This window comes from Callionymus lyra, chromosome 7 (assembly GCF_982586985.1).
Source record: "Callionymus lyra chromosome 7, fCalLyr1.hap1.1, whole genome shotgun sequence".
In the NCBI taxonomy this organism is placed as follows: Eukaryota; Metazoa; Chordata; class Actinopteri; order Syngnathiformes; family Callionymidae; genus Callionymus; species Callionymus lyra.
Genome location: NC_141824.1, coordinates 27,143,783 through 27,720,498, shown reverse-complemented (window position 1 = coordinate 27,720,498; position 576,716 = coordinate 27,143,783). Strand labels below are relative to the sequence as shown.

The 576,716-nt window shown below is 39.3% G+C and overlaps 2 protein-coding genes across 9 annotated transcripts in view; one reads left to right on the top strand and one right to left on the bottom strand.

Moving 5' to 3' along the window:
- Nucleotides 1–232,873, top strand: part of robo1 (roundabout, axon guidance receptor, homolog 1 (Drosophila)) — a 255,460-nt gene extending 22,587 nt beyond the window's left edge. The window contains exons 2-31 of one of the 4 annotated variants that reach the window (XM_087795569.1): nt 3,360–3,484; nt 70,014–70,097; nt 110,383–110,709; nt 181,485–181,642; nt 187,214–187,334; nt 188,379–188,517; nt 188,599–188,726; nt 193,579–193,703; nt 194,729–194,900; nt 197,025–197,230; nt 199,498–199,579; nt 200,126–200,294; nt 200,376–200,542; nt 200,618–200,739; nt 202,211–202,442; nt 203,074–203,195; nt 205,497–205,668; nt 207,495–207,695; nt 210,781–210,807; nt 212,626–212,668; nt 213,957–214,111; nt 216,931–217,311; nt 217,686–217,802; nt 222,997–223,141; nt 223,376–223,597; nt 224,812–225,311; nt 225,377–225,535; nt 230,254–230,520; nt 230,684–230,868; nt 231,778–232,873. In XM_087795569.1, the coding sequence (XP_087651695.1) occupies nt 3,364–3,484; nt 70,014–70,097; nt 110,383–110,709; nt 181,485–181,642; nt 187,214–187,334; nt 188,379–188,517; nt 188,599–188,726; nt 193,579–193,703; nt 194,729–194,900; nt 197,025–197,230; nt 199,498–199,579; nt 200,126–200,294; nt 200,376–200,542; nt 200,618–200,739; nt 202,211–202,442; nt 203,074–203,195; nt 205,497–205,668; nt 207,495–207,695; nt 210,781–210,807; nt 212,626–212,668; nt 213,957–214,111; nt 216,931–217,311; nt 217,686–217,802; nt 222,997–223,141; nt 223,376–223,597; nt 224,812–225,311; nt 225,377–225,535; nt 230,254–230,520; nt 230,684–230,868; nt 231,778–231,792 (5,064 nt within the window). In that variant the 5' untranslated portion in view covers nt 3,360–3,363 and the 3' untranslated portion in view covers nt 231,793–232,873. Of the gene's footprint in view, nt 1–3,359; nt 3,485–47,305; nt 47,643–70,013; nt 70,098–91,106; nt 91,638–110,382; nt 110,710–181,484; nt 181,643–187,213; nt 187,335–188,378; nt 188,518–188,598; nt 188,727–193,578; nt 193,704–194,728; nt 194,901–197,024; nt 197,231–199,497; nt 199,580–200,125; nt 200,295–200,375; nt 200,543–200,617; nt 200,740–202,210; nt 202,443–203,073; nt 203,196–205,496; nt 205,669–207,494; nt 207,696–210,780; nt 210,808–212,625; nt 212,669–213,956; nt 214,112–216,930; nt 217,312–217,685; nt 217,803–222,996; nt 223,142–223,375; nt 223,598–224,811; nt 225,312–225,376; nt 225,536–230,253; nt 230,521–230,683; nt 230,869–231,777 lie in introns of those variants that run through there. The other 3 variants (XM_087795572.1, XM_087795570.1, XM_087795573.1) reach the window with 3 other exon arrangements.
- Nucleotides 232,874–268,313: 35,440 nt separating this feature from the next.
- Nucleotides 268,314–573,474, bottom strand: robo2 (roundabout, axon guidance receptor, homolog 2 (Drosophila)). Of its 5 annotated transcripts, none has more exons than XM_087795574.1 (30): nt 573,007–573,474; nt 427,594–427,920; nt 331,302–331,459; nt 331,026–331,146; nt 330,102–330,240; nt 322,455–322,591; nt 316,556–316,680; nt 314,954–315,125; nt 312,090–312,295; nt 310,702–310,783; nt 309,817–309,982; nt 309,577–309,743; nt 308,219–308,340; nt 305,993–306,224; nt 301,174–301,298; nt 300,935–301,106; nt 299,361–299,549; nt 298,820–298,846; nt 295,976–296,018; nt 289,328–289,455; nt 287,874–288,146; nt 286,984–287,109; nt 282,644–282,803; nt 281,421–281,684; nt 279,680–279,891; nt 273,547–273,729; nt 273,074–273,232; nt 272,653–272,919; nt 271,712–271,906; nt 268,314–270,948 (listed from the first exon to the last, which is right to left on the bottom strand). In XM_087795574.1, coding segments are annotated over exons 1-30 (4,806 nt in total). In that variant the 5' UTR covers nt 573,134–573,474; the 3' UTR covers nt 268,314–270,946. The 5 variants fall into 5 exon arrangements, with proteins under 5 accessions (XP_087651700.1, XP_087651702.1, XP_087651704.1 ...); XM_087795576.1 differs by lacking the exon at nt 573,007–573,474 and adding an exon at nt 442,855–443,417; XM_087795578.1 differs by lacking the exon at nt 273,547–273,729.
- Nucleotides 573,475–576,716: the final 3,242 nt, after the last annotated feature.

Here is a 576,716-nt window from a genome sequence, read left to right as displayed (position 1 = left end):
TGACTGCAAAGTCCCCAATACTAACAGGATAAAACTAGAGAACGATCAAGAATACTGTTACCAAAGAGTATACATCTAAATTGTAGGCACCTCTTCTAGCTCTAGAGGATTGAGCAATAATTAACCGTTGCTCAGTTTTTGTACTGTATAAAACCTGGCTTGAAGTTGTTTAGCTTCTAGTTATTAACCAGCCAGTCCACCTTGCATGCATCTCCTGATGGTTTCAGACTGCAATGAGAAACTCAGCCGGCAGCAATGATTTTTGTCTATGTTGGATTAATTGGGTTCAATCAATTCGGCAGTCATTAAGTCAGATAAAGAGAGACAATAACGACTTTCTCACTGTTGATTCAGAGTCGACACTGCAACATAAAAATCACTACAGACCAGCTTCGAAAAAATTTCCATGGTAAAGCTGGACGATCGAATTCACCTACGCGCTTGTGTGTGAGGCAAATAAATCTTCCTTTATCAGTAACACTCCTGTTCATTAATCAAATCAGACAGGGTGTTGGGTTCAATTACCAGTCTGGTTACCAACTACTTGATCTTCTGTGAAGTGCTCCACCAGGTATCCAACATCCACAGACCCTTGACGCCGACATGTCCCGGCCGCTCCCTGACTGATTATTGGTTTATTTATCGCAGGACTCCGTCGCTTCTTATCTGACACAATTACCAAGAAAAATGGGGGGAAGCCTTTTGTCCTGCGCAGGAAGGACAAAGTTCAAGTGGAATCGAATCAGTCTCACCACAACTGCTCAGCAATAGTAACTCCAATATGTTTTAATTTGGAGTCCACATGTGCAGAGATAACACTTTCTTTTTACCCAAACAGTCATTTAAATACTGACTGGGCAGCAAAATCTGATCCAGGCACGGACGGTCCAATCTCAAAGACCCCTGTTGTTTTTGATAAATGAAGGTCTCGATTTAAAATGTCAGGATTTTCTTTTCTTTCTGTATGTTCAGCTCATTCAGCTCTTTTACTGAGTAACCCACCTTTTATCTTCCCCTCGTTGTTTTAATCAGACTTTTCTCTTATCCTCTCACAAATCACCGGAACACTTGGTAGCTTCGTGCCTTTTTTTCCTGCATTACCGGTACTTATCCATTTCTGTCTTCACTATGAAATTTGTTAGCAATGTGGCAATCTAGTAACCCCTAACACATTTTTCATTTATGTTGTACTACTGCACTTAATAATGAATTTTTTTTTTTTATGTGTTACTGCATTATGCTGTCCTTCCTGACCAGGTCTTTCTTGTAAAAAAGATTTTAATCTCAATGAAACTAACCTGGATAAAGAAAAAAAAGAACATTATGGTATATATTTTTTTCATATTATGAAATCATTTTCTTTTGACATATATTTTTGGCATTTTTCTTTGCCCACAAAAAATGTAGTAAGTAAGTAAGTAAAAATGTCTGTAATTTACTTATATCTCTTGTTTATGGTCATAATGTTATTTGGACCAATAGAAAGATCTTTTTTCATTATCTTCTCATGTGGACTATTGCAACAGTTTGTCTTAACAAGAATGAGCTGTCTCGCCTGCAGTTGATTCAGAACTCTGCAGCGAGAATTTTGACCTGCTCTAGTAGAAGAACTCACATTTCTCCGATCCTTAAAACTCTTCACTGGCTTCCAGTTTCTTTCAGGATCAACTTTAAAATTCTGGTTCTTACTTTCAGATCTATTCATGGTCAGGCTCCTCCTTACATCACTGATCTTATCCAGCCTTACACCCCAGCTCGGGCTCTGAGGTCTGTGGATCAGAATCTACTTATGCTTCCACGCACACGGCTCAGGACCAGAGAAGAGAAATCCTTCCAGGCTGTTGCTCCTAAGCTTTGGAATGATCTTCCTCTCCCTCTCCGCTTGATGGAGTCTTCTGACTCCTTCAAGAAACATCTTAAGAAACTTTTATTCTTGCAGGCTTTTCGTTTATATTTCTGGAACCCCTGTGTTGTTCTCAGTGTTATCTTGACCTTTTAAGTAGATCATTTATTGAGTATTGTTTTGATTGTTTAAGCGCTTTGTGACCCTGGTCTGGAAAAGCGCTCTATAAATATAAATGACTTACTAACTTACTTACTTATTTTGGGACAATGAACATTTCAGTCACATCATGATCCATAAATACTTTCAATTATTTTTCATTTATTTATTATTTTCTGTGTTGAGTTTCTACTGTGTTTGCTGTATAAGCGAGTGCTGAGCCACTCCTCCTCCCTGACATTATTACTTTTAATTAAAAGAAAGAAAGCGAATTATATGGACAGATTTTAATTCATCTGTAGTATCAAGAAATCTAATGAAACTTGGAATAGGTTGTGACCACCTGGTTTTACGTCTACGTATGCAAGACTCAATATAAAGTTAAAATGATTCTTTTCAATGTTGTATATACTTTATACACCTATTAAAAAGGAGTAAAAAAAACATTTATGCGGATAAGTGCCTCAGTTGGTTGGTGCCAGATTTAAAGCCAAGATTTTACTGAGGGTTGGTGTATAATGAGCAGGAGTAGAGGCCACTTTTTCATTATAAATTCAGGTCTAAAGAACAAAGTGCTTGATTCACCCGCATGACGAGAAGATCAGGATATCAAAAGGAACAGCTTACAATTAAAAGTGGGAATAATAGATTTTACATCTTCTCCGTGTCAGCGCCTCCTTCCTGACTGTTTCGTTTCTTCTTGTCAAGTATAGCCATCGTCTCACAGATGCAGGATATGAAGAGGGAACACTTGTGGTCACGATAAAGTGAGTCGATCTGATTTTAGCTGAGGTATATCCAAATCAGGGCGGAAGACATGCCTGCGGAGGAAGGTTGCATAAAGTGAAGGAGAGCGGCGGAGACGGAGCATGTCTGGCCTGCTAGATGTAATCAAACAGGGGTGAACAGGTTGTTCCACAGATGGCTGCGCCCAAGAATCCTCACATTTATTTCCACGCTATAACGGTCGCTGTCGCTGAGCGCAGGTGATGTCAGCTTGCACCGTCTTGCACACACCAATAACTTCACATGCTTTCATCCCACCTGCCTGGAATCAATTTGAGCCTTTTTTTTTTGGTCCTGGAGAAAAGAGGATGCAGAGTAAGAGTTCACAAACAGAGGAAGTCATTTTACAATCTTCCGCTGACTCCAAGAACAAGTAGTCTCTGAGGATTCAACCTTTGAGTATCAACTGCCATACAATTAAAATGTGAAAGAACTTGATAATGGATTGAAGTGGTCGTCATGGAAACTGCTTGCATTGGCTATGCTTTAAAAATGTCTTCAGACACAGGAAGTGTTCATGCTGTTCTTGTCTTTGTTCTTGTCTTCTGAAATGAATACTCTCTGTCCTCAGATTGATGCTCCGTGATGTTTGGACAGTGAGCAGCACGATGAGAGGAACATGGTCGGGGGGCCGGCCCCTCTTCATAATGGTTCTGCTCAACCTGGCCCACAGCCAAGAGACTCCCCTAGTCCCAGGTAAGACATGTTCAAATAACCGTGTACCGCCTCCTCATCCCATCCGAGACCTCATTATCCAACTCAATCACTTTGAGTCCATTAGTTTGTGAGACTGTCTGACTTGTACGCCTGACACCGGTACTTGTATTCTGCTGACACCGCACCTAAACAAACATTAGCCATTGATTGAACATATTTAGACCCTTTCATTGGAGCTTTTCGAGCAAAACCTTGGTCTTTTTTTAAAAGTGATTGAAATCAGGTTTTTTGATGTTGACATCAAGACTATTTGTGTGGTGGGCTTTGGATATGCAGGAGAAATGATATGAGAACATGAATTACTGACGAGAAAGACACATCTTCTTATATCCCCAACAGTATACACTGAACTGGAATTTACGTACAAGCACATCTGTAGATGATGTAATGGTCATGGTGACCTGAACAATAGTAAGTAAGTAAGTAATTTGTATTTATATAGCGCTTTTCCAGACCAGGGTCACAAAGCGCTTAAACAATATTCAATAAAGTATATACTTAAAAGGTCAAGATAAAATAGGTTGCATTAGACATGGAAATAATTCTTATGAGGCTCAAAATTGTCATTAAAATAACAAAAACATTTTGACTTCATTGCCAAAGTTAATAATTATGTAAGCTTATTTTATTTTGTTAATAGTGTTAAATTTCTAATTTTTGTAAATAATTGTATATTCTTAAGATCGTTTTTATTTTATTTTGTATTATCTCTTTTATTATTTCTTTTTCCTTGCACTTTATTTTTTAAACTGCGCTGTTGTGAAAGTGTGTTTCCCCTCTGGGGATGAATAAAGCTTTTCTATTTCTATTTCTATTTCTATTTCTATTAAAGACATTCCATGGAATTGTGAATATTGAAAATCATATTCTACTAACCTAGAATTTCTTAATTATTTCAATTTTGTTTGTGTTACATACATATTTTTCTTATTAATAATTCAGGAATAGAGCAGATTTAAATGTTTAATAAATAAAAATAGTGTTTTCTTGCCTAAAAACGAAATATCAAAGTAAATTATACAAATAGCTTTGGAGTGGCTCTTACTTATACAACACATGTCTATGCTTTTTTCAACAACCAAAGCACTTTACACTCAATTAGGCATTTAGACCAATCACAAACACAGTCACACACTTATGGGAGTAGGCTGCGACGCAGCACGCCAGCTCAACCATCGGGAGCAAACATGCAAACAACACCAAAATCTCCCCATGGCATTAAACCCGCAACTCCTCAGGTGAACCCACCATTGTTGCCAAAGTTTTAAAAAGTGACTTGTGATTTATTTAAACACATCAGTAAAAGTCGTTGAGTGTTATCGTGGATTGTTTTTTTTTGTGGGATTTTGGAATATAATAATTTTATAATCATTATGTTTAAAGGATGTTGAGGAGAGTCCCAGTAGAATGGCACAGACGACTAATGTTACAATGTACTTCAACATAACTTTGTACACTGGTACATGAATACCAACAATGACTGGGTACAAGTACTAGATAGGTTGACGTTCCTTTATTGCTTTTTTCGTGATCATCAAGTAAATTATTGGATTTAAGGAAACAAGAAGCAGACTGAGCCCATGGTTTTTCATCATCCTGGTACTAGTTGTTTTTTGTCACCATTTCTCTTCTTCGCTACATTATTGGGCAGTAGATTCCACACAAGCTGCTTTTCGTTATCCACTTATTTCAGCTCCTCTCCCTCCATCTTCTACCTTTCACCTCCCATTCATTTCTCTTAACCACGTTCAGCAGCACCATCCTCTCCTCTCCTGATTTTCTTTTGCCAACCCTATCTAGGAAGCAATTTACTTGTCAAGAAGAGGGCAGACAGTGTGTGGCCTCTGTTTGGCTCTGATTCAATGGTGTGTGTGCGTGTATGTGTGTGTGAGTGGGTGTGTGTGTGTGTTTGTGTGTGTGTGTGAGTGTGGGGACGAATGCAACAATAGTACTTTCTATCAAGCTTTCAGGTGGATTAGTGGTCAGAGTTAGACCAGAACAAGATTTTCTTCACTTATGCTTTTCTACTAGTCTTCAATATTTTAGGAATGTAAATGATGACTGTTGTTAAAAAATGTCCTTGTGAATTATTTTGACCTTATTTGGTTCTCACCATAGAGCCTAGTTTGCTATAGTTATATCAATCATTTGGTTTTACAATATACTTCTTACTACAATTTATTAAAGGTTAATGTCAGTGTCAGCTTCTGGGAAAGCTTTTTATCGTAACATGAACACATCGTTGCTCAAGCTTGTATGTCAAACTGGCATTTAAAACATCTAGGGGCTCCGGGAATCTGACGAGGTAGTAAAAAAAGAGATGTATTTACTAAGATATTCTAGGATTTAAAGATCTGTCAGTCAGCATATATGCTATACTTACTCTATCTCTCTCACCAAGAGACAAAGCACTTACAGGAGCAGACTTTCCTTCACCTATAGAGTATGTCTCACATCCATTTCTAACACAGATCAAGCGGATACGTTAATCCTCTCTGGTTTGCTTGAATTGTCAGAGGTGCAATATTAAATTGCTCAAGGCTTAAATAATATTAGGCATAGAATCATTTTTTATCTCATTTTCATGTATCAAGAGTGTGTTAGAAAAGTCCTTTGGGTAATCTATCTATAACCGACCGATCCATTAAGAGCTCTGGATCTTGCTGACGGAAAATGAATTTGTCCGTGGTCCTGGTTTCTTATGCATAAGGTAGAACACATTTTCAGATCTCTAGGGGGAGGTTAGAACTTCACTCTGTCATTATCATTTTATTGTGTATTTAAAAATATATGCACTAGATGTTTGTCAGGGTAAGGTAGTTTAAGGGATTGCGTTACAGGACTTCTGGAGAGACTCATGAGGAAAATCGGTTTCAGCTTCAAAAGAAACCGGTTCAGGTGGGGACGAAATGTGTTCTTGTGAGGCTTTGCAACCATCTACAGCCCGCAGTGCTGACATATGCTTCAAGTAGTGGGAAGAAGGTAGTGATGTCGCAGAACACTTGAGGTTATATGTAACCAAGCAGAAATTGGTATGGAAATTATCCTGGTTGGTCTCGGCATAGCCCTGGGAAGTGTTAACAAGCAGGGTAAAAAGATGTAGTTCAGTGAAAAATAGTCATTATTAGTCACATTATGACTCGTCTTGAGAAGACCTGGAGGATGTTCCTAGACAGAGAGAAGCCGTAGCCTCTTGACTTTGAATCCTGCCTTGACCCAGGAAGCAGATGGATGGTATAGGTGTAGTAGCAAAGATGATATTTGCTCACTCGTTGCGCTGCTGCAGCCAAAAAAGTTGTATCCCCACCTGTGTGTCCAAGCACCTAATTTCCTGTAATTATTAGAATCTCTACTCTATATCGGCCTCTAAAGGGCAATACGAAACCTGCTAGAGAGTGATCTATGTCCTGAGTGAGGGAAGGCGGCAGATGCTGCTCTGCGGTCGCTCCCCTCGTCCCTTTACGCTCAGTATGCCGTGGCACGCCACCTCCGGGTGATTAAATATGTGGTTAATGCGGCACCTTGAGAGTATTGAATTACACCAGAGCCACGCTGACCTTTTTAAATTACAGAAGCAATTGTGCAAGACGGCAGAGGAAGTTTATAACAGGTAATGCCAAGATGGAGCTGCCGTCCCGCTGCCTATTACTCCTCTGTGCTCTGTTCGACATCATCCCTCCGTTCTCTCTTTTGTATACAAACAGACAGAGCCTCGCCAAGATCGCTATTTTATACATTGTAGACACTCCTGACAAGATACCGACACTGCCTCTTGGTATTCGAGTCAGCACATTTTTAGGTCGTCTGTGATTCGATTTGAATCTAAAGTACAGTCTTGTTGGCATCGCCGCCACGAGACAATATTTCTGCCACGTCTGACTTATTATCCTGGCTTGGCAACCCGCAGACAAAAGCTTTTTGCCAATGAAAAGTCGAACGTTAAAACATGGAAAACGACAAGGAAACTTATTTGCCCACTTTTGTTTTAGAGTTTTCGATTAAAGTGATGCAATTGTGTGCAATTGCTGAAGACGGTTTGACATTTCTTATAATGAAATTGCTGCGAGTCTGTATAGAAACAGTTTTTGTGACACTTATTCCATTAAGAAATATTAAAAAAGCTTTGTCACAAAGTAGTCTGGAGTAATCCCCCTGTCGGAACTTGATCTCTAAAACAATATCCGCCCTGTCGGTTTAAATACCACTAGTGTATCATCCATGTTTCGTCTTACTTTAAACTCAAGCTGCTAAACAGCTGAGAGATGCCTATTTCTCAGTGGAACTACAGAGATATAACATCATGAAAACTCTTTATGATGAAGTTTAAGCTCTATTTAAATGATGTCAATTGATTTAAACTGTAGTCAGCACTCATGGTTTATTCAGCTGTCTTTCAATCATCCAAAAAAAGTAGGTCAATCTGTTGGGGAATGGGGTCTAAAGTTAGAGGAAAGTCACAATGGCGGATCGGAAAGAGATAATTGTACCTTTATATAATTTAGAAGTATAAGGGATTTGGGGGCTTCACTTTGCTTCTTCTTCTGTTCAGCGCTTGACACTACATTGATACGACTTTTGGACACCAATGGTGAGAAAAAATGTATCAAAGATTATTTGGGATCATTAAAACACCAAGAGATGAATTAAAACCTAGAAATGTAATGAATTTCAATATTTTATATTTGTCTCTGTTTTTCTCCTAACAAAATGAAACCTCTCTCACCTCCTTGTTCAAAGGATGCCACAGTCCTCTGCTGTCTGCTTCTCATCATTGCACCGTCTCTCTCTCTCTCCTCCTCTCCTCCTCTTTTCCTCCCTCTCTCTCTTCTCCATTTAATTAAGGAGCAGTGGGCACAGGCCAATGTTTCCTCATCATACTCTATCTAGCCTCAGGCTCTTATTTAATGATGAAAAATCTGCCTCGAGACGTCCTGGCGTTTGTTTCATTATCATCCTCCTCCTTTTTATTTCTGTCAGTTTGCTGCTCTTGTGGTGAAGGTTTGTTTGTGGGCTGTCAGGAGATGTTTGAGAAGACAAGCGTTGTCCATCTACTTTAAGGCTGAAAGATGCTCTTGGATGTGCATTTTATGAAATTATAAAGTTTGTTTTTTTGTATTTAACTTTGGCTCCTCGATGATCAATCGTACATGAATCACAAAAACTACACAAGCATTGCCAGCAGTTTAAGGAAAAGCGTCTGAATGTGCCATGTCATCATAAAACATGCTGAGCGCGTTAAAAGAAGAACCACCTACACATGCAGCCTCGCGGGCAAGTGTGAAACTTGTCTAGTTTATTAAGTGAGATGCCTCTTTAAGTTATTTAAAAATAGCATCAATTATAGACCTCCTTTATATCATTCAGATATCCACAGAAACTCAGAAAATGTTATTACCAGTGTTGTAAACACAACCCAGGAAATTGTTGTCGTGGCCTTACAGAATATAGAAATGAAATACTACAAATTAAATACAAAATGATTAATAATATAAAATAAATTACCAAGAAATGTCAAATAAACAATGAATTATGAATAAGAAAAAAAAAGAAAAACACATTGGTCTTCCATCACAACTAAAGGCTGATACTGAAACGCCCAGATACCCCAAATTGAATTTAGATTGATAATGGACTATCTTAGAACTGCCTAAGGGCTCCATGGCGACCCCTGGGACCGAAGTGTTTGGGGATTCCAAGCCTTATGATACCAGTAGAGACAACCAATGGGTTGGTTTTCACCAAGTGCTGGAACATAGAGAAAAACCTTTTCTTCCATGACTGCTGTTCCTTCACAATACTCCTTCAAAGTGTGAGCATGTGTCCTTCTGAGCAGGAATCACCACCAACAGAATTGCCAAAATCAAATATTTATTCTTTTTATATTAAGAAAATTCAGAAATGGTCAGCAAAAAGGGAATGGGATTTGTGCTTGTACAACCCTTATTGCGTTTGGGTCCCGGAATTTTACAGACAGACTGCCCAAACGCTTGCCCATGCATTAAGTGTGCAAAACATTGGAGGAATATCCCAGCTCCATAGGGCGAGAGGCTGCAGCTATCCTGTATAGGTCGCTAGCCCATGACTCAGAAACTCAGTAAAAAGTAGTTCCTTGTATGATTTTGTTTTCAAGTAACTAATTAATTATACTAATTGCAATGTGGATATTTTTTTAAGAACTCCTAGTATTTTAAATTAAATATTACATATAAAAGGATCATTCATCATTTATTTTGTAGATCATTCACTTCTTTCTTTTAAATTGTCCTTAAAAATCAAGTTAAATCTATAATAAAAAAAAAGAAATTACCTTTACTTTTGTGCAACACTATCATTGTTACACACGGAGCAAGGCACTGGATGCACCTATTGGTCTCAAGGGTCATGTGACACGAACAATAATAATATAGTTAAATTAAAGACAAAGTTAGGGAAATGTGTTCTTTCTTTGCAGCACAGAATGATCTAACACAAATTGTGTGTGTTTGCAAACTGTGTTCATGTCAAATGGATGCGAAAGTTCATTGGTTTCCACAGAGGCACCTCTGCATTTTTTTTCACCCTGACACACACCTTTGCTCCCTCACACACACACACACACATTCCCCGCACTGAGCCACAACATGCCTCTCAGGGGGTTTCAGCTGTGAGGCAGCGGGAAAGTGTCATCCCACAAATGAATTTCTCCTCACATCCTCCTCTCCATTAAAGGAGCTGTTTGTGCTCCAACAGTGGCGCCGCACTTCCTCGCAGCTGTTTGTGCTCCAATACGCAAGCACTTTTTTTATTTATACCTGTGTTGTCTCATACTGCAGCTGCCTGCATCACAAACACACCGGCTGAAACTATTTCCCGCCCGCACATCCGTGTCTGACATTCACTTACCATGTGCAAGGTTTCATGATCCTAATTACTTCTTTAGAACTGTTTTCCTGCACTCGAGTGATGTCTGTGGTCCAGTACAGTACACAGTTAACGTAGTAATCCCTGATGAGAAACTCTTTAAGAAACATGAATCTATGATAATGATTAAGCCAGGGCAGGTTGACTTAATTATGTTGCATCAATTATGTTGGTTCAACGCTCAAGTTGAACCAAAAATATCATATTTTTATTAAATCTGAATTATCGAGCAATGATTCTCAAAATCCAGCTGCGGAGACTCTTGGATCAAATGGGACCCTTGACAATCTGTATGTTGGTGCCCTGAAATTCTTAGGACTACAATGATGACACAGGAAAAACATAAAAAAGGACAGCAAAAAAAAATACTGGGGATAAGAAAAATGATAGAATAATAAAATTCAATATAAAGTATGTATTTTCTAAAATAAATATCTCTAAATAAATCTTATTTTTGTATAAATAATAAATTGCTTGAGGGAACCATTTCGGATTAGTCTTCAACTTGACTTTGAAATAAGGAGTTTGTAATTGGATCAGGAATCGATGCTTAGTTGGGAAGATCCATTGATTTTTTTTAAATCTTTTTAGCAAGGTACTAGTTTTTTATCAGAAATATAAGTCTAATTCTGGGGTGTCAATTATTTTGAAAACTGATCAAGTTGTGATTGTTTAGAAGATCTGGACAACAGTGGTGGTTCTGGATTACCATCAGGTTCCACAAATAACTTGCACAGATAACGTGTCTGGGTTGGACAAGAATGAAGGAAGTGGATGGAGAATCTCCATCATCACCACCGAAGATTAAGTGAATCAGTAAAAGAAGTAAGAATGAAGAGACGATCAGGTGGCTACAATTCCACCGGATGCTTTCTGTGAAGGTTCTCATTCATCCAGGTAATGGTTATCGGATGAGAGCTAAAACGTCTTCCTAGAACTCCACTCAGTCCAGCTGACTCGCTTTTGAATCTCTTGGAACACCTGATGCTCTGTTATATCCTCCAGCGTCCTTCATGTTGTCATTATACATACATTTATAATTCTTGCTATTCTGAAGCTCAGTCCATATTTCAACTTGTTGTGTTTTTCTGTGGTTTACAAATAAAGTCAGGTGTTTCTGTGAGGTAGCGGTTCAGGAAAACCTGAATCCTTGATACTTTTCTGCGAAGTCTTCAGTGTTTCAGCGTGGCCGTGAGTCGCTGATTGTTGAGCTTGATTTCCAAAGCGCATCTTTTCCCATTTGAGACCCAGATATTGCAGATGATCCCCTCATTCTTCCGATTTGAAATGGAAGCTATTTCAGTTCTTTCGTTTGTCAATCAGCCTGAAGAGCGAGCCTCAGTGTGAGGCTGTAATTGTCGGCGCCCCCTTCTGCCCACTACGCCGCCAACGTTTTGCATTTGAAAGGACGCTGAGAGACGACGTGAGGACTGAATTAATAGCCGAACCAGCTTTTGTCTCTTTGCCTTTGGTGCCTCCGCCACACACACCGCCGTACACACCTGTGGACACTCGAGCAGGTTAAGGAGGAGGGAGACGTCTACTTTTATTTTGCTTCTAGAATTCTCAACTCAGAACACAAGAGTGAGTCCACCTGTAGGTCTCTTGCTGGAGTAAAGAAGGCGAGGTCGTTGTTAACATATTCAATTTTACACAGTTGTGGGTGAAGCAGATCTCAGCCAGGAGGCAGTTGACCCTTCATCGTCCTGCCGACCTCTATATTGGTCAACCTTTGACCCTCCACCTGACACAGTCCAGATAGCTGTGGGCTGAAATGATATATTAAACATAGATGACACAGAAGCTATGAATACAATATATTATCATTTATCTTCTTTGTCTTTATTTAATATTTAATCCATTTTGTTTATCATGTACTATATCATCTATACACTATTAAGTATTACATTTTTGTAATACTATGAAATTGAGTTTTATTTTTCATATTTAAATTATTGTTGTATATGTCGTAAATTTTTCATTTAAAACTGAAAACAAGTTTAAATATAAAAATATTTGTTTATCAAATTGGAATTCTATGTTTTATTTCTAATGCTTGAATAAATATTTCATGATAAAAAAAATAAAATATGTTTTATAATTTGTTTGTCTTGCTTTTTGTTTTGTCTTATTATATGATTGTGATTATCTTTATACCTTTTAAATACTATTTAAATGAATACTTGTATATTACATAGTATTTTAATAATAATTTTGGTTTAATTTGGTATCAGATGATTTTGTTAGTATATTATTTCTTTTTTAGACATTTAGAAAACATTTACCTCCATATTTTACATTATATCATGCTATGTTTATTAATATTATTTAATTATTTTCAATTCAATTTATGTATTTAATTTTAATTATAAAATCGATTGAATGACACTTAAAGATTATATCACTTATTTAATTTTAACTTACTGTGTTTATGTATTAATCTCATTTTATTTCATTTATATTACTTCATCCTTTTACTCTGTAATGTCACCACACTGGAAATTAAAGGGCAACTAATGTGAAAACCCAACTCTCCTGACTCACTCACATGTTTCAAATGTTGAAGTCTTCCTCTCCACGATGCAGTAAGTCTCTCATCATGACCCTGTTTTCAAGTTATTACTGAATAAAGTTTGCCTTCGTCTGAAATCTCGGCGAACAAGAAGTAATATGATAAAGTTCATTATGATGTAATAATGGCTTCACTCCTCCTCCAGCCAGCTGCATCCATGCCCTGCTTTGTTTATACAATGAGACCCTTGGAGGTGGAGACTTCTGGGATTGATGATGCGTGGTGATGAACCCTGATGTTTGACCAAGCATAGCAGAGTGGGTGTGGTTGTGGTTAACAAGATTTTAATCTTCAAACAAAATGTATTAAGCTTCAAGGTTCATATCAAAACATTAGAAGCTAAGTTTCTGATTCCGATATACCCTTCATCCCTCTAAAAATTAATTTAGAGGCAGGAAAATAGTCCTACATTTAAAACACTCAACAATTGGACCTTGTGCTCTTCATTTAGATAAACCCACTGGGAGATAAAGCGGCTAACTTGGTGTTGACAACATAAAATGATCCTACTAATAGAGATGAATATAGCCATTTGAAAGCTGATTAAGAGTCGATGGTCGTGCTCCCAATACTGTGCTTGTTCCTGTAACCATGTTGTCTCTGTTCACTGAAAATCCTTCGAAATGTATTACATTAATTATTAACTTGGTCATCTTCTTTAATATGAAAAACAAAAATCAGCTTTTATCTGTTTATTGTCTTCGGTAACAATGAACTGGTTTGTGTCGGCACAAATCCTTCATATGAAATACTCATGTCATGCCATGCCTCCCTAAAAAAACATCATTCTTTAATAGAATAAAAAAATATTCAAGTTTGTGTCCAACAGAAAAGGTCCCCGGCTCATTTTGAGACCTTAAATCCTGAGAGCTGATTACAGCTGTGGCTGCATTGTGCGGTTAGGAAATGAAACGCAGCTATTTTATGAGCTTCTCTTATCTCTGCGTGGTGGTGTTGCTCCACCTGCATCATCACAATCTCTGCAGGCATTTTCAGCCAAATACAGCTCCGCTGAGTGCAACCTGTGAACACTCGGATAAGGAATGTTAAGAGAGAATTCTAAACACACTTAGGCTGGATTTTTTTTACACAAAAGTAAGTAGATTTGAAAACAGAAATGGGCTTGTCTCTTTACCGCCATGATTTATAGCTGCTCGGCTCTGTATGAGTCCTTTTTAAATGCCTTTTATTTATGCGCACAAATCCTATTTATATTCAAATGTGACACTGGGATTTAGAGGCAAAATAGAAAATACTTTTTTTCAAAAGAATAATCACGTTCCAATGAGTGTGTTACAGCGAAAGCTCTAGAGGCTCCACAACATCATAGAACATTAATCAAGTCTTTAAGGTTTCACAAGGGAAATTAAATGAATCGTACTTCAATTAACTAGTTGGAAGTTTGTCTAATAATCATGTCCCAGCAGCTTTTTTTCTGGCTTTCCTGGTCACTTTTGTTAAAGTGATAGTTCACCCAAAATTCCAAACTTCACTCATTTTCTACTCACCCTCATGTGGTCTAAGTGTTATTTATTTTCAGAGTAATCTGTTCCTTTTTAAAGTTATAGGCAACAATATATGTTCATTTTAATGTAGCAACTGGAGTATAGATGTCTTCGTCTTTGTCCTAAGAGACACTTAAAAACATCAAAATACTTCCGTTGTGCTCGTCTGTAATCTTCATCTTGTGTTGAAGACGCGAAGAGAAGAATTGTTCCGGAAAATTCTGTATTTTTCATTCGAATTTAGTGTATACTGCTAGGCCAGCAGCTTAAACCTTGCACATGCCAACTGACACTTGCAATGTGTTTCAATGAGGAAAGACTTTAAGCAGCAGCCAAGAGACTGATAACTTCAGCTACAAACAAACTTAAACTACACAGACTTTTATTTTTGAACAATTCCTCAGGTCACGGCTGATCAATTGCAAGGCAGATTTGAAATTATGTCCCTGTTTTAGGTTTATTAAAATTGTGCACAGGGAGATCGAGCTTCGTATAGTTTAACTTTAAATTCAATATCTCATTTATATTCCATTTTAATAGCCCAACATTGGCCTTCTATGATTAATTGATGACAATTAACCGACCCAATCTACAGTATGTACCTACCCTCACCTATGGTCACGAACGGTAGTGACCAAAAGAACGCGTATACAAGCAAACAAAACTATTTTTTCTGTAGGGGGGCTGGGCTCTCTTTTGGAGATAGGGTGAGAGCAAGGTCATCAGGCAGAGGCTCAGAGTAGAACTGCTGCTCCTGCGTGTTGAGAGGAGTCAGTTGAGGTGACCTGGGCATCTGATTAGGTTAACTCTGGACGTCTTGCTGGTGAGGTGTTCAGGGCAAGTCCCACCAGAAGGAGACCACAGGGATGCGCTAAAAGACCAAGTCTTCGAGCTGGTCTGGAAATGTCTTGGGTTCCCCCCCGGGAAGAGCTAGACAATATAGCTGTGGTGAGGAAGGTCTGGGCTTCCATTCTGAATCTGCTACACCGGCGACCCGAACACGGATAAGAGGAGAACAACAAAACAAATGTTTTGAGGCTGTGGGAGGAAACTGGAGTTCCTGGTGGAAACCCCCAAACCCTCCAAACTTCACAAAGACTCTCAGTCGTTGCCCAGTCTAAGGTGTGTAACAAGTTGACTCAATCTGATAGAGCATCAGAAGGCGACCACGATACAGGAAGTGAGATTTTTCAGCCGCACACAGGAAGTGACATAATTCATTTTTGACAAAAGACTACCCAGGTACTTTTTTTTTGTCAACCCTTATCTCGTCTTGTGAACTTGACGAGGAGCCAGGTGACATTGGTTTTATTGCCACGGAGCGTTGATGACGAGCTGAATGAGGGAAAGTGCTGACACGGGAGAAGCGACGGGTGATCACTCTCTGGCTGGGTGCCCATCGCCGGAGCTCAAGGGTGTTGGGAGGACGTCGGCCTCTGTCATGTGATGGTACGTGCCTGGAAACCTGTAACAGGATCAAGGGTGGGGGGGTTAAACGCACACAGATGTGTCGCTAACTGCTCGTTTGTGGGACACGTGATGAAAAAAGATTTAGCCTTCACGGCCAATGGACCAAAACTTTAAGATGGTTTTATCTCCCAGTAGAAGAATTGCAAAGATTTATCTTTCCTCCTCTTATCCTATTCTGGGATGGGTTAAGGAGGCTAAAGCTAGCCTTAGATATTAAGGAAGCTACTTCATAACTGGGCAGAATTGTGCTTCTTGAAATATATTGAATATATATACTTTTGCAATAAAAGCTTTAGATCTGTTAATTGTTGGTTACTTATTTAGATAAAATTAGCTGCAGGCTGAGTGAAGAGTTTAGACAAATGTTATCCAATTGTCTGTTTATGGCCAAGACAAAAGTCCAAACATACCAAATAAAAGATGAAGAAAGTTCTATAGGACCAAAAGTAATAAAATAAAATGTTAATGGACTGAAGCAAAATGACCGTGGGCCATACTTTATTCAAGGTTCAACCAGTTTAAACCAGCTATTTTGGATAATTTCAACTGCACATTTGTGCCCATCTGTGGAAGTCAGTATTCAGACAAAAAACGCAGTGAACTTGAACCAACAGTCCGTGAGGCATTTGTAACCATGCCGCATGAAAAGAAGAAAAGCATTCATCAAATTTAAGTCATGTATTTATTATCTCTGACAAGATGAGAATAATCCGGTAAACTAGCAGATGTCTTAAACACCTTCTTGGTGTAGAGAAACCATTATTGTTCATGCACTTGACGTTGTTTTCATTAAGATTTGTTCTCCACCTCATAAAGATCATTAGTTGCCTAAAGAAAGAACATATTTATGACGGGTAATTCTACACATTTCCTTAATTTTCGTTTTTTTTTGTGGCTTTTAAAAGCCTAAACAAATGTTGGTTTCTGCCTTAAAGGTTTTCAGCAAGTCCAATAATTCCCCCTTTTTCATTCATTTCCAAGTGAATAGACACATTTCTATGTTATTGATGTTTGAGGATCCCTGCTGTGAGCTCCGTCAGTGCTGCACACTGGTCTCTCTGCGGTTGGTATTTCTCTTGAACTTAATTATTCTGCACCTTTATCACTTCGACAACACTGCAAGACCTGAAGTCCACAGAGTTGACTTCGTTATTTCTCATTCCCATGCCAACGCTGGGCTGGAGAGCCCTTCAACAGGTCCTCTTCTGTTCATTCCCCTTCACATGTTTCTCTACTCGGGGCAAAACTAGAGCCCACTCATTACCATACTTCTTTCCCGCCTTTGTTCTTGTCCACGTCGCAGTTTCAGGTTATCTGGATTAAGTTCTGGCCAGGTGGCAAAAAGGCGTCCAGCGTCTTATCAAAAGGTTGCTGCTGCAGACCTTTGTGTGTTCCAGTCATTAATCTTCCTTTCAAGGATCTGTCATTCTGAGTATCTTTTGTCGTCCGTGCCCATCTCTCACTTCTTCCTGACCGCCCGGGGGAAAGAGCACAAAGGGGAAGGTGGTCAATCCTTCTCTGAAATCTGAGTTCACACCCCGGGACTTCATCCCAGTGGCTGTTCTGTCGATGAAGTGGTGAGTGAAGAAACAGACGTACGTGTTCTAAAATCGTTGAAAACTGATAGCCGTCTTATCACGAATGATATTTGCCCTTGAGCAACCCTTTGATTTAGCACATCAATCATTATTTGAGTTAATGTAATAGAATCCCGGGATAGAAAGTCAAATCCAAAATTAGCTCCTGGACAGAGAAGTTCAAGAGACAAAGTAGGGGAGGACTGATGTTTTGTTCAAAGAGAGAACGTATCAGAAAATAATGTTGGTTGAAATATGACAGAAAGACAAACTGAGACACATGAGATGATTTGACGCTTCATCTTTAAAGAACATGAAGAAAAAATGGCAGAATAATCGACTTAATAAAACACAAGAAACATCTGGATCAACTTTTATTTTTAGTTTGTATGTAGTAATTACAAGTGTTACCACTAGAGGGCTGGTTCAATGCATGTTCGAGGAATGAAATGATTTGACTAGAGTTAAGAATAAAACTTCTACTTATGTAACTGTGAAGTCATAACTGAAGTAAATCGCATCTAGCAGAGTTCTCTAGGAATTACAAGTTACCATGACAAAATAGTAATTTTTAGAGTTAGTAAAAAGGAATGCCCCTGACCTCCAATGTGGTCTCAAGGAAGGGTCTCTAACCCTTTTTGCAAAAAAAACATGGATGAATGAAAAATACATCTCACATTAAAAAAGCTGGAAAAGCAGAGGTTCTTAACTGGTTTCACTGACTCATTTTTACTAGTTTAACATTTTATCTTTTTTAGTAAAAACGACTTAAACAATCACTTTTAAGTATTAAAAGTCAGAGGCTATTGTTACTTCCGATAAAATCTGGACTTTCAAAAACTAAATTAATAATCAATAGGAAGGATATTAGATCAATTATTGTATCTCTCTGAATAGCCCAGTAAGAAATGTATCATGGTCTGGTATTGAGCCTCGACCCCAGTGGTTGGAGAAAACTGGTCTTGAGTTTAAGACTCTAACATCACAAGTTTAATTCACTGTTAAGGGGGTAGTTTTGTTTCCACAGCAGTCCGCAGCATCCCCATTTCTGTGGTTCTTGTAACCGTCAACTTGGTTACTATTTGTTCTTATGACAATATATATTAAATATCACAACTTTATAGGAGCATTGAATAAACATGAACTGACAAGAATAACTCCAACAAACTAGTGTTCTGTTGACTTATGATTCTTCCACTGTTCCTGGCCGTGTCAGTCACGATAGCGCTGGTTCAATATTCCCCATGCATGCTAAACAAGGCTGGATATTGACCTCTGTGGCTGCTGACTTGACCATTCTGTGCATGCCTGTGGACCAGGCCGCGCTGCTGAGCTCATCGCTCCTGACCTAGCAAGTATCCGTGGCAGCAAGAGCAAGTCTAAGAACAAGCGTGATTACAAAAGCTATGCTGATGAAACTGTGGTGCAGCCGTACCTCAGACAAACTCACATCGACGTCCTTGATTTCTCAACGAGATTTTGTCAACTTGCCAGTTCAGCCGAGCATGTGTTGTGCTTATCAAGGGGAGCAAGATGAATTATGGAACTCAAAAGGAAACTTATTTATGAGCTGTGTTGTGCACAGCTATGGAAGATTGAAATGAATAGCAGAATAGAAGCAATCTTCACGTCTCCCCTACCCAAGAAAACAATCTCCTTGTTTTCCGACCTTCTAATTGAATTTCCTGATGCAACAGGAAGTGCAAGTGCGTTGTTTGGAGATTAAAGATTTTGATTTTAACAGAGTTGCTGATCGTTGTCTTCGCACTGTGGGAAGAGTTTTAAGAGTTTCTCTGGTGTTTGTTACGATAATTAGTTTCCAATCTTTAATCTTTGATTTATTTAGTTTAAGGACGGTCATGTATAGTGCTGTGTCTATTGAAATGATACACTAACTTTTAATGAATAAAGTAAAAAAACTAATGTTGTGCGGTTATCTTAAATAATTATGTTGAAATAAATATGAGCCAATCGAATTTTGAATATGAATTCTGATCACCTACAGCATAAAAAACAGACTTCAAATTTCAAAAGCAATCAAGTTTCAGGCACTGACGTTTTTGTTTCAATGCATCAATAAATAAATGTGTAAAAAAAATAAATCTAAAAAAATATTCAATGTAAACATTTGATTGTTAAAAGATAGATAAATTGAAATATTTCAATGTAAATATGAATTAATTTTTCCCTTGTTGCCTCGATGTTTACACTCAATTTATTACACTCAATTTATTTACGTAAATTTTATTTTTACATTAAATTGTTCACACTAAATTATTTCCATTACATTTTTTACACGTTGAATTTTACACTTGAATCTATAAATGTATTAGGGGGAAATGAAAAAAACAAAAAACGATGCAATTCAAAGTCTGATTTTGTTTGAAAATTCCTTGTGGCACAAACTCACTTCCATACTCTTATTCTCTTATTGTGTCTTGTGTAAACATTTACAAATTGAAAACACATATGCACCTCAAACACATTGTACCCTCTGGAATGATAAAGCAGGTGATGTGTTGATGGAATACAGAAATTAAATTTTGCTTAGAGTTAATTTAATATTCACTTTTTTTTTTTTTACAAATATTTGTATTTAAAATGCTTGATTTAGGTGTGTTTGGCTCCTCTGCATTGATCCAGCCTTTTTTCTCTCTGGACTAAGTAGTCTTGACTACCACCCAGTGACACGCCTTGCATCACTCTACAAACCGGAGCCACCCCATGACAGCAACAGTAATGACTGTCGGGGTACTCGCTTTTTAACAGCGTCAAAAGTCGCTGTCAGGGCAATTATAGACCATAATGAGCCCTTTAATGACAGGTTCAACACTTGTCTCATAATTTTATGGCAGCAATATAAATTGATGGAGGAATTTCTATTCCATTTCGAAAATAAAGTCCGACTGATCCCGGGGATGTGCGATTCGAAGGCACATTGGAAGTCATTAAAAATGCGAGCGTGTCAGTGTTTAAGGGCTTTAACAGGAGCGGTCAGTGCTGATTGTTCTGCGCGGGATCTCCAGGGCGTCAAGGTTACCATGTCTTCTGGGCTACAGGGCTTTGCATTATTGCTAATTTATACATTTGAGTCCTCTTTTCAATTGGTTTTGCGGCTCCCCTGACAACAGATCAAAGCGAATTCCCTGAAGAAGCCTGACAATCAATAGCAGCTGACGCAGCGCAGGGGGCAAGCTGACTGAGCTTACATCATCTCTGCGTGACAAATTCTGACGGGCTGTCAAACCGTCCTCTCTTCTGCACCATATTACCAGTTAAAACTTGTTTATTTCCTTCTTTTTTTTTAAACCTTACTTCACACTTGGAATCCCAGCGTAAATACAGCAGCCGGTTTGTATTTTCACACATTAAATACTACACTGTGTACATGCCAGCAGAGTGCTAATGCTAATATCAGATGTATCGACATCTGCAGATGTTTCAGCTACGCTGCCATGTGTTCAATAAGAAGAAGGTTGTTTTACATCGATTACCGTCACTCATATATGATCCAGCTGTGGGAAATAGTCTGGAAAAGATCCACTGTTTCTTGCATGCCCTTCTTACATGCTCTTCTTTAATTATACTATCATCGTTGTGGTCCTTTTTAAAATCTTTTCGCATCATTTCATCTTCAAATGCCTATTTGTTGGAGGGTTGTGGGGTAGCAGCTGCTTTTAGAAGAAAGACAGAAAGGGATTAATTTATTCTTTCTACTCTTGAAAACTCTCAAGCTGAATTCACGCCATCACTTATTTGAGTTTCTCAAACAAATCTTTACTATTCAGCAATGTTGCGTGGATCTACTCCGGGCACTCCGGTTTCCTCCCACAGTCCAAAAACATACAGATGTATTTTATTTATGATCATGAGAACTGTAAATGCCAAGTTAATGAACATATAAATGCTAAATAATTGGGTCCATGTGGCTTTGACAGCCTGTCGATACTTTATATTTCTAGATTTAGGGCGTCTCTGTCCAGTCTGCTCCTTGGCCCATCTTATCTTTTCCTTTAATACACCTCCATCAAGCTTACGTCCAGATTTATAACTGAAACCCTCTTTACCTGCTGTGGCACGGCTGACAGCTCTTTTCTGACCTATAGTGCAGCACTATAGCTGTCAAGCACACTGATTTAGAGCTGACAATCCATCACAAAGGAAAAGCCCCCTTGGCTTTTAGTGTATTAACACACATTAACACTTCTCTCAATACTGAGCCCCCTCTCCGCCCATTCTGCCAGTTTCCATCTAGACTCTGATGAAGAAATCGTGAGACGTACGTTTATTGTTTGACGGTGTTGAGCAGCAGATTCAGGTGAACGATCTCATCCTTTATTAGGATTGTTATTTGTGTGTGTGCGGAGGCTTTATGTGCAGTTGTACCCCTGAAAATAGCCCTGTGCTGTGACACGACGGATGGGTTTTAAAGTGATTTATCTGCTTGAAGAGGGGATAGAACCAAGCAGGAGAGCAGTGAGTTTCGAGTCCATTCATCAATGTTAAGGCCAGTTTCCCCTTGAAACAAGAGCAATTCCAACATGTGCTTAAGTGCACCGTTGTGATCATGGAGGAAAACTCAGAATTCTTTGTCTCAGAGAAATGCCCCAGACGCGTCCGGAATACCAAACGTCTGTCGCTGCCTTCAGGGCGCAGATTGTGTTAGCCCGCATATCACGTTCAGAGTCTTTATTTAAACATATCGTGTGGTTTCTTGAGAGGTGGAGGCCACGGTCAGGGCTACATCTCTTTATACCCAATTAAGCCTGCCACAGTATGGAGGATGGTCCCGTCTGAAATCCCCACTCCCTCTGTGGCCCATTAGAGCACTGAGAAGCCCTGAGAAGTCTCTAGTCCCTGGCGAACTAAACCCCTGACCTAAAACCTGGAGAAATACCCAAGCTCCTCTGACCGATATAACCGCTTAGAAGTCTTTTTAGCTTTACGTACCGTCCAAATTGAGAGGCCTTACTGACGGGAATTTGTAGGTAAAACTCTAAAACACAGACAGGCCCCTCAATCCCGACTTAATATGTAGCTTGACAATGATTTTTTGAGACACAACTTTGCTATCTTTACTTATTTTCGAATGGCATTAGATCGGTCTGAGGAGAAGGCTGAGTTAGAGGGTAGGGGTTTCAAATTATTTTCAGATTCACTTTCATAATCATTCATTTTTTTAGTTATGCTTTTTGGTTGCCTGCTGTATATGTTGTCCTATGAGCATTTCCTGAGCAACTTTGTATGTTCCCAGGCTTGATTATTATTTAAGGAGCTGATTTGAAGTGATGAAATGGAGATACTGTATCATTTTCCAAAATGATTAACTTGTTCATGTGGGATTAGTGTTCAAAAATGTGGAATCCTGAATTTTTAAATCTAAATTAACATTGTATTCAACATTTTGGCCAGTGAATATCATAAAATCTGCAATCGTGACAACCTTGGTCTTACTTTCAATAAAGGACTGTCAGCGTAATTGTTCAGTGTTGACAAGGTCAAATATTATAAAATCAACCTTAATTTCTTAACAAACCATTCTCCCACAAGATTACGTGAAATGAAGACCAATACTTAGATTCAAAGCCAATTGACAAGATTCAAACACATTAAATCTAACTGAAATACTCAACATCTAACATTGACATATTGTCAACCAAGAATCCTTAAAACTATTGCAATTCATTTTTCCATTTCTTCATCAATATCGCTGCACTGCACCAGAAACCAATTCCCTCAGCCATACACCCAAACCATGACAAATGCACCAGATCGCTGACTCTCTGCTTTTGCATTACTCATAAGTCAGTAACCTGTTTCCACCTGCCGTTCTATGATTGGCTGCCCACATCGATGCAGACTGTGTCGGTGGGCTTGGGAGACCCCGGTCCATCTGTCCTCGCCTGCAGGCTCATGTGTCAATCCACAACTGTCCCACACACATCCGTGCTGTGGGCCAGATGGGGGAAAAAAGGTCTTCCAATACTTTGCAAAATACCATTCACTTCTCTCTATATCACAGAAAACCCCTGTAGGACTGTCATCCTGTCTCTGTATAAATCATTTAAAGGACTTTTTTTTTTTATTTCTCTTGACTTGGAGGATTGACAAGCTAAAGACTAAGCTGGTTTCAAACATACATACATTTGTCAAAATGCTCCACCAAATGATTCAATGTATCTTTCAACAGTCTGGAATGCTTTTAGTTGCACAGAATTTCTCTGGCATCGTCCTTTTCATGCCCTCAGTAGAATGACATACATTGTTTTCCCAGAAAGAGAATGAATCCCAAAATGTCATTCTGTCCTCCTGTCCAGATGTGCACTTAATAAGGTTCTAAGAACCTTTTTTTTGTTTCCTAGAATCTTCACATTGCCGGGGGAGAGCATCACTCAGATCTCATTTGAAATGTGTCTCATGTTTCCATCTATCTTTGTTCTCTATCAGATAAAGAAAGAAACAAAGAAACCGATGATAGACCGCCTGTTGTAAGAATCATTGAGATAGTTGGCCGTCGTGGAATGTTCTTTGTTAGCCAGTTCAAGTTGTCAGATTAAGAGACAAATTAACTCGCCGCACGACTATCGCCTCCAACTTTCTCGACGACCAAAACCCATGCTGATCTAAACGATAACTTTTCAAGGAGAAATATTTCATTATGTGGATTCGAACACAGGGTGAGATCATTCGTTCCTCAGCAAATAATCTTGTCTGTGAAAATTCACATCCAGACCGAGACGGCGGCAGAGATTCGTCAAGGCCGCAAGCGTTCTCATCAGCAGAGAAATGAATTGTGATTAGAAATCAGGCCGCTTGAAACCGTTTTCTGCTCGACTAAGTACTTAAATAAATAGGATGGCAAGAGTGCCGTGTGCACAGATGCTTGTTAGGTGAAACAGCGAATCAGAAAGACAGAGATTGAGAGACTCAAGGCAAGTCAAAGACACCACTTTATAGCAGTTAAGATGTGCATGTGGAGAAAAAAAATCCTATTAAAGCAAAGGTTTTGTGTGATTGTTTCAGCTATAGCCTCACTTGAAGTGCTTGTGTGAGAGGGAAAATACAGATGGCAGGTGGTTTGTGTCAGTGTGGGTCAATTTAAAGCTTTATTACTTGCTTTATTGCTGCCGAAATTACGAATTGCGGTGCACTTTCTCCTGCCGAGGGATTGTTTCTTCAACCTCACGTGTGGGACAAATCATTCTGTAATGATATTGCTCATTGCAAATGGAGGAAGAGAGGGAAGCTAATGAATGAGAAGAGGGTACAATCCGATAAGACGGCACCTAACTAAGTGAGTTTCTCCTTCACAACCTTCAGTCGGTCAGCCCTTGCTCCCGTTGCTTGGGCTATTATTCAAATCTTAATAAGCAGATTTATTTCGCCTGCCCGTGAGCTGAATTATGTTCTCGTCATTGAGCTAAACATAAAGTTGTTTTCCACACCAAACAACCCACATTTACATAATTCTCTCAGTTCAGGGCTGAGGAGGTTTAATAAGTTCTTATAAAACTGTCATTAGGTCGGGGAATGTGCCGGGCGGAGGAGAAGCCAAATCAAATATTAATACTCAAACAAATGAAACGTCGAGGGGGGAGAATAACAAGACGAGTAACCCACCTGTGTGAATGTGTGTGTGTGTGTGTGTGTGTGTGTGTGTGTGTGTGTGTGTGTGTGTGTGTGTGTGTGTGTGTGTGTGTGTGTGTGTCAAGAGCGACAACAGGTAACACAAACACAAACATTTTTGGGACGTGTTGCAAATAATTTTGGATACACAATGTTCTGAATTAAAATATATTAAAATATATATATTTTTTTCAGTTTTACTGCTACAATTATATGCAAGTTTTTGGGCTTTATTTAAAATTCACGGCTGAATGAATGGATTACTCTGCAGTTACTTCCTGTTTCACGGTTGCAATGGTCTTATTTGACCAGTTTATACAGTATTCAAAACACCTGCTTTTCAGGTGTCAATAACTGTGATCGATAATGAAATGAATATACACAGGATAACGACTCCTAGTATTTTTCAATCATGTGTATATAGTGACACCTAGTTGTTAATGCGGTAAAGTTAACATCTGCTTAATGATGTATTTTTGTTCCTGCAGTAAATTCATTTAATATTGTGATAAAATTGTGTTGTTGTGTTGTCCACTTCATTTACTAGACTGAAACCAAACACACTTCACAGTTTCCTTATCAGGAAAAGGTTAATTCAAAATGGTTTTGTCTACTACCAAGTCTACTTTTTGTTCAACAAAGTGATTAAAAAAGTATTGTTCATTAACTGTAAATACCTTTCAATAGCACATTTTTGTTTGTAATACTCCACATTTCGACATTATAAATGAACACATGTGAAGGGAAAAGCAAAAAGATAGTTAAAAGAAAGCATGTCGTTCACATTTTATGGTGCTAAAAAGTGGAAGAGGGTCACACAAACACAAAATATGCTATCTTTGTTCCTCTACAGCAGATGTTGATTCTTTTCAGGAAATGGGCTCCAAGAGACAGTTGTAAAAACAATTAAAATATTTAAAGTAGTTTAAAGTGAAATGGGCTGCTAACGCTGAGTAAGGTAAAACACAATGTTACAAAATACTTTTTGAAGGATTGTAAAAGTAACCGTCCCAACACTGATGGTGTTAATGAGCACAGCTAGATGTTTTGACAAACTTTCTTGCTTGTCTGACCACACCTTACTTTCTCAACTAAGTCAGCATGATCTCAAAAGTCCTCTATTTCTATTTCTTCACCAATGTGCTGATGTGTCACATTTTCATTTGGAAAGAATGATTTCATTGACTTTTCCATCTTAGTTTACTTCCATCACTCATTCGCCCTCTTTTAAAAGGTTCAAATAGATTTTGTCTAATAGATGCCACGATGCAGGAATAACTTCACAAGGACAAGGTATCCAGGGTAATGTGCCATTTGTCACAGGCGATGGCTTTTAAGTGTGCATTAGGTGGACATCAGCGCAGATTTATTCATCTGCAGACAAAGCAGCAGCGGCGCTGAAGCAGATATTTGTCCATTACCAATCCAGCAGAGAGCTTTTTGTTTAGCGGCTGTCTCCGCTGGACACACAACTGCTGCTGTTTTAGAGAAACTTGCAGTTAGTTTTTAGAAGTGCTGTGTTTACTTCATCGATTCATGTGTTGCTTAATAATTGGATGTTTTTGCGGCCGCTGATAAGAAAATAAACGTAACTAGATTCAGCTAAACAAAGACCAGTCCCCCGGGGCAAGGCTGCAATTCCAACATGTGGAATGGCTACAAATGTAATTGTTTGAGTTTCCCCGCAGATTCTTTACAAGAAGATAAAGTGGTCTTTCTCAGTTTAAAGGATCTGTGAACCTAACCTAGGTAGAGTTTATATGTTTTTTGTTAAGACCATTTGATTTGTGCAAGCTTTACCCTAATTTTCTAGGACTCTGTAAAATCTCTGTAAGAATCTGTATTTATTTTTTACTGTGGTTTTGGTTTTGATTGTTCAAGCGCTTTGTGACCCTGGTCTAGAAAGGCACTTTACAAATAACTATTACTTACTTATTTACATTCTCCAGCATTCCCTCCTGCCAAGCTAAGTGCAGTTGTACTCCTTACATAGTATAGTACATATAGGTTTTCCCAATTGGTAGCTGGGATTTTGCTGCTATTATGGGAATCAATGGAAGAGAATACTTACATATCAGTAAACATCTTCATGAAAAAAGAAGTTTAAAGGGGCGCCTCTGGTTATTTGGTGTAGCTATTGGAGATACTACTACTAAATCTCCTCTTGCTTAACAAACTAGACTAGATTGAAGGGCAACTCATTTGAAAACCCGACTCTCCTGACTTACTCACATGTTGAAGTTTTCCTCTCCAATATGCAGTAAGCATGGGCTGCTTCTTTCTTCATACAAGTCCCTTGGAGGTGGAGACTTCCTGGATTCATGAAGCTGCGTGACAAACATCAATGTTTGACCAAACACAGCAGAGTGGGCATGGGTTTGGTAAACAAGATTTTAGCTTGAGAAAAACTTTGCGTTTTCCTTGGGCGGGGCTTAAGCACATATCTAATGCAAATATCTTTATGAAAAGAGAGTTTCTTACAAACAGACACATACTTATGAGTACAATACAGGTCCAAGATCAGTATAAGGGACACCTAAATCCACACATTAGTTGCCCTTTAATGATTTCTTTCTTCTCCCAACTAATGGTTTTGTTTTGTCTCATGTATATTCAAGTCCATCAGGCGTATGACAATATATTCGTTTTTTTGTCTCGTTTGAGCTTTGTCACAACTGTATTTTAAGCACATGTATTTAAGGTTCTTAGAATAAAAGTTCAATTCCCTTGACTTTTTCCTTATCAGGTTCTTTTGTTCTTTTATGATGTTGGGTCCAATTTTAAAATACTATCATGGGAAGGAGAGTTGACTTAAGTTCTTTATTTACTTTAATTTGTGTTTGACTGTGTTTTATATAAGAGAAGAAAGCTTTAAGAAAAAGTTATAGAAGTCGAACCACCAACTGTTTGTAAGTTCCACAGTTTTTTCCCTTTTTTTCATTCTCAAAAGACATCCTGCTGTTTCTGTTTCAACTCTACATAATTCCCCTGCTGTCACCAAACGCCAGTTTCTGAGTAACTACGGCGTGGGAAGAAAATTGTGCCGCCGTCACTTAGGCACGGGTCAGACTAATCGAAATACATCTCTAAGCCTTGTGAAAGCATTTCAAAGCGTCACATCTATGACAACCTGCCGCTCTCCTGGTGATGCTGTGTTCTAACCCAGGCTCTGCTGAGGCATTGATGTGCCGCCGCCGAGTCTTCAACCCTGTCGGACCAATCTCTCACCCCTGACAGGAGGCTTTATTGAAAAAGCCCTTCACAGAGAGAGTGTCAATTTCAAGACAAAGTCAAGATGGCAGTTGCGCAGAATCCATATTTTAATAGTGGCAAAGGGAGCAAACACAATTGAGGAGGATCAATACAGCTTTCAGGTCTGATCATACATCACGTCACCGTGAACCGCCGCTTACCTCTCTCTCTCCCTTTGTCTGCACTCGGCTCCTCCGCCGACGACTTGTAAACAAACCTGCGCCAGTGTGGATGCGAGAGGTTGTCCACTGGTTGTTAAAGTTGCTATAAATCAGTTGATAGAATGAGATATTGATCCCCTGCAGGTGAAGTTATGTGAATGGTCCTGCCCTTTAAAATAAAGCTTTAAAATAAACCAGAAGTACTTTTAAATTAACTTTTTTTATTTGTTTTTTTGCTGGCTCAGAGAAGTTCTAGATCAGGGGCCTCACATTCAGAGACTGGGCCCCAGATTAGGTAGATTGCCTTTGATACAAATTTAATTTGTAATGTATTGTTTTATATTTTGCTCATTTTTATGTGAGTTCCCTGTGAATTTCTGTGATTTGAAAATAAATAAATAAAAATCATATACATTTCATGTGATTATCTTTATGCCTTAACCATCTGACATTGTCCAAAACTAGATTCCATTGCTCTACACTCACTCATAAAAACTGAATATCATCTCAAGGGCCACAAAGAAGCCGCAGGCCACAAGTTTGATGCACCTTTTTTAAATTATTTCATCGCACCGACCAACTAGAGAAGAACAATTAATTCATGAAACATATATAACAGGGATAGGAGTCTTTCTTTTTATGTTTCATTTCATGTTTTTCAATAGAATCTGAAACAATGATGGTTTTCTTGTGTATATATTTTACTTTATTCTTGTACAGTTATTACATGCTTTTTCATTCATTTCATCAACTGTATTTTTGTTAGACATGTTATACATATGTTGTTGTAGTGGGAGGTTCTGGTTGGGATTGGCATAGTTTTTGCTCAGCAGCCCCTGTCTGTCACCCTTTATAACTGGGATTAAACCCCCCCATCTATCCATTAGTAAGTAGCAAATAGAACATAATTGTGTTTATATTGCTGGGGCACTATATAAATTTAGTATGTAATTAAACAATGACCTGTAAATCTTTTTTCTCTATTTTTGTATGACTTTAAGTTTTGGATTTTGTAAAGATTCCGCCTTTACCCCAAAATATCTCTTCAATCCAGAAGAGTAAAATCAGCAAGTTTTTGTGACTTAATACAAAATGGTATCAATACGAAATTACATTTCCCACCATTGTCTCCTGAGGAAAGGTGTGTTGCGGGAGCTTTCATCATATTCTCTGAAGTCCTGGGAGGGCGGCGGTGGCTTGGCAAGGTCACGATCGCACAGTTTGGGTCTTCTTCATCACTCGCCAGGCGACTTGTTCAGCAGACGCGTCTCAGGGCAAAGGTGAAGGATGAGCCAGTGAGGACGATAGGAGGGCAGACTCATCATGAAATATCACATTCCATCACCTCGCTTCGGTCCCTTCCCGGCTCACCCCGTCTCGGCCTCGTGCTTTGCTCTACCGCCCCACATATTTGGTGATGAAAGACTCCAGTAATGGATCCTTCCAGTATGGCAAACCTGACTAAACCAATGTGACAGCGGCTTCCCTCCCCCAGTCTGCCCTGTATATTGTCTCTGTGCCTGAATACATTCTGACTGAATGAATTTCATTATCACACACTTTGCTGTGTGTTCACAAGGTTCAAGAACAAGTTGTAGGACACACCAACTCAAAGTGTGTCCGTCCTGATTGACCTGGAGGGGCCAAACAATACAATCTTATGTATTGAAAGAGAAGAATGTCCAGCGTCAGCATTTCGCTTGAATGTCCGAGATAGAAACACAAACCACATGGGTTTTGACCTTGGACATCTGGATTGGAGGATTTTTGTCCTCTCTTTGTAGTAAATGTTGTCTTATCGGTACTTGAGAAAAATACATTGACAAAACATCTGGTAATATACGATTTTATACTACATCAAGTCATGCTTGTAGAAGTGAAAGTTTTCTACTCACCCTCATGTTGACTAATGCTTGGAAGAATTTTAAGAGTGTTTTTTTGGATATTACAGACAGAAAGGTATGTCTTTATGTCCATATTGACCAGTGCTCACTTTTCTTTGTCCATAAAGACACATACCTCCATACTGCTGTTATGTAATATATGTTAAGAAGCCCTGACAGTATGGAGGAATTTGGATGTTTTTTGGTCTTTTTGGACAAAGAAAAGTGAGCTACAGTCGTGACTGTCATACAGGTATTCCTTAAGTAACCCTAAGTCGACATGAGGGTGAGTAGAAAAAATAGTGAAATTTTAATTTGGCTCATGTTAAACTTTAAAAAACCATGTCATGAAATGAGGTCCGGCTGTCGTGTTCGTTTAGAAAATACACCAGTTACGGCTTAGACAGTATCTTCTTTGTTGCAAAAATGTTCTGCATATACTGCCCCCAGCTGGCCACAAGGGAAGAAGTTGGAAGAAGCACTGTGGGGGGAACGACGCATTCTTGGGGCCCTTCAGATTTGGGGCCCATAGTGTGAAAGCCTCCTCAGGGTTGACCTGGAGGGATTACGATTCTATTCTCGCCTCCAGAAATCCATTCCAGTGCCAGCAGGGAGATGATTGACACAAGAGCTTTCCATGTAATGTATAAAAATGTGCATCTGATTGCATCCACTCATGCGGCAGAGCGTACAGGCGAATACCGAGGCTGCCTCGAGGTCCAGGTCCCCCGTCGTCAAGCCCCCCCAACCCCTCCTTCTAACCAACCCCAAGGCTCAATCTGGGGTAGAAGTACCCATCCCTCCCTCTCCCGCTCTCCTGGCTCACACACTTTGGTATGTGCTGAAATTCAATCAGATGCTTAATTACATCTTAACACGGGTTCCTACCAGCTGGCTTTATTCCCCTGTTTCTGATTAAAGGGATTAGAAAAATGAAATTCAACAGTGGATTTGCATACCGCTCTAAACGGGGGACTGGCACGTCTCGGCGCTGTCTGGCTACTGTTTGCCGCTCCCCGTGGTCCGGCGGATCGGGGATAGGATAGTGGCGGAAATACAGGGATACGTTCCTGCCTCCAATTTCCCACAGCAGGTAGACCCAATTACGAGAGGAGCCTGGCAGTGTCTCCATATCACGGTGAATAATGGCGAGCAGGCACCCCCCGACACTGGGTTTTCTGATGCGAAGATAGGGATTCAAGGAGAGTAAACCATTGCTGATGCTGATATGTGTCTGATGAATGGCGTACAGAGGCACCGGGTGGTTTTGGGCTTCCTCCTAATGGGGCCAAGTTAGACTCCACTATCCAAGCTGTGCAGAGAAAATGGGCCCATTAATCACCGAACTGCCACCGTCATCTCCATATGATAATTCCTCTCCTGTGTTGGCCGAGGAATTATGGCAACGTCCTGCGAGCGTCCTTTCATGCCTCCTCCTGAAGACAACTCGCGGGCTTACTTTTCAACTTAATCCTCCGACGGCAGCCGAGCTAAATCTATCCGCAGAGGCGATCTCGGTTACACTGTTTATTTTCATGCAATTAAAAAAGTGATTCTGTTAGAAGTTTGTATTACAGGGATTAAAAGCTTACTGCCCTGTCAATTTTCAGGAGGGAAAAAATGGGGGAGAAGAAGGGAAATAAAAAAAAAACAACAATTTCTCGAAGGAGAGAGGAGAAATGGTGTCACTTTTTTGTGTGTGTGTGTGTGGACAATTAGTGGCTTCTTTTTGGTATCGGTTTGGGAACAAAATGAATTAATCATTATCATTTTGCTTTTGATGAAGGACACATTAATTAGTCCCACAGAAACAGCGAGGGGAAGCTGTGCTTCAGGAAAGTGCAGCTCTGGCTGCTGCATCGTGTGTCTTTACTGCCATCTATCGAGAATAGAGAGTATTACACTCTAGGAAAAAATCATAATCTTTATACATACTTTTGAAAAAGACCACACACACATACATACGGAATATATATATAAACATTAAATACATTCAGTTGCTTTTATTTTTAAACTATTATTAAAACGAATTGTTGCAGACTACTTTCTATCTGAAAAAAAAACAAAAAACTCTTATGTTAATTGTGTGAAAATCATAATCTTCATAATCACAATGAATCCTAATCTTAGTTTAACTTAGTATTAGTGGAAATAAATGAAGGAATATAAAAAGAATACCAAAGAAACAATCAATAATTTGGAAATAACTCACGAACTGATCTGGATTAGATTATAGCGCTCTCCACTGGCCAAGAAATGTACTGACCGTCTCGTCATCCGCCATTTCCCAATTATTGAATTAATTCATATATGTTCAGATTATCGATTGAAAAAAACATTATCGAATTTAAAATGACATTATTATACTAATAATAAAAATAATAATAATAATAATAATAACCTTAAAATATTGACGATTTTTTTTTTACTATATGGTCATCTCATATGGTCATATAATACATTTGAATTGTTATTTTTTATAATTGTCAGTAATAATTTATATATTTTCAAATACTTTTAGTTTGTTGCTTTTGTTTCACACAAAATAAGTTTGTTAATATAATGAATAAAAATATGTAGTTGTTGAATTAAATATTGGTTTATGTCTGAAAATGTATTGTTATTGTTATTAATATTTTTATAAGTAGTAGTAGTAGTCGTAGTAGTACTTGAAATGTTTAGAATATCTTTTGAAGATAATTTTATCAAGAACATTATTGTGTTAGTAAATGTATATACGACTGATATTTTCATTTAAAAAAATACCATTTTTATTATACATTCCTAAATAGTGTTAAATACACTATGGTTTGGTTTATATGTATTTCATTGATTTGTTTTGCATCACAAAGACCGAAAGACAAAAGACTTGTCCTTCCTTTTGTCACAGCTCGTGTCTGTCCGTTCCATCACTAAAACCACCAGAAGCTCCTCTACTTCTCCTCTACACAAATAAAGCGCGTGAATAATTGATTCTGATCAATCTGAGGTGTAAGTGATCCCTGAGATAAGGATCAGCTGATTCACAGATCGCATGCAAAAGGCTCTAATTCTGGACCACGACGTCCAGGTGTCACCACAACACCACAGTCCTGATCCGTCCTCACAGTCCCGGGGGGGTTGAATCGATGGTGGTTAAACTTGGCTGAGGTCAGTCTTCCTCCCCCTGCTGGAGATGTGATATATCACACCCGGTGACCCCTGCAGGACCCTCCCATGATGGCGAGTCCTGTGGAGCGTGATGCTATAACACCTTTCACACCCGACTGCTGCAGGAGCTCTTTTGTGGAAGTGACTAAGACGTAGGTTGACAATAACGTGGTGTCCCTAATGAGGCGCTCACTGCCATGCTGGAGGTAATGTGATCATCACATATGGAGATGAGACTTGTCTCTGAGATTTACTGGTGACCTCCCCAAAGGTGTCTGTGACCTCAAATTAAAAAAAAAGGAAAGCTTTCCAAGTACTTTGCTACTATTTATAGACCATTTCTCCTCAACTTACTTCACATATAATCACCTCTTCAGGCTTTGATACATATCTCATGTGGTTTATATTTATTTCATGGCCAAAGAACAGTCTTTTCTAACGGTGTGTTTGCGTAGTAGACTCATTATATACGACACAAAGCTATAAATAATTCAAATCAATTCGGGAGAGTTAAATCAAAACAGAAAATTGTTACATTATTTAGTCACGTTTCCATTTAAAGCCCTAAACATTCCATAATTGTACAAAATTCCATGCATAACATTTATATAAAGTGCCTTCAGACCACATACACAATTGTTTTGGCTTTGTCGCTTTTTTTCCGTCTACTTCTTCCTCATCCTTTTCTTTTTTGTTGTCTTTTATTCTTCTCCACCAGCTTCTTATCTCGTTTTCCTCATTGTTCAGAAGACCATAGTGTGACCTCAGAACAACAGATAAAAAATAAACTGAACTAGTCTTATGTTTCATGATACAGTGTCAGAATCTTAGGAGCTCAGATAGTTTTATCTTAATCTTTAAAATATATACTTTATTGAATATTGTTTTGATTGTTTAAGCGCTTTGTGACCCTGGTCTAGAAAAGCGCTATACAAATAAAAATTACTTACTTACTTACTTACTTATGTATTGATGGATCGATGAGGCTTCATGAAATAGATATGCGGTGATGAGGTTTCATGAAGCAGCTGATGAGGTTTCATGACATAGTGTCCTGATTTAAGACGCTTTGTCGGTTTGAAAATTGTTGCAGGTTTCTCTGAATTAATAGGCCGTATAGTGGTATTTCAAAGTGTAGACACTGTATCAAGATACCTCATTAGCAGTAATGGGTTGATGAGGCCTTATTCTGCAACATTAACTGTATCATGATACATCACAAGGCCACTAGATGGTACTCTGAGCTTGAAAAGCAAATATTATAAAGCAGCGAGTTCCACCTAGAGTCCTTTCAAAATGTACACAGTTAATGCTGTATCATGATACAGTCAATGCTGTATCATGATGCCTCATCAACACATCATTACTCGTACAACAACAGGGATGTGCTTTTGATGCAGCCCAATAAGGACTGGCAGAAGTAAAGAAACTTCTTGGTGTACGTCAAATCAATGGATATTTGTCCGATATTTTACTGCCATCCAACCATATAAGCTTGACAAAGTAGGTTTCCCTTCCAATAAATGTCATCAGACCTGGTTGTAAAACACAAACCTCTTCTGACACACATCAGTGATTGGAAATTGGAAGCGGCACAACCTCAACGAGTAGGTTGTGAGTTCGACTCCTGCTTTTGGTGAACAGGTGTCCACCTCTGCCAGCAGGTATTACTCCACTCTGCCTTCAAAACAAGCCTTCCTTCATTTTAGGGTACCTCACATGGACTTTCTGTGGTGATGGGATTGAAAAGTGACGTGGCTCCGCTCCACAACAGATGATGTCATGTCGAGCAATCAGTCGTTTTTTCGAGAGTTTAGCTACGACTGAACGGAGCCCATCAGCAATCGCTCCACAAGGGTCACTTGTGAGGTCATGGATCGACAATATGGCCAGTGAAAGTGGGTCAAAGATGATAGAAGGAATGCTATAAAGAGAGAGAGAAAACAAGAGGACCGTGGAGGCCAGTGCGAGCGTTGAGCGGCTGCGCTGGTGCAGATGGCCCTGCAGCAGCAGCAGCTGTAAATCACGGCGTGATCGGGACGATAGTGCTGCCGGCAGGAGTCTCACTGAAGGTGAGAGCGCTGACAACAGCCATTACCCAGGATGAAATCAGCAGCGAGGGCCGAAGGTGCACAAGCAAATGGTATTAAGTGTGTTTCCTGTGTGCCGGGACAGATGTTAGTGTTTGTAAGGTGCTGCTGGTTTTATGATTCAGGCCTTGTATTGTAAAACACTTGAGTGTTTCAGTTATGGCCAACTTGGGAAGAAAGTACATTGTTTGCAAGCGAAGGAAATGAGCTTGATAATTCAGATTCTGTAATCTTATCAACACACAGGTCTCACTGAGGAATCTGCCTGTGTAGTATTTTTTAATTATTAGCAAATAAATATATTTCAACAGACGTATAAAAATAATAGTTTAGGGTAGTTTAAATGTACTGAATATCAGTTTTAGAAAATTAAAAACAATTTGAAAGCATGGCATGATTCAAAAATAAATATTTATGTGTCATTTATTTTTTTTAATTGTGCATACATATATGCATTCTCTTGCAAAAATATATATTCTCTTGCATATATTAATTCCCTCACACACATATATACATTCTAAAAAAGTTTTCTAAAAGTTTTCATTTATTTCTGATCTATGATAGCAATTTTTAATAGTTCATTGTTTTGCAGTTTATTGCAATCCATCAAGAAGGATTCTTTTTTTTTATTATTGAAAAATGTGTTCTGTATATTTAATATCAAAGTTACCAAATGATGTCATAGTTTACATATAAAAAATAAATAAATACGACAATTAGAAGAGAGGATACGTGCTATTAGTTTAACTTAAGATCAAGATGACTAAGTTTGGCTTATTTTTAGTGGAAAAACAAAAGTTTTCGATCACATTATGTTATTAAAAATGAAAAGTACAAATAAATATTTGAATGAATTGAAACACAACTAGTTTCAGTAAAATGCATTTCATAATAATGGGCAACAGTTGTGTGTTCAGATTTTTCATGATCAAAAATAAACTCAAGTACAGAGACACTATACCCTGTAAATACCTGGACAAGATATTTCCACAATATTTCTAATGTTTGAGTCGTTTCTTCTGCTCTAGAATGGTTAAACTTTCAGGGCGCTCTTCTTCTCTGTGATCCTCCTCGGACACGTTCCTGCACACATTAACCTTCAGCACGGCTGCTCATTGATTGTGTGTTGGTGTTGGTGAGGGGGGCTGTGTGCTGAGAGTGTGTGTCAGCTAAGACAGATAGAGGAAGAAGGTGTGGGTGGGACGGCGTGCGCTGATTGAGTGGGTCATCTCATCCCGGCCATGCACGGAATGCTGGGTGTGGTCCAGTTTATCATCCTGTAAACAGCCGGAGCATCAGTCACTCAGCGTGTTTACAAGTAAAAGTATTTCAGCGGTGACACAACAAGAGAATTACATTCACACCTTCAGAGAGAAAACAAGAACTAGTTCTGTATTGTATTCATATATTGTATTCATACCTGAGCTTGCTGGGCTGGAAAATAGTTACATCAACATATGTACATTTGCTCCTATAGGTCAGAAAGAGAATCAAAACTGTTCGAAAATTACTACAAGATGCATGCACTGTCCGTCTAAAGCAGTAACCCACAACCTTTTTTTGCAACAATGTACAATTTTTCACAAGTTAAATATTACTACAGGTTGTTTTTTTTGTAAACTTGACCAAACAATCATCTTCCCGTATCAAGAGACACAGGAGATCTGGTCTTTCTTCAAAATTCAACTTCAGACGGTAATAATTATTGATGAGTCTTAATGATACAGAACCAACTGTATCATGATACATGTTGAAAATTCAATAAATGGATAAGAGCCACACTTTATAAAGCAAATGGAGCCATTTATTGGCCTTACGAAATTAAGACACTGTATCATGATACAGTTGATGCTGTATCATGAGACCCCAAACAGTGAATACATACTCATGATACAGCATCAACTTTATCACGATACATTTTTATACATTTTCAAAGGCCACTGGATGTTCGAAAGTAGATCAGAGCCACAGATTAAAAAACAGAGAGAGCAATCTAGTGGCCTTTAAAAATTATGACAGTGTATCATGATACAGTTCCTTAGGAGGTATGGACTGAGGCCTCATCAACCCATCACTAGTACATTAAATAATTACACAAGTAGAACAAACATGATGAATCAAAATGTGTCTTTACGTCTGTATGTGACTAAATCTATCAGCCTTTATGATTAAATAGATATTTTACACAGAAGTACAAGTAAAGCTATGTCTGCTACGTTTTTATTACTTTAACTTCATTAATTTATTTATTAAAGTTCTGTCTGGCCTCCCCCCTGCAGTGAACCAACCATGATTATAAGTTTGTGCTAAAGCTGCTGCAGGTAAATAAGGAAAAGAAGCAACTTAAGAAAGGTAAAGTAGCAGAGTGGGATCATGTTTTGCTCTCTGCAGGATTTAAAACAACTGTATATTAAAACGGTATTTGTTTTGAGTTGTTTATTTTTTAGCAGTTTTTTCTATTTGTGGGTTTTAAGAAAATGAGGTTAGTGTTAAGAAATCTCAGATTTTATCCTGAGGCCAAATGCCAAGTTTAAAGAAAGAGAGTAAGTTGTACTTACATAAAATACAGATTCTGTTTCTCTGTATTTCTCGTCTTAAAGATCCTGCTGTTTCATAATTCCCATCTAGTGCACATGTGATAACTCCCAAAACTCCGGGGAATATTCAAGGAACAAGCAATCACATTCAAAAATTATTATTTCGTCAGCTCGTTGCACTAAACCTAGAATCCCGATGGCTAATTCATGATCCATCTGCCTTCTCTACGCCGCGTTAATTAAACTTTTAAATCAGATGCACTGAAGGTGTCATTTTTAGCAGAAGCAGGAGGTCCTCTGGGATCTTCTCTGGGAATTCTGCTACAGACGAGGAAGATATATATGTTCAGTAGGGAATGAAACAAACGTTACAAAACATGCTTAACGTCGGTGTCAAGACGAGGATAAGCAGGATTGATGGAAGAGGCTGCTAAGCAGAGAGAATAACTGAGGTGGCTTCACACACCACGTACATACAGTTTACATGAAAGCTGCAGGTGCAAGTAGTTCAACATGTGCAAAACATCAAGGCAATATTTTGAAGTCTTACTGGAACTTACAAAGGGCCGGAGTGAAGACTACTTTGCTATTATACACTTTATATTTTGCCATATTTTCTTGAAATCTTGGTGCAGATGATTTTCAATGTGTTCTGTGAAGCATTTTAATGATAAATCAGTCTCAACATAGTTTTATTTTGACTTAGTCCTGAAAACTACAATAAAGACTCCAAAAGTCTCTAAAATATTGGAGGAAAAACACACAATATCCATCAGGTTAAGCGAGAATTGCTACTCACCTTACAGACCATGTGTCTTTCTGGGAGTACATGTGTTGAATATGTGGATGCTTTCTTAGAGACTTGATTCAACCTCCAGCTGAGTTTAAGACAAGACTCAGGCGATCATGACGCTGCAGAAGCTTGCTCATCTTCTTTGCCGATCTGGATACAAGAGTTGACCAGTGTTTTCTACACGAGTACCGAATGTGAAGAAGAAAGAGCAGTCAGCCGATGCTGGTTATTCACTGTTGCATGATGGTGTTGTCACTTCGCTTTACTTATTCATGGCGTATCGCCTGATTGAGTTTGTCAGCAAAACATGGATGACACTTTGGACAGGATGCTGGTCCATCACAGGAAGTTGTGTTTCTCTGTATTATTCAACAGGACATTTTTTAATAATGTATTCAAAAAATTGTGTTAAAGGCCATTTCCAATCAGTCATGAATGTATAATTATCTTTAGTGTTTGTTTAATGAGATTATGACTCATAAGTAATAATGAATGTTGTGAATACAGGAAGGTTTTGAAAGTTTAGTCTTTCATGTGTATGGCTTCTCACCGCTTCCCAGCTGCATCCAGAACTAATTAAAAACTGGAACAGCCAGCATTTAATTGAAGCAGTTAATAAACAAATCTAGGAAATTTATGATATTGGTCATGTAACATTGTTTGAAGAAACTTATTAGAGATTTTCTCTACGCTGTTCCAATGCTAAATGAGGTCCTCTGTGGAAGTGTGTACCGTAACGGTGCTATTGTTTTTAATGAATTAGTAGGTGCGTGGATATCTTGGAGAGATGCGATGTGTACAATAATGATGAATAACATAACATTTACTAGTTAAATTTAGTTTAAATTTAGGAAATGATAGAATAGTAAAAAATATATAATAATATAAACTTTCTTGGATGATCATTCATATAGTTTGTCATAACAAGGGCTGCATAAACACAATTAAAGAACTGCACGAGGTTCCGCACTTTGCATCGCCGTCATATTGTATATTAAAACAAATTAGTTAAGAAAAATGTGTTTACGTCTGAGATCGCACCACTAGATGTCCCTTGTCAGAGCTTTCATCAGATGTCCTGCAGGTAACCTCTACATCTGTCTTTCTGTTTGAGTAATGGTGCCCATGAAGCATAAAAAAGTGGGTGCCAGGGGCCCTAGGAAGTCTCTTGCTGCGATCCAGGCTGTGTGCCATCAAAGCGTTTGTCCTTCTCCTGCATGTCTAAATCACCAGATTTACTGCCGTCACGACACACTTTCAGTTTACAAACACTAGGGAGTGTGAGAAAATCATAGAGTTCAGTGTCTGAATCTAATAGTGCTCTGTAAATTATGAATGGCTAACACAGAGATGTTAATAAACACCAGTATACATTATTCACTGATTTATTCTAAATAAAAAATGAGTATCTGTTATGAGTGTTTTAAAATGCTAACCACAAACACTCATGTTCAAATTAAATTAAATCAAATCAGTCACTTGTTCAAGTGAGCAGTGGTAAACGTAGCATTTAAAACCCAGTAAAATGTTGAAACAAGACTTTGTTAAATTGTTGATTCTGCACAAGTGACAATCTTGCTCAAGTGCGAACATTGTTGTAGGAACTCATTACAGCCCTCAGAATTAATGTGGAAACATCATTCTCTAGTTCAGCCTGCAGCTTTTCTCAACGATATTAATCTGCTATTTCCACTTAGAGAGAGCATATGTCTGGCTGTTGCTCCACTAAACCGTTCGTGTGGGAATATAATACTAAGCATTTTAATACTTTTCTGCGTATAAGCATTTTGGAGCTGCCTGGTCTCCAGGGCAGTCATTTGATCTGAGGATGGAGGATTGCAGGGAGAGCACTTCATTCTCAGGCAGGGTGCTACAAGTCTGCAGGTGTAGCATGGAGCAGATGTTAGACGTGAAACTGTGGAATGATGGTTGTTTTTGAGGTGTTAGAATCGTCAAAATGATTATCATTGGTATTTATTTTTCTTTCTATACACAGATTTTCAAACAAAATTCCTGGTGTAAGTACATGTCTGTGCGAGGGACAAAGTGTCTTGAGAGAATTCATATATGTATGCAAGAGAATGTATATATATGTGTGCGAGAGAATTAATATATGCAAGAGAATGTATATATGTCTGCAAGAGAATGTATATATGTGTGCGAGAGAATTAATATATGCAAGAGAATGTATATATGTTTGCAAGAGAATGTATATATGTGTGCGAGAGAATTAATATATGCAAGAGAATGTATATATGTTTGCAAGAGAATGTATATATGTGTGCGAGAGAATTAATATATGCAAGAGAACGCATATATGTATGCAAGAGAATGTATATAAATATGTGTGTGAGAGAAAGCATATATATGCAAGAGAATGTATATATGTGTGCGAGAGCATTAATACATGCAAGAGAATGCATATATGTATGCAAGAGAATGTATAAACATGTGTGCAAGAAAATGTACATATGTGTGCAAGAGAATAAATATGTTTTTTGCAAGAGAATGTATATAAATATGTGTGTGAGAGAAGGTATATATGTATGCAAGAGAATGTATAAACATGTGTGCAAGAAAATGTAGATATGTGTGCAAGAGAATAAATATGTTTTTTGCAAGAGAATGTATATAAATATGTGTGTGAGAGAATGCATATATGTATGCAAGAGAATGTATAAACATGTGTGCAAGAAAATGTACATATGTGTGCAAGAGAATAAATATATGTATGCAAAATAATGTATATAAATATGTGTGTGAGAGAAGGTATATATGTTGTAGAGATAATGCATTTATGTGTGCAAGAGAATGCATATATATGTTTCCAACATAATATGTATCCGTTTGAGGTAAACATATATTTGTGTCTGCGAGAGAATGTATATATTTGTGCAACAGAACGTATACATGTGTGCAAGAGAATTGTGAGGTGATTGTATATTTGTACGAGAATATACAGGTATGTGTGTGTGTGTCAGAGGGAGTATATGTCTGTGTGAGAGAGATTACAGTACAAATGTGTATGTGACTGTTCAGGTCTAACTGTGTCGAACATATTCAAGCAGCAGGGATCAGAAGCCCAGTTTGTATGAACGGGACGACAGCGTCTCCCTGATGTGTAAGATTTGATGCTGGCAAAGATATGTTCCTGGAATTCTACCTCCAGTTGTGTGTCGGAGAAATATGTGGGCAGCCTTCAGAAGCAAGAATAGAAATGTAGTGACTCAAAGCTTAGCAGGCTTTTCATGGCAACCTGCTGTAAATGTACCTGAAACATCAGCAGAGCTGCCACAGTGATCCAGACCAGACGGTGTGTTGTAGACTTACATGATCTGCTGCAGCTTTAATCTGGGACGTCCGGTTGCTCTGATAGTTGAACTCAAATTAAATAGAAAATAAATTCATTGTCTTTTCCAGTTTGGCTTGTGGAAAAGGCTCAGACTTTCCTCTGCCAGAGTGACAGTGAGACATCCTGACAGATGCATGAGCCAGACTAGACCCTCTAAAATGAAATGTCCTCTGCTTCTGTCTCTGATCTTGTTCCCTCGGGCACTACCCAAAGCTTGTGACCACTGGTGACTAGAAATTGAGAGCTTTGTCTTTTGGCTCAGCGTTTTTTTTTCCACCATGAGAAACCAACAGAGTCTCTATGTTGAGCTCATGCTTCATTCTTTCCTAACTCATGAACTCACAATATTTTGCTCTAACATTGACTGGACATCCAACCAGCGTTGCCATTGATTGTACAATAATCAAACCTTGTGTCTCCATGACTACTCGTACATTAAGCTGACACGTCTTAAGGATCCAAATCTGTAACTTAATAATTTCTACCAGTAGATAAACTTGTAACTGAACCTGATGTGATTCAAAGGCTGAAAGTGATTTGATGTGTTTTATTCCGGGGATTTTGACACGTATTCTTCTGCTTTATTCTCAAGTCTCTTCACACTCTGTGAACTTCTGATATTTGTGCATTCAAAGAGCCGTCAGTCAACCTTGTTTGCAAATAGAGATAAAATAAGAACATTATTTCCCTGATGCCAGCAGACGAGGGATCATTCTGGCAAAGTTTTACTTCCACTTCTTAAATAATACCTGTAAAACATTTCCTTTTGAACTAATGTTCAACATGAATCACAATTATTCTCAGCAGAACTTCTTTCATTGTTGGATCAAACTTCTGTAGTGACTTTGATACATACGTTTGTTTTTTTTCATTAGCTATGATAGCATGTTTAATGTAAAGACTATTTTTGAAATGTCCCTTAAGTACGGGTTGAAAACCATTTGTATTTATAACTGCATCTGAGAAATAGTATAGTCTTGCTTGTAGAAACAATTGCTTATAAAAGTAGAAGTTAAATGTTTTATATTTTTATCTAATAATTCAGTTGTACAAAAATATTGTAGGTCTTGTAAATTGTGTTTTATATTTAAATATGTTCAATTTTATTACTCAATATTTAATACAAATTGTCGGTTATGTTCCAAATTAGGAATTTGTCACTCTTTGTGGACAGAGAGCTGCTTCCATTGGGTGCATTGATTCATTCATAAACAGATGAATATGGATGAAATAAATGAAGGGCAAAAAAGTAGAATACATGTTCCACTCAGTGGAGGAGTTTTGAGATCGCAAACCTCTTCTTATGGTGATAATAAAACACTTTTATCTTTAATTTTACGGTGAATTAATCTTTTACAGATGGCTAGCAAAGAGTTTAAGAAAGATAACTTCTAAATCCTCATGTATATAGAACATACGGCGTGAGTTCAACAAATGCTTCCGTGAGTTGTTTCAACACTTGTTTAAAGTGTGTAAATGTCCGTCGCTACTTGTTATTCCGCTCATTCCTTCTGCATGTAATTAGCATCACATTGTTCTCCTCTCGGAGCACTTGACATTAACAATGACATTTCCCAAGAAGCAGCAGTGTTAGATTGGTGTCCTCGGGGGTCGAGGTGACTCGACCCCGGCGCCCCTCGTAATTATTCTGCCGCCGATTCATTAGGGAGGCGTTTTAATCAGTGACTAATGTGCGACAATTAATTAGAGCTGCACGTTGTCAGACGACCACTTCACCGGGATTACATGGCGAACAAACAGAGGCGATGATGCCCAACACAACCAACACAACCTTTCCATGTCAAGTACGTATACAAAAGCTCAACTTCCTACAGGGCAATAAAGACAATCACCTCTAAACTGTTAATCAGGATCATTTTGGACTGTTTCTTCAACTATTGTTGTTTCCTGTGTGAGCTCTGATTTCCTCCCATAAGATATTATGTGTTTATTTCACAGTCAATCGGTTCCTTGCATCACAGATTAATGTTAATTAAAATCAACTTACATATTACTAAATTAATTGACACGATATGTATAAGATGTAAATGTTTTAACCCTTGTATTTATCAGGGTCAAGGTGACCCGAAGGCCCGAGGCCAGGTAGGTTGTTCATCTTAATCCAAAAGTAACACAAGGAATAAAACAATTAACAATTGTTTTCGGGCCTTAGGGTCACCTTGACTCTGAGATAACGCAAAGGTTAAGAACATTATTAAAAAGTTGAAAGTATAAGTTTCCCATTTATTTATAATTTATTCATGTATTTATCTATATTATATTTAATGTCCTCATTTATTATTATTTTATCAAAATTTAAAATACTTTAATTTTTTCTGTTTTGTGAACAATACACATTTATTTTTTAAAGCGTGTTATAGATATTTCAAGTTTTGTTTATTTTTATTATGAATATACTTAATTCAAACATATATCTAGTCACTAATACATTCTGAATTCCTATACCTGTGTCGCAATTGCTGTTTCCTTATCATTTAAAATTTTCTGTCCCATCAAATTGACTTCCTCAAAAACCGTTCGTCCGTCTTCTGTTAATAGTAAAGTAATAATAATTAGTTTTTCATCTTACATCCAAGAAAATTGTGCAGCCTCAGTGGATCGAGCCAGTTTGATCTGTTACCATGGTTACAGCTAAGAGAGAGGACATTAAGAAGAGAACAGATATACTTCATGTATTAATTGCGAATGGAGAGCATATATGGACCTGAAACTATATTTAGAGTCACACTGCTGAAGGTCGAATGCAGGAGATTGGCTGCTGGGGGGGGTTTGAGGGGAGCTGCTGACGCATTCAGTTTCCCCACGTTAACCTGCGCTCACCTGCCTCCTCACAGCTCGCACCACCGGAGGAAACAAGTATTGTTAACATGAACCTAAACTTATTTTTTATCTGTGTGTGAGTCTTTGATATACTTTCATGCAGGACATTTTATCAGCCCCTCATAATCACCCCCAAAATAAGTGTCCTCTGGCCTAAGAACAAGAAATAAAACTCAGACTCTTCTCGTAATGATGTACCCAGCGTTCATGACTCGTGTACATCATTGTTATGGGTTGTCGAGTTTATTAAAGAAATGGCAGTTAATTTAACACTTGTAAAAGCAATTCTGTTGATTGGTGGCTTCATATTTCCAGGAAATAACGACATGAATAAACAACAATAAAACACATAATGATCTCAGCGATAACAGCTGTGACCAGTGTAGGGTTGAGGAGACTTCATGATACAGCATCAACAAACCTTGCCAAATTTAGTGCCCTTTAGTGGCCTTTCAAAATATATTATAATGTTTGGGGATACAGTTGATGCTGTATCATGAGGCCTCATCAACCTGTCAAAACCTGATACTGGGTGAATATTATCCTCTGTTTTCACTCAAACAGTTGCCAAGATAAGCTCTTTCCTCAGGTGTTATCTTGTGATCGTGTTCATGTTCGAGTGAGGGAGATCGACAAGTACTAGCAGTCACAAATGAAGCTGAAATTGCTGTAGATCACCGACTACCTTACAAATTTCAGCGGCTGAAAACATCAGGGAGAGACTGAAAACACAACACCTTATATTCCATGTTGAGAAAGAAAGTATATCCGAGCGTCTAACCCAAGTGTTCCAGGCAACCGAGAGGAGAACCCATTGCAGACTCAAAGGCATATGAGATGTCTTGTTTAAAGTTATTTAAGACTTAAAGCTTGACAAATTGTAGAGATGTGCAAAATTAAATAATACATTTCATTACATCAGCCTTACTTAAAAGATTACCAACGGTCACAGTATGTTTTGTGGCTCTCTAGGAAATGTAATTACCCACTCCTAATCTCCGTGGACAGCAACAACAACAGAAAAACACACTGACAACAAAGATATGCTATCGTGACAATGAGGACAATCACATTATTAAAAATTAAATCAGGCATGTGGCCAAAATGTAAAACTCAATCCAAATTATGGGCCAAAAAAATGTTGGAGAGTGTAAAGGTTGCATTGAGATGAGATTAATACCACAATAAAAACACAATTAAAACACTAAAAATTGGATCATAATGATCAAACAGAGGCATAGAATCCAGCATAGCCACATTTTTCCCTGAAACAGAAGCAACACTTCAAGCAGAAGAAATAAGGGATACAGACCAATTGTTGTCAGACGTCAACTGTGGCCAAAATAGCACAACAGTGATGAGAACTGCAATCATCTGGATGACGACAGGAATCAAGACAGCAATTACAGCAACAACAACCGCAACATCCAGGAGCTGTAGATGTGACGCTTCCCATTGCTCTGTGTGGGAACCTTCATCGTGTTGACAACCCCTCCTGTCATCTGAAAAGCAGTTACACTTCCATGAGCATCATTGTCATAGACAATTATATGTTCACTCTCACAGCTGTCAAACTGGTCCGTGTGCATGTCTGTACACATGCTGGCAGGGCAGGACGCCTGATCTGTTTACCTGCCGCTGAAACAACCCCTCAGATCCAGCTTGTTAGTGACGACAAACATTACAGTTCATGAATGAGCATCGTAACCGTGCAAAAAAGACCAAGAGGCTCGTCACACTTGACAAATTGCTTCTTGTCTCTCTCACCCACTCGTGCAAGTCTCCCTCTCTACCTCCCCTCCTCCCCTCCAACCACCGCGCCGTTCTCTCGCTCACTTGCTCAGATGCGCTCAAAGTCAAGGCTGCACTGTGGAGAACTATCTCTGTGATTTATTCCTGACTTTCATATCGTGTTTGCTGCGATGGGCTGACGAGCGGAGAGGAGGGGAGGACAATAATGCGCTGCCGGACACACTTCACGGCTGCTGACTCTTGGATGTTTCACAAAAGAGAACTTTAGGACCTTTGAGGAGGATTTCTAACCTTACTACTGCTGAACTGTGGGACAACCAGGTCTGCCTATCAATGTTACACTCAATCTCTGACTCCACTTCCTTCAGGGGGGGTTGACCCAGTCCCCCAGAGGAAAGAGGGGCTCTGTTATGAGTGAGTGACCCTTGCTGGGCTTCCCCATGGTGACAGAGGAGGGGGACTTGCTGTTGTTTTGAACATCTTCACACAGCTGTGTGACGGACCTCCATGGCTCAGAGCTTTGCCGCCACCCGAGCTTTAGAGTGCAGCATGGCCGGCGAGCGGATGCCTCTGCTGCTGCTGGTTCTGCTGACAGAGGTGCTGAGCGGAGCTTGTGTGCCAGGGGACAGCACGGTCAAGTATAAGGGGAGCTGGAGGTGGAAAGGTGACAGGAGCCGTGAGTACCCACCTGCACGTCTCAGCTGTGTTTCCATCCCTGAACCTGCGAGAGGCTAAAAAAACCCTCATTAACCTGCCGCCGGAGTGTATTTCTCTGTGACAGTCTTTTGGATTAAAGTTGTGTATCAGCGATCCATGTAGAGTTATAAACTTTTTTTGTGCAATGTCAGAAGAAGGAGTTGTTTGATCTCCTCAGGGGTCCCCCTAGGCACTAAACTCGTTCCTCTTTGCATAAATGAACAATCATAAACTTGAGTTCTAAAACTTAACAGTCAACTGATTTTTAAGCTGTCATATTTTGATAAAAACCAACAAAAATGAAACGATAGCATCAAGACCACAGATTTTTTTCGGAGGGAAAGTTTCTTCATTTTTTCCTTTTTTCTTTTTTCTGTGAAGATGGGTTTCTACTGCCTTTATACATTCACAAAGTTTAAAGAAACATATTCACTGACTTTTGAAAAAACAACCTTAATTAATAAATAAAGATACCAAAGCATGACATAGATAGTACTATGACAAGTTGCCTTTTAAGAAAATGTAGCAAAATATATGCAGAAAGAAGTAGTAGAGAATTTCCTTAGTGTCGAACTCAAGATAAATATGAATTAAATTGAATAGATAAAATGTTTGATGATAGCTCTTATTGTTAAAACAAATAATACAAATACAACAAACACAAATGTAAAGTAACCCAGAGATGCAACATATTGTTTAATAAAAGCAAAGAGTCAACTATGACAGAAATTAATCTAAATCAATGACATATTAGCCTTTGGTATGATTTGGCTTGAGCAAAATGAATGCTATTTAGAAGAATAAAAAAGTAAATAAAACTCTTCAATATGAAATGATATATCATCTTTATTTTGAATGTGCAAAGTAAGGACTAGGGACAATTGGTTGGACTTTAGATTCCACATACATTTTTGGCTTAATAGTTTGTTATAAAGCTATAATTATTGTTTTCTACTTGTCCAAATGTTTTTTAGGATCTTATATGTTTCACTTGGGTTCTTCATACTTTGGGAATAAACCTTTTATTGTTCAATATGAAAGCCAAAAAGTGTTCAGTTTGCGGTTTTATGAAACCTCAATAGCAGACAATGCCTTCTCTAATATTATAAAGACACAGCCTTTTCTACAACATATACATCTTGTATCATGTCCAATAAATAATAAGCCAATAAACATTTTCAAGATACTTTAAAATCATAAACAGGTTTATTGCTGGACAATTTTCATGGACTTTTATCATATAATTGACCAATAAACATTTTCTTATCCCTTACAGTTTTGGGTGATTGATGAAGCAGGGTCTACTCTGCAGAATTGTGGGTGCTAAAATACTTGTTAAAAAGTGTCACTGAGGCACCAACTTAGCATATAGCATCTAGTCAGGTCATCAAGATATGGTTAGTTCTCCCTGCATTTATTTTCATCTCTTTATGGCATTTGTTTATTTGTTTTAAGTCCAACAATAACAGCTTAAATGTATATGCCTTGGTGTTCTTGCATTCCATGCTAGGAAGATTCTTATCATTAAAGAGTTTACTATGGTAAGGGTTTAAAAAACGTAAAACATGAATTATAAACTTCCCAACTTCATTCTGGAACATAATCCCTCACAAAATAAAAGGGATGACTGTAGCTCAGTTATTAAACCTGCACTCTGTTGAAACTGTTGAGGGAAATAAAGAGTTTATTTTAGATGAATTTCAACTGGAGAATTAAAAGAAGGGTGCAAGTATTAATACTCACATTTGACTTACATAATTCTGGCAGGGAAATCTGTGGGAGTGGTGCAGCAGCAGTGTTCTACATTAAACTAATAAAAACCTAGAGCGAGCTCTCAAACAGAAAGTTCTTCAAAAAGCATAGATGATGAGGTTTTTTGCTTGAATCATGTGAACATGAAAACATGCCATCAAGTGAACCAGTTTTATCGTCACCTTTCTCTCGATTAACCTGGGTGCAGAAGTCAAATGATTATTTTATGAGCAGCCTTCACACGCACCGCCACTCTTTGATGGAATTCAAATCTACGAGGAAGTCTGTGCCTCGTATCCATCGACCTTGTTTCATGTTGCAATCCAGAGATTTCATTGTTTCCTCTGCGTCTCACGATCACTCTAATATTCGTCTGTGCTGGTCGTTCCTAGTCATTAATTGATCAGTGTTGAGTTGTGAAAAGCTTCTCAGACTGATGCTCCTGCCTATTTCCCCGGTAAAAGCTGAGTGTTGCTTGAGTGTGTTCATTAGATATGCTGACACATGAGTGCATGGATGCTGGGCGGAGTGGGGGGGCGGATCTTCAAATGAGCAGAGAGCTGCGGTTTTTGATTCGGGACGCTTCTGCTGCTGCTGCCGTCCCTGGGCTTTTGGCTGTTGGCTAATGGGATTGTTTGGCATGCCGCTCCAGACTGATGCTGAGTGATGAAGTGGGGAGTGTGTCCCTTTGTGTCCGTCCCCTTTTGTGGAGGTTAAAGGGAGATCGCTATCTTGATACTGTTCCAAGATTAAATGACTGGAATTGGACGGAGAAGCTGGTGCCCTCCCAAGGAGACGACTCTCTGGATGACATGAAAGTGATATCTCGTGCAGTTTTAAGACTCTTCAGCTCTCCAGCTATCTTTTCATATCAGCTTTTCTCTGTTCATCTATTTCCAGGGCACATTAACGTCTCATATTTACTAATTTTTGTATTTCTTGGCAAGGAAACAACTTCAACTAAACTTGTGAAATCATTAGAATTCTACTCTTTATTTCAATTAAGGCTGCAGGCGAACCTTCCTGACACATGTTAATTACAAATCATTAACTATTCAAAGAGAATATCGATCGTGACCAAGGTCAACATTAACATAGAATTATCCATTAGTGGTTTTTGGGGAAAATGTTTACTATGTTTCGATAACATTTTATTTTTCAAAAACAATCTGAGTTTTTCTAAAGAAATGAAATAATGCGCTTCGAACTATCTCCCTTAGTAGAATCCTCAAAGTGTTCATGGAATATAATCAGACTCTGTTGCAGTTTTCACTCGAAACCTGATAGTTTGATAAAAAAAAGGTCTTACGGTTATATAAATTAATATTTCACAATGTGAGGTGTTGAAAAGACTACATTTGTTTAGGATTCAGGTCACTTTCCAGATTTTGAAAACAAAGTGCAATAGAAACATTCGTAATATGCTTAATAGTGTCTCCAGAGCGTAACTCATGGATGGTTTTCTATAAGAATCTAGCAAGACGGACGTGGTGCGTTAAGGAGATCAGGTACAAAGTCATGTCATCATCTCATAATACGGTCCGTCATATTTCATTCTATTTCCCAAGAAGAGTAGTCTTCAGAGAGGGTTTTCTTGGGTGCCCACGCAGCGAACCATACGTAAAACGTTCTCTATAATTCTAAGTTCCAAACAAATTCATGAATCACTGCAACTTGGCATAATTTGCTTTTGGTTATCTCACGAAACAGCTCAGAAATCCACGTCCAATTACCTCCCCACAGGGGTCCCCCAAGGCTCTCTACTTAGTCCTCTTCACTTGGGTTTTGACATGCTATACTTGGATCTGCCTCAACTGACTTTTTCATTTCACGACTGCGTAGGCAGTTCCCAATTACAACTGTCGCTCCAAGAGCCTCTTGAAGACTCGTGTCCTCGGAGAACACCTCTTCTTTCCAAGTCTGACACTCTTATGGATGGAACTTTCTTCTTAGTTCACCCGTTCTCTCTGATTAGTTTTGGCACTTAACGCTTTTGTGACTTGATTTTTGATTCGCTCTTCAAAGTTGCTGTAAGTATAAACTTTTAATGAGCTAGAAGAGATATGAATCTAAAGAGCTTTGCTGTTTGATGCTGCTCCTGCAATGACGCTGTGTTCTAACATCCATGTGGACCAAACAGTTTTATTTAATGTAGTATCCTGGACACTTATCACACCATCAGTTATTAGACTGAGTGTTAGATTGTTCCAAGGCCTGTTAGGAGAGGAAAGCAAGTCAATCTGTACTTTTCTGGTAGCACACTCTTGGTCTTCGAAACCTCAGTTGTTCTGGATACAACTCCATACCTGTGCTTCAAACCTACTTCAAACTCAACTAAAGTGTCTCCTAATGGCCTCACTGAACATGATTATACTTTTGGTGCCATTGTATAACAAATTGCAAATGCCATTTGGATGCTGATTGATATTCTGTGAAACTAACCCTGCTCTTGAACTAGTATACTAAGGTAGAGGTAAGGGGTTAAAGTAATGGTAAAATTCTATTATTATAAATGATTTTTGTGAAGCGAAAAGAGGATGTGGAGGAAACCAGGAAAGCAGCAGTGGAAATAAGGCTTTCTAGATTTTCCCGTTTAGATGATATTGCTAATTCATTAAAGTCTGCTTATCTTGAAAATATGAATTGTCTTAGATATCTCTAGCAGATGCACGGTTGGGGTGTGAAAATGTGCCCTTGGCAAGTTGGTGTTGGGTACAGGGTATTATGTAACCAGCAGAAACATTCTGTGGCAAGTATAAACATTAAATAGAGCATCTAATGCTAAACAAATTAGCACCAGTAGTGAACACTGACTGCGAAAAAATTGCTTGCGCATTTAAAAATATAAGTGGATTACAGTTTTTCAGCACATTCTGCCCTGATTTGACCAGAGTACTAAAGAAAAGGGACACACTAGCAAATATAGAGGCCTCAGGAGGAGAACCTTTTGGCCCATGAGGTGGTATAGGTTAGAAGCCGCCTCATAACTGTGCCTTATATAAGCAGGAAATTAAATCAAAAGGTTTAGTGATCATAAACGATTATATGGAGCATTTTTAATGCCCCGTTATGAGCATTTTTAATTGTAAAATCAGATTATATGCATCTTGACTTTTACAAACATAATACAATCTAAAACAAACACTCATTTAACATGTGATGAACTCAAATCAATAAAAAACAAAACACAAAAGCTATACTGAAACTTTTTATCGCTTTGCCAAAAAGTTTCTATGGGGAGTTTCGGTTTCAATAACAATTTATTTCTCATCTTGGCACCAGCAAGTGCAGCCAAACAGAATCAGTGCCAACTCTCAGGGTGAACGATGAGGATTTCCAAAGAGGTTTTTGCAGTTCACCACAACACTGAATGGATTTGGGCAGATTCTCCTCTAATCTTTAAAACACTTAAGCGCAAATACAGCTCTTAGGATTTAGAGCTGATAGTTGCCGGATGGTACATTTCCCCTCTAAAATTAAAAACCAGTCTGTTTCAAGTTCTGCTGTGAAATGGACTTCAGGTCAGAATGAGTTGAAATAGATTTGCATTTTATTGGCCACATTTTTAATTGGAAGTCTGTGTTGGATTTGATAAAGATTCAAGTGGGTAGTCTCAATGTGACCTAAAATGCTTTTATTCTAAATATATATCCACGCTTCTAAGTCATGTTTACCAAGGACAGTACATTTTTCTCCTGTCTAGAAGGTCCCAAACCCTCTTTCATAATTCCTTTTTTTTAACCAAATTTCCCCTGATTTCAAATGTAAAACTATACCCTTTAATACTACGGATTTCCTTGATGTTTTAGGTGGTTTGATACGGTCCAGTAACTCTGCAGATCGTAATCATAGCTTGGTGAATTCTCTGGTAAATAAAAACATGTCTTAATCATAAGCTTAGCTGTGGAAATTGTTTCATGTTTTGTACAGAACTAGAAACACACATCAAATACACTACTGATTATGGTTGGTCAGCGGCTTGATGGGTTTCCACTCACACAACTGAGTCTGATCTCTTGTCTGAGCTCATGCTGGACCTGGAAAATGTCGTCCTCTTTTTGTTGACAAATTTTCCTATGTCATTTCTGTAGTTATCGTAAGACAGCATTGACTGCAATGATGGAGGGATTGTTGTTGAAGAGAATCTGTAGACGCTCATGAAGATTCTTGATCAACCAGACCTGTCATCTTATTCAACAGTCTAGCCTACACTGCTCTCCAAGAGCTGAATACTCTCACTCTTTTCAGTGACCTGATGAACTATGGGTATGAGCTATTTGTGTGCATATTTGTAAAAAGTCTTTATTGACTCATAATAAAAATCCAAAGGTAGGTTTGAAAAGGATTTTCCCATGGAGTCAGATACTTTAAAATAAGAAATATACAGAGGAAGAATACATTTTCATCAGAAAACATGATGTAGTCTAAATATAAAACAGTATGTACAGTTCTGTAGGTCCTATTTCAATGGATATTTACCATAAACATTAAGTAAGGAAATTGTTTTTTCGTACCTGGGTAATCCCAAGGAATTACAGCTAGTTTGATATAAAATCATTGTGTGTTAAAGAACAACATTAAATATGTAATAACATTTACTTTTACATGTTTACACCTCCAGTGTTATTCCATTTTAAGTTCTATCCAAATATTAAGTCAATACAGTTGGATTAAATCACACGTTTTATATCTGGCTATAAAATTGAGGTAAAGTTATTTGTAGTGAATCAAAAGGGTTTGTTGGTGGAGAAATACAAAGCCTAAAAGGAACACAACCAAAAGATGGAACCCAAAATGACAAGATCACTGTTACACTAATAAAAACAGTTTTATTCTTCATCAGTGCTGGTCATAATGTTGTGGCTCCTGATTTTATGTACATCTGAAGGCCGCTTGACAGATGAATCACAGATGAATTTATGTAATTTATGTTTATGTAATATTCCAATTGTAGGTATTAACTTCTAAACTAAGCATTGGACGTTTCGAAGTGAACAACAACACCTTTTTTCATCTGGATGTGCTGTGATACAATCTCCCCTGGTGCCACAGTGTTATCTGGCACCTCTGTAGCTTCACCCCAGTGTTAAATAAAAGGATCCGCAGATAAACGTGGGCGACGCTGCTCAAGGATTGTTTATTTCAGTCAATTACATAGATACAGTAGGAGGTGTCGACTCATAGGCGGTGATGCGTTTGAGAGCAGCGGGACGATAAAGGAGATAATGTCAGCCAGCTATTAATATTAGCTACCCGCGAGTAAATCTGTGTGTGTGTGTGGACGCTACGCTCCGTTTTATGCTCACCGTCGACTCACTATCTCTCATCTGCCCCCTTCAAAGTGCGACTAGAACACAAACTTAGATCATCTGTATGTGGAGTGTGAAGACGTGTGCGATAAATAATATATCTTGGATTTTCTATTTTGAGCCTTCCTTGTGAAATCCTGACTCTTCACATCAGATCACTCCTAAAACAATTTGCCAGACGATGTCTCCTGCCATGTTTCTTCTCACAGATGGACAGCACTGTTCCTGACAAATTAAAACTGCATTTCTACACTCATGCGTGGTGACGAGTCGGAGCGGAACCTCAGCCTAGTGGCCGCCTCCTCGGCCGCCCTTGATGGATGAGCCAGATTATCAGATTTACAACATCCTCGGAAATATGATGCTCAATTACAGCAGTTTCTTATCCCACATATCCCAGCGGATTGACTTCAGTGGAGCTACTTCTGGTTTCATGTTGAGCTTGTCCTCCCCTCTGGCTAGAGCTGTGTGTTGCTATGGTGAAGTTTGTACTTTTAGATTGTGCTATTCTCTAGAGGAGAAATTGAGCAAGTTGACAACCAGAAAATATCTTCTTGAGTCTAGATTATTGATTGGAATTTTTGCCCCTTTAGCTTCCAAGTGGCTCCTCAATTACATTTTATTTTTATGTGAATTCATATTTAATGCTCAACATTATTACCTGGAATACGTTTATTTCTCAGAGGTTTTTCTAAAATTCATTTCGAGACTTTCCTCAACCAAACTCTTTTTAATGGCATGATACACTGGTGTTGATATCCGAAAAGTTTCTCACAGGTCCGTCTTGTAGCCAGCGGTTGATGCAGAGAGACATTTCTATCCTGGACACTTATCACACCATCGGTTATTAGACTGAGTGTTAGATTGTTCCAAGGCCTGTTAGGAGAGGACAGCAAGTCAATCTGTACTTTTCCAAGTTGCAGCTGCCCTCTGTTCACACCAACTTTTTCAATCTCAGTACCTGAACTGTTTTCTACTTCAACAAAGGAGTTGAGTCCTAAATTGAAATGCTATAACTGAAATATAAAAGAGGAAATGAAACAGAAAAAAAATGAAATAAAAGTTGTTAAAATAATTTTCCATTTTAATTCATTTATTTTTCTAATTATACTAAATTTAATTTTTTTTCGCTTGTTTATTTCCAAATGTGGGGGTGACTGTTTTTCATGCTGTATATTTACTGCTTGTGTTTGTCAGTCATGGTTCCTCCGATAGATGGCGACCGTGACACACAGCTTGGTGAAGCCGAGTGGAATCCGTGAGTGGTAATAAGCTGTAACTGAATCCTGTGGCTTCGGGTCAGAGGCTCGATGGAGTCCAGACAGTCTGGACCACAGAGCCGCTGTCATCAGAACCAAAGACAGATCTATCACTGCGCATAAGTGATGCTTCATTAACAACAACCCATGATGGATTGCCTGAGAGACTTCTTTTGGTTTTGATGTTGCATGATGAGCCAAACTGAGAGTTTGCATGTTGAAACTTATAATGAGTGCTTTGGATCAGCGAGAGCTTTTCGTTGTAACCTTTTTCTGGGGCCAGGAGGTTGAGCCAGTCTTTAATTGAGCTACAAAGAGTCAAGAATCACAATTATCTCCGCGGACACTTGGTCAGGAAGCAAAGGCGGTGAAGGGCAGGGAGTGATGGTGAGGCTTGAAAAGCGAGTCATGAGTGGCACATCTTCTTAATATTCTCTTCCGCCACAGCTACTGCAGTTTGTGTCCCAGATTCATATTCACAGCAGGTGACGTCCACCGATCCGTTTCAGTCCCCTCATCAAAAGCATGTGATGTGGGTTTTTTCCTCACTTTTACAAGTCTGCGATCTTGCCCGGATTGATTTATGAGAAAAAAGGTTATAGCAAAGAGAAGTGGAAACACAGCTGGATCGGAACCTACCCATGAATAGAACAGAAATAGACCGTGGCTAAACGTTGGGGATCTGAGGGGTTAAAGGTGAGTAGGTGGTGGAGACGCTCGACTGATGTTGCAAATGATGTGGTTTTGACGATAATAGCAAAACCAACCCAGACAATATTTCTGTCAAAAAAAGCTGTATGTCATGTGTCGGAAGTGCTATTTCCACAAGCTATCGTTTTTGGCCTCAAACTAGTAGTTGTAGTAGTGGTTGTACTAGTGTTTGTGATGAAATGCAACGTTTATCTAAAAAAACTTTTTTCTTTTGCATTCACTTATTATTATGTTTAATAATCAACCTAAATATTTTTTTTATAATAATGGGGTTTAAAGAAAATGTTAATTGAAAAATTGAATTAAAATATTATAATGTAGTGTATAATATATCAGTGCCACAATGATTAGCTGAAATCTGATCAAGTAGCTTGGTACTACTTTTGGTATTGGTGACTGTATCATGATTTAATTTTAATATTAAAGGGCTACAAAGTAAAACATCTTGTTTTATAGCTCTTTGCCTTTATTTTTTTGAAGATTTGAATTGCTATACAAACCTTATTTGTAAAAACAATTATTTTCTTAATATACATATATATATACTGTATATATATTTGTGAAATATAACCTTTCAATATAAAAATGATTCAGTTAAATTAGTCATTCAAAACAAATTGAACCTTTCATTATAAAACTTATTGAATTCAATTATTTAAAATATATATAGTTATTGCATAAAGGGCATAAATATGAAAACTCACATATTTCAAAATTCTTCCTCTCCAAGATGCAAGTCTCTCATCATTTTGAAATTAAAAAAATGTCTTCCCCGTCTGAGATCTCATTGGACGAGAGGTTACGAGAGCATTAAGTCCATTATGACATAATATTGGTCTTCAGTCCTCCTTCAGCCAGCTGTAATCACGCCCGCTTTGTTTATACAAAGAGTCCCTTGGAGGTGGAGACTTCTGGGATTAATGACGCACAGTCAAACCCAGATGCTCGACCACTCACAGCAGAGTGGGCATGGTTATGGTAATAAGATCTCCATAAAAACAATTGTTCATAAATGTAAATTCAAATATTTAAATTGAAAGAGAGTTTTGAACCAACAGACACACTGATGAGTACAATAGACACCCAAGATATATTTAAAAGACACTTAAATCAACACATTGGTTGCACTAAAAACAGAATATAACAGCAGGAGACCTTGGCTAGTTTACTGCAACAAGATAATGCCATATATTATTTCTGTTTTACTCGTTTTGCCAAGAAACTTGACTGAAACAAGCGTCTTGAGTAATTTGAGTCTCAGGCTGATGTTACCTCGTTTTTTGAAAATAAAACACCTTTCAGACAGTAACAATCAATACATTTGTGGCCTGGAATCAAATGATTTACAAACTAATGAGTCTTTGACCTGGTTGAAAACCACTTGTATGTAGGTCTAGGTTTATTTAAACATGAATTTTATTTTTGAAACCCTGAAACAATTTCAGCAAAACTCTTCATGTGCTGCTGGGTATGGTGACGTGTGTGGTCCAGGTGCGAGGTGAAGCCCATCCATAGCTCCAGGGCGAGAGTGGAGAACAGTGAGATACTTGTCAACATTTGAGGGCAGCAGCAGATCCTCCCGTCCCGCCACAGAAAGCTGCTCACCACCCCAAACAAAAGTGGGCTCAGGCGTCTGTTTTCCCTTCGCTGGGATGATGAGGTGATAATTATAGGAGAGGCAAACTTCCTCGCGCCCGAGGCTCCCTCGTGTCGTGTCTGCCACATTCTGGTCACGCTATTGACCCGCGAGCAGGAGAGAGATTTGTAAGAATCCAGGAGAGAGATGTAGAGAAGATGGGCTCTTTGAACAAACTCAAGTAATGTGAAGCTCAAATAATGTCAGCCAGCTATTAATATTAGCTACATGGCGCTCTGGGCTTAGACATGTTCTCCGAGGCGTGGAACAGTTTTGGTGATTTGACCCACATGGCGGCAGCTGAGACAGAATCACACATGAGGAGGGAAGATTTGTGCTCTGATGTTAGCGATGACTTTAATATAATATATATTCGTCACAGGATTTTCAACGTGACCGTTTGTGCTGACGTGGCAGTTCCACGCATCATTACCTCACAATAATCTCCTATGAGACGCTCGTGTTTGCAACACTTCCACCACAAGACCGTGTTTAGCTGCGAGCCCATGTTTTGCATCAAGAACATCGAGTTGTGTGGGGTTGAAGACGGCATCGCTGCAGGATTTGCTCAATTTAGGGGAAAAGAGGACACAAGATTAAAGCCACATTTTGAAAACTCACAAAGATCAGTCAATAACTGCCAATCATATTTAATCATTTTAACAATGTTAAAATCACAAGCGCTAACAAACTAAAAACTACAAACATGCTTGTAAATTGTGCATTTCTATTAGTTTACAAGCTCACAAACTAAGAAAGTACTAATTATTATTTCCAACCAAAGGGGTTTGGGTTAGCAGATGTGCTTAAAGTAGCTCAATAGCTGAAGTTTATACGGAACCTGGAATTTATTTAACTGTCGGCAGAAACGGCTTGGATGGTCGATAGGAAATATCAGAAGCATTAGCAACAAAAAAATATTTTTTTGAATTATTGGGACGTCTTAGTTATACAAGTTTCATCATCTGGTAGAGTCAAAGGAAAAAAGCACCAAACTTCAAAATAATATGTAATTTTCTAGTTTCTAGATTAAACTATGCGGTAGGCAATTAAATTACCCATGGGGCCACATTTTATATGTGACTGTTGTAAGGGGGTCGTCCAACCAAAGCTAAAAAGAAAAATATTCTTGATGGGGAAACTTAAAATATAAACATACGTAAAAGTGACAAAATAGAAACACAAAAAAGATCAAATGTTCTAAGTAGTTTTGAGGCCTCATGATACAGCATCAGCCGTATTATGATACATTATTTTACATTTTAAAACATTGCTGGATGGAGCTCTAAGTTTGAAATTGATGTCAGGTTTCATTGAATTAGAAGATCAGAGGAAATTATTATAAATCAGAGAGTGCCCTCTAGTGGCCTTTTAACCTGAAGAAACTGGATCATGATACAACTGATTAGGTATCACGTGGCCTCATCAAACCGTCACTAGAATACAAACAACTATAACTTCACAAAAGAAAAAGTTCTTATTTTATATATTTTTATATTTTATATTGTGTCATAATTTTAAAACATACTGTTCAACTTAGAGCTACAACTATAGGCAGAACCTATATAATTAGAATTATCCATCCATCAATTGATGTTCCACTGCTTATTCCTGTAGGGGGTCCCAGTTTCTTCGGGCAAGAGGCATTGGAAACCCTGGACAGGACACCAGTCTGTAGCAAAATCATTCACACACAGACTCATACTGTACCTATGGACAATTTCCCAGAGTTCCCAATCAATCTCTGTATGATTTTGGACTGTGAGAGGAAACCGGACTGCCAGGAGCAAAACCACACAACTTGGGGAGAACATTTAACAAGTTGGCTCCCTCTGGACCTGGAAGTGAACCTGCAACCTTCCTACTGTGAGGCGATCGTGCTTCCCACTGCGACATCATGGGCGCTAGTAAGCAGTAAGCTTTTTTATGACAAAAAAAAGACAATAAAATTAGGTCTTAACAAGGTTTAAAACAAGTAACACATCATTTTACTATGACCAAAGAAATCGCTTATGGCACCTGGGTGTCCACTTAGAGAATCATATACTTTTTTCCTAATTATCTGTAAGTTTTCTGGTTTCACTTTAAGATAAGATAAATAATAATTACTAAATAATCATACTTCAGGTGACCTGTCTTAGATGTCTCCCCATCACTCACCCCAAGTAGCTGGAATATTCTCCTACACCTGCAAACTGGTAAGGAAGGAAGGAAGGAAGGAAGGAAGGAAGGAAGGAAGGAAGGAAGGAAGAAAGGGAGGGAGGGAGGGAGGGAGGGAGGAAGGGAGGGAGGGAGGGAAGGAAGGAAGGAAGGAAGGAAGGAAGGAAGGAAGGAAGGAAGGAAGGAAGGAAGGAAGGAAGGAAGGAAGGAAGGAAGGAAGGAAGGAATGAAGGAAGGAAGGAAGGAAGGAAGGAAGGAAGAAAGAAAGAAAGAAAGAAAGAAAGAAAGAAAGAAAGAAAGAAAGAAAGAAAGAAAGAAAGAAAGAAAGAAAGAAAGAAAGAAAGAAAGAAAGAAAGGAAGGAAGGAAGGAAGGAAGGAAGGAAGGAAGGAAGGAAGCTAATGCATGCTCAAATTAATTTTAGGCATCATTATCCTTCATCTGAAGCAGGATTCAAGTGTGTTTTTGTTGACTTGACTAATGGATTGTCGCACCACAGAAGATAAAAGAACAAGCCCAGGGTTATGTTTGTCTTTGTCTTTTTCTTTGAACAAAGTATAAATAGTTGTCTGACAAATAGGTTTAAAATTCAGCAGCGTTAATCCTCGGCGTTTGAAAGATGAAAGAGGAGCAGCAGGGTTTTTCTAGACCACATGAAGGCAGTGTTGGACCAGATGTCTGACACCGGGACATTCCTCCACCTCTTTTGAAAAAAAAAAGAAATGTTGCTGACTCACAATCGCTTTTCAACTCTTGAACACTTTTTTTCATTAACACATGGTAGTTTCACACCCGCCACAGACGTACCTGCCTGTAACAGATTTGGGAGATCTCGTGTGTGGCCAGGGCCGGACCGAGGCCTGACAGGAGGTGTGGAGATCACGCTGTTGCATTTCTCTGGCGTTTTACGACCCACTTCTCACAGCCTCTGGCCTGCAAGTGTCTCGCTGTTCCCATGTCATGTGACACCCCCGCTAATAGAAACCAAGAGATCATGACAAAGAGTGCTAAATCAACCCCCACCTTAAACACACTTCCAAAGTTACTTATGGAGGCTATAAATGTTTAAATTAGCAAAATAAAGATTAATGTGTGACGAACTGTAATGGTCTGACAGTAGTGAATGAATATATTGACCTTAGTAAATTAATTTCTACGAAATACCCTAAAGCGTAAAGTGTCTTTTTTTTATTCGTTTCTTTCACCCCAGGTAACTGGGATAGGATCAATCACTTTAAAGAATATGTGAAAACTATGTTTATTATAGATATTTTAAGATTTATATTTTGGTGTTATGTATTTATTCTACTTGCTTTTTTTTTACATTCATGATTATAAATGTGTCTGTTCTAGTTGTCATTCAAATAATAATTGAATCATAAATAATAATAATAATAGTAATAATAGCTTAATTTAGTCAAATTACATGACAGGAAAAGGACACATGGAAACAGGTTAACAGTGTTAAAGAAGCTTTGTTCAGTTATTCTGTGTGAACATGTTGTTCACAGCGTTCTTTTCCTGTTCTGAAGAAGACACAGCACAATCAACATAACATAACCTATTCACAGTCAAGTCGACTGTCATTACGAACACAAAAGCGTATTCTTCAATGTGTTCTGGGAAAATGTAATAAAATCTCCTGAATTGTTTTATTGCCTATAATTATGTCATTACCTGGATCGCCTCTGGCAGAATACCGGGTGGAAACAAGTAATCAGTTGACAGAAGTATTTTTTGTTCGTATTGTGGATCTAGCTGAGGCCGCGACCCCGAACGAACGCTTCATACCTTTGAAGGAAGATTTTTTTGGGGAAAAATCTTTCCAGAGTTATGAGAGTTTCTCCACATTCTTCAGGGACAGTACTTATCTTTCACACTGTAAATCTTCATCCTTAAGCATTTTTCAACTCCCAGCCAGCCGGGGGTGATGGAGGCAACGTTTCTGTCACCTGTGGCTCCATTTTTTTCTCTCCACAAGCCAATGAACTGTATCTTAACACGTCGTTTGTCACTCGTTTAGCTCAGAATAAAAACTGCTATGGGCTGTTTTAAACACTATACGAGCTCCTCCTGGCTGACTAGAAGTCTCAGACGTATTGATTGATGTCACCACGACCAATTAAACAAGTTAAGGAAGTGATATTCCTAGGAAGGTTTGAATGTTCCCTTTAGAAAGTTTTTATAATCATAACATAATTTAAGCCTGACCTGGGGGCCATTTAAGGGCCTGAGATAAGTATGGCCAACAATATCTTTTCTTAAATGTCAGTACTGTTAGAAGGAGAAATTTAAATACACAATACAAAATAAAACAGACATGAAATGTGCTTCTGGTGCTCTTGTTTAATAATAATAATAATTAAAAAAATACTTATATTAATAATATCAATAATACTAGTACTACTTCTACTTCTTCTAATAATAAAAAATATAACTTTAAGCACGAGTATTAGTATATTTTCATTATTATAATTACATTTTACCTTTTTATTCTTACATTATAATATTCTTTTTTCATTCTTCATTTTTAATAGAAAGCAATTCCTTCTCATTCATTTGAAAGAAACAGTTCATGTTTCGAGCTGCTCTGATCCTTCCCGTCACTGGTGGCACAAGAGTTGTGGTCTGACCTGAGCCGTCTGTCTGCCCTCCGCCACTCCGTCCATTTTCGTCCTCCAGCTTATCTGCAGCTGTTGCATATTTCCGACACAGCGAACACATGGAAGTCGTGCAACGCGGGTTAATCCCTCCATTTGGCCTTTGACCCTGTGGCTTTAACCTTGAAAGCCGTGACCGTATACAAGTTGAATAGCCATTATTCTTGTTGCTGGCCGCATTCCGTCTGGTAAAAACAACATTCAAATATTGTTTTCTGGAACTCGTTGTGAAGCGTTCCACATTTTAAATACTTTTTTTTATAGTGTTGTGCACACTGGCTAGGATTAAAGACTATTATGGGTAATCCAACTCTCTCCTCTGATTTTGTGTTAATACAAAGCAGTTAAAACCCAATAAAAGGAGGTTATCATGCTCAGTTATTAGATGCTGGGACCATCAACTCCCATCCCATCAATGTTGCTGCAAATGTTTGTTTTAACAGCACCATCTGCTGAAATGATCCTCTCAGAAATGACAATAATCATTGCCGTACAGTACACTAACACAGTAAATCTTACTTTAAAGTTTCTTAAAAAGAGAAGGATCAGTTCGACCCCTTACTAGACTGCTGTGGTGCCGACATTACTGTTAGTAGAGACAAAAAACAATCACGTCACACATTCTCGACTCTAAAACCCGGCGATTGTGTAGCTCAAGCACGAGGCGATGATCGCGTGTCAGCGCTCGAGATTGTTGTTTGTTCATCTGTTTGGACCAAAACACAGCTTGAGAGAAGAAAGGCCTTCAGTAGGTGTGTCGGTGCGGAGCTGAAAGCTGCTTATCATCACATCAAACATGGAGCAGACGACACCTCACTGGTGGGCCGGTTCTTCCTTAGTTCATGGATATCCCCAACACTTTAGCCGTAAACATTCATCACTTGTTCGATGGCTCTAAACAGCCTCCACACGCCATTTAAAAGCATTAGCTGAATACACTGTGGTCATACTATTTGTGTGGTAGTTCCTCGTCATCTTTCCTTAATTCCTAAGACTTTTTTTTTTATTGTTTGTTCTTTGAAGTCTTTTATTTTATGACAACTTTTAAGCAATTAAATAATATATATCCGGGCACACTGCTTTCCTTCAACATCACAGTCTATTTATATAGACATGTACAGTACAGGCCAAATGTTTGGACAAACTTAAAGTTCAAAATGTTTGTAATTTTCTGGTCTGTCTTACCTTTGTTTCTCAAAGTATCGATGTCCACTCGTTTCTCTTCCTTTAGCTGGTTGTGGTCGTTAAATTAATTGTTGTCCATTAGGGCTGTAGGCCATGTTTCAACCTGACTTATACACAACATAACTGATGGACCCAACTCCATTAGAAAGTCAAGAAAATCCATAAAGTCAACCCAGACGAGACATAAGTGTGAAGTAAAAACAATTTCAGCCTCTTAAATTCACCAAGAAAAGATAAGGGTCTGCAAAGAAGTAATTAGTTATTTCAAATGTTTTTTTGTGTATAGAATTCCACATGTATTTATTCATAGTTTTGGTGCCTTCAGTCATATTTTACGTTCTAAAAACTTGTTAAAATAAAAAACATGTTGAATGAAAGGCTGTGTCCAAACTTTTGGCCTTTACTGTATATACATTTTTGTGTTAATGTAGCCATTAGCAAAAACATTGCTGTCCTGTTAAATAACTAGCTTACTAGCTTTCAGTGTGTTGCTGTCCTCTCTGTATGGAGTTGGTACCTTCAGCCCACGCTTGCATGGGTTTCCTCTGGGCACTCCAGTCAGTGATGGATTGAGGAGCTATAAAGTTAAAATGCTCTCGCCCTCACCATCCAGGTATCTGGGATAGACCCCGACCAAACTTCCACAACATTAAGAGACTAGGCAGGAGAAAATGTATTGTTAACACAGCTGTCTTTTGTGTTTTCCTGCTCTGAGGAATGATGTATCTGATTGATAGAGACATTCAACAGCTGCCCTGATAGCCCCGCGACAATGGTTCTATCAAGAATGTAACCCTTCAAATTTTATTATTCTTCTACACCTGAGTAACAAAATTGTTTGCTGAATTTCGCTGCAGTTTTTTTCCTGAAAGGAATCTGCAACATTAGCATATTGATTGAATTTTCAAGTGTCTCAGGGCGGCTTGAAATGCAAAACACTCGGATTCTTATTTCTACTCCTTTGATCTCTGCTTCTACTTTGGGCCAGAATGAACCAACTCATGATTTTGACATTCCATTATATTGGCTAACAATAGTATGGAATGTTCTTTTAAAATATGACCCATGATAAGTAGTCATGAAATCAAATGCTTTTCTAGAGTTTGTATTGTTACCATCAGCACTGAGCCACTGTTACATAGTTACACGCTTATTATCAAACACCAAATTAAATATATACTGAATCTCTTTAATATTTCTCAAACGCTTTGCTTTTGCTCAAGTCTCTTAATTAATTTTTGATTATGGTTTCAGTTTCAACCACACGTCACGTAGCAGAACCACAACCGTCATCTGTTGCCACGGTGACAGACTCTCACAGCTTGTGTCGACTTGATAACACAATACTTTCTTGACGACAGTCAACACAATCTGTCCCGGAATGATCCCGGTGTTGATCTTGCATTGCAAATCACTCGCTGAGAACATTGAAAACATATTTTAAACTTGACATTTGAGCTTTTATTGAGCGCGAAATCAACCGAGTCATTCAAACATGTGTCACTCCAGGCCTCAGGACTTTTGTGTTTACTCGGTTCAGTTAAGTGTCAGAGGCTTTGATCAGAGATTTTCTCCACCTGTCGCTGACGTTTTTTTCAGTTACAACACATCGTCTTGAACATAATGTCGCGAAGAACCTTGAGATCTGTTTATTTGCCGCATTGTCTGTGGACCTGATACCAAGTGTGAACACTGGAGATATGAGTCATTTATTTATCAATGCATAATCTTGGACGTCAGAGGGCTGGTATGATTTAATCAAACTCAGTAACTGCTTTTCACTTTCTGAAGTATTGGTGGACTGTTTTTTTTTTTTTTTAAATGAGTCAATTAAGAGTTGACTTAATCAATTAATGAATATACAATAAAACAGTTTTTTTTTTAAAGAAATGTCATGATTTATATATTTGTAATATAGAAATATGCTTGAAATGATATTGTTATAAGTTACATTAAATAAAGACGTAATCTAATAAATAAATTATAACATATGATTGAATTGCTATATTTTTTATTATCCAATTTTAAATATGACATTTTGATTATTATGTATTATCACTTTAAAGATATTTTTTTTTCATTTAAATGATTTAAAATACAACAAAAAAAAATACTATTAATAATAACAATGACCCATGAAGCTTTTCTTTTTCTATAATACGTAAGAAATATTAAGTGATTGTTTTAATCATAAAAAATTATGAATTCAAATTAGAACAATATGTATATATTTTTATTTAACCTTAATAAAGCCAGATAACCAGATAAAAAGACCTGTTCATCAATAATTCTTTCACAAGAGAAACCTGAATATGATTGAAATACACTTGAAATATTATATTATGTTTAAAAATTGCTTTTGTTAATCCAGCAACAGTATTTTACTGTGGTAACAGAAACATTTGAAGAGCTTCAGATCGATGCTCCTCTAAATGTTGGACTAAGAATGGAAGCAAAATCTAGGTCATGATTGAAGCTTTAATTTGCATTTTCTCCTTCACTACTATGGATGAAAGTAAACAGATGACGTCTGCTTGAGGTGTTCTTGAAGAATTATAAACTGCCTTTCTCATTGAGCTGTGAAATAAAAAGTGTCTCACCCTGAAGAAAAAAAAAAGAAAAAAAGTCTGACTCCCGCACTCGTCGTTTGAAGTCCATCCATCACTGGAGCAGCCTGCCAGGAGAGTGTCGCTGCTGCCGATACAAGACTTGATAAGTCTCCTGCTTCTTTATTCCGACCTATTAGAACCTCCAAGCATGTGTCAAGCTAAACAGCTTCAAGGGACGTTTATGTCAGATTTGTTCTGATAGTGTCAACAAACATGTTACGAATCTGTGACGACCTGGTACGTAAGGGTTCAGTTTGAAAACAGAGCCCAGAAAGAAGACTTTGTTTTGGAGCCAGAGGGCATCTCGAGGGGTCACGACTGGGGGTCGGGTGTGGAGGAGGGATAATTGGGGCGGTTTCTGTGTCTTTTGCTAAGCAGTCACTTATCAGCACATGTGCCCCGATAATTAGTCGAGATCCTTGTCGGGGCAACGTCGAAGCTGAGGTCTTGACTTTGAATCCTGGTACATGAGGGGCAGCTGGGGGCCCCGCCTCTGAATAAGCTCTGTAGCGGTGGATAATTGGACCTCTGAATGAAAACTCCTCGGGAATCATGGAGTCCGTGTGAGGACAGTTTCTCTTCAGTACTGGTGCAGTGGAGAAGACTCTATAGATAGATTCTGATTTTACAATTTCATTAAAACACACAACGAGTCTGAAATGTCTTGAGTTCATATTTTATTTTGATCATGATATGTACAAAGGTGTCACTGGAGCTATATCTTGATACATGATCTTGTAAACATTGTTTAATATTCTCAAATATACTATATATACAGTATGTCCTTGTATTTTTACCTGGTTTATCAAATACGGTGTTTGGTCTAGGGTTAAGTTTCATGAATCCACAATCGTATCCATGTTAAGAATGACTTCAGGGGATGAAGTTACGAGACATTTTTGTCTTTGATCGTTTTGTCATACACAATATATTCAGAGATGCCACATGTACTGCTGTGATGATTTTTCTCTCTCCAACTGAGATCTCAACTCAGTAGGTGCCAAATGTTTTTTTTGTTTGAGTATTGATCTATTTGAGTGTGAGAGGGAGCCAGCCATGGTTCAAGGTGTCCTGCTGCGAATGTCAGACAGTCCTCACAACTGCTTTCATTGATGTTTCATTGTGTCGTCCATGTTTTCATGTCATCTGATGTGTCCCTTTACGCTTTCACTCATGTGCATTTCTTGTGGTGTTTCTTTTTCTTCTTACAGTGAAACACATATTGTAATAACTGTTCTTAATATCACGTTTTAAATCTCTGATCATGTTTTAACTACGTCCAATACAATATTTCATCTCTTTTATTTGACAAATAACATTTTTAGCATCTCTAATTGAAATTATGCTCATATTGAAGTTAAAAGACCAGCTAGTAGTTCAGCTAATTATTAGCATTTTTTAAAAACACACTCTTTGACCAGAAATTGTGTCTTAGGTGTAGCATATTTAATCCATAAAATCCAGAACCTTTAATCTTTTTTTACATGTAAATTAAAAACGAAATTGGATGTTGCAATTGAAATTTAGTCATCTTTTTGATGAGAAAATGTTTTTGTTACGTGTTATTAATATTTATAAAAACTAGCTAAATATAACATTTAGCTAGTTTTTTCATATTAGTTTTCTTCTTTAGTGTTATTTACATTTAATTTCTTACTATATAAACTAAATTAATTCAATCAGCTAGTCATATAAATATGTATTTAGAGCTGGTATATAAAAATTATTAAAGGTAGAGGCCAACAAACTATACCTTGTGTCATTATATTATCTTGAAAAACAACTGCTAATATTTTAGATATTCATTTAAATAGTTTAGTTTCCTTAAACTATATCAGCTAAAAATAGTTATCAATTGTATAGTGTATAGTGTTAATATTGTGTATAACCACTCATCCTTGAAACTAAGAAACATATATTTGATGTTAAAGCTAACAGCTAAGCTAGTATGTTTTAAATTACTGTTGGTCAAAGCAGGTTTTGCACTTTTTGACTAATATTCTAAATTTTACAGAACAAACAAAATTATGTGAAAGCATCAAAAAGTTTTCTAGCTGCTAAGTGCTATCTAATATTTTTTCGGTATTATCAACAAGACGTGAATGTAGCAGTCTGCAATGTTTTCAAAGTTGTTAAAGTAAATTATTCCATCAGTAAGAGGAGTTCCTCACTCCCTCTTCCTTCCTGATTGACAGCTGCAATTACATTTTCTGACCCAGTTGAAAGTGCCTGAATGGAAGGTCTCTCATCTGTTGTCTTTAATGTTGGGAGGGAAGAGAGAATGTTGGGTCGTCCTCTCATTCACACTCGGGTGATCTCAAGTGCTCAACAATGAAGGATGCTGTCTGACCGTCTGCCATTTCATCAGAGGTGATGCCAGATCTCATTGAGGAAACGGATACTTCCGACAGATTGTCGCTCGGCCAGCTAAAGGGGACGGACGCTCTCTGATTAAGATTGCCTCCCCCGCCCCTCCACCCTGCTCAAATTAACCCCGTCATTGGCCTACAAAGAGACCCCGGCATGACTGACTTTAATTTATTTCACATGCAGACTCCGCCCGGGCACAGCTGTCCCGCCTCAGAGTGTCTTTATCGGGGGCCTCTGTGCCACCGACCCGCCCTCACTTCAACTAGTCTGGATCAAAAGAAGCTGATTACCCATTAATGGTGCATCCTTGTATTTGCATCCTAGAGTGTGACCGCGGAGAGTTGTCAATCATGAGCGAGGGCGCTCTCATCCCCCTTTTACTGCCCTGCCCATGTCCTCCCTTTGGGGCGCAACCACTTATCGCTACAGATCCCCCTCTTTTACACTTGCACTCAACGACAACAGGACAACCTCCTGCTGAGCCTGGGGGTACAAGTGCATCTCTGCACATTCGATCGCACCTCACACTGGATTATAATCTAAACTGGTCCTCAGAGATGCTGGAGTTGTGTCCACGTAGACTGATGCTGATACTTCTCTGGGCGTTGGTGAGAATCCAGCGTCAGGGATGCTCAGGGCTGGAGGTTGAACGTGGGCTCGATGCGTCCCAGTACTCAGTCCCTGTGGTGTTATTGTTGACAGAGATGGGAGTCGCTCAGGACGGGGCCAGCCAGGGGCCGACACCGGCGCTCGACACTCCGCACGAGGATGACAACTCCTACACAGGTACTGCTCCGATGCTGTCTTACATTCACGCTGTGATGTCCTGCGCTCTGTGCAAAACTCAACCGGACCGTTTTCTGCTGCCACTTATAGAACACTTTGTACTCTTGTAGGGTTTCAGAATGATAAATCTGGACGGTACAGGTCCAAAAGCTTGTCCACAATTGGCTGGATTTATGCTGTCAGTGCAAAAGAACTAAAGAATAAACCTGGCCAGACAGTGACTCTGAAGAAGGCTAATGTTTCCCCATCGATCAGTCTGCTCGCTCAGTGAGCCAAACATTTCTGAGACTGAATTTAACTTTGTTCAGATGTATACCAGTTTTAATACGACCAGCTTTTTGACTCAAACCGTAATGTTCTGGTTCATTTGGTTCATGTTGCAAACAAACATTTGTTGTTATATAATTGCCCCATTTCCTGATGTAAAACTAGTCTTGTGCTGATGAATGTTAGCAAGCAGATGAAACATTTCAACATCTGGAAATTAAAAAGTTTGATACAGACAAAAGGGCGTTTTATACATGATAGGGAAGTATGTTAGTGTAAGTTTAAACAAAGTGACTCTTGTTTTATGAGTTTATGTTTTGAGTTGATGGTGACGGAAACATTTGTATATTATAAAAACAATTCAATTAGCCACCAATTATTACAATATTGATATTGAATTCCATTTAGACAACCCTACCCTATATATACAGAATTACTCAATGTATATATTCTTAAAATAAATCGATAAAAGGGGCAATTGTTAGATCAACAGCAAATAACAAGTTTATTTAAAGTGTTATATAATGATATTAATAGCAATCAGTGGTAAATATCTTACTTAATGCATTACTATTGTCGTATAATGCATTACAAAGAAAAGTAATATAATACTTGTTTCATAATCGTGTTTGCATTTAATATTGAAAAAAAGTTTAAGCATAAGATTTTTTCATACAAATTTGACACACAAGAGAAGCTAAGTAGGAAGAAAGCTGTGCAAATGTTTACTTCCTGTAAACGCCTGAAGCTAAGGACTAATCTTTGTTTTTTGATGAAGCACTTACTGAGCTTTTTGCTTTGAATTCTCAGTGAAGAGAAAAGAGGGAAATGTAAAAAGTATCTTATAAGGTCACCTTTTGCCCTTGTTCATCCTCTATCCAAAATCACACAGCTACACCAATTCAAGTCGGAATAAAGGTTGCAATAAACAATAATGATAGACTGTAACTATTGATTTCACATGTTGTATGTAAGTATTTAGTAAGTAAGTAAGTAAGTAATTTTTATTTGTATAGCGCTTTTCCAGACCAGAGTCACAAAGCGCTTAAACAATCAAAACAATATTCATTAAAGTATATACTTTTTAAAGGGCAAGATAAAACTGATAACACAACAGGAGTTCCAGAAAATCAAGGAAAAGCCTGAACAAATAGAAACTTCTTAAGATGTTTCTTAAAGGAGTCAGTAGATCCATCAAACACAGAGAGAGAGGAAGATCGTTCCAAAGCTTAGGAGCAACAGCCTGGAAGGATTTCTCTCCTCTGGTCCTGAACCGTGTGCAAGGAACCATCAGTAGATTCTGATCCACAGACCTCAGAGCCCGAGCTGGGGTGTAAGGCTGGATAAGATCAGTGATGTAAGGATGAGCCTGACCATGAATAGCTCTGAAAGTAAGAACCAGAATTTTAAAATTGATCATGAAAGAAACTGGAAGCCAGTGAAGAGTTTTAAGAATCGGGAAATGTGAGTTCTTCTACTAGATTTTTCGAATTTTACTGTCGCTGTGAGCCATACATTTGGTATTAAAAGAAAACACAAAAACAATATTTGATATATAATACATTGTTTCATGAAGCTTCTACAGCCGATCGCAACAGAAAATAAGCTTATGCCTAAAGTAAACTTAGTATTCAAGCATCAGTATTGCCAGAATCTGAGATTCCATTTACACTGTATTTGATTTCCATTTGCGATGTGAGCTGTTGTTAAGATGGAAACATGTCTGACTGTAGGTCTCTTGTTCTTGGCATCTTGAAGAATCAGACTTGTCGATATCACTCAGTGAACATTCCAGCCGTGCCACAACTCACGGTTCACCTCAGCTCATCTAAGTCCTCATTGAATTAATACATGAGCTCATGTGGCACCGTCTCATAACGTGTAATCACACTCGACACCGACTAAGCTCCGTGGTATGTTGTAGTCATCCTCTCCCTCGTGACCTCCGAGATAATGGACCGCAAAGATACAATGTTCGAACCTCATTTTCTTCTTTAGAAACTCAAAACATGTGGAGAAGTCTCCTCCAATGACAAGCTGGTATCTTAGAGCTCACCTGGGATTAATACCACTGCAAATTTAATAAGCAACCACATGCTGACCCGAAGTATGCAATAGATTAAAAGTGTGTTTTTATAGCACCCTGAAGACACGGACTCTCCGCCAACTCCAAATTGTTTCCTGATATCAAAGAGCTTCAGCACAGAAATTCTCATTCATAATGAATGAGACTGACCCGTGTGAAGTTGCTGGATTATAGCGGCTCTCGCACTTTCACTTAGCTCGCCGATGCTTGGCAAGTACACAGACACACACAAGAGCCTTTGGTGCTTCTGCACGGACTTGAAAGGATGAGCGTGACTTCTTAGAGCAGATCAGCGCGAGTATCCTCCCTCTCCTCCGACAGCTTCGGCTGCATCTGTCACAGATCACAAAGGAAAGCGAGTTTAAAGCGCTGCTCCATTAGTCAGGTTAGGAAAATAAAGAGACAGTGAAGGTTCCTCCGCCGTCCTTTTCCGAGAAGAAAAGATGTTCAGACTCCCGCAATACACTTTTTTTTTTACTAACTTTCCCGAGCAAAGGGGGTGATGCCAGGACAGAGCCGAGGCTGGGGAGGAGAGCTGCGGAGAAAATTAGTTTATCGCTTAGAACCAAAGAAGATTCTGAGCATCGCACACGTGTTTCACTTCAAACATGCACAGCTTGAACACGAGCAGCAGGAGAATCAAGATAACTAGTGTCTAACACAAGAGCACAAGGGGATGTTTACAATGTTTACAATGTGACTACTAAGACCTCCTTATTGAAGACCAAGAGACTACCAAAATCAAGAAGGAGCAAAGTCTTTCTTTGTTATTATATTCTTTTCAGTCACATCCATACTCTTCTTTAGTCTGTATCATTTTAATTTGACTAAAAGTCCAAACATTTTAGTCTAATGTCCGTCAATAGAAGCATTTATGTCTAGCTCTCATCAGAATAAAGTTTGCGATAAACAATAATGATGGACTGTAATTCTATTGATTTCACATGTTATATGTAAGTAATTAAGTAAGTAAGTAAGTAACAGTTATATGTAAAGCTCCTTTCTAGACCAGGGTCACAAAGCGCTTTAACAATCAAAAACAATACACATTTAAAAATACATACAGATTTAAAAACTCTTAATGGCCAAGACAACATAGAGATAAAGTCCCAGAAGATTAGGAAAAATCCTGCACAATTAAAAAGGTCTTAAGATGCTTCTTGAAGGAGTCAGTAGATCCATCAAGCACGGGGAGAAGAAGATCGTTCCAGAGCTTAGCAACCGCAACAGCCTGGACGGATTTCTCTGTATTAAAGTATCTTTTTATCTCATTAAACAATTCAAAAGATTTCTATTATTATACATTAGGATCAAGATTGTTATAAAAAAAAGAATCACACACTATGTTCTGTTCTTTGTTTAGTTGACTGTTAGTGATTCAGTAAATGTTTGTATTACGTCAATTCATTAATCTCTTTATATTTCACTCATAATATTTAATTTTTATAGTCAGTTATGCCAACACAACAAATTCCAGTGCTGTGTTTACAACAAAAGTTTTTTGATCCTGAATCTGATTTAATTGTCTGAAGCTATTAATGCACCAAACTAACCTTCATTCTGCAAAAATTGAATGAATATTCAAATGGAGTTTTAGACTTGCTGTCCTAGCTTGTGTATCACAATGTTAGCCGGGGTTACTCCAAGGAAAAAAATAACATCCAGTAAAATTTATATCCTCCTATATTAGAAAGATTTTCCAAATCCAATATTTGAGCAACCCTTAAACACCCGTCTAGAGCACACTAAGTATGGTATTTCACCTTTCTCTCTTAAGCCTCTCGTGCTTCAGAGTGAGAATTCAAAACCATCAAATTGTGGTTTCTTTTACCACACACTGGTCTGAGGTCTGACTCAGCAGTTTCTGTTCTTCCAGATGAACGCAGGTGTGACTTAATAAACCCCTGAAGGATCATCACAGTAAATGTTCATGATCCATGTGTGACTTCAGTAGTTAGCACATTATGTCAGTGACGCTGCTCAGCTTTGCCGACACTCTCAGCTGTTAGCAGGTTAAAAGCCCGTTCAACACCTCATTTCAGGCCAATCTGGCAGCGAAGTGACGCCAGCGACCATTTCCTCTGAGGTGTCATGTGAGTTAGGGATGTTTTCGCATTGAAACCAATTAGCAGATTAAAATTGTTGCATCTGGAGTTTAATTGTGTGACAGTGACAGTGCCAAACAGATGCTGTAATCTGTAATTTCACAATTGTCGAGTCATAATATTGTCTCAACTCGTCTCAGTTCCAAACATCACAACAATTCGGACTCACAAGTATCTGTTGCTGTTCACATTAAAAAGACAGATTACTCTCATTTATTTTCAAATGATTCATGCAGGAACAATACCAGACATCAATAGATAATTAGATATTGTATCCATTGCTGGATAAACATTATGGTTGTAAAAATACTTAAAATTCAAACTCCAAATCAAAACCAAATATTCAATACTCAGTATTGATGTACTTGAATGGATATAAAACGGAAAATCAAATTTTAAGTTAATGCAAAGTCAAAAACAGAATATAAGTTAAATCACAATTTGCCTCAAATGTAACAGGTATTATTATCATAAATTGTAAATATTTTGTATTGATATTACAAAATTAAGATGAAGATGCCAAAGCCATGTGTATTTCTAATTCTTCGAATACCTGGGATCATATTTAAACAAGGGAAAACAAGTTTGAAATACATTAGCATGTTACACTTTGCTTGCCTCTGTAAATGCTAATAGTAAAAAAAGCAACATTGATTGAGCAGCAAGCTAAACGCAGGTAGCACAAGGTACAGTGGCGTATTAGCAAAACAAGTGAACATTATCCCTATATTGTGTCAGTGTCAAGGTGACCCTGGAAGATTTGTATCAACATTTCTGACAGCCAAGCGTGGCATTAGATTTGTTTTGCCTCTCAAGTCTGCATGACTGCAATGGTGCTGTTTAAAGACCCTACACAGTGCAACTCGAGTACCCCACTTCTCTATGACGCTCTACAAGTCAGCCTCTCCTCACTTTTATTGTCCTCAACTTTAAATAATAATAATAAATTGTTTTTCAAATAACACAAAGACGCTTTACATTAACTAAAAATGAAGATCACACACAAACAGAAAGAGCTACTAAGGAACACAAAACAAGACAACAATCAAAAGAAGTTGTAGGTGGTATTAGAAATATGTGTTTTGAGGTGATTTTTGAAAGATGGTAGTATAATGTAGTGTGGGGATGGCAAAAGCTCCGTCCCTTACAGTGCAATATTTGGTTCTGATGATGACAGTTGTAGGTGGTGAAAAGGATATTGAAGTGTGTTCGTTGCTTTACACGAAGCTGAAGTTGACGGAGGATGGGTGTGATGTGTTTTCGCGAGGGTGGTGGCAGAGTTTGGGACATATTGCAATTTTTGAAGAGCAGTGGAGGGGACCATATATGATGCTATGGCAGTAATGGAGTCTTTTACACTTTTTCTTACTCCACTTTTAGGTCCAACTATTTTATCTCAGTGCTGCTTTTCCATCTCGTCAGCAGACACCCACACTAGGGGGTCTTCGGTCTTCTCCTTCCTTTCATCTCCTTGTTTTATCTTTTTGGTCACCATCTATATCGCTCATACTTCTCTGAGCAAGTCTTATCCCTCTAGGCCTGGAATCCTAACTTTTGAAAGTGGACTGTTTTATATCAAGTTTTCTTTGTTTCCCTCTCTAACTATCACATCCATCACCATGTTCAAAAGTCACAGCTAATAACTTTCATTAGATTGTGGACAGCAAGTACATTAGTAGTAAAAAATATTCAAGCATATTTTTGGCAGTTAAAGTAATAATTCAACAGAAAAAGAATCCATTACTCGACTACTTTTTGGAAAGCACTGTTGAAATCAAAACATCTTGTGACCGAATTCTGTTTTTCTTTCCATCTAATTTTACTCCAAAGTTGACTTTGGCACTCTTACTACGAACCCGGAGTCCAAAAGGACTTTCTCCGTAAACCAGGCAGGTTAATGACAGCCTCTAAATCAATCCCCAGCAATAAAAGCTCCATAATGACATTTTTGGGATGAAGTTCTGAACATAAGAAGCGTGTCAGGGGGTGAAAGCTGATTTCAGACCTAGATACATGCCTGAGTTGCATGATGCAAACTTACTCAACATAGCAGCTGCACGCTTTATGACCACGAGAACTGAGCTGGAAGACAAAACTTGTAATATGATAACCTCTTTTTCTTTTTTTCTACACAAGATGATTACTTACAATGATAACTTTCAAGCTTACCAAAATACCCAAAACCAGTACAGGGAAGATTCCATGGGCTTCTGGGAATTAAAAAGGAGACGAGTGGTTTTAGGTTAAAAAAAAAAAGTATTATGTCTTAGAAGTTGGTTTTGAGTAAAAGTTCAGATTTTTCTAAAAGCAAACATATAAAACATTTTTTAGATCATTATTATTATTGTATTGTACAATCAGAACTATGACCAAGTCCTGGAAGCAAAGGTGGATCTGACAGTCACATCAAGAAAAAACAAATAACCTAAAAAAAAAAGCTCAATCCTGATGCACATGCAAAAACAATTTTCACACATGGCTTATTTATCATAAAGGAAGTGTAATGTCATCCATCATTATTTTCTTCTTTTTTTTCTACTTATTATTTCAATAGTTTACAAAGTGGAAGAAAATATTTTACTTTTTCTTCAATCAGCACATCCATGAATGGTTTTCTGCCCACACCAGTTTTACTCTACTGCTGTCTCTCCTTTTACAGTTGTCCAACTAGTCAACTCTCTGAACAAAATTTAAACAGTGGAAAAAAAAAATACAAATTTCTTTTACATATTTAAATTAATTTTTCCCCAAAATTAAATGGCACAGAGCATGAAGGAAATGAGCTGAAAAAACAAGACTTTCACAAGATGGGATCTTAACTAGACATTGGAGGAACGTTTAAAATCCAGTTGTATTTTATTGACCTTCATTCTCTTCTTTGCCTAGCTTAATGCTCTCAGTCACCTGTGATCTGTCTTCTATTGACAGCTTCTCATCCACCTCTCCCTCACCTCACAACAGGTCAGCACATCATCAGCAAAAGCACTGAGTACTGAAGTTCAAAGCAATCAGAAAAAAATACAAGCCTGGAGTGTAGATGAAGGTCAACATTTGTCAAGGTGTTTCTGACGTGTCATGAGGCACATGTGGATTGATATAGGAGAAATGACTTGGAAGAGAAACTCTGCTGAGGCACTAAAAACTAGAGACGCGACATCGTCAGCTTCGCTGGGAGAAGATATAACAACTTCTCTTGGAACTCATTACTGTCCTGCTGTGGTGGTCTTGACTCTCCCTCCCTGAAAACCAATTTCCTTCAACGTATCACCCCAACATATGTAACCCAGCACTCAGCCAAGTGTCAATCCTTTACCCACTCGTCACGAAACAGGAAGCAGAGGAAGTGTTTCGTGATCCATTTGCAGTTTCTTCCACATTATCCTCAGTTCTGCAGCACTCATTTCCTCGACTGCTCCGCTGATGTGATTAGTTACGAACACTAATGCATGCTCTCCACTGAGGCCGGTCGGAGTGTGTTTTTTTTTCTGTGTCCAATCTCGTTTCATCTCTCTCGTCCGCACAGTTTAGCGTAGTAACATCCCCCCAAATGAGTCGATTAGCTTTTCCTTTGGCGTTTTATGTGGTCAAGATACGTCAGTGTGGTTGGAACGATGAGAGTCTGCCAGGATTTAATTATAATGTTCAGATTTTTTCAGTAATTTGGCCACATTTTCGCTGCAGCAAAAAGCAAATAGCTGAAAAAGTTTCCCCTCTCAACTAGATGAAGCAAAATTAATCTATTATAGTTGATATCAAAGTGCAACTAATGTGTTGATTTGAGTGTTTCTTTTATAGATCTATTGTTCTCATCAGTATGTGTTTGTACAAAACTCTTGTTTCATTGAAATAGTTACATTAGAAAATGTTCTTAAGCCCCGCCCACTGAAAACACTTCGTTTTTCTGGAGCTAAAATTGTGTTTACCATAACCACACACACTCTGCTGTGATTGGTCAAACATTATTACAGCTGGCTGGATGAGGAGTAAAGCCCTATGTGTGTGCAATGTGTAGATACAGTTTTGATATGAGAAATTAAGCTGTGGTTGATCACTTGTTAGTTGAGTCACCCACAACCCTAACTATGAAAATTCAAAAGAAATGGATTAACTGAAATATAATCGAAAGAGAAAAAACCCTGACAGTGTCTGCTGGTAGTGAACCAGTCTCTAAATATGTTATATATTGGTATCAAAGTTAGTTTTTGTTGGGGTTTCTCATGGTTGTGTACATGAATTCTGGTCTTTCTGCCGGCTGCCTCAATTTTTTTCCACTTCACCATTGGCTTCAATTTTTAAAAGTGGATGTTGACCTTTGGGCATGATAATGCAGAGCTGATAAAATATGCTTTACTTTGCTAAAGGTTTGATATTTAAAAAGCCTCCAATGTCACTTTTTAATGCCTGAAAATATGATATTGCTGACATCATCATCTCTCAGCAAAATAGCATGTAAGATTCAGTAACAAAGGTTGTTTTTTTGTTTGTTAACATTAGTTTTTTGCAGATTTACAAACCAAGTTAAACCCTTATAAATATAAATTGATTATTCACAACAGCTATTGCAGAGTGATAAAATCAGCATGTTTATTAAAGATAAATTAAATCAACAGAAACATTTTTAACCACATGAAAAGTATAATAATAAAAGTATTAAAAACATGGATTATGATGCAGCAAATGAGTAAGGCTCTGTCACACAACTGTAGAGTCCAACAGGCCAACCATATTACAAGTGCTTGTTGTCCCATATTGTTGATGGGCCTAATTTTAAAGTTTGGATTTTTGGGTTTTTAATCGAAGCTTACAAATAAATGAGTAATCGCTGGCATTTTTTATATCCTGATCATTTTTTCTGATTTGTGTTGAATATTTGAATTCAGGGCCAACATCTGGCTTGGACACCTTTTGTAGCTCTAAATCAATTGTAAAGAAAGTGACAAGTAATTCTTGGTCTTTAAACAGAGAAGAGAAAGAGGGGAGCCAGTGATGGTTGGGTAGGAAATCCGTGAAACTCACTTGTAGCTGACGTGGTTAGTCATGGGCACACACTAGTTATGTGTTGATAAGGCCTCATGATACAGCAACAACTGTATCATGATACAGTGTCTTCATTTTGAAAGGCCATTCTCTACTTCATAATATTTGCCCCTGATCTACTTTTTTGATAAGATCTGGCTGGATTAAGAAACTGAGAGTGCCTTTTAGTAACCTTTCAAAATGTATCATAGTGTATCATGATACAGGTGATGCTGTTTCACAAGGCCTCATCAATCCATTAATAGTACACACAAGAAGGCTTGTCATAAAAGGCTACCGCAGTGAACCTTTTGAGAACATATTCTGCTCATACTGAGCTGAAATAAAAATAATTATAAGATGAGAAGCAACAAAAATAAAAAAGCTGCAGATGAAAATAATAAATAAGCATGTACATAACATGGAAGAGTGATACAGAGGAAAGGTGATGAGTCATGCAAAATATAATGAAGAGCAATGTCTGTCTCTCAAAACTTTCCTTTTCCTTCATCACTCATCTCTTCCTGTCATATATAATCTTCACCTCCAGCACAGACTTGCAGATCAATTAGTCCTCATGAGCAAACAGACTCCTCCGTGCTCGCTAGAAATGAGCCCAATAAAAGTCAGCCCCCGTGATTTGTGAAATGATTGTTGCTTTTATTGGTGCTGATATGATTCATGCAAAGTCATGTTGCACATTAAGTTGAGCCATCGCCCACGTCTCCAGGACCCCAGCGAGCAGCAGGGGGCCTCTGAGACGCCGCTTGTTTGTAAACGGGGGGGCTGTAAATCTGAGCGGCACCTGCTCCCTGGACTCAGCGCGTGGTGTGAGGTCAGCAGCACGAGATATCCCATCGATCATATTTATTACGCTCATCGCTGCGCCGGTTTGTTTTGGCAGCTGATCGCACCAGGGAATAAAAGAAGAGGCCATTTTTATTCAAGCAACGTTGGGGGGTGTAGGGGGGCATTTTGAGATGGACTTTTACTCCGATCAAGTGTCACAACTATCTCAGTTTCAATTTTCAATTTGTTATTTTATAGTCATGTGAGTTGCCCGGATTTATGTGGCTTGGGGGCCTCTAACTGTATTTACGCAACCCTCATGATATGAGTAGAACATGTAAATTATGTTAAGAGCTAACATTTTAACTTTTGATTTATTATTGTATTTACTCTGAATACAACTTTCGATTTCAATTCTTTGCCATTTTTAGTGAATATTCTTGCCCCTGAAATAATTAAAGAAAAATTATTTATTAAGGTTTAAAAATATTTTATTGGCATAGTTAGATTCAATTAGCTTTTTTTTTCTCATTAACTTGTTTTTTTGTATTTGTTTTTTCTTAGTTTTTCAATAACATATTGGCTCTCCACTCCTCTGTTTTGGCTTGGGACGGTCCCTAACAACAGGTGCTGTGTATAATGTGGCCCCTGACAAAATTCAAATGCCCAACCCTAAACCATGAAGCCTTGTAGATGCACAAATAATACTGAAAAGTTTTTTATTATTTTGAAAGGTGGCCCCTGTGTCAACTAGACAACAGTTGGTTATTGAAGTCAATAAAAGTGGATTTAATCCAATAGTCTCGACAAATGAATCTGTGTCCGAGTCTCCAGACTCACAGTGGTCGCATTGTCCCCGCGCCTGTGTCGGGGCCCCTCTAATTGAACGCTCATTGAGCTGTCTGTGGCGTCACTTCTGGAGCGCTGACACAATATTTACTGACCGCTTGAAAAGACATGCCCAAATACACACAGCGAGGCGCTCTGACCTTTTCCCTGCTTTGAGCCTCACAACATTCAAGATGGCTCTGATATCAAATCATTACGGCTCTCAAGTCCCCGAACTAATTCGAGCTAATTTAGTCCGAGAGAGGCGATGCCGTCCAGGGTCGTTACGCTGCTCCGCCGGGAGAAGACGGGTCGCTTAGTGGAGAGAATTTAATCTAGTTGGTAATAAAAACCAGCGATCATAATCACTGTAACTGTTTATTACGTTCACGTTGTTCGTGATGTGTGTTGTTTTCTCGCTTGTGTTTACAGCCAGAGCCAATTATGTCATTCATCGTCTATGACGGGAACAATTAACCGTCTCTTGTGCTGCAACAACTTTCTGTCTTCGCATATTAATTCCAAGTACAGAAACACTCACTGATTATTATAGACTTCCTTTTAATGGACTATAAAGAGGCTCAAATCCACACTTTAAAGGTCACAGACGGCTAAAGACAGACACACTCATGCTTAATAATAATTTAGGGCAGTGGTCCCCAACTACCCGGGCAAGGCCCAGTATTTATTGTTTGGCTGCACAGAAAATATAATTTATTTAGGTTTCTTCATATTCATTCTGGGCGCACCCGGCGCAGTGGTTAGCGCGATCGCCTTCGCATTCGCTTCCAGGTCGGGAGGAAGCCAACTTGCGACCTTTCTGTGAGTTTATATGTTCTCCCCGTGTTGTGTGGGTTTACTCAGTCCAAAAACATACAGAGGCTGATTGGGAATTTGGGTAAATTGTCCGTAGGTATGAGTGTCTTTGTGTGCCTTTTAACAGCCCGTCCTGTCCAGGGTGTCCCCCGCCTCTTCCCCGATGAAACTGGGGTTGCTCCCTCCGTGGCCCCCATAAGGGATTAAGCGGCAAATAAAATGAGTTAATCTATTCATTCTGAAATGTCTTTTATTATCTTGTGACTCGTGAAACATTATGAAACTTGTTTTGACCAGGTTTCTTTCAAGAAATAATCCTTTATGGAAAAATGTTGTTTTGAGAAACCTGCCTTTAGTCCTGATGATACAGCGTTATAGTGAGATGTATTTTTTCTGCACTACCTTCTGATTTTTGCTCATCGTGCCATTTTGCTTTTGCAGTTTTAATCATAAGGCTGGTCTGTGTAAATAATCCATATATTGAAACCACTCCATGGTGCAAAAACGTTGTCACCTCTGAATAAGAGCCTCGATATCACACTCAATAACGTCAGAGGACTGTTTTAAATCACACTTTGATTTATTTAAAAAAAAAACAGTCTGTAACAGGATGTCGTCATTTGATTTATCAGATGCCAACTGTATAGTAACGCAACTATGCAGATAATTCTAAAAATGCATAATTTGTTGTCACTATTTGACCTAAAGAAACATCTGATATGAACTCAATCAAGCACATAGAACATATTCACTCACGTGGCATGTCCTTTCTCAGATTCAAAAAAGTATAATTGTTCAGGAGACTATGACACTATAACGGGGAACCCCTCAAGTTCTACCAATAAGAGCTGGGGCCATTTTCCCTGTTGAATTTCAATTTGTTGAAACACTTATTCTTGGTTTCATAACATTACCATGCATTTAAAGTTATATTGTTATTGGTATTTTAGGATATTCTTGGGTATTTTTGCACTTCCTGATCATATAAACTTGTATAGGACTTATCGGGTTTATGTGTGAACAGTATGTGGACCACGGTGGACAGAGGCCTTAACATTTCAGTAGAATCCAAAAACTGCAGGATAATAGTTTGGATATTTAAATATACAATTTCTAACAATCACTTGGTGCCAGATTCAATTCAACTGTTTTCTTGTCTAAAGGTGTCTTTCCTTAGGAAGTCCCAACACATGGCGATAACCTCCAAGCGTCTGTTTCTGTTTCCAGGCCGACTGTTTCCGTGTAAGAGGCAGTCAGTGATGTGATAGTTGGGTTGTTTTCATCAGCTACATCAACGCAGATGCTAAACAGATGCTAATGTGAGGCCGGTTGAAAGACGGTGGGATTCAGAGGGCGCAGGCAAGCGGAAAAGCAACAGCCTGTTTATCGCCTCTTCCTGCTTTGTGCTCTGAAGCTCAATGTGGTTTCCTATGAAGCTCGCCCCCTTTTTTTTTGTCTGCACCCCCCACGTCCCTGGACCCCCACTCTTGCCTTGCAGTGAGAGCGTCATGCTTGGAGGAATTCCCTGAACAGAAACAGATTTGTTTAGTTCGTCGTCATTTTCTTTCAGTGGACCTCTGTCTTTTTTTAATCAGCGAACAGAGGAGCTACAGAGGCTGGAAGAATGCTCAGTTTGTTTTGCACAATATCAGAATTCCAACTGTGAATATTACTAAAAAACAATAACTAAGATTTTATAATAAACCCTTTGGTGCCAGTCTTTAGCATGAATTTAATTGTGTTGCAGGTATCTGTAAAATGTTTTGTGTACTTTGGCACAAGGCTTTTAAGACTTCATTGCGAGAATCTTCGTTGATCAAGTACTTTTGACCAATCTTGGTTTTTCATGATGGTTTGCAGAGTGATAGTCTGTGAAAAGTCTCCATGGACGATGATGTTTGTTAACACAATAGTGATTGTAGTTAGAGTAAGGGGCTGATGGAGAATATAAATATCTGAAAATTCCAAATGGACACGAAGGTAAAGAATTACATGAGTAGAAACAACAGACTGACTGGTGAGCAATGACTTAAGAGGGAAGCTTGTGGGACAATGGTAATAACCTCTGACAGTATATGGTCCAGGAAATATGTATGATTCATGAATGCATGCGCCAAATGCTCAATGGCATATTTTGCTGCTCCACATTCGGACCAAAAAGCAGCGTAAAACACAATCTGGGAAATCAGCGATTAATATGCGCTGCATTCAGATTACACAACTTTATTTTTGTAACCGATAACGTAGCGTCTCTCCGGGTCTCAAGCATAAAGTTTATGAAAGATAAAGAGGAAAATGATCCATTGTGTCTATACCATCCCATTTAAAGTGGTCACAATTAACCACTTGAAATCCACATAACTATTAAAACGTTTGGGTGAAAGGTTTTCACTGGCAAACACTTCAGTTCAGAGGAAAATATGTATTGTCGAGCATCGTAAAAAAAAAAGAGATTGTCTTGTAAAACGGGTAAATAATTGTGTCGTTTTTTCAACATTGCAGAAGACAAACCATCCTAAATGGTTAAGTAAATGAATACAGACCCCATTGCTCGCTTTTCTCTTGTTCTTTCATAAAATCGACACATCAAGACTTGTATAGACAAATCATTCCTGGCTACATAAATAAAATGATGTTTCTTGAATCAACAAACATGGTTTGCTGATGATTTAAACTATCATTTAGCTTTGCCTCCCTTTACTGACTGGACCAGTCAGTCTGCAGGAGGTATGACTTCATGAAGGCAACTAAAAGTTTGCAAGAAATAGTTATTAAACTCTGACTTGTTTCCCTCTTTAGCAAATGCTTGAAAAAGTCTGTCACAGGTAGGCGTTTTCTCCACATAAGGCTAAAGAAAGTAATCGAGAAAAAGGGGTCAACTGTTAATTAATTTCTTATCGTAGGGACGTGAGCGTTTTAGAAACCATTGTACTCATAAATAGAACGATGGGCGTGCTAAAAAAGAGCAGTGTAGGAAGGACAAATCATTTAAATCTGAAAGTCTTTTGGGAGGAAAGATACAATGGAAAAGTCAAACTTTCATAATTCACATTGGAGAATGTTTGATTTCTTATTCCTCGCTCGTCTCAGGAGGTTCCGTCAAAGACCTGAGTCTGATTCAGGGCCAGTAATAACACAGGTTTGGCCATGACTTCATCATGAAATCTACAAGTTGATTTTGTAGCTTCCATAATGAAAAGTTATATTCTTCTTTACTTCTTTTTTTGTCAATGGCACATTCTCACTAAGATATTCTTAGTATAAGGTTCAACTGTATTTATTTTTACTCTTAAATTCTTCGGCTGGAGCAGAGTTTCAGGAGAATTGCTTGTCAATCACAGATATTTCCGTCTGGAAACGTGAAAGCCAGTGTTGTGCGCTGTGCGGAGAGTTGGACTGACCAGATGCGATTTCAATCAACCTCTTTCTTCGGCGGCACCTACCTGTCAAAAAAGAGTCGAGACTCTTTGAAAGTCTTTTGTTTGTCCTGTCAAAATGTGGCATATTTTAGATCTTTGTAGCGACATGTAGAGCTGTTTGTGCTCCAGGTGCCTCGGAACTCCCTCGCTGTGCAATCAGAGATGATTTGTTGCCTCTTCCACACAAGGTGATCCGGCTCCAGCAGGACGCCGGGTCATCTCTCCTCGCTTCTCTGACTTCTTGTCCTCCAGCCTCTCACTCATTGTCTGTCCTCGGTTAACAGCGTGTCATGAGCGGATGCCATGACCGGGCGGATAAATCATGCTGCACTTACTTCCTGCAGGAAGTCATAAAGAATGTCCAGTTCTCCATTGTTGAAAGAGAGAGTTGTGTAAGTGCTAACCCATATGTTTGCCTTCTTCCTTTAGGGGGAATGTAGGGTTGCTTCCACTCTATTGTGATGTGAACTAGTGTTTCACCCTTGATTGTCCAAAGGTGCAATTGTCTAGGTATCTGGATTTTCCAAGGGTGGTTCACACCAAATATGTAGAGTCTATATATATGTGCGGTAGGTAGAGATCATGGCCTCGGATTAGATGCCTTGTAGGGGGCACTTTTAAGGTAATTCTTGAGTCATCAAAATGTCCAAAGATTTTGGACTTCATCTTGAAATTAGAGGAACTTTATCCAATCAGAATCATGACTACACTGTTGAAGGAACATGAAGGATAAACTCATTGTTGCGGGGATCTTGATGCTTTATGACTGAAAGTTACCGTCAAAACAAATCATTTTAGCAACTACAAAGAGGAAAACTTCAGATCTAGGTGGATCAGTGGAGTCCTGTCGGTTCAACTTTGATAGTTACAAACATGTTCGAGGAACATAATAAGAGCTCAATCTCGTGTCGGTTCATACCAACATCTCCACTTTTATCTTACCTACCATTATATACTGATGCTATTTTGTGTATCCAGCAGCAACATCTTTTATATACACCATGCGAGAGCTTTTATAAGGCGAAATACAGAAGTGGTATTTTTGCTACATAGTCTTCAATGGCTGCCTGTGGTTTTGTTTGGACACCTGAAGTAGGTCCACAATGCACTTTTTTTGAAAACGAAATGGAATAGAAAAATATGTTCCTTTTTAAGGAAAAGATCCGAGACTGGTGCATCTATCATCAAACAGAATTCCAGAGTGAATATTAAGAGGGGAAGTTGGGCTTCAGTTTGGTGGCTTCAAGTTTAAAGTTGTGGCTAATTTATAAATGGAAACTTTACACTTTCATTTATGTTTTCAATGAATATTGTGGGAACTGGTGGGAATGTTTGGTTCTGCAATCAAAGCAATTTAATCGTCTTAGTCAAGGGAAAATAAAAACTTGAGTTCTTTTCACGTCCCCCCTGCCTGCATGTCACCCCTTCACCTCTCTCGTAGAGGGGCCCGGGTTTTGTGAGGGGTCCAACACATTCTGAAAAGCGTCCCAGCGTGCGGCCTACAGGATCCCCCGTCCCGCTGCAGACATAGAAACATGATGAGAAAAGATGGAACGACCGCAAACTCCTGGTGAATAGCGATAGAGAAGTGAGGAGAAAAGGCTTGGGTTGGACACAGACGGGTCATTGAGGGATGGGATGAAGAGGTGGATGATGGGCGCCAGCTTCGCTGTAGACATTGTGTTGCTCTCATTAAGATCCCATCATGCTCTGGGGTGAGAACGTGGATCCAGGGGAGAAATGCGTGGAGGTTTAGGAGTCTAGCAGCCTGGAGGTTCAACACACGATATCAACAGTTTACTAGTTGCTATCAGGAATAATGGAACACACCGGTGGAGACAAGATTCTTACCAGCACAGCCTTATGAGTCGTCGCCATGCAGATGACGCTTGTGGTGTTGTTCGCCATGTTCGTCATGCTTGGAGTTCCTAAGGACCATAACGGTCCTTCGCGGGCCAAGCTCCTTTCCGGGTGCAAAAGGATTAATAAAAACTTTGGGTTCAACAAAAAACAACCGAATCAGCGACACGGCAAACAACACAAATGTGACCAGGTGTCTCACAGTAAGTGATGATTATGATACATTTGAAAGACAAGACTTGTTTTACCAAAAAAAGCTGCTCCTTTACATCACCACAACAACCACTCCTCCTGGAGTCCGGACCTGTCCAGGATATCATGATAGACCTTGAGAGCTATTTGATAGTGGCTAAAGATAATGACCACCAGTACTAGGACTGTGGATTATTGGAACAATTTTTGAAGCTTATCTCTAGGGAAATGATATGATACAATAGTCCAAAACCTTTTTTTCAGAAGCTTGACAAACTTCTAGACTTGAGTTAAAGACTAATGTTACCTAGGAAATAATCTGGTCTTTTTTCAAAACAGAACACATTTCAGACTCTCCTAATCAATACAGAAATAATGTATTTCAGTGTAACAGTGTGACAAATACCGAAAGGACTGGATGAATTGGAAGGATATGAAACTAACAGCTTCAAAACTTTATATCATTTGTGATGATTCTCTAAATTATCTTCCATATTGATTGAAATTACTCTGATTAAATATTGATAAGAGACACTGTAGCGAAAATGAAACTATACTTAATTTTGTTTGTATTATCAGTGTGTCACTGATATTACGGACACTCATCTTCTTTGCATTCCAAATGTAATTTTCAGTGTTCAATTCAATACTACAGTCATCGACTGTTCAGAGTGAAGAATAACAAAAACTTTCATGTTTCGGTCGGTTTAAATTTGACTTTTCAAATGTTTCTCAGATCCAGTATTTTGAGCAAGCATGTGTCTCCTGTTGTGTACAGTCTGAATAAAATGTGTGGTGGGAAAAATAATGTAAAGGAAAAAAAACCCTATGCAGCATTATTTATTGAAGACAAGACCTACACTACATTTTAACTCAGAAATGTAAAAAAGAAAAAAAGAAGCTTTTTTTTCTTTTCAATGTGGTTTTCAACGTTTTTTGTTTTAATATAATTTGGTATATAAATTGTAAAAGACCTTTAACCTTCTATTTATCAGTAAATTGATTATGTGGCTCTGAGTGAGTTTTAATTTGGCGGGGAATCATCCTTAATAGCTCTTTTAAGTTGCCAACTACTGCTTTAGCTTCATGAAGGTTTGGTGTGTCTCTTAGCTATCATGTTAACTGCTTAGTCGGTGCTGCATCTGGTCAGTAGTTGATTATATAATGTTGTTATTAATAGTGATGGGCAGATGAAGCTTCATGAAACAGTGTCATGTTGTTTAGAGACCAGTAGTTGGTGCCATTAGTTTAAAAATGATGCGATGTTTCATTAGAACAGTTGTTCAAAACATAGGAAAATAGTTCAGAGACTGCCATCTAGGGGACTAAAAAAATAATGACACTGCTTCATGAAGCTTCATCAGTCCTTCACTAGTTATTAAACCTGGTCTTATCTCAGGATTACGTTTGTAAAAAAAAAACAGAAAAATTGTACCATGCTCACCTGTCATTATGAGAAGCCACTAGTGGGCACTCTAACATGGAAAAGGACGCCATTGAATATAGTATATAAGTGCCAAATATTTTAAAGCAGTGAGTGCCATCAAGTGGCTTTTCAGAATTAAGGCACTGTATCATGATATATGGAGCTCAGTCATCTGAGACATGGAGTAGAGCCATTAACATCCCTAAATCTTTTTCATGGGAAGCTCAGGTTTAAGTAAATAAATGAGGGAGGTGAAGAGAAGTGTGGAACAGAGAGACGATGAAATAAATGAAGGAAATACTATTAAGGTAAGGAAGTGAAATGGAGGAGCAATGGAATTTAGAAAAAAATGTGTGGAAAAAACACGTGTTTGAATGCTAAAGGTAGATATAGAGGAAGATGAATATAGAGAAAGGAAAAGCAAGAAGTAGGTGGGAAAGGAAAGAATGGAGGCAAGGCTTGAATAAAATGGAGGATAAAAGCAAATTAGGTAGATGGAGGTGAATCGACGAAAATAATCAATTATATATTAGATAAAACTGTGTTAATTCATGTGTTGTTCTCTCCATTGTTGTTGAAAGAAAGGAAACCATAAAAACTGGTGTAGGTGAATATAGCTTCCGCTAGAGGGCGCGCTTCGGTAACAAATTCTCTCCAACGGCGTGAGCCCAGCAGTACTTTGAAGCTCGCTGGTGAGGAGGTGATGTTGATGGAGACATTATTAGGAGTGACGTAACCATGTGGAATCAGGTCACTGGTTCAACTCTCACCTGAAGTACAATGCATATTTATGTACTAAAAAAACACATGTTGTCTTGTCCAAAAATGTGAGAGTGACTCTGAGGTCGTGCTGTTGTTTTCACTGTAAAGTAATTAACCATCACGTGAATTATTTAAAAACACATTGACTTGTGTTGAATAATTAACCTGGCAACAGATAACAGGTGCTCAGTCACTATTAGTGTGACTTAATGTTCTTTTTTATGCTGCGTTATAAAGACCCATAAAAGGTATAAAACATTTATTTACAAAGGTGCTAACAATTTGTAATGTTTTTTCACTATAAGATGATGTGAGTGTAGGCGTTTGCATGAAGAACAAAAAGTAGGGGAGATGAAACCGAATAAAAAAAGCTACAGAGACGACATTATTTTATTTATATGACTTTTTTTTATGTTCAACTAAGTAAGAAGTTAGTTTGTGAAGAAAAATAAAAAATAAAATGTGTTAGGATAAAGGTCATTGTACTTGTTTTTACAACTTCTATAAAAATAATAAAGTTATAAAAATGAATAAAATCAATCACCTTTTTTTTTTGCTAATTAATAAATATAAATCATTTTGTTGACTTATATATTTTAGGAAATAAATGCTTTAATAAAGATCACAGGGGGTAAGTATGGAGAAATAGCTGAATAAAAAATATAAAACAAAACCCCTTGATGGTCACAAGTGATTAAGGTTAGTGCGATTAAAACTTTTATCTTTTTTTTTATCTTTGGTGGTTGCTCAAGTTTGTCATTGGGGACTCGGAGTAGAGCATCTACTTCCACACATTGAAATAAGAGGCTACTTCAGACATCCAGTTGCTTTCTAGTGGAAGTTAAAGTAGAGACAACAACTCCAAACCATCTGGCTGTGGGAACATCTTGTGCTTCATGAGTCATAGCTCATGTGGAAGAAGTAAATCAACCCACGTCATTCAGAAACAGTGAGACTGAGTTATGGACAATCATAGTCGATTAGATAGAAATAGTAATAGTCCCAGCATTATAATTAAAAATATGCTTTAATGTCTGTAGTTTAACTGTATTCACCGCTAGGGGCGTCATTACACATAGACATGCAACTCCAATAAGCTACAGATGCGTGTTATAAAAATTATGATCCAAAGTAGATGTTAATGTTTAATATCTATATATATATATATATAGATATTATAGTTTTAGTAAATAGTTTACGATAAAAGGTCAAATAATAAAATGATTAAATGGGAAAAAATTTCAAATTATATTTTATTATCAATGAAATGTTTAGATGAAGTGTATTAAATCGTTTTCTGTCACTTGTAGATGTTTAACTTGAGTTTGTGCGAGGCAGGCTGAGGTAGGAGTGAAGGTATAGTCAATGGGATCCAGCGGGGAAGAGGTTAAATTTCCTCAGTGGGAAGAAGCGTGTCCGTGGATGGGGGGTAGAGACGGAGGCGCATACCAACCGACGAGCCGCGCTCCTTCTTCCAAACGCTGCGTAAAAGACTCTTTTCCATCTTTTTTGAGCGAGATTCACGGGATTCTGCGGCTGGACTGAAAGTGATGGAAAAGTTGCGCTGATTCCTCCTTCCCTTGTGTTCTTGCGCCTGGATCCGGTGGATGAAGTTTGCGATCTTCAGTGACAGATCCAGAAGTGCGCAGAGATAATGTGACTGCAAGGATACAACACATCCACTCTTCACTTTGGGCTTTTTTTTTTCAAAACTTGGATTTCCAGGCTCGGGAGCGCGCGAGAAAAAGAGATTCGGGATGTTTTGAGACGCTCAACTTTCCTCCTGGAATTTCGGAGCCTTCGCACACTTCTTGTTTGATTTAAGAAAGCTCCCTGGATTTGTTCAGTTTTAGCATGAAGGAGCGGGTGCCCCGACAGCTCAGTGAATAATCTGGATTACTCAAGAAATTTAAATGATGTCTCCAGCTTCTATTGGATTTGTATTTCTTATAGGAATTCTCCATGTGTGCTCAGGTAAGTGCGTCTGATGAGAGGCTTGAAAAGTTACAAAACAATCATGATCTAAACGATCTTTTAGAGGATAGTTTTGATTTAAAAGTGCCAAATTAATTTTCTAATTAAAGTGTATAAAAGATTTAAATTGAATTTATTAGACAGCAAAATATGCGTCTCATCACAACTTTCAATGTTTTAACGCTGACTTGATGTTAATATAAATAATCTGTGAAGTTCAAACAAGGCTTAAAGTATACTTTTAATTCGAAAACATATATTTTCGTTTATATCACATTCAAACTTAAGTTTTTCTTTTTTTTATTTAAGGACATAAATGTTTATTTTTGGTGTTTCCATGCATTTGCATGAAGTTGTGGGATTTTGGTCATGAGTAATTGGATAAGTTATAGTCAGTATTTAACAACAAAAAGTGGAAAATCTTAAGTCTAAAACCTCTAAAAGAGCCATAAACCTCCTTTGTACATTAATTTACACAGCAATGACTAAAATATTCTATATATCTCAGAGTCACTTTCTTTACTTACTACTCATCTTTCCTGTGCATATATATGGGTCTTGTTCACAAGTAACGTGAGAATTGATTGGAGAATAACAGGAGTTTTAACAGCAATTAAACATAGTGTTTTTGTTGTAGATTGGTTGGAGCTGAGTAATTTCTCAGACACTTGGAGTAGATTTTTTTCTACAAAGCACTTGGGACGAATGTTGAAAGAGAAGTTAGAAACGAAGGTGTTCCAGATATGTTTACAGATACCACAGGGTGGAAGACATGGGTCATGTGGAGGATAAAAAATAAGAAAAGTTTATAGAATGAGTGTTCTGTTGCCATTTTCTCTCCTCCATTATCGCTTCCATACTCTTAACTTCTGCGCCCACCAGAGTCATGTGGGATCAGCGTAGAGCGGCACTATCATCGGTCAAACGGACAGCGTGGGTCTCAGCAGAGGCCTGGTTTCCATATATGTCACGCCTCTGCACATGTATGATGCTACTCGCTGACTGCATCATTTTCCTTGCAAATGTCCTTCTGCATCACATGCTCTTGTTTTCCAACATATGTGGGTCTTCAGCAGCGCTCCATTGTTCCTAATTCTGTTGCGCGTTATTCCTCTTCAAGCATCACATGGTCATCTTTAAGAAGCTCCTCAACCATGATGGAAGGAGTTTCCAGGTCAGTTGTTAAGAGGAAGTCTGGATCCCTGTTGAAAGACATTAGGAGAAGTGTTTTTGAATCGCAGCAAGTAGGCCACATCTTTTCAAAAGTGAGGGTGAAACAAGTAGTGAAAATAAAAATATTGTCAAAAGTGACATCTGGGTTAAAGGAGAAATATTCTCCCGTCTTGATCAGAGGAGACCAAAGAGTGATCACCATGGTAGCTCAGGTGCAAATGATATCAATAGAAACTCATTACCTCTCATAACTCATGGCTTCTGCAACAAGGATTGAGGCCAGTGACCACCCAAGGTTTGTCCATTCAGCTTAAAAAATAAAAGAAGGAACAAGGACAACTACAAAGAGACAAATTCACAGGCTGATAGAAAACATGCTTTTCCAACTCTTAACTCAAAAATAGTCAAGGGAGTGGAGTAAAACATAGGGACAGCTGCGGAAGATAATAAGTGTGACAGAATGATATTACCGCTAAAAAGTGAAAAGAATTTTCAGCGAAATACACTGAAAACTATTTTCCAGAGAGGAAGCTAGCTAGCTACTGTGTTCCGCCTCTTGATGCATTCTGTTTATCTTAAAAACAAGAAAACCTTGATAATGATTGTTTGTCAACATACAAATCAATCAATCATAACATCAATTATGAAAATATTGTTTTAGATTAAAGAAAAATGAATCAACATTGTCATTGTTAAACTACAAGCTACTTTTTTGCTAAGCAAATTGCTTCATCATACATTTTGAAGTGCTATATGCTCATTAAAATAAGAATATATAAATACATGAATAATGACCAAAACTTTAAACAGATGTGTTCAAGTCACTTTGTTATACTTAGGTCAGAATTGTTTCCATTTCTTTTTGGATGGGACTTATATTATAATGAAGTGTTTGTTTATGTTGTACTTCAGTTTTTTCTAATTCAGCATCTAAAGAAAGAAAGGGTTTGTGAACCAAGAGAATGTATAATCTGTCAGTATTCCGCCTTAAATAAGTGTGACGTCTTAATCCATTCTAATTTTAAGGAGTTGTAGCAACACCGCTCGCTACGAACCAAAATATTTTCACACTCATGTGTCAGTGTTACTTGAACCCACGGAGCAAATAAGCACCCAAACAGGAAGTGGGGGTCAAAGGTGAGCGCCGAGAACTAGGTGGTGGCTCCATCTAGCACCAGCCTGAGCTGAGCCGGTAATGGTCCCGTCTTGTGAGAGAGACTCAGGGGTGTCCAATTACGTCCAGCTATGGGGATGTCTTGTGCTGCATGTTCCTTCAGTGAAGAGGCGTGAGAAGAGCTAATGGAGGAGTGAACAGTGGCTTCTCAAAGGATTGGTTCTGGATTAAACACCAGTGTCAGGGAAATTGGATTACTCTCCTCTTTTGCCAGCAAAAAGATTCCATATCCGCTGCTAATTGGAAGGTTAAGAACTTAATGCTGGCGTCAGAACGCGACTTCCACACTCACCACTTTTTGTTGGTGGCTTCAACTTTTTTCGCTCAAGGTCGTAAAAGGCTCCTTTATCTGTCACGTCGCACTGTGCTATCAGATGATCTGTCTTGCCGCCGCACTCTCAACGGCTGTTATCTGTCTTCAGAGTGTTTATTAGACCTCGGTCTCACCTCCTGGGTGTCGTTCAGATGAGGTCAAGAGGTGACGACAACTCCTGCACTCATCGCTGAACTTTATGAGAAGAGGGACGTTTACATTTGGTAACGTGTTTCCACTCAGATGAATGTTGGTTTTGTGTCATGCTTACACTTCTGTAGTCTCTTAAACTGTGAATAGCTGACAACAGGGAATAAAATAAATAGATGAGAACCACAAAATACATTTTGAAAAGTCCAAAGAGGGCAATAATTGACTTTAATATAGCAAAAATGTCTTTCTTTGTTAGAACTTACTAAATAAAATCCACATTCGTGTTGAGTTTAAATGAATTTAGCAGTGTTGAGGTTGAAGCTGTCAACATCGTCTACAGAAATGAACCGCACTGTAAATTGAAATGCTGAATTTATACAGCTGTTATTGTCTTTGCTGTTTATTTGTTTTTATTAAAAATGTCAAAAAGCAAATTCGACAGTCACAGAGAAAAAACGCTAACAAAAACATTATTTCCATGAACCTATTTCTTTTGCCAAAACAATTTTCATCTGAGTAATTTTTAGACGTATTATTAAACCGCTAAAGTCTTTCTTAAATGCCAAATAACTTGTTTGCTAGCAGCAGAATTCAGAGGTTGTAAAAAAAATATTTTATAACACAGTAAGAGGAGCAAAATATCTGTTTAGGAGCTACCATATCCCATTATTATTTCATTAAATAATGGACCAAAAACCGCCAATGGATTGGCTTTTGGACCAAAGTGGGAGTTTTGTGCTTTACTACTAATTTAAAAAAGGGAAAAAACTTTATTTTGCTGCACAAATTCGACCATGTTGCCTAATTTTATGACTTATAAACATTTGATTTAAATCTCTAAAGTTAAATATTTCTCTAATTTGCATTCTATTAGCATGTGCTCACTTAAATTAAAGCCATTTAATAACTTTATCTCAGACTTGATAATTAAAATAAACATGATTAGGTATCATCAGAAATAGCAAGAAGCTAAGTGAGGACGGCTAATGAATGCACTTTCCTGCGGGAGGGTGGCATGGAGACAGTGACGGCTCTCACCTGTTCTCGCCGCTCTCTAATTGGCTCTGCCATGTCAAAGATGTAAGCGGTGGACAGGTTCTGCCATTTATTAGCACTTACGAGTCAATTTGTCAAGACCTGGGCGACTCGCCTTTGGGGGGTTGGGAGTTGATTAGAGGGGTCGACACCCCCAGTGGTCAACAGTGCTCTGGATGGATTGTCCAACGCTGAAGGATGAGGGGACATTTAGAGAAATGACAGGGAGTCCTTTCATGGTCATCCAGCCGCTATTTTGTATCCTAAATTTAGGAAAACAACTCTAACCCATCTTTTTTTTTAGGTTTGTCCTATATACACATGTATAGTTTTGTCAGCCAGTCTGTTCATCAGAGGAAGTTCCATCAGGAAAGATAGTTTGTCTTTAGAAAGCAAGTATCTGTACATAAATCCCTCAACTTAGAAGAGTATGATAAAAAAGAAAATATTAGTTTGCACCATCTTGAAGCTGTATATCCAGAACTCGAGCTAAAACTCATTGATCTGATTCCTAAGAGATCCAGGATTACTGTGGTTTTGTCTTTCTGAAACTACATGGAGGAATTTGTTGGGCGCTGCTTCCTTGCTTACGAGAACTCTAACGAAAAATCAACTGAAGAGATAAATATTTCAAGGCGTTTTGGTTTGAGGGCTGATCAATTAACGCGGCTGCGTTTAATGATCTGCTATCCCTTTAATGACCCTGTTTAATTGGATTAATGAGCAGATCCCTGTGAAGTGGGTTGTTAGGGATTAGCCACGGCTTCGGTCTGGATGATACGCGCTGGAATTATATGATCTTCTCTTTTTATTTTCTTTAAGAATACTTCACAGCAAATCAGCGTCTCTTTTTGTCCTTCATGTCCACTGTCTCTTGCACACATCAGTCCAAACTAACTTTGGTCGACAAACTTCTCTCCCTGACTCATGTCTGATCTAGGCCTTCAGGGTATTTTTCTTGCCCCTTAATATTAAACCTTCACGTTCCACATGAGCAGTATGAACTTTTAGGTCAAGTAATGAAAAACAAAATCAATTTCCCATCAAAACTCTTGTTGTATTCATGCGAAATCTCCTCTTCCGCGCACACATGAGAGCCGAGTCTGTTCTGAAAACGCACTGCGAAGGGTCTGTGATTGAGTCCTTTTAGGCAGGAATTGACAGATTCTCGGCAGCAGTGGGCTTGACCGCTCTATTAGACTCGGGGTCGGTCAGAATAGTTAATGCATCTTATTCTGACAGTCGACTTGGAGGACAAACATTCCTTATTGCCAGCCGTTGTGGAGGTGATGAATGGCGTGTTCTTGGAGGATGAATGGTTCGATCTGGAGCCTGTCTGAGTTCACTGATGGCACACTTGGAGGCAAGAAAAAAAAGCACTGGGTAGACTCATAGAAGTGATATAATACACAACATGCAAGTGATTTTCTTGCTGTTTCTTAAAACATACAATTAGAGAGCCTATCTTTGATATAGGATCACATTGTGACATAGTGATGGATCCCACCTCCGGTTGATAAGTGAGGTGACAAAAAGGTTTTTTTTGTACCTCTTCATCTTCTCCCCATCCCCCTCCTGTTTTGTTTTGGCCCATTTTTTTTAAAAAAGACTTGCCTTCTCTGTGACTGGTCAAGACGTAGCTTTCTTTAAATAAAGCTCGCCGACACGCAGAAAAAGCCTGTGGGGAGACGGCATTGTGTCGCCTTAACAGGCTGATTGTGAGGCATGGAGGAGGGGAGCGCTTTGAGCACGGGTTGAGGGTGTGTGTGAGGAGCGCTAAAGGAAGGCGGGGGTGCGGCTACACAAAGACATCCACTGGGTGTGGGAGGGGGGGCTGGGGTACCGAGGATGGAGCAGTCAAACATCCTATGATACACCAGTCTCGGGAATACTTTTGATCCTTGTCCAGGATGAATAATACAGTGGGCTCCTGATGGTGGAGAAACTGCTGATGGTGGTGGACAACTCTGACGAGGGTCCTCAAGGGGGAACATTTGGGGGGGGCGGGTGGTGCGAAGAAGAAGTGCTGAGTAAATTAGAGGTTTGGTAGAGATCTGCATGTTCAGGAACTCCCACCAGGCTTCGCCTCTGGGAGATCTGTGAATGTAAAAAAAAGGCTTTACAGCTAGGGAACCGAGTGGTTGTTTCTGCCGGTGGCACCAACTAATGAAAGGCTTTATTATAAGAACACGAAATGGATTCGAGTAAATTAATAGATGCAGGACAATTATATCTTAATTAATTTGTCAAATATTTTTTTATAATTGTAGATTTTTTTAAACTATTCAATTGCAATTAAAATGGTTCTTTTTCATGACTCTTCTTACAGTCTGTAAAATGGTTAGTTCACCCAAAATTTAAACTTCCCTTATTTTCTACTGACCATCAAGTCGTCTAAGGTTTTGGATTATTAATAAGTAATTAGTAATCTGTCCCTTTTTAGAGTTAACTCAGTGGACCGACTAAAATGACGCACTTGTAGAAAATCCAAATATCTCCATTCTGCTCTTCTGTAACTTCCAGCTTGTATTGTAGCCTAAAAGAAAACAATATGTTATGCAGTTTGTAGCAGACGTGTAAAGAATAACAATCGATATAAACAGGAAGTAGTGGAGATAGTCTGGGTACATTCCAGTGTATGCACTCTGGAAGCGCTTGCGATATTAACCCGGAAATCTCAACCCTTAGTCGACATGAATTTTATTTTATTTTTAATAAGTATTGATGCTATTTTAAAGACAAACTTGGCTAATAAATGGAACACCTTACACATTTAGTCCCATGTCCATGAGAAATGTAAACTTTTTTGGGATAGGATAAATGGCCAGTTTGTTCAAATGTGGCTCAGCTTTCAGTCAAATCCATTTATTTATTTAAATCAAGGATGTGTCTCAAAGTGAAGGTTTCTTCTCTTTGGAAACTCAGTTTGGCTTCTTGACGGAGGAGAAACTGCTGATAGAGGTGGACTGGTGGGATGTGGTCGAACATCTGGGCAGTGGTGGTGTGAAGAAGTGCTGAGTAGAAGGACGACACAAAGCTTCAGTGTTGAGCTTTGGGTCAGGCTTCTCCCATCATGCTCCAGTGAAGATGGTGTGAATAAAAAAAAAAAGTCTTTCACTCCATCACCGAGAGATGCCATTAAGAGGCCGTCTCCTATTTTCTCCCCGGATCCCCCACGGTCATTCTATCAGCCCCTCATGGCAGGTCCTGGATACACTTTTGAGATGCTAAACTTGTCTTTGGTTGGAGCTGACAGGACGAGACTCCATCGGAGCGACAGATTAAATTAGCAGAAAGAAGAGAGAGTGCTAATTAGTTGATTCATGTCTATGGTTCCTCCCACTCTATAGCTGCGCTGTCGTAGTCCAGAGTCCCCAGTGACAAGTCTCCCTTAATCTTAAGCTTAAATCTTCTTTCATATGAAGTCTGTTTTATCACTCAAGAGGGGAAGCAAAACTTTGTCGTAGAAGTTTCTTTAAGAGCTAATTAACGTGAGGAGAACGTAAAGATCTATTATGAGGGTTCGACTGCTACGCCCACCATCAGCTGGTTACCATGGTGATATTTAAACATGCATGGGGAATGAGGATACACACAATCATGTCTTGTTATGGTATTTTTGTAAACATGTTGATAAAAACTACCACTTTAGCTCAGTGCGCATGATAACAATTTCATCGTTTATCATTCTTTATTTATTAAGTGATCCAAGAATATTGACTTTTCAATATTGCTTTGTTATTAAAATTAAAGACAGACTGATTAGTAATCAATATTAAAACATGGACAATTCTCAATTAAACAGTCACTTTTAAATATACTTTTAAAAACACTTTTTATATTCTAGCAAAAGGAAAAATCTAATATGGGCATATATATGATGTGCCTGTTTTTAAACACAAACTATATCAGTAATTGTTAATTTCTTGCACTTTTTCTGCATTTTCCTTTATATATATTATTTCAAATGTTCAAAATAAAATATGACATCAACTTCATCAAGAATGTGATGCCTCTGAAAAGGAAAAACTAGATGACATTTCCATGGTTTGATTATTTTATTCTTACTTTTTTGTGAAAATAAATCACAATTTAATCAGTGAAGTTTAAAAGGCTTTAGTGGCTTGATAGTGGCCTCATGTTCTCTTTGTCATTACTCAGTCCTGCATCTATTCTAAAGTTAGGTTGAGGGGGAAGCAGTTGAAGAAAAGAGGCATAGGCTTATCTCCTCCCATGAACCTTATCCAGCTCTTCTTTGGGAAACTTGAGTGGCTCTAAGATCAAATTCTCTCTTTATAGTGTCCTGGGTCAGCCCCTGGGCCTCTACCGAATGTATCTCCCTCATAATGGTGTGACCTCAACTCTCCTTGTGGAGTAACTAAAACATTTTTCTTTTAGAACTTGACATGTTTAAGTGGCATAACTGTTCTTAAAAAAAAGTTCTTGTTTATACAGATGACTGACTATTCTACATTGGCAGTCAAAAAATCTGAGGCTATTATTGTGCGGAGGGTCATTATAATATTCAATTTCATTAAAGAACCATCTATTTTTCCTCCTTCAACAGAAAGAGTAATGGTTGACATTAAACACAACTTAAACCGCTACAAAAAAGTAATTTATGGAAAATGCTAAAAAAAAATAATGCATGTTTTTGGAGGTTTTTGAAACGGCGTTTCTGTAAACGGACACAGGACGATTACAGAAGGAAAGCCAGACAGTATAATTCTATGGAAAACTAACAATCACACACTTGAATGTGAAACTCGAATCCCGTTTCACAGCATTTGGAAAAGGGTTTTATAGGTGTTGGTGATATTTCCTCTCCAGCAGATATTTTCCCACACTTGAAACTGTGTGGGAACGAAAATCTTTAATAACCAAGCTGAAAGTAATACGTCCAGATGTGTGTGGAGCTCATCCTGGTGGTTATTGGTGTGTGAGATGTGGTGCCGAGAGATGGATGAATAAATGCCTGCAGATTGTTCTTCCTTCTGTTCAGAAGCCAGTCTTTAATTCTGGGCTGCGCACCACACAGTCCGGGGCGTCATCGATGTGCTCCAGTCATCAGGACGGTGCTGGTGCGCCTGTAACGTCGCAGGCTCCACTGAGTCCTGACTGGTACGAGGACGTCGAGGCCTCGTGCCCACAGCTGCAGCGCCTTCACAAATGTGAGCGCAAACACGGCCGCTCGCATTGACACTCCGCTGCTATGTGCTCTATGCTTACCCTTTTAACCTAAAGGCCACACCGAGTAGATGTGCCAAGTTTCTGCACTGACTTTACCGTCGAACCCTGGACTCCATGCTGTAACTAAAATTCCCTTTCAACACCCAGCTGTCTGAGATTTGCTCCAGAATGTGTTTGGCCGAGCCTTCAGAATAGCCCACATAAGCGCTTAAGGTCATCAGCTCAGCTCACGAGGACTGTAATACAACACTGGCTCAACAGTCGGGCCCTTATCGCCCGCTGCCATCGACTAAATAACGTTTAAATGGAATTAAGTGCTTTTGGGTCGTGTCTGCCCCGATTCATTTTGGAAAAGCTTCAGAGCTTTTCTTTTGCTTGGCTCTGATCCCAAATATGCCCGAGTCGCCGTGTCTGAACCGTGCCAGCTGAGCGTTCTGGTTTTTAGTCTTCATCACTGCTCCACAAAATCTGCTTTCCTCCGTCAGTCACAGGGACCAAAGCACTTGCTATATCTAAAAATAAACATTTAGAAAGTTGGACATTGACCTTGAACATGTTTTCATTTATCGCTGTTTTGGTCAAGACCCTCGGAACTGACCCTCAAAACCTGTTGCAGGTTGAGACTGTTACAAATGAATCCCATCTATCATTAGTCTTTGCTTAAGCCCTAGCTCAGAGGTAAATGTAAAAGTAATGCAACTGACTTCATGACCCTCCTTATGGAAGTGTACAAAACTTAGTTATACCAAAAATATTGCAAATCTCCAGGAGTTATGAAAACGCAGATTTCTGTTTACATTATAATGAGTCGAGTGAGCAGGTGTTCGGAATATACATCTCAACATTGCTAAAATGTTGCAGAATCACTTCAATGACGTTGTAATCATATACATCCTGAGAGAGTTGTCATTCTTTGTGTGCCAGGATGTTTTACTCGTGCACAGTCTCTCATTACTTCAGCCATTTGCAAATATGCAAAGCGTGTATATGTCCTCGTCTCGTGTTTAATTTGTTTTCCTAAACACTCTGCTTGTACACGATTTTCGTGACCTCTTGGGGGATTTCCTAGTCGAGCAGTGAGGCCTCTACTGTCCCCAGTTGTGGAATGAATGCAGCATATTCAATTATCCTGCGCTTCTTGGGTCCCGCTTTGATGTATTACTCAGATTTCGCTGGCCAAACTTCATTAAAAAGAAGCAACATTGGAAAAACAAGAAGTAATTGCCTGCTGGTGCTCTCTTGTGATTCCACTTCGTAATCCCGACAATGCAAAGGAGAAAACTTCGAGAGGCTCGATATTGGTTCTTGCTTCCCATTTAGGACGGGATTTGTTGGACCGTTAAAAGTAAATTCATACAATTACCAAAAATTATTGTATATTTATTCTGATCAACAAACATTAAGAATATGTTTTAGAAATAACACATTTCCTAAAGCGTAGCTTTAAGTGTTAGCATGGGTTAAATAAAGCTCAATCGTAATACCTGTATTAATATGAAAATAGTTAATTTGTTAACATATTGAATAAGAAACATAGATCAAACTTTTTAAAGCTTTTTGGTTTTCATAACTTGCGTATCACTGAAACTAAAGCTTAAAAACTAAACCTGTGCTAAAGAAATTGGAGACATTTGGTGCCATAGATGGAGTGGCTAAGTTCGCAAAGGTTCGATATAGCTAAACCATTAACATAGCTAAAGCATAAATTTGTGAAATTGTATGATATCGTTTTATTGTTTGTGTAACAGACTGAATATTTTAGGTGGGTATTTAGCGACTGAGTGAGCATTATATAACCATAAACTCCACTTTAGTGTTTCTTACCTTAGTGTCGCCATAGAGCTGAAGTAGCTTAAACATCGGACCTTATGCAGTGATGAAGCTAATGCTAGCTATCAATTAAACTTAGGAGGAACATTTGGTAGCTAAATAAGGATAAATCATAAATTCATAATAATAATAATAATCATAAATAAAGCTCAAACGTTTGAATCAGTATTATTAAAGCTTTGTTGTGTATCTAGCATGTACGTTTTACATTAAATATCTTATTGATGTAGCGAGTGTTAGCGTTGCAGGAGTGTTAATGTAGCTCAAAGCGGAGCATCATCTGAACCCAAGTGAGAAATCGATGCGACAGATATACGAGTGGATTTGCATTTCGTACGGTGTCAGGAGTGGACTAAAGGTCATTTCAGAGATCTGATTCCTCCGACTGTCGCACTTGTCCCTTCAAGTTTTATGTTGTTGCGCTTGACAAGAGCAGTCGTCTCAGATTTTGCCAACACTTTGGATTGATTGACAGATGTGTTTAAAGACACATGCGCACTGTTTTCAGTCCTTGTCTCCCGAGCACCGATCTGACAGACTGACGATGTCTTCTTCTTCACATCTCCTCCACTGTGGATGAATTGATATAACAATGCGGTGTCACATACTTTCACTTGGAAGACTGAATCCTACATGACCTCGTACTTTTGGCTAATGACATTCATGATTGTGTCTCCGAGGTTTTTTGGGAAAGTTCATTGTCGTGTATTTTCCTTGTTCAAGTCTTTCCTGCATAATAATTCTCGGGATATTTCCATAAAGATAGAATAGAAATACTTCCGCAGCTGGATCTCAATATGAGTTTTTATTTGGCATTGTTATGTATAAGTGTGAGGAAGGAGACGCCCGGAGTCAATTACTCCCCAGATCTGGATGGCACTGGTGTCCCAGAGGAGCTCGGGGGTTTTGCGAGCACACTAGGGCCGAGGCAAGGATGCAAGTCCCGGTAGACGCCGAGAAGATGAATCAAGTGCTTAAGGCAAGGACACTCCCATGGTGATGTGGCGATGAGTAATTATTTTCATGTAGTTAAACACCTTTATCTAAGAGAGAGGAGAGAGGGTTGCTGGTTCAGTCACGTGTTACTGTTGTACTGTTTTCAAAGAGCACAGTGTGAAACTGACACACATTGGGCTGCAGATATCACACCATGATGACTCAGAGTCTCATGTTGCTGTCTTAAATGTCATCAAAATAAGGATTAAAGTGAAGATGAGTTTTTGTGCGATCAAAAGAGAAAAAATTCTAGAAAGACTATGATCAAAGCTTTAATGTCATGTATTTGTCAATATTATGAATGTCAAAAGCTAAGGTTGGGAAACAAAACTCAATCACAGCTATTTTATTGTTAACACAGATATGAGCTTTAACCCTGCATATACAAACAGCACTGTTGCTTTTAACTTAGTATAGCCAAAGTATCAATAGTATAATACTCTAAGTATAAAACAATGAAGTGTGAAGTCTTATTGTAGCTTACCCATAATAGTTTGCGCAGGAAATTAGTACTATTACTAATATTAGACAAGTATGTCAAGGTGTTGACACCGCTTAAATGTTAATAGGCAAACATGGCTGAAATTAAATCTTAGTTAAAGCCTTAAGTAGCTCAAGCTTTCAAGCTAAAAAGCTTGAGTGGCTCAAGACTTTAAAGACCATTAATCCATCTTAAATATCAAGGTATGTGTTAAATTACACAGCTTTGCCTAACAAGCTAACCTGGAAAAAACATTTTATTCAGCTAAACTAACTAAACCTCACGATGGTCTATTCACACACCTTGAAAGCGTTTTTTCAATAGATTACTGCCAACTGGTGAAATTGATCTTCGATCAAATGCTGTAGTGTCAGTGAAACCGTATTCCACTTTACTTGATAAAGATGAAGCATAGCAGAAAAAAAATGCTGTAAAGATACACATCAACCCCCTCGGTCATTTTACCTCCATTCTTCACACACACTCTGAGCTCTAATCCTGCCTCTTAGGACCGTAAGTGATACCCCTGTGTAGCATTTAAAGCAGGTCTGGTCCGATTCAAGTCGGTCATGCACAAAATTCCACAGCAGCCTTATTAAAGAAAAAGGGAATAATTCAGTCTTAATGTAAAGTGCCTAATCAGCATTACCACGGCTCTTAAAGTCTATGGCTCTCTTATCTTTCTCCAGAATCAAGTTTGAAATTGAAACCGACCACTATTCATTGGCTGATTCAGAGCAGGCGTGGCCCCTGGGTTCGCTCCCCCGAGGGAAACGCCCTTTGCTCTTATCTCCACCATAAATCCCTCTTAAGTCCCCTAATCACAGATTAATGGGGCGGCAGATAGAAAGCGCTCCTCAGTGCTTCCTTGTCACTGATCCATATTCTCTATCCGAGCCGACGACCATCAGGAGGCGTCATAGTCCCTCCCGTCCTCCCTTCGAGCATCTGTCTTTATGAGATTCAGCGACCTTGGGAACCTTGACGCAGAATTAAAATTCAACGCGATATGATCATATTCCCGCCTGTTCGACTCAATGGAGCGGCATTGTCAAATTGTTTTATCAAACGTGGAAGTACACATTTCCTCCGTACCCCGAGGGACCGGAGTGACAAGAGATTTATTGTTTTCTCCGCGAGCTGCCGCGGTAGAGGGCAGGTGCCTGTCTTCCTCGCATTTCACATAGATAGGAGATAATAATCAACAACGAGCCGAGCCAAAGTAGAAGCACTTCATCTGATTTTATTACTGCGGCTTGTGTTTCTCTCTTGTTGGTGACATTTCTGAACTTTTAGTCTCTTCCGAGATTACAGTTTTAGTTGCTTGGAACGCTTGATGATGTCATGCTTTTGATTGTTTTGATGTAACTGTGAGTAACTTTTGGGGACATTTTGAGTGGTCACATGATCCTGAAATAGTATAAAATACACAAAGCAAAAGTGAGTGCTACTTTGGGATTTTGTATTTATTTCCAGCCAGTGTTAACCAATGACCGTTGTGAGGTAACCCTTGACTGTTCGACTATTTATGAACACAACATATGTGTTGAATAATTGACCAGCCGAACAATCCTGTAATGTCAAAGTGCAAACTACAAAAGAAAATGACCTTGTCCAAGAATTGGTTGACCCTCTGTTTTTCCTGTCCTGGGGCTTCTCTGGGTCGGTAGCTTCTTTTTGCTAATGAAATCGATAGCTGCCTAAAGTTACTTGTAAATAACACCAGGAAGTCCATTTCTATTGTTTATCTAGTAGATCCGTTTTAATTCTGATGCTGGTGTGTGAAGGTCATTTCATATCTATGTAAAGAAAGACGAGATCCGTGACGAGGGGCTTTATTTGGTATAGATTCACACAACGTCTGCTCATGTTGCATGGAGAAAATCAAGTGTGTCTCCCAAGACACTCATGAATCAATACAACGCTGGTAGTCATAACGCCGGTATTATATATTCCCGGCGAGCTAATGGATACCCGTATGAGCTGTAGCAGTTTTCATGGTCATGCCCTGTCTGTCAGGGGTTGATTACGAAGTTGGCCAATACCTCGAAGGTCACAGCGAATCTAGGTCTCCTTCTTAGTGTCTCTGACTATGTGGGTCAGAGCCTGGGTCTGGACCCATGCGGTGGATGAATGGATTGAATACTTTCAGGATCTACTCGATTTGGTTATTGTGCAGCTCCTGTAGTTCAGGGCTCATTAATGAGATAGCTTTAAGCATGAAGAGAGAAATTCTAAATTACCTCCACTGTGACTCCCGCAAGCATTGTTTGACTTTCCTGAGGTTTTTTTCGTGTTATTTTGCTGTGTGTGTTGTAAATAAACAAAGAAAAAATAAATCAAGTTCTCCAGCGAGCAGGAAAGTGAGGGGAGAAAGATGAGCTCGCCTGGAGCAGCAATCGATCAAATCCTCGCAGTAGAAGTCCCAGGTTCCCTGTGCTTGGGCTCCGACTCGCATTAGCCGATCTCATATTCGCTGTCTGGAAGAGCAGAGGGGGGCGAGGGGGATTTAAATCAGGTTCGAATCATACGAGGACTGCTGCTGCTTTTGAAATACAGAGCGATTCCCGAACTCTTTCCTTGTTTTCACTCTCCCGAACTTGTCTCCCGTTTGTGTCTTGAGAAACCGTATCCACCGGCAACTTTGGGAATGTTCCGCACCCTGACGGAATAATCCTTTACCCCGCTTGTGTCTCGCGCCTAGTGAGGGGTAATGGAGCCGAAGTAAACGCGGTCACACTGGGAGTCAGCACGGCAAATTATCCATAAACACTCGGGCGGTAATTCAATCAAGTGCAGCTTAATAACAGGAAGTAGCCTCTCGCCTTCTTTGTGAAGAAAAAAACTAAAGCTTAAATGTTTTTTGTAGAGCAGTGCAACCCGTTTATATTCCTGTCATTGGTGATGATCTTTTCTTTCATGGTATCAACATTGTCTTTGGGAAAACCTTGCTATACTGCTCATCTTTGTGCAACCAAAGTAGAGCATAGAGAGAGTGGAAACTAAATAATGGCATGAAAATAAGACACACAATTCCATTTATTTTTGGTTTCCCCGCTTCCATTTCCAACCATTTATTAATTTATTTTACTTTTACTGACAATGTTTTGGTTAGCTTTTTTGTGAGGTAGCTTAGCATACATGGACCATGATTTTACAACTCTGTTCAATAAGAAAAAGACAAGTGTTCTCAGGGTCAATTCAAATGGTGTGATACTATTTTTACTTTATTTTACTTATAAAGAACAAAGAACAAAAGTAGAACATGTAGGTGAACTTCTAACCAATCATTGTCAGAACAGAGGGTCAGCTTGGGCTCTGCTACCACCAGAAACTATTGTGTTCTGTTCCTTCATCATGGTGCTCTCTCTGTCGTCATCTCCAGTAAACAGTCTCTGATCAAACACGGCGCCGCTCTCTTCACGGCTGTCTTCGCAGGGGGCCATGTTTAAATAGTTAATGTCGGCCCCGCGAAACCCCCAAACTTCAGACTATTTGAAATTAGAGATGAGGAGCAGCAGAGCAGATCGCAGCCCTTCAAAGTCCTCTTAAATAAAACATACTTGCCTGCCTCGCCTGGTGAGGACCGGTGGTGCAGCCCCGTCAAATCTTGGGCGGTAATGGGATTGGGAGTGCGATACCTAAGATCCTTGCTCAAATACAGGGCAGGGCTTGTTAGCAGTTGCAGGTTCAAACGCCGGGGACAGGGGCAGGTTACAAATGAGGGTTAATTAGTCTTGTAGAGGTTGAGAATAGCCTCAGGCTCAAATAGGTTTGTGTAAACTTTTGCTTCAAATAGCCTGATAACTTCGTTCACACTCAACTCTCTGTTTTTTTTAAGACATCTGTAAATATTCAGTAGCTTCTTTTAGTCACTTTAAGATGGTATTTTTAATAACTGCACCCAAGAGGCAACAAGATGAATGAGTCTGAAAATAGGTGAGTATAACCAGAAAAGCACTTACAGAATTCAGACCTCAGCCAAGCAGCTTATTTCAACCAAACCAATACTTTGTAGTTACATTTATTTAATCAATTACCATTATATTAGCTCAAAAAGATGGCTTATGACAATAAGGATGAAGGAATAAAAGAGTGGCCCTAGAAGGATGACAAGAACAACAAAAATAAATAATACAAATAATAATAAGATTGAGAAATATTTTATTTAATATTGTTTTCGTTTTGTTTTAATGTAATTAACTTGGAATTGGAATGTAGTTTACCAAACCTAATTTGTTACTATTTTTAAATAAAAAATATGCATGATAAATGTACTATTATGACTCACAAAGATGGTGAGGAGTTACTGATGGATGTACATCGTTGTTTACAAACCTTAAATATCCATTTCCTTTGGTCTTATCAACCAGCACTAACCAGGGCATCCCTGTAACGTTCCCAGGCTAGTGAGGTAATAAATATCTTCCTCAGCCCCTCAGGCGACCCTGCTCTATGGGAAACTAGCCACTTCCAGCAACAATAGAAGGAAACCAGGTGACGTCCTTACGAATTGCTTGCTGCACCCCAATTATCAAGAAGCAGCTGTGCATCATGTAATTACACTGAGTCACGTAATTACACCCATTAAGGAATACATTACCCATTGCAATACCACCTATCTGCAAATGTACTGCATCTTAATATTGTCAAACATTTGCATTTAATTATAATTTGAATTCATTTGTGGGCTTAAAATATTATTATATTATTCTATTATAGCTGATTTTTTTTGTAGTACATTTTGTTGCTAGTTCTACTCTAATTTGAGACAGCGCCACCTTCTGAATGGACATAAATATGCTTTCTAACATACATTAGCTATCAGTTTTAGCAAAAAGTTTTCCCTTATGGTACTTCTGTCCAAATGTGTGTTCTAAAAATGTGTGTTTTGATTTTATTCAAGACAAATACCTGTTTTGGCCTTTTTGTCTAAATTTCTAACAGTACATTGTGAATGGTTGCAATCAATGGTAACATAGTCACATGTTATCTCCTCATCTTTACGCTTCTCAAAAACAAGATGGTCATGAACTGAATCCTCCAATCTCAAAAGAGGGAAATATTTTACTTTCTTTATCTATATTCTTGGCATTAAAGCTTAAACACATGCACAGCGTGTAATCCGAAAACTCCCGCCTGAGGGGGGAAGCTCAGATCTACAGGGAAGTGTTTGCATATTAAATGAGTAAAAACAACAAGTGTCAAAAAAGCTTGCCCGGACATAAAATTCTAGATTATGTTTCTGCACATCAGCAGTAGATTTTTTTTTATATATAAGTGTAAGGCAACACAGGATTTATTTCCCAGACTACCCACTGTCGGGTTGCCGCAATTAATCTGAGCACAAAGCTGTCGTTAATAATGCTGACTTCACGGAAAAAATGGCAACCACCAAAAAATGCCCGTTCAGCAGTGTATTCCTGGGGATGTGGGCTACGGGCACAAAGACGAGGCCGCGTGGCAACGTAACTGTGTCCTGGGCAAATTAAATGAGATCTTGTGCCTTCAATTAGACCCGAGTCTCTTTAATTGCGGTTGAATGGGCTCAAAGGGCCCAAGAGGAGCGATGCGGCAACTAGGGAAGAATCTTCTCGCCTGCCATTGTGTGGAGAAAGACAAAGGCAGCCTTGAGGAATTAACAACAGAGGACTCATTTGCATGTAAAGCAGGTCTGATTGTCATGGCTGACTAGAGCAAGAGCAACAGTAATGACCAGAGATAACATTGGTGTGTCGACCCCCTTGGCACAACTGTTGGCATCGACGGTTGCTGCTTTCTAAACGGCAGTACATCTCATGCCTTTTCTTTCATCCCTCGCTTGCTACTGATGTTTATTTTATAAAGCATGGTTGGAATTACTGCTGGAGGTACAGAATAATAAATAAGCCTTCAACTTGTACCCCGTGTTTTTTTACCCGGAAAAAAAAACATAAACCGAAGGGGAAAACGTTCTACACCTGTAAGGACACCTTATCTTTACCAAATTTACCAAATACCAGAGCTGAAATTAAAGCATGCTAATATTTATTTAATGAATACTATAATGAATACTATATGAATACTATACAATGAAGTATGTATTCAACAATATAATCAAATTGGTATTGGATCCCAGAAAATGACAAAAACCTTCTTTCACAAAAAGACATATAAACACTCAACTAGTAAAAACGGTGTGGTTCAAGTCACGTGTCGATGGACTGCTAACAAGAAACATGTTATTGAAAGGTAAAGATGCTAGTGGAAAGGTATGCATTTGTGTTTGAATTTTACCTAAGGCTAAAGAATTTGCAAAACCTTTGAGATAAATGCATTCAATGAATCATCCTTTATTCTTCTAAACAATTTCTTCTTTCTCTTAAACTCTTTTTAACCTTGTTTTCCCCTCATTTTCCAGGATCCCGCCTGCGACAAGAAGACACACCACCTAAGATTGTGGAGCATCCCTCCGACCTTATCGTGTCCAAAGGGGAACCTGCCACCCTAAACTGTAAGGCAGAAGGTAGACCAACCCCGACAGTGGAGTGGTACAAGGATGGCGAGAGAGTCGAGACCGACAGGGACAATCCCAGATCCCAACGCATGCTGCTGCCCAGTGGCTCCCTTTTCTTTCTTCGCATCGTTCACGGAAGGAGGAGTAAACCGGACGAGGGCTCCTATGTCTGCGTGGCCCGTAACTACCTGGGGGAAGCAGTGAGCCATAACGCCTCGCTGGAAGTAGCCAGTAAGTGCAGCACGCCTTTCCTATCTCTTGGCTGGTGAAGTTGGACTGAAGCTGAGTAGTTTCTGTCATGAATGTGCTTGTTGAGTTGGATAATCTCTCAGGAGATGGGCAGGATGTGTTTGGCCGAGTGGTCTTCATAGGCTAGTGAAGCTTTCGGGGGAGTTGTGGTCTGATCATTCCGGGGTGAGTGCTCTTCTAAAGGGCCCTTGGTAGGTGGTCATGAGCGACAATAGGAACAAAGCTCTTTTTGTTTTGGCCCTGAACTGTTTTTGTCAGAGAGACAGATGTGAGGTTTGGCTCTGTTCGTGTTTACTCATCTTTTAATGAAGAGCTTTTTTCCATTAATATCAGAGCTTTTCATTTTCAGCAGGCTGTGAGACGTCACTTTGATGTGTGTTCAGAGAACTCAGAGACTTTTTTACATTCAGCAGCGAGTCCCTGAAAATGAATTGAAGCCCATTCAGTCTCGTTGATGGTGGTGACGCATGTTGACACACTTGTTCCCAGGATTCTTTAAAAGCTGTTTTAGGTGGTGGGTCAGCTCTTTAGATACATTATCTATGTCCTCTCTTGGCTGGCTGAGAGTGCAGGATGAAGAAGCTTGGATATCAAATGCTCCTCCGGCCTGCCCAGAGGGCTGTCACCAGTTCGCTTGCTGTAATCTAATCAAGATGGGAAGCGAGCGGTGTGCGGCCGCCGACACTTGCAGGATGGTCGCACAGACGACGAGCACCTGCCACAGTAGCGGTTTCGGTGAAACTACTAAAAAAAGCAACTGAAAGTTTGATCAAAACCATGTGTCTTCTTATGTAAGGTGGATGAATATGGATGAAAAAAGCTGTTGGTGACTACAGTTTTACTGAGCTAGCATCTTGATCAACTGGCTACCAATGGGGCAGGTTGGTCCAAAGCGGATCTGACATAGATATCAAAGAGTCAAGCTCCTCTCACATGTGTCCCGGACTATGTCTTATGGGCGTTTTGACGAGCGTTTATGTCAGCGTTGGGTTTTTTCAAGTAGAAAAACAAGCCTGTTGGCAGGCCCCTCAACAACCGCAGTACTAAATGCTGTTGGCTCATGTCCACTGCTGATTATTCTGTAGAAGGTTCAAACGGACCCATAATAACAAGCCACTGTTCCCCAGCCCTCTCTCTCTCTTCTCCCGGGTGTCTCTCACTCCACTGCCTTCTGCTGCTCGGGTTTGACTACATATAATTACGTTGTTGGAGCAACCAAGAAAAAAGCCCGTCAACTTGAAAAAGCAGGGACATATCACTTCAACTCTTGTGTAAAGAGGTTGACGACCATAAGTATGACTTATGATGGGAGATTTAGCCTACTTTAGATTTCATGGTGTTTTAAAGATGCTTGTCATTCCAGATTTCTTTTTTTTTTTTTCGGCGTTTCCATTTGACGGAACTTGAAGCGAGCGCAAGACTTTTCCTTTTGACGGAAACTCGAGGAGGACGTTGCGGCTTTAATGGCGTTTACTTAGCACGCTGTTACTTTTTCATTTTAAATGCTAAGAACACAACTCCACTGGAAGTTGTTGTTGTAAAGCAGATTTTCGAGCTAATCCAAGTTTCAACAAGTCCTGTTTTGCCAGCGCAGCAGAGCGAACCCAGTTTGTTTGGTTAATCATTTACCGCACGTACAGTGAAGCTCACAATCTGAGCCTCTTAACCCGATTGTTGTTTGAGAGTGTATTTGAACACGCTTTAGGCAAGATTTACTTTACTCTTTCGCAATCTCTGTCTCCCCGTCAACATCCTAGTGTCCCGAAAGCCAACTACATGCATGTTAGAATAACAGGATGATAGTAAGATATTTCTTGATACGAATGTTATCACCACACTGAGATTTATTTTTTATTTAACCAAGCTGTTTAATATCACAAAAGTTTGCATATGTTACATATTTTTTTGAGTTATTTAAGTGAACTATAGGGGTCCTCCAAGGGAGTTTTGTAAGCATTAACAATATTTCTGAAATAGTGATTCAAAGCTTGTGAAGCATCAAAAATGACAAGAAGTATTTGCATGAGCAATTTAGCTCTAAAACATAAGAAATCTTTTGTACCATTTAATATTATGAAATGACATATGAAATAGAAATCTTACTTATTTGCGTGTCAAAAGAAAGCACTTTTGATTGTAGCTTTTAACATCTAAAGTATCTTGAAAATACACAGAGGCTACTTTGAGCATAGTGAGTTTTAAGGCTTTGTTAGTATGTGTTCAGAAACAAATATAGTGTTTCAAATGAAGCAATAAAGCTAATTTCTTAATTACATACAAAAGCAAATCCAATAAGATTTGTCTAAAATGCTAGTGTTTATAAAGTAGTCATTCAGTTGTAGATCTGTACTTGATAGAAGGTGCTTGAGGATCTAAGAATAGGTCGCTCTTTCATCCCAAACACAGAGATAGCGCACCGTGGTAATGGATGGTCCACCGCTTTACTTGAGCGCACGATAAGTTCAGGGCCGGCTGTCGAGTGGTCTGCTCTGGCTGCACTCTCTGACCACAACGGCTTGGCTGCGGGCCGGCTCGTCCACACACTGAGTCCACTCTCCCGCTCGAGGTTTGTCTCTGCACAACCACTAACAACAGAAGCAACAGGATGTTTACCCCAAAATTGGTCCGGGGATTGCGTGAACTCTTTTCCACACGTTGTTTATCTCGGGATCGCATTGATCTAAATGTGTCTGTGAAACCGCCGTCACCATGTGCCGCCAGCTGGTTTCGCTGGCCCGGCGAGCGGCGGGGGACTGTCAGATGTGTTGAAGGCTGCAGGGTTCATCCTGACAGATTTCAGGGGCCGTGCCTCGGGGTCATCTGCAAAGCGCAGGACAGTTGGCTGGCACGCACCAGTCGAAAGTGAGATTGACCCCCCCCCCTGCTGATCCAAACACCTGCCTGTCTCTGAAGAAACCCCCTGCAACACATCTGTTAGCGCTCAAAGAGGCTTTGACTTGTGGCGTCACTGATCCAGGCACAGCTCTGACTCCACTTGCTAATTAGACTCTGTCTCAGAGCTGAAGGTTATATCAGAAGATTTAGCAACATTTGAACAGTTTTAGATAACAGATGAACAGAAGAATTACCAACATTTAGGAAACAAGTGCAACACACTAGGCCAACATCAACAAGTCCACTTTACTTACAGATAACTGTGATTAGTGGTTTAATAAAATACTAATGTGCAATGATTTAACACACAGTTTGATTAAAGTTTTAATAGTTCTATACATTTTTTTTATTAATTCTGCAAAATTTCACAAAAGGATTAACTTTTTTGAAACACTAAATGAAGCATATATCTGAAAAAATACGGATTAAACCTTACAGTCCCCAAATTTAGTTTTTCATTTGTTAGTTATGTTTGTATTGTTGGGTTGGACCAAATTAATTATATACTAGATTGACATACATGTAGTATACCTCATACAACACAAACATGTTAAATTTGTTAGAATTCTTCTTAAGAGTTATATTAAGAAAGCAATCTAGGTTCTTGCTCAAATTATAGTGAATTAATAATGTCACAAAACTCCTGTAACCAGAAGCAGACCCATCAGTATTTGGATCCTTACCTAACAAGTGAAAAATTAAATGTATATTTAAGAACACGTCAGAGGCTTTAGGTTGTTCATTTTTTAGATGCCATCTTGGCTAAACTTTCTTTGCTGGTGTAACTGGAATGAAAAGGTTTAAATAATCCAAACTAAATAAACAGATTTGCACTGATGAGTCAGATCATTGTGTATTTGGATACCTGGTTTAATAGCGATTCAGCTTATTTTAATATTTTGTAACCAGAAGCTCTTTAAATGTGATGCGTGGAAAGTCTGAAGTGGAAGAAAGAAAAGTTGACTGAACTTCAGCAGCCCTGAATGCTCTGGCCCGAGTCCAGAGGTCTGGAGGCAGTTCGTGTTGTAGCTGTGTGGAGGTTATTTGTCTGAAGGAGGTTCTGAGCAAATTGGTGCAAACAACACAAGCCGCTCTGCTGTGTAAGTCAACGTGCAGCTGATTCACAGACTCTACACCAGAACCCCTGGGCCCACACGACAATCTGTTTCATGTTGCAATGCTTAAAGAAGCAAAATCCGCCAATATTGAAAATCCATCTGTTTGTCACCGGGCAAATTCCCTTGTAGCTGAAAAAAATAAAGCCATTGATGATGAATTCTCTTTCAACTTTTTTTCTTTTCATCTCCACTCAGTTATGTTTACTCTATAGGTGTATGTTTATCTTTTTACAGTGATGAGGAATTAACTGTCTACTTTCTAACTACTGCCCCTCTGGCGAATATCTGTCAGTTCAGTCAGAAACAAATCCCTGCAGAATAAAACATGTTCAACACATGCATTCCAATTAGCTTTCTAATAATCCATATATGCAAAGACTGATGGTTTCTATGCGCGTTGCATGTGTTCGTTTCAACTTTACATATTTATCACCGCAGGGTGTTTGCATGAATCAATGACCAATCCATGTAATTAAGCACGCTGCGTCTTCGGTCAATATCCCTCAACTATTTTGACACGTTGCAGGATTTCTGAACGACATGAGTGTCCAAATAATTTCTCCGACCAGCGGAATTTTTTTATATATATATTTTTAAAGATAATGGTATAGATTATCAATCAACTAGCGTGGCATCCAGAAGGCATTCATACTAGAAGTCCAACTATTGGTGTCTATACTGCTATCAGTATCAGTTGGTCAGTTCTAGTTCAATGCAATTTTTTCAATCAACCTGGATTAAATCTAAATTAGGATTTCATGACAACACAACTACTGCACTCAACAGTTTAACAACATGCCAACACAGTGAAGTTAATCGAACACAATCTTCTGTAAATCGGTATGTGAAATTTTTCTATTTTCTGGTGATATATCTGAATTTGTATTTAATTGGAAACCAGTTTTCCTTTATGTATCCATTAGCTTGTTTAACTCTGCACTGTGAACTGTCACTGACCTCAGTCAGAACATGGGATGATTCAAACTGCCCACACCACAAATCCTTCATCATATTCACCGAAAGTCAAATGTCAGATCGATTTTCTTTTCACTTTCTCAACAAAAGACGGCAGCATAACCTCGCCCACTCAACCTCGCCCACGCTAAAACCAATAAAGCTGCTCGATGCACACCCGTCGCTATCAGCTTTTGAGTTGTCTACTCTTTTTCTTTTAAGAGTGCAATTGACAAAACAACAAAATCATTCATACCTGTGGTTTGAGACGTTAATGAGTTATGATCTGTCAGGGCTATATTTAGTTCCCATCATGTGAACATAACAGTCAAATAAACAAGTGCCGTTTGAAGGAGTCACAACAGAGAGGGCAGGCGTTCAGACGCCCGCCATCAATCACCAGCTGTTGACAGTCCATCACACCAGAGAAGTCAGATATGCCCTCTGAACGCCGGCTGGACCTCCTTCCATGTTTTGTTCTTTGGGAAACAAAAGAAAATAAACATGTTTGAGCTCATGAGCAAATCAGCAGAACAGAGATAAGAGCTGTAAACTTTGTAACTTATCACCTTAGCGTTATCGCTGTGACCCACTAGTAATTTGGAGAAAATGAAGCTGTAAAACAGTAAACACGACGCGTGGGAGAGTCAAGCTTGTTATATATTCGTCTTAGTTCATTGGCTCGGTTATAAATTCATATTTAAGCGGCTGATGTTCACCCACAAACGTCATGAGCTGTAGGCTCTGTCCACACACACAGTCCAAAGAACTCCATCAACCAACAAATCTGCAACTTCTTAAAACCAGATCCAACATGATTTTATGAAAGGTTGTTTCATGAAACCCGTATTTCTTCCCAAAAGTTGTCACTTCAGAACCGCAAGGGTAGATTGAGTATTGCTGTTGGTAACGCCTTGCTGAGTTTACACATTTCTACACATGTGCTGTGTTTTTATTTTGTTGCAAGAGCATTTACAGGCCTGGCATGTGTTCTATAATACCTTGACACTTAAAATCAGACCCTCTTTATGACGCTCACAAAATCACAAGATAAGAGAAGATGTTATGAAGTATTTATTACTTGTATCATATTGAAAACAGAATATATAAGATCTGTATGTGTAGGCCTTCTGGAACCTTTAAACGGCTCTCTAGAACATGTAGAGTTACACACCTATAAATGTTCCAATGCCGACTCTTTCATGAAAGCAACCGAGTGGATGAAACAAGTCTTCTCACAGTCGCAGCATATTTAGCGTCAAGGTGCTAAGAACCTCCAGCCTCCCACCTTTACCACAGTTTATCCACGCTATGCAATCCTTTTGCTTCAGGCTATGAAACAGTGCAGGACCACAGGTAGGATCAGTGCAGTCCCAGGACAGTGAAGTATAAGATTACAATGATGAAGTGCTGTTCTCCAGCAGATAAGATACAGCATGAGAGCTCTTGAGACCAGCAGTTATGTACTCAGAGAGGGATAATTATGGAGAGGCTCTTCTTTCTGTCCTGATATGTGGCGGCTCCTTCCTGTGTTTGTCCAAAGTGTGTTTCATCGCTGTAGAACTTTGTGTAAGAAGTTATTTGAATATTCGCGTCACATCTAATCTTTTTAGGCGTTGACTTGGTTGCCGGGTTTAATCCCCACCGTTTCCATGACAGGTTCTTGTCATGTGTGTTAATGTGCTGGTGCGATTTGTGCAAGGCTACATTCTGATGTCTGGTCATGTGACGAGGTCTTCTGCTCCCTGGACATGCTCCGGTTATTAAACCTGTGTTAAGCCCTCACTTGAATCCTTCCATCGTGTTCCTCGATCCGAGACGAAGGAGTTAGGGAGGATTAGAGGGCTTGGAGATTCAACTGCAGCCAACATTTTGGCAAGGGGTACACACTGTCCTCTACAAATGAACTTTCACTCTGATCACGTTGTTTTTTTTTTCTTGTCTTCCATGGAGACAGACCATTTCATCACCTGGTGATACTTTTGTAACTACCTGTGAACTCAAACAAAAATGATACCAGTTCGACCTGACCAAAGACTCCAGGAACATGCTCCTCTCCTTTTCTTGAAAAAACATACAACTTCACTGGAAATCGAGGATAGTATATAACTTTTTATTTAACTAATTAGTGCTCTTTTGCCCGCCGTACATTTTTTAAAATTTATTTTATTCTAAATATATTTCCAAAAGATAATAGCTTGAAAAAAAATAATATTGAAAAGAAAGGATGAGATAAAAAGGAACAAAAATGTTTTGTGACAAAAGGCATTCTTTCACATCCTTGATGACTTTGTCTTGATCAACACCATCTTATACTCAAAACATTTTAATTTTATTTAGCCTTATATAGCCTGATCTATGTTTTATCCTTTCTATAAATTCTAAAACTCCGTAAGAAGAGCGACATTTAATTGAAGGTTATGACCATAAAAAGTTAGTCTATTTTTTAACCTCGCATTTTTTCTTCATGAAATCCTTGTAACATAGTTGAAGCTGAAGAGCACATTTCTCTCTTATATATCATTATTCAGCGTATCGTGATTCTACTGCTGGAAGGTCAAAAAGTTCAAACAAGGTTGTGTTTTTGGTAGATTTGACATCAATTTAAGAGGAGCCGACCTTTTCGATACAGATAGAAAAAGATAAAGAGCTGGCATGCTCTTCTTTGATGTTGAAGATGGCTTGTATAGGTGTTGAGCGATAACGCGACGCACAGTAGCTTTCAGTTAGCGGAGAGATTCGTCTAAAGTTCACTGCACTGATAAACCATGTTGAACCATTATCAGTCTTGATCTAATCTGACTTTCTTTTCCACATTCTGTTTTTTGCTCTCTTTCTTGCCGTCACTCAACCGTTCACTTGTGCAAAGATATGCCGTAATTCCGCTTCTCGGAAGGAGAGAGAATTGACATCTGAAATTTTATCAGAGTTGTAGCACGTTGCTTAGCCTGGAGCGTGACAGGCAGGAAGACCCAAACACTGATAGCGATCTGCCTCATGCACTTTGTTACAGCTGAAATATTCACTGCTGAAAGGCCTCACAGGCCTGCCATCAGTCAGTGACAACACTCACAGAAATACACATTGAGGTTGTCATGTAATTGTCTGCGGTTGCTGTGGTAGTTAATCTTATCATTACGGCAACAATTGCTGGAAGATGGGCTCCTTCTCCTGGTCGCATGGCGGATATGAGTCCGTCCTAAAATAGGTCTCTGGTGAGATTTGCTGCTCATTATCACGGCATGCTTCTTATTCAAGCTTTCTGTTATCTTGACCTTTCTCTTAAGCCAGCAGTTCATTTATAAGCCCCAGAAATTCACCGCGTCTCAAGTTACAAGTGAAAGGACTGACTCCGTTTTCAATGTAATGAGACTCTAATGACGGAATTGGGAATATTCCGGTTTTTATCTGCGCAGCGCTGCTCTGCTTGTTAATGCGGAGAATGTTGTTTGCACACAGGCATAGCTGCACACAGAAAGCATAATGACTCTCAATAGAGAGTGTGTAAACATCTACAATAGTCTAATTAGAGCCATGAGAAGACTGAGGACACAGATACACCCTCACCTCTCATTTGTGCCGCCGTGACCTTTCCAAACCAGGTGTGGCAGCGACACAAAGGGATCTCCGTGTAACCATACACTGAAAAGAGCCGGAGAAAAGACAGACAGGGGGACGTCATGTGTAAAAGGAGAAAACTAAAGAAGACCCATTCAAAATTCAGACAGTAGTCAGCGTTGCTCTGGGTAGTTTTGACATAGCTGACATCTGAGTCAGCGAGGCCCGGTGTCATATGACCATGTTTCGGCTGTTTGGCTGGAGGGTGACGCTTGTGTTGTCCCTTCCAGGCTTCACCTGCCTGAGCTGGTATCAGATTCTGATCCGTTTGAGGTGATGGAGAGATGGTCATGTGAAAGCTAGCATCTTGCAATATATTTCATATATTTATCTTATGACATCTATATGAAATTGCATAATAATGAATGAACGATAGAGCGTAGTGGAGTTAAAGACGCCGCACACGAGAGATAGCAACATTGCAAAATCTTTGATGCATTTCAAGAGAACAATTGCCCATGTAAAATTTCATCCAAAATTCCAACAGTTTTCCTCCTTTAATCTATTGGTCTAACATGACAAATTGGGTGAAAATCTCTTCTACAAGGTGATGGCTTGTTGCATATAGCCTGGTGTGACGCAACGGTTATGTTTCAGTCTGTATCAGGTATAATTCATAGTCTGTTGATAGAATGTTATGTAGAAAATTAACCGCATCCACTTTACTTTTATAACTCGTTTCCTGCCTGAAACAATCTTGTTACAATGTTGCAGCATCATCTTAAGAGCCATGAGTTAACTGTCTATGATAATTCAGAACTCTAAACTCCACGTCTTAAATTGGTAGCTACATTTTTAAGACGGCCGTAACTGCAGATTGGATTCAAAACCAATGCTCATTAACAAACAGGTTTTATCACATATTCTAAGTTTCCCACAAAGAGAAAAATGCTTCATGTTTCAAGTGGTAGCAGTCTCTTTGACTTGAGTTGAAGTGATAAATTTCCAAGATGAAGAACAGCCACATTGCTTCTGCAACACAGATGCTCTCAGTGGAACAGGATACGCCAAAACACTTCCTAGACTGTATACGATGTGGGTTTAGGTGTGCTGGATTGTGGCTGATTTCATCAGCTTTTTCTGTGTTTTATTTGTATTGCTTTGGGCTTTCCCATCAACTCAAGCACAAGTCAGACCAACTTTCTTAAATATTAGCATTTAGACCTAATTTTCCTCTCCACATGCCTCCTGTCAATAATCACCATGTCCACACCGATGATCTGCAGGCCTGGCCTTTATGTCCGGGTGTTTTTCCCTGCCAATGGGATTAGCGGAGAGTGCGGACTCTGCAGGTGGAGCCATAAGTTAATTTAGCTCACTGTTCGCTGCTATAATAGCTTATTGATTGCCTGACAAAGATGCAAGAAGCAGCGTGGAAGGGCATGGAGAGGAGAGAGAATAAGTTAATCATCGCTCAGTGTGTTGCTGGAATTTAATCACATTACCCAAGGCTCGCCACCGCCATGTAAATTCATTTTCGACCTCGACGGAGTCGGATTGACTGCCCGCAGGCGGAGGGGACCCTGTTGGAACCTTTCTTTAGCTGCGGTCTGTTTCGTGCCATCCTCTCTGGCCGGCTTCCACCTCAATCCTGCGGGATGACGTCCCCCCGCCGCCGGGGCCCACTGGGCTTAATTCATGCAAAGCTGTTGAGTTAATTTTAGCGCCGCTTCCTCATGGCGACCTCCATCTACTGCGGTGTGGGGCGCTTGCTGGAAAAACATCATCTGGGACTTTTTAGACTCCCAAACAGCTGGCTAGACCATCACTCACTTCTTCCACTCATTTTACTCCTTACAGTTTCCCTGTTCCTGTGTGTGCAGACAGCGAGCGCGCGGAGGAACTCAGGCACATTAGCACTGCCATCACACCCACATTCTTACTACTGCGAGTTACCTGGAAACAACCTTTTATTTGGCTGCTGAACTTTTGAATGTCAGAACAGATGTAGTCCCCAGTATTCCATCTCCAATTCATAGAGGAGAAAGGTAGAGGTAGTTAATTTAGAGCCCAAAAAGTTTATCGCAAATTTAGCAGTGGGAAGGTGAAGTATATTCTCAATTAAGATACTAAAATGTAATAAAAAATATATTGAAGAGCTCAAATATAAAGAATATATTAATATTATATAATATAATTTACTCTGTTAAATTAATTCAAAAGCATAAAACTAACGTGTCACAGTTTTATTTCATACGATTAACTGATTTTAAGGTTGTGTGGGCATAACAGTTTATTGGCCTTATTTGGCCATTAAATAAATGTTTAATACAATAATAAAAACACATTCCAAACATTGATAATCTTTTTTTTCTTTTCTTGGGAAAAGCTTCTTGGTTTAATTAAGGTTGTAAGCGTTGAACTTGTTGGCTTCTGCCTAAAGTGAGTCTCACGATGACGATAGAAAGTTGTGTGTCATGCTTCGTGACCCATCCGATGGTTCACATAAGGTTATCATATCGGCGTTTGTTTGAACCAGTGTCCGTCGTGACTCTACCGGGTCTGGCTTCAGTCAGTCTGTCCTCCTCAGGCACCGAGTGGAGAACTCGGGGGAGGAGAACGGGCGAGATTGTGTAAACACATTGACAGAAATATTGACCTTTGACCCCTGCAAACACACTCTGTCACTGCCAAACTTGTGTCTGGCGCTCGACACAACATCTGTAAGACCTTCCTCCGAGCCTCGAGAGATCTGCAATACTTCAATCTTTTTTTTTTTTTTAAGTAGGAAAAAGAATCTCTAGGTGTGAAAGCAGATGGGGAGATGAGAAGAGGATGGCAGGAAGAGCTGTAATTAAGTGTTGGCGAGGGAGAAAGGAGACGCTCCAGTTGGACAAGAGTCTTGGCTTGTGCGGGGAAGATAAGAGGACAGGTGGTGTTGTGTTCTCTCCGAGATCGGGACAGCTGGCGGGTTTCTACCTCTGAGATGTGGGTTCATGTGCGATGGGGTTTGTGCCTTGTCCAATCAATTTTACACTTTTTTAAATTGATAATGCCCTTTTTCAGAAATCTACTGTAGTTGTGCAGCTGAAAATATTCGAATGACTATCTGACATAAGTCAGTCAAATGTAAGTGATTAATAATGCAACAGATACATTTATCATTTGTATGTGTTGGATTTCCTGATTTGAGTTAATTAAAAAAATTAAATTCTTAAAATCCAACTCAAAGTAAAATCATATGTTGTGGCTTAAAGTCATAAAATAATTTTATTAGAAGAGGTGACTGCTAAAAAGTAAAATAAATAGATGATGTTAGTTTTTAGGAATACATATTAATACATTTAAAAAGTAGTTACACAAAAATAAAGACAATCATAGTAATCATGATAACGATACAAATGAATTCAAAGTCTATCATTTTACATATGAAAAGGTTAGTGGTAAATTGCGAATAAATATGATTTTAATTCTTAAAACATACATCTATGTGGAATGGTGGCTGAAGTGACTTAACATAAATGTTAATTATTGCTTATAATAATTAATTACAGTGTAATTTTGTCCCCGGTGAGATTCAAAGTTAACACATTTCACACTGCAGTGTCGTTGCCATTGTTCCCTTGAGCTCCGACTTCTTATAATCAAACGTCTTCCATGTCCCTGCACCACATTGTCTTTTATACCGCAAGAGTGCGTGTGTCAGTTTGGAAGAAAAACAACTTATTCCGGACTATTCTTAGTCTTCCCAACGTCTCAACTCATGTTTGTTTTCCTCATAACGTGTGACCCAAAGTGGACGTCCGTGCCAAGCAGCCACAAAAATAACCAAACGGCAGTCAGCCGAGATCCTCTTTTGTGTTCGGTCTGGCAGTTTGAAGTGCTGATGTCGTCCAGTTAGCTCCTGCTTCTTTACTGTGTTGGCTTTGGTTCTGTTCCACATATAGCTGTGTTTGACCGGCCACTGTAGCGCTCGCCACTGGGAAGCCCTTGTGTGGCTTTTGTTTGTCCGAAAGCAAAAGATGTGCTGCTAAATGGGCCGGAGGCAGCTATTTGCTGCTGGCAAACAGACGCTCTCTTCTGCGGTGAGGTCTGGCAGCTGCCTGTTGTCACTCGGTGGCACGGTTAGTTCACGATGTGAGTCAGCCTTTCAATTGAATTCATAGTCTGACACTCTCGCTGTATGGCCATAGGATGACTCTCAATAAAAGACCACCATTAATGGCTCTCAACAAAAGTCTCTCTCATTTAAATCTCTGTATGAACAATCATATTTATGTGCCTGGTCCAAAGAACCCATCAGCTTTATCATTCTTTATCCCTGCTTCTGTTGATTTGAAAAAATGTACAGTTGAAATATTCTCCTTCTCTGACGCAACATCACCTGAGTGGCAACGTTTTAATGAAGTCATTTTAGCATGGGAGCTAATCCAGGAAGTATTTTAAAGGTCAACTATTGTGTTAATTTGAGTGTCTCTTAAATAGATCTTGGATCTCTATGTACTCATCTATATGTGTTATACAAAACTCTCTTTTAATTGAAATATTTACATTAGAAAATGTGCTTAAGCCCCGCCCACTGAAAACTTGTAACGTATCGTCCGCCGAGATCTCAGATGAGAGAGATCTTAATATAGTAATAACTTCAAAAAATGGTCATGATGAGGAGATTACTGCATCTTGGAGGGTAAGACTTTAACTTTTGAAACATGTGAGTGAGTCAGGAGTGTTGGAGTTTTTACATTAGTTGCCCTTTAAAATGATCAACAGAAACCATTTTTTTTCTACAAGGAGTGCCGATAAAGTGAAATCAGAAAAGGCAAAGGTGAATCGTTCAGGCAAGAATGTCATTTTTCCTTCCTCGTCTGGACACTATCACATCACCAAAGGTCAAGGTGAACGTCCGCGCGGTTGCTAACAACCCAGAGACCCCCTTGTAGCAGTTGGCCACCCACTCCCGTAGGCAGGCAGCACAGAACATAAACCCTTGAAGGAGGTTTTAAACAAACAGTCTGGCAGTGAGTCCGCGGACGGCTTTGTGTTTGAACGGGTGTCCCGTTCTGATTTATCTCTGCGAGGTGAGATAAGAGCTTCCCTCGGCCCGTCTGTTAATCGTCTGAGCCACAGATGTAGCATTAGCTTGGGTGTCCTGTTTGTAGACAAAGGGGTGGATGAGGAGTAGCTTTAAAACATCAATGCCTTGTCTAGTAATCCGCTAAATTTGGGCTGCTGTGATTATAAATAAATGAAAGTAATGGCTTGTGTATAAAGCTCCACCTGTCTTGGGCCAAAGTTAGCGTGAAGATTTTCGGAGAAGTTAACTACAAACTCCTCAATGGGCTTTGATGTTAAAAATGGACACTACAGCGGAACAAAGAGAAGCAGATGCCCTCTCGGATTCTGTCCTCCTGCAAACCATTACGAGGAACAAAGTGAGACAGATGAGACCCGGGAGGAGAGTCTTTCAGCGAGGATGTAGGATATGAACGATTAATATCCTGGAGATGCCGTTATTTATCAAGCAAGCCACGCGTCATGCTCTTGTCAACTCTGGACAGTAATTGGCCAACTGAGTTCAATCTCTCTTGGCAACATGTTTCCAGACATATTTTGATGGATGCTTTTTTAAAAACTCTTAAAAACAATCAGTAACGAAGAAGAGAATGTCTCTTGAACCCTAATTTAGTAGGAGTTGGCAGCCAGGTGATGGCGGGGAGACTGATGACGGAATGAGAGATTACAGACGGAGCGTATTAATCAGCCGTGTGTTTAAACGTAGCTGAAGGCGAGTGTTGGAAACGTCAAACAGTTATGTCTGGACGTTTATCTGGGGTTACTTTCTGTTTAGTTTTAACATATCACATGTTAATTACAACCAATTGGACTTGACTTAAAACTCTTTTTTTTGTTCAAGTTAATCTCAAGAGTGTTTGGTTCTACTCTCTTCTCTCTACTATATTTCTGAATTACAAAACTATCTTAAACTCCAAATATTGTGACTTTTTTCCATTATTTTAAAAAATTGCTTGACTTATTCCCATTGGAGTGTTTTGAGAGAAGTTATCTCTAATATTGATGTATTGATCAGATACTGAAATTCAGAAGGCGACACAACACTGCTCTAGAGTGTATAAGTCCCATATTGTACTGCAACAGATATGAGAATCAAATGTTACAAAGTTAAAGTTAACATTAGAACATATCTTAGACAATACTATTGGCTACATTTTGAGTAAAAAGTATTGTTTTGCTAATAGCTACATATAAGACGTTGTATTTATTTCATTTATAATACCGGAATACTGGGTACGACTTCATTTTCAAAGAACTTTAAGATTATCCATCATATCACAATCTGGAGTGTTCCCTGAGACAGTTATGGTTGCACATTCGGGCTGAACAGCCCCGAGTTGGTGCACATGTACTCCTCTCACGGGTGTTTGTGATATGATAATGTTGCCAGTTGGTGCCTCATGTTGATACACTTTCAACCTCCCAGCTCAGTCAGACAGAAAGCTACCTTCACACAGCAGCTACTTGTAGAGATGGAAATGGCGTCTCTTCAGCCGCCGTCCTTTGATGCAGCATGAAAAGTGGAGACGTGTCCCTGAAGAGCACTTTCCACATTCCGTCTCTGCCTCCCATTATCGTCAAAAAGTGGATTTTTCTGTACAGTCTCTTCATGGTAATGTGTGTATATGTGCTCGAGTCCTAATGAGATTTAGGAGTTATTATTATGTTTTAGTTTCCAGACATTAGCTGGGGTGAGCCGGCGCGGCTTGGCAGCCCGAAGTGACTGGTATCTGTCACCGTGAGAGTTTAGGACGGGGGTATAATGGGTCATCATTCTCCCTTTTCCTTCTGCTTTGACCTCCCTCGTCGCACGTCTAATCCAGCCTGTCTCTGTTTATAAACCTCAGAGATCTTGACAGCTGCTGAGTGGAGTGAAAAGAGTCGGCAAAGACACTTTTTTTTGTTTTCTAAACCCCACTTCTCCACTTCCTCGTCAGCGGGGGGGGTGGGCACTTCACAAGCCTCAACATCATCACGCTGTTTAAACCAAGGGCTCTTTGGTGTGACCACGCCGTCTGGTTTCGCTCCCACAAAAAGACAGGAAAGTTGCTTATATTTATTTATGTTCTGTGCCCGCCGGTAGGTTTACGAGGCCCCACTTCAGCGCCGCACTCGGGGGAACCTACAACACACAGCTTGAGCACTGCTAAAGGACTAATAGTGTGTGAGAGGGGGCTGCCTGATGCTGTCCACCCCAATACACTTCTTCACCGCGTTTGAAGGGGGCGGGAGCTCTACTGCTCACTACCACTCCAAGTTTTATACTCTGATTCCAATTAAATGTCACTCAAAGCTTACATCACAAAGTCTTTCAGAGGCATCTGAAGAGCAGCTCCTTGTGTTTTGAAGAACTTTATTTGAGAACAATTTCACAAGCAGGTACAAAACGTTATCAGAGTCAGCTGAGCAGTTTAAAGCTACAGACATTCATTTTATCCATCAACAAATATACTGAGTGAGGGATTTTCTTTGACAAATATCTGATAAGTTTTAGCTGGAAGAAGTATAGCTGCATTATTTTGGGTTCTTCTCATCCAATATATGACGCAAACATTTGGGATTATATTGTTAGAGAAATTAATTATTAAAAAAAAGTATGTTTACTCATAGGATATAGAAAACCCATGATACTAAATTGTTCACAGATGACACTAAATAGTAGTTGAGTTACGTCATTGTCTGTTAGTATGTACTCTTCAGTGAATTTTCCTGGGTGTCCCTTGCATGTGAACCCAAGTAGCTGGGATAGGAAAAAAAGGCAATGAATCATATTAATCAAAATGGTAAATGCATGTATAAATAATTAAAAAAAACACATATGCTAAGCTAAGAATAGATAAATATGAAGAATGCATGGTAATATAATATTGTAGTTTGACAATAGGAGGTAAAAAGCCACTCGTAAAAGAGGCATATTAAAAATGCATGGCTCAGTTAATTCACTCAGACCGGACATACTTAAGTCCATGCAAAAGGCCTCTTGTCAACAACAATGACAGGCTGCTTGTGTACCAGGAAGTGCCGACCGGATGCTGGATCTTTGTAGGTTAAACACATCTGACACGACCGCAACACTGCATCCATTTATTCGTTTTTGGACCGCGCCGGCTGGTTAAAACCTGGACTGGCAGCTAAATCTCCCGGCTCTTATGAGAACTAAGCTGGTGTGTAATTGAATATTAGTACAATCCTCACCACGCTGCAGCAATTTGACCCAAAAAACACAGAGTGATGTCATTGTAGCACGATACTTCCCTCAGGCATCATTCTGTTTGATCCTTTCCAGCTCCCTAAGTGACTTCTTAATACGAAGAGTAAAAGATAAATTGTTAGTTTTAAACATGTTGTTGAATTTTTCACAACTCAACAGTGGGGTTTATTAATATATAATTATATTTTTAGTTTTCTGCCTTAATCTGTAAAAGTTTGTTGACCAATTACCACCAAGTTATTTAATAGTAATAGAGTTTGCCTCAGGCATCTATATGTATAATATTTCATGTTTCTTTCTCCACATTTTTTATCAGGAAGGGTAGAATATAAATTATGAATCTTTAGAGTTTTTTCTTTTAGTATCATTACTTTTTGATTTTTTTTTTACATGATCGGTAAAGTTTGCACAGTTAATAATAGAAGTTTTTATTTTGCTAAATATAGACGTTTTGTTAAAGTAATGGTGAGAAACGAATGTACGACAAAGTCTAGAATGTTATCTTAAATATAAAATGATTAAAGATCCGATTTATAATGCTTAACCAGCTAACTTTTGTCAATGTCAATGACAAGTACTTTGATGAAAACAGTATAAATTCATTCAATCTTGAGTATAATTTATCCCAATGCGAGTTAAACAGGCTCTAGGGTCACATAAATGAGCCGCCATTACTCTGTCTCGATCCACCTTCTCAAATAAACTTAAAAGAGCAAATGTTCGTTGACGAGATGGTTTCTTTGGATGAATATTTTTTAACACACCACCTTTCCTTATCCTCATTTAACCCTGAAAGAAGCAGCTCCAGGGTTCCAAAACGCTGCTTCTCTTAGCTTCATATCTATTTAAATATTTTGTTTACTTCTGTGTCAAACTTTAAAAAAGATTCTGAACATGATGAAAGGCCCTCATTGAAACCCACGTTGCTTATAAATAAAATAACAGGGCTTTGCTTTTTGCCATTACCTCTCAACTTTCATGAGGACAAAGTAAAACTCAAAACATTTGTGAAAACTTTCCAGAGACTGTCATCCCTGATACATAATTTACCCACTTCCTGATGAAGGAGCGTTCAAGTGCCACCAGGAGGACATCAGCTGCAGACTTTTTTTTTAAATAAAACATCTTAATTAAAATCTGCGTTTCCTCTGCACTCTTCTTTGTATATGTATTATCGGTGTTTCGCGTGGCTCTTGAGGGAGCCAGATGAATTTTTTTAATTAAGTTGTGCTCCAAAAGCACCATTTTTCCACAATAATTTGTCACTGCTAATTGAAAGGTTTGTGCGAATGTGTGTGCCTCCGTTTTGGGGAAATTTTGGGATGAAAAAACACAGGTCAGGGTTCAAAAAGAAAGATAGACACCACATTCTTATTTTTGGCTCTTCATTTTTTGGGGGCCAAAGTTCTGTGCAAGATTCCCCCTCAGAGGATTCTCCAATCGTCATGACGGATTTTCTCATTGCTAACCTTTTCTGAGGTGATGTTCTGGAATACAGTGGAGCGAAGATATACAGGCTTTCTTAATAGCTATAAAGCTAATGTTCTATTAAGTTTAGTTTAGATTTTTTGAAAATATCTCTGCAGGATTTAAACGATGGTGTTAAAACTTGCTTCAAACTTTTAAAAGATGATCTTTTGGGAAAAAGAACAGGTTTATACATTCACCGGAGTAATTGCACCATTAAGCTGCTACAAAATGTGTCTGTATTTCATAACTGATAGGGGAGCCTAACTGCTTGTTTATATTGAAAATGAATGAGTCAGAGGAGGATATGTCTCTTCTCAGTATATCATATAGTGCAACACGCAAGTACATTTTTACCAATGTTTTACTATCTATTCCCATATTTAGAATTTAAATTCAGCAGAACACATATCTTGGACCACTTTTTTGCATTTCTGTAGTTCTATCATGTATTGTCTTTTGTCAAACCAAGCCAACCTTCAACAATATATGTCATCTAGAAGTTCTACTCTGGCTTGGGAACTTTTCAAAGACCCTTTATGTTCAAGCTTACAGGAAAGCTCTGAACCTTTCACAAGCACATGACCCAAGAACAGGGCTGAGTAGATATCTGGATGGATTGGACTTGAAATAGAGGTGAAAAAGAGACTAACTGGTCAAAAGAATTCCTGCAAGGTTTTCCATCTTTGCTCTCCGCATCAGCATCCCTGTGTCCGAGAGGTGATATAGTTGACATTTAGCCCTCCAGCGGACAAAGAGCTGCGCGGACTGAATGAGGGAGCAGTGGGACTCGCTGGCAACTGCAGGGCACAGGCCAGATGGATTAACTTGAAAGACTACGCATTGTGAACCAAATTCAAATTAATCCTGTTTTTGTGTCTCCACGTGGAACAATGGCTCTTTCCCGGACCATAGAGAGGCGTCAATGTTGACGGCAGAGTCATGTCTTTGCTATTTCCAGCTAGCCGTTCACGTCAGCGCAGGAAAAGAAAAGAAAAGAAAAGGGCACTTCTTGACAAAGTTATCTAGAAGTGCATTTATTTGAATATTAATGGACATGTTGGGAACGTAGCCTGGGACTGAATATTCCACCCTGATATGGATGTTGACTTTGTCTGAACATGTGGGGCTGATGCAAACCTGCGGTCAGGATTTCCATATAAATAGTTCCTGGTCCAATTTGACTATTTTTCGGAGCATGTCAGTTTTCCCTCTGGCCCCGAAAGTTGATTCAGACAGAAAAGTGAATTCTTAAACTGACTCTGTTGTGGTCAAGTCTCCACTCTCCTCACTCTTCATTGGATTTTCTGCTTTGGTTTGCTACAATCTATGTTTGGATTGAAGTTGGAATAGTTAATTAGAAAAATGATGTCAAAGGCATTTGATTCTCATGTTGGAAAAGTACAGTAGAATTATTTGATTTTTTTTTTAACTGTGTTTATTATTGGTTTAAACAGGCTGGCTGATGTGTCTGTAACTATAATTGTTTTAATATACAAAGAAAGAGGGTAAACGTAGCTGAATGATAACTAATTTAGCTAAATGAGAAACATTAAAGAATTAATTAGATCCCATAAGAATTAATAACAAAACACACATTGCGAGAAAATAAATGGCAAATCATCAGATAACCTCCCGTCACCTAGTATATAATAATACATCAAAAGCACACGATTGATTAACAGATTGAATGTTCTTCTAAAGACATTTTTATGGAAATAATAACATTTAGCTTCTGCTCTGCTCAGCTCCTTAATTATCTTCCTTATCAATGTGTACAATGAAGCAGTGGAAGTAGGACAAGAGGTCCCTCTGTTACGGCTTGTATTATTTGACGCAGCGATTCATTAATTATCTTCCCTCTGCACTCGCCCTTATCGCTCCTTGTTTCCTTTTTTTTTGTCTCTCGCTCGGAGCACCTTGTTTCACAGTCTCCTAATCCCGGTTCTTTGTTAAATCATTAGTTGGCACAATATCCTTGGGAATCACGGCCGGAATAGAAAAACATGTTTGGGGTTTTGGCTTAAAACAATGATATCTTCTGGGCCTTTTTTTACCTCCCAATGAAATGCTATTTAAATATATTTAATGAAGTATTGGTCTGCAATCTACTGCTGAGGACAGATTTATTGTGTGTCTTAATTAGACAAGAGAGTAGATTTATCACCTTTTGGTCTAGCCATGTCAGACATAAACACACATAAACACTCCAGAATGTCACACGTGTTTTCATTCCTTCTACCTAAAGCTCTTGACGACGAGCTAAATGATCCATAGCGGTGTGTATGAACCGCAGGTCTTGCTCATTGGTCACAGGCTCTTAATTTTTATTGAATGACTCAATGGTTCCTACTATCATTGACTCATGTTAAGTCCTCACAGTCTGTCAATACAGTAAATTTGACGAAAGACAGAGTGACTTTTTCTCTGACTAAAAACCTTTGAAATTTCCTCTTAATCATCAGGTGACAGTTTTTAACTGCACTCCGGCTGTTGACCCATGATGAAAAGATGCTTCCTGAACTTGTAAGGCGACAAAAGTGAGCTTTAAAAACAACAACAGTCGTTACAAAGTGCTGTACAGTGACATAAAAGAAAGCATAGTTAAAACACACAAAGGTAAAAACAATATCAAATAAAACAAGTAATAAGCACTTAAAAAGGCTGAGTCTCATGCTGTGTTAAAAGCCAGGGAATAAAAGTGTGTTTTAAGACAAGATTTAAAAATACTTACTTACTTAGGTACTGTATTCCCCTCCTGACAATTCCTCATCTGTTGATTAACGCTTAAAACCACCAAAGTAAATTTGTTATTTTATTTGTTATTTTGTTTTTTGTCTTTGTTCTATGTTCTTTATCTTTAGACTTAGATTGTGTCATCTTGTTCTTTCTCTTTTTTTATCTTTGTTCTTGTTCTTATTTTTATTCTTTATGAGTAATTGCTGTATTGGAAAAAACAATTAACAGAAGAAGACCTCCTGAGGGATCAATAAAGTTCTACTTAACCTAACCTAACCTAACTTATTATATTATATTATTCATTAAGAAGTTCATGTTGTCGAAACTATAGAGGTGTAAGAATGGAAAACACGTTAGAGACAGTTTGTGAAATGTTAATAAAGAGTGCAAGGGGAGATTATGAGGCCTCAGCATTTTTTTAAACAGTCACTATTTCGTGGATTTCTTTATTATTAAGCGGTCTCCGATTAGAGACTAACCCCCACTATTATAGGGGGACCACTGAAAAAAAAATCCTTAATTATAGAAAAGTGAGTCCATGACCAAATAGCAATAATACTTTTAACCACTGTTTTGTCCCGCCTTAGCTCTGAATTTTCTGAAGGAACGTTCCAGAGGTGACTCTTCAGGAGTCCAGCGCCGTTAGTCGTTAGGCATTAGGTTTAAAACTCAAATGGTTAACTCATAGCGCTATTAATAAAAAATATATCGGTGACGGCCTGCAAGAATGCCAGAGAGTCTCTAATGGCACATAGACGTTCGGCACATGGGAGAGAATTATAGACGAAGGGAGACTGAAAGTATGCTGAGATCTGTTTGTGGAACAGGGCGTGTGGGGGAAACGCTGATATTCGTGTCCCCGCTGTGCTCTGGGTGCAATGATGAATGGTCCTGTGTATGTGTTTTATTACCGTAGGCATTCCAGTGTCTGGGCTGTTTATTGTTACCACACCTCGCTCCTCTGTGTATAGTGGCAACTAGCTGGGTAACACATGGCGCTGTTTGTGTCCTGGCATAGCAACTCTGACCCTGCGAATCCACTCTACTGCCCGGAGAAGTGGCATACCACCGGCATAGCTTCATGGCACAAAGCTCAGGAGACATGAAGTGTAGAAAGCAAAATGCTGTTGCAGCTGCAGGAGGGAATCAATGGGCACATTTGTGTGTGTGACAGACAGGATTTAATGTTCAGGGTCATTTAAAACCATTAGCTTCTGTCTCTTGCCCTGGCACCAAAGTGGTCCAGCTGTACGCTTTACTTTTTTAATGCACCAGTTGTTTGGCGCGGCTTAATAAAAACTGTACTCTTGTTAACAGTAATTAGCTCGCTCAAACTTAGCCGAACCAGACACGATGCAGCTTTTCATCGCGATCGTGGGGACGTATGATGATTGATTCGTAGCAGGTGATGATGTCAGCATGTTCTTTGTCGTGTGTTATTAGTAAAAGTTAATGGTTTTACATGTGAAGCTGATGTGACCACTTCTCCAGCTCACTAATCATCCAAAAAAAAAAAAAAACGGCTGAATGCTTTCACCTTTTGTCAATTTTATTTGCTGAAAAATGTTAACAAGCATTGAAAGAACCTGTTTGCCAGTTTGAGAGACAGATACTACCTCTCCGCCCCCCACACACCCTGAAGGTTCACTATCTTGACGGGATCACGGCAGGTCTCCAGACCTAAGTTTTTGGGAAAAAAGGATGTAAATCAGTGTTTGATGACAACTGTGAAAAGTAAAGTGGGGGATTATGCTGGGATCAGGCCAGCAGAGTACACAAGGACTCGGGAAGATAAACAGATGCAGTCATAAAAGCCTCAGCTACGGTTCAATGAACATGAACCCATCCCCTGCTTAAGGTGTAAACCAATATTTAATTTGATTTAGGTATTTTGGGGGAGAGGTGCATTCAAGGTCATAAAATAAACATCCAGCTCCCTCAGCCTTCGTTTCTACTCCGCACCGCCATGATTTGAAATCCTTATGCTCCCATTCTGAAGTCTTCATTAGTCTTTATTCAGCTATTTTCCCTCTCAAGTTTCTCATCAGCCACAGTCTGTGCTGCCTTCATCTGTTTTTAAACCCTTCTGTCGCCTGAGTCGCTGTGACGCAGGAGTTCTTGATCCACGTTGGCATCGAGCAGTGGCACTATTTCTTCTCTTCCTTCCAGCTCAGTTCTCCTGAATGACTGCGGCCCTTGTTGAGGTGTTGTTGTATTTGTTGGCCCAAGCCAATTCTCAAGGGGCTCCTTCAGCTTGTCTGTCTTCTCTGAGTGTCCCTGGCCCCCCGAAAAACTCCCACCTCTCTTGCCTCTGCCACAAAGCTTCTGTCAGCTCACAGACCACATGTGTCAGACCCCAAATTCAGACTCGAGACCTGCTAAGGCGTCACTGTGAAAGAAGGGCGGCCATTCAGTTGCCCGGAAATACACAAAACGAGCCCCAAGTAAAAAAAGTGATGGACATAAAAGTTTGAACAATCACCCTCAACCCCGGCTCACATTGTGGAGTCTGTGAAGTGGGAGAGTGACAATTCACCCACACACAGTGTTCCCAGTTCATGAGGTTTCATTTAGAGGCGCGACATTGGGACATCGGAAATAGGCCGGATTTAAACACAACAGCGTCTCTGTTCATTTTTCCTTCGCAACAACATACAAGCCCAGACCCATTAACAATATAAGCGTCCAATAAAACACCACTGCCGGACAACGTTCCGCCAGAAGAGCCAGTGGCCTGATAGGTTGTAGTCCAGGCTCCAAAAAGCCAAGGTATTTCTCTTTATTACGCCGTCGTTAAACACTCCGTTTATTTTTACTATTTTCTTCTGCTCATTTTGCTAGTGTTTATTGGGTACCTGTTAGCGCATCATTTCTGTGCGAGACGCGTTGCGGTGATGCAATCATTTTTGTCTGGTGAGTCGCCGCATGCAATGAGTGAGTCTGTCAGCAGCTCCTTAAAGACTCACTGTTTGGGGGTCACCGCGAACAAAACCCTAATTGACAATCAGCGATGAATGTCCAAACAACGCCATTGTTGCGCTGCGGCTAAGCCTTGATCAGCCGGCGTGGAGAGACAGAAGTGGCATCGGGAGCGACACAGAGCGGTCATAACATAAACATAATTGTTTTGAATCTTTTGGGAGATGGATTGAGGTTCTCTCAAAGGAAGAAGATTGTGGTCGGATCCCGGTCCAACCCTTTAATGTGAACACAAGCTGATGTTCTTACACTCCTGCGGTTAGCGGCGTAATAATAGTTTCCATAGTCAGAGAGGAGAGAGCATACATTTGAGCTCGGTTTGTGGAGGAGAAAAACAAAAAGGTCAAATCATCCGCCGCCCCTGCCAAAAACTCTGTCGGAGTAGTTTCTTTGCTGTGGCGAGGGAACGAATATTCAACATGAAAGGTCTAAATTAAAATGTCCTAAGTAGATGCTGCTTTAATGGATAATTCCCCAACACAGTTGCTAAGTTCTTGACTTATGATTTCACATTTTATAATGTACCATTCTTGAGTTTGACAGTGACATCATAGCGAGACTAAAAGCTTCAACTGGTTATACAGAACAATGATAGCTACATAAAGTATAAATGTTTTCAATAATTGGGAAATAGCATCGACGCTTATCTTCAGTTTTTAGTGTTTTCATTTTAACCAAATGTTCATGTCGTGAAAAGCTTCTAAAGTAGGACCACCTGATCACAGAGCAGTTTAATCTGTATGATGGATGGTAAAAACATGCTCAACACAAACAGCTACAGCTCTGAATTCAATGAGAGGGAGTGATTTAATGAGAGAGCAGGATTTGCAAAACAAGTTTTCTGAAACTGTTATGATAAGCGCTTTTTAAGAGAGAAAGTGTGTCGGTTAGGGATTTTCTAATACTAAAATGGTTGGACAGTGCAAAGTTTGAGTCTCACTAAAAAGTCATGCCTTAAAAATACCACATAAACACAGCTAGACACTGTACTTCATTGTAATCATCGGAAAAGATTAACTCCGGTGATGAAATACATCAGGTCAGTTTGCAATCTTACCATGTAATAATCATGAACAGTCTGTCTTATTAAACATCAACAAACTGTTAAAATATTTCAGAATATTAAAATAAAACAAATCCTGGTAAGGCAAACGAATAGTGTATTTTGAATAACTCCACAGCCATGAAATGGGAATAGACCCAGGTGAACAGTATAGGACTGTTGTAAAAGCTGATTAAGTGTGCTTGTCAGCACATACATGCTTAAAAATAAAGTGTTGAGCACAAGCTTTCCTGCTTGTTGATGTGCCTTCACAGTCATCCAGGTCATCCATATGTGATTTAAATAACCCCATACTTCTTCTATACTCAAACAGACCCCCACAGAGGTGACTCTTGTTTTTCCATCCTCCATTATTGCTTTTTAATTAAAGTAACTCCCAGGGATCGGAGCAAAGAGCAGCAATTAGGATCTAATTACGCTCCAGGTTGTTGTGTTTATTCATCTAACCAGTCATTTATTTTCCACTCTGCCTTTTATTCGCTCTATCAATGTAGTCTGGGGGAGATTTACAGCCCAGCCTCAGAGCCATATATCACAGAAGGTGTTGACGACAGTCAGCAGGAAGCCAGTGACACATGAAGGCCTCATCTCCTGCTGTTGGGTGGGTGGCAGAGGTAGTGAAGCAGCAGGTTGTTCCAGGTCATGTTGTTTCAAGAGGTGCTGATGTGAACAGCAGTGTCATCCTTCTCTCTGTCGCAAGCATAATGACAAGTGTGTAATAGGAGGCCAGTTTTAGTATGGTGTACTGTCAGACAAATATCCTGTATCCTGAGAGGACCGAACAGAGACTTGTAAGTCCACTGATTTGTCAATCAATTCATAAATGTTATTAAAGTAAGTTGTACATACCAACAAATGTGGAAGCATATTTTGGGCGTGCAACCAACACAGTCCAAGTTGTGAATCTCAACTTATTGAAGAGTCTATAATGGAACTACAATAAGGGTCAGAGGGTGTTAGCACAAATTCAATTTTTTTTGTTGTTTATTTTTCTATTTTTGGATGTTTCCAGATCCAACAAGATGGGTCGGTATTGACCACTGTTTTTTGGGGGTTTGACACATTAAGTCCAAGAATCAACAGGCTCATTGGAGACGTTAGATTTATGAAATAAAACTGTTGTGAAAGAGGATCTTTGCTAACATTGATATCTTCTCCACATGAGGTCCAGAGACACACACGGCATGAAGCCGCGTCCATTAAGATGTGGCATGCATGCCCTCGCACGCCTGCAGTCAGTGGGGCGTCTGCTCTGCGTGGGGCACGAGCCCACCTTGACTCTGTCATGTTTTCCACATTAAAGTGAAAGTACCGCCGGCTCCCGCTGGTGGCCTGGTAGGATCTTCGTCCCACTGCTGTGCATGTGCTCTTAATCCACTCATTAAGTCGACCGGCGCGGCTGCAGATGGCAGGTTGGCACAGGAACGCGACGCATGCACCCCCGTCTTTTCTGCCACTGTCAGACCCCCCTCTCCGCCCTCCCACACTCATTATAGTTTATAGATTACCGCCGGTGTGACTTGACTAAGATTCTCTTTCCTCGTGCCTCGGCTGCTTTAGGTTCAGACTTAATGAAGACTGATGATGGATGTCTTTGGGCATCAGCTGTTGCTTACAACATGTTTTATCAAGTCATCTGCAGCAGGAATTGAACCCGATCTCTTCTTCTTATCTTCATATTAAGAGATAAGTGATGGGGCGCCTCCCTGTTTTTCCTCACACCTGCCACATATCTTAGTGTAACACCTTCATTCTTGCACCATCAACACACCAATTTGTCTGGATAAGCGTGTCGTCTGCTATCATCAGTTTATATTGTGAAGAATATGTTATTAGTGTTAAATTGTTATTGTAAATTGTTTTTTTGGATAAAGCAAATGTTCAGACTCTCTCTCTCTCTCTCTTTCTCTCCTTCACATTGCTTTATATATTAAGATTAAAATGATTAGTTAGGCTGATAAATACAGATTCAAATAATCTATTTTGAAAGATATTTTATGAGATCTTCATTTTTCTGTCACTCTTAAAGAAGATTCCCACGTGCTTCTATTCCTCCACTTGAAGGAAAACAAATCTAACACAGATATATTATAAAGCAGACATTAATAGAAGTGTCTGAGCTGTTTGTAAAAGCGAAGTGAAACACATGATGCAACTCAATATGTGCCCGCAGACAGATTTGGGGACAAGTGTGTTTGCTTATAGTATCAAATTGAATGAAATCAGTCTTTTTATTTTAACCCTGTGCTGTTGTGATTTACAGTCCTGGACACGAGCCAGTTCTGGGCAGATGAAAGACTGGTGTGTGTGTGTGACTATGCCAGTGAGTGTGGAGGTCACTCTGCTCTTCCTGTTGACAGCTGCAGGCTACAGGCAGATTTACTGTGTGGCAGATGCTGCCGGGCCGAAACAACTTGTTCTTAAGTTTACGTTGAACCATTTGGTGTCGTCTATTTAAAGAGCAGAACCGCACAATGCCAACCGGTAGACTAAGCAAAGGTGCTTGAGTTGTAAAAATGTTGAGACAGTGTCGGCGGCTCGGATGATGGAGTTAAGAAAATGGGACAATGGAGCGAGTGTGACAGCGCCGTGTTGGCTTTCATCCTCTCCCTTCATCCCCGAACGTCCGTCCGCTCGGCAGTCATGCTCTTTGAGATGTCACGTTCAATTTGTATGGCCGTCTTTGATTCTGTGGAAGCAGGATAAATCTGGATATTCTCAGCATGCGACTGAACTCGCTCCACTCTCCCAGTCTGGACGCGTATGTCAGAAGCCTGGTACCAAATCACAGTCCCCGGAGACACTGGAGGAGTGCCCTGGCCTTTCTCATGCCAATATCAAAAGTTCCTTTTGCTCCTGAATTCTGGGTGTTTTTTTTGGGAATCAGAGAAAGAAGTCATTTTTTTGTGAAGAGCCGCTGTCTCCCTGACACAAAGAACTCCTCTTTGGTTTCAGTGACTTATGGACTTGCTGTGCTGGCAGGCCGAGGTCAGGGGCCCGAGTGCACACCAGAATGTAACCTTGACCAGAGTTACACAGAGTTTAGTCAACAAAGAGAAATGTTCAGTTCATAGTGAAGAGACAAACATGTATCATTGAAGCGACTCTACATGATTATAACTAATCTGATTAACTCATCGTTATTTAGTTACTATAATGACATTACAGATTTGTTAATAATCATGTAATAAGCCAAGTTGACTTGTGAAGGCAATTATTGTATACAAATTATTATTATTATAAATATGTTGCTTTTGATGGTTTAGCTAAACTTTTATTTACAGTATATAGTAAGATAAATAAAAAGGTATTAAAATATGAAGAATATCATTTTTATTTACACATACTTATTTTTATTTTATATTCTACCTTTCAATATGTGCTTCAAATAAACCTTTACTTATCATCAACTTTCCTTTTTTCTATTTAAATTTTTTTTTTTGATACAATTTTTTTCCAATTGTATCATTTTGTCCAATTCTTTTTCATGTATCAACGTAAATCAACATACATTTTTTTTCTGCTTATACAATGTGTTGGTATTGTACTCACTAGTGTGTGGTACTGAATATATAAGTACTGCTGATTTAAACTCAGTAAAACCTTGGATTTTTTTTATTATTTTTTTTATAAAAAATAACAAATTGTAAATCTATTTTTAATATCCTAATTATCATCAAATTCTTAAACAGTGTTTATTATGTCAGAAAATAAATAGAATAATACAAAAAAAAATTCACACTCCTAGACTTTTTTTCACTTCTCACTATCAAAGCTAAATCTAAAGCTTCTTTAGCTACTACTTGACAAGCTAACATTTTCGAACAAAAGGTCATCCTCATCCGTAAAGTCATGTCTGGTCTGCAGACTGGAATAGCTCTTTTGTGACGCATCTGTTTCACTTCATAACCACAATAATCACAGCCCTTGTTCCCATCCAAAGGTTCTGTTCAGAGACCCTCGTGAGGCCGAATGAATAACAAGGAAAAACTCACCCTAAATCACTGTGACACCCGGCTGGCTACTGACTGGGCTCCATATTTATGTTTTGGCTCGTTCAGGTTCCCTTTATCCTCACTGCTCACACATTCAAAGCCCCGAATAGAAAACCAGGAAATCTCGCCAGGAAATGTCACTCAAGTGTAGATAACGTGTGTAACAACGTGGACGTTCAGCGGTGATTGTTATTTTTTATGAATAATGTGTGTAACGTAGAGTTTGATGGTTCTGCTTAGTCGGCAGTTTGATAGATATCTATACTTCTATCCATATGTCAGCATTTATTGTGGTAATAATCATTTATTTGTATTTCATAAACAATGAAACTCCCACTAACCTGTGTTGAGGAACGGAAGGAGAAACATGTAATCTCTGTTCTGACTCACACAAGTTTTGGAATATTAATTAATTTGAGGGAAAACAATTAATAATTAATTCAATTTTTAATGCAGAAAATATACAGCTGGGGGTTCAGCAGTACATCACAAATAATTTGGCGACTTGTATGAACATAACCCTGTTTTATAAATGGCATTCTGGCTTAGTGTCCGTTGTTAGCTCTGATTCTATCCGTGGCACTCTTTTTTTTCAACCCATTTTATTGACTCTTGCGTATCCATTTTAAGTACTGGTATGTTTGTTGTAACTCCGTACCACTTGGGGGGACCAAATGAGAGACAGACTGTTTTCCGGAAGCCCCATGGGGTGACTCGTGTTGACGAACAATATCCTGGCCCCCTCGGTCAGTGACTCCTAAGTGGCTCTCGGCTACATGACCTTCTTTTCTCTCAGCATCACTCTGTCATCGTTGTACTTATGTGGGTCCCCCACTAAGACAGCTGTCCTTTCATCGGACTCGGCCCCTTCAAATGGATGAAGCCCCCAATACTAGTGACATTGGTCTGTTGACAAGAGGAAGGATGACCGATTTTTAGATGACATTTTTGGAGCTTTGGGGGTCACCAGAGGCTCAGTAAGGGTGTAATCCATTGAGGAACAGAAAACATTTATTTCAGAATTGTGTCGCTGCTGTCAAATTCTTGGCATCAAGAGGCTAGGAAATAGTTAATTGAATTTAATCACTATAACATTATTAAATATTAACAATTTGAGGCTCTTTTAATACGTAATGATAGGCGGTTTGTATTTTTACGTTATCATCAAATGATGTTATGAATACATTTTTAAACATTTAAAAATATTTTTTTAAATCAAAGTTTTGTTCAGCTTCTAATAGCAGCATTAATAGAATTTTAGCAAACTTTCTAGCTGCATTAGCAAGTAGGTCTTCGTAGTATTAAGCAACAAAAGCAAACACATAATGATGATTAACATTTGAAAAACATTTGATAGTTAAACAAAACGTTACTTGAGATAAAGAAAAGAGAAATAAAAAGACTTACTTGAGCTTAATTAAATTACATTTTTTTTTATTTACCTCACAAATAACTTCAGAAAAATATTCAAAACATTACTTAAGCCTAGAACATATTTAACTTTTGCTTTGAATGAGAAACCTTTACAGAATATCAATATAATGATGACTTAACGAAAACTAAATCAACTTTAAAGTAAATATTTAAATTTCACTTTGTCAGCAACTTTGCTATGGTAGCATTTTAGCCACTTTAGCTACAGTAAAGTTGTAATAACAACTTGTTTTTATAGCTGGTTTCCGTTGAATCTTCCATAAACTTCAGAAAGATAGAACGTACAAGCAGTTTAACAGTGAACTCTGGTTAGTGTTTTTTACGGAACCAAAATCAATTTTTTAGTTTCAGCCAGTAGAATAAAAGTGTCAAGAACTGGTGCCAGTCATTTTTTATGGATGACAATGAATAGAGAAAGAGGAAGTGACGTCACAGCATGACTCAGTTCTCTGCCTGCCACACCGTCTTCTGCCGCCGAGTTATCACCCGCTGGTTTCTTATCAGGGCAGCGACTCCAGTATTGACCTTGTGGGAGCGGCTCCTCAGCATGAGTGCGCCTCATTGTGTCGTGGTCTTTACTGATCAAAAGGATTCGATTAGGCGTTTTGCTGACGACGTGTGCAGAGGTTAAGTGTCCGAATGCTGCCATGACTAATGAACAGCCTCTTAATGACTCTGGTTAAAGATTTGCCCCTTCTGACCGTTTGACGAACAATCTGCATTCCAATTGACAATAAGTGCGGCAACATCCTCCCTCCTTCCTGGTCAGAGAGCTCTCGTTCGTATCAATACTTTCTTTCACACGGGCGACTGCAATCGGTGGAGGGATAACCAAAATGTGAAATTGTCCTGTCATTGTTGCAGCTTTAATCACATTTAAGATGGCGTCCCAAGTGGGACGCTCACATGAGGTGACACAGTGTTATAAATCAACGACTGAGGGCGTAGATTCAAAGCACGTTGGATTTAGTTTCAATCAATCTATCTTTGCTGAGCAAGTTGAAGAACGTGTACGACGTCTCGATTACGACGGATGTGTTGAAACTGATCTTCATGCAAAGTCAATGCAGAAGCCCGACAAATGGTGGTGCTATAAGTAATGGGGCGAGGGATGAGACGCGTCTTGTCAGGGTCTAGAATCAACTTTCAACTGACGTTTAGACCCCTAGAAGGATGTTTTTTAAATACACCTTGAGAAAAGTTTTATCACCACTTGCCAGGTACGTCATAAGGTAACACGGGTACACCTTTGTATGGACCCCAAAATAATAGAGGGGATTCTGAGCCCTGTCTCCCAACAACTTAGTTGAACTCATCATCCTCTCTTTTCCTGCCACTGGAATGCTGATCATTCCATGTGAAGCAGAAACAAGAAATTGAGAAGAAGCATACACTTGGTCAGCTTATTGATTCTTCCTCCCTCCATCACACTCCTCCTCCCCATCCCTTCCTTCTCCCACCGCTGATGAGCTCCCTCCCTGTGGAAACAGCACCACTCGGTCCGGGTTCTTTCTGTCCGTCTCTGGTCCAGCTCCTGGCAGAAGATTTCTCCGGAGGGCGAGGGCAACAAGGCGTATTCTGTTACAGCCGGCGCTGGAGGAAGAAAAACCTACTGTTACTAGATATGAGTGAAATGAAATCTGTTTGACTTGCCCGGCAGCGATGACCATTTCCACACTGACAGACGATATGAGGACTGAGAGAGAGGAATGCATTCGCTCATTGTAAACCTTCACACATTCATATGAACCTCAGGGTTTGTTTCCTAGATAAATACAATTATAAATCATATTTTAACATATGTTTGTCTGGGGAATAGATGATAAAAATACTCAAAAAGGAAAACTGAATTTGAATAATGAACTAGAGAGACTCATACGCTGTTCATGAATTTCAAAATAGAAGATTTAATCAAATAGTTATCATTTTTGCTCAGAACTGTGAAATAAATATAATAGTTTTCTGTGCAAAGACCTCAGATTCATACACCTGGAGGGCGATGCACTTACATAGACCCTGGAATTTGAAAAGGTTGAATATGTAAAGCTATGCTAATTCATACAATTAAATCAGGTTTGAAGATCATTTTCTTACATAAACGCTTTGACTTACTTAAAGACTTGTATATACATAATTTATTTGATTTTAGAGTATCTTACTTCGGTGAATTCAAAGCTAACAGACATATTTAAAACCTAACTCTTCCTTGGAAATCCTAGTTGGATATATCTGTGGGTATTTTTACGTCATTTATCCAAGCACCATAATTTGAGTCCAATTATTGTTTCATTTCATTGTAATTTTACTTTGTACTATGTTTTTCAATTGATTTATTTGTGCCTGATCAGTTATTATTGAATTTTAATAAATGTGTTTATTCGAAGGCATCATCAAATGCATCTGAACTGATGAGTTCAATGGGAGGGTGTGAGTTGTATAAATCAATAAAGTTGTGATAAAACTTCAATAATAATCTTTAATTGATTGAATTTTTTGTTTAAATTATTGTCGCAATGCTAATCATGCTAATTGTTATCTTACAACTTGTCTCTTGTTAATGTTAATAGATCATTTAGATTCTTCCTCATTTGCTAGTGCGTTTGGCAACAGTCAAATTAAAGCATTACATTTTAGAAATTAATCTAAAATGAGTGCACGTTAGCATTTAGCTTTATAGGCAAGAAGAAAAAAAAAATCATCACTACCAAAGTTTAATGAAAATAAAACAAAAACTGCTGTTATCGACATTTTTTTTTATTCTATCAAGAGTGAAGTTGTTGGTCTCCATGTTTTACTTGAGTCGGTTCATCTGCGTGGGCCGTTGACCAAAGCCATTCAGAAGTCCCGGCTCGACCACATCTCCGCAAGTGCGAGTGCTGCGAGCAGACACAGCCGCTCCGATGTCTAAACCAACATACACTTCAAAGAGCCGTGGGCGTTGACACACTGCCCTCCTTTGTGTTAGTGTGTATCTGAGTAAATTGAAGCAGAGAGGCCGAAGACGGTGCCGAGAAAACAATGAGCTATAAACAAGCCCGGAGTCCGGGCTGAGGAACAGCTGGGGGGGGCGACTTGTGAGGCTCCAGTGTTTGTTCCAGCAGTGTGACAGATGTACTGTAAGACCCGGTGCTGCTTTTATGGTCTGTGTGTTGAGTAGATGTGTGAGGGGAGATAGTCGACAGCAAATGCCGCGTCTTCAATTTGAAGTGAATCTCTGCAGAATAAATGTTTGCTTATTTAAGCCAATTTAATAAAGAGAGGCTTCGTCTGTCACTGCGTAATTGAGTCAGATGAGAGACAGACAATGATCTTTGCTCCCTTTTCACTTGTACTCACAACACATTCAGGCTTAGTGCTTATTGAACAAGTCACCGAGTTAATGCATGCTTTTTAATTCATTTCCTGTGTTGCTGACTTGAACCAACTCTGAGCACTCAAATACATTTAAAAAGTTTGGGATTTTTTTTTCCACCCACCATAGCGGTTCTAAGTATCTGGCAGAACCACTAATTGGGCAGTACTGTGCCGGAGAGCCTCTCTGTTCGCTCATCTGGCCAGATGCTGACGGAATCTGCCGCTTCTTTAACGCAGGATGCCACCAGCTTCATCATCTGGTATCTGTCACTCTGTAATTGGAGCGGCCCTGGCGGTTCCTTGTAGCCTTTCCAAGACCCGTTATTACCCCACCCACGCTCTAATGGTGGATGTGGCTCTCCATTCCCAGCCATGTGTGTTGGAGGATGATACTGGGTGGGGAGGAACGAGGGAATGAAAGAGGAGCCAGAGGAAAAGAGAGGAGGGGCCTCGCTCTCTGTGGCAATCTGGTGTGCACCTTCTTGTTGACTGGTATGTTGTGTTGGTGAAAAGAAGCAAAACTTTTCTGATTTATTTACATTTTTCTGGGGAAAATAATAAAAAAATACTTATGGCAACAATTATAGGTTACATTACAGTGAGCTTTTACTGTTATATTAGTTTATATGAGGTAATAAAGACGAAAACTAAACTATTCTATAATATTTACAACATGGTAGGAACTTGAACTGGCATTAAAAGCCAACCCAGATAATAAATATTAGATATGTTAGAACTTGGAATAGTAACTTAACCAAAACAGATGTACCCATGTTGCTTCATGCATGTTTTTGAGCAAAAAATAGGATTATAAAAAAGTCATACTCAGATTTTTCAGAATATAATGTGCTGAGAAGATGCGGAGGAAATGAATTAATGAATTAAATATATCAAAATTAATCTTTCAATTATCTTGTAAATTAAGAATTAACACATGTCATTACTTAATAAAACTGGAACTGTTTGAAACCTCCAGCAGCAGCCAGTTTCTGTGGGGCTAATTAAAAGACTTTGTGTTCTACAGAGTCATTTATCTTGTTGATGGACCCAAGCTGTCACCAACCAGCCTCCCTGTGGAGCTCAACTAGAAAGACAACGTATAGTCGCAGAAGCAAAGATCCCTCATTTGTTATTCCCTCTTCACAGTCAAATCATTATGTCATTATTTGCAGAACCACCAATCATTGGAGTAGCAAGTTCTGAGATATTGAGCCTGTATGTGATGAAGAACATCTCCCCCTCCTCCATGACAAGAGCCCTCACTGTTCTGATGGTCTGTCTTTGTAGCAGTCATTAAAATATGCACAACTCTACCTCCAGATTCCCCGAGCTCAGCATCCACTTCTGGATCAGCACTTTTATGAGCAGGATCTTTGACTGATGCCTCTTTAGCATGACCTGCATACCCCCTCCTGTTTGCCCCCCTGCCCTCTTGCTCCCGGGGTGAACCTAGAATGACTGTCCCCCTGCCCTCTCATTACCGTCTCTGGCCTTCGGGGGTCCGGCCAGGGCACTGAGAGGTGAGGCAGCTGGGTCATAAGGCGAGGACATCTCTGCTTAGAATGCCACCTGGGCCCAGGAATCACAGAAATTCTTATGTATGAGCTGCACCTCTATTGATTATGGATGATGGGAATTGATTTTTGGCCCTGTGTCCTATCAGCATGGACAGATTTGAGGCTCGACGGTCACCTTCGGTAAAGGTTATATGTAATCAGCCGTATCATAGAGGGATTCATCATGCTGCTGTGACAAAGTAGAACTGTCCCCAGAGTATTTCACCTGGAAAACACTGCATAGAAACAGTAAGAATAAATAATTACACATCCAGATTATTAAAAAAATAATGTTGCCTAATATTCATATAGTTTATGTGTAAACAAATGTATGCTGCCTCTTTCCCTGGATAACTGGGATTGACCTACACAACCCTTAATCAAAAATAGAAGAAAGAAAATAATGAAAGATACCTTATCTTGGTCTAGCCATTAAAATGTGGAAAAACATGCACAAATATATGCATAAATAGTCAAATTGATATTGATTTACTGTCGAATTAGTTAAAAATCCAACGTTTTTTCAATGTTGATCATAGCAAGCAATTTTAATGTTGTTTCAATATCAAATATCAATTTCGCTTGACAATGTTTTAACGTTAATTCAATGTACTTTTGGTATCCGGGAAAGACCCATTGAGTTAAGTTCATCTGTAATACATTTTTATTTTATGCTTTTGGATTTCAATGAGGATCCTCTACCAGTACTATACATGTATCTGAATGCAAAAAAAAGTCACAATACAGAAGCAAAGGTTAAGTATTGTTGTTAAGTCAAAGTTTTTTTTTTATTTTATACAAAATTGTGTAGTTTTAGGGGAATGCACACTCCAAGTGTGTAGTGAGCATAAGTCTCTCTTATGGGCAAACAAGATCACACATATTTTGCTGAATATCAAGAAAATGTAGTTTAAAAAAAAACTACAACAAACGCAGTGAAGGAATTAAGTTAAGGAACATAGCTAAAGATAAACCATTTAATTATTACTGGCAGTTGTAGAATTTCATAAAAACATTTGTGCTCTTTTTTTTGTATATCTTTCTCCATTAACAGTAAACCTTCACAATCATAATAATTTATAATTATATACATTGAACTTGTTGAGTTGTTGCCTTGTCTCCTTATTTGTTAACAACTTACCATTGATTGATTGTGGCTAAAGAAAAGTGTAATTTTTAGACATTTTTAAAACCCAAAATAGTTAATGAAATCTTGTTTTGTACCAGTTACAAAACAACTAACAAAGGATTGTAATGTAGCCTCAAGCTCACGGGAACTTGCAGTGGAGTTTAGCTGTTGTTGCTAACTAGCGAGCTAACCAGTTTGGGTTGTTAACCCTGCTTCTTCTCAAACACGACATGGCATTTGAAGTGAACAATCAAAAACACCATCATTTCACCTCAATGTTGCGACACCTGTGTGGTTCAAAACAGCAACATGTGTGTATGTGTGTTATTTTTTCTTTGCAGGGGGTAAAAGGTCGACCCCCGAGGGGGTCTGCTGCACTGAGACACGCAGGGGTCACCGAAAAGAGGAAAAGGGGGGCTCGAACCATCACCTCTCTGTGAACCCTCTGTCAGAGAGACTCCCAGAGAGACTTGAGCTTGAACACACGTCCGCGGGGCTCGGGACAAATGATCGGGATTTCCTCGGTTTTAACTGACCACGTCTGTCTGTCTCTGCTCTTATCTTGTATCTGTCTGCCTGCCGCGTGTGCATGACTGGCGTGACGTTTACCTGCCACAGAACAATGGTGGCGAATCGGACGGAGCGATGGGTTTACAACAGTCTGGCCCGCTTCTGAGAGCTTTGCGGGATTGTGAGAGTCCATTTAATCCTCTAAAGTGCTTTTTAGTCTAAAACGAGCTTGTGTTGTTTTTCACCGACTTGTCGACCTGAAAAGAGACGCAGAGCACCTCAGATTGAAATGTTTCGTGCTGAACTCTTGTTATTATAAAATCAATCTGATTCTTGCTGGATTTGCTGAATACTGTTGTTTTCATATTATACGTCCATTACATTTGTTTCCATCCGTTGCCAAGACATTTCGATGTAATGGCTGTAGAATCTTCCCAATGAGATGGTTTTTTTTAACCTTTTCACCTTTTAAAAAAAAATCAATGTACATTAATGGAATTTTCAGATATGTTTTCACATTATAATATTGTCAGACAAATTTAAATCTCTTCAAAACGTGTTGTACCAATCAATATTGTCTGCGTAATGCTTGACTCAGGCCTGTGTTTGGACTGTTTTTAAAAAACATGTAAATTGGGATACGACAAAAAGTATTTTTTTGTCAAAAATCTGCGGCAGTTTGGTTCGACAACGTTAAAATCCAGTTTAGTTGGATCGTTACGTTCAGAGCTCACACACTTCTTGAGACGTCTTCGTGGTGTGAACTATGTGAGCTGGAAACATTAATGGAGTGCAGCAGCGTGAGTCGCTCCACAGGGTAGGTCTGCTGTGGACAGAGCAAAGAAATGGGCTTCACAAACGTGTGTGCCGCCAGGTGATGGATGGTCCGAACCGGGGTTAACGCGAGGTCGTCTTGTTTGTTTCTTGGCCTATTAGGTAGAGCGGGGCTTAAACCTGAACTCTGTTTGCTGCTCGTCATCAACATAGCTAAGACCCCCCCCCCCCATCTCATTCTCACTCTGAGATAAAGGCAGCCAGAGACGATTCATCACTCCCTCCACGTGAGTGATTGCAGCTTCGATTAAGAAATTGGCCACCCTTGGTTTCACCTAGTTGTTCCCAAACGCTTGTCAGTTCTTTCATTCGTCATCACGGAAGATCCTTGAACGTCACTCTCTGAACCCTTGCGTGCTTTACCTCCTGACCCTGAAATCTCACCTTCGGAAAAACCATTCCAGAGAAAACCTGGGCTAACTTATCAGTGGGAAAAAAAACAGTTAACCCTTCGGTGTGTAGGACTGGGTGACCTAGAGAATTCTTACAGATGGATCATTTTCTCCTAATGGATCATAGTTCATGGTTGCTACTGCGGGTGACCTGCTCTACAGTTTCACTCAGATTTGTTACATTGACAGGAAATTACTGCAGCAGAAAGGTTCATCATAACTCGGGTCTCCACGGTTGAGATCTCCAATCTCAGGACTTGTTTGTGCGTAAAACAGGTTGTATTTATTTGATGAAAGTGTGTGGATGCATTCACACATCACATTTCATTCAAGGCTTTTACTAAGGACTAACATGTTGGTAACCTTGGTTTTAAATTTCCTTCCTATTAGACTTGAGATCCAGGAGCCATTTATTTTTGACATAGCCCTATCTGGGCTTTCAAAACCCTTTCAATGTCTGTTTATTGATACTTAAATACTTACTGAAATGCCCAAAATGCATTCTACAAGGAATGGTGGATTTTGGTCTTCTTGGCTAAAGGTGTCATAATCCCAGCAGAATGTTATATGACTCAGGATTGCAAAAAATAAATAAAATAGGCAAAATGTTGTTTCTGTAGAGGGTAAAAGTTGGTGAAGAACGCCTTTCTTCTTTGTGGATCTTGACTACTTAAAACAAACCAAATCCAAATGAATACTAATATAAAGTTAACTAAAAACCTCCAGATTATGTTACTAGTAGGGATTTCTTTTCTTTAAATATACTTTCTCAATAGTGCTAGAAACAACTGAATTTGGGAAATTCTTTTCTATTATTGTTATCAGAGTATTTTTAATATGTTTTTATATTAAAGAATATCGCAACAGTATCTGAGTCACATCACTAGTTCTCTCTGAGTTAACAAGTTGTGTGGAAGTTAAGAAGAAGGTTTTAGGTATCGTTCTTTCCTCAGTGGAGTCTCTCAGGACAAGAATAGCGATTTTGCTAACTTTAAAAACAACCCAGCTCAAGTCCTAAAAGAGACAAGTGTTACAATCTAATTCAAGACAGGATGATTGATAGCAATTATAGATTATGAATATCAACCATATATTTGCAGATTCTGGTCTGGAAAAGCGCTCTACAAATATAAATGAATTACTTACTTACTTACTTACTTAACTCTCACAGAGGTGTGGCTCTTAACTTGGCATTAAGTGGTAGCAATAATAATTGCTTGGAGAGGAGAAAGTAAAAAGCACGATGGGCAGAGATGATGTTGTTCTCAGCAGGTCTGTCATCAGAGGTAATGACAGCCACCGTGTCTAAGAAACACCTGTAAACGTTCACCTCTCCCACGTTCAACCCTTCTCAATTGGCCTGAGACGCTTGAACCGAGCAATCTCCTTCAATCTGTCTGAGTCCAGGATATCATTTACGATAACCTCAGCTCAGGCAGACAATTTTCCTGAGGGATGAAAGCATTCCCATCATGCATTGCTCTTGGGATGTGGTTGCTCTGAAAGCAGCCCTCCTGCCGACCGAGATCGGGGAGATTCCACAAGATCTTAACATCTCGTCCCAACATGAGGGAAAAGAACGAGAATGCATCTCAGAAGAAGAAAAAACAGCACAAGCCAACAAAGTGAATATTTTCTATATCTGCCTCTTTTTCATCTTTTATGTATTCTTTTTTTCTCTTTGTGATGTAAGAGATAATTAGATTTCAAATGAAAGAGCAGCAGACATGTGAGAGCATCCGAGAGCTTTTGAACATTTCTCTGAGTAACTTTTCCCGTGGAGATGAAAAGTCAGGAGAAAAAAAAGGCATTAACAACTTCATGTTTGCCTCTGATGTCTGCGAGCTCTTCCTTCCTCTTCCCATCCCTGTTTAACACACTCGTCTTTCCACATGTTGCTCCACAACCTCTCATTTCAGATCCCTGCACTGTCATTACCTGCCACTGAGGTGGTTGGGGTTGAGTCCTGCTCTCTGAAGTTTCCTGTCCTTCCTCTTCGCAGATTTTCTCCCTCGTCATCTCTTAGCTTCGGGATATTTCAACGTCTTTTTTCGGGGGGTGGGGTGGGGGGCTTTAAATTCCAGAGAACACGCTGTAGCACTTAAATGTTTAAGAAATTGGCCTCCCATGTGCCTTTGTGAGAAAATGGGAGACAAACATTATGGCATTGTAATGTCCCTCAAAGCTAGCTTCTCTCTTAACACGCCATTCACATCGTCATTTGGAAATCCATCTGGTCCATGAGTCTCTGGTTGTTATTGTTGCTGAGGATCACTTCCTTTAGGTCAGCAACCCTCTTTACAGCGAAGGGCAATCGTTTTCTGTCCAGGTTAAAATTATCAAGTATATTGATTTTGTTCACTAGTGAGGGGATGATTGAGCGACATATTAACGGGTGGCTCTCCAAACGTGGAGGCTCTCCATGGATTATCGGTTTGAGCATACTGTCACTTTTAGTTACAAGTATCAGTTTGTGTGGACACAGGTGCCAAAAAAGGGGTTTTCACAGGATTCTTCATCGGGTAAGCAGTAAAACTCCTCTTCGCCTGGATCAAACAAGGCTAGAATAGTAGTTATGTGGTTTTGGTCATATCTAACAGAAGAAGGACAAGGGAGCAAACCATGACATGTTGGAGTATCTCTCAGTAACCCCAGATGGAAACGGGTTGGGAACAAATTTAGATGGTGGGGGGGCATTCCCTCAATGTGGAAAGAATAAAGATAGATCAATCAATTAGTGTATTTATTTCAAGTGTGGAAAAAGTTTCCCCAACAACTAAAACTACACAATAGTTCCTAAAACGATGTTGTTAGAAAGTTCCATCTTTGTTACTTGATTAAATGCACAGTTTGCAAAGTTCTGTATATAAATCATGGAAATGACTACTAACTATTTAGACTTTAGACTTTCTTTTATTGTCATTGCACAAAAAACACAGCTGTGAAACTGACAACTAAATGTTGTTGCTTAGCAACCGTTAAAAAACAAAAGCAGAGAGATTTATATTTAAGAATAAGTATAAAGATAAATAATAATAAGTTAAAAATAGTGCAATAGAGTATAAACAGAAAAAATAAATAAATAACATTATAAATATTGCATATAATAATTAATGTATATAAAGTATAAATACAAATAAGTTTACAATAGTGCTAATATGTTATAAATAGAATAAATACCTAATATTTGAAATAGTGCATATCTCAAGTCATATTTTCATTCAGCAGTCTGATGGCCAGAGGAAAGAAGCTGTTTCTAAATCTTTTTTATTTAGAAGGAATTCAACCCTGGATAATGTTTATCTCCAGAAGCCACCGCTTGTGTCCATGACATGCCACTTCTTTCAGACATCACCTTGAATGTCTTTTTTTTAAATTGCTTCTTGTCGGACTCCACAGGAAGTTTGCTCAGTATTTAGACTTATCAAACTTTTACTGCAAATGCACCCTGTAGCACCGGTCTGAAAAACTGGCAGTGGTTTCGGGGTAAAAGGAAGGGCCTCTTTCCTGCTGCCCCTGTGAAATGACCTCAGCTAAATTAAAGAAGCAGTACCCGAGTTAATCCTTGATATCTTCTGGCACTGGGATTAAGGTTAAGCAAATCAACATTGTTCTGAAGAGTCTGACCTTCTTGCTGTTCCGGTTGCTCTGCCTCTGAGGAGCAGCTGGGAGTGAGTGATATTTATGCTCATCTGCTCAGAGAAGTGCATTCCATTTCATGGAAAAAAGTCTGCTAATGCACCTCAGACTGGAAGGGCATTCTCTTGCTCACTTAAATGTGCTCTAGATACGATTCAGACCATCAACATGAGGTCATTCTCTGACCGTCCTGTGAGTGCTTGTGTCAGGTGTCGGTACAGTTGAAACAAGTGCACTGTGTGCTTTGGTTCAATGTTTGACACGTCCTTGTACCAAAGGTGAAAGTTCACAACTTGAAATAGTCAGGTCAGAGCCCACCTTTGTTTTCCACCCTTCTCATGCTAAACAGCCTCATAAATAGCTGCTTTCAAAATGTCTTTGACTTCGAGGCTCGGTCGAAATGTGGAATATATGCAGGCAAGATGTTATTTTTTTCTATTTTAGGATCCTCTCGATGGGATGAAAGGGAGGTTGATGATATCGTGCTTCGGCATAAACAAGTACTAAGACGTAGCCCTTCATTTAAACTGGTGTTAAAACAGGTTAAGTTATTCAAAGTATTGTTTGCATAAGTCATCTCCAGCAGCTTCTCCTGAAATCACAGTCTATCAACCATCTGTCTCCTGTTGTTCAGAACTGAGCAGAAAATGTTTAATTCCTCACTTCACATTGACTAATCTGCATGTAAACAGTGTAAATGTTAGTCAGACTTGTTCAACTTTCCTAGCAAACTGCTCCTATTTATCGCTCCATTGACGCGTTTCACATCTCATCTACAAGGCAGTGAATAGTTCGGTTTGTGGTTTTGGGGTTTTGGATACGATACGATCGCTCATTTTACGTGGCAGGAATTCCCGTTTTTGCCAAGCTTTATGAATGGATAACATCCAGTTGACTTTGTTTCCTGGACACGCCGTATTTTCTGAATGGATAATTCATGTTCTTAAAAGTTTATAAATTCAAAGTTAACAAGGATGTTTACCTGAGAAGCACAATGGATAAATAATTCAATTTTCCACAAAACCACAGGCCTAAGGCTCAGTAGATGTCCTTGAGGCTTTTGTTCCCGAGCCGCACAGAAAGAAAAACAAAATTAGCTCATTTATTTTGAGTTTATTTTCACTGTCTGAATGTTTAATATTGAATTAACAGATGCTTGTTGAATTAAGATGTATCTCACACTCTTAACATCACCAGCCATGCTTTTTTATGCGTAAAAATATGGCCTACATTTAACCGGCATGTGGTGCTTAAAGGTTTGGGAGCCTAATGTTGGTTCGAAGTAAGTAGCAGATGTGGCTTTGACACAAACAACTGTTGTGTGATGGTTGTTCTATCACCTGTTGCACTTCATCGATTCCATTGATTGTACTCAACCGCAGTATCCTGCAACGTGCTCAGCTGGACATCGTTGAATAGCCGCGGAAAAGGTGTAATTACAATCTGAACAATCAATGTGAGCATGTATTGTTGATGCTGCCATCACTCACTAGTATACTACGTGCTTATTTCTACGTGTTTTTCATTTCCTACCTGTAATATTTTTCTGCCAACATGTTTTGTTTGGTTCCTTGGATACCATAAAAACAATGTTTGTTTGATTCTTTCCAACCATGTCCCACTGTTGAGCTCAGGAAGTAGCGTTTAATGCAGATTGTCGAACGAGCCTCGTGAAATGTGGTGTTGGTGTGTTAGAGGAAAAATGACCTCAACCCCTTTTGAGTGTGGTTAGAATGAATGACGAAACTGTGTGTGTTTCACATAAACACAACAGCTGCACATCACATGAATCCTAGCCAAAAGTACGAACCAAAAGTAAGTGGCAACTGTTGTCATGAGTGACCGCTTTCCTTTTTAAAAAAAAAATCAAAGTGCTGCTTATCCGTCTAGAAACACTGAAGAACTTTTGCTGTGATTTTTCACAAAATGATGACGTTGGATTTTATCATTTGCCTTTAATATGAGGGTAGAAATCGTGTTGTTTGACGGAAAAGTTGATCTCAATGAGGAATCGTATTGAAGTTAATATGCTGATGAGGCACAGAGGGTCTCCCCAGGTCAGCTCTTCTGACCTTAAACATCCTTCCGCTGAAAGAAGATGCATTTACACCACTAATGGCTTTGCATTAAACATCTAGGAGCTTTGCAATCAAAGCCTCATTAACATCGAGGCCGGAGTTTTAGGAGGTGCTGGTGAGTGAAGAAAGGTCAGCGGTCAGCGTGTGTGAAGTTAACCCTGGCTTATTATTAGCTTGCAAGATACCAAAGATCAAAGGAGGATGCATGCTTTTAATGTGAAGGCACCCATTCCTGCTAGCATTAAAGAAATCACTAGATTGTATTAAGTTATTAAATAACTATAATTAAAGATACCATGACAAATAACCATATTTTTTAGTAATGATTCTTTAAACCTGGTCAAAATTCTGAGCAACTCCTGTCCATTTGCATAGTTTTCAACAATTAAGTACTTTTTTTGGTGTATAAAGTAAGACCGGAAATCACTTGAAAAAAATTCTCATCGTACTTACCCTTCAATTAGGGTCAGTGCGTTCACTGCACGTCGCCCTCTACTGGGCACCAACGTTACAAGTGACTCATTAAGGTGTAACTTTTGACTGTGATTCATAGTAAGATTCACACTGTTGTAGTCGTGAGCTTTAATTAGCTGAGCACCATCCAACTAAAATGTCGTGGCTGTCATTCCTGCGGTGTCAGAAATTATACTGCACGTCTGGAATGAGTAGAATCTAACTGTTCAGACCTGACTGGGTTGCAGAGCATTTAGCGCTCAACCCCTTAATTTCTGAAAACCCAAATGAGACATTGAATTGTCATCAGACATTCCTGAAGGGAGTGAGAGATCGTCCCGTGTTGTTCCAGTCACAAAGCAATTAAAGACTTGTGCAGACAGAAGATTTTACCGCACATTGGATGGTTCTTTACTGGAATATGTTGCTGAAACTAATGTGGCTAAATCATTTGAAGGAGAAACAGATGTGATGTTTACTCGGCAGAATATCAATCATTTTCAAATTCACTACAATATTGTCTATTTAAACATAGTTGAAGCCTGTCTGGCATATAATAAAATAAAAGATACTACTTTCTTCTGATAGTTATTATGCTAATAAAATGACGTAAACCACATACAACCTCTTATGTAGAGTTTTATTAAACACCCAATTGGCGATCAATTACAATACAAGCCACGTGTTTACTTGAATGTAATTCTGCTATCGCCTAAAAATAGCCAAAAACAAAATGTAGCAAAATCATAGAAATATCAATATGCATGGCAATATCATCAAGTCATTATAACATTGAATAATTGATGATTCATATATGTTAAAAATAAAATGATTTATTTTATTTAATCTTCATCCATAAACTCCACTCCGCTTGTACTTCTGTTCACGTTCCTTTTAAGATCCAGAAATCATTCATCAAACTCCTCTTGACTCTGTCTTCGCGGGCATATTTAATCTCTCCTCACTTCCACACTCAACGTTATTAATCCACCGCTTTTGAACACTGGCCTGATCTCAGGGTCTCTTCATCAGAGTCGATAGACGAAATGATTCATTAGCTTTTCTCAAGTATTACTCGACCGCCTGCAGCAGGTTGTAATCAGCTTCTTTTCCTCAGCGTGCTTGTCAACAGCCATGATGTTGATCGTGATAATCCGGGCCTGGAACATGGAAGAGTTGCCACGGGGGATAAATGGAAGCAGGTGATGAGCATTATTGAACTAGTTATGATAATCAAAGCCATGTGGCCACCACAATATACATTTTGTTCCTAAAGGATTTTAATTGCACACCAACTCTTGAGCTTTCATAAACAGACGATTATAGTTTTGAGCCCCAAGAAAATTGGGGCTCACATGTGCATTTGTGAAGGGAACTTTAGGTTGGCCGATTTGAAAAGAGGATATTTATGGCTACATTTTAGTTACCTTTAAAGGGCCTTTAATGTGAAAACCTAACCCACCTAACACACTGTCATGTTTCAAAGTCTTCCTCTCCAATATGCAGTAAGTCCCTCATCATGACGATGTTTTGAAGTGATTACTTTATAAAGTTCTCCCTTGTCACGTGATAATGGTCTTCACTCCTCCAGTCAGCTGTTATCATGCTCCGTTTTGTTTGTACAACGAATCCCTTAGAGTTGCCGACTTCTGGGATTGATGACGTGAAGGGACATACCTTGGTGTTTGATCAATCTCAGTAGGATGGGCGTGGTTTTGGTAAACAGGATTTAATCTCCAGTTTCAGTGGGCGTGGATTAAGCATATTTTAAAATGTAAATATTTCAATGAAAAGAGAATTTTGTACAAACGGACACATACTGATGTGTACAATAGAGGTCAAAGATTAATTTTAGACAAACTTAAATCAGCACAGTAGTCTCTCTTTAAATAAAAAATGTCGCTTGGACAATACTTTTCCCATTTTTCAGTCCATCCTAATTCACATTTTCTGTTATTTTTGGTTAAATCCCACAAGTTTGGAGCAAATTATTGGGAGACAGAGTACACGCCATTGTGTTTTTGAAATCCAGATGTATGTAAAAGATTATTTACTTTCTCCTCCCTGGATGTAGTGTGTTTTCTCTGCAGACGTGTTTCTCTCAGTGGGGGGATATGCCAGGTCTATACCAGAGGTTGCTCCCCTTTCCCTCTAATTGGCTAGCTTCCCTCTGTGCTAGCCGGCCCGATAATTGGACATGCAACCACAATCCCTGCATCCCAATCATCGGTCTTCCCAGCCCCCTTCTGCATTCCTAGCATCTCTCTCTGTGGACTTGACCACTGCATCAAAGAGAATATCCAATTTTTCACTGCCTATACGTATCAAAGCTCTGACTGTTTGTGTCTCTCACAATCTCACAATCCTGAATTTCATCTTGAGATTTATTCCTATGACCAGTGCATCTATCTCCACTTCCTGGACCCCCGGGAGATCAGCGCCCCCTCTCTCCCGTGTACACAGAGAGGAGTAGGTGATTAATTTTAAACTACTCCTGCTGGAATTATTTATAAGGTGTTCAGTATCAAAATATTCCACGTGGCTCAGCTCCTTAATAATTTATCTTTTGCATTCGTCTTCATTGGTATAAGGAGGAAGGAGTCATTTGTCAGTTCACCAAGCTTTGGTTTAGTGAGTCCCCCGTCGGGGTGGTGGTGGGGCAGAGAGGTAGGCGGGCGGGGAGGTAACACAAGAAGGAGGCATGTGGCTTTGTCACAGTGACAAGCCGGCCTCCAAATGTCTGGGAAATGCGCAGTTCAAAAGAGGAGAAGGCTGAGCTGCTGACCTTTGGGGAAGGACCAGTGGGTTGCGATTGAGTGATGGTGTCAGCCAATAGTGTAAAACACCTCAATTAGGAATGCCTGGCATGCTCCCGGGCTTCTAATTATGAAGAATGCAAAACAGGAGTCGGGATAGACAGAAGAGGTCGACTCACAGTCGCTCTATGCGGGACCGGCCACATCCAAATCATGCACATCCGACACATTCCCTGTTCAGGTGCTACTTTCCATCCACAGCCTTGAGCATGACCTGGGCCACAGAGATCCAGGATCCGTTTGAGTCAGTGTGTGTGTGCGGTCTATGTCCACAAGTCTGCCTCAGCTAGACATCAAGAACCCCCCCCCCCTCCTCATGGGAGAACATTGTTTTGCTCAAAAACAGTCAGTGATGCAGACCATCTGTGGGTGTCTGTAAGGAATCATGCCAGGGATATTTTCAGCTGTCCTACAAGTCCACCAGTGAGGGCAAAGGGTTAAAGAACCTAAGGAACTTTCCAGTGTGTCTCCTGCTTCACATCACAAGAAAATGAGTGAATACATTGTTTGGATATATACATAAAGAATCTATCTAAAGTTTTTTTTGGAACCACACCTAATACCTCTGTAAATTTACAATGATATACATTTTTCATTCCCAAATTTCTACATTCTTGTTTTTTGGTAAAAGAAAATGATTTAAGCAATCAAGATTTAATAGTAAGATTATCATGTTTTACTAGTATTAATTAATTAACCTTAATTTTAATTTTAATATTTTAAGATACATTATTAAAGCAAATATTGCACCAAACGTATATATAACTTAAAATAAACACCTGGTCCCATTAAGGTATATTTTATCCAAAAAACAAAATCCATTTATTTCAAGTTTCAAGTTAAATGTTATATACTTATTAAGGTAATTTTGAGTAGCACTGTTTAAAATCAGATAAGATAAATACAATATAATTTAGAGAAAACCAATCCTCTATAAAAACTCTGAAAAACCAAAACACTAAAACGGTCTTATCCATCGTTGCATGAATAAATAAAACGTACAGTTCCATTACACTGACTATTAGACGTTGTATTACTCTAGATGTGGTGGATATTCAGGTGGGTTTTAAGGTCTTGTTCATGGTGAGCTACTGTATATTTGCGATGCACAAGTGTGACCAGCATTATACCAACATATTAAAGGCTTGGAGGTGAAAACAAACTGACATTACTTTATAAAAGCTAGAGGTCTGACTGAACAAAGGAAAAAAACAGACAATAACATTGATATACCATCTTCTCCTTGAAATTTCAATATTATGTTTGACACTTTTGTCCTCAATAAATCTACATTTTCAACCTTGCTCTCACACAGAAATCACCTCCACCGTGAAATTTCGCACCGGGTGCTCGACAGCTTTGTCATCTCACAGTTTTACTGTCACCAGCACCAATAAAACATCTCTGTTTATTTAGCGCCAACCAAGCGTTGCGGTTTCTCCCAAAGGAATGTCCTTGTTCCTGCCCCAGTAACCTTGAGTCTAATGGGGGAAGGTCAGACTTGGAGGAGGCTATTTTTGATACTGGGGGGAGAAAATAAATTAGAATTCTGGAATGAAAGACTCTAATTTAATAGTTGATGCAGACGTCTTTTGAGGTCATCTTTCATAACCGTGTGTCCCTGGTAGAAAGGCAAATATATATATTTATATATAAAAACATATTCTTTCTCTTTGTTGTCTCTTTTGACTCTGGTTTCTCCCTACTATAGAGAACAAACCCTCAATGCTTTTTCAAATTATTTTTGACTGCAGTTTTAAATGAACAAATTCAGTTATATTTGTAGATCTCGTGAACATATATCATATCCATACCAAAACATAATCCAAACAATTACAGGTGGCACATCCCATGCCAACCATTCTCTTATTTTTGGCTCGCTACAACCATGATATTAATAAGACGTTTTTTTGGGACATATCAACACAATAAATGGATAACTTCTTTTTACCTTTTTCTTTTGTAGAAAAACTGTCCATAATTTGTTGTATTAATTGCTGCTTTTCCAATGTATTTTACTATAGGAATCTCCTGTAAGCTCAACGTTGTTGAAGCACAAGCATAATACATTCTTTAAACTCATGTATTTTAAAAACATTAATTTTCCACCGGTGTGAAACGAACAGCGTTGACACAGGGGGGAAAAAAATAGAGTCACAAATGAGATCCAGGTGTGCGGGTAATCAATTTCATGGGGTTTGGTTTTGCAAGGCTGCCTGCTGAAGGAGACTGTCATAATTGGGCCACCGTTTCAGACAGGTAATGGCTTTACAGCCTTCATTCTTGTTGGGCTGTACACACACACACACAAACACACAGTCACAGGGCTTCTGCAATGGCCCGTAGAAATTACAGGCCACTAAACACAATTGAGACGGATAGGTTTTTTGGCATTTCCTCGTAGCCCCCCATGCTTCAAGGACTTCCATTCATTATAAGGGCAGGCCTGTTTGGAAATGGCTTCTCTCCGGCTAGATTTATCGTGGTTGCTCAGCATGTTGGCGAGACAAGCTGTCATAACCTGCAGGTGTTGCAAAGCAAACAGGGTTTTTATTAAGCTTAAACTGTAAATGTGCTCACTTCGCTAAGTGGCTATTCACACCTGACCAGCATTCCCAATTTATCATCCCAGTTTCTACCTCCAAACATCAGTAAACAGGAAGTTATTTTCTGCATTATTGCACGTTGATTATAACTGTGTTGAGGTTTTATGATCAGCAGAGGGGCGGCACTTAAAAGTCATGAAAATGACTTGCTGTCTCTGAGCTCAAATAAATATCAAATTAAATTCCGAAACGTGATCTTAATTGGTCCCAATTAACCATTGTTCTGCCGGTGCTGCTGCAAAAGACAAAACCCAGCGCTGGCATTTGCATAGACGTATAATGACAAATACACACACACACACACACACACACTGCTACCAAGAGCCCAGCGAGCACACAAAAGCACATGCATCCTACAGTTTCCTGCCTTAATGGATCCAATTACTCTTACAAAGACTGCCAACACCGTATCTCAGGGCGCGCCAATTGAGATGGTAATTCAGTTGTTTTTAATGGACACACTCTGGATAATGAACCGGTGGGGGGAAAGATTTTCCAGACAAAACGTAGATCCCGTGGTTTACGGAGATTATGGTAATGTGGGGGCTTTGATGATGGCGCTTCTCATAAGGTTGAGGGTGTCATATATTCCTATATCATGATGCTAGCGAGCCTCCAGTAATTGCTTTGCTATGTTTATTAATGGGAAGAGAGGAGGTTTGGTGTTGTGGTATGTCGCAGTCTGGTACAATTACTTCCTCTCGAGCAACCATATGCCGCAGTAGACCCCACCCATTGGTATCTTAAGTGTCCGTTGGCGAAGCTGCCACAAGCTTAACAGTTCCTCCATCTCATGCACCAGACAGGAGCATGCCATGGTGACGACCGGACACATAGGAGGTCCGTAGATCCTGTTTCACAAGAGAGGATGAATAGATCAGGGACGACCTCGCACACTTTGCCCCCTGGCTGCCTAGAGCACTGTGGTCTGAAGAAGAAGGGAGAGAAGAAAAAGAAAGAATGACTGAAGTGCATTCCTGCAAGAAGGCGAGATGGGATTGAATGACGAGGGAAGACGGGGGGCCACTGGTGACACTGGCAGCCAGAGGGATTGAGTTTTCTCCCTGAAAAGCAAGCTTGCAACAACAATGACTTTGGCATCTGTCTGGAAGGGGAGAATGGAGACTGGAACTAGTGCTGTTGTAGGGTTGAGAGTTCACAGGAATGCCTCCGTTGTAACCCTGTCCGGGGTCTTGTCAGATACTTCACGACTCCTTTGGTATAAACGGGCATGAATCACCCTGCAGGGCGGCTGCACTCGGAGCAGCAGGTTCAGCTCGACTCCCGGGGGTAGAAAATGAATGAGAAGATTATAGCTGATAGCACAACTTGTCTTTTCCTCAGGGCGTACAACCAGTAGATATGGATCAAGCTGCTTCCAGGCTGAAGATGTGGGTCATGTAGCTTCTTTGGTTTAAGTGATCATTTCACGTATGGAAGGGGAAATATCTGTGCTCAAAGGTACAATGATGAAGTGAAGGAAATCAAGAGTGAACTGTGGGACGAAATCTTTTCAAGTTAAGCTTAAGAGGGCTGATCGGCTTATTGCTGAAAGTGCAGAGTCTTGTCTTAGAAAAATGTAGGTGTGATTGATGATTAGAACTTCCGTAGGAATAGATTGTTATCAAAAAACATATTCCCTGAAAATCTGTGGGCAATTAGATCCCTCAGATACCAAGTGTTGTGTTTCTCCACGAGCCTGTGTGCCTTGTGAGACAGGAAGAGTCCAAATTGAAGCCAATTATCTTTCATTTCGGGTCAATTAGCTGCTTTCTTCTCCTACATTGGAGTGTATATTATCTTTTGGGACAGGAAGTCTTGGGAGGGAAGCTCATGTTGTCCGACCGAAACATGTGCTGGAACGCAAACACACTCAGAGGAGTACATAAACAGCTAGAGAACCATTCTGAGCAAATCCTTCTTCGGACTCAGATGATGAAGGTTTGAATATTAGTGTAAAGAATGTGATAATGACAGATCATCACCTCGAGATGCTGAAGCTTCCCCGAAGAGGAAATTGAAAAGAAACTGAACACCGGGATTCAGATTTCAAGAAATGAAGCAGTGGCCGAAATGGGAAGGCAAGGAGGAACAGAATGGTTGTCTGTTTGGCCCCAAGAAAGAGAGCCAGAATAAGACAAATGTATCAGTGCCATAACAAATGTGGTTATTATGAAGGCAATTTCACATGCTCTCTGGCTAGCTGGACGCCAGTCTTGCTTCTGTGAGGTTCATTGTTGGACAGTAGCAGCAGAAATCTGACTCAAATATTCTTGAATTTACAGCCAAAGACACTGTTGGGCAGGGAAGGGAATTATTTTTTTCCTTCGTTGTCAGGAGCAAATGGAAACCAAGCGTGGCATCCTGGACTTAGTCCATGTGCTTGTGGCCTTTCAGTTTTTCGTGCTGACCTGCCAAAGATTCCAGGCCAGGAGCAGAAACCAACTGCAAACTGCTCTACTGTATTTAAGAAGAACTGCTGGCTGAGGGTCAAGGGTCCAGTAGCTGTTGTGGTTCTACGAATAATTGGTAACTCGCGTGGGCTTCGTATCATGATGCATTTTGGCAAAAGAATGAAGTCGTTCTATTCTAAAACATCTAAAACAGTGATAGTGAGACAGATTTAACGATCAACAGTTTCACTGTTTGGTGCTTGTCCAGTGAAGTTCACTATAAGCATCTCCTGAAAGTTGAGAACGTTGATGAAGCACAGGCATATTTATTTCTTGTATTTCAAAAACATTATTTTTTACATTAAGGAGAGTTTTGAGGGTTTTTTAGACCTCTTACATGAAATACAAATTGGATTTATATTCATTTTATTTTATACGTTTTATTATTGTATAATTATTGTTATTTTTATTCTTTTATATGTTTCTCAAATATAAAAAATGCCTCATTCTCCTACTTAATGAACATTTGAACATCTGAACATTTGTTGGATTTTAGCTATGTCAAAGCCAAAGTGTTTGTTTCAGCTCCTTTTTTTCTATTACTTTTTTGGAAACAAACTATTTTTTAATTTAAAAACAAAAACAAAAGCAAGTCCACAACAAGAGTCGACTGCTCTAATGGCCACAAATATCAAATAAATGTGGTCGTCTTGACACAGAAATAACAGAGAAAAATGCACATATTGTTTAGAGCTTCACTGGGGGTGTAAATGTCATTTTTTTATTTACAGGGAGCTTAGAATGGTATCCTTTGTTAAATACAGAAACATCTGAGGTGAGCTGGTTTATATGTATACCCTGGTCTGAACTGAAATTTGAAGTTTTGTGTTGGTGTATGCTTTAGCTCGTGGGTCATGAGCACATTGGTGGGGTGTGTGTCGGAGCGTGCGGTCATGAAGCTGTTAATGCTGGGCTTTTAGTGACCGTTGAGAAGGTGGAGGACCTCTTCAGTCCAGGCGCTCACATAGTGAGTGGTCATAGATGGCTCTCACCCTGATCAGATTCATCAGCTACACAAGCTTCAGTGCGACAATTGCTATTCTAGCTGCGTTGACAATTAGAAAAACACTTGTTGAAGGACTTCAGAGTTCAAAGAAGTGCTCATGTGGCATGTAATGCTAGTGTTCTTTTTTTCTTTATTTGCACGTGAAGTTCCGAGTTAAGTAGGCAGAAAATCAAAACATGCGGTCCTGTTATTGAATAGTAATGCTTCATTTATCCCTCAAATTAATTTTATTTTCCATTACTTGAGCGCGTACAAATAAAGAACAAACAAAGGATTTGGATGAGGAAATGAAGTTTTCATGCATTGTATCCTCTTCTGAGGCTGGCGGTGGGCCTGCGTGTAGCAGACTGGCACACAAGGATCATGTTTGATGAATTTGGGAAACACACACGCATGAAAGCAAATTGCACGCAGGCAGGAAAGTTTTCTTGAATATTTAATTTCTTAAACAATTCCACTTCACATCTGTATGTATTTTTTACATCTTAAGTTCATATAGTGGTTTGAAGTTGCACAAATAGGCAGCTGCATTGGAAAAAGAAATAACCTCACATGGAGGAAAGTGGCTTTGCCACAAAGGCCATGAGTTTATTCTGAATATGTTCTTTATTAAGAGGATTTAGGAGGATTAAGAAAAATCCTAAACAATTATGAGTAATATTCTTTCCTTGTTCGAGCCTTGGTTGGTTTGTTAACGTTCAAATGTTGCAGCCTTTCTCATGAGAAGTATAGAACAATACCAAACATGTCATTCCTCAAAACCGCTCACATTTCCACTTTGCATTTTTATTCATTTTGTATTTGAAATCCTATAGGAAAAGCCATAACTTTAACTTTACATTACAGAATGGACCTGTATACCTACCAAATTGTGTGGTAATTTGCCATCTTAAGCCTTTGAGCTTTTTATACTAATGACAATAAAGAAATGTTTTTCAGTAATTTCACTTGTAGTAGTAGTAAACTTTATGTGGTACGGACTGGAATAAATATTAATCCTTACATAGCAAATTATACTTTTGTTTAAAAAAAATATTTTAATACATTTTTCAATTTTCAAGGACTCACTACAACACTTTTTTTTCTTGAATCTAATGAATACCTTTCATGAGTCTTGAAACAATATATTCCTGGATTAATGATCATAAACATGAAAAAGGTTCTACTGCATCTGGACATACGATTGACTTCAATTGTATCGCAACTTTATACTTCTGTTATTTGACAGATCTCCATTGATTTCGACATCTGGGAAGTGGAGTGGAATCTCGCCCCCGGAAGTCACTGCTTTATTGTTTTTTATGCAAAGCGTGCCCGAGGAGCTGTAAATGTATGGCATGAGAATGAGGGGAGAGATCATTAGTCATCAGCGTGCTGAAACATACTGTACGGCCTTGTCTGTCAGCACTGAGGAAAGATGCACTCTTTGGTTCCCCGGTGGCTCCTCCAGTATCACGCTCAGGCGAGCGCAGTAAAGCAATGACGTATAGTCGTGCAGTTATTATTCCAAAGCAGCGTGCTGATGGCAAGTGGCAGAGGAGGGGTTGTAAAATAGATGGTGACAGGCAAGAAGGGTCAGCGAGACATTATCGGGAAGACGCTGCCGCGATTTTAGTCGTACGATGACTGATCGTGGCAAAGCAGCATCTGGCACTCTCAGGATGTCTGTGTTTTACTACTGTCAGTGTTTCCATTCTACATGTTTTCCTCTCATCCCCCCCTTTAAGTTCTAAATCCCCCACTTCTTCAAAGTAAACTGTTAAGCTATATCTAGCTTTTTTCAGGAAATTCTAGCTAACATTCAATTTTTTAAATATTTAAACTGAATTATTTTGATTCATTTAATGCTGGCATCTGAAGAAGGATATTTAGGTCTTAAGCATCAATGTTGGTCTCTATTTAGTCGTCACCAGATTCAGTTTTATCTTTAATTTCAGTGTGGACTTAACGTTTTGTACTTGAACCTCTAAACTGTTGGAAGACATGTTAGTCCTTTAGAAATGACCACATATACGCTGTGTTTATTGATAATATATTATATGATGCTACAACATAAGACTTTCTTAACGAACAAAGCGTATATGTGGTCATTTCTAAGAGCCTCACATGTCTTCCAACAGTTTTGACAGAGTAGTATTACGCTTGTAGAATCAGGACAGCAGCATCAACCATCTACCATCATGATAGTAACATCAATAGAGTAGCATTATATCAACTATGAGTATTACTAAGCAGCAACATTTCAGCATAAACTGAGTAGCTTTACCAAAAATGATCATCATGAGGGTGTACAACCCCTTAGTCAGAGTCACTTCCTGTTATAATGTTTGTAACCTTGGTTGTGAGGATCAGTGTCTGTTGATCTGGTGTAAATGTGTCACTTTATTTATATAATCTCTGAATAACATTCATCATCTTGAGTGTTAGCCCAGTCCCGCTGTGAGTTTTAAAGTTGAATTTATCGTGGAGAAGAAGAAGAATCTGAAAGATACAGATGAAAACATGTAAAAAGAGAAATCAGTCGGGGAGGGAAACAACGGCAGATGACAGTAATGAGAGCAGCCGGCTAGAGAAGAAAAAATATGGCTGTGCAGCGTCTCGTGAATTATTCATAGATTCATCACAATCGTAAAAACACGCGGCTATTTATGATGTCATATATTACAGCTATTTTACGCTCATGTGACACCCAAGCGACACCAAATAGGAAAGAGTGGGAGACAATAGATGGGATGTGATGCATCTTCCACTCAAAGCCCCGGTGTAATCCCTCTAGGATTGTGTGCGGCATAGTTTTAGACCTGACAATGATGCCTTTGAACTCCGGCTGGTCAACCAAACACTTGAACGTCCTCAAAAGCTGTCTCTCTTCTCAATAGGCTCGTCTGAAACCCCAGTCATGTGGTATACTAAACTCAAACCCATCACTACTTCAAAGACCAACAGGATCTATAGGAGTGAGGTCTATTGTCAGGTGTGCAGGTGTGCCCCCTCCCACGGGCTATGTAGGTTTTAGAAAAGGCCACAAAGCTCCACCGAGCCGGGCCGAGATGCTATCACCAAGCAGGCTTAGTCAACATAGCAGGGACACAGACAAAAGAAGGCATGTAGACGTGAGGACAGGAGTTTACCATTGATTTTTAGCTTTTAAAAGCAGAGTGTTTCATGGATGTTTAATGTGGACAAATTTGATCCAGGTGGGCCTGGTCTTCATCCTGCATTCCGAAGAGATGTAAATCAGAGGACTGTAATTGCCTGCAGGAGCTGCTTATCTCTCGTAGCGAGTCACTGTTGAAAACGCACGCAAACAAAGAGGCTTGTTTGACAGTGAACAACAAATCCGACACGCAGTTTTATTTTGTACTTTAAATGATTGGATGATGTGTTGACATTGTTGTGTGTTCCACAGGTAAATGTGAAATATCATTAATTTTAGTCAATCTACAGGAAGGGTTTCCCCGCAAACGTCATGAACCAATAACCACCTGGACCCAAGTGTAAAGAAAAAAGCAAAAAGAGGATACAATTAATTATTGATGAAAATGAAACAAATAAGACTATGAACTGAAGAGGAATTAAAAGTGTCACCAGAACAAAGAAAGCAGGAGAGAAAGGATTTCGAATGACAAAAATCTGAATAGTCATGGGTTAAAACAGGTGGATAGAAAGACACAATGATAAACAAAGAATCGTGGTAGTTAAAAAAAAAAAAAAGAAAAAAGGAAGTTGATCAGAATTACAAACACTTGAATACTACAACAAAACCAGAAACCAAAATCAAGAATATGTGAAAAAAAACCTAGGAAGAAAATGCAAAGCCAGAACAAAAAGAAGACCAATGTAAACAACATAGGATTTAGGTGGGTCTGACACTGCGGACTGGAACCAGTAGGTTGATGTAGCAGCTGCAAGGAGACTGATTATAGTATGGTTGTAGCTGGGTGTGATTAACCTGTAAACAGAGATACTGAAAGGAAATATTGCAGGGGTATTTTTTTCCATGAGCAACCACAGTGTTATCCCAGACTTCCAGAACATCAAAATGTATTAATCTGTTCTTTGTCCAATTGTCAATATTTCTTGAAACTTTTATTGCAATCGTTTGAGTAGTTAGCCAACAGACAGATAAAAAGAACAACCACACAGTCTCCTTGGCAGAGGTAATAACCGATAAAAACTAGACAATTTCCTCTAATTTCTGCTCACTAAGGCGTAGAAAACGGAGCGAGGGAACCCGAACTGGATTAATTAGTTCTGGATCAGATGAGCATCGAGCAGAACCTTCCCGTGGTTTGCTTTGGCAAATTCATTGAAGGTTCAGTGTAAATGGAAGAAATATTCAGGTCACCCATACGGCCGGCGCTTTCATGCAGGTCTTACCCGCATTACGCTGACTGTTTTGTTTTGCTCTTCTCCACAACAAACCCTCATCTGCAGAGCTCCAAAAGACAACAAGCCATATCACATCCTGACTCTCGTTCTGGACTCACAATGTAGCTTTTTTTTGCTTCTTATCCTAGCTTTGTTGGCATACTTTGGCCAGATAGGAGCTAACTGGGACGATGATTGTGCTGATGTTAGTGTATCCTGCTACAAAAAAGGACAAGCGGCCTGTTTACTGGACAACTCTGTGATGATGTCAAACTCCTGGAAGGGTCTCCAGGAGAGAAAGATTGCCTGGGAAATCTTCCACTTTCTCTCTCTCTGGCTGCTTTCCTGCCAAAGCTGTTTGCTGGCACCGGCACAGAGTTTTATATTTGCTTTCACACTCGCTTGTTTTACGCCTCAGCTCTGATTTACCATGTGAGCAGTGAACCGGCCGGGTCAGCAGGTGCTAATGAGATGTAGCACTGACCACACAACCTGGCAACGGCTCTGCGCGCACACATGGCCGATGACCTCAAACACACCCTCTGGAACCTGTGTGTGGAACCTGGAGCTCGCTCGCTCTAGTGTGTCCGCCAAAAAACTCAGCAGTGGAGCCGGGCCCTGCGTTGTGTTTGTCATCAAGCTCTTTTCAGCAGCTGCCACATTGTGTGAGCGGCGAGGGCCGTTGACGTGTTGACTGTTGTAATGGCTGGGGTGATCCAAATGAAAGAATGTCTCGGGTTATATTGTAATTCATCTATAATTGAGTGATTACAAATGACTCAAAGGCCTATAAGCCAATTTGTTTACTCATGCTGTGCTTCCTTTTCTATTTATAACAATGTGCACTTAAATCATCGCCTTTTGAAACTCCAACACATTACATATCCAGCTATTGTTTCCAAGCCACAAAATCTTCATTGCAACAACTTGAGTTTAGTCCCTTGGTTTAGAGAATACAGTATAATTTAATAAATATTATTTTAACAAGTTCTTTTATGGCGTCATTGTTAAGATTACAAGATCCTCTGTGGTTGTAAACTAAGGACCACAATCCCTCTTGTTTACTTGCATCTCTTTTGGAAATGTTAAATATTCCAAACAACTGCGGCTTCTGCTCAGATAATACACACTCGGATTGAAGACACGCTGATGGCCCTGGTGGTGAGAGGGTTATAAATAAGTCTAGGGTCTAAAAGATTTGGAATAAGGTGGTAAATCGACGTGGAATGTGAGCATAGTTGCGTTATGATAACTTTGTCTCGTGTCTGGTGAGGCATGAGACCAATACAGCTGGTAGAACTTTGTGTCTAAAGTTCTGCGCGCTTTATCTATCATATCCTCTCATTTAACTCTGAGGCCATGGTTGTCATGAAGCGTGTTTTTTAGTGAAAATTCCAAAGAAATATCACTTATGAGGATCTGGTGTACAGTTTGATGATTGTATTTATTTCATATTAGCTTTTTCAAAAGTCTTCTTGTAGATGCACTATGTAAAGACATTCAAGAGTTATGAAGACAAGGTCGTTGACTTGGACCTTTGCTTTTCATGACCCACAAACAAATCCATGACCAAAAACATTCTCTTCTCAAGTGGATCCACTACAATGGACTCATTTTGATGTATTTTATATCAACATATGCAATGCTTTGAAAACCAAACCCTTCCATATGTATAACGCAATTATCTAAAATCTGCTCCTGTCGAGATGGTGGTCGTTCCAAACCTACTGCTGATTTTAGAGGCTTATTAGATGTAACCGCTATGACCGAAAATGTCATATCTAGTCACAGTCTATAAGCATGAAAACGCTGCAGGTCTTTTGCTTAAACGTTTTTCACAGATGTGACTTTAACTGACAGCTGCATGAGTGAGTTTCACAGGGGAGAATTTCCTTGACTTGAAAATTGGAGTCAAAAATAAACGGATGGAAGTTTCCTCTTGTGGTTTTTGAGCATCTCGTGGAAGCGCCGCCAGCGCTGCAGTATTCCAAAAAAGATGTGATGGGGATGGCCTTTTTCCTAAAGACAGGTTGACTCAACAAGCAGACATACCGTTGAGCAAGCAGATTCATGGCTGCAGCAAAAACGCCAAGCTAGAATTCACCTTGTCACTTCTCTTCATCAGTCAGTCCGACTGCAATTCTCCACACAAAGAGCAGCAGAGAAGAAAAGTATTTTCAATAGTGCTTTTTCTTCAAGATCCACAAAGATTTAAGACTTTAGCTAACCTCAAATTGTACTTGCTGCCAGGGTTTGCTTTACCCCAGGGGATCCTAGTCATAAATCTGCTCTGCATGGTGCTTCTGTCATGATAACAGTAGCAACAATATCTCATAAAACAAATGAGAGAATCCATAAAGGCGCTCGCTGTCGCCTACGCCTTCTCTAATGAGAGTATAAAAATGGCAAATCCAGAGCATACATCACGAGTTGGTGTCTGTTACACAGTCATTTCTGGCGCAGGAACAAAACTTTATTCTCCGGCATCGACTGTCCTTGATACTGCATGTTGGACAACTTGACAAGTGGAGTGAAAAGCTATCGCACCGACTATTTTGGCAGTGATCACGTAGCATGCGTAAACACACCACACATGGTAGGTAAGTGCAAAAGATGAAATTTCAACTTTGTCAATTTATTTTTTGACATGCTCCTTCTCTCCGTTTGGTATCTGTTCCCACTGTAACAGATCCCCTTTAGATAGGGATACGGGCATCTTTTCATCTTTTATGCCTCCATCTGGGAAAGTTTAGGCTCCATGTGGAAACTATTGGGTTAAGGACGCCAACCGATCAGAGAAAGATGTGCCCCTCTAGAGCTGCTGCACATGTTTGAGCGCTCCTTCTCCTCCCGCTGCTCCTTACCATCCATGTGCCCTCTGTCCGTAAATGAACTCCCTCTTTCCCTAGAGTTAAAACATAAACCCCACGTTTTCACCATCCTGTTGTTTTTCCAAAAGCATGGCAAAGTGATTGGGGAAGGAGCGGCGTGCTGGAAATGAAAGTGGCCGTGACGAAAGGCTGAGGGATCGGCTGTAGCATTGCACAGGATCACTTCAGCCCCCGTCTCCCTCCGCACAGCAGCGATCGAATTACTCCTTGCCGCTCATCCCTGCAACAGCCGTTCCTGTAATCCCAGTTTGCGATCCCGAAGCAAGACGCGGTGTTTTGCGCCACCAAGGCTACGATTCTCATCACCGATTTGTGATGAAACAGGATATCCCGACCTTCCTGCTTTTAATTAGCTTGTTTGACAGTTGTTACTCAGGAAACATCCGTGCACCACTTGTCCACTGGCTCTCATTAGGCATGCATTAATAAAGCGTAGCCTAAACAAAGTGGCAGCCGAGCTAGTAGTTACTAAAACACAAGCAAACAAACGTGCAACTGCGGTGGTTGCTTCGCTTTTAGCACTGTAATATCTTCCATACGTTTCTTTGAAAAGATAAAAGGTCTCAGAAGCTAGCGTGACATCTTTGAACCAAATGCTTGATTGTAAATAACTCCAGAAGTGCTATTTGGACTATCAGCACCGAATTATGCTCGCGTCTACCACCAAGGTCAGAACCCTGTAGCTCAATGGAGACCTTATAGAGTTAAAATGAACATGTTTTGCACGAAAAACAGGACTAATACATGCAACAGTAGGAATTGTACCCTCTTAGTAGAGGCAACTCTGAGGACGTTCTGTTCTTCCAGGGCTTTGACAGTACCATCTTTCCATGCTTGCAAAACCTGCCCTTGAGTGCGGACAATAGCTCGGCTCGTATGAAAGTGGTGAAGCATGAAAACTGAAAACTGATTGTGTGGTTTCAATGATTCTGTTTCATTCTATTGCGAAAAATACATCAATAAAAAGGTTCAAAGGTCCCTGCTCGATTCATGAAGAAGGTGGGAGTTGTTTAATAAGGGTTAACGGAGTTCAGAAGAAGTTGATTTTTGGTTTCTTGTCCATTATTAAGGAAAAGATCAACAGTTTTTATCTTTGAGAAGTACCTAAAGCAACAAGATCTGGACTTTTTTAGAGATAGGGAAGAGCTCGGCCATCAGTGAGGGACTTTGGACTACATCTCTTCATTTTTACTATTACTGTATGTTTTCTTGTCATGGCTTTTGAAGGGGGTCAGTTTAAGACACATTTTTGTCTTGCTGTGTTCACTCCAAGCATTAATTGTGTTGCAGCAGTCGCTCCAGTGGTGTTTAGTTTAGGGCGGGAAGAATCAGTAGCAGGAGGTGATGCTTAATAGATACAAGCTGTCGCAACTCAGAGTCCAACTGTATTGTGTCCACAAAAAGATGATGTCATAAAAAGTTTGGAACCAAAAATATTTTTTCCCAGCGACCTGCACCCCCCACACATTTGTCATGTAGTCAAATAAATGAAGTCTCTCTTTGTCATTTGTTGACTTTCAACTAACTCAATTCATTAGATTCGTATCTCCTTTCTGCAAGCGAAAGCACATGTCCAAACAGCCAAACTTTTAAGGAAAACAAGTTGCCTCACATCCCTTTACTCTTTCTATCAATATTGAAAGGTCCCGTGGAAGGTTTCTTCATAGCCTCTTTGTCGTGTTGAGAGTTGAGCGAAGGGGCAGAATCTGCGGCGAGGTCAGTGGAGCTCCAGGGACCAGGAATGTTAATTGGGAAGATTGTTTTAATAAGGCCCTCATCTCTGCCGGTGCTGGGAGAGGGCTGGGGCCACACAGACAGAGAGGGCAGCTCACAGCCAGATACCGTCGCTTGAAATCACTGTGAGCGATCAAAACACTGAGCTGGAATTAGGCAAGTGGTTGAAGATTTTTTTTTTCTGTTTATCCTTGCTGCCCTAGAGGTAACAGGATTCACCCGAATTAGCTTTTGCGTCTTGAAATCCTGTTATACTGTGAATACTAGTAGAACGTTGTCTTGCTTCATTTGATTATAACTCAAAAAGTTATGAATGGATCTTTATAAAATATTGAAATCTAACTGACTGAGGTATGTGCGATCTCATTGCATTTGCAATTGTCTTTGTTGTGTGTGCTGTTATATGATGTGTCGCAGCATTTAAATAAAATATTCCTTACATATTTTTGCTACAAATAGACGCAACCAGAGCTGACAACCATACACATGTGTGTAATAAACATGGACGTTCAGCATTAGCATAAATTAGCCACAGTTCCAATGCTCCCTTTTTTCGTGGAAAACATTAGTGTCACCAGTTTGGGAGTCGTTATCCTAATCATAGCCTTCTATTTTCCATTGGATCCTCCTTATTTCTGAGAATAATCATATCCTTCTGCTATCTTCTGATTTGTATTTAAACACAGCCTTTTATTTAAAGGTTTAATTATCGTCCCTGATGAGAGAGCAGCAAAACATCCTGATGAGCCGCGGCTGCAAATTCACCCAAGTCGTTTTCCCAGATGTTTTCTTCCTCATATTTTCTGTTACTTGTGATATAGCCGCGGACATTATTGCCTGTTGTGTTTCAGAGGCAGTGGATAAAGGCTCCTCATGTACAGGTGTACCTGTTTTTGTGCGTTATAGTGTTACATATGGTCCTTTGTGGCTCGATGCAAAGATCTTCACACTCCAGGCGGAACAGTGAGTGGTGACAGCCAGGTTACTGGTGTCCTGTTGCTGGTTTACCTGAGGGAGAGTCAAGCTCCACCCTGTCACCGACCTCACTGCCTGAGCCTGTATGACACACTCATGAGGAACATAAGAAAGCAGAAGAACAATAAGCACAGTGGGAAAAAGAAACACAGACAGCTAAATAATAAGAAAAAAATATGATACATTTTGGACTAGTTGGTCATACAGTAATCATGTGATAATTTATCCTTTTAGAGTAGTCGTTTGAATTTTCTTTTGGCAAATTACTTGATAATTTCTCCTTGAAATACAAGAAAATACATTGATTTATCTGAGCAAAGGTTGATAGCTTAGTTAATTAGCACATTTCTTTTTATTAAATATATTGAATATTCCAAAAACAGAAAGAATAAATAGTGAGAAATGGTTTTTATTGCAAAGAAAGTGAGATAATAACGCTATTTAGTCTCCTAGCATTATAATTAAGCACCCTTTTATTTATTTGTATTCTTTGCAACGGTTAGCTGCAAGCTTACTTCTGCACATATTAAAGTTGATTATTATTTTAAAAAAAATTCTTCTTTGTTTTATCTGAGTGTCTATTTTCAGCACATCATGTAAGCCTTACGTGTTCTGCTATCCGGACAATAAAACTATTAAATACTTGTCTCCTGCACATTTGTCTCCGTCATTATTGTTTTACAACATTGTGAAACTTCTTTACAACCGAGTATTAAATTCCATCAGGGTTGGGGAAATAAAATAAGTAATTTATTTTAGCTCGCAGCAACAAATTAGCCAACCTATTATTTCTGGGTGTTTGAACAGGTTTAGTGTCTATGGAGAAATGTGATCCATAGTTTTTAATGCGATAATAACAGATTTATATATACAATGCAAAGGAAAATTAAATAAGAAGTGTTCATAGGGAGTCGAACTTTTCTCCGACATTCCACCACTGACACTTGAAACAATCTAAAGTCCAGCGCGCTCATCAAACAGACATTGTTTATTGAACTTTGAGGTGCCAAGTCACTCAATCACTCCACCACTGACGTGCACCTCCATGCTCCCCTCACAGACTCACACCAGAGACTGACGAGATGACTTATGACCATTTAAACAAACACAGGCACTCAATGGCCTCTCTGTGCGTGTGCTTCCTTCATGTGTTGCACATGCTTCCACCGAGTGCACACTTGTGTAGGGAATATTTGCATCTGGATTGTGATGCTGTTGGTGCGCACAATAAAGTCGAACAATTGATCTCTTTGCTCGCTGAAGATGAAATGGACCACGACTGGTGCGCACATGCTGCTGTGCCATCGAAGGAGCTGTTGACCTTTAGCATCAGTATTTAAGCATGAAATGTATGGAGTAAGTACTTTGTCCCTTCTGCTTCTGCTGGATTACACTCTAGTTTCCTCCCATTGCACCAAAAACATGACTGACCTGAACACTTTTCAATGACCGAAATATTCCGATGATTCATACCTTAATAAAACATCTTGGCCAAGAAAACGTTAAAATAATGTCCTTTTCTCTGTTTAACTTTTAACATGTGTTTTTTGTCTAAGATTGTCTTTTTATTCTGTGATTTATTTCTATTATTATATGATTTTTGCAACTTATTTTATGAAAGTTGACAGCATGATTTATACCTCAGGTAAGATGTATGAACATGCAAAATATTGTAAGAAGAATGCATGAAGTACAAGAGGACGAAGAGATTGACATGAAGTTATATCATATAAATCTTTTTTTTTCCTCTTCATATATCTGACATTTTTGTGGGTCTCTACATGCTCTGTTTATAACCGCTAGATAAACTTTTTTTTTGAGTTTATTAAAGTCTTGACCGATTTTTTTTAAGCCTCATGACATCAGATCTTGACAATGACCTCATCATTTTTCAGCTCCCAGGTGCTAACCCTAAAGGCCAGTGTGATATTAGTCTCTGGGCGATGTTGACATATTTATGACCGTCCATAAGGTATCGTGCAGTCAAGCAGACACTGCTGCGTTTTAACCAGCAGATGTGGCCTCATATTGAATGTCACTTTTGTCTTGAGGACTTATGCTGGAAATCATTCTGACGTTTTAAACATCCATCTTTTATCGTGGAGCCTGTGTACGAATGCTATTCTTACAAGTTAGGGTTTGATCTTGGCAGTGAAGTTTATATCAATATCCGTCTGTCCCAGCGAGTGTTTCAGGCGGCGCAGCCTGCACTGCTGCATGATGGGATAGAATTGCTAGCGAGGAGGGCAAGAGGGCATGAGCTCAGAGCTGAAGAACGGGAGTCAGAAGCAGAAGGGTTCAATCTCATCCCTCAGCTGGTGGGGTCAAAGTGGAAGACGGGAATGAGAAGGAGGAGAAGCTGTTGTAGTACAGTCAGGGTTCTGTTTTATATCCACACCCACAAGCTCAAGTGCAAATGTATCCTCTGCAAACACTGTTCTTACGCCACGGGCAAATTATCCAGCAGCCAGTAGAATAGAGAGACTCCACAGAAAATGGTAAGTCAGTGTCAGACGCTGACAAGGTGAGGAGAAAGAGAAGTGGATGTGAAGAGAAGTGTTTTGTCCCAGAGGATGGAGCTGGAGGCCAGGTGAAGAGCATATGGAAAGACTTACCACACAGAATAGTTTCACTGTGAACATTTTCGCTTGTGGCATAAACAACACTCGGAAAATATAGGAAATATGTTGCAGATTTGCACCGCAGGGAGTTTCTCTACGACATACATCCTAAATAGTTCATATTGTTGCTGATTTACAATGAGCTTCAGAAATTATAATTGAAGAAGGAGCGTTTATTACAACCTCATGTCTTTCCTAAGAAAAATCGGCCATGTTTTTTAAACAATCGCTGAGAGCCACAATATTATCTCAGTAACTTGGCTACATTTGTTCTTTAGATTGGTGGGAAATTATTGTTCACACATGATGAGTAAATGGATGATTGAGGGATGAAGCCATGTTCGCAATTAGGGGAAATAGATGGGTGCTGATACAAAGCTGAATGGTCAGCTCAAAAATGAAAAACGTTTTTTTTGATGAGGTATGTGGATGGGCAGATGGGTTTGGTGTATAGATTTGGTGCAGATGGATGGTAGAATGTACAGTATAAGTTGTGGTTTGTAGATCGTAAGGGCCTGGTAAATGGATGAATGAATAAATACCTCGCTTGAATCATTAGATGGATGAGTGAATGCACAGTCGAACAAGTACTTTTCATTGATACATACCTTGTAAGGAAGATTATTGATGAACCTTATTTTGAAGGATGAGAAAGGACCTCATGGTAGGATCCAGTTAATATGTGGATGGAAAGATAGACTATGATGGTTGGAAAGAGTCAATGGATGGATGTATCATATGATGGAGGAAAGATAGAGCATGATGGTTGGATAGAGTCAATGGATGGATGTACCATGTGATGGATGGAAAGACAGACCATGATTGTTGGATAGAGTCATTTGATGGATGGATGGAAAGACAGACCATGATGGATCGTTATACCAACCATAAAGGATGGTTGATGTATGGATAAAGACACATATAGAATTGTATTGTGTATCTGAGTGTTGTTGTTTGTTTGTTTCTTCCTGACTTGCCCTAAAGTGGTTCTTGATTCAGCACAAGAACAACTGACTCTGACTTTACTTTTCGTAGTTCTTATATATTTATTTTGTGGGAAACAGGGCAGTGTTTGATTTCCACCAGCACCCGCTCTGCTCTCTGGCCTCTTTCGTCCCTTTATTCGCTGCTATCTTTCATTCCGCTTCCTGCACGCCCCCCGGGGCGACCCGTGTCCACTTCGTTTCAAGGTAAAATCCCAAGCCCAATGCCGAGACCCACGCTGCGCTCTGCCCCTCTGCTGCCTCCTCTCCTGCTCCTTTTGATAAATCCGAAATACCCCAGTCGCCTTGTTGTTGTATCCTCTGGAAGGTTTTGGTGTAAGCTTGCTCTACTTAGTTTCATTTCCTCTGAACAAAGCTCATCTTCCCACCCAGACTTGTGTGTGGCATTAAGTCTCCTTTTTCATTAATGTTGCAGGGCCAGCCTGGGAATCTCATTTTAATTTGACATTTAAACATCTGGTTTCAATTTCCTGTAGAGCCAAGTGTGTGTGTGCAGTGGAAGGGGCGATGAACCTGGAGCTTTCAGAGAGAGAGAGCCGGCGTCTCAGCTGACCTTTAGAGGCGGGGTTTACTTGTAAGGAATGATGGCGGCTAATTGCGTTAGCCTTAGCGCGGCTCCAATTTGCTACCGTGGACCTGATGAGTGATTTATCATACAGTCGGGCTTTATACCGAGATTTGCGGGAGCGCCGATCTGAGCGTAGATATGGTTCGCTTTTTGTCAGCTGTTTGAGTTCCAGCAAGGTCTGTTGGCCAGATGTAGCTCAGTGTTTGTTCTCCGGCCAGAGGAAGTGCAGGGCACAGTTTAGTCCTCACCTTAAGTGCACTTTTGTCTGTCCACTTCAACATCATCAGAAATGCTTAACCAGAGACATCTTTATATAGACGATCAAAACTGTTTTACTCTATTGCTGTTGTTTAAATCTACTGAGATTTATGAAACAAAACTGACAACTTTATGTAGTACTATGAATATGACTAAATAAATCACAGACTCAAGGAAGATATTTTATTGTGAGTTAAACAAAATGATACATTTAAAAACACCTTATACATTTTAACTTACATATGTAGTATAGAGTTAATTGAAACATTACGAAGGATTTTCTGTGACAAATTAAAGTTTTTGAAACATATTGTAGTTTGGGATAGTTATTAACTACAATCCCTGTTGAGGACTCTCATAAACGCTCACTGAGTTTGGCAGTTAAACATCTGAGGAAATATTATAGCTCACTCGCTAAAGATGAGGCCGATGAGGAGACAAGGCTCATTAACAAACACAGCACAGTGTGAAATCTTCTATTTCCCATTTTCAACCCCGTTCCAGGTCCCAGAGAGGGAAGAGTTGGAGGGAAGAAAGTGGGCCCTGTGTACACAGGAAGGAAAGACTGGATGCCTTATTTAAACCAGGGGGCCAGAAGCCACCGATTCCACCACAGCTCCGGATCTGTCTGAGCTTCTGGCAGAAGGCTCAGGGCTTTGAGGCAGATCCAGGTCTGCCTGCCTGTCTGTCTGACAGACTGTCTGGCTGCTTCTGTCTCCATCCCAGAGGAGTTTGTTTTCAGCCATGCAGATGTTCATGACTGTCTGCTGTGCTGCTCTCAGCTGTGTTTATAACAAAGAGGTGTCAGTTTGGCAGAGGAGACGGGCCTGCCTAGTTAGGGGGGGTGTGTGCATGAGGTGTGGAGGTCACAACGCTGTCGGTGTATACACTGGTTGATGCCAGCTCTCCCGTTGGCATCCCTCAAGTGAATACAACATGCTCCCATAACACCGATGAGAGGAGAAAACTCAAAAGTATGTTTGCTGGAAGCAGCTGACCGAAACCATCCAATCAGCTTAAAGACCCTCAAACCTGAGACTTAAAACTGTTTGGATGAGGTTAGACTTCTCGCATTCCGCCTCTCATGTACACACTTGAATATCACTAACACTCTGCTGAATATTGATGTCATAAATAACAAACCTAAACATGTCCCTAGGAGCCACACAGTAACACACCAAAGCCTTTCATGACACATTGACCCACTGAAAAAAAAAAAAAGATTTTCTCTCTCTCAGATGCACTAATGGATCGGATGTTTAGTGTTTACATATGCATTCCTGGATGACTGTGTCTGCTTTTAACTACACAAATTACCTCACAAATCACACAGCTGAGCTGCTGAGTTGAAGCTGGACCGGACTGGAGCTGTATTTAATGGCACTATTTATCTGTGGACTGCATACTTTCACCGTCCTCTCATCGTGCTTTCATGCTCCTCAGAAAGAGAGCTCATTAGTAAGCTTGAACACATGCACAGTCTCAGAGCACCGACTGGACATACTTATGATATCATGTCCTCTTTAAAAAGGGTCTTCATTCAGAAAAGAACAACTAGAGGCTAAAAAAAAAGAGGCTAAAGTACGTACAAGATATTTATTTAGTCAGACGGTATGGTTGCTTTTATTTTACCGAAATCCAAACTTATTATTTCCGTTAATCTTTGAAATAATACACTTTAAGTTAATTAATTCAAGGGGAAATTATTTGAAAGTAAAATCGATTTTTAATTAATCATGTAACACAGTACTATCCTGTGATGCCTGAATCATGACAGTAGCATAGTGATGTTAGCATTAGTGACCGTTTCCTCATGTCAAGATTAATAATACAACATTTTTAGATATGTTAGGATGAATAAAATAGAGAATAAACACCCTTTATCTTGACTTTTTTGTTTCCTACATGTATTGGGCTCGCTAGCCAGGCAAGCTAACTCTCCAATCAGCTAAACGTTTCCCAAAAAACTCCACAGCGTGTTGAGGATTACTCCTGTAGTTTAATGGTAATTTCGTGAAACTGTAAAGACAGTACAAACATAAGGCAGGTATTAATAAAGCTAAACAGTAAGCATACAACGGTAAATCAATAATCCAACACATGGAAAATAAAGATAATACTTACAGACGTTGCTTTAACAAACAAGAAGATGAAGAACTAAATCTTAATGGAAGAGCTGATCAAACTGTTGTTCCTGCATGCTCTCTCTACGTGAATAACGTGCAGGTGACTTCCAGTCACCTAACTAGCAAAAAAATAGTATTACTATTTTAAGTCAAGTTAATTGATAATAGTTTCATAGGCAGCAACACATTACTGTTTCGTCAGGAATTTGTTGCTGTCACTGGGTGAAGGTTCACTTTGATCTTTGACTTTAGCCAAGAAGACAATAGAAGGCAAAGCTTTGTTTAGACACCAAAACACAATCCAGATCATTGAAATGCCTTTGCTAATTCACTTTTCCTGTTTGTTTAGACTTCATCCTATAGTATCTTGACTCAGCCTTGTGTGTGGTCTTGTTTTAAAAGCATCCTTTATATGTTTTTATAAACAGGTCTGGTAAGGTGATTACTGGCACACTGTCTGGACTTGGACTCTGGTTTCACTTTTAATGCTTTTCCCTGTCTGTAACACGAAACATGTGAGTCTGCTTAGATACAGCAAATGTAGAAGGATTGCCATTGATGGTCTCGTCGCACATCTTCATAGAAGAGAATAAAACATGAAAAGGATTCATCACACGTCGGAGAGGCAGCAGCAGCGGATTAGATAGGAGGCCGTTTTTAATCTACTGCAGGATGAGATCATGCTTATGTATAGCCGTGACAAGAGGCTGATGAAAAGGTGATGATGTTTTCCTGTGTCTGACCATTTGTGAGTGATGTATTGGTGAAAGAACATAATTGGACACCATGATGATTGATATCTGTCCGGTAGTTCAATCATTGATGAAGTAATGTCACGCTGCTTCACTCTAATACAAATACATATCTAATATCCTTCTTCTCTGTGTCTCCCTCCAGTTCTCCGCGACGACTTCAGGCAAAACCCAGCAGATGTGATCGTAGCAGCCGGAGAACCAGCCGTTCTCGAGTGCCAGCCTCCGCGGGGGCACCCCGAACCCACCATATCGTGGAAGAAAGATGGCATGACAGTGGACGATCGAGACGAACGGATCACAGTGAGTGCCTTTCTCTCGCTGCATTGTCAAGTATATTGATTTTTAAAAGACTAATTTCTGCACAAGGATGATGTGTTTAAGCTTTGAGTTGAAGCACTGAACCGTTGATGCAGGTCAACTCATTATTACCACTACAAGCCTTTGTTAAAATGGATTTGTTTGGCTCATTATTTAAGTAAAGCAATTACCAAACCAGGAAAAAAAGACAATTTTTAGTGGCCTCAGCCTGTAATGACTAGGTTGTTGAATTATTTTCGCTTCATTAGTCAGGAGCTCTTCATTGATCCAGAATGGCCTGCTGATGAAATCAACACAAGAATGCTTGAATCAGGTGGTAGAAAGAAGATAAGTACTTGAGAGCCAAGTTTTAATTAAACTGCTCTGAATCAGTGCTGGATCTGCATATATGTTCCGTGTTTGTTCAGCGGAAAGATTTGTGCGTCAGATGACTCCAGCAGGTAGTAAGAAGGAACTCATTAGCAGCAGGTCTGGATCCCATTTTTGTAATCTGAGTTGTTGGTTCATAACGTCCTGGCAACACATTGTGCAGTTGTTAAGTAGCTCAGCCCCCCAAGTGCTGACCGTGGCTTTTTTCACAATAAAGTCATGGAAACTCAAGTCAAGACAATGCAGGCAATGTGCTAACAAAGCTATTCCTCTGTTTATGACAAAAGTGCTGAAATCCATGCGGGAGACGTCAACTCATGACGAATTCATTTCTTCAAGTCAGAGCAGTGATTTATAACGTTTGGCCTCCGTCACTGAGGATCTGCTCACAACTGTGTGCTGTTTAACTCTGAGTAGAACAACAGCTGAGTTTGTCAAGCAGACAACAATGTTTGAGAAATGGATTCAAAGGATCACTTTAATGGTCTGTAGAGCTTTTCAGTCCCTTTATGACCGGTCTACATTCCAGGTATAGAGTTGGAGTTATTTCCAGATAGTGCGCCACCTTATATTTTATTGACTGACTTTATCAGCAAGACTAGGTTGAAAGGGATATTTGATTTGATGGCATCCATCTCCTAAAATGTGGTGCTGTCTGCGCCATCAAACTAAGATCTTTGGTTCTCCTTAGTAAGAATTAATCTGAGAATTATTATAAGGCTAGAAATACCAATCCAGACTATGTAGATGATCCTTCACTATTGTGAATTAGTTCAAGAACAGACAGATTGGTCATAAAAACTGAGTCTGTTTTGATGAGATGGAAGCTTCAAGAGGTAACTTTGGTAAGTGACCAAAATAACAAGATATTAGGTACAATTTGTTGAGTCACTGTGACAGAACCAGGACAAGTAAGAGAGACATTACGTGTTTCTTTCCAACAACCAAAAAAACTGGAGGAGATTTCTGCTGAGAAGAAAGTCTGGTTTTATTTTGGTTTGGCTGTTGCCTACTTTATATATGGAAGGATGGACTTTACAACTGCTATTAGTGGAAGCATAATTTGATTTCTACATATTAAAATTGTTTTCAAAGCAGGTAAAAAAAATAGTGTTGTTCTTTTTTTGAGAGCCCTTAAATGAAATACTTTTGAAGAGATTCAGAGTTTATCCTCCTCAGAGAGAGGTTAGGTCTGTCATGCTGCTGTAGTGTAAACTTGAAAGGCACATAATCTAGTTTCAGTAGATCCCAATCTTGCATGCTGCTTGTTAAAGCATGAAACCTTGATGTCACGGACATACAGTAACTGACAGCGTATGACCAAAAACAAAGATAAATGCTTGGCTATCTAATCTTTCTCATAATTTAAAGTAGTATTTAACTTAAATGAAGACACCTTCGATATTACCTTGATCATCATGCCCTTCACATATATATTCTTATCAAAATATGGAAAAGGTTCCTTAAGTAGACTTTCCACCGACCTTGAGTTTTTTATTTTCCACATTTTGTAACATGGTCGATGTATGTGCAGGTCAGTGACCATTAATCTATGAAAAGCCAATTTATTAAATGAATAATCCCAAGGACTATATGGGATTTAGAAGTCCCTGTTACAGGTTCTTTATATTTAGGGCTGAAATGTGAAGTAAGTAGTAAAAAGGAAGGCAAATAAAACAGATACATGACTGTCAACCATGATACACTGTTTCCTTGACTACATTTCTGGTCATCTTGCTGCTTTTTTCAAGATCAAATCTGTCCCTCTGTATCGAAGAAAGACGATCAGAATGGAGATAATGAACAGTGAAACCCTTGGTGCCGTGTAACACTACGACTTACTGTCCTCTCCAGCCGGACGGACCTTCTGCGGAACTGCAAACATGGCCTGTAGAATAAACAGCTTCTCGTGAGCCAGCTGCTGCTGCTCACTGTAAATGTCCTGTCAAGAACCAAACCTCATAGATTGAGTGTTCCCAAATGAGCACTTTTTAAGTAGCGCCGCTCGTCATGTTTGTCCATCTAAGAATGTGCAATCTGCAGCGCCGACAGATGGGAGTCTGGACGGTGTCCTGAGGACGCCCACGATAAGAGCTCAAGTTGTGGTGAAAAGATGGGGGAGCCTGTGCGTATGTTAAGTCGATTCATGGACAGCTGAGCTTTTTGATACATATGTGCATTTGGTATCTAGTTTAGTTTTTTCCAACTCATCCATTTTACACCCTACATTGCATTTGGGTTTGTAGAGTAAATAACTCCACCACATGAGCTGGAGGCAAACAACTCAAATGAGTCAATATGTGTTTAATTTTGTGCCTGTATTAGCACTTTGATTTTTTTATTTTCATAACAACTGTGCCAGGAGCTCTACACTCACACTTAGATTACTGCTTTTATTTTTGCTGCAAAGCTAAGCTAAACACTCTTATAACCTGGTGCCTTCACGTGCACGTCAGAATCGATGATTCAATCAATGATTTTCCTGTCTGGACTATATGAATCAAATGGTGGATTATTTTAAGCACTTGTTATTCTTCCAAACAACACACAGGATAACACAAAAAAATAAAACCCTGAAGTTTTATGCCCTTATCAGCCTACATCCCCAAAACAACAAATGGGATTCATGGATGCTGTAAACATGAAGAAGATAGCTTTTCTACAGAATGATGTACACGCTAGTCTGAGGAGGAAGAGTCAATTCTCTGAAAATAAATGTTGAGAGACAGAAAAGGCAGACTTTTTTGGTCAAGTGTCCGACAATTGATTTATCACCGCATAAGTTATTTTTCAATAAAAAGTTATTTCCATTTTTCGGTCTTTTTTCTGTGTATAACTAAAGTGATTTACTTAAACCCGAAAGCTAATGCAATTAGCAACGCAGCTAACCCTTGCCCCAATGGTCAAACCAATACATTCCTCGAGTAATCCTTCTTGTGAAGCGTAACCAGCCAACACGAGAAGCTGGCTGGTGCCAAATTTCCACATCTGGAGATCAACATCATCGTGATCCGAAAAACACCAGAGGACCATTTGTAGCACACATGTACGCACAAACCATCTCTTTACTGTTGGATATGATTAGATCGTCTTCGGTCCATTTGTTTACTTCCAGGAGTCACAAATAGCAGATTACAATCCTAATCAAGTTTATGGTTACATTCAGGCTTTATTGAGCTGTTGGAGGTACTGGATTGTCTTGGAAGATTAGACCGACCAAATAAATGAAAGTATCTCAATATGCATTTTAAATGGTCGATCTTGGTCTGAGTTAGATGAACATTCCAAAACTGAGGAGGCACAGTGTCTTTAATTTCAACGTGGTAATGATGTGGATCCAACATTAACAGAGCTGTATACAAGTTGTCAAGGAGACCTTTAACGCTGTTGTTGACTTCACGTCCTGCTGCTTCGCATCAAAAGAAATTTGTTGTGAAAGTGTAATGAAAAGCTGCTTGATCCAGAATGGTTGCATTTGCATTATCACAAGTACAAAGTGACATCAGACGAAAAAGCCACGGGACAGAGTGATTTTCTTGTTATGCTGGGATAATAGTGAGCCACTAGCCTGTGTGAAAAGGACGTTCATGTGGAGAAAACGAGAGCAACTGCTGTGTTCATTTACTCTCACCAGCTTTCAGCTTCCCTGCTGCTCTGTTAGCCTAAATATTCCACCGGAGACTGGTCGCAGACAAACACAGGTAAAAAAAAAAGTGGGTCTAAAGTGGATCCTCATGTCAGTGGAACCAGACCACCCCCTGCTTGTTTCTGCCATACGGTCCATTCTGACCTCGAGCTTTTGTGGGTGTCACAGTGTTTTAGCTGCTAAGCCTTAGCTCAAACAAACCGTAACATAATGATACTTCAAACCCTTCAGCACCACGGGGTACCCTAAATAGGCCCGACTTCAACAGCCTCGTCCAGGTCCCTCCTCAATGTCGGCATCCTGTTTTCACATGAATATTAAACAGGATTGAAGGACTTCTTCAGGGTGCAGAAGAATCCGTATGAAGTTCAAGAAGGCTGAGACTTGGTGGACTTCAAACTCTTATTTGAAAGGATTCGAGTCATGGCTGGTGGCCACTGGAGTTTATAATGAGAAAGAGGTTAATTTTAATAGTTGACAAATGTAACATATAATGTGCATGACTCTACCTTTGAAGAATAGAAAAATAAGTCACACATTTTTTATTTATTTTTCTCAACATTACTAACTTTTACTGATTACTTATCTTCGCAGGCGAGACCTTTCTATATTTTTAGGGATGGGGATGCACAAGAGGTTAGGGGCCTGAACTTAGGTTCTTTCGCGGCAATGATCGAAACACTCCCAACAACACGTGCTTTACACAAGAAGAAGCATTATTTAACATCATCTTCAATAGAAGTAATTGTTTAATGAAAAAAAGGAAGGCACAATAAAGTTCTGTAAACAACATAAAAAAAAACAATGTAGGTGGAAATTAGTGGTGCTTGTCTTTTGTACAATTTGTAAATTTTGCAATGATCTTTATCAGTTATGGTGGTGAAGTATCTTTAATGTTGTGGCTTATGCCAGTAATAGTGAAAACTTGAAGTCAGTCACTCTGAAAAAGACTGGCCCGGTTGAATCCTGCTTCTTTGTGTGTCCTTAAATAATAGTATCACTTGCACGGGTGCAGGTGGTGGTCCAGGTTCCAGGCTGATGTGTGTAGGTTAAACTTAAATCCCAATGACAAGGAGATCACTGGGGTAGCAGCCCATTGTCTGCCTCTACACTGACTGGCATGGCTGTCAGCCGAGTGAAGGGCTGAGCAGCTCGGAGAACAAAACGGCTCCTCTGGCCTGTAATCAAAGCCCTGGGAAATAACAGAGATGACATTCACCTGGACAAACACATATTCACTGCTTTGTGTGTGTGTGTGTGTGTGTGTGTGTGTGTGTGTGTGTGTATGTGTGTGTGTGTGAGTGTGTGTGTGTGGGGTTGCTTAACTGTATGTTCGCTTGTGTGCAAAGGCAGAAAAGAAAAAGTATTCGCTGAAACATTCAGTATACAAAGGAAGTGGAATCTGAAGCTTTTTGAAAAGGACATTGACAGGTCTGCAGTGCCTCCGGAGCTCCCTGAGCTTGTGTTTAGAACACAAATAAAAGAGCTCTTCAGGCCTTTCATTTAACTTTAATTTAACCTTTGGTTTTCTTCCCTAGATCCGAGGCGGGAAGTTGATGATCACCAACGCGAGAAAGAGCGACGCCGGGAAGTACGTATGTGTGGGCACGAACATGGTCGGCGAGCGGGAGAGTGAAGTAGCCGAACTCACAGTCCTTGGTACGTATTTATTATTCTTGGGCACTGTTTTTTTAGAACATTGGAAACATTCAGGCAGTTTGGGCTCTGATTGTCTGCACTTGGAAACAGACTCCAGATGTTAAGCGCTGGTTGTCCTTCTCTCTGGGAACTAAATGGTGTCAGTGACCTTTATCAGTACGAGTGTGAGATGACCCCAAATCTCTCACTTTAAGACGAATCCCATACTGATCCCCCACCCCCCCCTCTCTGACCAGCTGAACCTTATTACACCAAGAGTGACCTCCAAAACCCGAGCTGCTCTTGAGAAGAACAGAGCATGTCCAGACTTCTGATTTTCGCCCTGGGACATGTTGTGATTCATCTAGAGAAACAACAATAAATTGAAATAGCTGACGCACCAAATACCTAGTTAGTCTGTCACACTGAGTGTTACTCATGTTTGTGTCTTGCTGGCATTCCTGATAAGATAAACATCTAACCATGAAATGATTATTTATCTAAAGCAATTATTAAAATTAAGCTTTAGTCAAAGCCCCACAATTACGGAAGCTAGATTTAGGAAAATACAAAAAAAGTTTTATGGCTTCAATAGTAAAGATGTATATCAAACAATGGTCAGCTTACTTTTCACATTATAATGAGCAGCAAACGACCAATGATCAGTAAAAAGAACATGTTGGATGTATCATGCAGAACATTTTGAGAAGAATATATTTTACATAGTAATATATAAGTATTATTAATTACTTGTCAGTAGATGGATCATGTAGCTGCGATCAACCCTTTGCACCATTTCCAGGCTTCATTTTTGTGGCACAAATTCTTGAAAATGGGAATGGGTAAAAATGGAATTTGAGAAGATTCCACGCTGAGTGTACTGTTAGCATTCTTCCACTTTCCAACACCATTGTTAAAAACCCAGAATTTTTGAATTCAGATCACAGTATCATCCATCATCCAAGATGAATTTGCTTTTATCAGAACAAGCCAAAAGAGACTTTTCTTGGGAAAATCTCTTCTACAATATTTATGGTAGATATTTGGTTTCTTTATCCAATCCAGAACGTCCCAGCTTTGTCCGTCGACCCAGTAGTCAGGTCTTACTGGTTGACCAGAGTGTGGAGTTCAGGTGTGAGGCCCGAGGTGACCCGGTGCCCACTGTACGCTGGAGGAAGGATGACGGTGACCTGCCCAAAGCAAGGTGAGTTTCACCCAGGTCCACCCCCTGCTCTGGTGAAAATATCTACAATGCTCAGTCAGGTTGACATTTTCTTTGCACAAGATATGAGATTCGTGAAGACCACACCCTCAAGATTCGACGACTCACCTCTGCCGATGTCGGCTCCTACACCTGCATGGCTGAGAACATGGTGGGCAAGGCGGAGGCGTCGGCCACCCTCACAGTCCACGGTAAGACTACTACAGCTAATTGTTAATGTTTAAAGTGATTGATTGAAACATGAATAGCCTGAAGCTTTATTTTACAGTGTCATCAGTTTGAACTATCCTTCCCAAAAAGTTGATTGATTTCTAATCTGGTACAACGCTAAAATCTATAACAGCGTAGAGTTTGCACACACGAGGGCTAAACTCTACAATTGATCTCATTTGCTGTAAGCTAGTGGCATTTCTTCACAGGCCTGTCCGTCTTTCATGTTTTGAGGAATACAGTGGAGTTTGTGAACCTATGGAACATCCATGCGTCTCTAGTGGCCCTCTCCATTGGACGTCTTATTAGAACAGTTAGACTATAAAGCAGCCGGTCACAGAGCGTGAACATTTAGAAAGAAACCATTCAGAGCAACTGGGGGGCTGGGATCCCCCCCATAAGCCTCTTGAGATTCAGAGGAACACAGGGGCCATTTAACGCTAAACTAATGGGAATGTAGGGAGTCGGGTTAGGGAAGAAGGGAGCAAAGGAGGAGGAGGTGAAGGTTTGGAGCATGGGAGATTTGGGAGTTGGTGGAAAGGACAGTGTTGTGTCTTTGGTGGCGGCTCACCAGTGATGCAGAACGAACTGGGAATTGGTGCTGGGGGCAATGTGATGGAGAGGAGGGGGGCAGAGGGGGTTAGTCTGCAGTGAGGTCACTCATATTAATGTCACTCCCTGAAGTCGTTGTGGCACAGATATAAAGAGACAAGGCAATTCCAGTGCAGCGACAGCCCCCATCTGCAAACATAGATTCCCGAGTCCTCACTTGGCTACCCTTTGCAATTATTTCCTGATTTTCTCTACAAGAGCCAAATCTTTAAATTGGTTTGGGGAGCAAGATTAGACACACCTGCCAATATTCGGTCAATACATCCACTCCTCTTATTGCTTTTTTCTGCTCCCTCCTTCTCCCTGATGAAGGTTTTGTTAATGAAAGGGGGCAGCATTGATGAACTAGTTCAATAAGCTACCCCAGAATATTCAAAATGCTTAAACCTTCCGTGTCCTCCATGGAAATTAAAAGTCCTAACCTGGGGCTAAGCACTACTGTTCTTGTCTTTTATTCCTCCATGCTATATTTTATTACGGTAATAAACCTGGAACAAGTTTGATTAAATTTTAGGGCAAAACCTGATGAATTGCGTGTAAAAGTGTCATAAAACCCTCCTGTCAGGGATCAGTTTAGACTGATGCTGGATCAATCCTCCCTTGATCTATTTCAAATCCAGAAAGCCTCATTCTGTGCAGGACACCGGGAGGCTCGGACGGCTGTGGGCACTCAGTAGTCCAGCTAATTAAAGGCAAGCAGGCCACAGTCCCACGCCCGGAAATGACATGCTTCTAATTACAGATGCGGGCAGAGGAACAGTAAGAAAAGCCGTAATTGTAGGTCTAAACAAACCCAGAGAAGCACAAACGGGGTCTAGGTTGTGAGATGTCGGCACAACAATAATGTAACGGGCAAAGTTTCAGCCTGTGGGTTTGTGGGCGACATTGTCACTCTGTGACAAAAGTTGCACAACTGCCAAGAACAACTGTTACTTGCCGTCACCCGTGCATAAAATGACGATAAAGTGTCTCTCATTTCTAGGAAGGCGTTTGATATGTTAAAGCTTGTATAGAAGTATTAAAAGATCAGCGTCCAACATTCGAAGTCTCAGAGCTTGTCAGGGTCAGGAGCAGATTGCTTCAACGTCTGCGGCCAAACAATGTGGACACTGTAGCAGCGGTGCCCTGGGCTGTTTTCCTTTCAATGTGTTGCACTCTTGTTAAAATCTGTGTCAGTGAATTATTGCCTTTTACATAGACATTTGTCACCAGCTACACCTCCTCTGGACTTGTAAAAATGTCAAGCAAGATGATTCACGGACTGATGGAGGCGACACAGAATCGCATGTAGGTTTAATCGTAGTCATCAAAGAGCTGATTTTTATCAACCCTCTTGAGAGTGGCTGCCTTATTAAAAACTCGAATGTTATATGATAAATTGAAAAGCATTGAGATAGCTGATACCTCTGCTGAGGAACTAATTTACTTTGACAGCTTAAGAGACATTAAATGAACTCATATGATTCAATAAATGTGGAAGCAAACAACTAAGCTGCTATTGAACCAGGGATAATTGTTAAAAGTTTATTAATTTGTATACTGTTGGTTTTCATGTTCTCATGAATGTAGTTGGGTTCACCAGTATCAGCAGTTAGATGCCATACACATACAAAGATAGCTTAAACATTTATATCTATTCCAAATATAACCACATTTTACTAGTCCCTTTGACAACATTTCCTGAACTTTTATTGAACTACATTTATCTGTTATAAGTAGGACATAAGCCTATTACCTTATGTGGGTCGCAGAGCCACTTGAGCCCCAGCTTCGTAGGGCGAGAGGCAGGGGATACCCTGGACAGGATGCCAGTCTGTTGCAGGGCACAAGCAAAAAAGAACCAACCATTCACACACACACGACAATTCCACTTACATCTCCAAGTTCCCAATCAAAATCTGTTTGTTATTGGACTATTATTTGAGGAAATCGGAGTGACCGGAGTAAACCCACGCAACATGGGTAGGAGATTACCCCAGTGACCCATTTCAAGTTGTGGATATGCGTTGGTAAATGAAACTAATTTCCACTGACAAACCTAAGACAACAACATTAATTATTTACATTGATTAATATTGTAATAAAGAAAAAGTGATTCAGAAAGACTGACCTCGACTATTGTCAGCCTCGAAGCACATGTTCATGTTATTAGATATAATTTATCTTAATTACAAGCCCTTCCTTATCTGGTGAGGTTTGCCATCGGAGCATGATTTATGTGTTTCGAATAGATATGCGTGCGATGGAGGTCCCTGGAGCGGCGTTGCTAATAATCCATGTAAGGAGACTTGGAAGTAGTGCCAAGAAAGAGTAAATGAGAGTAGGGTTCCTGTCACCAGTCGGCGGTGCTAAATAGCGAAATCTCAGTGAGCATGTTTTAAATGGACACTTTGTGCTGCCTTATCTCTGTAAGTAATAGGCTTTGTTTAGAGTGTTGCTCTCAGTCAGGGGAAGTTGTTGTGGTGCAGGATAGAGGTTTTACAGCTACTACAAGGCTCCCGATGGGAGCTCCTATTAATCATGCTAATTCCTCTGCTGGAAGCGCTCTAATGTATTTGTGGTGCCGAACAGCTGCACCGCCTGAATCTTCATTAATATCTCAACGGTCTGCTATAAGTCTCAGGCTGCCTCCTACTGGGCTGGAGGCCACAGTGCGATTAAAACAAAATTAATTGTATTTTATATAGATCGGATTATTGATATTAACCTCTTGTAAATGCAGGAAAATCCCACCATGGTCAGATTTAAGGCTCACCTCTCCCTCCAGGTCCACGACAGCGATCGCAAAACCGGAGGTCCAGTTACCTAATTAAAGGCTTATATACACATGAGAAGCGGTGTGTGTTGGCCTGTTCTCATGGCTCTCTCAATAGTGTCTTCTCCTGATGTAACTTTGTCTGCATTTTTTTTAAGGCGGGGGATAGGTGGAGGGCAGTGGGAGGGGCAGGTCATTACTCTGACTGACAGCGTTTATGTTTCCAAGGGAGCCGTTGAAGCAGACAGATAAGATAAGATGAGTGATCGGCCTTCTGAGATTTACAGACGAAGAGTCGCGGTTAACATTCACCTCATTCCTTTACGAGACAGACGTGCATCATGAGAGTTTTGGTTTGACATTCCTGGTTCTTCGGGGTGCAATAAAGCTTATTACGGGTGCAGACATTCACCTTCATACACACCTTACGAGACAACCGAGGATGAAAAATGTATTTTTTGAATGTTTCACAGTATTATATGTTCCAAGTCTTTTTCATTGGACATGAATTCATGAACGATTTTTTTTCAGGGTCGTCGCTTCAGTCCATTATTGATGTCTCATGTTGCTGTCATGTTGTTTTTTATTTACTCATCCTTGCATTTGTGTCTTTTTTTGTTTCCTTTTTAGTTGTGTCTGGTAAGTTGATATGTCACCCGTCACCTATTCACCGCCCTGACAGAGACAGGAAGCTGTCAACACCCCCCTTTCCATCCTCCTCCCATCATCTCTCCACCATCCAATCAGCACACTTGTTTCTGTTGTCATGGGCAACAGTGACAAAAGGACATTAATGGGTAAAAAAAATGCCTTGCGTTGCTCTCCAAGGTAATGCTACATCGTTCCATTCAATTCAATTATTCTCCACTTTCTATGCATTGGCAGACCCCTCCCCCAAGCAGAGATAAATTATTTCACTATTTCAAATGACAGTTCTTAGATTGCTTTTTTTGTCTACCAGCCACATGAATGAAAAATGATTAAAAGGTAGGCAGGTGTTGAAACCTAGAAAGCAGTCTTGGCACTTAAATCAAAAGGCCTCGGCCGTCCAACACTTGGATTTAAGCGTCAAACCCTGTCACCTCGTGATCAATTAGAGTAGATATGGCTGCACATGTGACATTGGCCGGTACACTCAGGCATGCTGGGACATTGACATAAAGCCGCATCGATGCTGTAGGAGTGCCCCGATGATGTCAGCACAGACAGATGGCATAAATGTTTTCCCCATTTCCATGTAAATTTCTCTGGTTCCAACCCTTCCCTATGCAAATATAAGGACACGGTAACCTCAGTTTTATGCTGCCGTACCTATTTAATGGCCACATAATAGAACACAATATATTGCTTATTTGTTCTCTTTAACTTACTGCCAAGACAAACAAGACAAATCTTACTTTTACTTTACTGTAATATTCCTCGAGTATATATATAGTATTCTAACACTGCTCCTGGCTGCTCTCTAGTGCCCCCAGCTTTTGTGGTGAGACCAAGGAACCAAGTGGTCGGTGTGGGCAGGACGGTCACCTTCCAGTGCGAGGCCACCGGGAATCCTCAACCGGCCATATTCTGGCAGAGAGAAGGAAGTCAGGTAAGGATTCAATTTGTATGGTGTAACACAATCACAAGAGTGACGATCTTTTTTCTGGGAAATATGAATGAATATTATTAAAAGCTTTAGGCGGATTATGGTAATTATTTGGAGCCACATTAACAGCTTCAGAAGCAGAATGATACACTTGGATTATACTCTTCAATGGTGCAATAATTGGTAATTGAATGGATGTTGGTGATTTTGGCAAATTTGAAAATTATTTTACCACTCACATATTCTATTGATTATTCAGTGGATAAATCAAGTAATGACAAAACAATATTGATATAGTTGTAAGCGCAACATCTTCTACTCCATGATGCAAAATTAGTTTTTGCACCAAAATGCAGTGGGTTTACCATTTATACATAATACTCCGACTAACATATGCCATTATTGATTTTGGTCACTGTGAGGATGTTTATGAAAAGGCGCTCTAGAAATAACCATTACTTACTTACTTACTTACCTATAAAACGCAAGTACTCACAGCACTGTAGTTACATCCAGGTAACAACTGGTCGCGTAACAAATTCTCTAAGTAAATGTATAGCACATGTAAATCAAATTATCCTATTTAAGTGACATGGGTATGTGAGTGCGGAATGATATATATTTTTTTAAATGTTATATTCCATTGTTTTTTAATCTTTTCCTCACAGTTTACCCCAAGGGTTGAAATAAAATGTGACTAAATGGTCAGAATTCACTGTGAACATACACAAAAAAACCAAACCTAAAACATTAAACAACAAAATATAAATTCAGTTTTGTCAAAGACTCCTGGTTTACAATTCCATTCCAAGATGTTTCACGGTCAATGTTTTTATCCCTGCTTCTATCAACATTTAATAATAAACTATTAACTGATTTGATTTGAAACTTAGCAGTCTCTGGTCAGATTTGAAACAGTACCTCTTTGTAGTGTATTTAATTGAGGGTGTCCTGCTGCTTCCTTTCAGCGACTTCATCTCACACAGTTGTTCGTGCAGAACGTTCTGACATGCTTGTACATTCCCCAGAACTTGCTGTTCTCCTACCAACCTCCTCAGCCGTCCAGCCGCTTCTCGGTCACCCAGACTGGCGATCTGACCATCACCGATGCGGAGCGCTCGGACATGGGCTACTACAGTTGCCAGGCCCTCAACATCGCCGGCAGCGTCATCACCAAGGCGCTGCTGGAGGTCACAGATGGTAAGTGTCTTATCCTCAACCCTGTCGCCTGCCTTAAAGTGCATTAAAGGATCGCTGGTTGAGTGGATAAGTATCGGTATCCCAGATCATCCTCTGCTTGTGAGGATAATGCCATTCATTTGAAATTCAGTGGTTGAGCTGCAAGAATATTAATATCTAAATCGTGGTTTGTGGGGTTCGGTCTGGCATGTTCTGCACGTTTTTTTGTCAGAAGTAGAGACTTTCTGGTGCCTGTGCACCCAGACCGTGGCTCAGCGTTTGGCTCGGTTTCCTTCACGCTGGCTACTGTCTCCTCTCATGCTTGGCATCTCGCTTAAAAATCTGAGCTCCGGTTTGGGCCCCTTCAATACTTGCCAAAGTCTAATGGACCAACCTTGACTTGATTAACCTGCGTAGCTTCTGCTTCCTCCTATTGTCACGCGTTTGCAAACGTCCTTTGTCATTCACAGCACACGCGGGTGACTGGAAAGGCTTCCACACACTCTGCGTGGCTCTCTGGATATTAATAACAGTTATTAAAGTGAGCGGGCCGCTCAGAAGCAGGCACTATCCTGCAGGCAGATCTGATAATTACAGGTCGCGCTGACAGTGTTTTAGTAATTGCTGCATCCCCGACACAGACGCCCAGACAAAAGAGCGATAAGAGCAGCAGCAGGGATGCACACCTTCCCTACATCATTAAGTGTTGCCTTTACACCTCTCAGTGGAACGCTCTGCATACAACTCAGGAACACAATGAATGTAAATCAGCGGAGGTGGCAACAACTTCCGTGCCGTGAATAATAATGAATGTATTGAAGTAGAACTCCTATAGCTAGAACACAACGAATCACCTGGAATAGATTCAGCATTTTAATTGTTTCCACTGTATTTACTCATGCAGAATGACTTCTTAAGCACTCATGACATATAATGTAATAATAATATTATTCACTAAATTGAGTCATTATTGACCCTAGAGATGGATAGGGTTTCCATACACGTTCAGTTCAGTTCAGTTTATTTAAAAGGACAACCTGTCATTTACATTTTAACTAACTATATATACGGTACAGAAACTACGTTTAAACTATTTAAATGTAATGCAATCATTTGTCCCATTTACAGTCATGCAGACAAGAGCATCTTGTTTATTCAAGCAAGTAGTACCTGTGTGTTAAACGGAAAGAAAACATGTTTATTCCAGTACAATGTCACATATGGTACAATGTTATGTAGTTAATATCAAGAAAATATGAAAATGTCTAAATATATTATCTTAGAGTTAAACTCTTATGTTCTATTGTTCTACATATCATTATATTTGTCTACAGAAATGTACCTGCTATATTTTCAAATCAACAAATCGAGACAAAAAAAAATCAAGGCTGCTCTAATCCTTTTTCTTGTGACAGTATTTTAATTGGTTGTTAATAATGAGGTGTTTTTAATGCTTTTTTCAGAATACTTAGTGGCCCTTAAATTAGTCACTCAATGTCAACATCAGGAGCTCAGTGACTTGTGTTAATTATTAATTTAGATTTTCCATTTTGATCTACCTTTCACTTGTGTTACTGACTATAATTTTTTCTATTTAAATTTGAAACACTATTAAATTAAATCATAACAACGCTTCTCATGTTAAATCGTTGATAAGAGAAGAAAACTTAACAAAGAACCGGTATTAAAACTTATCAAGGGAAACAAAATAATCAGTTTTGTGAAGCTGTCTGTATTCAACGACTCTTGTTCAGTGGGGTGTGGGGGGTATTGATGCCCTTGAGCGTTCATAATCCAGGCGTCTGCTGCACGAAGCCTGAAGTATCTGAGTCTGTTTCATTTTAATTATGCTGCTTTTTTATTTCACTCACTACAACTCCTGCTGCTGAGAGATTAGAAAATTGCTTCCAGTTCTTCAGGAAAAAAAAGGAGCCTTTAATTCCTCTCCCCCACAACCCGCACAGCTTTCACATGCTTACATTGTCACAGGCTGTTTGTCAGATTCTCGCCATTTTCTGCCGTTTGTAGCTTTTCTCACTCGAGCTCGATGTATTTGTTCCTCGTGTGCCGCCGCCACCACAAAAACGCCGTTGCCCTCTTTTCATTCCTCCACATAATTGGCAGCTCTAATTCCTCTTTCCACAGTCGTGTCGGACCGCCCACCGCCCATTATCCGGCAGGGACCGACCAATCAGACGGTGGCTGTGGACGGCACCGTGACTCTCGGCTGTGTCGCAACAGGGAATCCCGTCCCGACCATTCTGTGGAGGAAGGATGGAGTGTTGGTGTCCACTCATGACTCTCGGGTCAAGCAGCTGGACACAGGTGCGCTGCAGATCCGCTATGCAAAGGTGAGACCTCAGATACTAGTGCCAATCAGAAGGTGTCTCTTCTGTAGTACATATGTCTAATACGACTGGAAAACTTCTGAAAAAAATAAAGACAGATTAATAAGAAAGATTATTTAATTTTATATAAATATGATAAAATGATTTTCAATTAAATTACAAAAGCATGGATCAAACATGCACATGTAATACAAGCTTTATTCAGCTTTATTGAAAAAAACGTCAATCTTTCAAATAATTGAGACAGAAAAGACTTAATAAAATTGCAAATTGTTTCTTTCTACATCATCAGTTTATTCAGTTTAGTATGACCACATGACGGCCGCATTGATACAGTCAAAGGATTGCATGTTGCCCCCCCCCCCTTCTTTGCCAAGAAAAAAGAGGAAGAAAATACTTTCACTGGAATTAAAGCTAGCAATGCTACTGCTGGTTTCTGAATATGTGATCCAAAATTCTATCTTTCTTTAATGAAAAGCATAGATTTCCAAGAGAAAATGTTAAAAAATAGTAGAATTACATGATCAAATTACCATTTGGATCCACAAACCAAGTAAAGGATTATTTATAAAGATAATTGCAGCCCATTCTTCTTGCTCATACTTGTGTTTAAAATGCTAAAAATGGACCGATCGCAAGAAGAATAATATGGTGGAAGCTTTATTTACTTCTCTCATATTCATCTCAACATGCTCTCCATTTATGTTGCTAACCTGTTATTAACCTAATAAACTGCAACCTTAGCTTATCAGGTTAATAAAAAAAACATAAATTAAAAGCTTAAATTTTGAAATGAATCCGATAAACGTTCATTCAGCTTCCCAGTCAAACATATTACCTCCATAATGTGTCAGGAAAACTCCTGCTGCTTGGTAAATAAACCATACCCTCCATGCTAGGCGCGGACCCTGGCTGGCTGTCAATCACTTGTCTCAGGTTGAGCCTGTGATGTCCACCAGTGTGTGGTTTCTGTCAGCCATCAAGTGCGCTGGGTTTTGTTGTCATCCCGCGTCTTAGAAACCGCGTGTGACAAGTCACGTATTCTATTGATACAAGTGGCCGGTGCTGATGCGTCTTCCAGATGGATCGACGTCGGTCATGTTCTGATAGGTGACATGTTGTTCCAAGATATCTGATGACCGTGAAAAGAAGGGAACACCCCGCTGTTGCTGTACTTACAAACCTCCCGAGGCGTTTCATATTAAATGAAATTGTCATTTAAGTGTGACAGTGTTTTAATGAAGGCTTCTTTCATGTCACCTAGGAAGCTTTTACTGACAAGGATTCTCTCTGCCTTGAGCCACAAACAACGCACAATCCGTTACTCATAAATGGTTTTCCTTATGTGTGGTTTCATGCATGGATGCTGCTGGCTGAGCACCAGAAAACCCACACTTATTTGTCCTCTACATTACTATGAATGCATATGACAGCGCAGCAGATACAGCAATGTGAGAACATGCCATCTGTTTTTTTTTTTAATACGTGCCGACATGGTTCACTGTCGACCTCACCCGTCTGGCTAGTAGAGTAGCCCTGAAAAATGTGTCGAATTTCTGTTAATTCTTTAAGCGCTTGGACATCGTGTGGAAAATAAAACTTGTTCTGTGTTTTGATTTGGACACAGCTGCCGGTTTAAGAGTGAAATTATGAGCTCAGTCTAAAGAAGAAACATTGAAAGAATCATTCCTGTTGTTTTTGTATGTGGATCAAAGGATTTATACAAAGTATTTATGGATCCCTTTTTACCGGCCTGATCCTGAACATGTGGGGTTCCTCCAAAGCACTTGCATATGTTCATAGCGATGTTTGTATTGGAGTTTAAATGATCATGGAAACTTAAAAACAATCCACAACCTGAAAAAATAAATAATTGATGGGCAAGTATTGGAATCTAGAAGAGATTTTTTCAGTATAAGTTTTTTCCTAAGTAATTTTGAAGTAAACTGCACAGCTGTCGATGTCTGTGTTGTGTTGGAACACCACCTGCATGTTTGGCCACAACCAGCGCTTGGTAACGACAGTCAAGTGTCTCCAATTAGTCGGTGATCCTGTGAAAATCTTTTCCATTTGACCTGCGATAGTCCGCCATTTGGCCTTTCCAGCTGCTACTCCCCAGATTCTGCTTTGAAAGAGAAGATATCGAGAGGATCAGGCTATGACAGCTGCTTGACACAACTAGAACCAGCACACGTTGGAGCTGTGTGACGGTTGTGAAAGGAACAAATATCTGAAAAAAAACAAGTATATAAAATGTCATTCTCTTCTAGCTTGGTGATACCGGAGTTTACACCTGCATTGCTTCCACCCCTAGTGGTGAAGCCTCGTGGAAGGCGACTCTAGAGGTTCAAGGTGAGATGGAGTTTTTATTTTATATTTTATTTTATTCACACGATTCAGTAAAACATTTGATTTAATTTTTTTCTAACTATTTTAAGCTTTTCTGCGCCAAATCAAATCTCATTGTGGAACAGATTTAGCCCAGGGGCTTTGAGTTTGGTGCAGGTTTTTTGGACACATTTAAATAAAACATATGCATAAACAAAAACATAGTTTACTGAGTACTTTAAATTGAGGATGGGGATCGATACTCAGTACCATATTGACATTGTTAGTAACCGTAAGGCAAAACCCACCACTGAAAAAATGTAAAATAAATAAACGTAGTGCTTTAGTTCGTCGTTTCCTTAAAACAATAAAGAAACAAACATTCAACCTAGTACCTCAAATAGTGTCAAATAAGAATCAGCACTAAAAGATACTGACTGACAGAACATAACAGGTACAAAGTATTCTTAAGAACCATTTCATTCACCACTGAAGACTGCACTAATAGTTTCTTCGTTTGGTGATTTCAAGTGTGTTTTTTTTTTATTCTCATGTGTCACTTCTCTATAGAATTTGGAATCCCAGTCCAACCAAACAGACCCACCGATCCAAACCTGATCCCCAGCGCGCCCCTCAAACCTGAGGTCACCGATGTCTCTCGGACCTCCGTCGCTCTCTCCTGGAAGCCCAACCTCAATTCCGGGGCCACGCCAACTTCCTACATCGTGGAGGCCTTCAGGTAGACTCCAGGAGCCATTACAACAACTGTAAACGGTGACGTCGGCGTTTAAGATTTAACCGTGTCGCTCTGCTTCCACAGTCATGCATCTGGCAGCAGCTGGCTGACTCTGGCCGAGCATGTCAAAACAGAATCTTATGTTCTAAAGGGCTTGAAGCCCAGCGCAGTCTACCTCTTCTTAGTGCGGGCGGCCAACGCCTACGGACTGAGCGATCCCAGTCCTATCACTGAAGCTGTGAAAACACAAGGTGCGATAAGGGCTTTCACTTTAATATTAGCATTAGCTTCCCTAGAAATAAAAATTTTTTTCAATGCTGTCGCAGATATACCACCTACAAGTCAGGGAGTGGACCATCGGCAGATCCAGAGGGAGCTGGGCGAAGTCGTGATCCACCTGCACAACCCGACCATTCTGTCGTCCTCGTCCGTTCGTGTTCAATGGACTGTGAGTATCAAAACGTTTTATTTTTTCCATGACAAGCATCACTTTAACATATGGATAAGAAATATTGAGGGACGCAAAAGCTCCAAGGTTAGTGTACGAATGGGGTGGTTGTCAATTTTTCTGGCAGCCCAGCCGAGCTATAGTGCTAAGGGCTCGACACCCCGAGCAGCAGCTTTGATTTTCAGCGTCCATCTGCTGTGATCTTGAACGGACTGCTGGCCAAAGAGCAGCATTCCCGAAATTCAAAGCAGTGTACATTCTGAAATGGGCCATGAAGCTCTGGTGCTGTGTGGGGCGTGCCAGTCGGTGCCCCCTCTGATTGAAAACATTGAACGGCTGTTAAAATAAAAGAAGTGAGAAGGAAGAGGCGGCTAGCTCGAGCTCTTAACTGGGAATGGTTTACAGATGTGGAAGTGGATAAGGTGGGAGAGGAGGACGTCGTCTGTTCAAGCTAAAATGAGGAAGCATGCCCACCTGCTCAATGTCATCTTCTTCAGCCGTATTGCTGTAGTTCCCTGCCTTGTTCCTTCAGATATTGATCCCTGGAATGCCCTTGTTTTAACTGTGAGCACATGGAAAAGTATTTGCCTTTTGACTCCGGGTCACCCCGAAATTCCTACGCCTTACAAAGTATCCCAGGTCGTGATGAATGGCAAGAGTAAAACGAGAAAGTGGATACTGGCATGTCGTATGGTTTGAGACATTGTTGTCCGGTTTTCCAGCTGGTTGGGAATGTTCCGCTGCTACACGTGACGGCGGCGAGACAGACATCGTCGTAAAGAAACGCTGTGTTCATGTTTCGCGCAGTTAAATCGATTCCCAATGTGGAGATTGTTCGCTCCGTGCTGTTGGAATGGTTGCATAGTTTTCAGTCTTAATGGAGACCACCTGAGCTAAAGGGTATTTTATGGGGGGGAGGGATAAGAAAATCTTTTAAAACACTTTACAAGCCAAGGCTCCTTGCTTTCCACAGGCAGGAATTTGCATACGGGTTAGCGGTTTAACTGCTCTCGCTATGTTTTGATCGCAAAGGGAACCAGCAGATCAATCTTTACTTATGATTATTTTATTCTACTGCATTAATCATTCTCTAGAATGATCAACACTCACATTCCTGGATAAGTTTCCAGTCACGAATCAAGGAGGACAGTGTGAGTGAGACTTCTCTCAGAGTGTGAGCCCACTTTAACCAGCTCCAGACTGAGAGGAACCTCTGGCCAATGACCTCATGCTGTGGTTTACACAAATCGCTGCTGCTTCAAATGGCGCATAGACAGACAGTTGAAAAAGCATGGATGCGGAGGGATTAACCGGAGGAGAGATGAGTTAGCACTGCGCTCAGCCAGTCGACGGAATTCGTAACTGCCCAGTAAAGTAGCGGGGTCTGGGCCGAGTGCAGAAGTTTCCGCGGATAAATGCTAAAAGCGCTTAATTGATTCAAGATGACAACTGCTCCTGTGCCGCTTTCCAGGTGGAGCAGCAGTCGCAGTACATCCAGGGCTACAAGGTGATGTACCGGCCCTCACCAGAGGGGCAGCAGAGGAGCGACTGGGCCGTCTTTGAGGTCCGCACCCTCGGGGAGGATGCCGCCGTCGTGCCACATCTCCGCAAGGGAGTCACGTACGAATTCAAAGTCCGCCCCTTCTTCAACGAGTTCCAAGGGACAGACAGCGACGTCAAAATTGGCAAGACTCTGGAAGAAGGTGGGGGGATGTGCCTGCATATGTGCACACATGCGTGTACCCATGTTTACACAGTTTTATATGCACAGCTTGCATGTGTGTGAGTGAATAACAGCTGCTCACAGCAGGCTGAGTAAGGATTATGATATGTTCCAATGTGACGAACAAACCTGCTGCGCCGGCGACTGCTCATTTCTGGTTGGGTGTGGCTCGGGTACCAAAACTCCACATATTTAACCAGCAGTGAATATTTTGAAGTGGGGGGAAGTATTTTGATCTTTCTTTCTTTTGTTCTCCACTTTTTTGTCGATAATTGTTTTCACAGCTCTGAAGCACCACCTTGGCGCTGTTTTCATATCACACACTTGCACTGTTAGTGTCTCTTTCATGGTGCATTTTTTCATTTTTCCCCCTTGAATAATTGAAGGGCAAAGGTTCTGCAGTCACTGCAAACACCAATTAGAAGTTGCTGCCGTCTCGCAAGGCATTTTTTCTTGTACTAACAAGCATCAGAATGCTGCCTTATTGCATTCTAATGCACCTTTACTTGACATGAAAGAGCAATCTTGATATACAATTAATTCGATTTAGCATGTTGTTCTAAGGTTAATTTGATTTTATAATGTTTCTTATCTTTTGTTTCCCTCGCCAGCTCCAACCGCACCACCTCGTGATGTTACAATTACAGAAAGCGGGGACAATGGGACCGCCATCGTGGTCTCCTGGCAAGCTCCTCCAGAAGAGGAGCAGAATGGGGTGGTCCAAGAGTACAAGGTAACAAAAAAGAAGAAAGATACAAGTCCCTCCTTACTACTAAAGCCTTATCTTAAACTACTTATTTAACAATTAAACATGGGACTCGCGGTTTTCTCAAACAAAGAAGCTGAGTCTGAAACTGAATGGACTGAAGTGAGCAATGACGGAGACCGTTGTGAAACAGTGACATCTGCTGGTTTCTAAGAAGTCTTACACCCTTTCACCACTAATACGACGGAGATCGCCGAGATTTTGTGAAGCAGTTATATCAGAAAAGTAAAAAATAAATAAAAAAATCAGCTGTTGAAAGTGGAATTCATATGTAGAATCAATATCATCTTGCGCAAGAACAAAAACCTGAAAAATCAAATGTTTTATTCATGTGTAAAAACATTAAAAAAAACTGTTTTTCTCCATGTTCATTTTGAAAAAAAAGCCCATAATATATATATATATATATATATATATATATATATATATATATATATATATATAAATATATAAATATATTTATATATATATTGGTGCCTGCTGAAAGGCATAAATGTAAGGTCTCAAGAGGGTACCACAGTAAAATGAAGACTCACACATTAATAAAACATGAGCTTAAAAAAAACCTGTTTTCTGCATTATTAACCTTCCATATACTCTCGGATGTTCAGCAGCAGAATTTTAATTACAAGCCTTTAATGTGTTGCACATACGGGATGGTGATAAGTTTTCTGCTGATGGGCTTTTGTGTAATTTCATGGCTTTTAAGTTCAGCTTGAGAACATCTCCTGCTCATTACCGCAGCCCTTCTCCAATAACACCTCCTGTCAATACAGTTTTGAGAATGTTTTTGAGCTTTGTTGTTCCATGACAAACTCACACATGCCTGTAATACAATCTCAACAAGTTTACGTGTAAACCAGCAGCAGGAGGAGTCGGTGCTGAGAAAACAGAAGTTGAGGATGTATAGTTTTCTTTGTGACCAGCCTGGGGGAGCAGGGTCTTTTCCTGGAGTGACAGCTCTTATTGGGTCATGTTGGGCCTTTCTGATCCCCTCCTGTTTTCACGGGCTCAAGTCTGGACCGAGACATGTTCTGGCTAATATTGGCTCTTTGTGCAGAGCAGCCTATAAAACATAGGCCTGGCTTTAAATGTTTGCCGCCTTGGATGATGTAACACTGAGTTCATGGTGTGAGGATGTATTTTAACAGTGGACCGGTCATTCGATCGAAAACAATCAGTGGAGTAAAAGTAGATTTCAAGATGCTGATGATCATTTTGAGATCCGAGCTGAAACTTTTTAAAAACAGTATTATTCTTTTTGTTGTAAATAACTCTCCAGTCGTTTCAGGGCTGTACAGATTAACCAGTGACAAGTCTTCTTGTTCTGTTACTTTATTAGAATTTACACTAATAACTTGGAATGGTTATAGTATTATTATTGTTATTGTTATTGTTATTGTTATTGTTACTGTTATTATTATTATTATTGTTTTTTTATTTTTGTTGTTGTTGTTGTTGACTGAGTCCCTTTTTCCTTAATTTTAAAGATAAATTAATTTTAATATCACTTATTCAACATTATTGTTGGTTTCTTATTATCATGTAATTACAGGAATTAAAACAAAATATAGAGACAAAAAACATTAATGAATTTTCAACAACTGTACACTGATACACTTTTAGTGTGAAGTTTTTTTCATGTGTTTTAAGCTGGCGTATTAGGACTGATATCCTTGGTGATGGTTTTAGTGAGACTCACATTGAAAACAGTGCAACACAAGTACCCTGCAAACCAAAATCAAATCACTTCCTGACTGATGACTGTCTCAACTTTATTATTTATTATTATTATCATTATTATTATTATTATTATTATTATGATTATTAGTAGTAGTAGTAGTAGTAGTAGTAGTAGTAGTAGTAGTAGTAGTAGTATAACTAATAGGAGGAGGATAATAGTAGTATTATTATTTATAAAAACTTTCCAGCCTTTCTCTGCTCTAAATAGATTTTCACCTTCACCGTTTGATAGAGCTTGTTTACTTGTTCACCCCCTCAGGACTTTTTCTACCAAAAACACGGTGTAAATCTTTCACAAGTGAATCTATTTTTTCAATCTGAGCAATCTTCAGAAGTTTTTCTACTGATATAATTCTTTAACTCTTGACACAAGGGAATCTGGTCTGTGTTTGGGCTGCTGTAGAAGTGCTGGGAGCTGATATATTGACAGTTATATGAGCTGGTTCTCTAGTTTTAGATGTTGTTTCTAGACAGGATTAGCCTTCGAGATGTTACTGATAAACTCATCATTTTCTTCCCTCTTAGATCTGGTGTCTGGGCAACGAGAGCAAGTACCACATCAACCGAACCGTGGACGGCTCGACCCTCTCCGCGCTGATCCCGAGTCTGGTCCCCGGGATCCGCTACAGCGTGGAGGTAGCAGCCGCCACCGGAGCCGGGGTGGGGGTGAAGAGTGAAGTGGCTTTCTTCCAACTGGGTGAGTCGGACGATTAGTTGAGTATGTGCTGTTTTCCATACAGCGTGTTTGTCCTCTGGCGCATCTGAAAATTAATCGTGGCGTAAACCCAGGCATCTGAAAAAACGCTCTTCGCTGCCACGTCAACAGACAATTAAATGAGTCTTCCTTAACAGTAACAGACATGTTTAAGCTCCCCCCTGATCTCTCCCTCATTATCAGCTGAAGCTGAATTGAAAGTGATTACTGTTATTCCAGCGTCACAAAGGATGAGTGTGAATGACAGGAGGTTTAAACCTCTAATGTCAGTCCGGTGTGAAGTCATGTCTTGCAGGGTCTGGAAAAACACTCAAGATACTTTTCTGAGACAAACACCCCAGTGTCAGTCCCGCACCCATCTTCTGTTGCTTCAGATCCTGATGAAGTTTGACTCATTTACTCACGGGAGGAGCTCATTCAGGAGGCTGTTCCCATGTTCCTACACCAGAGTGGTTATGCTGTAAGAGGGGCGTCCCTCTGAAATGTAGTTGTCAGCCTCGTGTACATGCGTCACTGTGGCCCGGTTACAAGCGTCCCTGTGGACCAGACTAGTCCAGTTCAACTCAAGAAGATAGAAGAGAGTGAGAAACAAAGAGGCAATTCTACATGTATATTTTATCAAATGATATTTCATGCTTCCCTCTGAATAAGAGTGATTTTAGTGGCTTGTTTCACTTGTAACTAAAGCAACTATGTGATATTTTGACATTATATTTATTAAGATATTCTTTTTTTAATGATCTTATAATATAAATATATATTATAAATTTAGAGACAGTGTTTTCACATTAATTACTAAGAGACTTTTTTTTTAAATCGATGCAGTAAGAGAATTTAGCTCCTGTTCTAGACATATGTACAAACAATAGATGGAATAAAAGATGTATGACATTCCAGTCACTATACACTTTAAAAATAAAAACTAGCGATGATGCCTTCAAGTCTTAGAAATTCAATATTTATAAAATCTTTTTTCTTTCCGTGTAGACCAGTATAAATGCCTCAGGGACTCGTACCGCCCCCACTGGAATTCTTAAATATTTCCGTCTAGTTTTGGTCGACATTTTTTTCAAACGATTTTAATTGTACACAAGATTGAGTCCTAGTTTTTATTCATCAAAATATGTTGCGACAATATTCCTGTTGCCTTTTGTTCATAAATATTCCGAGTCAGGCTGGAGCTCATCTGTAAATGTTTTTCCTGATTTGTTTGAATTCAGTCATTGTGCAGTTTATTGTGTGAGTATCTGCTTCGACGCAGGCAGTTGACGGAGAAAAGAATGTTCAAACGAAAGAGAAAAAAGAGAGACAAGTGAGATAAATAAATTCAGAATGGTGAGAGAAGGGAGGGTTGAGTTGGGGGGGCGACGACTCCAGCAAGTCTTTCATGTATCAGGCGTGAGGGAGAGGCGAAGAAAGAGCAGCAGATGAGAAGAAGAGATGTGCTGGTTGCGAGCAGACGGCTCCTTCCCGCTCCACGTCGCAGTCGGAACAGCTCCCAGGCAGTAACAACACAGATGTGGCTGCGTCGGCTAATGAATGTGGTGTCTGTGTTTGAGCAGGATCTCAGTGGAGATATTTCTATGATTATAAAAGCACCATCGCCGTAAATGATGCCCCCTCTGCGTTTTTCTATCCATCACACACAGGAATGTTGCACTCTTATTTTGCTTGTTGTTTACTGGGATTTAGGATTTTCATAGTGGTGAAGCATCTTTCACGTATTCTAGCAAAGACATGGAGGATGTGTTTGTGCTTTTTTCAAGATCTCAACAGAGTCTCTGTTTACACTCTCGTCTCCATCTTAGACTCCTCGGGTCGTATGACGGAGGCAGTCAACGACCAGAACCCGCTGTCTCAGCAGATTTCCGACGTGGTCAAGCAGCCGGCCTTCATTGGAGGTATCGGTGCCGCCTGCTGGATCATCCTCATGGTCTTCTGCATCTGGCTGTACAGACACAAGAAGAAGAGGAATGGCCTCTCCAGCAGCTACGCCGGCATTCGCAAAGGTCAGCAGCTCACCGAAGCACCATGTTGTAGCGCCGTGGTTATTTTCCTCTATTTTCAGTTTCACCTCCCGTCAGACGTTTTCTTATCCCTCCCTCACATGTACTGATAGAAGTCTGTGAAACCTGCTCAGGGAACTCTTTTGTGTTTTGACATGAGCTCCCGCAGAGAGAGAAAAGCTCTTTTATCTCCATTTTCATGCACCGCTACAAGAACAGTTACATCATATAAACGTCCATAAATAAGGTTGTGATTGGCAGTAAAATGTATTTGAACAAATTTGCAATAGGATTTAAAAGTCGAACACATTTTAGGTAAGATTTAAAGTTGGTTTAAAATCTTAAAATACCTAGTAACATATATTGAAAAAAAAAAAGGACGGATTGACGAGTTGTGATGATCCCCACATCGGGATGTGTTGTGTAGTCAAGGAAAGTCTTTTATCTACTTAAACTCACATATGGGAAAAATTGTAGCTTAACCTATGAAGTATCAATTAATTTAATTACAAATGGTATTTAAAAGTCTTAAAAAATCTTAAATTTAACTTCAGAAACCCTGTTTAACAAAACTGATTATTCTACGTGATCATTTTTGAACATAAGGTAAATGATCTTAGTCCATTAAGTGAAACATGTGGATTTGTATTTAAAATGAAATTGAAACATTCCATTTAAGGCTTAAGATGACCTCTTTTAAATACATTCTAAAACATTTCTTGAATAATGACACAAAAGCCACAGGTTTATTTAAATAACTATTGTGGAAAGCGGCAACACATTCAGTTCAAGCACACCATGGTAGTTTTGTGAGCGTTCAGGAGCCACGTAGCCTTTTAGCTTTAATTGCAGATGCTTTCGCTTTAAACTCCATTAGCAACTGACTCGACAACACAATAGTAGAAAGAAAGCTATTAGCCTTTCGCTCTCCTGAGCTTGTGTGGGCCGTCTTAAGTATGCGGCCTTGGGCTGTGCAGCTGCTGCCCCGAGAGCATCTCGCTCACCAGTGTCACCCCTGAGCCGAGGTTTACTGAAGGCAGCCGGGGTTACCAGGGATCCATCCTTCAACCTTGAGACACACAGACAATAGAGCGACTTAGCTGCTTATCTGCTCGCACCACACATACTTCAGAAGCCTCGCTTACAGGGAAGGTGATTATTGGTGGTATGGGTAAAAATGGCACTTAAATCAGACTTCAAATTGTTTTAAATGTCCTCAACTTATTGGATACATTCTTTAGGTTTATTATATGTATGATGATGATCTTGATGAAGGTGTTGCAGCTTCAGAAAAATAAAACTTTACAGGGTGAATAAACCATTGAATGTTGTTCAGAAGTTTAATTAACAGCAAAACATATTCGTAAAACATGTTTATATTTGTTAAATTATTATTAAAGCATACCAAAGCGAACAAATTCAAAGTTTGTCTTACATTCATTGACATGAAACTCAGTTTAATGTCTCACTAAAGTAAGTAAGTAAGTAAGTATTTTTTATTTGTATAGCGCTTTTCCAGACCAGGGTCACAAAGCGCTTAAACAATCAAAACAATATTCTATAAAGTATATATTTTAAAGATCAAGATAAAACTGATAACACCACAGGAGTTCCAGAAAATGAAGGAAAAGCCTGAACAAATAGAAACGTCTTAAGATGTTTCTTGAAGGAGTCAGTAGACTCCATCAAGCGCAAAGAGAGAGGAAGATCGTTCCAAAGCTTAGGAGCAACATCCTGAAAAGATTTCTCTCCTCTGGTCCTGAACCGTGTGTGAGGAACCATCAGTAGATTCTGATCCACAGACCTCAGAGCCCGAGCTGGGGTGTAAGGCTGGATCAGATCAGTGATGTAAGGAGGAGCCTGACCATGAATAGCTCTGAAAGTAAGAACCAGAATTTTAAAGTTGATCCTGAGAGAAAGTGGAAGCCAGTGAAGAGTTTTAATGAAGTTTTAAAGCCTTGTGTTGTAGGTTTATAAAGGATTTTTAATTTTCTATTTAATTTTCGGTTATTCAGGCTTAGGATCAAGATCAAGATCAAGCAAGCTTTTGCCCTTCTGCTCCACGCTTACCTCCGACTAAGTCTTTATTTATGCATGTGTTTACTGGGATCCACTGAAAGAAGCTCTACAGTAATCAGGCGTGTTGCTTCTCTGTCGTCGCGGTCGAGCCGACACACGCGAGGCCAAGGTCTCTGTCGCAACCGGCAACTATGAGTCTTTTGAAAGGAGCGTAATTGCAACCACATGAAGGAACGCGTGCACGAGTGTTCGTGTCGCGCAGTCAAACCTCCTCTGTTCTTTCATATCGTGCTGAAAACAAACCCAAAAATCAGATTTCAACGGCAGATAAACGACATGTAGTTCCAGTTTAATGGACCGTGCATCTGTGCATAGCTGATTTATACACTTCATAAAAGTTAACATTTCCGCCAGACTGCCTGCTCCACAATCTGTCTTACAGTTTATGGCATTTACCAAAGATAAAAAAGGCTTTAAATCTTCATCTAGTTTGACGGTCATTTGACAACATTCATTCGGCGGCTGAAATCTCCGCACAATGATTATTTATTTTCAATAATATATATCAAAGACGCTTTGAAATATATTTGATTTGCTTCTCATTCTACTTCTGGTTGTTGCATCTTGTTATCTGTTCATGCAAAGACTTTCATCACTTGAAGACAAAATAGTGCAAAAATTTCATTTTCTCTCCGACTCTGACTTGATGCTCAACTTTATCGACAAAAAAAAGAATTTTGGACGGACTGTAAGCAGAACCTGCATTTCAAAAAGTGTTGGTTTGACGTTACATCAGCAGCTGGAGTCAGAAAGGGAATATTATATTTTACATATTTCGGCCAGGGAGGAGATTTTGAGTAATTGACCCGCGTGGGTGATGGTCTCCCTGGTGATCCACCTCCTCCCAGCAGGTTGCTGACCTGGGATTTGAACCAGCAGCTGGTGTAACACTAAGTGAATCTGACGAATCACTCTTATGCTCACAACAGTATTAAAACTAAGGATGACATGTATGAGGATGAGTGTTATGTATTTTACTAATACGTTTTTGTTTTTTCTTTCCCAACAGTGCCGTCATTCACTTTCACTCCAACAGGTGAGTTAATACAGTATTAACGCCTTGTCTTGTGGTTAAACAAAATCGATTTATTAACTTAAACTCCAGTCAAAATGAAAAAAATACCATAAAGCACAAATTTCCTACTATTTCATAAAATTCTATTCGTGAATAATCGTGTCAAACACTTGAGCGACAAGAGGGCTTCCAACTTTGTTATACCTTTCAACAATCGTTTTAATAAACTTGGTTAGTGTTTCATTTTTCAATCAATTATGGATATTGATCATTTAGCCAACTTCAACACATTCTCTTGCTCATGGCACTGATGCATAAAATAAACAATGAAGGACCTTTTGATTCAAATGTTTGTTTTATTTATAAAAAGGAAAGTTCTATTGAGTTGTGGAAGTTGGAGAATAATGACTCCAGGTAGGATTTCAGTTCGCCAACTTTAGATTAATGACAGGAAGGAGAGAAACTCTGAACAGCTAGAGCGTCTATATTTGATAAATATAGTCGTAAATATACGTAATAATTGTGCACAGTGTCTATTGTTATCAGGCCAATTTGTTGCATCACAGTGATCCGCCTGTTTATCATGCTATTATAAGACATGTTGTGCAGAGTTGGGCTGCTAAGGTGAGCGAGAAGAAACAATACCACGTCTGTGCCTGATTGTGGTTACACCTGCCGATCCAGTCTGTGCGGCGGGTGCATCTAAATAGCAGCGCTGTTGTTTCTGTCTGCCTCGGGCTCACAATCAGCCAGAATAATTTGATAATTGCATGTTATTCAGTTACTGGAACACTCTCAGTTCTTCCCTGCCGTCGCATTCAGAAATAAATCAAGACTTCCTCGGTGAACTCGCCGTGTGTCAGGAAGCTCATTTGCCAGCACAGGCTAGAAGCCACGTCATGTTGCAGGGGAGGGTCGAGGAACTGACCACACGGTAAATGCTCTACCTTTCCCTCACCACTTCCACCTTCAGTCCTCTCAAGGAAGGAGCTGTAATTAAAGTTTGAGGTTTATCTCTCCTCCACACACTGGCAGCTTAGAGCTCCTTGAAAGAGCCCAACTTGCAGCAGAGCTTCAAACACTCTGAAGCCAAAACCAGACGACCAAAGAGCTCAGCATTTCTGCCCAGCATAAGCTTCTTATATCCCTCTCTTGCTTGTGTACACGCGTGTATGTGTGTGACTCAGTAGAAATGTTTGCAAGTTGCAGCATAATGCATGAAATCAAATAGTGTTTGGTGTTTATTTACACGAAGAGTGAATACTTAATATTGATGTTTAAATACAGCAAACACATCTATAGTTTGTTTACCACACACTGAAACAAAAACCATATATTTAAAATGTATGTTTTTTTTATTTATAAATTAATCTTGCCATTAATTTATTTTTGATTTCATACAATGACAAACTTTCAATCCAACAAGAACATCTGGAGCCATTCTTTTTTTCAGGAAATACTATATTTCTCATGCTTCCTTTTGATGCTTCTACAAAAAACACTATGAGATCATCATATGTAGTCTTATTTGCATTTTTTCTGTCTTTGTAATAGTCTGTTACATACATACAAAACATAAACAACACTAAAATAAATATCTTCAATGTCATAAATTGAATATCAAAACATATTTATTTGTTTAAAAAAGTATAAAAGGTGCTAATTCTTTAGTGACTCAAGTGATCCTTTATAAGATCTAATCGTCACTTTGAATCATTTTAGGTAAATGTTGACACGTTTGGATATTTGAAGAAATTACCTGACTGATTAATACATGTATTTATTGACATTGTAAACCAATAAAATTGGTTTCACAATTTGTTTTTGTTCTCTCTACAGTGGCGTATCAAAGAGGAGGAGAAGGAGTGAGCAGTGCTGGAAGGTAAGCTTATTTTTCTTCACTCATAAAGAAAAAGGGTAGGGCACATGCACTTACCCCTGACAAACACAAGAGGGCGTCCTGTGACTTGCTAACGCAAGGCGGCTGAGGGAGGGGCAAGAAGGTGTGTATTCAAGGGTGTTATGATAGGAACAGGAACAAAGCTTTCTCATATAGTCTGCTGAAGAGCCTCTCTCCCACCACCAGGCTGTGCCGTCGCATCACAGTTGTCACGACTGAAGGCTGGAGCAACAGCTCTGTATGACGTGCACGACAATGCAGGTCAAGGCTCGACAAGCACCACATGAACTCCCTTGTACTTATCGTGCAACTATAGAAGACGCTAGTCGCTGGATGTATTTATTCAGGCCCCTCTCTTCACCCCGCAGTGTTGTGTGTGGTAATAGACTAATGCAATAGGTTTCTGTCCATCACCCGGCCGTATGATTGACTCTCAAATGCACACACAATTGGCCATTCAGGGACGAACACACAGTCGTCAGGGTGATGGAGGAGCGGTCGTGAGATCCTACTTGGCTCTGCACAACTAATGTGTTCATTACCCCGAATGAATCCTAGAAATGAGTCATTTAAGTGGGAGCGAGAAAATGTAATTTGATGTTAATTCGCTGCCGCCGACTTGTTCTGCGGAGACTTGAACAATCGGGGGCGATCGGCGGGGCTGGTGAGGTCGCCCCGCTGTGCGCCGTGGACGGTGAAATCTACAAGCGAGGCGTTTGCTATCAGACGAGCGCGCGGATATAAGGTGGCGGCGCCTTATCTCCGAAGACAGGAGCTTCACATCTCCCCTCGTGTGGGGCACGTGCTCGCCAAATGACGGAGATCCCGGACGACATTATGAAATCCGAATGTTTTTGGTTCACTGGCTGCTCAGGATGCACATTTCACAACATCCAGAGTGGATTTTATCAGGCTGTCTAATCCAGGCGGATTGCTAATGCTCACGAGGGCTCAGGGAAAGTGTCACGGGCTGTGGGCAAGTCAAGCACACACAATCTATTTAGCCGGGATTTTTTTTCCCCTCCTCTAATACGCTCCCCAGGCCTGTGTTTGTGCGTGTTTGTGTCTTGTCTGTGGCCAAAAGGCAAAAAAGTACCAAAGCCGGATTTCTAGTTTTCCTTTTCTCTGCTGCTCGATGAGCAAACTGAACCTAATCTTCTCTTTCAACCCTCATCTCACTGTAGGCGATTCAGTTCATTCACATAAATGTCACGACGCTGTTCTGCTCAGTCTTGTGTTTATAACCCTTTCGGTGCTATTTCCTCCACAGGCCCGGTTTGCTCAACATGGGCGAGTCGGCCAACCAGCCGTGGCTCGCCGACACGTGGCCCAACTCCTGCTCCAACCACAACAACTGCAGCATCAACTGCTGCGCCGCTGGCAACGGCAACAGCGACAGCAACCTGGCGACCTACAGCCGCCCAGGTGAGTCCCGCCGACCCCCCAACTCAAGCTGAGATCAGAGATGTGAGAGGAAGAGGAAGTCAAATGTGATATGTGGGTTAGCTCCCCCGAGACCGCTCCTTCCTGGAAGTCTCCACCAGAGAAACCTGCAGAAATATTAGGTTTAAGAGCGCCCCTCGTGCTCGTGTATTTGATTTATCGGAGGTTATAGTGGAGCTGTTGCAGCCAGGAAATAAAAGGAGCGCACTGAGAGGGGCTTATGGCTCTACTCTGCCGCTAATCGAATTGCTTTGCTGATTTCCATACTGTTGTTATAGCTGGTAATGTAATCTCCTCTAAGTGCTCAGTTATTTAAGAAATGTGCAACAGGGTGAGGAGGTCAAGACTGGACAGCAGTCCGTGTCCGAAAACCAGAGAAAAGATTATGAACGGCGAGGCACCTAGCATAACAAGACTCGGGAAGTCGATGTTAGCGTCTGAGTTACAGCCTCACGTCTTTTGCTTTAGCTACGTCATGACTGTCAATCAAACACCTCAGTCAGGTGAACATTGCAAGTGACTGAGGCGATAAACATGTTAAGCTTCAGAAAGAAACATTCTCTTCACAAAGTACCTCAAATATCACAAATTAATCTTGGATTCAAGTTGGTCCTACTATTATAACCACTTTTTTGTGACATGAATATTAATAAAAAAAATCAAAAAACAATACATTTTATTTAAATACATGGGTCCAAAAACAACAAGAAAGAAAAAATCTTATTAACATTTCTATATTTGTTTGTATTTCTTATTTTATGTTATGTTATCTTGAAGAAATAATTAATAATTAAAATTGCATATTCTGCTTCCTATAATAAAGATTACACTGCTTAACTTTTAAACTTAACACTCTAGAATGAATAAACATATTTATAGTATTAAGACATCACATTTAAACATTTTGACCTCATTTATCATATTTTGAGAATTACAATGAAAGTTACCAGGAAGGTAAATTAGGAGCTTTTATTTCATTTCGTAGTGCATATGTGGCAACGAAGGTTTCAATATTTTGCAGTTACATGGTTTTGACACCGCAAGAAACCAAAATAAGAATGAATATATTTTCATTGTTGTGTAAAATTTCGGGATTGATAATAATACAAAAAAAATCAGTTAGTCAAATATCTGTGTACACTTTTCCATTTAATACTAAAATCTTGTAAAACTTCTGAAACGTATATTTTCAAATAATTATATTAGACTCTTAGAGTGTACATACTTGCAGTGCATTAAAAAAAAAAGTGAATATTGATACTTTTGGATTTTTAATTATTAATTACTATTATTCATCAAAATAGTTTTTCCTCTTCAATATTTAAATTCAAGTTTTTGTTGCCAAGTATAAATTAAGCCATTGTAATTACATTTATTCTCTTAATGTTCTACAATATATAGTTGGACCTCAGGCACACATAAATTATGCTAAATGAAGATAGTTGGTTGGGCTGTGACTTGACTTCAAAAGCACCAGAATCTTCAGAAAGTTGTAGCGCAGCAGAAAGCTCAGTGCTCTAAATTATGCACTTTGGGACTACGCCTTTACGGGCAGCTCATAATTTCTATCCAGCTGCCGGTGCTCATATCCATCTAGACGTCCAATTGTTCTCCACGCTGAGGACTTTAATGACGATTAACTTGGCAGGTTATGGGCTTCATGGCTGTCAGATGTTTGTCTTTGTTCTAACGACAGTGAGGATGTTATGTCCGGCTGAAGGGTGTGACATCTCTAACAAGGCGGCCCCTTCTTGCATGACCCTGCCAGGCGCATGTGTGTGTGTGTGTGTGCCAAACCTAAACTCTGCAAACACGAGGTGGATCACTTGCCACGGTGACACAGATCACGTCTCCATCCAAGCCATAGGGGCGCTCGCCTCAAAAAACACCGAGACCTTCCCACGTGCCTGAAACCGAACACCGGCACAGGCGGGTCTGTACCCGCGGCCGTGGGTGTTTACCACGAGGCTGGCTCTTAGATCTGCCCCGGGATTTTGAATATTTTATGAGCCAGGGAAAATCGGATCTGTCAGTTGAGCCGTGCCTTTACCACACGCCCCGCTACAGGTCTTTGATACAGATGTGTCTCTGTGTCCCGCTCCATGAGCCGGCACCGGTCCGCGGGGGAAGAACAAAGATGACACCGACGGCGAGTCATGGGTGGAACTGAAAAGTACCCGTGGTGTATTACCTGTGTCATCCACTTAAATTACATCACAAAACCCAGACTTAAATCTGGAGCGGACTTTTAACGGTTTCGTCCACAATCAATGTAATCCGTCTGTTTCCCCCCTCGCTTGTCTGGTGTCACAGAGGCCATTTTTAAAAGTCGAATCTATGCTGCTGTGAATATATATGTAGGTGAACAATGAAGACATATGTTGCTGTTGTCGAGCGTTATATAGAGGTAGTATAAACTTTCATGTGGACACATAAACAGTCATTCTGTAAAACTGGAGCTTTGCAAAAAAACACTGATGATGTCCCTCAAACCCTTCCCACACCATTCTTGGGCTCTTTTTAGTATAAAGCTAGAGTCTATGTAAATTGGGAGACTGTCATTATTTTCATTTTAGCTTACAGTGCAAGTGTCATTCTGAGTTAAAAATGTACCACAAAAAGCATTTGATTCTTTTAAATATGGAGTGACGATGGCACTGGTTTTATTGATAGACCCTTTCAACATTCCGTCTTGTTGTCAGTTTATATGTCAGGCCTGTAGGGCGACTTCATGGAAGTAGAATGGACTCCGGCCCAAACTGCCGCTGCAGACTGATTAACCCCCTCCTCATGTCCCTCAGCCGACTGCATCGCCAATTATAACAACCAGATGGAAAACAAGCAGGCCAACCTGATGGTTCCGGAGTCCGGAATCTACGGCGACATAGACCTGTCCAACAAGATCAACGAGATGAAGACCTTCAACAGCCCCAACCTGAAGGACGGACGCTTTGTCGGACCCGGAGGTCAACCCACCCCGTACGCCACCACCCAGCTCATCCAGTCCTCCATCATGGGCAACAACATAAACTCGGACAGGACGGGAGGCAGTGGAGGAGGACTCGGGGTGATAGGCGAGGGGAATGAAAAGCCCTGCTGGAAGCCTCCGCCCTCGGTGCAGAAGCAGGAGATGAGCTCGCAGCTCCAGTACAACATCATGGAGCAGAACAAACTCAACAAGGGTGAGTGTGTGGAAAGTCGGCGGACGTGGACGTCACCAGACATGCTCTCCAGTTTCCTCCTGCAGCTCCATGCTCATCTCTTCTCCTCCTTCCACAAACGCTTCTTCCCTTCTGTGGCTTTTCAAGTAACCTGCTCTCCATCCTTCATCCAATCCGACGTCACCTTTCGCTCAAACATGTGTCGTTGATCCGGGGCTTCTCAGCGTCCGGGTCTATTCTCATCGCTGTGTACAAAGTTATGATCACCTCCAACTGCAGCGATAACTTTGAACGCTTTCTTGCTGCATGTTCTTGTCAATGCATGCATGCTAACATGAATTCAATCAGGAATTAATTTCAATTTTTTTAAACTCTTCATTTGATTCTAACTCCAGATCGCTACAGAGGAGGAGACCCCCACATCCCGGCCACCATTCCGTACAATCATAGCCACGACAGCCACACCGGCGGATCGTACAACAGCTCCGACCGAGGCAGCAGTAGCACCTCAGGTAACAGCCATAAAAATACCGGCACACATATTGTAACTTTGGACGCAGAGCTGAGCTTATTTAGAGGATTCAGCAACGAATACAGACAACCTACCTTTCATGGTAAAATGCTAAAATACTACCCACTTTTTTTGCAAAAATGCTGACTGGCATTTTCCTTTCATGCTAACATGCGAACAGACGACCTTACTTTCGTGCTAAACGCTAACACATTACCTATTTTTGATACTAAAATGCTAACAGACCACAAACCTTCCATGCTAAAACGCTTACAGACTACCTACCTTTTATGCTTAAATACTAACAGAAAGATGGTAAAACTACCATGCCCTAAAACTACTAGGACCCACATTGAAACTTTGGCTGCATAGCTGAGTTTATTGTTTTTTCAGTTGAAAAGTAGTCGTAAAGTGATTTTATTTTAGTAAGAAGGCTGTGGTAGTCACATTTTTGAGGGTGTGTCTCTCAAAAAATGCTCAAAGCACCAGTTCTTTCTGTTATACCTGGACGTTGACTTGTCAAAAACTGTCCAGGACTGAGTGTTGTGTGGATGTGTGGAAGTTTCCATGTGTGGTTTCTGCTGCTGTTGCTTGAGTGAAGCATCATTGCGTTTCTTAGATGACTACGTCGTGTAGTATAAAGCACCTACACTCGCCCGTGGCCATATCTTCTGGCTCATCACACTGGAATTAACATTTTTTTCCTTCTTGCTCTGTGCTCTTGTAAACACACTAGTATACATTTTGAGAAGAGCACACTCACATCAGTGTCTACCCACAAAAAAAACAATTTTTTGTTTGTGCCTTTTGTTTATTAAAAGCAATGTCATCCAACTGGGGCATCAAGGAAATTAGTTTAAGGGATTCCTGGAATTGTGGCTGCCAAATTTTTGGGTTGCGATTTTCTGCCAATTTATTGTCTGCTTTTGTCCTTCCCCTTTTTGTTAATGCGCTTTACTTTAATTCCGGTAAGAAGGAGGCTAATTTCATCATGGCTCCCGTGTCCGCCGGTGGACAAGGACAAATGATAACACTTTGCAGACGGCATGCAACGCTGCCACCTTAATGCCACGTATCCATTCTGATATCGCAGTTGAAGTTCAAGTCATTAAGCAGAAGCTGCTGGTGCTCGTTTCCCCTCACAGCTCGTTGGTCCGTGACTCTTAATAGTCGTGTATAATTGGAGTCGTCCGTTACCGTTACTCTTTCGAAATCTCCGCTTCCGGTGAGCCTTTGATCGGCTGCTTGAAACGTGAGCTCCTGCAATAATTGCCAAAAACAGTCGTTTTAACGACTACTTGTCCGGATATTATGCTCATATCACTTAAGATATGTCTCAAGCATCTCGGATCTATGATCGTGATGCTCTTTTCAACATCAGAGAGTCGATGGAGGACTTCACTCGCGACCGTTACCAACGTCCGGTGAACGTGTTTCCGGCTCCGCTTCTCATCGACTCGGACTCTGTGGAATATCGTTTGATCTCTCGAGTACCGGGCGATTTCCACAAGGGATCGAGTCGGGCTGGAGTTCAGGTCAGGATGAGACGTGCAGTTGCGATCGCTCGGAACAACTCTGACGTCATCGAACGTCATCGGTGTTTGATCGACATTCCTCTCACTGTGTGTGACGACACATCAGCGCTGCCGTCTGTCCAGACCTCAACGAAAGGTGGTAAGATTTTTTCATTTCCTCTCTTTAATTCGACTTTTACAACCGAGTTGAACTTCAGTGACAGCTGGTACCCACGTGACCGCTGTTCGCTTCAAAAGATCCCGCTCTGCGCGCCTGTCAGTGACGCGGCGTCGTCAGTGACGTCATCGGTGCTGAATGTGGGACTTCTTAATGTTCGCTCCATTACTAATAAATCCTTTATTCTTAATGATCTTTTCACAAGAGTTCATTTGGATTTATTATGTCTTTCTGAGACTTGGCAGAGAGAGGAAGAGTTTATTCATCTGAACGAACTCTGTCCAGTAGGGAGCGCTGTCCTGGGGAAGCCTCGCCTCTCTGGTCGTGGAGGAGGTCTTGCTACTGTTTTTAGGGAGAGTTGTTCTTGCAAAGTGATTCAGACACAGGAATTCACTTCTTTTGAGTCTCAGATGATCTTGGTTGGTTCTACAAGACCTTTCTATTGTGTGTCAATCTACCGTCCGCCTGGTCCTGCGGCGGTGTTCTTGAAAGACTTTAGTGACTTCTTATCTTCCATTATTCAGATGGAATCTGTTCTTATTCTTGGAGACTTTAATCTTCATGTTGATGACGTCACATCTTGTTCTGCTAAAGAACTTTTAACTTTAACTGAAGCCTTTAATTTTGAGCAACATGTTTCTGAACCCACTCATCAAAAAGGCCACATTTTAGACTTAGTTTTTACTCTTGGCCTGAACATTTCTAATGTATCTGTACATGATGTCCATCTGAGTGATCATTCTCTTGTCTTGTTCAACCTGGACTTCATCCCTGAACCTAAGCCTTTGAAAGTTAGGTCTCAGAGGCGTGTCATCTCAGCCGATACTGCAGACAGTTTTTCTGCTATGTTTGACCGTCTTTCCTTTGATGACTGTCCAGATGTGGACAGTTTGATTCACTGTTTTACTGATCATTGTGTTGAAATACTAGATCAAGTGGCACCTGTTAAATCGAACTTGAAAATTCAGAAAAAACGGTGCCCTTGGACAAATGAAGATCTCCTGAGTCTGAAGAGACTTTGTCGAAAGACTGAGCGTCTCTGGAAGTCTACTAAACTTGAGGTGCACAGACTTCACCTCAGGGATCTGTTGACTTCTTACAATGAGATGGTAGAAACTGCTAGATCTGATTACATCAGAAAACTGGTAGCAGCAAATAGGAAAAACCCCAAAGTTTTGTTTGACACGATTAATTCTCTCGTGTCTCCTGCTCCTCAAATCACGCCGGTCTTCTGTGAAGCTGACAGTAATGCATTGTTGAGATTTTTCATTGACAAAATTAAATTGATCAAAGAGAAAATCTCTCCCCCTTTGTTGGGAACCCCTACTGTCTCTGAGCCCATCTCCTCCTCTTGGTCATCCTTCTCTGCTGTATCTTTGGGTGATATTTCAGCACTAGTGAACAAGATGAAACCCTCCTCTTGCTCAGATGACGTCCTTCCTTGTAGGCTTTTTATCAAAGTATTTGATGTATTTGGCCCCTGGGTTACCAATATGGTGAACCTCTCCCTTTCCACAGGGGTTTTTCCCAATGCATTTAAACATGCCATTGTGGAGCCTCTGCTCAAAAAACCAGGCTTAGACCCAACTGACCTCAGTAATTTCAGGCCTATTTCTAAGCTCCCTTTCTTGTCCAAGATCTTGGAGAAGGTGGTGTCCGAGCAGCTGTCTTTGTTCTTGGATCAGAGCGACATCCATGAGAAGTTTCAGTCTGGCTTCCGTAAACATCACTCTACGGAGACAGCTTTACTGAAAGTGTCCAGTGACATCATGATGTCGGCTGACTCTGGTAAATTCACTGTTCTGGTTCTGTTGGATCTGTCGTCAGCCTTTGACACAGTTGATCACCAGATCCTGCTGAGAAGACTAAGGGATGAAGTGGGACTGTCTGGGTCTGTGTTAGAATGGTTCTCATCTTACCTTTCTGGGCGCAGTTTTAGTGTATCTGCCAATCAAATGAGGTCTGAATCGGCAGATCTGTTGTGTGGAGTCCCTCAAGGTTCTGTTCTGGGTCCTTTATTGTTTTTGCTGTACTTGATTCCCCTTGGTAAAATCATTCAGAGATTTCCAGATGTTTCTTATCACATTTTTGCTGATGACATCCAGCTCTACTGCTCTTTTGACCCAACTGAGCCCCAAAGGCTGAACAGCTTAGTCAATTGTTTGCTAGAAATCAAACAATGGCTGAGTGAAAACACTTTACAGCTTAATGTGGACAAAACTGAAACTCTGGTGATTGCTCCTGATGATACGATTCCAGGGTTGAGTCAGTACTTGGGTGACTTAGGTCAGTCTGTCAAACTGAGCCTGAGAAACCTGGGTGTTGTATTTGATAAAGACATGTCTCTTGTTCAACACTGTAGAAAACTGACCAGAAACTGTTTCCTTCAACTGAGAAAAATCTCTAAACTTAGGAAAATGCTGTCACAACATGATCTGGAGCTTGTAATCCATGCGTTTGTTTCTTCTCGTCTGGACTATTGTAACAGTTTGTTTTCATGTCTTAACAAGAAGGAGCTGTCTCGCCTGCAGTTGATTCAGAACTCTGCAGCGAGAATTCTGACCCGCTCTAGTAGAAGAACTCACATTTCTCCGGTCCTTAAAACTCTTCACTGGCTTCCAGTTTCTTTCAGGATCAACTTTAAAATTCTGGTTCTTACTTTCAGAGCTATTCATGGTCAGGCTCCTCCTTACATCACTGGTCTGATCCAGCCTTACACCCCAGCTCGGGCTCTGAGGTCTGTGGATCAGAATCTACTTATGGTTCCACGCACACGGCTCAGGACCAGAGGAGAGAAATCTTTTCAGGCTGTTGCTCCTAAGCTTTGGAACAATCTTCCTCTCTCTTTGCGCTTGATGGAGTCTACTGACTCCTTTAAGAAACATCTTAAGACGTTTCTATTTGTTCAGGCTTTTCCTTGAATTTCTCGAACTCCTGTGTTGTTCTCGGTGTTGTCTTGATCTTTGAAGTATGTACTGTTTTGAGTATTGTTTTGATTGTTAAAGCGCTTTGTGACCCTGGTCTCGAAAAGCGCTATATAAATATATATTACTTACTTACTTACTTACTTACTTACTCTTGAAAAATACTCAAATGTAAAACCACACTTGCAAGGTTATTTAATAATATTTAAGATTGTTTAATGATGCCGAAACGACGTTCTGGGTCTGATGTTTTTCAGGTGTTAAATGTACTGAGAATTTATAAGAATTATATATACTTATGGCGGCTAATGACAAGTTGAAAATCATATTTTTAGTTTGGTTTATCGTTTTATTAAATCGTTTGGATTTCATTTTAATCTGTAAGATGTATTTAGCAATTCATAGTACACGTGTATTTTTGCTTTTGCAGTATTCATTATTCAATTAAATGTTGTATTTTCCCCTCATCGATCTCCTCACACTAATAAAGAATTTGAAAAAAATTCTTGCTGTCACTTAATATCGACATGTTTTCCCTCCTCCTGACTGACAAGTGTTTGTGTTTCCATGTTACAACAGGGAGTCAGGGTCAAAAGAAAGGCCTGCGCACTCCCAAACTACCAAAACAGAGCACAATGAATTGGGCTGACCTTCTCCCCCCACCCCCTGTGAACCCACCCCCAGCCAGGAATGCAGAAGAATACTCTTTGTCAATGGAAGAAAGGTGGGATACGACTGCACAAACACACACTATATGCATTTGAGCACCAGTTCATTCTTCCTGCCATCATTTTGTCACACACCTGCTCCGAGCTTTTTTACCCCAAACGATTTCCATCCATAAGTGTCAGACCTTGATAGAAGGATGAATATTTAGTGCATGTTTTCCTCACGTCAGCGTCAGAAAGACATCTTGAGTGATACAAGGGTAACGAGGCGTGTTTCTCTCTGTTGGCAGCTGTGACCCGAACATGCAGTGCTCCGTGCCCCCCTCCCACATGTACCTGCAGCCCGACGAGCTGGAGGAGGAAGAGGAGCTGGAGCGAGGACCGACCCCACCCATCCGAGGAACAGCCTCCTCCCCGGCGGCGGTGTCTTACAGTCACCAGTCCACGGCGACGCTAACGCCCTCTCCTCAGGAGGAGATGCAGCCCATGTTGGCAGATGGTCATGAGCGCAGGTACGATCAGATTTGTGCTGCACCCTTGGTCTAAAAACAGTGGTCCCCCATTTATTGCAGGGGTTACCATCTTAACCACCCCAGATCACAGCTGCCGATCACTTTTGACATAGCAACATAGACTGAGAATTTGAATACAGTACTGTAACAACCCATCATCCGCCATCAATAGAGCTGTGTGTAGAAGAGAGAGTCTTTTGTCGAGTTTTGTTGGCACCATAACTAAGTTCTTTGGTCTTGACAATGAGCCTGAGCTTGGAAAATAAAACAGTGAGACCTCGTATGGTGAACAATTATATGATAATACTCCAGTGAAGTAAGTAAGTAAGTAAGTAAGTAAGTCATTTTTATTTGTATAGCGCTTTTCCAGACCAGGGTCACAAATTGTTAAAAAATCTAAACAATATTCTATAAAGTATATACTTTAAAGGTCAAGATAAAACTGACAACATAACAGGAGTTCCAGAAAATCAAGGAAAAGCCTGAACAAAGAGAAACGTCTTGAGATGTTTCTTAAAGGAGTCAGTAGACTCCATCAAGCACAAAGAGAGAGGAAGATTGTTCCAAAGCTTAGGAGCAACAGCCTGGAAGGATTTCTCTCCTCTGGTCCTGAACCGTGTGCGTGGAACCATCAGTAGATTCTGATCCACAGACCTCAGAGCCCGAGCTGGGGTGTAAGGCTGGATCAGATCACTGAAGTAAGGAGGAGCCTGGCCATGAATAGCTCTGAAAGTAAGAACCAGAATTTTAAAGTTGATCCTGAAAGAAACTGGAAGCCAGTGAAGAGTTTTAAGGATCAGAGAAATGTGAGTTCTTCTACTAGAGCGGGTCAGAATTCTCGCTGCAGAGTTCTGAATCAACTGCAGGCGAGACAGCTCCTTCTTGTTAAGACATGAAAATAAAATCTTGCAGTAGTCCAGGCGAGAAGACACAAACGCATGGATTACAAGCTCCAGATCATGTTCCGTAGTAGTAATGGTAGAAATAAGTCTGCGAAACTCATGACACATTTGTGCAGGTGAATCTCGTCTGTGTTTAGGCCATCGTGATGTAAGGTTAACGCGCAAAACCCTGAGTCTTTGCTCTTACTAGAAGGATAAACCTTTGACACTCATTTTTAAATGACCTAATTGTCAATAAAGAGTTAAACAAAATAGACTTTGTGTTCAAAGTCGTTTTATGTAATAATGGCTTCAATCATTTGGCTTTTCCAGGCGCCACGGCGTGAGCCCCCCTCCGCGGCCCCACTCCCCCTCGCATACCTACAGCTACATCACAAGCCCCCTCGCTCTGGACACCGACGGCATGGAGGAGGAAGAGGAGGAGGAGATCCTGGAGGAGGACGAGGAGGGAGACGACACGGACGCAGAGGTGGCCAAGATGCACTACCATCACACCCACTCCCACACGCACCCCCACCACCCACAGATGCACCCGCGCCGGTTGCTCCTGCGAGGGCTGGAGCAGACGCCGGCGTCCAGCATGGGGGACCTGGAGAGCTCGGTGACCGGGTCCATGATCAACGGCTGGGGCTCGGCCTCTGAGGAGGATAATGTCTCTTCAGGGAGATCCAGCGCAGTCAGCTCGTCGGACGGATCCTTCTTCACAGATACCGACTTCGCTCAGGCTGTAGCGGCGGCCGCAGAGTACTCGGGCATCAGGGTGGCCAAGTACCCCAACGCACAACCTGGACAGGATGTGGGAGGAGCACCATGTAAGTTTCATCTGGTGATGAAAAAGGACAATTGTGATCTCTGCTAACTCTGCTCGTGTTTTCAGCACGTAAATACCAAATAAACACATCAGGCCACCGTCCAGGCAGCCCAGTGTCCACGGACTCCAACATGAGCATGGCGGCGGTTCACCGGAGGCCCCCCAAAAAGCAGAAACAGCCTCCTGCACATGCAGGGAACCAGAGACGTGACGTCTTTAATGAAGGTGTGTAGAGTAGATGATGACGCACCTTAAAGGTTCGTGAAGGTCATGAAGCGTTGAGCTTAAAGGGCTCCCACACTGAGGAAAATGTGCACTTCTTGGCTAGTTCTTCTCAAAACAGTATGTTCAAAAGGCTACGTCAATGAATGACTCCCAACAGAGTCAGTAATATGCACACCATGTGTACATTCGGGTGACCACGATTGTGTTTCTTGCTGCTTAAATCTGTAATTAAACTGCATAGTCTCTGCCTCCTGAACCAGGGGCATGGTAAAGAAATGTGTAGAACCCTACGCTAATACTAAATAGCAACCAATCATTCTAAAACACTAAGAGATTACCATACCACTCATGCTAAAACGCTAGAAGACGACCTACCCGTCAGGCAGAAAAAGCTAGTAGACTGTCGACCATTAATGCTGAAACCCAAACAGACTTTCATACCTTTCATGACAAAACGCTAACAGTCTAGCATACAATTCATGCAAAAATGCTAGCAGACTACCTACCTTTTATGCTAAAATGTTAACCAACAAGTTACCCTTCACACTCCAATGTCAGCATGAATGCTGGAGGCTCATAAGAACTCGGTCGTTAGATGAACAACAATCGTGAGCTGAACAAGTCAACAGATGGCCAGTTTGTGTCTGCAGACAGCAAAGTGTAATCTATTGTGATGTCGAGTCTGAAACGACTGTGTTGTGGCACCAGCCAGACTTTTAATCATCGTCTGCTGTGTGTTTATGCACACGCATGCTCGGCATCGCTCCTAATCTGCAGCCGTGCTGAACAGATCGTGTGAGAGGTGGATGAAGGCCAGAGCTGGAGGAGGAAGAGGAGGCCGGGGGGTGGGGGGGGCTTGAGGGAGGAGGTGTTGTCTCGGGGTGGTTGTGCCCACTTGAGCAGTTGGGACGTCGACGATCCTGGTCGGTTAAGAAGCGTTAAACCTCGGTTAGAGGCGGCGGAGTTACAGAAGTAACCCTGTAACCTTGTTAGGAAAGAGAGCGATCAGCCTGAAGGTCTTCCTCTCACTGCAGTGTGTGTGTGTGTGTGTCGCTGCTGGCTCTCCTCCTTGTGTCAGGTGTCCTTGAGTGTTGGAAGCACTTGACAGGGAGATTTAATATCCAGCTCACTGGGATCCACAGCCGCTATATCACCGCAGAGATCCCACCCCCCACTTGAACCAGCCGCCTTCCCCGCCATCATCCCTGCATCCTGGCTGCCTCCCCGTCACCACCGACGCTCTCTCGCTCCTGCTCCTCCGTCTTTGTTTGAGCGGCGAGGGGGCGACTGACAGCTCCGCAGCGAGCTCCATCCTTCACTCCTCCCGCTGATTGCATTTGATCTGAATGGATTGTTTTTCATTTGGAGGTTATTGCCTCCTCCGTCTCCTGCTCTGCCCCACAGCCCAAACAGCACATGGTCCGAGGAGGGACGCCCAAGGAGGGCGCAATGCAATTTTAAACACGGTTAAAGTAGGAAAACACTGATCCATGTTTCCCCTCCACACAAAGATGATGCGTCATCCAACAGTCTGGTGGATGACGCATCACAGGAATACGCACTTGAGAGCGTATTCCCGCCATTTAATGTCACTTCCTGCCACAGGATATTTTGATGTGATGATGCTGTTTTGAGATTGGAAGATTCATCACTCTCCGTGGGGTCAGTTCCAGCTCCCCTTTGTTGTGTGCGTTGTTAAAGAGTGATCTGGAACAAGACTGCCACCTGTTGTCTACTTGATCTTATTTATATCTATAATATTTCTAATGCTAAAAAATATACATGATTACGCTGCACAGATACAACTTAAGTTCCAGCCTCGTTGTTTCCCACACGAATACATTCAGTTACACTACTGTAACAGACTGTCTCTTCTGTAAGAATGATGTTGGGGCACATTTATGTGCAGGGCAGTGCTCTCGCTGTTGAGCGTCTGCACAAGTTGAGAAACAAAAGAAAATAGACGCTTGTCCACTTTATCTTCTCTAAACGAAGAATGCTTGTTTACACTAACTTTCTCTTTTAGTAATTCCGCTCATTTTTAGCTCGCATCTCTAGGTAATGTCAGTAAAAATTATTATTTTACAGACATCGCTTATCCCACGCAAACGTACTTAAAATAACACGGAGAAGGGGGCGTCATTTACAAAACACCAAGGTCCCCAGGTAATACTTATGCCGTGCGATTAGGGCTTTTTAGTAGTGATGGTCTGATGAAGCTTCATGAAGCAGTGTCATTATTTTCAGAGTCCACTAGATGGCAGTCTCTGGACTATTTTCCATTGTTTTGAATAACTGAAAAACTTCCCTTTCATTTTTAAACTGCCCTCTAAACAATATGACAAAGCTTCATGAAGCTTCATCAGACCATCACTACTATTTAGTGACATAAATAATATAACTTCAACTGAATTTCTATAATTTCTGGTAAAGCTCTTTTTCTTTTTTAAAAATATGTCTGTATGTTCTGATAGATTAAATAAAATCAGTTAAATTGCATTAGGATCATTTTTTTAAGTGACTTTCTTGGTCCACCTCTTCATTTAAATCAGGTACTGACCAATGCATCCAGCAGACTGACCTTGAGAGGCACAAAATGATGCAGGTGGTCATAATGTGCTGACTCATCAAACCTGCTGTGAAATCACACAACAAACAGGAACAAGATGCTTGAGTGAAGGTCTGTTTTCTCAAGACCAAGAACTGCCTTGTTTCTTTTTTGTTCAAATTGAACTTCACAATATGAATAAAGAATGATTATATCTCCTCAGAGTTTCTATAAATCTCTCGCAGCATTTGTTAGAATTCGTAATAAGTCACTCGCGGCCATGTGCTCCGACTCCCTCCTCCTCATCTCACTCTGAGAACACCCAAGTTCTGTTGCACTCTTATCTCCCTCACCTTCGCGTCTCTTTTGATCCATCTCTGCCTAATTAAGCACTAAAACCTCTGATTTACCTCCCTCGGCCGGCCCGGAGACTCTTCTCAGGGCCGAACTCTGGACGATATTTTCTCATAAATCTAACGGCTGCTCGGCTCCTCCTTGTACCGAGCCATATATCTCTCAGACTGTGGCATTGATCTGCCGCTGGCTCAGGCTGGACTCAGGAGGCAAGAGAGATATTAAAAAGCAGCAGACACCTCTCTGCTGTATGATATTGACCGGCTGCCTTTTGGTATTCAGAGGGAGTGGACGGAGGTGGAGGATAATCAGGAAAGTGTAGTGCCGCTGCCGGAATCTGATGCAGCAAAGACATCACACGCCCGTTTATCTTTTTGTGTGGTAGACAAAAGTAGTTCCAGACATTTTATGGGGGTTCATTTTCCCATGAGTGATTCTCACGCAGGAGGATTTAAACAGGGAAATGTATCAGCTGAGATTTAAGACCATTTATTGATCCGGTCCGCATTTCATATGACTGTAAAGCCTCAAAAGTGTGTGTGTTAAAGTCAAAAACCACCATCTGAACTAAAGCTTTACTTTTATGAAGGAACAGACACACATAGAGCAGACTCTCCCGTGCATGCATAAAGAGTTGGGACTTCTCAGTACAATTACTACTAAATATTCAAAGAGGTTTTTTTTTAAATATGTATAGCATGAGCATTCATAATGATGACAGTAAAAGTCTGGTAAACGCACATGGCTGCCGAAATAAGTTTACTGAGAGGGATTGAGAGAAAGAGATGGTGTTAAAATACATTACATTTTTAGTTAGAGAATGAGGTGGAAAGGGTTTTGGTTAGAAGACCAGTTAGAAAGTGCTGTACATACTTCTCAACATTCTTCACCTTTAGTCTTGGTTTAGCAATATGTATCTAATTATTTTAGTTTTACTTTGATTACATTTCATTAAATGACTATTTATAATTAAACATTGATTTTAAAAATATATAAAATTCATGAATTTTGATTAGATTAAGAATAATAGTATTAATAATAATAATAATAATAATAATTCTCTTTGAAGGAGACGCTCCTAGAAATAAACATTTGGAGTAATCTGTGTTTTTTCCTAAAAAATGACGAAATTCAAATAGAAACATTCAAAGTTCCTGAGAACATTTTTTTTTGTTTTGACATAAAAAGTGATCAGTGCAGTGATCAGTTCACTGAGAGGGAGTGAGAGAAAAGAGAACAGTTGTGATGGGCAGATGATGCTTCATGAAGCAGTGTCATGTTGTTTAGGGTTCAGTAGGTGGCGCCAACAGATTAAGAATGATGTGATGTTTCATTAGAACAGTTGTTTAAAACAAAAGGAAATAGTGCAGAGACCGCCATCTAGTGGAGTCTGAAAATAATCACACTGCTTCATGAAGCTTCATCTGACCATCACTAGAGAGCAGTGTTTTGAGTTAGAAAGCGAGTCGGAAAGGGATTTTCTTTCTTTTCATTCTTTTTTTTCTTTTTAATTTTTTTAATTGGCCTGGTTGGACAGAGTCTACAGACACAATCAAAAGGAAACCAGGCTATATGTGTCTGATAGCTAATAGTAGTAAAAGTGTTATAGTACAAGTCTAGAAGTCTGACCTTACCAGAGTTTGATCTCATCCATGTATCACCTGTGCAGATATTTTAACAATTTAACCGCTGCTTTATAATCTCTGACACGTTTGGATTATGGAGATCAATCCAGCAACATCATAGAGAAAAGACCAACACAATTTCTAGCGTGCATAAAAGAAACGCTCACTCCTCCGACTCTTCCCTCCTGCAGGTCTTCCACCGCCACCCATCCCACCTCCAGCTGTGCTCAAGTCCCCAACGCACCCTTCCAAAGTAGGCCTGGAGGGCCGAGGAGTGATCTCCCCGAAGGCGGGCGAAGGCCGAGACAAGAGAGGCGGGAGTGCAGGGTTCCGGCAGAGGGATGGCTCGGACACGAGGAACAGCTCCTCCGAGCGGAAGGACGTTCAGGAGAGACAAAAGAACGCTCACGGAGCCAAAGGGAACAAACACGACAGCAGCAAGGCGCGGCAGCACGCCGGTGAGTCCAGGACATCCTCATGTCTTGTCGCCATGACAACTATTACGCCTGAGCTCCACATATGTGCCTAGAAGATTTGAGTCATCACAGTCCTGATGTTCGAGTTAAAACGCCTATTTAGCTTTTTCTTGATACACTTAGTTAATTTCCTACTCTCTTGCAGGTTCTGAAGACATCCCGCCCTATAGTCGACCACAGTTCCCAATAGTCAATAGTCCTCGTGACCCGAGCTCCTCCAGCTCCATGTCGTCCAGGGGTTCTGGAGGCCGACGGAGAGAAGGAGGCCGGAGGAATCCTGCAGACGCAGGCCTTGGCACCACAGGGGCCTTCGGGGAAGGGGAGCAAGAGGTGAGCGCAGACTGGAGAGACTGCTTTCACTACGTCAGCAATGATAGCAATGAATGAAAGAGCCATCTCTCACTCATCATCAACATCATGACTGAAAAAATGTATGTCAAAAAGGTTTCTTTTGACTTTAACACTAACAATATTAGACAAAAAAATGAAGAAACACCCATTTTAACTTAATTAAGAGTCAATAAACAGATAGAGAATTATTACATTTATCCATGTTTAAAATAAATGACATCACTTCAATTAAAATAACATCTATAAAACAATGTATTGATATATATTTTTTAATAATTTAAATGTTTTTTTTTCTTTTATTAATAAATCATTCCAGAAAACAAACGAATGAAGCATCGTTGTTTTTGTGACATATATAAAAGGAGTGGCCATTTTTTCCAAGCCCGCAAGGGCTTTTTAATGTTAGGTTAGGCTAGGTAGAACTTTATTGATCCCTCAGGAGGTCTCCTTCGGGAAATAGTTTTTTTCCAATTATCCACAGCAAATACAATACAGCAATTTTTTTCATAAAAAATAATCAAAATAAAATAAGAACAAGAACAAAGAGAAATAAAGAGAAAGAACAAGATGATACAATCTAAGTCTAAAGATAAAGATAAAGAACATAATGTCAAGGTGAACAACCTCTACCACTGCATATGTATATCTGGAATCATAGTAGGTCGTTCACCTTGACCCGTAACGCAACTTCACAAAATTTTAAACTAAGAGCGCCACCTAGTGAGATGAAAAAATAGAAGAAGCTTGTTTCATGAAGACTCATCAGCCCATCACTATTCTTGAACTGGACGTTTAAAGACTGATATGAAACGGTTCCGAGTCAGTGGAAATAATTTTGCATCCAAATTTCCTTAAAGTGTAATTGACAAAATCTGTGTTTTGTTCCAGATGGTGGAAAGCTGAAGAATGAAGTAGCGGAACCGTCCGGACTTGTCCTCGGTGAACGGACCTCCGTCGTCTCTCCTCCAGCTCAGTATTTCACCGTCATGTCGGCTGCTGTGTTTCTTTACATCTGGAGGACAAACCTTTCTTTCTAACTCATTTTCCACTCGTCCGTTTGGGTAACAGGAAAGTGAATCAAAAGTCGAATGCACACGCAGATATTTATGTTTGATTCCAAATGCAATATGGAGTAGACTTCTACTCCTCATATTGACTTGACGAGCCCAAACAGTTACTGTATTGAGAAAAAGAAAAAAAAAATGAGCGAGCAGAGCGGGGCGGTTGTAAATATACGTGTACACATGATGTCCTCTTGTTTAACCCGTCGTGGTCTTTCTTTTTTTTCCTTTCTGCCGATTCTAATTTTATTAAGCCAGTAAATATAAATATTTTATCATTTTCACCATGTTGTAAAGTGAAATATTATTTAGCTCCGCCCCCTCCAGGAAGAAAGAAGTGCCACTTTTGGGATTTTTCGTTTTTTTGTAATGCACTGTTATGTTTCGTGTTGTCGTCAATGTTTGTTTTACTTTGGTTTTAAAAGCACAATCACTAAACTTTATTTTAAACCATTTTATCGATTAACCTTTTTGTCTTACTGGAGGAAAACAGGTCGGACAAAAGTGTTTGAGTTCGCTCGACGAAGATGATGTTGCTGTTTACGAAGGTTTTTGCTTGAAAGGAGACCGAGCTTCCGCCTCTCCGGCCCCGAAAAACGAGTGATGTCATAGCCGCTTTGTCAATAAAGTTGGCTATATTAGAAACATGAAAACAAGGTTTTGTGGTCTGCTAATGCACTTAAACGAATGTCAGATTAAAGAAGGCTCACTGTGGGAACCCGGAGAGGACAGCACGGTCTCTTTTCAAGACAAAATGAGGGGCGACCCGTCCCAGTTTGTTTGGGTTCTGTTCTCGTTTGTTAAAGGAGAAAGGGTGCTGTTGTTTATTCATTGGACATCTGCAAACATTTGTTTCGTAAATGCAAAAAACAGTGAAAAAGAACTCGAAAAAAAAAGACTGAATAAAAAGTTCAAATTATAAATGTGTGTTTTTGTCGTTTGTCTAAAAGAGGAAACTCATTGTACAGAAGTCTCTTCAGCATGATCGGCCTAGACTTCCCTTTTTAGTCTTCTCTGCATGTCCTTTGTCTTCCCTTATGTCTTTTACCGATGAGACATGATGTATACCTTACTAGCGAGGCAAGAGGCATTCTAAAGAGCTCCCCAATCCACCTCATCCGAGTCTTCTCGTTGCAGAGGCCAAACAACACCTCTCTTCAAGATGGTCACGTTATCACTCTACCGTTGAGGAAAAGCCCAGCCCCCCCTTCAGGAAAAACTTATAATTGCATGTCTTGTTTTTGTTCCATTGTTGGTGACCATACGTTTTACATTATGACATCTATAGCAGTCTTTCAGTTCAGAATGGTGAAAAAGGGAAGCCTTGGCGGAGTCCAACCCTCACTGTTACAGAGTCTGAAGCACCAAGTTCTGTTATTGGTCTTAGTTTGGGCAAACCCCCCCCCCGAACCTTCAAGCATCCTGCCGAGGGTAAAGAGCTGATCCACGAAGAGAATCCTTGTTCCCTAATAGGATCCTTAAACTTGTCCAGGTGTTGCTTTGGGAAGCTTTAAAAATAATCAGTTATTAGTAAGGAACAAGAAAATCCTACATAAAAATGGCTCTTTGTGTGAAAGCTCAATGCTACGACTAGCATCTTTAAGTTCAGCCAAAATTCAAATTTCACTCATTTTCTACCAACCCTGATGTCCACTAAGTGTTGGGATTATTATAAATCTATTCTTTTTTAGAGTTATAGACAAAAGTGTATATCCATCTTAATGAACCCATTATCAGTTTTCTTTGTCCAAAAAGAGACACATAAAAACCTCAAATGAACTCAATGGTGCTCGTCCGTAATGTCCATCTTATATTAAAGCCTCGACGTGAGAAATTGTTCTGGGAAAACTTTTAAGTTTATATCATACGCTAGATTGTAGCAGAACCGGTAAATGTCGCGAAAGCTTTCAGTGTGGACATTAGACTGGAAGCTCATCAGTTTGTTTCCCCTGCAAAGATCAAGATAACAAATGGACTGGATAATAAGCATGCTACGTAGCTAACCATAACCATGCTAGCGAGCAAACTAGTCAGTATATCCTGAAAGCATCAACTCCATGTTAGATCATTTGCAGAATAGGGGCACATTTCTACTACTGCAAACAACAATGCAATCTTATCACTGTCAATGTGGCTATTTTGAAAGAAAGTTTGTTCCTCGAGAATCTGGCTAATATTAACAAGAAACGAAATCGAGAAAGAGATGTTTAAACTGTTTTACTGCGTCCTCGACTTCACCTGTTTTAAACTGTAAGATGCAGGTTCAAACTCCACGTCATGAAGTTCATTAGACCTCCATTATTCTGTCGATTCTACCTGCCTCCATCACTTATCTCGCGTCACATGACCCTCAGCGCCGGTGTGCCGACGGATGATTGAAGCGACTGGACGGAGACGGCTGCCAATTAGACTGGAGCGAGCCGAGAGACCGACATCACTCAGAGCTGTCAGCCGCTGAATATGCACACAACTGTTTCACTCACAACAGGCAGTGCACGACAACACCTCCACCTGCGGGGGGTCTACGTGTCTCAATGTGAAGTAAACACCAGAGAGATCCTGTCAAGAAATCATATCAGACGCTTTAGTGGTTTTACAGAAAATAAGAAGTTAGTACATCTGTTTTACAACTACTTTGAAGTATTTCAATGTCTTTGCTTACCACTCAAAGTTGACATTTTGTGAACAGAGTTTTATCTGAAAGATGCCACTTATTTGTTATTTGAACGAAACACTACACTGTTATGTAGCACCTTATTTTTATAGTTGATTTTTTTTTTTTAATTTATTGTTGAAGTTATTTTTTAATTACATTTTTTTATTCCTTGAATTGAAAAAAGCCATTGTGGGTCAAGGTTGGATACTCGACATTGGAACGGCAGAAAAAAACCCATTGAGATTTCACAATAAAAGCAATGAAATCGTCTATAAAAATGTACTTCATTGCAATAATAATCCTTCTGCTATGCTATATATTCCTGAGTGAATAGCTTCTTTTTTGGATTTCAACCTGTCTTCTTCTGTGTTGTTTTATGATCTCGATTTCTGCTGAATTTAGCGATATATATTATCGCCTTATTTGAATTTAAACTTTTTGTTACTTCAATTTTCTAATTTTTCTTTTGTCATAATTGTTGCTCTAAACCTTGTTTTTTCTTTTTAATTCAATTTGACGTGAAGTGTTGGTAATTTTTTCCGGAAACACAACTTTTTCATTTAATTACTTTTTCTGACAAAAACTATTTATACTTCTCAGCAACTCTTTTACTCCGTTCAGTGAACGTCAACTTTTTCTTCGTCTTTTACTTTTCCTCCAAATATCTTTTTTATTTGATAAATGGCGGAGGTAGCAAATGGAGCAAGTGCGTGTCGAGCTCTTTGTTGCACAGCGCCTCAATCGTCCGAAGAGCATCAGCGCTGGTTTGGCATATTCATGTTATTAAGGGGTCGGCGACCTCGGCAGCCAGATCTCCTGCCTAATATCTTTAATCACCTGCTCCTCCTCACAGGTCGCAGACACACCTGCGCTCATTACTATGATGGATGGGGGTTCAGGGGCTCCTCCAAATGTGTTCCTGCTTAGAGAGATGCTTATTAGAGAGCACCTGAGGGAGCGACGCAGGACGAGGTGAATCCTGAGATCGTTGAATTTCAATACTCATTATTTATTGTTACTGTGACGAGATCCTGAACTTGAAAATTATTCATTTTTTGGATTCATTTTTCATAGATTCCAATACAGTCACATAAAACATTTAAAGAATACATATTTTGATCTTAAGATGATCCTAAAAGGTTGACTGGCTGGAGTTGAATTGGCAAAAAACAGAAAAAAAAGATTTGAAATTGAAAGATTAATTACAGTTAACAACAGTTAAATTACAAAGAGGTGATACAAATACAAATATAGATAACTGCAATTACAAGTAAATCAAATAAAAGTCATTGACTCAGACAAAAGAAGATTTTAAAACAATTTAAAAGTAACCTTTATCAGTCAAGAAAAAGATTGACTTGTAGACGTAAAAATCAATAAAAGCAGCCCCATTTTATTCGAAAATAAAAAGATGAAAAGAGAAATATTAAAAATCAATGAAAACTATACATTTCCTTTTTCTTTTGGTGTTCACTCTTTGTATTTTCTAAAGAAAACAGTTGTAAAACATAAAAAACAAACAACTCACAAAAATGAAAACAATTTCATTACAAAAGTCAACCTTCATGCAAAACAAAGCCATAGAAAGATATATATTGATATAAGCCAATGTTGGTTTATTTGGTTTAAATACAAAGCTAGCATTAGCATGCTAATTTATACCTTTTCAACTTCCAGTGCTCACAGTCCCGTCGTCTAAATGCAGGGCAAGACTTGGCGCCAGGTTAGACGTGGGAGCAGGAAATAGACGCCGCAGAGGTAATCACACGTTCAACCCTCCACACTCACATCGGGAATCCTGATCGGGAGCGAAAAAGTCTTTGTTCACTCAGTCCTGATCAACAAACGACTTCATTAACCGTCGTCCTCGGCAACAACTAATTAAGCCGACAGCTGTGAGTCGTCTCACAACCCCGTCTCGCTCTCGCCGACGCCAGGACGCAGGCGAGCTCGCCGCCGCCGTCACAGGTGTTCGGGCGCCAAACCTCTCCACGAGCATTTACGGCGCAGCTGCAGGTCAAACGCCGACTCTTCAGACGATCAATCAAGACTCATTTTCAGATAATGATGCTGAGTTGCTACACAAAGTTATTTTTAATCAACCAACCAAAGAGTTGCCAGCACCAACAAAACCAGCATCTTCACATCTGGAGGACTTCCATCTCCGCCAGTCATCAGATCCTGCCAATGAGCAAGGCCCGTCAAGCCTTAGAAAACATGTTTTAAATCCATTTTTCACAGTATCATTTTGAGTCTCTAAAATGATGCAGAAATATGATGACATCATCAGGCAATAATAGAAAGTGGTTCTCAGCCATATGGGGGGCTGAGGGGAGGGTGTGCCCCCTCTGGGTAAGGGATGAAATCATGCCTATAGTGGAGGAGGGTATTGTAATTTTGGGTTTTGTTCACGAGTGAGGCAAGAATTGAGTTCAAAATTGACAAGCGACTAGGAGAGATGTCAAACAGCTGAATGAAATAGGCCTAAATGTACACAAAATTAGCAAGAAATATATGAATTATCATTTATTTTCAAAAGTAAAAAAAAAAAGAGAGGGGATAGGAGAAAAGGAAACACAACATAATGATGAGAGAAAATATACATATAGATCTTTGGATTAAAAAAAACATTGAATCATTTTTTCAGAATGATTCTATGAAAACAAAAATATTGTTTTAAATATTTTACAGAGAAAGAGAAGGAAAAATAACAAAGCGACGACAAAATGAGATAATAGGTTTGAAAAAAAACGAAAGCCTGAAAAATAAACAAACATAGATTCTAGTATTAAAGTACTAAGTATTACATTTAAAAAGTTAAGAGGCAATCCAATTGAAGTCAACTTAAAAAAATTATCAGATTTTTTTTTATCAATTATCTTATTTAAAAAAAACATATAAGTTCAGTTAAGTATCGTCTAAAAAGTGATAATGCAGTGAACAAAATATGAACAAAAATGGCCACAGAATGAAACACTAATGAATAGCATTGCAAAAAATGCATTTCAAGAGATGTGATAAAAAAAAAAGACAAACAAAATATAAAAACGTTGACTGTCGTTATTAACTTGAGAGGGAGACATTGAGAAAGACAAAAACATAATACTATTTAAAATATCTTTTAAATAAAAAAAATGTCACACTGTAAATAACACTTCATAAGTGAAGACAAAAGTGGGTCTTGGCAAACTATAACAAGCAACAGTGGCGAGGATGAACTACCTTTTTACAGGCAGAAACCTAGAGCAGAACCAGGCTCAGTGTGAACTGTCCTTTGCTGTGAGCAGCTGGGATGGAGGGAGAGATAGAGAGGGATGTAGAGAGTAGGAGAAATGGAGTAGAGAAAGGGAGAAAAGAGAGAACAGTGTAGAGCCGAGTCCTGAGAGGACCACGGAGAGGAATCTGAATCAGTTGACAACGTCATGACAAGGTGAAGGAGATCCTGGATTCAGGGGCATGATCCGGATCTATACTCACTTTAAATATTAATCCTCACATTCCAACTGTCTGACGTGGAGCATCACTAATTCATCGTAGCAGCGACGACTCATAAACAACATTCATCTTCCGATGCGGCAGTAACACGGAAACCATCTTACCACAGACTAACTTCGAGGCTCCGCCTCCCGCTAATGAAGACGGATCAATCCTCTCCAGTCGCTGACAACTTCGACGTCTCCTGGTTGAGCGTTTAAACGAAGGTGTGCGGAGACGCAGACCGCTGGAGGAGAACGAGGAGCCGGCGAGTGGGGGAGCGTACGTCCACGCAGACGGAGACAAAGAGAACGGACACGGGAGAAGAAAAAGATCACAAACTGGGAGGGACGCAGTGAAAAGGGCAAGACATTTGTCACCCATTCCAACAGGACCATAAGAAGAAAGAACAATATCATTAATCTCCTGACATTTCAATATTGTATTAACCTTTCTCGGGGAATTCTCGGGGCTCATTAGTCTTTTTTTGAGGGGGAGAACAATAATAATCGATAGGACAAGCACGCAACACTATCCAGATGTACGCCGCCGTCAAATAAAATACAACCTGGAGCCGGTCACGTCTGGAATGAGCAGCTTCCATTCATCTCTTCCACTTAAGTCCTCAATTAAAGGCAAGACTGGAGTCTCATGGCGCTTTGCAGTGGACTAAAGATAGACTTTTCTTTAGTCCATCAGCTAAATACATAAAAAGAAGTTATAGCTAGAGCTATAGAAGAGATAAGTGAAAAACACACAACAACACAACAAAGTGATATACAAATGTTCCCGTACAGGAATTTTCCTATTATTTATGGTCTAAGTCACTTTCGTTTTAGGATTTGTCTTTCCATTTTTCAGTGTCTTCTTTACCATTTTGTAGTGTAGGGTTGATGATGCCTCATGATACAGCATCAACTGTATCTTGAGGCATTATGATACATTTTAAAACATTGTAAAGATCAGAGCCAAAGAATATAAAGCAGAGAGTTCCATCTACTGGCCTTTCGGTATTAAGACATTGTTTCATGATACAATTGATGCTGTATCACGAGACCATCAAATCATCACTAGCATGTGTTGGTCTCTCTTCATTCATGACTGGGTATTTGATTTAATTTAATTTAATTTCTTTAAAAGGTTAGGTTTATGATTCAATTGAACATGTTTAATTTTTAATTGTTTTATATTATTTCACATATTTTATTCAATTATATAGTGAACAAAAAATATATATATTAAAAGATTTTTTTAAGTATTTAAAAAATAATGTTATTTCTGTCGGCTGTTGCAGAGCCGCAACGCTAAACTGAGTTCTCAAGTGAGACGACATCAACGATGAAAACGTAAAACAACAGATTTAAAGTCGCACAAAAGCCTGAAGGCCACACGCGGTGCGACACGTCCTCGTCTCATTTGCTGTCTCCAGTCCATCGACAGCTCTTTAACAACAGAATATGGATCTACATTCCTCTTCACAACTCTGATTCAACTTAAGGATCCATCAACGCCTGAGTTGACGATGACGCAGTCGCTCCTCTGGGTCGTTTCACCAGACAAACACCCTAAAATAGCCCCATTATGGGTCCTGAATGGACCCGAGCAGGGCCAGACTCTCGTCCGTCAGCGATGACTTGGGTGTTTCTGCTGTGAAAACATGAGCGTCGGTGTTGACAGTGGGAGGTCCTTAGTTCAAGGGTTGTTTCAATACTTTCTTTACGCAACCTAGCGCCTCCGAGTGGTCGTAATGTGACGTGGATATAACTATTTGTGATTCATTTGGGCCAAGATATTAGAAACCACTTCGACTTGATGCTTCATAATTGTTGCAGGTAGAATCACCACAAGAGGGTGATTATTTTACTTTTACATGTAAAATGAAGAAAAAATGCCAGCGCCAACAAAACCAGCATTTTAATCTTCTAATGGTGTATCACGAGAAAACTAAATTAGCTATAATGACTTCCCTTTTTAAATAATTTTTGGATGATCATGTTTTATTTGAGAAAATTGCCATTTTGGGATCAGAATACAAAAAGATATTGTGTCAAAAGCGATTGGACATTATAATAAAAGAAAAAAACGCAAATACTATAGACAAATTGTTACTGTAGTTGTATATCCATTTTATATTACTAAGAAGGCGATTAAGGATCACAATACTTTAGAGAAGTTGGCCTCCTATTTTATTTGTATTGACAAAATGATTGTGTGTGAGACTAAGCGAGTTAATAACCTAGCTAACGCCTGGACAAATGTACCTAAGATTTCAATGTTACGATTATTCTCGTGAGGGTTTACAAACTGGACGACGCGGAGGCGGTTTGCTCTTCAACAAACAGATCAGTCATCATTTTAATTGCGATCGACAGCTGGACTGTCTTGTCTCCAGCAGGAAACCAATGCAGACACTAGTCTCACACACACACTCGACTATACACACAAGTGTTAGATTGTCCTTCTGCCTTCTTTGTTTACTTCCAGAAGTATATAAGTAGCACAGTAGCTAATTTGGCTAATGCTAATGTACGACGGAGTGAAAGTTAAGAGTCACACACAGTGGATGATGTCAGGATTATCCTGGTATTTTGAAAAGGTCTTATAATTTTATACATCCCATAACTCTGAGCTCCACTGGTGCAAATGTTCATCTTTCTGCGATGAACACCTCGGGTGGGTCCCAATGGCAGATCCTGCAGCAGCCCGGCATGGGGTCCGAGTTTTTAATCAGCTCTGCGTAATTGGAGTGATTCTCTGTCTTGCTGTGTGTTTCAATCCATCTGTATAATTACAGCGTGTCTCTGTAAGAAGAGGGGTAGGCTCCGTACAGACCCTGCCTCGCTCGTTTCACCTCCCCCTCTCTGCATCACTAGCAACGGCATCCGAACAGAAAAATGAAATTACCCTTCCTGTCGTCTCATTTTTCACGAGTGGGGGTGGACATCAACCATTAACGCGATGTGGCAACTTGCAATCTGTAGATTCATATACGTTGGTGCCACATCCTCCAATTAGCTTCCACTGTTGATCTTTAAAAAGCAGAAGGTAATATACCTTGCCAGAGGGGGTTGGTGGGGACTGTTGGTTGGTGTTGCAGTAATTGCATCGATGAGGAAAAAGGCCGATGCTAGCAGGCGAGAGCCCGTCGTCATTACTCTGTTTGAAGCTACTAGCCCTGAGCTAGGTCATTACCACTGTGTAGCTGATAATGGAGGCCAAACGTTCGACCTCCCTGGGTCATGTGATCACTTTCCGCCTCCAGGTTAAAGGTCCACGTAATTACAGGACACCAATTAATCATTGGTCCGTTAGTCGCCTCTGAAACGGATCCATCACGATATCGCAGAGCAGGCTTTTTTTTTTCTTCACAACAGTCACATGTTGCTGATCCTGGCATCACTCTCCATGATGTCACCAGCATCAACTTTTCATTTCCTCCTCCCATCCATCCTCTCTCAGGCAGATACTATCTCTTTCAAGACAGCGCAATGGTAGAGCTACAATTTCGATACTTTTTTGAGGCTCAGAGAAAAACTCCCTGCTCAACAGAGGGGAGCGTTTCATCCTGAAATATCAGACCTGTCAGCGGCCTTCGCTAGCTTTACTGCAACACAACTGTCCTCTCTGTTTTAGGTCATCCATCAGTGCTTATGGTGGGTACCCACTAACAGAACTGGCAGAACCTCCATTAATCGATCAGAGACTGGGACACTGAGGTAAAAAAAAGAGCAGACCTATGCTACACCCAGAGGAATACACACATTCTCTCACATACATCCACTCTACAACAGTTGAGATATGGAACATAGTAGTGGCGAGAACAATTTGCCGTCAGATGTCGCCGAATAGCAAGATAGATCCGACGATCCCAAGAGAAAGAAAAAGAGGAAAGCAGTTTGAAGCCGCGACCTTCAGTTCTACACCAAGGATATATGCGCTTGGTTTCAAAGTCTAACACAACTCCCACTACCTAAAACAACCTGTCCCTCTATGAGCATTTTAGATCATTACTGGATCCTTCAATTTACTCTATCGTTGGTTTACTATGTGCATTTAAAAGTAACAATAAACCAGTTATGGTCTAACCCATGCATCTTTATTAAACCTTGACCTCTTGTCCATGTTGCCAAGCATTTTTGCTCTGCTGAAATAAACCCACTTTAGTTAAATAATGGAACCTAGTGCTTTTGATTAAACCAATGGGTTGACCTCGATAGCTTAGCTTTAAAATCAAAAGTCATGAAAAAGCATAGCCACAACAGCAACGCAAGCTGATTTGGGACTGGAAGTCGTCTTTGTCTTCATTTACTGTTCTGTCTTTGATGGTCGCCTCCCAAAATTCTCCATCTAATAGCCATGCTGTTCCCTCGCATCCACCACCCCGTAGACCCTCAACTCATTTTCTCCTCCGTTCTTCTCTCCATCATTGTCACTCGGGCGGTAAAAGTGTGACGTCCCCTTGCTCAATGTTTCCGACAGCCAATTTAAACAATGGCAGTGCCCATCTGTCTCCGCCAGGCTGGAGACACTTTGGAGAAGTCGCTCATAGTCGTACCTGCGCATCCAAAGGCTGCCCTTTCAACCGAGACCGCCTCTTCTCTCGTGTTCTCCTGCAAAAGATTTGAGCCTGAAACTTACGCAGCATGTAAGATGCTTGTCATAGCGGGGCAGGTAAAGACAAACTTGTAGTGTGTTACCCCGTGAGAATCCTGTGTGGTACTGGGTGAAAAATCACATGAGAATAGCAACAGTGTGAATTGATTTATCAATTTAAAGAACAGGGTCTTGGGATAACCCAGGTCTTAGCAAAAGCGGCTACAGTGTTTGCCTCACATTACAATTTTGCAATACATACTCAATACTCGCAAACTTCATCAGTTCATGCAATCAAACTTTGTGTCAATTTTTGTCATAAGATCCGCCCATTGAGTCTGAGCGCTAAAATATCTTATTGGATAAAAAGATTAAACAGAATTAATTAGAACAGCTAATTCAGCCTTTTGAAGGTAAAAATTGTCATCATACAGATATCTGTTGGTGAACGCGCCAATTATCAAGCAATGTCTCAAAATTAAAATCCATTAAATGTCTGAAAATGCGGATTTATTCAGCAAATTCATGACTCGTTTAACGTTAGGCTGCTGAAAACCCTCACTTACGACAGCAACTAAATTATTTTGCTTGAAAGAAAATCAACAAACATCTAATTGAAAAAAAACGAACCATTATTATGACAATTAGCTTGTGGTGAAATCTCCGAATCCTCCCAGTCTTGTAATGAGCAGCACAGACTTCACTGTAGAGATTAATTATACATCAACCCAATTAGACACAGAACCTTCATGCTTCTGCTTTTATCTGATCTAACACCCTCAGGGATGAAAAACTCAAGTGGACACAAAATCATATATTTGTTTAATGATATGCTGCATCTTTTTCTACCAATATGTGTTTGTAATTTTTCTACGTATCTGCTCAACCCCCAGATTATAATCTGGCCTCCCTGCATTAGAGTGGAAGTGGATCGTGACCGTAATGGGCAACTGTTGCAGAAATGTAATGCAGGTTTTACTGCTTTTTAACTTTATTGGCGAAAACAATTATAACAGCTGTTCAAAACGCTTCATTACTGTAAAAACTGAATTATAATGAGCAGATACTTAGAGGCCCAGTGTTCTGATGTAAATTAAATTATAAACTGTAAAGTAATAAAAAAAACATTTGTATGTAATTTTACATAACTATTGTTGTGAAAAACTTGATACATATATTTTAATGATCTCCTTTTTGTTTTTCTTAACTTTTAAATTAGACATAATGGTGTAAATTGTTGCTTTTATCAAGCAATTCAATTAGTTTTTAGTAAAGTCTAAAATTCAAATGTTTAATTTCAACTAAATAAATAAAGTGCTATAAGATAGTTATACAATAATAATTGAAACGTTTTAATATTGTTTGCAAATGATAATGTAAAGAGTTATAATGCTGGGTTGAAATATAAAGCAATTCAAAAACCAACACCCAAAACCCTGAACCCCAAATGCTCCAACATTTTGTGGGAAAACGCATTTTTGTACAAGATTAGATTTTTAACTTTTAAGGTATTTCTTCTTTTTTCATGGTTTGGAAAATGAATAAGTGATATGTATATTGTTATAGAGTTTGAATCCTCAAAAAATGACTTGAATAAGTTGAAAATGAAGCATCACACACCAATGCTGGGTTTACAGACTGTATCTCGGTGGGATGAGAATTTGTTGGCAACTTTCTTCAAATTCTTGTCTGGAACATTTGCGAACAACACGATGAGAGACAAATTCATTAGCAAGTATCGCCGGTCGGTAATGAAATCTTGAGGCTGAGTGGGTAACCACCAGGGGGGTTGTGTAAGCTCACCAGCACCACGCCGGCGTGACCCTGGCAGCGTCAGATTGGATTTCTCTGCCGTTAAGCTGATAGATGGTTTTATCACTTCGGCGGGATCCGGGCCAGCGTGCCGGCTGAATGCTGAACATGGCTCCTGTGTGGTTTGAGATCCAGGATGGATGGAAGCATCTCTACTCAGAGGGACAAGCGAGTCTGATGTCATCGGAGACGAGTTTCTGGCCAAACCTTCCAAAATAACACTTTCTGAATCAATCTTGCGAGTAAGAAAAAAGTAGCAAAAGAAGTACTTTGTTTACCACTTTTAAACATTTATGAATAATATAATATATATATTTATATATATATATATATATATATACAGTATATATATATATGGGTCCCGGTTCTAAATTAGGTGACTTTTGTGAGTTTTCTACCCACAAACCAAGCCCCCCAAGCCCGCCGCCTGCCCTCAAACAGGTCACCTGGTCCCATATATTATATTATATATATATATATATATATATATATATATATATATAATCTTCTTCTTTGAAGTTCCACTTCCAGCTGCTTATTTTCTCTCTCTGTCACCCCACTACTACCACACATACCACACAATCTCTTTGTATATCAACTCGATCTGTTAATGTTCTAAAAAATACTTACACTCAGAATCCTTAGAGTCCAAATACTGGGAGAGTCATGTGGGTTATGCTTGACTCTATACAAACAGAGAATGCAATCAAGGCATTTTTTGTATTTTGCCAACACAATTTTGGGCTCAGGTCACTTTTCTACCAATGACCTGTTACAATGCTATTCAAGCTGAAAAACAGAGGAACGTCTCCGCACGCTCTGATACTGCTCGGGAAAGCCGGGGTGTCAAAACAAGAGGAAAAGCTCTGACAGCATAAATGAGGTGGTGGAAGAAGGTGAAGGCTGCACGGATGTATCACCATGGCTGTCAGAGGGCAGGCAACAAAGGAGCCGGGATGAGGGATGCATCTTTGGACTATAATGGACTTTGCGGTGGACTAATGGACCCTGGTGGTTCATAAAAAGAACCCTCTGTGATGCGTGGATTTTGCCGACATAATGTTTTATCAGAGGGTGAACTCTGAGATGAAGAAGAGAAAACAGAAACCTTGGAGAGGAGACCTCAATTACTGACACTGCTGTACCCCCTTCTGACCGGACACCACTGGTGAATCAGCTGCTCCACCTCGAGCCTTCCAGTTCGACCTTCAGTCTCATTCTGCTTTCATTCTTCTAAATATTTATTTTTCAATTTGGCACCAGTACAACAACACATTTGGATTGAACTACTAGGTATCTATTTTTGTCATTACGTCCAGACATGAGAAGATAGTAGGTGATTTGTTTTCCTGTGTGGTTTTTTACATTACATTTTTATAATACTATTTTTAAATATTGTGATCCAAATTCCATCACCATCGCTCTTGAGGCTTCATGAAACCGCTGATGAGGTTTAATGATACAGTGTCCCCTTTTTCAAAAACCTCTAGATGACACTGTCTGCTTAATTATTTTGTTGTTTTGTACTGGCACAACAAAACCATCCTATGATGGCAATGACACTGTGTCTGATTCTGATAATGTTTGGCTCTTAACCACTAACTTACTAACAAATCCTCACAGCATTGTTAAACTGGAGCACCACCTGCTGAATTGTATCATTAAACGATATGAATATTATTATTAAAAAACAGTCAGAAAAGATAACAAGAAAAAAGAAATGGAAAATAAATAAAGAATATTTAAAAATGTACCTTTTATAAAAAATATTCTCATTATAAATTTGTGTTAAAATAGTTGTGTGCCATATTGTAATATAGTAATTATCATTACCGTCATTTAATGAGCATTTTGTTTATTTGTATTACTAACTATAAGCTCCCTCCCCAGACCTGCGACAGCTTCATCTCTCTGCTGAACCAGCACACCTCCTTAGTAAGTAAGTAAGTAAGTCATTTTTATTTGTATAGCGCTTTTCCAGACCAGGATCACAAAGCGCTTAAACAATCAAAACAATATTCAATAAAGTATATATTTGGCTATCTCCAGAGAGTGTGAGGCGATGCATCAGCGGCACAAACCCATGGAAAGCCCAGGGTCCTGACAACTTTCCTGGTCGTGTCCTGAGAGATCTGAGCTCACAGATGTTGTCACCGACATCTTCGACTCCTCACTGAGACAAGCTGTTGTCCCCACATGCCTCAAAGCCACCACCATCACCCCAGTCCCGAAGAAGTCGTCCCCCTCCAGCTACAACGACTACCGTCCGATTGCACTAACTACCATCCTCATGAAGTGCTTTGAGCGGCTAGTCCTGCAACACATCAAGTCTGAGCTCCCCCCTGCCCTGGACCCCTTCCAGTTTCCATATCAGTCTAACCTCTCGACTGATGATGCCATCTCCGCTGCCCTCCACTCAGCCCTCACCCACCTGGAGACTCCCTGTGCAACTGGCTGTTGGACTTCCTGAAGGGGAGACCACAGACAGTGAGGGTCGGCAGTAACAACTCCAGCAACATCTCACTGAACACAGGGGCCCTCCAAGGATGTGTGCTGAGCCCCCTCCTCTTCACTCTGCTGACCCATGACTGCACTCCAGCATCCAGCTCCAACCTCTTCATCAACTTTTCGGACGACACAACTGTGGTGGGTCTCATCAACAACAGTGATGAGACGGTCTACAGGAGTAAGGTAAACAGCCTGGCCACGTGGTGCAAAGACAACAACCTCCACCTAAAAGTGGACAAGACTAAGGAGGTCATTGTGAACTTCAGTAGAGTGCACACCCAGCATCTACTTCTAACCATCAACGGAGCTGCAGTGGAGAGGGTGAGCAGCACCAACTTCCTGGGTGTGCACATCCCTGAAGATCTGTCCTGGAGCCACAATTCAGCATCATTGGCCAAAAAAAGCCCACCAGCGCCTGTACTTCCTCTGCAAACTGAGGAGAGCAAGAGCCCCACCACCCATGATGCTCACCTTCTACAGAGGCACCATCGAGAGCATCCTGTCAAGCAGCATCACCGTGTGGTAGGGCGCCTGCACCGTGTCCTGCCGCAAGACCCTGCAGCGCATCCTGAGAGCAGCTTCTTCCACCAGGCTGTCAGGAGACTCAACTCCTTCCTCTCCCTACCATCACTCTCACCTCCGCTTGCACTACCTGTGCCTTAACTTTGTTTTTTGTTGATTTTCTGTTTATTAGTTAATTATTTAACTATTGTTGATTATTTATTTAATTTTGTTGATTTTTATTTGTATTTATTTGTTTTCTTGAATGTCTTACTTAATGTCCTTCAAACCGTCTTCATGTTTTGCAACTTGGGTCTGAGAGAACCACAATTTCATTTATGCTGTATGTCTTGATACATGTATATTTGACAATAAAGGAACTTGAACTTGAACTTGAAATGTAATATAATAATTAAAAAATGCATTGATGCAAATTATATAATTAAATGCAATTTCTTTATTTCATATTCTTTTGTTGCTTTATAGCTTTGTTAAGGATTTAAACTGTGAGCAAAATTAAAGTAAGTTTACAATCTCAACCCCCCCTTAAAAAATAAGGTTTATAGCCTCTGACAGTAGGGAAACCTTTCCATGGTGTCCCCTTGCCTCACACGTTCTTCTCCCCAATGACCTTGAAAAATGGGTCGACAATATTCATCAAACATTTAAAGAAATAGGCTTAACTTCTCTGGTAATAATGTTGATGACAACCATGGAGATTATGTGATACATGAGCAATTGTTCAGTCAGTTGGTGCTAATTAGCATCACTAGCATCAATGATTGAAATAACACTTTGGAAAAAAGGCAGATAATATCATTGTCATTGTTTTTATAAAAATATAACATTCATCTTAAAGTTGAGGCACAGGGAGATTCAGCTGTCTATTCCTAAGAGCAGACAAGAGACTGGCCGGTGAACCAGCAGAACAAGTCCAGTGGCATCTTCTCGGGTCACGTCAGCTCCCATAAGAGCAACGAGTCAAACAAAAAGAGGGAGAAAAAAAAAACTGCCTACGGTAATGTGTGAGCGCGTGTGTGTGGTAGAGAAACCGGCAGCTTAAAGTGTGTGACGTTGGAAGATGTCAGGAACGAGTCATCTGAGCAGAACCTGCTGAAGAGAACAACACCGGCTCACAAAGAGAACATCTCTGCTTCCTGTTCTCATCTCGGCTTAAATCGGTCCTCGGCTGCCTTTAACATGCCTCCATCTCCTCGTGTTAATTTGCTGCTTCAGTGACACGCATCATTGGGGGAGTCAGTTCTAATAACCCCGCCCTCCCCCCCTCCCGCACACAAGTGCCTTTGAGTCATGCCGATGTCATTCAAATTATTAAACATAATGGTGACAATGATGTATTTCTAAAGCGTCCTTCCTGACACCACCGGCATCCAAACCCCCAACACCCCCATCACGCCCCACCCCATCCTCTCTTTGGGAGGAAAATCACGTACCAAGCTGCTGGCATGAATCATTTTATTCCACTGAGCAGTTTTGCCACAAGAAAAATCTTTTCATTTGGGAGCGATCTCTGCGTGTCGCGGCCCCCTCTGTCTTATCACACGTCACAAGGCAGGGCCCCCCACGTGTGGAGGTAAGAGGGTTAGAGGCTGCTTTACCTTCTCTGTTCCTGACCCGAGTCAAAGCGGAGTAATTATTCATTCATGCGGAGGCTTCGGGGATGATGCGCAGATGACATTCTCCCTCGGCTGCTTTTGTTGTTGCAGATGTGAGGCGGGGAGGAAAGTGTCGGAGACGAACATCTGTCGGCTTTTCCCTCCGTCGCCACAAGCTTTATCCTTTCTACACGCTCGCTTCAAGTGAGAGGAAGATGGTCACATGGTGAGATTGTGACTTATTTAGGCGAGGAGGAAATCTGAGTTCCAGTAACATGAGAAAGACACACAAGAGAGCGAGGGGTAGACGTGGAGATAACCAGGACTGTACTTGACCGGTAGGTTGATATTACAATCGATCAATTTGTTCCTGGATTTATCTCGACAAAGCAACAACAGTTTGTGGGTTGAAATCCAGCATATATCGAGAGCAGCAGTGGTCAATAATAAGGATGTGTTGATGAGGCCTCAAGATACAGCATCAACTGTATCATGATACATTATGATATTTATAATACATTTGAAAATGACGCCTGGTTTTATTGAATTAGTTTATCTTGATCCAATGTTACAAATTTTTCATCATCCATCTTCCAAATTGACACTGTATCATGATACAGTGGATGATGTATCATGAGGCCTCATCAACCCATCACCAAAAAATCTTTTTTTCAAGTATATTGTTACTGGTGATGAGGCTTCATGAAACATCTGAGGAGGTTTCATGATACATAATCTTTACAAAGGCTACAGGCTCTATATAATTTGACTTTGAACCACTAATTCAATAATACCTCACTTCCTTTTTAAACCGAGAACGACACCTACTGAGCCCTTGAAATTAATAACAGTGTATCATGACACCTTATCTGTGTTTCAACCGATATTAATTATTAGTTATTTGACCATTGTAAGGAAAGCTTTGAAATGGACAGAATGGATAAAAGTAACACAAAGCAAAAGACAAAAATAAAAAGACAATTAGTATTTGAATATATGTCTTTTAAATCCACATTCTCCATTTTAATCATTTTACTGTGTTTTACTCCAAAATTACATTTTATTAAACCAAATGTATCTTGTCTTGAATCAACATTGTTGTTACTACTGAACTTTTTAAATGAATCATGTTTGTTTTGTTATGTAAAACACCTTTATTATGATTATTATTATGATGTTTATTACTATTATCATAATTATTATCTTTATTGTATGTATTTATTTATGTCATAACAGTTTCAATATAAATTATACATGTGTAAATATTTTCTATTCAAGTTAGGAATTATGAAGTTTTTATCACCACCTTTACTTCATTGAAATATTTAGGAGAATATATTTTAATTAATACCATTTTTTAAAAGGCTTGTTGATGTATCATTGCGTCCATCACCTTTAAGAAAACTCATGGCACATTCATTGAATAGTAAAATTAACTTTTCTTCAGTTCTTTCACCTTGAACGCCCCGACAACAACAGTAAAAGAGCGTTTGTGGAGTCAAGTACACAACTATGACAAAGTTCCCCAATATATTTAAAAATTTGGTTTATAATATTGAAAGAATAAGTGTTCAGATTTAATGGAGTGATGGTTTTAAAGCATTCTAGAGGGATGGAACATAAATGAAACCAGCAAACTACCCACAAGCACACCTGTCTGAAATAAAAGTCATTAAAAATAAAAAAAAATGGAGACTGAAACTCTCAAAAGTGGCAATAAACCTGGTTTTTGAGGACGTCCGTGTTTACTAAAGTGGGCTCAGTCATCTCGCTGATGTCTCGGTGTCGTGGATTTAAAAAGAAAAGCAGATGTTTGGGCTAATAAAGACAATTAAAGCAGCAGCTGCTCCATCTGCCTCTGTCCGTGACCAAAGTAATGAGCGACAAGACAAAACAAGGAATTTCAAAAACACCTGACGTATAAAAATGCTGAAGAAAACAAGTAATCGTGTGATGAGTGGCCATGTGAATGAAGGACGATAAATTACTTATGTATTAATAAATGGATAAATATGTAACAAAATGTATAAATGTATAAATAAATGGGTAGATAATTATCAATATGTCAAAATAAATAAATGACTTCTAATTTAATTCTTGTCAAAGAATGGAGCTACTTTATGTACAAATATACATTTTGTCATTTATACGTATACCTACGTTTTGAATTTTATTTAAACATTTTGTATTTTATTTATTTAGGTATTTATACATTTTTACATTTTGTAATTTTTATATATTGTTGTCCGTATGTAAATTAAGTGGGTGGGTCGAACATCAGTCTAAGGCAGTGATTGGTTAAACAGGCGAAACAAACTAAAGCAATCGATGTCGATCTTAAAACTATCGCTCCTGCAGCAACTGTCTAAAGCATCGAAGCAGACCAAGAGTGGAAGAATCTATTCTATAATCTTAGCAAACAGACTTGATAAGTTGTTCGTGTTGTTCATTTGCTTACGACTGATTTTATTTAACAACCAAGACCCTAATGAATGAACTCCGTGAATCTTAAAGTTATAGCATCAGCTCATGTGGCTCAGTGGTAGAGTGCTCGCCTCTTTATCTTTTTATCTTAACATGATGCAGATATTTATGTATTTTGAAATTAGCAACAATTAGAGACATTGAATAATAGGCAAACTCTCTATTTTATTTAGAAATTGTGTAGTGTTCTCAAAGAGAGACAGATCATAAATTATTAGCAATAGCATGGACACTGTCCATCATCCCAGGATTATCGAAAGTTAGCCGTGAAGCTAAGATAAAGGTGTGATGAACGTGTGATGCTCTGAAGGCAGTGGTAGTTGATCCAAGGCTGTAACCAATCACTGCCTTAGTAAGTAAGTAAGAAAGTAATATTTATTTATATAGCGCTTTTCGAGACCAGGGTCACAAAGCGCTTAAACAATCAAAACAATACTCGAAAAAAGTACTTTAAAGATCAAGATAATACTGAGAACAACACAGGAGTTCGAGAAATTCAAGGAAAAGCCTGAACAAATAGAAACGTCTTAAGATGTTTCTTAAAGGAGTCAGTAGACTCCATCAAGTGCAAAGAGAGAGGAAGATCGTTCCAAAGCTTAGGAGCAACAGCCTGAAAAGATTTCTCTCCTCTGGTCCTGAGCCGTGTGCGTGGAACCATAAGTAGATTCTGATGCACAGACCTCAGAGCCCGAGCTGGGGTGTAAGGCTGGATCAGATCAGTAAGGAGGAGCTTGACCATGAATAGCTCTGAAAGTAAGAACCAGAATTTTAAAGTTGATCCTGAAAGAAACTGGAAGCCAGTGAAGAGTTTTAAGGACCGGAGAGATGTTCTAAGTTCTATAAGTTCTTCTACTTGAGCGGTCAGAATTCTCGATGAAGAGTTCTGAATCAACTGCAGACGAGACAGATCCTTCTTGTTAAGACATGAAAACAAACTGTTACAATAGTCCAGACGAGAAGAAACAAACGCATGGATTACAAGCTCCAGATCATGTTCCGACAACATTTTCCTAAGTTTAGAGATTTTTCTCAGTTGAAGGAAACAGTTTCTGGTCAGTTTTCTGCAATGTCGAACAAGAGACATGTCTTTATCAAATACAACACCCAGGTTTCTCAGGCTCAGTTTGACAGACTGACCCAAGTCACCCAAGTACTGACTCAACCCTGGAATCTTATCATCAGGAGCAATCACCAGTGTTTCAGTTTTGTCCACATTTAGCTGTAGAGTGTTTTCACTCAGCCATTGTTTGATTTCTAGCAAACAATTGACTAAGCTGTTCAGCCTCTGGGGCTCAGTTGGATCAAAAGAGCAGTAGAGCTGGGTGTCATCAGCAAAAATGCGATAAGAAACATCTGGAAATCTCTGAATGATTTTACCGAGGGGAATCAAGTACAGCAAAAACAATAAAGGACCCAGAACAGAACCTTGAGGGACTCCACACAACAGATCTGCCGATTCAGACCTCATTTGATTGGCAGATACACTAAAACTGCGCCCAGAAAGGTAAGATGAGAACCATTCTAACACAGACCCAGACAGTCCCACTTCATCCCTCAGTCTTCTCAGCAGGATCTGGTGATCAACTGTGTCAAAGGCTGAGGACAGATCCAAGAGAACCAGAACAGTGAATTTACCAGAGTCAGCCGACATCATGATGTCACTGAACACTCAATAAAGCTGTCTCCGTAGAGTGATGTTTACGGAAGCCAGACTGAAACATCTCATGGATGTCACTCTGATCCAGGAACAAAGACAGCTGCTCAGACACCACCTTCTCCAAGATCTTCGACAAGAAAGGGAGCTTAGAAATAGGCCTGAAATTACTGAGGTCAGTTGGGTCTAAGCCTGTTTTTTTGAGCAGAGGCTCCACAATGGCATGTTTAAATTCATTGGGAAAAACCCCTGTGGAAAGGGAGAGGTTCACCATATTGGTAACCCAGGGGCCAATTACATCAAATACTTTGATAAAAAGCCTACAAGGAAGGACGTCATCTGAGCAAGAGGAGGGTTTCATCTTGTTCACTAGTGCCGAAATACCACCCAAAGATACAGCAGTGAAGGAGGACCAAGAGGAGGAGAGGGGCTCAGAGACAGTAGGGGTTCCAAACAAAGGGGGAGAGATTTTCTCTTTGATCAATTTAATTTTGTCAATGAAAAATCTCAACAATGCATTGCTGTCCGCTTCACAGAAGACAGGCGTGATTTGAGGAGCAGGAGACACGAGAGAATTAATTGTGTCAAACAAAACTTTGGGGTTTTTCCTATTTGCTGCTACCAGTTTTCTGATGTAATCAGATCTAGAAGTTTCTACCATCTCATTGTAAGAAGTCATCAGATCCCTGAGGTGAAGTCTCTGCACCTCAAGTTTAGTGGACTTCCAGAGACGCTCAGTCTTTCGACAAAGTCTCTTCAGACTCAGGAGATCTTCATTTGTCCAAGGGCACCGTTTTTTCTGAATTTTCAAGTTCGATTTAACAGGTGCCACTTGATCCAGTATTTCAACACAATGATCAGTGAAACAGTGAATCAAACTGTCCACGTCTGCAGAAAAACTGTCTGCAGTATCAGCTGAGATGACACGCCTCTGAGACCTCACTTTCAAAGGCTTAGGTTCAGGGATGAAGTCCAGGTTAAACAAGACAAGAGAATGATCACTCAGATGGACATCATGTACAGATACATTAGAAATGTCCAGGCCAAGAGTAAAAACTAAGTCTAAAATGTGGCCTTTTTGATGAGTGGGTTCAGAAACATGTTGCTCAAAATTAAAGGCTTCTGTTAAAGTGAAAAGTTCTTTAGCAGAACAAGATGTGACGTCATCAGCATGAAGATTAAAGTCTCCAAGAATAAGGACAGATTCCATTTGAATAATGGAAGATAAGAAGTCACTAAAGTCTTTCAAGAACATCACCGCAGGACCAGGCGGACGGTAGATTGACACACAATAGAAAGGTCTTGTAGAACCAACCAAGATCATCTGAGATTCAAAAGAAGTGAATTCCTGTATCTGAATCACTTTGCAAGAAACAACTCTCCCTAAAAACAGTAGCAAGACCTCCTCCACGACCAGAGAGGCGAGGCTTCCTCAGGACAGCGCTCCCTACTGGACAGAGTTCGTTCAGATGAATAAACTCTTCCTCTCTCTGCCAAGTCTCAGAAAGACATAATAAATCCAAATTAACTCTTGTGAAAAGATCATTAAGAATAAAGGATTTATTAGTAATGGAGCGAACATTAAGAAGTCCCACATTCAGCACCGATGACGTCACTGACGACGCCGCGTCACTGTAAGGCGCGCAGAGCGGGATCTTTTGAAGCGAACAGCGGTCACGTGGGTACCAGCTGTCACTGAAGTTCAACTCGGTTGTAAAAGCCGAATTAAAGAGAGGAAATCAAAAAATCTTACCACCTTTCGTTGAGGTCTGGACAGACGGCAGCGCTGATGTGTCGTCATGCTCTGCAGCGAGAGGAATGTCGATCAAACATCGATGACGTACGATGACGTCAGAGTTGTTCCGAGCCATCGCGACTGCTCGTCTCATCCTGACCTGAACTCCAGACAGACTCGATCGCTTGTGGAAATCGCCCGGTACCCGAGAGATCAAACGATATTCCACAGAGTCCGAGTCGATGAGAAGCGGAGCCGGAAACATATTCACCGGACGTTGATAACGGTCGCGGTTATAATCCTCCATCGATTCTCTGATGTTGAAAAGAGCATCACGATCATAGATCCGAGATGCTTGAGACATATCTTTAGTGATATGAGCATAATATCCGGACTAGTAGTCGTTAAAACGACTGTTTTTGGCAATTATTGCAGGAGCTTACGTTCAAGCAGCCCGACCCGCCCACTTAATTTTGACGTCAAATTAATGTTAATTTAAAAATTTATGTCAAAATTTATAAATGACAAAATGTGCATTTATACAAAAAACAGCTCAAATCTTTGATAAAAAATTAATCAGAAGTCATTTATTTATTTTAACATATTTATCCATACATTTATTTATACATTTACACATGTTAGGTATTTATACATTTTGTAACGTATTTATACATTTATTTATACATAAGTCATGTATCGTCCTTCATAATGATGGTGTTGGAACCCTAAAACAATCATTGTCCAGGTGACTGAGGACCTGGTGTCAGTGAACTAAAGAGATAAGTGGCGGCCCTCGGTGACCTTCCTCGTCTGACCGTGATTAACTGGTTCTTACTCCGAGCGGTCACTTTCATGCTCCAGCGCTCCTGGACACGTCACAGACACGCAGCAGAAGAGCCTGCGTCGCTGTGTATCACCAGGACGATCTGTTTTCAATTTGCTTTATTTATAGTGCCACAGCGACATCTGCAATCAAATGCATGAGTGGGCTTATTAATCTGCAGCTTCCCCCCAACTCACACTTTTTTTTTTAAACATTGACGCCAGTCAGGATCATAATAATCTTGAGCAGCCAAAGTGGAGCTTCTAGCTATATTTTACCAGCACCTAAATGACATCTTATTTCATCTTGAGGCTCATGAGTGGCCAAATGTCAAGTGGAGAGTTCAGCTCCAAGATGTTAAATCGCTAATCCGACAGAAATTATTAATTTAATCTTAATTTGATTAGGTTTTGTTGTTTTTTTTGCAATCAACTAACCTCATTCAATTAGGGTGAAACTTTTTAATTTAATTAAACTCATCTCAACATTGACTTTTTCTGTGTACTGATTTTTTACTTTTTCCACATGTGTTTTGTTTAGAAGAAAATACTATATTTTATGTGAAGTAACGTAAGCATGAAGGTTTACTTGAAATGTATTAAAAGTATGAAAAGAGGGAAAAGTGAATAAAAACAAGTTGTTTATGATCATCTTGTTGCAGAGAAACCTGGTTCTTCAGCATTATGTACTGATGGTCGAATGAAGCTTCATGAAACAGTTTAAAAATGATGTGATGTTTCATTAGCACTGTTGTTCAAGCCAAAGGAAAATAGTTAAGAGACTGCCATCTAGTGGAATCTGAAAATAATCACACTGCTTCATGAAGCTGAATCAGATTGTGAAAAAACGTGAAAAAAATTGATGTACCATTATTATTATGATTATTATTATTATTATTATTATTATTATTATTATTATTATTATTAATATTATTATTATTATTATTATTATTATTATAGTTGACTTACAGGACAAGGACAAACAATGGTTTTAAACTGAGTTTAATTAAATGATTTTTTTTCATTACACTGTTTTCCCTTGAAGAAAATAAAATAAAATAAAATAATGAATGGGACTTTTATTTATTTATTTTACAAATAATTGAAATATCAGATAGAAGTAATATCTTTGCATCAGTCCATTTGGTTGAACAACTATGACTACCATTAAACATTAGTTACTCACATATTTTGGAAAGCTTTGAACCAAACAGTTAAAAAAAAAAACTACGTAATTGTTTTTGTTTTTACAGTAGTGTTTTCCTATTCTTTAAACAAAGTTACTGCTAAACACATATTGGTTTTAAGATTGTGGTTCTTTTCTTGTAGCCATTGAATTGCTAACAATCTTCTAAATCTATTGCAAAAAAAGATACACGTTGATCTGTGATTCATGTTCGGAGACCAATATTAGAAAAAACACGTGCTTGTCTTTCTTTGAGAAACATTCAACCAAGAAACAAAAGTTTAACGTGACAACACAGATGACAAAATCACTCCAAAGATAAAGCTTGAAAGAGGTCAATGGGTCAAAAATAAGCACAAGTCTGCAGTGAATCGAATTAGTGTCTTTTATAAACCTCTAGCTCAAAGTATGAAAAGAAAAATAGTTCCACTGTCGATGAAAGACTCTAACATCCTTGGCAGAGCTGCACACATTGAAAAAAAAAAGCAACTTTTTTATACCTTTAGAGAAAGAGAGAAAGATCCACGTGACAGAGTGTTTTGCATATTTCCACCTTCGTTCTGGCGGTGGGAGGCAGCGGTGGCCTTGGCGTGTTCCAGCGCGTGGGCTCAGAAATGCTTTTCCGTGGATGAGATTTGAAGGACGCAGACACACGAGGCCTCGCTTTCAGAAGGAGATATGAACGATTCTGGCAAATCTGCAACACATTTATAGATCTCTCTTGGTCCACCACTTCTGACTTGATGCAATTTGATAATTAGTTTAAGTGAAAACGGATGGATTTTAGGAAGAGAAGCTAGTGAGTGAGTCTGGACTGCAACTATTTCAATGTCACTTTTGATCAAACTTACTTTAAGCAAACCCTATAGCAGCTCTTGATGAAAGGCTATAAGGAGAAACAATGATGTTGAAAAGTGTCTTCTGGCTCAGCTCTTTTCTGACAGTTGGTTTGCTACCACTATAATTGAAGCACTACTGATGAAAGGTATAACAGGAAGATAACACATCCACATTCCTTTTGTTTTAGTCATTTAATCCCAGATGTGGAGGTGCTGATCCTCATCATTGTTGCTGTATACAAACAGATCTAAACACAGCTTCATCCAGTTCAAGATCTATAAAAATACAGATTTTGAGTAGCAACCGGTAAGTGGTGCAGAAAAGGTTGCAACGGAATGAGTTACTCATACACTTAGACAATAAACTAAAGTTTCTAAGGGTATATAATTATGATATAAAATAGAAATAAGGTAGAAATAAAATACAACAATGTACAAAAATACAAACAAATATATAAAAGAGTGCCAAACAGTCTTCAATAAGGGCAAACAAAGGTCTAATCTCATTTCCTAGCCAATGATAAATAACATTGTTCTTCCTTGAAAAAATGAATATAAAATAATTAAAGGGATTGTTTTTCAAATCAATAAAATATAACACTGAAATAATATCTTTATCTTGCATCAGCAGATTTGGTTAAGCTTCACAAATATGGTCGCCTGGCTAAAAGAAAATGTGAAAAAACATAAAGGGTATAAAAGTGGAGTTTTAAATAATCCAAACTTGAGTTACCATTGGTTGTTTTTGAGAAAAAATAGAGATTTTGAGTCACAACAAGACACATTCAGTCACACAATTCAGTTCCAGAGGCGGATGTCTTACTGGGCTTTAATTAACAAGAGCAAAGCAGGGTTTTGGGGGTGTCTCCCACCGTGTTCGTCAGCACACATCATTAATCAAAAGAAGGGTGAAGGGCGGTTCCGTTTAGCGGGTCACTCTGGTTCATGCCCGACAATTAAACCTCAATTAAGAGATTATACGGCAAGTTGCAGCTACGAGACCGAGGAATCTACGCTCTCTGGAAAAAACACAACCACAAATTAACCACACATTTTAGTCGCACACAAAAATTAATCGATTCACTTTTGTTCTCCTCCTGAATGCCAACTCGGAACATTCCGGCGTTACATGAATACTCTCTTTTCAAAAGACAGCAAGGTGAAACGTGACCCCCCCCCCCCCCTTCTTCATCATCCTCCTCCTCACTGAGCCGCGGCTTTCAAGGAGAGCGAATGAGTGGAGAGAAAAGAAGGCGTAGGCGGGCGAGGGCGTCGGTGAAAGAGGAGAAAAGCGAGTGGAATAAAGTAAAAAGTTGTTTTAAAAGGAGCCGACAGCCTCGGTGGTTAATGACGAGCGACCGTCCAGATGTCTGAAGAAATCCAAAAGCCTGTCGATGACAGGAGACGCTGAAATACTTCCTATTAGTCGTTAGTCAATTAGTGGCTCTGGGTGCAAAAGCTATTAAAAATGGTGATTCAGCGACTGAAGGAAACTTTGAACAGTTAAAATATCAGTCGTGCACTCATAATCATTAGGAATATGTCAGAGACTCAGAGTAGAGCTTATGCTAGTAAGCTTTTTAATGCACCTGATTGTCTAAATGAAGGTGAACACACGTCCTCTTTTACTTGTACATGTCCTCTTTTCGGTAATGATGGGCAGGTGAAGCTTCATGAAGTGTCATATTGTTTGAAGGTCATTAGGTGGCGCAGTTTTAAAAATGATTTGTTTCATTAGGACAAAACAAATTCATCAGACCATCACTACTTTTAGGCGGTGTAGCTTTGTGAAAGTATTAAGAATCTTTTTGGTAATTCAGAATATGCATTTACCCAAGTTAAGTGTTTATTAAACACTCACCAAAAACACTCAAGACTACAGTGTCCTTTTTGGGAGGGGATTCCAACTATGTTTACCCTCCTATAAACAGTTGGACGGTCATTTTAGGGCTTGGTGTCATGGTGAAAAAATACTGAGAGCAAAATGTTATCATCACTTACATTAAATTTAGTGTTTCAAAACGACATTCGTAAGGCGAGGAGGAAAAATGTGTGTCGGCGACTCGCCAATAGTGCAGAGATCGCCATCTAGTGGACTCTGAAAATGATGACACTGCTTCATGAAGCTTCATCAGACCATCACTAGTATTATCCTCAAATTGTCACTAAATATTTTCATCTTACTCACAAAAACTACATTTCAAAAGAGCATTCCAAATATTAAAATTGTAATTTGGGCATTCAATTAATTTAAAGTAGAAAAGCTAATTGATCTTGTGATTTCCTCTGCAACTGTAATTAAACTTGTAATCTTGGTTTAGTGTTCTTTGTTCTAGTTGTTCTAGTGTGATTTCTTCATGAGCACATTCAAAACTGTCATGTTTTCCCCATTATTATTCAATTCTCATCTGTGTAGATCTCAATGTGTGTATGTCTTCAATTGTTAATGAAATACATAAAATAAAGCTGTGTTGGCGAGTATCATTAGCTGTACACCAAAGTTAGCCATTTTAGCAATCGAAAGAAAAATGAAAAAAGTACCGTCTTCTTCAATAACTTATTTATTTGTTATGACACAACAAGAGCAACACACTGATCAGAATAAATGTCTCAATAAAAATGATTCATGAAAACACATGTTTCTGGAATAAATGTTTGACGAGACGTAAGAAAAGTTTGATGATGATGCTGATGAAACTTTTGATGCACAAGCACGTATGAATCAGATTTTATCCAATTGGTCTTCTACATCAGCTTAGAAGTGTGACTTTGCTTAACTTAGTTGAAGAAGAAATGTTCTCAAAGTTCTATTGAGGGTGTTTTATGTGGTACAATGACAACAGAAGACTAATGAAGTGACATTACTCCCTGAATGATTCTAATTTCTCACCTGCATATCGATCGATGGAGCCTGTGTGCAGTGATTGTTGAATATGATTGCAGACTCCTTAGACACAGACGAGGAAATAAAGATCAATAAATGCAAAAATCTAGAGGATGGAGACCCGGACAGGTGGGAGAAACAACTTCCAGCGTCTTTCATCAAACACAATGACGGAAATATATAGAGATAAAGGCGAAGACGGACAGCGAGGAAGGCGAGGAGGAAGAAATGCTAATTCTTGTCGAGAGCAGCTGCTGCGGCTGTTTGACACGAGTGATGAATGGTGTTGCACTGCTGCCCCTCACCTCCACTCTTCGTCATACACACTGAGCGCTGCACAACACTGGATGTTTCCTTCCTTCTCGCTCTTTCTCTCACACACACACACACACCAATAAGTTGTTTCAGTTGTTTGCTGAGCTCAGCTCATTTCCAAGCGTCTCTCTGCAGACCCAACGTTTGATGCAACAATTACACGGAGCGGGATTGCGAGCGGGCGAGCGGCACATTTGCATCCTGGCAGGTAAGGGAGGAGCAGCAGGAAACAGCTGGAGATGAAAAATGGAGGCTGGGAAAGTTGCTAAGCTGGCACGGAGAGAGCAGGAGTCATTACCTGAGCCGCCCTGCAGGCAGCGACACGGGTGTTAGTGTGAAATAGAACCGCTCATGTCGGATGAGTTTGTTTTAAGGGTCAGCAGAGAGCCGGGAATTTGTGATGATTGGAAAAACTCTCCAAGCATTCCACAAAAATATCCAATTTTTCATGCAACATTACGTTTGTGCCGTTATCTTATGCATGAACGTCTTCACGGTATGGATTTCCTCAGGATTATTGTTCGGTAAATGCCAACCTATTAATTGAGTTTGAGAAACACAATTTCCAGATATGTTCGTTCTAATCGCGCAAAGGTGATGAATCAGGAGTTTATAACAGCAGGAGATATCCGATCTCATCACAGCCTGTTTAAAATTCAACTCATTTCCAAAACAATCAGAGCTACGTTCGACTGATCTGCATATTCAGTGAATTAATGTTTAATTTTGAGAAGCAGAAACATAACAGATTAGAACAAATGTGTAAGAAAGCAAAATAAGTTGAATATTACTATAAAATTGGATCTGAAGAAATTAATGATTTTGTTTGTGCAAACTCAAATTAACCAAAATGATTGGACTATAGTAACTTGTTTCTTTTAAGTTTGTAGTACTCAAATTATCTTAAATATTTTGAGAATAGTAACTTTTTTCTTTTAAGTTTGTACTACAAAAAAATACACAATGAATAGACAACACTATATGGATGAACTCAGTGGATTTCAATTCATTTTAAAACCACAATGCCTTTAACTGAAGACATTTTCTCTTGACAGGATGAAGTGGTGAGTGTTTTGTTCAATTTGACAGTATCTATCGTTTTAATCAGTAAACAACAAATAAACAATATTTTGAGAACACCATTTCGATTTGAACTACACAGTACATAACTGACCTACTCCAGACGTTTGTTTTTTATACTAAGCAGTTTTTGAGAGAGTTTTTTGTTCCCTTATCCAAGCATTACAAGTTGAATGAATTTAAGTGTTTGTAATGCACTTCGGGTAATCTAGATGAAGAGTGTGCATTAGCCTAAACATGAGGCAGACTGCTTGGGGAAAGTCTCAAACATGGTCCGTGACAGCATTTCCCTCAAGTATGATGGCAGTAGAGATGGGCTGAAGGTGTACTGTGTTTACAAGCTGCTGCTGAGCATCATCGTTGACAACAGTCAATTGTCACTGAGGCGAATGCTTGTTCTTTTGCAGTGTCCTGTATTAGAAGCACACACAAATACCATTGTTCTTCTTGTATTTATCTTTTATTTTAATTCTGTATACTCTAAGTGTGAGATTGGACACTGCACATCCTTAATTACATTTTGTACTACAGACTCAATTACCACAGATTCTGATCATTTCAGTTGATCACAATCCAACTGAGCCTGGTCATCTCTAAACAATTTACACAACAAACACTGCTATAAAACATATTTAATATGATTTCTCAGTAAATTGAGATCAATAGGGTCAATACTTTAATTACAAAGCAAGTCACGAAGACCTCACTTGAATATTCAAGTACAATAGGAAGCCCTTTGAGGACAACAGAGCGAAGTACTGTCACATCTGGTGACTAAAATACAGAGGGAGAAGAGATAAAGGTTAAGAACTTTGTATTCGTGTTTATTTACTGTAACATTTCCCCTCTAGTAAAGGCTGATATTATAGCCAGGGCTTTAAGTTTTACAAGTATAATTGATCATATCTAAATACCTTATTTTACACATCTTACTTTCCCTGTTTTTTTTTTACGTGTTGTCTTGCTGTTTTCTTTTGACTAAGACTGACACATTAAAACCCATTCAATCTGAAGAAAAACAAAAATTGTTTAGGTGGTGGGAAAGGATTTGAAAAAAGGTGTGAAGGTTGAGGTTGAAGTGATTAAGTGAGTTTGTATGTGTACCTTTTATTGCTACAGTCACCTTAAGAGAACATCAGTCTCACTGGAGTGCCAATTATTCAAACATAATCCTTACCACCCAGTTGATGTTCTACATCCAGCTTGTCAGTTTATGTCCCGTAGTTCCTTTTTTGAACTTGAAAAGTTAAATAAGGCGTGGAATGTGTTGATCCATGGTATCCTTCAAGATTTATACTGACGATGCTATACTAAACGCGGCAAAAACCTGAAAAATGAAGGGAAGGGAGAAAGAGGCAACATTAAGCTGACTGTCATTTACTGCAAGCAAGCTGAATACAAATCACATTAGCACACATATAGGTATCATTAGTTTGCATATAATACGAGTTATTTTTCTCACGATGATGTCTTTTAGTATTTCATAAAATGTAGTACGATTTCTGGCCTCACAGCGTTGATATGTACTGACTGACATTTCATTTTTTTTCTTCATTTCCTCCATGGCAATCTTCTTTCATCATGTCCATGAGGTTAATTAGGCAAATAATTGGCTTCAACTCTTTTTGGCCGCTTGACATTCTTGAATGATTCTCCCTCTGGGTTTAGTTTACTTGGTTTACCACCATTGATAATTACATCATCACATCCTTCTTTTCGTAGCTTTGTACGATAGTTGGCCATCTTGTATTTAAGGCTGTTCTTCCAGCTGTACCATCCCGGCTGGGGTCCAGGTTCAGTGAGGCTTGGGTGATGGTTAATCAGTGACTTTGCAACACTTTCAAAGTTAGCATTGTTTGGGTAAACCTTGAAACTGTAAAAAGTTTTGGCAAGCTTTTCAAGTATGTCATGCTTTATATCTCTTGATAGAGTAGTTGGGAGACGGTCTTTCATGAATTAAAGATCTGCCTGTCTGTACTGTACATCCACTGAGATATTGGGTATTTCAAATAACTCTGGCCACCGTCTTTTTGGTAAAGAGAAGGTGAAGAGTCAGATAACGGCAATATCTCAGTGTTTGCTGTGCTGCAGTCTGATAGTTGAGTGGTTGCAGATAGTGATGTCAACTCCAAAGTCACGAGAGGTATTACTTTCAGTGTAAGTCTTTCAGGCAAATCCATTATTTCGGTCAAATTGCAGAGCGCATGATTAAAACCTGGATCTTCGTATTGGAGTTTGAAGTCGTACTGCAACGAGAGCTTATCCTTTAGCTGTATATTTAGTTCTTCAATAGAATCTGGTCTTTCATTTAAGATTAGCTTCCTTATACCATCATCCTCGATGACGAGGAGTATCACTCTTTTATGCATTTTGATGTCATGTCCCGAGTCAAAATTTGAACTCAATCATAAAACATGCGACAATTCGTAGAAGTTAATCCGTTCAGCATAATATGTAAGGCTTCAGTGTAACAAGCTGTTTTTGCCATGAACTCGGAGTGACCAAGGAAACATATCATTCAATTCAAAAAGTTGGGTGACGGAGAAGGTGGGCAAATGGCCACTACAGAGGTCATACTTTCTAAGATGCTCATCATACCATGAGGTCATCAGTCTGCAGACAAATGATATGTCTAGGATAACAACAATCATTGAGATTTGTCTAAACTCTGGGAGGACTGCACAAGATCCAACGGAAATGACCATATCAGTACTTTATTTAATGCCATCAACATAGACAGAGGAAGCTACAAGGCCTGTGTTCAGCTGGTTGTTCCTTTGATTGAGCCAGTTCTGCACATTTTCCAGAAATAAGGAAACCATCACAGACTTCCCTTTGTGAATTTCAATAGATGGCTTAAAAAAAGTTGTGGCAGCTAAATCATTTGATTGCTAAAGTCAAGGGTATGTTCTTGAAGTTGTGAGAGTTATGCACAACTTTTTGTGAAAAATGTGTGTTGATCATTAAATAGTTAATTAAATAGTCGGAACATGGCAGAGGTAGTTATTTGGAAGTGCTGTGGAAATATGCCTTGCTCTCAAGCCGCCTGCGTGAGGAGAAAGCTCCGCTCGACTGACACTTATGATCTACACTTATATTTGAAGAAACACGGTTTCAATCAATCTCTTCCTTGTCACAGTAGTTTTTTTTGATTTAAGGATGGTATAGTATGAATAAATGATGTGATAGATTGTTCGTTGTTGCGACGAATCAGATGCCACTCTGCCAGACATGCGCCGACTCATCGGTGACGCACCAGCATGTAGACGATGCCGAGTCTGCGCCACGGCACCAAACCTTCAATTCTGGAGAATCTTTCAAACCTTCACTTGGCTACATTTTGCCACACATGGAGTACAACACCTTAAAATGTAGTCTACAATTGTTTCTACTAGAGGCGAGGTTACATTAACATGTAAAAGCATGTTAGCTAGCGAACTTTGATTTCCCGTAATTACAAAGAAAAGTGATTCTAGGCGATTTGAAATCGAGCGACCCTAGTGGACTAAAGTGGTAGTGAGCACTCGCTAAACGTTGCAAAAGTAGTAGTAGTTTGTAGTAGTTGGATGAATTTTCTGTTTCCAGACTTCCATTGGCTGAATGAAGGATGGATACCGATGAGTGAATGAATCAGATTGTGGATAATGAAATATCATGTGTTATGACGGCTTTGTAAATAACATAACTTTAACTTTGTTTTTGTACTGTAATTCGGTAAGATTTAAGAATAAATACCTAGATTTGCACCTTTTTATATTTTAAACAACTAAAATATTTTATGAATTTATACATAAAACAGCAATGTAGGTGTTTAATGCTAATGAGTTGTACTCTACCACATAAAACTGCACGTTATTTAATTGAACCACACATAAAGAGAGTGAAAACAATTAATCTCATTCTACCTTGAAATACCTGCAGGTTGATTTGAACACTTCAAAATATATTTTTTTAAATTTGTTGCAACACATTCTAATTGCAGATATTGACAATCACTTGCCAATATTTCGATATGATCGTATATATTGTTTTTAATTGAATTTATCATCACTAGCTTAGATGCGACTTGTAGTCTGAGTGACACGCATTGTTGTGTTATTTTGGCTGCATGGTGGAACAATGCCAGCAATCTTGTTGCTCATCAATCACCCTGACAGCAGAATTAGAGTCCGGGGTTTAACAATATCCTGTGAGGTCGGCTATGATAAAATCCTGCTGAGTCAACGTGTGCTACACCTCAATCTGCAGCCCTCATCCAACCGAAATAATGACGCTCTGTCCCGATACAATCGCGGTCATGGAACTTTGAGCAACACCTAAAGCCTGTCATGCTTTGATAGAAAAATACATCGATCAGGAATGCCAAAGTCTGGCTCTGGGGCCAGATCATAGGCATTTGTCTAAATAATAATATATTCAAGCCGGATCTAGGCTGTGTCCCAAACAGCACACTTCTGCACTTATACTTATTTTGAGGGCACAAGTGAGTCCCAATTAGCAGTTTGCGAACATCTAGTGTGCAATGAGCACTCAATTGGTGCACATGGCCAGAAAAGTGGATCGATTGAGTGTGGATCGATGGAAACTTTCCACCCTCAACGACTGCCATCATTAGTGACGTAGATTACGCTTAACAGAAGCTACATCACTTAAGACGTGTCTTCAGAGCAAGAAAACACTCATTTTAGAACAAAACAACACAACAAAAATAAAAACACAATGAAACACAACTTAATAACTTGTTTCAATTGACGAAAAATGTGTGTTAAGATTTGGTGATAGGGTTCCAACTTCCGGTTGCGATCAGTGTTAAAAAGTAGTAGAAGAAGAAGCTGTCAAGCCTCTTCTAGTAAGTGTGTAGCAGCAGAGTTTGATTTGAGACAGTACTATCAAAAATTTGCGCACAGGCCAAGTACGTGCACCATCTTAATGTGTTTTATAAACCAGTGCACTCGGAGAAGTGCGCAATTTGGGACACAGCACTGGACATTATTTTCAAACTAAGAATGTATTTTTTTTAAATTCATTATCTGAACTTCTTTTTTATTTGTGTCACAGTTTAAATTCAGTTTGGTTGGTTGGTTTCAAGTATCGACAGGTTGCGCAATTCTGATCTATTTTTATGTTCTAAAACGGGGTCCCCAACTCTTTTTGTACCAAGGACTAGTTCAATGTCAGAATTTCACGATCATTCAGGTAGAAAAAAAGTCAAAATACAATGGCATGACCAGCAAAAAATCTAGATACAACAAGATGTCTCCGTATTTGCATCTATGTATGTTTGTATGCCGATGATGGTGTTCTGTATGTATGTGTCTCCTAGCTTTTAGAGTTTATATTTAAGCATTATTTATATGGAATAAGGACTCTGAAACCAAATTTGTTGTTTTAAAGTTTGTGTTTTACTCATTTTCATTAGTCAAGAGTCACACACTAATGTTATTTCAGTAATAATAAATAGAACAATATCTCAAGGGACGGTAGCGGTCCTCGGGCACCATTGTTGTGCACAGTCATGATCAATTCTTTGTGTAAAGGATAATTAGGAATTTGACATGTCTATAAGAGTAGATTCAGAATGTGTCAAACTAAATGCCTAGAGGCCAACTCTGACCTGCAATGAGTTTTGTGTAGCCCCACAAGAAAAAGAGATTAGTTTGACGATACTGACTAAGAGAAAGAGCAAAAAAGGGAATCCATTTCAGGTTTTCAATGGAAACTAACTGAGAAACTCCAAATTAAATAAATTTGACTTATTATATTAAGCACAAAGCAGGAAATTGATCACTTTTCATTTTTCAAAAATATTTTATTTGATATTGATCCAGGTACAAGGAACTTAAAGAACATGGATTTATTTTACAGGAGAATGTAAAACTTTAGTTCTTGATCCACTGTCTTTTAAGGGGACATGCAAGTGAGTACAGAAGGTGTTGACAGAAACTAAGAGGAACTGTAGAAATGGCGTGAGCTGGGGCGTCACCTCACTCTGCACTGTACAGGAAAGACTTCAGCCAGCAACTTTTTTTTTCTTCTATTTAAATATTTTATAGCAAAAGAAAAAGGCAACACACAGATTGGCTACAAGGAAGCAACCTTGTTTGGGGTTTTAAATAAAAGAGCTTTGCTTTTTTTTTTTGAGAAACGAGAGGACCAAAAAAAAAAAAAGTGAAAATAAAATCCACATTTAATATTCCATGAATCTTTATGCATATTTCACAATATACCTTTATTATCATTTTTAATAAATACAAAAACGACACCGTGAGTTCAAACAATGAGTATTAAAGGGACACAAAAACGTTGCAGACATTAGAAATATCAAATTTGGTTGTTTTTTTTCTGACATCTTGCCTTGAAAATCACAGCAGAAATGAAATTGAAAGAAAGAAAAGCGAGGGATAGTTCGGTGGCATCAAGCGCGGATGGATATACTGTATATATACACATATATACACAAACACCACCAGAATGTAAAATAACCTGAGATACTCTTTGCACCTCATTTCCAGGAACACTGGCCACTGGGTGAACGGTCGAAGAAAATAAAAGTCATGACGACGACAACCTTTCCAGCCCCTCCCTCACCGCGTTACAAAAAAAGGACGACAACAGTCATTGAACCACAAAAATCCTGAACGATTAGAAAAAACATTGTGGTAAGCAGCGTTTCAGAGTCCAAGGCATATCAAACAAAAACAAGCGTAAAGATTTGGTGGATGTCGTTGGTCCGGCAGTCGAAAAGCTCCAGACGGCTGTAGAGGCAGTGGAACCTGCGAGTTCATGTACAAGGCTTTTTCTCCGTGATCACAAAACTGGTGTTTTTTTTCTTTTTTTCTTGGTTCACAACATCGATTAAAAATAAAACATAAGTGCTCAGACGAAAAGAAAAGTACATGAAATGTAAACAAATGATGTTGCTCCACTGAGATATCAGGCTTCGTCCCCGCTGTGGTGTTTTATTATAAAACAAATCTGCTGGCTGCTGTCTGTCGGGGGAACCGGACGGTTTTACTGAGCTGCACTGAACTGACAGAATTCTAGAAATGTTTGTGGCGCTAATTTCAGTTTCTCTTTAAAATGATGTTTGAGGCAGTAAATGCAACAATCCTTTTTGCTAATCCCGAATCCAACCAGGGCCTCAGAGTTAAGATTGGAACAAAAGTGCTTGAAGTAAGCAACAATTAAAAATGCTAACACTCCAGAAGAGGCTACATCCACATGACTGTGTTTCAATTCTGTTTCTATACTTCACTAAAACAATTGTTGAGCTTTTCTTTGTCACAATTATGATCCACTGAGATTTAAAGATTCGTGTTTTGGATATATTCCAATTAGTTTCGGAAAAATACCAATCAGTTTATCTTCTATAATGATAATATCAAGCAAGTTATTCAATTCCCAGAAAATGTATTTTCAACCTTTTGAGGATTTAAAAACAGATTTTTTGACCCCATAAAACAAAGTTTCAAATTGTATTTAAGAGAATATCTGGGGTCACAGCACTTAAAACTAGCTCCTTCAACTACAATATTAAACTATTAATTTATTCGGCAGAGCTTTGTGAGCTTTTCTTCTGGTTTGCACTGATGAAAAAATGTACTCATATATTTGATTTTTTTTTAAATAAAAGTCACCTTTATTACAATGACAAATTTGTTGTGACAAAAAGTGTGCAAATGCTAAGCTAGCTTTCTTGCTAAACAAAAATAAGGATTATTTCAAACCAATATTGATGACAACTCAGTCACCACTACAGTGTTATTAACACTAATAATTGGGAATTCTATCTGTAGAATAGATTTAATTTTAAGCTTATGTGCTGTGTGTATAGTAATTAAAGCCATTTTTGATGTGTTTGATCACACAGAAGCGGACCTGAAACAAAAAACGCAGTGGTGTGGACGCAACCTCATGCATCACCTGTCTTAACCGTGTCATGTCTGCTTTCATTTAAGGCTAAAAAAAAGGAATTGCAAATCGACATCTGAGTTTGTGTGCTGTCGTGTCGGTGGTCCGTACTGAAAAAGAAAACGACGAAACCCCATCTTGAGGGGAAATAATGACATAAACCTGCTCGCTCTGGTCGAGCTCTCTCAACAGTTGATTAAGAATTAATTCAGTACTGTTGTTCCAGCGTCTGCCTATCGGACCCCCGGAGGTTCCCCCCCACTTTAATATCTCTCTGTACATTAGTATATAATCTTCTCTTTACTTTACAGTACAGAAACTCCTCTTCACATATTCTTCCGGTTCTTCATGTCAGCAGGAGCTATATCTTTGTGCTTATCACCAAAAATTGCAGTGCAAAAACAATAATTAACAATAATCATGATAGAAATTAATGGAAACTATTAACAAACAATGGATTATAAAACAATATCTCATGGCACCACAGCCACACAATTCACATATAATACAAACAACCAGAGAGAAACAGACGCTTCCAGTCAAGGTAGGATTTAAAAAAAGGAGAAGCTCAAATCAATCAGGCTTGCATAGCAATGCAACACGAGTTAAAGAAAATATTTACACACGATTCCCTTCCTTGTTCCTGGAGGGTAATTACCAGAAAATGTGTATTTCTTTTGTTCTTTTTTTCACTTGGATTTTGTAACAAAAAGAACATGACAGTAAGGTAGGAGGTGGAAAATATTGTTTTTCTGGAGGATGAAAACAGAGTGGGATGTACAGCATGTTTGTGTCTGTACATCACATTTACAGTTCTGTGACGCTGCATCGCTTTAGACGCGCACACATGGACTAAAGTTCAGAGCCCCGAACTGGCAGGACGTCGCTCATTCCAGTAGTTTCCAGGCCAAGTACCAGTCGGATGACTCTGGAGGAGGAGAGATGGAGATGAGAAAGTTAGGATTTTTTCAGTTGACCATCAAGAGATCGACTTTTTCTAAATATTTTTTTTTGAATTGAAGCAAAGTGTATTTACTATAAATTGTAACAAGAATTAAAGAGTTAGAATTAGGTAGTTGTTTGAGTTTCATTGCTTTTGTCTTAGATATTTGGTCTATCTTAATCTTAATTTTCTACATATTGCCTATATTTTTTTGTGGTTTCTGATCATTTAGATTATTATTGTCTTAAAGATTTTTTTTTTGAAAAGTAACAACAACAACCAAGTTATATTTGCATGTGACTCTTGACTCTCAGATACTATTTCAGTCAAGATTACTAAAGAAAAAAGAGTGTAAAAGAGTGAGAAACAAACTCTATATCTTGTTGTAAAGACTCCAGCCTGGGGCCCTTGCTGACTCGGTGTTACGGTGAAAATTGTATTTATGCTCTCAAAGGTTTTTGCAGGTCATGCCTTTTTATTTTTGTTGTATTTGCAGGCCGGGCTGTGAAAATAATGCTAACATTAAACCAAAAAAGGTTATAACAATTTTTGTTTTATTGACTGTACTATTTTAAATTTTAAATTAAAATATTTAAAATGTATTTTCATATAGTTTACATTTTTTTAAAATGTATTTAATTGTAGACCCACAGGGGGCGCACCATTCAGCAACAATTGCTAGCTAATGAGATCTATTCTACTAAACATAATTTAATACTTTAAATCAAAGAAAATGTTTTTTACGTACATAATTCTCCTGAGTACTGTCCTTGCCCATTGGTCCCCAGAAAATCAGCGTGTTCTAACGCCGTCCACTGATGCGGCTGTCGGGGCCCCTCGTTCTTCCGTGGCCCCGTCGACCCCTTGGAAGAGGCAGTGCCGGAGGAGCTGTTTCCGCCTGGTGAAGGGAAGGATGGCTTACTGTACGGAATACATCCCTCCTCTGAGCAGAAGACACACAAGGAAGGTGGTTTAGACTGATGATACTTGAGCAGACGATGAGCGTCTGACATCTGCACGGTCGCCGTGCCAACTGGCAGCGCCAGAGACTGGACCGGGCAGCCTTGCACATGGCTGCGCAAGGACACAATAACAGTGGGGCCACAGGATGTGGTGGCCCCCAATGCTGGCAGGTAGCGTCGCATTGACCCTCAGCAGTCCATTGTTGTATGAAATCTCATCAAACTGCTCCCCACTGACCCGCTAATGACTGTAATAGAGTCAGACCTGACCTCGGCTGACTCTTCTGCGAATCACTCAGCACTCTGACACAAATGGGAATCCACCAATCTATGGGTGGGTGGGTTTTTTTTCTGTGTTTTTTGCAGCACCTGTCTTTGTCTGTGAAGGTACAGCCCAGCATGGAGATCCCTAATGGTGTCACACTCATACACAGATGGGGCAGAGACTGAACGCAGTTTGTATGCGTCGAAGAAAAGCGAAGCCATTAGAGGGAATTTCAGTTGCCGGAGCCTCTAAGACTTGGAGTGGAGCTAGCCAACATTGGCAACACTTGGAGTGGCATAAGAGGGGCTGTGTGTTGGGGGGAACCACAGCAAGTGGCAGACAGTGCAATCTGTTCAGGGGTACTCAGTCATGGTGCAGCAGAACAAGAGCGATGAATAGATACTAACTAATAAACTCAGACTACCTGTATATAATTGTAGTGAGAATAGATTCAAGATTTACCGTTTTTGTGCCCCCTGCGACCGTCGTCGGCCCGTTCCATGGATCCCAGCCGCTCTTGTACTTGTCGATGATGCTCCAGAGTAGCACGCGTCTGTCGATCCATGGAGCTCTTCAAGTCGTCCTGTCCATTCAGCGGCCCCGAGATCGGTGGACGCTCCAGAGATGAGGCCTTCCGGTCCGTTGTCGGCACCATGTTGTTTATACTGCGGGCGCCCTGGACGCGGCCCTGGCCCTGAGAGGGAGGGGGCTCAGGGGGAGGAGGTAGGTCTGGGACACAGAATGATCATATAAAGGATTGGTTAGCAAAGATACTAGGACAGGAGGATTTTTATATTCCAAATCCATTGTTTGTTTCTCCTTTAGTAAGACAATGTTGTCCTTCTAGTTCAACTTCAGATTTAAAGTTAAGTTTCTTTCTCACCGTCTGCACCGGGGTCTCTCCGGTGGGGTGCTGTGTTCTGGCTGCGGGGTTTGCGTGCTGGCCTGGCTGCCCTCTGGTGGCCCAGGCTGTGTGTGCCGACTGTGCTGCCATCTGTTGAGAACGGACTGCTGGGCCGAGGCCGGTGGGACAAACCTTTACCTGTGGAGTGATAAATAAAGTCGTCAAGACGCTGCTGACAAAAAACTGTTATGACTCATGACCCCAGAAACCAAAGTGAAGCCAGTAGAAGTGGATCAAACGGCTGCTTCCATTCCTCGAGGAAAGGAAGAGGACAGGGAGGTCAGATAAGGAAACTCGTGCCATGCAACACTGAAGCCCAGAAGCAACGCAGAGGAAGTCAGAAGTCAACTTCGAGAGCAGACATGAGCCAGAGGACGAACCCAGCAGGAGGAAGCACATGATCTGCCACCGGGTGAAGTTTCAGACCCGACAGAGTGTCTCCACACACCAACCTCTTTTGCTGAGACTAGTGCCCTCCAGGCGATAGCCGGCCTTGTCGGCCGCGGCCACCAGCGCCTGAGCAAAGCTGCAGTGGGTAAAGATGGAGCCGTCGGACGAGCTGCCCATACTGGACCTGTGGCTGGAGAAATTACGCTCATCCTCTGAAGCTGAGCCCCACCCATTCACCATGGACCCTACGGAACACCACATGTATATGAAATGATGCCGTATCAACCGCAGCAAATGATCCAGATCAACTACTATCATGGATGCACGAGCGTAACATCTGTTTTTCCTCTGAAAAACAAATGTTACAACACAAATATTATACAAAACACAAGCTGAAGGGCATTTTTTTCTTGCAGGTGAGTGCCCTTCCCAAGAAGTCTTCCCAACAACGAACGCAGCATGACTAAAATCAACACATTCTGTCCTTTTGATAAAGCACAACGAGCACACCTGCGCACAGGCACAGACAGAATAGCCTCCGGGGGAAGCAGATGAAGCACAAAAACCATTGAATGAACCTCCTGCTGCTGCTTTCATTTGATACTGGAAGCCACAACTTTCAGTATAACTTCATGAAAACTTGTTTCCAGCTACCCAGATTATTTACTTTCATGTATTCGAAACCATTTTTCTCCTTCAGTCCAGCGTTTTAAATATAACCGGTGGAGTCTGCCAGTAAAAATACAGCACTTTGGCAAGCCAGAGCACGCTCGGTTAATGTGACAGCTTTCTGTGGGTTCGGTTTGGCTGACTGTGCTAAAGTGGCGCTGACCCAAGTGGTCGACTCACACAGACTTACGAAGCGATGTGATTGAAGAAATGATTGGTTGCGCGGGGAGTTGGGGTTGTTCGAGGGGAAAAGAAAGTTTCTTGGGGGAATTAATCAGCGTTTAAAAAAAGATGGAACACACACACTTATGCTATAGTAGTGGTGAGCATTCGCCTCATTGAAAACAGTTGTGTTTTTACTTGAATTAGCTATTTATTTTTTAACTAATTTTGCTATTTATAAGTTGGGTATCTTTTGCATACTTGTTCCATTGATTTGATTTTAGGATGTGGTTTCATAGATGTTGGAAATCAGCTCTTGGGCAAGGCATGCACTTTGTCTGTGCTTCTTTACATTGCGAGTGCGTTCTTTAGAAAACAAAATGACAACTTTGAAAATTGAATCCAATGATAAATACTTCTATTAATGAAGCCCTAAAAATATGCAATCCTGGACGGAACTATTTTGCGTTAATAGTGGTACTGAAGCAATTATCATGGTTCATTAACACTTAAATTGCTAGAAATTAGTTTTATGTTAGTTGCCACTTGTAAAAAGAGCTACATTTGCTAATAAGCTGGACTACACACGGTCATAAAGCATGTTATTATTATTTGGCCATGTCGAGCACCACACACATTTCTTCTTGTGAGAGTTTCTTATTGACGTAACGTGATGGATATTTGAAGCAGATATGTAGGAAAATCCTTTCAAAGACATTTCTAACATCTGCATCTCTTTATCTGTCCAGTCTTGGTTACTTTATTGCACCTCCAACAGCTGAGGTTGCGACAGTCTCTGGCTCTGGCAATAAAATTCTCTCAGATTAATAGAAACTTCTATAAAGTGTAAGCTTGCGTAACGTAGAAAACCTCTTTACACAATCCATTTTTTACAGACCTATCTGAAATCTGAGGCTGTAACGACTCTCCAGCCTTCCATCTCACCTCAATGTGTTCTTTCAAATCCTCTTTTTTTTCTTCTTACAGCAATTCCAGCAAGTCCAATTCCCCCACAAAGAATAGAGCAGATAATGAAGTATAGGCTGTGCCAGCCAAAGCAGCCAGGCTTCCAACTCCTCAGGCTCGGTGGAGGAACACTGCCTCAGCAAATCACATCACAGAAAGACTGCCACTTTCTGCTGCTGCTGAACCTCTGAACCACTTCTGTTCCCAATCAAACTGTGATCATTGGAACATCATTAGATTAAAGAAAATCAATCTTTCAATTTCAAACCTGACAATCCAGACTGTACTGAGAAATGTGGGGCACGTCATAGCTCCCTCAACCCCTGGCTGACAACCCCTGTGCTCCACACGCTGTTGGAGCAGCTCTAGCAAGCGTGGACTTGGGCAGGGTGGCAGTTAAAATCCATCCCGGATCCCTCCTGCCACTAAAACTGATTTACACTGGCAGAAACCCTAATCTGCATGTCGTTAATCAGGGAAATCATTCCCCCTGACGAGAAGGAGTCTTTACCTGCTGTCAGGAGACGTGACCCTGCTCCTCACAAAACCTGGCCGGGTTTTATGAGGGAGTAATCGCCCAGAACAGTCCGACTTTAATCACAGCGGAGGCCCACCACTGTACATCAACAGTCCTGGCGACTTCTCGCATAAATCAAGATCATATTTGAGCCCCAGTCTGTGTGTGATTCTGCCTTCAGTCAATTGTAATGACACGTGGACGAAACTTCTGAGCACTGTTTTTGATCACGCAACCATCTTTGCTCGCTTGTTTCCAAGACTATGGTACATTTTAGCCAGTTCTGAGATGGTTAATGAACTTTTATCACAGCTCTTTTTATATTCTTCGTCGGATGAAGGAATGTTGAATTAAAGGGAGGGATGGAAATTCAAGGCTGATGTGTGAGATCAACAGATAAATCTTTCTGTTGCTATGTTACATCCCTCACCTCTGTAAGAACCAAGATCTAAGAAAACACACTCAGTAATACTAGCACAGAGATATAAGCCCTCAGACGCAGTCACACCATTGTACAGTTCCCAATACACCTATGTATGTTTTTGGACTGTGGGAGAAAACCGGAGTACCTGGAGTAAATCCACACAAACAGAAGGACATATTAACTCCAAAGCTGGAAGTGAACCTACAACTTTAAAGCTGTGAGGCAGTTGCAATAACTAGTAATGGTTTGATGAAGCTTAATGAAGCAATGTCATGTTGTTTAGAGGTCAGTAGGTGGCGCCATCAGTTTAAAAATGATGTGATGTTTCTATAGAAAAGTTTTTCCAACAAAGGTAAATACGGCAAAGACCTCCATCTAGTGGTCTCTGTAAATAATGACACTGCTTCATGAAGCTTGATCAGACCATCACTAGCGATAACCACTGCTGTGTGTTTATTATTAAAATCACATTTGATTTTTTTTTTTTTTTTTTACACTGAACCAGACTGATACAATAAGATGGAAAAGGTAAATATAATGAATATAATTGAAGTCAATTTTTAAAGTTTTTGTGATGCATTATGATCATGATTTATGTTTATTATGTATTCCGACAGCAATGTATTACATTTGTGATGTATTACTTTTGCTATGTATTACGTTTTTGTTGCATTCTGTTTTTTAATCACATTATTGTTGCTATGTTTTAGGTCTGTGAAGCTTTACGTTTTCGATCCACTGCGTTTGTGATAAATTACCTTTGCAATGAATTAAGTTTGAAATGTAGCATTATCACAATACAATATGTGTCATTCAATTTGTAATTTATTTGCATAGCTTCTCAATTGTGTTGCATTTTGTTTGAAATTCATTTGCGTTTGCTTATTGTTGCATTGTGTTCGCATTACTTTACTGTTGCAATCTGACATTTCAACGGAATATTACATTTCCCTGTTTTTAACAAAGAGTGATCAAATGTACCAAACTTGTCATCAACCATTCATATGGTTTATAAATATATTTTATATCCTGAAGTTTTCTTCATGTTCTCTGTAAACACACTGTCTCTGCTGATTCTTTCATACATTTTCATGAAGACGATTGTGAGACGAAGACTTGATCATCTGCCTGTGACCTTGAGCACTCACTGAACTGTGATTTCGCTATAAAAGCATGAATATGTTGCCCCCTGTGGCAATATTTGACATTGCCGCTTTATGAAATAATTATTTTAGAAGAAAAGTGTTATTTTATTCACAAATAATAGGGGTTTTAAATCCCACTCTCTGTCTGTTACTTTCAACCAATATAAGTTTCCATCAGACCTTTCACATTCATCATCTACAAAACACTTTCCATCATCCTGGTCTGATATTCTGGTGAAAAATGTCTCCAACAGGAGAACCTCCTTTGTTCTGAGCCACAGAGAGTTTGATTTACTGGCCTTTGGTGTGTCATTAGGAAAACAAGTCATTTCCATACGATTAAGACAAATCTATCAGTAGAGCTGAGACGTGAATCTACATCCTTGTTAGTCTTAAAACCTCAAACGGGTGGCCACTATAAATCTGCGTTTGTCTTCTCTCCTCCCGCACAAGCCGAGCTGTCAGACGACCGGGTGTGGAGGCAGACTCGTGGATAGATAAGATGTCTTCAGAGTAATACAGTAGAGGAGAGATGCAGCCGATTACAGCCTCTCTGCTGCTTTATATTCCTTTAAATACATCAGCACTAGCATGTGTCAGCACAACCCAAACCTCTGCTCCATCATGCCATGGAAAACTACTTTTCAAACAGTGCAACCTCCGTCGGGCCAAACCGACGAGCAGAACTGTTGACACGCTCGCTCTCGGCCGCCTCAGATCTTCAATAACACCGATTATTTTATGCTGCGTCCACTTTTTCTCCCCTCAACAGTCGGATGATTGCAGAGTTCGAGGAGTTTGTGAGGAAAGTGGCAACTTTATAACCTTCAAGAAACTTTCAGGTGGATGACATCATCGACATGCAGTAGTTCTGTTTTGACCAGAAGCTTTTTGAAGTGGCTCTTGTACTTAAAAAAAAAAAAGATCCACGTCGAGCCATTGGCATCAGAAGTGATTCAACAACATTCACTGAGAGGCCAGTTAGGAACGACCACCACGGCGCCCTTCATCTGTCCCTCTGACAGATGGCAATAAAAGTTTGCGCGGAGTAGTAAAAATGGAAATGGTGTCTCGCATCTGGAATGGAATATGCAGCACATGAAATGTATTTCAAATCTCTCCAGGTACGGGTCAAGATATGGGTGGCTCTGGCATGGCTGCCGCGCGCGACTTAAATCACTGTCATTCTCGCGCCGCCTGCCTTCCCTCTCCTCTTAATTTCCCCCTCTCACTTCCCTGTTTAAAATTCATGGACTTTCTTATCTGTCCTTTTTTTGGGGGGGGAAATGATAATTACAATTCCCCACAGACTGCAGGAGTTGCTGTAGAAACTTGATTGAGGGACACTTGGAGAGCAGGTTGGCATGAAAATGAAGAGCAGCAGCCTGTTAATGCCTCACCATGAGAGAACAAACGTCAATTTGTTTTGCAAAGTTTGACAATTCTACGACCTTCTGATGGCTCAACATGTATTTGTAACGATTGCTGTCTCGCCTGGCGTTCCACAGGGATCAGTGCTAGACCTCATTTTTTTTAAACATATAAACAAATAACAAACAATGCCCCACTTTCTGTGCCAAAATGATGATACGGATGGTGACAATTTTGGACTGAAATAATGACCCTAAGATCAAAGAACCTTTGTGTTCGACACTTCAGACAGATATTGACAAAAAGTTTCTCGATTAAAAAACCTCGCAACCAAGCTTCAGGGAGACATTACAGTCAAATCTTAGACACAGTTTAATTTACACAAACTAGTGCAAGTGAAATTATTGTTGAGTTATCTTAAAAACCAGGTAACTCTAATCTAAAAAAACAACATTTTCTGACGATGAAGCAACATGAATCTCCTTAAAACTATAAGTAAAATCAAAACATTAGAAATGAATTTAATAAAAATGCTTTGATAAAAATAGCAAACACATTGACTGAAATAAAATGTAGCGTCTTCTTCTAAGTTCTCCAACATAATTACATATTTTTTCTCATTCATTAAATAAAAATAAATAAATTGAGTATAATTTGAGAATAAGATATGTTAAAAAAGAAAGAAAAAAACTTTCATATTTAAATATTATTATCTTTTTGTTCGTCAGAATACTATTTATTTCACTAATGCATTAAATCAAAACGATTGATTAGGTCTGGGGTGATAACTTTAGAAATAACAGCTCATCCAAGATATTAAGCACCAACGAAAACCTCCTTGGCAGAGATAATTCAAGAGATTCCAGGTGTTAGACATTGGTTCCATCCTTTCACAGTCTAATTGTAGCAGATGCCTGGAGCCACATCAAAGATGATCTTACCTGTTATAGAGCTGTCCAGGTTGTCCATACTGGACCCTGGCGTGTGCTCAATGCCGTTGCGATGCCTGGCTCCGTAGCCTTCATCCTCCTCATCCTCGTCCTCCTCCTCATCATCAGGCAGGTCAGTCTCCAGGTCAGAAACCATTGTGCTTGACACGTAGCCCACAGGAGGAGCCGGCGCCTGGGGAGGAAGCGATCCTCCCTGCATGTGCCTGGCATAGCAAAACAGAATATTAAAGGACTTGGTATGCATCAAGGAATGTGGCGGGATGATGAATCTGTGCAACATGAAACGTTCCATGTAAGAGAATGAAGAGGAGAGAGGCTAGCAGGGCTAATTGCATGGACATCTTTCATAAGCTCTGAATAAATTTGGGCAATTGGGCTAATTCTGCGTAGCATGCTAACACAATGACCCGTTAATTGCCGCGGTGGCTGCTACAAAGAAACACTTCGCCACGGCTGCCGACACACTGCTGTCACCTCGCTGGCACGCCGCGTCTCTGACAGTTGCATTTGTTTGAGGGGCGCGTGCTTTTAACGTGGTTTGCAGTGGGAATTGCTTGTAATTACTGGCCCTCTGGTGTTGTCAGAAATTTCTCCCTAACCAACGTAGTCATTACTGGGTAACATGACATCTCCTTCCTGGCGAGGCGTCACCCCCCCCCCCCCCCCCCACACACACACCCTGCATGATGCTGTTGTGAACGAATGCAAGTGTCTGCTTCTCTGGGCATTAGCGACAGAATGAAACATGGCCCTCATCTGACTTGCATCAGTGGAATGACAACAACAATGGAATGTTGCTGTGGGGGAGCAGACAAGTGCCAATGAAATGCTCTAGGAATTCAACACATACAAATGAAATGATTAATGCGTTTATGGCCACTGCATGTACTGCTGGTATGGAAGTATTACACACATCTATAGGCAGCCATGTTAGAATGATACCTGACATTTCATTGCAAACATGAAGCTTATCTCATCACGGTCATTATTTTCTTTGTTTATGCATAACGATTTGAAGTATTATTATAAGATACTGGACACATTTAATTTCCTTTTTTTCTTATTTTTGACATTTTGATGTATTTCATATTATTTTTTATTATTATCATTAACTAGTAGGTTTGTAGTGGGAGGAGTAGTAAAAGTGGTATTACTATTATTTACAAAGATAATTAATTTTTTTTTTAAATGTATTAGTAAATAACAACTAAAAGGCTATGGACGAAACATCCGATAATATTCAAGTTTTCAATAAGGTTAATTTCACTATTTTTAAATCCATTTTATCCCTAGTATTTTTGTTTATAAATTTTTGTTTATACAATTTATGTTTATACAAAGATTTATACATTATACAAAGAATTATTTTTTTCCATATATCATAATATTTTCATTGAGATTATATTTCTTTCCTGGAAACCACTTTAAATTACATTTTTCCAGCACAATAAACACAATCATATTAATTAATTTTCTTATTATTTTATAATAATATCAATACTAATACCAATACGACTACTTTTACTACTAATAATAGGTCAAACTGATGATAGTGATTAAATGATAATAGTCATATTAATAAAATTAAGCAATACATAAATAAAAAAATACAAAAAAGAATAAATAACAATCAAATATAATCACTAAAATAAATAGCGTTTGGTCAGAATTTTGAATAATGAATAATCAAATTCAAAACATCTTTAACTTCTGCAGAGGATCCAATCTTTACCATGTTTGTTTTGCAATGTCCATTTGGTAAGCCCTGGTCAGCTCGTCCAAGTGGGCCTGAAGCATCGGCTGCATCTCATCCCGAGGAGACGGGGTGAGGGTGGCGGTGGACTGCTGCCCGAAGGACACCGCGGCGGGGGAGGATGCCACCCCCCGGATGGGCGGGGTGGGTACTCTTTCGTCCTCCTCCTCCAGCTCGTCCTCCATGCCCTGGTGAAGATAAGTCTGAACGGGCATCGGTGGACCCCAACCATCGCTCTCGTACCTATCAACAGAGGAGATACATGTACAAATACATAATGATTTAATCTCTCTTCTGTGACCTCATCTTTCTACAAATAAACCACTTTCCATAAACCATTCACACTACCTTCCTCCCATCCCTGTTTACTTTACACCCATCTATAAAACAAGGCGGGCAAACAAGACCTGTCTCCCTGATGAAGACATAAAACACAAAGTTTTAAAATCCTCGACGCTCAGCTGCACCAAAGAGCTCCCATGACCTTGTCCAACTTTCACACAAATTTATTACCCGGCAGTCGTGAGCGGAATTACGAGCCTCACTTCCTGGTGACTTCTACATGCTGAAATAATAACTGCCCATAAAGCAAGTGTTCATTAAAGAAATTTGTCAGTGCACACTTCATAGGACATAACAGTTTTAATCTGAAGTCATTAAGAGCAGCCTCAGATTTACTGTGCTGGACTCTTCATTTGCCAGAGAGCCTATTAAGGCGGACGACTCTCCTGGCACCGGCTGCACCAAAGACACACACATCACCTTCAGGATGGTATTTGTTCTTAAAGTCAGAAAATGTAGAATCCCACAACATATTTGTCTTCATTGTCTTTATAAAACAAGGATTTTATTTTCCCCGCTGATGAGCAAATAGATTCATCTGGAGCCATCTGGGCGAAAGTTATTTTTCCAGTCGTGGCTTAGACCCGTACGTGAAAGACAGGATAAGCAGTTTGCTCAGCAGCCATCTGTATGTGAGTTTTGTACCACCGTTTGGGTAAATCCCACTGTATTTGGAGAGTTTACACGCTCCAGATGCACACTTATACAGTAATTAGCTGTCGGGGAAACTAATCTGAGGTATTATTCTGCTTTTCTTTATCCTCCACTGACGACGTCTACAAGACTTAAGCTGAGGCAGGCTCCGATGATTTATTCTTTAATATGGTGTCTATGTCGCAAATATGTTTCAGTCAACGTACCCTCCTCCTTCGTGGTGCTCATTGGGGTAATGGTCCATCTCTGTGCCAGGGAGGGGGTGAATGGGAGGCGGGGGAAGAGGGACGTTGGCCCAATTGGACCCGTTGGCTTTGGCGGGTTTGGAACATGTCTTGGTCTTCTTCTTCTTCGCACCTTTCCCACCTGAAGACAAAATCGGGTTATTGGAAAAAGTGTGGCGGTAACGCGATTATAAATCCATTGACACTCTCTTCTAACCTTTAGAGTGATAAATAATTTCGAACAGGAGGTTTCTATGAGCTTCTGTCTGTCAGCGTCTACACATAAAAGCTCAAGGTTGCCTGATGAAAAGCATGCTTGCATTGATTGATTGGCTGAAAAGCTTCAAATCTCCATAGAAACAGGAGAGAACAGCAGTAAAGGAGGGCAGACCTTTGAGCGCCGCCCATCCCTCAGTGGCACCCCCACCCTTTTTTTTTTTTTGATACAGCAAGCTTTAGGCTCCACAATGAAATATCTCACTTCACGGCATCATCATAATGAATGGGCTTGTGTAGAGTCGTGTGTTCCTAATGGAATTCACTGAGAGTCTATTACTGCTTTCATTTCTTTTATTACGCCAGAGAGCCGCTAACCCCATCCATTTCCACTCAGATCCCTCCAACGCCACCTTCTCCACTGACTCATCTATCTTTATAAATCTGCCAGCCGGGTCAAACCTGAGGTTTAAGACGATTCGGCCACTGTGGATGAAAAGCTGATATACAGTTTAAAACACATTTGACTTTGACTCAAGCCTGTTTTTTTTTTTACTTTATGAGTAATCTATCACCAAGAGGGTTTGATGGTCAGCTATGAGGTCACATTCCACTGCATCATGACCACAGAATACATTCATCCATCAGTAAAAACTGCATACTTTTATTCCAAAAAACATCAAAGATGAATTAGAGATGATTAAATGATCATGTTTCTAAATCAGAAGGCAGTTTCCAACTCTGTTACTCTGTCAGTAGTTTCTCTTACACATAATTGAGCAGATACATTTTAACAGGTTCAAAGGACTAATCAACTGATTTTCTGCTTAATTGCTGAATATTGAATTAAAATAAATGTTTTTTTTAAAGAAAACAAGCATAAAATGAATTTAACACTGGACCAAAGTTGAGCATAACGTACTGATTCGTTGTTATTAAGAACTCAAGAGACCTGTGATTTGGCACAACAATACACTTGGGGAGCAATAAATGTTCATAATTCATCTTTTTTGTATAACTACCAACATTTCAATTTATTTTTAAGATATCAGACTATATCGGACTATTAAGATAACACCAAAAAAAAGCCTCCTTGGCAGATATATAAGACATTGATTAAAAACGCATCTAACTAAAAATGTGGGAGACAATTGAATGGCTTCATTATGTTTTAATTAACTTAAATTATTATTTGTACAGTATAAACACGATTTGTTTTTTGAGTAGTTGTGTGGAAGATGGCTTGTATGACTTTGCCAATTTCAGTTTTAATTCAAATAAGGGAAGTCAGGGCATCTTAAAGGGCAACAAATGTGTTGATTAAAGTGTCTTTAAAACTGATCTTGGATCTCTATTGTACTCATCAGTCTGTGTCTGTTTTTACAAAACTCTCTTTTCATTGAAATATTGAAAAAAAAATACACCCACTAAAAACACTTAGTTTATCTGGAGATGAAAACTTGTTTAACAATGCTTCATCAAACCCAGAAGTCATCACCTCCAAAGGACCCGTTTATTATTATGTCATAATGGGCCCCCTTCCTCGTAACCTCTTCTTTGCTGATATTTCAGACGGGGGAGAACTTTGTGAAGAAGTAAGAAAGCATCCTCATGATGAGGGACTTACTGCATCTTGAAGAGAAAGACTTCAAGATTTGAAACATCTTGTTAAGTCAGGAGAGTTGGATTTTCACTATGGTTGCCATTTTAAAAAGCCTGAAATGATCAGGGTTGGTACTAGTTGGATGTTTTCGGTGCTTAGTCACCACCAGAAGGGTGGAAGTGAGTCATTTTGGCTTAGTAATGGTGGAATAAATTCAATTAGGATTTCAGGGTCTATTTTAAAGACCTTGACCCTGGCTCTAAATCCAGTACAGTATGCTGGATCTAATGCCAACCAAGCCCCAGTTGAGGGATTAAAACTTGAAAAGAAAGAAAGACCAACTAAAGGTGAGTTTCCTGTTTTGTTGCATTTATTTTCTGGAAGCTGCGAGATGTGTTAAAAAATGCTGGAAGCCAAAGGAGTAAAAATACGTTCAGATATTAGTATCACATCCTCCCTAAAAGACTTGGCACCTGATTTATAACTTAACTATGAACAGGGGCTTGGAGCAGTGAAGAACATGAATCACGCAGGGAACTCATTTCCAATGACTAAAAGCAGTCACTCTTCAAAGTCCAGCTCATGCTAAATTTAGAGTCAGAGTTGAGTATTTATACCAAAAGTTTTGGGCGCTGCCAGCGTCCCTGGATTCGTTGGCTGTGGGAGACAGCCACAGAGTTCAGACTCCAGAATATAATTACAAGCTTAAAGATGTGACAATAATTTAGAAAACGAAACGCACGATATCATCTTGAACTTTTAATTCAAGTTGCATAATGAGGTGAGGTGCAACATATCGTGAGCGATCACACACAAACACACACTTCACAGAGGTTTGGGGAGGAAGGAGCCTCACACAGCAACAGAAAAAAACACAAGCTTCTTGCACACTGCTATACTAAGAAAGCTTTTTAATGAGAAGCTCCAAGCCCCCAGTGGAGAACCATGCTGCCATGAAAGCCGCTCTATTTCTGATTCTTTTCATCCTACTCTCCTCCTTCAGACCTGACTTTCATTATCTCCTCAGAGGGAGAACTGTTACTTTTCAGCTCGTCTTCAAGTGCTGACTTTTCTGCGCTTGAAGTCTGAATCAAAGCTTGCGCCGATTCATTATTGTTGTGATAGAATATACAGCTTATCATGTATAGAGAGCAGAGTCAGATATTTGATTCCAACGATCAGGGTGTGACACAATCAATCGTTTCAATGCTTCCACCTTTCTTTATAACCAGAATGTTGTACAAAAGTGTTATTACAAATATGATGATTTCAGTTTAATTTATTAGCTGATTCCATAAATATAATAATTTCAAGTGATTTTGTGATCCAATTGTTGAAAGATAATAGCATGAACTTTGGTGAAAAATGTCTAACAAAAATGGAAAATAGTTGTATTGTGTTTGGCTAACATCAAAGTCAAACATCAAAGTATTGTTAGCACATTACCTTTACTTTTAATATTTAGCTAATGTGACCAAAAAAAGACTAAAACAGAGAAAAATGTTAAGTTGTTTATAAAAGGATATAGAATGTAATTATTTCAATGATAAAACTATTTCTTATTAATTCAACAATAATTAAAATATAACACAATTTGATTACTGACAAAATAGATGGAAACATATAATTGATTTTATTATTTATTTCTATTCTTTTTAGTTTAATGAATCAACTCTGAATAGCATTTTATTTAACGTGATACATGTTTAAGTAAAGCTTGCAAGTAAACTGGTGTTCGATGTGGATCGAACACAAGGTGACCAAGCGTTTTCTGCAGCCGCCCTCTACTCTCTGTAAGTCACTCCCTCAACACATCAGGAACTCCTTCTCACTTCAGATTTCTAAATCACTCCTCAAAACCCAATGTTTAAAAATGCGTACTCTTAATTTTCATCCTGTACTAAGTCCTTTTGTGTCCTATATTATTATTATTTATCATATGTACTGTTTTGGTTTTTCTGGTTTTACTCAGAATAAACTCAATCGGCCAATGGAAATGTGACACAAAAGCAGTAAAGCTTGAAACCAGACAAAGGAGAAGAGTGGATGGGAGGCAAGCAGAGGTCTGAAGGGGTGCCCGATAAATGACATTGTAATTCTGTGAACATGGCTTATAGCGTCGCCCACCACCATTAGAGAAAGAGGGAAAACAGGGGAATGTTCACCACTTTAGCCAGCCATGCTTCTCTAATGGTGTGTGTGTTGGTGTGTGTGGATTGTCCACTAAGTGTGTGAGGGTGTCTTTGAAACAGCTTATAGCCCATGAAGAAGTCACACTCCTTGATTTCTGATCGAACAGCTTCTTTAAAAGCAACTCTTCTATAATATGACAACCAAGAGCAATGAAACGCTTGTAATGATCTGAAATGGTGGTAAAGGGCCGTGTTCAAGAAAACAGCCTTGGATTATTAATTTGTACATGCAAACGAATGATCAATAAAGCAACTTATATATCATAAGCGGCTGAGCCCCCGAGGGTCGTCCCACAAGAATCTGAACCAACCTGAGAGGCTGCCGCTTCGCTCTGAGCTGTTGTGAGAGCTGGTGGTGCTGAAATCTTGTGATTGGTTGTGTGGGATTCTACTAGACAATCCGTCGTTCATTCGGTAGTCAGGAATGAAAAGGAGGGCTACAGTGGGGGTTAAGAGGGCAAAAATCACAGTGGCGTCAGGAGGTCAGCAGTAGCACATGCAGACATGCAGTTAGAGCACAGAGCAAGCAGGATTGATCACACAAAAACACACCAAATCTAAACTATCTTTGGGTCGGACGTATAGTGATGAATAGGTATATCTTAATACCTAAAACAAGTATTGTCATATTTTTACCTTACTATTCCAAACTAAATCTCAATGTTAATATAATGGCTTTTCATGTACTGTAGATCAGAAGTGTAAGTAAGTAAGTAATAGTTATTTGTAAAGTGCTTTTCTAGACCAGGGTCACTAAGCGCTTTAACAATCAAAAACAATACACAGTTAAAATATATATAATTTAAAAGGCCAAGACACATAAGACAAACACAGGAGTCAAAGTAAATCAGGGAAAAGTCTGCACAAATAAAAGTGTCTTAAGAAGTGTCAGACTCAATCAGACAAGAGGCCAAAATGTTAAACACTGCTCAAATGGTATTTATATAGTTTCACTAATTAGTATTGTTAATACTAATTTTATGAATGGACTTTGTACTTAGGGTCTCAATACATAAATGCATTTTAAACCAGTATTAAATGTATAATAAGCAGACTATATATGTCTAAATCTCATGCATATCACTGACTGGGTTTGGCTTCCAGTCATCGAGTTTCAGACAAGATAATGAATATCTCAAATAAGGATTCAAGAATTTTTACATTGGCTTAAAAGCTAATTTAAACATCAAGTTCGTCTTACTGTTGTTGCAGGAGTTCTTGTCGGGCAGGGAGTAGCCCAAGTTGGCCATCTCCTGCTTGGCCTGAAGCGAGGCCTTCCACTGAGCCTCTGGCAGGTCCACAGCCAGCTCGTGGATACTGCTGGAGTGGAGGATCTGTGTGGTGGCGTAGGGAGTCGCCTGGGAGGTTTGGCTGGGGCTGTTATAGTTGGCTTTGGTGGTGAAATCGATGCTGCTGTAGATGGCGCCGTCAGACAGCATGGTGCCGGTCTTGTCTCCTTGCCCATTGGGGAGATCTAGAAGTGAGAAATCAATTATTGAAACAGTGAAAAGATTCACGTTAAAATAGTACTGGAACAAAATGAGAAACTAATATCGCTTAATGCCAGATTTTCTTTTTTGTTTAAACCTCGTGTAATATAAGATCCCTGAAAACAAATTGTCTTCAAGTATCCCTTGTGTTACTTTTGGGTCAAGATTAACAAAATCCTTGGCTTTCATAAATAGATATGCAGTGGTGGGATACCACAAACACATTTGTCACCTTGAACCCTGAGAAACAACGGTTAAAAATGTGAACGACTAGCTTTCTTCTTGAATAAGTGTTGTACAACTTGAGCTCAAGCATGTTTTCTTTGTTTCGATCAACTCATTGCAGTAGCTGCGTTCTACTAGTGGATTTTTACTGCCATTGTGAGTGCAGTCATTGGACAGTTCCCATTTTCTTCAATTCCCTTTGCAAGATCTAGAAGTTATTGGACAGAGAAGCTTGTGTAGCTCTTGATGCAGCTGAGTCTGATCTGTGTTTGGGTGGTTCTAACTCCTAAAAATTTTTTTTTTAGTTGTTCTTATCAAAGCAGAGGAGGCAACATCATATTCATTATTTTTGTGTTGGAATTGTCATATACAGCATCTAGATCCACCATCTTGATGTGTACAAATACACTTCAGCTGCATCCATGAGGAATAATGCGACTCTGCGTGGGCGAGATGGGAGACGGAAAGTGAGGAAAGCAGGAAAAGAGCAGACCGGCTCTCTTCTTAGTCTATGGTTTGCATGCTCAGTGAAGGGAGGATGATGTACAGCCGTGGCGGAAGTGTCCGCATCTGCGCCAGTCATGCTGTGCCTGTCCTTCACGACTGGATGCTCAAGACCATCCTTCCCAACACCCATCCACCCTCTTCTCCTCTGCCCATCTCTACGCTCATATTCTCTCCATGTGAGGTATGTGCTGTGACACCAGGCGAGAGTCGTCGCCATTAGTCACCCGGCTGACAGTGGCGGCGCCTTCCCTGGCTGTGCTGGCGTTGATATATAAACACATCTGAACACGCGATATGCATATATGTATACATCTCACGGGCACAAAGTGAACATGATAAACAAGAGCTCAGCAGAGCAGGAAGGAAGGCAATCTTTTATATCTAATGGTCCTCTATCTCTTGTGGGACCCACCACTGGTGGGCTGGTACTCACCTGACCGACCGAAGTTGCTCAGATCGTTCGGTCCTCCTGAGCTACTGTTGACAGGCAGGCTGGTGGTCGGCCAGGAGTCGGCTAACCAGGGGTATCCCGGGTCGCTTGCGTTCAGCAGTCCTGGTCGGCTGTTGAGAAAACGGTAAAGAGATTATCGTTTATGTTTAAATGTCAGCCGTGTGTTTATTATGCACGGATTAATTCTCCGCCTCAATCCGAGGGAGCAAATTCAATCAAAAAACCTCCATAAATGTTACACCATTGTGTGCATGAGCATGATAAGCCTTAAAAGTCATTCAAGAAATTGAGAGGAAAATATGTATCGCCTTTTACAAAGTTGCTTCAGGCCATCACTACCCTTTTAATCTTCTTTCCCTGCTGGGTCTTTGTCGAAACAAAACCACACTGAGAGGATAATAATTGAAGCGTAGTCTTTCTGCACATGTGTGCACGTCTTTACTCTCTCATTAGCATCGGTCGCTGTCCGCTGTGTTTTTCCATCAACCCCTCGCAGCGATGTCCAGCCCATCTAAATCTTATTTGATGATACGTCGAACTCCCCGTCGGGATGGATGACTACACTTGTGGTACGCGGGGGATACAGGAGAGGACGGCTTCGTTTAACAGGTGTTGTGTCCCTCCTTTGGGAGGTGCGGACAATAAAGGCGGCCATTAAAACTCTAACCTGTCATGGGTGACTGCTGAGAGTCCATTAGCCCCACTTTACTGTACAATCACGTCTTAAGGTTTGTTACAACGGACTGTACAAATGGAATTTATTCATTATGAATGCTAAATGTGTAATTACGTGCCACACTATAAGTGTGATAAAGTCGAGTCAGTTAAAAAATGTAAAGTGCTCTGGGAATAAACTCTATTTTTGAAGGGAGGGATAGCCACAAAAGAAAGGGTGGAAAAGCCACATTGAAAGACCAGATAATAAAAAAGCAAGTTTGGTCTCCACAATGAAAGTCATATTAAAAAAATATTGCAATTGTTCTTTTGCGTAAAACTGAATCATTTTTTTATGTCCTTTGGTTATCTGTCTTTCAGAGGGCTGAGGCTATGTTCTGCGAGGATTGCTTATCTGTGCTTCCTGTTTTGATCATCATAACTGCTAGCAGAAGCAGAATTTGAAACCTCTTTCAATTGTGGTACAGTTATTCTCCTGATTGTTACTACTTCTTTATTTGTGTCTTGTGTACTGCATTTTTGTACGCCTCGGTTTCCCCTTACCGCTGCATATTTCTGTAAGTAGTTTCCAAGTTTTCTCCCTTTTTCATTTATGGTTTTCAGTTTCTGTCTTTGAGTTCTGACCACTACCTTTGGACACACGTTTGGAACCTTTTCTCATAGCGTGTTACATTAAATCTTTAAACAATTTTGTGACCACATTCTTTTTAAGTTATTTTGTATGTATTTATACTTTTCTTGTGCACTGTAATTTTTCACTTATCCCCATTGGTACTACTTATGTTCATGAATTAGTTAGTAAGTTAGTAATTGTTCAATTCTCATGTTTATTTCGAAATCCTCGTTCATTATTGCTTCTTTATTTCAAACAAAGGCATAAACAAATTTTCCATCAGTAAACAGCACAGCCTCCTCTGAAGCCCACTACACCCTGCTGTCAGGGACCAGCGGTTCTGCATGTACTAGTCCTCAGATACACATGTGCACTCTGAGACGCGGCAGGATCACGCTAGTTAGCAGTCTGGCTGCCTGATGGCGCTTTTTGTCTAGGCTCCAGTGGGGTGATGTGTTGGCTCTGAGGGACCCGGAGAGAGTCAAGCCCCGAGGACAGAAGCAGGTAATGGGTACGCTGCAGTCAGTTTCTCCCTCAGCCACAGGTCCTAATGAGAAGAGTTTTACCACAGAGCAGGGCGTCCAAATCAACTGCAGCCCTGGCAAGCTAAAGAAGCCATGCTGTGGTTCCTGAATACCAAAACAGGCCCTTAGGGGAGACAAGTCATTCAAATTGATGGCTGTGCATCAGACACATGCACTTTTATCGGGCAATACATCTCTCCCCACACCCTCCCACTATATAACAAGCTGCCAGGACACCACACTCCTGCTATAGCATGTTTTCCTCTTCTTTTCTCTTTTTATTCAGCTGAAAAAATGTTTTTCCAACATCACTTCAATGCTCTTTGAGTCTTTTAAATCGACAAGGGCAGCGACAGTAGTGCCTCAGTACAATTGGTTTTTCATCCTTCCCACTGCTCACATTTCAAATGGGTGGACCGTCCTTGTACATATCACACAGACATATTTGAGTGAGGATAATTAGAAAAGGACTGTGAGTGAGTGTCTGTACACTGTGTGCGTGAGAGAGATGGTGAGATAATTGCTCCTGTGGGAGGGGGATGAAGGGTCACGCGTCTGATGAAGGACTTCGACAGGCGTCACATATTTGATAAAATAAAACTAAAAAAAATCGAAATCACAGGAAAAATAGGTTTCAGTCAAGCTTCACCCTCAGTAATGATGTCACTATGAGCTGAAATAGAAGGTTATGGTTGGGATCGTTTTGACATTTTTAATGATGACCCTGTTAAGATCGTCAACCAAATTAGTATTATATCTGTTTTGATAGTGGAGCCACAGTTGAAGGACAGATTTTTAACATTTATACATGTCTTTAAAACGATTTGGGGAACAAACCAGACAATTACACATCTTGCCAGTGTAGTCATAAGTTAAGAAATATCTATTTACAAGAGGGAAATTCAACTATAATTAATCAAAAGTTCAGTCCCAACATGTAAGAATATGAAATATCTGTGAAACTATTGTGTAACCGATGTTTGTGCTTGTTGACGAATGTTGTGTATCTGACGGTTCATGCCAAGATCCTAGTAATGAATGTTAAGATGTAGGAAGAAAGATTGTGGATTGAAGCAGAGAAAATTAGTTTTGTATTCTTCCCAGAGACTTCTTTACATATAGAATGTGGAGCTCAGTCATCCAGGATAGACTCAGATTAGAGTACATGCTCCGCCTTTAAAGAGAGAAGAAAGATGAGAAAGTATCTCTTTGTGATGCCTCCTGAAAACACCCAGAAGACTTTCTCTGGATTCAAAGAAAATATCTACAGTTTCTTCCTAGGCTTCAGCTTTTGTGGATCAGTTGCTAAAGAGGAAGATGTTAAAATGAGTTTATGGCACAAACAAATCCATACTTTCTATGTTACATTTTGAAGTTCATGGGTTTTTCAACAAGCTACATCCCTGAATGAGGACAGTTTAGGATATTATAAAGAATGAATCGCATTAATACGAGCCTGAAAGTTTAAAGTTGTTTATTTAGAATTTCCAAAACGTCATAGCCAATAAAAAAGCATTACTGCCTGGGAGAGGGGTTTCCAAAGGGCACTCAAGTTTAATGCTCACCTGAGGTAGCATGGTTTTATTCATATTAAATATTCACCCTATATTTGCAATCTTGGTGACATTTGCAAAACAACAATTACAACTTTACATGCAGTTATGGCATCAGGTTGGAAAAGGAATATGCAGTCAGCTTCTCTATACATTCCGCGACACAACTTTATTAAGAAGTATAACAGCTCAGAGCTGTTCATTTTCCTGTCAGACACCTCGGCTACTTGTTATGTGCACACACATAAATACAGCTCAGGCAGCTGACAGTGAGCTTACCATAAATACTCCTGGTGAGCGATACTAATTTGCAAGCAACTTCATAAATCAGGTGTTTATGGTTCCGGGAGGACGTGTGAACGGAAAGTGGAGGGATTAGTAAACACTCCAAACAATAAGGGGGAGAGGATCGTGCTGTGTGTCAAGAGTGAGGGTACCATTTAGCATTCAGATGTCAAGGAATCTCCACGGCAACCGCTCGAAATGACACCATCACTTACAGCTCCGCCCATGCCTTCTGCCAATAGGAGCGACTCTCCCTTGCTAAAATATTGATCAGCATCAGGATAGGAAGTTATTGCTACCCTCTAATTACCAGCTGACTATTGGCAAGAGGATAAGTAATGAGCTGGTATCAGCTTTTTATCAATTTCGATTGGGCAGCCAATGTCAGACCGTCCAGGTCCCGCAATCTGGCGGCTATTCATCTTCCATGAATCATTTATTCTGTGATCGATTAAGTGTAATTGTTCAGTCAGAGCAATTTGGCAGCAGCCAATGAGAAACTGAAAACAGATGCAGCTTCATTTGCTATTGTCTAATTAATGCAATAAACAGCTCATGTAACAAATGAACACATTTTCCTGTGATACGCTGCACGTTCTCGCTCTCGCGGCAGATGGAGAAGTCGCAACATCTGGGATTTGATGGTTCTGGAGCGACTAGCGGATCGAAGTGTCGGAGTGTTGTGAAAACTGTGGCAGCTCAGAGTGAGGAATAAAACGCGCCACCGACACAGACATTTTAAATGCCATCCGCTGAAGTGAGAATCAGAAGCACTTATGTGGAAAATTAGGAGGAAAAACACTACAGCAGAAAGTTGATGGGAAAAAAGGGGTATGGCGGGGAGCGTGGTTAATTCATTGAGAGGCTGCTCCGGCTTAGAGGAGAATGAGGCTAAAATGAGGTATTTAGTCAAACAGTCATGAAAAGAACAGAAAATGAGTTTGTACAGAGTCACATGGGTTCAGGATTAGAATTCGTCTTCACACACACGCACGCACACACACACACACTCAGAAGGCACACTAATACACTTGGACGAGCTTGGACCTTTTCATTATAGGTTTATTTCGATTTTATAGCTGGAGAACTGCTGCCATCAGTGAGTGCCTTTGTCCTCTTTTCCAAGACAAACTACATGTTCAATAAGTGGCAGTTATTCACCATTACCGTAAGTTTCTGACTGTGTAACAACTGGGCAAATGGAAAGAAAAGGCAAATAACACATTTTCTTCTTAAAATGTAAACTTTAAAATAGTTTACCAAGATGTCAAATTTAAATGTTCACTCCTGGACTTTTTTTTTTAAATCGTCTGCCAGTTGATCAACTGTGTCAGGACTTGAAACAATAATAAAAAGTACAACTGATTTTTGATGGTTTTAAGAGAGATTTACTGCCCAATCGTCTCACTCCCTCTTAGTGAATGCATTACCATCATTGCCCATTAATTCTGTCTATAAAAAGCTATAAAACATTTATTAAATCAAACTTATTGTCCAAGTGTTACTTTACTGAGAAGCCTGTGTGCAAGTTTATCTAGTCTGTGTGTATGCGGTTCTAGTGCAGGGGAGCTCGATGCTACCGTAATGACTGTTATAGAAGCACAAACCCTTAGATCATATATTTTCTACACAGGACAGACCTCAGAGGAGTTAAAGCAATTTGAAATGTGCATCTTGAATCCTATTACGTGATGTCAGTCGGAGATAATAAACTATATTGTCGGGGAATAAGACTAACCTAATTTCAGTTTGGTTGCCAGCAGTAGGATGAAAAAATGTAAAAGAAAGTGTTTTCTTCATTGATGTTATGACTTTAAATCAAGGGTGTCTAAAAATAGTTGAGGCCAATTGTAAACAGTGACATAAAACATCTTCATTCAGAACCTCACAATAAAAGCTCAAATCTCTATCTGGTTCAATAACTTCTTCACAGACATACATGACTATTTGTTTGTCGTATGACCACACTTTGTACAATAACATCATGTGATCAGTGTGTTAAATCCACCTGTGGACTGGCTCGTTCTGGATTGTTTGAGAGGTGCATGTTTCACCTAGTCAGGTGTGATAAGGACAAGACAGACTAAAAGGGATCACTTGAACATCTATTCATTGGGATGCGGCCAGTTCCCTCGTCCACCGAAACCGAGCAGTGGTTACTGGGGTGCAGGCAGCGTACCTCCACACACCTCTCCCCCGGGTAATTATTTTTACATTATTACACATGCTCAGATCCTGGCCGTCTACGTGAGGTGACAGGCAAATTTATCACTCCAGGGGGCTTCTGGGTTGCCTGCAGCCAACGGCCGAAGATAAATGAGAAAATAAAAGCACTCTGTGCTTAAATTGTTTCTGTTAATTCTACTGAGGAGATTTATGAGATCATCTATGGATGCATGAACCGGGATGTGCAAGATATATGTGTGTTTGCATGGTAAGCACATGAATACGCATCAATCCATTAAAGTTTTTTTTTTTGTTGCAGTTCACTGCATTATTTACATGTATGTAGATGAGAGCTGCAAGATAGAGTATGCAGTGTTTGGATGCCGATACTCTGTACCGTAATGTTACCAGTTCGGACTTACCAGACTCAAAGCCAAACAGATTTTGTTGCCATTATCAGTTTTCATGTAATTTTCTATGGTGAATATTTCCATCTTAAATACAAACAATCAAGGGGTATATAAAAATGAAGTCATGGCAGACTGAGTCACGATCAGAATTCCCCGGCAATGTTTAGCCCCAAAATAATACTGACAGAATGTTACATTTTGCACCCGAATGTTTCATTTTTAAGCACCAGCACCATTTCAAAAGTACCTGTTTGTCACCAGTATTAGATGAGACAATACGCATTCCTAGTTTCCATTATTGCATGCATTTGCAACAAAGCCCAGATGGGGCTGTGGATGAGCATTGATGCTAACATGACATATGACATTAGGTGTTAGTGTTGAAATAGCAAAAAGACACTCACCTTCCATTGCCCATCAGACCACCGTCAACTCTCTGGAATGTAACTACACTCAGAAGAGACAAAAAAAGAGAAGACAAATGCACATTTAGAGAGAGTTCAATGTGGAGAACAAACAAAGATACTAATTGAGTCAATGTCAATTGTCCAGAGTCCTCTCTTCACCTACACAGCAAGAGAGTTAATGAAAGGACTAATTGACGACGACGTCTCTCGGCGTCCGGTGTCTTCAGCGGAACCGAGAGGACAATAATAAGGCCTGCTTATTGCATCGCTCAAGTGGAGACGTCACGCGTGGCTCAAGGACAGGACGTCTGATGAGAACGAGAAACTCATTTCATGTTTCTTATTTCGCCACTGAGTTATTATCAGATCTGTGATTAAATCTGGGCCCAAAATGATTAGAAAAAGGAGAGAACTCATTAATCACATTGTGTTTTGTAGCAACAAGCCGCTATAGACGACACGCATGTGGCCTGTTCCATTACACTGATCTATAGATAAGAGGAGGCGCCCTTTGTCAGCGGCAAGTAAAACTCCACGGCTCAATGTGAAAGACGGCCGTGAAGCTTCCATTTCTGCTCAACCGGCATGATGACAAAGCAGCAGCTTCAATGCATGACAGGAGTTTTTTGGAAATTGACCTCCTTGCAAGAGCAAAAGAGGAAAAAGACAAACAGTCAAGAGAGAGGGAGAAGAACTGTTAGTAATTTGGCTGGTTTGTTCCACAGATGGAGATAAAAGAGACAGAAGCAAGAACATTCCAGCACTTTGTTCAGTTTCAATCAAAGACTCAAGATTGGGAGGCGACAAGGAAGTAAACCCCTTAAATCAACATCAAAATTGCTCTTTAAGAGATGGAAATCAAAGATTTATATAGTAAATAACAACAATGAGTTCCCTATTTCTACCTTTTTTTAATCTGGTACTTTTTATTTAAGGTATATTTTATTTTTTCCATTATTAACTAGGTTCAATTAAACCAATTAAAAGTGAAAATCTAAAATATTTTAAAATATTTTGTAACTGACTTAATAGTTCTCAGAAATCTAGGGTTATTAAGAGGTCAAACCTATTTCAGAGAGTCTAACTGAACAGGGCAGTTCTGAGACTTCTTTAAATGAGTTCACTCATATAAACTTAAATTCGGCCATCATTTTCTTTACTTTGCAAGTCTTGAACTGCGCCAGCTTTCATCCTGATGTATATATATGTGTATAAAAAATTGTATTTAAATATTGTAACCCAGAAAAAAAGAAAAGAAAAAGATCTTAAAAAATAGTATCACATCATTTTGATATAAAAAGGCTACTAATGTTGCAGAAGAGTTGAATGAACCCCAAGCCTATGGGGGGAGCCACAGAGCGGATCAATGCTAAATGTGATAATGTAAATTGTTGTAAAAATGAACAGATCTTAGCTCTCTGAAAATGTTAGCCTAAACATCAGAACAGTGTTATTACCAAATCAGAATTTCAATGAGGCGGATAAAAAGATGACGTGTCAGACGAACATGACAACCGTTTGACAGTTCTGGCTAAATCCATCTCTCTTTGTTCGCCACCTACAAACTTGCATTTTAGAATTCTTTGCCATTTGGACTGACAGCCGAATGAGGTGGAGGCGAGCGGAGGACGTGCAGCTTTTGAAGTCGCTATCTATGCTCGGGCACATTTCTAGGCCAGCGTGAAACACTTTTATGTTAGCTGGAGTGACATGACGGCACGGCGGTCGTTCTTGCCTCCGTCTTCTAGACCGTTTTTTTTTTCTACAATAGGAATACAGATTAATCCCATTTAATAAGCATTAAAGGGGGAGGAAATAATCAGCGTATAAAAATTCCATCAAATCTCCTCCCTGCTGGCAGCAGTGTAGTGATTCACTCGCCCTCACGCCTCAGGAGAGAGAGAGACAGGACACTCAATGCATCAACTAATTGTCAATAAAGGGAAGAGCAGAACTTAGTGACTCTTCATCATGCATCTAGAGACCCTGCTCATCATGGACACTTCACTTTTCACTTTGTTTTGTGTCACTGAACACATTGAAAGTTATTGGACTTGCTCTTAATTTAAGCCGGGAATAAAATATATAATAACGTTTTTAATTTTTATCCATTATACTGCAATGATCAAATTACAACTAAGTATCATTTTACAAATCAGAATATTATTTTTATTAATTTAATGCAGCACTTATTGTATCTTTTTGCATCTGTTTGTTTTGTGACATTTAAATATACAGTATAGTTATTATTTATGTCTTACATCATTTTTCATTTTTAGGTAACAAATAAAAATTAATTTTCTTAACCTTCCCTTAATATCTTTAGGGGACACCTATTAACAATGTATGTAATTCAATCGACCACACGATATTTAACTTTAAACATTAAGTAACAAAGATGAATGATTACTGATAAATAATAGGAAGATTAGAACAAAAAAGCTTTTAAATAAAGAATAAATGTCGTTTCACCAACACCTAAAATGAAAAGTGAAAAAAGACGTCACCTGATACCCAAATGAAATAAAATGTAAATCTACAAAATAGTTTTAAAAGTAGGTAAAGAAGGGATTCAGGCATGGAAGGAGAAAAAGAGTCAGTTACAAGGAGACACAGGAGGAAGAAAAAGGGATGAAATACGAGTCAAAAATACAGGCGATGAGATGAGAAGGTTGGTCAGATGGTTTCCAGGGTTTGGACTCGGCTAAATACAAATCTAGATGATTAGAGATGATGATCTGTCCATGAAGCATCTGAAGGAAAGATCTAATCAGAGATGATCTACTGAGGGGAAGGAGGGGCTGTGGCGTGGAGTGAGGAGACAGGACAAATGAACAGTACCTGCAGGGGTGAAGGTGAAGGAGTGAACTGCAAAACAAGAAGACAGAGAAGTTGTGCGTTAAAAGCCTGCGGAGACAAGCGGCTGCAGTGGGGGGGTCAGAGTGAAAGCCAGCGAAGCGTCCAGCTCAGAAGCCACGCAGATGTGGAGATGTACGGACATTGAAGGAGTGAACACGGATGACACAAACAATAAAGCAAATATTAGCGAATCAAGCCTGTTAGTGTGGGTTTTAATTAAATCTCTCGGAATGTCGTATCGGAAGAAGGTCACTGGATGAGATAGCGAGGTCACTGCGTGGGAGGAGAGTTGGACCAACTCCAGCTTCAGCGACCAGCACTGCCCACTCATGTCGTCCACCTGGGGCTATTGAGCAACACCGTGGGTGGGTTTGTCAAAAAAGTGAAGCCCAGTGTAAGTGATTCAGGCTGACACTGGTCTGCCTGTCGAGCTGCACAATCTTGCCGCGATATCAGGAATTTTTGCTTTATTGAGTGTTTTAAACGTTTTTTTTTGTTTTTTTTTCAAAGCAGTTGGTCTAACCTGCGTAGTTGCTCAGACCCTTCCTCTTCTGTCTCCTCCAGTACAGCCAGCTGCTGAAGCCCATGAGGATGAGCCAGCAGGCGCCTCCGATGCCGGCGATGAAGGCGGGCTGTTTCACCACGTCCGTGATCTGCTCCGTGATGCTGTTGTTACGGTTACCATGGATAATCACGTCACGGAATTCTTTACCTGAGAATCAAGAAAAGGCCGGGTTAACTACTTCCCTTTTTCAAATAAGATACAACCTGGACCATACGTAAGTCCAGAGGAGCCTACACCCTGAACAGGATGTCAGTCTGTCGCAGGGCATGAACTATTTTATTTCACACTTATCTTTTGAAAATTGATTTCCTGTTTATTCTGAAAAAAGGTTACTTGTAGGACTCAATTTAATGTATTCTCCTTTTGTTCTTTTTGTAATTCTCAACTTTCAACAAGCATTGTAGCAAATTAACTTAAGCATTAGAAGGCACACAAAAGCAAACAATGTATGTGTATCGTTGTTGCGGTATCAATATTAGTACAAGTCATTGCAGACTGTAGAATTACAGACCTAATTTTTTAAAACTTGATGTCTGTTTAATCTGATTTATGTCATTATAATGTAAGGTAAGAATTTCAAAAGTTATGAGTCTGAATTGCACCAAGAGTCACAGATTATATTACATCTATTTGTGGATTGTGGGAGTGCCTGTAACTGAGTTTCCACAAGCTATATGCAATTAGAAGGATACTGTGGTTGTTCGTCATTATGCTAGGCAAAGCATCGTATCATCATCTCCTTCCTTTTTCTTTTTAGAACTTTTTTTGTTATGAACTACAAGTGTTTTCATGTTATTTACTTCATTCTACTGAACAGTAGGTATTCGTACAATTTAGTTTAAGTAATAGTTTTCATCATGAGAGCTCAGTGGTCAAGACACACAATTCAGTGTTGTTGTGTAACACTATTCAGCAGAGCTGACCACACAGGTGTTAATGTCTGTTTGTTTATAGAGGTAGAAGAAGCACCAGCGGTCTCTGATAATGTGACCTCCAGCCAACCTAAGTTTTACCAAAAAAACAACGCTTTTTCTCATCCTGAGATATTGACCTGAGAAAGTTGAAGAGCAACTGTCGAAATATCTGCCGGAGAACACAAAACAACGCACACAGTCGAGAGTAGGGAAAGACAAGGACGGAGAGCTGATAATAACCCAGAGGTGAGGCGCTTGTTTACTCGGCTCAGCTTCTCGTTTTCTCATAAAACAGACTTTTGTGAGATGAAAGACGTGGAGGCGTATTGATCCTCGCCGGACAGACTGATCCACATATTGACAAGATTGAAAAATGACTTCTGTGTTGTGTTGGATTAACATGACGGCTCTATTCTATTCAGCAAATAGAAGGTTGAATGGGAGTGAGCCGAGGATCACACGTTATTGTGTCCAGGTTTTGTCTTTCGCTGTCGCTGACACTAGGGAAATAAGAACACAGGCTGCCACTTACGGGTCAAAGGAATGAAATCTGCCTCAGCTGCTCATAAATCATCAGCATTTTCTCTCACTATATTATCTTTATGAGGTTTTCTTTACCGATGAAAATAGACTGTGGTTCGCTCCGCACTCCGACCCCGGCGCTCGTGCTCGCAGCAACCTCCACCCGGTAAACCATTCCGACCTGCAGGCCTCCCACCACCACGGAACGAATGGCTGCGTCCACGGTTTTGTTCACATGGAAGCGCGTCTCGTTCCCCAGACACCAAATCTGAAGTGGAGAGAAGAGAGACGCTAGACTCAATTTGAAACAGGGGTGATCGCGGCGGTCGACGGACCTTGTACTCCTGGATGATGCCGTTCTGATGGTCCGGTGAAGGGGGGTCCCAGGAGATACTGATGGAGGTGCTGTTCTGGTTCCCCACCGTGAGTACTGTAACCTGCTGAGGTGGTCCGCTGGGGGCTGGAGAGAGAACATTATCAGTTGAAGACCCAACTCATAGTGCAGCAAAACAAAACGTTCATGAGCTCATAAATATTCAAGCGTCAGAGCCCGGAGCCAGATTTGCACCATGCCCTCCTCTCACACACACGGTGAGATGCTCCGGCGATTGCACAGGTAGGAGATTGTCAACATGTCTCATTAGAGATGGATTTACATAAAGCCTGAGCGGGTCTGACATCGTTAACATCTCACCTCCATATCATATGTCATATTCGAGCAGCATGTCTGTGATACGGCTGCATAATTTATAATAATTTTGTTAAACATTAAATATTCATATGGATACAATTAGAGCTGGGACTCTATTTAACAAATGGGAGGGGACAAAGTTAAGGACTGCATCCATTTATTCCCAAAATAGCAATTTGTTCTGACACTTCTTTGACATTTATACCATGTATGTTATTACCAAAAATATCAAGTGGACGGCAGTGATGCATTGATGAGGTCTCATGATAAAGAATCAACTATACCATCATGATGTATTTTCAAAGGCCACTAGATGTCACTCTCAGTTTGAAAATGATGCCAGGTTTAATGCAGAGTTCTAGTGGGCTCTAGTGGGCTCTCAAAATGAAGACACTGTATCATGATACAGTTGATGCTGCATCATGAGGCCTCATCAACCCATCACTAGTGGATAATGTCCTTACTGACACATTGTATAAAAGCAAGTGATATATATTGAATGGTGATATTTTCATTAATATAGACAAGTGCTATATATATAATTATATTAATTAAATTATCACCATTCAATATAATTGTATTGCCTTTTCTAACAGTTAAAAAACATTTCACATAACTTAAGGGGATTGTAAACGTAATGTTGGTCATATGTATATTAAAAAATGTTTACTTTTTTTTCCGTTAATATACATTTTTCAAAATATAACGTAATGAATTAAATCATTCATATTTCGTACTGTGCATTTTCTCAAAAGCCGTATTATTTGTTAATTTTATTTTTTATTCAAAATTAAATAGAATTACAATTATCGTTACATATAGCACGTCTTATCTGTCTTTCAGAAAAAAGGACTCAAAAACATATTTCAAGTAAATTTTGATTATGGGACTAAGAAAAAGTGGTTATATTTATGGTGTTTCTACACTGTGTGTTGTCCAAGTGAGTTCTGAAATGCTCAGTCGTGAAGGCTTTATTTTATAAATAAAATGTTTAAAGTTATTTAAAATAAATAGACATAAAAAGCTACTGAATACATGATTGGCAGATGTCTGCACTCCCTGAGTTCTTTTTACACAATAAATAAATGATTTCATACACATACAGACCAAACAAACGTGGAAGGAAAGAATAATCTGATTCGAAGCTCTGTTCTGACAGAAGTAGAACACATAAAGCACGGAGAACCATCATTTTAGTCGGAGAACATCAGTGTCAGCAAACATATTGACTGATTCAATCGATCACTGCGATGAAAACCAAAGCCAGCGCGGAGAGAAAACCAAAGCAGGTTTTCATAAAGCGCCTTCTCTTGCTATTCCGACGGCGACAATCTCCTGACCGCACAAAGAGGTGAAATAAATAACTGTTGTCCTGACTGGAAATAACGTTTTAAAAATAATGTTTTCTCATTTCCGCAGCGACTGCACGGGGAGCTGCTCCACAGCAGAATACTGACAGGTCAATTACTCGTGAGCTGCCTCTCCCTCACCTCGCCTCCATCCAAAATGGCACATGTCACCCTACAAATCTATGCACATCCCTCAGCACCATTGGCCACACCGGCCCCCAGAGAGGCAGGGCGGCCTTGGCACGGCGGAAGATGAATGGGTCCAATGATGAACCCAACACCTCTGCCAGATTAGAAACAATCTACCATGGGAGCATCTGATGGAGGATCACGCTCAGGCCTCTCCAGCCCCGCATTTCATCTGCGCACTGCAGCCATCAGAGGCAATGTCGTTCAAAGTTAATGTTATGAGTGATTTAGCAGCTTATTATCATGCATATTTGTGCTAAACAATACACATTTTTCATTAGCAGCTCCGCTAATAGAGCCATTAGCCGAGTGATGTATGGCAAGCATCAATGTGACCTCCTGTCTTTTTGTCTACACGCTGCCATAGTGGAGAAGGAAAGAAAACAAACATCCATACGGCGAATGTAAAGCTCTGCTTTGGCCTTGTTCTGCACATCCACCCACATAAATTAACCGCAGCGCCCTGTGAATGTTTACTGTTTAGCATGAAACGGTCGTTTAAAGGGCCATCATGCTCTCGCCATGTGAATAGTGGATTGCAACGGCCTTGACCTGTATCACAACTGCATTATCTTTTAAAATGTTCTACAATACAAATTATTTTTATTTGAGTACTCAAATTACACAAAACAGACTATTAGGTGATGCATCATCATTCCTTAAATTGTAAAACTAAACTTTCTTCTGAGCAAAAAGGTGCAGACAGATAAAAAAAATATCATTATATTCTATTTTTGACTGTGGGAATGAAGGAGAAAACAGTGCATGAAATACACTCATTTTCATTTCATTGTAATTTTGTAAACTGCACTGTTATTACACATTCATACACATACATTAATAATAATAATATTGCTTAACATAAGAAAAAAGTTTATTGAAAAAAGTAGTTCAATGTGACACGCTGCAGTAAAAACAAAGGCTGTATTATTACAATCAATTTCAATATTAAATAAATATAAATTGTTGAAATAATAACAATAATGGTATTTATAATAATAATATTGCTTATAACATAAGTACAGGGTTTAAAAAAAATGTTCAACATTTACAGTTACAGATTAAAGTAAAATAACAAGACAATAAATGTCAATATTAAATAAATATTTTCAATTATTTCATTTCCTACTTTACCCATGAATATTATGTTATGCTATGTCTTCTTTTTAGTGTGGTAGACACACAGTTTAAATGATCAGTTTTCAGTTTTGTCCAATAATTTGCATTTTTGTTCATCCAACATATTAATTTATAGTAGTAATGGTCTGATGATGAAGCTTCATGAAGCAGTGTCATTATTTTCAGAGCCCACTAGATGGCGATCACTGCACTATTTTCCTTTCTTGGATGGCGCCACCTCCTGACCTCTAAACAACATGACACTGCTTCATGAAGCTTCATTGGACCATCACTAATATAAATGTCTAAAAAGAAGAGAAGCAACCTGTAGTGTTTCATAAAGAACTAGTATCAGTTAAAAGCCTATGAAATGAGCATGTGGGACACTAAAAAGACAAAAAAAGCCCTTTTTTTCAACTTAAGCACGTTTGAGTTTTTGTGCCTTTAATTAGGTTCTAAAACTTGTACAGTGGATGAAAGTGTAGAGGCATCATAGAGATGGACGAAGCACTCTCTAATCCTGCATCCGCCAGGACCTTCTCAGGGGACTCTCTAATTATGTTAGCTAATGGACAACCTGAGTTTTAATCACTCTGAGCTGGACTCTATCTATCTAACTGACCCGCTCGGTAGCCCCACAGTCTCTGTGGAGTCTGGAGTCATCCGTTTGATGCTGTATCGGCAGCGAGCAGCCGGCCACGGCTGTGACGGAAATAGAAATAGAACGCGGCTCTCTGAGGGACTGGGATGCAGATAGAGCAGGACGTGTTTTCAACGTGGGTAATAGCTGGGACATGCTGGTTGTTGACGTCCCGAGGGAGGCAAGGTGTGCTGGCATGCTTGTGCGTGCTTGGGGCGGGGATATTGGGACAGTTGTGTGTACATTGGCTGCCTCTGAGGTAAAGGGAGACGAATACGATTGTCCCCAAAATTGTCTGTGATTAATCCAGGACAGAACCTACTGTGGTGAAATATGTTTTAAGATGTTTCCACCAAATGGACAATATCCCAACGTCCCTTAAAATCCTTCACATTATAAGCACCACAATCGTGTAAAAAAAAAAAATATATATATATATTCATTACATTTTAAGGAAATTATGATTCTATAATTTTTTAAATGATAATATATTTTCTGATACAAAAATCAAGATTGAAGTTTGTCCAACAGTTTTACGTAACCTATAATGACTACATGATCCAGCTATTACAAAGATTGTGTGTTTGAGTGTTATCAGGACAGCAGATGCCCTCAAACCCTGACAGGAGCCAAGTTCCTAAGCACATCTTGATGAATTTTCTATTTTTGATAGTAAGATCAATTGTGTTAAACCTTACCCCCCTATGAAGTTCAAATTGAATGGTTCACTTGCTAGCTTTGCTAGTCCAGGTGAAAGTGAAGTAGTAACCTCTTGGATCTCCTTTAGAACATTTTTACAATCCTCGGTTTAAACTCAAAATGTACTTATTTATTTGAGCGATTTTTAAGACCAACTTCTGTCGGCTCTGTGGCCTTGTCACGTCCTGTATGAATCAGGCTCGAGGCGACAGATCATTTTCACGGGAGGAAGTGCGTGTTATGTCCAATCAAAGCTCGGGCCTGTTGCTGCAGGCTGATGGATTAGAAGCGGTAGACACTAACACCACCGATCATAAACAAAAAAAAGGAGCACAGAGAAGGTTTAGGTAGACCAGAGTGGACTTGCACACACACAAGAAAACAGCCATAGGGTCAACTATCATTCTGTGTGACCACAGCACACATGACAGATTTGATATGTCAGAAACATCTGCTCTTCTTCTTACCTTCCTCTGTCGTCCGTGCCGTCTTGGACTCAGAGTCCATGCCTTGGAACTCGTTGAAATAGGGCCGAACCTTGATCTCGTACACGATTCCCTTCTTGAGCGACGACAGGACGACGCTGCGCTCGGACGGGACTTTCACCTCCAGCATCTGCCAGTGTCCCGGTGAGGGCAGGCCGGACGTCTGCCTGTATAGAACTCTGTAGCCCTGGATGAACTGCGACTGGCGATCCACCTGAGGAACCCAAAGAAGACTTTGATCATGGCGTCTTGCTGCACAATTCCGAGAAAATTGCCTGATCTTATCTTGGCTGCTCCCCGACAATAAAGAAAAGGAATGATGTTTTCTGGCAATCGGGCAGGATTGCATTCATGACACTTTGACGACACTTTCTGTTTAACAGCCTCTTAATCTCCAGCTACGACACACTTATCTCAATTAACACCCTTTCCTTACCTCGCACTCTACTTTAACTCAGACTTATTCCCTCTTCTATTAGAAAGACTTTTCATGAAGCCATTTCAAAGGATGGTCGCATGTCTCGCCGGTGTTATAAATACACTCGAGTGACACCGAAAAGCACATTGAGGCATGTAGCAGGCCATCGTTGACTACAAGAGGCAACAATCTGAGATGCACCAGGGACTGGTGGAGGACACGATAACAGCAAATCTGTCCCATTGAAAAGACGAACAGCCAACAAACAGCTCCGGCTTATTTAGCTGGATGGAAAAGGGTGAATTTATGCAGAGAAGGAGTGGGCGAATAACTCATTGTAATGGCTTGTTAACAGTAGAAAAAGTAAGTGTGTCTTTGGAGAGGGATATTAAGCAGCTGTTTTTCTTTTTCTTACTGCAGCTTGAGTAAATCAGCAAAATGGATTCGAAGCTTGGTGGCATGACTTTTGCTAATGGAATGATTTGGGAGTATATAAGTGCTCTAAGAGTGTGAACAAAGAGGGCGCTCAGATTGATTGGCCCGCCGTATTTCCTGTTGGTTGTACCCAGCTTTCAAAAAGCAAAGGTGTGACTTATTACTGAGGTCAATAAACAAGTCGCTAGGAAAACTGCTAATGCGGTTCATTTCAAAATAAGAAACCTGGCGCCCGTGTCAGTATTCCAGTTGTAAATACTCAAGAGTGATTTATCGTGCTTTAATCAAAAGACACGGACTATGTAAAAGAAACTGTCTATTATTAAAATCAAACCTAAGATTGATGTCCACTAATGTGTTTATTCCACAAAATGCGCTTGCGTGAGCGTGTTTGCTTTCCTGCTGCAGTGTATGATTGATGGATTCCTGCATGTTAATAAGAAAACATCTGTTGACCAAACACATTAATTTGAATCTAATTCCATCCACTTTAAGAGCTCGAGGATTGATGAACAAGCAGACATCCACGATGTCTCTTTTGTGGTGGGACGAAAGCATTTTCCCCGCTTTTTGATGTACTTTTAAGCCAGCAGTTCAAAAATATCAAAGCTTGAGGCAGAGGAAATGACCTGTCAGAAAAAATTCCCAACATAAAACTTATAGCAGCCTCGAGGGGAACATTTTGATGGGGAAGATCAATCACTGTTTTGACTCCTCGGTTTCATGAGATGCACAATAGTAACAAATCAATTATCAAAACTATGGTTAATGTGAAATACTTTTTAATGTTGTGAGGGTATGTTTTTACCATTTAAAAAATATGGTTATTGGTTTCATTATAAGCAAAAAGATAAATAAATAAAAGTAATAATAATGAAATTATGTGAATAATACATGATAAAAAAGAAAAACAATGATGGAAATCATATTTAATTTTTCCACATGAGACTGTTTTTGTGTCATAATTTTGTCTTAATGTTGCAATCAATAATGAAATAGTGGATGAAAAGGATGTGAGCAATACACAGTTAAAATATATACTTTAAAAGGCCAAGACACATAAGACAGTAATACAAAGGTTTAAAAGTCTAACATATCTAAAATGCAATGGCAAAATGTAAATGTGTATCTGAAAATTGGGTTTTGAAAAGTGTCAAATAGTAGGTTTTAAGCCAATCATTTCTCTACAAACATCAGAACTGACAGATAAATACTTTTTTTTTGGAAGGAACAAAACAAAGTTAGCTTTGTTAGCTTAAGATTCTTATAGAAATTGAAAATTCACTAAAGGTAACAGTTTGTTTTATGTCGATATTTGGTTCATCATGCAGTTTGAATGGAATCATTTTTCTTACGGTCCACGTGGCCTGGATGCCGGTCGGACTCAGGACAACCGGGTTGTGCAACCGGACGATAACGTCACCAAGCTCTTTCTGGACGTGTCTGTGGTCGACACCCTGAGCTGGAGGACTGATGTCTGTATGAGGAAGACAGAAAGAACATGTTCTGTGAGTCCACCTCTGGCAGAAAGACACTGCTTGAACATCGACCCGCAGTGAAGGAGAGAAGACAGACTGGCAGAGGCGAGTTCCTTAAAAAATGTGCGACTTGTCTGCACTTACTGGGGCTCGACACAGCAGCCACATTAACAAACGAAGTCAGACTGCGCGACAAAGATAAATTGACACGTTGACTCCTCTTTCCAGCTCATTTCTCATTTCGTGCATGCATGTGTTTGATGTTACAAGCAATAAACTGCTTCTGTGTTTGAGGCACGGAAGCGAATTTTAAGCGCCTGAAAACAGATTGTCATTATTATAGAGTGAAGAGGACAAACAAGCTTCTGAGAGTACGACTATAAATCACCAATTGAAACAGTTTCCGCTCAGATGCTGAGAAAAATGATCATCAGTGCTATTAAACATTTTTTCCCAAACATGTTTTTAAATCCCAGAATTTTTCTTTTAAGATTCAAAAAACATTACATCATGCATCTCAGTTTATCACATACTGTAACTCTTTTTTTTAAAGGACCTTTCATATTATGAATGCATGCATGATGACCATTACAAATATCACTAAGGGGCTGAGTTCCCTGGAAGGGAGTGAGACAAAGAGAACGCTGTACTGGAGAACAAATTGTAATAGTTATTTGGTTAGTTTTGTTTAAAACCCATGAAGGATAAAGTCCAATGTTAATTTTGTAAAATAGAATTCAGATTAAAATAGAGTTTGCTTATTCATGTATTTTGAGTGTTCTTACCGTTATGATGAATACTTTTTTCATAATTGTCATAATTTTATCTTCATCCAAAAAGACACACATAAAAACTTCCAAATACTTCCCTGGTGCTTGTCTGTAATGTCTATCTTGTACTGAAGCCTCGATGTGAGGAATTGTACCAAAGAAAATTAAACTGTATATTTTAAAATTAGTGAAATTAACTTTTTTGGCTGAATTATCCCTTTAAAGATTTTTGCTATGAATGATTCCAGTGTGTTCTGATGACTGCAGTCTGTGTTTCTGCAGTCATCAGACTGCTCTCAGATTGGGATGAAGTTACTCTCCATGATAATGATCATTAACACAGCAGGCGCAGCAGTTACTCACTTAGACGACACAAAGTAGATGTTCGGGTTTGACATGATTGTCTTCATGCGGCAGCGGAAATGCATTAAAAAAACGAGCGATGGAGGATTTCTTGGTGTGTACCTTGTGTTCGGACAGGCTCAGACATGGGACTCGGGTCGCTAAGACCGTGACCGCTGACTGCTCTGACCATGAACAGGTAGATGGTGTTGGGTCGCAGCCCCTTCACGGTGAACTGGGTCGTCTTCACGTGGTCTGCTACTGTTTGCCAGCTGTTGCTCACCGACTGACTGCGAGAGGAAACACAAGAAGATGTTTTTACAAGTAGCAATGAGAGTTTGAAGACATTATTAGGTCACAAACCTAAATGCTTCGATGACGTAAGAGGTGACGGGTGATGATCCGACCATCCCGGCCTGCCAGGAAAGAGACACGCTGTTCTTGGTGACGTCGGTGACCTGAGGTTTGGATGGCGGGCCTGGAAGCTGGTTCTCCTCATGGTTCTTTGTCACCACTGCTCCTGTGGATTCTTGATGAAGCAAAGAATGGAAGAAAGTGTGTAATATAACTAAATACCAGGTAAATTACATTAGCTAAGAGGTCACGTTGGAATCATCATAACATCATAGTTACTAGTGAAAAACAACTTATATATAAATGGAAACAATAGCTATGGGTTGATCTAGCCTCATGACACACTGTGAACTGTATCATTTACAGCATCTTACAGCAACTGTATCATGATACAGTGACTTTTAAGGACACAAGATGACACTCTCTGTTTTATAATATTTGGCTCTGAACTACTAATATATATAATAATACAACCTGGCATAATTTTCTTATTGGCCTAGTGGCCTTTTTAAAATGTATCATATGTTATCATGATACAGTTGATGCTGTATCATGACGCTTCATCAACTCATCACTAAAAAAACTGAAAAAAGATTCAATCTAAGAAAAGACATGTGAATTTCTTTAATTTTATATTTTTTATCCAGGTTTAAGTTTAAAATAACTGGAGCTAACATCTTTATATCATATAAAATGTAATTTAGGTACATTTTAGGAACAAATACTAACAGAAAGAAAAAAAAGAAAGATTAGTATTACAAACAAAAACTTCCACAAGTTATACTTATAATTAAACTAGCTATGAATGACCTCATGAGGGCCACATCGGTATAAATGGGGCCACATGCAACCAGATCTTATCTTAAAACTTAGATACTAAGAGCGACACCTTACCTTTGACTTCGAGAAAAGCGCTCCACGATGTTTCCCCGCTGGAGCTGGTGGCCACACATGTATAGATCCCTGAGTCGGAGAGCTGTGACAGAGCAGAGCCAGTATGAAGGTAAATAAACAGGGCGTCATAATACGGCTGTAATCATGTTGAAAGAGACATTCCATTAGAGAGCAATCACGCTGAGAGATTTAATGCGATCGTCAAACAGCTGAAACACCAAAAAGTGATGGCGCGACTTCGCCGCGGCCAAATTGTGTGTCATTTCTGAGTGCCTCAAAGTGCTGACGCTAATTTCCTAATGAATTCCATTTTCTACTCGCCACCCTTCCATCACTTCCCCACAACTTCCCCCTCCTGTTTCCCCACTGTCCTGCCGACCACAACAAAGCAGGGCTAATTAATTTAGGGTGGGCTGCGAGAACCCCCTGGACTGATGACAGCTGGCTTGTCTCTCCATCCCTCTTAGAGCTTTGTTTTTTTATCCAATGCCTTCCCTCCATTTATTAAATAACATGTCAGTGGTCAGCAGCTTTGTCAGGCGTAATAGATATTCCGCCGAGGCCTGGGAGTGAGGAAAGGAGGCCTTTTCAATTTAATCTACTCTAAATGTGGGTGTGTGTGTTCACATCTGTGTGTCTATAAGTGCATGCATGTGTTCCCGCCTACAGCTGGAGACTCTCCAGAACTGCAGCCTGGTTCTTGTAGCTCCACTAAGTAATAGTTTTAAACTATTAGGAAACAAAAATGAGTGCTGCCTATTCATCCGTTCAAAGCTCCCTGATGTCAATCAATACTTGCACAGACAACAGTAGTGTGTGAATACTCTAGGGTGTCTTGATGTTGAACGGCCATGCTACATTAGTGGAATTATTGTTTTCTCGCTTCAGTATGACCACATCTATGTTGATATATGATACAAAGGAAACTGTAAGTGAGATATTGAACATGTTTTCATGAGTTTTTGACTAACCAATGACACAGGAGTCACTTTTCTACTTTCTCTTTTCTATTGGTCATCCATGAATCGTCACGCACAAATTGACAGTGCAAGGAGATGGAGAGTCGGTAGTTAAAATACATTTTCGGAAAGATAAATAAATAAATACTAGTTTAGGGACCCTGAAATGTAAAAAGGCAAGTAAGAATTCTTGCTCAATGTAGGTAGAGTTTAACTTGGATCTGTTCTCAAAAGTACTAAAGTCTATAGGGATTTGCTTAGGTACATATGTGCAACATTAAACATAAAAAATAACATCTAAAACATAAATAAAAATACAATGTCACTATTTACACCGTATATCTAATAACTTACTGTCAATAAATTCTGTATCTTAATTGAAGACAGGCTTTTTCAATACTACACATCATGATTGATTGAAATCTTTACCCTGATGTTCTTGATCTGGAGGCTCCCCAGCTCCTGCAGGGACATGCGTGGGTCCTTCCCCAGCAGACTGACCCCGTCCTTCAGCCAGCTGATGGAAGGGATGGGGTCTCCGGAGGCTTGGCACTTCAGCAACGCCACGCCGTCTGCCCGTAACGTTTGATTGGACGGTCCTTGGCGGATGATGGGCGGCGGTCTGTCGGTCAACACTGCGACACAATATCATCAGTTAGCATTAGCTGCGTTTTTACACTATCTATAAAACGATTGTAATTATAGAAGCCTCTTTTGTAAGCAGCACAACGATCCCATCCGGGATTTGAATGCTGAGTAATGGTTTCTTCTTTCATTGATGTGGCACAAGGACACAGCGTTTCCAGTCACAGCCCGGGTAGCGTTATTTTTACACACCATTACAGACTTTGTGGTGCAGTTTGGCAGGATGCTCCCCCCTCTTGACTCAGCGTGGGTCAGACTTATGGCGTGAATCCTGGGCTTCTCTATGAGGTTGATATCTGGAGCTCCAGGCTTTAGATGAGTCATGTTTGGTCAGAAGGGTTACTTATTGTCCACGTCAAGAGGTTCATTTTAGCAACACACCTTTAGATATTTAGAGTTATGTGTCACATTAGATACGAAGGAAGGATTAATGGTGTCTGACCTGCAGGGGCTAATTAAAGCAACTGGCTAACCTTTCCACACATCATCACACCTTTACTTTCTCTCATGCAGCCGATGTGTGAAGAAAATTCATGATGTTCAGGTGACCCTGGCAGATATGGAGCCCACAGAGGTTCACTTTTCTAGAGATTAATTCTAAACTAAGAAGGTGCGCTATTACCATCTCCCAATGGAATGTCGCATTTCAACATAAACCATTTTCTGACATTTCAACAGAGCAAGAAGTTGATTTAAAAAGTTCATTATTAGGGAGTAGTTAATCTAAAAAAAAGACCACCCAGACTGTTTCCATCTACCTTTTTCTTAAAGATTTACAACTGCCAGGCAGGTCACCAGAAGAGATTAAAAGTATGTGTGCATTCTGTTACTCCCTCACAACCTTTATTGCCTTGCCAAGCTAAAAAAGCCAGTCCAGGCTTACATCATGAGTGTCACTGAAGGAAACTGATCTCTTATTACCTCTGCCAAGGAGGTAATGTGTTGGCCACGAAACCACTGAAGGTCTAGAAGGTTAGCAAAATAACTTAATTTGAGTTGTGTTTCAAAATACAATCTAGTAATAACACATCTTATACGGGTTTCTCTTAGGAGGTGAGCTGCAGCGTGCACAGAAAACAACTGAAGAATTCCGACAGAAAATATATATATACATAGAAATATATATATACTTTTAATGGCGAAGTAGATGGAGTGGCTAAAATAAAGATACCCCGATGTCATTCTCCTAAAAAAAATCTACCTTAGAGCGACAGTTGAAGAAATAAAGGCTGGTCCTTTGCTCTCTGGATCAGGAATTTCTTATTAAATCTCTCCTTGAACCCCACAGACTGTTGCTCGGCCCGGGGAAAGTAAATCACACGTAGACTGCAGCAGGTGTGGCCATGACCTGACCCTACCCCCTCTGCACTCTTCTCTTCCTTTCAGACCTTCCTCACGCTCACACACGAACACACAAAGCGAACGCTCACCGCTCTTTATTTATTCATCCAGGATGTATTATTCAAGCGAAGGACACAACAATGTATTCCTTCGATTCGAAATTCCAGTTTCAAATAGCAGGAAATGTCAATTAATCTTCGAGCCAGCAGGTGCTTGAGCAGACGTATGGACGCAGGAGAAGATTAGACGCTTCCAGACACATCATTCATTCAGAGCACCTCTGTCACTCACTTCATCACGGCTTTCTCCTCCACTATACTTCTTCTCATCTGTAAACTTGTGGGAACCCAAGGACGAGGCTTCCGAAATTGGTAAAATAAAATAGTCAAATCAAAAGAAGAGTACCGTATGTTCCGCACTATAAGGCACACTTAAAAGCCTTTAAATTTCTCAACATGACTCCGCGCCGACTGAGCCGACACGCCGTGGGCAGAATTACGTCATTGTGTCATCATGGGGTGGGATTAACAACACATGTCACATCATGATGGACACCTATGGAGTAAGATTACTGCCACTGTTTTGAGCGAGTGTGTCTTGGTTGTTGTACACTCAAAAAGAAAAAAATTGCGCAAAATAACTCTGTCGCGCGTTCAACCAGTCAAACACGTGCGTTCAACATGTCATACACACGCACTTTAGCTGTCATACGTCATACACATGCTCAACTTCTCTGCTGCGCGCTCGACATTTGTCTGCTCAAAACACCAGTCTCGCGCGCTGCTGTTTGAAGGCTTTTAAACATCATTTGAACATTGTTACCATGGGAGTGAACAGTGTTGTCAGAACGCTTAATAAAGTTGGACTTTATCTGATTGTTTTCTTGACATTCCCTTTAGCACAGCTTTATCTAGTGGATGCATAACGCAACCCCAGACAAACGTTTGACTGTATCTTTTATTCTATGAGCCTTATAATCCGGTGAGCCAATTTATGAAAACAGGTCTAAAATAGGCCATTCATTGATGGTGCGCCTTATCATCTGGTGCACCTAATAGTGCGGAAAATACGGTAATGAATATCACATGGTACTGGAAGTGATTACCGTGAGAAGAAATTAAGGAGTTGTTTTCGCAGTAAACAAACCAATAAAAAATTTAAATACTTATTAATTGTTATTCTTCTTAAAGTTTAGGAACTATTGGTTATTGAATGTGTACACATGAATGTATTTCAAATCTACATGTGTTACTCCTCCTGGCATTAGCTACCAGTTTAATGCTAGTGTGCTACATGTTGCTACTCACCATCTGTGACCTCCAGCTGAGCCTTTGCGAGGATGCTGCCTGCCACGGTCAGTGCCTGGCAGATGTAGTAACCAGCATCTGTCCGCTGCACCGAGGCGATGGTGAGGGCGCCGGCAGGTGACACTGAGAAGCGACTGTTGGGCTGCTGGGGCTGGTTGGGAAACAGCAAGTTCTGGAGGAGGCAGAAAAAACAGAAGAAAAAAAAGGCCTCTGAGTCATTTGTTGACAAAACATAAGAGATAGAGAAGAGAACAAAGTGATGGCAGATATTCAAACTCTTTGATGACAGACAAAACTGCAACACACGCCTCTGTAAAACTGCTGAGTCACACTCTTGTATGTCACGCATCAGTAGATTTAACACTGACTGTGTGTTACTGTACGAGAAGTTCGCCGCGATTGTTGACCCGACGGTTTTATGATGCTTGAACCCAATCCAGAGCTGAATCATATCTCTGGCTCATCTGCAAGCCCGGACTGGCTCCTAATTGGCGGTGACGTTAAGTGTTGTGAGGACGTTCAGGTATTTGAATGGCTTGTCTCATACAGTGAGCGATGGAGGCTGTTCACTGTTCTTATCAGTGACGGGTCAAATGGAGGCGACTGACCGAGTGGAAAGTTTATCTGCGGGTCAAACCTCCCGTAACAAAACAGTTCTTACCATACATTTTCAAATACAACATAACAATAACATTTATTAGTTACATAAACAACACCCGGACTACACAGAAAATGTATTAAACATTTATTAAGATGTAATTTCAATATACCTTATTTATCTATAAATAAATCAATCATTACTTTTTTAATGATCTCCTAGAAATATGTGTGTTCCTGTCGGAATTAAACAAACAAACTCATTGAGTCATTGTGTTCAATAAATGTTTTTGAAACTAATTTAATTTTTTGTTTATGCTGCGATAATATGGCTTGAGCAAATGCAACCAAAGCAAATACAATGATCATCATTGCTCACCCTTTTACTTCCACTTGGCTATAATTTATTGACCCAGAATAGTGTCATTTATTTTATGCCAGAATAAAAAAGCTTTTTATGACATTGAAGATTTGTTGTTTACATTAAGCGTCCCTTAAGGCAGTGGTCCTAGAACCACCAGGCTGGGAACCGCTACAGGTCCATTTGATACCAGGCCATAGGGTAAGATATGTTCTTGATATGTTAAGATACTATTTTGGTGAAGTTTACTTTAAAAATAAGAAGTGAAAAACAGTGAAACACAAACTCTATATATTGAAACCAGCCCGGGGCTTTTGCTCAGCGTTATGGTGAAAATTGTAACTATGCACTCGAAGGTATTTACAGGTTGTGTATTTTTATTTTCGTTTTCTTTGTTGGCCAGTCTGTAAAAATAGTGCTAACATTAAACCGGGCTGGGGTGCAAAAAAAGGTTGGGGGCCACTGCCTTATGGGGAGAGATTGAAGAAAAATAACTCTTTTAGAGAAACAAAGTTTGTTTCACAAAAAAAAAAAAGGTTTTCCAAAGTATGTTCACAAAGATGTATTCATAAAGCAAAGAGTTCTCATTCTTAAACTGAATACTATTATTATTAATCCAGACGTGTGATGTTTTCCAGTCTCACCTGACTTCCCTCCTTTTGCCAGAAAACCGCCGGCTGTGGGTTTCCTTTGGTTTCACACGGGAAGGTTGCAGTGCGGCCTTGAGCCACGATTTGGTCCCTGGGCCGGATGACGAACTGTGGAGCGGCTGGAGTCGGAGAACAAAGACGACAGCATTAGTAAACCAGGAGTTGTGCTTCTAAAAGAAAAGCTAGAGATCGCTGAGAAGCAAAAAGCATTGTTCCAAATGATCAAGTGTGCTCATGCAGCACCTCTGGCTGTTTTCTAAAAAGACCAACAAATCCTGTTTCCAGAGGAAACAGACCAGCCATTCATCCGGGTGAATGAATGACATTGACAATCACAAAGGGAAGCGTCTTGATCACAATGCTTTATTTGGAGATCAGCCACAACATAGAGGGACACACAGAAGAAATCTAGCCTGGAGAAAATCTAAACCAAACTTTCAATTGACCAAACAACACAAAGATAAAGTATCTCCATCAATAAATTAATCTTTTCCTCTACATTTGTAAGTAATTATAATGGTCTGTTTAGGACATTGGTTGCCAATTTAGCCTTACATTTGAATATTTAATAACAAAGTATTGAACCCCAACCCAATTTTCCCCAAACTTCTTTGTTGCGCCCATATGAGCGTCGTCAAAATCAGGTGCAAGATATTTTTATGTAATATCAGGAGATAGTTTTGACTTATTACTGTGAGATATCAACGATTCATTGTAGTACTAAAAGAAAATACAGTGCCGCGTTCCAAGACAAATATGAGGGCAATTCTGCATTTAAAGGGACATATTTCCGTCACATTTTCCTATTCTAAAATCATTTCTATATTGACATTTTTTCACCAGTAGGGGCATATGACCACCCTTGATTTTAGTGTCAATTTAAAGGGCGGGGCAAGTGATAAGTACAACTTTTAATAAAATAATTATAGAATCACTACCTACAGAAACTCTGGTGTCAATAATTTGGGAAGAGAGGAAAATAAGAAGAAATGTGTTCGCTAGTTGGGTCTTGTATAGTGTCCATGCCTAGGAGTTTAAATAAAGCTTGACCGATCTAATTGTTATTATATATATAAATTATGAATTTTATAAAATGGGAATTGGGAATTATTTTCGTACCAATTGTCTCAATATTTAGTGTATTTCATGAGTGACATGCACCTAGTTATTCTTGCTTTAATTTCTGCAGAAAGACAATGAAAAGTCTAAAAAATGGTGGTGACTCTACATCCGCCTCCTTTCTGTGTCTCGGTTCTCTCCTCCTCCATCTAAGTCCTCTCTCAGACAAGCCAGCTGGTCTTGGGGAGGCCAAACTCTTTCCCATTTGGCGGGTTTCTTGATGTAATCCCTTTTTGGAGTTGTGTATTTGTCAAAGATACACACAGTTGGGAACGGTACAGATGGCTGCAGATTTACAGCCTTCCTGTTTGGCCTTCTGTAGCTTGGATATCTCGTGGCTCTCAATGCCGGGCCTGATACAGACCTCCTAAATCACGCTCTGGCAAGGGTTCTGTTCCCTCTGCTCCGCTTCATCCCACACACTGGCTCGCTCGCTGATTTAACACCATGCAACAGTCTCTATCATCCGAGGACGGAAAGTGAGCGGATGCATTATTGAATTATTCCAACAATTAATCATGTATTTCTGATGGGAAGTCTTTTATTATTAGACCTATTTTCAAACTCGACTATTCTTTTTGTAATGTTAAAACAGTATGGAAGCCACACTATGAAACCTTGAAGTGATCTCAGCTCTCATAAGAGTCACAATCAGCCATAGGTTTAAAACAGGGGTGTCCGGACTTTACTTTGAGGAGGGCCACATTTCATGAAGTGAAAACGAGCCGGGCCAAATGTACTGAGACATTATACTAAGAGTTGTTTCATTTAGAAGTTCACGTCTATCATCAGTATCTAGGAATTTCATTGAAACTTTTCTTTAATTATTGATGTATTTCTAAGACTTTTCTTTTCATACAAAGCTATTTTTCTTAAATTTTCTGTATCTTAAATTATCTTTTCCGTTCTATGAAATCAGAAAGGCTGATTGGACTTTACACATGCCTGCTTTAGGCTCCTTTCAGTAGCTGAACAATGACAACATTTACACAACTTTCTTTAAACAATGTCCAGGTAACCTTACAGTGGCTGTACTCTGAATCTCAAATGGATGACCCACTTTAATGTTACAACCTATCTAATCACCTTATAGGAACTTTTCCTTTGCCCTTAAGCTTCAATTTTTCACCCTTTCATTTCACTTAAACTCCAATCACTGCCTTAAATCATATTAGTTTCAATATAGTATTTTCAAGTTTACATTCCACAGCTTTATCTGGTTTAATGTTGTTGTATGTACGGTTAAATTGTATATTTGTAAAGCAGCAACCCTTCAAGCAAATCTTTCCTCGTTCACGGTTACTTAAAATGATTTTATTTCTATTGAATGCACAGAAAACCTTCACCACAAACTCATCTTCTGGATAAAATGTCCGAAAGTTGAGAAAATTAATCAATAGTGTTCAGTGGCGGTCTGCTCACAGAGATGTTTGGCTCCAGTGTAAATGTCAAATAAAGAGCAGGAAACTTTGACTTCTGTTTGGATTCAGAGACCATCAATGACAAGTAAGGAGATGCTTCCTGCCCTCGCCTTCATCACAAGTCACATCTGTAAGGTTTAGAGTGGGTAGAGAAAAAAGCCTTTTGAGGGGAGACAAGAATGAATGGGAGGCTAGACAGACGTTCATTCAGCCCACCAATTCTCAAGCATTTCATCCTTCTTTTAAGTCCCACATTCAATCATATTTTATTCAGAAGTCGACAGCAATTACTTTCTATTTCAACAGGAACATTGAATGTGCAATTTCCTCCATCTTACTGGGAGCTGACAGTTTGACAATCGAAGCAGAGCACTGCTGTTTTGGCAACTCCAGTCCTGCCAATGAGGCAGTGTCAGGCTTTTTCTGCCAGTCAAGCTTGTCTTGACACCCACTTCTGGCACCCCCTTCCTCTCCTTCCTGTCTAACCGCAAGCTCGTCGTCCCCATGTCGAAAACCTTTTGTACAAATGTTGATTTTCAGTCACAAGACAATTACATTTCCCAACTGTATCAAAGTTGTGTTGACGGTTTTATAGTCGAAGGGAGCGATCACATGGGACTCTGCGCTCTCGGAGGGAACCGGTCCAACACTAACAGAACCCAGATTTGTGTTCCAGAAATCCACAGATGGCCACAGAAATAGCGAGCTGAGACGCCGGAGACCATATGAGGAGACAATGACTGACAATTTTGTGCAATTGTAAAAGACTTGAAAACCTTCATAATCTTGATAAAGTATTGACGATTTTTACTTATTGCACATAAACTCAGCTTATGTTGACTTTAATGATAATGTTACAGTTTTACTTTATACATACACACAAGACTAATTTAACTTGACAGATGGACACAGTGTGTAAGTGCTGTGTACCAATCTATTGTTTACATTCAACTGTGCTGTCTAAGAAATCTTCCGTTTACGTACAATTTGTGATTAATAGTCAATTACAGGAAATGGTTCAACAGTTTATTTTAGATTTTTTCAACAGCTGTCTTCTCTGTGTATAGATGCTAGTTTACATGGTTTAACTGGACGTTCTGTTTCATAGACCTTTCAGAGTTTGATCTTTGAATGTTTATTTTTTACTTATTTCTAACTGCTTATTTCATCTTCCTTTGTATCTTTGCTTTGTTTCTTCATGAGTAGGGACAAAAAATGAACAATATAGTAGATTCTTAGCAAACAGCTACTGTAGCAATTTCGTCAATTTAATTTGATTGAATACTTAACTAAAACAGCTGAAAGAGCCAATAAAAGTTGAGAAAATGTATCCCAGCTACATAAGCGTCATCTGAACCATAATAAGACACATATATAAAAAAAAACAACCACTCACACAGTACACACAATTTAGAGTCAACAATTAAATTCTACTAATGTTTTTGGGCTGTGGGAGGACACTAAAATGCACGCAGATTAACAGATAAAACAAACTCCACACTTAACACTAAATGTTGTATTCTACAAAGACAGCTTTAGTGTTTCTCTCTGATAAGGGCCAGAATTAAAGTGGTTCCATTCAGAAAAATATCCCAAATAAATCTTTAAAATATGTATTATAAGATTTATACAAGTTTTAGGTGATTCAATTAAAGCAATTATGGATTAAGAATATCACCATTCATGTGATTTATCTTTGAATTTGAACAGGTTTTCTTAAAGTCAATAATAATTTAATATCAGGAAATAAAGCAATGACAGTTAAATCAGCATTATTCAAGTCCCATCGTGAGTATTTTATAGGTAAAAACAATCAAAAAGAACACGTCTGTAAGTTAGTAGAAGCCAGTAAGCTTAGAGAAACAATGGCCCGAGAGAAAGAAGTGTTAAATCAGCCATTAGTTTTAACGTTAGTATTTAGAGAAGAGCTAATAAAACTACCCGTTAATGGCCTTGGAAAACCTGCGTCAGCTATCTAAGGCTGGTCGCGTTCGACTATCAGGCAGCGAGATGCGAGGAAGAGTATGAAGAGGACATGCGGGATGGAAGTCAACTCAGAGAGACACAAGGATGGTACTTACCAACATTCCCATCTGGAGAAACAAAGATGGCCGAGTGGAATCACGACAAACATAAATTAGAGAACACACAAACATGGAAAAAACAGAAGAGGAACAAAAAATACGTAAATAAATCATACAAAATTAGAATGAATGACTTGAAATCACTGCAGGTAGAATGTGAGAGAGGAGGTCCACATATGTTCTTCACGTTCGTTTGATTGAATAGTGAAGTATGGTGCATTGACTGATCAATATTTATTTTAGTTTACCATAAATATTTATACATAACCTCAGCAATGTTATCCACTTAAATAAGCATTATGTTTATGACAAAATGTAGCTGAATAGTGATACTAATTGCATACATACAATATAAATATATATATATATATATATATATATATATATATATATATATATATATATGCTATTTTAATACTGTATGTTTTGTAAATAAAACATAATAATTTATATTGATGACAACTTTTTCCACTTAAAATAAAAATATTTATCCACAAACTAATTCAGGCTATTTATTAGCCTGATTGACCCTAAAAGTACCGTAACACACTGCAACGGTTGAAGGTTGATATCAAGTGTCTACCACCGATCATCAAATACTGGCAGATTCCACAGTTCTGGAGCCAATTCTATTTGTTGTTACATCCATTTTTCAGTGTCAATGCACATGCTTCTGTAAAAATGTTGTTGAGAGGTTGCAGCTCTCCTCACATCACAAGTAGACCTCCTCTGTCTGCTGTGTATGGATGTGTGTTGGCAACAGTGGAGTGAATACAAAGAGCAGACTTGTTTGAGTTTAAGCATCCGTGTTGGCAAATGTTGCTACACTGTCATAAAAAAATAAAAATCAATCAATTCAGTTCTGTAGAACCCAGCTCCCAAGGAAGACCTTGTTCTCCCTCCCTGTGGACCCCCGTGTTGCTTCAAAGTGCTCTTTGGAGACCTTAAACACATGGGTTTAATGGGAAGAAGAGTGGTGAGAACAGGGAGAATTATAGCTGGAATGTTTTTATTAACCTTGCAAACCCCAGGTGTGGGACCGCCGGTGTGGACCAGTAATCTGTGAAATGGCTTTGCTGACTGGCTGATTACAGCGTGGTGATGCTAGCGGACCACCGGAACGAGTGTGAGGTGGTCGGGGGGGTTGCGAAATGTGTTGACGCTTCACTTGGAAATGTAAATAATTCAAAAGATTCATACACTCTACACTTTCTTCCTCGGCTGTCAGCAGTCAACATTGTGCGAGCGGAAGGTTCCCGACAGTCGTACCTCTGACGGTGAGAGTGGCAGACGCCTCCAGCTTCCCCACGCGGTTCTCCGCCAAGCAGGTGAAGGTTCCCTCGTCGTTGATGGAAGCCTTTTTCACCTTCAGCACATAGTCCTCTTTGTCGTACTTGATTTCATACCTGTGGATACAAATGCAGAGAAGATCAAAAAACAGCTTAAGCTTCCCTTTTCGCTTTTCAGAAAACAACTTTAGTCTCTAACTGTGCATCAAACCAAATTCAAATTCAGGAAACCCGCATATTTGACACATATTTGAGTTTGAAACAACGGACATTTTTGTAAAAACGGCTCTACATTTGGGTTAAGACTTTACCTAAGGTGGGTATTATACTAATTATGACTTAACAGGTTAAATTGATAACATTTTAAACTAACTTCTCTATATTTGGGAGCCTTCTGGTGAGCAGCAAATAAAATGTAAACTGTTACAGATAAATGATCAGTCATTAAGCTGCAGTCATTAAAGAAATGTATTGCGATTCAAAAAAAAAAAAGACTGTGTTATAACATCTCAAGAGGTGAATACTACACTTTAAAGGTGATGTCAAACTGAGTTCACTAAGAAAAACTCTCCGACAGTAGAGGGAGCCAACCTTTCCAGACTGCACACTCCGTCACTGTGACAAATGAAGAACGCAATCAATTATTCAACAATGTCACGCGGCGCCAGAGTGCGCGTTCACTTGGAAATTCTCAAAACTGTTCAATATTCATGGAATGTTGTATCGTGTGCTCTGAACCGCAAATAGATTTGAATTTGTTTTTTTTCTGATACTTGTTTGAATTATAAAGTTGTAAATAGACAAGTCAGTCATGCATTCCCGAGTGTTAATGAAATATCTTCACGTGCGTGGGCAGACACTGAAGTGAGTGGTCGTCTGGGGGATGATGCTGATCTGTTTTTTTGTTCTAGTTTCCCGGCAATGGTACCACGTTGCACTCTGCATGCCTGCTGAGGTGACGGGTCGTCGAGATAGCAGTTTGTCAGAGTGACAACCATCTGTTAGGCAACATATTTGCTAAATAAAACGGAGTAGATCCCGTGCTAACAAGGTAATGAGGATAAATGTTTCACACTGGCAATGTATTAGGGCTTCTATTAGTTTGGCAATTCTTTTTTTCCAGGATGCATTCATGTACAACAATTTAATAAGTCAAACACTTTCCTTTTCTTTCCTTCTCACTACAGTTTTTTTCAAGTGATGCTCACTTGTCTGGGACTAGTAAATAAATATATACCCAGCAAAAAATGTTTTGAGTGCAAGATGGTTTGGTTGACTGGATGCTGTGTTTTTATAAAGTGATTTGTTGATTTCAGTGTCTCTTAAATATATTGTGGACCTCTATTGTACTCATCAGTATGTGTCTATCAGTACAAAACTCTCTTTTATGGAAATATTTACATTAGAAAGTGTACTTAAGTCCCTTCCACTAAAAACACAGATTTTCTGGAGATGAAATCTTGTTAACATAACCACACCCACTGTGCTGTGATTGGTCCAACATTTAGGTTTCTTACTTTGTGTCATCCATCCAGAAAGAATCCACCTCCAGGGGATTCATTGTTTAAACAAGGCAGGCATGATTACAGTTGACTGGAGGAGGAGTGAAGACCAAGGAGAGTTGGGTTTTCACATTAGTTGCTCTTTAAGCTACAGTAAGTCTCAGTGCAGGGCAGTGGCTTTAACTATTATTGCCTTTGCCTTTTTGAGAGATTCCATACTTCAGAACATCTAATAAGTGAACAGTTTTTAAAGAGGATATAAATGAAAAGTCAAGTTATCCATCGTACAAACTATCTTTACCAGTACTATTATGCTATTACCAAATATAAAAAACATTAGTATTTGTTTTACTCATCAGGCGACTATATTTGTTACAGTTCATTTCTACCATAAGACTATACTCCACAACACCCTCAGGTGTACGGCTGTTGTTTTCGCCCCGAGCAGCTGGAAAATAAATCTCTGCTATACGTACATCCACGTCATTTTTTTCCCTCTGCTGTTATGACATTTCCTGAGCAAGCATTCAAAGGCCGCTTTATTGGGCCACATTCCACAGCTTTGACTGCCAGTTCCACCTTTCCACACAGGTACTTAAGACGCAGTAATGATTATTTGACTGAGTCATGACTGAGCGCTTTGTCCCGCGGAGACGAGGACGTACAGTTGACGGGCCGGAATGTGAGAATAAAGCATTTAGTGTTGAAAACAAGAGGGAGACAATGATACACCTTATTGGACGAGCCTCTCGCCAGATGAAAAAGTAACAAGATAAGAGCCTTATCTGCAGCTGCGCCGAGTCCGCGACAGACTTACAAGAGGATGATGAGATAAACAAAGATTGACACGGAGGTGGATTGTGCAACATAAACAAGACAAACATGTTTATTCAGATTTAATCTAACTCTATAAATATTTTGAGTTAAAGCTCGGTTGTTAACATTTAATATAAAAAGATTGGTCATTAAAAAATAAGAGGTTGAACTTTACTTCAACATCTGCTTCGCTGAGGTTTTGTTCCTGGTCCTGTCAACCTTTCACAACAAAAGCTCTCTTCCACATGAATACACAGAGAGGAACAAGAGTGCAATCAATCTGTAATCAACATTCTATATCAGATGACAGGATGAGTGGAAGTACTCAGGGATAAGAGCGAGCTGCGGCGTTAAGGCGGCCCGGAGAGGAAAACAGTAGCTCTTTATTGGTACTGGATTGCCAGCAGAGCTCTGGTCTCTATTAGAAGAGGAATGTTAAAAAAAAAAACTGTCTGTGGAAGAACTTTTCAAACCTCAAAAGAGCTTTGTGTACACACACAGAACAAAGTATACAATCATCCAACACATTTCCACACATGTGCGGCGTCATTGACTCTGGTGGAAGCTGTGGAGTGATGGGAATGTAAGCAAACGCCAAGAGAAAGCATCTGATGTGCTCGCAGCAGGGAGGCGGCTGTTCGGAGCGGGTTCTTTGTGTCTGTTGGGGAATGCTGACGAGAGTTTTTTTTCCCTGGCCTAGCACGAATTCAACTCTTTTAAATCCTTAAAAATATTGCTGCTCTTATAAGAACATGGTTACAAAATCCTCTGAGAGACAAATAACCCAAACACTAACTACTTTCCTCAACTGACCTTTCAAATAACAATAATCGTATCTTAATATACTGTATTTTTAAACAAATTGTGTCCATCTCTGTCAAGAAAGCTTCAGTGAACCATTTTTTTTGTTTGTTCTTAAACAATAATAATAAAAAAAAAGATTATTTCAATAACGTTAACTTCTCTAAAACAATTATATTATTTTGGATAGTAATTGTTAAAAATATTTTCACATGATATCATGTTTTTTTTCTTTATCATTTAGTCTTTAATAAAAGGTAAAAAAAAACAATACAAACCAAGAATATGTTAAATCATATAAAATTAAATGCACCAAGGGAAAAATTTAAAATATCATTGATATAATTAAAAAGTCAAATTCCACAGGACAACAGGTAGCATTGACTCAGTTTGACAGTCCATAAGAAAGAAAAAAGGAAAAAAGCTGAGTTGTGTTGGAGCGACACCACGGGCAAGAAAGTCTTACTTCAACGGTATAGTGTCTTGAGATAACTTTGTTATGATAAGACACTTTAAATAAAATTGAATTGAATTGAATTGAATTGAATTGAATTGAATTGAATTGAATTGAATTGAATTGAATTGAATTGAATTGAATTGAATGGAAAGGAGTGGCCGTTCTGATCCGCTCCTTTATGGTTTGTCTTCTGCAACTTCTTTCATGGTAGTTGCAGCTAAAGTATAAACCACACAGTAGTATAAACAATTTAAGAGTTGCTACTCTAACAGTTTTGAGTTAAGTGATCCTTTAAATATATTAGATAACTCAAATATTCTCAATGTTCCCTCAAGGTAAAAATGTGAATCATGCCACAGAGCATATCGACCTGAGTAGACCTTATCTGCAGACGAGTTCAGAGTTTGGGCAATGATTCCATCCTACGTCTTAAAATCCTCTTTGCTCCGTTTCCTTCCTGTCCCAGACTGTCTGACCCGGGCGGTACATCGACCAGAGGAAAAGGATCTGGCATCGTACCTGCGCTCACTTCCTGTCAACCATGAGAGAGACTCAATTAACCACTATCACTTTCCATATCTCTCGCAGCAGCTGAACCAGAGCCACACGGCCGGCTGGCACCGCTCATGCCTTAGCAGAGCTGGATCCGGGCCAGGATTTTGTCCGGCATTTGTGTTTTCCAGGAAAATCAGATTCTTTTTTTTTTCAAATGGCAGGATTTCAAATCTGATAAACCGGCAAACGAATTGATCCCATCAAAAGGTAGGAGAAAGAAAGGGCATTTAATGGGAAGTAATAGAGGTAAAAAAAAAAATCCTTTGCAGAGTATAAAGGCGGGAAATCTGAGAAATGAGAAGGTCAGCGAAAGCTGGCCACAAACACATTTCTATCAAACACGCATCAGACTTCACAGTGCCCAGAGGAATATCTTCTCTGCTGAATGTTGAGCAGGCAGTGAAGGTCATCAGGGATGGAGCTGAAGGCCTGATCTTAGCTGGAGCAAAGAGGTTCTGATAAGGTGATGCAGAGGGTCCAGGTGAGTGAGGAAGGAGAAATAAAAAAATTAACTAAATGTTGTAAACAGTAAGATACTGAAGCTCTTTTGTTCATCGTAGTTACCTGTAAATCTTGAAATAAATGTTACTTTGGGTGAAAAATGTAGGGGTTCCGACCCACTGAGATGTCAAAACTTTTTTTCATTTTTAAATGTAGACATAAGCTCTTTATATATTTGACTAAAATAGTGAACCAACAACATCAACGTTGGGGAAATATATCTTCATAAACACACAGTAAAAATTGTTATTCAAACCTGTTAAGTTCTGCTACACGTCACTCGCGGCTGAAATTATTTTCATTAACTGTCTTATGTGTTTAATATGAAACGCATGAGAGACTAAAAGAAAAGATTAAAAAAACCCTGCTCAGTGTTTCACCACACGTACTGAAAAGGTTTCTCCACGGGAAGACATTTTTCCTACACCAGATGAATAATTCTGATCATTTCGGCTTCAAATTAGGCTCCATTTATTTCTCCGGAGGAGGTTTGGTCATTTTAATTTTCAAGCTCACCCTGGAAATGTGCTTTTTTTTTCTTCTCCCTCGCTCTGTAAAAGTAAAACCCTCACCCCTCTGTTTTTGATCAGCTTCTATAATTTGGGTTCCATCATGAAAAGCACTGTGACTTACATACTTTAATTAGCTCTTTGGAGTTTCTTGATTGAACTGAAGGACAAATAAATGGATTTTGCTCAGCAGACGGGAACTCGACTCACTTCAGTGGACGTAAAGAAAGAAAGAAAGGAAAACGAAGCAGACTTATAATACATGAGCGCCTTGCTTTTAAAGGTGAATGTTACATTTAGATGGCAGCAGCTAATCTCACCTAACAGGTCACGTGATCAGCAGATGGATGAGAAAAGCAATTAAACCACAACAGTCAGTTTATTTTGACACTATCGGGAAGCTCAGATTTTGTCATTGCTCAAAATGTTTATTAATTTCTCATCGGATATCTCCGGCTAGGTTTTTATGAGGTGCAGGTACAGACCTGAACATTATCAGGTGTGTACTCATCCACACACTGATCCACACATGACTCCTACATTACTGCCTGGCACTTCTGGAATCAGCGGATCAAGCGTCTCAGGTGATTTGATTGTTACTTATTAACCTGCAAAATAAGTCTGACTCAATGATTTAAAGAGAATCTTTGTCTCGGTGCAACATGAGTCACTCAAACTGTTGCCAGGGTTTAACTACTTAATCAGCATCAACATACAAATTGTTCCTCTGCTATTAAAACATACTAGAAAACAAAGAATCCCTGTGTTTCAAAGATCTTCTCTAGTCACACCTACTTTTTACATGAAGCAGAACTTTTTAACTACTGTCCATAAAACTAGTTTTGATATCGTAAATAAATCATTTTTATGCAATACTTAATACACACTCAGGAGGTGACACTTTTAGAAGTGTTTTCATAAAAAGAGTGACATTTTTGCCGTTTTCTACGTACTAAAATTTTGGCTCCGACTCTTAGCAATTTTATTTGCTATTCATATGATTCACATGCAGAGGACTAATATATAAATATATGTAGATTGATATTCTTTTAATGGATGTCTCCACGCGTTGTCCAAAAAAGCCTGTATATGTTCTGCTGGTACATTAGGCAGTAGAAACAAATGTAAGAATTGTTTATGATTATAAAATTGATTCATTTTCCATCATTCTACTGATCAAGAGTCATTTTAAGGTTCACTTGAGAGTTTTAAAGATCTGAGCTGCACGAGTTGAAAGTTAGCACGCCAGAACAGACCACTTATCCACCTCTGATATAAATCTTAATGAGTTTACAAAATAAATTAATTTCTCGAGCCAACTTCCTGCCCTGAGACTTCACTGACAGACTTTTATGTGTTTGTTTTGGCGCAGCAAACATGCCCGACTGCCCAGTGAACCGAGTCCTTATCAGGCGCAAACAAACACCCACGCTGAGCTCCGCCGCGAGCCTTGAGAGATGTCGGGTTCAGTGAGTGTGTGTTTTTTACGAGGCGATCCGAGCAGTTTGTGACCGACCCACCGGCGCTGGTATCTTTGAAGTCCAGTCCTGAGAGTGACACCGCTGAAGTCCAGGACCAGACCATGTCACTACATCATCAAATGGCTTTTACGAGAAGTCAAGGCCTCATTAAATAACAGGCTTTTCTTCTGACATCGGCTTCTGTCTCGCGCATGGAGAAGCAAGACAGAGATTCAAACTGAACATCTCCACCTGCACATATCCAGACACAGAAGGGTCATGTCTGTCCTTCACTGTCTCGTCCTCTCTATTTAGAAACATGTCAGACCTTTCTTTTGTCAGTCGCCCCACAAATACCCGTCATTCACTTTTGATTGTCTGCTTTAGAATCTATTTGTCTTTCATGCAGGTTCGGGCTTGACATCAGACAGTATCTGCTGCTGTTTGAAAGCCAGAGAGACCATTTTGTAAGACTGAGAAGAAAACTTGCTTATGAATGAAAGATAATTGAAAGATCCTTAAAATTGTTCATGGCCAAAATGTTTGCCTTCCTTTAAATACCAAATACAGAATATTGATTGTTTTTTAATCAAATTAGTAATCCATGTCAATCATAATTTATAATATTATTCTTGATTGCTTCAGGTTTTATATTCAAATACTGTAGCAAGGAGGTTTACAACATATTTACAAAACAAAACTTCATTAACTTGAAATAAAAGAAAGGAAACTAAAAATATATCAATTATCAATTCAAAATATAAACATATTTTCAAAATCATATACAGAAAGAGATAATTATTATATTATAACATTTTATTTTGGAGGGGGGATTTCTGTGAAGGGATGTTGAAAGAATGAAAAACAGTGGTTTGTGTATTTCCAGATATCCAGGAGTTCCCAAAATGGCTACTAAAATGATGTCTCTTCAAAGAAGGTAACAAAGAAAAAATGTAGTTTTCTGACTTTACCTTCCTAGCTTTAAATCATGGTGACCCTATGGATAGAGAGTTTGGCTTTGCTTACCTTCCACGAGGAACATCCACGTCATCCTTCCTCCAGCGCACGTTGGGTTGAGGGTCTCCTTGTACCTGACATCGGAACTCCACTGACTCGTCTTCGAGAATCACCTGGTTGATCGGCCTTCGGATGAAAGTCGGTCGCTCTGGTGGGGGAAAAAAACCTTACTTATGTTTCTACTATATTGCATAGTTACTTCCATTTCTTGAGAGCCCAAATACGTGTTACACTTTTTTTTAATATGGTAGACGGTTTCTAACTGTATATCTTCGTAGCCCTTCCAAAAGTGTCACTTGTCTAGAGATCTAGGAAACAAGTTGTAAGATAGTGAGGCTATGAGCAAATTCTAATAGGAAGTACTGTTTAAAAAATGTCTAAAAGCAACAGTGGACTCATTCATAAAGTCTTACACTTCTGGCACAAATTGGCTTATTTCACAACAAGTAACCAGACTCATATATAACATATAAAATGTTGTTGCTACATGGTTGACTTTCGTTATTAGATCTTACACAGCGTTTGCCTCTCAAGCTGTACCACACATTTTGATTGGCTGTATTAAATAAAATGTATAAATCTAACAATACATGTGAAGTGTTTTAATAAATTGAGAAACATTAACTTTCCAATTAATCTTTTCTTTCAGCCACCCAAGGCATTACTTCTTTTCTTATGTCAGAAAGGTGTGAGGCCCCACTAAACTCATTACAAGTTCCATGTTCGCTTGGCGATACGGAAACGAAGGTTTAATTATCCCACCTATTCATTACATCTCACCCTGCGACGCCGTGACAGCTTAATGACTACATTTCTAAAGTAAATGTGTAGCTTTACTAAAGTAGAAGCTAATTATTTTCAACTTTCTGCATGATGAATATCCCTACAAGTATCCACGCTGCCTTTTTTTCCCCTCACGGTTCAGTTTCTCACCGAAGACGGTGACTTGTGCCGTCTCGCTGTCTCTTTCCCCGACCATGTTGGTGCCCACACAGATGTACATGCCGGCGTCGCTCTTCCTCGTGTTGGAGATCATTAGCTTGCCTCCTCGGAACTGTGGAGCAGATTGTTGGAAATAATCATCACATATAAATGTAAAGTCAGTATGTGCTCGGCCAGTTTTATTATTCCAAGGAGCTAAAAATATCACAGACGGAGCAGTCACTGTCAGGAGCTGCAGTTATTTTAACGGATGGTAATAGTGCTCACAGTGATTCTGTCATCCTTGTCCTCGATTCGAACTTTGTCCTTCTTCCAGTAGATGGTGGGTTCAGGGTGGCCTCTGGGGGGAACACACTCCAGGATTGCCGGCTCACCTGCTGCCACCACCACGTCTGTAGGGTTTTGTCGGAAGTCATCTCGCAGCACTGGAGGAGCAAAGACACAGAGATGTTATTGCACGTGCTGACATTGACGCAGGTACGCATCGAGTCAGGTTGAGTTGTAGCGTTCTGTTTTCATGGCAATAGAATTGTAGAGCATTTATTTCTCCAAAACAAATCACATTTTCATTGTCTGGATGTGTTTTTGACTTCTTAACAGCAGCTACACAATATTACTCAACTTAAAGTGAAACTTGAACTGCTTTATGCATTCTTACTCTTGTTCTAACTCAATAAACACGTTGTCTCTCTGTCTAACTCCTTCTCAATGAATTGCTACAGCCTGGTGGGTTCAATCGTAATTCAATTAATGGTTTGAATTGTACTAACAAGCTTAAACTCTTGATGCATCTGTAAGAGAATATGTACTAGGTTTTTTTGGCAGTCTAATCCAGAAGCTGCAACACAAGTTATATGATCGCAAAGCCTCCATTTTCTTCTTTTAGATTGAGTTTTAATTTTCTAAACATGATCAATCTTTGAGGAGCTAATTTGCAATACACATAATAAATATAAGTATCTGCAGAGACAAGATGATTCATGAATGCTAAAAGATTAACAACATTTAACTTTGTGCGTAAGACAACTCTATCATTACCACAAATTGTGAGTAACAGAATTAAATATTTGTAGTTAAATATTCACAGAGAACAAACAAATAAATTAGGACATTTCCACCCGTTTTGCTTATTATTTTTAAATTTTAGTCAAGCCACCTTCAACCCTTCAGTGCATGGTCTACTGTTGGGATTCACTGGGGTGTGTGTTCAGTCGATACACGTAAAGAATAAACATATGCACTGTCGGATGTTGGATTGGGATGCACAGCTTCGTCTGACTGAGCAAGCACAAGAGAAAGCTAATTGGAGGTAATGAAGGTCCCAGTGGAGGCAGCAGAACAAACAGTGACAGAATGCCCTCCAGCTCCTTGTCGTTCACATATGAGAGCTCAGCCACACTGTTTTGCCATGCTGGCATGTACGGAAACACACATGAACCCACACTTGATGCTACACTTAAATAAGCAGTGGGTGGTCCGGGGTACACCATCTAGTTCATCAGGTGTCTGGAGGAACAGACAGCTGTACAAAAAGAAAACAGCGTTTAAATATGCTAGTAAAAGATCAAGATGTTTGAGTCTTGATGTCTAGAAACAGGTAAAGTCCAATTTAGATATGGACAGATAACAAAAAAAATCATATTATTCTTACAATTGTAAGAAAGTAAATCTAAAGGTGACATTTGTAATTATCTGTTAATTATACGTATATATATCCAATAATCTGAGCTGGGTGTAGATCATGTCTTAGTAACTATCCAGTAATGGTTGATTTGTCACAGTTGATTGAATTGTTAAATCAAAAAGCTGGAACAGTACACTGTGTATGTGCATCTATAGTGTCAATATAAGCTTAACTCTCAGCTGACCAACACACAAAACATGTTGAAAGTGGGCTTAAGGTTACAAAGTGGAGGTCAACACGGCGGTTTTCCCTGCTGTGCCTTCTCAAACAGATCCGCTCGCCACTCGACCTGCACCAAATCTAATCCTGGGATTTGCACGTTAGCGGTTCTAATTCGTCCAGCCGTGCAGCAGGAGCGAGAGAGAAGCCTCTGGTGGATATAAAAAGACGAACTGATGTTTAGATGATGGAGGATGTTTGAAGATGCTTCAGAAGGGTTAAATAAAGGGCAAGCGTTGGTGCTTATGTAAATTTCATGTGGCGCCAGGGACGATGAGAGGAAGGGTTGGGGATTATAAGAGGGGATAACTGTTCCTGGGCCACTCTCATCTCCTCGCGCCACTCTTCTCAACCTCTCCACCAATGGCTGCCCAGATATTGTCTGGTTTTTTAATTATTTATTTCGACCAAGGAGAATGAGAGGATGAAAAGATGAAACCAATTACAGGGACTTTTGTGTGACATGAATTTAAATGCACCTCGGAGCATCAACAGGGTGCAGGACGCTACAAGAGACACGGTCATTAGCCGGCAAAAGAGTCAAAGACCCCCTTGGCCGGGATGAGAATGACCACCACCACGAACACACCCTATGAATTTTGCATAATAAAGAGAAGTCCTGCTGTTTAAAACCACGGCTGCATTCACAGCCGTACACAGCTTTTTGTCTTTGAGCTCAAATTGGATTTAATTGCTCCCTTTTCTGTTTGTTGTGGATAGCACCCACGGGATTTTATGAATAGAGGACAAAAGATAGATGATAAAAGCATTTTGTCTGGCATCGTATGAGAAGCACTCAAAACATTGCAACCATAACAAAATGATAACTTGTTATTAAACACTGGACACATACAGAAAGTACACCCGTGAAGCTACAGTAGCGCCGCCATAATAATTAGACAACCGTCCTAAATATGTCACCATCAATTGACACAATTAGCAAATAGCGTTCTTGTTACGTTAAATCTTACAGTGCAGGACCATAAATATATTTAGACAAAGTAACCAAAGCAATTTAGATTCCAAAATGAAAGACAAGTGGAAGAAGTGGATGCTAAAATATGTACCTATTGTCTATTATAATACAAGCTAAATACACATTTAGCGTCATAGCCACTTAGCTTTCCTGTGCTTAGCAAATCATTAGCAACGTCACAACATTGTACTACTAAGCTAAAGATACACTTAGCAGGACTTAACTGACATATGCACCTAAGATTCACGCTAATATTCCTCCTAATGCATAGAAAAAAACACAACTATGCAAATGTTTGTGTCAAACTATATTGTGTCCTACCATATTTAGGCTAACCCTGACTACAGCTAAGGCTACAGCACCCAAACTTCTATAGAAAGAGTATTTGTAAACATATATCTGTAAATATGACCTGAACTCCCGTCATGTGTGAGCCCTGCCAATGTGGAATTTTTTGTTACTTTAGCCTGCAGTTTGTTATTAACGTGAAGAAAATATGTATTTATTTATTAGCTATAGTATGTGTTTCTAGTCATACATGCTATAGATCAAGCTGTTAAGACTGACTTTGCAAAACCTAAACTTTAACTTCCAAAATAAATAACCCAAAAACCTTTAGGAAAAAGGCGGCACCTCTCAAATCTCGGTTCCTGTTGAGATCCATTGGGCCGCTAACTGCCCTTTTTTGTGATTAATATTTATATATTTTTTTCAACATCAAAACCCCACTGTGGCTGCACATCTGTCTGCAGCGCTGGAGGCTACAAAGCTAACCCATATCAGATATAGAAAATCGTTTATTTCCTCAATATCAGTGGAGTGTGCTGATTTGAATGAAATATAGCAGACGGGGGGGCATACACGGCAAATTCGCAGCAGTTTCTGTTGGCCCAGTGTCAACACCTTGAACTTACAGAGGGAGGGAGTCAGGCTGCGACTTGTGCTGTGAAATAGCTGAGGGGGATTAGAGGTCTTTGCCAAAACAAAAAAAAAGACAAAACAGACACAGATGTATTTACTTTGAGACAGATCGTTCGTCTTTGATAGCAGCTCCAAACAAAGAACAATTAGGGACTGCATGAGCTAAATGGAATTTTAACTCACCTGATCTTCAACAGATTAGTCTTTTTGCTGTGGTGTTGCTACACAGCTCTGCTGATTCCTTCTTAAGAACTGCATTAAAGCTACATGTTTCATCATTTCACTTGTTCTCTAATTTGTCTATTGTTAAGTTTTGGCACTAAGTGTTAAGCATCAGCGTACTGCAATCCAACATACCCAGCTATTGCTACTTGGCATCTAAGCTAGCTGGATGATTAAGTGAAGGGAATCGTTCTTCACCCAAAAAAAAGTTGTCATAATGTTTGTGGATCTATTGTGATCCATAAGAATGCAAACTCTCAAACATTTTTGATGCCTTACAAATGACCCTAATCGGGCAAAGTGGAGGATCTAGTCTGAGTCTCTGATGCCTCAGTTTCTGACCCAATAGATTTTGACATATTGGTTGGAAATGGTTTGGACATCCTTTAAAAGACATTGAAACACTACTGGTTATCGATTTGCTCCGGTAAGCTGTTAAAACTAATTTAGGCTCAGGCCTATTATATTTTGAAGAATTAACTGCAAAAACAACTAAATCCATCAGCAATATAACACATATAACAAATCCAAAACTTAATTAAGAAAATAAATTTGGATTAAAAAACGAGATACTCTTGACTTAATAACTACTCGTGATTTTTTCACTGAAAAAAGTATACCTTGGCTCAAAGAAAGTGAATAAAAACCCTGGTCTAGGGTGCAATGGTTTGCTCTTGTTGGAGGACAGCCTCAATGAATGTTCAATTGTTGCAGCATCAACTGAAGTGGAGTTTGGTAGCATCCCACAAATGCACATAATGATGAGTATTCCCCGTCTTTTGTTCACTCAAAGCCACATTTTCTCACATCAGCCTGACAATAACCAACATAGCAATGTATTCTTAAAAAGCTGCAGGGCTCTGTATCTAATACCGCAAATGTGTGTGTTTGTGTATGTATGTCGGGGTTGTTATTACTTTTTTACTCCACATTAGCTGCAGAAAAAAGACCCTTCTCGCTTTCATTGATATTCTCCAGGGTCAGAAGGCTAAGAAACAGAAAGAGAGATTACAACAGCAAGTAAGCCCCGGGCTATACCCAGCACCCGGCCCACCACCTTCTACCCACACACTGATTAGAAAATAAACCATTCATGCACACACACACACACACACACAAACGGGCTGGAAGAGCAGTGGAGAGGTAGCTGCGAGCTATAATATAATTTCATTCGAGTGCTTTTTGTGCTTCATCCGGCATAGTGCTATTACAATACAACCATTTTCAATTCAGCCCTCCGAGACGATATATGTGTCACTTGACAAACATACAATATCCACTCCATGTCCTGTCATTGATGTTTTGTATTACTGCCGAGGCCATGAGAGGGTTAAAGCCGGACCATATAATTCTGTACTGACAGTTGAGATGTGCCCCATTTGTCTAGACGGAGCCTCCTTGTCTCCCACTGGCCAGAGCTGACCTCTCATCCTCATCCAGAAGCAGAAATTACCCCCTCAGCAGGGAGGCTGGTAGCAGGTTCGCTCATATATCCCCCTTGCAAATAGGTTGCAGGTCACACCCGAGAAACAGCTGCAAAAAATATGTCCGCCTGGCAGTGCCCACGGCTCTGCTTCCTCGGAGAAATGAGTCGAGACTCTCATCATTAGCACGGCTCATCGCTATCTCTCTGTCTGTCTTGCTCGTCCCTTGCGCCGTCGGGGTCATTCGCTTCCTTCCGTCTTCTTGGTTCATCACGCCGTCCCAAGCGTGGACCCTCTCCGCCCCTCATCCCTTTTCAGCTGCTTGTCAGCAATCTGTCGGTCCTGACTGCAGATGAGTTTCCGCAGATGAAGCCGTACGCATCCGATCGCTCTCTCGGTGGACCGTGACCACGGCTGATATCATCTGCAGTGCCGGTCTCCCTATCTGGGATTCCAGAGCTCAGGGATTGTAAATAACACTGTCACTTCTCCAGATAAGATGCGAGAAATATGAAAAAGAGCGGAGGTAAAGATAGGTAATATGACGGAGAGCGATACTGTCGATAGGTGCAGTTAAATAGATCCTCAGAGGCGAGGAAATAGCTTTTGTTGTCCCTAAGACTACAGCTTCTTCAGACATGTCATAGCCCTCCGATGACTTGACATAACGTTTGATAAATCGTTCGCTTTTCTTAGCTGAATGAGTTTTTAAAAGAACATTGATGTCAGCAAGGATTGCAACTTGATACATCGGTTCCTATCCAAGGTCGGGTCATGGGGGAGCACAGAGGCCCAAACTTTCCTCTCCCCAGAAACCTTCTCCAGCTACTGTATTTTGTGAGAACACAGAAACGCTGACCTTTCCTCGGTTTTGTCTCGAAATTAGGTACCAAGATCAACATAGGTTTAAGGTACTGACTTAAAGTCTAGACTTAGGGTAGTCCCCACAAATTGCACTGTACATGTCATCAAATAAAGAGGCAACCAACCAAACTTAAAATCTTGTTTTACACCTCTGCGTGAGACACTCCGAGGTTATTATTACATTATATTACCTTTTACTTTGAGTTACAATAAGAATAAAATGAAAACATTTTTTTAACCCTTGTTTTATATCTGGGTCACCACTGCATATGTATTTCTGGAAGCCAGGGAGGCCATTCACCTTGAAACTGAGAAAACACAAGGGATACCACAAACATATTTGTTTCCTGGCCTTTGGGACATTGACCCAAGGGTGCACAAATCCTAATAATCTGAAAAACAATTATATTATATAGTTATATCAAAATAAGGAAACAAAAGTTAAATGTTTCACTACACATCAAATTATTTACTTTAGTAAAATCCAAACAAACATGTATAATTTATATTGAGCCACAAGTTTGTATATTTCAGACACAAATATTAAAGATTAAAGTATGTCGTATCTGGAATTTAAATTGAGCCACAATACAAGGTTTAATCGCAGCTGAAAAGGTAAGACGATCAAAGAAAGCCGCGATAAACGGAGTGAATTCCATCACACTCAGCCTCACGCTGTGATTCAGGCTTTGATTGCTTTGATAAACAAATATTCTTATTTAAACACCAGCTCTTTTCGGAGCTCATTCATCAAACATCCTCCTTAATTTGGCCTAACATGCCCTCGGGCTGCCCATTAGAGGCACAAAACCAGATCGGCAATTCCGCTCACCAATCCGAGGGCCCCCAAAAAAATATTCATGGCTCTGCTCCTGAGAAACAATATAATTAACTCTTAATGAACATTTTCCTTTACAGCGCTCAACAATACTCACACACACACACACAATTCAATTTGGCCTAATCCATGTTTTATGGTAATATATAGCTCATTAAAATGTTAGTTAAAAACTCATTAGAATTCACTTGAAGAAGTAATGGCTTCATTACAGTAATACGCTGAAAAGCAAAGAAAAAGACGAGGAAGGACGACGAAGAAGAGAGCAGAGAGCGACAGCTTTCTAATCACTTAATTGTCTATAAAGTGGAATACATTTGCATAATAGCCACGTATGTATTCCAACTTCCTCTCTCGCAGGACTGTCATTAACCAATGCCACAATCAAAATCATATTTAACTCCAGAATCATCTTCGTGCCCTTGTTGTCTCGGCCCTGAATGTGTTTCAGAGGGTTTTGACGATTCTTTGTGTCGGCTCTGATAACACTTCGGCCCAGAACGAACACTCCTCCGCCAGGAGGGGGAGCGACACATGAAGGAAAGGGAAGAAAAAAAAAAAAAGAGAATGTGGATTGATTTCCTGCCAATCCTGGCAGAGGTAGTCAGGCGTGGTGGCGGAGCAGGTGGGTCCTGGACCGGGACAGACGGAGAAGAAGCAGCAAAGAAAGTTCTGCACTCGGGCAAATAAGTGACATCAATGTCGGACCTCGAATCAAACGTCAGCGACTGCTGAGTGGAACAAAATGTGAAATTCTGAAGCCTCCAGAAAAACAAAGAAAGAAAGAAAAGAAGCTCTGCTGGTAGTTATCAAGATTAACGATCTGTGAAACAATTTGAGCAGAGACACTATTTCGCTTTCATACCTAAGAGGTAAATTGTAAGTGTTGTCTGGAGAGATGTTGGTTTGAATCAGTTGACATCATATCAAGGAACAATTTTAATAAAGACATTTAAAGGATATAAACATGATGAAGCTAGGTCAGCCAGTAAGTTTAATGAACCATTAGGTTCAGCTGGTTGATGACATTAATACTAATAAAAATGATGTACTAATTATTCATTATTTATTTATATGTAATTTTACGGTAATGTCTCTCAATTAAATTAAATTAATTGTATTTTTTTCATTAATACCTTTGGATTGTCAACTTCCAATTTTCTGATTCTGATTCTAAAGGGAAGCAAAGAAGAACAATCAAATCTATAATGAAACATTTAGCTCAACTAAAAACAATTAAAAAGAGAACACCAGATGTTGCAACACCAATAAAAGAGTAAATCCTGATGCCAATAGCATGACTCAATAACTAAGAGACTACAGAGGACTTTACATAAATTTACATTTCAAGCGGGAAAGGCATAAAAGAACGGCTGGTTGAGGAATAAATATGACATTTTAAATGACATTTAAACTGTTTAAGTGTAATAATGTTTCACTAATACTGCATATTTAATCTTTTCTTCACATTATGCAGAAGAGTGTGTTCCTTCCACATCTCTCCCTCCCACCAGCAGCGACTGATTTATTGCATTAAAAACCCACATGAGTGTTTTCTATAATGAAGTTTATTGCGGCGTCTCCAGCTGTGACACAATGTCCACATGTCCACTCTCCTATCTGAACATTTATGCATGATGAAACAGGCTTCCCGTACCAGCTCCTGCATCATTACTGCTCCGGGTCTGATAAAAACGGACCCCTGCAGCCTTGTTTTGTAGTCCATTTTACGCATCTTCGTATGATCTCTCAACCCCCCCCGACTCTGCACTACTCCCTGACTTTTTTTTAGCCTATTTGCTGAAGCTCCTTCGGTGTCAATTTTATTGTTTTACTCTATAATTGGATTGGCAGTAACGGGGAACGGAGAGCTGTTAGGAGCTTATAAAATGTGTCACTCTGCGATGGCGGCGCTGTTTTAATTAAGCTCTCCGCTGGAGTTGAGCAGCTTTTATCTTGCCCGCGCTGATGATTGCGAAGTGTGTCGCGGCTGTAAACAGCACAGTTTGCTTTACTCAGCACCGTCTTGAACCCCTAGACCAGGGGGTGTGGGGATGCAGGAGCGCTGCCCCACCCATGTGTGCAGTCATGTGTCGTGCGCATGGAGCTTGAGGACAATGTTGTCGACTTAAACATCACAAACAATAATCACAGGCTGTGTTGTTTTAATGTTAGGGACATGTGTTTGTTTGGCAATCTATCAGATGTATAATATAAAACCTCAATTGTTTCACTATAAAGTGAGGAACTTGTGAGGCGCTACATCTCAGGTGAATACATGAGCCAGCCAGCAGAGAGGAGGCTAAAACTCAGTGGTGGCAGCTAGAGAGATATTATTTCAAAATTGGATTTTTTCAAAGACATTAACTGAGGTTGAGTCGTGTTCTCAACAGACTTTTATTATTTTATTGTTTTGCTAAATGACTGTCTGCTACATCGGCACCCAATGCAAGGCAAAGACTATGGTATTATACAGTGATGGGCTGATGAAGCTTCATGAAACATCAGTTGTTGTTGTTGGTAGAGGTCAGTAGGTGGCGCCATCAGTTTAAAATGATGTGATGTTTCATTAGAAGAGTTTAAAAAAATGAAGAAGAAGCTTCATCAGACCATCACTAATAATATATAATATCAGTGCCACCAGAATACTGAATATGAATTGGTTCATTTAACATTTCAAATGTATAACCGAACATTGTTAGTTATTCTAAGCATTTAATAACCTTTGTTTTATGTAATTTAATGATTTTTATAATAAAGTATTCCTTTTGTAGGTAATTTTTTTAGAAAAGAAAAACAAATACATTCTGATTCCAATAATTCAAAAACAGCATTTCTAAATTCAATCTTAGACTTTTAAATTCAATGTTAATATGTTAATATATGCGAAAACATAAAAAAAAGAAGCCTCAATAAACATGCCTAAGTTTCAACATTTGAAATGTTAAATTTGACCATTCAATATTGTATTTTTTAAAGCATCATTAAGTAGATTGAAAAGCATGTTTCTGGCTCCCCCCAAAGTCAGAACTGTGTACCTGCAAGTCAGTCAAACTGTATTTGTCACATATTGAATATATATATTTGTTGAAAATTAATGATAGAATCTCCTGTTGTGTCAGTTTCTTGTTTTATCGTGAAGTCTCTTAGTAATAAGTACTTTGTAAAACTGACCCAATGCTGTAAACAAAGATACCTGGAGAGTATTATGATTAAAAAAAAATAGCTACAAAGAACTACTTCATGAGTCATCACTGTTGAGATCATCACACTGAGAGTTCTGTTTTAAACTTCCAGAATGAGAAGACTGTTTGTGTGTGCATACTGTGCAGCGGGGTGTCGGTCAGCTCAGTACCAGATCTAGTGGTGCTGGAGCGCTCAAGGGGACGATCGTCTGCACCGTTTGACACAACTAGGTTGTAGCGTCTAACTAGTGCTGAAGCTAGTCTCTTCTCTGACTCTTCAAACAGTAAAGTGACTCCAACTTTTACACTCCTAGCACCCTGATATCTACAACCCCCTCTGCTCAAAGCTGCTCTGGAAATATGAATAACGTGGATGTTAATGCCGCAATAACAATAAATCCGCAGCTAAATTGCGCAGCGCTGATGTGCGTGGATGCTAATGGACTGCACACGAGGGCGACTTATTCTGTTTATTGCGGCGCGGAGTGATCAGTTCGCTATTAGCGCGCTTGCCGGGCGGCTGATTTGCATGCAAACTGACAGACTCTGCTGCAGACATTCCAAACAGTCATTGGTGTGTTTGTGTACACCGAAAGAGAGTGTGGTACTTAGGTGAGCCTAATCTCGCTGTGATTTGCTGAGCAGGCGAAAGCACCGGAGCAATTTATTCAGAGTATTTAGTTGTTATGTGCAGCATTCAATCACACTCCCGCAGACACACATAAAGTACACGGAGCATCCCAGGGATGATGCTGCCACTAGTTGTACATAAGGGAGTTTTCAGATTCTGCTTAAATGGAGAATTGCTTTTTACCTCTCCATCATAAAGTGCATTCAGATACACCGCAGGACATTTATGAAAACATCCCCATCTTCGGCAGAGGGTGTTCGTAAAGGTCGTCTCCGTATCCAGTTAAAAAAAATCTCTCTTCCTCTGGAGTTAAGATCTATAAAGTGATCAATAAATCTCTTTAAATGTCTCTCCATCTGTGCCGCCTGTGATTTAACACCCTGCCTCCTCACACCGACAGACCTCCACCTTCCTACACTCACAAATCTCACGCTGAGAAACAGACCTTTGCATTTGATGTATACCAGAATTAGTCTAAAGTCCACGATAAAGTCTGAACCAGATGATTCCCTATATGGAGGATGTGTCACCTGTGATGTACAGTTGGGAATAAAGTGTCCTTAGGTGTGGGATCCCTCCTCTCAGCCTGTATTGATTGAAGAAAATATGATCTGAGGAGGCCATTAGGAGGATTGAGGAGGGGAGGAGAAGGTGCTGGGATCAACACCTATGTCGACGGTTTGTCTTTTTGCCTCCAGCAACACCAAGAAAATTCAAACGTAAACGATACAAGTGTGTGTTAGCATGACAATGACAATCACAAGCCACACATTCAATTCAGTCTTTATTTGACAATCTAGCAATGGAGGAATAAGACTCAAGCATAAGATAGTTAAGTGAAAAATGTAATCTTTTAAATGTATTTTTTAAAATATATTTTCACCAAATATAAATTGATTGCATCTCTACTTTATTTGTGCTGATTTAATAGTATGGGCTTTTTACTCTACTTTTTATTTTATTATGTGATTTTATTGCCTCTTTTTTATCTTTTACAAGTGTCCTTTTAAGTCCTGAAAGGCACTCTTCAATACAATTCTTTATTTGTACTATTATTACGAGTGGCAGTTAATTTACGCTCGTATTGGGATTTTCAATCCATCCTACCATCTAAGATCAGATCGCCGGGTTATTTAATACTTATATTATAATATAATATAATATATAATATAATTATATTTATTATTGCAATGTTTTAATCTATATTATTTGGTTATTCAAATTACCACAATGAGGGAAGAGTAAAGGAATATGAAATCAAACCATATAAGCATTTGATCCTCAAGAGCTTTCAGGATCCAGATTGTAATAGGCACCTTTTGATCGCCTATTTTGAAAATATTATCTTCTGCTGACAGACGAAAAGAAAATGTCCTTGAGTCAAGTAATATTTGAATAGTTGAAACCTCTTATAATCATATTTTAAAATCAATATATTGGTAGATGATAATGCACGGAATAAAATTACATCATAACGCATTTATTTATTTCATTATAATATATTTAAAATTTAAAATATTGAGAAAAAATAACTTTAACGCTCAGTATGCCCTCCGTCCCTGATGTGTTTTAGCTGCTGCTTCCCTGGTGTCACCCACCGAAGTTCTGTGCCACACGCAGAAACCCACCTGAAGGCAACGCTTGCGATCCAATTTAATGTTAATGACATTACGGAGGAGTAATTGTGTTAGTTGCATCTGTAATCAGCTTACTGGCTGGATGCAGCTGGATGTACCTTCATACCTTCACACCAGGGTTATGTAACCGCTGTGCTAACGGGGAAGATCCACTGGTTTCAGACTCTGAATCAAAATATGGCCAGACAGTCTGTGGATAATACTGTGTGCATAGTGTTCTGTTGGGTCGGACAGATCATCATGTAAATGCATGGCAATTTGGGAATGCACTGGCCTGAACACTCAGTAAACCAGACGTCAAGACCCAGTCTGAGTCACATCCAGTCTGTTCCAGTGACGGCATCACTTGTTTTCTTCATTGTCCTCTGTGATTAGTCGACCAGCACATGACCAGCTCACATCTCCGAGCCCTCGCTTTTATCACAGCCCAAAATCACGCCTACGAGCTCAAATTGTTCATTCCGAGATGAGTATATTGACATTCACAGATGGCATTTTAAATCATAATTTCATGTAAAAGGGGTGTTACAAAGTCACGTTTTTCTTTATTTCAAAAGTCAATTAAGGGCACTGAGCTCATTGTTCAAATGGTAATTAATGTTTCAATTCTGTTTGAAGAGGATTTTAAATCATTTACATACAGAAACTATATGGATCATTTTGAACCTTTAATTAACCAATAACATAATAGAACTTCTTTGATAATTTCATGATAATGATCCTGCGATGATATAATATGTGACTCACTTACTTGTCACTCACTTACTCACTGCCATTTAAAAGATCACATTTTAAGTTGAGAAAAAGGACTTATCTAATAGTCAAATATTTAATTACAGTTTTGATATCTTTAAATCTATACACATATATAGTTTTTATTCAACTTGGAAATCAGAAATATATATATATATAAATACTTGTACATGTTTTATTAATTTGATTTAAATACAATAATTGAAATGTAGATAAATAATAAAGTTGATGATTGACATTATTTATGTTGATGGGATAATGAAGCTTCTTGAAGCAGTGTTATGTTGTTTAGAGGTCAGTAGGTGGCGCCATCAGTTTTAAAAATGATATAATGTGTCATGAGAACAGTTTTGAAAACAAATAGTGCAGAGACTGCCATCTAGTGGGCTCTGTAAATAATGACACTGCTTCATGAAGCTTCACCAGACCATCACTTATTTTTTTATTTAGAGTTTTTTTGTTTAAACATGTCAATTAAAAAACAAATTAATTTACTAGATTTAAATAGGGATACATGTAGTTAAATAATATTAAAAGTTACTGATGAACAAGTGGATGATAAACGCCATGATTAATGTGCGATTAAATTATCTTAAACCTGAGTTTTTCCTTATAATCCTACGTAAACGTAAAACTGTCTCGAACACAAACATGTAAATGTTTCTATATGAACAAGCTCGTGCCTAAAGCGGATCAAGTGCATGTTTGTTTCATCTATTCTTGTTTGTGTCGGCCCGAGTCATAAACCTACTGGAGGCGAATCAGCAGCAAACAAAGAAAAAAACAAAACATTTTCTCTTTTCTTTACATCATTTAGTCAAAGGAATAAAGTTAATGAGGCAACGTCTAATCTGAAGCTATTCTGAGGTCTGTCACAGTATCGACTGCACTGCAGATGGGATAAGATTTCGTCAGAGGGCACTGATGACCTACATTGCAAGGACAAGACTCTGGCTGAACAGTGATCTGACGGCTCTCCAGGGCACAGATACCACAGCAGAGATGTTTATGTGTGTTCACTCCCACCCACTCTTTAATCTCTAGAAGATCCAGCATCTGTATGAAATCGTAAAAAAAATATACAAATATCACGAGCTGCTGCGGCAGAATCGATAGTGAATTCACCAGGTAATTAGCTAATAATTCAATTAACCAGCGAGCCGGAACTGGCGAGGACGTCAGAGGAGGAGCGTGTCAGTGTGATTTATGCCCGCCACTGTTTGATGCCGATGTTTTTTTTTTGTTCTCCGAGTAATACAGAAAATAAATTCCCTGGTGAGTCTCGGCTCTTCACTCTCATGTGGAAGCTCCTCTGAGCGTTTGAACGAGCTGATAATGATCAGGGGGAGCTGCTGCGACATGAGAGGAAGAAGAGACCTTCTGATACTAAGATATACATGAACATATATGTTGCTTTGTTCGCGTGAACCTGCCAATAACAATGGCAGACATGAAAATAGCATCAGCCAAGTGAAAATCCACATTGTTATCTTTAGTCTGTGGTGGTGAGAAAAGAGCTGAGCCAAAAGACACCGCTCTGAGTTGATATAAGTTCCTCATTTGCTCATTTGTGGTCACAAGCTTTCCAGAGTGACTGGAGGAACAAGGTTTCATGGTGTGTGGACTCTCTCTATAGGTGCGTTCACACCGAACGTGACACTTGTTGCGCTGCTTGCACCCATGTAGTCTTTGGTCACCGGCGGCAACTACCAGCGCTAGCTTTCAGCGCACACATTGTGTGAACACACACTAAGATAGAGATGTGAGAAGCAAGAAGGTCTACAGAAAACATCTCGGGTGAGTTGGCAATTGGGAGGAAGCCCTGGGGCAGGAACCAGGAAAAAAGAGGAAAAACTGTCTCTCTGAGAGTACAGAGAGATTTCTGGCAACGTAACCATACATAAAAGAAAGATATATTAATAAATAATACAAAATATATCTGTTTAACACCATTTTTTTAAACATTCTATGTCACATCTGTCGTTTTTTTTATATTTGTCTTACCACCCACGCTTGATCCCGCCGTGCCTTTTTGGACAAATATGAGATGAAAGGTGACACTTCCTGCCGTTTTCATTTAAAGATACCATTCCTCTTTGATTAATTCCAGGTCCCCGAAAGGTCACTCTGATACACTGACATTTGAAATCGTCATGTCTGACCTAAGAGAGCGGGACTCTGGGGAGCTGTTAGGAAAGGAGGTGCAAGCGTGGGAGGAAGGGGGAGGAGGGGGTGGATTTAGGGAGTGACTTTAAATGCTGAGACGTGAGGCACGTGAACTGTCGGAATCTTTTTTTTGCGCATGAGAAAATCGGGAGGACGGGGCGTTCAGGTGACGCTCATACCTGGGATGCAAACACACAATCAAACGTCAGCGCTGCCACACACACACACACACGCGCTCTGAAGCCCCCGCTATGTCTGAACACAGAACCAGGCAGACGCAAGGCCCCCTGGGTAATGAGGGAGCGTTGTGAACCTGGTTGCTGTAAAGCCCAATTAGAGGACAGGGTTTTTATCGGCTTATCGGGCGCACGCGGCAGATATGTTGGGTTGAGCGCCCCCTGTTGGAATACACTGGGCTCAGCAGGTAAATTAGGGCGGGTAATTAGCGTGATCATGTGGTCTGGGTTAATGTGTTCGCCGTAGGAAGCTTCATCAAGATAAACGAGTTTAAATTCAGCACATGTTTGTTTCAGCAAAGGTGAACTCCCACCGCAATAACAAAGAATGATTCACATTACGGTGGAGTTGGAAGTCAGACGGCACAGGACGCTCTCAACCACTTGGAATTTTAAGTAAATGCCTGTTGTCAAACTGTCCTTTTTTACAGACATTATTATTATTATTATTATTATTGTTATTATTATTTGTATTATTATAGTTATTATTTATAATAACAATACCATCATATTTATTACTAATATTTTTGGGTACATTATTATTTATGTGGTATTTTTAGTTGGATAAAAATAAACTTTTCTAAATCAATTAAAAGCATGTTTGTGATGATATTTTCATTTAAAATGGTCATTTTAAGATAAAAGAAAAGTGTTGATGCTTCTTGTTTCATCTAACAAAAAAATGTAGAGTAATGTTGTACCTAGAAATGTAAGCTTTAAGACAAAGTTTGAACTCTCATGATATCTCACAACATTATTGCCGTGGCGGAGTAAACAGTTGACGTCTTCCCAAACACAGTCGGATCAGGCGAGTTTTTTCAACCTCCTCAGAAAGTTTGACATGTTATGTATAGAAGGCACGAAAGATTTGAGCTTCCTCAGGTCTGTGTAAGTTTCACAACTACACATGGGTGAAAGAATTTAGGGGTGATTGACGTGGTGAAAACAGGAGCCTCGTCTTCAAACACCTCCATCTTTCAGAGATTCATAAAAGAGCAGAACAGAGCGACTGTAGCCGGCGTGCACTCCAAGCCTCCGCTACACTGTCGTTCTTCAAGAACTCCACTTCTGTATTCACGCGCCGTCTCACTCTTTGATGGCACGGATCACTGTCAGGAAGCAGAGGCTCACCAAAAGCGCTATATTTGTCTGCTGTACCGAGATTTAGCAGAACAGCAGAAACTCCCAATGACAGCGACTCACGGCATTTCATTAGTATAGATCAGCTGATCAATTTCAATTTACATTAGCATTATTGAATATAAAATAAGTGACTAGCTTAGTGATCATATTGATTTCTGGTTGGCAGAAGAAGTCCACAGTAAAAAAAAAAAAACATCAATAAGGGACAAAAGAGCGATTGATAAAAAGTCAGATAGCATCAGATACACCCATTTATATTCTCAAAACTAAGACCAAACATGACCTTTCGCAGGACCAGTACCTTTGAAATGTGCCCTCAGATTTTCTATTTTTATTATTTTTAGTATGTTCCTCCTGGCAAAAAGAGGAGAGAGTTGTCTGTCAGTATTATGTTAAAAACTGTGAATGTCTTTTAAGGTTATCACTGACCACTAGTAGTCACCGTTTGAAGAAGCAGTGACTAAAACAATAGATCGTCAAAACGGTCTATAACTCCTCATCTTCTTTACTCTTCAGAATGGAGCCATGAATAACTGAATAGTTGAGGAGGGGGCTTTATTTTCACAAAGCATGTCGGAATATGGCTGAAGCGTAACAAGCCACAAGAAAACATCCTCCTCCTCCTCTTCTTCCTCCAAAAGAGGTCCTTAAATGATGAGCTAGGAGCTGCACTCATGCGTGACTGCCTCCTCTCTCTCCGTTCAGCCCAGACCTCTGCACTCCCCCCGCCCCTCTGCTGTATCGACTTGAAGGAATATACATAATGGTGCTTAAAACCTCAACCACTTCGCAGCTGTGTGTTGAAATCATTTGAAGGCCATTTGGTCAGCAGGAGACTTTTTTTTTGTAATTACTGTATACTGTTGAGAGTGATGTCTCCTGTTACTCACTAATAGTAACATCTTTCTATTATGTCTCTATTTGCTATTTTATTAAATGTTTACTTGTTAGGGTATTAAAAAAAAGAGTTAGTTCTTCTCTACTAGTCACTTGTCAAATTCGTACACAATAATACATAAAAAAGTCCCTTTAAATATAAAGTATTGCTGCTTTCATCGGATCAAAAATAAGCTTTAAGTCAAATGTAGCTCAGATATTCTATGCTAGCTAATATCCTGGCTAGGGATTTGCAGCATTGACCTTTTAAAAAGCCATTTTATTGAAGTTAATTATAAGCAATAAAATTAAATTAGAGAGACACGAGAGACTATCGTAGACCTAATTGATGTAAAAGAATAGTATGCTTCAGTAAGACAACAAATTATCATCTTACATTGTAAACACAACTTTGATGAAGCAAAGACAAAACACTGGTCAAGTATCCTTTATGATTCCTTTATAGATTGCGTGGATAAGATATTCTGATTATCTCATCTGAGCCACTTCAATATGAGAAAACAGGAGCTTCAGGTTGCAGCCCTGTGTCCTAAAAAATCAAGCTCTCCTCCTGCCCTTTCTTGACCACATTTTGTTTGCCAGTTATCCCTGTGTTGCCTGGACAACAGAAAACATATTAATCTGGACAGTGATTAACACCTTTCTCAAGTGCCCACTTCATCTTATTCTTAGAATTTACATTACATGTTCTTCCGCTGACTATAATTCAGTTTTATTGTTTGTCAATTATCCCTTCACTTGTTTTTGTATTTCAGTTCCTCTTGCCGTTTTAGTTCCCCTTTGATTAAACCTGACCTCCACCAGTAGTGATGAGATACATCATGATACAGTATCAACTGTATGATATATACAGTCATGAAACAGGCCACTACATAATATTTGCCTCTGATCTAATAATTCACTTGTGGCATCATTTTAAAACTGCAAATTAGTGGTCTTTCAAAATATATCATGACATCAGTTGATGCTGTATCATGATACAGCATCAACTGTATCATGAGGCCTCATCCACCTATCACTACCCACCACTCGCTCTTCCACTATCATTTTAATAACTGAGCTTGTTTGACATCTATTGGGAGTCACCCTTTGTTAACCCTTGATTTCTGGGCAGCAATCCAATTTGTATTAGTATTATTGTGATGATTTTATTCCATCAATGTTGTCATCTTAAGCTTGCTCACAACACACCTCTGCCAAAGCTCTTCCAGAACAATCAATCCTCCTCTTTAATGAATGCTGCTCAGACATGCGTACAAAAGAGTCAGACAATTCTGACATCTTCTATAATGGAAGTGGATTCCGAAAAAAATACACCCAGTCAGTGGTGAATATCAACCGGATGGAGATGATTGACGGCTCAAAATGACGGAGGGAACAACAGGATACTTGTGTTTGTGCAACATGAAAAGGTGACCTCTCACCCCCCCTACGCCAACAAATACTTATCATTCACCGCCAGGTTGAGTTCAAGTCAGGTAATTGTTGCGTGTTTTGTTTGGAGCATGACCTTGCTGCAGAACAACACGCCAACATGTTGGTACGCAAACACTTAAAAAACCCGTCATTAGCGATGGATAATTCCCGGCCGCTCACATGAGTGAAGTCGATCAACTCATTTGAGCACAAAAAAAAAAAGAAACTGTTAAAATTGCCTTTTCAATTGCTCTGGGTGATTACCATAATCACTTCATGGCTGACAATACTTTGTAAATGTGTGCGCCATTAAAGATGGCAATTACGCAGGGCAGATGCAAATCGGGCCCGAGCGTGGCCAGAACCATTGATCCGGAACGTACACCCCAAAGTGGAACCTTTCATGTTAAGATTGCCTGTTTTTTGTTGTTTTTTTAACACAAGATGCATCCTAGCTTGACTATATGTGATTTGTAGCGGCTACTCTACAGCACTTCTGTCTGGAGATCTTGTTCTCCCACGAGCCCACGCGTCACTGTCAGACCAGCGAGTTCTACCTTCATTAATAGAAGCCGCTCATGTCTGACTGAAATTAATGTACAGGCTATCAATTAGCTTGGGCCGGGCCAAGAGTGGTGGACTCTGGGGGATAACAGGAAAGCTTTCTTGATAGATGCTGGACCGCTCAGACACTTGACGCTATCTATGATATTATTACACTCCACTTTTCCCAGCTTTAAGATGGAACTGCCATCCGTTTATTAATGATGATAAGGAATCCGTTTGTCTTCATGGCGTAAACATTTTTCACTCCTGAAAGGTGTTGATATAATGGCTGCTGCATGAAATATACATTCTCTGTTATGACTTTTCACAGATAATGTTCTGCAAATGCTGCTCTAACCATAATAATCATCGGTATCTGGGAATTATGGGTTGGATGCGTTGATTGTCTGCATCTAGCTGTTAAAAACTGAACCGGAAAAACCCTTTCCTTTTAAGCGTTTGAAATATCTTTGCTCAATAAATAAAAAAATACCTCATTGTGATAGCTGTAGTGTTTCAGAACTGGCTTGCACAACAAACAAAAATGGAAGTTGTGATGCTATTTTAATACAACACAGAGAGTGACAAACCATTTTTTAATGTAGAAATTCAGAAAACCACTAAACTATAATCCTCAATTTCTCAAAATGTTTGCTGACACAAAGAAAGAGTAAGACGATAATGACGGCATTACATTTTGGTGGTAGTAGCTGTTACGGTTGGTTTATTTGACACAGCAAAACAGTTTTGTTTGCCACAAAATTCTAGGCTTGACATAGATTATAGCTTTCCAAGATCATGAAAGCAGGATAATCGGCAGGAAAAACAATATTTTTCTTAATTATTTTGGTCAATTTCTTGTGTGTGTTTCTTTCTGCTATCCACAGTGCAGTTAGCATATCAACAATTGCTAATTTAGTGTTGGAATCTTATTTAAAAATTGAAAGAGAAAGATTAGATAATTGTGCCGATGATTTTTGATGATCTTACAGCCCAACTTCTACAGCTGATTGTATACATTTTCTCACGGTTCCCTTTAGTAGCGACGTAGGAGACGGTCCTGGACAGACACTGGTCACACCAGAGATAGTATAGCTTTGGCTTACTAATTATTGGTGTTGATCTAATAAGCCATACACTACATGGTAGAGATGAGTTATAGAGACTTCATGATACATAACTGTATTATGATACATCATAAAACACAAGACTAGTTGACACTCTCAGTCTGGAAATGATGCCAGGTTTCATTGATCATTGACCAGGTCTGAGTACAGTTAGTGTATCCATCACTGCTTCAGCCTACGATAAGAAGATTTGAATAATATTTTGTTCAAATTGATCGAGGTTCATGAAGGTCATTGAGGTATGTTCCCCCAGTACCTTCCCAAAGGTTGTTGGAGGTGAACCATTCTTGTGCAAATAAAACCTTTCGTATCACCTTATAATTTGTATGGAAGCCAAACATCATTCATCTTCCTGTGCACATTTTCCTGATGAGTTCATTCCTCTACCATCGCCTGTTGTCTGCGTGACCTCGACGACCCGATAGAATCTCCTAACAGCATCCTCTCGCCCATCAGAATTGATCGGTCCGCAGCAGCCTGTCAGACGCGATCAATACATCATTCCTTCAGTAACAAGGGTCTCGCTCGCGTGCCGTCTCTTCCTTCCCTGCATCGCTTTACTTCCATTTTATTATTATTTCTTGCAGCGGATCGATGCGGGCAAACAGGCCGGCAGTAAACCACACCGCAATTAGAGCGGCACCTAATCTTCTTGTTGACTCCATCTCATTTCCAGCAGCTGGCAAATACAACACAAACGATAATGAAATCTAATTCGATTCCTTGGAATTAAATCAGTTAAAGAATGAAGAGAGCCAGGACACAAATATTAACAGATAGCGATCAGGTCTGAGGTATAAACCCGTCAACATATTGTATTAACAGTGGCTGTAACTAGCATGAGAGGCCGCATCATTTCACGGCAATAAATCATTTTTGTCAGCAGCTTTCAGCAGGTGAGGCTCTGAATTAAACATATTAATGTGATCTCTGACTCTGCCGATAACATTTACATCTGAGAAGTGATGTCACACTTGAGAGGACGCAGATTGATTTGAATTTAAGTTACTCTTTTCAAGATTAAATGAGCATTTTTTAAATCAGCTTCTTTAGCTCCGTCAACATTTTTGCAGTGTCATCACATTCGCAGCTGGTTTTTCAGGAGAGAAGAACGTAGACAGAGAGCTGATTTGATCATTGAATTATAGATTTAACACGCCCGTGCAGTTTGAATTTGAGGACGTGCCTGTCAGAGAGCAGGGCCGCTGATGCTTGAAGAGCTGTCTGCCTCCTTCAAGCAGCACGAAAACTGCTGGAGTAATTAGCGAACCGGGCCTCAAGCTCCCTGTGAAGTCCGGCCTTTGAAGAAAGGGGGGTAGCTCAGACCGATCATTGGCCCTTCTGATGTATGTTTGCCGATCTTTCAAGGGAGCGCGAGCCGCTAACGAGGCCTCATCTATTACCATTTGAGATGTAATTAGCGTTGTAGGAGGAATGGAGTCCCGCCAACCGAGCCAGAGTCGCTCAATCTGGGCCCGGTGAGGCCCGTGGTCCCACCGGGCGACAACAGCAGGAGGATGAAGTGAAGGACTGGGTGGAGGCTCCCAGGGGACGAGGGAGGTCTCGGTAGCCCAGACACGCTGGGCCACCAGACGCAGGGTAGCTGGAGACGAGCAACAGGATTGGCAACGACTCGGTCTTTGTTCAGGAAGATAATAAAAACAGTGGATCCCAAGAACTGTATGACAATTCAGAAAAAGTACCTTTTTTATCTTCATCAATCCATTTCAATTCATAGACTAGAAATGTAGAGCCAGTGACCAAGCATGTTGTTGATCTTTCATCACAGAGTGTCTCAAAATCGTTTACAACAGTGACTGAAATCTAAAAAAAGACAACCAAATCACAAAATCAAACATTGACCACGTAATTTAGAAGCTCACGTGAAGCATTTGTGTGTCTTAAACTTAAACAAGAGACATCTTTTAGATTCCCTCCTGATTATGAATCAAATCATTTTTAAATACGTAATGCATTGTGTTATTATTCAATGTCTTTAATTTAGTTAGAAAAAAGGAAAATATTCTGCAAAAGTTTGTTCGTTCTTGGCTTGATAGATAATAAACTTGCGTCTTATTTTGAATTTTTTTTTATTTTTTATTAATTGGTTATCCAATGGATTCAAAAGTGAGCAACCCCCTTGGATTATCGAGAGTTAATTTTTGTGTTTCCTAGCATCAAGTTAAACCACATCTTTGAAAAAAAAAGATTTTAGTTGGTAAGAATGTCTAGTATTCACAGGTAGTGATCCATATAAATCAGAATCAAGGGTTATGTGTCTTCACAAAGGACAAATGATATCCTCTTTCTTTTGACAATCCTTTTCATCCTGGGGCTGCTCGAATCCGAACTGAGCCAATCACAGACCACAAGGTCACTTAAGGTGTGCATGATGCCCAGATCAGTGTTTCAGCTTGACCTTCAACCCCTCCGGGTTCGACTTGCTGTGTCCCTAGTGTTGGGTAGGTCAACACTGTTTTCATTGGGCACCAGCAGTGATTTAGGGGCCGATAATGAGCCATTAGTCTTCATCAGGAGTCCGTGCCGACTCACAGAAACTCGCAGGAGGTATTAAATAAAGCCGCACTTAACACCTCACTTTGTTTTTTAAGCTCTTCTGCCGGAGAACATTACATTGACAATTGTGTTTCCATGTTCGAATGTGCAAATTCCTTCTACAAGGGGCATTAAGAACAGAGCGGGCATCAGTATTCCACATAAATCAATAGAGCCTGGAGGACTTTCCACTCTCCTGCTCTCTTTTTCTGTTGCAGGCGCTCTATTAATGAGCAGGAACCAGTGGCGGTCCACTCCCCTCGTGGGCACATGCTAAATTACCAGCCGTGAATCAACGCAGCATTTACGGACAACCACAAATTAAAGCTGCGAATCTGCAAGGGCGACCAGACCTTGTTTAAACAAACAGACCAAGGCTGAGAATAGGATTCAAATTAATATGTGTAATAACAGAAATAAAAGGCGGTCGGGATTTCACTGGATTTCATTTCGTCTGTCTAGCACTGAGAAACAATCCACCGTCCAGGAAAAGCAACAAAATAAGTCCTGAGGTTATTATAATGGCCGGCATAGAGTAAAACAATAAAGCTGTAAACAAGATGTAAAGGTGACTAGCGAGAGGCTTTTAAACATTTAGAGGCGGCAGGCGAGAATCGCTGCATGATGACCTCTAATGGGAGAGAGGCAGAAGTGGTGAAGTAGTAAAAGCCTGATAAAATAAACGACTCTAACCTCACTCCACTTAGCCAGCTGACAAAGAGATGCTTGACGGAAACCTACCACTCGAGAGTCAACAATCAGAAGCAATTTCCGAACCAACGGCCGTTGCACAAAGATGAAAAAAATAGAAATTTAAAATGTATATTATATATACTTTGTTTTTATTTAGAATAATGGATATTATTTATCTTTATTAATATTGACCGTGACACAATCTAAAGATGTATGTTCTACCTAAACTTGCTAATATTTTCCCACCCAGTTGTACCTTTTCAGCTGTTAGTGTGTCTGTTTGTAGGTCATTGTGCTTTTGACAGCGTGTCAGTGTGTGTCAAACATGAAACGCTTCAAAAAAATGGTCTTCCACTCCGAGCGCCCTGGGACCAGACCACTCACTCTCCTTCCATCACGGCAGTGACAGTCCACCGGTGAGCTGGAGACAGTCTAATTTTACTGCTGGCTGACATCCATTTGACTTGAGAGAGCAGAACCCTCACGGACACGTATGCACACACGTCTGGGGAACTCGCGCCACACGACACGTGCCCGGAAAATGATACAAAAACAGTGAAGTCTGCGCGAGGTTGGTTGTCTTGACAGGCCCATTAACTGGCCTTTTTCTACTCTTTCGTTCCTGCTTCTCAAGCTCCAGCCTTGGCTCTGGTGGTCTACGTTACGCTCCACTGCACTGATGTCCTCAGCTAGGACCCCATTCCCACTCTCTATTATCAGGCTGAAAACAAAACTGCTTCAGCATAATGGCACGTAATCCCACCTGCCAACAGAATCTTCTCAAGTGCACCTTAATGACGGAAAGCGTGGACTTCAAAGGCAAAGTTGGATTCCCCCGTGGCTCTCCTCTCTGATAAACCCTGATGAAGACAAATGGACGGATCCAATATAGACTTTCTGTGGAATGGAATCGTCTTCAGGAACGGGTAGATGACAGACATCAGGTCTAATTGGAGACTCACAAGTTAGATGGGGGTGGAGGGATCTTTACTGACTGAGTGGCAGCCATGTCAATCAATGTTGAACGGAGGTCACAGGTCAAATGATTTGCTGGACTGAGAAAGGGGCGTGGCTATGGCAAACAGCCTATGTACCTCAAGCTTAAATAAAATCCACAATAACACAAAAGTCTGGGTTCTAAATATGAAGATCCAAACATGGTATGAATGCATCCATTAAATACCCTATTAAGGTTACTTGGATTAACATCAGCACCATTGTCCCCATCCCTCTGTCCATCTTTACAGCCCTTCACCTGTCTGTCTTTCTATTCATTTGTTTGCCATCCGTCCATCTGTTTGTTCTCGTCCTTCCATTCGTCCGTATTTCCGTTTATCCGGCCATTTGCTCATTCATCATCTTGTCCATCTCCATTTCTATTTCTCCATCCGTCCCTCCTCCTTCTGTTTGTCTCTCCCTTTTACCCATTCATCTGGCCGTCCCAACTCATGTCTGAAAATTCATTTATCAGCATGACCTTTCATCTGTCCATACATTTGTCTAGTCATCCTGATGTCCCCACCCCTCTGTGTGTCAAAATGTTCGTCCCCCTTGTTAATCCCCTCCAGTTCTTGTTCTATTTAAACAACAGATGTTTCATTCATACTCTAGTAACTTCAAGGTTTTTCGCATATATCACACCTTTGTGTATATGAGTACAATTAAATTGACAGCATCCTCTACCTAGGACACCATAGTGGTGGAGTATTAGTAGTCAAACATGCTAGGAATTATAGCTAAATGTCCCTTAAAAACTCTACCTTTCACTTCACATTATAAGCCAACATGAAGTGCTGCTCACTGTAATGCACAAGTCCAACAACCCTGCAGAGAGGAATGCCAACATGCTTTTTGTACGACAATATTGACGCCACCTGACAAAAGATGATGACAGCGTGAATGGTCCAGGCTCTCAAAGAGTGATCTCTCACTGGGTCTATTCATTCACAGATGCATTGAGTGACACGACTAATCACACCAGCCTCTGATTTGAAGGAGAAAAAAAAATAACCATGTAAAATGGTTTTGAACAAGCTTATTTGCTGCCATGGTAACTGATGTGGCATTTCATTGTCCAGCACCTGATGGCCAAGGTCTTCCTTTGACAACTACAGTCTGTAAAGGTTCAAACAGGAGTGTGGGTCGCATTACATACTGTCACAAGAAGCAGTCAAGCAGAATAACTAGTTATTTAATAGTTCAAAATAAGACATATTAAAGGACAAATCATGAATTTATTTGTTAAATTTCACTTAAGTAGTCTTATAGCAACTGTAGTAGCAATTTTAAAATGGAACTTTGACTTGGATCTATAACAAGAAAACGCAATTAGCATTAAACCACAACAATCTTAAAGGTATGATGACCGTCCATTTTAGAGTGGCATGGCTATGACCAATTTTCACGAGGAAGGTTTTTTTTTTTTTTTCGTTAACAACCAAAATGACTGGAAAAACTGTTAGACAAAAGAAAATAAGATGAGCAAACCCAACCTTGTGAATCAAAAAGGCTTTGGGGGTTTTATCTGGCGGCACCATGCGGGAATGATAATGACCATCTAGGATTCAAAAGGACAACCATTCATCTTAACCCTGGTCTGCCTCGCACAACTCTTAATCCCCCTAACACCCACCGCCCAGGACCAGGCAGACAGCAGGCGAAGAATGAAGGGATGGGCTAAGACAAAACAGAAACACTCTCTTTAGACCCAGCGTGATTATTTAATATTCCCCATCTGCTCACACGCATTAATTCACTCCTTAACCAAATCTTCACCTTTTAACCAGTGAGATTATGTCGCCCCCCTCCCTTTACTGTCTTTACAGGTCCTCCAATCCGTCTAAGACCTTTTCCCCAGTGGTGTATCATTTCATTCTGCTTCTTTTTCCCTTTATTCTCCGGCTCTGAACTTACACTTGCTCTATCCATCATGGCTGCAAGCAGACTCCCCACCCTCCTCTTTAATCCAGCTTTTTCTTCTCCAAACCAGCCATCAGGATGAAGGATGGTGAAGGTTAAATGGGTCCATTTTCACACCCCTGACTCTTGACCCTCCCTCACTTGCCCCAGGTGACACAACTAAATACTGCTGTCTCCAGTCAGTGAATAGTCTCTTCATTTAGAGCCCAATACTCGCTCCAGCTTTCTTTTATTTGGCATCGCCGAGTCGAGACCTTTACTCTCTCATTCTGTGGGGATGTGTGACCCAGGTTTTACCTTTGTCCTATGTGAAGAGCATTTAGTGTGTATGTGGGTAGGTAATATCCGTGCTAAAATGTCAGACAAAAATGACAGTAACAGTGTCAAAAAGTGACATTTTAAGGCAAATAACTTTCTTGAATGAAGGACAAGGGGCGTGTCGCCATCATTTGTGAGAAAGGCTAAGCCAACAATAAAATTGTATTTTTGAATTTACTGTGAAGTAAATATAATAAAATATTACTTAAATCTAATGAAGCAGAATGTTTTCAGGTTATTTTTTAAACTCTATTTTTATTTTTATTTTTTAATAAAAAATGTATGTTTTCAATGTGAAAAAGTTGCTTTAATCATGTTTCGTCTTTCAGTTCTTTTTTTGGATAACTACTAGATTTACACAATTGTGTCTTTGGTTAATATTATTAAATAGATTTGTATATTTACAAATGGTATTATGATATTTTTTATCACATTCATTCAACTTCCATCTATCATTTAAGGACAGCAGGAATACACGCTGATTCAAAACAGAGTAGTTAAGCACAGTAGTTAAAAAAGGTAGTTTGCAGTTGCACTCAAATGTTTCTGCTTGTGTCTCCTTCGTTTAACAGCCGAACAAACAAGAGAAGCGAACGAACGACTGACAATCCCAAGCTGCTCATCAGTAAAGCCTCAGAGTGAAAAACCAGGGTCTGGGACAAGTGTGGGGAATCTGATTAGGCATCAGAGCCAGGATGGGAAACAAGGCTAAGTGACTCGATGGATGAGTAAGTGAATAAATAAAGGAGTGAAGCTGGCAATAGCTGCCTGCCGCCGCACCATGTTATTTGAGCAGCTCTGTGTGTACACAATCCCGGTCGCTACCAGCTGAGTTTCCACACTTCCACACAGCAATTACAGCGCTTGCGTTCTGTGCCGGTGAGCTAATTAGACCTTAGGAGAGCTCCAGACTGGTAGCCTTGCTGATGAGTCGACTCGCTGGGGAACAAGGTGATAGACTCTGTTCGTAACCCGAAGCACGGTCACACCAACCAGTGGAGTCGGTGCTTATTGCCACACTCTGTAACCTGGCAATGGCCCCGGAAGGAGAGGCAGCAGAAATGGACAAAGCGGTTCGTTTTTTATCTGGGAGGAAGCGAGGAGGAGTCATTAGCATGGCATATTTTTTAATACCTGTGGTTTGTGTTGGTCCAAGAGGGAAACATGATAATAAAAGAAAGACACAAACAGCATCTGCTGCAGTTGCATTTACGCCACTCTATGAAATACTTTAAAAAGCTTTTACAACTAGTTTATTTCATGAAATAAATGTAAATTATATGGTTGTTAATTACATAGCACAGGATTTATAGTTATTGCAAAAAAGTGTCAATATTTCCTTGTGTGGAAACACAGTTGATTTCTGTCCACCCTATAACCCTTACAAATAATGGTCATTACAAAGTGGCATCCCTCAAACTCCTTGCAGGAGCCAATGTATCAAACAGGCAAGATCCACCAAATTAACATGATTTAGTTGCTCTTTTTGGTTAATGATTTAGTATGTTAACCCTTGTGTCATTTGCCCCTAAAACAAATGTGTTTGCGGTATCCCTTTTTTCTAGGTCAAGGTGAATAACTTCCGCCACTGCATATACATTTCTGGAGGCCAAGAAGGAGCTTTTGCATCCCATAACACGTAATACAGGAGATACAAACTGATTTAGATTTTTTAAATTTCAGCTTTAATCTTCAATGCAATTAATTTTTACTAGCAAATATGGTGCTGGCTTTGAAAGTCGAAAACTGCAACACATATTTTTTTCTTTTTAATCTCCAGGTAGTTTTATTAGTAATATGTATTAAACAGAGTTTGAATGTCTTGTATAATGTCGCCGACCAATGACACATTAGAAATCAATGAATATATATGGAAAGTTTAACCTCTCGCTTGCTCGCTCATGACCTTGAATTGCCTACTTTCCCTTAATGGTTAACCAGCTAGACAAATTTATCCCATGGTCTTTTCAGCGTCATCATGTCCGTGTCCACACAGAGACATGAAAGACTGTTTACCTACCAAACAGTCCACACGGAGAGGGAGATGTTTATTCGGCCGTGGCCTCTCGCCCAGCAAATGTTCAGAGTTTCACTCCATTGTTAGTGTTATATTCTGTTTAAGTCATTGCTTTTAGCTCTCAATTAGTTTAATCTCGTTGACTCAAGTTCCAGTCATGAATTATGTATAACACTTCAAAAGCGTTTATTCAAACTGATGACCTCCTTCCTTCACTTCCTATACGGAAACAGCGCAGCATGCTACGTCCCGCCGAGTGTTTGTTTTAACAGCGACTCTCTGAGGGGCTGTAGCCGTTGAAAGAAACCTCTTTGTGAGGGTTGGCAGTGGGAGCAGATCAGGACCAGAGGAGGCCGCCCAGCACGCCGTTGTTGATACACTCAGACTTATTGGGTTACCCCATCGGGGGGACGGAAGACCTTCGTCGGTCCGACAGATTAGCATGGAGCTGGAAACATTTGGACGGGGCACCCGCAGGCTCTGTTTGTACAGAATCACTGGAAAAGTTCTGACCGTATAGAAATGTAATTTTCAGGAGAAGATAAACTGAAAAGAACCAAAAAAAAAGTCAAATCTTAAGGTGAACAACCTCTACCACTGCGTCTGTATTTCTAAAAGCCAGGGAGGTTGTTTACCTTGACCCAGAGACACAACAGGGATACCACAAACACCTTTTTTTTCCGAGCCCACGCAACTCAAGGGTTAAACAATCAACTTATGTGACCGTGGTGACAAAATTTGTAATTGTTCAATAAACATTATTTTAAGGTTTTTAGATGCTAAGCTTATGATCAATATACAGTATATGGTAAAAAAAAAGAAGAAATATATATATATAAATACTTATTTCAGTCTATTCAATGAACAATCATTTTTGACTTTAAAAGGAAGCATCGGCTCATTACATAATCTGAATTCGAAGTTCACTGATCCGAAATGACTTACAGCATCATCAGCACTTTTGTAAGCTGATCCATCACCTAACTATTTCTCTCTAGGTGAGTCATGATCTCAGGTTGAGCAATCTGCATAAGAAGATTCACGTTAACAGTTAGGTCTGACTCGTCCAGGCAACAATGTCAGGAATGCAACTCCCTTCGTCTCTTATCCTCTCTAAGCCTGTGGTTTTTTTTTTCTTTTCCAGCAGTGGAGGGAGAGTCTTCAAGAGTGACACACAAGTCATCCTCTGGTCTCATTCCACAAGAGTCCTCTGTCTGGTCCTGACAGGTTTGGTAAGCAGGCACTTCAGAGATCCACTGTTGTTTGGCTGGGGAGAAAGAACCTGTCTCCATGTTAAGCCCGCTCTGCCCTCAGTGTGCACCGAGTCACAGAGGAAGTAGAATTGAGAGCTTGAGAAGCCAGGGAATTCAGAGCTACCTTTTTACAAAGTTTGCAGGAGAGCTCGCTGACAAAGATGCCACACAAATCAATCATCTCAGTGCCGAAAGGATGAAAAAAACAGGGGGGGATTTTTGGATGGATCCATGACATCATTATGAAAGATCGAGAGGGGAAGCGTTCTCTCTTTAACAAGCTGCAATTTGTATCTTACAAACAAGCTGGCGCAGGTTCGCTGTGTTAAGTAAGTTTAATGGAAAACAGAGTCATTTTTATTGATTTCACCCTCAGGTAGTCTGAACTCTTCACCTGACAGAGTGGATCACACAAGATAACATAACACATGCTAACTAGGTGACAAAACTGAACCTGTACTTTTGTGCTAGAATTTGATATTCATCTTGGCCTTCTAAATTTTTAAAATTTGTATATATTTGTTTAGCTATATATTGTTTTGTTGTGGTGAAGCGCTTTGTGACCCTGGTCTGTGAAAGGTGCTTTACAAATAAAGCTTACTTACTTAATTATTCAATGTCAAATATGAATCGTGGCAGTATGGATCTTTATTGCTGCCGACTGTCTTTGTTTTAAACTTGGTTTTTAACCAAATAATGGAAAATACACAACATTTAAAAATTGTTAATAAAAGAAAGTTCTTTTATCATTACAAGATCTGTAACACCACAAGGTATCAACTAAATACTCAGTACATTTTTCCTCATCATATGTTAAGAAGTTCTTCATTTTAAACTACATGTGTAGACACTTAAGTTATCACATTAACACATAAGTCCTTTAACACAGGGTATCAAGCGTATGGCGCATGGGGGAATCCAGCCCAAGATTTTTTTTTCAAGCATAAAAATTTGCTAAATATTTTTGAAATAAAATTAACTGCTGTTTTAACTGCAGGCCAACGAAGTGCAAGAAGTCTGGCTGAGCTCCTTTATTTTTTCACTATGCTATGACTAGCTTCTACTTTTAACATAACTTGCTCTTCGTACCTTCCTTTCACCCTGTCTCAGATTGCTTAGTGTTTCCATAAAATGGTCTTCCTATAGTTGTCCAGAGGAGGGTGATGTGAAAGTTTTGTTCAGCCTGTTCACGGCATGTTTCAATGCTGAAACTATTTTAGTCTTCATCCCGACAAAGACAGCAGAGAAAAAAACAAATTACAACAAAGAAAACATTCTTGTTGTTTTTACATATTAGTCTATGGATGATTCTACCGGTCCTTTTACGCATGTGGCCCCTGAGCTAAAATAAGTTTGAAACCCCTGTTTAAACCGAGACAAAATTGGAATGTTGATGTCTTATAATGCAGTTAACTAGTTATTAGATGTTTTTCAATTGCTGTACTGTCTAATGCTAGACACTACTGTCATAACAACCTTGTTTGGCCATGTACTACAAGAATAAAGAAATAAGTATTTGAGTTAAATATGAATATATCGTGTGCACACATATTGTAATGTTGAATGAAATATGCAAACATCTTCGCGCTCTGTGGCTCAACATCTTAACAGCGTTTTCACACCTTTTTTCTCACAATTGTGCATTTTCTTTTACTTCATTGTTTATCACTGCTCACATCCTGTGACTGAAAGATACAAACAGTGTCGGAATTCCCACAAATTCCATATGCAAGATGATCCGACAGCTCTTGTCACACAAATAGACTCTTGACAGTTACACCCACAGATCATAGTTAAATCCGTCAGAGCTCACCAACAGATGGATCCTCTATGAGACTGTCTGGAAGAATGCTCACTTCGTGGAAGAATGTAAGGAAAATTGTTGACAAACTTGCTGCAAAACAACCTTTTAAAAGTCACGTGAGTATTTAAAATCTATGTTAATGGATTCTTAAATTGAGCTGAGTTTGCCGTGAGTGTCAGTAGTGATGTGAAATTAAAACACATTGACAGGAAATCAAATCGTTGAAGAGTCATTGACAAAATGATGGATGAAGGAGGATGAGTTTTAATTATGCTGTCGCTGTAAAACCACATCAGTGGAGTGCATCTGGTCAAGGTGAGCACGGATCTCGTCTATAGACAGATAACTTGCCTCCAATAATTGATTAGAATATGACTCGATTTTAAACTCAATAATTTCATTATAATTGAAACACGTCATGGTATTTTTAACACGCATGAAACTCTTACCCCTATTGTGGTCTGAATTAAGATTAAAATTAGGATTAAAATCAATCAAAAAGATCTGACTCTTCGAAAATGAAAGTTTAGGTCCTGCTTTGGGGTCATGATGGGGTCGGAGTCAATCCAGGTTGGTGACTGAAACCGACTTTCTCTGAGACTAGAGCACTCGGTACAATGTTGTGCTATTGTATTTGCTATTTTATTTGTGGTATTGTTGATGCTTCATATAGTTTTTTAGTGTGTATGGAAGATGGTAGTTGAGTGCAACACATTGACAGCTAGTGTGCAGAAACCTTGCGATGCCAGGAGAAGTAGACTGGCAGTACTCCAAGCGATATGCAGGAGCCAGCAGACGGCAACGTCCCTCCAACACCTTCTTTCTCAGTGAGGCTCCGAGATAGAGATTCAACAACACTCGTTCCTTTGTGCTGCCCCACTCGTCCACTCCCTCAGTGAAATCATCAGAACAAAAGCAACCCCTGGCTCGCCGCTATCTCACCGGGTCCTGCGAGATGGAGTCTGTCTGGATCACCTCCAGTCCTCCCCGACACTGACCCTGGAGAGATAAGGGCTCGCTGGGAGGAATGTTGTTTGCTTTATAGAAATTGGAGAGGAGTGCGATATCCAGCATGTCGACCTGATGGGGCTTTTTTGTTTACCTCTTAGACAAACTGAGTAAAATCTCATAACCGCACAGGAAGGGTCGCTATGAAGCATCAAGGCCGCTGCAGGGAAATGGAGTGAAAGGGGAGTGAAAGGAAGTTCCTCCTCTGTGGGAGGTTTTATAGCGGAGGTGCAGAGGTGAGCTCACCACAGCCTCGATGGTATCGGAGAAGCCGGTGGGCCAGCTGTTAAAGGGTGGGACCAAAACTGGAAAATCTTTAACATCAAACCTCTCAATCATATTATAAAGCGATGTAGAAACTATGACAGTTAATGAGGAATGTTATATTAATCAATCTTAATCTAGCTTTGAATGTTTCACCGTGCACAAGCGGCTCATTAATCTTCAGCTAGTGCTCATCTGCGGCCCATCAACAAAACTCCTTCCGATCCCTTCTCGTCTCCTGATTAAGTCCATTTTCTACTTATTTTTCACTCTTCGTCCAGTTCTGCTCTGCACGTCCCAGCTGGGCTTGAGCACACACACCCGGACCCTCTGAGCAAACACCGACTGCTCAGCCACGGAGGATTGCATCCTTGTTTAAGTGTGTAATTGGGGGCGCTAGAGAACATATGTTAAAAATCCTGTTAAAGGTATTAAGTCTAATCCCGATGATTGCTCTTCTTATCATCTCCGCTGTCAATATTGAAGCATCTCTATTAGCATGTGTGGCTGCTTCGCTAACTAGCTCTGCTGAGATGCAGATTTACATAATATCTTCATTCCGGTTCTTTTTATAGCAACGTCCACTGTTCCCTTTGTGCACTCTGCTTTCCTCCCACAATGTGAAAACTGTTTTCCTGCAGATTCTATATTATGTCGTGTGTGTCTAATTGTCATACATTTACATGGCAGAGTTTGTCACTGTCACGCTCCATCAATCATACCAACATATTAGTTTGAGTCTAGTTTGGAGAGGACCGTCGAGCAAGTGTTTATCAACTGTTTACTTTGCAATAAATACAATTGTATGTAATCGCTGTTGATCAGTGGAGGTATATTTCTCATTATAAGCCGTTTTAAAGAAAATCAACTAGGAATCCTGCTTTCACATTTACCAAAATGTCAGTTTCAAGCTGATAAAAGACCATCAAGACACAGAAGTTGTGTGCACTTGATCACAAGCAAATATTTCACATATAAAAGTGAATACAAATGTGCAACTTGATTATAGAAATGACAAAACCCAGACCCTAACATAGCTCATCAAAGTGTATGTTTGATCAGACCAATGTGTGTTTTTGGTCTTGAACCATTAAAGAAAAAATCTCAAAACAACATACGTATATGGACAAGGCAAGGTATTTTTTTTAGTTGCGTTATTACTATTATTCTTTGATATTTTGTTGTTCTTGCAAACCTCTTGGTTATGCTGAATTGAATGGACCTTAATATTGTGATGGAGTGTTCAGTACAATGTACTTACCTGCAGTAGCCATCGATGAGAAGAGGGCGAGAAGAAATCCCAGAGCAGACATGAAAGAAAAAAAGGGGAATCAAGATTACAACTTAATCGTGTGATTGCTTTAATGATTAGCAGAGTTATAGGTATACAGTGGTTAGCAGGAGCATTATGACCGCCTGATCCATGTCCCGGTTAAAATGAGAGAATGTCACATACTAGGTGGTCATAATGTAATGGAGATCAATATCTTCCAAAGAGGATTTGGAGACTATGAGGTCAAGGATGGGGTGGAGGTTATTTTGGCTGTTTAATTGCTTTTTATTTAACTCAGCACGATGTATTTTTTTTAGAAACAAATGGCATGATGTCATCATATATTAATAGTTTATATCCATAAACAAGAGGGAAAAAGCTAGTGGTTGCATCAAAGAAGAGATCATATTCAAGACTTTAGTAAATCCTGATGTGATGAAAAACAAATCGAGGAAAAGAATGTTTTACACACGACTACAGAGGATGCTGCTGACCCTGGGTTACTTTTGGAGATTCATCTGAGACCTCAATCCTATTCCCAGCTCTATTTCTTCACGGCCCCTGTCTCCCCCTTTTATCACCCCCAGCATTCCCTCTGACATCTGCTAATCCTGGGACCTTTGACCTCGGGAAATTTACTCCCTCAACCTTGACCATTTTGCTTCTCTTTTTTCCACTTTCTGCCTGGTGGATACCCATTACCCATTATCATTCCATTGTCTGAAGCCAAGAAAAACAATTTAAATTCCCGTGAACTGACATCCACTCGCTGGCTGAAGGCTGTGTGTGTGTGTGTGTGTGTGTGTGTGTGTGTGTGTGTGTGTGTGTGTGTGTGTGTGTGTGTGTGTGTGTGTCTGGGGTGGGATTTCTTGCTTGTGTGATTTCAGCTCAGGCACACAAGGGATATGTTCCTAAAAAGAGCAGCTATGTATTATACACTTTATGGCTCTTGGATAAACCTGCCGTGTCCATTTCCGCACGTATACATTTCGCATATGTTTGGGCAGGAAGCACAGATGTTTAAATAAACTATTTTGACAGATAATATTTGTGAAGCTACCGTCATTTATAATGTCAAATATTTCTGTGTTGTTTATCATTTAGATGAAGCCACGTAATAACTAAAGATCCATTAGCATTAAGCTAATGCTACTGCCTTCATAGCCCTTGTGTCATCTCTGGGTCAAGGTGACCCGGTGGCCCGACTGTAAACACATTTGTTTTCACCTTGACCCAGAGATAATACAAAGGTTTTTTTGTCTTATTTTTTCGACTGAAGCATCATGGCTAGCTTTTCAGCTAGCATTTCATTTATTGCATGACAGGCTGTGTGATCTTGGCTTTTAAAAGGAACGAGAAATGTCCGTCCGGCTAAAATTGAAGCAGGAGTTGTGTATCAGTTGAGTCATGAATTTGTCCTCAAGTGCTGATAGTTAAATTTAGACTGACAGTTTAAGGAATCAGATTTTGTGCAGTAGATTGTTGGAAAATGTTTTAGAGTTCTTGAAATGGGCTGTAGAAAATCAGAGACGATAAAAAAAATGTTTGGGATTAAGTTGTTTTAATTGTGGAAGCAGCAGTGCCTGGCCAAGAGACATTTGATTGATAAACACATATTAAAAACTTCATTACTATTCACAGCTCTCTCACTCCATGCTGTCGCTGTGACCACAGGGTGGGCATTATGCTGCCTTTGAGCGGAGAGTGAAAAAGGCAGAGCCGCCACCCAATCTCATTTCATGCATCTTCTCTCACTCACAGCACAGACGCGAAAGTGAAAAGACGCCCAGACTTAAGTCGAGAAGTGAATTTGTGTCTAATTTGCCGAGAGCACATTGGCCTCATCTTTCTTAGGGACAGCATACTGAGCGCTCGGAGATGCCCGGCCATTTCTAAGTAAGGATATCCAATCAATTCCAATATCCCCGGAGACTGTTGCCATCCTGGAGCACATGCATGACTGTTTTCCTGCCCGCGAGCACCTGGGAGCAGGAAGTGACTGTGTTGGGTTTAGATCAGTTAATTGCTTAAGATGTGACCCACAGACTTGTGTGGGCAGTTGTTTAGTTTGGAGCGATTATTTTTTTTCCGACCCAAAAAGTTCCGATAACCATAGAAAGGAGGATACACAGTTGGACTTTCCTGTGGGAATAAGTAGATATGAGCACATGTGGGTAGATTAGAGGACTTCAAGGTCTGGTGTGAGAAAATGCTAGCATGTTTGACTGTGAGAGTGTTTGACAAACGTCACTCATCAGCCATCTTTATCTGTGGTTGTGTTTGGTGGGTCAACAGCCGGAGTACAGATGGAAGAGGAAAACTAATTGGGGTGGCTTATATCTTTCAATCACTAGTCAAAATTACCAAACCAAGTTAGCCTTTAATTCATCTGTGGAAAATGCTATCCAAACTTAATTTCATTCATTTTCTGTGTACACCCCTAGTTTCTTTTCATCGGGTCAGAAAAGACCACAGCCAACTTCATATGTATTTTTGGAAGCCATATCTCAAAATAATATTAGCATTAAATCACAGAAGAATTCATAGATTATCGTTCAAATAGTAAAATTAATCTTTTAACAACTTCACATATTGAGAGATGCTTACAATCCTGTTGATCTCCTTGACATTTATTTATTTATCCATTGTTTTGCTCAAATAAAAAATTTAAAGTAAGAACATTTAGTTTATTTTCAGATTACTTTTTCTGCACTTTAGCTGCACCTACTGGTTAATGATAACATTCATGCTTTTAATGTCATGACCTTCCAGAGTGTTTGTTACAATATGTAGTCCTGACACATTTATAGCTGGAACTGTTACTGTACCGGATTATGTTACATTCCTGGAGAGAGTTTGAGTCTTGCGCTGAAAAACAATTCCAGCAGAAAAGGCTAAATATAACTGTAACTTGATATTCAAAACGTTTTCTCGCTGAGTTAAATATGAACAGATATTACGTACTTGAATTTGGGGAAAAGGGGAAAAACTCCCGAATGACAAAACCACAGTTTTCCAATGAAACACAAAGCTGCAATTACATTTCATATATTTGTCAGCTTCTGATTATTTTTTCTTCTCTCTAAAACACGACGTGCGTGTTTGCATTGGACTGCTTCGTAATAATTAAGTACGAGAACTACTCCAGTCCTGTAATGACTTCCCATTTCTGTACTGTTATTTTTGGGTCACCGTCCAATGCCAGGATGCTACAAGGTTGGAGTGACCACACTGGACTGATTCTGGCATGGTTGTGGTTTCTGGACGGAGCCCGGGCTCCCAGACGAGGAGTCCATTTCAAATAAAGCCTTGTTTCCCACTTTTCCACCCTTCGTTTCATTGGGGCAATAAAATGACCCAACTATGGGCTGGAGAGCAGTTTTCCCGGATTTTCTTCACAATGGAATTGCAGAGATGAAGCCACACACAACTTCAACATTATACAAAGAGAAGGCACACTAACAGCTCAAAGACTTTGTCTGTGATTTGGCTGTTTGAGTCTTGTTGCAGTTATTAGTGCAATTCTCCAAAAAAAAACATGTCCAAAAATAAGCCATCTCTGGTTGATCAAAGCCTTCCTGCTGTGGTTGAAAGAACGCTCACGTCCAAGCGGAACCACAGAAAGACACAAAGTGGTAAGTTGATCCTCAAGTGAAAGACAGCGAGAGGCAGACAGCGCAAAGACGACTATATTAAAATCTTAAAAATAGCCCTTTGATTGTTGAGCACAGACAAAAAAACGTTATTTTCATAGCAAATTGATGGATTAACTTTTGAATTGTGTCGCAAAAACTAGTTGGTAAGGTCCCAGAACAACTTCTTGTTGGAAAAAAATGAAGACATATATCAGACGTGGGTCAGAGTCAAGCCCCAGGAACAATTGTGGCATGAATCTATTATAGCAAGAGAATCCAGGACAGAACAATTTCAATTATAAAACAGTTTAATTTGCTTTTTTTTAATCAAAATTAGCCAGAATTGTTTAGATACAATGACAGTTTACAGTAAGAAAACAGTAAGAAAAGCAGATCATTTCCTTTCATGGGCCCTATGATCGGCTATTGTATATATTAAAGCACAATTATGTGGTAAGGTCGGTGGTAACAATCCCTTACATGGCAGAAAAACATAAATTCAATTAAAAAAGAAACATGTTTTGTTAATCTGTTTTTTTAATTGCATACTCGTTTTCTCTGGCAATTATGAAAATCAAGAAAAATATTCAGAATAACCAAACTATTTACCAAAATTGTTAAAATAAAGGGACCTGTGTTAAAGTATAATACCCACAATTGATTTTGACCCCTGGCTTTCCACAGAAAAACACGCCATTTATGTGAACATTGACGTTCGGATAACTACACCTTTAAGAACATTCTGATTGACTGAGTCATCTAAAAACTGTCAAGCACGCCTTTCTCTTCTTACACAGCTCGCCGGCGGCTGTGCAAAGGTCAAGCGTGGAAAAGTGCATAAGAATGAGCAGAGCTGGCTGAATAATTGCAGGTATATACATTACAGCACAGATAGTCAATATGTACACATTGTTAATAGATCGATGAGAGCTAGGGAATCATTGAGCGCCGCAGAAACGGCGAAATGAGGTGTTGGGCGCATTGGAATTCCACATAGCTGCCACTCTGCCTGTCAATATGAGAGAGTGGAGCGCTAATCCATTCTTCAACTTTGTAATACAAAAGATCCAGAAGGTCCAGAAGATTCCATGTATTGTGTCCCTGTGGTGATAAATGTGGGCATGTTGTGTGGTAGCAAAGCAGTTCTTCACTGAAACCCCACAATTACTCTCCGACCTCCGATGCCCCCACACCCTCGACAGGATGTACGGCTTTCACAGACCATCAAGCAGAGATGGGCAGACTGTAACCCTCAACATGTAGCCACAATTACAGACCACTACCTGCTCGTTTGCCCTTTTCTGCCCCACCCACGCGAGCACAAGGGGTCATTATGCTAACCCTCACCATCAGGCTGTAGGCGCTGCAGTTTATAAACTCTGGCTGAATGTGGTGCAATTGAGGGTCCAACCATGAGGGTTAAAAACAGTCCAAATTGACTTGACATCTGTGGAAGTCATATGCACGTTCAATGGCAAATTTATTACCCGTAGCATTCGGATGTATGCTGGGTAAACTGGGTGGAAGGAAGCTTGACAAAGAGGCCGACTGAAGAAAGCATCTTGAAACATTGAGGAGCACAAAGAGCTGTTATTCAGAGTTTTTGGCTTCTCTGCAGCTGAAACCTTTTGCTTGGCTCCAAACACAACCTCCAGCTGCGTTTTGTGCCACCATATGCATGAAAAAGGGGCCATCAAAGAACATATTTCTTTCATTCCAGGCAATTTCCCTAATCCCTGATGAGCTGCAGGGGAGAGGAAAACATTATGGGTGTGGGTAAGCAGGTGGTGGGGAAGGGATTTGGAGGGTAGACACAAGTGTTGAAGGTGCCATGTGTGTAGAAATGAGCTTTGAAGAAATATTTACTGGGGTAACCTCCTCTTAATAACGGAAGCTTTTATTTTCGGTTTCAATGTATGATGCAAGCAGAACTCAAGCTTGAAAACGCTCCCAAGGATTAGATTTTCCAATCTTCAGCTAATCTCTGAACATTTTTTCCAGTCTGGAATGCTTATCTTTTCATGTATTCAAGTTGTTTACAAATAATCTTTGCTTATTTCGATTATATGGCTGTAGAAATGTTTTTAAAATACGATACTTGCGATTTTTTAACCATTTTTTTCCAAGATTAGTTTTAAAATGCTATTTTTTACAACTTGAATATGTAGACTGAGATGATACTTATAAACTATTTTAAATGTATACTTTCTTTCGGACTTATGTTTCCTGTCAATTGACAAGAGCAATGTCTTGGTGTTTTAGGCTGGTGCGGTAAGACTTTGAAATGTTCCCTTTACTCAATTGCATAGTTTCGACTTTGAGTCAAGTAAAACAAGAACATCTATATAGAAATATAATGACATAATAAAATAAATTTCCGACTTTAAATAAGTAAAGACGAAAACAAGACAATTGTCTCAATCCCACTCAGTAAACTCATGAATGCAGGGGTGTGCGTTTTATCAGTTTTTGTATTGTACATGTAGCTATTCTGTGGACATATATCCATGTGTTATTGACTCCTTATGCTCTGGGAGAATGTTCCCTGATATTTTAGGTCATGGACCGTGATGGGGGGTTGAAGGGATGCCCTACAGAAAGCACTCAGTCCAATTTCCTCCACATCACCACCGGCTCGCTGCTGACACGTCTGAGATGTGAGCTGCAATAATGAGGAATGGCAGCAGCTCACACTGTCAGCATTTGCTTCTCTTATGCCCTGACAACTCTCAGCCCTCTGAGGGCAGGAAGCCGGGGTCTGCGGGGGCAAAGACAGGGTGCCAAGGGCAAACGTGTTTTCCATTTAGGTTGTGTTGTCGTGAGCTGTGTTGTCAGCTATCTCGGCATAATGTGCTTAATGTACATCACTGAGTGACATTGTTAATTCCACGGTGTCAGTTAAAGGTACAGTAGTGTGAATGAAATGGTTCTCATCAACGCATGCCCAGCTCACACCCCTCAACTGAGTACATCTATCAGATTAACAAAACTATTTATACTATTTCTCAATAAAGCCCAAAAATTTAATCTTTTGCACCTTTAGGTGTTAATATTTATTAACCAAGTTAATTAATGTGAATCGGAAATACAGATAAAATCTACAAATGGTCATCTAATAAAATTAAATGTAATACTTTAAATTTAGATGACTGAAGATTAGAATTAAGATGTTGACACTAAAATGTACACTAAAAGACAAGCTTGCGTGTTCGATAAACATCATTTTAAGTACAAAAACCAAAAAAAGGAATAGAGAAATATACTACTAATATACTTTTAATTCCTTTTAACTCTTATGACACGCAAATAAAATTGAATATATGTACTGATGGACAAATTTCCCTTAAAATACATTTTTTTTGCTGTGGATTAGAAGCAATTTAAATGCAACTTAATCTCCTAAAACATGAGCTTTTGTATATTTTTGTATTTCTCTGGGGATTCTTTGTGTCTGTACGTAAACAGTTGAGATATTGCTACTACGATTATTGTCTTTATTTTTTCTTCAGTCTTTAACATGTCGATGCTTTAGTAAACTTGATATACTTTTACTGGTTGTTTTTATGACAATTCAAATATAATGTAAATTAATATAACCTGCTGTATAAGTCGTTTGCTGACACTCGAGCGCCGTATTCCTAATGTATCGTTCTTCTAGAAAAACTCAACTTAAAATGGGATGCTAATGTAGGCAGTAGACAGCTTATATTACTGACATTTTCCAAAACAAATCTCACACTTGAGCCAGAATACACTCTTTGTTTCATGCTAAGCGTCAGCACTGCAGTTGTGTGGCAAACTCAATCAGCACATCTTCTCAACGTTTGGGCTCATCTTTGCCCCGCTCAGAACACATGCTAGGAGGGAGTTTCCATTACTTTTTTAGCGAGAAGATCTGGCACGGACACCACACGGAGGGAGGAGAGGAGAGGAAAACAGTGAAATGTGACTGGCTGACTTCCAAGGCTGCTATTCTTTTTCACCGAGCCCTGCCCTCACACTTTGCCTGGCTGTCTGCCACAGCAACTTGCTTTATTATTCCTGCATACACTTGACAAAGTCTTTGCTTCCTCCTCAACCATATTTGTGTTCTCTTGTGCACTTTTTTCAACACCTCCCACGACTGCGCTCTCATTATTCAGTCTGGTGGGTGCATGTAAACAAAGTGCATCTCATTATTACTCTGCTAACCAACGTTGTTTATGTCGAATAATTCACAGAGAAACAGGTTAAAACAGCATTCTCAGTGCGAGGACAACTACAGCCATAAAGTGCTTCACAAATACATGTCATTATATAATAGATGTTTTGGTTCTTTTCGATTTTGTGCTAAAGCTCATTACATATTGTTGCTTTTCCAGCCAAATCCGATGATTAAGGAGCAGTGAAGGGGCAGGAATCTTCCCCGGAGATGAGCTTTGTTATGTAACGGCTTTTCAAATCACTGACCTTAAAACAGTTCGGTCAGTCATGAGGGCTCTTATTTTGGAACCTTTTATCCTTTCGCTTTAGGAGTTTTGATGTATTTTAAAGGTAAACTAATGTGAAAACCTCTCCTGACTTACTCTCATTTCACCACTTCTTGTGTGAGAAATAGTCTGTACTGTATGAATCGGATTTTGACATGAGGTCCAAGCTAGTCCACAAGTGTTGTCCTGTATACGACAGGGGAACTAATGGGCTTCAATGGGACATTTAATGGTCCCTGTGACTATGAAAAGGCCCGTCCCTTCATAGACCTGTTTCCAGCAGGGCCCCCACGGCAACTACACGCAGAGACAACAGGACTTTGGGGGGCTCCCTCTGTGTTTAGATCACACATATTCAAAGCAGCAACACAATAGGGTTCTTATCATGACACAGATGAACATGAGCCCACACCGGCCCCCATATTGAGATCAATGCCTGTACTGTACGTTGTAAATTTCTAATTGAGACTCACGGAAGACGTGTGTGGAATGAAAGAGTGGGCGCTTTGATGAATGAATGTTTTGATATATACCCCCACCCCCTTTACAGGTTACTTCTTTATGAGCAGGCCAGCCGTGATACATTAGGCACAATGGACGTGGTCATATAGAGAGATTTATTATGAGAATCAAGCGGCTGAATGGAAGTCTTGACAAAGAGCAGTGGAAGAAAATGTCTCCTCTTCCTCACTAGGCAGTGTAATAACCTTTTAAATCACATTTGACATTTTTCAGCTGTGGATTCTGGCGATACCCAGGCTCTGATATTAAAACTGGTTACTGCTGGTAATCTCGTTGCTTTGTTTGATGACTTGCAATAAGAGGCCCATCCCCCCTGCTACTTCTAGCTTCCTGTTTCTCCCTAGAGACTCACGCCCAGCCCTGCCCTCGCTCGACACCGGTTGCTAATGTTGTCAGTGGTGAGTGCTAGTTTCCCACGTGTAGAATTGAATAAGCTTAAGACTGAATTCAAATTGAAATCAGAGGGATTTATCAGAGTGCATTGAAGTAATTGCTGCCCACATGAGACAGGTATTCATAACAGTTGATATCAAAATAAAAGCGTTATTCCTAAATTTTACTTTTACTTTATTATTGTTCACTTGTTCTTCGAATATGTATCCATTACTGTGTCCTACTGTCCATGTAACAGATACAATGATGAGGAGTATTCCACTTGCACACAAATACAATAAAGGAAGAAAATATAACAAGAGCGCCCTCTATGGAAAGGCCAATTATAAGAAGCCAGTTGGATGCACAATGTCATGAGACGAGACATGCCAAAGGTAGGGTTGACAAATATGGCTTAAACATAGAACATATAGTGGCATTAAATGTTGTAATTTATTCTTACTGTATTATAGCATGTGTAGAGGTTGAGAGTGAACGGTTATTTCCTTGTGCAGGTACATTTTTTTTTTTTGTTTATTATCTATTTCATTCATTACTAATATTACTTGTATTGTTTTGTGTTATATGTAAGTATGTATTTTCTGTGTCAACTACTGTGTAATATGAGACATGGACATGGCATGGAAAAAAAGGTTAATCCTTGAGCTCCATCTCGATCCAGGAAGGTTTATACACACCAATGAATACAATTAAACAACTTCCATGGGACTAAAACCAAAATGTGTTTCAGTTCAATGGACAGTGTAAATGATTTGAGTCTTGGCAACTCAGGACTGTAGCAGAACTGGCCCAAGGCTAAATGCTACCCATCAACAAATTGATTGAGCTTCAAATATACATGTCTAAATAGGAAACTCATAATTTGACAGGTGCTAAAAAAAACAGTCCTGGCAAATTATCTTCTCGGCAGACTTATAGTTCTACTTAACCCAATCAGTTTGATATAAAGGTGAGCAGAAAAATTATCTGTCAACACCTTGTCTGAGTGACCCAGAGGTGTGAAGTTCACAGTCTGTGATGGTGCAAGGGTATATGTCAGGGTTGGTGAGTCCAAGCCCAGTCTTAATAAGTGACATGAACTGGAGAGAAGCAACACAACAGGCGCGTTAATTAGTGGCGCACGGACGTCTTCATGATGAGGTCTAATCACCTGAGCGTGGCAATGACCAGACGGCGACAACTGAGCAGCCTCGCCGGCCCACGGAGCTGCAGGCGCCGCAGGAAACAGAAGGCGACGGTTTATAATAATGCAAAATGGCGAAGAAAACGAACGAGGGAAGCGTGTATGACAGCAGCCGATCTGTGTTGCCTCTTCTCTCTGGTGGCGCAGTTAGGTGTTGTACCTGGGATTAGAGACCGCTCTAATTGGCCCACTGGGCACCAGCGAGGGGTCGAGCAAAGGGTTCGCTGTGACAGCGATTTTTCTCCAAAAAATAAATCACCCAGTCACATTTTACCAGCTACATCTCAACACTTCTGTCATCAAAGCCCCAACGACCGCCGCTCTTGAGACATATTTACTGGCATTGATTTGATTATGGTCGTAGATGGAGGCGCTCATCACATGGTCCTCACGTCTCTCTCGCCGTGAATGTCAGAGTGCTATCGAGCTGCGTCGCTGCTTAATAATACAAGAAATGCAGAATAAATAATGCTCGATGAATAATACATTTACATTTATCCGCGGCATTTCAAACACTGTGTGGATCTTGTCTCTCTGGTAAAGAGAATAATTGTCGTCCCACTGGTTATAACTCCCACAGGTGTGTGTTGCCATAGAGAGAGGAGGCGAGAACAACTTACTCACTCACTCACTCACTCACTCACTCACTCACTCACTCACTCACTCACTCACTCACTCACTCACAGGAAATATTCATTATTTCCTGAGCATTTGAAAATCATAAAAATCTAATTTTATGTAAAATATAGGTTAAATCTTTAATTTTAAAAATAGGTAATACATTTTATATGGATCACTCTACAGACGGGTGTCATTATCATCTTGCAGCATTTATGGATTATGCCTGATGTACTAAAGTATTTTGTATTTTCCTTCCCCAGACATTAATCCTTATTATAATTATAATCTTTATTTTGATGCTCTCCATTTGAGCCATAATAGAAAAATAAGTTTCAAAATATTCAATGTTTTGCTTCAGCAAAAATGCCCTCAATTTGATGTGGGAAATTATAGGTTTGTAATTTCTTTGAATATTTACAGAATTTATATTATGATATTCAAAATATGCAAAGATCCCATTAGACTTATTGCAGTCAGTGTTATGCTAGCTAAGCTAGCAAGTGTAGCATACAGCCCAACTTTAATTTTGATACAAAATACATTTTCTCAACAGACCTTATCTATCAAGATATCAAGAGTTTGATGTATGTGATTTCACTTACGGAAACAGTGTCTTTGTAAATGCCACTGACACTCAAACTTAAATATGCTCGAGTTTACAATCGGCTCATTACAAGTACAAGTGTGAGGCAGCAGCAGGTTTTTTCCTCCACCAGCTGAGTTCCTACCATCAGCGTGAGTTCTGGAACAAAACTAAGAAAAGGGACATTCCCACTTCTTACTACCGTAGAGCCTGAAGCCTTACGCATTGGTGCACAGGGACTGTAAACACATGTCATCGGAGCAAAACTGCTGCGCACAGACGGAAACTGCAGTCCGCAACCTACCACTTAGTAAAGAGGCAAGCTGAGATTTAGATTGGATGGTTTCAAATTATACCCAAGAGCTGGCAGCTTAGTTAGAGGGAGGATTAACATCTACTTCACATCAAGAGCTTTCTGCTTGTAACATCCATAAGAACATACAAACACGATGACTTGAGCCGTCCTCAACTGAATCACTCTGTATTAGGACCAAAGCTCAGATTTAGAACTCACAACATTGTGGATCAATGAAACAACAACAAGAGTTTAGATCTATGTTGTCAACAGCGCAGGACAAGTCACTTATAGTGGGAGATAAAAGCACAAACTAATCTGTTTCTCTTCTTGGAATCAAAACATGAAAATCTAATCTTGTAATATCAGGACCAATCAGCGAATGGTAAACATATTTTGATTTGTTTGTATTTACCCCTCCTCTACCGTCTTCCTCTGAGGAGTTGTTGATGTCTGGGCAACAATATTGTCATTTAAGGCCACAGCTTCACGAGAGCCCAGAGCTGCATCTCAGGGGGCAGCAATGCTCCGAGGAGGATGAATCCTGGTCCCAGCAGCAGCACTGCTCACACTAAGGCAAGAGCAAACAAGCCCGACTAAAGAGCAGAAGAGCTTGATGACAAAATTGATGAGCAAGTTGTCGTATCATCTTGACTGGGTCTCCCAGTGGAAAAAAACACAGCTAAGAATTAGTCGTCATCGCTGCCTTTCTAGAGAAAGTTCAGGGAGCTCAGACCGAGTCGTCCACAGCAGGGGTCCCCAACCTTTTTTGTACCTCGGACCGGTTAAATGTCAGGATTATATTCAAGGATAGACGCTCAGATATAAAAAAGTAAAAATACAGCTAAGTGCATGAAAAAAGTTGTGCGCCACAGTGGTGGTTTGCACAATTGTCTCACAGCAAGAAGGTTGCAGGTTTGTTTCCAGGTCAGGGGGAGCCAACTTCTGAAATTTCTGTGTGGAACTTGTATGTTCTCCCTAAGTTTACTCCGGGCGCACCAGTTTCCTCCCACAGTCCAAAAAAATACATAAGTTGATTGGGAACTTGGGGAAATTGCCCATAAGAATGAGTATGTGTGTGTGACTGGTTGTGTGTCATCATGTGCACTGTGACAGACTGGCGTCCTGTCCTCTCGCCTGAAGAAACTGGGATGGTCTCCAGCTCCTCACGACCCCCATAAGGGATTAAGCGGTATAGAAAATGATGAAAAAAAAGGATGAATGTCTCACAGACTGTGGTTTGGTGGCAGTTGATTTACAGGTTCCTTTCTTTGTTTCTTTCCTTTCTATCCTTCCATATGTTTCACAGTCAGAAAATATGTTTAAATTTGTATTTGAATTCAATATTTCGTGTCCACGATGAATCTCTTGCAAGACATAGATGGATTAAGACAAATAGGGAGGAAAAGCAGGTTTGTGACCTCCGCCTGACCTCCCCTATCTAGATCTGTCTTGTAAAAACAACATAAAAAACAACTGGCGACACCACCATGAGACAGCGAGGACTACAGTATAATCATCTCCTGCATATGTGCGATTTGCTACAGTCGGCGATGGGGCGGCGGCTGCGTCTGGGTGGTCGAGAGGGAGAAGAGGGGAAGACACTAGGAGGCTGAATCCAAACGAGGGGGCTTTTTGTTGCCTGAAAGCGCCTGTGTGTCTTCAGCAGATGGACTATTGTCTGCTGAGTCTCGGGGAGTGGGTGCTAAGAGCCTTTCCTTGTGCCCAGGGTGGCCTATTCTTTATCCCGTACTTCACCTCGCTGTCCTCAGCCCGCTAGCTTTGTGGGGTGCTGTTATGCCTGCCGCTGTTTTGCGCCTCTCTATGTATCTCTCTTGTGTTCCCCTTTTCTCATACAAATCAGGCAATTTTTCTCTGCATGTGCTTTTCTGTCACTCCGACAAGTCGGAAGACTGGTCGTGACAGGTGAAGAATGCTGACTCTCGCTGTTCCAGCTTGTTCGTTGGCCGTCCCTCCCCAAGGACTAAACGACTAAAAGGGACCACCACATAAATCACCCGAACAGACAGCGAAGAAAACAAGCATCAGACAATGTGGCTGATTACAAGCGGGGACCATCATCCGTGCATCCCTGCCATCATCTCCCCGCGCATATCTCAATTATCTCAAGAAATCTGCGCCCCAGACGGAACAGAGGGGATTTTCCTGATCCTTCCTTTTTAAGTGCTAACCTGAGAACTGCCTTTCATGAGGTCCTGCTCGTTTCTGCGACCGTTATAAAGAACTCCGTCTATACCTCAGACATATGGGAACATTTTCAAGCCTGCTGTGGTTTAACATCTTCCCCTGTTAAAGACATTAACTGTTTATTTCATAGTAGAGCCTATGCATCAGTAATTCTTTTTAATCGTCTCTTCCCAAAAAGATGTATCCAAAAGACATTTAATCCTATATCACCCTCGCCCCTTTGCCAAACATCTTAAACGACGAGAGGTTTTTGCAATAATCTCACCAAATCCACTATTCCAGTCGCAAGCCTTTGAGGTCGTCTGCACAAGAGGGATCTTCCAGAGTTGTGTGGGTGGCTTAAATAATCACCCCGCGTCTCCCTGCGTTACCCTAAAACCTAGAGCAGCAGAAGTTCACTTTGCAAGAACGAGGTCTGGTATTATTTATGACTCCCTGTAAAAGCTGTATTTAATTACAGTGTTTTAGAGCTATAAATTACAGATCATGCAGCTCCTGGTATAATTAGATCAGTGGAATCGCTGGGTAAGGAGGTGGAGAGCGGCTAAAAGGCAGGACTGGTGCATGCATGAGGCCTCCGCTTGTGATGTGGTTGGAGCCAGACCCAGAACACATCTCAACGCTGGGCCTTGCCTACAGCTTGTGGCAACCCTGTGCCAATCTGTGCTTATAGTTCTGTAATCCTCAAGTGGGAGAGCAGAGGAGCACGGTAGGGTAGTATTAAGACATTAATAGCAATATGATCCCTTATTCGTCACATCTACAAATCTAACCCTTTCAAATTTCAAATCACTGTAACACATTGAAGATTTATTTTATGCGGGAAAACTAAATTATACAGAGAACCAGGGGGCTCCATTATGGGACACAAATTCAAATGGAAAGTAGAACATGATAACTTTTCAGACTTTTCCCAAGTGATTTTATATGGGGCTATTATTGGACCTTTTGAAGAATTATAAATATAAGATCCAATATAAAGGTGTTATTACAGAAAGTATGTTTGTCACACTCACAATCTCACAGTAATGTTGAAACTGAAGATGGTCTTGAAAAAACAACAACATTAATTCACTTATATACGATAGCCATTTAAATATTCTCTTTAACCCTGGTGTTATCTCATGGTCAAGGTGACCTGGTAGCCGGAAAGCAAATGTGTTTGAGGTATCCCTTGTTTTGCCTCTCGGTCAAATTGAACGGCCTCCATCACTTTATATGTATTTTTTGGAGGCCAGGGTGAATTTATTTTCGAGCCACGGGGTCACCTTGACCCTGACATAACACAAGGGTTAGTATATATAGGATATAACTGTAGGCTAAAATAAATATTAATTTATATCTGCATCTGATACTTTCACTTTTTAAAGTCATGTTTATTTAATTAAAAATATATATATTTGCATCTTATTTAACTAGCTCCGGCAGTTGTTTTTCAAAATAAAAGCCTTCCCAATGACTTCTTCATCGATTGTCCTTTCACAGGCTCAGTGAGGCAAAGCTGGACAGTCAGTAGGATGCTAAAGAGGGATAATCCTGGTCTTCCCTCACACTCATTAGCGGATCTATCAATGGCCTTTAGCAAAGCAATACTCCTACATGTGTGGACACACAGAGTATGGAAGTATCATGGGAAAACCTCCTGGAAGCCGGGGCGTGCCCAGAGGACCTCCCCGGGTCAGGGTTCAGGTCAATGGCCTGAATTTATACACTCCATATTGTCAACGTCACCCTCCTCAGTGGGAATTCCGTTGACAGAGTTATTAGCCACAAATCAAGAACTTATAAAGGTTGTTTGTGTGCGAGGAAGTAAACATGTCACAAGAGGTTGAGTTATCATTGCGGGCACTGGAGGAAGTGGCGAGGTCGCTGATGCCACTTCAAGTTTTGCTGCTTTAAAAGCCTGAGGTGGAAACTGAGGTGTGAAGTTTCCCCAGCTCACACTGACGCTGAGTTGAGCTCCCTCAGGTGGAGGTGAGAATGGAGAAGAGTGCTCCAGTCCCGAGGGCATCTTTAGAGGGTCAGGGTATGACTGAAGAAATAAAACGTTAAAACTGGGATTTGATTATTTGTGTTGTATCTTTGTATGCATATAGCTGTAATATTTGTGTACTTTACAGATGATTGCAAAAAATATATAAAAAATAACCATGCCAAAACCATGCCTTATTCGACTGTTTTAGATATAGGTTTCTTCAGATTATATTAAGATGTTGTTGACTAACAGTTGACCTTGTGTTACAGGGAGCTGCAAACTATCTGTAAATTGCTTTGGATATAAACGTCAACCAAAATAAGCCTTCAATTCTGGTTTAAAGGAAAACATATATCCCATTACTACAATTATTATCTAAGGCAACACGTAACCTTTTTGTGTGGAGATTGTATCTTCTTTCTCATTCTTGCATGTTTTTTTCCACAAGGTACAAAGACAAGTTAATAATTGTAAATTGTCATTAGGTGTGAGTGTCTAAACATGTGCCCTGCAAAAGGTTGGTGTCCTGCTTAGTGTGTCTCCTTTGGCTCATGCGGAAGACACCTGGATATGCCCCTGATAAACCTTAATGTATAGGTAAAAACTGTGCAGTTTTCAAAACTATCCACCTTCAAAAAATGGTTGTTCTGGTTAAATTTGAGGGGAATAAGGTCAGTCCAAAAATAATACCATAACCAACTCTATTGTTTACTTTACCTTTACTTTTTGCAGAAGGCTGAATCCTCCAGACTATTTTGAGGAGTTGCCGCATGGAGGGTTGGGTCTACATTTTACTAATAAGTAATAATCACCAGCAGAGCCGAGACAGGCCCTTTCTTCCAGGCCCATCATCGCTGTATGGAGGAATTCCACGTCGCGAATTATCTATGAAGGCATTGTCACTGAAGACAGATGCCAGCCTCTGTCACCTCAGAGCCCTCCACTGCTTTGTTATGACCTCCAGTCCACCCCCCCCCAAAACCACACATATTCCATTCCGATTCTCTCCCCTGGCCTCGGGCTACAGACCCCCCTCTCATTAGGGGCACCGACAGGTCCTGTCCTCACCGTGATCCCTCATCATTAGAGCATGTAAATCTCCCTGCTACACATACAGGTACACACACAGTCGCTGCACACAGACGTTAAAAAAAAAAGGGGGTTCAAATCATTTTCACCTACAAATTGCATCCACTCATCTCAGGGCCTGGACTTTCCAAAAAAATGGTGGGACTGGCTTTAGTTTAAACAGTGATTATTGAGTGGCGAACTCCATTTATGAAATACTAAAATAAAGTGATGAATCTTGAGGGCAAGCATCTGGTGTGTCCCGCCTGGATTGGAGCTCGACTCTTTGTGCATGTTTAATTCAGCAAAGCCCTCTCCTGCAGCCATGTAAACCAGCCCAGACGCAGCATATGGAGACTCGGATAAAGGGGTGGAGGAGAGCAGAGAGAGGCAGAGATGTTAGAGGGAAATGTAGAGACAAAGAAGAGAGCGCGGGGAATGGTTTGCTACAAGGCATAACACGGCGGGAGCAAAAGATGAGGAGAAAAGATGTAGCGGAGGCAGAGGTGAATATTAAAGAGCAAAACGGGGTGCAGATTTTAAAAAGCAAGTGTGAATCCCATTTGTTCGTTTTACCGCACAACAATTGCGAGGCACTGAAAGCAGACTCCAGGAGTGTTCATTACTTTGCACTCTGCAGAAATATCACAGTTATTTCAGTTCCATCCCCGTCGGGGGGGCGTCTAAAACCCATCAGCTCATTCAGTCAGAAAGCTGATGTAGGGGAGACTGAAGTTTTTGTGCGTGTGGAATCATAGGAAAGTCTCAGTACAACAGGTAGATAAAGATGCAGTTATAGCATCTTTGTCATTACATTAACGAATTTAGAACGTTTTTTATGTTTTTAGTGAAAAATAGAATTAACGATTTACTTGTTAATATATTTCATGGTTGTTTATGTTAAAATTATTAAATTGATGTTATATGAAAAAAAAATCAACATATTTACATAGTTGTGAGGTTACTCACAGTTATGTTCTGTTAGTATAATTGTTGGTATTTAATTGTCCATGTCTTAGAGGTGGTGTGCCTGAGGGGTTGGCCAGGTGACTTCTGATGTGGAGTGCGAGTGCTCTGAATCACTGTCATGACTTTGGTTCACCATGACAAAATACTAAAATTGAAATACACAATATAGAAATCTCCATTTCATTTGGGTCTAGTTACTAATGTCTGTGTAAAGATGTTTTTTTTGTTCCAGTACCAAACCCTAATGCTGATGCTTTTTGTAAACCAGGGAGCCACAGTGTGCAACAAATGGTGTCTGAAGTAGATTTACGACATATGAGAAAAACAAAAAACCTCTGAAGTAGCTAACAGAAAAATGGATTGAAGGACGGTGAATTGCAGAAACCACAATGGTGTAGACCCTGGAGTAGAAGAGTGTCTTTGGGGGGCCATGCACTTTAGATTTTAGTGGAGTTTTGCAGACAGGGGAGGAGGCCGGAAAGAGGGTGAAATTCTTTTCAAACCCTCTTTGTGAAAAGAAGTGCATGTTTACTATATCTTGATTATTTTTATTTTGTGTGTGGAGATAAATGATTATCTGTGCTAACCAATTTTGGATTTAGCGGTCTAAAATTGGGAAACTTTAAATGACGTAAAGGTGACACAGAAAGAAGAAGTTTGACTCACCTGAGAAGACGAAGCATCAAGTCACAGCGGGAGGAGAAAAAGAGAAGAAGAAACAATAATTAGTATTAACATTTGTATTCGCTGCTGTCTAAGACATGTGTCTCTATAATCCTGCACAAACATGATCAGACAGACTGGACTGGACTTTAAGTAAATAAGGAGAGGAGAAATAACAAGCCATGACGTGGACGCTGGAGAATCATTAAGAGTCATCGGATGATCCTGCTGTTTTTACAGGGCAGTAGCTCTTTTTCTGCTTCGGGGAGAACAGGAAGTTGTTGTTTTTTTTGTGATGGATCAGAGAGGAACTTATTGACTGTAGCTGCTGAGGGCATCGATGCACTGAGAATGCCAGGCAAGTGCAAACAGTCAGAATGAAGAATTGTGATTTATTGAGACATTTTCTCGGGATATGGTAGAATAGTTAGGAAAATGAATTGTTTAAAGAAACATAAGTAATGATGGTGTTGAAACTTTCATTTAGCTCATTTGTCATTATGTTTTATCTTTGTATTTACAATTACTGTACCTCAACACTCCATTCTATTGCATTCAAATGATCTTTTTTTCATTCTTAAATTACACGAAGATGGAGCAAAAGCAGACGGATGATTGTTAAATCTTTATTTTAGACATTATAGGGAAAGAAGAAGAAAGCTAATAAACATACTAATACATTATGATACATTTGATAAAGTATAAAAAAATAAAATTCACAATATTGCCCAAAATCATATATCATTAAGAAAAGCACTGGTAAAAATAAAGGCAATGGAAGTTTTTAGTAGTTAAACAGTAATCATCAGTCTTGAACTTGTTAAATGAGAGCAGCTGTGTTGCTGTGAAAAAAAAAGGCCAGATTAATTTATTTAAAGCAAAAGTACAATTAAAATCCCATTATAAATACATTTCTAAATACAGTGTGATCTTGAATTGACTTAAAAGCAGGTGGCTAATCTTGAAACACCAAAGTGCTCAAGGACAAATCTCTAAAACGATCCTCGTAAATCTGCCCTTCTACATCTGGATAAACAAACCAAAGGAGTGCCTCCATGTGCTTGAAAGGAAAAGAACAGAAGAAGAAACACCCCTAATCAAAGAGCAAATATGGTTGAGCAAATAAAGAGACTGGTCGGATGATAACGTGACAGTGGTCTCATTGTTTTATAACTGCTGAGCAAATACACACAAGAGGACAGCGAGGCGAGCCCTGAGGGATGTAGTAGATGTAGAATACTGTTAAAGATAGAGGCAATTAATTTTATAGTTCTGTAAAAAGCTGTGAATGCAAAATATCTATCACTATAGAGATATTTTAACACTTTACTCATTGCCATTTTACACATATTTTTGTTGAATTACATTACGCTCAATGGATCTGCAGGTGACGGTAGCGTTACACAACTTTGTAACATACCACACTCAGTTTCAGTGATGTACAATAGGGATCCTTCAACATTTTTATGGATACAGATGGTAATTAGGATCACCATTAAATCATTGTTTATATTGTTTTGATGAAGGGGACAGATTCTAGTTGTTAAGTGTAAACCCATTGACTTGTTGTTAACCTCGATTATACATTTAAAGAAGAACCAATCAAATAAATATTTCCATCTTCTGTCACATTGACACTACAAAATCCAAATCGAGACAGTAGCAAATCTCAAAACCTTCTTTAACTTGAATTCATTAAACCCTTTTATACTTTCTTCTCGTCCCTGAAGTGATAGATTTGAAGGATCAAAATTGAAATACTTGGTAAAGACCCAGCCCACCCCTCGTCTCCATCGACACGGGCCTCAGCCCTCTCTTCCTCCACATGACCTTGCCTCACCCACTCCAACAGAGAAGCAGCCAAGCACGAGTTATCCGTCTGAGATCAAAAGGAGAGGAAGCCGAAGGGGACTCGCAGAGGAGAGATTGCATATCCAGGCGTGAACCCCAGGACAAGCGCAGAGGTCAACAGACTTCCAGCACGGACCGTCAACAGCTCCCCACTTCACACACAGGGAGAATACAAACAGAGGGATCAGTGGCTGGAGCTGCTTCGCACTGAAGGCAGGGACAGTCGGAATATCCTGCATGTCTTCTAATGGATTCACATGAACGCTAACACACCTATCTTGTTTCATCCACGTCATCGTTCTGGAGGGAATTGAGGAGTGTGATGAGATCACAGGAAACTGTTGCACCTCGCTCCACCAATTACTCAACAATCTGGCCTCGTTCTAATCTTCAATTGAGAACAGCCTGGCTGGAAACGACATACGAAAACAGCAGGATCACAGAAGCTAATCCCTGTGCGCCGGAGTGTGGTCACTCTGGCCTTTATAAATACTAATACACACGCTTTTGTGTCTTCCGGGTTCATGTACACGATTCTATTACACCTTTGTTCATCCTTCTGCGCCCGGGCTCCAGATGTGGTCCCTTGTCCTCAGGCCACCTCATGATAGCTTCAACAACACATATGACCTTTTAAAAACAACATACGAGCGCGTCAATCAGCATGTGTGCTTCGCTCGATATCTCATGAATGACCGAGAGTCGTGTACTGAAGCTATTCAACACCTTCTATGGAGGTGTAAAATAACCATACAACTATTTTGGTTTTAAACAGAATCAAATATATTAAGGACCAGATGTGAGACGGGAAAACCTCCAGCCTTCACAACAAGTATGCCCAGCATCATGATGTGTTTGCATCCGTCTACTTCCATCTGTCAGTCAAATCAACACCCCAAAAATAGCTTGTGATTTCCAGATTTAATGACGAGTGAAAGTGACTAGTGAATTTAAAGACAGACCTAAAAATTCTGAGTAGCCCAGAGGCCATGACTTTGATCCCTCGGCTCAAATGTAATAGTTTCCGACAGCTTTCCCCGCGTCCTCCTTATTCAAACAACGATTTCGCCGGGCGCTCATCACAAGATTTTCTGCCTAAAGCGATGAGGATGGACCCTCTGTTTCTTTTTCTTGATCCTGCCGATCCAAAGAGTTTGATTCAGCATTCAAGTCAAAGCAGAGCAAAGAGCCAGGCTTTAATAGATTTACTTTTAAATCGCTTATGAAGAAGGAAAAAAAAGATGTTTACTTAAGGCGGGCGGCATACATTTTTTGCCTCTATCAGAAAAGAAACCTCTAAAATGACTAGTTAATACATGCTAAATTTGAACTAATGTAATAATATCGTTGTGTAGTTCACAAATAAAGGGTGTGATTATTATAGTACATTTTTACAAACATTATATTATCGTAATCTTTCCAGAAAAACCAGAAGCTATAGATTTGCTTTTTAGCTATAACACATTCACTTCGGTCAATGGTAGACACCCACTAAAACAATTGGTTGTTTTGCACACTTGTGCTAACAGAGCATTGTTTGATCTTTAATCTGCAAATAAAACCACACAAACAACATGGTTCTTCAGTCAATGGTTGTAATGGCAGGAATGTGTATACAAATGATTGATGGAGTTCTATTATATTTATAAACGTGTTCTCCCTTTTAGCTATTAATATTTTCTAGCCTGTCCGACATTTCACCCCCAAAGCAGCTGCTCTAAATGTGGCCAGCGCTCACATCTGGTGTCAAGGTTCCTGACAGCCCGGCAACAAAAGGCCAGTCTCCTTTGAGCTGATGTTTCACAGGAAGAAATGGACATTTTTCAGAATACAGTCATTTCAATATGGCCCGAGGGCCACGATGACCTCCATCATTCTTTCGACTGAGCACCTGTCCTCCATGTATCGAAGGTGCTTCCCCATGGAAAGGTGAAACGTTCTCTTTCTGCTTGATGGTGAGGATTAAGGGTCATGGCTTTCTCTCAAACACCACACCTCCCGCACTAAATTACTCCACACGGCATCACCTCCATTCCCATTAGCCCTTTCAATCTGACTGCCTTCAGCGTGCAGAGCCCCGGAGCGAAAGGGAATGGTAATGATCTGTGTACATTCCACACAGCACTACCATCCTCCCATCAAAATAAGAGCCCCCTCGAAACCGTAGCTGCATCCAATATTTGGTATCTTTGGTAACCCCAGATTTGAGTGGGCTTACTTTATCTGTCAAGAGGCTATCTTCCGATGCCTTCCGTCAGACACCCCCATCCATTAGTGATAGAGAAGGGTGGAGACGATGTAAATTATAGACGAGCTGCAAACAGTGAACAACGGTAGGATCTCTCTGCATCTGCATTCCCCTGCAGAGCAAACCTCTGAGACGGTTACTCTGCATGTGAAAGCCCAGCGGACGACAAATATAGATACATTTTGGTCTCTGTTTCCTCACAAAGTCAATCAATACTACACACAGCTATTGATTGTAATACAAGTCATAAATCTTTCCGTTGGTGTGTTTGCACTCGGATTCAAGAGGCTGTTTGTGTGAATCTGTTGAAGGCAAAAAGAAAAAAATGGCGATAATTAACATTCTGCTCATTTCTATTTGACCCGCATTAATGAAAGCACCAGATAAAGACTTGAAAGATTCCCTGTCACCCACATTCTCATTTCCAGAATGAGGCCATTCAGGAACCTCCATCAGCAATCATTCTTAGTGTCCCCGGCATAATATTTTATCTCCCCTAATCCCCCCAAAATGATTTAAATCAGCCATGTGAGTGTTTGCCAATGACTTTAAAATGAGGGCGAAGTACCTGCATGGGAGGGAGCTCATTCTCGGTGGGCCTAAGCTTGGCTGCTTTACTCTCAGACTGTGACCAATAGATTGTCTCCCGCAGAAAATTGAATTTGGGATAAGAAAAAAAGGTGAGTGTGAATCAAAGGCAACACAGCATGAAGCATCTTCTAAAGGGAGAGTTACTTTGGTGTCGCTCAGATCACCAAGAATATGAGATTTGAAAAGAGACAGTCGTTGTGAATCTAGGAAACTTTAGTAAGCTTTTGGGGAATTGACCAGTTTTGTACAACGACTTTGACACTTTGATGAGCTTTACAAAGTCGCACTTGTGGATATTAGCAATAGAAATACACCGTGTAGTCAATGTTCACTTTGAACGAGCCGAAATGAGATGCTTGAACGCTACACTTTTTCTAGCTCTATTCCCACGTATGGGCTTTGTCTAATCCTCAAACACAGTGTGCGTGTGTATCCATTAGCATTGTGGCCTGAAGGCCTCTCTAACTTACCCTTTACCCAGAAGCTAACCCCCCATGCACACCACAGGGGAGCCAGGCTTAATATTATATTGGTGAGGGAGACAACATTTCTTATTTATTGAGGGCAGCCTAGCATGAAAGGGTGTTTGCAGGAAGGCCAGTGAATTACCTGACCCCATCTACCTTTCTATCAGTCTGTCGTGGACGACAATAAGGGCTACTGTTTCTCTTTGTGGAGGACAAAGACCTGGACAGCAGCAATCGCTCTCATTATGGAAGGATACTGACCTGTCCACAATCTAAGGAGCAAAGAACTCATGCGAGCAAACTGTGGAATAAAGGAAAAAGGTGGGGTCTTTCTTCGAAACTCAGGGATCAGAATCTCTACAGTTTGGTGATTTGGTCAACCATGCACACCTTATCTGTTTCCATTACATCTTTATTCTGAATATAAAGAGGATATTTCATCAATTTCATCAAGGTACAACTGAGCACATTTTCGTCAAAAGGTGTTTGTAACAGAAGCCTCACAAAAAACAAAGACGCATTTCGATAAAGAGCCATTTCCTACTATTCATAAACCAGGGGGGTCTCCTTCACGCACGATTGTGGTAAAAGTTGCTATGTTTTAGTGATTCAGACTATTTTTCTAGATTCATGTCGTTACATTATCATAGACACATACATTCTTAGTATTATGGAAACCAAAGAAATAAATCAGAATATATATACAACCCTCCCTGACTCCATGTTGTCAAGCATTTTAGTGTCCACATTGGGGGGGGGGTTGTATTACTAGCTTAATCAAAAGTTATAATACCAGCTAGTTATAATATGTCAGCAAAGACTGTTAAATATATATCGTCACAGAGTATACAGTATGTTAAAAAAAAAGCAATTTGAAAAGTTACATAGTTCTGCTTTAACATTTTTGTTCCTTAAATTTAGGATAATGGACATTGGACTTCAATGTCAGTTCAATGGACTTTTAATTACATTTTTAGATTTGATCAAAAAGACTAAAACCTGTTCCTACGAATATCTGCAAATCCTAATAATTACATTTTAATTGTATCTCCGTTGATCTTCTTTGCAACAATCATCCTTGACTCACTTGTTGCTGCTTGTTTACTTGCTTGTTCAAGGGCCGCCTGATGTCATGAAATGGCACAAAGACAAGTGATACTCAGTCTCACCACTTACACTTGTAGAATAACAATCTAGAGGAAGGACATTTGGGTCATCACAAATAAACAAGAGGTTGAACAGTGAAGGAAAGAAAATGAAATCTTCAATGGAATGAATTTAAGAGGCTGCAAAACAGGATATGAAGTCTTTGGGAGGTAAATCATACAAAACTCCAACACATTCAAGATGGCAAACACTTAATTCTCTAAGAAGAGTTCATCATGGCCAAATTAACTTCAACAAGCTTCAGGGACAAAAACTGAAAGCGTCAACCGCTGTCACAATTGAAACACAACCTTCGTTGTCACAGGAAGCAGTTTTAGTAGCACAAATACAAGGAGACTCTGAGTGCGATGTTGTTAATCGACAGCGTAGCTCAAGCTCAAACTCAAGTGTTTGGAATAAGAGAGATATTAAATAAATATATAAGGAGACGTATAGTGGTTATTCGCCAGCATTCTTTTTCCATCACCATGAAGTTGTAACGATTCAAGACAATCTTCAGTTTCTGATGTTTATTAAACCCCTAAAAAAACCCTCTCATTAGTTTATCGGTTAATCCGTTACTTTTGAGCACTTAGACGCACTTAAAAACATCCAAATACCTCCATGGACCATGTAATGTCCATCTTGTATTAAAGTCCCGGCAAGAAGCATTGTTCGGGAAAACCATAAAATAAGTCTGTATTTTAATATTGTTTGTAACAGAAGCTTAAAGGGTAACATCCTACACAAACAGGAATTACACCGGGTAAATATTGCGAGTGCTTTCGGTGTAGACATTCTTACCAAAGCTGTTTTTCCAATATAAATATCTGTTTTTGCTATCTGGCTAATGTTGTTTCCCTTTACTACCATGTGAAAGCAAACACTCTTTCCTTTACACGCTGTTGGTTCACATCTCCTCACAGAAAATCCTTGCAGCTTGCCAGTGAACCTGACTCTTCTGTGACCCGTTTCAGCTCCACCAGACTCTTTATCCACACTGCAAATCCATGCTTGTAGTCTCTTTATTCACCAGAGCCCCTCAGTACAGAATCAATGCAGGGCGCAGTGTGTCTGGATAGAAAGGCTGCAGGAGCTCTTCGCTATTAGACACCCCCTACCAATTAGAATCATTATGCATTAGCATTTTCAATTTCAATGTGAGGGGCAGGGGCGGCAGGATACCCTGGCTATCAAAGCTCAGACAGCTTGGGCTGTATTTCAGCTGTTTGCGAGAATTCAATTCTGATGTTGATAGGAGCAAGGGCATTATCCACTTAGGGTTATTAATTTGGCTGTTCTCTGGAGAAGTTGTGGGGACGCTGATGCTTTTACTCTGCTGATCTATAGATACCCGCCGTCTCTAATTGATTTGGCCAGCCTAGATTGTTAAATGATAAGATATTATGTTGCAGGCGATGTATGCGGCTGTCTGGCGTTTCCTCTAATGGCACAGAGCTGAGATAAGGGCGCCGAAACACTTTTAACTCACACATACTTACAGTTTGTTTGACAGAGCCGCAAGCCACATTCAATTACAGAGCAAATTATTATCGGGAGTTTGGCTTAGCCGTATCTTAGAATTGTAGCCCACAAAAATGTTATTTTAGTAAGGCTTGGATGTGAACAAAAACTGCTGGTCTCTTAGGGATTATATTTTATTAAACTGTGGAGGAAAAAAGTATTTGATCCCTTACGTTTTATGTAATTTCGACAACCCAAGACAGTAATGGTCTTTTAATGGAAGTTTGTTTAGACAGTGAGAGACAGAAATTGTAAAAAAAAAGACAAATCCTGTTACTGAAAAATATTTTGTTAGATGAAGTAATAGATAATATGAATAATAATATAAAAGAAGTAGTTGGTGTCTCGCAAATGAAGAATGTAACAAGCTACTCCTCTTTCTTTAAGATTATTAAAAAAAAATAATTGTATAATTTATTTAGACAGTTTGGGATGGAAGATACACATATGTAACATTTTCTGTTTCAATAAACCAACCATGGAAGAGCTTGCATTGACTACTTGACGGTAATAGAACATTGAATTTGGCTCGTTCGCGCCTTAACAACATCTTCAAGATAGTCTTCTACAAATGAAACCATCTGGGTGTACTTCCAGATAATCTATTTCAAATAATACATTGTTCAATCGAATTTTAAATCACACAGTATTTTGTATTTCACGACAATTAACCATGCTATACTAAACCAAGAAAGCATCTGAATGTCAACTGGTCAACACTGTCCACTTAGTTTTGATGTCACTGCACAGTGAATACTACACTTAGAGTCAGGATATTTGTCTTCTGCCATATTATAGAAGCCTGGCCTGCCAAATCATCACAAAGCTTGTCTCAAAGCGGTTCCTGAGTCCACCTTTCCCTTTTGCTACAGCTGGTCTCATCTTAGCTAGTGGCAGCTGGGGAATAGTTTTTTCGTTGTCCTTTCAAATGACAGTGGATTCCCCATCCAGACAAAAAAGTCTAACAAGCCAGACAGATGTTGCAAACTAGAAATATTTTTGTGAATTTAAATACTTAATCATTATAAATTTCGGGCAAAAAACATCTAATCTGAAATGTATCTGTGTGTAACCTATACATGCGTTGATGTCCTGGAGTGCTGTCACGGTATAAAATAAATGTATTCTGCAGCAGAACACATAAAAAGGCAGAGCTATATTTTTACTTTAATACACTAGTACAGGTTAAAAATGACCTTTAAATTAATGGGCTTTGTCTGAAAAAACAAGCTGTCATCAGCACGTTACCTACATTTTACAGTCATCATCATAAAACAGTCTTTCAGCTCCACATCTACCTTCCGCCTACACAGCAGCCACCGGGTGCAATAATATTCAGCGCCCGAGTCGTCATCCTTCCTGGTGTAATGTAGGTTTGAATCCGAGGGGACCATTAAAACAAAGTGTTATGATTGGACTTCTCGAAAAGTCAAAAGAGATTAAGTTCCATTCAGCCCATTAAATCCTAAGACATCTGCTGTACCTTCACTAACTCCTGTGACTGCTGCTAAAATATTCAGAGGCTCCTCGTGTTCTACCCGTCTGTCAAAATACACTTACTTATTTACTGTTTTTGTGGAGCCCTTTGTTGTTGTTTTTTTGCTTTGCAGGAATGAATTTAGAGAACGAGAGTGTATGCTGCATTGATATTGTGTTGTTGTGTGCGACATGCAACCCAAGCTTAAAGGCTGAGGGGGGTGCATGAAAAATACATGATAATCGTCCCACCACAGTGAGCATAAAAGCCTAATTGGAGTGAAGACCCTCCTCCCAACTGTGCGTAAAGCGACACAGACACAAGCAGCACAGCCAGTTCATTATGCTTTTTGTTTTATCTTTGCCCTCAGATACTTGGCTGAACTTGTTGCTGAGCCTCCTAGCCAAATTCTGATTGTCGCTCCACATTTAACTGCAGGGAAATGTTTGTTTAGCGAAGTCCCATATTTCTAATGTTCGATTAGCGACCTGGAGTTCTTAAGGTCATAATGTTGATGACTTTTCCATGTAGAAAACAAACATTTAAGATCCCTTTTTTAGAGATCACTCTCTATGAAAATGTTAAAGATGATCTGACGATTTCATTTTGTAGTTTTTTGTCTGCCGATTTTCATTTGTCACTGTTTATTTTTGAAAATTTTGTTTAGTTTAGGCATGTTAACACATAGACAAGATGACATTTATCTTAAAGGTCCTATCCGTATACTTGTATATTGTGTTTCCCTAGTGTCTGAGTAATGTAACTTCAATGCTGTTACTACTAGTTCATTGCAGAAAATGTGAAAAAAAAGTAAAAAGGTACATATTGTTATAAAATGAACGACCAACACATTTTAACTACTCCCTGTTTTCCAAGGCATTTCAAAAGCATGTACCGTAACATGTGTTGTCAGACTGTCTACTTTAAATTCAAATGAACCACAGGCCAATCTAAAGGTTTTCTTTAAAATTTGAATTTGCCACACACCACGCTGTGTTCATCAAAAATCACACCATCGCAAACTTGACAATGCTATTACCTAGCTTCCACTCGTCTGAATAAATAGTCAAACTATGGCTCTTAATGCGAGTCGACACTATGGGGAACTTCATGTCACGAGAGACAACGCAGCAAATTAACTGATAATTACATTTTTCTCCATTAGGGAAGGAGCACAGTAATAATTCACGCAGTAGGACTGCTACAGCCAGTAATGTCTCCATATGTGGAGAAGCCAACACCTCAAAACACACACACAGACGATATGGGGGGACACGGGGGGAGTCACATTCTCATAGTCTTAATGACCGTATGAGCAGTCTTCTCTGTGGCACAGCATGACAGGAGTGGAGCTGCTCGCTGCGCTATTGATTCTCACAACACTGCCCACTTGTGTGTGTGCCGAGCACAGGTGAGCCTCGTTCTTCTAGACCGGCCACATGTGTGTGCGTGTGTTTGTAATCACCCAGCTGTTGAGGCGACTTTAGCCTCCAGCTGTTAGCTCGGCGATGACAGCGGTCCGTGGCCCCACCTTCATGCTCGCTGATCCGGGTAATTACCTCGTCCATCTGACCCCCTACCACCCTCCACCCAGCTTCCCCCCTGAAGTCCCGACGCAGCCACTTCCACGCGGCTCGGACCTGTCAGGGGGTCAATGGGAAGTGGACCTGCTGAGACCTTTATAGATGATGGGGTTAAATGTGATACGGCTCAATTAAACGGCCACTCGTAAGATCATCATCTCAGCGTTTTTATGACTTGGTATTGGGAAACAAATTTTGGAGGCAGCAAAAAAAAAGAAAAACCATTCAGTCACACTCTATGCCATTCCCTGAGGTCCACCATTAAGGTTATGCAAAAGTAGGTAAGTAAGTAAGTAGTTTTTTTAAAGCGCCTTTCTCAGACCAGGGTCACAAAGCGCTTTATCAATGGAGAACAATGAACAGTTAAAATACATGGCTTAAAAGGCCAAGAGAACATAGAGACAAAATAAATAACTTTTACAATTTTCACGGGTACCACAACTGTCGTGAAGCGCCCCTTACCCCTAAAAAGGCCCCCGGTTTAGTTTCATGTTTAATCTAGATTTGAGTGGATGGTTAAGTCATGGAGTCAGACGAAGAAAAAAAGAAAAGAAAAGCGTAAAAAAGAGATCATGTCACTTTCCAAATGAATTATACACTTCCAATGTACTCATGGATACGTCAATTTTCAAACTAGGGACGTAATAGACAAACTTAATTTTAAAATGTGCTAACTGGATTTATTTATTTAATGAAAATATATTAAAAGGATGTTTGCTATTGATCATTAATAGAGTTCAGGAATCTGAATTGTACATGGTTGTACAACTGCATTCTTACATTTTGTTCTTAGATAAAACCTTATCAGAAATTCTGAATCACAGAAGAGAAACAATAGAAATGATAACAGCAGACAGAGCAGACGCATCTTTACAAGATTTAGGGAAGAGTTGCTCTTCTATAGGTGGTCTGCGATCACCTACTTCAGACACACACCACAGGTAAAAGGCCATTGATCACATACATCATAATTCACTGGAGAAGAATGTACAATGACGTCATAAAGCTTTTCACCATCAGGCAATCCAAAATAAGATGTATTAAAGTGTTCACTCTATGTCTCCGCAGGTGTGTATCACCTCACCTTTCAGATGTCTTTTCAAATAAAACTTAAACTTCTCCAATAAGCCGAAGCCAGCCAGGTTAAACCTTTCATTGTGTTCTAACCTTCAATTCCGCTAACACATGCTGAGCCAAAAGCTTTTCCATCCTTGACTCTGCTACAGTCTCTGGATCCTTCATGGTGAACGGCGAGAAGAGAGAGACCAGTATGATCAGTAATTTCACAGATGAGAGATTTTCTTTTCCGTGATTTGATATCATTTGTTAAAAAAAGAAACGTAAATCTACGTCCTCTTGGTCGCTCCCCGGTGGAATATAAAGCATTCTGTTCGTGTCACTTTCTGAAAGCCGAGCAACAGCGGGCCCATCTCAATTGGGCCAGAGGTAAAAAGAGCAGGAGAGAATGAAGACAATTCTGGCAAATCTGTCACACTCGGTTCATTGGTGTGTGACAGTGCGTTTGGAATATAAAAATCACGTGGTGTTCCTCTCGCTCACCCATCTGGAGCGCTGGCCCTGATCCAGAACCGTTCTTTAACTAAAATACACTTAAAGTCAGTGTTTACATTTGTTGAATCATTATTATGCAAAACCAACACATCACATCTGTCCAGATCTTCCTCCCAGCACTGCACTGGATCGCCTGGCTACATCCCAGTTCCCCCAGTGATCCCTCCCTCCCTCGCGTGTCTCCGCTGCAGGGGCTGCGTCAGCTGGACTGGACTGGAGGATCAATGCGGGGGAAACAGGCTCATAATAGTCCAGATTAATGATGAAAAATCCGTTGTCACTCACTGAGTTCCTGGTTATTTATCACAGGCACGGAGGAGGGATGGCGATTAGCTCACTTCGGACCAGTAGAAGTTGGTCACAGTGCCAGGTTGGAAATAGCTTCTGCTCATAAACTGGTTCCATCCATCCAATTTCTTCCGCTTGAGGAAATAAGCCCAGACTTCTCTGTCTTTCCGGGAGAATCGCAAGGTGTCCTCAGGTCTTAAGTAGAGAGTCAAGCTAAGCTATGGAGAGAACGGATTTTTTCTTTGTGATCTTTTGGCTCTGCTCTTCTCTACAGTTTATTACACTGATCTGTTCTGCAAAAGTTGTGAAAAATGTCCACTTGAACCCTTATGTATCTTTGAGTAGATGTATTTGTTGGTATACCCAAAATAACATACACTAAGTATGATTGGTATTGCATTATACAGTATTGCTGTTTCATCAACGCCTTCATTCCATTAAATAGATCCATGGTGATCATGTTCTGCTACAATATTTTCACATGTTTTCTTTTCATATTTTCTATCCATTGTACAATTAAGCATCCATGTTTGCCAACTCCTATATTGTTGGAGGAAACACATTGAGCATATCCATATAAAAAGTATTTTCCATTTTCACCCCACTCAAAAATCAATATATTCCCCTTTTTTAAAATGGACTTTTGTTCCACAAATATACTTCCAAGTTTCAGAAAACTTGGATGCATTTATTGTTTTATTTATAGTTTAAGTTTAAGTTGTGGGTTATCACAAAACGGAACAACGAAGATAACGACTAAAGCCTTTTAAAGCTTTCTTTAACTCTGTTGTTTTATCTTTGGCGAAGGTAAGATAAACAACTGTGCTGAATTCAACGGCAACTTTTAAATCTAAATTTATATACAAGTACGAGACAATTCCACATCGCTCTCTTAGCTAAATCTTCTTGCTTTACCACCATCATGGCAAGGACCACTTATCTATCTTGAGGGTTCAGGACTTGCTTCTGCTCGCTCACCTTATTGACGGTTGATATTCAAGTAAACAAATCACAAGCTACTCGTTATGGCCGTCACTCTCAGACAACCATGGTATGTGTGGACATCATTTCCATTTCCCTCTTCACCTCATTCTGATCCTTAGTGCTGTGCAACTTTGACCCAGGAGACTAGGGATCTGCCAGGCTTGTTACCATACACTAGCAGTTCACCCCCCTATTCCTTTTATAACAAGACACCGCTCATGCTCATGAGGTGACAGCATTCTCGCCCCACCAATCTGAGCATTGTTTCCTGCGAGTCTGGCAAAAGCAACGTTGTAAATCCTGTACATCGGTGGCATTAATGGACAGAAGGCCGCTATCCAGGAATGTGGAGCATAAGCAGATATCAAGGTCCGGGGCGAGGGTGCTTGCGCTGTGGGCAATTAAGTGTGTGACGCGAGAGGGAGTGCAGGTGTGTGCTCCGGTGATAAGGACAGTGGTGGTGCCATTACTCATCCACCACCAACAACAGCAAATAGGCTGCCAGCAGATGATGGGTCGGCTCTGGCAGCCCCCGAAAGCTTTTCCTCGGCTGCAGAGAAGACTGTGTGGCAGAACAGAGCGGATAAGGGATAGATAGCGACAAAAAACGCATTTCATCATGCCAGGAAACGACAGTGGAGAAATGGTCGGGTGCAGTATTGTTGAATAGGAGTCTTAGATAAATAAGGCAATTTTTGCAAGCTGCTCTGTTTCAAGGCTAATTAAATGTGGTGGATGACACTTTATATTTGAGATACCGTGCTATAATGAAACATTTAGACTAGACAAAAACATATTGTAGTGGCAGACCGATATGTGAATAACATGAGTAATAAATGGATCTGACGGAGAATGTGTTGCCTTCACTGTGGATGAGATTGAATTAGTTTTGTTGAGGAGACACAAAATCTTAATTCAGTTTATAATGGTACTTTCGTCGACGAGTTACTGTGGTTCAATAGCCATTCTTATAGTCAACATCAACATCATATAGTTAAAGTGCTAAAGTAGTTGCAATTATCTTGGACATTGTGAGAAACTGGAAGTACATTTATTTAAGTTAAGTCGGTCTAATATTAATTAAGGAGAAACAATTCTAGTGTAAAATGAGAATCAACAAGTTAAAGAAAGGGTGGGTATATTAGTTTCTAAATTTCTAAAAGGGCCATATTATATTGTTATGTGTGGGGCCACTTGCTAAAAGACTACATACTATTGGAATGACAAAAAAAAAAGGTAAACAGGAGTCATGACGTTAAAAATATGGGATCTATTTTTTTATTATATATTATTCCTTTTTACTATATATTATGTATCGATATATAGCAACGTTATTATAAATATTGAGACCTTAAAAATGTATTTGAATATTTATGACCAAGTATATATGCATGTGATAACCAAATATGTTTTTTTATAGTATGAGGAAAAAGACGATATAGTCACCAAAAGGTCAAGAAAAAAACAACATTTAACAATGTAAAAAAGGAAATCCACAAAATAGTAAGACACGCCTGTGAAGTTAAAAATATGTACTTCTTCACCAAGAACCTTGAAAAAGCCAGATACCAGATTACTATAACTGTTGTTTTACTCATGGGGCTCCAAATCCACGTGTGGCCCCTAAACTGCCTTACAAAGTCCCTTGATATCACTTAATGATGAGCCAACATGGCTAGAGTGTCGATGTGAGACTGTGAGACACTGACAAGATTGTGACGCACAGGTCGCAACATGATTTAAGTGTCGGTGATATAAGAGCAGTAATACTTCGCTCGTACTTCTATAAAGTGTAGTAACCCTTCCGAGAGTCTTTCACTTGATTGCAGAAGGAGGTCAGTGCTGAGGACGCTCTGCTGATCTGCTGACATTCGACTTTATCAACTTGATACAGCGGTTCATCTGAAGTCCCTGCACTGCATCGGTTTGCCCCCAGGATCTCGGTGGCCCCTTTCTCCCGGTCAGCACATCCTGTGTTGTCTCATTGGCCTCGGGGCTAAGGACATCCTGTCTGCCTGTCCGCGCAGACAGCAGCGGCGGACGACAAGCAGATGCACGCTGTTCCATGTGTTCCAGCATGCATATGGATGTGCAGGTTCAACTCCTTGACAAGGGATTGAGACCTGAGAGGCGAGAGTCTCCGAGGAGGGACCGTGGAAAAGGGCATATCTTAGCTGTGACAAACGTATTGTCATTGCTGACATTTGTGCATGTGGACGCCACTTTATCAATCCTAATGTTGCCTCCGTTTAAACTTCTGATATTAATTCTGAGGGAGGGAAACATGTGGGTGGAGGTGAAGATAGGAGTCTTTTTTTTCAAGCTGCCCTGAACACATTTCTTTCAATAACCTCATTAACTTTTAATTAATAAAGCTTTTCTCTGCTGATATCAGCAATTTCTTTGTATAAAGCCCTAAAACCCAGGAGCTCTCCTCCCTAAAGCCTCCAGCAGGATGAAGTGCAGCTATATTAGAGGAAAACACACACTAAGCATTTATGTTCAATATATTTCCATTCCTCATGATGTTACATTCTGATTCTGGTTGCTTTATAGATGATAATCACCTACTCTTTGGTTTTAAAATCAGAAAGTTTTTGAAATACAAGAAAAGATAAGGTATGTTATTATAGGTTATATATGATAGCGATCGTTTACTGTCCATATGCTATTTTATGGTTGGCTTGTATATATACTAATTATTATTATTTATTATTATACATTTTTGGAAGAAAACCTGATTATTGACTACATAAATGCTAGCTTGAAGGTTATTTTTGTGTGTTTTAGTTTTGGTTGTCGATACAAGTTTGACATTTATTTGTTAATGGATCCTTCTGGGGGATTTTTTTTTTAATTTTTTTTATTATTAGTAAAATGCGAGTCCAATTTTTCAATTATGTTTTTTCAACATTCCTTTTCGTTTCTTTTCAATTACATAAAATAGGGTTGAACAAGTGAAAGAAAACCAACAAACAAAGTAGGCAACAAGGTCGCGGAAACAAATGTATATTTTTGACAATATACTTTGTTTACATTTTGACTCTGGAATTTCCCACATTTGTGTTTTTCAAAAATCAAAGCAGCTCTGGTCACGACCGGTTCATCAACATATTTGGCGAAGACTGGACAGAGTGTAAATACAGTAGATTTTGAGACCTCAAATTCATCTCTTTGTTACCCTTCTGTTAGGGTACTTGGAAAAATGGGGTTGCTTGACCAAATTTAATTTACTGGAGTCCAAATTGCTAACCAAAAAAGGGGATGTAAACAGAAGCAACGCATCTGTTCTAAACCACACTATGAATTTGTGTCCTCTAGTTCTACTTTAAGGGTCTACTTTTAGAAATGCAAGGGCTCATGAGCGCCGCCTCCTTATTGTGTTCCAGTTCTGTCACCTGCTTGGCATGGCCCCTGTTTAATTAGCGACTGCCAGAAAATTGTTGGAGATTAAGAACCTTTAAATACTGTAGGCCGATGATAAAAACTGAGGAGACGAATAAGTGTGGGGGGGTTGTCCGCCAGAGAGAGGGGCTGAGGGCTTATCTCGTATTCACAAAAAAACCTGGTGGAGATGAGTAATGAGCAAGTCAGCTAACCAAAAAAAGAAAACAATGTATTTGTTAATTTGAAGATACACCAAAGACTTAAACACAATAGAGCCATTAGTCTTCAAGGTGAATAAACAGTCAAACGTTAAAGTTTATTGCACTACAATGTCACTTTTCAAGAGTCAAGGTTTGTTTGGGCAGAATTTGGCACAGAGGCCACAGGAAACCCTTTTACCATTTCTGGTGATCCCCTGACTTTTTTTTGTCTACTTCTGGCTTTACTTATAGAATCCAATTTAGGAACGCAATCCAAACCATATTTCTATTGGAAACTGTAGATCACAACACGGGTAGATTTCAGCCCCAGCGCAGGACTGGTCTTGGAAAAGGATTCATTATCAGACATAAACTTACCCCAGTGTGTTGACATCTCCTGACCATTGTTTTGGGTCTGTTGTGGTAAGACTGGTCATGGTGATGGAAAGAGAATCAAACTGTGGTGTTTCTGCTCTGCCGTTGATTCAACTGAGAGTCAGTGGGCGAGACAAGACTTCCTGGCTTTGATGGGTGTAATTACGCTTTAAAGACTGCCGCAGGAGTAAATTCATCACCTAGCCGAGGAGCTCTGGTTTGGCCGCTCTCTGCTGATCTGTGCGCACAGACGGGGCCTGGAGATACTCACACACTCTCCACACTCCCCCCAGAACCACCACTGCTGAAGGGCTACATCTCTGCAGCCATACAAACCCTCCCACCCCTCACTTTTATCTGGGCCCTCAAACCATCCACGATTCTCAACAGACGGAACAGGGGACACACATTTGCATGAAGCATACAATCCATAAACAAAACTTCTTCTTCTTGCATTCCCTCATCAAGGGTTGCCTACAACTGCTCCCCCACTGATCTTGATCATCCTCTTCCGTTACCACAACCCACACATATGTTTCCTCTTTTCGTCTCCATCGCCAACACTATGTGTCCAGTCAGCTCTTGCTACTGTCCTTTAAAGAACCATTTCCACTCTCTGTCAGTTGTGCCTAACAACTCATTTTCATACCTTTGCTTTTAGTGGCTTGCAGGATGTGTCCCCTGACAAGCCCCCAAAATACATATGAACTCGTAAATATCTCAATAAGCCCTTGAATTTAAGCCTCAAGCTATACATAGCACACTGCCAGGGTCAATCCTAAAATTGATGGTATTGATTTGATTTCCCCATGCACCGTGTCTATCATTATTGGAAAAATGCAGATATAAAATCAATAAAAGATCCTTGCTGATTTAGTTTTAGAGGGGCAAAGGCCAACAGGGGTTTTCAAAGCTGCGTAAGAAAAAATAATCAGGAGAATTGAGAGTTCATTTATTGCCAGCTATGTCCGTTTGTCTTGATGGGTTGGATCTGTGCTATACAAATGATATATTGCAGTGCGGTTCATCCCTGACTGGCTGCAGGGAAACGACCAATCATCACAGCATGGACCAATACAATATTGACCATCTATCTATACATATCAATCTTTGCTGGCGTGAAGGAGCGATATTTTAAGCAGGGGCTCTCTACTCTGGGTCATGACCTCAAATTGGTCTTTCTCGCTAAACTTGTGAAGGGGCTTGGTTAACATTGCAAAATATATTGTGCCGCTTGAAATATCAATACATATTAAACAGAGAGGAAAGAACACCCAATGTTGAGAATGCTATTCATTTTTGTTAACTAAATACACTACTTTAGGGGTGATGATGGCTCCTAAAACCAGCTGAGACCCATTGATCCGATTTGTACCTTAAATTCCAACATTTAGCTATAGGAGAAAACAGATCCAAAATGTAAAATGCTTTCTACATTAGGATCTGCTGGTGAAGGCGAAGCATTTCTATTCCCAATTTATCTTCCAATAATGACACGCTAAGACTTCAATAGTACACAGTATTTCTGCTGTAGCCCTTTTATAAAAGCTCCATGATGTCTGTCGGTCTGTATCCGTCTGTAGTCTCTCATCTTCTCCCCTCTCCCAGCGTGTCCGCCCGTGTGTCTGCGAGGATTCATCATGCATCCTTAGGACTCGATCAAGGGGAAAACACCTCCCTCTTTCTCCCTCCTCCAGCTCCTCTTGCCCTCATCTAACATTAATGGCTGTTGGTTTTTTAATGAGGAAGTGGGTGTCCCTGTGCTGCGTGTCCGTGGAGGGCTTGTGGGGGGGTGTTGGTGGGGGAAGGCGGTGCAGGGATAGAAAGAGAGAGAGGAGATGTACTGGTGCAAAACACATCCCCCGGCCGTGAAGCTCAAATGCCAGCCTAGGAGGGTGGAACCAGAAGGGGGGGCAGGAGGGAGCGCTCTCTCAGTAAATATTGCCATGCCCTCCATCCACCTTCAAAGATCAAAACAAGCCCAGTGCAGCACTCTGCCGCACTGGCTCTGCTCTGCATGGAGGCTGTTATGATAATAGTCCAAGTTCCGTCCTATATCCGAAACAGAGAATTTTGTTCAGCCTGTCTGTTGACAAAATAACTCAAAGAGTTATCACAGTATACTGTCAGGAATTGGACAAATGAACAGACCATTGTTTAGTTCCATCTGGATTAAAGACTGCTTTGAAGGATTCCTTGACTTTTTTGGGTTCCAACTGCTGCAGTTTACGTTGCATTGAATCACTAAAATAAATTACAAGGGCTCACGAAGGGCTCAAGGAGATTGGTCATCAACTGAAGTTTATGAATTCGGACTGTGTCTTATATTCCTTTTAAAAATTAGCTCCTTAACAGGGGTATGCACTGGCTCAATGCTCTTCTTGCTTCAAATATTTCCCACAAATTAACATTTAACTTACTCACTGTTTATTTTCTTTTTCACTTTAACTGCATACAATTGAGCCAGTTTGTTTTTAATAATGATAATATTTGTATAGCGCCTTTCTAGACCAGGGTCTACAGGTCTACTAGGGGGGTAACAAACAGACTCTAAATCAACTCAGTTTCTTAGGAAATCAGCAAAGGTACCTTTGACTACGACTAGATGATTGGATAGGAATAGATTTAGACAAATGTATCCGTGTTATACTTTACTTCTGAGCATGCCAGTATGATTATCATTAATATTATCATTAGTATATATTGACTGTTGATCACAGATTTGACTGGGTTTAACTATCAGCACAGAAATTTAAAATATTAAGACAATTTATGGCAGAAACAAGATTTAAAGAATTATCTCTGGATTTAAGGTACTTTTTAGTCAAATTTCCATTTTCATTTTGGTGCTCATTTAAAAGGGGTTATTTTCGAGAAAGATGTTTGCTAGGCTGATTTTTTTTCGGGCTTTTAGTGATGCGATATGAAAGTCACTTGTCCGATATTTTACGAGAGCACTCGCCCATGTTAAGCTCCTCTACCTGGAAAAGATGAGAACCCATACATTTGGCCAGATGTGCAACAAAGACAGAGATATCTGCAGACAATTAAATAAAGGAAATGGCCTTCATCATTGTATGATTAATGGAGCGTGCCATTAGTGCCTTATGCTGCCCCCCTCCTTTTATACCTACCTGTGTGATAGCACACATTCTTATGTGTGTGTGTGTGTCAGCTGAAGAGTGACAAGGAGGGGTGGGTTCCAGAGTCCCCGGGGTGTAGTCGCTGCAGGGATTCATCTCCCCCTCTCCTCCCTCTGAGTGATAATTCTGCTGTTATTCAGGCAGGAGTAGGACGGCCAGCACTCGGTCTGTGATAAAGCACCGTGGCCTTTAGAAATTCATTTCCACCCAGCATTCATCTCATTCCCATTCTGCACTGGTCTGCACCCCGCCGTCACACCCATCCTCACTGGAAGAGCCATTACAGACCCATGATCTGCACTCAAAGACCAGTCTCTCTCCACCAATTATGAAAAAGGAAAATATGACAAAAATATGGCTGCACAGCACTGCTCTGCGGGTGGAATCAAAGCGCACTTAAAAAGACTTACAGAGGGAGGTATTTGAATTTCATATCAAAGCATACGTCCAGATCAAAAAGCAGCAGGGTTTTTCTGCTTAAAGCAAAATTCAATATGTTTTCACCCAAGGCTGCTGCAGGGCGAGAGAGAATGCTGAGCACCCACATTTGCCAAAACACATTCAAGTTAGAGAAGAAATTAGTTTTCATTCTACTGCACAGCTTCTGTTCAGTGCAGCACATATTCAAGGGTTCTGTTTTCTTCAACTGATGAACACAATGGAGTTAAATGAGGCAAAATACGATATTCAAGGAAGTGGTTTATGAGTACTAGTCCATGATGGGAGGCAGGTCACAAAAAAAAATGTACAAGATTTTTATTCTATTCAGTATTCCTGTCTGAAATATATTTAGTTTGTAAAATAAAAAATGTTCTGAAGTAACATTATGATGTGAATCTTGAGACATGCAATGTTTACTTAAATATAAACCTGTAAATCACTGAAGACATGTGAAACACAAAATCTATATAGTTTATTTTGACCGTTTTTATCGGAGCGTCCCTTCAAATAACGGCCACATTAAACCGGTCCACCTTGCCACAAAGAACAGATGTTTTTTTTTGTTGTTGTTTTTTTTGTTAAACTCAAAATAAGTTATCATATTTCAGATCTTTTTTTCTGAGAATGTTTTCATGCATTTATATGATAAATTTGACATTTATTTTTTACAAAAAATGTTACCTGACATCATTTTAAGCTCTGATCTACTCATTTAATGAAATCTTGCATCATTTTCAAACTGAGACTGGCATCTAGTGGCCTTTCAAAGTGTATCATAATGTATCATGATACAGTTGATGCTGTATTGAAAAAACAAAACAATGGAAGTGTATATTTTTAACATGTACTTTAAATTAATGAACTAATAAGATTGTAGAGGCAACGATAAGTTCAACCCAAACCCACATATACACATTTTATAATTCAGCATGTTTGATGTGATTTTAAAACCTGCAATGTACAGACGTGATGAAGACAATGACATCAACCCAGCACACAGAAACAAATAGCCAGAGGGACGGAGCGTCGTAGAGTCTGTAAAGTTTCACAGCCGCTGAGGTCATTGGACATCTAAGTGCTATATAATGGCCTGTTTGAGGGGGTGTCTTATCCTGTTGCCATAATGCACATCACTGATCAATAACTTGACTCCTGCACCGAGGAAAATTAGCTGCCTGTTGACCACTATGCCACTTATGATTAATTCAAACATTAATATTTAACACCTTCAAACTTACAGCTGTGAAATGAATAGCCGCAATAAAGATCACGTAACGACTTCTGACAGGCTTTCTTAGCCACTCAGTCTTAAAGGAACAGCAGGCTCGATTGCAAATGTAGGGTCCCTTGACTGCCCTTCACCGGCGACGTCACATCCCCCCAAGACAAACATACACCCCTAAAACATCTGCTCGGCGAGCAAACCTTCTATCCCCCATCTGTTGACCACATTTTGTGAGCTACCATAACCCTGCACTGTTCTCTCGACCTACCCACTCGCCACACAAACTCTGCCAAAATCCTCACACGACACGTGACTTCCTGGGCGAACCCATGGATCGTAAATTGGTGCCAAGGATTACCATTTCTATAGCCACAACCAGCAATCCCATCGGGACGTCGTTAATGTGTTGGTGTTAATAGGTGGAGCTGCACACTAATTACACGCTGGAACTGCATCATGTTTAATATCAGGACGCACCGAGCGCAGGCAAATGAATGAAGACAACGTGTTATTTACTGGTGCACGAGGCAAATAGAGACTGACAGCAGTAGGAAGGTTGACACTCAAAATGGCAGCTGTTGAACACATCTGTTGAGATCAGCAGTGCTGTGTGGTCCTCTGATAAAATATCATATTCAGTTCATATTTTTGGTCAAAACACCTTGTTAACGTCAAAATTATTATTATGAACAAAACCCATTATTATTCGAAGAAAACAAATCACACAGTTGAAGAAAAACATATACACAACAACTGGAAATTAAATATGTACACAGCAAATCTCAAAATGATGTTGACAGATTTAAGCCATATTTTGTTCTCTTAAAGATTTATTTTATATTTTATACTGATTGATAGATAATTAAAAGAATTGTCAAACATAGTCCTTACATTTTTGATATAGTCAAGAAATATTTTACGTGCATTTATTGAGATAACCTACCGTTAAAAAACAAATCTATCTGTGCATAAAATAAATGTATAAAAAATAAAACTTGAAGTTTAAAGTTTTTGTGGTGTTACTTCTAAAGCTAGTCTAACTGTGATGGTGATAAACCTTTTTTGTTTTCTTGTTCTGTCTTGTCCTCTTTACTACTGGCTGTTAATGAGAACGTTGCAGGGAAAATCCATGTTGTATTGTGTAATTGATCCCCAAACTGCTCTCATCAGTCATAAGGCCACTCAATATTTTACCCTTTTAATCTCCACCTGCCCCTCATCATAATTCTGAGGCACACTAAGAGGGGCTTCAAACGCTGTTCTGGCCCATCTTGACACTGCCCACTCCTCAACTCACAAACTTAATCAATTCTACTTTAATTAAATATGCATCCAAACAGGCAGCCGGGTTGATACTGCAGGAATGGAGACGTTAGCGAGGAGAGTCGGAGCTTCAGGGAATCTGTCTAACATCTGTTTTGCATTAATGATTGCAAGTACAGACCCCGAGCTGCTGGAATATTTACAAGTTCTCAGAGAAATCAGAGTAATTGGGATATGTTTAGGATGAAGAAGCGGCCAATAGCCACCAGGAGATGTTCTGTGACAGTCTTTGGGCTAAACACATGCGCTTTTAATGTTCCCCCGAGAACCCAAACAATTTTAACACTCAATAGAGACTTGGGAATTGTTGACAGATTTGTTTTCACCAAACAAGTCCACAAAGACAGAGAGAGATTTCAGGCAGAAGAGAAGGCATGGATCACACGTTTAACAGTGCTTTAGCTATTTTTAAACAATAGAAAAGGACTAGTACCGTGAGTACTATTTTGGAGATGGCGTGGACAATATTGCAACAAACTAAGAAGACGGTGATGTCTGTGAGCAGATCTGGAGTCTGTCACCAATTCACAATTGTCTAATTTATTATTTGGGAAAAAGTTGGTTGTACAGATGAAGATTTTTTGCACAAAAATGCTATTCGTATGATGTCAACCTGAAAGTTTCAAATACTTCTTAGTACTTAGTACCTACTTTTCTCTTGCTCCCATTCCATGTTTCATCTGTCATAGAACTGTCCCTTTGTTTATTCGTGTGACCTCTCATAAAAGTCCAGAAAGTTCAAAACGCATGTGCCAACAGTTATTTAAGAAGTTGTTTTCATGCTCTTATTCATTGCAACCGTCTCACTTGGATAAATGATGCAGACTTGTAACAACAACGTAATGTTGCAGTGCAGAGTAATGTCCGTCTGGCCGTGCGACTGAGTAATGGCTGTCCTCTTTAGACGCAAGACCGATAGCGAGAGCCTCGTCATGTATCAGCACCCGCTGACGGGCCCATCCCACAGGCGACTACTGCGCCGTGCACCCTCCCTGACACGTAATGAATGGCCGAGCTAATGAACGCTTACTAATTGATTATGGAGAAAACGCAATATTACTCACGCGATGATGGCGGCTCCGAGGGCTGCAGAGACACTTTGTCGATGCTTTATTTTCCGAGCCCAGAGGGTCTTCAAACATACCGCTGTGGACTTACCCGTGATTAAGTGTAATAATTCTACAATACTTCATTATCAACGTCCATGTTTTATAACAAAGGACATTGCATATTTTTGCTCATGCATGCATTACCATGTACTCAAGCAAATGACTGTGTTGTACATCAGGCTGCAGGCGAACCCACCCAGGTGTGTCCCCCAGTGATGAGGGAGAATCAGAGTCTGCTGGAGTTCAGTCGAGCAGGGAGAAGCTGCTAAGGTGGGAGGTGAATGGACGGCCATTGCCTTTGATTAACTAATTAGTAGGCATTATCAAGACTAAACAGAAGTCATTACCGACGGGCTTTGCTTATGAAGCGCTCATTTCCCAACGGACCGGCAGCCGCCGACTCCCATTCTAACGTCCAGTCCGCCGCAGCCCAGGTCACTTATTAAATCTATAACAAGTAATTTTGCTTTTTAAATGGCCCTCTAATTGGCTTTCGTGTGAAGAAAGCAATGTGGCTGATACCGCGTGTCCTATCTAAATTGCTGATTGAATCGCTGATTGAACGAGAGTCGCTAGCATGCTAAAGGATTTCCTGATAATGGGAAAAAAAACTTGCCGGCTTATGTGAACACCTCCTGTTTCTGTTCTGCGGATATTGTGCTTTAAATACTTGTGGAACCGTGATTTGGCTCGCATGACTGTCGTCACATTGTCTCGCCTACCAGCACTTTTGTTAGCGTTCTCGTTATGAAGAGAGTGCAGACAGGGTGGAGTGGGTGGTGAAAACGGAGAGGGGTGATTTGTAACCAGAGAGAGAGAGAAAGTGGAAGGTTATAGGACACTAGCAAGAGGCAGGGCTCAGAAAAGAGGACAAACTTAATCCCAAAAAGGACCAACATTATAGACAAAGGTCAAGTCAAAAGCCATTTCTTTCCATGATCAGGCCATCAATTAAACAAAAGTCTAAACAAAATATTAGTCCTACGGAATTGATGTACAGTAGGTGGTTCTCGATGCAGGTACAGGTGGTTCAGGCCTTTGTGTCCCCAAAAAGCTGACCCTCAAAATGGGCCTATATTTGTATTTGTAAAACTTACAATAATTCTGAGGGTTGTTTCTTGGTGTCAGTGTGAGTGTAATAATAATAAAATATGTTATTCGGGTTGCATTTTACATTTGGTCAAAATGCTACAGGTTTAAAAAAGGATAAAGGATTTTAAATAAAAAAACATTGCTATAGGCTTAACTAAAAGGGTAGGTTTGGAGTAAATGTTTAAAAAGCACCCTCCACCTGTGGCGCCCTGAGGTGTCGCTTGTGGTCTAAAGCCATATAAGTGATTATCCAACTCCAAATTCAATTAATGAATCCCCAAATGATCCGTTATGTAACGTCATATCTAGCAATACAAGTTGCCAACCTTTACCTGAGCAAATCATCGCATCAAATATCGGTGCAGTGTCTCCTGTTACAAAGCCAGCCAGCTAGTTGCGAGGCTCAGACTAGGAGTGTCCTCGCAGACGGCAGCAAAACCATAATCAAGAAATTATCATAATTCACTCTAATCATAAGTGAAGAGGGCGAAATGACTGAAATTAAACTCTGGATGACTGTCTCGCTCCGTCGCTGTGGCTGCTTGAAATATTTCTGATGTGTGTTTACTGTTCCCCTGCTGCCAATTACAGCCACAGGTTTACCGGAAAAAGCAACACATGCAAGTCAACGATTTGTGAATTCACGCTGCCGGGGTGTGTAATAGGACGGGTAAAGTCCGAGCCCGGGGATTGGCTAGGAAGCATTAGAGAAGAGACACGAGCATGACTGGTCAGAGAGGGACGCTCTAGTCTAATTGAGTCCTGGGGGTCTTGGCTCCACTGATCAGAGACTTGTTACAGGAATCGGGTTTCATGGTTTCCAAACAATGGGATTTCAGCGAAGGGATTTGGAGTCTTCTGGGGCCTGATCCTCAACCTTTTGTGTGATATCTGTGGTTCTCTCTTGATGATCTTTCGTTTCCTTCTACGACTCTGAATACCATTATTTTCTCAAAGACACTGGTGGATTGTGGAAAATAGTCCAAGAAGCACAGTTATTTTCTTGATTAAATGTTTTTAAAATGATCACTGAGCTCTCGCTTGTTTGGGGAAAGGAAGTTTAGTTTACAGCAAACACAGCAGATGGGGTGAGGAGAGAGTGGTCCTCGGACAACTGTTGGGGCATGTGTTTAACAGCCCTTCGTCCCACTGCTCAATTCAAGCAGACCTTTTCCATCGGACACAGATGCCTCACATAATTCACCTTGTGGTGGATCCACATGTAGTAGCTGGTCACACGCAGCTGATAATATGATATCTTTAAACAATGACAAAGATTATTGGATAAATGTTTGTAATCGTAGATTATATTATACGGAATATATGGAATGCCAACATAAATACCTTTTTTTTTGTTTTGCTTAAAAGTATTTGCAATTTTTTCAAAAATTAATTTCAATAGTTGGTTATGAAATTAGATTTTTTTTTTTTTGTTATAAAATAAGGTCCTTTTAAAACTATTTGACTATTGTGAAACTATCATCACCAATTCGCTGTTCTTTTTGCCTCATAATTATTTATCATTTAGCTTTATGTTTTAAATTGTATTTAAGGAGAAAATATATATATATTTTTATTGATCAACATTGTTTTGCAACTCCATCATGAAAACATGACTGAAATATGAATATACTTTCTTCCAAAATGTATTTTAATGGCTCATCTTTATTATTAAATTAAGCTTTGATTCAGCTCTATCTTAAAATGATTTGACATTTAAGCAGTGTATCGTTGACTTCTTACACTCGCTCCGATTAATCCCGCAGAGACGAAAAAATAACAAGTACAAATTGGTTCCTAAAAGAGGCATCAACCTTTGCCTGGACTGGGCAGAGAGCCCTCAGAGCCATCCAAGACCCCAGCACAGGGTGAGGCGTGGTATGAGCTATTGGTGTTTTTGATGAGGTTCATGTGGAGCAGGAAAGGCCAGGACAAACACCGGCTGGTTTAATAGGAACTCGGCCCACTCAAGTGTAGCGGTTCATAAATTAAAGAGGAGAGCAAAGAAAAGAAAATGAGAGAGTGCAAATATAGGCAGCAAACATGTGACGGAGAACTGCCTGCGTTCAGACCATCACTCACTTTTGAAAAGAAGGAAGGAAAAGTGAAGAAAAGTAATAAAGCTGCCATCATCTGCCGCCAGCCTACAGTTGGAAATAACGCTGCAGCTATTGAAAGAGACAGAAATTCTCAACACATGTTTCTTTGCAACCACCAGGAGTGATGGATTAGGAGGTGAAAATAAAGGGGGACAAGAGCTGCGCCTCATCCACCTGATGCCATAATTCCGCCTCGCATGACTTCCTTTTGTAGCCCAAAGTGTCGGGCAGAGGAGCGAGGCAGACACAAAGAACAGACAGGACTCTCCGCAGGACACTCTTTGTGGCATCAGCGCTCACGGGCGACAGGACAAAAGCCGTCAGCTGCTTGGACACCTCGTTAGCCCGCTCCCTGCAGCCCTCACATGGCAAAAGGTTTGACTCGGACCCTCCCGCTGAGGCCGGCTCGCCGCTACAGTGCAGCTCGAGCCATTAAGAGAAGCTACGTGCACACATGCGCTGTTGCACAAAGACCAAAAGAGACGTGCCGCGCTATAAAACACAACTGTTCTGCAGAAGGTTCAAGGCCGTCACCAGGCCTTTCATGGATGTTTGCTAAGGTTGTTAACGCTGGTGTGTTTTTGAAATGCCGCCTTCCACTAAAGCCCTTCGAAGACAACAGGAGTTTGACGATGATGTTCTCGATGGTGGAGTTACACACCTGCAGATAAACATAAAAAAGACATATCCATTCTCAATCTAATGTAAAAGTAATTTTCTTATGTGAACAAACCTGGAAGCCTGAGTAGAAGTTGGCAAAACGTATACTTGAGAAGCCAATGTTGGAGGCTAATTTAATCATAACACAAAAACAGACAACATTTTAACTTAAGTTAAATACCTATCTTGTCTTAAACACCATCACAAGCCATTTGATTCATAGACAATTCCCCACTCATTATATGATGGTTCACAAAAACAGATGGAGAAACAATCTATATTTAGAGATTAAACAATAGCTTTACTCATAGGAACAGCGGGAATCCAATGTAGAAAAATGTATTTCAGTACATTGGTTTCACTTGCCAGAAAATTGGTGCTAGAAATTGTGTTTGAGAGATTCCTAGTATCCACAACATTCTGTTTTGTCAACATGCAGCTGAATATTAAATAGTGCTTAGCTTGCTTTGCCTATACCAAACACATATACCGGAATTAGTTCCAGTTTCACACAACATCCAACCAGTCGATGCACCGAAACAAGCCGATTCACCACAGTCTGACTCATTCCTGATAGGAAATGAAGTGGCAGATACATGTATTTTCGGCAGGAAGTGTGGGTTTAACATCAAATACATTCAAACTACAACAGGTGTTTTGATCGAACCGTGTTGTATTCTTTACACAAGATACTTGAAATGAGATTACAAACACACATTCTACTTCCCTCACAGTGAGAATCTCATTTGTACGATGTGCCAGGAGGTAGCAATCAGTCAGTCTGGCTCAGGCCACCTCCCATGTCTTCGTCTGAACATCCATTCCCAGTCAACAGCTGTGCACTCATACGTTACTGTCCTTCTACCTGTCATTGTCCGTCCGCGGACACACCCACCGTGACACACATCAATCAGGCCACCCCTGCTGCTTTTTAATGTGTTCCCGCTCCCAGGGCCCCACGCCGCTTCAAAATTACAGTGAGGAAAGGTCACCCCGTCCAATTAGACCATCATCAAGCATGCACACTGGAGGGTCGTTCCCTCCAAGAGCTCTAATGCTGCCAGAGAGTGATGGGGCCGGCAGGAATTAAGAACGACGGGAGGATTTTTTATTAAAACAGCTGTTGATTTTATCATGAAAAACAAAGGGAAGAGGGATCATATTGAAATTATAGTGTGAAAGCATTTTAAAGGGGTTTGAATGATACATCAGGAGTTCATCTATTGACACTCCCTTGACCCTCGGTCACGGATCAATCCAGTATCCAATGAGGTTTAGGATTCGGATTAACTCAAGCTGCCTCCCAATTTCTCCAAAGCCCTTAAAATAAAGGAGAGATTTCTCAGATTGATTTTATTTGGTGGCCAGGAGGATGCCGGATGATTCCAAAACGACAGTCAGAAAATATGAAGCCTTGTTTTTTCTGGGGTTTTTTTTCGCAAAATAAAACAATAAATAATGACATAATACAATAAAATAACATTCCAAAGGGAATTTCCCAAGGGATCATTAAAGTTCTACTTTTTAAAATTGTGCCGTTTAGTTTTTGCCGAGATAGTATGTACACTGGTCAGGCCAAATGTTGTTTTTTTAACAAATAATTGAGTTTTCAATAAATGTCACATTATATACAGGCTATATTTTTCTTTTGTGTGATGCTGAGAAGTATCTTCAACGTGTTGTATTATCAAAAACTTATCTAAGAAAGTATTTTCACAATATTTGATACATCCTTTCAAAATACAGCTGTTTACATTCTGCAAATTTGTAAGAAAAAAAACACATAGCCAGTGAATGATGATTGTCAATAAAATCCCAAAACATAAATTCAACTCTTAATTCTTCTTTTCATTAGCTTGAGAGGAGAGAAAACACAGATGAGCACATATACACACAGATAAAGCAGTGGTGGGTCAGTGAGCTTGGAGCCTGTCGTGGGTTGATATAAGCCAATTACAGACAAGTGACAGCTCAGCTACATGCTCATGACACATCTAGACCATCGCCCTGTTCTGAGCCCCAACACCCCGCCGCACGATCCTCACCCAGACCTCGAAAAAGGCGCTTCACGCTCCCCAATAAAAGCTTAAATGCCATTCTAGCACAGCTCCTTTAACCTCCTCAGCCAATAAACACAGTGAGGGAGAAGATTCTCTGCTCTCTCCAGTCTGGGTTGCAGCAGGAGGTGGCCGACCGAGCCGAGCTCTCTGACTGCATCCGTCATGGTTTGCCGGCCCGCTTGACATCTGATGTGGTTGAGAGTTGCCGTGACAACTCAGAAAATCCACTGACCTTTGCCCTTGTGGCTGAAAACATGTAGCAAGGGGAGACAAAAAAAAGTTTGGCAGTGGATAAGTGAGCCGACTGGAAGACGACTCCAGGCGCCTGGAGCTGCCTGCTGATAATCTCATCTTCCCAGTTCACAAGAAAGGAAACTGGCCACCTGGTCGTGTATTGTCAGGGCTTGAGCTTGTGGCTCGTGATTAATGAGTCGGGGCATCGCAATACAGGGGGCGCATCAGCACGTGCCACCATACTGGTGACATTGAAGCCGCTTGACACCGGGTGGTGGGAGATTAACCTTTATACTGATGAATACATACAATTTCAATCACTAATCCTCACACTACGGCAAGATTATACCAATAAAAGATTCCTGTTAGAGATTCTCCAAGCTTTCCTTTCAAAATGTTAATATCTCTTGATGTATTGATGATGAAGTTATATTGTTCACATTCTTTTCAAAATATTCAATTCAACTACCCACAGAAAAAAGCAGAGAATTGTGAGGCTAGTTAAGTTAAAACATTTAGAAAATGTCATATTTTCAAATGGGCTGACCTAGATAATAAGAAACCTGTCGCCAAAGGGAGACACTGGAGAGCGTCGGAAGAGCCGCCGGTTGCAGACCACTGGTCTGGGGAAAAGGAAATATTTTAATCCTGTTACCCCTGGCGTTTGGCAAGGGATGTGAGATAGGAAATGGTTATTAGGGATTTTGGGATTGTCTTCGTTGATGTCTCAATTAAACTGCATAGAACTTTAAATACGAGCACTAGCGTAGGTAAAGGAGGTATTGTCGAGAAATAAACATCATAACATTGGGCTCCTTGGAGATATTCTTGAGTGGTGTACAGATAAATAATATAACACTGCTTGCCCATTCTTCACCCTTGACTGAGCATCAAGTGTATGGTATTTGCTGCCTCTGAACAGGCAGCGGGTAAGTTGGATGACAGGAGGACGTGACGGGGGGGTTGAGGGACACCCAGTGTGTGGGTGGGAGGTGTGACAGGACAGGCCTTCCCGCGTCTAACGTCTGCCACTCAAAGTTAATGATGCCATGTTCTCGGGCCAACCATCCCCCTGCTGCTCGCAAGAGGCGAGACAGACGCGCAGACAGAGGACCGAGGTTGGCACATGCAGGCAGTCAGAGGAGGTGAGACGCTGTCGTGCGAGCGCCCGGAGGGTGAAGATCGAAGAATATTAATGATAATCAACACCCCACTCGACACTGTTGAGGGATTTGAATCCTCGCCGTTTGCCGTCTCCTCTTCAGCGTCCCTAATTGAATCAAGAGGTTTACGAGGAACGCCGCTAATTTCATCAGCAGTAAGTCACCGGGATGATTTGTGTGGTGGTGGAGGGTTCTCTGGCTGCTGGGGCTGAAGTTGTTATCATCCACAGCCAGAAATTCAGGCCATAAGGATGCAGGAGAGGGGGGTTGCCACTGAGGCAAGATGCAAAGTACAGATAACGAAATCTAGTCCAGCGCAAAGTGGTTCGAGTCGAGCAGGCAAAGACAAAGTTTTTTCCTCCCTTTTATAAAAGATTATCATAACTGCATTAGCGGCGGAGACAAGCCTGGCCGAGAGTCAAATGGCTCTCTGTTGTCAGATTCGGGGTCATGAGATGGTCAATCGATGATGCGTCAGGGGTCATGTTACGTGCCGGCTATAGGTCAGCATATCTGGACCCAAAGGTGCAACTGGCTCATCAACCTCCTGAATTGAGCTAAATCATTCAGACAACTACACGCTGCTCAAGAGGTGAGCATCTGATAACGGGAGCTATTTACAGGCGCCGTAATCCCGACAGACAAGGACACACACAAAAAAAGGAATCTAAAAAAGCTGATATAGACTGTGGCAGACGTACATCCTTAAATTGCGATTTGCAAGTAGCATAAAGCCTTTCTTTCATTACTGACTCCGCCTTATAGCACATCATACACTGGTTGTTTGTTTCCAGAGTGATTTATTTCTGTTGTACAGCAAAACATATACACAAATAATAAACTCTTCCAGTAAACATTGTAATACTGGGGGCACATACATATATTAAAAAAACACTTATTCTAGGTCCAGGCCTAGCTATTGTTTTAATATCTTCATTTTTAATAAACAGAAACGGTGGCCGTGCCAGAGTCGTAATTGTGTCTCCTCCACTGGGACCTTTAAGAGGGAAGATGAGCGGGGGGAAAGCTAACATGTAAATTTCATAGTAATGCTGGGGCATGGTTTATGCTAGCCAATTAAGCTGTTCTTTTCAGCTCCATTACAGGGTGGCTGTCTGGGGGTTCATTTTCCCATCGCTGTGCCATTTACGTCTCAAATGGGTAAATGTTTTTCGTGCCAGTTGGATGAGAGAATCCGCTTTCAGTGTGTGCATGCTTTTTGTTGTTTTGAGTGTGTGTGTGTGCGCTGACTTTTATTGTGCACACGTGAAACAGGAGAGGATTAATGGCTTTTGAAGATCAGCCGTTTCAAATGAGAACGCACATCACTTGGAAACACGCGGCAGATGATCACATATTGTCACTAAATCTGATTTTCAGATTCAATATCAGAAACACTTATTTTAAGACTTTCTTTATCTTGTTTAAGGTTTTGTAGCCAATTCCTTCATTTTATACCGCTTATTCTGCAAGGTGGTTGGGGGCTGGAGCCTATCACGGATTCTTCAGGTGAAAGGCAGGGGACACCCTGGACAGGACACCAGTCTGTCGCAGGACACACCACCTGTTTTTGGTCTGTGGGAGGAAACCTGGAGAGTGCCTGGAATAACACGGGGAGAACATACAAACTCCAGCCCTCTCCAGGAACCTTCTAGCTGTAGGAGATCTTGCTAACCTCTGCACCACTGCAAATGTTTTACAGCCAATTATTTCACAAATCATTAAAGATGGTGTGGTAATTATTTACAGGACATTAATGTTTTTAAGCCCAATCCGACCCACATTGATTTGTGCAGGCGCTAGGAGTGTCCGACATGTTCATTAATAGCTTTGCCCTGCACAGTGTCAGACACGAGGGGCAGCAGCCAGAGCCATAGAGATAAGATTCTGTTTAGCATTTCAATGGGATTCTCTGATTCGTCTTCCGCTGGCCTTGAGCCACGTTCATGTATAAGTGCCCCGGGCTAACCTGGGTTGGCTAGTCAAATACCAAGGCTCGTAGATGGCATCGCATGACAGCTCCCTCGCCCGCCTGTCCGTGCTTTTGTCCAGTTAATCATCGGCCTTGCTGGCTGCTAATCATCCTTACAGCTGCCGGAGCAGGTGGTCGCACATACCACGAGTCCCAGTCTCATCCTCCATGTGATGTCATCACAGTCAGCACCTGATCACGCCGCATTAGCAATAGCTGTAGCAGCTAGAGTGACCCTATACGGCAGCAGCTGAACAAACAGCAGCGGGCATCAATGTCCACTTCTGCGTCTGAGTCACTCCTAAGGCTGATCCTGGAGCAGTTTAACAGGCAGAGAAGGCACTCAGGACCCCTCCACATTGGAATAGGAAGCCATTAAGTCTGTAACACACAAGGTCACCTTCAAGTAGACACAGCAGCACTTCAACATCCCTCCCTGCTCTGGTCATCTGAGGCGGCCGAGGAATCGTGAAATGCCAAAGCCATGAAGCTGAATGGAACCTCGGCAGTTTTAGCACCACGGTCTTAAACATTTGATCTTGTCTCCACTCATTTTTCCGAAATGATCAGACGATTTGAGTATCACTTTCAAAAAGGCAGGAAAGGAAACGAAAGAGGAGGGGGTGAACGGAGAGGCAGTAAAAGGGTGAGGGAAGGATGGAGACTTGGGGATCAGGTTTCGGCACTGGTCTGCAGCTGTTGAGGGATCTACTGGCTGACAGTGTCCCCAACTGAAGACACAATCTGACAACATATCAGTCAATGTTATGAGAAAACAACCAAGTCATTAAGTCTAATCTGTGGTGGGAGACCACTTGAGGGGGTTTTAAGCAAATTAAACAAACATCTCAGTTGAAAGAAACTAATGGGCTGCATGATGCTGTGAGGAAAATATTTTTTCAGGGAGACTTCAGGTAGAGATAAAAAAAAAAGTAAAATAGGGCCAATATAAAATAAAAAATACACCAAAATGTGTTTTCTTTGTTACATAATACAGACAAAATCATTAAATATATGTTTGTATAAAAATCACACCGTTATTTAAAACTAAATAGTTAGTTTAAACACAATATATGTGTGTATATTAAATGTGTGTAATAAGAAAAAACATACTTGCCATTCCTTACATGTAATCATGTCATCAGTCTGCATATTTACTAGATAAAAATATACAAATCTAGTACTTATTATAGCTGAATATCTTGATTTAGGTTCAACTTTGATTAAAAAAAGAAAAATGAAAAAAGATATTAGGACATTTTATAGTTTGAAACCATTATACAATTTAGATCTATTCAACAAGTGCGGTTATAAGAAGATGGAACCATCATAGAAAGAGTTTGTGTCTGACCAAAGTATTTATTTCCATTTTGAACCAGTAACTCGATCCGATCAGTGGATCCACGACCGAGTCCCGACCCTTTCAACGGATCAATCGGCAGAAACACTGGGCATCCTGCATCAATGCACAAAGCCATGTATGAATGAGCCTAGAGGAGTGTGAGAAACTAACCATGGAAATAATGGGCATTAGAACGGACGACGTCAATGCACAAATAACGCACCATTCCACACCCCAGAGCCTGAATCAATTCCCTCCACATTTGATTCAAACCCGTATCAGCCGGTGCCTGAACTTCAGCCCTCGACACTGTCACCTCGTTTCCAGCTCCAAATGATGGATTACCGTCTTGGGGGAGCGAGAGGTAGTTGGGGGGGGGGGAGGTGGGTCACAACAGGCATGCATTCATCGGAGGGGAGGACTGGGTTAAGGAATTATGGTTTGACAGAGATCTGGGGCGGATAGGAGAGGGCAAAAGGGTTTTTCAAGGGTCAGAGGATCCAATCCTCACTGGACTCAATCGGTAGCCGCCCTGAGAATGTGGCCGTCTTCAGGGACTTCAGCGAGTCCCGTTTTTCGATTAATATTATCATCACTCACTTGTCCCGTGTCAACAAATAGAGTGGTACCAGACCGACCCAATTCTCTAAAGCAGCAGCTGTTTGGGAACTTAAGACCTAAGATTGAGTTTGTGATAGTGTTTCTTGGTGATGATCATGGGAAGATTTAAGAGGACTTCAGTGTGTGAGTGAAATCTCAAAACAGTTTGGTAATTCAGAATACAGTGAATCAAATCTCTCAGACTCCTCTTTCCTATTTCTGACATTTTTCTTAATTCAGGCGTTCTTAATGATACTTTTATTATTACTGTTCCCTTCTAATTCAAAGTTTCAGTCCCTGTGTATCAGACTTGACTTCTATTTTTAAACAATTACCAGAAGGAGACCTCCTGAGTGATCAATAAAGTTTTACCTTACCTTACCTTATTTTTCATGATTAAGATAGTTTTTCTTTTAAATGTTATGATTTTCTTTGTTTGTTTGAGCTTCTTCTTTAGACACTTAAACAATCTCCATGTTAAAATGTGAATTTAGATTTTCTTCAATCAATGTCTTATGCTATTTTATCTGAGTTCTTTGAAAAAAAGTCCATAATGAAAGAGAAAAAGAAACATTGCATATGACGGGGTTATTAAGTAAATATCAAAGAAATAAATCACCTTAATTGGATATTGGCTGAACAAATGATACAACAAGTCATCTGTGAAATAAATTGTCTGTGTAAGAAATCTGATCGATAATCTGCTGCAGACAGATCTTAATAATTTATAGCTCTGTCTACAGCTGCAAACGCCTGAATAGAGAACAAGCTGAGTTCTTTATAAAGAAGACGGCATACTGGCGGTGCTCATTTTTTAAGACAGAGCTGCTGAGCATGTGTGTTTTACGGACCCAATTTCGCTGCAAATATTTATTTCTCTGTCAGTGAAGAGTAAGTGCCTGCTGTGTAAAGGATGTGTAAGGGGCATGAGGAACGTAGGGAAAGAGGAAAAACTCAGGCATGCAGGAATAAACAAAGCAATAGACCTGCATTGTCGGAGTGGAGAGGCCATCAATAACAGTGTCACCGTGAAGAGTGAAAGACGGAGTGTGAAGGCGCGAGAGTAGGGTGTATAAAAGAAACAAAACATAGTGCGACGGGTGCTTCATCTTGCAGGGCGCTAATGGGTGTGAGAAGCGGCTTGCTCAGCTTTCCTCACTTGTCGACTCACTCCTATGCAGCCTGGCCGAGGCATCCATGACGAAGTGCCACACGCCTGTTAAATGTGGTTCGAACACTTGAAGGTGACACGTTTGTGGAGAAGAAGAGACTTGGCAAGGTTAAGGACTGATGGCCAAAGGTCGTCGAACCCTCGGAAGTGACAATGTAGAGTTAATGCAATAAAAAAAATTAAAAAATCTCTGTATAAGTACAAGGTACTTTGCATCAAAATTGTAAAATAAATGTCCTCAGAAACCATCTTAATGTCTTCTTAAAGTACAAAAAAATAAATAAATCCATGTTTTTAATGGTCAAACTGAATAAAATGTCAATATAAAGTGCAATTACTTTTAACTTTTAACAGCATTGAATTGAGCTTTTCCTCTCCACATAGCATTCTTAGCTGAAGTTCATGATGCAGGTTAACATAAAGAGGTCACAGCCAGGACACGGCGCCCAGGGAGGATAGTAAAAGTTGCAGCCTCAGTATCATGTTTGTGAATCTGTGAATGGGTGTGTGAAACAGGGAAAGGTCAGAGAGCTGGTAGCGGCTGTGATTAATATCCTCAAAATATCTGCAGACAAGTTTGTTTTTTTTAAAGACCAGATGGGATGTTGCAGAGAGACATCTTAACAAATGATACCGAAGCATCACACTGCCGTGTGTATGGCCGCAGCACATTTGGCGGTAACAGAGTTGTTCTTTTTTTTCGTGTGACGGAGTGAGAAGGCGAGTGTGGGCACTTTGTCTGTGAGCGAATCCCAACAGATAACAACACCTCTTTACAGAGGTCAGCTAACTCCAGCTGCCTGGACGCAGAGCTGACACTTTTAATCAGGGATTTGTCCTCTCTCACGGGGAGATATTTCCCACACTGGGGCTTGTTCGCACCCTTTCGCTTATCTCATCTTACCATCCTCAAGTCCTCCATCTGTCGCCAATATGTCCTAGACAAAATTCTTTAGGCATAATCTGAAGGGAACACACACAAAAATGTAAAATGACTAAAAATATATACCTCTGGTGTTCACACTTTTGCGAAATGACCCCCCAAATAATTTGAACACTTAGTTAGACATGGGCGTTAAATGCATATGCTAGTGATAGGTTGGTGAGTCCTCAAGATTGAGCATCAACTGTATCATGATACAGTGTCTTCATTTTTAAAGACCACTAGATGTCACTCTCTGCTTTATAATCTTCGGCTCTGATCTACTAATTCAACAAAAAACTGGCATGAATTATAAACTGAGAGTGCCATCTTGTGGCCTTTCAAAATGTATCATGATACACTAGCCTTTACCGTAGACCTTCAATGAGTTCACCGTTGCTGACAGTCATGTGATGAAGCTGATCATTCAAATCCTCCAATTTCAGCAACAACCAATAAAATAAACTAATATTATTAGATTTTTTTTCTAGGTTTTACATTAATTGATTAGTGGTTCTACAATATTTGTTTGTATTCACAGTGTTTGTGCAGTTTAGCGCAAAAACGGTATTTAATTTGTCTTTAGAAAAAAAGTCACATTATAAAAACATCGAATTTGATTCCGAGAAATATATTTTTTGGGGCAGAGTAATATCACCAGCCCTTCATACTTTTAGTATACTTCAACAGGAAGCCTGAACATCATTACCCAGATGTGCTAAACATTAGACAAGCTGCACCTTTTTGAAGGACCCTTGACTTGGGGGGTGCTCTGAGGTGTCACTCTATTCTCATCTCCTAATAAGAAAATGATTCAAGGTGATCATAGGAAAGCCTCCCCAACTCGCCACCTGCCTCCTCCCTGTCCCTTTATTAGCTTCTTCACTCGAGCTGGACACAACAGGAACAGCTTGGTCCCTCCCTTCCCTCTCTTCGCCACTCACACCTCTCCCTGCTCTGTGTTTCCTGCTAATTGCCTTGTTGTACGAGGACCAAGCGCTACCTAACCATCAACTTAATTGCAGAAGTGCGGCGTTAGATGATATCCGAGGGCCGGTGTGATTCCACTCGCCGACCCAAGACATCTGTTTCATGACGGAGTCATTTGCATTTTTAAAGGTTAGTAGGGAAGTGAAGATGCGGCGTCCTCGTTTGTTCTGTTGCTTACCAACTCCCAAGACCTCTCATTTGCATCCCACCTGTAGTCACAGGAGGGTCACTTTTAAAAATCAATTAAGAGTGCAATTTCACCAGCTCGCACCTAAATCACGAGCCTGCGACCGAATCACCTGAAAAACACGCAGCTAATTAACATTTTCCGAAGGATCCCATTGCCCCAGGTGTGCCGTGTCACACGCTCACATATACACGGATATTCGCAGTGTTGGCAATTTATTCAGCAGCGGTGGCTGCTCCTAGAATTTCTGACACAGGCTTCACTATGATTTATGAACCTGCTCATTGACCTAGTTTATACTGAGGAGAGGGAAAAGGGGGCACATCCCCTCGTAGTCTCGGCGTATCCATCCCATCTCGCCCTCTCGCAGAAGAATTAGATTTCAAAGCCTAGTGTTAAGATAGCTCTAAGTGTTTTTACTTTGTACAAAGCAACACGACTGCTGCAATACACAATCAGGAATGCAGAATACAAGTGCTGTGTAAGCACTACAGATAGCAGAAAGCGTCCATGAGTAAATATTGAGCAATAAACACTTGGAGAAAAACATGTCTGGAGCACAGCAATTCCAACCCCCCAATCTGGCTCTTATTAATAATGCAGAGGCACTTTGCGGAGGTTTCTTCCACTTGCTCCCTGTTCGTGACAGACAGTGTCCAGCGCAGCTTGATGTCCAGCGTTCAAACCACTGGACACTGAGTTCAATCTGCTTCGGAGCAGCAATTCAATTATCTCACCGGGCTCCTGCTCAGCCACTCGTGAATGGACGGGAGGGGGCAAAGGTGTGCAGGGGTGAAGGAAGGGCAGTAGAAGGAAGAAAGGCAGGGTAATAAACACACTTTTGTATAGATTATATATGCAGGATATTAGCTTTACAACCACAGCACGGATGTCAGGAGTTGATAACACTAATCACAGCAACACGCTGTCTAGGATTTAGGCTGTGGCCCCCAGAAGGCTGATCTGGAGATAAAACTGGCTAGGTTTGTAAAATATCCCAGGCCAGGGTTGTCTGAATCAATCATGTGAGGGGCCAACATGTCACACAGAGTACATGAAGTGGGCCAAACAGAATTATTTATTGAGCTAAACTGAACATGATATCAGTCATTTTTTACATGTTTGGATCCTAAATGTAGAATTTAGCTCCTTCACAGCTGAAGCATCCAAACAAGAGTTGTTATTTTCTACTGGAACGCAAACAAGCGTTACTGGCCTTCATCGTATCACTACCTTCTGCCTCAAGCAAATGAATTGATGACCTTTATAAACTCTGTTTGCTAGAAAACAGCCTGTCGGAAGGCGATTCTTAAACTCGATAATCTTGGTTAGTCACCACACCATGTGCTATGGAAAAAGGCCCCGAACATTTAACACAAGACTTTCTACAAAACAGGTGCCTTCTCTTCTCGTCTAAATCCATTACAAGTATACCAAATGTTTTTTATTTTGAAAATACAAATCTACAATTTTGTAAATCTACAACTTTGTAACAAACATCTGATTTCAAATATCAAATTGAGGAAAATGTTTTGCAGGAAAACCTGGAAAAAATGTATGCATTCACTCTCAAATTGAGTGCAGATTGTCCGTTATGCACTGGTTAAAATAAAGTTAGATGTAAATCACTTTCATGTTGAAAGAATAATAATACCTGGGTAAAGTCTATGACTGAGGTTTGAGTTATAGGGGGTTAATTCATATTATTATAATTTCTTAAAATCTATGGCTTTTCCTTTACATTTATTCTTTAAAAAAATTTAATTTGGAAAACGGTTTCAGAAACAATTTTCTTCTCAAGTGAAAAAATGGTTTTCAAGTTTTCAAAACATGTAACACCATATCTATAAAATTCCTCAACGTTTCTGTTTCACTGGATAAAGACTGGTAACAGATCAATGACATTGTTTTCTCTAGGCATGACCCAAGGCTCGCGCCTGACCTACTTAATCTCCAAGCACTTTTCTTCTTTCCTATATTGCGTAACCATGATGGCACTTCCCTCCACTCCCAGCACCTGCCCTCTGATCCTTTAAGCCCTTTAAAGATATATATGTGCCCCTTCTTCACTCCTTCTACTGATCAGCCAATATTCTTAAGTGTCAGGACATTGAGGAGAAACAATGTGGAGGAGGGACAACCAAAATAATCCAGTGACTTCATTTATTTTTCATGAATTTTCATTTAGTGTTGGAGAACACTTTCAGCAATCGATAGATCAAGCTGCTGTCACACAGTTAGCACCTGGGGGTCGGTGTTAAGCCCATGAGAGGGCGCAGGAGAGAATGAAGGAAACCCCCTTCAAATTCCAAATAAATACATAATTATTCTGCATAAGCGGTTCAGCAGGTGACAATAATGGCCTCATTAACAGAACATTTAGCAGGTTTACTGCACCTGTAAATGAGTGAAAAGAGGATACAACACATTGTATATGAGAGTCACTCAAAACTTGGAGATCTGAATTGCATCATAATAAAAATAACCTTTGTGTTTGTCAGGTCAAAAAACACAATTCACAGCAGCCTTTTCTTAAAAAAGCAGCAGCAGTTGCAACAACATTGCCCTGTTGAGACTCCACTTCACAGCTATGGGCGGTATGAGGTCCCTGAAAGTGGCTCCATCGGAAGGAAGCCCAGCTTGAGCCTGCTGGGAGCGAAGCTCATCTTCAAAGGTAACACGATCCGCAGCTCAAATTTTTTTGGGGGGCGTCAATGTTCACTGAGTCTATCCACGCAGCATGTGTCAAATGTCCTTTAGGACTTTGATCTGTTCCTGTCGTTCTCCTAACCCCAGCCTATGTAGGAGACACTGGTTTAACACTGGCTTCCGTACATAGAAAACTCAAATTAGATTTAAAACCAACAACTATTCAACAGATTAACCTAGAATACTTGCTGTACGTATGCATTCTTAGGGACTTAAAAGGTCAGGGTCATGACGAAGAACAATTTTTCATGTCATGATTGGCAGAGAATCTAAAGAAAGACCAGATGGAGATAAACAGGTCATAATGTGACACCAGGGTTACATTACAACACTGTTTAAGCATCTAAGCTATGCTAGCGCTACATAACTCTAGCAAACGTTATTGGAGTGCCTTACGATGTCAAGACTTTAGGGATTGGACAGGATCTTTTTGGTATGGCTCTACAATTTTCAAACACAGAACTGAATTATCACAGGACGTCTTGTGGTTTCAGTCCATTGATAACATTTGCATAGATAAGAATTCAAGAAGCCAATTGAAGAAGCCTTTTGTCCAAAAACACCAATGTGTGTTATATATGTTCGCAACTTAAGTTATTAATAATAATATGTAATTATTTGGTAACTGCAGTTTAAGATTTATAATTCCATTGTATTTTTTTACACTTATAACTCATATGTCAGTGTAAAAGACCTTAAATTAAAGATGAAGTCAACAGCTAATGGTTCATCAACACCTACACACATTAAATTACTCAATCACAAATGCCAGTTCTTAAAATCCAGTCTGCCCGTCACATGACTGCGAGTATCTTGTTGACTGAAATGATGCAGAAGATTTGTTACTTACATGCTACTTCTAGAGAGGCGTTGCGACTGACAGCTTCGCCCAGGTAGTTTCGCGCCACGCACACATAGGCTCCCTCGTCCGGTTTGCTCCGACGTCCATGAACGATGCGCAGGAAAAAAAGAGAGCCACTGGGTAGTAACATGCGATGTGTTCTGGGGTCATCTTTGTCCGTTTCCACGCGTTCTCCGTCTTTGTACCACTCCACCGTCGGACTTGGACGCCCTTCTGCTTTACAGTTGAGAGTCGCCGGCTCCCCTTTGGATACGATCAGGTCAGAGGGGTGTTCCACAATCCTGGGTGGGGAGTCCTCTTGGCGCAGACGGGATCCTGGAAAGATAAGGGAGTAAGGTTTAGTACAATATTGAGTACACCAAAGAAATAAAATCATGTTGACAACTGTTATATGTCAAAATGACAATTATCAGATGGTAGATAAAGCTTAGTTGAAGAGATATATGTGTTAATCAATATGAACGTATAGGAAAGATACCAGCTAATATTGGCAATTCCCTTGTCTCTGGATATGTGAATGTAATACAAGATAATCATCTTTGGAAAGGAGATTAAATATTGATCCGAAGTAATGAAAATATAATAAGATAAATGCAGCAATAAATGAAAAAAAAGATTGATAGAATATGTTAAAAAAAAAAATTGAAAAGGAAAAAAAAAATCATTGCTTATTATATAAGACTAATATGTAGTCATTGTAAAATAAGTGTATAACTTGACCAAAAAGTAGTATGATAAGAAAATTAGGATGTGTGTAACAATACATCTAAAAAGAAGTATTCAATTTGTCTTCCAAAAATCTGACAAAATATCAAAAATTTGAGTTACACAAAATGATTGGTAAAAATATAAGGTAACAATGTATTCTAGTGAGAATAAGCATAAAACAACTGAAAAACAAACATTCCAAAATGAATGTAAAAAAATATATAACATAATTTGAAAAAAAAAATTGGCCACAAAACGTGGTCCCGAGGATGCAACAAGAAGCAGTTAATTGGAAAATTTGTGAATTAAGCAACAGAATCGATAAAAAAAATCTAATCACCTGAAGAAACAGTGACAATAGATTAAGGTCTGGATTGACAAGTAGTTGCGGTGAGATGCATGCATAAATCACATACTGCGTCCTTTAATCTCATTTTGGGGCCCTTCTAAAAGCAACCATCTGCTCGTCACCACCCCTAAAAGCAAACGCTCAGGGGTAATTGGACCCGAGGGGTAACCGGTGAATGACGGCATACAGACAGCTTACATCTGAACTATACAAACGCAAATGATAAATTTCATTGCCATGCAAACAAGTCAAACTGTTGAATCCACTGTTAAGGGAACACGGTCTCGGTGTGAATAATTATGCTGAGGTCCAGACTTAAGTCAAATGCTAATCCTCTGAGACTGAGGACCTTGACCTGCTCTTTTTTTTAATTCTCCTTTTTTTTTTTCCAGTGGGTGAACCGGGAGAGTCTGGCAGCTGAGATAATGCTCGGAGCGGTGCGTGTCCGCGACCGGGACTTAGCTGTCGAGATAAGACACCGTGGGTCACACATATGTAGCCACAGACTCACAGAGAAACACAATCAAGGAGTTTGATCCAGAATCAAATAATCAAAGAGAAAGAGAAATAAGGTTGGTGTTCTACCCGTCGATACAACTAATGAGGTAAATGTCAGTTTGGAAATGATTGCTGCAGGTATGTGACTGAGCTCTAACCGTGTCCTTCCCCAGGGCCATGCAATGAGGGATATGTGGCGATGCCCACCAGCCTATGCAAAAGCTAATTTGAGTGTAGGGCGAATACAAAACAGCTGCTCCAGGTCTTTGTCTGGCTAGCTATGCACATTTCCCACCTTCACTTCCTTCCCAGGGGAAGTTGGGACACGCTGTGCTACGGTCTTTTGGACTCATGAGTCGGCAGCAAAGGGAGGTGATGGTAAAAGTCATCTCATCGCCAAGATCCGAAGAGCTGATCATTTGTCTCTACAAGATTCAGGATCTAGTCAGTGGAATATTGACCCCTGAACAGCAGGTAGTGTGTTCCCTCTTCTTGCCTAATGTCTGCTAATTCTCTACATTTCCTTCTTATTGATTAGTGATCGGACAAGGAGAGGCTACAGACAGAGGTTAAAGTAAATAAGCTGACAACAAGACACTAGAAGAAGGTAAATTTGAGTTTTATGAAATAAAAAAGGAAACACAATTGTTCCCTGTACACCTTTTACTGATTTAATGTTCTTGTATCTGTTAAAGCTGGAATTAAAACCATAAAAAAAATTAGAAAAAAAACTCTATTATAATAGAAAATGTATATCCACCTCCACCAGGGAGGTTTTGTAACTGTCGTGACAAACTTAAAAATAGATCAACGCATGTTAATAAAAATGGGATAAGATGACAAAATTTTGGAGGTGTCAAGCCCTGCTGATAATGAATATTTAACGCTTAAATAAATCTTATAATCTTCTCTATATATATATCACAATATGGGTTGAAATTATCACCTTGACCAATGTCTTCTTTCCCCAAGTGCTTCCTCCACCCTTTTTTATGGGAAGCTTAAACTAGATAGCTAAAATGTACCTTACAGGTAAAAAGTAAGAATCCTTTAATTGACTCACTTTTATGTTCTAAAATCACATTAAATCCACCAAGGATGTCCTACCAACAGCCCACCTCCACCCCAGCTCCTCCTGAGCGTGTAAATGTAATAAATGCCTTTGAGTTCTCTTTTGAGTATTTTTATTGAATTTTTGTTGTTAGAGTCGTAAAGTGTATTTACAAGTGTAACAAAAACTGGAATTGAGAGGCTAATAAAGTGACAACTATAATAGAGCAATTAAATATGTAGCATATGGCCAGTGGTCACCATATATGACTTTTCTACCCATCACTGCATCAAGTTTAGAAAAAAAAGCAATTTTATTCAATCGCTTTGACTCATCAGATAGCCGACAGCCAGTCGCTCTGTCAAAGCAAGGACAGGGGGGCAAGTTTGTACTCTGGCAGTAAGTGACTCCGTAAATGAAAGCGTAATTAACACCGTGACACTGATAAATGGAGGGCAAGATTAAGGACAGACTTGGAGAAACCTCATCTCCCTTGGATGGAGTGTCAAATGCACATTTATTCTTATCTCATCAGAGCATCTGCTTCCCCCATAATCCACATGCCCCGCGGTGTACTCCCACCAAGACCACTGCGCATGCCCTGCGCCAAATTGCAGCAACTACATTCGATTTATATCGTTCTAATTTCTTCGAATCCAATTTGTATTCCAATCTACCCCTTTCTAATCACTTAAACCTCCAGTCTCCATCTGCTCCGGTCGGCCCTGTATAAATGAGAGCAGCCTCTGCAGAACTAAGCAGAGTGAGCTGGACAGACCTCTGAGTGAACAAGATATGGTTAAATACCACGCATGTTTGAACAGTGGCCTGATAAATGTGACATTAAGAAGCTTTTGTTTTTGTTGGTGTAGACACAAGATGTTTCAGCAGGAAACCGTAATGCTAATCTTAATCTACAACATTGATAATTCATTTTTAATTGCAGATGTATTGTTTCCTTAATTAAATACATTTTAAAATTACTCAATTACAATTTACCTACAAACACTTTGTTTTGGCAGTAATATCTTAATAATTTGAATGGATAAAAAAATGTTTTTGAACTTTTAAAACCTGGATTTTTATTATTATATTTTTTTTGCCAATTAACAAGTCAGTGTCGAGGAGTTGTTAAACTGGTGTACTAGGACAAGAAACTTGTAGTACCTTATGTTTATTTTAAGTGAGACTCACTGTTGATCGGCTGCCCTTTGGGTTTTATAGAACAGCACAATGGTGGGACATCTAGTGATAAAGCTAAGGGTTTCATATTTAATTAGCGGGGGGCCCACAAAAGGTCATCACTTGATCAAATTTGATTCAGGTTTTGTTGGATTCTTATGTGATTTCACTGTGAATTTGGGCCATTTTAACTATAAAATTAAAGGTATTACAGGAAATGCTTTATTTTGATGTAATGATTGTTTTCATCTGACTTTGTACAAATATGGATTGCAAATGGACCATAAGCTTTGAGAAGATGCTTTTCCGAACACCATGGATGTTCATCCTGAATATCATTGCAAATCTGTTTTTGGTTTGCATTTATGGAACTTTCTTTTCTATTACTTATACTAATCATTCAGGAGATACTTTAAACCAAGCAACTTTTGTGCACATGAATCTTTTCTGTGTTTAGGCAGTCAAACTGTCAAAGTGCTGATCTAAATTGATTTTAGATGTTTCCATTTTGTATTTGGGATTAAACTTCAAGGGGTTACGATCATTTCAAATTTGATAATGGAATTGCAAAACACCAAGGAACCATTAGTGGCTATACCATGGAGGTGCTAGGACTGTATTGAAATGTAAAACATGTTTTATTAGCCAGATGTTGAGTTCAGAAAGTTCTTAAGATTTCTGGAAAAACATTTTCACATTTTCATTTTTTCACATTCTTGAAGTGTGGTATTTTTGCAATAGTTTTTCTGGCTCTTAAGGGACTTCACTGCTCCTCCCACTGTCCGGCCACGAAACCATCAACTTCTCAAGTCAATTGTCAGCTTCCTATAGTGGTGCCTTCCTCACTCTCTGTGTGAAAAATATGCTCTCTGTTGGCCTTTTAATGTGATCATTGGTGCTGTGCCATCAAGTGCTCTCTGAGCTGAGGCGAGTGCACTTCACTGGGTCTCAGGGCACATGCTCCAATCAAAAATACCGTTCTTCCCCCTGTCTGCAATAACACCACCATTACTTTTGCCTCTGTGCAGTCATCCACTCTTGTTGGGATCCGGAGAACAAACAAACAAGTGAGGAGAAGATGGAATCAGAGGAGGATTATTGAAGCAGAAGCTGATGTTTTCGCTGCTTTTTCTTCCAGACTACTTATGTCGGCTTCACTGAGTCGGATGCAATTTTGTAATGGCGCTATCACGACTGTAAACAGTGTTGAAAGCGCCTTCCTGCTGCGCAGTGTTTTTGTCTCACAAAATCATACAGGTCATTGAAATGTAAGCAGTGAGATGTAAAAGTCCAAAAGGAAGGAAAAACATCCCCAAATTACAGCTGTGGCTCTTATCTCGCCCCCCACGGTTTACTGACCGCACACATAGCCTTACCTCTTATCTCTGTCACATATTTATTCATGTGTACTACAGAAGGTCAGGCCTTTGATGATCTTTTCGTAATTATTTCCATTAGCTCCCGGGAGAAATTCGAACCCACCGAGCAAATCAATACGCACCTCGGTCGGTCTTAAAAGGAAAGGCTCCCCTAAGAGATATTCTGCCGACAGACATGTGTTCTGATCAAAAGTATCCAATAGCAACCCGGGCCAAGTAGCCCCAAAAAAAGTGATGTGAAATATCAAACAACGTCCAGGAAAGGGCGGCATTCTGGAAACAGAAATGGCAGAAGTGGCAAAACCCCGGCAAGCTCAGAGAATATAAATCTGCCCACTTGAAAAAGAAGCTCAAAGAGGTTCAAGCAGAGATGAATTATGCAGCAGGTCCATGTTGGCAAATCTCAAATGCATTCTCCCCCTCTACCTCCCAATTCCTCTGGTTCGCTCCCCTTCTATACCTCTCCACCTTGCCTCGCTGGCTATATGCTTCCAACCAGTGCTATATAAGTCATCCAAAAAAAAAAAGGGTGAGGGAGGCAGGAAGGGAAACTGAGGGTGCTGGTAGAATTATGTTATTGTCGATCCAGGAGCTGCGCTGACACAAGCTCAATCTGAACTCTAGATTCATCTTGGTTTAGGTCGGCTGTCATTGTTGTCACAGCACATGACCTCCAGAATAGTGAGGAAAAGGATTGCCAGAGCTCGGAGTGTTTGACACACCATGACAAATATAGTACTGGCCGTAATGGTCCAACCTTTACTAAGACCAAGAATTGAAGGACTTAGTCTGTCACTTGTCTTAGTGCAACTATAAGATATACGCATACATTACATGATCGGCAACGCAACAAAAATAACATTTTTCGACGGTAATTTGATTTCTATCAATAATATATCAATGTACAACATGTTTTTAATGTTGTATATGTATAAGCATGTAACCTAGACCCTCAAGCTAACAAGATTATTTTAATAAATTAATAGTTTGCAATTCAGACCCTAACATTCACCATGAAGTTCTGTGTTATTAATATATATATCATCATCTCTTTTTGCATCAGAAACAACAGAACCATGAGTTTAGTTGAGCAAAGTTATGTTTAAAAAACAACAGGAAACGCGGTTGAAAGATTATCAATTGTTTTAGTGTTGATGAGTTCCATCTGGATCCACAAATATTTTGAAGGATTCATCAAAGTTTGTGTAGCGAGATATTTTGTTCTTTGTTTTTGTCTTTGCTCCTAATGATTGTGTTCCTTCTGCCACCTGCTGAGCTTTACTTAAAGGTATGAATAGATATTGTTTAAATAAATAAAAGTTTAAAAATACTGTCTAAAAATATGCTCATATGGCTGTGATGAATGCTGGAGCACTGACAGTTAATCATTTACAGCTGCTCTGAATGAACAGAAGGCAAAAGTAAACTATCCTTCTGTGGTGAGGTTTGAATACGAGTTAATCTTTTTTTAGTGCTTCTGAAATCAAAATTCATCATAACAGAATAATAACATTTTTAGTTTATGTATAGAAAAATATACATTTTTTACATTCATAATAACATATTACTACGATTAAATATATAGTTGTCAAAGGATATAATTGTTTCACTACCGCAGTTTGAGTCTAATGCCATAAACAAATTGATTTATTTTCTTCTTTTTTTTTAGGAACTATAGCTTTTATTAAGAGAAAACATGTATTATTTTACTTTAATTCTGAAACAGAGTCCCAGGTTTCAAAATCAAAAACATCTCCAAGCGTATGTATGAGAGGAAGCTGAAGAATTCACTTCACTAGCATCTGTTCTACGCTAGAGTCCGATACACAGCCATCCTTCTCCCCAGATCTATGATCTGAAGGCAAACACAGAGGTAATTCTAGGAGGTGCAACTCAAGCTCTCACTGACTCAGAACAGATAGGATTCCTCCTGGTATTTTTGGAAGCAGTGTAGGGGCTCCTTATTGCGTCTGCATGTTTATTTGCCCTCTTGCCCTCCATGCAGATGAAGTATATATAGATAACTGTGGGAATATTTGATCTGCTGCAGAGCTGCTCAAAGTGAAACCTTCAGCTCACTCAGATATAATCTCTCTTTTGACGGATAACGTCAGCAAAGCATCTAGAAAACTTAATAAATAGTGTCAGCTGGAAGAGTTATTTGTAGCTTCACATGGCGATAGACAAATAAAATGACATTTAGAAAAGTATGCTGCCATTTAAATTAAAAAACAAGCTATATTTCTGTACAATTGATGAGAAACTTGAGTGCTCTCTTTGCTTCTTCATCACCAATCGTACATCATCAGGAGGCAGATTAGAATCAAAACACACAGCAGGGTTCATAAATTGCATCCCCAATTTCAAACTATTTCCAACTGTGAAGAATGGAGAGACAACGATTGATTCCCCCGGCAAGCATTTTCATATCAGCGCTGTCAAGACGCCCCGACATGTTTTGCTGGGACGTGATCTAAAAATGAAAACTGCTGTCAGAGATACGGCATATTTAAGGAGCTATGAAGGGATAAATGGAGGTGTGTGGGGGTCGTGACCTGCTGCCCGAACACTGCGGGGTCCATGCAAGTCAGCGGGGGTCTACTCAGCACCTCCAGACGCAGGCGTTGACCTTTGACCTGAGAGTGAGCTTGATCAGTGGCCACCCAACATCCACATGACGGACACACTCGCGAGGGAGGGTAATCAAACGGCACCTCTATGTGGAGCTTGCTATGAGATTTATTAAAGTTATTTTGCAGCAGGCACTTCATCTAGTTTGGCTTCCTGGCCTTCAGGTTCAGGTGGGTGTCAGCAATAAGTGGATGAAGGACTAGTTCCATCGCGCCACGCGTCCACGGCCACACAAAAACAATGATTGTTATGAAAACATCACACAAACACAGAGCGACTTTTATAGCTCTATCAAATCCCGGCAGCACTTAGAGATGAAAAATATTGGTAAGCGTGTGCCACGGAGGGCATTAGATATCCGGCATGTCAGACTTAATGGTTTGATAGTTCAAGGATGCCACGTTAGAAGAGATTTTACACAGCTTCAGCAGTGTCACTTTAAGAAGGTCAAAAGGTCTGTTATATAAACTCTCAAAAATGTATTTAAAAGGACAAAAATACTTTTTTTGGGAATCACACAATCAAATTCTAATGTTATAGTGAATATAAACCTACATTTTCCATGATTTTTTTTCACATTATACAACTTTCTTTTGAATACATTTACAATATCCTATTCACAAAAAGCTGATGTTTGGACATATTTTAAAAAGTCATTAAAGCAAGATTTAATCAAGAGTTGTGCAGTTTTTGAATTCTGCAGTGCCTGAGAAAATAAATAAATAAAAATATATCTTTGTTTCTGCAGTATTGCAATATAAATTGTATTGTAGCAACTGTACCGTGATACGTATTGTATCTACAGATTCTTGCAAATGTATATCCCTATAGGTTAAGCTTCTTAATGACCTTGCTAGGTTCTTGAAATATGCAATACCCCATAACAAATAACACTGAGAATAAAAAATGTGAGGATTAAATAACATAGTTACCATTTCAAATTATGGAAATCTTATGACAGGAAAACATAGTTGTTGTTTTTTTTTTTTTAAATGAAAATCATGAATTTTGTCTTAAAAGTTCACAATACAAAGAGCAATGTTGCATGGATTTATTCCTGGCTTCTCTTGGATTTATTGATTTTATTTTTATGAAAAGAGGAAATGACAGTTGTTTGGCAGAATAACTAATATTTGAAGTATTGATGGATTGAAGTCTTTCACAAAGACTACACCACAAAGACGACTAGCTCAGCAGGAAAGGAACACAAAGGTAACATTTATACACCATGTCTAGTGTTTTCAGACAGTCCTGTCTCAGCCTGAGTGAAACTCAGTGACCAATCTACAGTCGATATACAAGGCTCAGTGATCAAACACTATTTTTGTGAGATTACCAGGTAACCCCAAGAATAAAGGTATCGAGCTGCCACGCATGGGTGATCCATACCTCGGCTCTGGATGGCCGGAGACTCAGACACCTAATTCACTAGCTCAAGCCTGAGTGGCGTTAGAGCACGAGTGGACGACTGCTTGTTGTGATGGATGTGTGCCTAAGTGTCGCGCCTTTGCTTGTCTATCGCTACAAATCTCGGAGACGGCTCATACATTTTCATCAAAAGACTTGACCTCATTGTCACAACACCGGTGAGTCAGTCGGCTTAAGTACGACTGTTGCACAAACTCCTGATAATGAAGAACTGTGGCAGAATAGATGAGTGAATAAAAGGCAGGAAATGTAAACCAGTCTCGTCTGCCAATTACAGCAAAATGTGGTGTATAGTAAATGGTTTTGCCGCTCACGCTGCTTCCAGTGAGTCATTACTGATTCCTTTATAAGTTAAACGCGTGGAGAAACCAGTGTCTTTGTGTTTGCATGGTTGCCAGAGCGCATTTGCACGTCCAAGTGTGAGTCGCTTTGCATCCGAGTGCGTTTATAGTTATGTGGTTGAGTATTCGTGTATCAGCCTCACTAGTATGACATCCCTGCCTCTTTCACCAGATCGTTGTGACCTTTTTTTTTTACTGTTTAACCAAATTGTGGTCATGTCAGGATTTCAAATAATGACTTAAATACAATTATTTGTGACAATATTTTTTTATTTACCATTTTATATTTCTCTGTACTTTTTATTTTTTAATGAAGTATTTTTTTTATTAACCTGCAATCAATCAGTGATGAATCAGTTAATTAAACTTGTATTTTTGATAGATTTAATATGCATTTTTGTGTTGTGATGATGCTTTTTTCAGCAGTGTTTTTTTGTAATTTATTTAAACAGATTTATAGACATGAGTCATCATGTATACATGTAAATAACTAAGTATATTATTTTTATTTCTCTACACATATTTCATCTTTTAATGTATTGATTCTCAAATAATTTAATATTTATTTCTAGCATGTCATCCATTTTTTAATATTATCATACTCAGAAATAGGGTTTGACAAGTATTTTCTTAGCCTATCACCTTTTCAAATAAACCCCTGCGTACATTCTCTATATTCTTGTCAACAGCTGTCTCATTTAGGAGATTAGAAGTAGTAATTTGGTCTGCCAGCTTGCCTCACATGTTGGACAGCGAGTTGGGTTGGAAAAAAGAGCTGGGATTATGTCCACATCAGGAGGCCTGGAGGGCTGGAAGAATCAGGTGTGTGTTTTGTGAGTGCAGGTGTGTCAGGCAGGTGGAAGCTCTGACCGTTTCCTTTAGTCAGCACGCTCCATTCATCATATCACTCCCCCCTCGCCCCCCATCCCTGAGCTCTCATCACAGGTGTCCTACTGTGTTTGAATTCCACCCTCATTGATGCGGCTAATTTCGCTGCACAAAGAGAAGAACGCGTGTATGTAGACGACTTCTGCCGTGTGATTGATTCGGCTTTTGATTAACTTCGTGTCAAACATTCTTCCGGGAAGAAGACATTGATGGATAAATCAAACACTGCGAGATGGTCTTTGATTATGAATCGCACCCAGATCGAGGAAGCAGGTTAAACATACATCATAAACTGGTTTGGTATCACCCTGGTCAGGACTAACATTATGACTACCCAATGCCAGCTCCTTTTTTGCTGTTAGCAAACAGCTGCAAGTTTAAACTGATCTATACATGATCCAGAGACTACAGACTAGCATGGACTAGCATGGGAGTCCCTGCATATACAGGGCTGTCATTTATTGTGACTCTGGGAACTTGAAGAACCAGAATATTTGCCTGTTTGGACATAAGGGAGGTAAATGCAGTTTTACAAAGGTTTTATGGCACGATGTGACAAAAGATCAAACAGTTCTCATCGCATTTTAGCTATAGATTAGGAATGTTGGAAGTTTTTCTCCAGTCTTATTTGGTTCATCTATTTTACTTTTATGATTTATTAATTAATGTGTTGAAAAGTTTTCTTTTCTATTAAAATTATTGGTTCTCACAAAAATATATACATAAAAAAAGATTTAGTTTAGCGATTTTTACTTTTAGCAAGTCTTTATGATCTGTATTTTATGGATGGATGGATGGATGGATGGATGGATGGTTGGATGGATGGATGGATGGATGGATGGATGGATGGATGGATGGATGGATGGATGGATGGATGGATGGATGGATGGATGGATGGATGGATGGATGGATGGATGGATGGATGGATGGATGGATGGATGGATGGATGGATGGATGGATGGATGGATGGATGGATGGATGGATGGATGGATGGATGGATGGATGGATGGATGGATGGATGGATGGATGGATGGATGGATGGATGGATGGATGGATGGATGGATGGATGGATGGATGGATGGATGGATGGATGGATGGATGGATGGATGGATGGATGGATGGATGGATGGATGGATGGATGGATGGATGGATGGATGGATGGATGGATGGATGGATGGATGGATGGATGGATGGATGGATGGATGGATGGATGGACGTTGGGATGAACAGATAAAAAGGTTTTGCAATCAAAACTTTCTTTGAGAAGAAAGATCGATAGACAACTGGTACACAAGTTACAGTAATTTGCAACTAAGTGGTTTGGTTAAATGTCAAGTTTTTGAGATCTGTTTACTGTTGAGCAATCACTCGACTGATTGGATGTTTCTCTGGCAGGTGTGTGAGCTCACCTTAAAACAAAAGTAGAAAGACCAAAGTTTTGAATCATCAAGAGCAGCAGGTGCACGATTTTTCTTCGCCTCTACAAAATTCTCTGAGTAGGTTTTATCCACCACCAGCCTGAACCGCACAATTTAGACTGATTATATCAAATTAAAGTTCCTTGTTGAAAAGGCAGCAAATCATACCATCGAGCAAGGCTCGTTCTGCTCTTGGAAAGCCAGAAGTGTGCTTCACCGAGGCGTGAAATCTGCCATCGACTATCGCTCCAACTACTATGGAAATCTAAAGGCATTAGCCTGAACAAAGTTTAGCGATGGCTGCTGAAACGTGAGCTCAGATGTAGCCAGGCCTCGCCTTTAAGAGATTGCAGGAGTCGACAAGTCCTCGCGACTGGTCAATAAAGACTTTTGGCATCCACACAATGCATGTAGCTGCAGTGCTCTTGTTCCTCATTTTTGATGTTAATCAGAGCCTAAACATTGGTGCTCTCTTCAAAAGGAGTCCCAGACAGCGATGAGACGATAGCCGGCGCGTGAGATGAGTGTCCTGCAGATCTCACATGAAGGTTTGTCGTTACAGGAGCACCATCGCAGCAAATTAACTTCAATTATAATAATACCGGCTAAACGCTGCCAAGTCGAGCAGAACAATCACATTTAGGGCGAGACTTTGCGAAGGCTCTTACACAACGACCCCGGACCCGTCTCATCATTCACCGGCACTATTTTAATCTGGGCTTACTTTCCATTATAGGGCAGCACTTCAAACCTCTCCCATTAGATCAGCGTCATCAGCGGAGAAGTTACTCTCCGGTCGGGTTGTGCAACTTCAGTGAAGAGTTCATTCCTCTTGAAAGGAACTTTCTACCAACTCAGCGTTTACAAAACCACGGTCCTGTGGTGCGATGTGTCGGAGCCAACTAAAGTCTGAACAACTACGATGAGCTGAAAATAATCCTAATTCTTTTGACTATATTTCCTAAACTCGTTTCAACACAAAACACGGGAGACAACTTATGATAGCAACATTTCTTACAAACTTCATGTTAACATTAGTATTGGAATACGTGTCTTTTTAAAATGTATAACATACAAATGTATTTAGATACTGTATAGTTTTCTATATACAAAACACTACCTCTACATTTATGTTTAGACGCTAACCGGATGTAACGGCCTGTGTACTAGTTTTAATGGTTGTGTTAACCAGCTTTAATATCGCATCTATGAAAAAGTACTTTCTCTCTTTTACCCTCTAAACCTTTCAAAATAGCTAAAAAAAAAGATTCACTTGTATTATCTGTGTGGTTGAGCTACTCAATGAACACAAGCGTGAGCTAGTTTTATTTTGTGTTTGCTTAATATGTAGTTCAAATATTAGCATTTAAAAGACGACCATTTTCAAGTGAAACCTGTTTTTCTGGATTTTAATTTACCACATGACGTTCACCATCAACTTAAACCATAAAGTGTAGATTATTGTTGCTTTGACAAGACCGTAAAATGAAAACAAAAAAACAGGTTTCTAAAATCCAATTCAAAAGAGTCCAATTGTGATGCTAATAGTTTAGCTATTAATAAATATTGAACAGTGTCAAGACAAGACGTTTTTCGTAAATGTATGTTTAAGGTTAATTTCTTGTAGCGTAGTTTGTAAAATGGTCTATGATGTCCCAAATTGTAAACCTATACAATGACCATGTTAATAAATGATTTTATTTATTTTCCCTAAGGTTGTCAATGAAAACGCATCAGGTTGCTTCAGATTTCAAGTAGTGTCTTCTTTATCTTCCAAACAGCCAGCTCAACTCATTCTCCTCTCTCCTACACACTCGCAGCATTAATCACAGAGCACTAAACACCGACTGACGCCATTCACAAGGCTTGGCTTTGTTGCCTACTCTGCCCAGAGAATACAACTCCAGACCTTTTTGTCTGCCTAAGTGGACTTTGAGGAAGCCCCTCCCTCTCCAAGGACCCGCAGATTACCTCTGGGCTGGGTGATGGGTGAGATCTTTGGCAGGGGGGGAAGCAAGCAAATGATTGGGAAGATCCTCTAACTCCCGGGGAGATGTGCGCCCTCTCCCTCTGGGCAGCCAGCAATGCCATCAGCCACTGCCTAGCAACCAGTGGGTTTGGCCCAGCAGAGTGTGAAAGACATTAAAAGGTAAAAAAAAAAAAAGGATATATTCAAACTCGGCTATTAGATGAGACATGATTTGCTACCTTAAGACATCAAGAGAACTGAAAAAAAAAAGCTTCAAAACTTGCAGCTGTGAAGAACAAAAGCAGGAGTTGACAGGTGGGAGAAAAGAAGAAGAAATAGGGGATTTTGCTGGATTTTGCATTTACTAACTACAAATACACGCTGCTTAGTTGTGCAAACAATGCAAAGCAAACATACGCATGAATCATCATCACTCAATATTGTGTGAATGGAAGGCACAGTTGAAAGACTGACTGGAGGAGAAGCATTTCCTCATTCTGTCATCAAAAGCGTCTCTTTGTCTGCTTGTATGTGCGGAATAAGGTGCGCCGCAATCAGAAAAGTGAATGAAATGTTCTTTTTTCTAATCCACCCGAAGGTCACAGTTCATCCTGGGTTCGAGAAAATGTAACTATTTCCACAGTTTTACATCTATTCCTGCAGCTTTATATACCACCAGAGAGGATAACTTGATTTTTTTTCCCACTTTTTTATTTCTTGTTTAAAAAAATTGTAATATAATTTTAAAAAAAATGTGTCTGGACCACGAGTAAGGGAATAGCTATTTCTGACAGAAATACCCCTTGGTAACCCCTCACCACACCACCAGATGTGTTTCCAGTCCAGGAAGGCATGCTGGCAGACGCTCAAGAACATTTTTGTCTACAGAAAGACCCAAAATGAACCAAAAGCTTCAAATTCTGATCATTTGGGTATTCGACCCAGCTCCTTTATGTACACTTGTCAAAGGATCCAGTTTTATCTACAGGTTAAGATCGATAAACAAATAATAAAATAAAAACTTTATACACTTTACAAACAAAAAACACAGTTCTCAGTTAATCTTCAGGACATCTTCCACTCACATGATCAGTTTGTGACCTGATGAAACAACAACTATGTTTCCCTGAGTCTGAAAATATCTCATCTGCAGTCACTGTGAGAGATGACAGTTAACTGTACAGTAATGAGGAATATAGCCGCACAAAAAGTCATTTAAGAATAAGATTTAAAAGAAGTAAGAAGGAATCTCTTAAAAATATGATATGTCGTAATGGTATGTTTAGAATAAAATTCACGTTTTTCATTCATAACGTTGCTTTATTTCAGCCAAAAAAAAGTTAGAAAAAGCATTCAATTCAAAACCAGAATTAAACTTTTTCCACAGGCAACTGTGTTCAAACTCACCATCCACTCGGAGATACAGTAATCCAGCGACAAGCATGAGCGCTAGTGGACCCATCCTCGCATATTAAACATCCACGGCGGGAGCGCAAATCCACGAAAATCACAGCAGGTTGGATAGAAAACAAGTCCCGTGGATCTACTCCGTGTTTAAGAACGGCTAGATAAGTCCGCTGAACAAGAGAGGATCCATTTAACGGACGCTGACCCGGGGTTATCACATCCAGCAGGAGCGAACTCAGTTCAAAAATCATCCACTTTGACAGAGACTATTTCAGTGTTAAGTCCAAACGGGAGCAAGTGCTTCTCGGGTCTCCTCGGGTCTCAGCGGCTCCTCGCTGGAGGACACATGGCTCTCGCTGGAAATCCGCCACTCCGCACTCGCCCCAAAAAGTTTCTCTCGCAACCCGCTTCCAGGGAACCCATGTGCTCAGCTTGAGAGGCAGATCTGTGCAGCCATCGTCAACCAGATCTTGTGCTTCTCCCTCTGCGCCTTCGTGACATCAGCCGCTAGGAGCGCACGGTGTTTTTTGCGCACAGCCGGCACAACCCGCAGCCCTGCGCACTGACGCTGCTGGACACACTCCTCACACACTCAAGGAGGGAAGGGAGAAGGACTTTGAGATGGACCTGGATCTTACAAAATGAATGATAAAAAAATAAACTTCACCAGCGTAAGGGATGTGTTTAGTTTGCTTTTACTGTCTGCAAATACAAATGGAAAACATGCGTAAAAGAAATCATATGAGATTTTTTTTGTTACTATTTAAAAAAAGATGGACTTTAAGTCTCTTTGAATAGCATTAAATAATATGTGCCAATGACATAAACAACTCAAAATGAGTCCTATAGCCAAATATATATTGCCATAAAGACAAATCTAACATATAACACTAAGAAAAAACAGCCATTATTGAGCTAAAGTAACAATATAGATTCAGTGTCGAGAAATATATACACATTAACATTTTGAATCTGAAAGATTATATTATAACTAAACTCAAATTTATATTTTTTGGATCAGAAGACAATACAGAGACAATTTTTGGATTATATGAATTCAGTATAGAATAGAATCTTAAATAACCTAAAATTTCATTGATTGAGTTTTTGAAGTCATAGAATGTCATTACAATCACGCAAATATTCCACTATCCCAAAATTTAGGAGTGATTTCTTATCCTAGTCGAGTTGCACAGATCTTTGTCAGCGATCAGTGACTTATGAAGACACCCAGACGAGAGGAGGGGTCTTTCTTGAGTCCTGAGCAGCACATGTGCACAGCTGCATATGCTTTTTTTTTTTAGGGCCAAGAGGATGAAGAAAAAAGTGACACAATTAAAGTGAAGACAAATCGAGATCATGTAAGTGGACTCAGCAGTGGTGACACAGGCAGTGAGGTTCACACCGAGGGGAGGAGGAGAAGAAGGTTTAGTCTGCACAACTGCCCAGCAACCTCTCCCAGTGCCACCGCCTCCCTGCGCCACAGTGAGCTGTGAGCTCCCCCTACTGGTGACAGTGACAACAGCGGCACACTGGTGGTTCAGAAAAAAAAACCCACAGCTGTATAATCTAAATCAATCTTTAAAAGTGCACCGTTCCATCACGTCTTTTTCCACCTCGCAGTCGGGAGGATTTGACAAATTTAACACTCGCCGGAATAAAAGTGAATCACAGCCAGAATCTCTCTCACTAAAGTCCAATCTGGAATCAATAATTATGGTCGACAAAAGAGAACACCCACGCGCTCATATGTTGAAAAGACAGAGCAATAAATACAGAGCAAACAAATGTTCCACTTCAAGCCTGAATAAACAGGGATGAGGGAGAATAAACGACACAAATAAAACAATCAAATGATGTTTTGCTGCGAGCCGCACAAGCAACATTTATGTGTATACATTTCAAAATAAAAATACTTCACCTCTTAATCATTTAAATACTAGACACTCATTTCAGATGAAAGGATCTTGTTTTAAATTAGAAGAAAATGTTAAGTCTGCACATTGTCCATCTGAGGTCAAAATATATCTATAATAGTTTAAATCGGTGCATGATGACTGCTGCTTTTCTGATGCAGACCATACTCTGACTGACAAAGAAAAGCTTTTTTTTAAATTCAACTCCAATAGACCCTTTTTAATAACCCATGTTGAATTATATAACTTATCTCATTGTCCATTATCCATTTCTACTGGAACAAAACCCCCTGATACCAAAAACCTTGTGTCCTTTCTTCTATTTTGGTCAACCACGCTCTTAAATGTGTCTTTGAACTTCTCCTTGTCCTCTGTCCCTTCAATATATTGTTATGATCTTTTCATTTCAACGGTCTTTTCCAACCGTTCCACTATGCCTGCATTCTCTTCTTCACCTCCCTTCAGTGCTTATCAAATAACCCAAAACCTGTTTTCACGACCCTTACCCTCCTGCGTCTTCTCACTCCCTCTTCATTCCTCTTCAACTCACTCAGCTCTAGATACTCCTCCTACAACCTTTTACATATCTCCTTAAATCAGGGAGCTTCTCGAGCAACAACCATCGACAGATTTCAAAAAAAGGTTTTAAAAGACAGTGGCAACAAAACTAGAGCTATCTAAACCTCAGTTAGATCATCTGTCCAGCTAAAGGGCAGCATCTCAAACACCCCCTGAAGCTTTTCAAAATGCCAATATCTCTCACCCAGTTTTGACCATTCTGAATCCGTCTGTCTCGTCAAATCGATTGAGTCATTCATTATCTTCTGCTTATTCCCGTAATTGGGTAGCGGTAATGGGTGGGGCATATCTCCAGTCTATGACAGGATACATACAAACTCACTCACACCTACACACAATCTACATCTTTCTAGCAACTATCTCTATGTTTCTTTTAAATCGTGAGCAAATCGGAGCCCAGTCGAACTAGAGGAGAGAAACTCCTCACACATGTTTGCGATACTTTCTGTAACCCAGAAATAGTTTAAGCAGAATCAAAGTGATCTCAAATATATACTCTGGGGTCATTCCACTTAACTGGACCCATTTGTAAGACATGTAAAACAAATACCCCATATAAGAATTAAATCCATAGTAATGTTTTTAAAATAATTACAGTATTATGTAAATAAAATCAGTGGAATAATTTTGATAATGGAATTAAAGGCAATGCAGTTAAAAAAAAAGAGAAATTAGGTGTTTAGTCTAAGTAGATCTTCAGTGGTTTGAAAGTGAAGTGAAGATTTACATTTACAGTGAAATTAAACATAATTATGTAAATCAAAGCAATTTAATCCACTTTTTAACATATTTTATATACACATTTGTTCATTTTTTGGGGAACTTGAACTGGAAAAAAAGGCACCTTCATTGAATGGCCGGTGATTCAAAATAAAGATATATGTTAAAATATATATACGTCATGAATTTTCCATATATATAATAAGTAATACAACAAAGACATCTGTAAATATCCTCACAATTATATCACAAAAAGGGTAAAATCCTGATATTTAAACCTTCTCTGTAAACCGCATATCTCCTCTCAGAATGCCGTCAAACTTGTGAAGGTACTATAAAGAAAGCTTTAAAAAAATGAACCTCTACTTCAGAACAGAGACCTCAGAAATGAACTGGATTCCCCCTGAAGGGTCGTGTGAAAACCGCACACTCCCAATAAAAGAAGACAGACTTGCAGGGCGGCTGTGGCACAGGGACCCACATCTATCGGCTTTAATAACAGCTTTGACTGGGGTTTTTTTTTTCTTCTTTCGTTTGTTTGTCAAACTTCATGTTCAAACTTGCCCTCAGTGGGAGCGGCGACACGCTGTACGTTTGCTAAAGCTCACTCCCTTCGCCGGCTGTCAGTTGACCAGACGATTTGTCTTCATATTTTAATATGTTTGTGAGCTGCATGCAAATGCTGTCTTCTCCGTGCCTCCTCGTTGTCCTAGATTCTACCGAAAACCGCACACGGACACACATTTGCACATACCAGAGGGAAATTTATTGTGTCATCAGTGTTTGTGAAGGCTGGAGACAAATAAAGGGGAGAAAAGGCGGATTGGAGAAAGGTCATTTAGTAAGAAGAAAAGCCTGGCTGCAACATAAACAATGAGGTGAAGGGCTTCATTGATGGAAAAGTAAGTAGAGTGTATTTCTCCCCCAATCCAACCTTTTATTCCCCATTTTCAATCAGCGTGTCTGAGGCGTAGATATCCCCCCTCGGTGTCTAAATATCAGCTGAAAGTGGATTTATTTTAATTAAAGTAGAGTCTGTGTTTACTCAAGATGAGGCGTGATACATTAAAATGAAATGCTGCAGTGGAGACTGATTATTACCAAAAGTAAGCTTTTGATGCTCGCCGGTATTAGTGGGAATTCAAAATATTAGTAGGAAACAGAGTTTCCGAGGTTGATTACTTCCTTCATTAGGAAACAGGGTGCGTGCAGACGAGGGTGAAGACACACAAATGAGGGCAAAGCATGAGTGCTGGATCGGAGCAAGCGGAACAACAACACAGATTAAAACAAAGGCGTTAAAAAACAGAGAGTAATAGAAAATCAGTCTTTTGTGCGATTACTTTTCCTCTGGAATCGCCCGCTCGACTGACAGATCGTTTGTTTTGGACTTAAACTGATCACAGCACAACTGCTGTCAGGTTTTAGTGCAACAATGTGTTTTGTATTTAATTAAAGATAATAATTGTATCAGCCTCCATTATTCTGCTCGTGCCATCTGCTCTCTGGTAGATTCTGGGTTTCATTAAAATCTGTGTTTGACTTCGGCCTCATCAATCTTTGTCCTCCTTTCATTTGGTCAAGTTGATTCCCAAAGTCAACAAAATCGTGTTCAGCAAGAAGTGCAACCAAAGGTCGAGGTCAATATAATGACACTGCAGCTGATGTATATCAACAAAGTCACAACGTTAAGAATGAAAGATTCCAAAGATTTCCAAAAATACAAGCCATATTGGTCATAATATTTCAACTATAATCTGGCAGTTTAAGCTTTAATACATACTAACTTGAAGTCATAAAAATCCTTTTATTAGATTATGTAACAATGATTGCCAACCCAACGTGCCGCAATGATGACGATCAGGTCGGATTTTAATTGGAGAAGATCCGATAGAGCAGAGATCTCTCCAAAGTGTGGTGATATTTGATAACTACAAGCAATTAAGACAATCAGAAATTAACATCTGTATGATTTTTGAATGTCAGTGGAAACCAGGGTAGCAACATTATCAATATGCAAAGAAGAAAAAAATTCAGCAAATTCTATCTTGAAACAGATCAAGCGATGTTAAGAGAAACTTAAAGATTCAAGGTTGTGATCTATTATGCTGATATATTTTCATTTTCTTATCGATTGTTCAGAATTTATTTCAGTCTTATTCCTTAAAACATGCTTTATTTAATGAAAGAAGGGAAAGCAGATGTGCTTTGAAGAGTAAGAGCAGAGCGTTTCTGGTGTTATTAGTCATCTTAGAAGAGTAATATATTGAGTTATTGATGACAAGAGTTAAGTTTAATAACTAGAAGAGAGACTTATAGCACGTTCTGTTCTGTCTCTTATAGACTTTGTTGTGTCTGTTCACCTACTGTAACTTGGACTGTGTCTAATAGTAATTGGTTGATGAGGTCTCATGATATAGCATCTCTGCTTTAGTCCCCCCCAAGAAAATAGCAATATTTTCATTTTGGTGCAATTCAAACTGTATCATGACACAACGTCAGCTGCTTCATGATGTCTCATCAACCCATCACTAGTGTCTAACATTGTGGCTCAAGTTAAACGGTCAGTTAACACCTTACTTCTAGTGATGGGTTGATGAGGCCTCATGATACAGTTGATGCTGTATCATGATACAGTCTATATTTTTCCAAAGACCATTAGATGGCCTTTTACAATCTTTCTCTCCGATCTCCTAATTCAATAAAACTGGACATCCTAAACTAAGAGTGCCATCTAGTGGCCTTTCTGTATCATAATGTATCAGTAACAGTTGAGCAGTTTCATGAACCCATCACTACCTACTTCCCCGTCAACCAAGATAAGGTCACTAAATAAATAAAAAACATAAAATGAAAAACAAGATTTTGAGATATTTCCTGCTTGGATACCAGGCTGGGTTCTTAATAGGCTAATCGTTTCCTGTAGCAAAATCAATCCCGAAGACAGAAACACATAGTTGTGAATCTCTTGGCTTCTTGAATAGCTTCTGAATGTGCTCCCAGGCTCACATACACAACCTACATCCGCGAAGTCAGATCTGAAGTGTTACACTCCTTTAATTACCGCACCCTCTGATTTTTTATGGTAATGATATGTGAACGGATCTTTCATCTAAAGGCTAAGTGCTGCGGGCTGCTTGTTGTTTTTTGTAGATAAAAGCACAGCTGAGGATCAATAGGGGGTCTCCAAGTGGAGAGTGCGATATCTCCGAGACAATCAGAGGCGCACAACAGCAGCCGCACACTCAGGGGGTTTGGGGACGGCACATTCCGGCAGAGACATTTGCTGCATTCTAATTGCATGCAACTAAGGTGCAATTCGGATGCAAACGATGAATCAAAGACTGACAGTGGGAAAATGCACACTTGCTGCAAACCTGGTCCTCCCGCGAGTCCAGGAGGGGGGAGAGGAAAGTGTTTTTAATTGTGTGCCAGGTCAGGGGATCAGGTAGCAGCATCACTCATGATCAGATCAGAGTGGTATTTGGGGAGCTCTTAGCTGGATATCTTTCATTCCTGACTATCCCCTTACCAGGTTTGGTCTCTTCGAGGGGATGATTAGGACCTGGAGGTTGGGGGGAGACAGCACGCGGAGGTGTGGTGGGGTGATTAATGTAGATGTCAGTTGTGGCCCTCCCTCTTTTGCTCCCTCCCCAGCATCCATAATGACACCTGGGGAAGGCGGAATGGGTCTACCTGCAGCTCGGGCTCCCACAGCAGGGGCATGATTCTTCCCCATGATCCCCCTCTGTCAGCAGTCCTGTCACAGGGCCGGGATCAGGCCCTTATTAATGGGCTCCCACGTCAAACACAGATATTAAGCTGTGCTCTGCTCTGCGCAATGATACCCACGCGGGCGCAGGCGGACCCAATCTATTCCACCCGAGCACGGTGACAGATACTGTAAATGTACGGGCACGGCACGGCACACTTATAACTCAAAAACACATCTCTGCTTCAGAGAAATATCACTATCTCCGAAGCCAACAGTAAAAAGTCCATACCTCAAGGATGCTTCCTGCTTTTGCCCATTTGATCCCATAACTCATGAAAGCCGATAATACTGAGCGGGAGAGAGACAAACCCCTCACTATGAACTACGCCTGCAAGATTGAATCGATTCTTTAGGTAGCAGAGTAGAACTTCAGCCTCCACAACCATAGTTTCACTTTTATCCCGAACCAAATTCCAACTTTTTATCCTAAACTTCGACCTGGTGAGGAGAACTTTGTGAAATATAGAGAAATATTATTTTTAAAGCCCATGTTACACAACATTGTTGAACAAAGTGTCATACAATGTCAAATAAGTTTAACAATTTACACCGAACATGCAGTTCAGAGGCTCACACTCAAGGCCCAACGGCTGGATTGAACCAACCAAGTTAATGTCTTTGCAAACCAGAGGAAAATTTCACATTTTTCTTCCTGAAATGAACTTAACATTAGCTGTACATCCCACTCGTAACAGTACTGGGGGATGAAATTCTCAAATAAATAATGGTTTACTGAGGTCGCTTTCTTTTCAAGTTACCCACAGTACAGCCAGTTTTCAGGGTTCGGTCGACATTGTACTGATAGTTTGTGTTGTGCCTGAACAAATGAATTGAACCATAGTTTGATAGGTCTGATGTAAACCTAGTTCTTTAAGGTTCAAAATAAAATTTCAGTTAATTGATTTTGTAAAACTTTATGTACGAGTCAATTATTTTACTAATCTTATTGTGTGTGTATCTATTTCATTTATTCTATTATATTCTTTATTCCACAACAACACACATGTTTTCTTACAATACTGATAATACATAGTTCCTGGTATGAAAATGAAATCTTATGAATATTTTAAATGTTTGAAAAGTTGTCATAATTGCTGACTTTAGTTGTACGTTGGTATTAGCATAATTAAAAAAGAGAAGAACATGTAGCAACATGGAAAAAAAGTTAATTCGTGTTCCTGAGTTAAGTGACAGCACGTGGGTTTGGGTAAATATATTGTTTATGTGTATTTTTTAAACATAAAATTATATGAATGTGACAAGTATTTTTATTTAGGGAAAAGGCGGTTGAGCCTATCAATCAACAACAAGTCTATCCAGTTCTAATCCTGACCAATTTTCCATGACAATGTTACCCACACAGATACTCGCAGATATATATATACATTTGTGTCGTTTAAATGGCCATAAAATTCAGGATGAAAATCTGTCATCATCGCCTCCGACCTCTTTTATGACTAATCTTGAATTTGAAACATAAAACCAGCCGATACGTACAAGACCCAGGTCTTTCCGGGGGAACCAGATGAGAGCTCCACTTTTGGCAGTAAAACATTTCATGGAAGCCGGAATAACACATGTGAAACTCTGCTTGGCTGATACTCCCAGAGAGAGGCTTACGGAGGAGCCCGGGCAGATGGAGAAAGTATGAAGGACATGACACCTGACCTCAGTGTGGAGAGAAGCTTCTATCAGCAGAGTGCAATGCATCGAATTGTCTTGCTCGTCAGGAAGTGAGACGGAGGAAGGGTGGGGGGTGGGGTCGTATCGAATGTTGCAAAAAAGCGGGGATGGTTTTTCCAGAGTTTTATTCAGCTGTTTCTTTTGGGCTCATTTTCAAGAGGCTGCAATGTAACACACTCAGGGGAAGTGTTTCATAGTCAAACATATACAGGAAACGGAAAAGTAGGCCAGCAGGACGAGCTATAGCAACTGCATTTCTCTAATTAGCTATTAAAATATACAGCACAATGTTTCATTAGAGCAGCGCCGACAACTCATGTTTCAAACATACAAACAGACTCAGTCATCCGATGGTGAGGGGCTTCATCACAATAACCCTAATAATATCACGCTTTGTTTACAGACATACTGTACGTTGAGGAGTTGTATTGCTATTATTAAAAAAAAGTATTCCTTAAATTGTGGAATCTGCAGCCTATGAGTATATTTATACAGTTTTTGGCATACAAATGTGACAAGCAAAGTGTTCCTATTTCAACATTTAGTATCTACCCTTTCCGGTTCACCGAGTGTGATTGCTGGTCTTGTGAATTTGTTTCATACCCTATAATGCGATACATATTCTAGACCTGGATGTGCATCAGAGGGCCCCCCAGTACTGCCACAGCTGATAACAACAATTTTCACCCATGTGTGTTTCCGCTAGGTGATACATCTCTTATCTAAGTCTGAGGGTATTCACGGCTTCTGCCTTTGCCTCAGCCAGCTCACTTATAAATACAATTTTAGCGAATCTTCAGAGGAAGTAGAGCACAGTACAAAACAATGAGCATCCAAAATGCATCTTTAAATGGTGTTAGTTGTTTAAAAAAATGTAGTGTACTCTTGATCAAAAGAGCTACGACTACCAGATTTTGCAAAGTGTCTGATTGACAGAAATGATAGGATGGAAGGGAAGACCACCAATCAAATACATCTGGATTAAAGCTTTACAATGGTAATTTATTGAAACAGTTCCTTAACATGTCATAGAACATAAAACATGTTTTAACCCCCCCGCCCTTTTTACAACTTTCTGGAAGATATGATGCCAAGCTTGAAAGAGACCAGAGCACAGACACGAGAAATACAATAAAGTTTAGTAAACAAACTAAAATTTCAGCCTCAAATCCAATTAAAATGGTTTCATACGTAAAGGTTGGTGTGACATTGTTACAGAATTAAATAATTAATACTATAAACTAGCATTTCCATGTGATTCTCTCCTGGATTTCCATTTAGGTACTAGCACATTCGTAAAGAAATATATTTTTCGATGTCAGACTTTAAGAAACCTTCTACCAGGCCACCATTGAAACTGGACGAGCCATCCCTGATAATTTGGGTTATTTCTCCATACTAGAATTACTAGTTGAAGGCTCTCCTTGGTTCTTTTAAGAGTTTTTTTTTTTTTTACTTTGAAGTGAATATAAAAAGGCAGAGGAGTGGGAATATCTCCAGGGATCTTTCCCCCTCGACTCTGCTACGACGGCAGACTTTCACACTCATCTTTGGCTTTAGCAAGCGGCTGGCAACAATTTGGACTTCAGACATGATCAGACAGCATACGACACTAACAAGTAAAAATGAGTTGCCGCTTCTGGAGTCAGCATTTTGAAATGTTGCACATGAAAGGAACAATTTTAATCTGTGTTCTGTTGTTGCTCTTAAAACACTTTTCACTGAGGTCAATTCAGAGATGCTAGTCGTTTGTCTTTCCCAGAATCACCTCGCTGAGACTAAAACTACATGGAAAATAAGTTAATATATAATTGAAATTTTAAGAGATAAAAAGTAAATTGAATGCGGCTAAGAAAATTGGAAAAAATGCTAAAAGTATGTTTCAAACAATGTGACAAGATTACCATTTTTTCCTTTATCAGATGCCGCAGCTTATCCCAGCTACTTTGGACGAGAAGCTGAGGACACCCTGAACAGGAAGCCAGTCACGCATAAACTGAACGATACATAAAATTAAAAAAGGTGTTCAATTAATTTCTGTATTTTTTTGGAATAAACTGGAGTTCCCAGAATAAATCAACGCAAGAATGTACAATCAGAAGGAAACAGGTTGCCTAAAGCTGCAAGTTAACCCACAATCTTTTTGCTGTTAGAGATTGTACTAGTCATGTGGATGAGGCCTCATGTATCATGATACATTTGAAAAGCCCACTAGTGAAAATGATTCCATCTTTTATTGAATTAGTAGATCACAGGAAAAGATGATGAATCAAGGAGTGGTATCTAGTGGCTTTTTCAAAATGATGACACTGCTGCTCACCACTATACTTACAATCATGTACTCTGAATTGGTAGATTTGAGGAAATTAGTTAAAAAGTAGTGTGGAGTATGAAAAAACAATGATAACTGATGAAAGTGGTAGAAGACAATAAAGAAAATAGAAACGTCTTCGCGATGGAATGCATCAAAAGTTTGACACTTATTCGTGTCTGTTGATACTAACCTGGCAACCCCGGCTGCAGCCTAGAGTAAACATGATGTCATAGTGTGACTCCCTCAAAGTCTTTATCTCGTCTGTCTGATTTGGAAATCCCCTGTTTCTCCGAAGACACGAGGAGGCTAATTAGCTGCCCTAGTTTCACCAGATCGGCCTCTGTTTGAAACTCATCACGACCGTCGTACCTCACCTCGGGCAGACCTTGATAACAGGGTGCGAGGCATCACCATGACAGAGCTCGGTAAACAGTTTGGCTCTGTGAGCGATGGACAGACGCTGCTAATGAGTGAGAAGTGAATACTTGAGCTCTGACTCCTGAAGGGAGGAATCAGCGGAAGAGAGAACAAGTGTTTCGCTGCTATCTCGCCCAACCTCTTTATCAGCATACTCCCTTCCTCCTCCTCCTCGTCCTCGTGGCCCACAGCGACAAACATTATTAACAAGGATGTGATTCATGTATTTCAATTTATATTTGACATTGTTGCATTGTCTCCTTTTTGAAAGAGTTCATTTTCTTAACACTTTCTAAAAAGTAGCTTTTGAATTGTTAATGAAAAAAGTTTCCATTTCACTTTTGTGATAGATTAATTTGCCTAATGAAAGCCTTTAATCTTTTTTTTATATAATTCACTTGAGTTGTTCAAGGTTCTTTGTGTTTTGTAGGATTCTGGTAAGGGTTCTTATAGGGCGGCTTTGACAAGTTTTAGTCAAAAACAAACAAAGAAATTCAAGCAGATTTAGATGACGAGGAAAATGATTTACAAACTTGAGCATATCAAGCTAAAACATGGTGAAAACATGTCCCTAAAAAACATTATCATGTTCATATTTGTAATGTAAATAAAGCTTGTTACCCGATTTGTTTGTTGTCTTTGAAACCAACAACTGCTGATTTATCAGTAAAATAAAGTGAAAACAAAAAGTATTGATAAAATATATTCCTTTAACTTGACAAACGTTTGGGAACCGCTGGGTTATAGAATTCCATCCAACCCAACTTTTTCTAATTTATTTTAAAATAAAAATGATCAAATCCCACAGTTGTAAAATGGTGTATATGCTAATATGCTAAGTAAGTAAGTAAGTAATTAATGGTTATTTCTAGAGCGCCTTTCTAGACCAGGGTCACAAAGCACTTTAACAATCACACACAATACACAGTTAAACTATATACTTTAAGTAAAGCTAAAAATGTACAGTAATGTGTATTAAAAACCCAAAATGAATAATTTATTAATCATAATTATAATGTGATAAATTCAGAAATCGTAAGTAAATAAGTCAAAAATATAAATGATAAATAATATTAAGATCAAAATGATGATAGATTTAAATATGATAAAACAGCAACAGATTATTGTTAAACATCTAAATTACACTTTATTAGTTTATTCTCCTCAATTGACAGAACCAAAATAGAATATTCTCAAATAATAATGAGGCTAAAAGACAAAGTGAGGATCAGACAAAGTATAAACATTAAAACTTATATTGAAAATAATCATAAAAATGTAAACTAGTATAACCAATCCGTTGACTTTGGGACTCAACTTGACTTAATTTACATCAATTTTGCACATTTCTAACAGCTATTTTTTCATTAAAACATCAGACAAAGAAGAATGCTGTGAAACTGGGTTGCAAACAGAACCATCAGGACAACAAATTGAGGGTTTTTTCCCGACTCCTCCCATTCTAGCTGAGTGCTATTGACAGAATCAATCGCATTCAGCGGTTCAACTTTAATTGTCCCCCAAAATGGAAAGTGATTTAGCGCCCTAGGTCAGAGTCAACCTCAAACGGTGCATTAGGGGCTCCCCTTCCTCTGACTGCAGCGGGGACACGATGACCCTTGCGGGGATGAGAGATATACAGATGCTGACGCCCTTCCATCAGCCCACCCACCCCCCTGCAGTGCCATAAAATCAAAGATGAGTGATCTGTCTGACACAGTGGATAGTTGACATGTCCATGCTGGCCCACAATTATTTTCAGGGATGAGTTCACCAGCCCTAACACACACTGAGGCAGACTTACAACAACAAGCATCACAACAACAAGTCTAACTGAAGTAACACATAAGACGGTCAGATCATGCTGTTGTTATGAGAGAATATGATAAAAAAAAAGAGATGAAATATGAAACATAATGAAAACAAAAAACTAACACAATAAAGCTTTGGCAGCCGGAAAACTCGGTCAATGGCCGCTAAGGTCAGACTTGATGAGTCAGTTATTAATTTACAGCGTCTGCAAGAAAGACAGGAAGCCTTTAGGGGCACCTAAGGATTCTCTGGATACTACACATGCAGAGGGAATTTAAATCAGGGATTTTGTTACATGCAGAAGTGTATGTTCATGTTACGGTTATTACAGATGGTCACTTTACACCGTCCTCCCCGTCTAAAATAACACATAAAAAACATACAGATACCTCATTCTGCTCGTCTCGAACCCTAGACTATTGGCCTAAATTTAGCACATGCACACTGAAGCTAGAATTGCTATGAACAGAGGCAATGCGAGCCTTACTCTGATACCTAGCGCCATCTAAATTGTACTCTTCCTGTTTAGCAAGACTTTTTTGACAGAGATTGTACATGACTTACAACCTTTCTACAGCCAGCCTCAAGGGGGCACTTTATGATCTGCTGCTTTTGCACTCTTGGTTTAGGGTGGTCAAATTATAATACTAATATTTTTTTAGAACACTTTTAATTAATGCAACAGTATGTTTTAAATATTGCAACAATCCATTATGGCATCAGTTTAGCAGCAAACTCATTGACTGCGGTGGTCCTAAATTCACATACAATATTTCACAGAAGCAAGTCTCTTAACCCCAAATGCATTGCTTCACAGACTCCAAATGCCCTGCCGATCTAGGGAGACCTCAGTACTATTTTGAATTTGTTGCTGGAGACGTTTGTGTAAATCTGACTGGCAAAGTTGTGATCCTTTTCAGGATTTCAAAGAGAAAGTCTTTACTGATAGATGTCAATGCTTGTCCAACAGAGTGGAATCACAGAGAGGATCACAACAACTAGTCCACTTTCACTGTCCACCAATCTCAATCTCAATACACCTGAAGAATGTGCTCTCTAAAGACATCCCATTATCGTGGCCCCACCACACACACAGGTTTAAAGAATCTCAGTGTAGTAAACCTCTGGTGTCAGAAGAGTAAGTGCCTCAACAGGTCGTGTCTGCTTATTTATGTTTATTAACCTTGAGTTGACTGAGATAGTTTGAAAACATCCATCAAGAACAGCCCGGCTGTGATCTGCTAATAAAACAAAGGAGGCTAATGTATCAACTGGAAACCACTTGTAACTTGTGACCTCTTTCACTGTTTGCCAACTGTCTCTCACAAATAATTTGAACCCCCCCCCCCCCCCCCCCCCGCACACCTCGACTGAATGAATTACACAGACAGTATGGATTGTTGAAGTCACTTCAGGCCTTAATGAAACTGGCTTTGCGCATCTGACATTTCCATCCCCCAAGGCCAGCCCTTGCATGGCCATAGCCCCCATACCACGGCCTTGCCACTTCACACTCTAATTGCTGCCTCATAAGCAAGAGCCAGAGCAACAAATCCAGTTAACGACAGTGGCATATTGATCGCTGGAAGGGAGGCCAGGCAGCACCCCTGTCCCTAGGTATGGGAGGAAGGGCGGCATGGCTTTTTACAACCTGAGGGATGTCCTGCACCCAATAAAGATCAGGCCTCTGTGACAAAATAAAAAGCAAAAGCGGGTCAGGGTGATACAATTACTGTATGGCGGCTTCGACTCCAACTGCAGGTGAACAATGGATGGAGGGAGGATGTGGAAGGCGGGAGACGTGAGAGAGGGAGACCCTCATTAAGAAACTGGTCCAGGAGACCTGTTCAATTTGCTCCATTAATGAGCGCTGAAGAAGCACTTTCACTCCGTCCCAGCAGAGCTATTACTGGCCCAGTCTTGCACCAAAGAAGTCAAACTCGGCAGCGACCCACAAATATAGTCGGCAGCCACGGGACATTAGGCCAACAGACCTGAAAGCTTCGATGGGTGCTGAAATGTTTGCACATTAATCTACAACACTGTCAATGGAAAACAGCATTTGAGTTTTAGAAGTTTACAACACATTACACACTCACTTCTCCATTTCGAGTCACTTTTAAACAACAGTACAACGTTTATTACAGAACACTACTGATTATATGCGGCAAACAGGAAGCCTAATTGGAAAAGAAAAGAAAGCATACAAGTCAAACTACTCATTTACATACTAAAATAGCACAAAGAAAACGCAATGCTGCATTTTCCCCTCATTTATATGAGCCGCCGAGCGCAGCGAGAAGTGATAGAATGAGGCCAAAAACTGAGAAGCTTAGTGAGACGGCATTTCTGCTTGACTATAACATCCATCAAAGATGCTATTTCTCATAGATGGAGTAGCGGTTTGCGTTTCACTGACGGTGGTAAACAAGAAAATTGCGAGCCATCACAAGATTTTCTCCAACATTCTCTAATCCCTTTTAATGCTGCGTTAAATTACTGTTTTCCTCTTGCCTTTGGTTTAATCTGGCTTATTTTTAACCAACACTGTATCAGTGTCTGGTTTTCCAAGAATTGCTTTTTACTCAGACAGATAAATATTTACTATATGTCTAGTCTGTATGCAATGCCGAGTGTGTGAACTCGCAAATATAAGTCTCTCAGAGATGTTGCTGTACTACTATTATGTTAAGAATTTAACTTCTGAAACTGGCGAGATTAAGGGTCTTTATTAAATAATTTGTATTAATCGGTTAAATATTAAGTAACTTTTCAGTGTGTAGGTGTTCGTGAGAAAATACCACTGTTAATTTTGTCTATATATTGTAATATATGTATTTAGTATAAATAAAACTTAGATTACCATTATATTTGAACTAAGCAATTATCCACAAGCATCATATTTTTTCTGTCAGCTAACCACACTTGTGTATGTATCGTTTCAGCAATATTTAACAAACCTCAAATTGTTGGAAGATGTTGAAAATACTTGGTAGTTTGAATATATATTTCATGTTGCAAACATTATTTTTTTTCAGTTGAAGTAACAGTTTTAAAATAATAAAAAAAGGATTATAGTGGAAATAAGTAGTTTTTGCCATCCTCAAGTAGACACCTGATGAATTTCAGCTGTTTGAACTTCTACATTGGCTTCACTTGATAAAACCGGATGTGATTTTTGTTGTTGTTGATGTTGTAGTATTAACTGTGCATGGTTGTTGAGTGGCAGGGTATTTTTGGCATCGTCACCAGAGAACAGCACATTGCTTTTATGTTCATATCAACACAAACAGAAAACAGGGGTGTTCAGCAGTTGGGAAAGACACACAATGCATTATAATTTTATTTACTAAGAGTTTCTTTTTTGTAGGTTAGATTCACCAGCAAAAGCAGAATATAGGAAGGGAGTTTGTGTGCCATTGTTGAGCCTGCCATTGTTTATAAAAATCTCCCTGTGGACTTCAATAGATGGATCCGGGCAGCAAAGGCATAATATTCCATTGTTTACATCCGTACAAACGGTACCTTAGAGTCAACCTCTATCTATTTAGAATCACAGTTTGGTCTCTAAGATAATCATTCTCTGCTGGGAAATCTAACTTATATCCTTTCTTAATGGTAACAAACTCATCTCACCGTATTTGGGAAACAATTTGCTAATTGGAATCTTAAATAACTTGGGCTCCGAACGAGTCCCTGCTCGATGAGTTTAATCTGAATTAAAAAAAGCTTAAAAGTTTATATAACCACTATTGTTAAATAGAATAACCCAGAATAAACAGAAGGATGGGGAATGCAAAGCAACTGTAAACAGCCATTAATAATAAATCCATCTCCCGCAGGAGTAAATTATAAATTGAGGTGAAACCAAACAGAACATATCAGCGGGAACAGCCTCCTGGGAGCAAAGAGCCGTGTGACTATAACCTACTTTCTGAACATTCTCCGAACAATGAAATGATCTCTGAAGATACGTGTCTGCTCATACTCAGGGCGGTAAAGCCTTCCAGAAGGTAAACGAGTAAGTGTGTGGGCACGCACGCCGCCGTGGGTCAACGGAATTATTTGTATTTTACTGCTCTTGTGCTGCTGTGCTGTGGCCTTGAGACTTTACTACGTGCTATTAAGGTCTAACACATAAAATTGAAAATGTCATCTCGCCTCTAAAATGGTGAGGTTGTTACCTTCGCGACGGGGAGAGAGAAAGCATCAAACGAGGCAGAAGGTTCTGAAGTACGTTTTCAACCTGGATGAAACCTGAGGGCGTGATGTGATTATTTTGGTCAAAGTAGTTTTAGCAGCTCAAGAAATGTCACAGTATTTCAACCCAAATTCATCTGGAAAATAATATATATAGAACTACCTCTTATAGTATTTCTAATTCATCCAAGGTTTCTGTCCTTTCCTTTTCTATAGTAACACCATAAGACAAGGAAATGCATGGGCTCTATATAGCAAACTCATAACGGAATCATGGGACCAAGGACTCAAGTCTGGGTCAAAGCACATGTAACTCAACATATCATTGATCATTTGGTGCAAAAGTGTGAACGTGACTCTGTGCTAGTAACAAGAAACAGTTAAACCAGTGAAGTAGCTATTCCGATTTAACATTTCGATACAATCAGCGGCGAGAGAATATTACTGGAGTGGCATTGGATCATCTACAGCTTTCAGCTCTATTGTAGAATGGTCTTAATTTTTGTTGTGAGTTGTGTAGTTGTACACGTGTGATGTGAAGGCCGTCAGACTCAAACATATTTTTATTGGGTTTTGGAATGACCTTACCTTCTTCAACAAAAAAATGATTTGTCTTTTGATGCTAGTATAAAATTAAAAAAAATGCAAAAGCACTGTGATGGTGCATACCTCCCTTAAGGAGCTCATTACACATTTAAAAACATAGCATAAAATCAAAAAGGTTTCAATGATTGAAGAAGTATCATGGGAGTTAAGGCTCCGCCACTAAAATTTGAACTCAAGGGTCCAAATATATATTATTTTATGTTACATGCAAAATTGTTACCCTGTTAAAAAATTAAAATACATTTAAACTATCCAGATATAATGACCTATTAACCATTTTGACGCTTTGCATTTTCTGCATACAAACCAGTTTCTTTGCATCAAATCAAAATGCACCACAAAGACTGCAGGAGCACTGCACATGTATGTGGACCCATACATTTGTTTTTACACAACAGGTCACCTTGACCCAGCGTTAAGATGCCAGTGTTTAAGATAAGATAATAACAGTGATTGTTAATGTCAATAATTATACAAAGACTTTGAGGAATACTGAATATGAGATTGAAGGAGCCAAATTTGATGGGATTGTTTTTCAAAGGAAGACGAACAAGGAGTTAACTGACACAAGCCTTTAAGAAAAAAAAATACAATATCTCTATCAGACTCTCTGCTCTCTTAGACAGTGTAATAAATATACATTTTGTATTTTTGTATTTTTTGTGTGACTGAGTTTGACACCCCCAATTTCAGAGTTAATGACACGGTCGACATGGATTGCTAACTCTTTAAACAATTTATAATTTTTCAACAACACATGTTGTCACCACAGACACATTTTTTTTAAATCATTAAATTGTAAAAGATAAAATCTCTAAAGTTATTGTTCAAAATGGAGCGGTGCACCTAGATTACACAACCGTCCTCTATTCAAATAAACTCACCAAAATCCAAAATGAGCCCTTTTTAACCGATCCTTAAATAAAAATAAAAAAATCCATGTAAAACTTTTTAGTTGTGCTGCCAACAAATACACATACAAATAAACAAAAACAATGTTAAACTCATGCCAGTTTGTCTTTTTTCAGATTGAATAATTTGCAATAATATTTGTCTCAACATTGAAAAAAAAAAATCGACTTGTTGCGTGAGGTTCAGACCACCACACGAAACACCACACCTTGTGATTTGTTCCCTATCTGGGAGTTCTAAGGGCGGGTGCAAGAGAACACACTAAAACGGATGACAACAGTTTAAACACGGTGAGTGTTTGCAACAAAGCTTAATGATTTCCCCCAGACAGTGTCATCGGAACACATCTGAGAAAGAGGACCTGTTTTAATAAGGCCCCTTGTTCTGAAACTACCTATTGATTTTCACTGAGGCTGGTTGTGGGGCAGTGACCTGCTCCTACAAAAGCTAAATTGAGCCGTGTAGAAGCCTGTTCCCGTCTTTAGAGACTCCAACTCGGCACCGACTCCCCCAGCCAATTTATTTCCATCAGATGCAACTTTTTTTTTGTTGCTGTAGAATTTCATCACAAAGGACCTGCCGCTGAAGATCTCTGCACACAATTTCCTCTTTCAATCTCCCCTCAGCATGTCAGGATTTGAAACCTTCCCTTTGTTGCAGCTCAACTTAAGATGTATGGCTCTGAGTTTAACCGCAGCCTCGATAAAATACCACTTCTAAAAGTCAGTTGACCGTAATCTTGAAAAGAAAGAACACAGAATAAACGGCAGCTTTCATTTGAAGAAAGCAATTATCAGTTCTTCTGGTGTGAATCAATCACTAGTTGTATCGCCCCATCAATCACAAATAAGTCTTCAAGGGTAAGCAGATATGGAGAACTGAAACGTATGGTCTTACTTATGCTGAAAGAAAATTGTGAACTTCATCATTGATGAGACAGTCAAAAGCATGAAGGAGACAATTCATACAGAACTAGAAAAGCAGTGAGACAGCGCAACCCACTGCCACAAAGCTAAGTTTGAGACTTTTTTGTACAGAGCAATAGAGTTCTGAGTAATGATAGACCAGAATCAGAATCATGTATTTATTATCAAAGTGCTAAAGCTGTGCTTTACTAGGAAATTCGTTTTTTCAGTAGTAATCGGCTCATGATGAAGCTTCATGAAGCAGTGTCATGTTGTTTAGAGGTCAGTAGGTGGCGCCATCAGTGTAAACTGATGTGATGTTTACATTGGAACAGGAAAATAGTGCAGAGATTGTCATCTAGTGGTATCTGAAAATATTTACACTGCTTCATGAAGCTTCAGCAGACCATCAATAGTTTTGAGGGTTCTAGACCGGCTGCAACATCCATTTAAACCGTAAATAAATGAATAAAAAGAATGAATAAAATAAATAAAATATGAATGAAACATGAAAAAAGTATTAATATTTTTCAAAAATAAATATATAAATAAACCAAAAATATGTTTTTCTTCAGAATGAAAGTCTAAATCTGTAATGACAATAGCCACTTGTTCATTAACAGTTTATTTGTGATGTGAATAAGCTTGAGGTCTGCAGCCTGGCTAAACACCAGACATGACTGGAGCATCCAGTGTCGCCTATTGACATCTTTTATCAGATTGGCTCACAACCTCTTACAACCACAAATTGTGAAATATAAAGGATTTGAAAAAAGATTGCCTTGTGAAAAAAAGGAAAGACAAGTTGGATATTTAAATAGAAATTAAAAACATACATAACAAAAGATAATGATTATGATGAAAAAAAAATGACCAAAAAAGGAAGGGTGATAGGGAGGAGAGAAAAGAAGGTTGCTGTCACTATGGAAACAATACTTAAATATGTATTAAATATGGTATACATTTTACTGCAATATTTGAATTTTCATAGGGGTCTTCTGCCCCCTCTACACCCTTTATACCCTCTTACAAATGGCCGAAGGAGATTACATGTATTACATATGTTTTAAATTTCATCAAAGTTAGTCATATTTAAATGATCACATAGTTTTCAGCCCCCCTTGACCTTCACAATTTGATCTCCCCTTGTAACCTCCACCGATTGCTAAGTAGACTCTACGATCATTTTCAAGAAATGTTTTTGAGTGATTTGAGAGTCTATAAAACATTAAGCTGAGGCCGACACAGGCAGCCAGACTTTGTGAACAGCCAAGAAAAAAGCAAAGCACATAAAATGGGTCCTCTTGGGTGCAACCAGCATAGCTCTCCAGACTGATCCTCAAATCACGCTCTGATGCTAAAACGCATTTGAGGAAAAAAAAAACTTGTTCAGAATTAGATGAAAAGCAGGGAACATAACAGATGGTGATCTTCCCCGTCTATCAAAGGCAGTACACAGAAAACTGATGTGAAAGAAAGAAGTAACGGCGAAAAAAAAAAAGCAGCCAAGGTCACCCTGTGGCTGCAAAACATTTCAGTGTACAGTTCTGCGGCGCATTCATAGCTCAAACCAATTGTAGCAGAGGAATCAATATAGCTGAAATATTGGGCTTTTATGAGTTTGTACATTCAGCTGGGGGCTGTGTGAATGGAGTAATGTGTTCGGCTAGATTAGATTTAAACAGCCTCGACATTGAGAGGGGTTGGAACAAACTTACAAGAGGTGAACAGATGGGGTAGCAAGGGCTGTGATTATTATAATGTTATTATTGAGCGCTATGTCGATGCGGTCGTCGGCGTTCAGAGGCATCTCATTTCCACAAAAGACCTGCAACTAAAAATTAAAACACCCTCAACAATAAAGAGATTTCAATGACTTCAAAGGGCTGTGTTTTGCTTTGTTGTTTTAAAGTCTATACAAGCAAGCTATAATTGCTTGTCATTCATATTTCATGTTGGTAAAACAAATTTATTTTGCTATTCATCTTGTTTGTTGGGTGTCAGCCTGTGGCTACAAGACATCTCAATGATTTCTATATCACTTTAGGCAAAATTGTTAATCACCTCCTTCTGTGGGTGAAGTTGTATGACATAATTCAGGACTAAACTGACCTTAAAGGACTGGAAAACAGTTGTTAAACTTAACAAACAAAGCAAAGTTGAGGTTGTTAACGTGGAATTTATAGCATATATATATATATATATATATATATATATATATATATATATATATATATATATAGATATTGTGGGTTTATTTGTTTCATGTCCTACCAACCCGAGTACTCTTTTAGTAGCTGGGTCCTTTTTACACTCAGTAACCTGGGGCCTCATGTACTAAGGGGTTATACGCACAAAAACGTGCTGAGCCACCTTTCAAGTCCATATGTATCAACTACTGAAAAGAGTGGTCAGTTGCATTTCAGCCTCACTATTCACGTTGAGATGTTCACATTAGAGTTAAATTAACAATCATTATTGATCATAAATTAAACACACAGTTGTTGTAGTTACACGAGTGGATATTAAATTATTAACAAACTTATTAATATGTTCTCATTCACCAAATTGATGATCTGTATTCATGAAGACAACATCGATCACTTTACAATGAATATTTTAATCCGTAATTTTATGCTATTCAGAATTTTTTTTAAAGGAATTGTGAGCTTGTTTTTATAATATAACAAAGAAAATGATTTGCGTCTGATGCTTCAAGTCAACAAATGTCATGAAGGTTTTATGTGAAACAACGTTTGATCAAAGTGAAGCTGCAGAATGAAAGCAGCTGAAGCCGTTTGATCACATGATCAGAGCGATCTCTTTGAAAAACACACCTATATAAATACACTGTCACATGATTTGTTCATTTGTCATTTGTACACAAAACGTTTTTATTTTATAAATGAATAAGAACTTGTGTGTGTTACAGTTGCGTCTGCGATTAATTCTACATGTAAATTCGTGTCGCGCACAGATTCATACATCCGAATATTTTGGAGCTGCGCCATCTTCTGGATTTCAGTTTCCGGACATATGTAGTAGAAGATCTACAAAATTCTAAGTACATGAAGCCCCTGATGTCTTCATTGACAAGAGGACAAGGAGTTTAACCCCCAATTTAGACAGTTAGCTGTTAGCTATAGTAAAGACTATTCCGTTCTTCGCTAAGCAGTAACAGTTCCCAAATACAGATGAGATTGATTGTTTCATGCATCAATGATTCACACTATACACCAATATATTTATGTGATATTACCTCCATCAAGCAACATATATATTCAAATAAAAAACAACAATTATAAATAAACAACTTCAAGTGATTGCAGTGAGTAACTTTATGAATTGTTATTGTTGTTGTTGGTTATGTTCATCCAAAATAGTTTTATTTGAGCTAAGCGTGATCGCTAGAGCCTTAAAACGAAATGTTTCTGTACATTCTCCAAGTTGGTCCAAGTTTGATTTTCCATCAAGGTACTTTAAGCAAAAAAAACATTTCTGTGCATACAAAATGACAATGTTTTAATAATGTTTTATTGAATAGTCTCTTTAAACAAAACAGTAATATTAAAAAGCTACCCCCCCTCGAGTTGCTGGTTATGTGATAAAAGCAGAGGCCGAACCGTTGTGATCCACGATATGTGCTTTACATTATTACATTCGACGGTTATGTTGTTCTTTATATTGCTGCGCTCACGGTTTGTAAGCTATCGCCTTAATTACAACCTGGCCTGTCTCTTTGGCTGACTCGTGTAGCAGCACAGGTGGGTTTTGTGGTTTGTGGTGACGGTATATGAGAGAGTTTATTAAGTCTCAGAAGGGGTGGAAAGGAAAAGCATGTCAGATACATGGCCACAGAGCTCCTTCTCAACCACAGCATGAAAGAGCAACATAGGAAGCCATTACACTACCATAGTGCCAGACAAAAAAAAGGGTGGGCTACCGGGGGGGGCCCTTGGCAGCGCAACAGTCATTAATGCCCTCAATTTGCGTTAATGGCTTTCTCAATCCCAGCCCTCGATTCCATTCGTCCTCATGCCAGACTGGATTTTTTTCCTTTCTCCTCTGTGCGCCTGTAATTAATCCATTCATCTATAAAAGCTCAGATCAATGCTGTCTGCCATGAGAGTGGCAATGCCATGGGAACGGTGGAGGAAAAACCTAGAAAGGACTGAACTGAAGTAAACATTGGTAAGCTGGAAGTGAAACACATTTGACACCTAACATCAATAACAAATAGCAAAGAAATGAATGTTGCAGCAACTTTATCAAAACTGTCAGTCTCTCAATACAATCCAGACTCTCACTGTGAGAATTTTACGAAACTCAATATGCTCCATCTGCGCACTTTCCAACTGAGGAAGATCCTTCTATTCCAGTCCCATTAAATTACTCTCCTGAGCTAAATGTCATGGGCAGTAAATTTATAAAAAGAAAATCCATTTCCAATTTTATGTATTGTGAGGAGCACAGTGTGCCGCGAGACTGCCTCGAAACCGGACCCGACGAGGATATTTAAAAGGAAGTATTTATAAAGAGAATCTCATTACTTATATATGTTTTGCTTCTCATTGACTGTTTTTTGAATAGAAATGTCTGGACGCGCTTCCGTTTGTTGTTTGCCGTGTGTTCTTTTGATTCAAAAATACTGGCCGGCAATCAAGCGCCACAGGCCCTCCAGATGACCCACGACTATACACCCCCCAATGCTCTCCTGTCTGGACCAAGATCAATAAGTAATTTTTTGGAGCTGATTAGTTTGCAGCTGGAAGGTGGTCACTGTCTGATACGTCCTAAGGATACAATCAAACACCAAAAGTAGCCGTTACGTGAACTGGGTCGTGTGTAATGGTATGATGTGGTACATGTTTTTAAAGAGGTGGATTATGGGCAATGATGGTGAAAAAAGCAGTTTCAGCTCAATGGATTTGCCCGCAAAGAGAGAAATAAATGTTTTCTCTGGTGAAGAATTGTAGCGATAATTAATATTAATTCCAAAACATGGGAGAGGAAGATTGAGTTTTTCAGAACTGCAGTTTTGCAAACCATGCAGTCTAGAGAGTCTGGAAAGAAATAGAACAGATGATATAATGTTGGATAAGATGAGAACATGTTTGTCCTGCAATAGTGAGATACAACAGAAAATTAAAAGAATTCTAGTTTATCCGACTGAAACAACTAAAGGGACTAGCTGGTCCTGGTAAATTATAAGTTAACTTAAGTTGTTAAACTAGTAAAATAGCTTGCTTATAGTGTTGAACTAGCAAAAGAGCTTTCTTTACTGATGACTAAGTAATAAACACAACAATGTGTGATTTTTATTAATATAACAGTTCTAAACAGATTTGGTCTGTGTTTAATATTTATGTTTATAATGTAAGTTTTGTTTTACACATATACTTCAAAACATATTTAAAAAGCGGTACAATAACACTATTTAATTTTTATATAGTAAATCAAGATGTTAACAGTGTTTGAAAATTACTGAAAGTAGCAGTCAATAATCGGCTGTTTAGATATTTCATTTAAGGAAAGCCTTTTTTGATATTCTCTTGTATAATGTCTCAATGAGAAGATATGTAAAATATATTCTATATTTTATATTACTCTCGTTAATTATTAAACATAGATATTATTGGGTGTATACAAACATATATTATTCTGGAGCGGTATAGTAATATTTAAGTTATTTTTGTGTTTATTTTTCAATGTATTTTTAAACATCTGAGGAGTCAACGGAAGTAAACATCAAGGGAGGAAGCATGATTGAGAACTTAAAAGTGGGACACAGGTTCTGAGGGAGGTATTTGCATGCACACGTGTATGCAGGGGTGACCCAATTCAAACAAACTAAGTTTAAAAAAAAATGTCTTAAGACAAATATTAATAAAGGGGGGAGAAAGTGGGTCAGTTGTGTCTGCTATTGTGTTCTATATACAGCCAGACAATGAGTCAGATACACTACATACAGTGGCGGAATGAGGAGGTCGAGGCCTGTAGGCTAGTTTATCATTTCAGAGAGCACCTTCTTCATGTTTGCACGAAGCTCGGATGTGAAAATAACACTGTTTTATGGGATAACACATTCTTCTCATTAAATAAAATGTTATACAAAATAATTATTAAATTAATAAATACCCAGACACCCCACAGTCATGATAAAATAATGACTTCTGTGGTCTGTAAAAACTGGGCAACACAAATACGCTTAATGAGGATGGTAAACATGTTTCACCCGGATAGATGATTGAGTCATAACATTTACAAGAGGGTGCTACTGGATCTTAAAATGTGTTTGTATAGTTTATTTGTTTTAGAAAAAGTTGAGTATGTAGAAAATTCTGCTTAAGTGACCACTAGGACTCTATCCAAGCTACCTAGGGTAGGGATGAACACTCTGGAAATGTCTCCAGTCTGCTAAAGCTGGGATCCCCATACTTTTTTTGCACCATGGACAGGTTTAACGTATGCCTTATTTACCCGGTATAACCTTCAGATAAAACCAGCAAAATTTGAAAAGTATAACTGGCAAAAAAAAGTGCATGAAAAATACATCTTACCCTAATGCTGACTCAGCAGGAGCAGACGGCTGGTTTCTGTGCAACAAGATGATCAGTTATAGAGTTTATTTTTTAAACTTTATTTACCAGTTTACAGCATTATTCTTTTAGTAAACCGGACCAGAACAAATCTCTCAGTCTAAAGTAACTTAAGAAAAAAATCAAGTCATTTAAAAATGTTTTCTTCCGATGTGATCTGGTAACATTTGCCTCACGAAGCAAAACACTGGGGAACACTGACTTAAAGGACACATAGAGAGCGACCACACACACACACACATAACTATGGAAAATCAAATCACCTTTGAATGGGCTTAAGCAGTGGAATGAAACCATCAGTGATGTTGAAGATTATAAAAAAATACTTAAAAACATTGTTTGACATTTGTGTCATTGGAGTAAATCCCTCTTCACATTGACCTTTGTAATGCAGCCCATCCGGTCCAAGTTTGAGAAATACAAAACTCTAGCTACTTCCGTCTCCTGCTCTACTCCAAGTGACTGAAGGAGATTTTCACTGCATAAAGCTAAATAACATTTGCATTAAGTATATAGATAAGGGAAGGTATAGATATGAAAAAATAAGCAAACTCTGGACCAATTTTTCACAGCAATTTTCCGCTGAAGTAAGACCTGGTGCTTCGTTCTTTGCTGCTTCTTGAGCTGAGTCATACATTGAAATATTGTCTCTCGCGTCAAGATGAAAAGACCCTCAAACTTTTCAGCCCCAGGCAAATATTCATTTTCAACTTGCATCGCGCCTTTTTAGGTTTCCTGCTGAGACGACATCAACGATTTTAAGCATGTATTCCTGATGCACTTTTCCTTGTCGTGAGCAGAAAGTTATACAATTAAAACTGTCTTCAGACTTCCCTCGACCACACCTACTCTATTGGTGAGAGGCTGAGTCTATTGTTAAAGGGCAACTAATGTGTTGATTTAAGTGTCTCTTAAATAGATCTTGGACCTCTATTGTACATCATCAGTATGTGTCTGTTTGTACAAAACTCTGTTTTCATTTAAGTATTTATCTTCTTAAGCCCTGCCAACAGAAAACACTTTGTTTTCCAAAGATCACATTTACCATGACCATGCCCACTCTGCTATGATTAGTCAAGCATCCAGGTTTGTCACTATGCGTCATCAATCCCAGAAGTCTCCAACTCTAAGGGACTCCTTGTATTTCACAATTTCACAATTTCACAATTTTGTTTTTGTTTACCAAATATTTTAAACATGTGATGTGATCATTGTAGTAAATCAAAAACTGAATTTGGTTCTGATAGTTACTGATAGCTATGGTGCCACAAGGTTAAAAAATTACAAATATAAAAGGAAAATGACAAAATAAGCAACTTTAAAAAATAAGAGCACATTTACAAAAAGAAAGCCTCAAACACAAATATGACACAGACCACAACGATTTTGTGTGCTAAATGTGTATCCAAGAAGACGGAAACCACTATCTCTTTGGACTTCAAGTTGAAGGAAGGCCAATTATAGACCCTTTAATGAATAATTTAAACCACTGAAAGTGGAAGTGTGTCGCTATCTGAAGCAGAGTGGATTGTTCATGAAGGAAGTGAGACGTATTTGATACAGTAGAATTTAAGTAGAACAGTTTGAGCAAACTTTTGGAGTGCGTTTTAAGTGTAAAATCAAGTTAAAAGTCGAGAAACTACGGGGTAAGGCATAAACAGATGTCTGAAAAGATGAATATGTAAAGAGATTTTCTACTTTATCTTTTGTTTTAAAAGCATCAACAGGTAATTATTTAGAGCAGCGATGGAGGCTACAGCATGAGCCTCTAGTAGTGGTCAGTGGGGAGAAAGAAACGCTAATAGCCAGTAAGAACTGTCGCTAGAGCGACTAAAAATAAGTGTGAGATGTAGACAAGCACTAACAATGGGTGGAGGCACGAAACACAGCATAAAGAAAATGACACTTGCTGTAAAAGTTGAAAATGAAAAGCACAAAGTTAAGCTACTACACTGACCACAGGCTTGCACACGCCCTTGCAGAAGATCTGTATTTTGCTGCTGAGTTTGTTTGCTGGCTGTCTAGACATGAAAACCCAAGTGAAAACTGCATATTATTGTTGGAAAACATCTTCGATTTAAGGGATCTACTGTAAGTTGGTTTAAATAGAGTTGACCACAGGAAGAATGTCTTGCAGTTAAAAGACAGGATTCCAAACCATCTGATACAACATGTCAATTCACTAAATGTAAATATAGATATGTTAAATATATATTGTTTTGTTATTAGATTTCACACACTGAACTGAAACACATAGATTTATTTCCGGGCACCATACAAAGCTTACACAGAGATAAAAGCTGCGCAAACATGAATATTTGGAGTTTTACTGCTCACATTCTGAATTCTGACAGTGCCGTGTCTCATTATGCTTTATGTATTGATTGTGCCGTAAAGCCAAAATGTTGACATTTTATCTCCGGAGCGGGGCTCATAAATCTGGTGTGTTTTTAACAAAGTTGGCCAAGGCTGTCGCTGCTCACATTTAATTTGAATGCCGGAACACCGAGTTTGATTTACAATATGACCGTTAAATTACATCTCGGGGAGCAAGCCGAGGCTGTTCAAGACGAGCCGGACGTGGATATTTTATTGATCACGCCTGTGCATGAATTAAATAAAATCACTAAAATGGTAAATAAAAGCTTCAGTGAGTTATCAAAGATTAATATTATCGATCCCATGTCTGCAATGTGGGGCTTAAACTACGAAAAGAGGGTTGTGTGGTGGCTTCAATTAGCGGTTAACTTGACTGTAGTGTGTAAACTGAGAACAATAAGACTCATCAGAACAATAGCGACGCAATCGCTCATAGAGAGATGATTAAGAACCTGACAATGTCCTTTGACAAAACAATAGGTGGGTGTTTTGGGACAAACATTTACCAGATAAAAGACAAGACAATGGAGCTCGACAATTCAAAAACATATAGACAAGTTAAATACAGAACTGGATCACTCAGCATTTTTTGAAAAGTTAAATATTAGATATTCTAGTTTAGACAAATGTGTCCAAACTTAAGGTTTGGAGGACAATTTAAACCTGCCATTCAACAGAGAGCCCACTTGTGTATCACCTGGTTAAGTTGATGGGAGTTATGTGTTGATGAGGACTCATGATACACCATCACCTTTTAAAATATATACTTTATTGAATATTGTTTTGATTGTTTAAGCGCTTTGTGACCCTGGTCTGGAAAAGCACTATACAAATAAAAATTACTTACTTACTTACTTACCTTTATAAATGATAAATTAGATACATTTTGAAATACCACCAGATGACACTTATTTTTAAAATAATGCCAGGTTTCATTGAATTAGCAGATTAGAGCCAACTATTGTAAAGCAGAGTGCCATCTAGTGGCTTAAGACACTGTATCACGATACAGTAGATGCTGTATCTTGAGGCTTCATCAACTCATCACTAGTTGGTGAGCTAACAGATATGCTTTATGCTAAAGCTCTTATAATTAAACTACAGACTGACATCAAAGGTCCAGCTTTACAATTTTCGCTTTAAATTGATGAGCTATTTGTGGCCCTATCAAATGTCCTGTCTCTGTCATCAAATCTTCTATTTGAAGATCGTCATCACTGCTGACCATGAAAACAATACTTCCTATTCCCAATCCTTTTATCATGACTGAAACGAACATTCTTAATAGTGTACATACCAATGTACCTTAATATTTTTTGTAAATTCTTATTCATATCATGACAAAGAAGAGTTGTGTCTGTCAATGCCAATTTAAGGAAAACTTATTTTAAATTGACTGCTGCTATGATGTTTCGGTTAATGTTGAGGTGATAAATGTATACTCTGTCGATTATTTCTGACTTGAAAAACAGGGCACCTTACATGGACAGAATTTGAACACTTCTGTACTATAAGGTAACTTGAAGGGTTCAGCCCTCCTCCTGAACCAAATTTACAGGACGTATGTCGTATGGCTTTACCTGTGGGAAAGAAACTAGTTTAGTAAAAGTAACTCATGCTGACTCAGTTGGACAAGAAGCCGGTGTAACTTGAGTCTAAAAGGCTCAGTCTTTTAACGTCCTCAACACAGCAGCAGCAGTGACAACAGAAGACAAATCCCTTCCTGCCTGCTGCACTGAATGACTGCTTCAGACTAAGCTTCAAAACATCCTTAGAATTCATCTATTATCATGTGACATTACACAAGTTGTGACTTGATTTTATAACCTAAATCAAGTTTTAGGTGAAGTAAGTATAACTTGCTTGTTGCAAAGGCCGTTCAATGTCCTGCCTGATTCAACATTTTTCAAAGTCTTTTCAAAAATGAATGGATTGAGAAAGAGAGAAATAAATATAAGTGGTTAAGAATTTAATTCAACATTTGATTTTCATGACCATGTCTCCTGTAATGGCGGTCACAGTTGCTCCTGCCTTCATTAATGAACAGGACTACAGGCAGAGAAGGGTTAAACACACTGAACTCCATAGGAACACAAAGAATTGTGCGCTCAGAAAGAAAGAACCGTGTCAGGAATACTTTAAAGCGGAATCTCTTGAATGTTGTAACAGTTGCCCGGCACCACATACAGCACTCTCTTCCAGGGTTTAATCTATTCCATGTCAAAGGTTTGGCCCCCAGAGACTTCCAGAACAAGGTGTTTTATGTGTTGAAATAACAAGATCACTGAAGCTTACACACACGTGATCACCACACACATCACCCACAGCAATTGAGTATGAGAGAATAGGAAAGCTTCTCTTAACTGTCCATCACTATTAATTGCAATCTTAGAGTGGACATGAACGGGTAACGGTCCAAAGCTACTTCCTGCTCTACCTTGCAGGAACAAGGTCACGAGTGTGGTCTTCTTTGAAATAAGAAAGCACCATCTTTAGCTTGGCTTCATAGGCAGGGTCTAAATAAGGCCAATTATGCCTGAATGTGGATCGTAAACCTGAGTCAGAGGCTTCACTGTGCGAGAAAGTACATTAAAATTCACAAGATCTAACAAAGCATATAATCAAAGTTGGACAAGCTTGTTCCTAGTGTTATTTTTTTTCAGTTTTTTTAGGTGTTTTTTTTTTAATATGATTTAGGAGGAACCTTATTATCACATTATTGACATTCTAGAACACATTACCACTTCAGACCTGCATCTCTTTGAAGATTGTGTTTTGAATACAATTCTATGGACTGTTTGTCTCGAATACAGATAAGACAATTAGGTTTAAGCCTTAAATACCAAAAAAAAGAAGCCAGAAGGCGTCACATGGCCAGTTATTAAACTACAGAATGGGTGTAGATCATTATTCTTTTTTTATTAAGTCAATTGTACTTTTACCTTTCAGAAACACAATGTATAAAATGTATTAGTGAAATTGATAAAAATGTTATTATTATTAGACTTTAGACTAGACTTTAGACTTTCTTGTATTGCCTTTGCACAAAAAACACAGCAGCGAAACACAGCAGTGAAACTGGCAATGGAATTTCGTTGCTTGGCAACCGTTAAAAACACAGATGAGTGATGTATATATAAAAAAATATTATTCATAACGTGGATAATCAACCTAACCAAAAGATTATAATACCAAGTAAATTGCAGAAATGTAATATACTATTAACGGGTTAAATAATAAGATAACACTGTTAAATATACACCCTTGTTTTTTCTTCAACAGTCAAAGGGACATAGGTGACCCTTGCCATTCCTGCTACTGCACCTGCACTTCAAGAGACAACCATGAGGTGCAGTAGGTAAGCATTTACAATTAACACAAAACGTGTGCTCAATATTCATGGTAGCCGTGTGATTTTATGAAAACCACAGGAGGCACTCGTGTGACAAGAAGGATTTCCTACAATCCCGACTGGAGTTTACAGAGGTTAATTGGTTGGTCCGGTGCCAAACAGATCCAATAAGGTCGGATTTCAAGCTTTTGCCACAGGGACAAGTGCTTTCGAGGAGGTCCAACACTTTGCTGTTACTCAGACTCCACACCCTGGTGCCAGTCCTTCACATTATGCATGGACACTCAGGGAGGTGGACCGTCCTCTGTGTGACCACACCCACACCAATGGCAGAACACTACCATAAACTTGAAAAGCCTAATAATGATGACAGGGCCAGGTTAGGGTCAGTCAGGTTATCCTTCTTCAAAGTCTGGTCCATTAGACTTTGAAATTAGACAGAAGAAACACAGATAATTTGAGTATTTAACCCAAAACCGATGTTGATGTTCTGAAGTAGGATGGTTTTCCTTAACAAAGGGCATTGAAATGCAAATATTGTATACTATATGATGAAAATATGTGTCTGGTTCAAACCAGTATTTTCTCATAGTCACTTTTAATTTGTTGGCACTTCCTTTCTTTAAGTGTTTTTAAGTAGTGACTTAACCTTGTTTTGTCGTTGGATCTATACTCTTTATTTTTTTACTCAAGCCTCGACCTTTGCATTTTCCTATTTATATTTATCTCTGTAATATTTGTATTTTTGTGTTATAGTTTTGTTGATTTGTGGGTCACCATGGGTCCATTTGGATTATTTGTTAACCAAACACTGGTTGACAAAACACAGAGCTGAGCATGTGAGAAGCCATACAATGAATGGCAAACAACAAACCATTGTTTAATCCAAATGGAATTAAGAACACCACTGTTGGTATTGTTAACAAACAAATGTACCTATCAGAATATAACCCTATGGGCCGAGGTAATACAAGGTGGCCTTAAACCTACTATTTTAAAATGTATTGATTCAAAAATAAGTTCTGAACTTCCACACTGGCTTCAAAGCTGTCTGTGCAGCTGTATACAGAATATATACATTAATGCCACAGCTTCTTCTATGGATGCATATATTGGACAACTCCTTGACAGGGGTATTACATTTTCCCTGACCTAATCGCTCTACCACACAATAAGAACCATAACAGATAGAGGCCACATCTCATCCTGGCCCCCTTTTTTGAACTGGACCTTATCTGCTGGCAAACACATTTCAGCAGGCGTACGTCCATTCGCAGGGAGACCAGCATGCTGACGGCGGACTTGCCGAGCTTAACCTGGGCTTACTCTTCCACCCAGGCTGCTGATACTTCCCCTTCTCTTCCCAGCCCCCTATTCTGCTATCATCTTGGTGATGGACCCCACACCGGGCTCAGACACAAAGAGGTATTTACAGAGGCTGTCAAGTTATTAAAGTTTAATCCCTGTAAGAAGAGCATATTCTGACAATAAATTATAGATGACACCGGTTTCATATGACCTCCATTCCACCGAACCTACCGTGGTGGGTTTTAATAAACTGTATTATCAACCGAAAGAAGACGCTGGCGGCTCCTAGATGGAGTTTTCTTATATATAGTGAGAATATGGAAGCAGTATATAGTGAAATATAATCTAGCTGCATGGTAAAATGTCTGGACACACGAGGACCAGAACTGTATAATCATGGCTCATATTTCTAGCTAATTATACATGGTCTTGGAGGCCAGTCATATAATATTGTCTTTTGTATCTTCAGGGAGTTAAATGCGATTGTCACTTTCACATCTGTCAAAAGATTGGATATGAAATTAGCTTTTTAAATTCTGTAGAGACCAATTGTCCTTCCTGGAAATGACTCTCCCCGGAGACGAGGAAGCTGTCTTCTTGACAACAGTTTGCACAACGGGAAATAATGTATTACAGGTCTGTTTGTCGTTTATAAACTTGAAGATGTTTCTTGGAACCCCACTGGAAGCTGTCTGTGTGATAAACAATCACCACAAGTTTCCTTTGGCAGGTGTCTCCTTTAGAGGAGTTAAATGATCACCTGCAACGATAAGTGGAGTCATCTATATTGGCTATCTAGGCATCCTTTGCTTCAGTTTTTGGAAGTGGTTTCCCCTGGTGAAGGAAAATGGAGTAGGTCGAGTGCCAGATCTGGCTTAAATTAAACAAAACCAATGCTTCCAATATAGTCTATCTGTCCGGTTCTTAAATTTGGGAGAACTAAGATCTCTCTTGAGATCTAAACTCAAAGCCCACCTGCATGTCAGAATTACATTCACGGACCTACATTGAGTGTCAAAAAAAAAGTAAAAATACAATATCATCACCTGCAAAAATACAATTAAGTACATACATTACATACAAAATGTCTCACCATTACGCTGAATCAGCAAGAGCTCTGGACTGGTTACAACAAGATGTTTGTGTATCTTTATATATTTGATTTGTATGCTGAAGATGGTGTTCTGTATGTTAGTGTCTCCTACTTTTTCGAGACTTTGTGCATGTGTATAAACATGTCTGTGTTTGAGCACATAAGTTTTGTTTCTAGAGTTTGTGTTTAACTTGTGTTTAAACTATTCAAGAGTCACGTGCTACTGTCATTTCAGAGAAAATCTGAAAAGAAATTTTCTTTTTGTAAATTTAACACCTCAATATTCTTATTTCTTTCTGTGCTGCCCAGTAACAAACTACTCACCGACTGATAACGGTCCCCAGACCGAGGGTTTGGTACCACTCTCCTTGAGAATTAGAACGGCACTCTTAAATAATATTCTTCTTATTTTTCTTCTTCTTATTATTATTATTATTATAAAGGGCAGATCCATTGCTATGTACAGAGATGTTACTTTAGACATTCTAAGTCAAACGTCTCTAATCTTCAGGCAGATATTTACCAGTGGGGCAGAACGCATAGCAGCTACATTAGGTCACAGGGCTGAGGTCAGTATCTGCAATTTGACCTGAAACCAGGGTGATTTCCTGAACCGCTTGGTCGTCCCATGGAGTCCAGACTCTGGACCTTTCATTACAGCCTGGAATCCTGCACCTAAATTGCAGGGCATGGATGTTGACTCCCTGATCGTTGAGTAATGGGACCCAGGGTCATCATTATCAACAACCTAAGACTTACATCATGGAAGCTTTTATGGTCTTCAAACAGCTGCTTCCATGACCAAAAACCACATTCCACTCCCACTGTGCTCCAGCCTCCTTTTCTCTACCACGCTGATCCCATCGAGGATTAGCAGACTTTTTTTATGGAAATGACTGACGTAAACATATTTCATGCAAAGAAAAAGCCAAGCCTGTTAAACCAGACAAAATGAATTCACTAGTAGTCAAGTGTTTGGAAGTGGAAGTTGTTTACTGGAAACTTCACTAAAGTCGCATATTTATTTTTTTGTGGTAGCTCAATGTCTCATGAATATCGGAGACTCTTCCCTAAATTGTCAAGTCTATGTGCTCGCTGACCCCTATGGTTTTCCCGGGTCAACTCCAAAACAACATTCATTCATAAGAGAAAAAATATAAAAATGTCTCTCAACGGGGAGTTCGCTTTGGTGCAACAAAATAATAAATGTTGCAGAGATGTGTATGGCATGGGGCTGTAGTGCCTTCACGGAACCAGCAGTAGCTGTCATCTTTGGACGTATCAGCGTGGTGGAGATGCACCAGTGTTGAAGCAAACACAGTAATTACCTTGTCAAAGAATACGATAGTGTTTGTGGGTAAATGGCAGGTGGTTATGATAAGTGGTGAGGCTATTGTGCCAGCAGGCCTTGTCGAGCCCAGTTAAAGGTTGGAGGCATGCGGCACAGAAGATTACCGCGCAAACTGTGTCTTGTACACTCGCTGTGTGTGGGCTTCTCCAGAGAAGAAACAGAATAGCTGTCATTATCTTCCGTACTCTGCATGTTGAAGGATACAAACCCTGAGCCAATATAGGCTGAAGATGTCTTCATCTTAAGAATGTAAGATGGGATTTGTTTTGGATAGATGCACATTGAAATCTAAAGAAGGTTTAAGCTAATTAATCTGTAGTTTTCCTTAACTCAAACAACCTTGGTATACTCCAGGTCTTCAAGAGAGTTTATGTCCTAAAGAATATTCTGATTTTGACACAGATGTATGGGTCAACTTTTCTATTACTTCACAAAACAATATTTTTTTCCCCTTGTGGATGGCATAAAAAAACCTTTGCCAATGTACTAATTATAAAATTGCTTAGGAATCAGACGTGCGGTAATCAGCCATTCACTTACAACAATCTGAGAATTGATTTTATTTAATGAAATTAAGGAGGTGTTTTTTTGAGTGTCCATGAAAGTGATTAAAGAAACCTTCAAAAGCATTTCAGATGGAGACTTAAATATGAGCACATCTTAGTTAGCCTTTCCCTGGAAAGAAATTGACAATTGTTCAGTCATGTTTGTATGTTTACGAACATAATTCATAATTAAGTACCATCAATTTACTTTCTATATGTTGCCCAGAATCTTGGGTTCTTTTAGTGTCAAGGTTAATGAAAGATGTTCACGTGCTTTGGTGTGTCACATGAGATATCACATAGAAGAATGGACAATGCAGATGTCAGCAAAGATAGATCTGATAATGAAAGTGTGTTCAAGTCACCCTGTAGGAACTGCAGTCAGGTAGAATATATTCTGTTAAATGAGACGGCAAGAGAGAAAATGAACAGTGTGATTAATACAAAAGGGCATTTTTTAATATCAAAGTAGCCCGGGGCATGCAGCTATGAGTCAGTATCCAGTTCAAAGGCATCTTGGAGCTCCAGTTTGGCTCCTATGGAATGAGAAGTGCAGGGTGCTGTGGCTGGATGTAAACAGCCTGTCTAGAAACATCTAGTGAGGAGGAGGCCTCTGTAGAAGAGGCTGCTGGAATTGGCTGTGATCTAAACCCCAAGGGGCCAAAGCCAGACCGTGATCTGTGGGTCAGCCTTGCTCCACTCTGTGCTCTCTATTCTCTACAGAGATCCTTTCATCCAGCCCTCACAACTACTCATTACAGGGGTCCGTCTCCCCCTCAGGTGGAAGCAGACTTTAAGTGTCCCTGGACAGTGTGCAAGTGTCGCCACCGCTGCTGAGAGCAGCCGCAGCAGGAGGCTCACAGTGGATTACGTTGGACGGGTGTTTGGAGGTGGCTTAACCGTCGGATTGTGAAGGCAATTGTGGCGAGATTGGCGACACACAGAAACAGGTGTAATCTAACATGCCATACAGAAAAAAAAAGTACATAAAGGTCAATTGGATTTCGAAATAAAAACTAGAATTGCTGTCTTTTACCAATATTGTGAATTTAATCCTTATATTGAGAGATCTTTATTGAGGTTATTTATAACGTGTCATGTGTAAATTCAATCACAGGAACTATAAGATAGAAATATTCTGTGTAACGAATGGATGCACAGTATTATTCTGTCAATAGCATTGCTGATATTGTCATTTTCTTCCATACTTTTACGTCTATGATTGTGTTGAATTTCTTTTGTTCATGTTTCAAGGACACTTTCTCTTTACACAGATGCTCCAATTTAGTTACACTGTTGTAAAATGACAATAGACATTGAATTCCGCAAGAAATCGACCTTTAGTCGACCAAAACTGGAATAAAGGAAAGCACTGATTATTTTGCAGCAACTCAAATATACTCTTAGACACACACACCGGCATATACACACTTACACACAAGTAGTGTTGGGTTGATCATGATACAGTTTGAAAGACCACAAGATGGCACACAGTGAAAATGATGCCAGCTGATACTGTATTATAAAGTCTGATCAACATATCATACATGACACACAAGAAAATAGACAAAAACATTGAAAGATAAGAAATTCAAGCATTAATAAACTTAAAAAAACAAAATTATCTTAGTGGACATCTAAAATCTCTGCTGCGCTTAAATCCTTGGTTGTTTCACCGATATGGGCCGTCATAGCTAAAATATTTTCACCATATTATATATCTGCCTTTGTTTCATCTATTTATTTAGATACAACATAAGTGTTACAGGCATAAGTCATTCCTAATCTTGCCACCACAGCCATTAAATGACCTTTTTTTTTTTTTATGAAAATACTAACAAAAGGGTACTAAAAATAAGAAAAAGATTTTGCATTAAACATACATGAAACTGCAGTAAAGTAACACCAGCTGAAGATTCTTCTTTATACTCTGACGGATTCTTTAAGAAAAAAGTGTTTAGTAAACATATATACATGAAAAACTCTGGTGCTAAATCGTGCCAAAGTGGAAGCGGCCGTGGACATAAAATTTACAGCCAATAAATCCAGAAAATAGAGAAATAAAAATGAAACCATTCCCATGCTGACATTCTGATGGGATATTTTTTTTAGGGAATATTCATGGAACCAACATTCCGACGCTCTATATACACCCCGTGCACACATTTATCAAACATCCACAACACACAACGTAATTGAAGCTTTAAATTCACAAGACGGAATTTACAATGTTAACACAATAAAGGCCCTTCCTGGATTCATGAGACTGTCACTCGGTTACAAATCTAATGACTGTTAAACTTGATAACTAGCAGATCCATTTTTGCTGCTTTCAGCAGAACTGCCTGGTGGAGCGATGGCGGCGTGATATAGAAGGAAGCTCGGAAACCCGATGGCCGTATTGTTAAATTAAAAAAGAGTTATTAGCGACATCACCTGTGTTATTTATCTCACTAATCATTAATCATTCCTCGCGTGCACTCGGGTTTTAGTGTGTGAGGCGTCCATCTTTCGTCAATATCCCTTTATCAGGCGGCAATAAAAGTGTGCTGGTCCAGCTCCCCCTGATATTAAAGCCTGTGGGGGTTTCATCACAGCCCACAGTCGGACAAGCAAGTGAGCATACGGCACAGACCTCCAGCGCATTGCTTAGCCACATTACCCCAGCACCCACCAAACCAAATTTCATTACTAGCTCATTACTGGGTGTAGCCGGGCCAGGGAGAGCGGCACTGAATCATAACACGTTCATTTAGCAGCAGATCCTGCCACAGATTAACCTTCATATCATCTTGTGCTGAGCAATACTGGGCTACTTTATCCAATATTGATCTCCCTGGCAATTGCCATGTATGCAGGCTATCTGGACATTACAGCAATTGTCCATATATTAAAGAGACGTTTAAAATATCAGTTTTATTACATCACTGAATCATTTTGGATGCTACCTCCAGTCCAGGTTTGAAATCATCACTAAATGTATCCTTGCCTCCAGCTGTGTGATCAAGTAGTTGTTTTTTTATCTGGACAACATTTAAAGCTGCTCATGGTGCTGATTTATTTGGCTGTTTTGGAGCATAAAATTATGTTGCAATGAAGTAGATGAATCCTGAATGTAATCCATTTTAAAATACGTACGTACGACCAGAATATATCAGTTCTGTACATCTTTGCAATCATATTTTCCCCCAAAACAGCCTCAATATATACAGTATATTCAATTTTTACAATTTTATTATTTCCAATATCCATCCATCTATCCATTTTCCACCGCTTATTATCTTACTGGGGTTGCGGGGGGGCTGGAGCCTATTCCAGTTTCTTTGAGAGAAACTGTAAACTTAATATCATACTATTAAGGGTAGAATATACACACATTGAATAAGGTATGAGTAAGTACTTTATAATGGATAATAAGTAGCACATTTTCTGTTGATACACATGATAGCTTATCAATAGTTTAATGTTTTATTACACAACAACAACATGACAAAACACCAAACATTATAGATTAAAATAAACACTTACCTTATTTAGAGTCAAGATGTTAGGATGATGCATACAGAAAAGAGGAAGAAAAAAAGAAGGTTAGATGTTATTGATCAGAAAGATATAGTTTGACACCATATTTGTAATCTTGCAATACCATCTTGCAATAAAAGCGTTACACAAGGTGGCTACACACTATCTCAGCTACTCGGGCCAAGAGGCAGGGACACCCTGGACAGGTCGCCAGTGGATAATAGGACACAGACAACCAATAACAGACAATTTATAGTCATCCTTTGTGTTTTTGGCCTGTGGGAGGAAACAAGTGTGGCGGAGAACAGTATTTAAACTGTAGCCTAAAAACATTGTGAAACAATATACATTTAATTACCTTGAAACAAAACAAAAAAACAATAGTAAATCAAATAAATCCTTTGTTGAGAGTAAAGTGCAGACGGAAACTGCTTTAGAAAATAAATAAATTATTATGATAGAAAAACTGTCTTCACGCATGGACAATGATAAAATGCACAGTAGGGACTATTATTGCAGCAGAAAACACCCTAATAGAGAGATGGGCTGGTATGATTGCAGTATTTAAGGTGCTGGTATGCAGCCGAGTCTCCCAAGACTGGAGTGCAATAATTTTGCATCTGGGCTTGTCGAGAAAGAAAACATACATTCTGTGCTGGCCTGATGGAAACAAACAAATTACTTGTCAATGTGAGGCATCAAGGAGAATAGCCAGGTGCGCTGAAGCTAACGCATCGCAATGTTCCAGGAAAATGACAGCAATTTCATTTTACTGCTGTGCTTTGAACAGCCTCGGTCTCAGCCCCGTGACAGAGTTTAGGACGAGCTTAGATGAAGGTTGCGGAGAGAAAATGCACCATTATCTAGTCAAATCTGCCTTAAAGCAAACAACTTAAGTGAAACCTCTTTATATCAGAAGACGCACATACAATCAAACATCTGGTATTAAACATTAATTTAATCATTCCTAGTTACTCAATTTAATATGTTACGTAAGGATAAAATTGATCCTCCATGGTTGAATTAATTTAATATATTGATGGCTTTTAAACAACAAAGAAAAGGAAAAAATAATGAATTAATATTTAATTTTGTAGTCACAATGAGGGACCAAAAGAAACAAATGAGAATGCAGGTAAAACATATTGTTAACGGATTTAGAAAGTTCATTAGAAATTAAGAAATACACGAGAAGAATTGAAATATATAAATAAAAATAACTGATAAATATATAAAATGACATGTCCGAATGAATTATCACTTTAATAAGATAATTATGGCTTTTTATTTAAAATACTGAGATAAGGTATTTGGTTTCCTCACTCACCTTTCTTTAAATAAAAGAATAGGAGAAAGAAAATAAGTAATTCTGAAATATGTAATTATTATTATTAGGTGGTAGCATTTGACAGGATATATAAAAAAGGTGAACATTTACAGAACAAAATATGATTATTTTAAGGATACAAACTAAGATATTACACATTTGAAAGAGAGAAAAATTATTATTAAAAATTTAAAAAAGCATAATTATTAGTCAGAAATTAAAGGAAACTCCAAAGTATGAACATGAAGTAAAATTGGAGGAGGGGAGAATATATGTTAAAAAAACAAAAACATAAATATACTGCATGTCTCTTATAACTGCTGAAATATTGAGATATTTTCTAAATACACACATTAGACTTGACTTTTATGAATTTAATTCTTCCAGATTCTGATTCTCATCAAGAGGGAACAGGAAATTGACATTTTCCATTTCTAAGTTTAAAAAAAGAGCGTGTGTCTGCCCCAATGAGATGTCACTTGATTTAGGGTCACGACGTTTGAAGACTACAGTGTTTGGCACAGACTGCTGCCACAGTCAATATGAATCAATACAGCAGATGCAATTATTAATACAGTCCCAGGCAGTTAGATGTGAATGAGACAGATGACATTAGGGCAGATTGATCTAGAGGGAAATGGATTTCATAAAGCACTCCATGCCTTCATTATATTCCACACAAAGGAGACGCTGAATAGCTCAAAAGCTCGACTGCTGCAATTCTCTGCTTTCTGGTTAGAGCGTATTGTTAAGAAATAGAAAGAGATCTTGTTCGTAACATGATGACAAAAACCCACATCTCCTTTAATGAACATCTTCATGAAGACTTCTTTAATAACATCTTTGAACATAACTAAAGACGGAGGGGTTAACCCAGCGGTGAGTGATGATTTCGGTCTAACAATGCAGTCAATACTGAGCGTCTCTGGTGAAGAATGAGTTCAGTAGGAGTGGGTGAGTCTCAGGTGTGCAACCAAAATGAATATTCACCCTGTGGATGAACTCTGCTCCCCGCTGGCCCAGCATTAGCGCTGGTGAAAACAAACTTTGGTAGAGGACGGGGGGTTTGTTTAAATAACCTCTTGCTCCGGCTTAAAACACACAAGACTAATAAAGTCTCTTTATTGTCTCCAAATCCCTGCAGCGTAATTTTGAATAAACTAGCAAGATACACAGCAATAACTTGTCCTGATCTATTAATCTAGTAGTATTATCTAGTAATCTAGTAGATATAAAATAACCACACTAACATAACAAAACAAAAAAAACTAAAAAAAAAGCATTTTGTTGTGTTGATCCGTCATTTATTTATCGAAAACTAAACTAGAACCATCGTTATTGTTATAATGGCACTAAAATCCACACAACAACATGCTCAGAATTTGAAGTTTAACAATTAAACACATTTTTTCGTCAATATTACACGTCCACGATTGTGAACGTGAAAGAGCCAATATTAGCAAAAATCCCCAAAAAAAGATCCTGCGACTGAACACGGTGATAATTACCAGCTTTAATTGGGCTAATGAGCTGTGCTTTTAACCAAACACACACACAGATGAGTAATTATGCATGGATTAAAGATGAGTGATCATCCGGAGCTTCATTTCGGATAAAGGACATTAGAAAAGTGCACAAGTTTGCGGATCATGCGATTGAATCATTAAGCTCTCATATGAGAGAGGTGGGAAGCGTGGGGATGGGGGTTGGGGGCGCAGGTTATAAACCCAGTGAGTCACCAGATATATCACAGCAGCTGGCGCCTTAGTCGAGTCGCCAAAGCAAGCAAGACATTAAACCAACAAAAACAAAAATCGTGCCCATCAACTGTGAGAGGAAATACAAAAATGCAAATGACATTCTGTGTGAAGCATAATGAAACAAGAATATGGACCAGAGGTGAGAGAATACATTTACTAAAGGGTCAAAATATATGCCGGCCCTATTGAGATGGACTGAAAGATAAAAACAACAAAAAGGCATTAAGGATATCATTTAAAAAATATCAAAAACTGTAGCAGGGATAAATATATATTTCTAATATATTTTGTTTCTCCAATTCTCTTAAAAGTGCTGAATATCTTCCATTAGAAAAGATCACATATGAAATGAAGGGAAAAACAACAATGTTTTGATGGGATTTGTGTTGGTTTCTTCCGTATAAAGTGATTTCAAATTTTTTGGAAGTATCTGAGGAGGATTTATAAGTTACTGTAAGTACATTTTTTTTTTTTTTTTTAGTTTTGTATGGTTTTTTTTTCATGGATTTTTTTAGTGTGTGTACATTATATCTAATTAATTCTTGTCCTTTTGTTATTTCTCTTTCTATATGTTTGGGGTGGAACCAGATATGTGTTTGTATTATTATTATTTTTTTTAATGAATATATTTGTTTCAGTTGCTTAACTATTAGGTGACCTAGTGGCCTGAAAACAAATGTGTTTATGGTATCCCTTGTGTTGTCTTTGGGTCAAGGTCAACAGCCTCCCTGGCTTCCATAAATACATATCGTGGTGGAGGTCACAACACAAAGGTTTTAAAAAACGAAAAATTGAAGGGGAAATAAACAATGTAATAACAATAACAATGTTTGCATTAAAGCTTGTAAATTAGGTATACATGAATTGGCTTCCATGCTGATCCTGACTTTGGAGAGACATAATCGTTTGAGGGACATCCATTGCTTGCCCCATGGACTCTTCCTGTATGCCTCACCAGGTAAGTGTTCCAGGAAGCATTGACGATAAGCCATTTCTCTCGATTCTCTGGTTATACTTTGAGCCTCTTCCAACCCTTTGGCTGACTGTTTTTTTTTGGGGGGAGGGTTACTAACCAAAAAAATATAAACACAAGTAAGACAAGGGTGGTGTGTGGAACACTGAATCAATAACCAAACATAAACTAGTGACCATTATTATTTTAATTTTTTTTTACATCTTTTTGGATTAGTTATAATAACCAATAATAAAAAATGGACAATTTGCTCCCCAACAGAACCAAAGCCTCAAAAACAAGAAACAATATAAAAAGAAATCAGGCTATTTTATCCGTTGAGATGAAGGAGAAAAGGCAAGAAATGCTAATTTGACAAAGTAACAAAGATTCAAACCAACAAAGACACAATTATCAGCCACACAGCAAATTGGAATTTATTTGAACATTTTCCAATTCATTTCATCTACAATGCAGAAACACAGCGTTTGATTCGTTGGCTCTCAGTGTAATCTAAATCTGGCGTAACAAGCGGTCTGTTTGATGTGATCGAATGAACGTCGTGTAACCTATATCTGGGATTTGACAGCAGCTTAAAATGAGACGTTCTAATATCAGCCGGATTCTAATTTAAATGGCACCGTGGCAGTAATTGCATATCACATGGCAAGCTTCATAGATCCCAGTGAAAAAAAGAAATGCTGAACATGGGTTTTAATTTTCATCAGCAAGATCTGACTACGTGTGGAACCAGGCTAATAATTCTGTAATTAACATGTTGACAAGGAGAGGCCCCATGAAAGGGGAGGGGCCCTTCGTCGGCGAGTGATGGCTTTGACTCAAGTCACTCGTTCAAGTTTTCCGATAAGTCGAGTGTAAACCTACTTTTTTTTTGTAGCATTAGCATTTTTTCCTCTGGCTGCTCCACTGATTAATCATTTGAAATAATAACTTAAATAGGAAATACTTATGATGATTGCCCAGTTAACACATAACACATTTGCAAATGATTCAAACAGCATTTCTCAAAGTTCCCAATGATCTCAGGATATGCTACAAAATGGGCTGATGAAAAGTATACTATAGTTTCATCTGTATTTAGGAAATTCTTTTGAAGGCTTTCTCATTCACTTGTATGTCTTAAAGAAGAAGCTTGAATGCATCTGAGCAAAACCTAGTGGTGTGAATTTGATTCCTGGTCAGTCATCAAAGCCTTCAGTTCAGTTTCTTTTAAAAGGACATTGTGCTAGTGAGCAGACACAATTCTATAATGATGGATATTGTTTAATTGATTTAACTGTTTGCTCTGTTTTTAAAAAAAAGTTATGCTAAATGAGATCCTCGACTTGGAATATATTTTCTCAATTCTTTTCTTCTAACATCTAGGAATATCCTGAACTCATGGAATTGCATTAAATCCTAGTGAAGGCCTGTCATTTTCACTGGCCAACAAAGTACAAATATTTTGCCAAACAAAGTCACTTCACATTATTGTCTGTGACATTAACATTATGTAAAGCGATGGGTATTATTTAGTTGAAATCACATAACTGTAATTTTGAAACGTACTTAATCTGTACCGAAGTGGCCAATTATAGAATAGGAAAACGTGTAAACGTCTATTGTTTTTTTCCAGCAGTCTTTCTTTTAGAAAATTAACGTTTAGAAAATGTAGTGTAGCAGACCGTGTTTTCTGTCAGAATAATTTTGGGAATAAATTGAGGCTGTTTTAAACAGTGCGTGAGGGGCTTTGCCATTTCAGGTGCAGTCTCTAGAAGCACTCTTCATAAACTGTGGTGTCAAATGTATCTACCATGTCTGTATGAATGTTTACCAAAACAAGATTTTTCAGTCGAACATATTTGTTTTTTGTTACTACGGCTGACAGCGTGTCAGAAATGGTGCCATTATAGAAGACTATTGGGATCCATAATTACTCGTGAATGCCATGTCATAACCGTTGAGAACTTAAATTAATTGAGTTATTGATTAAGATAAATATTATGTTTATCAGGCAGGGCTATTTCCATTGCACAGGAGGCTAAACCACTGCCTGAGAACAGCGAGTAAGAAGAAAGGCAGAGCGACAGAGGCACCACAAAGGTCAAACTGCATTACACGGTGAAGGTAAACCATAATTATTGGTTTGTAAACCAACCTGCGGTCTGACTCCTTCCCCCAGCTTCCTTTTTCTGTAAGACTCACTGTCACCGCGACTCGTTCAAAGACCCTCTTTCAGGGTGAGCCCGGCAACATCACCACCTTGCCTCTTTTCTATCTCCTCGCCTGCTCCCTCTATAGATGGGAGCAGAGAGCGGCTGCTGGAAAGAGATAAAGTCTTGTTGTGAGTGCTTCTGCCTCTGAGTCTACCTTGCACTGCTCACCCGAGCACTGGGAGGACAATGATAGAAGTGTGAGAGGCAGACGGTAGATTAAAGCCAGCTCAGGCTTCCCATTACTACCCACATGAAGACCTTGAACCGATGAGATTTCCACTCTGTGATTTGGATGGTTGAATCATGTCGGCACCATTTGATTTCAATCAGCCAAGTCCCTGCAGAACTCTAGTATTTCCAGATTTGCCTTTTTCTCTAACGCTCACGAGCTCTATAATGATATAATGTAGGCTCAACTATGAGAGGAGCTGAACCCATCCCCCGTGCCTTAATGAAATTAGCTTTTGCCTCAATAGAAACATCGCCGGTGGCGAAGAGAGGTGACACGGAGGATCATCTTCAAAGGTTATTCCCCACTTTTTTGTTCTTATTGCTTTTTGCTCGCTGCTAGATCAAGTTCATATCTGTCCTCCAGCCACGATCTAAACATTTGAGAGGGAGATTCAATTACATCACCGGGCCATTTTCCAATAATTCCAACACGTGAACTGGATATTGAGGGTATAATTTAGTTTGGATGATTTTAATATTTCATAATAAGGCGTCAAATGTGATTTATCTCTTCATTTAACGGCACAGTGCTATATGAGTGCACCGTCACTGGGGACGGAGAGAAGAGTGAAATATATATCTTTATATTTTACACATATGATGCGTGAAATTGGCAACCGACCAAAGATATTGTTTTATTTAACTTAAGTCAAAGACATCCCAACCTGTGTTTTAAACACTGACTGGTTTAATCTGGGCAATATTATCAAAGAAGAAAATTAAAACAGCAAAAATAAAATAGCATGACTGTCAAAAAAATGTGGAAGAGTTCATGTTCTTTTTTAGAATACTTGACCATTTAAACATCTTGACATGTCGAAAGTCAGAGACAAATTCAAACAAATGAAAAATAAATATATATAAATGAATATATCAGTGAATCCAAACACCGCAATGTTCAAAGAGAACTAATTAAAATGACCAAATGAAATCAAATTTTAAAACTTAACAGAATTAAAATTACTTGGAACCTTTGTTAAACCCTAATAACCTTGCATCAATTTTCTTAACAGTATTAAATAGTGTTGAAAGTCCAAGCAACTCGAGGTAGGAGGCAGGAGACAACCTGAACAAGCCGCACTCTCCTAAGCAATTAAACTTTCTGAGTAAATGACTTATGACTCACTGATGATGACTAAGCCCATAAATGTAATTCACATTTAATATTCACGAAGCACAGCCTCCAAACTTGCAGATAAAGCAGCAGCAGACAGCCTGATGACTCAAAATGTAATTCTAGAAAACAGCAAACTAAGTGAGCCTTTAACAACTTGGCAGCCGCAGATATCTGCCGTAGTTTTTCCTCTAAAGTTTCCTGCAGACAATTTAATTAAGAGCACAAAGCCAGATTCTCCAAAGTGAAGGAGAAAAAAAATAGCGCTGTCTGCGAAAACATTTGGCTTTATGCATTATCAGCTGCACATTAGCATAACTGAGGCCAGCGAAATGTGGGAAGACTTTTAAGAAATCAACAAACAGTAGAATAACTGATCTACAAAACTATTTTTTTTTATTAAATGGCTGTGCAAGATGACATTGTTGTTGTGAGCTGTGTCTGTGTATTAAACCTGCACATGATGACATGATCCAAGATACATCACTAAAGAAATGAGTCTCTTCGTGTAGTGTAGCTTAGACTAGTCAATGCAATATGTATTCTAAAAACGTAAAAGTTGAAGTTTGAAGTATCACTGCAGTCAGAAAGATTCATATAAAACTTGTCAGGCAAGTAGAATAGCTAAAACTTCCCTTTTTCCGAGACTGCATACGGAGATAAATGTGATTGGCTCAAACACTTTCACAATATGAAAGGACTTCGTTTGAAGCAGAAAGTTCAGACTCCAGAAGTCTGATAAGACCATTCTTCTATCGCTGTTTCGTCTGGTGAAACTGCTGCATTAGCAGGACTCAACGATAAATCACGAAATGTCATTTAAAATGTGAAAAGAATATATATTCCACCAAATTATACATCATTCGAAGGCTATTATGGTATAAAAACACATTTTTTTCTATTCTAACATTTTCGATGATGTCCTCTCTGGTCATCCATAAGGATCTTTAACACAATGTCAAAACTAGGACAAATATTTGGTATAAAATAGTTATGTATTATCCACAAAGTTTGTTCAGTTGATTGATATCCGTTGACATGCCTTTATGACGTATTGCACAGAATACAGATTGGCTGATTCATTTTATTTAGTATAATGAGGCTGAACTTTTTGTTGAAAACAACATCAAATTCTGTAGGATATGTCATGAAATCGTGTGAATAGTTTTTTCCACATAGAAGATCATTTCAAAACTAAGTATCTATGCATAGTTCTAATATTGTGTCAATTAGTTCCATTCATCATCAGTCCAGAGTTTAAATCCAAAACAGTTTTTATCTTGACAAAAAAAGTCAGCAGATAACCTGACAATTTTAAAGGGCAACTAATGTTTACAATGTTTTGAAGTTACCGGTATTACTTTATTGAGTTCTCCCGTCTGAAATCTTGGCGAAACGAGAGTGAAGTCCAATATAAGGTAATAATGCTCTTCACTCCTCCAGCCAGCTGTAATCACGCCCCAGTTTGTTTATACAAAGAGTCCCTTGGAGGTAAGGACTTCCAGGATATACAACACATGGTGACAAACCTTGATGCTTGACCAATCACAGCAGAGTAGGCGTGGTTGGGGAAAACGAGATTTATTCTCCAGAAAAACAAAACGTTTTCAGTGGGCGGGGCTTAAGCGCATATTATATGTAAATATTTCAATTAAAAGAGAGTGCACACAGACACATACTGATGGTCCATAATAGAGGTCTAAGATCAATTTAGGATAGACTAAAATCAACACATTAGGAAACTTTACTAACGAAAGTCAGTAAGTAGTAGCAAGTAAGTAATTTATATTTGTGTAGCATTTTTCACCAGCTACACAATGCACGTTGTAAACAACAGAACAATACCTTGAATCCTTACTTACTGTACCTCCTCGATGGGGATCAGGGGAGCAGTAGAGGTAGGTGACACCACTTCTTTATTTGAAATTACATTTGTCTTAGTCTCAATGTCTTGTTTTGGATTGAATTTGTCATAAACGTAAGCATTAGCACTTTACCCATGCTCACTCACATCTAAATTTGCCGGTTGTTAATAAAGCTTAATTTCTATTTTTCCATACATCTTTGTTTTGTTTTTTAATTCCCATTAATTGAAATAAAGTGTGTACATTTTTGGGATAATCCAACAGATTTTTTGCTCAGTAGTAAACGAGGTGAGAAAGTGATTCAGTTATCAAACATCTGGCATGTTCACAGCAAGTGGACCCTAAAAGACCCAGTGGGAGCTGCTATTTCAAATAAAGCCTGCTGTCTATTAGAGCTATCCAATAGCGTTTACTGTGCTCATTTGAATATGAGGTGTTATTGGTTGGATCAATCTTGTCGGGGGTCCAGTGGTTCCGTGCCGTCACCTGCCGGCAAGTTGGCAGCTGTCCTGGACGGACGCTGGGTAGCCGAGTCCCTGCCGCCAAGACAGGAGGTTAATCAAGCAGATGTTGGTAAACAAGCAGGATGTTGGTACATCACAGAAAAAGGAGTCTTTACTGGTCGTCGCACGACTCTGGTGACTGAAACCGGCGCATATGGCAAAAAAGCCAACATGTGGCAAATGGGCAATTTATCTTCAATAGCCTTTGCAGAGCAGCCAGAGAGGGTGTTGCCATGGCAACAAAGTAGGAATTGGAAGGAAAAACTCCCCAATCATTCAACTAACTCAAAATGGTTGATAGAAAAGCACATTATGTCTTTCACCGTCAAAGACGTTTCAAACAATGAGCCGCACAATTCGACATCCGTCGCTCATGTTTGAGATAAAGCAAGCGGAAGTCAACAACTCTGATTCCCTTTTCTCCTCCATATGTCATTATTAACAGTATCACTTTCCCCATTGTGAGGAATATTTGCTCTGAAATTGTTTTCCTTCCCTCATGGGTGACAGACTTGGGCTTTCAGCGTAGCCAGCTGTTTGCGTTAATTGCGTCTCCACTTGATGATGTCAATCCAATGCGGCACCCTCCTAACGACTTATGAATAGATGACAAGAGTGGGTAACGGCAAAGGACAATGGCGTAACAACAAGCCAAGAAAAAAGGCATTCAGGGTAAGAATGTCAGTCTCATTAAGTGGTGTCTCATCGCTTGGCCTTGTTGCTATCTACGGCGTGAAACAGCTGCAAAATGAACTTCAATTATACAACAAATATAATACAATTAGACTCTTTATCTTGCTAGGGCTTAAATATCTAATCCACCTTGGCAAGTTCAATTTGTAACACGACAATAAATGCTATGACATAAACTTAAAAGAGGTGGCTTAAACTGTGAGTTCGTAGAAGAATCCTGAGAATACTGTGGACTTTAATCATGTTAAGTATTCCTAAGAAAAGTAATATAGCACTCCAAATATAATAACCATTCCTTTTTTGGTATTTTGAATATTATTGTTTGTTTTTTTCACAATTGGAAGAGCAGCTGGAAGTAACATTCCGGAATTACACACACAGTAGTAGCAAGGAAGAGAGAGAGCTTGAAAGCGAATTCGTCAAAATCTTGTAAATACAGAACACTTTCAATCATCTGTTCCTTAACCATTTACTGAAAATGTCAAGTTTAATTAATGCACTGAAATTCAGAAGAACACTTAAATGTAGGAAGGGAGATAAAGAGACGAGAAAATGATTTTTAGAATAAAATTGGATGTAGTATATAGGACATCAACCAGTTAGGCAATAAGCAATCATGGCCATCTTCAAAATGCAGTTTTCATATAAGAACATTATTTGTTAAGGCCAGACTCGGTCAAGAGTCAGTGAGCTGAATACAATAGATTCCCAATAAAGTAAGAGAAATGCCTGCACAAATAAAAATGTCTTAAGTCCTCAATCTAGTCAAAGTATGAACAGTCAACATAAAATATATTTTCAAAAGATAAAGTCACCCAAGCCAGCATCAATCTGAGCCAGTGTGTCCTTCTTGACACAGTGTTTCGTTCCGTCCTCCACCACGCTGGGCTGACACAATGACGAGACAAGATTGGGTTTGGTCCATCAAGGACATAATGGCGCCGGTGAATATTAGATCTGGGCTACAGCTGGGGTACAAGCCACCATGTGGCTCCTCCACAGGGACCAGGTCCAAGCACCTAATGCAATCAGCCCCACAAATCACACATTTGTATGAACAGGAAAACACACGTGGAGCTGAAAGACTTCCCTGTACGTCAAATCATCATCACTCACGTCGCTTTTGACATCAATGCTGGTTATTAATAACCACCAGTAATACATTCATTCCATATCTTTGGTTCACTATTTAAGAGTGAAGGACAAGCGACTGGTGGAGGCGCCGCTCAGGAAGACGTGCACGAGTAATTGGCAATCCGTTTAATGGCAGTTTTAATGGGGACGTGCAAAGATGAGAGAGGCCACAGGTGCCCATGAATCAAACGTTCCACAAGTTAAAAAGAAGCTAAATGTGAGCGCGTCAGTCAATTTGCTACTGAAAATTCAGAGAGAAGTGATGCAACAAGAGTGCAACGTCTGCCCGCCGGTGGCTCGATGGCAGCTGGAGAGTGTTGAGGAAAGCAACTTCACTTTCAACTATTCCAAAATTAGTTTCTATTTCATACAAGATTAATTATAAACAAGACACATGTATGATTCTTAAAATGGCATGGATTACAAGTATCAGCCAAACATTATGACCACGCCCTGAATTTTTCCGTTTCAAATTGTCTCATCAAGCCATGAATTAGCAACACAGAGTGACGTGGAGAAGGAGCTAACCCTCATTTAAGCATTATACCACTCGAGCCAATAGCTTCTCCTGATTGCAAAAGGTAAACAATGTTGAAATTGTTTAAAGAGAAGGTTCAGACAAAGCCGTTTATGGCTCCAACAGATCCTTGAGTGTAGCCATTAGCTTAATGTGTTTCACTTTATTTTGCATCTTCTTTTTTTCCAATTGATTTTCAAGGCCCTGATTGTTTTACACGTTATCACTTGTTGCAGAAGTTTTCAACCGTGACCCAGCTTTTGACGTGTGAACACACCTCAAGAGAAGGCCATCGCATTGCTATCGAATACCGTGTTCTTGTATCATATTTGGTGGCTACTAGTGATGGGTTGATAATGCCTCATGATACAGCATCAACTGTATCAAGATACGTTATGATACATTTTTAAGGCCACTGAATGGCAGTCTCATTTTAAAAAACGATGCTAGATTTCATTGAATTAGTCGTTCAGAGCAAATATATTGTGAAGCAGAGAGTGCCATTGAGTAGTGATGGCCTGATGAAGCTTCATGAAGCATTGTCATGTTGTTTAGAGGTCAGTAGGTGGCGACATTAGTTAGAAATGATGTGATGTTTCATTAGAACAGTTGTTCAAAACAAAGGAAAATAGTACAGAGACCACCATCTGGTGGACTCTGAAAATATTGACACTGCTTCATGAAGCTTCATCAGACCATCACTATCATTGAGTCTCCTTTCAAACTTAGGAAACTTTATCTTTAGACACTTGAAACTGTATCATGAGGTCTTATCAACACATCACTCGTCACTAAGATTTTAACAAATTTCAACCCATGTGCTATATTTGGGTCAAGGTGACCCAGAGACAAATCAGTGAATACCACAAACACATTTGTTTGTGGGTCTTCAGGTCACCTTGACCCAGGGTCAAAAGGTACTGACCACTGCGTGAAAGCAACCATCAACTACAGCTGTTATTGGAATTAAAACAAAATAAACAATTTAGAGGTCAGAATTTTACTGAGGTGTCCAAATTGTAATGGTTTAAAGAACCTTAACCTTTAGTAGTTCATCCAAAATGTAATAGTGTAGCTTGTAAAAAGAGTCGAACCATAATCATACAAAGCTCACAGCATCGCCTGAAATGTGACAGTATTTCTCATGCGTTCACTCCCATGTGCCAGAATGCCCATCTGTTGTTGTAAATTATGAATGAGCCATTAAATTTTTATCCACATTAACTGTCTGCCATCTTTCCCATCATGAGACATTGGGGGTACCTCGTCCTCAGAAATTAGATTTTTTTTTTTTTTTAATCGCTAATATAAAACGGTTGGAGCTATTGTTGTGCGGGAGTAGAGCGCAGGAATCCAGAAGCAGCTTCGCTTCATTTTGTACATAAATGCTGCCACCTGCTGATGCAACGAGGGCACATCCACCCTGAGAGGGGAGCAGAGGAATGAGTTCCACATCATATTCTACCATAAATATGTAGACGCAGGTGGATCAATAACTAAAGAAACAAAAAAATCAAACTCATTTTTCTCGCACATCAATCAAACGCCTGCTCTGGGAGGTGAGCTTAATGGCATTATTTATCTTGCCAACTACAGACTCTGGATATGATGTCTGCATTAGCAAACCAGACAGCCGCCAGCCAGCCAGTCTAACAGTGGAGAAATGCCAGCCAGTTAAAAAACCCTCGGGCATGTTTAGCCAATGTCCAACCAGTCACAGTCACTCAGAATGAAGACAGTTAGGAAAACAGGACACTTTCTGGTCGAGTTTCATCACAAGCGAACAAATGTTTTTAAAATATACTTTTACAAACTACTTTTGTGAAAAGTAGGACGTTGAGTGCATATAGTTGATAATACAAGTTTTACTCACAAACTTTATTTGAGATGATGGTAGAAAAAAAATACTCGTCGTCATCATCAAAACAGGTTTGAAAGTAAAAAGTGTTATTTTGACAATATGCATATTTATGAGTTGTAAGGATTTCATTTTTTTTAAAAGAAAAAGGATGTATAAAAAGAAAAAGGAACGCATAACTACATTTAACTACAATAATTTGACAATTCAATCGCAAAGTGTGTGAAATGTGAAACTTAGATGCTACTAGTTACACTTCAGGAACATTTTAGCAGCAACTGCACAATATTTGGAATCAGAGTCTTGCTAAAGAGCAGGACATTATAACCCTTTCTCATTTAAAGTTAACCACCAAATCTTGGTCATTAAAGACTTTGTTTGTCGATGCTGAAATAAGTAAATATGATGTCAATCTCTGCAGACAATGAACAGTACCTCATCGTTTCAGTAGTTACAGAAACTTTCCTTGCACCTTTAAACAATCCTGAGCCCAAAAAAAAAGTTATGTCCACTGTGTTAAAGCAGTTGACAATTGGATTAAAAAAAAACAAGTTTACAATTAAGTAATTGTTAAGTATAAAGCAAAGGTATTTTTGGGGGGTTATTTCTAAAAGAAGGTAGCAGCAGCAGTCACACAAGTGAACAACAAAACCTTTAAAACCAGAAAAATCCCAATACTAAAATACTAATCCATAAACATCTGGAAACTTGTACCACTCTTTGAAGGAAGCACTAATTAAATGGAAATATACGTCACACTCCCACCATTACGTCGACTAATGAAAGTAGGGAAAACTACCTTCGATAATGTCAGTGAGAAAGGCACCGCAGGACACCTGCAGGTGAGACAGAAAGCAGCAACACAATGGGGTTTCCAAGCAAAAGGTCTCTGCAGACCCATCAAGAGGCATTAAACGTAGTAGTTATGGATGAAGTGCTCTTGTGACATGTTGGACATTCCTAAGATGAGCAGAGGAAAGATATTTACATCCATTCGTGTTCCAGGTGACTTGCATTACCTGATATCCCTCCTGCTTTCTTTCAATGTATGAATTTTCATCAGCAAACACTGAGCGGTCGACTATAAACCGTGGTTGAAGGTTTTTGCACGGATAAAGGAAAGCTATTAAACTCCAGCAGATCTGTTCATAACTGTGCAAAAACATTTCTTTTTTTTTTACACAGACCTTGGTAGAGCTACGCACTCTCCATCGAGTCTTTGTTGGCAAACGTTTTCAATGGATTAATGTGAGTGTGTGTTCTATGAGCTTGAAACACTCAAATTGGTTGAAGGGTAAAAAAAAAAAAGCAGGAGAGGAAGTTTCATAGATTCAGAAGCGTGTTTTGATTTAACAGCCGAATACAGAAGATAACTGAAGCAACATGGGCGTGTGTGTGCGTCCAGTAACATTTATGGTTGTGTATACATAAACACCTCATTAGCATATGCACATGTGAGGGCCATGCTAGCTAAATGGGGGATGTAGCTGTTAATCCTGTTAGATGTTTTTTTCTGCTGCTCCACGCCACAACTGCCAGGAGCTCCATCCTGGGAGGACAGTGACAATCACGTTGCTCAAGAGTATTCTCTGCCTAAGGCCTCTCATGATGTGAAACAAACATCTACTTTAAGTCCTCGATAGTCGATGAATGAATCTGGAAAGAGATGCGTCAAAGTGGGGCCCAAGGTCCGAAACCAGTCCAAAAAGGGATTATCAGCGAGCAGTGAATACATATAATATATTCAATAGTAATTTCAGGAGGACAGATGAGTTCCTACAAGTTGATATACGAACGTACGAAGATGAACACAATAATTATTTAAAATCTTTAATGATTTTAATCACAATTTTAAAAATCACAAGCTTTTTACTTTTAGTAATTTACATTAAGGGTTTCCACAGCAAGTTCTCCACCTGAACATTAGTCTTCAATAGCTTATTATTACACGACTAATCTAACATGCTTTTCCAGCACTTTCTTTTTTCTACACATTTCTGAACCTTCTGTCCTCCCTAACTTTGTCTATACCTCAGGGGAAAACTCAAGTTTCTTAGTTTCATAAATATTCTTCTAACCCTTAAGAAATATCTCACTTTGTCTTCATTTTTCTTTTTTTATATTTGCAATTTATTTATTTCTGACATATATCCAAATTCAGATCAGACTTTTTCCCCTTAATGCGGATTCTTGGGTTTGCTAATTTATCATCTCTAATTTCTAAAGATGAGAAAATAAACGTTCGTATGCTAATGTCACACAGAGGTCAATGCGACCCATATGGACACATTTTATAGATGATGGAACTGTTTTATCTGGAACTTGTTGGTATTGCATATGGTAGTCGAACCAGATACACGATCATTATTACATTTGTACTATATTAAAAACAATACATGACAGTAATTCCACATACATTATCTCTAGTTGATATATGCAGTGCCACACAAATGTACAATACATTAAAAAAAATCTTAGGAGCAGATAGGAGCAATCTTAAACAAAATCACATAGCAAAGTACAGGAGATTACAAAAAAGCAGGTATTTTTTAAATGTATTTTAGAAGACAACTCATTGTTTGTTTTTCGACTTTGATATGAAAAGTATATGTCTTTAGAGCGGACAGACAGTGAAAAACTACAAAGCTTATATATATTTTTTTTTTTCGGTAACATAAGCTTCGACAACATTTTTGATGATCTCAGTATAAGCTTAGCTATTAAAGCTGATTTGCTCTTTCTGAGAATCACATTAAAACCTATTACTCTTCTATGATAGCACTACTTTTACAATATTCTTCTCGGAGCAGTTATTTATATCAACATGCACATTTGCTGTTGAATAAATTGCAAAACCAAAGCCATTAGTTAATAATATGCTTGTCTGTTTCTCGCTGTTAGTCATCTCTAAATTACATTAATGTGGCATGCTGATCAGGGGAACTGTTTGTCTTCCTGTCGCACTTATGAGAGTGTGTTTGAATGTGTGTATGGGTAGTGTGCATCTTGTTTGCAATACACTTAAGGGGGGAGTAGAAGCTGCAGCAGTGTTAATGTCTCTGTTGTCAAATATGAAAGTTTAACCGACACCATTTCAATATTAAAGGCCTCGACATGATTGTTGTACCTCCTCTTAAACATTGTGTTCACACGTTCAACACAGCACGCCAACAGTGTCCTCAGGGTGAAGGAAAACACCCACACATTGAAAGAAAGTATTTTATTTCTAGTCATGTTTGAGAAACCGGTTTCTTTGTTAATCATATATTCTGTAAACTATGTATAATAAAATAAATATTATAGTGTAAAATTATATATAATTGATGTTAAATATGTTAGTAATTGATGCAGCATTTATTGCCAATACAAGCTTATCTCTCATAGTAATATTTTTTATATTCAAAAAAAAAGTTTTAGTGGGCTCAGGTTGCATGGTGAATAAAAATAAACATGTTAAATAAAAAAGCAGCACACCATTTCATATTCAAGGATTATGTTGGTCAAAGACAAAAAAAGGGGTCCCTGGACCAGGTGGATTTACATTGTTATCGAAGGCGTAATTCAAATATTTATTATATCCACCATAATAAAAAAAATATAGTAGTCATGTTTATGTTGTTATTTTTTTCTGTTGTTTTGTTAAAGGCCCAATATGTTTTTTTGTTTTTGTTTTTGTTTTAAAATATAGAGTTCATGACTCCCCTGGTGTCAGACTAGTGTAACTATATACATTTTATGCTTCCTTAAGCAGTTTGGTTGTCACGTGATACTCACCGGGCAGGTAGTTCAGGGAAAGTTAAGTAGTCAATATCATTGTTTAAATTATGTTAAGGGAGTTCCACAACATGATTCACTATTGTTAATGAAATCAATCTTTAGTGAAAATGTGAAGAATTAATAATTCCTAAATATTTCACATATGACAGTGACGTGTAAATGCAAAGGTTAGAAGCCACAACACAAGTCAATGACGATTACTTTAAAAGCTTCCTTAATACAGAAAGAATCACACAAAACCAACATCTTGCAAACTTTTTGTTGCCCTTTATCAATATTTCCAGTTTAATGTTGCTAACAGACATTAAGGAAATACATCATCAAAAGAAAACATGTTCCATTGCAAAGCTCCACCTCATGATCAGGATCTATTAGGGATTTTTAATCTTCTCAAACATCAACATGAGGAGGAAAGCTTCTCACATTGAGATACAGCTTATTAGTCAATTTCCACACAATCTGTGAGGTCTATAAGTCGACACAATCATTTCCTCCCACAGCTGCTGGAAGTCAGACTGAAGACATACGGCTGGTAATGTGTCCTCCTACCCCACCCTGTGGTCTGTACTTGATTGTGCTCTTACTGTCTCAGCAAAGTAAAAAATGAGCAGAAACTGGAGTGAATGTGATGACCCCAATCGCACCAGCGCTACCTTCACTGTATACTTTGCTCCTGTTATGATTTATAAGGTGCAAGAAGGTGCATATTATATTGTAATCCATCTAAGTTAATATAGCAACTCGGGGTCCAGAGGCAGAAATGAATCCACTGAGTTTGTTTTTGCTGGCTTTAATCAATCAGGGCATGCGGTGGGAGGACCGGCTCAGAAACAGAGCTCCGGTCTCATTAACCAGACAAATCATACACCACATATTATAAATTACACCTCAACTACCGAGTCCAATTCTCACTGCTATACTTTGCAGGGGAAGTATGAGGTGAATATTAGGGTTGATGTGAAAATTGGGGGCGAAAGAAAAGCTTTCCGGAAGACAGACGGTAATCATTTCAAAAACCCTTTGGACAAAATATGTTGTTTATTATAGGAAAATAAACAATATACTCCTCCAGAGGACCGTGAACTAAACTTATAAAATAAATGCTTGGATGTTGAGGAAATAGAAAAATTCTTCAGTAGCCCTGCCTCAGAAATCATGGTGAAATACCTATTTTTGAGGGGTCCATTGCTTTATATTGTAGTAATGGGAGCTTTGTTTTACCGCAGATGATAAAGAGCCGTTTTCCTGTGTTTCGGTAAGAAGCTTAGGAATGTTAAATTTAGTCACCGACAGGATAGGAGCACAAAAAGGCTGAACCTGTCATAAGCTGATGCTCATCCCATGTTGCATGTTATGTCTCAGTACAGAGGATTTACTCCGGCTCTGATGAGCAAGGAGGTCTTTGTACTCGGTGTAAACAGGTAATTTATTTTTAATTCTAAACAGCTCTCAGTGTAACTATATGACGGGACAACACTGTTCTATTCACGTTTAAACTAGCTGCCATAGCTTCAGAGCTTCTAGCTATAAAGTTATGACTGATCTTTTTTTTCTTTCTGTAGACCTTTCTAACTTTTAACATGAAGCCTTTTCAGCACAGATGCTGTCGGGCTTTCTTTCCCAGTACAACACACAATGATTATAATGCAAAGCATCTATATGTAACCGAAAAAATCTTGTGTCGTGTCTGAACAAACATGCATTTCAGCTAAAAATACTGTTGCATCTAAATCAGGAATGTCAAACTCTATTATAAAAGTACAAGCCATATAAACCGAAGGTACTCGGGGTAAACATCGCAAGCACTTCCAATTGTAGACAGTAGTATGTGTTCTATCTAAAAGCAAGAGGTTTCAATACAAGATGAACATTAGATAGGAGCAGGATGGAGGCATATGGATGTTTTTAAGCGTCTATTTGGAGGAAATTTGTCCCTGGGGGCTCAGTTGCTTCATTAACATGAACATACATTTTTGCCAACAACTCTAAAAAGGAACAGATTACTCTGAAAATGAGGGTGAGTAGAACATGAGTGAAGTTGAATTGTGGGTTAACTAACCATTTAATCTACCGTATTTTCCGCACTATAAGGCACACTTAAAAGGCTTTAATTTTCTCAAAAAAACGTAAGTGCGCCTTATAAATTTTATTTAAACAATTTCCCCAAGGAGACCTCCTGAGGTATCAATAAAGTTCTATCTATCTATAATCCGGAGCGCCTTATATATGAACATTACCTGGTGGGTGACTTGTTTACAAACACTTTCATAACTCTGTACCGACTGAGCCGACACGCTGTGGGCAGGATTACGTCATTGTGTCATCATGGGGTGAGATTTACGACACGTCACATCATGGTGGACTGCTATGTAGTAATATTACTGCCACCGGTTTGAGCGAGTGTGTCTTGGTTGTTGTACACTCAAAATCACTCTGTTGCGCGCTCAACCAGTCATACACTTGTGTTCAACATGTCATACACCCGCTCAACTTCTCTGATGCTCGCTCAAAATTTGTCTGCTCACAACACCAGTCTCGCGCGCTGCTGCTTGAAGCCTTTTAAACATCATTTGAACATCGTTACCATGGGAGTGAACGGAGTTGTCAGAACACTTTATAAAGTTTGACTTTATCTGATTGTTTTGTTGACATTCCCTTTAGCACAGCTTTATCTAGTGGATGCATAACGCAACCCCAGTCAAACGTTTGACTGTATCTTTTATTCTATGCGCCTTATAAAATAAGCCATTCATTGAATGTGCGCCTAATAGTGCGGAAAATACGGAATTTGTGACACACATTAGTCAGGCCATGTACGATAAATTGGCAGGCCAGATTTGGCCATTGGGCCATGGGTTTGAAACATACACATGCTCTAAATTGTGTGTGGGTGTCTGTCCTTTATCTTATGAGACATTCTTTTCTTTTATTATGCGACCTTTGAACCTGTGATATTTAGGAATTTCTACCCAAAACATATGAAGTAGTTTGTCATTTTCCCCCAATTTGTAATCACTGACCTGCTTATGCCTTGTGTTCCTTTAAAAAGTCACAGCACAACTGACTCGCAGGCCAGCAAATGAGCTGTCCAGAAGCTAAATTTAATAAATGACTCGCTCATCAAGGTCATCAGCCGCTCATTTCATCATAGAAGATGATGTAAGGCAAACTAATTAGAAAGCATGTCATTAATAAACAGCTTAATGAAAGTTATGTCGGGGCGTTGGCTGAATGATGACTTCATCACCCAGTGTGTTTATAAGGTTGAAGTCAGCAAAACGGTCGAGGAAAAAGGTTTTAAACACTTTCGTCAATCATTAACTCAGCTTCATAAATTCAAATGGAGAGGAAAGTGGCAGTAGTGTCAAAACGTAAAGCTTTGATGGAAAGCAAGCGTCTGTCTAATGTGTGTTTAAATATCTGTTTGTGTGTATTTTTGTAGCTATGCTTTTTTTTTCGCTCTTTTCCGTCTGTGCCAGTCAAGCAGTCGGAGCAGCAGGCGACTGTGGAGGAAGGAGGCTTGTCAGAACTGTCTCACTGGGTGATGTTAATATGGCAATGCTAAGCTGGCACAGGACTTAAGCAGCTTATAAAGTACAGGGAAATAAACTTGATGATTCCACAACAGTTTGCAAGAGTTTTTAAATCCTGAACACTTCCAATGCGCATCCCACCTCGTGGCCGCCTGACAACTGGGTCGACAGTTTAACACAAACAGGCGGTTCAAATCGTGCTGAACAGAAAATGCTACACAGTTCTCGACAAATCTACACACATCAATACTCTTTTTTTTCCCATTGACCGGTTCACCCACTGGCCAATTGAAGTCCAGTTTCCATTAGGAATCAATATTCATCTGGGTCAGGGAAAATCCCTCAATTAACTAGCAGGGCAAGGGAAAACACTGTGTATCAGCTTTCCAGTGTCGGCTCTTTTATCTTACCTCCTGATGCAAGGAAGGAGAAAGTGTATACTAAACATTTTGGATCAAAGGCCAAAGACCCGGTCGATAGGATTTGGCAAAGACACAGAGGATCCCGTCCTAATCCTTCCCTAACACAGGACACCTTTTAAAGGACGAACAGTTAACACTGTTACTTTAATGTTTTTCTATGTCAGTTTTTTTGCATTAATGTGAATAAATGTACGAATAAGAATTGCCTTGAAATTGTTATTTTGCAACCAGACAGACCTTTGTGTTTTTTTGTATTAGCTATCTAAACTGAAACTGAAAATCGGTCTCTTCGAAACATATCTTATGATGCCCCCCTGGCCAAAGTGGAAACTATATCGATCCACCTATTCTCATTCAGGTGAGAAAATGCCAGAAGAACGCAAATGCAAGGCAAACACAACAATACCTCAACTTGCCTTTGCTCTATGAGAATTAGCACATACTGGCAAAGCATTTTTTTTAACTACTGTTAATCTTATAGATCTAAATTGTATAACATCTTACTTTTACATACTGTCCAGACAAACCAGTCATCTATCGTTTGCGTGAACTTATTCTAAATGGTTTATTTTTTGGCCAAGCCTCTCATTTAAACTGCTAACTGATAGCGCCACCCTTTTGGTAAACAATGTCCGACAGTATTTCAAAACTTACCCTTTGATTTACAAATGTATGTTTCAACTAGGTACTTCCATTCTGCTGTTTTCAAAGTCATTTAAAACATTTTTTTTACTGCTGGCTACTAATATTTGACTTGTTGAAACAAAACCAGAGTTATCTCCATTCAAAGAATACTTTTATACAGCTGCAGTGCTGACAACAATGCTAAGAAACAGTTGCTTCTGTCTGGATTTATTTCGATTACAAAATAAATTTTGTTTAAACAAAAACAGTTTCAAACAGCAATAAAGTTAATCAACTTATGTTACTTGCAAATATATTTTTTTCTCAATTAAGTGTGTACAAGTCGTCAAGTGTGTGTATAATTGTTAACTGTTGTGTAGCAGCCAGCGTGACCACGTAAAGCTCTTTCATGTTTTATCACCATGGATAATGTATAAAGTCCATGTATGGATAAAGTGAGCTCGCTCGAGGGTGTAAACAAACACTATTTATAGGTGATATTTAATTTCAACTTCAAGAGGATTTCATGCAATTAAAGCATGGATATACATGCGACTTGTGTCAAGTTTCACTGCGGAACAGGCGGACTGTTGTTTGAAAACAATGTCAGCAGAAATGTATATTTATTGGCGGAAATTAGGAATACAAAACAGTGAGATGAGTTTAAACTTGGTATAAATACTTTTAATTACAGAAAGCTTTGCTGAGGAACAAGAAGCAGCAGCTGGCACATTGTCGTAATAGACTGTGATAAAAGAAATCCTCCTGATGCTCACATTTATGACCGCATTAGCTCGGGCACGCACGCTCTCGTCGACACATTTGTAAAGACACACAAACACTTGTTTTACTCTTGCATGGAATATAATCTCCGGTCATATGCAGCAGATATGAAACTCTAATCAAGACGTTTTTAATAGGCTAGTCATTTTCCATGTTGCTTTCTGCAGTGGTTAGAAAACTATTTTTTTTAATCAAAAATTAGTTTTATAAAATTTCTTATTAACATGTCAATGTGCTTTTTAAGGAAAGTCGTTTTAATTAAAACTGGGTGACTTGGAGAAGTATTACTACATTCGTCACGTTTGGGCGTTTGGCTTAGCAAACTCATATGTGACCAAGACGACTTAAACAACCTGGACATTTAGAGAAGAGTTATGGTATCGGAATTAAAAGTGCTTGTTTGTGTGGCGCCTGCTGGGGCTTACTTGTTTTTGTATGGAAGCTAAAGATTACGACCTATTTACTCTGTCCTCAAAACTTGGGAGACTAACCTAATTAATATGGATAGATTTATGGCTGGTGCTTTTGAGTATGAGAGTGTAAACCCGAGTACTGACTTTGATAGCTCTCAAAATCCTTGAAATTGTCAGTGAATGATAGAAATTCATGTTTTACCATTTTATTAGCAATTATGGCAACAATTAAGGCTCATTTAAATCTTTCTTGCCTTGATTAAAAAGTTGCACATCATTCCCTACAGTGGACACTAGTGTGACTCACCATATGCAAAACAAGCCATTGCTGTGCTATCAGGAAACCTTTGAGGTATAAGATAATACAATATTGATTTGGGTAATTTAATGTGACACCAACACCTTATAAAACACATATTTATTTTCATTTTTCTATGCCTAGACAAACTTGGAAAGACATTAGTTCCTCATCATGTAACCTTGAAATAGAAATGCTAATACAAAAAATGATTTTAAAGGGGTATGGAAGTTTTCGTTATTATTAAATTGGATATGATGATAAAAAAAATATGTATGTATTCGATTGCCAAATATGCAATAGAACAAATTCATTTGTATAGAAACAATATAGCATAACCAGAATAACATACATTTATAGATGATTATTTAAGGCTATATACTGATCTTATCTTCCACTAAATCTTCTTTAACTTTATTTACTGCTTCAAAACCAACTAAATATTGTTCATCATATTCAGGTACCATGAGTTCTTTCTCACTTGCTTTCTACTAAATCTTCAGTGGACTCGGATTCACACCGATTGCTATTAAAACTATCAATCATTGGAATGGTCCTCATAGTTCAGGAGGAAAGTAATTTCAAATGTAAGACTCTAGTATATGGTGAACACCTCGTGTCCATCATTGTTCAGTCATCTGATGTCATATTGGGCTGTAGGAGCTGATGTTTTATTGTTTAAGCGTTATGGTCTCATGGATTTTCTGTCAGTTTGTTGGATATCAGCAGTGACCTGGAGATCGACCTTGTCAGAACAGGGGTCCAGTGACAACGGTTCCCTCAGCCGGTCCGCCCCCTGAATGCTAAACCTTTTTTATTTTTTTGTTTCCATCGCAGCCCCCGTTCCCCCTGATATCCGCCCGCGCTGGAGTGTCAGTAGATTCCAGTTGCCCACACTTTCAAATACCCCCAATAACAGCCGTAATCCCAACACGCTGCACTGCTCAATTACAGTCTTTAGGCGGATGGGATTAGCAGCAGAGATGGTGGGAGGGAGGTGGCACTGAGAGGATGGAGGAGATGAGGGGTGAGGGGCGAGCGAGAAGCGGGAGAAGGAAGAGGATAAAGGGGTAGAGAGAGTGAGTTTTAGGTTCTGCCATGAAAGGCTACAGATGAAGAGACAGGCATGGCAGCAGTGGGTAAATCCCAAATAGCCTGTCACCAGCAGACAGCGCACTGGAGCGTGTAGAGCATGGAACAGCACAGCAGACTGGCAGACTGGGTTGCGGCGGGCTACGGGGAGAGCGAGGACGCTGTCTGATGGGGCTGTAGGGGATGTTAAGGGTTGGCCAATTTGACACCGGCACACAGACAGGAGGTTGAAGCTCAATGCATCAGGTGATGGAGATGTAAGACAGGGTGGTTTGGGTCATGATTTCGAACTCATGAACACTCTCAATCGAGCGAGAGAGACTGAGAGCGGACATCTGACAGCGAGAGAGCGAGAAGGAGCATGAAACGAGTCAGGAAGAGAGACAGCAGGAAAAAAAAAAAAGAAGCTCAGAAAAAGTGGCGTGGTGCTTATATCTCCACAGAAGCATTAACCGAATCCAGACACAAATAAACATCCGTCCTCTATATCCTTTTAGTTGTGGTTGCTGATTGAGAGTCCTGGCAGGCAGATGGGCCGTAATCAACCACCCATCACAATAGCAGGAGCCGAGCAGTGACACTGCCAAGCGTGCCACGGATTCCGCAAGTGACAAATCTGGGTCTGCAAAGCAGATTATATTTGCGCTAACGTCGATGTTCATGGTGGTTATGCAGCCAGAACATGCCTGGAAAGTTTAAAAAAAAAAGTCTTCAGAAAGAATCTGAAGAGTGGAAGCTTTGTTCTTCAAGTTGATAGCTAAGCTAGTAAAAATCTTCACATGATTGGGTGCTCCTTACTATTATTGTCAATACATGTTTTATTAACGTGACCCTGATCATGTTATGAACTTAAAAAGTTATACTAGAAGGACCGAAGAGTAAAACTACAAGTACCGTGGTGTAATACTACACTGGACCCTGGTCACTGCATTGTTTAACAAAATATGTTTGTTTTTTTTCCGGTGATTACAATGGCTCAAAAGATGTAAATCTGAAAATGAATCACAGTAAACTGAAAAAGAAGTAAGGAGGAAAAATGTATCAACAACGAACACTGTTACCATTTTATATTGAGTGAAGATGAAGTTCACTTTTTAGCACCAAGGATCAACTGCAACCATACAAGTGACATCAACATGACAAGACCCTCAAACCTGAAGCTACACATCAAGTCATTCCAGAGAATAAACAGAAGAAAAAGACAACCCCATGATGACTCACAACAATTCTCTCATCAAAAAAGTTTTTTTTTTTTATGTTCGATCATTTATGGATGAGATGTCCCACAGCCGTGTGACAGCCAAAATCAAACATTCAAGTGCTACAAAAAGAGCATTGTTCAATAATAAATAACACTAAACTCTCCTCTGATTTGCTGCTTTCTCTTCTAGTTGGAAAACAAGTCGCGTTTGAGGTCTAGTGTTTGAGATGCTGCAATTAACCGCAACAATGTTGGATCAGTGGATGTACTTGGTTAACAAAGACAGCTCATCGTGGGGTGTGTGTGTTAGTAATCATGCTCTGAAGTTACAAGATAGAAGAAGTTGTTTGAAAACCTTTAACAGGTTAATGCCTTTTTTTAAGCAAAACAGTAAGTTATGTTAGTACATTGGGGAAATCTAGGGAAGAAACAACATTTTCATTAACAATGAAATGTAGTGAAGTGAAGCGTAATGTTTGTATTTTTAATGTTTTTTTGTAATAAAAATAATTATGATTAAAGTGGTTATTAAAGTCTTATATTTTCCTTGCTTGGAGGCGAGAATTTCAACGTGTTTCTCTCAATGCTGTTCTACTCATGATTTTCACAAGGTTGGACAATCTTCCTATCTAAAGAGGTAGAGAGCAAAAACCCTCATACTGGTTTCAGTTGCTCATATGTATATATACGCTCAGCTAGTAATTGGTTTATGATGATGTTTTATGATACAGTTTCGGAACTTTACAGAGAACATTGTATTTTTAATTTTATTATGAAATGCCATAGTTTAAAGAGACTTGGGGAGATTTTGGTTTTGAGGCTATTTCGTTTAAATACAAGTTGAATGTTCATATTTTACAAATTATATTGGAGTTCGAATGATACAGTATCAACTGTATCATCATACAGTGTTTTAATTATGAAATGCCACTTGATGGCTCTCTCTGCTTCTAATCTTTGGCTTTGAAATAATAAATAAATAAAACCTGGCGCATATTAAAAACTGAAGAGTGATAACTAGTTTCCTTTTGAAAGGATGACACTGTATCATGATACAATTGATGCTGTTTTACATGGCTTCAATAACCCATCACTAATAAATGATCTCTTATCTTAGATCTAATTTTGTTGGGCGACAATAAACCAGAAAACAAACATTTCAACTTTTCAGACAATTGAGTTGCCCTTCAAAGTAAATAACAAAGTATGCTGAGTAAAACTTGTGCTGACGACTTTTTAATAATGTGTTGAGATCAAAACAAGATCACAACAAGAAAGATGCAGCAGATTTCTGCTGCATTACACAGATGGTTGGGTCAGACAGTTGGCAGCAAAAATCATGATGCATTCATCGACCAAACCTGCTGTCTGTCAGCACTCGACGCTGGTGGCGGTCATGTAATCTCATGATGAATATTTTCTTGGCTCGTTCTGAACCCATTTAAACTCATGAATCACTACTTGAATGTTACCGGCTGACGACGTGTCCCTTCTTCACTGCATGACCTCTCAGTGTTTATAAGAAGGAGAATTTTACTTTATTCTTCTGATTTAATTCAGTAATATTCTTCATAATGGATATGGTCTATGAATCAGCATCACAACATTTAGATTCAAACCAGCAGCTATCAAAGAAACCCTGAATGATTTGTTTTCCCGACTGACAGCCTTTTCCTGTCTCACCCGCTGTGGACCTTGATGCTCTCTTGTCAAGTTCTGTCCCATTGATCTGCCACTGATCCTGCACTGTCCTCATGTCAGGCCCAGAGTACACAACCAGGCCCAGACCAACAAAGCCGTGGCTACCAAAGCATGAAGTGAAAAAGGAAAACAACCCCCTCTCCACAATCCTTCCAGCTGAACCCGCGCGAAACAGCACAGGCGCTGATAAAGCTGATAAAGTGGCTTGATCTGTTGATCTATGTGTTGTGGCTGGTCTGGAGAGTCCACACTGCAGCAAGTATTTATTTACTGGAGGACAGATTTGAGCTGCCCTCATGTTTCAGATTTGCGTCTGCATGATTACATGTTTTATAGTTATTTTTGAATCAACATTTGATTTTATTTTTAAATAGAATCCTTTCAGGTTTCTATACTTTTTATTTTTTCTCTATAATATTACATACAAAATAAAAATATGAATTTATGTCATTGATTGATTCAGTGATACTGTATATGTTTATTCTTTACACATCTGGGGCATTTATTTTGTTAGCATTTAAACAGAATTATACTCAGACATACAGAATAAATATTAAAGATATAACAGAAACAATAATAAAATTACATTATTTAAAAAATAATTATATAATAATAATGATAATACAAAAATACATTAAAAAAAAAAGTTAAATAAGAAATATTAAATATAATATAACTTTTTTTCATGTTCTTATAACACTCTTTTGTTTGTCTAGGCATCCCAAAGAACAGTCAATGTAAATAATAATATAATGTATTACATTTGAATACAAAAAGGACATAAAAAAAGTACATATTTATACAAGAAATTAAAAAATATTGTATTCAAAACAAATGTTATTTCTAGTGTCATATATCATTTCTAGTAAAAGCAATCTTGTCCATGGGTCACTCAGAGTGACCAGACTGTAGGTGTGTCAAGTATAGGCAGGTTGCATAGAAACCGCAGCGTAATAGACAAGAGCAACTGGTGTAGCATCTGCTCACAGGTTTACATGCAAGAGGACAAGATTAATGGGGTGGATTAGCATATCTATGTAAGGACCTCAGTAGAGTGTCTTCTCATTACGTGCAAAGACGTACATGTCTGATCATCTACTAGGAGATGCCAGTGTCTCTATGGAGGGGACAGAGGAGCATGTCAGCTGTCTGGTTGTGTTTGTGGGCATGAAACAGCCACAGTGTTATTTTCAACTTTGATTTGGTCGGAGCAGGCCATGCAGAGGGAGAGAGAAGATCAGCACCGCTTTAAGAACTCATCAATCTCACAATATTATCTGAACTACAAGCTTCGCAACAAGGACTTGTGTGTCACACATCAAAATCATGAAGGACAGAGATGGATGCACCGCGGCTAAGATCAAGGGTAAAATCTTCAGCTTGTATTAGCAGATAATTACATTGGGACCGTCATGAGCGCAGCGATGATAATGTTCCGCCGAGCTGATGGACAGATAGAGAAGGATACGTTCGATCGACATGAAATAATACACCTGTTGTTGACTCAGAACAGGAAATGTGTCTGTGTAAAGACCCACAAGACAAATATCAATTCTCCTCGGTGCTGAATGAGTTGTGCGGGTGCGAGTGTGTCGGCGGGGCTGTTTGTGTAGCAGACAGACATGCCATGATATTGCTTGTTAATGGAGGATCCAGCAGATCTTTGAGGGACCTAAATCCTGTCAGGGCATTTTTCTCTGTCGACAGGAACAACAGATGAAGAGGCAGGATACGTGATGAAGCCTGTTTGTGAACCTCTGACTCCGACGGATGCCACTTGAAACGATTGAACTTTATTTCGGAAACCTGTCTTCAGTGTGGAGCAGTTGATTATTAATAAGATATTCTAAACAATAAGTACATTTATAGCTAGCTAGTTTAGTCTTACTTTTACCGACACATTGTTGGCTCATCTTCGTAACAGCTTTTATTTGACGTAAAAGTTGATATAGAAGAAACTCAAGTGCCTTCATATTTTAACCAAAACTAAAAACAGTCAAACGTATGAAGTCAAGTCTGCAACTTTGCTAGCTGCACCTCCACTTGTCATTGTATCGTCTTCGCTCTTAAGAGGCTTTTCACAGTGTTTTCCAAACACTTTCCTTCCTTTGACAAATATATATATTTTGCACCAACATTTTTTTCCACACAAACCATCTGATACCGCACAACAACAATGATTTGAATAATGATATGAAATGATACTGCAAGTTTGTGATTATTGTGGGGCATTTTGTAGTCTACAATAACTTTATCTTTTGATGTTGATAGTTGAGAGGATCAGATCATGTTGTTTGGTTCATCGGCTTCTATCAGCATTTATTTGCAACAATGTGAACAAAGATCAAAAAAGAAAATGTTGTTGTAGTTGTAAAGTCAAAGTTCTATTTCCCTTTTCCTTTTCTTCATTGTTCTAGACAGCTGGAGGTGTTTTATTCCCTGCTCCCCAGCCTTTAAAAATATCCTAAGAAGCTATTTCTGGACTCTGGAATGAAGTAATTGTTTGTTGTTTTACCTACTAGAGGCTTTCCCAAACCAAGTGACCACATCAGTGCCCTGAAAAAGTTTTTGCAGTCGTTCAGATTTGTTCAACTTTTTCTTGCTTTTGTACTGTATGAGAAGCCTTGGGCAAGCAGTGAGCTAGAATAAACATTTTCACAGATATTAAAAATGCATTGAAGTTGAATAAGCCCACTTGAAAAGCTTCTATGTGATTTATGATACATTTTTAAATAGGGGAAGAAATCTTTCTTTCTTCTCTTTGAAATAGTCACGCTGTTAAGCAATCCAAAGGTATAAGCCGTGGAAAAAAAAAACTCCTGCAAAGTTTATAATTGTTTAAACCTTCTAATTTGTTCTCTCAACGACAACCTCATTTTCTAAAAAAAAAAGGACATGCTTGTGCTTCAAAAGTAATGAAATATACATGTGTGGAATTAAATCATGGGTTTTGTGCCGAGAGCATAGAGAAATGCTGCATCAGGGATTTACCAAATTTTACAGTGGTTGCTTTTTTAACATTAGCTCCGTTCGAACACACATCTCTGTGACTAGAGCGTCCCCTCACACACAAAACGATGCGTCATACAGGCTCCCAAACCCGCCACAAGTATTGCCGGGTACACGCTGTGCCTTTAAGTTTCGGAACACTGCTGACAACCTCTGCGCTTGAATACTCGACTGAGCTTTCAAAGGCTTCTCTACATTATTGAAGAGCTTGGATTCTAAATGAAACGCAAGAGGATTCCGTCCTGCTACGGTTATCCGACCATCGACGGCACAACACGGGTCTTCCATTATCCATCAACTTTGATAAGAAAGACTTTTATTTGAGCTGAGTAGCACCTATGGAAACGTATACAGTAAGAAAAGGTTTCCAGGAGGAGTTAAACTCAAGGTGCATCGTGTGGACCGTGTGTAAAGCGGAACACGCTTCATTGTGTAATGCATATTTAAAGCGAAATAAACGATGCCTACAAAGCCCCACCCTGTCCACATAACCAACGCTAAGGGAGGATGCAGTAACTGGGTCAAGAACGTAAACATGCTCGAACAGGATCAGGACTCTCCGTGTTGCTTCCGAAGACAAGATGTAGAGTGACACTAGAGATACAACGCTAAAATATGGATGCATCGGGACACCGTCCTTAATCCCAGCACCCGGAGATGATGTGTGTCTGTGGAAGAGGGAGGGGATGTGGGTTTTTTATAGCCATGGCAAGGATGATGGACAAGGAGAAAGTACTAAGAATGAAGGACGTAATCAGGAAGGAGGAGATGGATTAGAGGACTTACCCGGAGATACAGGCATAGCAGGCTCAGAAGTGAAAAAAACAAAAACATATTTTGAAGTATGTAAATCTTCTATACACTTGATGGATTTATCGTTTGAACTAGCAAAATATGTATCACTTTAAATCAAGCGTTAATCAAGCAACCTACAAAAGTGCATTGAATCAGCAACTCAAGTATAGATAAACTTATAAAAAAAATATGAATATATTTATTTTTCAGGCTTAAGTTAAAATATTAAAATTTGCAATGAAAAAATTATAACCTGACCTTGTAAAAATGATTGTTAAATTAAAAATAATGAGACCCGGATGAGCCACAACTCTTCATTTGTCACTGTTGGCAAAGTTAAAATTGCCTTGATTTTTGTGAGAAATGTGTTTGAGTATCAGCTGCCAAACCTTTAAACTTGTCTTGTCTGGGCAGAGGACGGGGTGGGAAGCTGCAGCCAAAATCTATTTTTCTTTTGGTTTTCATATCCCCCAGGATAAGCTTTTACTTTCATACTTTTTATGAAGGTTTAATTTGAGGCAACATCATGTACGTGTTTATTTAAACATGTACAAATCAACTTGCACTGGTTAGATATAAATTTGAGTTTGAGATAAAGCCATATTTAAAATATACATACAAATAAACTACTATATGAATCCTATGCAGGCACATTTGACTAAACGGGGGCAATTTTAAAGATCATTGATAATATTGGACAACAGTTTTTTAGTCTTTTTTAGATATACACTTAAGGTTAAGAAACTGATATACTTAGAACTCTAGGGTAAAAAAAAAAATAATACTGGCTGATTCTATGAAACCATTGCCATTTACACTTTGTATTTATATATTTTTATTTTATTTTATAGAGAGTCTTGGGCAAGCATTTCAGGAAAGTAAAAATGTAAGACTTGAAATGTAGAAAACAACCGAAAGCAGACATGATGAATGTAGTTACCTTTAAACATTGTGTTTCCTGTGATAAAACATATTTAATTCGTTATTGGAAATTAAAGAGTTTTTATTCAATTATAGATTTTTTAAATTTCCACACATAATGGGGGGTGCAACACGTGATTTAAGAATGACTGCAGCCAGCAAATGAGCTGGCAAGAAGACAGTTCATTATCTCATTCACTTTACATTACAAATGAAAAATATAATGCATAATAGTTAATAATAAATAGTTTTACTCAACGTCTAGTCTACAAAGCAAATGCTTTCAATTTGATTGAATTTAAGCAACACATTTGTCTTCATGTGACACATCCCCACCACAGCCTCTGAACTGAAAAACTAAACTAGCAACGTCAAAGAGTAAATGTTAAAAGTATTGAAACAACTGATTTTAACATTCAAACACCACAGACTTTAGTCAACTCTTCACTACCTAACAAACACAATTACAACTGTTTGATTTTAACTGTAAGGGTACAATCATCCAATAAACAACTTAATTGTATGTCAGTGTGTTTTGATGAATAACTCGAGTCCATGCATCCAATCTTACACTTCAAAATAAAATCAATACCGTCATTAATCAAGTAGCAAGGACTCATTAGCACACGCGGCGCCGTGCGAGTGATGAAAAATACATTTGTGTGCTCTGTGTGAGACAGAAACTCAGCCACGTTGACGAACCTCTCAGGGAGAAATCAAACAAAATGGCACACAGTGTTTTAGTTTGAATTAGGGGTTTTATTTGGCACAAGGCTAAGCGGCAAATGGAGCTAACTTGTTTGTAATTGGACTTAGTTTGCCTGCTGCTTTTAGGCAAATTGAATCCTCGCTTTTGAAGCAGAACACGCCCACGATAAACACTGGGTCCAGAGAAGAGAGAGAGTGCTTTCATGAAAAAGGTAAGTAAAACAAAAGTCTGAATAGAACACACAGCCTCGTGAACTGAGCTCGGCGCTCGTCGTGCCTTAATATCCTGCATGTTTATTGCAGCGCTGAAATTGCTTTTTAGCCCCTTAACAGTGTGAGTCAACTCGCTAACATCCCTTCCCTGCAAATCCTTAATAATCACCTTCTGCAGGAAAAAAAGAAATGCTGAGGTAGAAGAGGAAATAATACCTCTATCTTCACACATCTAGGAAAAAAAAGTCTGCGATGTATGAAACGTCAGATTAGCTCAAAGTCACAGCCACCAGCCTTAAAAGGTGGTGAGGAAAAATGCATGCAGGATACAGTTTGTCTCACTTATTTATAAATCATATTTCTGCAGACTCTCAGTATGAAAGATTTACATTTTTATGAGCTGAGCTATAAACTAATCTGGAATAGCAGATGTTTCACCATTCCACAGAAGCGATGGAGGAAAGTTGGTTCCAATATAAATGACGTAAACGTGGACTATATCAGTTGAGATGGCTGGGTGGTCGTGAGTATTTGAAATAATTGTAACTTATTTACCTTAAAAAATAAATCATCTTTTTTTAGAGAAGGTGGCATTTATGTGCTAGTGCAAGAAACTTGCAATCACTGCTTTTAAAGTCATAGTTATCATATTTAATAAGATACATTTATTTTCATCAGCTTGGTTAGCTCGCAGCTCAAACCCCCACCAGCTCTTCTGGGGGGAAAATTCAAGCGTTCCCAGGTTAACTAAGTAGGATTCCTGACAAGATGCCTTAATGCCTCAACTGGTCCCCCTCAGGAGTGGCTGTTCTGTGGCGAAGCTTCTCTTCCTATCTCTTAGGATTAGTCTTGGTTAGAGATGGGTTGGGTTGTTCGTATATGACATAGACCATAATTTAGTTACCAATGGGTATCAAAATGTGCCTTGTTGCTCTGTGCCAATTACAGGGACCCAGAGGTTTATCCGCTGAACAAGATTTGATAATATTATACATGGTTCAACCTCAAGTTTGGGCAGCTAAGTGAGAATGTCCATACAATGTCCTAGTGTTGCTTTATTCATCAGAAACTATGATGAAATGTTGTCGTCAAACAGCCTTTTATCATTAAAATAGAACAAGGCAAGACAAAACATAAAAAGCTCATGTCAATATATTGACTTTATGATGCAAAATTAATCTGATTTTACTTCGACTAAAATGGTAAGCTATTCAATGTTCAACAATAAAAAAATGTGAGGCAAATATAGTACACAAAATAATTAATGACTAAAACTAAAGAAACAAATTAATGACAGAAATCCTTGGGTTTAATAAGCATTTAGAAAGCTATTGAAATTGAAATGCATTCCTAAACTATTTATACTTTAAATGCAAATCTAAAGAGGAGCAGGGCTTGTTATTGCTGTGGTTATTGAACACCAGGGTCCAGCTATTGCTGGTCCCACCTCTGGATTCCTTGAGGTGCTTTAAGAGGAAGTTTGAGATCATTAAACTTTGTGTTTGTACTTCTACCTCAACGCTCGGCAGAGATGACCAGGTTTGATTTATTTTCTCTTAAGCGTTTAACCCTAACACAGTGGTTGGGGTTCTAAAGGTGCTCTCCAATTAGCCAGTAATTTGTCACGCAACCTTCTGCATTAATTAAATGCAGCACTTCAGATGGAGATGTGAAATATGGGGTTATTAACGTGATGACCGATAATGAGTGCTGACTGTGCGAGGCCTGCATACCCACTGTAAGCCAGTACCCTCTGAGGACGGTTGGCATCGCAGCTTAGCGCTAATCCCCGCGCTCGTCAAAAAGACACATCTGTTAATTGCCTTTTAACTTATACTAAATTAGCACCTTTGCGAGTGAGTTGCGGGATGTGCATGTTGGAGATTGGGAAGGTTTGTGGCGGAGGCAGACGGGTTGAGCTCATTAATTATTGTTGTTGGGGACGTCACGTGGGTGAGGGAGACAGTAAAGGATGGTGCCTCTCAAGGGGACAGTGTAGGGATATTAGCCCTCTTCTGCGAGGATTAGCTTGGCGGTGTTATAGGCGCAGTCGAGGGGATCACACACTGGAGAGGATTCGGATCAAATCTGAGAGAAGGACGAGGTGCCAGTCAAAAACACATTTGAAGAGCAAAATAAAAAAATCTGTTTACTTTTGCAGTGGCTTTGTAGGACAATACATAAAGACTAACATTCAGAATTCAAATAACATTTTTTATATCCACAAAGGTGACATAAGACATCATGTACAGCTCTGTTTTATAATTAAAACTATGACGGAAAATAGTAAATCATTAAATAACAAAAATTCATATTTTTGATTTAAACATTTCCATAAAGGGGACTTTTAAATGATGATTCAATTTTTTTTTGTATTCATGTTCGATACTTTGTTGCTTCTAATTTAAACAGACAGGAGTAAGGGAGGTTAGGAAGACAGTGCAGACAGGGTGGCATGGATGTTGGGTTATTAGTGTTAGAAGAGTAGCAGCAAGACTATAACAGTTTAAGATGCATAGGACATGTCATAATGTAGAGTTTAGAGAAGAATGTCCAAAGGCTTAAGCGTCATTCGTGGCCATTGGTTGAACTTATTAGGACCATAAGCCATTGGGTTGATGCAAAATACCGGAATGAAAAACCTAAAAACCCACCAGCGCTAAATTAGATAAGATAACTCTTTCTATAGTGTCCCTCCTCATTAGTTTGACTTAAACTGCATTTCTTCTCATGGTTCAGTTTGTTGTGAAGCAATTGGCTTATACCAATAATATTCAAGAAATGTAATTATGTTTATTTGAATAAATATTTGTATATATTGCTATCCTAATCTTCTGAATTATGTAAAGACACACACATTGCTTATATCTCATCATATGGCCTTTAATATTTGTCTTTATGTTGAATTGAAATATTAATTAAGTTTTACCTAAGTCAAGGGGTTGTTGTGCAGGCAGCAATTCTCAATAACAGATGGTGAAATCCCTAAAGTGATAAATCAGAGAGCCAAAATTAATTAGTTAATGGGAAATTATAAGACCCTTGATCTGTTTAGAATGATGTGCGAAAGCTGCTGTTAAGTCATATAATTCTAAAATGGGTGTGAATAAAAGCACTTTTTCAGTTTGTTTAAATGAGTAAGTAAATGAGGGCACCATCGTGATAATCTGCATAAAGAAGTGAAAGGAAACTATATTTAGAAATAAAACACAACGAGCAGCACGATCAGGTTTGTTTAGACAGCGCAGAAGAGACATGACACTCCTGTCACTCCGGGCTTATTGTCCTCTTCACTGTCGTTTCCGTCATCCCCATGGCAACTGCTCGTCTCCTAATACTAATCACAACAAGTTAACCTTGATATGAAACGCTGCCCACGGGACCACTCACACGTTTTTTTGGTCCCATCTCCGGAAGACAGACACCGTTTCTAATAATAGCAATAAAAGACATTGACGTCGGAATATTATTGAAGGCAAGAGATAAATGATGAACTCAGCAAGTCAAGAGGAAGAAGGCACACGAGGAGCACGGGGGTAAGATGAGGATTTGAAGAGACAATATCCGTTTTCATAACAACGTATTGTTATAAATCTGCTGGGGCTTATGTTGAAAAATCAGTGAGGGATAACAATATATCTGTCTTCAATAGGTAGGACGTCTAGAGTAATATATTAACATCAAATACACATCGTCTAAACTATACAAAAAAAAAAGATGAAAACATATTTATTGATTGGTATCACTTGTATTGAGAAGGTAGTTGACATATTATAATTTAGTCACTCATTGTTCTTTAAGAAAACAAGCCAGTTGTGATTTCTGCAAATTATATAATATATAATATTTTTTAAAAGATTAATACATGTAGCAACTACCAGGGCTATGCTAATTTAGCCCTCCAGCTCCCAACCCTGTTTTAAACAGTGATTAAATTACCATGTTAACATCATAAAGACAATATAAAATAGGGCAGCACATGAGATATCAAAGTAGAATACAGTTAGATAACCCTGGACCAAATCACGCATTGCACCAACTCACAGCCAAACCAGTTTTCTGTCAACAGCGATGAAGCTGAAGTTATCATTTCACTCCATCGTTTTTTTTTCTCAGAAATCTGGATCTTTTTTGTACATATTGTTTTGAATTTGTTATCATGTTCATTTACAACAGATTTATAACTTAATTGAAACTACACAGACAGGAAGCCATGTGTTGAGGTCCATCTGATTGGACCAGCCTTCTACTAGTTTCAAAATAAACCAATGGGCCTCTTTATTTGTCTTAGAGCAGGTTATCCAAAGTTTGCAGCCCTTGAGCAGATTTCATGCAGCCCTCGAGGTCCCGTATAAACTTTTTTTTTGGGGGGATGATGCAATTCTGGTGGTATTGTGAGTAACCATCTGGATCCACAATATAAATTTAAGGATATCAAAAGTGTACTATAAGTGCGGTGCAAACGAGTTATGGAATACTACCTGCAGTCCAAATCCACTCTTCAGGATTTGACTATTGATGACGTTGATTACATATCGAGGGCTAAAAAATCTAATAGTGAAACCACTAAAACTTAGTTAACTGATCTGCCTTACCTGTATTATTTAAACAGAGTTTTCAAGCTGTAACTTTATGAAAAGCAACTTTGAAATGTCTCACACATTCCCATGAGTCGACTGGAAAAGTACACAAAGTAAGTGTTGATGCCAATTCTTATTTGTGTCTGAGAAGAAATTAGCAATTTTGTGTTAAATGGGTCTCCTTTTAAGATTCACTTTTGCCCACCGCTAGATTTCTCTTTAACAAATGTGGCTCTCCTCAAAAAAAGTTTCGTAACCCCTGTCTAAAAGTCTGTCCATTGAGACTTCACTCAAGATATTTTATTGGAATAGTCAAGTGTCTTTTATAACAGCTGATGTGGTGTTCCATTGATCACTGGATTAAACTAATGAAATGCTCAGATTCTATTGGCCTTCAATATAATACGGATTACCAGTCGTGTACAGGCATCCAAGTGAAAATATATATATATTTTTAAATGAAATAACCTTTACTTACCTACTTAAAAAAAAAGTACACTTTTGATTTGTTTTTATTCCAAAATATGTTGATATTCAAGAATGACTTAGCTGAAATGTAAACATTTGTACTGGACCAAATTTTTTTCAACTGCAAGTTTTGTTTTGATGTGTCTTTAAATATCTGTAATTTTCAGCGATACTATCAAAATACTAAGGATTTCAAATTCATTACATCTCAACTACAATATGTCAAACTTTTGTTTACAATCATAAATATGTGTGTAAGCATGTAGCTTTGTTATATACCTCTGATATCCTCCCCCTCTGATTCAACTCAGCCAGACCACCAATTATCATTCAGCAGAGCGCATGATAAAGAAGTGTGTGGCGCCTTCGTGATGAGTGACCGTGTCTGGAAGGCCCTGTAGTCAGGAAGAGTCCTGGATTTGAAGGCGAACAAAGCAGATGCAATTTTGACGCCTTCATGTGGTTTCACGCGTCGCTGGTTTTGGAAATATTTATAGTGGCTGAGAACAAAATCAACATGCCTTGCCTTTGACTGCCCAGGGACATCGCTTGGTGTTTTATGGAAGTACATTGTTTGGGGTCGCCGCACACATTTGCAAAAAGATGCAGGAGAAAAGGTTCGCCAAGACAAGAGGAGATTGAGATGACCCATTTCATTTCTGTGGAGCCTTGGGGCCTCCAGCCCGCCTAATTATGACAGCCCCAGAAAACGTGTGGTCAACCTCTTGCCTTTAGTGGCCTCTGGTGGCTCTGCCCTGTCCATTAAAAAAGTTTATGTCACATACGATTAGGTAAAGAATAAATAAGGTTATAAAAACAGGTACCTGGACAACATTGTAAATTGATAGATGGTGGCACAGTAAATGTATTATCCTGTCTTGTCAAGTTTGACAGTTGCTCCTCATTTTAAAACAGACTTTTAAATTTTGTGCATGTGTTTATCATTATTGAAATCACGACTAGGTTCCAATTAACATGTCATTCAACGTAATATTTCACATTTTCTCACACACATGAAGGAAAGTAGTAATTTTGTCTGCATAATTCACAGCAACGGTGGTGCCAGGATACTGCCAAACACTGGTTTATCAATGTTTTGTAATTTATGTCCAATATTGTGGTGATATTGTGAGCTGTTCTTGAAGTATTTTGCAGCCTTTTTACTTGTATAATATGTACAAACTTATTATGTGATTATTTATTTACTGTGGTTCATATAAAATTGCATTAAATAACAGATACAATAAATGTCTTTCCATCATCCTCTCAAAAAGAATGAAAGAACGAAAGTATATTCGAGATTGTTAAGCAAAATGAATTGGAGTTAAAGTTGTGTCACTTTATTATAGCAATGTCTTCTTATAACAGAGTACTTACATTCCAGAACTTTACTATTTATGATGTTGAAAAGAGGCAAAAAAAACTCTTTAAATGCTAAAAAAAAAAAAAATCGAATAGTAAATAAATGTGTATTATGTGTATTATGAGGTGTACAGCTGCATTCTCATAGCGTTTTTATAGTTTTCTTTGAAGCAAACATTAGCAAGAAATGGTACTAAATTAGGACAAAAGACATCGTATGGTTTGGGTGACGGGCTGACAAAGAGATATTGAAGGGCTTGTGGTACATGTGACCTCATCAGAAACTATTCGATTGCTACTTGTATGTCTGTGAAAAAAGCTTCTTTTACAAATCTAAAATGAATATTACACAAGTTGTACTTTTTCAAGTCCAAGCCATCACAAGAAATAGAGGACACGGTCTAAATCAAATTAAGTTTACTGGTCTGCCTGCGAGACCAGATTTCATCCTCATGATCTCTGTGTGATAATATCAATGCTGTGATCTCCTGCTAATTCTCAGAGACACAATTACTCCCAAACGCTAATGGAATGTGCAGCGAGTAATGGTATCATTTCGTCCTATTACATTTTACAATTTGCAGGAACATAAAAAGAGAAAAATCCTCTTTAGTGGAGAAATGTGGCACAATGAACATTTAATCACCACATTAATGAGATCAAACACCCACCACGGCTTTGTCTGACACAGAAAAGTAATGTTATGAAATATGATGGGATGAATGTAATGTTTACTAACTCACGGTAATGGCGTCAAGCGCGCTGTGTGGGATTCACAGGTAATGTGGTTTTGCATAATCGTATGTTGTTTCCACGGCGCTGGCATAGATTAAGCACAGAAAATGAGGCAATGAAAGAAGATGTAGGAGTTGTTACCTGTAGGTAGCTGGCAACAGGTTAGTTTTCGTTTTTAAAACATTTAAAATATTGTTTTTTGTGTTGTTAAATAATGTAATTCACATTTTTCATCCAACAATTTCTTTCATCAAAAATTCAATTTTATTTTTTTATTTCATTTATCTAATTTGACACCTTAAATTGATAGTTTAACCATTTTCAACTCACCCTCATGATGACTAAGGGTTAGGATTATTTTCAGTAATCTGTTTGTTTTTACAGGATATGACATGGTTAAAAAAAAAATTGAGTCGTGGCCACAAAATAATTGTAATCGTTTAATTCATGAATGGCCGTATATCCTGCTTTATCATCACCTAGAATAGCTCATGGCTACAACTTACTTAAGAAATACTAGGTTTTAGACCTGGCTGATATTTGACATTTTTAGAGGATAGTTTTAAAATCTTATTGTGATGTAGTGATTTGTATATTTGTTTGCATTTGGGGTGAACTAATCCTTTAATAACATTTGAAATACAATTGATAAAAATGTGTTCAACGTAACTGTCAAACTGACTTGCACAACAAACACAAGTAAGGAAGCTCACCCTGAAGCTCATTTTAATTTAGAATTACACATTTTCAAATGTTTTATGCATTAACCTCCGACATTTATAATCTGTTTTCTTGCCGATTATCAAATGTATTTTATTTTTTATTTTTAGAAACAGAAAAACACCAATGATCACTTTACTATTGACTATTTTCATTTGGGCATGGATAGTATCAAAAAATGTCAATGTCAATCTAAAAAACCAAAAGAAAAAGATGGAGTGTCAGTCCTCTTGATGGATCAGACATCGTCACTATTTCTAAACAGAAAACAAGCTGCTCTCTAGCTCTACAGCTGCACGCTCCTGACGAACAAGATGACAGAATTTGACCCAGGATGATCCCTGCTTTCACAGAGGAAACATGCTCCTGCTGGCACCGACTGACCAATTTGAGTAGTATAAAAACTGTAAATGAGTTTACATAGCTCAGCTGAGATCATTATTTTTAAACCCAACCAACAGGTTGTACAAAACCTCACTTTAAGCCCCAAAATAACCTGGCTATCACTGAGGTAAATCTGGGAACTTGATTTGTGCAAAAATGTTTATTTAAATATAAAAATATTCAATAAGAGTGAATCAGTGATGGTTTTAATGAGCATCTTTGGGGCGTTTGCATGTCAGGGTCAAAGAGTTTGATGTTAAGGTGATGGTCACGAAATAGAAATGTTTTTAATCAATGAATTCTCTAGAACAAGCGTCTGCTGCCTGCAGAGTTTTTTGTAACGCTCTCTCGTTTAATAGATTTTTGTGAAAACATACAACCTTAACATGGTTATAAGTTAAAAATCTGTGTGGTTTACGACTGTGGGAGGAGGAGTGTTCTGAGGAAACTCACACAATCATGGAGGAAATACAATCTCCTAAATTCAGACTCAAAGAAGTTTCAAGGTACAGTAGATTGACCTCATTACACTAATGTGAGGCAAACATGTTGACATCATCGTTCAATAAAGCAGTATTGAAATTTGTTTGAACATTTTCATATAAGTGAAGCTAAAAAAACATTATTATTATTTTTGTGTATTTATGTTATTGTCGTAATCAATATTTTCTTATTTTATTCTAGTTTTTACTATACTTTAGCTCTTATTCCAAATATACTGTATCACACAACTACTATAACTACCAACAATTTCACTAATATAATTATTATGACTTTACTTTTATTTATTTATTTTTATGTATGCTTGTTATTGTTGAAATCTTGTATAAAACATGCTTAAAATCTAGATGCAACCTGCATATTTTTCATTCATTATGCTTTTGTTGCTACCTATGTGTTTATCCTGTAAAACATATTTGACACCAATAAAAACTGAAAAAAAATGAAAATATTAATCACAATAACCATTACAGTAATCTCTACTAATGTTCTAAAAAAGTTTTGCCAGTTTATAACTGTTCTCTACTGGATACTACTGCACAATTTTAAATGGCACAACAGGACTGGAGTCTTAAAAAAAATACTTGAGGTATTTGTATTTTTTTCCAACTTCATATTTGTTCGAGATAGATGTAAGGAAATATTTGGAGTGAAACAACAGCAGCGCGTGGGTGTTCATCTTATATTGTAGAGTTCTGTACGGTAAATGAGTCGTGGTTCAGAGCAGACAGGTGATTGCGGTGATGAAAGAAATGCAATAATGGTGGCCGCGCAAGTCAGTCGGGCTTCCAGCACTTTCTCCATTTTGCCGCCGATGACCTGGATTCTCTTCAGTTCTGTGCCTCTAGTGCAGACACAAGGCCAAGGTGCGAGCCATCAATAATAAATACACTCAGTTACTGTTGTCACAAGCCCCTGAGCTGCATGAGGCTGAGGCTTATTAAAGTCACTCCCTTCTGTTATTGTTCTGCCTGAAAGAATGTGGCTTTATGAAAAAGAGGACAACTAAAGGGAAAATGGTTTGGAGTGGCGTCAGCCAAAGCACTTATGGATTAGCAAAGACATGGAATTCTGGGCGTAAGATTCAAACATTTTTACCATTTTACCACCACATGGACATAATTCAAATCCCACGTCACAATGAGAACCTTTTAAAGTCGGTTCTCAAAGACAGAAAAGAAGGTTGAAGTAATTTAAGATGTATAATTACTTATGGCCCAAAAAAGGTCAAGTTTGATGAAAGATTAGTGGATCCAGATGGTAATTTAGAATAACCCCAAAAGTATGCACATGTTTCTTGCCACTCAATTAAACATTACATGTGATTTAAATGCATACTATCACACTGTAAGACAGCTAAATATTGAAAATCTTGTTCAGACTGGCAATTGCCTGCCAGTTCCAAAGCATGAACTCTACATTATTTGTACAAATTATTCTATCAACTCTCTGCCTGATTAAAAAAAAAAAATGCTAATAATAATCACTAAAGATGCAAAAACAGGCTAGTTTTCGCCAAGGTTCTATTATTGGCCAAGCACGTTGCAATGGCTCCACGCAGGCGTCGTCAGCTTCATTATAAGTGACAGGTAATATATTAGTGCACAAGTCAGAGCGACGTGGCATATGCTGGTAGGACACCGGCATAATACGGTTAAGCTTCACATGACAGTGACCATAAACATCATCATTATCATCCTCAATTGCTTATGTGTTGCTGGGTTGAAGAGGTAGCACTTAGGGAACCCAACACTCCCCCCTTTGCTCATGACTCGGGTCAGCTCTGACAAAGGAATATCGGTTTCATTACAAACAGATTTGTCATATTCCCTTCCTATTCTGGTGTTGTTTATGTGGTATTTCCTATTTGGCTTGGTGTCCTTTTTTCTTCGACACTCATATCTTGCCGGACCTCAGCTGGGGACAATCATGTGTTATTTTGGGTAGATTTTCTTATCCTGGATTGTCAGGGCTGTTCATTCATTTATTCCATGGGTGTGGTTATTTCAATCTTCAATTTGTTGTCGGAGCGGCTGATTGCGTTAATTAATGTCAGTTTAGGAATCTGACTTAAGGTGTGAACTTAAATGGAGGGACATCAGAGATCAGAATTTAACAACAATTTTACTTGCAAGTAGAGTTTAATACAGAACCTTGTCATCGAATGTCCAGTTTTTACTCTGAAGTTAGAACCGTTTTAGTCACAACATATACTGTAATCCATCGTAAGTTATTTTTCCACAAGGAGGTGAGAACAAAGTTAAAACAGGAAAACGCTGACTGGAATATATTACAGCTGGTCTTCAATGAAGAAGGTATGTGTCATTTACGATGTTCTCACAGATTCTATTTTTAGCTAAGACCAAACAAAGTTTTAAAACACAAGAAAGTGTTAACATGTGAGCTCAGAATTTTTCCACCATTTAGCTATACTCAATATTTCCGTATCTTGTCTATTGGACTTATATTTTCCAGTATAATCTATTTTTTACATATAATTTAAATGTTTTTCTTCTTCTTCAACAAAATACTAACCACTGGTTTAAAGCAAAATAGTCTATTATGATGGCTGTTGAAGGTAGAAAAACAGAGTCCCCAAGGTCTTCTGGATTCTGTGCTTCTCATGATCGACCCAGAATTGCAGAGCAGACAAGTTTGGTGACGTTTATTTGCCCAAAGCACACACTGAAGACGACTGAACTTCTATGTGTGTGCTAAAATCTGACTTGGATACACACTTGGGGTCACATTCTCCATGCATAGAAAGACTCCCATAAAACCTAACTAGAGCAAGAAGAGACAAACAACTGGCAATAAATGACACATGCTCCCAGCAGAGTAATAACTTTCCTTTCCATCAACCAAACTCTGTCCACACGTCTCACTCTCGCCCCGCCGTTGAAGCACCTTTCTGCCTCGGTAGCCTTTACCTCTCGAGGGAGGAATAACATGAACGGACAAAGGATTGATTGAGCTCGCCTCCGTTTGATGTTTATTTTCGCCGAAATGAAAGCGTCCTGTCCCTCAATAAAACTAGCGGAGACAATATCCACATGATGAATTACATAGTGATACCATAACCACTTCATGTTTTGATACAGTCTGTGCCTCTCCCCCCCCAAAAAAGACCTTGAAATTAATCTGAAACCCTCCATCCCAAATGGGCGGCTGTAAAAAGGATCTCCATGAGATCAATTTCCCACCACATTTCTGCAAATGACGGCTACAATGTCAAAGTCTCCGGCTTCCTGCTGAGAGAAGGTCCGAAACAAAAGAGACCAGGCAGAGGAACATAGTGTGCAAAGGGAAGAAAAGGCCATGTGATATTGAAAGAGGGGCCACGGAGAAAAATTGTTGTAAAGTGTTTGCGGTACGGAAAAGCAAGCTGGGAGCAGAAAGCCTGACGGAGAAATCGCTTTTCTCACAACGCGCCGGGTGGAGGTGATGGTTGCCCGGGAGCGGCGTTTATTTATCTGCAGGCAAAGTCGCATGTCACCCATCTCCTTGCCAGCGACCAGGGGGGTCATAAATTACCTGTCTGTGAGCCATCCATCTATACTGGGGGCGACAGCTAAGTACAAACTTACACTCAATCTCACAGCCAACCACACCTCAGCAAATATGTACCGTGCACACAGGTACACACTTTGACATGGAGCCAGGCTGTGTGGCACAACCAACCCTCTCTTGTGAGCTACACAACTCACCAACAACTAAAGTGAAATTAATGAATTATTGTAAATGGTCAGAAATTAATACATTCATCAAATTTCAACTGCAAGGCGTTTGTGTTGGAAAATTGTAGGAGAAAGAAGATATAAATACAAACACTTTTCAAATGCTGCATTACATGAAGTGTCCACCTGCAGAAAGACTAGACGTCGTGGACACACGAAACCAGGAAGGAAACCATTATTTGTCTGGTTGTATAATTTTGATAAATATAACCACAAACAAACAAAGTAAAAGCGGTTTTTAATATATCCTATTATTTTATTAACCAATGTGAATGTGTGAGGTAGGTATTAAAAAGGTGGAGTCAATAAAAAAATCCAACAGGGTGAATTAAATATTATATTGTATTATTTCTCAAAGATGAATTGATTTAATATTCAACTCTACCGTGTATTGTATTTCTCTGATAATAATGTTGTGATACAACAGCATCCAAATATAAACATGGTGCACGAACACACTATGAGAAAAGGGTTTCTCTTTATTTCCCATGACAATAGCCGTGTAAGCAACAAAGTGTGTTCATGAGATCATCTTAGTCGCCGGTAACTCTTATTCCTTACTAATGCAGTTTGAAAAAAATAAATTTACCTAGTTGTGATGTGATTTAAGATAGAAATTAGGGATGTCAAAATGAAGATTGATTCATTTACTGTCATGATTAATCTGATAGAAAACTTTAACTCAATGAACCCATCAGTAAAACAGAGAAGCTTGTTGCAGTGGGCTTGGTATTAAAGTGGGGCACAGACCACCTGCACAGTTGACAGAACAATTGGAGAGTCCATTTTGTCAGCAACAAAAACAAAAATAAACTATCCTAATCCATCTCAGTCAATTGCAGCACAAATAACATGTTAACTAGATATGTACTAATCCCTTGAGACGTCTTCTAATAACCGAAAAAGTTTGGGGCCTTTTTTTCCTTCTAATCTTTTGACAACTAATAATATTAATTCATATACACATTAATATAAAAAAGTCTTGGTGTCAAGACTGAGCATTATGTAACAACTATGTAACAAGTAAGTTTGTCTTAGCCTGATAAAAAATAAGTAACCGACAAGTATAAATAAATAAAAATAAATATAAATATATCTCCTTCTTTGTGGACTCTGTTGATGATTAAAATAGTGATAAAAGTAAATGCTTCTTATAAATGATTAATTAAAAATAACCCACATAAAACCTTTGAATAATCTGATTAAAAATAACTGTTTGATAGCACTTGTAAAAAAGTCTGAACCAGTGATCATCAGTCAAATGAGCAATGCTGCATTTAATATTATTGGAGAGAAGAAGTAACCGAAGAGGGATAGAGAAAGTCATAATGCGTAACGTGATATGAGGAAACGTGAGCAATTTGATGGATTTGTGTTTTTTCAGCTGAAACTTCCAATCACATTCAGCAGGATCCCTGCAGCATTAATAATGCACAGGCCTTTATCTTCCTTCCCTGACCTCTTAAATCACTATCACAAAGCTTCTGGTCATGGAGTTAAGATCCCCGCCTCCTATTTCCCTCTGCTTTGCCTCAATCCATTCCTCTTCATTACCTATAATCTTATCTACACTCTACTTTTTCAGAGAGACCATGAGAATCATGAGGATTATTCACCGAAAAGGAATCTTTTCTCTCTGCAGCCCAAGTGGCAAATGCCTTGTGTAACACCATTTGTTTGAGCCAGGAAGGACATGATGGATTCTTTGTGTGGTTATGCAGGAAAATCGCAACAGAACAAAACAGCACAGGTGACCAAGATGCAACGCTGTCTTATTGGGCAGAAGATTTGTAGCGCATTTCTATTTTTCATCACAGTGTGAGTGTATGAGAGATAGCAAGAACAAATGAGAAAGAGGCAGAAGATCTGATGAATCGTCTCATATATGGCATCCATCAGCGGTCTGGTGATTTATGGGGTTAATAACAGAGCCTATTCACAAGCCTGCAGTCGCGTTGTTTTTCCCTGTTTGTTGTGTGATGACATAAATATAACAGGCCGCACTTAGGCATTTACTCTCCCCCGTCCTCGTTGAAAATCACATAAACCCAGTCAACACTTACGTCTGCCACGCATTGGCACTTTGTCCACATACAGCAAGCATTTAAACTTTGCTTTGGTCGACATTTGAACTTGTTTACTAGGAAAAGCAAGCAGAGTGGCAACAGTACATTTATCTTCAGAGCTTGAGGCAAAAGATCAGTAAGAAAAGAGGCAAAGGCAGTTAAAACCACGTTGATAAAATATAGACCAAAGCAGTGGTGAGTGGTAAGCAAGCTGAGATACAGTTTCTTAGTTTTTTGGTTGAACGATCAAAGGCAATAATGTTTTTTTCTGTTTCATTATGGCAGATTTACTGAGGGATTCGATTTTGTAAGGGTCATATTGAATGCTGATTTAATGAAATAAGTAAAAGTTTCACTGTCTTTACAACATCATAGTTGCAGAATAGAGCCATCACATTATGAAAGACTCATGAAACTCATTCACTCATACACAAGAGAACAAACTTCTATGCTTTGATTGAGGCTTTGTAGTAGTTGTCATTATTGGTATTAATAAAACCAGTATTTAATTTTCTTTCCTGAACTTAAACCTGCTATCCTTATAAAACAGCTTATTTTAGCATGTTTCTAGATAGAATCCCATTGCAGTTTTTCTATTGATGTATACAAATGTATTTAATGTTCAATAAAGTACATGTGTGCTTTTGAGCTTTTATTTTTATTTTTTTAAATATGTGTTGTAAAAGATGGACCTATTGTGTGTAACTACTGTAATGGTTAAATATACAGCAGTTGCCTTGAAAGTATATTACAAGATAGTTTGAAACATGGTTCAAAAGCAATATGGCAAAGCCTTGTAGAGGGATTTTAGGGAGACCATTGTTAACTGAGAATAATATCTGCATTTGTGTCATATATAAATGTAGCAAACCTCTCTGACAATACTACTGAATGTCAAAACATTTTAGTGATATATTTTCTTTCTGAATTTAGGTGTTTCCATATATTAATTTAATGCGCTTTTTTTTGTGCATTACTATGGATAATGAGACACATTTTGTCACTGAGGATGTCTGTCTCTGAAGATGTCTTTCTGTCTGAAAAAGATAAATAGACCTTAAAAATTATACTGGACACACCTGTTCTGAGTAAGAAATTTTTAAAAGTAATGAAGGAATAAATTACAAAAAATGGTTTATGATTAAAAATTTTGAAGCGAATAAAAGTCTTCTGGTAAATGAGTGCATCAAATGATCCCTGATAAGCCAAATCAGTAGACAAGTTTCTGCAAAGCCAAGGTTATTACTGATGATTCAGATCCTTAGCAGCGACAACACAAGGGAACATTTGGTTATTTTATTTAGTTTCATCAACTGGGAGCATCTAGAGTTGTTGTTTATCGATTTATTTTCCAAATGCAGTCTACCCCTCAAAAATCTCTCCTAAAAAAGTAAGTGAATACAGATCATTAGGTTGTACTCGGAAAGGTCTACGAGTTGATGCTAATCGCGTTAATGTTTGATTCAACAGTCTAATGATTGACAATTATTCATTTATCATGAAAAAATAATAAAAGTGGAGATGTGATCAAAAAGACATCAACACTAATGTGGAATAGATGCACCTGTTTGAAAACTGTCTGGGGTAAAGTAATTGTGTACATCTTCTTCGGCTCTACAATGGAGGCCGTCATTATACATTCAGAGTAATAAAAAGATAATTATGAATCCCCCAGCCGTGTTCCATCATTTGGCGAGCTCTTTAACTCAAAGCATACGTTCCAATGAGCCTGGGCTAATCTTCACCCGAGCCGAAGGAAATTGGCTCTCTTAGGCGGACTACTTTACACTTTTCGTCTGCGGAACTGCCAGTTTTTGAAGTCGACATGAAGAATTGGACGGTGAGGGTGGAGCAGGAATACATGAAAGCAATATATAGGGCAGGCGAGAGAGGAAAAGTGAAGTAAGTAGTCAGTAACTTAATAGAGGAGGAGAAAGAACAGTGGAAATGTGGAAATGTTTACCTGCTCCATGTAACTGTAGCAATGATTGCTTTATCAGCCCACTGAGCCTGAAACGTGAGATTGTGTGAAAGAACACCGGGGAGGAGAAAATAATGTGCAGCAGGAAAAAGTGTAAGAAATTAGGACAGATGGTATGATAGAGGGCCACAGCAAATTGGACGTGTCAGCTGAAGACTGTCGCTGTCACAGCACGCTGCAGGTTATGATTGTGGCGACTGGCCTGAGCCGGGGAAGAGGTACGAGGAAGCTGGAGACTCCGCGGCTCTCTAATTGCTGTATTAAGTGCTGGGAAGGAGGATAAAAGGGAAAGGTGTGGTGTTAAACGTGTGAGCACTGCGAGGAGCACAGGGAGACAAATTAGCCTGTTGATAAAAGCAGCCATGAAGGGAGTGATGTTGCTAAGATTGTCACAGGTTGATTGATCACCCATCAGAGCGACGTCGTCTGTATATTTCCCTTTGTCTGGGCCTGTTTGCTAAAAATGCAGTAACAATTGATTAATTGCTCGGAATATCAGTCTTCCGAGGCTTAATAGGATGACTTTAAAAACAAAACAACTCTTCCACTCACAGTGGAAAAAACCCAACTTATTCCCTCAAGTCCAAGTACAATTCTGTCTGGAAGAAAATCTATATTAATACGACTAAGTGAGGACATTTCATAATTTTTTTTTAATCAACACTAAACCAGAATTTTTTTTTATAATTTAGGAGTATGTAGAAATGGTACATATGTCTGACTATGATTTGCCTTATTTGATAATTGTTTAGATTAAAGCTTAGGTTAACTATTGTGAGCCATTGTTAACCACTCTTCGGCTTGTTAGAGTTAAACAATAACATAAAGTGAACATAAACAACATATCATAAATAAAAATAGCAAAAAAATGTTTACAATCAAACTACTTATAGTATAAGAAGTCAGTTAATGGAAGATGCATGAATGAAAGTAAAGTAAAATAAAGGAGAAAAAAGGAATTTTAACATGGAAAAAAAATCGTAATAGTTAATGAGGAAAGTAAGGTAATTGTTTCTTCTTATTTTAAAGTTATGATTTCAAGGTTTACAAACTTCACAAACCACAGAGATACATTTTCCAATCTTTTGTCTTTACTGGCCTTTGTAATTGTATCATTCAATCCAGAATATATTGTGGATTACCATCTGGCTTCAGGAATCTTTGGAAGAACATGTCACAAACATTATTTCATAACACATGGCATACAATCAAATCAATAAAATAATATCACAGAGGCCGTGATAACCCTATGTCTTGTGGTTCCATCACTGTTGTTTTAGAGTTGCTAAAGAATTTTGAATGAAACGTGCGTGCCACAACTAACAATGGCCAGGTTTCCCATATTTGCTCGTTCTTAAGGACCCAAGAAGTCTCTTAAGAAGGGTTTGGCTAAGAAGGAACACTAAAATACCATCCTAGAAACTTTATCAACTATCTTTTTAGGAGAACCTTGAGATGAAGCCAAATAACATTTCTAAGAATCTATTAGTGATGTGCTGATGAAGCTTCATGAAGCAGTGTCATGTTGTTTAGAGGTCAGTAGGGGACGCCATCAATTTAAAAATAATATTCAATATATATCAGATTTCATTAGAACAGTTTTTCAAAACAAAGGAAAATGGTGCAGAGTCCGCCATCTTGTGGACTCTGACAATAACGACTTCATGAAGCTTCATCAGACCATCACTGGCTACTAGTGGGAGCTGTCCAACAGGGTGGTTCTGAAGCGGCATCAACCAGGCAAATCAATCAATCACCTCTTTATGAGCGAAAAACTCACAGCACACTTTTGGGCTTTGGCTACACCTTCAAATAGAGTAGCAGGTAGAGCCTCTCTGGGTTCAATTACATCTGTTACTTGTTTGATGTCTATGAAATGCCACATTTGTTGATGTTTTGTCATGTGTAGTGTAGATAATTTGGTTATATTATTGAAATTGTTTCCTATCCAGCTACTCTGTGTTGTGTTAGTGCGTTGGATGAAAGCTGGAGGACTTTCATATGTTGTGACTGAAGTGAAGCGTTGCCGTTGGATGATCACCTTCTACAAGTAACTCTGTGACAAGCTAGTCAAGATTTCTCTGTGACACAAGCTACAAGTTTTAACATGCAGTATTATGAACTGATTTATGTGCAGAAGTGTGTAAAAAACTTCAATGTGTAAATAAATAAAATATTTTTTTCATTGTATTATTATTGGGAAATATGGAGGATATGAATTCATCTAACAGGGCTTGATCACTGAGTATTTTTTCGCCTCGAAGGCTGTTAAGATTAGATCAACCCTATGAAACACATCCTTCTTTCACAGTGTTCGTAAGAGCGCTCCTAAGAAGATCACAGCACTTAGGAGCTCTCTTAATAAATCTGTGAAACCCAGCAATTATCATTCTAAAATAAAATCCCTATCAGGAATGAGCCTTAAATGTAGGACAGCAACATTGGCTGAAACTCACAGGGAGAAATTAGCTGTTCAGAGAGTACAAAAAAGCCAGGACCATGTAAACGAATAAAAAGTATCTTAATAGACTTGAAGAAAATGTGTGGCAGATTTTGATAAAAACACATTACAGGGAAATGTTGTTTGTGGTATAAATGTAAAAGTTTCCCCTGGATTCTGATAAAATACTCGTATTTGACTGTGAGTGCTTTCAGCAATATGTCTGTTGTCACACCAAGCCAATTCTTTTCGACAGACTATTTTAGCTCAAATAGATACATCAGTGGTCCACTGGAAAAAAATTACTTACACACATATTTGTGCATTTCTTCTCACATTTAAAAACATGCACTTTGCCGTTAAGCTACAATACCTCCAGACGTGTACAGAGTTATGGATAAGCGCACATAAACATTCAGCTTATGAAGACTGTGAAGTTCAGCCAGGGGCCGTGACGTGACAAAGACTCAACTGAAGGATATAAAAGCACTTTTCCCTCACCGAGGCCGATTGCTGTGAAATGGAATGGAAACAATGATATCTATATTGAACAACAAGTAGACAGACACAGAGAGTGAGCATCAGTGCTGCTGCCTCGTTTCATCGACAGTCCGAGACCATTTGGACAGAAGCTTCTAGATAGCATGACGCCTTCTCCGTCCGCATCTTCCATGTCCTACAGTCACTTTTATCTGCATTATGGATAAAAGGGACAATCAGATTGGACAAGACTAATTCCACGGGTATCTGTCGGCAACATTTAGACAAACAAACAGTTGATTATTCCTCAGACTTATCTCTGTGTGAGTTAAGATGAAAGGTCTTTACTCCCATTTCCCCCCCATGCTTGTTTACCACTCAACCTTCACACTGTAGCACTTCCAAAGTCAAAGTGGTGAGGTTCAAACAAAATGCCTTTGTGCTAATTATCTCCAATTCCTCATCTTCATAAGACCACTCTCCTCCCCCTCCCTACTATTGCAAATGAATTCATTTGCATAATAATGACTACTTGGCCCCGAACGTTGTAAATAGCCATCTCAGACTGGCCAAGTATCCTCCAATTTTGGGACGCGTTAAAATAAAGGGTAGGATTCTTAAATAGTCACGTTTCCAAGAATCCTGCTGCTGAAGTTGCTTAAAAGACTTTGGTTAATTAAATTTAACAGCTAACGGCTAATGCTCACACATTAAACAAAGCCCCAGAGGGAATGGTTCTCTTTGGAAAGCTTCCATTCTCGGTGCCATTATAGTTACAGTTATTCTTATTGATCAAACTTCAATTATTTTACAGCACTTGTAAAAGACCTAACCCTTGTGTTATCTCTGGGTCAAGGTGAGACGGAGGCCCAAAAACAAATTTGAGCTATCCCTTGTGTTGCCTGTTTACCTTGACCGAGAGACAAAACACGGGTTAAGCGTGGCTGAAAAACCAAGGTCAGCATAATGTAATAAAATGTAAAGGTTGCAGAAATACAATATATTTAGGCTATTGAGTCATTGAGGTATTTGTTATTGGGCTGTAATGAAAAAAATGACTGAATTTGATCATTTCCATTGTATTGATGATTAGAAAGAGGTCTTATTTTGTAAATGACCTGACTTTCTTCGGCATAGAATTTGACCATGCCAAATCAGTCAAGTCACTTGTCTCTGCCACATTATATATTACTTAAAAAATGATCAAACAATCCAAAAAGTGCCCGTATATTTTGAAAAAGAATGCCATGTCGCAGTACTTTTTTATTAGCACCACTTAAAATAAGTAAGTAAGTAATATTTTTAGAGCGCTTTTCTAGACCAAGGTTACAAAGCGCTTAAACAATTGAAAACAATACCCAATCAAATATATGCTTAAAAGGTCAAGACACATAAGACAAATACATGAGTCCCAGAAAAATCAGGGAAAAGCCTGAACAAATAAAAATGTCTTAAGATGTTTCTTAAAGGAGTCAGTAGATCCATCAAACACGTTCCAAAGCTTAGGAGCAACAGCCTGGAAGGATTTCTCTTCTCTGGCCTTGAACCGTGTGCAAGGAACCATCAGCAGATTCTGGTCCACAGACCTCAGAGCCCGAGCTGGGGTGTAAGGCTGGATCAGATCAGTGATGTAAGGAGGAGCCTGACCATGAATAGCTCTGAAAGTAAGAACCAGAATTTTAAAATGGATAGTGAAAGAAACTGGCCGCCAGTGAAGATAATTAAGGATCGTAGAAATGTGAGTTCTACTACTAGAGCACGTCAGAATTCTCGCTCCAGAGTTTGTATTAACAGCAGGCGAGACAGCTCCTTCTTGTTTAGATACGAAAACAAACTGTTGCAGTAGTCCAGACAAGAAGACACAAATGCATGGATTATAAGCTCCAGATCATGTTTTTTTTCATTTTCCATTTAACAGTTATTTTGTTTTTTGCATGTTAATATATACACAATAATACAAACGCTTGGTCTAGTTTGGCTAAATCTACCTTGCACTAGGCAGAGACATGTTCAGTGACCAGTAGACAGCAAGAGTACTATAAATCGCACATGTGCAAAAGCACAAGTATTAAGTCTTTCATATTTCCTACCTCCCACTGAGCGTCTGGTTGTGTCAGAGCAGGCAGCAGATGACACTCTGGCCTGCGCTCACACATGCAGGACTGCTTACAACTCTCTCCACAATCCTTTATTAGCCCTGAAGCTCCCTAAATCTCACTGTAGCTTTTAACCAATCCTGTTTAGGATTCCAAGTCCCACATCTCGTCTGTATTTCTCAATCCCCCTTGGCCTTGACGAGAGCTGTCCACCCTTCCCGGGCGCCTGAAGCCCAATCGCACGTCTGTATCACCTCCCACCCAGCACAGTCTCTCTTCTGCTATAATCTTTGATTCCGGCTCCACTGTGGGTTATAATACCATTGGACACACTCCCACCAGCTCCAAATCTCACCTCTGGAAACAGTTGAAGAGCGTGTTAGATGGGTGGGGTAATGCAGGAGAGAGTAGGGTTGGATCTCACTACAACCTCGCCGAGACTTTCAGGGAGCTGTGCGGAGGCTTTACGGAGGAGTAAATCAGGATTACTCCGGCGGGAAAACACCCTTTCCCAGCGATATGGGAGACGAGGGGAAGAGTACGGTGCTGGGCCCACGCAAGCTTTGCATGGAAAACAGAACAGGTGATCAAAGCAGCGCAACAGGGTGCAAAAGAATCTATAAATATTTCTGCTGTGATAGCTGCTGCTGATTCAGGGGTTTGCTTATTAGTGCAGGTGAATTGGATAATACAACTTTTTATCTCAATTAATCTGGGAAATGATTCCACACTGGCAGTATATATGTTGCAAGTGCAATCGTCTTAAATTATTGTGCTAATTGATAAAAGGATAACTATTTCACATTCAAAAACCCCGCCTCTTGGGCTTCGAGGAAATAAGACTTCCTGCTTTCCAAAGTTTATTTTGTGCTCACTGTTCTACCTGTTCGCACCAAAATGGGAAAAAGGGCTTTTGCTTACTCTGCTCCTTCCACATGAAACATGTTACAAAAAGACTTCAAAGTAACTGATATAATTTAATTAAGCGATTCTAAGTCCAGGTAGAGAGCACTTAAAATAAAATAAAACAAAAACAGCTGAGTTCAGCTGACTTTGATCTCTTCCCTCTAAGGACACTGGCGTCTGCTTATTTTAATCACGATTATGTTGAACTCTCATGATGTATAGTTGATTCCTATTAGAGTGGGGTAGATGTTTATTTGTATTTGTTGTATTTAATAACGACGCAACAGATGACAGATGTGTGCTGCATTATTTATTTTGATTTAATTTCATACGTACATTGTGACATCACACAATTTGCTTCTGAGAGTAAGATGAGTTGTGTTAATATCCTGTGTTTGTTTCACGTTTGTTCAAGCCTAAGTATTTTTAAATGTGTATTGCTCTTGATTGTTCAAGCGTTTGGTGACCCTTGACTTAAAGGCTCTTTACAAATAACTATTACTTACTTACTTACTTACTTAAGGCTCTTTACAAATAACTATTACTTACTTATTTACTTACTTATAGGTTCGGTATAATCAAATCTCATTGAGTAAATAGTAAATATTTTAATATTTTAGTTGGATACCAACAAGTGGACTGTACTAACAGTGTAAAATCACTTCCATTATGTTCCTCGAATCAAACACAATCACAAAGCACGGTTGTCAGGAACACATGCAGGATAAAAATAAAGTAGCTTACATAAATCCATGCAGGTGAGAAGCAACAATACATCAGAAACTTTCAAAGGAACTTCACTCTCAATTTTGTTTTTCACTTTGGGGTTGGTGAGGGGGAGTTTTGGCCACAGGGAATGTTTTTTTTCCAACGCTGATGGAAAAAAACCTGCATAAACATTTAGTTTTAACTGGGACACCTACATTATGAGTTTATGTGCAATACATATGCTATTTGAGGCAAAATGACAAGGAGGGAAATAATACGATACAAAGACTCAAGACTAGTTCATATTTTGGGTGTGATTTAAGACAAGATACACAAACACATGTTTCTTAAGTGAGATCTAACAGCAGATAAATTAAATATAACTAGATAATAGAGATAATTACCTCATTATTATAAACTCAGTCTATCAATAATATTTTTTACATTTAATGCTAAGATAAATGTTTTTGGTTTAACACACAAGTATTTAATTTTTGTATCTTTAAAAAAAAAACTATATATAACTATCTAGTTATCTATATAGCTAGATAATTTCTATTTTTAGATTTATTAAGCAGCTTTTTTTCATGTATTAATGTCAATTTATAATAAAATGAACATACAATGTGTACTGTTACTCATCCATTCATATAAGATGTTTATGAATGTATCAATACATTTTCCTCTTGAATTGACTTTAAGTCACACAACTCAACTCCCAATCAATTGTAGCTTTTCTTTTCTCGCCGGTCAGGTCGGCTTGTTTTCAAGCATGTGAGCAGCCTTCTAAAGCTTTTAAATAGAAATGGAAAACTGCAATAATACAAAAAAGCCTTCAACAGCATAATTAAAGTGCAATCTTCTCATATTACTTGCGAATGACATTTGATTGTGATGCCGTGATGTCCTCAAGCTTCTCCTCACGGTGACGGAAAATGTCACTAAACAAGCCTGGAAATTGATTTCAAAGTTGAAGAGCGGTTTCTCCTCGCTGGTATTTTACACAGCGAAATTATTTCAGGACCTTTCACATCACCTTGTACTGCAGAACTGACTTTTTCCTCACATGCACTTGTGTAAGTGGTGGACACCATCGTAAGAGCTTTTTATTGACATTTCCACCTTGCAAATAGAAATCTCCTGGATGACTTCGGTCCATGCTCACTACCCTGTGGATATTTAAATCATTCTTGTAAAATAACACCCTTGAGGTCAGAGAGAGAGAGAAAGAGATTTTTGCTACTTCAGAAAAGCAATTAATGTCAAGTGTAAAATTGTCAATGTCATTGAAGCTGGGAAGTATGGCTAATATCACTCATTAGTATGATAAAGGTTCTTACTCCCCTTCAATCTCCACGAGGGCTCACTGCCCCTCGAATGGCTCGGATATTTAGTTTGAGGCCTTTTATGGATCATTACTGTTAATTTTGACACACTTTCTTGAGATCTTGAATTATTACAGGTCATAGAGTCACATGTTGAGAAAAAAGTATTACATTTTGAGCAAATATTGAATTATTAATAAATTAAAAACATGTTCACCTTCTATGTAGATTTAGGTTAGCAAAATATAAAAGGTACTTAAATAAGAAACCATTAATTTATTAATTTATTCTAGATCAGAATGTATCTTAATTTGAGGACTGTGAATTGTAGGTATGGTATGAATCATTAGATGTCCCAGCATACACTGCAGGGATAATAAAAAAGTTCCACAGTCCTACTGGTTGTATTTTATGTTACAGCCTCTGTGTGTAAAGATGCAACATTAAGTCTGTCACATTTTAAATGTTTTGGTGACATATTTTTTTATTAGAATCACAGTCGACTTTGATATAATGCAATGGCGCTCAGCACATCACATGTCACAAGGGTATTCCTACAACAAAAATGCAAAGCATTTATTTATTTATTTATATATTTTTGAATTCTTTATAGGGACAATATATGCTTTAAAGGGCCTCTTACATCAAATCCCTACTTTCATGTATAATTCATTGTTGAAGTCTTCTTCTCCAAGATGCAGAAAGCCCCTCATCATGACCATGTTTTGAAGTTATTACTTTATAAAGTTCTTCCTAGTCTGAAATCTAGCTTTGCTTCTACAACAAGTCACTTGGAGGTGCAGACTTGTGGGGTTTATGTCGAGCAGTGACGAACCCCAATGCTTGCCCACATACTGATGAGTATAATAGAGGTCCAAGATCTATTTAAGATAACCCTGAATCAACACATTAGTTGCCATTAAAACATCTCTCCTAACCGTGTGAGCCAAAATTGCACAATTAAGTGTGTAAAGTTAGATACAACTAAATAATTTAGTGGTCTGACCTAGCGATAGAGTAGCAGCCCATTGGTTTGTTTTCTAACTAGAAAAGAGCTGATTAGTTAGGCTTTATAAACACATTTGTTTAGTGAGTCTGTTTAGTATTAATAAAGTTAATGTACATGTAAATGTACAGAATTAAATAACAAAGTCAAATTGAAAACCTGGAAAAAAAAGCCAGATTTTAGGAAAATAAGCTGACTAAGTGAATAAGTGACGTGTGCAGCCTCTTTACTATCTGGACAGAACGCCAGGCCCCTTTGGGGTGACCTGGAGCTTAGTGTAAAAAAAAAAGTCACCTCACTGGCTGCCCTGTACGTCTGGGAACGCCTTGGTAGTCTTCCATTTCTCAGCGTTTTTTTTAGTCTTTTCTCTGGCTACTACATGAAGATCAAGCAAAAAGCTTTTAGTGCCTGTTAAAGTGCTGCACCAACACACCAACACAAAGATACATAAGGTGGGAGTCAACATTATATAATCCTGTGATGAGAGATTGAAGGAAAAAAAAACAACCTTGAAATACTTCAAGAGATTTAAAAATTGGCAACTTAACATGGTCACACTACTTAACAAAAACTCTTTTTTGTTTTTATTTTTGTTTTAACTGAGGAATACAACCTGAAGACAACGCTAAACAGATGCTTGCTTATGCTACCTGTAGTTTTTCTGAACCAGAGCCCCCACTGTGGCTCCTATACATTATCGTTCAGCTCAGTATAGAAGGTGCAGAGGACCATATCTAATGAGTCATGTTCCCTGTCCTCCTCGTCACAGGCGGATGTTCCCAATGAACTGTGGCCCCACTCTCATTCCTCTTCTCCACTTCCACTCCGAGGACCACGGACTCTCTCCTCCGCCAACATCCTTCATCACGGCGTGCTCACCTGGAGCCGCTCACTTTGGCGCCGCCATAATGGAGTGAGAAGTGAGAAAACATTTAAGTGAGCGGCAGGTTCATTTAAGGTGCATCATTTCAAACCCATCCAGACAGAGGACGTGCGGCTTTCATTACATTTATATCCAAACAGACGTGTGGAGCATGGAGGTGCTGAGAGTCATTTGTGATTTTCCATTTATGCTTTACCTCCAGATAAATAAGAGCCGGGGGGCTAACTGACTCTAGGCATTGTGTATTCATTGCTCAGTTTGAAAGGTTGGCAACATTCCACCGACAAAACGCCTGTAGTTAATTTCCCACATCCATTGTTTCTACACTTTATCGCTGATGACCTCTTGCACCTCAACGTGTTTATTTAACTACTATCAGAACATTAAGACTTCGATGTTGGTTCCCTGCACAGCCTGCCTCTACACTTTAGCGCTATAATCTTCACACATGCTCATGCACTGCAGAAACCTTTATTGATACACTGCTGACCACGACAACATTTTCACGTAGCCCAGCAACCCGGTGTCCTACTTGCCTTTTATCAAACGGTGGGATCAGCAGCGTAGTTAGAACTTGACATTAGCCCTTTGATTATGAAATCCCTTAAACTCGACAGTCAGCAGCACGGCAGCTTCCACACCTTTTGATTAGTGCATGTGTTGGGTTTCTGACGCGAGGCCATTGCTGAGCTCCAGAGAGTGCTTGAATGTTATCACTGCTGCCCTGCAGTCTCTGCTTGTTCCCACCAACTCCATCAGAACATCCTGTTCTTAAATTACCCTTGCTAAGCACCCCCCAGTCAGTGACATTAAACCGCGTGCCCCCTCCTGTTTGTGTATAAGAGCAGCGATGTAGTGATGCATTGAAGGTCGCTAAACAAGTCGGGGTCAAAAAGCAAACGCCTACTACTTCAGATAGTCTTCTTCCATTAAAATGCATCACTGGAATGAAAGTTGAACGTTTGAAGACACAAACAAGTAGACAGTATTATTAGGGAGAAAAAGAAAAAGAAAACAGTGTTACTTAATTTTGACTACTTCACTTAATATCAAGCGCTCTGACTGAGAGTTTTACATATTGATGCTTTTTTAAAGAATTATCAAAAACATTAAAAAGCAATGACAGAGCTGTAGATACATTAAAAGGCACGTTAATGACAATAAAAGCTCATTTTAAAGTGTAAAAGGTGTTCCATACTTGAGAAAATTGATTGCTTTCTGAGATAATATAATAAGATTTCCTTGGACTTCAAATCACAAAGTTGTGCTATTATCAAGAAACAAAAGCAGTGATAAGTTTACACCTGAAGAATGGGATCTTCAAGATTAGAGAATTAAAGACCAACCAAAGTAAGAAAAAAAAGAAGCTGAGTTGAAAGAGGTCATTCTACAGAGAAAAGCCATTTCCATTATTATAAATATTGTACTTAAACTGTTCCTTTTATTATTTCCCGGAAGAAAACTGTTTCATAACCTAATATTTAAAACCATTATGTGGAGACTGACCGACAGAGCCTCTATTTTCTTGCCTTCATTACAGTGAATGACATTCCACATCATCCTCACTTCCACAATGCGTAGTAATGTAGCAGCCTGACAAGCAACTTCTGAAGCTGTCTTGACGGGTGAGGAGGGTAAATCCTGTCCAAAATCTATGGTCATTCCATCTGTTTGGCCCAGGACCCGGGCATCTGCTCCCTGCTATTGTTAAGCCCTGTCAGAAGACAGGCCAAGACCCTCATGGGGAACCTTGCTGAACTCTTGTGCGCTGTAATGTGTGTGAGCAAGTGCACAAGCTTGGAGGGCCGGAGAGGGGGAGCGAGGCCAAATGCTGGCTCAGGACTCTGCCTTTGTTATGGTGGCCTGCCATAGAAACAAAGTCTCAAAGACATGCTGGTAGCCCTTCAGCTATCCCAGCAGACCCGCCTTACTGACCTCCAGACCCTGCGACAACTATTTCAAAGGTTACTGCTTTGTGTAGTCGCTGACAGACTTGAAATGGACTGTGTGCCACATCACTGTTTTCTCCCTATTTTGTCACAGAAAAGCCTTCAAAATACATCAATTCAAAATCCATTTACTTGTACAAATGTGCAGTGGAAAATAAATGCACTGTCAAGGTGACTAATTGAGTTTGTTTCATACTGCTGTTGGCAAAAATCAAACATTGTATATAATGGTAAACAAACAGAAAACTGCAAGCATATGCCGCGTTAATACGGCCTTGTGAGGAAAAATGGAATGTGTATCCGGGAATGTTTATAGATTAACAAATGACCTGTCTTTTTTAAGCATTTCCACAATAAATTGTCTGCCAGCGAAACTGTGTTGACCATTTACCCAAAAAATACTGTATAAACATGTTGGTCAATATTGGTCTGAGTCATAAAATTGTATAATGTAGAAGAGCAGAAAAGTGGAGGTTCACTCAAGTGATCTTTTATTGTCTTTATACAGTCACATTGTTTTGGGGAGTGATTGTTATTGTGCATGTAAAGATACATATTTAAGACAATAATACCCTTAAAAAAGCTGTCATTTTAATCATTATAAAAAGGTGTAACCGGAACAGGACTCATTAAAGTAGCTCAATCACTGCAGGACTGATCGATACTTAAGATTCCACAGCTTTGTTGTTTAATTAAATACTCCTATTCAATTATTTTATGAGACATTCATATTACTCTTATTTATAGTATCTGTATAATCTGTGCCTCGAAGACAGGCATCTTAAGGTCATGATATCAAAATGAACATGAATCTACTTTTCTTTTAACCCGACATCTGGTGGGTAGTGATTGGCTATGAAGCTTCATGAAACAGTGTCATTATTCTCAGAGTCCACTAGTCGGCGGTCTCTGCACTGTTTTCCTTTGTTTTGAACAACTGTTCTAATGAAACATCACATCATTTTTAAACTGATGGCGCCACCTACTGACCTCTAAACAACATGACACTGCTTCATGAACCTTCATCAGCTACTGGCGGGCCATAAAAGTGACTTGTCGGTCATAACTTGGCAGTCCAGATTTGCCCCCCCCCGCCCTGTCTTGAGTCTTACATGGTGATCTCCAACATTTACACCTCAGATGTACTTTGGCTCCACAACACAATCACCATTATTATTGAATTACTTATGTACTATTGCAATAATTCCTGAAATCATTCAATTGTAGAGTGCCATCCAGTGGGATATCAAAATGTATCATGATACACTTGATGCTGTATCATGAGGATTCATCAACCCATCACTATACTATAATACTTAATTGTTTGTAAGACTTGAAAAAGTCCATCTACTGTTGCACCCATATTACAAATGCAGGACTCAAGAGGCAGAGTTTACATAGTCTGAACTATAATTGGAAGTTAAAACCACACCTCGTTCAGTTGAGGCTGTGGCTGTTGTCTTCAGAGATGAAGATAATTCATTAAAAGGAGTGCCTATTAAAAACGGTCATATGTGGCTATTTAAATAGTCTATTTATCTGACGTTAAACCTTTGGTTTTATTTGATTCATATTTGATTCAAATTTGACTAATGTTTGATTCATATTGAAATTTGGGAAAGCAATACAGGAATACAATAAAAAGAGAAAATAGCATTATTTTAAATATAAATATTGAATGTTGCCCCTTGGATTCCAACTTTTCTCTCTGGTGTGGCTTGAGTAAAAAAAAATGTGTTTCTGTCTGATAGAGGAGAAGAGGCTCTGCGCTTTTCGAGAGTCTGTTTCGATGTTCCCTGGTCAAGTTCTGAATAAAATGCTTGTACTTCATAGAAATATAGGACAAGTACATTTTTTGGAGCACACCTCTTGTGTTGAGGGCAAACCAAGTACTGAATAAGAGATAAAGCTCAACTGTGGATACTTCAGAGTTTCAATGGTAGTTTGCCTAGAATAAAAAATAAATAAATTGTACAGATCATTTGTAGATAAGTAAGTAAGTAATTCCTATTTATAGAGCGCTTTTCCAGACCAGTGTCACAAAGAATTTAAACAATAAAAACAATACTCAATAAAATATATACTTAACAACACAGGAGTTCCAGAAAATTAAGGAAAAGCCTGCAAAAATAAAAATGTCTTAAGATGTTTCTTGAAGGAGTCAGTAGACTTCATCAAGCGCAAAGAGAGAGGAAGATCGTTCCAAAGCTTAGGAACAACAGCCTGGAAGGATTTCTCTCCTCTGGTCCTGAACCGTGTGCGTGGAATCAGTAGATTCTGATCCATAGACCTCAGAGCCCGAGCTGGGGTGTAAGGCTGGATTAGATCAGCGTTGTAAGGAGGAGCCTGACCATGAATAGTTCTGAAAGTAAGAGCCAGAATTTTAAAGTTGATCCTGAAAGAAACTGGAAGCCAGTGAAGAGTACTAAGGATCGAAGAAATGGTAGTTCTTCTACTTGAACGGGTCAAAATTCTCGCTGCAGAGTTCTGAATCAACTGCAGGTGAGACAGATCCTTCTTGTTTAGACAAGAAAACAAACTGTTGCAATAATCCAGACGAGAAGAAACAAACGCATCGAAAGACACAAACGCATGGAAAATTAAAAAAATTCTAATTCAATTTTACCGATGGGAGTCTTTAATTATGTGAGAAATATAACTTTTTCTTGGTATATAGAAAAGAGTTAACTTTGATAAAGACGTTGAATCAAAGCTGTGGAACTCTTGGAGAGGTTCAAAATCATTTTGCAAACATCTTATAGGTGATGCAAAAAGCTGCGAGGTTTAGAAATCCACCACGGATGTACAGACACACTTCATCCTAGTCTCTATCCATTAACTGTAACCTCACTCTCTCTTTGATCTAATTCCAGCACAAAATGACTTCCCTGTCGGTTCAGAATCCCAGCAGGACTTCTGTTCCAGGTCAAAGATCTTCTCTGCAACATTTAGACTGTTCTGTTTCCATGCCCTGTGTAAACTTTTGATCAGGAAATGAATCCTCACTTTCACGCCCGCCACTGTTTGACTGGTAATCATTGCTGTGAAGATGCAGCGTTGCACAATATTGAACACTTCACTCGCTCTCTGTGTATTTTGTTTTGCTCGTTCCTCCCCCTTCTTCTCTTTTTTTTCATATTCAGCTTTTCATGCATTTTGCAGTTTTGAATAATTTAAACTGTTGATTCCCAAGTCATTAAACATTAATGTGTGAAGGATGCATAATCAAGTGTTTTAATTCCAGGATTTCTGATGCATTTCTTAATAAATTAGCATCTTTGTGGGGAAGGGTCAAATGTAACGATGAGGACATGGAGGTTTCATGTAAATGTGTAGATTCAGCATAAATAACAAAAACAAACACATTGATGGAAATCTTGAAGCGTGTAATGACAGATGATATAATAAGAATATTGTCTATTATTGCGACTATTTATACACTTTAGATGGCATAGCATATATTAACATTAATCAAACAACTTGTATTAATATATAACAAGTATTTTAGGAGCATTTTAGCCAGCCCTTCATCATAATAGTTTTTCGCATCTTGTTCAGAATAACTACATGTATGCCATAATCTATTGATTCATCTTTAGCCTTTATCAAATACTCTAGGGTAAAGGGCAGGAGGTGATGAATCAGACTTACTCATCAGATGCTATTATTTCTGCTGTGTTGGAATTGAATTTGCCATTTTTTTTAACAGATATCTTCTTAAATATAATAATTTCTGCAGTTGCAAGTTTTGTATGCAGCAAGCAGCTGCTGATTGTATGACTTTTGCATGTAAATATGTTATTGTAGCTGGTGTCTAATACAGATACTAAACTCTCCTTCTTGTGCTTTGTTGTTTCTTTTTTACTTTGACTTACTAAGAGTAATTATTATGATTGTTACTTATAACATTTTAGGTAGGCTTTTTTAGTGATCAGTGTAAATTATGTTTTTTTAATCATTTTTTAATCTTAATTTCAAATGACTTTAACAGCAAAAACAAATTAAAAAAAAAAAAAATTAAAAATTAAAATACCTGAATAATATCATAATTAAATTGACAATTTTGTATTTCTGAATCTTATTAAAGTAGACTCATACAAACTTTGACTCAGTCAGGCATTTTTTGATCAGATTGATTAGAATTAGAGTACATATAGCCATGAAAGACTTCCAGGTACTTTGTCTAGACTAACGATTACAAAACTTTTTTGCACCTTGGATCCATTATGTCTAATGGCTAATGTCCAGTCTACTACATTATTTTGTTTTAGTTGCCATCAATACAAAAGATACAGGTTTTTCAGTGCCATTTTAGTCATGCTATTTCATGACTTTATTTTCACAACACAAGTAAAGTTGTTGTCTCAAACATACTTTACAGACCGCAGTCATTTCTATAAGTTGATCTTCTTCTTGCATAGACTTGCTGGATTCAACTGGATTGTTGACACGGATCCATTCCTCTCCAGTCCGTGGGTCTTTTGTGGATTTGAAAGCAAAGACAGGTGATCGTGCACTTGGAGAATGAAGGCTGGGGCTCTGTCTCATCCAAAATCCCTGCTAATATTTTAAACATGTCCAATATGCCTCTATCCAGGACATATAAAAAATTCAATATTTAATCGCGATATTGAGCAAAATAATCGCAATTAGATTATTTTCCATATTTGTTCAGCCCTAGTTCAGACTTGGATATTAAAAAAATAATAATGTAAGTTATTCATTCTTTCTGTGCGGCCCAGTAACAAATTTACCACAGACCATAGCCGGGCAGTTGCTCCGGGGTTGGGGGCCACTGGTCTAGACTACATAAAGATTCCCATTTTCTTAACACTGTAAAGGTATGGTCATCTTGATCAGATCAACTGTGTGTGAGGTGCAAGCTAGTTTCAAAATGCTACTTCCATCCACTGCGCCAATAAATACATGTAATACACTATGAAAAATATTTCAAATAGGTCAAAAATACTGTGTAAAACAAAGTAGGAAACACAAATACATGTAAATGAGCAGCTTAGTAAAGGTCTGCCCTCTCCGAGTATTTTTTCTAGTTTACTAATGAATAAAAACTTTTATAAGGAGATTTTATAAGACTTTTCCTGCATCTCCCTTTTTTAATAAAAACATCTTGATGAAGCATTTGAAGTTGGGAAGTTAATCCACCCCATGATGCACATGATAAATGGAATGTATAGTGCTGTGAATAATAGCAGTCAGGAAGGTTTATTACATTTTTGCACATTCTACGAAGAACTTTAATAGTATGCCGACATTACTGTGTAGAATTATTCATTATAAGTTTCAAATTATAGACCAAATAAACGTTCAAACCTTTTATCTCTTAGACTCGTCTATTTTTTTTTAGAATTTGTTGTGACTTGGGTTGAAACTGGCTGAACTTTTACAATTATGAGCACTTATGCATTAAAGTAGTGAGCAGGGGCTGTTATTTAAAATGTCGGACGATTCATCATACTTTGGTGCAGAAGAGAGTACGGTTTAAGAGGCGTCAGAAATCCTAGTGCAAGAATGGTTTAACTGTGTAGAGTTGCTCTTGTGTTTAATATAGGCACTCTGCAGTTCTCTCAAGCACAATGTCGGGAAGACCATAAAGCAGTAATGATGTGTAGTGATTCTCAGACCAGGCTTTTAATTATACTGTCTGTCTGTTACTCCTCTGAGAATGCATGTCTCATCTATCACAAATACTTGTATACGTCAAATCAATTTATAAGTCAGTGCAGTCTACTGGCTGGAATATAATGAGGGTGACATAACTGAACGCTTCTGTTGTGCTCAAACGTTTTGTTGAGTTAGGACAGAACAGGTGGCGTGATCTCACTCTCACACTTAGCATAAGAAGCGACTTTGCCTCAGTTTTTCACAGCAGTTTTTGACACAATCTGTTCTGTGAATGTCTGTATGTCCTTATATATCCTAATATAATCTTTTCTGCATGTATGTTTTCTGCCGAAACAACTATAATATCCCCAATGTTGGAAGTATAAAGGTATATCAATCTAAAATCGTTTAATTGTGTATGATGTTTTTTTAATGAATATTATTTACTAAAAGGGGTCCTCTATGACTCAATAAAATGTGAATGTATGTTTAATCTTCTTTGTTAACTGCTTTGACTAATTTCCCCGTATTAGGGAAACTAAAGGTACATTTTATCTAATATCTTAATCCACCAGAATTAACTCTCTTCATTATTTCTTTTTTTACCCAGAATATCCTGGGCAATTAAGATAATGCTTACATTATAATATAAGGTATATATATGTCTCACTTATGATAATAATTTCACACTTACATATTGAATGTTGACTATGGGTTAAGTTACACTGTAACTTCTGAAAATAAATTATTATTTGTTCCGGTTACTTGAAGAGATTGCAATAAGTAATAAAAAATAAAAAACAAATAAGATGATAGTATTTTTGTGTTATCATTCTTTAATTTTGGAGTGTTTAGCAGCTTTTTATTCAATATCAAGAGAAAGAAAACCTACCAGAGAAGTTGAATGTCTGTGATATTTAGAAGAAAGAGTGACTTAATAGTGGATTGATGGACATAAATCAAGAGAGATGAGAGTGGAGTCAGGGTAAGAGGGTCAGAGGTGATGTGAAACATCGGGATTGTATGTGACTAGGATTGAAATGATCAGTGGGTAAGTGCGTCTCACACGTTGAGACGTTCGGAGAAAGATTTGGAAAGACAGATGGTTTATAAATTCACAGATGAAAGAAATTGAATAGTAAATGAAGAAGACCAATGACCTTCATAAAGGGTATGTAGGACACGATAGGCTAAGGTACAGGTTGACTATCTGTGGAACGAACATTAAAAAAAAGAGGTTTCAGTCAAAAAGAGGCAGCAAAAATCATGAAAAAAACTGTAGATGTAGATGGAGGTATTGTAAGGATTTTTTGTCGGAGCACTAACTACCAGGAACAGAAGGACACTTAGAATGTGTGAATTTTAGGTACACAATGAGACAGTCCAAGGGTTAAGGATGTTGTGATGTGTTTAAGTCCACTCCACTCACTTTTGATCATTGACTTTGCAATGTCACATTTCAGGCATCAACTAAACTATGATTTCTTAAATACCTTTTATAAGTTTGACTTTAAGTTTGCTGAATCAGCAACACTCTGATTGTGTATGTAAGCATAAAAAGATTTGGAAGTTGAGAAGCATACTTATTTTATTCATATTACAATTTCTTGAATTTTCTTAAATTAGTGTGAATACTTTCAACGCTTTGCGATCAGATATTGTTTTCACCATCAGACAAGTGTGCTTCGGAACAGACGGCTCATGGAATATGGGGGCGTGTCCTCAGGTGTAAATCAAAAACAGCAACTCTCGCCCTGGGAGGACTCACGAAGGAACAGGGTGTGGCTACAACATTGCTTCTGGTTAGCTTCCTCCGCACGTTAATTAGCACCCAGAGGATGATGGGAGGTGTAACTGGGACATACTACTGGTAAGAATGACTGGGGGGTTACAAGAGGATCCCCTGATGACAGGTATATCACAGCACAGATACTCTGGAGGACAAAGAAGTGGGCCAAAAACTGCTTGTTTATAAAAAACAGAAGTTGGAAATACTCTACAAAGATGTTTATAGAAATCTATATGCCATTTTTTAAAACAGTGCCAGGAGCATGATATACACTAGAGACTGTATTATTGTAATGCCAAACTATCTATTAGAATTCAGCCAAAAATAACAAGCTGATTGAATTAGATCATAGCAAATAAGACAGTAAAACACCTATTTTATAGGCAAAAAAATAAAGCACACTCACATATTTTTATGACAGTTTTTTTGTCCAACACGTGTGCATGTAGTTTTGCATGTTTTTATTTATTGTTACAACATCGTGGCATTATTTCCCCTTTTAATTATATTTTCTTCCTTGTTTCTTTAGTGTATTTTCATCAAATTGAGAATTTATTTTCCTCTTTTAATCCATCTTTCTCAGTCAGTGTAAAATATAATTTCCTCCCCCCTCCCTGTCTTCAGAGGAACTATCCTCAACTTTAGAAAAAACAAACACTTTTCTGAGCTCTAAAAGATCACATTGTTTTCACATGAACAGTGTCTTCAGTGTTTTGGACATCACGCTCACAGATACGTCAACAAATGTCCTGGTGTGACTATGTGTGTGATGAGGCTCACTGCTGAGAAAAAGACCATCTGCGCTGAGAGACTTAAGCACAGAATGTCATTTAAAAGTATATAATTGCTTCTATTAGCTTCAGGATTTGTGTTGGTTTTAACAGTATCGTGCGATCCAGAGCTCATTAGCGCCAAATTTCAATGACGAGAAACATTGTATTTAAGTTTATCTTACTGGGCATTATTGAGTAGTGTTTAGGTTTTGACTTAAAGTCAGACATTAAGCCCTCATTTAAATTTTGTTATCTCCAGATCATATTCAAATCCGGCATTATTGTAGTAAATGAGTTACTAATTACATTCCCAGGAGTTTAAGACTGAAAACAAGTGCCCAGCAGGATCCAAAATGTCTGTTGAAATACCACTTTAATTGGACAAGCACAGGAAGATGGCAGAGTCAATTCATCACAGCGAAACCAAACACTAGAAAATCATCATTAAGCTGACGGGTCTTAACACCATCTGTTCACAATATACGTAGCCATAAGTGTTAGATTATGCTGATGAGCTAAACAATGAATTTAATTATTTTATAAGATAGATTTTAACTCAAAAAACTTCCAGTCAATCAACTCCTTAGTGAGGAACAGGGTTGAGTAAGACGGCTATGTGTTTGCATATTAACACACACTGTGTGTTAGTCCAGTTATTAACAAACTGTCAGACTTGCATCAAAATGAAAATTGCTCCCGTTAAAATGATAAGTGAGAACATCCTGACACAGAGGCGTCTCAAAGGGCCCATGTTGTTTAATATCAGGACGTGAGCGAATGATGAATTAGAGCCATTAAAGACTATAGAAATCAAGATAAGGCTGAGATGAAATGCTGCAGCCGAGATCATCAGTCACCCAAAGGCACCATTTCTGTTTCAAAGAATAATTAAGCCTTAAACATTATTAGGGCCGAGGGTGTACCCCAGTAATTACGACTCTTCAGTATTAAACTCAGCAGGAAGTGTGTGAAAGCGCATAATGTTTCACTTTTTTTAAAGACGCCCAAATGACGAAGCCTAATCCTGTCATGCAAAATAGACCCCCTCAACTGCCATCTGTTTAAATACAGTAAATCTGGTTTAACATAACCCACTCATAATGAAAAGATCGTAATCCTTTAAATTGGGGCAATGAGAGAGTCCAATATCCTTAATGAAAACTCTGTGCTCCATATTCCAGTCTTGGCAGATAAAGGTTCCAGTGTTGCCTAATGACGCTTAGGATAATTTTCTATTCGTTTGAAGTGTTTCGGGATACAGGTACCGTTTTCATTAAACTGGGTCGCTAAACATGTTACTGAAAACTGGATGCAGTCAAATGATCAAGAGCTCTGGCGCTGAAGCGGATTATTAGCAACCTGCTGCCAACATATTAATGCGAGCGAGAGATGGAAGTGGAATGAAAAAGATGGGTTTGTCGGAGGGGGTTTCTGTAATGCCCCCAATCCTCTAGCAATTAGCCAGGCAACGCTACAGGCTCTTTGATTGTTGGAATGTTTAAAAATGAAAGATAAGACAGCCACAAATGCACAAGTCCTTGGTTGTGGTAGACTTTTGCTGCAAGCGCAAGAGATAGCAGAAGCTCTGATAGCTTTCTCGGGCAGACGGAGAGGCCCAGATAGGCGGAGCTGAACTGATCCACCGGTGATAACTTCTGTCAATCAGGCCTTGGGCTTGATTAATAAACGCAACTCTTGGGAAAAATTAGGCCAAATAGGAGATTTGATTTGAAGTGTTGCAGGGAAACTAGTTAGTGTTGGAGGCCGAGATGAGTAAACTGTCACAAGTGATGACGAAGAGCGAAGCAGAAACATGCCAGCGAGGTCACAGCTTCCCAGGAACTCTAGGGGGTTTGAGGGCATGTCAGCTCGGGTCAAGGTCTCTGTGAATCTGTCAGTGTCTTATGGTTCCAATCAGAATTCTGATGAGGGATTTGATACTGTCCACAACCTTGCCATTCACTGTCAAGGTTGACATTGTGTACTTTGGACATTTGCAACACAGAGACATTTTCAAAGCACTGGTATTATTGTAAAGACCTGGTTTATGTTTTCAATACAAATGAAGGGAGGGATAGGAAACACTTTTAATTCAATGCTTCACACCTTTGAATCAGCACCTTTAACATTATTGGATGTCAAACAACTTATGAGGAAAAGGACCTTGCACACATTGCTTTAAATATCATCTACACAAATTGTATTTTCTGTTAATAGGTAAGTTAAAAAAGGGCCAAAATCTAAGATCTTGAATAAAATTAGCAAAGTGTCCGGATGACCAATGAAAAAAAAAAACTTGAATAAATTTCACTTGTAAAAGTTTCGGTCACATCTGAACTCCCTCTCTCTGGTGAAACCTGACATAACAAAGCGATCCCTCAAACATACCCCTGCTCATACATGGTCTTCTCTTGGTTGTGCGTGACCAGAACATCTCACCGGGGAGGCGTCCGACAGGAGTTCTGACATGACGATTGATCCACCACAGCTTCTCCTGGGCGAGCGAGCAGAAGTCCCCTGGAGGAAAGCCACTTGCTACTGTGAGCTTGATCAGCTGGACACTACTGACAGCTCAAGAAGAAGAACAATGTTCTTGTAAATGTTCTTGTTAATGTAGCAAATACTTGAACTTATCTCCACCTATATAACAGTAAACAATCAATGACCTCTGAACTCAATGGATTAGGGTAAAAAGTAAACTCTAACTCAAATTGTGAATGAGAAAGAGGCTCATTGGTCGTGCTATTCAAACCTGATTAGATACAAGGTGCAAGTAACCTCTCGGATAGATCATCTTAAATGTTCAAAGTATACTGAAATTAAAAACTTAAAACATCAATTATTTGATAGATTTCAATAGTATTCAAGAAATGGAAATTCACCAAGACCCTCCAAAGATCTAATTTCACAAGACAAGAATCAATAAAATTTCTCATATTTTAAAAATGAGTCCTCGTTGTTGGGGCTCCATAGCTATGTAGTCATGAATATGATTCATACACGTGGGTTGAAACAGCTTTGTAATGCGTCACATGACATTTCAACTGTTGAAATTTCAAAATATATTCTGTTTCGAATGAAGCCAAATAAGCTTTTATTCCAGTTTGTTCATTGTATAATAATTCATAAGTGTCCTTGAAGTCTTGCTGAGATAAATCCTCATTTTTACAGCGTTAACACGACGAACAATTGTAGCAGTGAAAAGGAGGGAAAAATGTGTGCAACTTTTTAAATGTCTGCTGCTGATTAAGATAAAGCCAGCCTGTCTCTTCTGCTTGTGACTCTGAGTTCCACTCCCCTCTGGAGCCAATTTTGTTTGGTTGGGGAAAAGTGTTAGATAAAGCAGAGAGCAGACAAATTCTCTAATCTGAAGAGCAGTGAGGGTGACGTGGAAGAGTAGGAGGCTCTCAGAGAAGGGACAGATAAAATAATGATTGGAATCAGGAGTCTGATGTTGGTTGTTAGATTATAAAGTGAATGCCCGTCCAATGGGATGAGTGTGGGGATAAAATCGTCCCCTTTACCACCTTGCGTCTGCTTTTCCAGGTTCCCTCTGATTAGAGGGCTTATACCAAGAACCGTGTTATGGATAAAGCCACGAAAGCATTACACACACTTCTTTCGCTGTCAGCTTAATCGATTGAAAAATATTTACTGCATATCAGTACAGTGTTTTAACCGGAGAGAAACTGTTAACTGCTAATTATTTTTGACAGCCGAGCCTGAAAACAAATAGGATAAATACTAATCAATAGAGAGAGAATTAAATTGAACAACTGTTTCTTTTTTATCATTCATCATGAGAAATAAGTTTAGCAAATTAATGAAGAACATATTATAAATATTATATTAAGGGCTTATTGTCTTATCCCTATAAAAGTATATTTATTATTGTGGTTGGGAGTTAAAGTTGCTCCTGAACAGAACATCCAGCTCGAAAAGGCCATTCCCCTGAGTCTGAATGAAATAACCCATTACAGCACACACTATGAAATATTAATATGATCACCGTGGCCTATTTTGCCATGTTGGTACACTTCCATCCTCCAATGTACAGTTGGATACAGTGAATGACATAAATGTGACAGCGCTTGAGTCACCATGTACTTGTACGGCTTTGTATCATGGTACTTTATCAATAAACTCACTCACTTATCAAGAAAACCAATGAGGTTTAAGGATTTGCTTGAAGAAAACATGAGGGGCATAGATGTGACTGAGAAAGAGGATCACAATAGGATAGTCAGTCTGACCTGATGGTAAAATGTATTAAGCAGAAGAAGTACAAGAAGAAACATCCTTTCCTGTATCTGAGAATAATAGTCAATTTAGAAACCATTAATTAATAGTGTACTCAAGATGAAAGAATAGATAATGAGTGGAAAACAAACATTCTGGTGCTACCAGAATAAGTATCTTGGGTCCAGGTGCTTCAACTGCGACCTGATCCTGGATCATGGATGGATTAAAAATACCTTTACCTGAAAGAGAACAACTGACAATGACATATGATGTGTAAGGAAAAGTTATTTTGTTACAACCACCTTCTGTCCGATTCAGTTTATTTGAATGTAAAGCTCAATGATATTATATAAAAGCTAAAACAATAGAATGATTAGTTTTAGGCAGTCCTGCAATTTGTGCTAAAAATATCGTTAATAAATTGGTAAAATCATGGAAAATAAAAATAACAACCAGAACAAAAACGCAATACATATTAAATTATCTAATGTAAAGACATGTGGATAATGTGGCCTTCTTCTGAAAAGTGAGCTGCTGTTATGTTCCAGATTTAGTTGCTGTCACCTGTGATGTTACACAATTTCACATCAATGGCTACCTGGCAACACGGCACACACGTTAAGGGCAGCTGTTGGCATGAATGAAATGATCTTCATGTATTAGAACAGATAATCCCTACGACAAACGCACAATGATGGCCAAGATAGATGCAATATTAAGTCCTATCGTGCGCTTCCGTCAAATTTGTCAATAACAACCTGTCTGTGAAATTGGAGCTACACACATTACCCACTCCTGTGCAGTGTAGCACCTCTGCTAATCTTCTGTTTATGAGCGAAGACACTCTCCTGCAGCTTTTTATGGTTCCTTGGAGACTCCTATTTGCAATGCAAGTGTACCGGAGCAGCAAGTTCAGCCATCAGTGATGCCGTGGTGCCCTCCTTTCTGTTGTACACGCAGGTGCTCTGCAGACTTTAAGAGCACCCGAAGTAGGAGCTCGTACTAGATAAGTTATTCAAAACCATCACAGACATGAGAGGAAATCACTAATCTACAACCAAAAGGTCCGTTTTCTGTTATTCCGAGAGATCGTGCCATTTCACAAATGCAAGATTTAGTCCAAAACAACCCCTTATAGCTCATTCTATTCCATTCAACATCTGAGCGAGAGTAAAGGATAAGAGCTTCTCTGGGAGCCAGACAGCTATTCTTCATCTAAATTTGCATATTCTACTGAGACGAGGCTGGCTTCAGATTCAAAGAGACAGAAAAAGAAACAAACAGATACAAAAGCAAATCTCTTTCACAAAGCTTTTGTATTTGAATAATCCAAGGCTGGCACGAACACTCAAATATTATAGCTGTACCAAAACAAGTAGGTGTTCGAATAAAGCATATTGGAGCGCATGTGAGCGTGTTTGTACTGTACTCAGTCTGGACTCTTTGTAACAGGTCTGATGGCGGTTTTTCTTTGATTGGAAAAGGAAATCAAGCCGAAGGCTATTTTAACTGACAGATTCTCTCAAATGCTCAGGAAAAGAGAGCTTGGAGAGTTCCATGTTGTTGCTATCGTGGCAGGAGTTGGCTGGTGCTGATCCCCAAATAAGATTTCATCCGTTACTTGATGGATTAGAGCGGTGAAAAGATTCCGCTGTAGCATGTTACCTTCTCGGCGGGAAGACGGGGAAGAGAAACTGAAAGGTGGCTTTGAGGAAGCAATGTCTTTGGGACTCTCAGTCTGCTCTTCACACGCGTTCTCGAATTTCAAAGGGTGTTGTAACAAATGACACCACCGGAGGAAAAGAGCAAAGAGTGATGACACTCGCAGCTTTAAAACTTCAGTCAAGGACCGAGACAGTAAAGTCCTCTCTCTGGGCTCCACATCAAACTGCTGAGCAGAAATCAGAGTAACACAAGTGAGCAGATGTTCTCAGGGTCTTGTCTGTTCCCAGAATCAATATTGCACAAGAAAACTATTCATCAAATTAGACCAGGACACACCGAGGTCCTTACAGGGGTGCTCTCGGGAGGTCGAACTTACTACTGAATATATTTGGAGTAATTTAAACACATGCAGCAGCACGGAGGAAAATTTGCACTTACAAGCCAGAAAGAGGAATGAGGAAAAAAACATTTATGGCCCACAGATACTAAATTCAGATTACTAAATAATTAATTCAAGTTTTGATGTTTGTGCATCCCTTCAGGTTATTTTAATCTATTTTTTTTTTCAACTATGTTTTTTGTCTGATTTTTTTTCACACGGGAAATTCTGGCCAAAGTTAATCGTTTGTATAACTGAAACGTTGATTCTTTCCAATCACATGAATCAAAATACTTGTACATTCTTTCAACGCTTAATTATACATGTATTGGTAAGAAGCAATGATATAATAATATATTTGTACCTGTGCATTATTTAACTTACGGTACCTTTTTCCCAAAAAGAAACTAAAACCAAAAGTGTGAGCGCTAAACCTCATATTTAGCGAAGGTTTCCTTCCTCATTTCTGAAGGGATTTTCAGCTAAAACCAACCATTGACATAACCTTCATGGGGATAAGGAACACAAGTGTCAGCTGACACTGACAGCTGATAAATTACACCAGTACATGGTTAACAAACTTCCACAGCCTCTACCTACAGTGTCACCCTTGTATCTTGAGAACCATTATCCTAAAAGGTATTCTTAATTATTGTTATTTTTATTGAATCAATATTAAAAATAAATAGACAAAGATTTTTGACTGAATCAATTTTCTACAAGAACCTGTTTTTTCCACTTGTTGGCGCTATCAGACTTTAATAATCCCGGTAACAAGTTTGTCAAAAAGCACTATCATCATCATTAACTACTTGAAGGCCACCGTAGGTACGGCAAAAAAATCGAAGGAGTGCAATATCCTAACGTCAACATGGTAATAATAAGTGCTGAGCTTGTTTTAGCGTATTACTTTAGTCACCGCTCTGTGGTTAATGAAGAGGTGGTTCATTATTCTGAGCCTTTCAATTTCCTTCCCTCGCTCTACCATGCACAGCAGGGAATGGTCGACAGGGGAAATTTGTAAAAGCCCTATGCTGTTGACCTGTTATCTGTGGGAAACAGGTAAATCACTTCTTTGCCGCATCATAAAACTTTGGGAGTGTGCTACGAGGCTAGGACTTAGCTAGATGAAAATCTGAAATGTCAAAAAAGATTTGCAAGGCACTTTTGATGAACTTCAGTCGAGCAATAAGAACACCAACGTGATCTCTGTTTCTATCTCTCTGGAAGCTCTCAGTCCACAGCCTGGCTCTGCAAATTAGCTTTTAACCTTTAATTATCCAGTGTCGGCCCTGGCACCGAATCAAGACAATGTTGTACACAGCCATTAACACAAAAAACCTGTTTGTAGAAAACAAATGCCTTCTGCCTCCATTTGTGAAGTTCGTTTAACAATGTCCCCAAGCCACCATTTTTCCAATGTGTGAGGAAGTGCCGGCAAACAAGACATCCATCAAATTGACAGCCAAAACAAATTACAAGGCAAACTGAACCTTAATGTGTCACCACAGCTAATGGTGTCAAGACTGGTTGGCAGTAGAGCGAGACACTTGCATGCTGGTGCTGACACACTCCTACAGTCTTGCTCTTCAGCACGCAAACTGTCCCGACTCAAGTGGAAAATGTGGAGATATTAGAGTGCTCGAAACATCCTATTAAAACTACTCGACAACAGCCAGAACAAAAAGGTTTTTCCATAACAGAGATGAGCAGAGGTGTCTTAGGTGAGATATGGTCTTTCTAAACCCAATAAAATCTCACCCATGCCTTGGGAATTGGTGACACACATTAGCTGGTGGCAGCAATCTTCAAATAAGGAAGAAGGGATTACCTTCACTTCTAATCAAGCTTGGCTCTGATCACCTCGGGATAGGTCACCTTGAGCAAAATTCCACAATTTTACTCGTCATTAAACTCCTAATCCATATTCAATGTGTGCAGACTTTCAGGGCTTATTGCTGCTACAGCATCACCATCATGACCAATTATGAGAGGGAGGAAAGTTAGCTGCTGGATTTGTTCTCACTTATACTTGAGCTTTTAATTTGCCCATTTTATTTTCCTTTCGTCTGAATTAGTTGGAAGTAGTTTGTATTATGTTTTCACAAGAGGTCTAATTTCCCACTTAGACAAAGATAAAAGATAAAATAGCTTTTCAATCCACTTTTTTATTTTTACTAGCAAACAAAGGAAAACATGCAATAGCACCAATGAACCAGATATCAGTGTGTTTAATTTAAAAATCGCATGCACCTTTTAATTTAATTTTTAATTATTCATTTTATTACCAAAGATAAAAACAAGTGTTTTCTCAAGTTCTTCAAGACTTGAAGAGACTCATCAAGACTTGAAGAGACTCTCAGAGCACACAATAAATGTTTAATGCTGAAGACAATTTAATTTGTTTTGTTTGATGACTCTGAGCCATAAATATAGTCACTAATTTATTTATTTTTTTATACTACTGACAAATACATATTTCCCTTAAGACCATTATTCTTGAGGTGATAAAAGAAATTATTTATAGAGCATACTTTTTATTGTGAATAAAACAACCATCTAAGTTGTTCCACAGGGTTTAAACAAGTACACCCAAGACATCCCTAACCTGTTGTAAACAAACTTCCAGATCATTTGGCAAAATATCTTGAAAACGATCATATAGACTTCTGACCTCTCAGTGACGGTTTTAGAGGGGAAGGCAACTCCATCCAACCAAGAGAAAAGGGACACAAGGTAGGCAGGAACTCAATCATTTTTTGGCTAAATTTAAATCATATTCAGGATATCACATGTAGGGGAAGAAGATTATTTTGTTAATTGTAAATGGACACAGACGAAGACAGAATTCCCCCATGAAAATTATAATGTGTACCATTCAAATTCTATCAAATAAAATTAAATACTCAACCATTATGATTTTTTTTTATTTTCGGTCATTTTCATAAATAGTAAGGACCAGACTCTTCTCTGAAGATCTTCTTGTTTTTCAAATATATTTTTAAATAATTTTTTTTTGTCTGTAGGTAATTTATTTTTAATTCATTTCTTGAGACCCTTACTACACCAAACCTACAAACCTGATTTACCTCTGCAACTGACTTTTTTCGTTTGGCAAATATATGGGATGATGCTTTTTCTTTCAGTGCATTTAATCTCGATGCGGAAAATGTCTTTACTGTCGCTTTGTTTGTATGTCATCACGATTATGCAAATCAACTGAAACACCCATTTTAGAGGCATTGAAGACATTTTTAGAACATTTAAACAAATGATTATTTAGGTAAAGAATCAAATCTGGAGGTCTTTAAAAAGGTGAGTGAGCGATAACGTGGTCATTTTTAAACATGACCGATAACGCAGCTGTAATTTTAATCAATCAATCTTTGTAATGAGTGCAAGAAGTTAATCCATTGTTATGCATTATTCTTTAGTAAATTAAGGTCTTTGGGGTTAATTAAGTGTTGGGCTAAGGACAGCGTTAATAATGCAGCACTAATAAAGGGCAGGTAATAACCCGTGCTCTAATGTCCTTCTCAAATCTACCTTTCAGCTTTCCGGTCAAGAAAATCCTAATTATTTTGTTGCTAAAAACACGAAAAATGATTAACAGATATTCTAATGTAATTCATTTAACCCTCACATACTGTAGTTCTTGATGATCGGCCCAATTGCACAAGGAATATTTTAATACCTTCCTAACCAATTAATTTCATGCTCGTGGACTAAATGGGGGAATCATAATGACTTCCTAATGAGCTAAAGAATGACAGGACAAATGTTCACCATTAATATCACACCAGGAACGACAAGAACGATTTAATCAACTTCATTTGACAGCCTCCACATGTTTAATAATATTTCATTAAACGTTTTGTTTTGTAATCAGCATTTTTTATTTATCATCAACATAATAATGATTTCAGAAAGATTTATTACAAAGCCCAACAAAAAGGGTCCCCTTATGTGTTCAAGTTTCCCATGAACAAAAGAAAATAATTAAAATAAATAATAAAAATAGAGAAATAAACATGATAAAAAATTTCAGATATTAATATAGGTTCACAATAATAATAATAACAGGATGTTGAGAGCAGCATGATAGGGGATGGGGTCTATTCATGTATGAAGAATATTCTTTACACTTGTTGATTAATCTGTTAGAGTCGTTGATATAGTGTAATGTTACTCCCAGTTAACTCCATTATGGAGAACCATCTTTTTAGTGAAGGTAAAGCCAGTGTTTTCCACTGAGTTACTATGAGTTTTCTCATTAGTATTAAAGAAGTTTGCATCCATTTTCAAGTGGACGTGGATCACCCAGTACAAAATGGACTGTCTGTTTTAATTACTGACTAAATGTTTTTATAAAAAAGACGAGCACAATTTATAGTAATAGTAGTATAGGGGCAGGACCCCAACATATATGTACCAGTGTACCATTACAGTTCATGTGTTTATATTCTGTTTATTAGTTAATTAAGTATTGTTTATTACTTATTTAATTTTGTTGATTTATATATATATTTTTTATGTCTTATTGAATGTCCTTTCAACTGTCTACTTCATGTTTTGCATAATGGTTCTGAGAGGACTATAATTTCATCTATGCTGTATGTCTTGCATACATGTATTTGAGAATAAAATAACTTGAACTTGAACTTGAAACACTTCAGCACCATGGAGAGTAGACTTGACTTTGGTAGTATTGTTGATGTCTGGTATGGCAGAGAATTTGTTGTATGAAGTTATCTCCAAAACTGCTGCTGTGTGAGTCTAAATTGTTTATACCAAAGAGGGTTTCTCCCTCATACTGATACTTAAATATAAATCTTTTTTTTTTGTTTGCTGCACGTTGTTTTCATAAAAACTTTTTTTTTTCATTTTCTAATTGGTATTTTGGTACTGTGTTGCTTCCAAAGTGTGTAGCATTGAAGAAACTCAATAAACCAAGACAGTATCTATCGTTCTACTCTTTAGCTAGTAAATATCATAAAGATATTTCAGCTCATAAGCATTTTTGGAGGGCACTGTTTTTTTATCAGTCCAAAGCCTTATCTGCACTCCAGCTCTGTGCTGGCTCAGGAAGTGGCTGTTGCTCGACATACGATATTAGACAAGACAGTAACATGGAACATTTAGAGGAGGATGGAGAGGCTACCGTCGCACTCGGCTTGCCAGCTGTGATAATGATGTATAATTTAATTGAAGGCTGTGCTTCTATCCTCCACAGAACTCAAACTACTCTTCTCTTGTCAATGCATTATTCAAGCTAATGGTGACCCTGAAATAGAAAAAAGCTTCTTATGTCTTTAAACTTTTATCGCCAAGAGCAAAGAGAGGTAAGGAGGTATATCGAGAGAGAGGGACTTGGAGCGAGTAAAAATGCTTACTGGGAGACTGTTTTAACTCTGACCACAGCAGTGCCTTCCTGGCAACAGTAAAATTATTTCCCCGTAAAGATGTTTCAAACACATATTCGGGCGTGTTTGGAAACACAATTTCTTTGGTGAAAAAGCTGTTTTCCCATCAGCATCTCCACATCAAAATGATCTGGGATGCAAGCAGACAAATTACAGAGCTCACTCAGAAGCAAACCATGAAGCAGTGATCCAGCAGCTCTGACTTGGCTACAGCCTCGCAGGGAAATGACAGGGTTAAAGGTTCCGGAGCAGTAAAACGGGCTCGCTTCTATCCATCACATTAAATTGTCATGCTAGCGGTCTAAAATTCCCTCCATAAAACATTGTTATTGTGAAGCGTAATTTCAGCTTCAATTAGAAATCAGCTTCATTAGATGCCATACGACAGGAATGTGGCAATTAAGCTTTCCCCCTGTGCGGCGAGGTAGAGGATGGTGAGGAGGAGATAGAGGAGGAACTGCTGCTGTGTGCTGCTAATCTCACAGCAACTGTCCTTAATGGACGATTATTTTTGGGGAGAGTCGCTTTTTGATTATTTTTTACTGTTTTCTTCACTTGAAGAGACATAAATGTTTCCCTATGACGAAAACTACTCTAATTTGGTCAGTCTTTTGTTGAGTTGGAGAGCAGGGGAGTTGTGAGCCGTTTTAGGGGAAGCTTGACAGTCGAGAAAATACATGAATAAATACTATAGTACATCCTTAGCTAACATCATTGATCAATGAGTGAACACAGTATTATTTATAGCCCAGTGAGAATAGATAAAATAAAATAGCAATTCAACCATATAAAAGAAAACTCAAACAGAGCCAACCACATGTGTAAAACTCATTTCCCTGGGGCCAAATCTGGCCTGCTAAGTCATTTCATGTGGCAAAGTAGATACATGTGCATGTGGATATGATGACTTATAAAGAGGCCGATGGTCGAGCCAAGCTAAGAAACAAAGATTATGGTATGATGTGACTGTAACACAGTAACAGTAGCAGTTTGAAAGAAAGGACTTTTTCCCTGTTAAAGAAAGGTACATATCAAAATAGCTTTGCCCCAAGACCAAAAATGCTGAAAGATTGTTGCCCCTTATTGAGTTTGACACCACTACTCTATAATATTGGTAGACAAAAAATCTGCACTGTCATGTGTCTATCAGTGTACATGGCAAATATGGAGTTGTGTCAAGCAGGTAAAATGAGGGATAGACAGAACACTGCATTATCCATTTATGGCATCATTCATCGACAAGGAAATGATCAATGAAATAAAACAAAATGGTGTCCCAAAAGAAATTATCATTTAGGTTGTAATATCATTTTAGGTTTGTACTTGAGGTTTCGCTTTCTCTATGATACATTATCTGAATGAGTCATTATAACACCATAACCATAACACATAAAAAGCATTAATAACAATATTCCATTTAATACAATAACTCTACATAAATGAGCCATATATTTAGCATTTGTAGCAGCCAAATAAATGTATAATTATTATCTTTTTGTTGTATTTTAAAGTTTCCGTTAAAGCTCTACACTCTTTTGACTGTGTGTGACCAACTTTCTTTCTGGATTCTTCAGATGTCAGATTCATGTCAATTCTTTGTGGCAAAAATAATGTTGAAGGACGAATTGAGAACACATGACCTGTTTTTGTCTGCAACCTATATAAAATTAAGTTTTCAGTACAAACTACTTTCCAACTTAAATCTTAGGATCCGCCTTTCGATACATCCTTGGAAAAAGATGACAAGAAAAAGTAGATCATTGAAAGATTCAGGACAAGTGATTTTGCCAAGTGGAAATACTGCCTAAAGAAACTTGAAAGCACAGATATCATTCTGCCACATCGAGGATGAAAGCTGTTAAAAACCCATTAAAATAAGAACAAAAACAAGATTTACAAGTGTGAATCTCACATAACTCCAACTGGTGTACATGCGGAGATGGAGAGATAATTTCACTTGTCCAATTATTTTCTTAGCTTGGGATTTGACTTGATAATACACCCCCCCCTGCTGCTCTAATTTGGGTAGCAACAACATTTACTTAATGTTTTCTCAATCCTGTTACCACTGTAGCTATAATCACGCCTCATTCTAGCATGTACACACTGCAGTTTCTTGTCAGATACGTGGGCGTTCGTAATTAATGTGAGTACATTCTACACACTGATTGCTCTAAACTTACACCTCCAAAAACTCAATTTTCTAATTGGATTTGTCTAAAAACAGGGGGCATGTCGCTTTTGCTTTTGTGGATTTTTAGACGAAAAAAAAAAACATCAACAAATTATAATGTGACAAAATGTACTTTAGATTAGAGAAGCATGTTTATAAATATGAATTGACATGGTTTAATGATGCCAGACAAGATTGGAAAGAAGCGTGAATGCAAATGGGTTCAGCTTAAAAAGTTTATAGCAGTGCCATGACACCCCAAATAGATTCCTCTTAAGGACTTCATTTTGGCATAGCAGAGGTGCAAAAAATGTAGTAACATCCTAATTCGCATTCACAGGGCCAACAAAAAATACTCTCAAACTCTTTTTCGTAAATAAGAGTCTTATAAACACTGCTGCTACATTATCAATCTTGCTTAAATCATCACAGGGTGATTGTAGCATCTCAGTGATTCATTTTTCTTCCTTACAAGCAACTCCACCTCATAACAAAATAAACTTTTTTTTTTAATAAAACTTTGTCAGGAAGAACAAAAATAATATCCAGCACATATGCCACAGTTAGCTTGTTAGCACTGAGTGAAGTTTAAATTAAATTTAGGGGAAATGTATTTATTGGGGTGCGGGTGGACTCTATTTTTGTATCCAACAAATACAAAATAAAATACATCCTTTAACCTCTGAATGCTTTTGGAATCTGGGAGGAAGCCCAAGTGTCCGGAGGAGACCCATCCAAGCACGGGGAGAAACAGGCAAACTGAATACAGAAACGACCCAGATTCTGAGTTGCCCTAAGCTTGATTCAAACTCTTTCAGTACAGCTGCAGCACCGACCACTTCTCCACCATGCTGCTCACGTTCATTAAAGACTATTTGTAAAATCAACTTTTGATGTGTTTCTAAAAGTGTCACAGAAATAAAGCATCGAAACGAAAAGAAAAAGATTGCCTCTTAAACTAAATAAGGAGTTTAAATAATGCCTTAGGTTCTAACCTGTGTAAAATACAAGTAAACAAATAAATTAGATGCATTTTAAATTATTATTTTGGTATTAAAATCAAATCAAAACAAAGATTAGAAGTCAAACTATATGTGTCTCTTACATTAATGTGTTATATGAAGCTAGTATTACAATCTAATCCCTACACATTTTGTGATTAAGCACGATATCAAAAGGGAAAATGCGAGTAGATCCAAACTCAGCTGTCTTCTAAATAACATGGCGTGCAGGGAGCCAGTGACTTTCCCCACATGACAGCCACCTTGCCTCCAGATACAAGTCTTAACAAATTAATTGAAAGACACTAGATTCATTTCCCCATCAGGCTCTTGCCTAATTCCCACCATTGGCTAGAATATTATTTCACTTTCCCTAGAAACAACACACACACAAAAGTCTTAAGCACTAGTATGCAAAACATGTTGAAAGATTAGAAGTGGCTGCAAACTATTGTGTCAACGTTGATAGAGCGCTGTTTTCTTCTTGAGACTCATTGAAATACAACTCAGAGATGCAGAGTCTCTGTGAGCCACTTGTGGTCATTTTCGCTTTTCTTCAAAGTAAAAACATACACTTTCATAATAGCTCAGAGGCAAAACACACACCTCATTCAATATTAATCAACAAACAAGCTGCAGGAGCTCTGATAAATATAGCCGAGAACTTTACTAGTTTGTTGCTGGGTGTGGCATTTACACTAGAAAGGACCGCGAGGCAATGTGATATCAAACCTGCTACAAATGTCACAGGAGGAAAAACAAAACCTTTTTCTTTTCCTTCAGAGGTTGTTTCAGCAAGACAAAACATGCTAGACTGAATAATGACTTGAAAATGACTGAATACATTTAACGTCATCAAAAATATAAATTAAATCTTGTATCTTGCTACGAGCAAGCTTCTCAACAAAACAGCAGCTCACACTAAAGCACTATTCAGAATGCCAAGAGACAAGAAGTAGACATGACCAGAATTATTTTTTCCCATCTGACTGAACTGCGTTGGAGAAAAAAGATTGTCAGGACACCTTACAACTATGCACCTTTTCAATTTTTTTCTGTCTTTTTTGACAATGTGTTGACCCCTCCTACTTGTGGAAGTTTTACTGACCCCTTTATCAGTCATTTTGGCAAAGTAATTTCCTAGTGTTGCTTAAACAATTGTTTAAAACTTAAAAAATGCAAGAGTCACCTCAGTTACACACAAAGTAGCTCTTCTTATTTTTCAAAGTCTTATTTAACTTTTATAAATTCACTACAACAATAATTAAAATAATACATTGAATAGCAATTAGCAAAATCCAGATTATGTTCATGATTGCGATATATCTATTTAAATGGACTTAAAAGTATTCTTTTTTTCTACGTGATGGATGTTTATAAAATAATAATTATAAAGCATAATAATATGCTGCAACACCAATAGTGCAATGGATTAATTAGTTATTTATAGCTTGATGTTGGATGTTGATATCTTGAACAAAATGATGAACATGCTGTTTTCTACCCAGACATTTTTTTCCAAGGAAAAGGACACACAATACAAGAATGGTGCTCCATGGAAAAATACCTAAGCATAGGAGTCAATTTATGAATCGCATTTTAAGGAATTAAATTAAACAAACCTCGGTGTTGGCAGATAGAGACGGCTAGTTTTGTTTTGCCAGCAATTTACCATGCTCTGACTGATGTTGATACATATTCATTGAACATATTGTTTATCTAAAAAACACACTTTCAGTGGCTATCCCTTTTTGCTTGGATCTTCATTTTGTGATTCTTTGAAACTTCCTCGATTGGCTGGGAATCTGAGATTGAAGAACCCTACATTTTACGCCTGCTGAACATTTCCAAAGCTGATACCGGCCCCAAATAGCACTTATGCAATATCTGCAAACACTGTGGTGTAATTAAGAATTTGTTTTTCATCTAAGGTAGGCAACATTATTCCTGTGTGGGTAGGAAGTGGTAATATGAATGTCTCCTCTCTCCTTCTGGTCTATAAATCTGATCTCTCCCTCGTTCTCCTCCCAGATGGTGCGACACTAAGGGAGATAGAAGAGGTTGAGTACTATTTCTGTAATATGTGTTGGTCACCTCTTCTTACCATTATTCTTTCATTGCTCACCTCAGCAAGCTGCTCTTTAGCGGAAAAATAGAATAAAATAAAAAGAGCATCATGAAAAATGACCCCACTTGCAAGTCTGGTCTGGTTCCACACATCTTACCACCTGGACTGATCTCCACCTCCTGATTTATTCTAGTTTGTTTTGCTCATGATACATTGAATTAGATTTTCCACAGTATTCACTGTTGACTTCCATATCTGGTGCTCATGCAGAAATTCACTCAGTGCATCCCGGTTTCACAATATGATGCAATAGGCATTTACCTGAATCTGGGTGATGCGGCATTATTCACGGGAAGTAACACTAGATACCCTCAGCAAGAAGAAGTCAGGTGTATTATGTTGAAAGCAGCAGCCTATAACTGTTCACACCCCAAGCCTTTTTAAAAAACTCCAGTCAACAAGCCATTACTCATCACACCTCTTTCTCGTTTTCCTCTTGTGGGGTTTAGGTAACTTATGTTCTGTTGCCAACTGAACCATCCTACATCTGTTGTGCCGGATGTTAATCCCCTGAACAAGGGTTGGGAATCTGCAGGCACCTCAATTTGTTTCACACTGAAGGGGTTGGATTTAGATCGTGGATCGTCATAAAATCTGTTTCATCATTTAGAGAGAAAGTATCCAGTTAAATCTAAAGATATTAGGGGATTTTTTTTAATTCGTTTTTTATCTATAAATGACTATATTACAGAAAAGTGGCATGTAAAGATGGGAACTTTAAGTTCATTATTTTTAAATGATAGAATGGATTATTTGTTTGCATTTTTCAACTAAAATTGACAGGAAAGCACGGCCAACAGATGTTATCATTAACAGGGATTGATGAGGTGCTGATGTAATTATCATCAATTTATGTATCTCCTTGATTATTACCTCCACCAAGGAGCTTATGATTTGTCACATTTTCCTGCTAGATAAAATAACTAAACAAATATATGTCAATAACATTTTTAAGGTAACGTTGAGAAGGGAAAGAGAAAATATGTGATGCTCAAGAGCTTCGTCTGGATTTGTCTGGAGATGAAGATTCATCTTTTTCTGTACGGCTTTTAAACAGTGCAGCTACATTCTGAAATATAAACAACAAAAAATGAAAAACATGATATGACAAAAAAAATGTTGGGTGAGACTTAATAGAAAAATGACAGAATGCAACAGAATTAATCTCAACCAGAACCTTGAGGTTTTAAAAAATCAAGTGACATGAGCACCTTTGCGATGTGTTACTCATTTAAATGTTGTGCTTGAAATGTCTTCTTTATCAACAAGAGTAGAAAGGTTGGGATTTTTGAAGAAAGCGCTGATTGCATGATAACAATCCACAGCAAAAGTAATGTCACGATTTCTGACAAACTCCCTATCACACTTATTTTAAATTAATCAGGCGTGAATGGGTCCAAGGTAAAGTCTATAATTATGTAAGACAGATTACATATCAGGGCGGGAATTATTTTATATAACAACACAGACAGGGAACAGGTTATTGTCATAATTACATTGCAGGAGGTCGTCGCCCTCCATTTCTTTCAGAAAAAGTGATAGCTGGAACCTAATTTGGTAAACAGGTTTAGATTAACATGTTTGACTCTAGACGTTTTAAAACATTTTAAAAGATCAAACATCCACAAACACTTATAACTAAAAGCTGAATATGGTATTTTTGTTTTTTCCCTGTAACTACACCATACCTGAGATTAAAGGACTGGAAAAACATTGAATGAATAAGCCATTGTTGCTTATAGAAAGTCAACAGCATGGTCACTGCTTCAATATCTGACAAGGGCAGTTTCTATGACACTCGTTATGAATGCAAAGTCCTCACTGTTTCTTAGGACACATATAAACATGTAGATGGCTGGCAACCATGACACCATGGCACGTCATTTCTCCTCCTTCCGAGCTAAACATTGACTGAACAGTGTTGCTGAAATATTTATCTATCTTCCATGGTCAAGATTATGGCAAGTCATGCAAAATGATCCGTCAAACTATTTCAGGAGAGGTATGAATGATGGTTTAAAGTCACTTTCCAAATATGTTTACTTTATTTGTGAGAACAAGGGATTCTTGACTAGTTCTAATGTATTTTCCAAATGAGATAGCATAGAAAAAAATGTGCAGCTTCACGATCAAAGCAAAAAATCTGATGCATAAGTAAATCCAAAAAGAAGAAACAAAAGTCTAACAAGAAATGTTGCTCCATGTGGTACCCACCAAAGGGCATGCCCCAACTTTTAATGATCTGACAAACTAAAAGGTATAAAAGGGCATACTAGATGCATTTGAAGAAATGTATAGATGGGGGGAGATCAGAGGAAACAAGACCCAAAGTGGCAAGGAATCATTAAATAGATCATGAAGATGGTGACACGGCTTCTTTGAAGACACATGGATCCCATTGAGCCTTGAGTGCTAACAATGCCCATTGGCTGCAGGGAGCATCTCTCAGTCTTCTCACTGAACAGCAGCATTGAGATTAGAGGCTCCTTTAATCCGACAAAGGGGATTAAATGCTACAAGAGAGGCGAGAGGACCACTCCCACGGTGGGGCTGAGATGAATTATTAACACTTATTTCTCATGACTAGTGATCTAAGACTTTGAATACAAAATAACAGGTTTGGGACACCACTGGCACTTTCGAGATGCTTTCACATGTGGGGACATGCTGTGAGAGACCCTAAAACTTACAGCTCAGTGGACCTCCCCCTCCAGAAAGCTGACAACACAAAAGTGGTCAAAAGTTGTTGAATCAACCCCCCTTGTATGTGTCAAGTGGAATCAGTGGGAACGTACTGTTAGGTTGTTGATGGGTGATCAGTGATCAGTCCCTAAACCTGTATGCAAAAATAGAGCTGACATGCAAAGGTCTCAAGAGACAAGGTCAGCATGTGACAGCAATCTGTCAACCCGTCACTTTCTCTGCGCCCCGGCAGTCATTACATCGGCACTTTGCATATTAACATGAACAGTTGTTGCTTACCTCCTCCCTTGTTCCATCTGCCTTTAGTCCGTGCCTGGTGGGTGAGTTCAGGACAGCCAAAGAGCACCGAGACAAAAAAAATAAGTTCAAACACAGAGAGAAATCCAGAGTTTGCCCTGGAAAACATGTCCAAGAGTTGCTGGCAGCCAAGTCACTTTCACATGGCTGTGCTTCCTTCTGGAGAGGCACGGCTGCGGAGCATGGAAACCCACGCGTGAGCTGTCATCAGTCACGCCGGTGTCAGCAGTGGGTCTCTAGTCCTACCATGCTGCACGGTGATGCCCCAGCTGGGTGCTGGTCCTCACTGATGCTGGAGCGCAGAGTGAAGCTGCATCTCTGTCTCCCTGCCGGAGCTCTGCCTCATCAGAGAGCACGGGAACCAAACGGAAAGACAGCTTGCCACGCGACGGCACAGCTCAGCTACGCTCACCACAGTGCATTGGTACTCACTCTCACTCCAGCTCACACACACACACACACACACTCCCCTTTTTCTCTCTCACGCTCGCTGCTGCCACCGCTGCTGAAGCGCTTCTGCTACTCCCCTGTTCAGAGGAAACCATTCCTGCACTCTCCGGGGTTCTGATTCAAGTTCAGCACCAAGACGATGGAAGCACTTTTCACAAGGGTCTCCTCAGAATGTCGGGTGAAACCAGTGAGCAGATCCGATGGACAGAGGTGATCTTAGTAGCATCTGTTCACCCTCTGGCGAGCATATTTGTTTTGATAACCCAGACTAGCAAAACTTTTGCACCAAGATTGCATCAGTTGCATTCATGCTCTAATAGGGGGAGAGTATAAAAACAAGACAAATCTAACATTAAAATTTAGAATCAATTATTGTTTTAGTAAAATAAAATACATACTTTACTATCTATACTTTATGAATTGGAATAACAGAATAAACATAATTAATTTATTATAATTATAATTGTGTATCATTTGTATTTTTAAATAAAACATATAATGGAAATTAAGGGTTGTTTTGAGGTGAAACTACTGCTATGCCACATTCAGAGAAGCCATTTGAGGTTTGACAGGAACTTATTTTTAAGGATGCCTCCTGGACTCCTTGGATTTTCTGGGCATATATCACATTGGAAGGAGACCCTGGAACAGGCCCAGGTTGGAGAGACCAAGAGTGTTTACTTCTTGGCCTGGAAACACCTCAGTGTTGTCCCAGAAAAGCAAGTCTTAAACTATTATACCAACTTCAGAAAAGCATTGGATGATGATGGATGATAGATATTTAAAACTTATATAATAAGATTGAAGTGGAAAAAAAAATCCTTTATGCCTATAACCACACTTTCCTATGTGGTATTGGCAGACTAACAAAAAAAAAGAAAATGATATGATTACAAGTAAAACCAGTTGCCTATGTGTTGGTAACTAAATAAAAATAACTGTATTACTAAATATAAATTTGATAATCCAATGTGACATCTCAGTCTGTTTCCTTCGGATCAATTAGAGGAATTGTGAATTTATATCAAATTAATTGCGCCTTTAACAAAATGTATGGCACTGACATGGAAGAGGACCACAAGACCAAGTTTTGTTCAGTGGTTCCAAAGACCTGCTTGGTTATATCCATATGAAAAGATCACTTATCCATTGAGGAACAAAAGATTACAAAATCATATGATTCTAGGGCTGAATTTTTATTTTTATTTTTTTTACAGAAGGTATAATACCAATTCATGTCAACATGACCAAAGAACTGTAAATGGAACCAAGGATGACAAGGAGGAGTCTTTAAGAAGTCCAATCTCATTTGATAAATATGTCTTATTAAAAGTAATTCAGACACTGATGACAAACTTTATGGGCTGATTGATCAATTAGTGTTATCAGTTCAACGGGTAGCTTATGTCTGAGACCATCATCTACATTATAATAAAACTTTTGGAAATGACCATCATTTTGTGAATGGATTTCTGAATGGAAGTTTGACTTTATATCCTCCACATTTATCTATCACACTCATACTTTCCAGTATTTCAGACTAAGTTTTATGACTGAATTAAAATAGCCAGTTAATATATTGTCAGAAATGGAATTATGACATATTTTTTTGCAAGAGAGAAGTTTGTCACAGTATGGCTTTAATGGAGTATTGAAGCAGAGAAGGCTAATGATCAAGTCCAAATCATTTTTTTGCACAAGAATTAATGTTCTGATTCAAGAGCCAGCTCATTTACCCCACAACATTAATGATATTCTTCCGTCTTCCTGTGAGTATTTAAAATACTATTTGTCCTTTTTATAGATTTTTTTTTCCTCGCCTCAAAAGAGGACTTCTCACTGCTTTGTTTCTTATTAAATTTGTCATTTTGGACATAAAGGAGAACAATTGAAGACTAAATGTAAGAACAATTTTGAGCAGTGAAAATAAATTGTATTCGTTACACATATCATAATTTACAATGATGTTGGTTGATATGACAATTTCATTCAATCATGAGCATTATTATTTATTATTAACATAAGTAATTAACTTTTATTGTCACTCAAGTCCATTTTAACCAAACTGGAATCAATAAATCACAGTCGTGTGTTTTAGGTTTGTTTCGCTCGTTCTAATTGCAACATTAGAAAATCTCTCAGTGCACTATATCATGAGTGTCGAGAGATAAGACCGCACAAGTCATGCTCGTGTGGGCGCTGGAGCCAATCCCAGCATCATCGGGCAAGAATCCAGGGACAGTAAGAAAAGGTCACTTGTCCAAGGCTCGGCACACCCCGACTATGTTTACATGAACAATGTATCTTACCGGACTCACTTCAGTGGTTTCATTTAGAATCATGGAAGATAAAAAGAAAGTAATGTTGGCACGTGTGAGGTAAACTGCTGTAGAAAAGAAAGGGCTGCTTGAAAGGACCTACAAGCAATATTGCACCTCGTATCTCCTTTCAAATATTGGTAAACATCTCCTTGATATTGTTCAGCCATAGTACATTCAACCTTTCAGATTAGAGAGCGATAGAGTATATTGGATGGCGTCGGGTAATAATGACATAAAAAGCTCATAGAACATACTTTCTTTGTGACTAACATTTGAGAGATTTTTCACTCATTTTTTGAAAACAGACTAAATAAATAAAACTAAATAAAAAGCTATCTAAAAACAACTTCTTTTAAAGCTATGCAGAGCCAACAAATAAATCTTGGCACATCTGACAACAGTGATAAAGTGCAGCATATATTTGATAATAACAGGAATATTCAGTGGAAAACAGAGAACAGTTGCTGCAAACATAGAGTCTATAAGTCATCGCGGGGACAGACTTTGAAGTCAGCAACCTCAAGTGTAAAATTAGTTCGCACAGACATAAATCGGTTCGAGCGTAGCTAGAATTAGCGCTTTCTCTGTCTTTGTTTTGGGTCCCTGTGATTCTGTTATATGAGCCATTCAAAGTAGCTTTCTCTGCAAAACACTGCCTGATACAGACGAAGAGAGGGATGAAAGAGGAACCTGTGCTGTGATTGATAGTCAAGGTAGATGTACTGGAGGAAAAAAAAAACCTGAATACTGTTAAGCAGACGACTCTGACAAAAATAGTGCCTACTACTGTAGAAATGAGGAAAGAATAGTCTGAGTAGAGGGGATGTGAGAAGTACTACATCCGTACTGGCAAGTCTGACAGCTTATCACCCCCAGACAAGAGCCCCCTGGATAAATGTGGTCAAGCAGGAGAAGAGCCCA

Excerpts from the sequence above, each read along its gene's own strand:
- robo2 (XM_087795574.1), bottom strand. The coding sequence starts at position 573,133 with ATGTTTTCCAGGGCAAACTCTGGATTTCTCTCTGTGTTTGAACTTATT. Across the intron at positions 281,685-282,643 it reads GAGCACCACGAAGGAGGAGG|GTACGAGAGCGATGGTTGGG; the intron begins GTACGTTGACTG and ends CTCTGTTGATAG. Across the intron at positions 279,892-281,420 it reads GACATTGCAAAACAAACATG|GCACATGCAGGGAGGATCGC; the intron begins GTAAAGATTGGA and ends TTGCTATGCCAG.